At 38.2% G+C, this 576716-nt stretch overlaps 4 protein-coding genes, 1 long non-coding RNA gene and 1 pseudogene across 12 annotated transcripts; 5 read left to right on the forward strand and 1 right to left on the reverse strand.

Moving 5' to 3' along the window:
• Positions 1-46473: 46473 nt before the first annotated feature.
• Positions 46474-47570, forward strand: LOC109457687 (peptidyl-prolyl cis-trans isomerase D pseudogene; annotated as a pseudogene).
• Positions 47571-74596: 27026 nt separating this feature from the next.
• HIF1A (hypoxia inducible factor 1 subunit alpha) lies at positions 74597-115426 on the forward strand. The gene is made up of 15 exons (XM_019750771.3): positions 74597-74968; positions 92103-92293; positions 92763-92908; positions 92991-93075; positions 97320-97432; positions 98048-98250; positions 102878-102984; positions 104104-104251; positions 105926-106146; positions 106848-107134; positions 109496-109618; positions 109750-110177; positions 112159-112267; positions 113504-113630; positions 114110-115426. The coding sequence occupies exons 1-15, from the start codon at positions 74934-74936 to the stop codon at positions 114259-114261; spliced, it is 2475 nt and encodes an 824-aa protein (XP_019606330.1). The 5' UTR covers positions 74597-74933; the 3' UTR covers positions 114262-115426.
• A 13122-nt stretch (positions 115427-128548) lies between these two features.
• On the reverse strand, positions 128549-132177 carry LOC141570546 (uncharacterized). The gene is made up of 2 exons (XR_012494664.2): positions 132026-132177; positions 128549-131902 (listed from the first exon to the last, which is right to left on the reverse strand). It is a non-coding gene; the product is annotated as an uncharacterized LOC141570546 (long non-coding RNA).
• SNAPC1 (small nuclear RNA activating complex polypeptide 1) lies at positions 131367-159192 on the forward strand. Its single transcript, XM_019750786.3, has 10 exons — positions 131367-131590; positions 133750-133909; positions 134070-134210; positions 135547-135651; positions 139978-140136; positions 141637-141705; positions 142424-142486; positions 145689-145839; positions 155249-155347; positions 157766-159192. Exons 1-10 carry the CDS (start codon positions 131463-131465, stop codon positions 157816-157818), a joined length of 1128 nt encoding a protein of 375 aa, XP_019606345.1. The 5' UTR covers positions 131367-131462; the 3' UTR covers positions 157819-159192.
• Positions 159193-171444: 12252 nt separating this feature from the next.
• Positions 171445-399306, forward strand: SYT16 (synaptotagmin 16). 5 transcript variants are annotated; one of them, XM_074327395.2, is made up of 8 exons: positions 171445-171705; positions 174117-174221; positions 272359-272538; positions 359947-360159; positions 365725-365984; positions 371267-371707; positions 375034-375223; positions 388419-399306. In XM_074327395.2, exons 1-8 carry the CDS (start codon positions 171693-171695, stop codon positions 388730-388732), a joined length of 1716 nt encoding a protein of 571 aa, XP_074183496.1. In that variant the 5' UTR covers positions 171445-171692; the 3' UTR covers positions 388733-399306. The 5 variants fall into 5 exon arrangements, with proteins under 5 accessions (XP_074183496.1, XP_074183497.1, XP_074183498.1 ...); XM_074327396.2 differs by lacking the exon at positions 174117-174221 and having other exon boundaries at positions 171446-171705; XM_074327397.2 differs by lacking the exons at positions 171445-171705; positions 174117-174221 and adding an exon at positions 183491-183762.
• A 4326-nt stretch (positions 399307-403632) lies between these two features.
• LOC109448384 (uncharacterized) lies at positions 403633-431681 on the forward strand. 4 transcript variants are annotated; one of them, XR_012494660.2, is made up of 5 exons: positions 403633-404012; positions 405071-405187; positions 424026-424080; positions 424482-424580; positions 424814-431681. XR_012494660.2 is itself a non-coding variant. In XM_088797360.1 (3 exons), exons 1-2 carry the CDS (start codon positions 403743-403745, stop codon positions 405140-405142), a joined length of 342 nt encoding a protein of 113 aa, XP_088653486.1. In that variant the 5' UTR covers positions 403633-403742; the 3' UTR covers positions 405143-405187; positions 424814-431681. The 4 variants fall into 4 exon arrangements, 1 of the variants encoding a protein (XP_088653486.1); XR_012494661.2 differs by having other exon boundaries at positions 424490-424580; XR_002137511.3 differs by lacking the exons at positions 424026-424080; positions 424482-424580; positions 424814-431681 and adding exons at positions 414237-414352; positions 414463-420565 and having other exon boundaries at positions 403644-404012.
• The last annotated feature ends 145035 nt before the right edge of the window (positions 431682-576716 follow it).

Consider the following 576716-nt stretch of genomic DNA (forward strand, 5'->3'; position numbering starts at 1 on the left):
ACAATAATAAAACTGACAACAAACTAGTTATGCTGAAAATTTAAACAGCGCCAGTGATAAAATATTCTTCCCTATAAGTTCTAAACAATTGCAATTGTTGTGGCCCCAGGCGCAGGTGAACTCAGCCACCACAGGTGTTCCTTTTGAAAGTAAGTTTGTGACAGGCTGGAATTATCTAAGCTTTGGCACATTCTGTGTCTCCAACCCAAGTGATACTACCTGTTCTTGCATTTAAACAGATTAGAAATAAGCAATGATAGGACAGCAACTGTCTAGATGAAGAAGCAGATCGTGAGTTATCTCTGTTGTATTTGACCATGAGACGTTTTCATTTGTGTTTAAAATTTAAGACAATGAAAGACGTTGCAACCTCATGGCATACAGATTTATTGACTTATTTATTTATGTGCAAATTTCAGTTCATACATGAAATACTTTAGTGAATTTGACTATCTTTAAAATTAAGTTATTCTTTATGAAATTGTTTAAAAACTAAAGACCCTGGGAGTGAATACCTCCTCCAATTTTGTGCTTCACCCAACTCCTAGCTGTGCATCCTGCTATGAAAGTCCTAAAAGCAAATATGCTTACTCTCTCTGAGTTGCAGCAGCTAGAGCTCTGGCATTTAACTTAAGCTTGGCCTGCCAGACACAGCAGAATTCCACCCAGAAGCAAATGACTTAAAGATGCAAGGACATTCATAGACTGTGTAGATGCCTGACCGCTGTGCTATACACTTGAAGCTAAAGTAGAATAATATTAAATGTCAACTATAATTTCATATATATATATATATATATATATATATATATATATATATATATATGTAGTCACGGGATGTAAAGTACAGCATAAGGAATAGAGTCAATGGTATTGTTATAGCTATGTACGATGTCAGAGGGGTAGTAGATTGGGGGAGGGGTTATTACTTTGTGAGAGGTGTTAATATCTAATCATTATGTTGTTTTGTACACCTGAAACTAATAAATGAATTTAAAAGGAAAAAAAGGATACTTAAACTGCTTAGTATAGCAAATTGTTCGAAGTGCCTGAATTGATAAAATAGGTTTTTATAAAACCAAAAATAAAAAGAGATGCAAGGACAGTTTAGAATCCATTCTTGTGGGAGTGGTGATGGTGCCAGCAGTGGTATCTGTGGCCAGCATTAGCAGAGACGTCTAACCAGACTCTTCCTGTCCTGTGATTTTGACTATAAGTCTGGCCTTCTTATATACCTTGGTTTCTGTTTGTTTGTCAAGCCTGCTTCTCTGGTCTTGCAGCTGATTCTCTGAGCTGCCTGATATCCTTCTAGTGAATGCCTGCTCTGCATAAGTTAACAAGAGCCAGTGAGTTATTTGTAGTCAACAACCCTTACTGATATTCCTAGTACAGAGGAATAGATTGAGGATGAATTTTGAAGCTGATAATAATTGTATACAGCAGATAAAACAGGAGCCCTGAAAATTTAGAGCAGTGGCAAAGCATCTCTCCTAACTTGTCAAAGCATATCCCACACACAAACTGTCCCCAATCACTGTGGCCAGATCTTAGTAGATCTAGCAAAACAAAATCCAAAGGGTCTCTTTGATTATAGGGATTTTCATAGAGTTTACTCCCTTTAAAATAAATTAATGGGCAAAAAAAGCATTTTCAAAATATCTAGTAAGAGTTGTGGTTAAGGAAAAAAAATTAGAAATAATACAGAAACAGAAGGTAGCTTGTCAACAAAAAGCCTGAAAGCCAAGTTTAAAATGTCTCATCCAACCATTTATTTTTAATTGCTTACTCTGCTCTGAATGCTCTTGGATCAAAGGAATGGAAAGCTCATCAGTAAGCTGCAGATAAATATTAATTCCATCGTGTACCTCAGGAATGAGTAACAGTATAAGAATTCAATTCAAACTCGACTGATTTCCAAAATGGTCGTTACGGATTCCATTCTTATATTCATTGTAGCAACAGCACACACCAAGCTTTTGTGTTAGGTTCTATGACTTTGAGCAAGTTCTTTAAAACTCCAGACTGAGGTTTCCCTCCTTTTCTACTGGAATAGTGAAATTATCACGGGAAAATTAAGTAAGAAGTTTACATAGGGCACCTTCATATAGTGCTCACACATATACAGCACCTGGGCAATTTCTCCCTCCTTTGTTTTTTTAGTAAGCACCTGATAAGGACCAAGAGCCGTTTGAAGTATCAAAATGCTACTAATATTTGTACTGTATTTGCCGAGTCTCCCTTCTGCTACTTTGTTATGAGGTGGTTAGGTGGCCCTTCTAAATACCAAGGTGAATAGCCACAAGTACCAACTTCCTCAACCTATCTCCTATGTGCTCTTCCCTTCCACCCCAACACACACACACACACACACACACACACACACACACTCAACTGTAATTCAGGGACTCAGGTACAGCTTAGGGAAGTTAGCTTCACTGTCAGTCTCCTGCGTATGCAAATCTGCCTCAACCATTCTGATTTGTCATTCTGTGTCCTCATAGCATCATGTGTTTCCTTCACTGTGCTTACAACTAAATAATCATGTGTGTAATCACTATGCAGTCACTGTCTATCCTTCCCCCAGACTCCATGAGGTGGGTCTGTAACTCTCTCTCATTTCCATATGCATAATACCTGGTACTCTGAATACACTGCTGAATAAATGGAAAACAGATCTTGAAACCCTACATCCTTTATGGAACCTTCTGGGATTCAGACTCTTCATACCCCCACCGCTGTGCAACTCTCTCTACTCTAAACACTAACAATGTCATAACATTTGCCCCCTATCATTCCAAGACAGTAACTGTACACTGCATGTGGTTAATACACTTAATTCGGGCATCAACTTGAAGCCCATAAGAGATGGTTTGGATAAGTGGACAACTCAAGCAGGTTAATATTTTGGCACTCCATTTGTTTAAACATTGGTTTAAATATTGAAATTTTCTTATGAAGGAGGCAAAGGGCTTCCTGGGGATAGACTGACCACTGGAACAGAACTTCACCTCTCCTTGCATGTGCCTTGCAGTCCAGCTCTGGCCCCAAACGGGCATGTGCCAGCCAGCAAAAAATTCCTACAATTAACTAGAACCACCACTTTTAGAGGGCAGTTTAGAGACCATCAGCTTTTTCTCTGAGCATTCTCTTTGGACGTCTCATTGCCCCAACCCAATCAATTTACCAAATTATTCCTTCTAATCACACACAGTACTCCCCCTGAGAGGGCTCCTGGTAAACACAATTTTCTCCATCTTATTACTTTTTTAGAGCTATGTCAGAACCCATTTTAGACTGACACCTCATTACATGCCCATCTGGATCACACTTTAATTTGGCTCGTGGGTTCACTATACCAATTGTTGGGGATTCATAATTAAGAATGTGGATGTTAGTGAAATACGTTTCTGCCACATCCAGAAATCTCAATCCTGGAAAGACAAAAAAGTATAAAATAAGAAAAAAAAAGTCTGTATGCCTTAAGATGTTATTTGCCATGCCTTTGGGGTGGGGAGGGGGGCAGGAAAAGAGGGACAGTGAGAGATCATTGGATTATTAAGGGTTCCACTAGGGACAGCAAGTGGAATATGTTTATTGCAAGGCATTGGCTTAGGCGGCCATAGGAGCTGGCTGTCAGGAAGGGCAGGCCACCAGAAAGGGCAGGCTGGAAACTCAGGCAGGAGCTGTGGGTACACTCCAAGACAGAATTTCTTCTTCCTCACATAAACCTCAGCTCTTTTAAGGTCTTTCAACTGATTGCATCAGATACACCCAGATTATCAAGGACAATCTCCTTCACATAAAGTGAACCGATTGTAGATGCTAATCACATGTACAAAATACTTTCACAGCAACACCTAGATTAGTTTGTACAGCTGGGTTTAGCCTAGCCAAATCAACACAAGAAACTTATTTTTTCCTGTTATAAAAGCAGTAATAGAAAAATAGGCAGAACAACAACAACAACAACAAAAGCCTAGAATGCTACACATACAACCACTGTTAACACTTTGCTGTGTTTTAAAGAGTGAGTGCCTTCTACTTTTGTTTTTCTAGCAATTAATTTATTTATAATAGCAAAAAAAATGGAAATAAGCCAAATGCTTAACAATAAGGAAATGGTTATGGGACTTATCGTATATGCATATGAAGCAAAATTATGCAGTCTTTAAAAGTTATAAATTATAAAAACTGTATCAACCTGAAAAAGCGTTTCAAGTGAAAAAAAGTATAGTACAAAATTATGTCCCCATAGTTGATTACAACTATGTAAAAATTGTATAATATGGTATTATGGTCTAGAAGGAAACATAAAAAGCAATTTAGCAGGGAGGGAGGGATGAATACATAGAGCACAGAGGATTTTTAGGGAAGTATGATACTGGAATGGTAGATACGTGTCATTCTACCTTTGTCAAAGCCCATTGAATGTACAACACCACTAGTGAACTAGGCAGTGTACTGTACGTGACTATGTAACCATGTGATGTAAACTATGGACTTCGGGTGATAATGACGTATCAATCTAGGTGTATCAAATGTAGCAGATGTACCACAGGTGGGTACATGTTGATCGTGGGGATGTTGTGCACGTGGGGGGCAGGGAGTAAATGGGAGCTCTCTGCTTCCTGATCAGGTTTGTTCTGAACCTAAAACTGCTGTAAAAAATAATGTCTATTAAAAAAAATCCAGCAAATGTCAGTGCCCCACCCACATTAACCCTCAGCACTTATCATTTTATGGTCCCTGAACAAGCCCCTAAGACTGCTGCCAACACCCAGACTCTGCCTGAGGACATTCTCTGTCCTCCATAGCTCATTCTGCCTAAGTGAGGGACAAAATAAAATTCCCGGGGAATTAATATCCTGGGAGCAACCCTCAATCAATAACTGATGAAAGTGGCTGTGTATATACCTAGCATGTCAGGCAAAATGTCCTGGAGGGGCTGTTGCAGGTGTTTTGAACATTGGTTCCCCGAGCGTGCCATTAGATTCCACTCCAGTTGCCCACAGTGCTAACTTGCCCTGATTCACACTATACTACCTTTTTTCCTTCTCTGTCTCACTTTCCACTCCCCAACCAGCACTTTCCTCATCTCCTAAATAAACTACCTGCCTGTCATGTTTGGTTCTGGGGCATACATTCTCAACAGGGGAGGTATAGCCCCCACCAAGGGGTGAAACTTGGTTATTTGGGGGGCAAAAAATTCTTACTCTTTTTATGTATAAAGCACAGTACATTAACAAACTTACAGCATATCTGTGGTATTGAGAATCTATGGGGGGGATAATTAAGGAAAAAATGTCTAAAAAGTTTCCTTAGGCAGTTAATGTTCAAAAACAAAAGGGGCGGGGCTGAGAAACACGATGAACAGGGGAAACCCAAACCAATACAAATAAAAACAAAACATTTCAATTGTTAGAGTGACGGCTCAAATGTAAATTTTGACTTCTATTTTTTTAACCTCAGTTATGTGACCTGTAAAATAATAATAAAATAGTAATTTAAAAAACAGACACGGGCCTGGTCTATAAGGTTCTTCTGACCCAAAAATAAACACCTATTATCAACGTGATTGGGAAACCCTGCCAACCTCAATCTCATTGCTGCTACTTAAAGCCCTAGCTACCGACCCACTTCCCCACCTCCACTCCATATCCTTTCATTCCCTTTTCCTGGCAGGCTGGGCAGAAACTTTGGTTTAAGAACTAGAAGCAGAGTTTTTTCCTTTTTTTTTTTTTTTTTTTTTTTCCAGAAAGGAAAAAAAAAAGCTTAGCATACATAGAAACTCCATCTTCATGAGAATAAGCTAAATGGAAAGAGATGGTCAGGCATTCGGGGGAATGAAGTGTGAGAGAATGGAAGTTGTCAGAAGACCTTCCTAGCATGTGAGGAAGGAAGAGGACCTTGCCATGTGCAGGCTGGAGAGACAACATCCAGGATCCACCTGAATCCCGTGCAACTCACTTTCATCTCACCCACGTTTATGGCAAGGGCAAGAGATGAAAGCAGGGACTGGGGAAGCTGAGGTCAGGCTGTGTTTAGACTGGACTCCAGAGGGTAATGGCCAGCTATGGGAGTACTCAGTGTTATGCATAGAAATTACTCCAGCTGCAGAAAGCTGGAGAGTGTGAAGAGCAAGGGGGAGTTTCAGGAACCAATAAGATGGTTATAACCAGCCATGGGTTTTGGCAGCCAAAACAAAGAGATCAAGTCAGTTCTGCATCATTACTCACCAGCACAATGCCCTACATTCTTGAAAAGGGTCCAAGAAACATTTTATTTTATAGTATTTATAAAAATGCTAGTCAAAGTGCTCTATTGTCATATCTCATTTTAAAATAAGGCAAGAGATTGGTTAACATAATTGTTCCAGGTTTGCTCCCAGGTTAGAAGGAGGCCCAGGGCTCTAATTCAGGGCAGACTGGACTTCAGGAGCCCAACTGGGTCCAGGGAGAGCAGGGCTGCCTGGGGGATGAGGGAGCTGGAGACAGAACTGTAAGACCTAGGAGCTGTTTGCACAAAGGCAGATTTTCATATGTCTGGGTGGCTTAGGTACTAGCAAACTAGACAGATGCTCAAAGTTCCTTTCTTACGCCTGTGATTCAGTGAGCTTTATTATCTTATGTAAGTGCCCAAGATACTTTCTCCTTGTAAACCAGTCCTTGGTGAAGCTTGTAAAGCTTTTGTGGCACACAAGGTAAAATTCCACTCCTGCTCAAAGTGCACCATTTGTGAAGAGTGAGTCACAGTGATTTCCAGCTTGCCCAGCGAATGCTTTTGGATGTTAATGACCTAAACTTCTGCTTCCCACCCAAAGATGAGACTAAGGAGCTCAACTGAACATATAAGTTTTAATAATAAAAATACCTATCCTTCACACAAATTACATCATTTTATTCTCACAATCACCCTTTGAGGTGACTGTGAGGTTACTGGTGCCTCTTATAGATGGAAAAACTGGTGCTCCAGAAGGTCAAATAATTTGCTCCAAGTTCACATAGCTAGTAGATGGAATAGTTAGCTTAACTCCAGGGACTATACATTACACTTGCTTTCAAAGAGATAGAACAATAGTTTTATTAGAAATGTTACATCTGATCACTCATAAAGTTAGGTGGGTAAAGATAGCAAGAGATTTCCTTAGCAGGTACTTGAGATGGAAGAGTTCAGAAGATCAACACACAGCAGACGACCATTTAGTATATTTAACTGTGATCCTCCAAAGTACCCTTTAGCTTAGTGAAGGGCCCCCTAAGTACCTGGACTTCTTCTCACTGCCAGGTGCTTGTAAAAAGCAGGTAGAACTCTGTGACTGATGCGTACTGAAAAACACCCTCATAAACATCCTCAGGTTACCTTCAAGTTTGTGGTTTATAAAGAATTATAGTGTCATAAAAAGAACTTCCTCCTCCTGCCAAAGCCTTTTCAATGTACACATCTTTGGTTTCAAATCTCAAAAGTTTCACCCACTCCTGCACTTTAGGTACCTTAGTAACTTCAAACCCTTTTTCTCTACTTGTTCCCAAGATGGCTGCCATTAAGTCCTTCCCTTCCTATGGGCTCGTGCCAGCCCCCACCAAGAGGTAGAGTCTATTCCTTCACTCTTCTTGAATACATGTGGGCCTTAGTGACTCGTATGACCAATAAAAAGCAGTGGAAATGACATTCTTTGACTTTCAAGTCCAGGTCAAAAGAAACTTTGCTGTCTCCTGAGTCTCTCGAAATAATTGCTCTTGAATATGAGTTGCCATGTAATGAGTGTGATTGTCCTGAGACTACCATTCTTTGAGAAGCCCTACTTACACTGAGAGGTCCTAGAGGAGAACAAGAGATGCCAAGAAACACCCAGGCGCCATAGGTGTGAGCGAAACAGCCATCTTGGAAATGGACCCTACAGTCCCAATCACTGCCACTGTCACCAAACCACCCAGCTGAGCCCTTCTCCAATTCGTGACCCACAAAACCATGGGGCAAAATAAAATGGTTGATTTAAGTCACTCAAGCTTGAAATAGTTTTTTATGTAACAAAAAGTTAAACTGAAACCAACATTTAAAAATTCTCAAGTCTCTCTTAGTTTAAGAAACAACTGATAAAAAACAAAAAAAACCCACTACATCCTTCTGTAGCTACTATCCAGTCTTTTTCCTCTTGTTCATACCTAAGCTTCTTAAATGGTGCTCAACAGTTTAATCTACTTTCTCACCTCCCACTCACTCCTCCACCCACTTTAGCCAAGCTGCTATCCCCTTCGGAAATTGCAAACAATCCCAACTGCTTTGTTATTGCTGACACCCTTTTCTTGTTATCTTACTTGGCTTTCCTGCCATCTCTGCTATTTGTCTACTTCCCCTTGGAAACACCCCCATCCCCTGGGCTTCTTTTTTGCCACTAATCCTTCCTTCTCAGCCTCCTTTTTCATCTGTTGGCATCTTAAATGAATTGGATTCCCTAAGATTCTGCCTTCAACTCTCTTCTGATGTTTCACGTGCTCCCTGATGGTCGTATCTGCCTTTACAGATGACATTGTGTTTATTAAACCCACAAGAGGGAATCAAAAGGTCAGAGTTGAATTAAACTTTAATATTTAAAGAACAGGTATATCACAATAGCCTGGAGGTGGAAGCAACCCGTATGTCCATGGATGAAAGAATGGGTAAAAAAATGTGATATATGTATGCATACAATGGAGTATTATTCAACCTTAAAAAGGAAGGAAATCATGTCACATGTGACAACATGGATGAAACTGCAAGTGAAATAAGCCAGTCACAAAAAACAAATACTGTATGATTCCACTTACATGCGGTATCTAAAGAAGTCATATTCATAGAAGTAGAAAGTAGAATGGGGTCTACCAGAAGCTGGGAGAAGGGGAAAGGGGAGTTGTAATTTAATGAGTATAGAATTCCAGTTTTGCAAGATGAAAAAGTTCTTGTAATTTATTAAACAACAATATCAACATATTTAACACTATGGAACTGTATACTTAAAAGTGGTTACAATGGCAAATTTTATGTTATGTGTTTTTTTACCACAAAAAAAGATAACTCTGCAAGATAGTAACCAGTCATATATCAATATTTTAAATAGTATTTATGTATCAGTTGTCAATAAATATCCATTTCTTCAAAGCCAGGGATAAAATTCTGTCCCACTACAGGATAGCCCGAAACCTTGGGTAGAGCAGCACCTTCGGTAAGCCTAGCATTTCCTCATTTGAAGAGGAACATCCTTCTTTACATACTTCATGAAGTTCATAGAATTACAGAGCTGGAAAGACTGAAAGGTGATGTAGTTCTACTTGGTTGTGTCTCAGAAAGTCCATCGTTGTTGCCGAGTCCAAATGTTAGACCATGTGACTGAGGAAGGCTGGGTCCTACTGATTTCTTCCTGATTTGTCCACCAGCTCCTCCTTTTTTCTGTACTACATTATCTTTGCTGAAGGAATGGGTAGGGAAGGAAAGGAAAGAACAGAGGAAGAAAGACCCCTGAAAACAGTAAGAGCAAACTTGAAGGGTTGATGCTTCTAGAGAGAGGTTTCTCTCAAAAATAATCAGTTACCTTCTGAAAGTATGATAGAATGTTGTATAGCTGTGACATATTTACACCCAACTGACATTCCCTGGCACTAAGTGCATGGGATTATTGCTTTGTGTTCTTACTGTTAAGAGCAGGAAAACATGAAACAGGGAGTGTTCTGAAAAATTCTGTAAGTGTGTGTGTGTGTGTGTGTGTGTGTGTGTGTGTGTGTGTGTGTGCATTTAGAAGATAACCAGACACTCAAAAGGTCCAAAGCAGTTCTCACCAGAACATTTTGATGCCACTATCCTAGGACTTTGGTAACCAACAGAGTAAAACAAAATTTGATGAGTGAAGAAAGAGTTAAGAGCATTACACAAACATTTATTGGCTATTCTATCCAAAAGCTTTTTTATGAACAGTAGCAGAGCACTATAGGAAGCTATGGAATTTTACCCCAAAGGTTTCAAGACTGCTGATTTGGATTCACTGTCTTTTAAGCAGCATGGGATTAAATCAAATCAACAAAGACATGGTTTGCAATGATCACAGATTAATGATCTCAGAATGTGAGTAGCTACCCATAAGGCATGTTGCAAATAACTATTATAAAACGGTGAGGCAAAGGTCAAGAACACGACCCAGGGGAGCGTATGGTTAGCTCTGGTCACCTCTACCTATAAAAGCTACACAATTGCTGCTCATCTCTTTCCTAACCCTTTCTTGTCTTAAAGTAAACACATCGCTGGTTCAACATCATCGGTTTTCTCTGCTTGCGAACAAGCAGAGGCTAAGATTTGTTCAATGCACCATAGTCTTACTTGCTGAAAGGCAGAGGACAACGTACATAGATTTTCCTGCCAACGCTGGGCTCACACTTCCTTTCTCATTTTTCTCTCTAAGGTTAGGAATGAATCATTTGTACTTAGTTAAAGGGTTCTTTGCCAATACATCCGTGTAACTATCTCAAGTCAGAAACTGTTCCCAGACAGAAGGTTTGTGAATGCTAAGATATGTGAGCCTTTCTCCCACCCATGTAGCCAAGCTCCCTTTCTCTGGCTCACTTTTAGGAACCCTCTCATGGTTCCTTGCATGCATGTCAGATAAAAGTCTGGAAGTGATGAATGACATTATCACAATTTCTCAATTTTTCAAAGAAAAATATTCCTAAAAGACTTCATAGTCATTTGTCTCTTTTCATATGATTATGAATTGAAATACAATTTTGGACTCAATCTTTTTTAAAAATGATATATTAACAATACTCATATTAAACATCTTTTATGTTTCAGGTACTAAGTGCTTTATATGCATTTTCTAATTAATCCTCACATTAAAGAAAAGATTTTACAGATGAGGAAACCTAAGACTTCAAGGAGCTTGTTCAAATCCACAAAGCCAGGGCTCAAAGCTAGGTCTGTCTGATGCTAAAGTCTATACTTTTAGCTACACAGTTAGAATGGTTCTGTACAGGTTGTAAGTGAAATTATATACACATAATGAATCTGGAAATTTTACTTAAACTTCAGCCAGTGTCTAATCTGACTGACACTGACAGATATTGATACTGACATGTATCTAAAATTTTTAAACATCTCTGCCAGTGGAATCAGGTGACTATTTCCTTCAATCCTTTGCATTTAACTCTACTCATGTGTCATATAACACACTCTGATGGTAAATTTTATGCATTTACTTGGCTGGGCCATCGTGTCAGATCAAACATTATTCTGGATGTTCTGTGAGGGTGTTTTCAGATGAGATTAACATTTAAATCGGTGGGCTTTCAGTAAAGAAGATAGTCTTCCATAATATGGGTGGATCCCCTCCAATCGGTTGAAGGCCTGAATAAAACATAGAAACATAGGACTGGCCTCCCCCAAGTCTTTAGACTTGAATTTCAGACTTTGGACCTGCAGCCTCCTTAATCACATGAACCAATTTTTAAAAATTTCTCTCCCCCACCCTCTCTCTCTCACACACACATCCCATTGCTTCTGTTTCTTTGGAGAACCCTGGCTAATAGACCCCCTATACACTACAAGTTATAAAACATACCTGGAAAAAAAAAGCCATGGCCAATATGAGAAATAGTCTTACTATTGGAAAGCCTCAAAACCAATTGTTTGGAGCTTATTAAAAATACACTTTCTGAATTAGACTCTCCAGAAATAGAAACTAAGTATATATATTTTTATTAACCTCATACTGATTGTGACTTCAATTGCTGATTAAAATATAACTGCATTATAAGAAACTAGAAACAGAACGTATTCATCAGATTAGGCAAGGCTGTGCTGTGGTAACAAACAACCCAGAAATCTCAGTGTTCATGCTATGTGACCAACGCCAGTTGACAGAAGAGTCTTCTGCTCATGATAGTTGTCCTTCACTCAGTGTAGTAGTCAGAATTCTGGTGGCAAACAGATGATATAGTCAAATCATAAATTATGGAGAGATTAATAAAACGGCTATTTAAAAACATGAGGGCACAGTTGAGGGAAGTCAACAAAAGATGGTACAGTACCCCAGGTACAGCAATTACCAGGACCCAGAGAGAGCAGATGCCACCCAACAAGAGATGAAGCTCTTTGGTGAGGAATGCAACCAGCCATGGAGAACTGGAAAGGAGGGAGTGAGAGACTAAATGTCTCAATATAACCCTCCTTCGGCCCCCTGAACTCTGGCCAGTATATCTCAGTATTTGAACTGAATCAGAAGACAGAGGACAAAGGGATCTGTTGCTATAGTCCATCAAAGGCAGTGTCCTAGGGCACAGAGCATCAAGGATAGGGTGGACTCTGGACAAAATACCTAGTACACTCTGGAACTCAGGCTGGCACCACCTGGAACATTGCCAGTCAACATGGTAGAAGGAAAGACAACAAAGCAAAACATAAACTGACTTTTAAAGCTTCTACCCAGAAGTGATGTGGCCACTTAGGCTTACATTTCATTGAGCAAACCTAACTTCAAAGGATGGAAGGATATAATCTTTCTCCAGAGAGTAGAGTAAATATTGGTGACAGTAAACAATCCACCAAGTGAATGGCTGGGAGCCAGGGGAGGGAAGACTTATTTTTCACTACATATCTATCTTTTTCTTATCTTTTGAATTTGGCACATATAAATATGGTGCCTACATAAAACAATAAATAATAGTAACAATATTAAAATGAAATTATGGTGAAAAACAGATAACTGTAGTCAACATTACTCCTTCTTTAGGCTGCCCAGCATCTGAACCACTCACCTTATAAAGAAGAGTTAACCTCCCACTGTAGAAACTGAATATTCCAAATACTCACTTTTCCTCCCGCCTCTATTGCTGCCAAGACATTGGCACATGACCAGGGTTCTGCCAATAAGGTGCAGTTGCCCCAGACACTAAATTGGAAACTAGAGATATAAAGAGAGGCTGAACCAAATCCTTATTGGCAATGGGTGGTGGCAGAAATGTCAGCTACATCCAACTTCTAGAATCAGCAGGGAAAGCAGAAACATCCACATCCAGTTCTGATGATTCTGGGTGTGCCGTCAGTAACGTCTACCACCCAGGAGCAGCTGCAGGGTTTGTTCATAGAACTAGTTCCATGACATGATTTTCAGTATCATTTCTGATGTTTATTCTCTAAACCAAATTCTTACCCCTTCTGGAAAGTTTAGGAACCATCCAATTTCCTTTTATTAAATTCCATTTTCTGCTTAAATTAGCCAGAGTTTGGTATCTGTTGTTTGCAGCTAAGAACCCTGACTGATACATTGCCTAGCTTTATGGCCTGTTATTACAAGAAAGAATAATTACAAGACCTAGCTGGGGCAGTCTTTAACTTTCAATTAAAACAAAATCGAGGAATTGGATAAATACGTAAATAGCGGCTTCACCTTCTTTTAGCAATTCCACATGTATAAAGCTTTTCTGAGCTAGTTGCTTGTCATTGCCCAGAGCAAGAGGTGCAAGGTCAACATGGATTTTAAGCTATTTAAAGTGCCTGACAATTAAAGTGACCTTGACAACGATTTCTATCTTAGGATTTTCTTAGGGTTTTGTCTTAATTAAATAAGATATTCTGAAAGTGAGGCCACCAGGTAAAGTAGAGAAAAGCTGAATTGAAGTCAGGAAAAGCTGAACTGAAGTCTGGTTTGGGTCTGTATCTGACAGAGTTACTAGGTCTCTGTTTTCTCATATTAATCAGATGATTGCTGAGATTCCTTCATCTCTGATACACTATACTTCTAAATTGTTAAAACCCAGAGTGAACTCTGTTCCAAATTGGTCAAAGCAGTTTCAAATGGCACCAGCCAGCTAAAGCCTGACTGAATTACCCTCTATTTATCTTCTCTGTACTTAAGACTCCAGCTAAAATGCAGTGTAGAGATACTGCTGTACAACCAGGAAATGAGGTCATCTGTTGTCTTCTGTTTACTCTGACCAGTAAATTTATCTACAAGCCACAAACTTTCTCCTACTGCTTTACATTTTCTTAAGCTCAGAAGCTAAGACTCTAGTGACCAGAGCTGCATAAGAGACAATTCATCCACCAAGAAGATTGACTAATTATGCTTCTGTCTGCTTTAATCATAATTGCAAAACTTAGAAGCAGATGTCCTTCACTAGGTGAATGAATAAACTGTGGTACATCCAGACAATGGAATATTATTCAGCACTAAAAAGAAATGAGCAATCAAGCCATGAAAAGATATGGAGGAACCGTAAATGCATATTAGTAAGTGGAAGAAGCCAATCTGAAAAGGTTACATACTGTATGATTTCACTTATATGATATTATAGAGAAGGCAAAATTATAGGCAGTGAAAAGATCAGTAGTTGCCAGGGGTGGGGCTAGGGGAGGATGAATAGGAGGAGTACAGAAGATTTTTAGAGCAGAAATATCCTTGTATGATACGATAATAATGGACATATGTCAGCACACATTTGTGCAAACCCATAGAATGTACTACATCAAGAGTAAACTCAAATGTAAACTATGGACTTTGGGTGATGATGTGTTCAAGTGTAACAAATGTAACATTTGTGGGCAACGTTGATAATGGTGGAGGCTGTGCATGTGGGGACACAGGATGTATGGGAAATCTGCATCTTCTGCTCAATATTGCTGTGAGCCCAAAACTGTTCTTAAAAATAAAGTCTATTAAAAACAAACAAACGAGATAAAAAAGAGACTCATCAACCAAAAAGATTAGCTGATTATGTTTGTTCTCTAGCTGATTGATATGAAGGTTACCTACCATTCTACTTAGTGATGGGTAGACAGAGGAAAAGATGCATTTTGAGGCTGAACAGGCACGTACAAATGATTCCTAAGTACCAGAGAAAAAAATACAGTGCCTAACTTAAGTAGAAAATCTATGCTCTCATTCAGTTAATCTTATCTCTCCAACCTCTGCCTTATTTTTTTTAACAAAATATATAATTTCTCTGATAGAAATCTTGGAAGGAATTCAAAATTGAACCTCCTCCTAGCTAATTTAATTTCAGTGCTTTGTGGAAACTTTTAATCACATTTCCACCACCACCCCACCAATTGTACACAGCTGTGGAATAGTGAGGCTTTATTCAGAGTTCAAAACAATTTCTCTTTCTTGTTGCTGACTCAGATTTCTAAAAATTACAGTCTGTGGTTGAGCCTAACCATGAAGAGAAATTCAAATTTGGAGAAAACCACCTTCCTTGCCAAAGAGATGTTGTTGTTCAATGATGAATCGGGCAAAGGTTATCTTCCATGTTCCAACTTCTTTATTAATTTCTTTTCCCTGAATGCTTAGGTAATTCTTGCCATCTCTCCATTCATCAAAATATGTTTTCAGAAAAGGATTAGATAAACATATTTACATTCAGTTGAAAAGTAGTTTAGGACCTACCTCTATACACTCTTCAACCCATTGTCATCTGGCTCCCATGCCAATCCCTAGCTCAGCCTTCACAGAAATGTCTCTTACTGAAGTCACCAATAAGCTCCTAATTGCCTAATCCACTGGACACTCCTCAGTCTTATTCTTATTAAACTCCTATAGGAGAAAGAGACTGAAAGTTGCTATTTTCCCATCCTCCTTGCTAACAGAAATCCTTTCATTTATTTTTTTCAGTCCTCAAGGATGAGCCATGATTGATCTAAGCCAGTCATGGCAACCCCATTCACTTTGCCAGTGATTAATCTAAGAGTGGGAATGAGCCTTGGTCAATGAGACCTAAGGGGAAGTGTGATGGGTCTCCCGGGGAAGATTTTCCTCCTTGAAAGAGAATGAAGCACACAAAGAAAAAGCATTGTCTCCATTCCCTTAACTTTCTGCTTGGGATGATCTCTGTTGATTGGCGTGTCCAGCCTGTGATGGTCCCGGAAACCTTTTTGACACACTGACTGATGGCGGCAGAGCAGAAGGATAGAGCATGCTTGGGTCCTCCATAACATTGCTGGGTCACAAAACCCAACCAGAGACCACTTACCTCAGACTTTTTGATAAGTCATTTGTAACGACATATCACTTTTATTCTATTACTGGCAGCCAAATATATCCTAATTAATATACCCTCTCTCTGTAGCATTTGATATTGTAGATCACCTTTCTCTTAAAAAATCTTTTCTCCATGATCCCAGTCAGCTCTGGTTCTCATCCATGTACTCCTCTTTCTTCACCTGTCCCTCAAATACGTGTTTCCCATAAGATTAAACTTCCAACCTCTTCTCTGCTTACCCCATGCAGGAGAGCTCCTGCAGGACCACTGCTTTAATTACCACCGGTGCTCAGACTTCTGTCCCAGGCTCTATCTCAAGATATTTAAACCCAAAATAAATAATTTCCTTTGCAGACATGCAAAGCCTCTGCTAGCAGTTGATGCAACAGTTTCTACCTAGTCACCCAAGACAAAAACATGGGTGTCATTCTAATCTTTCTTCCTCAATTATTCATACTCTCTCCTATTTTCATCACAGTGTATTGGTTACAAAGTCATGCTCAGTTTAGCTCACCTCCTAAATATTTTTAGAATTCTTCCATTCTCTCTACGCTCACTGCCACCTCATTAGTTCATAATTTCTCATCTCTTGTTCAAACCATTGCAAGGCCCTCTTAACTAACTCATTCTCTAGTCTTGCCTCCATTCAATTCTCTGCATTGTCTCCAGGATGATTTTTCTGTAGGTCAAAGATTAATCTTTCATTGACTCCTTGGAGTCCTCTTCTAGTTTCATATCTTCTGGATATGAACTGATGAAGGGCTCGTTTTTTCTTGCAAAATCTAATTTCTACACTCACATCTACTTTATCCATCTGGTTCACCCTCATTTATTTTCAGTTCAGCTGTTGTTTCAGTTGTGAAGAGTCTTTCTCAATCCTCACCACTCTACTTCCCTTCTTACATCCTCTAAGAAAGAGTTAGATATTCCCCCATAGTATCTTGTGATACCTCTACATAGCACGTATCAACCAACTCTGGAGTCCTTGACTACTTTGTCCAATTTCCATTAGATTTTGAACACCTTGAGGACAAGCAGTGTCTTGTTCATGTTTGATACTCCAATGTTTAACAAACTACTAACAGACAGTAACAGTACATGTTTAATAAGGAAAAATTAACCAAATGAATGATGTTCTAACTGTCAGGCCATTTGCATTTTATATGAAAAAAGAAGAAACAACAAACCACTAAGCTATATAAAGGAATTTCTAACTATTTGATGTACCATCTCAGCGTCCAGTGGGGAGGCACTTTCCAGAGGCTGGTCAATCATAGTGCATGAACATCTAATAATCTGCAATTACATCCCTGTCTTGCCTGTTGGGTAAATTTTATTCTAGAAACTGTCAGAAAATTTTGCCTTTCAACAGGTATTATATTTCAAAGTCTAAAAATTAATTATAGCCTTTTGTGAACATACTATAGTGTTTTTGATGTGGTAATAATTCCTTTAAGAAACTTGTGTAAAATGCATAGTCCTTTTAAAAAGCGGAATTAAGAAATTTTATGGAATGCATCTGCAATATGTAGAGACAAGAGGGATGACTTTAATCAGACCATATACTCAAGATCTGGTTGTAAGTAACTACCCATGATTGTTAGACTGTGTGTACACATTGTGTTTAACATAATGTGAACAGATTCAGTCATTTTTAAAATGTGGTCACCATTGATTGTACTGGATCTTCTCCACTTACCTGATGTAGATCTATTCTTTACCCTCCTCTTCCCTACTCTGTTTCCCAAAGAGGCTGACCTCTGTGGACTGCATCAATTCAACCCCTGGGCTCTCTGATTTCTGGTTGGGTGTGGCCAATGAACATCACCAGCAAAAGATCAGAAGGAGGTTAAGAGAGACAGAAATTGCTTCCACCCTGCCAGGTCATGGCCTGACAATGGCTGCATTCCTCAACCAAATATCATAGCTCCTGTGGATGTACTTTTCTAGATTCCTGTAACCTTCCCCTTCTCTTGCCTCTTAGGCCTACAGTTCACATCCCCTGTCGGTTTCCCTCAACACTGCCTTAACACTCGTACATATTCCCTTCATTAAACTCTCCTCATCATCCAGTTTGAATGCCACCTGTTTCCTGCTAGGACCCTCGCCATACACATGAGCAGGATGTCTAAGGAGATGATCAGAAGGAGTAACCTATTTATACCATCACCCACAACTCACACCTTTGTATGCTCAAACTGTATCCACCTATGGGAACAAAAGGGTCTCAATAATAGTAATAGAACACTATTTTAGAGTGGTCATCTGCAGAATTTTGATTTGCTGTCTGTTGCTGTAGTTCCAACATAACGGTTCTCAATCACCTAGGAAGGAGGCACTCATTTGCTTCAGAACTAAGACACCTCCCACAATTGAGCTGGATAAAAGGGCCCCCCTGGAGCAGCTACCAATCTATAAGGCACATTAAAACATTATTAGGCTAATAAAATATCACAGGAAATGTAACAAGACAGAGAAAACAATATTACTCAGAAATCCTTTTAGGAAGAGTATGTACGGTATGCGATTGGTAAATCTATTTCCATGAGTTGTTTCAGGTGGACTGGAGGGAGGAATAAAAGAGGATGAGACACCCTCCCCCCTCCAAGAGCCATGCTGTGGTAACAACAGGTAGTTGGTCAATACATCAGCTTCTAAGGAGAGTGGGATGGGTTAACTTGAAGCATTACATCTGACTGAACATGTTTTCTCAGATCCGAGCTGGAGTGAAATTGTTTTGAGCAAAAGTAAAAAGACTGAAGCGGCCCTTGTTGACTCTCTTTTGCAGTCCTTTCCCCATGTAGCCAGCACTTTCTCCCCTAAGGAATTGATATCACAATATGTCAATTTGAAGAGATGTCAAATTATTAACCTGCCTGGGGTGCCCACATAGGTGCTTCCTGCCCTGATCCTGACAACTGAGTGGTAAGAAACTGTCACTTCTTCCTCTCCAACATTGACTTGACCTTTTTGACCCTAGTTTTTGACCCTAGTTAGTGTTCTTCCTCTTACAAAAATGTGTTGGCCTTTACTTACAAATGCACTATGTGGAGGTGGGGCAAATGCCTTCCACCCTCACTTGTAATACAAGTTCACAAAACAGGGCAGTCTTGGGGTCCCAGTTTTTAACAAAAGTTTTTGTATTATAGCTTTCACCATTACTCTTAACTTGAATTTTTATTGTTGCCCTCTCTCCCTAGGAGTTAACCAAGCATATAATGATGAGACAAGTAAAGAGTTAACAGGAGCAGTCTTGTGAGCTGGCAGGAATGCGCTTAAAAATTAGCTTAAAAACTAACCACTTGGCTCTGAATCCCCTGACTAGCACTGCGCCTGCAAGCTGAAAAGCACCTTATATCCATCATAGGTGGGAACAGAACAGTTCCCAATCGCAATAGCAACCTTCTGCAAGCTAACAAATGTTTTTGTTACCAGGAGAAAAACATTTCCCAGGAAAAGACAATTGTAACAGGAGTCCACCCCCAATCCCCCCCCCCCCCCCACACACACACACAAGCTAACAAGCACCCTACATCCTGCACGGAAAAATATAAAACCCCAACACTCCTTCTGATTATCGCAGCTGTCCCTATCGGACTCTACCCTGGCAAAACACCTTTTACCAGTTCTCTCTCTCTCTCTCTCTCTCTCTCTCTCTGCCTGACTTTAAATAAATCTTTTCTTGCTGTCCTACTTTGTAGAGTCTCATGAATTTTTTTACCTTCTGCAAACGACCAGGGGTTAATTCTACACCAGGACATATAAGAGGCTGAATAGAGGACAAACTTTATCACATTTATATCCATATCTCCATCCCCTGTCCTTGGACCATGACCCATTGTTCTTGAACCAACCATCTTGATTCTCTTACCTTAAGGCTAATTTCTTCCCAGGAAGCTGCTGGGCCTTTCTTGCAAATAGACTCTAACTGAATTGCCTCCAGAATGGTATAAGCAAAAATGTAAGGCATAGGGTGCAGTGCTCAATAAAATAATCAAGCTGGGAGATAAAGTATGAATATAGTTATCTCTCAGAGGAAGGTAACTTCACTGAGCCATGAATCTCTGTCTGTCATTTAGTAAATAAAGCTTCCTTGTTGGTCTTTTGATGTATGTATCCCACACTGGAACTAGAAGACTCTGCTTCTTTATCAAGGTTAGGGGTTGGACTTAGACAACATTGTTAATAGAGTATACTTGACAATGATAGCCTGTCACTGAAGATGCCGGTACACTCCTACTTTTCCCTATTGTCATAACTCATCAGATGCCTTTCTCTCATAATCCAATACAGAAATGATCAACCTGGGCTCTCTCTAAACAGTGGGCACCATTGGTGGCTTGAGGTGTTTTACCACTAAAATTGAATTATATCAACCTTACCTAATTCACATACACACACACACACACACACACACACACACACACACACACACACAAATCAATGTATAATCTTCTTTCTATTTGAAGTTTTATGTTCTTGTATTTTTCTTATACTTTTGCTCCACCTCATCAATGACAAAATGATGGCATGATGCTTAAAGAACATGGGCTCTGGAGTCAGATAGCCTGGGTATGAGTCTCACATTTACTTGCTGCGTCACTATGGGCCAGTTACTTAATTTCTCCATTCCATTTTCTCATCTGCAAAATGAGGGTAATACTAGTTCTTGTCTCATGGGGCTGTTGTAAATTGCTTATTAATTTCTATAGTAATATTCATGGAAAAACTTGTAGATAGCTCATTTTTATTTTACCAGTTTTTGACATGGACAGTTTATATTTACCTTCTATTAAACCTGGAAGAATAAGCATAAATTAGACAATTACTCTAAGCAACATCCTGTTTGACCTAACTTCAAGCTAAGAGCTATAAAATATTTATTAAGGGAGTATCAGTTGCCATGTTTGTCAAACATTTCTTATGCACTCCCCATATCCTCTTGACCTCAACCATCTCCCTGGTCCATGGACACTTGTTCTGCTTCAGCCACTTCTGTGGTACAAGCTTTATTGTTGTCTATGTAGCCAAATTTAATCATAACTAATGCAGAAGTTGACAAAATTTTTGGCTGCCTGTCTATCCATTTATATTGTATACCATAAAGTCACATACATTTTTAAGGTATAGTTATTAACATTTACTATTGATGAAATGAGTACACTTTGGAGCTATAGTCCTTACTTAAGCATGACTTGGAAGTCAGGAGGAAACGTGAGCATACTTATTCCAAGAATCAAAATTAGTTAATATTGCTACACATATTGCAGAACAGCTGCTGTCACATAAAATTAATTCCATCTTTTCAGTCAAGGCTCATTTCTCCCCAGGCAATATGCTATTTACTTCGTGTAAATATATTCATTTTTCCCTCAAGACATGGTAAAGGAAAGAATGTATTAATTTACCAAGGTGAACTCTGAAGTGTTGAACAAAATCTATACCCATAATTATTATTTTTAAGGCCAGTAGCCAGGAAGACCATATTGGTAAAGACATGAAAATAAGCTCATTAACAAAACAACTCATATTTATTCCTGATCATTGGCCAACTTGGCAAATGATAAAAGTTGTTTTTATGATCACCTTTAATAGTTGTTGTATCAGAGAAACATGTATGTATAATTTTTATAAACTTTCTATTTATAATTATACCCACTTACAATATCAATGAAGTTATATTTCAGCCTTATAAATAATGCCCATGTTGTCAAAAACAAAATAAAAACATTATGACTCTTGGATAATGAGAATTCTTTTTAAAGAGCAACCAAACAGAATTTATAAATGTAAATGTCTACTCAAATGTATTTCATATGTATACCTTTTTCCATTTCAATATGGTTAATATAAATCATCATATTTAAAAATACATGACCAACTCAAGAAATAAGAGTCACCAGGCACTTGAACTAAATGACTTGCTCAAGCTTGGCAATGAATCTAATCTGGAGTTTTTTTAGTAGCTTTGACAAAAATAGAAACATATTGAGCTATATTGTACTTTTGTCTAATTAAAGGAAGATTCAAGTTAAATATAAAAAAAATTTAACCTAAATTTAAGGATTAATTAATGTATGGTCCTTAGACAATGGGACACAATGTCTTCAACAACAATTTTATAAAATTATGAAAATGTTCTCGAAAACTTCCATGTAGTGATCCTCTATAACGCCTGATGATATAAAATTAAATTGTAACTCAGTGATGGCATTTTATTGGAAAACTTATGTGAAATTGTTTAAGAAATTTATTTTTTTGATGATTTAATTTGGTGGTTCCACCAAAATAGAAGTACATGTATGCTTGCAAGTATAATATATTGCCACAAAACTTCCACAGATATGAATAATTAATTCCTTCTGCATCCCTTTCGTCTCTTTCTCTTCCATTCAAGAGAGAACAACTGGATGCAAATTAAGGGGAAATATGGGTATAATCTTAATACTGTTTCATTTAGAAAAAAAGGTAAATCATTGGCAAAATTCAGCTCTAATTGTATTAATATTGAATTACTTGTAACATAAGCTCTTTTCCAAACTGTTCCTTCTCCTTTCTTCCATTCCCATGATCACACTTCACTTAAATAGTGAATTGTTTAAAAAGTCTGTGTTGAATTTTTCACTGATGAACATGTACTAAATAGAATTATTTACTGTCTATTAATGAGGTTCAAGATGTATTGACAATTTAATTTCTTAGTACATATAACCCTTATGTTTTCTCATAAAAGGAAACAGAAAGTATTACCTCCAAGAAACTCCATACCTTGACTGTGGTCTTGTCTTAATTTACTTGATCCTCTATTTACAGTGGAGTTAATAACAGATAACAACTTTGTAGAATTCTCTACTTGAATTTCATAGGAGTTCAGAGTAGTCTACACAAAGAGTAGTCTAGTAATAGCCCCCACTTCCCAAAAACTAGGACTGGAGAGAATGACTCAAAAAAAACTACAATTTACCTACATCAGAAACTAAAATATTATTCAACAATTTTTTAGTATCACAAACTGAAAATTCCTAAATCCATTGCTTTTCCTTGTTTTTGAATTATCCCAGTGGTGTCAAATATGAATCAGCCTGACTTCATGTTAGACTTGGAAGGCCTAGGAGTGAATAACATCCTTTTCTTAAGTAGAATAGTAAATAACAGAAATATGATTCCTACACAAGTATTTAAACTGTATATAAATATAATTTTGTATTTAAACATTAAATGCCTTCTGTATACAGCATGTTTCATTAAATAAGGTCACTAATAACGAGGTCCTGGAATGCCTTTCAAGTTATATAATTCTGAGAGTTTCCCAGAGGTCATGTAGGCATGTATACACACTGTGGCTGAGAAGCTACTCCAACTTAACACAGGGAGAGAACCTGGAAGAAGAACTAGGTAATGTCCTTTGGATTGTCCCTTTTGAATATCAGATATCGCAAGGGAAACCTTAGAAAATGTCAAAGAACATTTTCTGACACTGGAAACTATGGAGACACTATTTTTGACTACAGGGAGATTTACCCAGCCACTTGAGAAAGAAAGAATGAGGGAAGAAGAGTTGTCATTCAGAGCTGGCCAGAAAGTCATTCCTCTTCAATGTTGGTGCAAGCTATGAGGTATCTGGCAGTTAGGCTAATATTGTAAAAAAAAAAAAACCTTTCAATCTATCCATGACTACATGACAGGTACTTGGTGGACCCTGCAGAGTTCTGGGCCAACATGGAAAATATGATTTTGATACAAGAAAATATTAAAAATAGGTATTAATAATTGATTGCCTTGATTATGAAGCAAGTTCACTAAGTCTTCTGGACACTACCTAATTTTCCATAATATTTCTCCTTGATAGTTTAGGCAGGTAGAGTAGAAGAAAAATATAGCAAAAATGAACAAGCTCAATGAAGCCAGTACCTAGTATCTAGTTCATGATCACATCAAAGGAACTCAATGGTTACTGATGGAAGGAAAGAGCAAATGAAATAATAATCTATTTGATGGAGGTGCTTCCTATTTCAACCAACTGAGGAAGACTGTCTAACAATTGAGAGATTTCAGTTTTGGTATGCTTCAGCCATATTGCTCTTTCTTTCTGGAAATTATTAGACAGTAGGTTCATTTTCTTCTGTTTTGAAAAAATAAAACCAGTTCTCAGGAGAAATTTGTCTTCCTTTTTGATCTACCTGAAGGCATACGTCCTATTCATCTGCATAAAGATAACAAGTTAATTTGAATATACATTAGAAAAAAGAGATAAGGATAAGCCCTCTACTCTTATCTCCAATTCACCCCTAGGGTCTGGGTACAACGAAGGAAGGGTCAGGTGTCCTGTCATAGACTAATCAAAGTTCTATTCAAGTCTAATAAACTCAACCATTATGAAGCTGCTGTAGATTCTTTATCACCATTTTAAGGTTCAAACAAACATCCTGAGCTTCCAAAGACATTTAGAACAGCTTGAGGGAGAAAGAACCACCAGACTGCTGTGTAGAGAAAACTCCAGCTTCCCTCTCCATGTTGTCCCTAAGGGGTCATGACTGAGAACAACAATATTCTCTTCTACTGCCTTGGAAGACTGGACTCTAATTTGTGAGAAATACGGTACATAGACATGGGTCATTACTTAAGACTCTACAGAAATAGGTAGGTGCATAGCTTAACCAACTCAAATTCCCATCATTCGCAAACATTCATTTGTACTCTTCTCCCAAAAAGGATTTGAGTTTGCTTTTATGTCCTCATTGGTAACTACAGTATTGTTTGTTTGCTTATTAATTTGCTTTATGATCCAATAATTTCTAGTTAATTTCTAAGGGCAACTGCCAGGTCAAAGGTGAAAAATAAAGTCAGAATCTTTAGCATGCACAAGATGAAGTTATGAGATGGGGTGTGAAAAAAAAATCAAGAGAAAACAGGCAGATGTTCTATAGAGAAAATGGAACAGATGATAGAGTTAAGAAACTGAGATCAGGCAAGCCCTGAGATGAAGAAAAAGAATCTTTCTACAGGGCATGACTTTCTCACTGTAATTCATTTTTTTAAATTCCCCTGAATCCCTTTAATCAACGCTCTTTTCATTCAGAGTCTCAGTGAGTCTGTGTTCCTAAACCAAGAAGATCCCTGTTCATTACACCTTTTAGTGTAACCCCATTGTAGGTGAGTGTATCAGGAAGAGCCCCAACCAAACAGATGGCACACTCAACTTGAAGATTTACAAAGGTGTGGGCAGGATTAGTAGAGCCACAGGGGATGGTGCAGAAACCCAAGGTTACTAACTGCAGAGCACTTACCACACCTGTGCCCAAAAGAGCAGAGTGAGGGAACAGTTACTGGAACTCAGAGGAGAGACCTACACAGGGAGGGAGTCGGGAATATATCCTGACCTCACTTCCCTGCCTCCAGTGTCCGACAAGGCTCCCCAGTGACTGAGCCCAACCTGAAGCCAGAGTGCAAGAAAGCCTATCAATGTTACATAGACAGCTCACTGTCCCAGGGTGGGGGAGTCTGCTTCATTTGCATTCATACATTTCTGACTGCAACTTCCTAACAAAGCAGTGAAATCTCCTGCACTCACAGGGGAGAAAGTATTTTCTTTCTGAAAGGTGAGGTAACAGGCCCTGCCTAATCAAACCCAAATATACCCGACTTCCTACAGCGTCCACCTGGCTGAGGAAGGCAGGGGCAGCATCTCGGGTGAGTCAGCCTGGAGGGAGAAGCCTTACCAACAAAGGGAGCAGTGGGCAGTAATGAGAAGTGGCAGCCAAGTGTGAAAGTCTGCCACTGGCCAGCGGCAACTGCAAACAAGACCAAAAATAGCTCAGGCAGAACCCCAGCTTCAGGACAGACATAGAAACAGTGCTATTACCAAGAGGCTTCCTTTTAAGCTATTGAGAGAACTTATAGAGTGATATTGTTGGTTATTTTTATTCCCAGCTTCCATTCCCAAAGGAACCCTGAGCCATGATACCCTTCAGTGTTTCTGGAGAAAATGAGACTATTCTGGTAGGGCTGAGAAAGCAACACGAAGGGACAGAGGCAGATCACATCTTACAAGGACCAGGTTCCAGGACAAATCTACATGTGAAACATGAAGAGGAAATGTTGTCTCACTCTCAAAACTACTTTTAGTTATTTTGTGGCGAATAAAAGTATCTCTTTTTCAATTTATCACTGAGTCTTTGTGAAGTAAAGCAGTTTTCATATTGATTCTGTGAAACCCAGTGTGGCTGCCTAATAAATGAATGTCCTAAGGAATAAATGCATTTTCTTCACTATCTCTACCAATCTCTCAGAAATGCTCCTTTAAAATCATGAAAAATTCCATTAAATATTGATATGTGTGCTATTTTCATCACAAAAGAAATATTATAAGCCTCAAACATGGTTACCGATTCAAGAGCGTGAATTCTGAATCAATGTAATTCAATAGACTGGTACTGCGTTTCTTCTATGTGGTAGATACTCAGAATACTAAAATGCATTTTAAATGGCCTGGTCTTCAAGAAAATGGATGCCTAAACAAAAGATTATAGTATAGTATAATAAGTAAAATAAGATTTTATATTTTATAAAAAGTAAGGTCACTGCAAAAGACAGGGAATGAGACTTTTGTGGGCAAAAAGGCTTCCTAGAGTAAATGGCATATGAACTTGGCTTTACAGACGAATAGGAGTTAGGAGGTGGTGGCTAAGTGTGAATGGGCATTCCAAGCAAAGGGAACAGTGTGCGAGGGCAAAGAGGCCTGAACAAGCAAGTTGTGTTCTAGGAGCAAGTTGTGTCTTAGAAACTAGAAGCGAGTTGGCACTGCTGAAGCATAACACGCTCGGAGGGAGAAGTGTGGAGAGGAAGGCTGACGCCAGGTGACACCAGGCAGTCAACAGAGTGTGATGGGCAGGGGTGTGTTCCAAGTAATCTAACGGGCATGCAGCAGTTTGAAAGTAGTTTTTCTTCTGCTTTTGTTTTAATAATTAAATGAGAGTGTCTATCCCTATAAAAGTCTTATCTCATTCAGTTCCATTCTGATGTGAATTCTGGAGTGGGAGGGAAAGAGGCATTAACTCCATTGAGCATCACCCATGTACCCCCAGGGGAGTATGTCATTCAAGTGAACACTGCCTTTGGCAAAGAAAGAAGTGCTGCTACAGGCCGACAGAAAGACAACAAAGGGATTGAAGCTGGAGTGTGAGACGGTCCCATTTGCATTTAGCAAGGTCCGCCTGACAGCTTTGTGAAGAGTGGTTTGTGTTGGATGGTGGGAGGCATAACGTATTCGTTTCCTAAGGCTGCTATAACAAATACCACACACTGGTGGCTTAAAACAACAGAAATTCATTTTCTCAAAGTTCTGGAGGCGAAAAGTCCAAAATCAAGGCGTCAGCAGGGCCACAGGCCCTTGAGGCTCTCTGGGAGAATCTTTCCTTGCCTCTTCCAGCCGCAGGTGGCTGTCGTGCCTCTGTCTGCCCATCTCCTGCTCTTCTGTACATTTGTCTTTCCTCTTTTGTCTCTTGTAAGGGCACTTGTTATTGCATTTAGGATCCACCTGGGAAATCCAGGATGATCTTATCTCAAGATTAGTAACTTAATTACACCTGCAAGGACTCTTTTTCCAAATAAGATAACATTCATAGTTACCAAGGATTTAGACATAGCCATATCCTTTGGGGAGTCATCATTCAACCCACTGCACAGAAAATTCATATTTCTCAGCCTACGGTCAGCAGACCAGCTGCATTAGGACTTCCTGGAATGCTGCACTCTGTCATTTGTACACTGTTACCCTGGAGATACAGACCTAGCTGGGAGATGCCAGGGAGCATGAGGATGACCTTGTGATACGGGTGTGGGAACTAGAACTGGAGTGGTTAAGACTAAGTGGTGAGCTGAAGTGGAGGTGAGGAGGATGGAAGTGAACAGAATGACTCCCAGATGTCCTCATGGGGCCCCTGAAAGATGGAAATAGAGGGAAAGAAAATAGAATCCCAGAAGTCTCCAGGCTTAGACGGATTAGGGAGAGCATTTTGTCCAGTCCTTACGTGTAATTCAGAATCTCCCTTTTTTGCTATCCTTAACAAAGGATCATGCAGCTTCTAGTTAAACCATTTACTTTGCAGTGTCTGGTTTCACTGTTGTCTGTTTCCTTCACTAGCTTGTAAACTAAATGAGGGGAAAGGCCATGTTTGTTGGGTTCCCTGTTGTTTCCCCAGCACCTAAAGGAATGTCTGATATATCAAAAGTGCTCAATATATATTTTTGAATGAGTAGATGAATATTTGAATAAGCAACTCCAGTGACAGGAAGATGTGACTACTCACTAAGAATTAGAGTGATCAAGAGTTATTACAATGGTTACTCTTCCATTTGGGGCAGCTGTAACTGTAAATTCCTCTTTATACAGTCACTTACTTTGTTCCCTAGATTGAATCTAAGTCTTCTTCTACATGAAAATTTCTTTCAAATACTTTGAAGAGAACTATTGTGTCTCCTGAGCCTCTTCCTCCCACACTAAATATTTTCATTTTCTTTAACCACATGGCCTGTTTCAGGCCTGTTTAGAACTCCTCCATGGTTCTAGTTGCTCACTTTTCATTCAGTCAACAACTACTTCTGAGTGTCCACTGCATGCTCTGCTCCAGGGCTATGCATTCGGTAGGTAACACAACAGCCATGCACTCACCTTCCAGTTTGTCAGTGTTCTCTCTGAAATTACTAAAGATGGCAATCCCCGGAACTAAGAGCAGCAGACACCCCTTCCTTTGTACTGGGTATGAGCTTTTTACTATTATATCTAAATAAGAAGTTATTATTTTCTTTTACTTGTTTTTTTATAGTACTGGACATGGTGTTTCTTATTGTTTGTACAACCATGGGCCATGCATTAAGTTGATTTCTCTCTTTGGTACAAGAATGTCTTAGTCTGCTTGGGCTGCGGTAATAAAATACTATAGACTGGGTGACTTAAACAACAGAAATTTATTTCTCATAGTTTTGGAGGCTGTGAAGTTTGAGATCCGGGTGTCAGCATGCCAGCATGGTTGGGTTCTGGGGAGGGCCCACTTCTTGATCTACACACGGCCACCTTCTTCTACATCCTCACATGACAGAGGCAAAGATCACCTCTCTTGTGTCTAGTCTTATAATGGCATTAATCCCATTCATAAGGGCTCTTCCCTCCTGACCTAATTACCTCCCAAAGGCCCCACCTCCAAATATCATCACATTGGATATTAGAACTTCAACATATAAATTTGGGGGGACCCAAACATTCAATCCATAGCACTGAGCATAGATTAAATTTGAAATATACTCAACACAACCACCTACTGCCTTCCATCCCTTATACACAAAATACATAATTACACTCTATGCTACCATAGTGCAATGAACAGAAATGAACCTCAGCAATCCAGAGAGGCTGGATAGCTTTTCAAACATCTGTGAGAAACAGATGCTCTGTCAAGCCAGGGAGAGGAACCAGTTTCTTGGGGGTTCAGGTTACATCTTGTGTTCAGTGAAGCACGTAAGAATCATTTGCATAGTGGAGCCGTATTTGATTGTTTTCTCTCTTATTTTTTTATAGTTTTATGTGGGTTTTCCCTCCTATTTTTATAATAATTAAATAAACCTACAATAAAGCAAAACGAATTCAACCAAACTAATGGGAATTTTCTTTCATTGCAAAATGCTGTTTAACTGATTTGTTCACAGATGTTCTTAAGCTTCAGAAAAGGTATTCTTCTTTAAGGAAACACAGATGTGTGACTTAAAACTCTGTATTTGTGACATTTCAATATTAGTCTCCTCATTTTTTACTAATGAAATTGTAAGACAACAAAATCTACTTGTCCTACAGCAATTTGGCTACATTTCAAAAACTTTTTCATAAAATGAAATGATACATTCTGCAAATCCAATTGCAGGGGAATTAAATGGGCTTACTGAAGACTCATCACATTTACAATAGTGATAGAAAATGAAGAAATAAACTATAGGAAAATAATGCCAGGAAATGGACAGTAGAAAGAAGTTCTAAGGATTGTCTACCCGCCTCTGCTATACTCTTATAAGGCATTCAGTTTGTCAATTATAGCCAGTACGCAATGTTAGAAAGCAGGCAAGGATACCCAGAGAGATTTAGTGGAAGGTTACTGTACTGTAGGCATATTAGACGTACACAGGCAAAACTGGTCAAAACTTTTTGGTTGTTGTAATTTGCCCACATTTTCAACTTTAAATAAAAACATCTACACATTCATGTCACTTGGCTCTTTAACTGTTTCAGTTCCACAAATACCATTGGATTGTCCGTTCCCCAGGGCCAAGCCTAATGCCAGGTACATAGGAAGTACTGAATATTTGTAGAATGAATGAACGAAGTGAATTAATGTACAAAATTCCACACCTCCTGCTTTTCCTAATAGGATTGTATAGGTCATTAAATCCTTCTGAGTTGTAATACCAATATTCAAGGTACAAGCATTTGACTCACCCACTCGAGAGCTATCCTTCATATTATACTGGTAACAAAACACTGGATGATTAGATCATAATTCTTCCCTGCTGAAGACGCTAGCGTGTAATTAGCATTTAGCTAAAAGATTTACTCGTGCATCTTTATAAAGACGTGCATATTTACGTTTTTCTGTTGGTCTAGAATTTAATCTTATTTATAAATGGCTTCCAAACTAGATTGTGACCCTGATTAATTGGATAATTCAAGCATTTTTAACTGATGTCAATTATTGCATGTGGTTTGGAAACCTGGTAAACCTGGTGCTTCTCTTTGATAGCCCCAGTCACGTCTCGCACACACATCTCGTCCAAGCCAAACAGATTGCAGCAAAGGTACGTTTGTACATGCATGGGTGTACGTGTATGTATACATTTATACATATATGTATGTGTGTATGTGTATGTGAAGGCATTTGTTTGCTTATTTTAACAACACAATATTAATCTCTGCCTGTCAGTCCTAGAGAATTTTTGCACATTCACTGCTTACATAAGCAACTAAATGATCATAGGAAGTCACCCTGACTATATAGAAGAGACCCTATTGCACCTTGAAATAACAGCCTTAAAATTTTCTCAGTAACTGCCAGCATGCTGAGGGATTGCCAGAGTAGGATTACCTTAGATCAGTTCTTGCCATTGAGCAATGCATTTACAAATACAGGAGCAAAGAAATGATGTCACAAAGACAAAAACTCTGCACGTAAAAACCAGCTTAAAGCAGATAAGCATACTCTGGCTGGGATACAGAGCTCTCAAACCTCTTAAAATAATTAAACCTTGTTCTGAAACACACTATACCAGATGTGAACTGCCCAAACTTGTTTCTGAACAGATCCATTTTTTGTCCGTAGAGTTTAATTCACTAACTCATGTTCATACAATTTAACTCGTGGATCATTAAACTACTTCAGGTCGTAGCCCTTCATTGATCTGAGAGTCTATACCTTATCATGAAGTCTGTTGTTCTTTGTCTTCCATTTCAAAATGAGAGAAGACTGACTATTTCTGCCAATGATTATTGGATTACCCTATTTAACTAAAAACAGATCCCTCGCCTCCCATACATATACACAAAAATTACCCAAGGCTTTCCTAAATTGAATGGTTAGATCAATTGCTCTGAGGTCGACGAGAGCCACATATTGGCTAGGTAGCAGGAAAATGAAATTGGGGTTTTATCTCTAGTGAAGGAAGCATAGGAATAGGAGCCAGAAGATTTACATTCTAATCTTGGCTGAGCCTCCACAGCAGTATGGTTTGGTCAAAGAAGGTCACCACTCCAAGCGCTCATTAAACCCTCACAACACACTGAGGTAGGTTTAGGTAGGCACTATTAGTATCCCCTTTTACAGGGGAAAGGATTTAGATACTTTTCCAGGGACAAGTGGTAGATTAGGAGCAGAGTCAGTATTTTCCCTTAAACAGATTGATTATTCTCCTGCTGCTGTGATCATGTATGTTAAAGGACTTTAGAAAACATATAGAATGAGTATTCTCACATAGGAGGGAAGCTCAGTAACTATATTCATATGCTAAAAATTGGAATGTGGGTGGAAGAAATAGATAACTAATGGTGATGGCTGTTGACGATTACAGGGGTGATTTTCAGGGGTGGCAAATGTTAGCTAAGTACGGTAGCTAAGTTAAACATAGTCTTACCATATAATTCAGCAATTGTACTCCTAGGTATTTACCCAACTGATCTGAGGATTTATGTTCACACAAAAACTTGCATATGAATGTTTATGGCAGCTTTATTTACCTTCACCAAAAATTGGAAGCAACCAAAATGTCCTTCAACAAGTGAATGGATAAAGTTTGGTACATCCATGCAATGGAATATTATTCAGAGAAAAAAGAAATGAGCTATCAAGTCACAAAAAACATGGATGAATCTTAAAAGCATAGCCCTAAGTAAAAGGAGCCAGTCTAAAACACTGTATACTGTTTTGTTCCAATTATATGACATTTTGGAAAAGACAGAACTATAAAGACAGTAATAAGATCAGTAATTTCCAGGGGCTCAGGGAGAGGCACAGAAGAGTTAAATAGATTAAGCACAGGCAATTTCTTAGGGTGATGAAACTATTCTGTATGATACTGCAATTGTGGATACGTGACACTATGCACGTGTCAAAACCTACAGAACTTTACAGCACAAAGAGTGAACTTTAATGCATGCAGAGTTAATGTCGAGGGATCCTGGGATGGAATGCAGGAAGTAGCAGATAAAATCTAACTATTTAAAAATATATATGAAACAGCTTTGCTGAAAGAGGTAGGGGGGAAAGTGTTGCTTAAATAATTTTAGAAATGGGTAAGTCTATATGACTAAAGGCAAAAGAAAATGTACATCAAACTGTACTCTATTTGAATAGTTTTCCATGGAGTTTCAGGTTAACAATCCTGACACTGCTATACGTGTATACTGGAACTGAAAAACTAAGTAAATGGATGGTGGATGGGGGGAGTCAGATTTCTCACTGTTGGAGCGGGAGTACACAGATTAGCTTTTTTTTTTTTTTTTTTTTAAACAGAAGTGTGACCATTTCTTTATTAAATTATACAGAAAGGGGAGAGGGGCAGCTGTGGGGCTCAGCCCCAACCCTGGCCCCACCCTGGCCTGGAGCTGTCTGACAGAAGGGGATCTGAGGGAGACCCAGGAATCAGGTAGGTAAGGATGGGCAGAACAGGAGGCTGGGTAGCAGAGGTTAGGAAAGAGAGGCTATGGGGGGAGTAGGGGTGGGGAGGGAGGGAGGAAGAGAGCAAGGAAAGGGACAGGGGCTGGAATGGTCTATGTGGTAATGGATTAGATTTGGAGCTATCAGTATAAACTCAGGCTTAGCTTAACATAAATTCATATGATTACACATAAACATATTTATAAATATGTGTATATATAGGGGTTGGTATAGACAAATATATTTCCTTGTTCTGCTGGCTGAAAGAAACTAGAATGACACCCTACGAGTGCCCAGATCTTGGTTTCTAATACCATTCTCCAATAAAAGGAACCAAGGCTCCTTGGAGAAATGGCTGACTCTAGAACTAGGTCAGAAAATATACAAGATAGTCTGGAAGCATCTTATAGTGCCCAAATTTAAGAAAGTATCAACACACACACACATACACATACACACACACATACACACCCTGATAAGGGATGTCAAAGGAATAGAAGAATCAACTGAAAGAACTCCCAATGAACAAACTTGGGACAATTGGAAAAATAAAATAAATAACGTAGTATTGGACAATAAGCCCAAGTAAACACCTATGAGTCCCTATTGATATAAATAAATGATTGCATAAATTAATAAATGGGCGTGAAGAGACAAAGCTCCCTTGCAGAAGAATTCCAAATAATTTATGTAGATACTCAACTCTCAAGGAGGTATCTCCCCAATACTTTAGTGTGGGCTGTGCATAGTGACTTCATTAGAAAGAGTACAGTATGGAAAGGGTTAAACTTTACAGTGGAGAAACATGACAAACTGCTTCAGCCCAGTGATCAAGGTCAGCATCAACAGTAATAGATCATTTTGATAGAACAGACACTTGCTACAATGTGATGAAAATGGCACTTTGTCTTTGTGGTCTTCCTCCTTAAAAATCCCAAACCCTGTTTAGTCATGAGAAATACATCAGATGAATCCCAATTAAGGTGCATTCTACAAAATACTCAATGAGCACTCCTCAGAAACAAATTAAGACTGAGAAATTGTCACAGCGAACAGAAGCCTGAGGAGACAACTAAATGTAATCTGGTACCCTGGAAGAGATTCTATAATATGAAAAGAACGTTAGGGAAATACTAAGGAAATACGAGTAAAGTATAAACTTTAGTTAATAATAATATATTGATATTTGCTCATTAATTATAACAAATGCACCATACTAATATAGAATGTTAATATAGGAGAAACTGAGTATGGAGTATATGGGAATGCTCTATACTATTTTTGCAATTTTTACATAAATATAAAACTGCTATAAAATATGAATATATATATATATATATATATGATTCTTTTTTATTGGGGAAGGGGAACAGGACTTTATTGGGGAACAGCGTGTACTTCCAGGACTTTTATTTTTCCAAATCAAGTTGTTGTCCTTTCTGTCTTAGTTGTAGAGGGCGCAGCTCAGCTCCAGGTCCAGTTGCATTGCTAGTTGCAGGGGGCACAGCCCACCATCCCTTGTGGGAGTCGAACCAGCAACCTTGTGGTTGAGAGGACGTGCTCCAACCAACTGAGCCATCTGGGAGCTCAGTGGCAGCTCAGCTCAAGGTGCCGTGTACAATCTTAGTTGCAGGGAGCGCTGCCCACCATCCCTTGCGGGACTTGAGGAGTTGAACCGGCAGCCTTGTGGTTGAGAGCCCACTGGCTCATGTGGGAATCGAACTGGCAGCCTTCAGAGTTAGGAGCACAGAGCTCCAACCGCCTGAGCCACCAGGCCGGCCTGAGTGCATATTTTTTAAATAGGGCAGATTATGGTTTTACGTAAGAGATCACATACTGAAAGATACTGCTTCTCACCAACTCCACAATTACTGTTTCAATGGTTCACCTTTTTGATGTAATCAGACACAAGCAAGTAAAAAATTAATTTATTGCCTTGGATGTAATGATGATTTTAGTTACTTATACTCCTTTCTGATAGATATAGATATTGGGGGGAAAATTTTTTTATGCAGAAGTGTATTTACTGTATTGGTTAAATAAACAATAACCATTTCCAGATAGTTGCAAAGGGCAAGGAACTACATCTAGCTGTATAACCAGCCCTCCGCAGGATCATTACTATTAGAAGTTCAGTGCCTGGTTTGAGCATCCTTTTCTTAGAAATGGTTTATTAGATGAACCTAGGCTATGTATAGACTAGTCAGGGGCATCACTTCTTAAATTATACAAATGTCTAATCACTATGCTGTACACCTGAAATTAACGTAAAATAATACTGAATGTAAACCGTAATTGAAAAAATTTTAAAGGAGGGAAATGTGAAGGGCAATAAGTGGTTCAAATTTCCAGGTATAAAACAGTAAGTTCTGGGGATGTGTTGTACAGCATAGGGAATATAGTCAATACTATTGTGATAGCATGGTATGGGTTGCTGGACTTATCATGGTGATCACTTCTTTATATAAATGTTGAATAACTATAGTGTACACCTAAAACTAATATAATGTTGTATATTAGCTATATTTAATAAAAAACCTTTTTTTAAAAAAAAAAAGAAATATACCCAATAAAACATGCACACATGTTCACCCAAGAACATATACTAGAATGCTCCTAACAGCACTATTTGTAAAACTGGAAAATACCCAGTTGCAAAGCAACAGTAGAATAGATAAACAAATCTCGGTATATTCACACAATGGATTAATTTAAAGCAATAAAAATGATTAGCCTATAACTACAAATACAAAACAGCATAATCTGCGTGACTGCATTTATGCAAAGTACAAAAACCAGGCAAAATGAATCTCTGGTTTTAGAAATAGCTGTTGCACTTGGGTGTGTTGGGGACAGTAACTGGAAGAAAACGGGGATGAGGCTTCCTGGGCACTGGTGAATGATAAATGGGTGCAAGTTCTTCAGTGTGTTTGGCTCTGAAAATTATAGAGCTATACACTTAAGAAATACACACTTTATCATGTTATTATACTTTAATAAAAAGTTTTTTAATCCTCTCTTGATTCCCACTTCCCCATCCAGCGACCATCTTTCTCTCCTTCCGTTCAAAGCAAATGTTTTTGAAAGAATTGTCTTTGCTCACTGCCTCCAATGTCTGCATTCTCTCTTGAACCCACTCCAACAAGGCTTTTGCCCTAAACTCTGCTCATACTCCATCCTTCCAGCTGCACAGCCCCCAAACCTTCAAACGTTCCTAGACTCCTTTTTTCTTACACACTAGTACACCTAATCCATTAACCAGAACTGTTGGTTCCACCTTTGAAATATAGCCAGAATTTGCCCACTTCTTACCACCTCTGCTACTGCCTCAAACCACCATTCTCTCACCTCATTATCTCTCAATAGCCTCCTAAGTGCTTCTTCACTGCCCCACCCTCCCTCACCCCTGGCCTCTGCCTTTACTACCCTAGTTTATTTCCTACAAAGAGTGATCCTGATAAATAATAATTCAGATCATGTGCTTGCTTTGTCTGCTCAAAACCCTCCTAATGGTTTCTATCTCCGAATAAAAGGCAAATTTCAAACTATGATCTTTAAAACTCTGTATGATCTGACCTCACAGTAGCTCTCAAATATCATCATGCACGACTCCCCCGGTGGACTCTGGTTCAGACACACTGGGCTTTCTGTGGTTCTTTGGAGACTCCAGGTATTCCCGCCGACACTAGGCATTTGCACTCACTGTTCCCTCTTTCCAGAATGTTCTTCCCCGACATACATGATTTGCAATCTCATTCCCTTCAGGTCTTTACTCAAATGTCATCTTTTCTAAAGAGGACTTCTGTAGCCACCCTATCTAAAATTTCATACACACATCTTATGCATCTTCTCTGAATTACTTTTCCTCCTTGACATTTATCACTCTCGTGTGTGTTTGTTCATTTGTTGTTTGATTGTTTGTTTGGTTAGTTGGTTGGTTGTCTTTCTCCCCCACTAAATTGCAAGCTCTGTGAAGAAAGGAATTTCGATCCATTTTGCCCCTTTGTACTCCAAGCCCAAGGTACTGTTGTTCAGTTCAATGTCCATCTGCTTGGGACATTTCAATATTACCACCAACTAAATCACTCTTCTGGTATAACATCCCCTAAAAAAAGACTTTGTTTTTCTCCCACAGGAAAGATTTGTTTATTTTTATGATTCAACCAAATTTACTCCTAGTTTCTCCAGAACTATTTGTACCTCTCTCGGGATCCTGAGGCATTTACCCCTGGGTCATGAATATGGGAAGCTGAGCTCGAGTGCAGTTAACCTGATCCCACTGTCACGCGTGTCTGCTTGCTCATGGGATCTGCCTGCTTGCCCACTAGAAGGCTCCAGAGCTGGTTCCTCAGCGTGTCTTGTGACTGCAGCCTGACATGTCAAAGCCACGCGAATGCCATCTGTTCAGGTTACATAACAAGATCTGGAACGATTTTCAATGTAGGATTTGCTGCCCAAATAGAATCATTTGCAGAAAGGAGATTAAGTTTTCTTTGCCAGGAAAGGGGGAAATTACCAGAAAAGCTATCATTTCACCGAGTATAAATAAACTTTGCTCCAAAATACATAAATGAAGAAGACAAATTTGCTTCACTAATAGTCTCCTGCATTAAAAATAAACACAGGGCTATAGTTCAATTTTGTAAGTGCAAAATAAATTCTTAATTGGGAAAATGGAATTGCTAATTTAATAGATCTTAATTTTGTTTGAATCATTGGTCTGCCCTATAATGCTCCAGATAGAATTTGAGGTGGGGGCAAGGGCTGAGAGAGTGGTGGTTGCTAAAGATTTGACAAGCTTATTAGCATTATAGAGTCTCCTTTCATTATGGGAGAGAAAGACAAACTGAGCCACCACCAATGGGACAGAAGCCCTGACTTGTTTTTCTAACATCACCCCCTGTGACCCATGGTCACCTTATATGACCAAAGAAAACCATTTATGAAATGGCTTCCTGAAGTTAAGGATTTAAATTTCAGCTTTGTAGAGTAGATTTTCTCTCACTCAATTTATGCACCTAAACAAGGCTTCATTCCATGCCCTTCTTCTTACTGGCTCCCTAGTTTCATGAACTAAGGGTTTACATTAATCATCACTCATTTTTCCACATGGAACTAACACTATTGTTTTATCTGATTGCAAAAAACAGAGATTTTGTAATCTCTGATTGATTTTACTGGGAATTAAATCAGTCGATGAAAAAAAGTATAACAAAGGAAATGAAAACCACTATAACTTCCATTAGCTGGAGATTAAATGGTTAAGATGTTTTGTATATTCTTCTGTATTTTTTTGCATATGCACATTTCTTTTTTATAAAAGCTAATTCTATTGTACACACCAAAAATATTAGTTAGCTAACAAGATGACAATAAATTACATTTTTTAGTCTTGTATATTCAGAGAGGAATAGAGTCAGATAAGGAAGAAAGCAAAATAGACTCTAATGGAAATTAACCCAGATGAACTAAATAAACACTGGATGGATGGATGGATGGTTGGATGGATGGATGGATGGGTATTTTAGTGACTGTCATTAGGAAAGACTACTCTGAAAAAGCAGATTTGAGTAGAGGCCAGTGAGAGGCAGCTCTGTAAGGATCTGGGGAAAATCTACCCAGTGGAAGGGAATAATAAGTGTGAAGGTACTGAGGCAGGCATGAGCTCTTGGCAGAACAGTATGGAAGCCTCAGGAAGTGGCATAAAATGATTATGGGGGAGAGTGGCAGGAGATGATGGTGCAGAAGCAGGTTATCCCTTTTCCAGTTTTCTTTCAATCCTGATTGTCTCAAGAAAAAAAGTCTCCATTTGACGCAAGTGTATACTTAACACTCTTCTGACATTTGCTACTTTACCTTTTAACAAAAAGATGGCAGATTTGGGCATCACAGCCTTCTGAGGAGACAGTATTTAACTAAAATGTAACAATGTTGTTTGGTTTTTATTTTGTTTATTTTATTACTTCTATGAATGGTTTTCCATTCATAGAAGTAATAAAGTTTTCTTTTTAAATAAATATATTTAAATTTTAAATTAAACCAACTTAAAGAAAAAGATGACATAGCAAATGTATAACTGGTACATAATCAGAAGTGGCAAAAATCATAAAGGTGATTGGCAAATAACTAAAGTTGGGAAACATGGTTCAATCCCATTCCACCTGCACCTGAACTCCCTAAAGAACTATTCACATCCATCAAAGCCCTGTTTCTACTTCTGAGATGATTACTATGTAGTGAATCTAGGTATGAATTAATCTAGGTACACTAGTCAGTAATACTCCCACCCCAAGTAAAATTGCTGCTTTTTGAGAGCTTTAATTCAAAGATTCTCTTTGGAAGAACTGTCAGGTATCATGGCTAGTACAAAGGTTGGGTAAAAGGTTCTTTTCAGAACCAAATAGGTTAAGGAAGCAATTTCCCATTTATATTATCTAGAATTTTGTATTGTTTCCCCTCATTGTTTCTGGATTTATGGATAGTTTATTTTAAGATGTGATACTAAGTTATAAGAAGGTCTTTTTTTTTTTCTGATTGTATTTTTGTTTTTAATCAGTCTCGATGTGGCTTCTTCTTTATATCGTTAGTTATAGGACTTCTGTTCAGCTACTCTTCAGGTGGTTGTCCAGGTTGATTGTTCTATAATTTATTTGTAATTTTGATGTGATCGTGGGAGGAGGCGAGCACAGCATTTACCTACTCTGCCATCTTGACCAGAACTCCTCCCAAGAAGTTCTTTTTTAAAGGGAGTACTTTCACAAACAAAAAGATACATTTTGGGAAAAAGGGTTTGGAGGATGTGTCTATTAACTTTGCTGATGCAATTTGAATTCCTCAATATTGTATATTTGAATTTTTTTGTCTGAAATTCTTCCTAGTGAGATTTAAGCAAGAAGGTGGGTGGCGGTTGCTTGGTATTGTTGGCATCCTCTAGAAGGAGAAAATAAAGTGTCAACGTAGCTGTTCTAAACACGGGTGCAGGATGATTACTAGCAAGTTAAATGGTACACTACATACACCTAAGTGTAAATATGTGCCTATTTTTCAGTGGCTCCTAGAACAGTGAGTCTGAAAACGCTGTCCCTCCATTCAAGTGGGAGAAAGCCCCATTTGCCCTCAATTTTAAATCTTTAAAGAACTGTTGATATAATCTTAATAATCAGAGAAGAAATTAGCCACTCATTTAAATAACTGGTAGGATTTTTGAAATCCCTATGGCTAGACACATTAGATGAAGAACCACCCCCCAGCCCCGCAAAAAAAAAAAAAAAAAGAAAGAAAGCCCGGGACTAGAAATCAGAAGGCTCTAGATTCTAGTCTCAGCTCTGTCAATTACCCCAATGTCTATTAACCTCAGACAGCTTTCTTAGCTTCTCTGGGCTCAGTTTTTTTCAACCTTTAAATGAGAGGAATAGATTAAACAGATTCCCCTTAGGATAAAAATGCAATGCTTTTTCCAACAACAATAAATAGAAGAAAGTGAACAATATAGCCCTACATAAACAGGGTCTGGGTTAAAAGTGTAAAAGACTTTCTGAATAATCAAGCAAACAAATTATGGAAAATGACAAGCACAAAAGATATGCTTTTTAAAAAAGTCTAATCATTGGGACATGCTAAATTACATCAGGACATTGAAAAGCCATAAAAGGATTCAAGCAGACCAAAAGAAATCACATGAGATAAGAAGCCCTCACAGTTGTGATATAGCCTTAGGCCCACACAACGCCTTGGACCAGAAAAGGAACAAATTTGCCATATATTAAGTGACCTGCCTTTTCCATTTCTAAAACATGCATACCATCTGAGCCATTTTGACATGGCTCTAATGTCAGGTTACTCCTCAGCTGCAATCAATGCACAGCTGTTAGAAGGGAGCTGTGAAAGCTTCATTTCCGATGGGGAGGAGAGGGAACAACGGCCAGACTATGGAACCATTAGAAAGTATTTTCAGGGCCACACTTATATCATTTCATAATAATGTGCATGTCCTTTTCTGCTTGTATATTGTGTGGTCGATGAACAATTTCTAAATTAAACTACGGTGATTGCTCCCATTAAGTTTGTCGTGGCAAATTTTACTCTTTTCTACTCCTTTAGGCAGGACCTGTCATTGACCCAATACTCTGAACCAGATATATTCAACTGAGAGAGGAAAACACAAGCCACGAATAAAACAAAACTGTAAAGACCGCAGGGAGCCTTGGCCACATTTGTAGAAGACTAGCATAATGCCAGCTAGTCTGTCCAGATGTCTGGGAACGGATTAAATCGCTTTCAGAGGCTCATTTAAGGATCTACATGCCACTGAAAGCTTTAGTAATTGACACATTTAACGGACGAAAAGGCTGAGTTTACATATTTATTTTTAAATACTAATATGTCTTTGTACTTAGGTTACTACTTGCCAGTACATTTTAAATTAGATTCCTTTTAACTATTTTCAGCGCTGTTGTTTACTTAGAAGACAACTAGGTAATATAACAAACTGCCCTGGGTGGAGGTGAAATGTCGTAACTTACAGGAAGTAATTTCTCTTCCCAGTGGGTTATCAGGATATGGTGATGACTAGACTTGTTACTCAGATTATTTCTTAACAGCAACCTCAAAGGAAATTATGCTGAACTTGAAACCAGTTACCATTTGAAAGCCTGTGTGGGTTTCAACTCAACTTCTCAAAGACCACATTTCCTAGGGGTCAGAAATCAACATATACATATATAGAATTGCAGATATTATCTACCCCGGGGCTGGACTCTGAGGTCTAAACATGTCACAGGATAAGCTGAGAGGCTATTTATTTAAGAAAAATTAAGTAGGAGAGGGTAGAAAGAAGCAAAATCTCTCTGCTACAGAGGACATTGAATTTGCACTGAGGACATTCCAAAACATTCATCAAGCTTCCTGAAAAGAAAATAGGCAGAAATATAAATGTAGAGTCCAAGGGATACCTAAAGCCCAAGGGAGCAAATATTAGTGATTTTTGAGCTGAATACAAAAATTCCAAGAAACAGAAGGGAAAAAAAAATGTACCAAGTAGCATCCTTCCCACATCCAAATACACGAATACATATGAGTTATAATACCATGCAGGTTATGAACTTGCTACACAAAACCAACAAACATTTTGAACAGAATTGCTGGAGCAGTTGCAGATATCTTTGTTTGTTTGTTTGCTTGTTTGCGATGAGTCCATAACATCTCTGAAACACAAAGCTGAGCCATAAAAAGTACAATTGACCACATGTGTTAGTTTTCTTGAACCTTCTCACTATCAGAATTGGCCAATTTTAAGCCTTCCAAAGTGAGTAAAGAATGCATCATTCAGACAATAAAAATGTCCTTCCACCCTGTGCTGTAGCAATTAAACAACACGACATACTTTTTCAAAACATACAAAAATAAAACCAAAAAGTAAACAGGATTATGGAATTCCCTGACGCTGTGTTCAAGTATTTCAGCAGCAGCCTCTGTATTAGACTGGAACACTGCAACAGCTTAAATGTGCATTGTATTTAATTTTCCTTTTTTTCTACAGAAGAATACAGAAGTACATATTTTACAGTAATTAAGATGGCATTGCACACACTAAATAAACATGATGTCTGAACAGTATGCATAAAAGATTTCAGAATGACAAGGCAAGCAAATTACACATACAATACCTACACGTTCAGAAAGAACTGAATGCTCGGAAAGTACTAAATTACATGCAGATACTATGAAAAATTGATGAGGTCATAGTGTAGTTGGTAAAGGTGAGGCTTGGAGCTTTTTTTCACTTAAAATACTTTGGGCTCATTTGTGTGTGTAATGCATCAATCCTTCATGGAACAAAGAAAAGCCACAAATGTGAACAGAATAAAAGTCCTCTTCAAATGGAAGATACAAATCAGAATCTTTGTCTGAGGTTTGCTTCTGCCCCCATGTAGAGGTGACCTGGCACGCACTCAGCTAGACACAAGGTAACATAATACAGAAATGTTGTGACGAGGATCCACAGGTCTATACTGCCCTTGCTCTGCCCTACTCTGACTGTCACTCAGTAACAGGACTGATTTAAGTAAGCAGTTCAGCTAAATCAGTCAGGTTTGGTATCCCTCTTCTCCAAGGTCATATGATTGGACATGCTCATATACTCCTGGGGTGGGACGGCATAAGTGACTAATCTTGCTGAGTCATGCTAAACTCTTTGGGCATGTAGCATTAGTGCTTTAATTAAAGTGCCCTTAGGAGCATTTGGGAGCAATGACTCATCGTCTCCCTTCTTTGCTAGGTGTGTGTCAGGGACATCGAACAGAATTCCATATAGGATGTGATTAATATGAGTCAGTCTTGATTAGGTTGTTAAAAAAGGGAAATCTGCCCACTTAGATTTGACAAAGGAAAAGGTATTTTCCTAAATTTTCTGTACATGCAAAAGATCATACTGGGAGAAAACAAAGGGCAAGGCGATTTATGGATGTATTTCTCCATCCCAACCCCTAGGTGTAGGAAAGTAACAGAAATTACTGTCTTTGATAAGATTCTGCTGATGCCAGAGTATGACTTTCCAATCATCAAAAAGATGTCACACTTGTATAGACTTTTAGAATTTGCCAAACATTTTTACATAAATAATTTCATTAGTTAATCACAGCTTCCCATGAAGCATAGAATTGTTCTCTTTATATAAGTTGATTTAAAAAAAAAAAACTTTGAATACACTGTAATATGTGTACAAGTGATGTTCATTATACAAGTAATTTTCTTTGTCCTTTACAAGTGTATACAGTATAGGAAATCGTCCAGCCTCACAAATATACACCCTACCCTACCCCACTAATATACATCCTACCCACCCCCAAATTATACAGAAGAATGATTGCAAGAGAAAGTGGTTATTCAGAACTAACTTTAATTTCTCTAAAACAGGAAGCAGGCAAAACAGTAAGGGGAAAAGGGAAGCTAACTTCTTCCTCTTTCATTTTTTCTGGGGCTCTGATGCTGAGAAATGATGCAAAATATTTAACCCAATCACCATAAGAGAAAAGATAACTAAAACTATCAATGACAAGAGTTAAAGAAAGCTATGTTTTTAAAGACAACGTTCAGCTCATGGTATGCACACATGTGTGGGTGTGTGAATTAAATGAAGTAGAATGAGATTTCTTAATTATTATTTTTCCTTTGCTTCACAGTTTTTTAAAGGATACTCTGTATCTACCCTGATAACCAAAGTCCCCCCTCAGGTTTGGGGCAACTTGTCTCCCTTCGCATTCATTCAATCATATGCCACCAATTGTATAAATGCCACTGTTCTATTTAGCAATCAACACAAAACTTTTTTTTTTGAGCAGCCTTGATAATGGTTTGATTCCCTCTATTTGTTCTAGTCACATTCTTTTCTTTCCCTTTGTCTACCTGTCTCTTAAGCTGTTGTCTGACTCTCTCTCTCTCTCTCTCTCTCTCTCTCTCTCTCTCTCTCTCTCTCCCATACCTGTCATTTCACCCTCTCTTACTTTCCCCCAGCTCACACTATCCTCCCCTACCTCATTCCTGTAAACTGATGTCCTTTATCTATAAAGAATAATATCAATACATAAACACTTCCCTCCCTTGGGCCCTTTTATATCACGATTCATTCTTCCCACAGCCTGCCCCGAAATATTTTATTGCAAATGCTTAAAGATTCAGCTTAAAAATCAGTTGCTAATGGTTCATCATATGCCTGAAAGTGAAAAATTGAAGCTAATCCAAATGTTTCTCAGTGGGAGATTTTGGTTACATAAATTATGGTGAATTTAAAAAATGAAATACCATACAACCATAGAAATTGACATGGAAGATTGTTCATGACATATTTTTGCATGAAAAAAGTCAGTTACAGAGCAGTACATGTAATATGAAGACACTGTTAAATATAAACATGTCTTAGCCTATTTGGGCTGCTATAACAGAATTCCATAGACTGGGTAGCCTATAAACAACACTTATTTCTCACAGTTCTGAAGGCTAGGAAGTCCAAGATAAGGGTGACAGCTGATTTGGTGTTTGATAAAAGCCCACTTCCTGATTCATAGACGGCCATCTTCGCACTGTGTCCTCACATAGAGAGAGGGGCGAGGGATCAATCTGGGGTCTCTTTTATAAAGGCGCTTACCCCATTCAAGAAGGCACCATCCTCACAACCTAAATCACCTCCCAAAGTCCCCACCTCCTAATACCATCACACTCGGGATTAGGTTTTAACACAAATCTGGGAGAACACAAACATTCTGTCTATAGCAATTTACATGATAATGGTTTGAGAAGAATTTATTCCAAATTGTCAGAGAGGTTGACTCTAAGTAGTGACATTAGAAGTGATTTCATTTCATTTTTAAATTTTTTTTTAGTTTTGTGATAAATCCACATTGCTTCTTTTACAAAATTCAAATGTTTCTCAAATACAAATTTAATCACTGCTACACAAAGTAAGACATCAAAGACTCACCCACCTTCCCTAGCTTCTCACTGCTGCTTCCCTTTTTTTTTTTAATGTATACATTGGGTTCCCAGACCCCCTTCCAACATGGGGGATGGGGGTTCCCCCACACCAACAAACAATTCTCAGACACCAGCAAGGAGTCCGAGAATTCAATTCATTTCTGACACTATCTACCTGGGGGTACTATCAGAATCCATAGATTAAGGGTTTGGCCCTACAAGACTGCCCCCTTCCCCCCATCACCACCATGACACAGCAGATACCAGCCACAAGCCCAGGCTACCTATGCTTTTGATTAATTGGCCACAGATTGGCGGTACCACCAATTCCCTCCAACTCCAAATGCCAATCGCAAGTCCAGGTTATCACCTGCACTTCTGACTGACCGGCTATAAATCAGAGGTTCCCACAATCCCCCCTTGGGTTTAATTAATTTGTTAGAATGGCTCACAGAACTCAGAGAAACATGTTACTTACTACATTACTGGTTTATTGAAAAAGGACGTAACTCAGGAACAGCCAGTTGGAAGAAAGGTATAGGGCAAGGTATGGGGAAAGGGCATATGGCTTCCAGCCTCTCTCCAGGTCCACCACTCTCCCCGCACCTGCACATGCTCACCAGCCTGGAAGCTCTCCAAACGCCATCCCCTTGGGTTTTTATGGAGGCTTTATTACATAGCCACGATTGATTAAATCACTGGTCATTGACGATTGATTCAAGCTCCAGACCCTCTGCCCTTCCCAGAAATTGGGGGACAGGACTGAAAGTTCTTAAGCCTGGGCTCAGCCTGCTCCCAAACCGTGTCCGCAAGTCAAAATGTCACATCCATTCCCCCAAGCTAAGCCCTCCAACCCAGTAACCCCTGAGTCTTCTATAACACGGACATCAGAGGCCAGGGAGTTGGTCAAATTGTCTTAGAATTGTTTGCAGATATTGTACCCAAAACTGCAGAAAATTTTCATGAATTGTGTACAGGAGAAAAAGGCATGGGACCCACCACTGGGAAAACCTCTCTTTTTCAAAGGTGTCTTTTCCATCAAATTGTTAAGAAATGCATGATTCAGGGTGGAGACATCTCAAATCAGAATGGGACAGGTGGAGAAAGTATTTATGGTGAAAAATTTGAAGATGAAAATTTCTATCATAAGCATGACCAGGAAGGTTTATTGAGCATGACAAATGCAGGCTGCAATACAAATGGTTCTCAGTTTTTATCACAACAGTTCTGACTCCTCCTTTGAATGGGAAACATGGTACTTGGCCAAGTAATTAAAGGAATGAGTGTGGCAAGAATTTTGGAAAATGTAGACGTGAAAGGAGGAAAACAGGCCAAACTATGCATTATTGCAGAGTGCAGAGAATTGAAGGAAGGGGATGACGGGGAATATTCCAAAAGATGGTTCTGATGACAGTCACCCAGATTTCCTCGAGGATGCAGATATAAATTTAAAAGATGTAAATAAAATATTATTAATAACAGAAGACTTAAGAAACATTGGAAAGACTTTTTTCAAATCCCAGAACTGGGAGATATCCCTTAAAAATATATACAAAAGTTTGAAGATAGGTGGAAGGTTCAAAGAGTGTTATTGAGAAAGCAGATAGACTGAAGCTGCAACCTGTAGCTTTAAGCTGCATGCTGAATACTGGTGCTTGGAAACTGAGGATGTCAAATTGGCGGGACCAATCAACAGTTGTTTGGCAGCTCTTGAAATAGACCCATCAAATACCAAAGCATTGTACCGAAGAGCTCAAGGACAGTGAGGATTAAAGGAATACTATCAAGCATTGACTGATTTTAAGAAGGCTCAGGAGATAGCACCAGAAGATAAAGCTATCAAGGTAGAACTACTGAAAGTCAAACAAAAGGTAAAGGCACAGAAAGAACACTATATGCAAAAATGTTTGCTTAATAAGGAACTCAGTTTTGCTTAAATATGTTACATCAATTGTATAAAGGCAATAAGAAAATTAAAGGGATTTTGTCTGTTATATATAATCCCTAATGTGTATCCTTTGATACTTCAGTTTCCTTATGTTTACAGTTTAGGAATACTGATATGGGCTCATTCTTAATAAAAGTATTATAAAATACACACACACAGAAAGTTCCAAGCCTCTATTCCAAGGTGGGTTCCCTTGGCAACCAACCCCCACCCATCAGTGCTTTCCCAAAATCATTTTATTAACATAACAAAAGACACTGGTTTGTTTTGTTTTGTTTTGTTTTTCTACTCTCAACACTTAGGAAATTCCCAGAGTTCTGGGAACTGGGAGCCAGGAATCGTGGATGAAGACCAAATACATATGAAAAATATATTTTGATCAACTGAGTGACCAAATATGTATTTCTTACAAATCACATTATCACAATGTAGGTAGCAGGAGAAAATATTTCTCAACCACCCACCAGAAGACAGAGGACACACTGAGGCTGTCACTAGCCTCATTCCTTCCCTCCCAACCACAGATCCAACAGCACACAAGGTACGCATAGCTCCTGGAGCCCAGCGTGGACCCTCCCACTGGGGACAGGAGCAAAGATCCTTAGCTCTCAAGGACAGACCTGTCTCTCCTCTGGGCCAAAGTCAACATCTACACTTTGGAATGCCTTGTTTATAACACCCAATTGGTTTAGCTACAGTCAGGACTGGTAATGTGGACCCAGGCTGAGGTTACCTCTGCAGATCATTTCCAGGGAAATTGATTGTGCATCTAAGATTAGAGGATTTGGATGACTGTTTAACCCATTTAAACAAACCTACTATCTTCAGTTTATTTAGCAATAGCCCTTATATGCACAGTTGTATACACAACTGCAATGATTTCGTATTATTCTTCTCTGTTCAATAAATGACTTAACAACTAGGGCAACTTACTGCTGTTCATTTATTCATATCATGAAAAATCTGAGGTCAATAAAACTGCATATGTTAGCAAACATCCAGTGATTCATACTTCTTATTAATTCAGATTGGGCACTCTCCTCTCCAGGTTGACTTCAGTTTTATTGTAAAAATGTATCCACCAATTAATATAATCTAAAAATGATACATAGAGTTTATGCATTTATTTCTTCATTCAAAAAAACAAATATTATTGAGTAACTATTTTGTGCCAGGTATTGAGATGGCCCAGAGAACACGGATAGAGCTAAGATAGTCTTTCTGCATTTAAGGATCGCTCAGGCTGGTTGGTGCAAGACAGATAAGGAGAAAATTGCTTCCCAGGAAATTAAGTGCTATGATAGAAACTTATTATCTATGTGTTGATGACTCTTGGCCCATATCTCTCTTCCACATGCTCAGCTGCTTTTTGGGTATCTCCACTTGGATGTTCCTCAGAAAAACAGAACCCATTCTAAGTATTTAAAACAGAGAGTTTAATGCTACACAGGGGAGAGAAAAGCTGAGAGGCCAAACGAGAGACTCTGAGTCAGGCAACAGCAGGAAGCCACTACCTGCCTCCTCTAGACTGGAGGGACAAAGAAAGGTGATTGTGTCACCAGAACACAAGGTGTGGGCCTCCTGGAGGAGACTGGGACAAGCCTGTCAGGAAGGAGCTAAGGCCACAGAGCAGAAGCAGCTGCTGCTGGAGACACTGTCAGAGGTGGAACGGCAAGAGCAGCCATATGCTGGCTTTTCCCCTCTTCTTGTTCTCTAACCCCTTACCAGTGCTTCCTTCTTGCCCAAATCAAGCCAGAAGCCAGCTGACATGGAGCCTGGGAATCATAGCAGCAAGTCAGCTCCTGGTGACACACAACAAACAGGGACAGAGCAAGGAAAATAATCTGTGGGCAACAGACTCAGGACCAATACGTGTCTCACACTCACTTAATATGTTCAAAATTGAACTCTTCAGCTCACTCACAGCCCAACCTTATGCCCAGAAACCTCTTCATTCTCCTCTGTTTCCTACCTCAACAATTGCTACCAACAATTACCCAGGTCAAAAACTTGAATATCACCCTTGATTGCTTTCTCATCCTCATTCTGACAGTCACCAAGTTGGTTGACCTCTGTCACTTCCTTCATCAGGTCACCATCATCTCTGACATCAGTGACCACACCAGCCTCTTAACTGATCTCCTGCTGCTCGATTTGCCTCTTGCTGTCCTTTCAATTCATTTTGTCCAGATTAATCTTTATAATGTACAAATCTGATTATGTCAAACTCTTGCTTAAAATCTTTCTTCTAGTGAGTGTTTATGGCATTTTCTCAGAATAAAATCTAAACTCCTTTTCAGATGAGGCCCTTCTAATCTGGCCCCTTCTTCTCCAGTCTCTTTCATTCATACATTTATTCATTTAATAAATGTTGATGGAGTGCCTTCTCTCTGTCAAACACTAGGCCAAGCACTGGGGACACTCCCTACCCTGAAGGAGCCAGGCTCTCACTAACAGGCACCCTGAATCACATTCCCTCTCTCCTTCCTCTTCCACAGCCACACTCTCCTTTACCTATTCCCCTCCCCTAGCTTATTCCTGTTCTTCCTCCATATCTTAGATGATTCTTCCTCCAAGGAGCCATAACTCATTCTCCAAGTCTGGGCTTGTGTCCTGTCATGCGGGGTCTCAGCCACAAGAACACAGAATATGGTGAGGCCAAAAAGGAACACTGATGGAGCCATAGACAGGGGAGTCATACTACTATATTCTCTCTGGCGGCCAGGTTGGAGACATAGGAAGCAGGAGCTGCACGATCCGCAATCTGCCACCTGTGCTTGCTAACCCCACTTGCTAGCCACAATCCGCCATCCACTTCTTTGCCAACCAACCCACCAACTAACCCCCAAGCGTAGCTACAGCAGTTACATTAGTGGCTAATGGCTAACCGGTTACAGCTGATGGTCAACTAGTCACTGCTGATAGCCATCTACTACCCGAGCCAGCACCTTTCCACGTGAGGTCAAGAGCCTGGAAACTGTTCTCTGGGACTCCATCCCCACAGTCCCTTCTAAGTATCCCCAGAGTGTCTTATGTCTACTTCTTTCAAGAGCTAGCCTCACTTTATCAGAAGTCCCTTGACCGACCTAAATCTTCAAATACTGTGTAAATTCCTTGAAGCTCTATTTCATTCACTGCTGTGTTCCCATCACCTAACAGAGTTCAGCATATTTCAGGGCTTCAAATCTTTGTTAAATGATTCAATTAATTAGCTAATAAGCACAAGGTGCTATGGGAAGGTGCCCTATCAAGAGCATGTCACGCAGATCTGGGGATGGTTGAACAGTAGGATATGGAGACAGAGCCCCCGAGAGCGGTTTCCAGGCTCTCGGCCTCATGTGGAGGGGTCCTTGCTCGGGTGGTGGATGGCTGTCAGCTGTGGCCGGTTAGCCAATTGGCCACTGATATAACTGCCGCGGCTGTGCTGGTTGGGGAGTCGGTCGGTTGGCAGGCAGAAAAGCGGACAGCAGGTCGCACGTCGTGTGAATCCAGCCTCCAGTGAGTCTATAGTAGTATGACTTCCCTACCTATGGCTCCATGGGTGTTCCTTTTTGGCCTAGCCATACCTTGTGTTCTTGTGTGGGGAGCAGGAGCTGAGACACGCAGGCTGCCCTGCATGACAAGGAGGTTGAGAAAGTTTTATCCTGGGGAAGGTAGTGTCTAGACTCTATTATGAAGGACAACTTGGAAAAATTGTTAGAAGTTGGAAGGACAAAAATTAGGTGAAATAATTAGGGCGAGCAAGTCAGTGAGAAAAGTTAACATCGTATGAACACAGAGGCATATTCCAGGAATTTTAGGTAGCTTTATAAAGCCTGATTCATAAAGTTTAAGAGGAAAGATAGTGAAAAATTAGGCTAAGTAGGACTAATGAAGGGCCTTGCTAATGGGTTAAAGAGCTTAAACTGAAATTCCTGAAAGATGTTAAACAAGAAATTCATGTGGTCACCTTGCATTTACAATGACACTCTGGCAGCTGTGTGGTGAGTGAATTAAGATGAGTGAGCAAGGCTGACTGCAGGAAGAGCAGTTGAGACAAAAAAATGATTAGGGCCTGAATTTGGGTAAAGAGATATAAAGAAATGGAATTGACAGGACTTGGTGACTGACTGATAAGGTAAACGGAAAAATAAAGGGTGAATCTGGAAATATAAGCTTAATTTCACCACGTTGGGTTTGAGTTGCCTCTTGGCCATCAAGGTAGGAATGTTCATTTGGACTATATATGCCTGAACTCAGAAATGGTCTAAACTGAGTACATGGGATAGGAGTGTGTATTGGAGTGAGAAGATCAAGTGGGAAAGGGATGGGTATGGGGATGTTCATTGCACAATTCTTCCAACTTGCTTCTAACTTGAAATTTTTCATAATAAAATGTTGAGGAGAAAAAGTAAGAAGAGGATGAAGAAAATAAAGAAAAATAGAATAGCGTTCCAGTCAAGATGGCAGAGTAGGTAAATGCTATGCTCACTTTCTCTCATGACCACAACACAATTACAACTAATATACAAAACGACCGTCATTGAGAATCACCTGAAATCTTGCTGAACCCCTACAACTACAGACATACAGAAGAAGCTACTTGGAGACTGGTAGGAGGGGCAGTGGTGAGAAAGGGCTGGTCCCAAACCTGCGTGTGACCATTAAAAATCAGGAGGGATATCTTGGTTGCGGAGGTCCCGCCCAAAGGAGAAAGGGGTCTCAGCACCCCACCAAGCTCCCGAGCCCAGGGTTCCAGTGCCAGGGAGAGAAGTCCCCATAATTTCTGGCTGTGAAAACCAGTGGAGATTGTGGCTGAGTGAGACAAAGGGCAGCTGGAGTCCCAGGTGCTCTTCTTAAAGGGAGCATGCATGGACTTACTGATGGAATCAATGGCTCTGAGCTCCATCGCTGGGGCAGCAGCTAGAGAGGTGACAGGGATATACAGGGATAACTGAGTTGTCTGGCTACAGGATGAGGGGCAGCTTTCTTCAGGACGGAGGAGCTGGTGGAAGTCATTGTTTCTTTGTTAAGCCCTCCCCCTTTCCACAGGCGCAGGCGGCCACCATATCTGAGTCTCCATCAAGCTGGCTGACACCATTCATTCTCCATGCCCTGGTGATTCTGAGACCCTGCCCTGCCCAACTTTCGGGCACACCCAAACCACTTCCCATGGTTTTTTGTACAAACCACCTCCCTTGGCTCATGCTGCAGACTTTCCTAGGGTCTCTCAAAGGTTCCCAGAACCCAGACAAGCAGCATCTTGCTTGAGCATGTCCCGTACCTCTAGCTGAGCAGCCCTAAGCCCAGCACTAGTGGCAGCTGGTCTTGGTTTGCAGCTTTGCCTCTTGAGGCAATTCTAAGCATGGCATGGGCAGTGGCCACCTGCAGATTGCTTTGTAGCACATGCTGGATGGCCCCAGGTTGGGCACAGGATGTGGATGAACTTGACCTGCAGTGGGTCCCCTCCCAGGTGACCCTGGGGCTGGCATGCCCAGTGGCCAGCTTCAAAATGAGCTGGAGCATCACCCAGCTGCCTCCAAGAAAGACACACCCAACAGGCAGATTGGGCAGGCACCAGAGCCTTGCTGAATCAGATCCTGTAGGCCCAGCCCCTTTACCACAACTGCTCCACTGTAGTCATGGCCAGTCCTCACAACCAGTGAGCCCAAGGGTCAATCCTTCCCAATGAAGTGCAAACAGCAACCAAGACTCAACTACAATAGGGGGCACATACAACCCACACAAGTGTGCAGCTCAGGTGACCAGGAAGACTGTGCCACTGAGCCCCATAACACATCTATCACTCTACTAAGACTGGCAGACATAACAGCCCTACCCAATACATAGATACAAACAGGGAGGTAGCCAAGATAGGGAGACAAAGAACATGTCCCAAATAAGAGAACAGAACAAAGCTCCAGAAAAAGAACTAAACAAAATAGAGACAACCAATCTACCAGATACAGAGTTCCAAATACCGGTTATAAGGATGCTCAGTGATCTCAGGGAGAACGTCAACAAAAATATAGGAAACATAAAAATGGAGATAGAAAACAATAAAGAACGAGTCAGAAATAAAGAAAACAATATGGATGGACCTAGAGGGTATTGTGTGTGCTGAGTGTAATAAGTTAGATAGCAAAAGACAAATTTCATATGATTTCACTTATAAGTGGAATCTAAAGAGCAAATTAAACAATTGAAACAGAAACTCATAGACACAGAGAACATTTTGATGGTTGCCAGATGGGAGGGGGCTTGGGGGCAGGTGAAAAAGGGGAAGGAACTAAGAAGTATAAATTGGTTGTTACACAGTAGTCATTAGTCATGGGGATGTAAAGTAAAGCATAGGGAATATAATCAATATGGTAATAACTATGTATAGTGCTAGGTGGATACTAGTTGGAGGGAGTCACTTTGTAAATTATATAAATGTCTAATCACTATACTGTACACCTGAGATTAATGTAAAATAATATCGTATGCCCCAAAAAAAGAAATGCTAAAAATTTAACATTTTTAAAGAAAAGAAAAATAGAACAGAATAAAATAAATAAAGAAGATGCTACTCAAGAGGCAGATGGAAAACCAGCAATGGGTGGTATTTGAAAAATCAAAGGAAGTGTTTCAAGAAGGAGGAAGCAATTAACAGTGTCAAATTCTGCAGATCAGTAAAGTGAGATAAGAACACTAAATCATTTATTGAACTAAGCAATTTAAAACCTAGGTAAAGGCAGTTTCTGGAGTGACAAGAGAAGACAGTGGGAATAAGCAGTAAGTGGGAAGTGAAAAGTGAAGACAATGAGTGTTGACTAATCTTTTAAGAAAATTTGGCTGTGAGGGGCAAGCAGTATCAGGTGACAGCTAGAGGGGACTATTGAAAGAATCTCTTTTTGAGATGGGAGACATCTGAAAGAATCAGATTGGAGGTTGAAAATACAAGTGAGAGAGGAATTAAATGGTGTGTCCAGATCCCTTAAGAAAGGACAGGTGATGAAGAGCAGAGATTAGCTGCTGGCAGCAGGAGATACATCTCTTCCCCAGAGACAAAGAGATAAGGCTAGGAGTAGAGGCAGATGATTTTGTTAAGGCAGATGCAACAAACTCAGTGAATTCTTGTTCATCTACATCTAGTTTCTCTGTGAAATGTTGGCAAGGACAGTTGCTGATAGGGATGAAAAGGGGACAAGCCAAACAGCAAGGTGAGAGGATGCAACCATCTGCTGAATAGAGTTTCCATGTATACTGTGCGTGTTTACCAGTTTTCATGGAATTAGAGAACTGTAGGGTAGAATGTAATCAGTACTATACTAAATCATCCATAACATAATTTAATCTTTCTTTAAGGTTTTCATTGCCTGAGGATTAGTTTCACAAATATCAATCATAAGTATACTACACTTTGCATAAAGAAGTGCCAGTTGGTAGAAATAATCTCCCTATGCCTCACAATGCTCATCTAAGCACTAGACCACAATCAGATGGGTCTCAAGTCTAATGGCTAATATATATGAAGGGTTTGTAGCGTGGCCTGCAATGTGCTGGATACTTTGGTCTCAGGGCAGTGCTTTCAAAGATATTTTCTTAAGAGGTATTCAAAGAGTTTCTTAACATAGCTTCCACTTAGCATGACATAAAGCTGCCCTGTGCTAAGAATCCATTTCCGTGCATGTGACTTTCAGTATTTAGACCTCCTTCCTAAACAACATAGATTATAACTGAAGTCAGATCTAGTTTAGGTCAATCCTTCTCTAAATGAATATTTTTTATTGTGGCTAATTATCAGGTAGAAAGTTGAAAAGCTCATTTTGAAAGAATAAATTATACACCAAAGAGCCTTAAATTTAAAACTTAGCAGAAGGTGTTCAATGATAAGACACTGTCTTAAGACTATAACTCTAGAAGGAATCTCAGTTTTTCCTTGACTTAAACACAGAGCACTTTTCTCTCAGCCATCAGTAACCAAAGCCATTATTTTAAAAACAACATTCATGAAATAAATAGATGAAAGGAGAATAGTTCCTTTCTGCCCTTTTACCTCCACCACCTCACTGTTTTTCCCCCTAAAAATCAATCAACTTTCTACTTAGTAGTAAACACTTAGAGTCGTGCACCTCAGAACAACTTTTCAGTCAACAGTGGACAGCGTATAGGACAACGGTGAGCCCATAACATTATAATGGAGCTGAAAATTTTCTACCACCTACTATCTAGTGACATTGTAGCTGGGAAAGTCATAGTCTTGTAATGTAGTAGCCATTGGAAGGTCACAGCCATTGCAACGCATTACTCACAGCTATTAATATAGACTAAGGATATAAAGAAATAAATATTTTTGTACAGCTGTACACTCTGTTTTAAGCTAAGTGTTATTACAAAATAGTTTTAAAAACTAGAGTTTATTAGGTAAAAAGGGACAGTAAGCTAAGATTAATTTATTACTAAAGGGAGAAAATTTTTTTATAAATTTAGTGTAGCTTAAATGTACAGTGTTTATAAAGTCTGCAGCAGTGTACAGTAATGTCCCAGCCCTTCACATTCACCTGGCTCACTCAGAGCAACTTTCAGTCCTGCAAGCTCCATTCATGGTAGGCGTGTTATACAAGTGTATGATTTTTTACCTTTTATATTGTATTTTTATTGTACCTCTTCTATATTTAGATAGGTTTAGATCCACAAATACCATTGTGTTACAAATACCCACAGTATTCAGCATAGTAACATGCTATACAGGCTTATAGCCTAACAGCTGTAGGCTACACCATACAGCCTAGGTGTGTAGCAGGCTGTACCATCTAGGTCTGTGTAATGCACTGTGCTGTTCACACAGTGATGAAATTGCCAAACCAAGCATTTCTCAGAACGTATACCCGTTGTTAAACAATGCATGATTGTATACTTTTCCACAAAGCTCTGCTATTGTTCTACAAATATTTTTTGTGTTTGTTCAGGTAAATACCAAAAAATTTTTGTTTTCTTAAAGTATGCATGAATCAATAAACATTTGTTTTATTTGCAGTCAGCAACAATAATAATAATGTCATAAGTAAAGTTTGCAATTTTAGCCACCTGGTTGCGGCCGACAGCAACTGCTAGGTTTAGTTTTTTAGAAAATTTCGGGCTACTTTCTAAGATAGTGTCTCATTGGGTTTCCTGGAAACATACTCTGAAACCAAATGTTGCATGCAGAAGACTTATTGGGGAGACCTATTCAGGAAATAGACCTACAAAGAAGAGAAGAAAATAGAATTGGGCAGAGGAAGAAGCCAGGCCATATGCATTTACAACTGAGACTTTAGGTAATGCAACAGCAAGCTCTGGAACTAAGATGGCCTTTCAGAGTTGTCTTGAACTGAGGCAATTCAGCTGTGCCTTTGTACACCCACATCAGCCAGGCATTGGCTACAGGCCTCTCCATCGGGGAAGGTACAGCATGTGGCAAGGCCATTCTCTGTGGCTGAGGAAAATGCCCATGAGAGACACAGCTGCAAGCCATTAGTTGATATTCCCAGCAGTTGGTGTTGGATAAGCCAATGGGCTGAGGATCTGAGTCGAGCACCATAGAATCCACTAAAGCCCATACTCTGAAAGTGCTACCTACTTGTTTCTTACAGTGTTGCTTCTCCAGGAGTTTGGTTGGGAAACCTCATGTTTTCTGGATGACTTAGGCAGGTTAGTGTGATGAAGAACAGCTCCTGCTGCTGCAATTGATCTTAGAGCCATAACGGATGCTCATTGTCTCCTCCACCATCCACCCTCATTAAGCACCTCTGTTGATCTAGGCAGCTTGCCTAGTGGGGTAATCCAGACCCTCCACTCTGAGGAATCTGAGCCTCTGGTTACCATTGCCCTCCGCAGGTGGTGGCTGTTGATGGTGCCCACTTACTCTTAACAAGATGGCATGAGAAAACCAACAGAGGCTCCAGTGGGTCACTGCGGTGGCAACACATATTCTTCCTGTCCCTGCTTTGGAGCAGTTGCTCTGCCTCCTCCTGATGACTGGGGGCACTTACTATACCCAGAACAGTGATTCCTCTTTGTGCCTGCTAATCTCTTGGCACATGGAGCCCAAAGTGACAATGTGAAAAGCTGAAGCTTTTCTCTCATTATGTCCTCTGAAACAGGGCCTCCAGACCCACAATGCCCAAAGCAGAGATGAGAAGTACAGATTTCTCAAATGAGTCACTGTAAGTGGTGATATAAAGGGACTGTCCTATTCCATTCTTCAGTCCCCAAACTCTCGTATTTTACCTGTTAGGGATAAATAAATATCATGTAGTGTTTGTTGCTCAGGATTTATACAGCATCTTGGGTGATGCTGCTAACCGCACAGGGTATCATCCTCAAAATGGAGGCTCAGATGCATTTTTATGAGGCTGTTTCATCACTGTATCAGGATGATGGTTTCTAGTGGAATACAGTATAAGACCAATGGACCCCATGGCCATGTGCCACTGCTACATCCTTTTGCTTTAAAGTGGGTCCCTAGGTGGGGCTGAATGAACCCAGCTCATGAAGAGCAGCACTAGTCAAATGGCTACTTGGTGTCTCATAGTCATATATTGTGTCCCTACCATTGCCCAATAGCCCACTGAGTGGTTTATGAATGGCTTATATTTCCTTGCAGCAGAGGACACAGCCTTATGCCAGAACCCCAGATGTCTACATTATGATTTCCTTTTGGGACTTGCCATGAACTACAAATGGATGTCTTTTCCCACCACAAATACCTCTAGTACATGTATTGTGACTGAGGGCAATATTGCCCACAAGAGGGCAAAAATTGACTCTTGGGTAGAAGAAAACTCTTAGCTACTACAATGGTTTGTGGTTCTCCAAAGCTCAACTCTACCTGACAAAAACTGTATTCCTTAATATGTCATTTCTCTTATTGGATTTTCTTGGGCATGGGCAGCATTGACATTAATTTCATGGAAAATACACAAAAAGCATATTAGATGAGTGCTACAAGACTATGGTGAATCATGACTGTGATTGACGTATTTTCTCTCAATGGATTTCTCTATCTTGAAGTCTATGGCAAGAGTGGACTGTGTATACAGATTGGCTACCACTGACTACCTTGTGGATGTTGCCTGCTTGATCCTCAGTGCTTATGTGTGTGACATGGATGTTGAGAAATAAGGAAAAATTGTTTTTCTTTTATTATTTCATTCTACATCTACAAAAATCCTACAAAAGTGCTTCAACCCACCATTAATTATGTCAAGTACTAAAAAGAAAAGATGTCAACAATATCTTACTGAATATCGGCCTATGGTTTTACTGAAAGCCAGTCAACTCAAGACAGTCTATGTGTCATGTCCTGCGATAGTTCTTTTCCAGCTTTGAAACCATTTCAGCTTAATGAAACCATTAAGAATTTTGGATCACTTGAAAAGAAAACATGCCGATAAAGTAGGTAAATGTACAGAATATTTCAAAACTTTAAAACGGAGTTTTGTGTTGTATATAACACTGCTCCTTCCTTAGTTAAGAAGAACACACAAACAAATGACAATGGAATGATTAGGTCTTATAAAATAGCAAAAATCATTGTAAAACTTGGCCATGATCATACAGTTGCTGAGACTGTCATATGAACGTAGAGGCTTCAATTTGAATAGTGATGCAGTAAGATCCGGTATTTTAAGAAAACTGCCATTGCACAACGATTCAATTCAAAGAAGTATCTATGAGTTGTCAGTTAACATTGCAGAGCAGTTAACTGGTACACTAAAAGGAAGCAAAATTTCTATTCAGGTTGATGAAACATAGTTACTGACATTAAGGGCCTTCTAATGGCAACTATTGTTATGTTTATTATTATAATTGCAAGAGATGTTTGCAGATTCTTCAGGAATTGACTAGATTAGAGCATCTATTTTTGCTGCTGTAAAATTTTGGTTTGATGGAACACAAATACCACTGGCGAATTAGGATGCCCTGTGCCTCTGATAGAGCCAATTGCGTGGGTGGAAGACATAAAGATTTCTATAGCCCACCCAAAGGCAGTATGTCCTAAAGTTCTTGCAATAAACTGTATTGTGCATTGACATCACCTGGTTGCAAAAAATGTTAGTGCAGTTCTTTGTCTCACAATTATAATTAGAACCATGAATAAAACAAAGTCACATAGTAAATATGACTACCTTTTCATAAAATTTAACATTGATAAGGAACAGTATGTGAGGCTTTGTCTACAAACAGAAGTTAGATAGCTCATAAATGAAATGGTCTAACCAGATTTGTAAACCTTTTTGATATGATAATTCATTTTCCAGAAAGCAAAAGAGATAGATTTAGCAAAGGGAATCAGCAAACACAAGAAAAAAAGAGCTTACACACTATGGTTTGAATTTTTCAGACTTAATGAATTATCATTTCAACTTCAAGTGAAATTATGGTAAGTATGCAAATTTAGCAACCTTCACTGAAAAACTGAAAATATTTTAAATCAACTTAATGAGAAAATGATTTCATAGCATGCAGGAGTTAACTGAAATCAATGGATTACTCATCGGAATAAGCTTAAGAATTTTTCAGATAGTTTAAGAAGTCAAACTTCTAACCGGAAAACAAGCAAGAACAGCATGGCTTAAGAGACAAAATCCAGGGGAAAAATTTATTGTCTCATAATCCTGCATGACATGTTGTTAGTAGAAGTTCCCACATGTTTAGGTAGGAATTCCAATTCCCCAAATTATTTCTGAGCATCCCAGAGGAGTATCTCATATAATTAACTAATTAGTCCAGGTCATCACTTTCCTTACTGTGGCTGGCCTCTGCCATGCCCGGGCTCTGCTGTGGTTCAACACCAGCTGGAGATCTGCTTAAATGCCCTTGCTTGCCTCTGCCACGTTCATGTTCTATACCAGGTTCAGATCCTTGCCAACCACTCTAGCTACCAGTGCTTTCAACCCTTGCTGGGTGTAGTAATACAACAGCAGTGAGCTTCCAAGTGAGAAGGGAAACAGTTTTCTCCCCAGTATTGCACTGTTAGAGGGTTTCCCAGGAACATTTTTAAACTCTAATGTGTTTAAAAAAAAAGAAAAATGTAAAACTGCTCTCTTCAATCCCTTAGCTTATGTTGGTAAATCCAGTCCACACCAGGCATTCTCCCTGTAGGATAATTGCCTTTGAGATTCAGCTGTCATTTTATTGTAATTTGCTCCAGTTGAGTTCTTCATAATCCATAGGTGCTTATATATGCTGAAATCCAGTAATTGACGCTATCCTAATTATTTTCCCAAAAGGCTATCAGCATCTGTAGAAATTAAATCAAATGGAAAAGATGCAAACAGATGCAAGTAGAAAGGAAGTTGCCTATCTCTGCCTATAACTGTATTAGAATCTCAGTTTTGGCCAACCTAAAATGCATGCCCTATTACACTCTCAAAAACAAAAGAAAAAGATTTTGCTGGGCAACTTAAAAAAAAAAAAAAGATTTTGCTGGGCACCTTGTTTCATATATATATATGAAAAAAACTGAAACTAGCATTTTGGAAATTTAGATTCTAGTCGTATCTGTTACCAGTTTTCTGTGTGAGCTCATGCTACGAACCTATTTCTTAGGTTGTGCACTGTATTAAAAAGTTTACAAGGTGGCTTTGAATATCAAATGGGTGATAGATGTGCTAAATGTACTGTTCATATGTGAAGGATTCTTATTTTTATAATTAATTAAAATTTTGGTCTTTGACTATAATTGTCCATCTACTAAGTTATGACATTCATTCTGTTTCCCTGTCTTATTCCTTTTAAAAGCTGTGTGAGATAAATTATTTTAGAGGTTTGTCATACAATTTTAGAGCTGGAAGGGACTTTGGAGTTGATACAGGTCAAATCCCTCATTTTTAAGATGAGATAACCTCCCCTGAGGAAGGGGAGGTTATCTAGATTGTGGACGGTATAAAAGGTCATGAACCCAAAATTCTGATCCATGCATAGTATTCATTTCACCACATCATGGATGAGTGCTCTTGAGGATGTTATATCTTCCTTTTCAGCGATTATTCAACACGAACAGTTGTTCACCATGCTTATTCACTGGGCCTCCAAGTAAGCTGTATGATATTTATTCACACCATTCCTTATTTCCAGAGCTTTTACACACTAATGCCCACGGACCCAGTTTTTAGGAGACCAACAAAACTGTATTTATTGAGTTGTTTTTCTGTGCTCGGCATTCACTGTTCAAGGCACTGAAAATACAGCATTTAACAAGACAGACAAATTACTGCCATAATAGAATTTATATTCAACTTAAATATTAGGCATAAAAGCACTATATATGTTTTAAAAGAAAAGTAACCTGTTCTCTCAAGTTTATAGGACACACATCTATTGCTCTCCTTGGCTGTGCATTTCTTTAGGTGGAAGACTCCATTAGAACATTTCTTCTCCACATTGGACCAATATTCATGTTTCAGTCTTCCTAGAGGTAGTTTCCATGGCCTTAGGCTATTTAAGAATATATTTGTGGAAGCCCACATGCCATGTGAGAACCACCTCTGTCTCATATATCTGCCTTATATTCAATGACACACGTAGTTTGCTAATGCCCTTGGTTGAGGAAGGAGCAAATGCCAGCTCTTAACATCTGTGTCTTGCCATTTCATTTTCTCTCCACATTTTGGAGCAGAGCGAATTCATTCATCTATTCTATCCTGACCTGTTTATGCCAGCCGGCAATCAGCTGCTATACATATTCTTCTAGTTAAAGTAGTGAGAACAGGGTGTGTAAAGCTCTGAAAATGGAGCTGGGATCCAGGAGCCAATAGAGCCAAGATGAACAACCAAAGGTTAGGGTATAAACAACTTAGGTAGTTGAAATGTAGCCTGGTGGGGATGATACCAAAGAAAGGGTCAGAAATTAAAAGAGTGGCACAATGCCTTTTTATGGACAGTGTCATTTCTAATCAATTTTATTGAGTTATAATTTACATACAATGAAATGAACCCATTTTATGTGAGTTCAATGTGTTTTGAAAGATGGATGTATGTGTGTATCTATCATCATGCCAACATGACAGTGTTTTGGGATGGACTCCTTTTTTCCCACCACATCATTTCAGTTATTTCCTTCTGCAGATCCTAGGATAGCCAAGCTCTGGAATTTGTCTTTGTTCCAACAGGAAGTAACAGTGCAGTACAAGTAGCAACAAGACCTTGAGATAAACTCTTGTCCCTGAACCTAATTGCCACAGATCTTGCCAACAGGATCAGCAAAGTGCTTGGAAATGTCCATGCAGCAAGGATCATAGATGTTCTGCTGTCTAGCCACATGGGGAGTGTAGTGGGAACAGTCAGTTCATGGATCCAGACACTTACCTTTCCAAATACAAAAACTTTTCACAACTCACTGAATTGTCTTTCTTTTTTCCCTTACAATCCCAGAAGACTGGACAAGAAGTGGGGAGTGGAGGTGAGGGTCAAGACTAGAAGGTGTTGGTTGAAGTAATGATACACAACGTCTGTGATTCCCAAGATTCACCCCAAATCTTGGCACATAGTTCATGCTTAAAATCATGAGCCCTGATAATAAGATAATGCTGTGAAACTTTAGCTTGCTTGGTATTGCCATGTAATTTACATTCATACAGGAGAGAAGCTGTCTTTGAAGTCTGTGTATAAAATTAATCAACTTCTTGTGACTGCCTCTGGTTCTTCATAAGCAAGTTCTGACACTTAACCAAAGGAGCCTTTATAAGGTTTCCAATTTAAGAGCCAAACAGGCTAATGTTTCTGCATTACCCACAAAAAAATCAAAGTGAAAACATCATCCACCCAAAATTTGGAAAATATGAGCTCTTAGTGTCTTAGTACACATGGAAAGAAAAGCAAGCTAGGATAAATATTAAGCAGTGTAAGGTCCTTCTTTTCTTTCTGCTTTAATTTTTCTATCACCGTTTTTCATTTAAAAATAGTTATTTTTACATCGCTGGATAAAAAAGATACAACCTGTATTGGACATTAACATTTAGAGGAAAAAATACCTTTTAAATGCCAGGTTCACAGGAATTTTTAATGTCCCGGTAGTGTTTTTTTCCTGATAGAAACCACAGTTGTTTTGGAGAGAATTACTAGGTCACACAAACAGTTTATAAAAGTAAGCACTTCTGTCCTAAGATTTATTTTGAGATTCTCTCACCTACCCTCCATCATCTGACTGTCTACATTATTATATGGAAAAAAAAGTTTAGCTTGTATCATTGAAACAAAGTTGGATGGAGATGCACAGAAATTCTGAAAAAGGAAAGGCTTATCTTTTAGGAGGGTTTTGGCAGAACTTCAGCAGACTATAAAAAACTTGAAGATGTTTCTTCTCCACAGATATGTGAGCAAATCTGAATTTTAGCCCTAAATAAAAAATATTTATATATTAATAATATTAATTTCTATCACAACTATAAATGCTCAAAATCTAGCAAGTGAATTCTTTAAACTCCTAGTATAGAATTCTTAGATTCATAGTGTACTTTTTGCTCTTCACATAAAAATCAGGTGAAGCTAAGCTGGTTTGAATTGGATTTTGAAATGGCTAGTTACTGGGGGTGCCAAAAAAACGTATACACATAGACACTTTGGTCAACATTGCTCAAGCAATAGTTTGCCATAATCAGAAGTGTCTGGATGCTGATGGTAACCAGTTTGAGCACCTCTTGTAATTGCAGAAGTCAAATGTGACTTGTATTCATCTTTTGTTATCGGTATATATTATTACAATTTTAATAGTTTTTTCCTTTCCTAAAATGTGTATACATTTTTTTGGCACCCTCTGTCTTTACAACAAAGAGGTTTCATGTCCTTGCAGCTAAAAAATAAAGATGTATGTTATGCAAAATTAAAGTATTTGTTCTAGAGAGAGGAAGGACAAAGGAAAGAAAAATATTGTTTAACTGGTTAGCAGAATGAATATACCACATTTCCCTGAAAATAAGACCTAGCCGGACCATCACCTCTAATGCATCTTTAGGAGCAAAAATTAATATAAGACCCCGTCTTATTTTACTATAATATAAGACTGGGTCTAATATAATATAATATAATATAATATAATATAATATAATATAATATAATGCTGGGTCTTATATCATATCATATTATATCATATAATATAATATTGGGTCTTATATTAATTTTTGCTCCAAAAGACGTACTAGAGCTGATGGTCCAGCTAGGTCTTATTTTTGGGGAAACACAGTAGGTAGAAGGCAGTTTTCTCTATTTGTAATTCATTTATAGTTAATAGTTTTCACAAACAGATAAGAAAATTAACATGGTAGGTTTTTCCCAAAGCAAACTATAATGTAAAAGTTTGTCTTTTTAGATGTTAAATGTCTCTTTGCTAACCTGCCTAGAGTAACCTAATTTTACTTGTAGTCAAATTTAAAAGATCATTTTTCATATATATTAATGTTATATTAGTTTTATCTTAAAGTTTCTTTTCATTTTGAACTCTACTTCATTGTACATCTGCTTATTATAAGTATTGAAAATATTAGATATATCTGAATTGATAAGAGGTAATCTCCAAATAATATTGTTACATTAAATAAATTCAACAGGTAGACAAGTAAAGTGTATACTAGTCTATCATTTGTACAAAAAGGAAAGAATACAAAATAGATCTTTTGGTATACTAATTGAATATCCCTGGACAGACATACAAATAATTGGTAGCAGCAGGTCCCTCTACAGAGAAGGAACAGGCAAGGGAAGTCAGAGAACTTTTTGATTTGCTCATTTGCTGTATTTGAAATTTTTCCAGCCAAATGCACAACATACCCAGCAACACACACATATAGTTATATTACTCAACTTTTCCTCATTCTAACATTGACACTCTAGGAAGATGAACTATGCTTTTGTCCTCACCACACACATCTTCCATAGTTTTGAGCATTTCCTGACACACAGTTACCGCAGTTTGAGTCAACATAAAGGAGTGGCATGGTCTATAATCTTGGTTCCCCCGATTCTTAGTTTTATGACTTTGTATTTTTACCTTTTTGACCGTTCACTTACTGTTTCATAATATGATCACAATTCCTACCTCACTGGGCTGTCACAGTGCTTAAAAGAAAGAGCATATCTAAAAATGCTTAGCATAGTGCTTAGAATATGGCCAGTGCTCAAGAGATGGTGGATTTTATATGCTGGGTACCATCCTAGATTCTGGGGCTGCCAAGATAAAGTGTTCCTGTACATAAGGAGCTCACACTCTACAATGGCACACAAACCTACAGATTAAACAAAAAGTAAATGTCTGGCCCATAACAGAATGGACACTATACATGTTGAATTAATGATGATACAATGATATGATTTAAGTACCATGTTTCCCCGAAAATAAGACCGGGTCTTACATTAATTTTCACTCCAAAAGATGCATTAGGGCTTATGTTCAGGGGATGTCATCCTGAAAATTCATGCTAGTGCTTATTTTCCGGTTAGGTCTTATTTTCAGGGAAACACAGCATGTTAACCTATCGGTGTGGTCTGGGTTGGGGGACAGGAGGTGGGCAAGGCAGATTCTTAATAAACATCTTTCTTTCGTTTATTAATGTACAACTTACAGGTGAAAAAAGATGTTGAAATCCTGTGATTGGGACAGGAAGTAGTATTACCATTAATTTTCAAAGGTAAAACTATTTTCTTTTCTTTTATGTCTTTTCTTTCTAGAAATAGAAAATCTTAAGGATCTGTGGCTTTTCAGAATCTTCCAATTAACTTTGATGTTAGAAAAATATCCAAATATCACTTTTCTTTTTAGTAAAAAAGATGTTTCATCAAGGTTGATTCCTACATATTTAAACCTATGCTTTATTCAGGAAGATATGAAAACTTGACTTTGGAATGCTGTTCTGTTTTTTTCTCTTGTAATTAATAGATTTGATTTCTTAGAGTAGTTTTAAGCTTACAGAAAAATTAAACAGAAAATACAAAGAGTTCCCATTTTCTCCCTCTTCCCCTACCCACAAACTCACAGTTTCCCTAATTATTGACATCTTGTATTGGTTTGGTACATTTGTTGCAACTGATGAACCAATACTGGTACATTATTATTTAATAAAATCCATAGGTTACATTAGGGTTCATACTTTGTAAAGTTCTATGAGTTTTGCTTAATGCATGTCATGTACCCACCAGTAGAGTACGTAGCATACAGAATAATTTCACTGCTCTAAAAATCTCCTGTGCTCCACCTACACAAGCCTCCCCTCCCCCCAATCCCTGGCAACCTCCGATCTTTTTACCGTCTCCATGGTTTTGCCTTTTCCAGGATGTCATATAGTTAGAATCACAGAGTACGAAGCCTTTCAGATTGTTTTTTTTCCCACTTAGCAATATGCATTTAATGTCTTCTTTAAATATGCATTTAATGTTGTGTAGTAGCTTGATAGCTCATTTATTTTTAGCACTGAATAATATTCCATTGTCTGGATATACCATAGTCGTTTATCAATTTACTCATTGGTGAGTCTTAGTTGCTTCCAATTTTTGGCAATTATGAATAAAGTTTCTGTAACTATTCTGTAAATAAATGTGCAGATTTTAGTGTGAACATGTTTTCAACTCATCTGGGTAAGTACCTAAGAGCGTGACTGCTGGATTGCACAGTAAAACCGTGTTTAGCTTTGTAAGAATCTGATAAGCTGTCTTCAGACACAGCTGTATCAGTCTGCATTCCTACCAGCAATGAATAAGTGTTCCTATTGCTCTGTTTCCTTGTCAGCATGTGATGTAGTCAGTGTTTTGGATTTTAGCCATTTTAAGTGTACAACGGTATCTCATTGTTATTTAAATTTGCATTTCCCTAAAACATATTACATTGAGTATATTTTCATATGCTTGTTTGCCATCTGTATGTTTTCTTGGGTGAGTTGTGTGTTTAGATCTTTTGCCCACTTTTTAATTGGGTTGTCTATTTTCTTACCATAAAGTTTTAAGAGTTCTTGTATGTGGTTGGATACAAGTCCTCTATCAGATATGTGTTCTACAAACATTTTCTCCCAGTATATGGCTTATTATTTTCATTCTCCTGGCAGTGTCTTTTACAGAGTAGAAGTTTTTAACTCAATGCAGTCAAATTAGCTATTTTTTTCATTCATGGATCATGCTTTTGAAGCCACAGTCACCTATTAATAGATTTTTCTCCTATGTTATCATCAAGAAATTGCACAGTTTTGCAGTTTACATTTAGGTTTAGGATCCATTTTTGAGTTTTTGTGAAAGGTGTAACAACATCAGAGTCTACATTCATTTTTTAAATGTGGATGTTCAGTTATTTCAGCACCATTTGTTGAAATGACTGTTCTTTCTCCATTAAATTGCCTTTGCTCCTTTGTCAAAGATCATTTGGCTATTTTTGTGTGGGTTTATTTCTGAGCTCTCTATTCTGTTCCATTGTTGTATTAGTCTATTCTTTTGGCAATACCACACTGTCTTGATTACTGTAGCTCTATGGTAAATCTTGAAGTTAGGTAGTGTCAGTCCTCCTTTGTTCTTCTTTAACATTGTTAGCTATTCTGATCTTTTGCCTTTCCATACGAACTTTAAAATCAGTTTGCTGATATCACAAAGTAACTTGCTGGGGATTTGGATTGCGTTGAGTCTATAGATCAATTGGGGTAAAGACTGACATCTTAACAACATTAAGTTTTCCTATCCATGGACATAAAATATCTCTCCATTTATTTAGATCTTCGATTTCCTTTCTTAGAGTTTTATTGCTTATCTCTTATAGGTCTTGTACATATTAAGTTAGATGTATACCTATTTCTTTTTTGGGGGTGCTACTATAAACAATGTTGTATTCCACCCCCAGCTCTATTGAGATATAATTGACATATAACATTGTGTAAGCTTAAGGTGTACAAATGTAATGATTTGATATACATATATATTGCAAAATGCTTACCACAATAAGATTAGTTAACACATTCTTTATCTCACATAATTACCATTTTGTTATTGTTCTTGTTATGGTAAGAATATTAACGCTCTACTCTCATAGCAACTTTCAAGAATACAATACAGGATTGTTAACTATAGTCAGTGGTGTTGTGTTTTTAATTCAAATTCCAATTGCTCATTTCCGTATTTAGGAAAGCAATTGTCTTTTGTGTATTAATCTTATATCCTGTAATCTTGCTATAATTGTTTATTCATTCCAGTTTTCCTGATTGTTTTGTCTATTCTTTGTAATTCTATCTGTTGCCTTTGTACTTAATTTCTTGTCTTCCACTGTTTTCCTGCCTGCTTTGGTTTTAAAAAGAAGCATTCTGTATTCTATATGATTACATTTTCTCTCCTTTCTTAACATATCAATTATACCTTAAAAATGTTTAGTGGTTGAACTAGTGTTTGCAATATATATTTATGACCAATCCAAGACCACTTTCAAATACATTATACTGCTTCACCAGTAATGTAAATATCTTCGAAGAGCGCTTCCTCAATTTCTCCCTCCTGTCATCCCTTTTAACATTGCTGTCATTCAGTTCACTTATCCATAAATTATGACCATTGAATATACTTTTACTATTAGTTTTCTGAACAAACTGTTATGTGCTAGATCAACTAAGAAAAAGAAAATTTAAATTTGTTTTACCTTAATTTATTCTTCTACAACATTTTTATTATATAGATTTGAGTTTCTAACCTCTATTATAGCATTTCCTCTCTCTGAACATCTTTTAACATTTCTTGCAATGCAGGTCTACTGGCAACAAATTTCCTCAATTTCATTTCTCCCTCAATTTTAAGGCATAATTTTGCTAGGTACAGATTTTCAGGTTGGTGGTTTTTTGTTTTTGTTTTCCTTCCAACACTTTAAATATTTTACTCCAATCTCTTCTTGCTTGCATGGTCTCTGAAGAGAACTCCAATGTAATTCTTATCCTTCCTCCATAGGTAAGGTATTTTCACTACCACCACCTCCACTCCCCTGGCTTCCCTCAAGCTTTTATCTTTGTCTTTGACTTTCTGCAGTTTAAATATGATGTACCCAGTGTTATCAACCAAAGTCCACGTGCCCAGTGCTTCAAAAGGCCCAAACTCAAAATGTCAGAGTTTGGAGTAAAGAAAGATTTGATTGAGAAGGTGCCAACCAAGAAGATGGGAGAACTAATGGTGCCTCAAATCCATCTTGCTTGCTGGACTACATTAAAGGTTTTTAAGGGGCTAGGGAGAATTATGAGGAATTGCTGGTGGAGCAAGTTTTAACTGCAGGAACTTGGAAGTTGGCCATTTACGGTAAAGGGGCATCAACACCAGATCTTCCTGGACAATGGACCCTTGGCTTCTGAAAGGGTTCTGGTATTCAAGTTCCAGTTATGTCCTGGTCCTTTGGTTCCATGTGTGTGCGTGTGACAGGTGGCAGGGGTGGGGGTGGCAAGACTGGTTCTGGGTGTAGCTGGAGGTTGAATTTATTTCCTCTATACATGCACCGGCTGCATGATTTGTGGTCTTGGTCTGTTGTCTCTGAAAAGCAACTCAGTGTCTAGTTAAACAGAATAGGACAATTTTGAGCTGGTCCTGCTTTTACACTAGGAGTCATTTTTGGCATTTATCCTGCTTGGTATCTCTGAGCTTCCTGGATCTGTTGTTTGGTGTCTGTTATTAATTTTGGAAAACTCTCAGCCATTATTTCTTCAACTATTTCTTATGTTTCTTATGTTTCTCTCTCTCTCTCTCTCTCTCTCTCTCTCTCTCTCTCTCTCCCCCCCCCCCCGCCCCCTTTTTGGTTTTCCGACTACAGTTAGGCTACATCTTTTGTAATTGTTCCACAGTTCTTGGATATTCTGTTGCATCTTTTTTATTAATTTTTTCTTTGCATTTCAGTTTTGGAAGTTTGTATTGACACATCTTCAAGATCATTTATTCTTTCCTTAGCTGTGTCCTGTCTACTGATGAGCCCATCAAAGGCATTCTACATTTTTGTCACATTGTTTTTCATTTCTAGCATTTTCTTTTAATTCTTCCTTAGAGTTTTCATATGTCTGCTTACATTACCCATCTGTTCTTACATGTTGTTCACTTTTTGCATTAGAGTCGTTAGCATATCAATCATTGTTATTTTAAATTCCTGGTCTGGTAATTCCAAAATCTCTGCCATATTAAGTCTGGTTCTGAGGCTTGGTTTATCTTTTCAAATGGTTATATTTTGCTTCTTAGCATGTCTTGTAATTTTCTTTTCTTTCTTTTTTTTTTTTTTTTTTGTTCTTGTTGAAAGCCAGACATATTGTATTAGGGAAAAGGAACGTAAGTAAATAGGCCTTTACTATGAAGTTTTATGTTTATCTGGCTAAGAATTAATCTGTGTTATTATTTGCTGTAGCTGTGGTGTCTGAGGCTAAAATTTACTCTAGTGTCATGTTTTTGTTTCTCTTGTTGTCTTTGAATGTTCCTAGTGACTCTTTAAATGGGGTCTAAGACTTGCAGTTCTTTTTGCTATAGTCCTGTTATTACACAGGAACCCTACTGTTGTGGTGTTATGGTGAGGTGAGGGAGAAGGGAAAGCATTCTATAGTCCTATGATTAGGTTTTAGTCTTTTAGTGAGCCTGAGTATGTGCCTTCTCCCATGTTGAAGGCTAGAGAGGGCTGGAGTTGGGTGTTTCCCTTCCCCAAGGTTTGTTAGGCTCTGGTAAAATAGTTTTCCTTGAGGGCTGACTGTATGAAGAACAGAGAACTCTGGGACTATTTTAAAAAGGTTAGTTCCCCGCCACCCCCGACTCCAAAAAAAAGCAAGAAGTTTTTCACAGTGTGAATCTGTTAGGGCTCCTAAAGGTAAAACTCAGGAAAGTTGTGAGGCCCCTCTGAGGCTGAGCCCCCTTGGAGGTTTTCAGCTCTCAAGCTGGTCTACACAGAGCCTCCAACAATTCCTCAATTACAGTGTAAAGTGTTTCTACTGATATTGGCTCCAACTGTGATGCTGGCTTCAGGTGCTGACTTCTGCTCCTGGTAAACTGTGATCCTCTGATAAGCTGGTATTCTCTATAACCATTGGTTTCTCCAGTTTTCACAGCAGCAGTTCCCTGAAACCACAATTCTCTGATGAATCTAAGAAGAGTTGTTGCTTTTCAGTTTGTTCAGCTTTTTTTCTTATTGTGAAAATGGGAGCTTCCAATCTCTTTCATGTTGGACCAGAAACTGAAAATCCCTTGATATTCCTTTGTAAATTTATGCTTAAAATGTCTATCATAATTAAAATGTGCTAGTGTTAAATTTTCGGTCTATTCTTATTCTCAATAAACTCAGACAAATATATGTTTATTTTCTGTTGTCATCCTTGAAAGAAAAAAAGGAATTTTTAATGTTTATTAACTTCTAAGCACTTTCCATCCAAATGATACACTTTTTGTTATTGTTCTTGTAATAGAATAGGTTAGGGGTGGGGTGGGGGGTGGAAACTGAGGGTAATAAGCCAAGAATCACTTATTGACCACTAACTAAGTCTAATGACATAGTTTGATACATTCTAAATTATCTGAATCTGATATGTTTCACTCTTTAAAAGGCCCAATGCTCTATATTATTTAGTAGTAATCCAAATTTCAAGTTTAACTTGTCTCCTCATGAATCACTGCCCAACTTCCTACTAAATATGGGTCAAGGGTCAACCCATATTTAGTCATTTGAAAGTAATCTTTCAGTCTACCTAGAAAGTTCTGCAAAGTAATTTGGAATAAAATTTGTAATAAGTAACTACTTAGTTCTGCAAAGTAATTTGGAATAAAATTTGAACACTTACAAACATTAGAAAGTGATTGAATAAAGCCATTCATTAAGGTTTATTTTCCATTGTAACAGCCTAAGTGCATTTATTAATAGATGGTTTTAAAGAAGATGATGGGATAAAATTTTATCCCACAGAAAAGTTTGCCTTTTATTTAACATTTTGTAATTTAACAGGATTGATTAAATTAGAGAATACTATTTGGCTCCTCTGTAATTATGTGAAAACAAATTAGTTAAATATTACTGTTTTCCACGTTCATATAGGTATGTGTATATATGAAGGTGTGATAATTAAGTTCGCGAACGCATCCTAGAAAAAGTGCTACATACCTCATTGCTGAATATCACTATTGTTACCTTCGAAGTACTCCCCTTGGGAAGCTATGCACTGATGCCAGCACCTAGTCCACACTTCAAAGCAATTTTGGAACTCTTTTTCTGGAAGGGCCATCAGAGCTGTTGTCGTATTACCTTTGATGTCCTGAATGTCATCAAAATGTCTTCCTTTCAGTATTTCCTTTATCTTTGGGGAAAGAAAGAAGTCATTGGGGGCCAGATCAGGCAAGCAAGGAGCGTGTTCCAATAGTTGTTTGTTTACTGGCTAAAAACTCTCTCACAGGCAGTGCCATGTGAGCTGGTACATAGTCATGATGCAAGAGCCATGAATTATTGGTGAAAAGTTCATGTCATTTAACTTTTTCACGCAGCCTTTTCAGCACTTCCAAAATAGTAAACTTGGTTAACTGTTTGTCCAGTTGGTACAAATTCATAATGAATAATCACTCTGATATCAAAAAAGGTTAGCAATGTCATTGCAACAAGTTCGTGAACTTAATTGTCAGAACTCCTAGATCTTTTTAAAAAACAAGTAACATTAAGATCTTGAACCATTATCTTTGTGGGTCTACCGACCAGTTAAAGAAGTGCTATGTGAATTGATAGCTGTCTTATCGGAATTTAATGCTGCTATATAGACCATTGTTTTTACACAGCAATATAATTGAAATCCACTAAATGTCCACATTAATTAGCTTATAAACCAAAGCTAGATTGCAACAATATAACTAAAAAGGCAAAGGTGAGAAATAATCTAAAGTGGATATATATATGCAGTACTTCTTTACTGATTCAAAATACATTTTTTACATTTAAAGACTGACAGTCTTGAAATGTATGCTTCCAAAGCCAAAAAGTGATTAAATCTTATTCAGTAGCTTGCAAAGTTATGTTAGCAAACAGGTAATACTGGCGGCCACCATATCCAGTTAACTCGGGTTCAGAGGTCCCCTGCCCAGGTCTGGGTGGGGATCTAGAGAATACTTCCTTTTTCCAGTTCACACAGTGAACTCAATTCCGGGTGATAAGTCTCAAATTAAGGGTCGTCTTCCTTTTTTTCGAATCCACGTAAGATTTTTTTTTTTTGGGGGGGGGGCTCTTTTAAAAGCAAAAAAAGTAAAAGTCTACCTAAAGCCATTTTTCTTGCTCCCTGAAATTCAGCTTGATGCTCTTTTGTTAAAGCCACTTATACCTACTTGAATATGCTTAATATAATTTCAAACTTTAAGATTTGACTACTTCCTTTGAGAGGTTTACAGCAAGAGCGGTTTGTTTTTTATTTGCGTTTACTTAGTAATCAAACTCCATCACAGGGAAACAGTGGACAAGGCGAGTACCTTTGTGTTTTCTACGGCAAAGAGTGCGGTCGGTGACACGGTCTGTGGTTAGGTAACCTGACAAGAAAGACCCCATTGTAATACATCTGAGCAAAGGGACCGAAAGGTTTGCAGCCACGACGTGAAAAGTCTGCTTTTTTGAACTGGGACTCAGTAGAGCTGGCGGCAACCCTGCACAGCACAACCGCGGAGAAAGAGAGCGGGAGACCTGCAGCAACGAGCAGGAAATATGATGCAGGCTTGGGACCCACAAACCGAAATTTCTTCTCAGCAGCGCCTCCCAAAGCCAGCCCCTGCCTTCCCTACGAGAAGGCGCCAGGTCCCCGAACTCAGCGCTGGCCGCACCCCAGCGCCTTTCTTTTTTCCTCCGCAGCTGCACACAGACGAGCACGTGAGCGCGGCAGCGCGTCTCAGCTGTGCCTCAGCTGACCGTCTCCTGATTGGCTGAGACAGACGTGGGCCGGGGTGGGGACTGGCCGCCTGCGTCGCTCGCCATTGGCTTTCAGGGAACCCACCTCCCCCTCAGGTGAGGCGGGCTTGCGGGAGCGCGCCGCCGACACTTCTTCCCGCCCCCCCGCGCGCCCCCGCGCGCGCCTCCGCCCTTGCCCGCCCCCTGTCGCTGCCTCAGCTCCTCCGAGCACAGAGCCGACTCGTCTGAGGGGACGCGAGGATTGCCCTCGCCGCCGCTTCGGACAGTGATTCGGACCAGGCCCTGACTAGCAGCCCGAGGGGAGGCTCTTCTGAGCCGAGCCTGGAGTGCGGCGATTGCCGCCTGCTCCTCCTGCCTCTGGTCTCACGAGGGGTTTCCCGCCTCGCACCTCTGGACGTGCCTCTCCTTCTCTCCCCGCGTGTGGAGGGAGCCAGCGCTTAGGCCGGAGCGAGCCTGGGGGCCGCCGGCCGTGAAGGCATCGCGGGGACCGATTCGCCATGGAGGGCGCCGGCGGCGCGAACGACAAGAAAAAGTAAGCCCTTGTCCTCCGCGGGCCGCGTTCTCCGTGGCGCCCCTGCCCGCCCTCCGCTCCGAGCCCGCGGGCCGGCCTCGTCGTTCTGGGGGGGCCGTCTTTTTGTTTCTGCCTCTTCTCTCCTCCCCTCTTTTTCCTCCAACCTCGCGGGCCGGGCTCCCCCTCTGTCCGCGTCGCCATCTTGTCGTGGGGGGCGGGAGACGCATTGAAAGTGCTTTCAGGGGCCGGGGGCTGGGCCCTGCTCGCCCTCCCTTGCAGGCCGCCGGGGCCTCGCACCGCCTCCCTATCTGCGTCAAAAAGCCCGCTTGCCCTGTGCCCCCATTCGGGTGGACTTCCCCTAGCCAGAAAACCCCGGGAGAGAAATGAACCGTAGCTCGGTCGCCGCCGTTTGTACCCGAGCTTCCGCTCCTTCCCGCCCCCATCTCCTCTCCCGTTCCATTGAAAACTCGGCCCCGGGGCGGACCCTGCACGCGGGTCCTGGCTTCCCAATGGGCTCGGGGCCCCGGGTTCCCGACCGTGGCTCGCGTGGTCGAAAGCGATACTGCCCTGCGGTTGTCCAGCCGTGGCGGGTGTCTCTGCCTTTGTGCATTAGAGGTTTGTCGCGGTGGCCTGAAGATGCTAACTTTTTAGTTTGCACGTGCAGGTTTTGTTTTGTATTTTAATCGCCTTGAAAAACTTCCCTAGTCTGAGAGTGGAGTAACGGGAATTTAGAGAAAGAGCAACATTTTAAAGAGAGCATCAGAATTGGATACTTGTATTTATATCACCTGTCAAGGATCCCAGACATTACAAATGAACATATGCCTCATTCATTCTTGAAAGTATTTTAGTGAAAATGTAGCGCTTGGCTAAATTTAGGCAAACATTTTTAATGAGATTGGGAAAAAAGGTATGCGATCAGAGCAAATGAAATACATAACTAAAAAGTTGCAAAAATTTTTAGAACTGTCGCCTTTTCCTGAAATTGAAGTATATTAAAGGAAAATCTTCAAAGTACATCTGAAGTAAATAATCATTGTTAGAATTTAATGCAAGTTTTTAGAATACCTTGAAGTTTGAGTCTAAGTGGTATATTACAGTATTAATTGTTAGTTGAAACAGTGGGATTCAATGACCCTTCCCCCCCACACACACACTTTGGTCCACTGGTATTTTAACCTTTGAAAAAATCATTTTAAGGAATTGAAGATTTATAATAAAGAGTTGTGGTTAGTAGACTGGCTTTACTGTTAAGTCCTTCCACTCTTCTGGCAGAGATTAACTTCCCTAATCAGTGTCAGCAGAAGATAAATTTGTTTATGTTCTTGCTGTTTTGTAGATGCCTTTTTGGTCCTTATTCAATGGAATGATATATTCTCAGTTTGTGACACCAGAGAAAGCACTTACAAAATTCAAAAAGTGACTAAACAAGCCTATACTTAAATTCTAAGCGTTCCCAAGAATAAATTACAATTAATTTTGCAGAAGTGATTACAGTGCTTTTGATGAAAAGATTTGGTCTCTGTATTGTAAACCTAAGGCACATTACCTCTGTGTAGTGCCAGTTTTCTGTTATGATATGCTGAATCACACTTAATACTGTGCACTAAGTTATTCACCAATCACTTCCTTTTTATATACAATACTGTACTCATTTCTCCTTTCCAATTCATGAGTTGAGAATATCATAAGCAGTTTTAATACAAATTAATTAGCTACTATGCATCACCGACAATTCTAAACTAGTTTTTGGATTTTTTCCCTCAGTCCCATGTGTTATTTTCAAAATTTTCTCTTGAAAATTTAGCAAATTTGGATCAGATGGATTCATATTTCTTAATATGGAGGTTTTTAAACCTGAAAGTTATGTTAAACAATAAATGGTAGCTACTCAACAATTTTAGGTACTGTTTGTTAAAGGTGTCTGGTTTTTGCCCTTTTTAAACTAATTTAAAAACCTTTTGAAAAGATAACTGAAAGATGGAGGGGCAAGGATTTTATTACAATTTTTTCATTTTAAATGAGCCTCCAGAGTCCAGGTGGGGGAGACAAATTTGTCTTTCTTTAAAGAAGGTCTAGGAAACTCATAGCTGCAAGATTGGAAGAAATCAGAACAGAGGATGGGTATGGTTATAATAGATTTCACATAGAGCCTTTGATGTTGATTCCTTAGGGGTAGCGGCTGGCTTTATTTAGTAGCACATTGATACAGAATTTTAGATTTCAAAGGAATGTCAAGAGGTTCATCGTTCAGTTTCAGGTTTCAGGCCAGACTTTTAAAACCATATAGTTATTGGATCATTAAAGTAAAATCTCTGAGAATGAAGTCCTTAACTACCTTCTTTAATTTAGGTCATTTAAAGTCTAGAAGCTCTCTCATTTGTTAGTAACTTTTTTCTTGTTACAATTTTACTTTGATTTTCCACTTGTTGGAAGAAGAGCATGCCTGGTGGTTGAGCCAGACACCTCACCTCTAAGTTAGAATCCAGCCTTTTCACATTGTTAGCTTTGTGAACTTGGGCAAATTACCGAATGCTTCTGCGCCTATGTGTCCTGCTTTTGAAATGATGATAATAATAGCAGCCATATTAGTAGTTATTGTGAAGATTAAATAAGATTATGCCCAGTGCCTGATTTAGAAGTCTTGGTAACACTGTGTACTTGAAAATAGTTCTAGTTTAAACTTCCACACACTTAAAAACTTTTTGCATGTCCTTCCAAATACTTCTTTGTTTTAGTTCCTCTTCTCCCCACGTCATACATCTTTTCTGTACCTCCTAAAAATGTAAAAAGTAACATTGGATCAGAGTTTTAAAAGGGGTTCTTTCTGGTTAAAATAGTACATCCCTGGGTTATGTTGGCATCTAGCATCAATTCTTGAGCATCTTAATCTACTGTCTACTTCAGGCCTCCTTCTTCACAATTCCTTACTCCTTGGTTTCCTCCCCAAATAGGTTACTTTGAATTTACTCTGGACTTTAGAGACTAGAATCATAAACACATATACTAGTTATATAGTTCATTTCAGCAAGATACGTGCAAAGCACTGCAGCCTTAGGATTGGCATAATTTAAAACATTTTTTGTCTTGACGCCATAGTTTATACAATTTTATAAATACAGAGGGTGCCCCCCAAAAGTATACAGTTTAAGCAAGGAAAACTGTATTAAAATTGTAATACACAATGCATACCGATTAACAAAAGATAAATACAAGTCACGATTGACTTCTGCAATTATAAGAAATGCTCAAAGTGGTTACCATCAGCGTCCAGACACTTCTGATTATGGCGAACTACTGCTTGAGCAACATTGACCAAAGTGTCCACTTGTATACATTTTTTTGGCACCCCTGGTATTAATCTTTGCTAAACATGACCAGTTGATAAAGTATTCCCAGTAAAACCTATGAACCTACCTGGTGGAAGAACTGTCCTTAGCTTGTGAATTTCTCCAAAGTTAAGACCGTTGGTTTCCATTTCAAGGCAAGGCTTCAAACCTGTATTGTTAGTCTAATTTTGTGGCTCAATTTGTATGAAATCTATATTAGTGCACTCTTCCACATGTATATGTTTACTGAAGAATCATTTTTTAGACTGATAAAGTGTGGTAGTTCATTCCTGTGGTCCACTGTAAAGCATTTTGTGTAGTTTGGAGAATGTCCATCTTTCTACATGTTGACTTTCATTGTCTTTGCAGTGCTAATGGTGTTTAGGCTCAAGGTTAAGATTTTATGGTTATACTTTTTTGTTGTGTGTTAAGAATGGATGTAGGAAGCTGAGAGGATTAGTCTCTAGACTGATTTTTTTTCCCTGAAGAGCTTGTAATAATTTATTGTTCGGTGGTGAAATTAAAAGTTTATGCAAAGATGTTCAAGATTTGGGTTAGATTACTATGCTTGTTCATAGATGTGTCCTCTTAAAATTCAATTTTTAAAAATTTAGATACTTCTGAAAAAGAAGGTTAAAATCTTATCTAAGATTGTTAACATATGTCTGTTTCTTAACTAGGAGAAAATAATCTAAATTAAGTGTGTTGTGAGATTAGTTTTCTATTAAGAAGAAGATTTTAATTCATCAAAAGAACATTATCTTTTTTCTTTTTTTAATGTTGGGACTAATTATCCAGTTGATGGATTTTACATAGCTTTCTGCTACTTGTGTATGTGTTGTATGTTTTCTGCTTTGAGGGTTAGAAAAAGAATTTGAAACTAGGAGAAGCCAATCTTCTTGTTCCTCAATATTTTTGGTAAAGTATGATGAGAATTTTCAAATTAGCTATAGGTGTTGGAATTTAAAAAATAATTGTATCCCTTTCTGTCTCTTGAAGTGTGCAAAATTAACTATTTTGTATGTGTATTGAGTTTTATATTAAAATTTGTGTCTTCTGCAATAAAAATTAATAAACTCATATCTATTTGCCAGACATGACCCTTTTAGAAAAATAATACATAAAATCTAAATTTAATTGTGGTAAAAAAAACACCCATAAAATTTCCCACTTTAACCATTGTTTAGTGTATAGTTCAACAGTGTTAAGTATATTGACATTGATGTGTAACCAACCTTCAGAACTTTCTTATCTTGTAAAACTGAAACTATAACCATTGAACAACTACTCTCCATTTTCCCCTCCTCCTACTCCCTGGCACCCATCATTCTGCTTTTTGTTCCTGTGAATTTGACTACTAAATACCTCCTATAGGTAGAATCATACAGTTTTTGTGACTGGTTTTTTTCGCTTAGCACAATGTCCTCAGGGTTCACCTATATTGTGGCATGTGTGAGAATTTTCTTCCTTTTTAAGACTGAATAATAATTCAGTTATATACCACATTTTGTTTATCCATTCATCTTTCCATGGACACCTGTTGGCTAGTGTGAATAGCGCTGCTATGAACACTGGTTTGTAAATACCTCTTCAAGATCTTGATTTCAGTTATTTTAGCTATATTCCCCAGAAGTGGGATTGCTGGATTATATGGTAGATAACTCTATTTTTATTTATTTATTTTTTAAGGTTTTATTGGGGAAGGGGAACAGGACTTTATTGGGAAACAGTGTGTACTTCCAGGACTTTTTCCAAGTCAAATTGTTGTCCTTTCAATCTTAGTTGTGGAGGGTGCAGCTCAGCTCCAGGTCCGGTTGCAGTTGCTAGTTGCAGGGGGCGCAGCCCACCATCCCTTGCGGGACTCGAGGACTTGAACTGACAACCTTATGGTTGAGAGCCCACTGGCCCATGTGGGAATCGAACCAGCAGCCTTCGGAGTTAGGAGCATGTAGCTCTAACTGTCTGTGCCACCGGGCTGGCCCAATTTTTAAGTTTTTAAGGAATCGCCATACTGTTTTCCTTAGTGGCGACACCATTTTACTTGTTCCCCAACAGTGCTCAAGTGTTCCTATTTCTCTACTTCCTCCTCAACACTTTTTTTCCAGGGTTTTTTGATAGTAGTCATCCTAGTGGATGTGTTGAAGTGATTATGTTTTTAAGGGTTTGTTTGTGTGTAATTAACCAAGTTAAAGCTAACCATAGAGAACAATTGCTAGTGGAAGCTCTATCAGAAATGAAGTTAAGTACCTCTTAAATAAGGATTGTTTTCCTAGTGGCTTAGAAAGATTTGGTTTGCCAGTACATTTTCAGAAAAGTACTTATTGTTTAAAATGTTCTGTACTTATTGTCAATAAAATCCCATTTAATTAGTAACTTTGTTTTAAAAGATTTAAAACAATTGAAATGACCTATTTTTATAAGAAAACTGTCCCCAAGATGTTACCTTTTAGTTGTTCTGGTGATCTCAACGGTCGTTTAATGAGTGTCTTCATTTTAAAATTTCACTTTGTTGTAATTATTAAACATAAAAATTATTCGAAGTATGATTTTCAAAATGTATTGCTTTATAAACGGGACAAAAATCTAATGATGGAACTGCAGTTCTTCAATTGTTTTGAAAGTCACAATATGTTTAGACAACTTAAAAGTGTTTACTAGTTATTGTTGCAGTTTTTGCTTAGTAGTGACAACTCTCTCCCCTTTTCCTGCTAGCTTGTGAGGCTGTTTTTCAACTGAAAAATACTATGGTAAAATAAATGTAAGGTTTAAAGGCAGAAAGTTTAAGTCTTTAAGAATTGGGATTTACATTTGTTCTTATAGCTCTTTTCTTGTAAATTCTGATGTTAAGTAAATTTCTTTAAAGTGACCCTCCCCCATTTTTCAGTTATAAAATTGAAACATGTTTCAATGGGCAAGATCACAAATAGACTGAATTTGAAACTTGTATAAAAGAGAATACTGACACACAATGAGCTCTTAAGTATTTGAACAAACGAAGCAATGAAAGAATAATTGAATGAACAAAGAGAAAGCAGAGAAAGATTTTAAGATTTTAAAAGGTTTTTTGGAAGTCATTATTGTCCCCTTTTCTATGTCTCATTTTTCATAGGAATTTTTCTTACGCTTGGGAATCCCTTGGCTACTTTAGAACTTTCTTGAGTCTTGAATTTTAATTTTTTTGTCATTTAAAAAATATGTATAATGTTTATTAGAACCAGGCTAGTAAACATGTTTTGTTAGCAAATACAGCTGTGTAACATGTACTTGGCCTTGAAAGTAACTCAGTACCCTACTTTAAGGTAAGTTAAAAATTAGTGCCTGCCAATTTTATATATTGAGAACACTGAGTAGAAAAGTTGACTAAAGAGGCATATGTATATGGCTGCAGAAAATCAGGTAGGTAAATGTGTGGAAAGTATCTTTTCCCTTATTTAATTTTTAGCAAACATTTCTTAAGTCTACTCTAAACTTCCAAAAAGTTACCAGTTTGTACTCTAGCAGTATATGAGAAAGCCATTTTCTTGTACTTTATCATCAGTAAAGTTTGTTTTTCATTTGAAACGCTGGCAGTTTGCTAAGTGTATTAGGATTCTTTTTTATTTCAAGTGATGAAACACAACTCAAACTAGTTAAAGGGGGAAATGAGGCAGTTATTGGCTCACGCACCCTAGTTTTGGTTTAAGGGGCAATTAGATCCAGTCTCAAGTGATATCCTCAGAGTATAATCCCTGACTTTCTTTTGAATGTTGCTTGTTTTATATGCCTTTGCTCTATTTGCGTGTTGTCCCCATTCTGCCACTAACAGCCAATCTATATGGTATGAAAGATGGCCACTAACATTCCCATGCCTGCATCCATAGTTTGTGATTAAAAAAAATAAAAAGAAACTTCCTCTCTTCTAGCATCCATGCATCAGTTTCCTGGATGAATGCCAGTTTGCTCTGCTTGGACTATTCATTTTTAACTATGTCAGTGGGGTTGATTCGCTGATTAAATGAGTCAAATGTCTTATTGTAGAATATTTGATTAACTTGATGTAGATGACTAATTATCTCCTTATACAGTACTCTTGAACAGTGCTGGTACTGTAATGAATGGACTATAGGTTTTTGTTGCAAATCACCTGAATTCATAGTCTACAGTGTTTTCTACCAAGCATAGTCATTCTGCAATTGTTCTTGCTCTGCCTTTTGGGAAGCTTGGAGTCTCTTCTATTATGGGTTAGAGTTTTCATTTAATTTCCTTAAGAAAGAGGTAGTAATAACTAATAGCTAAGAGTTTAGGCTCTAGAGATTGGCTGCTTGCTTTGCCATTTACTGACTGTGATTGCACAAGTTGCCTACCTCTTTTTAGCTCTCACTTTCTTCTTCTGTAAATGATAAGAATAATTGCCTTATATGATTGTTGTGAAGATAAAAGTGATATTAACCCATGTGAAATACTCAGAACAATTCTTTTCACAAAGTAAGGACTTAATGAACTAGAAACTTATTATATTCACATTATTGTAATATTTATTACGTTGTGTTCAGAAGAGTTTCACTCCCTTGAAGTCTCAAGATATTGTTTAGAATCATTCGAGCCTTCTTTGGTACATTCTGACAAAGGCTGATGTCCAAACTGTCAGTGAACTTATAATAGAAATACAATAGTGAGTGCTGTTTTTCCTCTACATTGGTATCCCCCCCATGAATAGCTGGCCTTTGCATATTAAATAAAGAAATTTTTTTGTGCAGACATGTTCTAAAATAACCATTTCCATATTGATAATAGTAACAAGAAATATATTCTCAAGGGTATTTATGTGGCTGTTAAAGGTTGGCAAATTAAGAAATCCTACTTTTCCATGCTCTTTTGGTATCAGTAATTCAGTAAACGTATCTTAACCTGTTGGTAGAGGAGAATTGGAAATTGCCTACCTTTACAGATAACATAGCTAAAATGTGTAAGTGGGTAATATACAAACCAGTAGTCAAAGCCTTCACTGTGAATGCAGGAATGGGCATTTTCTTGGATAATGTGAACAAGTTGATTTATTTCAGTGGTCTAAAAATTTTTTTCAATCCTAAACCACTACTGTAGCACCTAACCACTCTGGCCTATAAGAGATTATTGTGCACTCATTTATTCAGCAGATATTTCTACATCCAATTTTTCAAGCAAAATTCAATTGTTGATGGCTTGGGTCACAGTTGAGTATTCAATTTTTGGTGTTAATCGATTCACCCATAACATTCCATTGTTTATTTTTTAGTATAGTGTGGTTTCAAGTTTGAGGTTCTTTCAAAGTTTTAACATTAGTATTTAAGTTTTGTTACTTTAATATAAACCATCACAGGAGCATCTTTAGTACAGGCTGGTACTCAGGGACAGTGATTCTCAGCCCGTTGATGTTTATGGTATTCAGAAAGAGATTAAAGGGTGATTTTTTTAAAAATTGTTTCGGAGACTTGAAAAAAATCCATCCCACGGTTATCACGTTTTTCATTTGATAATCTTTGAAGCCTAATCATGATCTTACGTGTTTGAGGCAAAGTTATTGGTTTTTATTAAGCACACACTTTATTATTGGCTTGTCCTTGAGTTTTACCTTTAGCTTCTTGTTTCCAGCGATTGTACCTTACGTAGTATTGCCCAACCCACTCAGTTCATTGTTCTGTTTGACAAACATAGTTGTCACAGCATGCACGTGTAGTTGCAACTAAAAATAAGCTTTTCGTATTCAAAATTTACTGGCTAACGTATTAAATCTCTGCTTTAAGACCTGCTAATGGTTCTCACACTTGTGTGGCTTAAGAATCACCTGGGTGTTTGGTTAACATAAGGATTACCAGAGATCCCCAGAAACTCCAGAGATTCTGACTTGGTCATTTTCAGATGGGACTCAGGAATCTGTAAATTTTACAAGCACCCATAGATGAAACACAAACCTTAAACAGCTGAGTGCTCATCATAATCGTCTGTGAAACTGTTTTTTTAAAGAAACATTATAACCTTGCAATTTGCATTTCCAGGGCTGGGATCTAGGCGTGTATATGGGGGTGGGGTGGGGGGGTGGGGAGGGAATTCCGTTGGTGACTGGTGTTTACCATATAGTTGTGGTGTCAACTATTGACTACTCTAGTCTAAATCCTTAGTGTGTTTTATATTTGCTGAGTTCTAAGTATGTGGTAATATAAATGTCTTAGAGGTTGGATGTATTTCCTGTATTTGTAAAGCATTTGGGCAGATTTTTAAAAAGACAAGTATTTAATAAATCGTTTTTGAGTGTTGATGAACAATCTTTTGCTTCTCTGGGCATTTTTGAAGGACACATAAAGAAGTATTTTCTTAGAGAGGTTCAAAGTGTTCTTTAGACCAGTGTCATTGAATGGGAAACTGTGGGGTTAAAGCCCAGTCAGTAATCTGTGTTTTAAGAATCCCTCCAGGTGATTGTATTTTTCTGGTTTTTATCTGTACATTTATAAATTATGTCTACATGTGTATATGCATACATACACACTTATGTATGTATATACATGCATTACATACACATAAATGGATTTATTCTCAAATTTGACTGTATAACCTACTCTTCACATAATACTGTAATGTAACATCTCCTATAAGCACAGATTAATTTTTGTAGACTTTGCTTTGTCTCCTGAAATTTTATGTTACTTGGTTTTATGGAAAGATTATTCATGTGCCAATGTTTCGTCAGTTAGGTATTGACCCTTGGTAACTACTACTGATTAAGGCAAGAAATGTAAAGATGTGTTTGTCCTAGAATGTAGCTCCATGAGGGTAGGAACTTGATTTGTTTGGTTTATTGCACAGTGCCTCATGCTGAGAACATAGGAGATGGTCATAGGAGATGATCAAGAAGTATTTGTTGAATAAATAAATGACATTCTCTAACATGAGTATACTAAAGTTTCATATTTAAACTTATCGATAATGATTAGAACTCAAGATATTTTTCTAGAGAAAATAATTACAAATAATAGATAGGTAGCTGTCCTGACAATGTAATTTATATTTAACATGAAGTGTCATATTTTTGCTGTTCTTTCCATTAAGTAGGTTTTTTTTTTTAAACTATCTGTTTGAAGTATTCTGGTTTTGCAGCAGCTATCAGATGGAAAATAGAACGACAAATCCTATTAATAATAAAATGCTTCTAACAATAAATAATAAAAATGCTTATCTAAGAGTAACCCCCCCTCGGGGGGGAGCTACTAGGATTAGAAATCAACTTAATGAAAACTTTCATGTCTTAATGATAAAAACAAAATGAGTCAGTTCTCATGTTTCCAGCTGAAGACATATTTATAAAGGTGGTAAAGGTGTTGGTTGTAAATTGGTTAACAACATTAACTATAGCTCGTATTTTTCCTGACCACATTAGTTTAGGACAAAACAGTAAAAGAGATTATATGATAGATTGCAGTGATAAGGGAAATACGTTTAAACCTTGAGCCTCTTTTCAGCAAATTGGTAATTTTACGTTCTCCACTCTATCCCTGTGCCTCTAAATCTTTCAATAACTTTTTTTTCACTTTCACTTACTTCTTTGTTACTTATATTTGAAAGTGCTTATCCAGATAATCACAGTAAATCCAAATAGTATGCCTTGTTTGTAGTACTGACATTGTTATGCTGTTTAATTATGATTGTAATCTATAGTATCACAAGAGCACTGATGTAGCACATTCAGGGATCCCAAAAAGAATGTTGAAAGGACAGTCAACCTTCAAAGGGCTGAAGTCAAGGTCAAATAGCAGATTTGGGCCAAATACTAACACCAAGTAGAATTTACATCCCTTCTAAGAACCCAGAGATTAATGAAACAGTTTCCTGCCTCCAAGAAGCTTTAAGTATCATAGAGAAGATAAAACATAGCAAAGTATTACCAGTCGTCAGATCTGGAGAAAAAGAGCAATTTGTTTGGGAAGACAAAACAGACACAAAGTTGAAGCTTGGAAGTGTCTCCCATAAATTTACCAGGTTACATATTCAGAAGGTTACACCAGGCAGCGAGAGTGGAGTGAGTGAGCCAGAAGGAATGAAATATTATCCTTTGATTAACTGCACTGTGGCTGAACATTGTGGGAAATGGTGAGGATGAAGAGATGAGCAGGGAACTAGGTGAGGGCGGGTTTCCTTTGAAAATAATTATACTTTGTCCTGTGTACATTTGATGGGGTTGTAAGCAGAACCTAATGATCAGATTCTTATTTTGAAAGGATCATTATGTTAGTAATTTGAGGGAGAAATTAAAAGAAGTGAGAGACTAGTTCAGTCTGTGGTTCCCATATCTCACTGTGTATCATATGCATCTTGGGAGTTTTGAAAAACCCAGATTTTGGGGCCGTGTTTCAGATCTACTGAATCAGAATTTACAAAGGAGGCGCCCAGAAGTTTGAAATGTTGAATGTCCACAGGTAATTATGGTGCAACTAGACTGATATTTGGGAATGTAGCTTTAGGTAACTATTTCAGTAGACTAAGTGGGAGGCTTTCTAAGCTCCATGAGAGCTGTTTTGCTTATCAGTATATTCTTAGTACCTAGCACAGTCCATGGTACTTGATTGATAGATGCTCAATATATATTTACCGAATGAATATTTCTTGAATGAAGAAGGTTATTCCGAGGTTTAGGAGGGCCACTTCCCATCTTGTGTTGTGGTTTTTTTCTAGAGTTGTTATGATCATTAAATGAGCTAATACATGACAGCACTTAGCACAGTACCTGGCACATGGTAAGTGCTCAATAAATGTTAGAAGGAAATAGTCTCTTCATTTTTTCTCTCATGGTACTTTGTGTAGTTAAGTTTCTTGGCTATGGCTTATGCCTAGCCAGATCTCCTTAAGTGAGTATGCAGCTTGCATTTACTTTGGGTGTCCAGATTTGAGCAAATAAAATGCCAACAATAGTGACTAAGATGTTCAAATAGTTTCTCATACAAATTAAACATAAAGTTTAGTGGGAGTACATGAGGGACATTGAATTACTGTCCCCTGATTCTCTCCCCTTTGTGGTTGCCAGTAGCTTTGCTTTGAAGAACTGGTGGACAGTGGGACAGAGAGCATTGCCATTGTAGGTGCTTTTCAATTAGGATTTTGGATTTACTGGCTGACTCCAGGAAAGAACCTGGCCACGAGTCTCTCCAAATAGCTTAGGGTCAAATCCTAAATTTAAAGCCAACCCCTATACCTCTGTGTCTTTGGAGATGTGAAGTAAACACATTTTGAACTTTATAATAATGGCCTGGACTTATGAATACTTACTTTGGTAATTAGAATGAGTTTCTGAGAGGCAGCATAGTCTTGTTAATAGCATGATTTATGGAGCCAGACTGCTTTAGTTTGAATATAGGCTCTACAATTTATTAACTGTGTAATCTTGGGTAAGCTGTTTAACCAGGTTCCTTATCTGTAATGTGGTTATGATAATAAAGATTGAAAAAGTTACTGGATGAGAAATGTTTAGAATACCACTGTGTATATGCTAAGTACCATGTATAGATATTTGGATTTAAAGCTGCAGGCCAAAATGCCAACTAAGGATCGTGAAAGTTTCCTTGGAATTTCTTCTGGCCTGAGACTTTAAGAAGTGCAGGGCAGTTTAAGCAGCGGGATACAATTTTTACCTGTCAGCTTGGCAAAAATGTAAAAGCTATAAAAGATCCATAATATATATTGCTGCAGAGTGCATGGGGAAATGGATACATTCATGGATTCGCCCAGACAAAAATGGGTACAGACCTTTTTGGAAAGGAAAATTTAAATGTCATATGGTTTATTTAGATCACAGAATTTTGCTTTACAATGTCTATCCTGTAGAAATACTGACACAAGAAGTGCAAACCAACAACTTGTACCTTCTTGGGCCAGAAAGAGTTAAAATCACCAATAGAGTTGAGAGATTATTATTAATTTTTTTTAAGATTTTTTTGTTGGGGAAGGGGGACAGGACTCCATTAGGGTACTTCCAGGGACCCTTTCCAAGTCAAGTTGTTTTCCTTTCAATCTTAGTTGTGGAGGGCGCAGCTCAGCTCCAGGTCCAGCTGCTGTTGTTAGTTGCAGGGGGGCGCAGCCCACCATCCCTTGCGGGAGTCGAACCAGCAACCTATGGTTGAGAGCCCGCATTCCAACTGAGCCATCTGGCCACCCGAGAGCTCTGCGGCAGCTCATTGACTTCATTCTAGTTGCAGAGGGCACAGCTCGCTGGCCCATGTGGGAATCGAACCCTCAGCCCCATTGCCCAGAGTTCACGCTCCAACCAACTGAGCCACCCGTCTTCCCCGAGAAATTTTTAAAATTTATGTTTTAACTTCATTAGAAATAAGTCTAATCACCTGTTAACATTTTGAATGATTCTGATCTAAAGTCAATTCTTAAAGTAATGTATACTTATAGTCAGGAACACTGACAGGCTTTTCTTGTGCAATTAGTAGACAACACAGATAGATGACTTAAAATTTCTGCACTCCTTTGTGTTCTTGTTAATCTAAAGAATAACAGGCATTCTCTGTAAAATGGCTATTGCTTATTCATGAACTTTGTCCACCAGACGCTTAATAAGAAAGTAGTTCAAAATTATGTTCCTAATTATATTTCTTATAAAAAATAATTTCAAGATATAATTATTAACTTCTTGTCCAGTACTGTATGTTAGGTGATAATAAAATAATAAGTGTGTGGAAACTATTTTCACAAAGATTGAGCTGTTTTGCTTGTTTACTCAAATGTTAGTTCTAGAACAGTCATGGAATTGGGTAAGCAAACTAGTCAAAAGATGGAATTTTTACTGTACTCTTAACTGATTTCCAGTGTGACTTGACTGGCAGTCTGTGAAATAGCACCTTATGCAGATAGATCAGTAGCAGAATTTTACTTGATCAGTACTTAATAAAAACAACATAAATGCAATTGATAATTTTGAGTAATATAGTGACCTTATTTTCATGCTGAAAAATCTGCCAGTTTCCTTCTGGTCTATTATGCAGTCTAAGTAGTAAGTAAACAAATAGCACAGGATTCATCTTTGTGGGACCTAGATCACATGGTCAAACAAATAATTCTTGGTCAGTACTGTAATTCAGTTAGGTATGACCTTATGAAAAGAGCCTTCCTGTGAGTAGACAAGAAGCTGGGTAACTCAGATGCTGAAACTCATAAGAACATTTGGAAGCTTTAGCTTTAAACTTAGAAATGTTTGAAGAGCTCCCATGTAATAGTCACATGTGAAGAACATCAGATAAATTTCTTTGAATTTTTATTATAGGTCTCCTAATTGCTTTATGCCTAGATTGATTAGGTAATAGAGGACATGCTGATTTTCATCACCTTCACCTAAATTAGGTCTGTCAACTCTTGAAGTATCATTGTTTTATTGAGGCTTGTTTTTCTTCCAAAATTATGGCTTGTGTTCAAATTCTTATTCTTACAGTCTTCACTAGCTTAAATATATTGTCCTTTAAGTATTTTATCTATCCAAGCTCATATTTCTAATGGATTTGTCTTATAAATTTAGTTGCCACATCTTACACAATCATTATCTTCAAAGTTCTGGACAATACAAGTATTTCTAAATGTTTGGAGATAATCCATTACTATGGTTAGTTTGATCAGATATCCTTTATCGTACAGATAATAAAAGGATTAAACTTCACCATGTGTTTTGTTTGGGTAGTCATTTTTTGGTAGCTTAGATTTGGTTGAGTAATTAAGAGAAAGAGGGATGGTAAGTCTGATGAAAGTTGCTGATAAAATTCTGACCATTTGGACTAATTGTGGCATTTGAATTAATGTTTAGGTTTATGAACATGAGATCATTGATGATAACTCTTTTTGATGGTTTTACTCGAACTGGATAGGAATCTGTTTCCCACTGCCATGGCTGCCTCTCACTTACCAACTCAAGAGGGGAAAGAAGTGAAGGAACAAGTATCCAAGATGCCAGGGTCAATGGGACCACAGTGGATTTCTCCCTCCACTCCCCAAGTATATGTATGAAGTAGATTTTGCAGAACTCTTATTATTGTACTATCTTTAAGTTCAAATTTAAAACCTACTTCAAATGATTGAGAGCAATGCTGCAGTTTTGATGCACATAAAAAAATGAAGTTGCAGACTGTTGACATTGTTGCATTTTCATGGTAGCCCTCAACTACTAATTTGTTTTTGTGTGTTTTTTTCCCAGTTGTACAGCATTGAGAAAATACTGATTTACATAGATAAGTAGTTACAAGTAGTAATAGTTTTTAATAGGTTACTTTAAATCTCAAGATACTCAAGTTAAATTGATCTAAATGCTTCAATTGAAATTTTTGTATCAAAGTTCCATTATTAACAACAGCAAATGTTGATATTCCTTATTAAAGTATAAAAGTCAGGTAAGCACACACACTTGAGTAAGTGCGAAGAACTACATTATCACTGTTGTCACAGTACAGCTGCCAGGTATTCACTTGTTATTACACAACGTAACAGGAGCATGCGCTGAGAATCCTGCCTGTTTCTTGAGAATGTTGCTTCTGTGATTGAACCTTGCAGCTTTGCGAGTCATTTGGAGGGAGGAAAGATTTGAGGTGGAGACAGCAATGTACTTCATTCATAGAATTAAGTGAAACAATGCTAGCAAAGTCCTTAGCATACTGCTAAGTGCTCAATAGATAAATGGTAACAGCTATTTCAACATGTAATAAATAATTGACTTAGCAGGATTAGGTTGAGGGTCATAGGAGAGCAGCTGGGTCATAGGAAGCAGCATTCTCCATTAAGACAAAACATTGTGGAAGAGCAAAGACTTTGGAATAAAAACACACCCGGGTTCAAATCCCATCTGCTACACAATGGCTGTTTTTAACCTACTGAATCTCCATTTCCTCATCTGTAAGACAGGGATGATATTTAACATATTTATAGGTTATTATGAGAGAACCAGGCACCTAGTACAGTGTAGTGTTTGGCACATAGGTAGTAGGTTTTAGTAAGTATTAAAGGAGAAGCGAAGGAAGGACAGAACCAGGTTCAGCCTTGTTTGCCTTCAGCTGGGTCAGGAGGAATACATGGTTCTATACAGTTAAGCAAAGGAAGACAGCTCTGCTTGGTATGACTTAGGAAAATCTTTCTGACTTTATTCTTAGAAGAGCTCCCTAAAATACGTCATTGTATTGACACCTTTATTAATCTTTGCTAACCCATTTGTTTAAATTCTTAGGTTTGTGCCACTTCTTTGTTATTCTTCCATACCCCACATTTATTTGGTACCTGTTGTGATAGTGATAGATAAGGGGCCCCTAAGAGAGTAAGCAACCTGAAAACAGTAGCTCATTATAGCTGCTAATATAAATTCCTATGGCTTACAGTCAATATAGTTCCTCCGGTAAGGTGGGGGGCAGGAAAGTACTAGTGTCAAAACAAAAGTTTGTAGCTGTTATTGTCCTACCTGCTTAAAAGTACCTGTTTCCAAGTTACTATGTACAACTTTCATTTTTCTAGACTTAATCATGATTTCTCTATGTTGAGATGACTTTTGAATGGCTATGAAAGTACAGCCTTAGATATACAGGCTACTTTTCAGATTTTGGCTAAAACAAAAACATCATCTCCAATTTGACATGTCAGGGAGAAAACACCTGCTTCAGACAGGTTTAAAGCTTCATCTTGTGTAACTGTCTTTAATAAAAATACATTCATATTGTAGTCAAATCTCTAGTTACATGGCATCTTCTAATCCTTCTGTGGTAAGCAAAATGTAAAATTAGTTTTATTCAAACAAAGTAAAACTAATTTACGAATTTTCTGTCCCGTCCCCCCCCTTTTTTGTTAAATAGGATAAGTTCTGAACGTCGAAAAGAAAAGTCTAGAGATGCAGCCAGATCTCGGCGAAGTAAAGAGTCTGAAGTTTTTTATGAGCTTGCTCATCAATTGCCACTTCCCCATCATGTGAGTTCGCATCTTGATAAAGCTTCTGTTATGAGGCTTACCATCAGCTATTTGCGTGTGAGGAAACTTCTGGATGCTGGTGAGTTGTTTTACCAGGGCAAAATAGGCCTAAAAATTAGAAACTAGAAGTACTTAGAAATTATATTTAGAGGATGGTCATATCTTAATTCTTCCTTAATAAGACAGTTTTGATTACCTGCTTTTAAAGCTTCAATCAGGAATATAGACACTGGCCTTTCCCCCCTCTTTTTCTCTTGCCTCACTTACCTACCTGTCTAGCTACCTACCTGTCTTTTAATAACATGGCCCTTCTTTCTCTTTTCAATGGTTTGCCTTGCTACATTACTTTAATTGTTAAAAGTAACTGGCAAATCTAATTTTAGTCTTCCTGTGTTAAAAGGGGAGTACTGGGGTAAAATTAAATATACAGAAAATTTTTTTTTTCGTATATATTAAATAAAGTGTATGGGAAAACTATAAAAAAATATTGTTGCCATTTAAATATAACTTTTTAACTAATTATTTTCCTGTTTGTGTGACCTTTTTAGGTGATTTGGATATTGAAGATGAAATGAAGGCACAGATGAATTGCTTTTATTTGAAGGCCCTGGATGGTTTTGTTATGGTTCTCACAGATGATGGTGACATGATTTACATTTCTGATAATGTAAACAAATACATGGGATTAACTCAGGTAAAATACCCAAATATTAAGTCTTTCTGTATGTTTTTATGATTTTATAATACAGATCTAATTTTTAAAAATCTATTTACAGTTTGAACTAACTGGACACAGTGTGTTTGACTTTACTCATCCATGTGACCATGAGGAAATGAGAGAAATGCTTACACACAGAAATGGTGAGAAGAAAAGTCTATTGTTTGATTTAATGTGATGTGGTTTTACCTAATTAGATTATGTTACTAATTTTTAAAAAATTTTCCTGTTTTACTTATCTAAGGCAAAACATCATTCCATGTTTAATAAAATGTTGGCCTTTGTTAAATCCGTGTTATTCTTTAGGAATTTCATTAAAATAGATTTAAAAAATTTTGTAAAGCTTCGTTAATTCCATACTTACATAGGTATAAGAATAGATAAAATAAAATGGAAAAATAAATAAAAATCAGGACCAAGGAAGTTACAAATTAAAATATAACTTTAAGGAAAGGGGAAATCATTAATACAAATGGCAGATAATAGGATTTTAGATAGTAGTTATTAAAGTTGAGGTGCCAGTTTGGGTTCAAGCTTTCTAAAGGCCCAAGAAAAAGGAAAGAAAGTTCACCAGGTTTTAAAGAGCAAAGTTATTGCTTATTTGTTGCCCTCTTCCGATGTTCCCAACAATTTGAGAGATAGTAATTAGATTACAAAGTACTACATTATGGATGCCCCATATTAGTAACAACAAAAAATACCTGCTAAGACTTTTAACTCTGAGAAATGAATTGATAAAAATAATCAAATGTTCCAAGATGTTGGGAAAATACCTCTTAAATTACAAAAACTTAAGTAAATAAAGTCCTTTCATATCTGTGCCCTCTTAAACAGAAAATGCTGATCATAATTTAACATTTATTTAATAACTGGAAATTAACCACAATGAAAATTTGTCACTGTGCTCTGAGTTCTTTGCAGCTCTCCAGTTTAAGTGTGTAAGTTTGTTGGCTTCTGTATTAAACAACCTCAAGTTTATAGTACTTTTGAATAGTCTTTTCATGGTTTCTTTTTCATCTCATCTCATTTATGATAATAGTTAACCTCTACTGAGAGATCACTGTGTGCCAGGACATGGATCTCTGCATTTCTGTGCCTTATCGCCTTTATTCCTCACAACCCTGTGAAGTTACTGTTATTATTTGTCTTGCTGAGGAAACTGAGGCACACAGTTGTTGAGTGGCTTGCCCAGGATTACTAGGTTAGTAAATGGCAGAGCCTGGGTAAAACTCAGGTGGACTGGCTCTAGAGTCCACACGGAACACTTTAGAATTCTTTTGATGTTCACCCACTCTCACTACATTTTACTGCCATTTTTCACCTTGTCAGTAGGAGCACTCTCCTGTTTTTTAATTTCATACTGTGAACTTCGAAAGCAAATGCATGCTTTTTAGAATTCTGTATAAAGGAGTAAATACATTCTGAGCAAGGACCTAAGTGGGTTGTCAGTGAGTTTAATATATGAGTTCTGGTGTTTAGATTTGGAGATTTGTATTGGCTGCTCAGTGCTTCCCTTAGGCTAGACTATAAATGGATGGATATTAGGATGTCTTGTTTTGATTTGGTAATGATGTTAATGCATTATTCTAAATCGGATATAGTCTACTTAATATAGTTTAAATGTATGTTTTTAACCCAGTGTTTGTTTTTTTTTTAAGAACATGAACATTTTTTGAAATCATTCCTAATGCAGTCAATTCATTTGTAATGTTTTGTTGGGAAACAAAAATGCAGATTTTTACTTTTAGAAAAGAGGGGCTGCTACAGCGCATCACATTTTAATGATACTTTAAGAGCCAGTGGTGTGTGCACACAATATAGTCCTATTATTCTTTCATTTAAATTCTAAAAAGGTGATTTAGATGTTGTTATTAGGTTGGTACAATAGTAATTGCGGTTTTTGCAACTATTTTTAACCTTTTAAACTGCAATTACTTTTGTACCAATCTAATAAATTATAAAATATGATTTATTTTTAGAAGGCTGAAAATTGATTTTTTTAAAAAAAATGTATTTTTTCCATTAGGAAAATGCTAATACTTTTCAATTACCTTGGTTTTAAAATTCTCTTCATGTCCCAATTCAAAGGCTTTGGGTTTCCAAAGATTAGTCCAGTTCAAGCTTAGATTATGAAGGACTGAAAATACCACAAAGATTTTACATGTTGGACCTCTACTGCTGCCGCCGCCGCCGCCGCCACCACCACCACCACCACCACCACCACCACCACCACCACCACCACCACTACTACCACACACACACACACACACACACACACACCCCTACCTGTATACCATCACCAAGACGAGTGTAGTTCTGTGGCATCTTTTTAAAATCCACTCTCAAACGCTTCTAAAGAGGGCAAATTCATCCTTATTTAAGTAAAGCCAAATGACTTGTATTAGTACCAAGACTGCCCCAACTTGCCTAGTTCCATTAGTAAAAGTGTGAACTATAACTGCTTCAAGAGTCCAGCATTTCTAGCTAATCTGGCCTCATTTAAAGTTGTTTCTTTTCTGCTTGACACTTTTTTTTCAATACACTAGCCTTAAAAAGCTTTAAATCTTTTCAAAAATTTTCTCATTTCCATTAGTTTTCAAGTTTTTATAGATTCTACCTCTTCATTTGTCTTCTGTCACCCTTCTTTTCACTTCTACTTTTCAGCCCCTCATTACCATCATGTATTCTAAATTTTACACATCCTGTGTATTGCTGCTCAATTAATACTCCTTAACTTCCTGATTGTACTTCCCACATCAGAATTTTTTAGATGTTCCATGTTGTATATTTAAGCCTGACCTCCTCTAGTTGTCGCATTACTCTCCTTCATGTATTTTATCTTGTGGCCACACTGCACTATCTAGTACTGTTCCCCAAACGTGCTATTTTCCCACCTCTGCTTTTTATTCTCTTCCTTCTGCCTGGAATACCCTTCTAATTAATTTCTACTTATTGAAATTCTAATGTCTCTTTTTCTAAGAACTTCTTGATTTCCCCTTCACTAGAAGTTATCCTCTAAGCTCTCTTCTATGCCTCTTTAAAGAAAGTGTTGTAAGTCTTGGGCACTTACTTTGCATTGTATTGTTGTTCTTGGCCTTACTACATCTACTAAATTTTTAACTTCTCAAGACAGGCAGTGTGTCTTATTTATCTTTGTATTGCTTGCAATATCTAGTCCAGTTCCTGAATAATGAATACTTTTGTATTTGTTTTACATCAGACCGATCAATGAAGATAAGAAATCTAGTTGCTATTTTTTTTTTAATTTTATTTATTTATTTATTTAATTTATTTATTATTAGTTTCAGGTGTACAAAACAACATGATTAGACATACTCCCCTCACAAAGTGATAACCCCACCAAGTCTACTACCCATCTGACATCATACATAGCTATGACAGTACTATTGACTATATTCCCTATGCTGTATATTTCATCCCATGTCTATATATATGTGTTTGTGTGTATACATATATATATTTAATTATAGCTGACATTTAATATTAGTTTCAGGTGTACAGTGCAGTGGTTAGGCATTTATATCATCTTTGAAGTGATCCCCCTGGTAAGTCCAGTACCCATCGATACCCTACATAGTCTTTACAACATTATTGATTACATGCCCCATACTGTATTTCATATCTCCATGACTATTTTGTGACTGCCAATTTGTACTTCCTAATCCCTTCACCTTTCTCACCCATCCCCTCAAACCCCCAAGTTGCCATTTTCTTAGCCACCTTAGGATAATCTTATTTTTTAGTTATATGTGGTTTGGAATGGGAATAAACAGACTTGAATTTATTTAATTCTAACTTTGCTTTGAAGAGTCATTTAATATGTTTTTCCCTAAATAAAGCAGAAATAATTTGCTCAGCTTATAGGAAGATCTAAGCAAAAATCAGATATATAAAAATGTTATTTGCTATTAAAAAGAAATGTGCTAATTTCAAAGTTCTATAAATAATGGAGTGCTTATTATAAATTGAGCTAACATATATAAAGGTTTGGCAGAGTTTGCTGAAGTTCGTTTGGATGTGCTTATACACTGATGGCACAGTTAGTTGTAGGATAAATTCATACCATATTTATATTTCTTTGCAATTTGACTAACTTTACTGGCTTGAATGTGAAATGATTAACTGTTACCCAAATACAGAGTCTCATTTAACCAACTCAGGTCATCCCTGCTGCTGTGAACCTGTTACTGACTGGAGTGTGTTAGATTGCTGGATGTGTTGGTGTGGGCAAAGCGAGTGTGAATCTCTTTGTGTGCTGAGATGGATAATTGAACAGCCCCTAGGTTCTGGGTACTATGCTACTCTTACTATAACAAAGTTGCATATTTAATTATGTTTTTCAAACTTAATTTCATGCTTTCCCTAGGCCTTGTGAAAAAGGGTAAAGAGCAAAATACACAGCGAAGCTTTTTTCTCAGAATGAAGTGTACCCTAACTAGCCGGGGGAGAACTATGAACATAAAGTCTGCAACATGGAAGGTAAGTAAAAATGATTTGTGAGTGGTGATGCGTTTGATTTATAGATAACTTCATACATCTTGACATTGGTAGTATTAAGATAGCACTAGATTTGTGAGGAAAAACTTAGAGTTGTTCCTTGGCATTTGCAGATTTAACATCCAAAACTGTAATTACTTGCCAGTTTGAGGCATGAACTTAAATCATGTGAATTGTGACACTGGTGTACCACGATAACTTAATCAGTTGGCTTTGCCAACCATCCAGTGTTTGAATCTTGATAGAGGTTACTTTTCTGTTCATTGTTGTATAATTTATTTGTTCAGTGTTAAAACAGATATCAAAGCAAGAATAACCATCAAACAGCTGTGATGACCAAATGAATGAAAAAGCCCAGATTTGTATGGAGATTTTTTAAAAGAGTAATTTATGGTGCCTGACGAGTAGGTCATGGGTGGTGGTGTAAGGAAAACATTTATTGAATTTCAGAAAGAAAGTTAATTTAAAGACTGTAAATTTGATCAAAGCTTACTATTTTACCATGTCAGACTCCAGTATTTACCTCTACATTTTCTTTTTTTCTGGCGTTGTATATTTAAAAAAAAAAAAAATCTAGTTTGTTTTCTTCATACACAGGTACTTCACTGCACAGGACATATTCATGTGTACGATACCAACAGTAACCAATCTCAGTGTGGGTATAAGAAACCACCGATGACGTGCTTGGTGCTGATTTGTGAACCCATTCCTCATCCATCAAATATTGAAATTCCATTAGACAGCAAGACTTTTCTCAGTCGTCACAGTCTGGATATGAAATTTTCTTATTGTGATGAAAGGTAAATGTGATATAAAATATAACTTGAAATTTTTAATTAGTCCACAATTCATTTTTTTACTGTTCACTGTAGTAAAGACTATGTATGTTTCCTTCCACTAAACTGAATACCATGATACATCCTAGAACTCCATAATACTAGATTATCTTTGTAGATTAGTTCAGCTACATTGAGCACACACTATGTACTATGAGTACTTACTCTATCAGGTGTTATTCCGAAATTAAGATGAGGTCTTTTTTCTTTAGTGACTCTAAAGAGAAAACAAATATATTTCAAAGACATATGCATACACCACATAACATGAGGGAGGATAGTTTACTTTTGCTTATGGAATAGAAAGAAAAGTCTTTGGTCATCTAACCCTGTGTATTTTCCCGGAGCAGTTTTATCCCTGCCTGTGGTTTCTATGGCCATTTCCCAAATTTATATTCCTATTTCTATTTCATTGTCAATTTGATACTTTTATCTGGATAGATACTCTTCTGTATTGTAAACTAAATACTTCTGTAACTGAAGTGCACCATTACTTGCCCAAAACAGTAACAACTTCAAAAACTGGTTTTCCTCCAGATAATGCCTATCTTGGTTAAATATACCACTGTAGACACATGACTGCAGAAAAAATGTCAAAGTCATCCTTAACTTTCCTTTTACCCTCATTATCTACACTTAATTGGTTTCTAAATTTCACAGATTTACTAGGTACTTGTAGCTCTTGCTCCAGTCCCTCCTTTCCATCCTTGCTCTCATTGAATTCCTCAGCTCACTATTACCTTTGGCTTAGCTTGGCCTGTTGCCATAGTCTCTTAAACTGTCTCTGCCCCCAGACTTGTGGGGGCAGAGACAGTTTTAGAAACCTGGATGAGATATAAAACGTGGATTTCCTAATGTGATCATCAGATCATGTCATTGTCCTATTGAAAATGCCTCAAATGCTTGCTTCACACAAAAAAGCTTTCGTTTATAAAAATACTAGAGCGCAGGAGATTTTTATTTATCAAAAGACAATACGTATTTTGAAAAGCTGAAAAAAAATAGACATACACAATAAAAATCTAAATTTCTTAGCATGGCAAGCAAAGATATTTATGATCTGGCCTCTGCCCACTTCTCCAGATTAATTAGGGAACCCCTTCTGATGTGTCTCCTAACACACTATAGCCAGAGAGCTCCACATGCCATTTTATTGTCTTAGTGCCTTTGCACATACTTATTTTCTTCAATTCTTAACTCATACTTACCTTCTAAGAGCCACCTATGCATCTGCTCCTTTGTGGAGTTTTCCTTGTTTCTTCAAGAAATGAAACTGTTCCTTGTACCTACGTCTGTTACAGCGTTTATTCTACTTTTGTAATTATTTACCTGCTTGTCCTATTGTTTTACTGTAAGGCTGTATAACGGTAGCTAAAGACATGGTTTCTGTAGCCAGACTTTAGATCCTGACTGCTGCCTATATTGAAATGACCTTGGACACATTAGTTCTTTTTGAGTATCAGTTTCTTCATCTTTAGTAACACCTGCTTTAGTTGGGTCATCTTGAAGATTGTATGAGAAAACCAGTTTTAAGCACTTGGCCCTTATGTAGATAAGAAACCCCCACCCCACTCAACAAGGCAATGTGACCAAGTGCTGGCTTTGGAATCACATAATCCTGGATTCAGTCCTGCCCTGCAGCTCTGGTACTTACAGCATGGCCTTAGTCTTAGAACTCAACTGTTCTAAATCTCATCCTCCTTATCTAAAATAAGGATCATACTTCAAAAGGCTGTTGTAAGGATTAAAAGAGTTTGTTGAGTGCCTAATATGCTTAATGAATGCTGGTTACCTCTGATGTCAGCTTTAAGAAAAATGAAGGTAAAATAGCTAAAAAATATTTTATGATGTTTACTGTTTACTGCCAGTATTCATGTGAGTGTATGATAGAACAGAAACGCCCATTCTTTTTAGAGGATTTTTTTGTTTATTTTTTTGACTTAGTAACAAAGTGTAGGGAAAGATGGGGGGGTGGGAGTAATGGAGCTAGAAAGAGAGGGAGTGACATTCCCCTTCTGGTTATATCAGAAAATTAGCAGAAAGATCATGACAGAGGAGTAAAGCGAGCCAACTTAGACATAGTCAAGTAAGGTTTTGACTTTGACCAGGAAATTGTTAGTTTTCTGGTTAGAGTTCTTTCCAGGAACTTCTTTACATCTATAACCCCTAAGAAGAAAGACATAGACAAAATTTTGCCGAATTTTAAGAAAATCTAAGGTATGAAACTTATAACATCCAGAATATCCCACAAGCAGCTGTTATTTACTATACCAATTTCCATTTATAATCATTCAGGACATTTATTTGAGTACCTACTATGTGCATGGCACTATAACTGGTACTAAAGTAGAAATGAAGATTAATAGTTCCTGCCCTCAAGACAGTTAAAATGAATGGATGGTGTACTGTATAGTTGCTTTAGACCACAGGTTTCCCAATCTGTTAAAAATACTTTTTGATTAAATTTTCTGGATCACTTTTCCTCTTTGGTACAGAATAAAAGCTGTGTAATTCTCTAAAATTAAATTAAGTTTGCCTTTCTTCCTCAAATATGAATAAAATTGACCTTCCTGGAAAATATTTGCTATTTATGTTGTGACTTTTTTTTTTTTTTTACTTTTATTTATTTTAAGTGTGTTTTTCCAGGACCCATCACCTCCAAGTCAAGTAGTTGTTTCAATCTAGTTGTGGTGGGTGCAGCTCACACTGGCCCATATGGGGATCGAAACGGCAACCCTGGTGTTACAAGCATCGTGCTCTAACCAACTGAGCTCACAGTCCGCCCCTATGTTATGACATTCTGCATCCCTTAGTGGTAGATGTAACTCAGATTGAGAAGCAAAGATTGACATCTCAACAAATCAGAGCTTTTCAACATGCTATACAAGGCCCTCGTTAATCTGATCTTCCTGCCTACTTTCCCAGCCTCGTATCTTTCCACTAGCCCCCACTAACCACATCAGAGTCTTTGTTGCCTGTACAGTGTCAAGCAGTTTGTCATCTCTGTCTATGCTTGTGGTAGACCTTCTTCCTGAAATGGCTTGCTCTCTCTTCAACTCTCTTCTATACTTCAACGCATAAATCTCTTATAGGAAGCTGTCCATTACCCCATCATTCCTTTCTCCTGGGTAGGGTTGTTTCCTACAATTCCTGCAACAGATTCTCATCACTGCACTTAACCACGTTATTCCATAAGTAGTGTAGTGTACCAGGAGATCAGCCACAATGATGAGTTTTGTCTTTCCATTGTCACACCTAGAACAGTGCCAGGTGTATAAAAGATCAAATAATGAAAAAAATAATTCCATGGGAATATTCTTTAAACATAACCTACATAAGACCAATTAAAATTATTTTTAAAGCGTAATTTAAAGAGAGGTCTGGCTTTTTACAACACGTTGTTTGCTTTGAAATGCTGCCACCTAGTGTAGATGTGTTTAGGGATATCCCTTTGTAAAGAATTCTAGATTTTGGCTTGGCTTGGTTTAATTTTTGGTTTTTTACAAATCTGCTTTCTGTTTATTTCTTTTGGAATAAACTATGACAGATCTTGCTTTAAAGTGTGACAACACAAACAGTATTATTTTTATACATTTGTTAGAAGAGGGATATCTTCCCTGTGTGCTTTCTGTAGTTAATTAGGGTTTGTTTGTTTTTTTTGGACACAGTATATTATATAACTTTTGCTTGAACCTCAGAAAGTCCTTTGGAATCCAAAGTCTGAGAAATTGAAAAGCTTAATTCATGTCTTACTCCCAGAAAAGAACATTTTTCTTTTAAGTAGTGCTAAGAAGACAGCTTTCTCTATCTCATGAAATGGGTTCAATTTCAGACTGTGGTTACAGAGAGGAGTAAGATTTAGTCTCTGTCTAAAGGAAATTCCAGGAAACCAGAAGGGGTAACTGGATTACTTTCTAGTCCATTTTCAATTTGATATCATTGTTTCATCTGAAATTAATTCCTATAATTTTATGTAATTAATTTCAAAAACAAAGTATAAGAGCACCTTCCAAAACCAACATAATAGGTATTCCTTTATTCCCATTTAATGTGGATACTCTGGTTAATGAAACTAAAATTTTGTAGTGGATATTGATTCCCAAAGTGAAGCTTTGTCTAAGGGAACTGGCATAGAAAGAAGCTGGTTTTGTGTACACACACACACACACACACAGAATCTGGTTTTATGTACAATAATGTGGATTTCATCTATATTTTAAAATAAATGCCAGTGACTAGCTTTATAACTTTTATCATTCAATTTAGCATTAATTATATCTATTAATACCCTGTCTTATTCCCAAAAGTATGTACAATAAACTGATAAAAATAGGTTACAAGTTTGGGTGAAGGGGATAAAAGAGTCAAATAACAGGATAAATCTAGAGGAAATGGATGGTGCTGCATTTAGTAATTGCAGAATTACTAAAGGTGAGATATAAATTTATTCTCAGCAAAGAAAAATGATCTTTAGTTTTAAAAATTCACTTGTCGAAGATTAATGCATGTAAGTTATTCTGGAGAAGCTAAATCTTCAATTATCAATTAGTTTCTTTTTCTTCTTCGTACTTACATTTTTTTTGTTTAACAGAATTACTGAATTGATGGGATATGAGCCAGAAGAACTTTTGGGCCGCTCTATTTATGAATATTATCATGCTTTGGACTCTGATCATCTGACCAAAACTCATCATGATAGTAAGTACAATGGAGGAACTCATAGATATTCTGTTTAACTCTTGCAGTCTCTTGCAGCAGTACAACTGTTTGGTCGTACATGTAACTTTTTGGTTAATATTAACCAGTCTTTCCCAAACTAAATAATAAAACTTTTCATAAGAGATTTTGATCATTAAATCTATGTTTTGTATTTCTTACAACCAATACCAGTTAAAGCAGAATCATTTAATATCTAAAAATTCCCTGGCATTTTGAATACAAAAACTCAAAAATATAGATTACTATAGTATCATTTTCAGAATTCATACCTAAGTATTCAGTGGTTGGCACATAGAAGGTACTCAGAAAGTAATTATTCAGTGAAGTGAATTGTTTAGCAAAGTGAAGGTGATCAACATGCACTAGTAATAATAAGTACCCTTGACATAAGATATGTTTCTCTGTTTTACTCAAATGTTATTTGAAGGTCCCCTGGTAAGTAAACCTTTGGAATTTTTCACTTGCCTGTTTAGTCTGTACCTAAACATGACCTCCCAATGTGATTGGGGGTGCTTGAATGTCACTGAGTTTAGTCTTGAACTACAGAATAGGCTCAAGTCCATAATCAGGGCCCCAATACTCATGATATCATCATGACTATTTAGTACTTTCTCCCAAATCAATAATTAAGATTGCCTAAATTGCCAGAAGACTTCAGAACGGTATCAGTTGAGATTCAAATACGCTAGCACAGCTATTTGAAGCATCTTTGGTTTTCTGGAAACTACAGCAGGAATTTAAGGAAATGATAGCAGTCTTCTTTCTTGAATGTTCTTTCTTGATTTTTCATTCTCTAGTCTTTCTGCTTCCAACATGTAAGTCATTAAAGGAATTTTACTCACTGCTGTCCCTCATTTCTGGCTTTCATTTTATTTAAAGTGAAGATTAGTGGCAGGAAAGGAGTTTATTTTGGGGGTTAGAAGAATGAAATGGGTACATTTTCAGCTATGCTGGGGCTTTTCCTCTTTGAATTTAAACAGTTACAACTGATTCCATTAAAGTAATTGTTTCTAAAACAATGATCAACATTCAGCATCCATTCATTTGATTGACAATTGAGTTATTTTCTCTGCATGACTCTTTCTATTTTACTCCTAGTGTTTACTAAAGGACAAGTCACCACAGGGCAGTACAGGATGCTTGCCAAAAGAGGTGGATACGTCTGGGTTGAAACTCAAGCGACTGTCATATATAACACTAAGAATTCTCAACCACAGTGCATTGTATGTGTAAATTACGTTGTGAGGTAAGCTTGGAAAAAATATTTTGGGGGACAACTAATAAGTCTTTTTAGACACTCTGTTCCTTTATAGAAGAGTATAAACATTAACTGAATTTTATTTTACTTTTACATTTCTACCTAAATACTCTAACTTGTATTTCCAGGCCAGCTGCTATTCTACAGTGATTCCACTAACTCCTGTCAGCAGCTATCCATTCCCATCCTTTTCACTCCATTTTTTAAAAAAACCTTGGGAAAAAACCTACCAAATTTGGATTAGTTTGTTCTAGTCATACACAGTCAGTATATATTATCTCAAGGCAGTGATGTTATTTTTGTAGGAAGAATACTGACCTTGGAATAGTTAGGTTTGTGTCATAGCTCTGTCATTTCTCCATAACATTAGGGAAGTCTCATTTTTCTGAATTTCATCCATACAGGAACGATGAGGATTAAATGAAATTCTATGTGAAATTACTATAAAAGGCTGTATAATGGGATGCATGGTTCTTGTATATTATTTAACTCTTAGTTGATGGGCTTGTGAATATTATGGATATCATAAACTAATCTTTCATTTGATCAATTTCAATAGGTGACTGCCCCCTTCTAGTCCATCTTCCACATTACCACCAGGCTGATTTTTCTTGCATGGATATCTGCTTATCCCATTTTCCTTAGAATTATATTAAAGATCCCTTTATCACCCCCAGGATAAACCCTTACCTACTTGCATAGCATCATTTCTTGTTATTATCTTCTATACTCCCGTGCTTTCATAGATGTACCCCTCTTTCTAAAATCTGTTTTTATTTTCGCCAATTCTGACACCGTCTTTTAATGTTTTAATATTAGTGCCATAGAGTTCTTTTGTGACTTTCCCATTACATAAGAATCAGTTACTTGCAGTGTTCTTTTTCCCCTTCAGTCTACCTAACAAATACTAACTACTTGAGCCCAAGTTTGTTCTCCATTTTAGCAATTATTACTTTGTATTTTCATTGTTTGCACATTTACTTTCACACTGGGTACATAAACTTGTTGAGGGCAAGGGTTAGATACTTTAGTTTTTGTATCTTCAGTTCATTTCACATAATAAACACTTAATTGTTGATTAAAGGAGCAATAAAATTAACATATAATCTAAACATGAATATGGAGCTATTTATCATCCCTCTTTAATTCTTTTCCCATAGGTGGCATCACCATATTTTCCTACGACCAAAGAAAATACGGCACAACTCTTGCAAAGACCTTGGTCATTTATCTATATATCTTTATATTCAGGACCATCCTTAGGTCACACGTCATATATTAGTGCCAAAGAGTTCTTCAGTGCTAGTATCAGTATGTGTGACAACAAAAATTGGGAAGATCTGTTTGTCATACTTAACCATTGATTCCTTTGTCACCACCACTCTTCCCAAAGGGATAGCTCAAGTTTCTTAATTGAAATTAGTCAAATATTTGAATTATCTTATACTGTGAATTTTAATAGGTCTTTATTGGTATTTTTAACCCTGAATGAATGTGACCAAGTATGTATGAGAAATTAGGTCAAAGCATCTTAAAATGTTCCTTTTCATGAACTAGTTTTGTTTTTTTTTTTAAGAGACAAGGTCATTTCGGGGTCCCTCCCCCACACTCCCATTGTGTCAGGTGCTCATTTAAGAATTACTCATCTCTTTCTTTTGACAGTGGTATTATTCAGCACGACTTGATTTTCTCCCTTCAACAAACGGAATGTGTCCTCAAACCAGTTGAATCTTCAGATATGAAAATGACTCAGCTCTTCACCAAAGTTGAATCAGAAGATACAAGTAGCCTCTTTGATAAACTTAAGAAGGAACCTGATGCTTTAACTTTGCTGGCCCCAGCTGCTGGAGACACAATCATATCTTTAGATTTTGGCAGCAATGGTGGGTCTTTAGTTATTTTGTTAATTGCCTAAACTGTGTCTGCTGATGCAAGCCTATTTTAACTGAACTTTAGGTTGACAGTTTTTGTTGGTAATCACTTGGATATTGGTCTTAATATATTTTGCTTATCATAGTCTTCTTGAAGGTATTTGCTTAAATATTTTTGCCCCTGTAATTTCTCAGCATTCCTGCTTTTGTAATATTGTTGGAAATTGTACTTCAGGTATTTCTTCTTCCCACTTTAATTTTTCTCAGCTACTCTGATATTTGTATATCCTACTGTCAGATTTTCTCCACTGTTTAGCAGAGTTGTATTGCAATAGGTATAGTTGATTAAACGATAAATAAGTAGTCATTACCATACATAATAATCAAACATTGAAAATAAAAACTGTAGTTTCAGTTTAAATTACAGTATAAGCTGAATTTAGGATAAATTTTAATGAATAAAAGGTATGAAAAGGTTGGAATTACAGGGTTTTTTCCTGCTGTATAGATTAAGAGTTGTCAGTAGTGTGTTGGAAAGATAACTCAGACTGATGGTTATACCGTAACATCTGTAAACTTTCTGATTAAGGAAAATTTGGTAACATTTTTATTGTTTGAGTGAACTAGATAAACTTTTGGTAAAAGGGGACATATTTCTGTAGACGTTAAAATGTAGATATTCTTTAAATTCACTAATTTTTTTTTCCCTGCAGACACAGAAACTGATGACCAACAACTTGAGGAAGTTCCGTTGTATAATGATGTAATGCTCCCCTCATCCAGTGAAAAATTGCAGAATATAAATTTGGCAATGTCTCCATTACCTGCCTCTGAAACTCCAAAGCCACTTCGAAGTAGTGCTGACCCTGCACTCAACCAGGAAGTTGCATTAAAATTAGAACCGCATCCAGAGTCACTGGAACTTTCTTTTACCATGCCGCAGATTCAAGACCAGCCCGCTAGTCCTTCTGATGGAAGCACTAGACAAAGTTCACCCGAGGTAGGTGTCATGATATAATAAGAAAAAAATAACTTTCAGATTTTAATGTTCAGAAATATAGTCGTAAATTCGATTCAAACTTTAATTTGAACCACCAGTCACAGTTTTGCTTGTATGAATTTTAGCACTTTAAAAATTACTAAAAAAGCTGTTAAGAGCTTAACTTGGGCCTCAGTGCATGTTTTAGTCAAAGATAGGAACATGGGAAGGAACTGTCTTAACATAAATCAAAAGGTAAAACTTAGTTGCTCTTCTATATATTTATATCAGTAAGACAAAGCCTTGAATTTAAACATCCACAGAGAACAAAATTGTGTATGCCTACGATAGCTCTAGTCCGTACATATTACCCTTTGAGTTGGAGAATTGCCCAGTGGCAAAAGACTTATAAGCAAGGCTTAAAGGACCCTAAGCTCTGCCCAATTTAGTCCAGTTTCCATCACTATTTTGAAATTCTGGATAAGTGTAACATGAAAGTACCAAGTCTTACACAGAATACTTAGTAACTTTTTTATGCAAGTTCTGTCTTCATATTAGTTTTGCTATCAAATCAATAAAAATCGTCTTTAAGGGCTACGCTGGGCCAAGACCAAAGATGTCGTAAGACCAAAGGCTCTATTTCTAAATCTAGAGAGTCTTGAATTTCAGAGCTTCTTAATGTTAAAACTATGCTCAGGAGTTGGGCAACTGAGAGATGAATATTATAACTTGATAAATGAGGCACACATAGGTCTTAATTAGGTAAAATTAAATAGGTAAATAATTTTACATTAAATATTTATTGATCCAAGCTGGCAAGATGAGAGGAGGAGATTTGACATCTTATAGCCTTCTAGAGAATAATGCACCATATGCTCTGGTTGCTCAGTTTGCCTAGCACAAAAATGTTTGATTCATTTTGTTTTTAATCTAACAAAAATAAATCTAACAAATGTTACAATAGTGGAAGCACAAGTTTATGCTTAGAACACATAGCTATAATTTTCTTAGAATTCTTGTTCCAAACTAATAAAAGAATAGTATAGTCATTAAGGTGAATACAACTAATAGAACTTAAGTCTCCACCCCAACCCCCAGAGCAGCTGTGAGATTGTTAGATGTTATCACCACAGGGAAGTGACCCTCGGTTCAAGGTAGGTTCCAGTGAGTATACCATCTAGTTGACCAATAGGGTACCGTGCGGAATTGAATTATTAGATGAGTTTTATTCTTTAGAATAAGCACATAATCCATCTTTAAATTTTATAAATGACGTTATATTACATATAGTCAGACATGTGTTTACAGTAGTCCCCCCTTACCCATGGGGGACACATTCCAAGACCTCCAGTGGATGCCTGAAGCCGCGGATAGTACTGAACCCTAATTAGCTTCACCTCTGCAAAAAATGTGGCAGCAGCTTCATCAGTAGATGCAGGCTCTCCAGTAATTTTTATATTTTTCAGTCCAAATCTATTCCTGAATCTGTGTTACCATCCCTTACTAATGGCTTGGTGTCACTTGTTTCAGGGGATCCTTACTGGAGTCTTCATACAGGGCTCAATGCCTTTTAGCACAACACGTTTCCATCAATCAGAACATGTTTTCTGTTCATGTCTTCCACCCACAAATTTAATGCCATTTTCTTCTTAACTAAGCACTTATCATGCACTGTGCCTGTAACTTTTGCAGTTTAAGATGTGACAGCAAAACTAGTACGGATTTTTTTCCTTCACAGTTTCATTGATAGAAGATTTATTTTTATTGTGGATCTGAGCAACTTCAGCATACGGGATTTTCCCCCCCTATTTAGTCAAGAACTTTCACATTTTCACTCAAAAGAAGCACTTTGCGCCTTTCTTTGGCATATCTAAATTGCCAGCATCACTACTCTTGCGCTTTGGAGCCATTATTAAGTAAAATAAGGGTTACCCGAACACAAGCATTATGACAACTGATCTGATAACTAAGTGAGGAATGGTTGGGTAGCATGAATATGCTGGACAAAGGGTGATTCATGTCCAGGGCGGGACATAGTGGGACGGTGTGATATTTCATCATACTCAGAACAATGTGAAATTTAAAACTTACGAGTTGTTTACTTCTGGAATTTCCTATTTAGTATTTTTGGACCTTGGTTGACTGTGGGTAACTGAAACCACAGAAAGTGAAGCTGCAGATAAGGGGGGGACTACAGCATTGGCAAAATTAGTTAAAATGCTAATTCAAAAATTTAACTTCTTGGTAGTTAGATAAAATTTGATAGAACAGATGGACTTTGTTGCATATCCTCTGAATTCTGGTTTGAGAATTCTAACAACGAGCAAAAAATATGCAGTCTTCTTTATTAGGGAAAGTTAACATATTTAATTCTTTGTACAGCCTACCAGTCCCAGTGAATATTGTTTTGATGTGGATAGTGACATGGTCAATGAATTCAAGTTGGAATTGGTAGAGAAACTTTTTGCTGAAGATACGGAAGCAAAGAATCCATTTTCCACTCAGGTATACAGACTTGTTTTTATTAAACTATTTTTATTAAACTATTAACTTTTAGTCTGAAGTGACTTTGAGTTTAACTTTTTTTTAAATAAGGTGTGGCCATTGTAAAAACTCACGTAGTTGTTGTTTTACAGGACACTGATTTAGACCTGGAGATGTTAGCTCCTTATATCCCTATGGATGATGACTTCCAGTTACGTTCCTTCGATCAATTATCACCATTGGAAAGCAGTTCTACAAGCCCTCAAAGTGAGAGCACAATTACAGTATTCCAGCCGACTCAAATGCCAGAACCAGCTATTACCACCACCACCACTGCCACTGCCACCACTGATGAATTAAAAACATTGACAAAAGATGGTATGGAAGACATTAAAATATTGATTGCATCTCCATCTCCTACCCACGTACCTAAAGAAACTGCTAGTACCACAACATCACCATATAGTGATACTCGAAGTCAGACAGCGTCACCAAAAAGAGCAGGACAAGGAGTTATAGAACAGACAGAAAAATCTCATCCAAGAAGCCCTAACGTGGTATCTATCACTTTGAGTCAAAGGTATTTATATGTAACATTAAAGTTATAGTTTTTTTTTTTTTTTTTTAGAGAATGTGTATGATGGTAAATTATTTCTAAACATAGCAAACTTTCTGATGTATACGCTTTAAGGTACAGAAAATTGATATACAAATTATGAACTTAAAACATGCACTCCTAAACCTGTTTCTAAATTTATGTATTCTAAAATAATCATATCACCTATCTGAAAGTAGGAGGTAGGCGGGTCTCCTTTAAAATCCAGCCAATACGTCCTATAAATATACAAAAATTGACCCAGTTTCCTGCAGTTGTTTAAACCAGACTAATTATCCTCACTGCTTCCGTCTTATGGAGCTCTTTTTAAGCTTACCTGGCAAAAAGCCCTTCCGACTTAAGGTTATTTCCAATTCCCCTTCCAAATTGAGCCTGAAGGTCTTCAGTCCTCGGTACTCAATATAGATATTTTAAGACTTTTTAAATTTTATGTATAGTGCTTGTGGCTCTTTTCTCCTGCCCTGCATCACTACTTTGAGCTAGAGCGCTGGGAGAGGCTTTTCCTAGGGCTGGGAAAAGATCCTAGGGCTTGAGATGAACAAAGAATCATTTTACATAACGTTATAAATGACTATGTCACCAGCTGACTGTAGCTGGAGTTCCTCTAGGGCAATGACAGTGTCTTGGACATTGTAGTGGTATTAGTACTTAACTCAGTATCTAATGTGGAGCTGCTCAATAAGATGGACAGATGAATGAATATGTTAATATAAATGGTGATGACCTCTAATTTATAGTTTACTATTTGCTACAGAGGACTATAGGATATTCAGTTTTCTGAACAATTGTGTACTTGTCAAAACCAAAGTCTACCATCTAGTCACTTTAGCAGTTTTTTTACATTAGTCCCAGTATAGTATGTACTACATACTTTAAGAGATGAACTTTATGACCTATATGGAGGCTTTTTCTTTACTATCTCTCTAGGTAATTATTTGTAAAATCAAAGTGCTGTACTACAGTGCTGTACCAGACAACTTACAGCTTTAGAGCAAAGATTAAAGATAACCATTAAAAATGCTGTCACTGAGATGATATTTATAGGATGCACTGAGTTACATTTCATACAGATAATATAGCTATATAAGGATTTTAAAACCTGTCTATATAGTGGAGGCTTTACAGAGTTTTTAAAAACAAAACTGCGCATAGGAGAGCAGTTAGAATGATACCCATATGGCATTCTCAACTATATGGACCAGAGCAAGGAGCCATTATCCTTATGTATGGATGGGGCAGTTGTTGAAAAAACAAAATAGCTGTAACAAAAATTGATGTATTTGACACATAAAAGTTCTTTACTATTTAATATTAATTTTAAACGCAGGTAGTTCAGGTTTGATAATGAGATCAATACTGAAGACCAAGTGGCTTAGTAGGAGGGGCATTGGGAGGGGCGTGGGTATAAGGAGATCTAGAATGTACTTCCATATCTGCAGCTAATTATAATAGCAGTGGGACTTTGAGATAGTTACCTAAGAGGCCTCAGGTTTCTCCTTTATAAAATGGGTATTGTATACCTATGTTACTATCTTGGGGATTGGCATGAGGCTGAAATAAACTAACGAACATGAAATGTTTACCAACTGAAAATGTTATACAAATATGAAATTATCTTGTATTACAGTAGTCCCAAGAATATCTGTATTATATTAGGTGGACTGAAAGGCCAATATTTAACAGGTTTTGACTTACAAAACTAGTAAGTTTAGTTCAGTTCTGTTTTATAAATAGGGAAATGCAAGTTTTAGGATACTTTGTTTTAAAACTTGATCTTTGGCTTTTAAGTTGATAAACTTTAGTAATAAGGAAAGTTCTCTTATATATAACATTACATTTTTAAATATTGGAAAATAGGCGTTATATATTTTGTTGAAAAAAAGCTAGTTTGATATTTTTTTAAAAATAGTAAGACAGTCATATTTTTATTTAAAATTTTTTTCAGAACTACTGTTCCTGAGGAAGAACTAAATCCAAAGATACTAGCTTTGCAGAATGCTCAGAGAAAGCGAAAAATAGAACATGATGGTTCACTTTTTCAAGCAGTTGGAATTGTAAGTGTGAAAATGTTTGCTTTTCTATTCTAGCCTACAGTCTATTTCTAAGTCTTACAAACATAAGTAATTCCTTGTTTCTCCCAAAAACTCAAGTTGTGTTTTCAGAAGTTATACATTGTTTTTCTTTCGCCTTATACAGTTTCTTATAAACAAACTTTTTTTTTTTTTGAGAATTCTTATAAGAATTTATTTGAGCCAAACTGACGATGTTTACCGGGGAAAGGGATCTCAAATGCTCTCAAAAACATAAATATTTAATGAATATGTTCTCGGTGTAAAAATTTCAAATCATGCAGATGTAGTCTGAGTAAAAAGTAACGTTCTCCCCTCATTCCACCCCAACATCACCACCAGTTTCATTCTCTTCCCCTTTTAAAATAATTGTTTTATTTTTCAATTATAGTTGACATACAATATTATATTAGTTTCAGGTATACAGCGTAGTGATTAGACATTCATGTAACTTACAAAGTGATCACCCTGATAAATCTAGTACCCATCTGACAGCATAGTTATTAAAATTACTGACTTTATTCCTTATATATGGGGATGTATACCCTACATCCCCATAACTATTTTCTAACTACCAATTTGTACTTCATCATCCTTTCCCTTTTTTACCCACCTCCCCAACCCCGCCCTCCAATCTGGCAACCATCAAAATGTTCTCTGTATCTATGAGTTTGTTTCTATTTGTTTATTCTGTTCTTTACATTCCACATATAATGAGATCATGGCATCTGTTTTTATCTGTGTGACTTACTCCACTCAGCACAGTACCCTCTAGGTCCTTCCATGATGTTGCAGGTGGCAAGATTTCATTCTCTTTTATGGCTGAGTACCCCATCTTTTTTTTTTTCATTTCCATTTTCATGAAATATCTTTTTCCATCCCTTTGCTTTCAGTCTGTGCGTCTTTCGATCTGAAATGAATTTCTTGTAGGTTCATTCTCTTCCTTTTAAGTTGCTCCCCACAACAGTTATGTTAAGTCAATGTTGGTATAATCCATACTGATATTTTCAGACCAGCAAGACTAACTGGAAAGCATTTACAGAGCCATAATGTGTGGCAAATGTCTTTATCATAGTATTAAGATAAAGAATTAAAAAAAAAAATTGGGGGCAGTATTTGATTTAAGAAACCTGCCTACATGTTATTAAACTTACACTGATATCAAAGTTTTTGATTAAACAAAACTGAACATAGTAAAACAAATAACTTTACTCTTTTTAGGGAACATTATTACAGCAGCCAGATGATCGTGCAACTACTACATCACTTTCTTGGAAACGCGTAAAAGGATGCAAATCTAGTGAACAGAATGGAATGGAGCAAAAGACAATTATTTTAATACCCTCTGGTTAGTTTATTCTTTTTGCCCTTGAATATCACAAAGAGAATTATATGACTTTTTATTTATGTGCTTTACTCCAAGTGAGAGTGCTTTTCATTCCTTAGAAGGATTAAAAAGATAGCATTTCATCTAATGGCTGTAACACAGGAAAGCTATTTTAAGATGGAACTTTAATTTTTTAGTAATTGTTTTTGATATGTCTATATGCTATTGATATTGAATAGAAGCTGATACCTGTAAATTTCTATGCAATTTTCTAAATTGATTTATCACACTTTTGTTATCTTGTATCCTGCAAACATTTCTGACATAGCACAAGTAACACTTGATTGCACCTAACTAGTTTACATAGCCATGTTTACCCCATAGACAAAATCATTCTGGAGCTTGTTTGCATTATTTTCCCAATACCTAGCACATAGTGGGTGTTTAACAATATTCATTTACTAGATGAATGAATACTTAGGTATCTCTTTGTTTTTCAGATTTAGCATGTAGACTGCTGGGGCAATCAATGGATGAGAGTGGATTACCACAGCTGACCAGTTATGATTGTGAAGTTAATGCGCCTATACAAGGCAGCAGAAACCTACTGCAGGGTGAAGAATTACTCAGAGCTTTGGATCAAGTTAACTGAGCTTTTTCATGATCTCATTCCTTTTTTTGGACACTGGTGGCTCATTACCTAAAGCAGTCTATTTATATTTTCTATATCTATCTAATTTTAGAAGCCTGGCTACAATACTGCACAAACTCCATTCAATTTTGATCCCCTTTTTACTTAATTTACATTCATGCTCTTTTTTAGTATGTTCCTTAATGCCAGATCACAGACAGCACATTTTCACAGTTCTTTGATATTTAAACCATTGCATTGCAGTAGCATCATTTTTAAAATGCACCTTTTTATTTATTTATTTTGGGCTAGGGGATTTGTCCCTTATCGAATTATTTTTAATAAGATGCCAATACAATTTTTTTAAGAAGGCAGTAACCTTTCATCATGATAAGTTTGAAAAATTTTTACTCAGTTTTTTCACATTTTACATAAACAATGATTTGCCGGCAGTACGTGGTAGCCACAATTGCACAATATATTTTCTTAACAAATACCAGCAGTTACTCATGCAATATATTCTGCATTTATAAAACTAGTTTTTAAGAAGAAATTTTTTTTGGCCTATGAAATTGTTAAACCTGGAACATGACATTGTTAATCATATAATAATGATTCTTAAATGCTTGTATGGTTTATTATTTAAATGGTAAAGCCATTTACACGATATAGAAAGATATGCATATATCTGGAAGGTATGTGGCATTTATTTGGATAAAATTCTCAATTCAGAGAAATGATCTTGATGTTTCTGTAGTCATTTTGCCAGCTCAAAAGAAAAGCAGTACCCTATCTGTAGTTGTGGAAGTTTATGCTAATATTGTGTAATTGATATTAAACCTAAATGTTCTGCCCACCCTGTTGGTGTAAAGATGTTTTGAGCAGATTGTGAACAACAACAACAAAAATCATGCTTTGTTAGCAAAATTGCCTAGTATGTTAATTTGCTCAAAATTTGATGTTTGGTTTTATGCACTTTGTCGCGATTAACACCCTTCTGTTTTCATATAGATTTCAATAATTGAGTAATTTTAGAAGTATTATTTTAGAAATATATAGTCACAGTAAACATCTTGTTTTTCTATGTGCATTGTACAAATTTTTCATTCCTTTTGCTTTTTGTGGTTGGATCTAACACTAACTGTATTGTTTTGTTACTTCAAATAAACATCTTCTGTGGACCAGGCCCCCTTGATCAGCTTTTATGTTAATATTTGCTTCACCACCTCCCAACTCCTAAAATTGTTTACGAACAATTTAAGAATTTTATGAAAATTACATTGGCATTGATTATTTCTCCATTTCTCTTACTGCTATCTTACTGCTATGCATTAATGTATAGGGACAGTAGTGTGTCCCTAAATGTCATGTTAACAAACCATAATATTCCACTGTAAAGAGTATGCTTTTAGAAAAGAAACTTGTTTATAAATTTAGGAACCTATTAAAACAATTTTAAGGGTTTTAATATGAATGGGATGAGTGAAGCAAATCCTGAACATTATAGTCACATAATGTTATAAGGGCTAGAAGGTCCTGTAAAGATTTCTAATCTATTCCCATTCACAGATGAAGGAATTTAGACCTCAAATAATAAACAGTTGGTCGTTTACCAGAGGTTTAAACTTAGGTCTTCTGACTCTAATATCAAACTGAGAACTAACCTTGCTTTGTTTTAGTTTTAATGATACCATATATTTAAAATGTTTTAAATAGCTTTATTTTCTCCTGTATATTTTTATAAAATTGCTGTATTTCTTTTCTAATTATAAAAGTAATACATTCTCATTTTTTAAAAAGACAGCACAAAAAGATATAAAAGAGAAACAGAAAATCACTGAATCCCTGTACCTAGAGGTAACCACAAATTGGTTTTATGGACAAATGATATAGGTAGTGCCAGAGTCTTACGTCCTGTAGCCTGAGGTTACAGGAACAAAATATCCTGAACAAAATAAACTGAGCCATGGATCTTGGGTACCGTGTTTCACCGAAAATAAGCCCTAGTCGGAAAATCAGCTCTAATGTGTCTTTTGGAGCAAAACTTAATATACGACCCAGTCTTACATAAGGTCTGGTCTTAATAGTAAAATAAGACCGAGTCGTATATTAATTTTTGCTCTAAAAGATGCATTAAAGCTGATTGTCCAGCTAGGTCTTATTTTCGGGGAAACAGGGTAGCTATTTTTATCTTAGTATGAAGAAAATGTGATTATAGTTATATGAAAATTTAAAAGTTTACAATACTAAGACTCAACCTATAAGATTTCGGGGGCACATGTATATTTCACTGTAAATACTACAATCTGAAATGCTGTGCATTTAATTACAGATTCTACTAGAGATGGTATTTTAGAATAAAGTAGTTGCCTAATATTCTGAAATACCAAATATCCTGCTTGTTCTGATAGCAAGTTAGCTTCAAACATTAGTAAATGGTCAGATTATGTAATGATTTGGAGTCTGAGGAAATGACCTGTGAGGAAGAGAAAGACACTTGAAAGGACAGTAGAGGTGGAAGAAAACAAGTATCCACCTCTGGGTCATTCAAAAAACAAACCCCTGGAGTGCTTGAAGCTATTATGAAAAAGCAGAACCAGCCCCTCCATCCCAGCACTGCGCTCTCTCACACCATCACAGACTTCTAAAATAATGCCTTACCTTATCCAAGAAGTATAACAACTGTACTTCTATAGTAGCTCTTCCCCCTTATTGTCCCTTTCTCCTTATGCATGCCTACTTCCCCTTCTCTGGTGGTGCTGTGAATGAATGACCATAGTATTATTTTCACACTTGAACAAAGGATGTCAAAGGAAGTTAGTTGGTGTATTTTTGTTCATTGGTTCTAAGCCTCACTATTAACCTTGGAACTAGAAATAGTTCCCCAGAGAACCTACTGCTGCTGGGTGCAGTGACACATAGGAGTTAAAATGAAGCTAACATCTCTTCAGTACTGTACGCTAGACTTGGTACTAAGCATTTTGCACGTTATCTCAATCTTCACAAAAGGCCTATGAATTCGTACTGGTCTCTCGTTTTGTAGATGAGAAATTAGTCTTGGAGAGGTGGCCGAAAGTTCAGAGCATTTGAACTGGCCATCAGTGATTCCATAGCCCCTGGTGTACTAACCACTTCAGTGCCAGCCAGTCCACAACGTGTCGTGTTTCCCCGAAAATAAGACCTAGCCCGACAATCAGCTCTAAGGCATAGGTCTTATATTAATTTTTGCTCCAAAAGACATCTTAGAGCTGATTGTCGGGCTAGGTCTTATTTTCGGGGAAACGGGGTACCCTTTTCTTCATTAACTGTTTAAGTAACAAACAGGAGAAAGCAAAGGGGGTGTAGGGAACTGAGGGTAGGTGTCTCCTGAAGGTAATGAAATCATACAAGACACTGAGGAGATGTCCTAAGACAGGAATGGCAAATCTGTTTTGAAGTGCTATTGAGCTGGGTTTTAGTTTGAACTAGACGTTCAGGTGTCTGGTTATGGAGACATTAACTCAGGTAAATGAGGTGGTGTATGAAAAGCACAGTGATAAACTATAAAAAGCTATACAAATGGATGGTGGTGTTCTCCCAGAGCTGTTTGACTTAATGGCACACTACATATGTTTAAGTTTGTATAACCTCACAATTATCATTGCAAATCTTGATTTCCCCCTACAACCTCTAAAACACAGAAAAGATGAACTTAAAGTTACTGGCTTTGCAGAAACTTAAACATTCTGTAAGTTCAAATTTCTAATGTAGCAACGTCAAAAACAAGTTGCAAAGAATACGGAATCTTTAACAATAGAGTTTAGTTAAATAAAAGCTGTGCAAACTTGTTGCTAGTTGGAAAGAACAAAAATGTAAAGAAAAAATATTATACTCGGGTGTTTTTTTAAGTCTGCCACTAACCACTTTGCTCATATTTCATCCCTTTAAATAGCACTGAACCTGCTGGCCCAGGTGATTTTACAGAGAAATAGTTCACTCTTAGAATTTGATACGAAATAGTCTGCCTATAAGATAAAAGCTACCCCTTACTGTAACTCCTCCTTTGAACGCCTTCTGGAGCTTTGTTGTGTTCACACCTTTCAGAGGTTTGGGCATAATTTTTCTTACCTGTAGTGGACGGTTTTACCCAAGACGCTGCTCAGACACCCGATCTCCTTGTATTATATTATTTCCTTTATTCCCTTGTCTTGGTTCCATTCCGGGACGGAGAGGAAAGGCAGCTGCCTGAGAGCAGCAGTGATCAGACCCTCAGCGGGGAAAAATGCCAAGGATGCGGAAGAGACCCGGCACCCCTTTAGTCCCTGGTGCCGCTGGTACTACATTGTGAGGCCGTGAATCTCCAGCCGCGCGGAGAAACTTCCCCAAACCCCACCCGCTGCGTTTCAGGCCCCTCCCGGGTACGTGCTCGGCCGCAGCGCCGCAGCCCCGCCCCGGCCCTCGGCTCCGCGCTCTCGCAGCCGCTCCAGGCTCCCGTGTACGTGTGAGAGCGCATGTTGGAGGCCGGTCTCTCCTGGCCTTTGGCGGGGCCGGGTTGGTGCTCGAGAGGTTAACGCTGCCATTTGTCTTAAGTGACTTGTCCAGTTCTGCCGCCTGGCCCTTTCCCAAACTAGTTTTTGGTTGGGAGGTGGGGTGGGGACCGGTGAGGGAATGAGATGATATGTTGCTGTCGAACTGTCTCCGGAATTCCCAGTCTAATGCTTTGGGGTGTGCAGCTGTGCTGTGTACAATAGATAAATATCTGAGGTCTTCTATCAGTTGGACCTTGGTTAACGGTATAAACGGTTTTTTAAAAATTAGTCATCTAATCTGATCAGAAATAGCAGAGTTGTTTGGTTATTTAAGTATACTCCCCTAAAGGCACTCAAAGATTTATTTTATTTTAAATAAAGCACTTTGAGATGTCCCAGATTAAGTAAATCGAAATTTTAGCTGCTCCAGGTGTTTTTGTTTTGTATTGTATTTCCTTGTGTTTTTTTAATTTGTTGTGTGCCTGCACCTTATTGAGGGCAAGTTTTGAGAGTCCTTTGGGAGAAGGTAATCTTGATGGACAGAAGGGAGGTGAGTTTATGGAATAATGGAAAAACTTGGGGCCCTAAATTTAATCTGCTGTAATTAGTATGTTAGGATTGCCCAATTTTGTAAAGTGCAAAGGCAGGTTTTATATAGAAAAAATAACCTCACCTCTGCATATCCACAGCCAACTCCATTTTACATTTTATTTTCAATTTTTTTCTTCATGAAAATTTATTGTTTATGGTTTTTCAAATAGAATTTCCTAGAACGTAATGGTCTATTTTTTAAAAACTGGTCAAGGTGTTTTAAATACTTTTTTATTGATAAAAACTGGTAGCCTCAGTCATCTTATGTTTAATCAAAGAGGTGCCATTTAAGGCAAGTGCTACAACTCTTTTGGTCTTATGGATGCTTAATAAATCATTACCAACTGATGATTCTCCACAGAGAAGAACAGGGTAGGGTGTGTGTGGGGGGGGCAGGGGGCGATGTTTATCACAAAGGGTAATGCATCTTAAAGCATTGAGAAACATACATAACCTGACAAGTAAACTGGACAGTTAAATTGAATCCGTCTTTTAGAGATCTTTGAAATAGTAAAACATTAAGAAATTCTATTTTATGTGGAGGTCCTTTCTAAATATTTCCAGGTAATATTTGGTCTTGGAAACGGATTTTTTTTTTAATGGTTCTACAAACAACTGCTATGACAAACACTTTAACAGGAGCACTGAACAAACTGTGGGGTAAGCCATTATAAACTGTTGCCTCACTCTGCAGTCTGGTAGAATATCTAAAGCAAAAACCTAACCAAAGTGAGCTACTAACACTGCAAATCAGAAAGGAGCCAGCACAGCTTTGCCTCTTCCTGGGCAAATTCAACTGCAAATATTTGCCACCTTGTGAACTTCCATGTCACTTCACCTTTAAATTGCTTACTTTACTGCTCCTTTTTTTTAACCTTCTATGATCATTTATCCATGCCTTTTCTCTCCTACTAAGCTCTTCAGAGCATGGCTCCATCTGATTTCACCTTTGATTGTTCCTAAAACCTTCCACACTGTTTTTGCAAGGACAACTCACACGATTGAAGATGGGAAAGGAAGTCATGTGACATGGGGACCACAGAAGACTTATGATCAGAGTTGGAGAATAGGGAAAATAGGCTGACCATGTTAAACAAAAACCTTCGCAGCCAGAAACTTGCGAAAGAATTGGTTTATTGAGCCATAAGCCAGCCAGAAAAAGGACCAGGTCCTGGGACATAACAGTCTACACCACCAGCAGCAGGGCTGGATGGAAAAGAAACACATGGCAACTGTCCTGGGACTGATGGGGCTCTTTTATACAATGACTTTGGGGAAGGAAGATGGAAGTTGTTTTGAAGGAATTTACATTGGGGGATTGGGGGGGGGGGGCAGGAAAGGTGGACAGTTCTAGGTTAGGTGCATAGTCCATAAGCCAGAAATACGTACTACTTCTTGATTGGTTGTGGACAACAGCCGAAAATTAATGTATAAAGTGGGATGTGGTAGTGTCTGGTGATCGACTATTTGTTGTCTTTTAAGATAGCTGCCTGGAAGTTGATTGAAGGTTTCAACAAACATTTAGGAATGTGAATAGTCTTTTGTTAGTTTTGGCCCCTAACTATTAACTAGGAGTCTGCCACTCTCCAGCCTGCTGTAATTTAATTTAGGACATCTCAGAATTTACCTCTTGTCAAGCATTTTCTAGCTCTTGCAGTGAAATCCATTCATTCAATGAACAATTACTGAGGGTTGAGTGAGTCCAAGATGTTTACTATGTTTTGAATGGTTGTATTCCCTCAAATTCATACGTTGAAACCTAACCTCCAAGATGATAGTATTAGGAGGTGGCGCCTTCGGGATGTGATTAAATCATGAGAATGGAGCCCTCGTGAATGGTATTCATACCGTTATAAAAGAGGCTCTAGAAAGCTCCATTGCCGCTTTGGCCATGTAAGGATACAGCAAGAAGTCAGCAATCTGCAACCTGGAAGAGGGCTCTCACTAGAACCTGACCCTGCTGACACTCTGGTCTCGGATTTCTAGCCTCCAGAACTGGGAGGAATAAATTCTTGTTTTTTATGAGCTACCCAGTTTATGATATTTTGTTACAGCAGCTTGAACAGACTAAGACAGTGTCATTCTAAGACTCTCGTGGGTGATATAAATACTCCAGAATATGGTGCCTGCCATTGAGAGTGTAGTTAATTCCCATTCTGTGAGGTACTCACACATTCATTGTGCAGACAACTGAAGTCTAAATAGAATTTTTATTGGCCACCTAAGGTGTTCTAAATCACCATTACCTTTCCTTTTCATGAAAGTCTCTATCTTGATAATCTATATCCAGACCAGACTACTCTCCATAGGCATCTCATATTTGGCTTCTCAAAAACTAGCTCCTCATGTGTCCTCCAAATGGCTCCTCCTCCTCACTGAATGGCACTACCCCGTCCAAAACCAGAGCCTTGGAGGTCGCTTGTCACTTACACCCTTATAGGCCACATCCAGTCTGACTCAGTCCTTTTCTTTCCCTAGTTTCAATATGGAAACTTTTGAACATTTACAAAAGTAAAGGGAACAGTGTAATGATGCCAAAGTGTCTGCAGTTTGGGTTCCCTGGGAAGTAGGCTCTGAGATGGAGATTGCAGGTCTTTTATTTATGCAGGGGGAACAGCACATGTGGAAGGGAAAGCAGAAATGGGTAGAGGAAGAAACTGAACTGAGATGCAGTCCCAACAACCTCCCTCAGCAGCCACGTGGGGACCTCTGCACTAGGATAGCCCTTCAGGGTTGTCCCAAGTTACAGGGAGGGCTGGGCCTTTACACACCTACACTGATCAGTCATTGGATGTGGGCTGCCCGTCAAAAAAGACACGACCTTAAGTGAGGAGCATCTTTTGCTGCAGACCCAGCAGCCAGGAGAGTCATTCCTGAGACATCTGGATGTCTCATCACAGCATCAACCACAATACCAGCTTCAACAATCACCCACTCATGGCTTTTTTCATCTATACCTTTACACATCCTTCCCCTCCCAAAATTATTGTGAAAAAATTTCAGACATCACATAATTTATTCTGTAAATAATTCAGTACTTCTAAATATTATATTTCACATAAGCACAGTACTATTATCACACCTAACTATTTAATAACAATGCTTTAGTATCATCAAAGCCAGTGACACACAGTTCTTTTGTTTTTGTTTCTAGATATTCTTGAATCACCCCCTTCTATACGTGTCCATTAGTACTGCCTCATGAGTTCTTGTCTGAATTTCCTCTCCTCTTAATCTGCCCCATCCCTGCCACACTGCACTGTTGCCAAACTGAGCTTTCTAAAATGAAACTGATTGTTATTTCTGTATTTAAAATTCCCTCAACAGGAATAGTACAGTGTCCTCTGAGGGGTTGTACAAAATGGAAGGAGTTTATAGGCAGAGAGAGGGTGGCACTAAAGTTAATAGTAGATTGTTTCAGGCAAGGAAACCTTTCCTTAGGGGCAGGCATGGGCTCTTATCAGCCTGATTACCTCACTAGTGTGGAGCAGCAAATTCCAGACTGATAGGTTTAAAATTCCACTCCTGGGAGAAGCTGAATCTGTAATTAGTTTAGGTATTAAATCTAGGTTTGGTATCATGGGCTTTTTGCACAAGTGACACCGTTTTGGGCCTGTGGTTTTTCTTTTTAACAATGTGAAACAGTAATTGTCCTTGGGAAATGGAGTGTCAAAGGACTTTTACTTCCTACATAATACATTTCTGTATCTTTGTAATATTTAATAGGGACTATGATTACTTTTGTTAATAAAAAAAATTAAATTAGTAGCTATTGATTGTCTTCAGATGAGAGTTCAAATGCTTTTATACATGGTGTGAAGTCCAAAATTGTGGGGATGGGGAGACACACACACACACTGACAGAAATCAGACCTCTGGACCGGAGAACAGACCATTTATTACTCACAGAGAATACTGACGCTGAGTCCCCATGACCCAGTTCCCCATGGGCTACACAGTGAGGGCCAGATATTCACCTGTATGTGCAGCAGAGTTTGTACCACAAGAGAGGAAACCCCAAATTATGAGACTGGAGCTTATATATAGTAGCTGGCATGTCTGTTTATCCTCCCCTACAGAACTTCGTTGATGATGCTAGAACATTGCTGTGGAACACAAACAAATCTCTGGGGGCGGGGGAGGTAGAAGGGAAGGTCTTCATCTTTCCTTTACCTACCTGTAAGCAAATGGCTCCAGGGGAGGTAAGTCTCTAAATCTCTTCAGAGTGTTCTATCTTTAAGACTTATATTCAGGCATCCTTTGCTCAGCAGGCTCAGAACGTGAAGGAACACTGAGAAATCCAGGGAGAAAATCTCCCAGCACAAAGCAGGCTGGGCCTTGGGATCTCCGGTGTATTTTTCCAAGTATTACAACTTCTTCCCCTTGCATCCTGTGCTCCAGTGATGTAACCACCTGACTTGCTCTCTTACCTCTTTGTGCCTTTGCACGTATTTTTTTCTGTGTCTGCAGCCCTCTTCCTATTTCATCTTCATCTTAAGTCTTTCCTCATTTTTCACAACTCCCTGCTTTAGAAAGCTTTTCCTCTCAGGAACTGGGTTAGGAGTTTCTCCTAGGTGTTCCGATATTACATTGCGCTTACTTCTTTCATAGTATCTGTCACAATAAAATTATAATTATCGACTTGAGGTGAGTTGTTCTGCATTCGATGGCAAGCAACTTGAGGACAGGAATTATGCCTTTAAGTGCATCCCCAGGAAAATGACAGTATGGGGAGCTCCATGGATCTATTCCCCAGCAAAACACTTCTAACTGGTGAAAATTTTTTTAAAAAAACAAACATTTAAAGTTCCTTGAAATTTTCTGTAGGGAATACAGTATAAGAGAGAAAATTCTATTCAAGAAAATCTAGTAAATCTTGGTAAGAACAGCAAGAGTCAGTGACACTTGAGCCATGCCCTGCTGCCACCTGCCACCCTGCTTAGGAGACAAAAGCTCCACTCTGGGTGCGTGTGGCCAAGAAGATGGGGCTCCCTCTTCCCCAGATTGTCACTGCAGACTCAGATGGTCCATTTGACTGTGCACATCCAAGCCAAACAAGACACAAACAGGAAATTGCAGCAAAGAAAGTGAAGGTTTATCTAAGGAATTGGTGCCAAGCCAGGAGACATAAGTGAGCTCGTGCTCTCAAACCCCTGGCTTCCCAATGGCCTCTAGTGGCTGGGTTATTATAAGGGAGAACTCTTTAATCATGGTGACTATGGGAGTTGGGGCTGGTGACTCTACTGATTGGTTAGGGCTAAGGCAGGGAGGAGCTGATCATGGCATCAGATCCTGCTGTCAGTTATGGCATCACTCTGTCCAGTTCCCAGGGGATGCGGTCCGTGGGGCCATTCCACTTGCATGAGTCTGGAGCTGAAACATAACTGAGGCCAAGGTGTTATCTTTATTTGATTAAAACCTATTCTAGTTCGAGGTTTGGTTATTGTATCTGTTCGTGGTTGATAGACCTGAAGCTTTATTCTTAAATGCATTTGACATTGACCGGAGCCTAATGTCCTAATGTCCTAAGGGCTTAATGAGTGGAAATACAGTATATGAACAGGTAGGAGGATCTGGGGAAAGAATGCAGGTGAGTCATAGTCCTGTCAGGCTAAACAAAGCTGGCTTGGATTAAAGCAGAATGCATGCTAAAGAGATGAAGTTCATGTGCAGATACAAGATCTAAATAAAGGGCTATGTTATCTCCCTGGGAGTGCCAGAAGGCCAGCATTTCTCATCCTTCTTAGCTTCATGTTGCAAAGGTTAAACTCCAGGTGAGTATGGCCTGGAGATTGCAGAGATTGGGAACTCCTTTCTTCCTTTCAGACTCTATTCATAGGATGGAGGCTCTATCATAGGAGCAGCAGGCCAAGAGTGATGGGACCCCAATTGCCCTCCCCCAGCTCACACATAACATGGGACCCCAGTTGCTGTCCCCCAGCTCACACATAATGTGGGAGTTCTATGCCAGGAGAAGACAGCCTGAGAAAAACAGAAGCTACTGCCCCCTTGCAGAGCCCTGCCGGTAAAGCAGAGGTATCACTGTGAAAAAAGTGGGCCACTGTCCTCATCTCCAGCTCTGGAGCAGTGGCTCAGAGATTTTTCCCAGAGGGACAGGAAGTCCATTAGAACAGAGAATTCTGAAGCTCTGTTCAAACTTTATTCAAATGTAAAGGTCCTCTTGAAAACAATGAATATTTTTGTGGTAAGTAATTAAAAGGAAGCTGGCAGGTCCATGACAGCAACAAGCTAAATTATAAAGCAGCCTGCTAGTTTGCCAGAGAGCCAGGGAGAGACAACTAAGAGAGCCCTCTTGGGATCAGAAAAACCTCAAGCATGGGCTCAAAGACTGTTCTCTGCAAAGGATCTTCAGTGTAATTAGATTAGATTGTGGGGCAATTCATGCCCCAGTACGTTGTCAAAGCAATGGAGCAATCAGCTAGCAATAGTGGACCCTAATAGCTGGGTGTGATACCAACAGAGGTAGATAGCTTAACAGAGAGATCAGGGAAAGAGACAACCCAAGAGAGCTCTGCTAAAGCCCATGTGACTTTGTCATCCCATGGTGACTGTGTGCATAGATAGGGCTGTGCTTTCTGAGAGCTATTTAACAGGCTGCACACTCTGGGGGAAATGGACTTCACTAAAATAGTCCAGCCAGGTCACTAAACAAATAAGGAACAAAGAAACAAGCTTCAGGGGAAAGGGGGAGCAATCAGTATTCAGAAGCGCTACAATAAATGATCTTGAAATAGTTTTTAACAAAAAACTATGAGTCGAGAAGAAACAGGAAAGTCTGATCCATGCACAGGAAAAGGCAGGCAACAGAAATTACATATCAGAAGGTCCAGATGGCAGATTTAACAGAAAAAGGCTTAAAGTAGCCATTGAAAATCTGTTCAAAGAACCAAAGGAAACCATGCTTAAAGATGTAAAGGACTGTATGATGACAACGGCTGATTAAATACAGAATGCAAATGGATAGAAATTATTACTAAAAAGCCAGATGGGAATTCTAGAATTGAAAAGTAAAATAACTGAAATGAAAACTCTAGATTTTCATTGAGCACCTACTGTGTACCAAGCACTTTTAGGTACTGGTGGTAGAGTAGCGAACAAACACACACCTGTGCTCCTATGTTTATATTTCACATGGTATCGGAGGTCTTAGTCAAGGAAATAAGAGGACCACAAAAAAGAAATGATTATAAAGGAAAAAGTAAACTACCATTATTCTCAGCTGCTCACATCATCTATGTATAAAACCTATAAGAATCTATAGGAAGAAACTTTAATAAGAATTTGACAAGGGGACTGGATATTAGATCAATATATAAAATTCAATTTCATTTATATATATTGAAATCAATATATATAAATGAAATTAATTTCATTTATATATATTGAGTAAGTACAATAGCCAAAGAATCCAACAAAAGACATGTAAAAAGTTCTTGGAGAAAATTACGAGTATAAAACTTTGTTGATGTTGCTAAAGATGACCTAAAAGTATGGATGGGAAGACTAATACAAAAAAGATGTTATTCCTTCACAAATTGTCTTCTAAATTTAATGCAATCATTATTACAGAAATTTGACAAGTTGTTGAATTTAAAATTTCTATGAAAAAGCAAAAGTCCAAGTATTGTCAAGGTACTTCTGAAGAAAAGTAAGATGAAAGAACTTTCCTTCCTAGAATAGACTTTTTTTTTTTTTTTAAAGCGGTAGTCTTTGGGATATGGTATTAGTGTAGCAAAATCTAAATTGACCCTGGGAAGTAGATAGATGTCTGTAACCCCAGATGAAGACTGAAGCTGGAGTGGGTACTGGAGGCCTCTTCCTGTGCCAGGCTTAACCATTTCAAGTTTGGATTGTGAGGAGGTTTAGGGGATTCCAGGAGAGGGGCCTGGGTGCCCCAAGTGGTGGGTTAAAGGTAGTAAGGAGGCTTAGAGCAGTAAGATGAGGTCTGACAATTAAGTTTGTGAACTTGTTGCAACAATGTTGCTAACCTTTTTTGATATCAGAGGGATTATTCATTATGAATTTGTACCAGCTGGACAAACAGTTAACCACGTTTACTATTTGGAGGTGCTGAAAAGGCTGCGTGAACAAGTTAGACGATCTGAACTTTTCGCCAACAATTCATGGCTCTTGCATCACGACAATGCACCAGCTCACATGGCACTGTCTGTGAGGGAGTTTGTAGCCAGTAAACAAAATAACTGCATTGGAACACCCTCCCTGCTCACCTGATCTGGCCCCCAATGACTTCTTTCTTTACCCGAAGATAAAGGAAGTATTGAAAGGAAGACATTTTGATGACATTCAGGACATTAAGTGTAATATGACGACAGCTCTGATGGCCATTTCAGAAAAAGAGTTCCAAAATTGCTTTGAAGGGTGAAATAGGCGCTGGTGTTGATGCATAGCTTCCCAAGGGGAGTACTTCGAAGGCGACCATAGGATATTCAGCAATGAGGTATATAGCACTTTTTCTAGAATGAGTTCGTGAATTTAATTGTCATACCTCATATATACTAACAGTAATGGAAGTATTTTGTTATTTTAACAACAGGTACAGAGCTATATGCTTGTGTACTGGTTTCAATTAGCCCTGCACACTTGGTATGTGACAAAGTGACTTTTTAGATCATTGGGAAAAGAAAGGATGGACTATTCAATCACAGATGCTGGAAAACCATACATATAGAAAATATATATGTATTATATATACATGTGTATACATATATATATATATATATATATATATATATATACACACACACACACACATATATATGGTTATACATATGCAAAAAAGTGCAATTGGATCCTTAACTATACCATCCTTAGAAATCATTTTTAGATGGATACAGTGGATTAAAAGTGAAAGACAACACTTTAAGACTATTGGAATAACATTGTGGCAGCAATGTTGGCAGTTCAACAAAGATTGTGCACCTTATCTATAGATTGGAGTTGTTGCTGGGAAGTCCCCAGTTAGGGACTACATTTCCTAGGTTGCTTTGCTTCTACATGGGGCCATGTGACTGAGTTCTGGCCAATGGGATGTGGACTGAAATGGTACAGCAGGGGTTTTCAAACTTTCTATGGTAATGTACTATTTCTTCCCAATTTATTGTGGACCAATACTTTCGTAAACTAAAATAAAAATAAATTACCAGAAAATTGAAACTTAAAAATTCACACCAAATACAAGTCCATTTTTTAATTATTACATTCAACAGACAGAAAATTACTTTGTCAAATTGTTATTCAAAGTTTACAAACACTCACAATTTCCGTATAACACCCAGTAGGTAATAAACAGTTTGCAGATCAGCAGAAGTCAGTGGACCACCCTTTGAGTGCACACCATTTCCAGGCATGGCCCATAAGAATCCCTCTTGCAGTCTTTCATGTTCTTTTTCCTTGTCAGTCTACAGGTTAGATATCTACAATCAGGATGGCTTTGAAAGCCAATGGCTGAAGAAGGCAAGGCTTCATCTGCCTGGAACTCCAAGTGACTTCTTGGAGTGGAACCCTTCCCACCCCATCTTGCCATTAATTGAACTTAATGTGAAAGGAAAAGAAAATTCATTTGTACTAAGACACTGAGTATTCAGGGTTTGTTAGTTATACCATTGGTATTAGCTTAACTAATAATGTAATACATAGGAACATATTTCTTGCCTTAAGATACAAAAGTCCTTATCAGAAATGATTTAAAAATTGACTACATTGAAAATAAGAATTTCTGTACATCAAAAACCACCTTAAAGATAGTAAATAAGAACAAGTCACAAATTGGGAAAAGATATTTGTAACATGTAAAACAAATATCAGTTTAGTATTCAGAGTATACAAAGTGATCTTACAAATCAATATGAAAAAGGCAAACAATCCAATTGAAAAATGGACAAAATATATAAACAGGCATTTCACAGCAGAGGGAATGTGAATAAGAAATTAGAATTTGAGAAGAGGCCCAATCATATTAATAATCAGAGAAACGCATATTTAGACCACAATACCAAGGTTCTGAGAGGAAGAGGCTGAATTGGGAACTCTTGTTCACTGACGGTGAAGTGTAAATCAGTTCAACCACTCTAGAAAAACAATTTGACATTATCTTTTAAAGTTTTACATTTACACCAATTATCATCCAACAATTCCACTTATAGGTAGGTATATGTATTCTAGACTGCTGTAGCATATATGTAGAATTGCCATATTTAGCAAACAAAAATAAAGGATGCCCAATTAAACTCTATTTAAGATAAACAGTGAATAATTATTAAATTGGATCTGAAATTCAAATTTAATTGGGTCTCATATACTTTATCTGGGATCCTACAAATAAGAGGAAGCATGTATGGGCCGGCCCGATGGCTCAGGTGGTTAGAGCTCCATGCTCCTAACTCCAAAGGCTGCCAGTTTGATTCCCACATGTCTCAACCACAAGGTCGCCAGTTCAATCCCTTGAGTCCCGCAAGGGATGGTGGGCTGCGCCCCCTGCAACTAGCAACGGCAACTGGACCTGGAGCTGAGCTGCGCCCTCCACAACTAAGACTGAAAGGACAACTTGAAGCTGAGCGGCACCCTCCACAACTAAGATTGAAAGGACAACAACTTGACTTGGAAAAAAAAGTCTTGGAAGTACACACTGTTCCCCAATAAAGTCCTGTTCCCCTTCCCTAATAATAATTAAAAAAATCTAAAAAAGAGGAGGCATGTACAAAAGTGTTCATAGCATTGTTTGTAATAGCAAAATCTGGTACCCACTTAAATTTGCATTGAGGAAATAATGGAAAAACTGTATATTTACACAATGGAATATTAGGCAGTAGTGAAAATGAATGAACTACATCTCTGAGTAAGAACATGAATGAATCTTAGAAACAAAATTTAAAAAGCAACTCAAAGAATATATATTGTAAATTGCAATACCATTTTTGGTAAAACTCAATACCAATCACAACTAAACAATACATTGTTTAGAGCTCCATACACATGTGATAAAGTGTATACAAGAGAATGGGGAACAAAATAAGTAAGGCAGTTGTTATTAAAGTAATGGTAGAGATAGGGAAATAGAAGAGGAATTCACAGATTAATGTGACAGTGTTGGTAATGGTGTGGTTCCTACACAGGCAGAACGTACACAGATGTTAGTTTTACTGCTATGCTTTTCTCAGACATGTTACAAAGTTATTCTGTGTACATATTACATAAACATTAAAAAAATAGATCAATGATCAGGAAAGTTAAGTGAGTTAAACTTGACTTCCTTTTATAGACAGAAAGCCCAATGCTTTTATATTAGGATACCTCTCTAAAAGAATAAAAATAGCGTGCCCTGCAATTAGAGAAAAGGTGAAAAGTACAAACTACTACACACTATCTTAGCGCCAGGGTAAGTAAACTAAGAGGTGGAGTGTACACAGAAAGCCAGTGCGGCCAATATAATCAGTATATATAAAGTATATACTTTCTGCTAAGCATTGTGCGAGACTGTAACGTAGCGGTGGTGGGTGGTAGTGGGATGTTGACAAAACAGCTTTTCAAGGGTGGTTGCAGAAGACTGCTAGTGCTACAGAGAGAGCATAAGAGAATGAGTCCAGTCCATCTGCTAGTAAACTCTCTTTTTCAGATCTTCTTTCCACTAGGGGGTGGATTGAGGCTGGGAACTATTCTTTCCTAGCTCTAAAAGTTGACTTCTGTCACTGTAAGGTCTCTAAAGGACACTGATAGTAAGGGTAAAGCCAATTTACATAAGCTAGCCTAATGTAAACCTAAAATCCTTCTTGGGGTCACAGGACACTTGAGATATAAACCTCTTCAGTGAAATTAAAAAGGCTGATTTTAGTCCTTTAGGATTTAGGTGAAGGGGAGTTGAGCTGGTTAAAAAAAAAAAAAAAAAAAAAAAAGTACGCGTTCACGCACGCGCAGTAAGCATCGCGACCACTATCTTGGGTCAGGCTGGAGGCGGAGCTAAAGCGGCCGGATGACACGCCGCGTAGCGCGTGTGCGTCACATTTTAGGAGGCGGGCGCGTCCGGGGCCCGTTTCCTCGGCGACCGCCGGGGTCTGCCGGTTCGTGGTGTGTCCCGGCTTTGCAGACATGGGGACCCCTCCAGGCCTGCAGGCCGACTGCGAGGCGCTGCTCAGCCGCTTCCAGGAGAAGGACAGCGTGCGCTTCGAGGACTTCACGGAGGTGTGGCGGAGCATGAAGTTCGGGACCATCTTCTGGTGGGTGTAGTCCTCTGCTCGCCTCCCGGCGTCTGTTCAGACGCGGCGTAGGAAGTTGCACGCCCACCGGCCCCCGGCTTCATGGCCCCTGGGAAGAGCGGAGAAAAGCCGCAGTCTGAACGCGCTACCTCCGTCTTTTCTGGGCCTTCTCCTGTGCTCACTTTCCGGGGCGATTTCATTGGTTTCGGTTGCGTCCTTTTTCCGAATATGTATTTCTGCCTGGCGGCTCTTCTGAACGCTCCTCTCTATGTCCACTGCCCCATCCTGACCTAAGTCACCGTCGTTTGCCCTCCTCCATTCTGTTCTAGAACCCTATGTTTCAAAACAAAAGAAACACCTAAGCGAAGACAAAACTCGGCACAATTAAATTCATTTTACGTACAACCAGAGTTATCTTTCTAAAGTGCATTTTGATCATGTCATTGCCCTGCTTACCGCGTTTCAGTGGTTTTCATTGCCTTTGGGATGTAGCTCAGATTCCCTGACATGGCTGGCAAGACCCTCCGTGACTGGCCTGTGCCCGTGTCTGCAGCTTCATCCGCCAGTCCCCTCCGTACCCTCACTGTCTTGCTCCAGCGTCTGTCTGTGGCCCTCTACCGGCGTTTCCTCAGCCTGGAGCTTTCCCCTAACTCCCTTTGCCTGACCATCTTATTCTGCACTCAGCTTTAGGCTCAGTGAAGCCTTCCTAGACTAAGCAGGTGTTCTGCTCGTTTTTTCTGCAGCATTGTGCTTATTTTATCTCTCGACTTACCACACTTTATTGTAAGTGTGTAGTTCAAAAGGCAGTGTCGTGGTTTAGAGCACAGATTATGGAGCCTAACAACTACCTGAATTTGAATCAGAGTGCACTAACTGACTTTTGGTGGAGTACTTGCTTGGCCTTCCTTATCTGTAACACAGGGACAATGAAAATACCGCATAATGCAGTTCTGAGGATTAAATGAGCTAATATGTGTTAAGTGCACTGTAAGTGCTCAGTAAATGTTCATTATTTTTAATTTTCCCTCTCCTGGACAGAGCTTTGTGAAGACAGTGGCTGGATGAATCTGGTAGCTATTAGCATAATACATGCAATATTGAAAGGCTAAATAATTGAATGAATGAGTTCTTGTGCTTAAAACTTTGTTTTGCTGAATAAAATGTAAAAGTTCTCTTTTTTTCTCTCTTAATGAAATATAATTACCCACGTAGTTTGTGCATCACAGGGGATGCAAGATGGAGAGCTGTTTGTTACATACAGTTAATGAAGGGAGAGAAACTAATATCTTAATGTATTTAATCCATAGAACAACTCTGAAAAGCAGATATGATAGATGTTTTATTGATGAGGAAATTGAGGCTTAAGGAGGTAAAGTAATTTCTCCTTGATCACTCAGCTGGTAGGTGGTAGAACAGATACTGAAACCTATTTGTCTGTTTCTAAAACCCATGGTTTTTCATTGTATCCCTTTTGAGAAAAGTGACAGTTCAGGAAGATTTTGCTGAGGTTTTAGCTAATGAGGAAAAAAGTAGAGACCACTTGAAGAGTGGTGGTTTTTCTTTAGAAATTGCGTTGGTTGCCTATACTATGGTAGGCATTTTGTATTCTTTTACTAAATTTACTATTTGAAGAGCCCAGGCTTTGGGAGCATAGTGGAGCCTGCTTTCCTAGCCTGCTCCTTCTTTACTTTGGTGAGCTTTGCCCTGCAGAAATGGAAGGAGTGGGTGGGTTACACTGTACTGTGCTGTCTAACTTTTTAATCTAGGTGTCCCAAGGACAAATGAGGTTTAGTGTGAATCCCTGAGAGTATTGCAATAGGAAAATATCCATTGTATATTAAAATGCATGTAACTTTTGTATTTTATTCTGTAACATAACCATAGTTATTTTAACATACTAAATGTTTTACATTTTAAGTGGGAATAATTTGTAATCTTTCCCCTTTTGCTCCCCAACTCAGCAAGTCAAGTTGATGCTTTATGAAGATGCATCATGTTTACCTAGTGTATGCCCATGCCTCAGTGGAAGAAACACAGCAGAAAATTAGATCTTTGTGCTTGAATCATAAGGGATCAGATGTGGAATGCTCATCCAGTTTTTAGCAACAGCTAGAATATACCTCTTCTAAATTTGTTCATTGCTTATTAAATTCATAATATATTTTCTCTTTGTTTTCTAGTGGTAGAATGAGAAATTTAGAAAAGAACACATTTACAAAAGAAGCTTTAGCTTTGGCTTGGCGATACTTTTTACCTCCATACACCTTCCAGATCAGAGTTGGTGCTTTGTATCTGCTATATGGATTATATAACACCCAACTGTGTCAACCAAAACAAAAGGTAATATTTGGTGAGTTGTTTTCCCCCAACAGAAATATGAAACAGGTACAATATTTTTACAATAAACTGATTTAAATAGAAATGCCAGTGTTTCAAAATTGTAATACATTTGTGAAAGAAGGTTTACATTTAGTAATGTTTTTACCCGTTTTGTTTGCAGATTAGAGTTGCCCTGAAGGATTGGGATGAAGTTTTAAAATTTCAACAAGATTTGATAAATGCACAACATTTTGATGCAGCGTATATTTTTAGAAAGCTACGACTAGACAAAGCATTTCACTTTACAGCAATGCCCAAATTGGTATGTTACTAAAATAGATTGTTTTTTCAAAATGAGAAATTATGCTTCATTGTCCAAAAAGTACCTTAGTCTCCATAAAGTGGAAAGGATATTATGTAGTTTCCAATGCTTATAGAAAGGCTTCTTAAAATAGGAGAATATGCTTTCTGATTACTTTTTGTTGCAAACAAAAATTCAGCCTTTGCTTCTAGATGCATTGCATTTCTGGCTGCCATCTGTTAAGCAGATTGTTAGAAGAGGAAGTGGAATTCAGCATCTACGTTGGCTCATTCCTTTATTCACATATCAGAGCTGGTGAAACAGGACCAAGGAATTTATTTTTTTAGCTTAAGTAATAAAAATTTATTAAGAATTCCTGGGATGGTGGTTATCGCCTCCCAATCTCAAGGGAGGAGACAGCATTGTAGGAAATCACTGAGAAATCACTCCTGGCCAAGACTGGGAAGAAGAAAGTCATTCCCTTGAAAATGGGTCATTCTTCATTCATCTGAGAAGGGTTGGGAGGGCAGATGCAGAGGGGACCATCACATGATACTAGGGGTGGAGTGGAGAGGTGCTCCTCAAACACCAGGGAGAAACAGATCGACTTCTCTGGGGGTTAAATTCTTGGTTACCCAGCCCATTTCTTAGCCTTGATGAGGCTGTCTCTTCCCTGGGTGTAACTTTCATCCTGTAGGTTCAGCACAAGGTAGTCAGCAGTGAGACAGAAATAATTCTGTGATGTGGCAATCATCTTCGAGGTGTTCTGGGCTGTCCGGGTCCTTGCTCAGTGCTTCTCCAAGCACCTTGGTCGCTTCGGCCTCTTGCAGGGCCTCACCCTTGGCCTGCACGATCTGCTGCCAATCTGCTGCTGCTTTTCCTGCTCTGCTTTTTCCACCAAGAAATGGGCCCGCTGGGCCTCCTGCTGGGCCACTTGTTTGGCTTCTCCAGCAGCTGTATGCTCTGGGCTAAAGCTCAGCTCTGACTACGCCAGAGGACCAAGGAATTTTAATGTCAGTTGGTGAAAAGTTGAAACTTCCACTAATAAAATAGGATATGTCTTTGATCTTTTGACAGTTGAGACACTAGATTAAAAGAGCATTAGGTTCTGGTTCTGGCTCTGCCATCAGCTGGCAAATTAAGGAACTTCTTGACTCTCACCTGACTGTAAGCATGTGGCATGGCACACCTTCAAAGTTATTTCAGAAGTATTAACAGTCTTTGAAAAATGGATTATTTAATATATATTTAGCGCTGTTTTTGTTTCGTTAATGTTTACTGATAGACAATTTTTACTGCTCTCCCACTGTTTTCTGTACTTACCAAGATACTTTAAAAGATATTCATTATCATACAGCTGTCATACAGAATGAAGAAAAAAATTCAGCGAGCTGAAGTTACGGAAGAATTTAAGGACCCAAATGATCGTGTAATGAAGCTTATCACTTCTGATGTATTAGAGGTAAATTTGCATTTATTCTCTTGAAACTCTTTAAAAATTGTTTTATTGTAAACTATATATTGAGGTTATACCGTCACCTACTAGATTCTGAAAATTTTTCTAATGATTTTAAACAATTGTAGAATGCCTATTTTCTCTAAAGTATCAGAAATAATAATACATTCTAAATATATAAAAATATATGGAATAAATCTTGAAACACAGAAAGAAACAGAAAGATGTAGAAGACTGGAGTTGGACTCAGGATAATTAGATGGAAATATTGAAGCCACCATTTGTATTTGACTTTAGATAGATTATAAAACAAGAATTTGAAGTGACTTTATTTTTATTTTGTTTATTTTTACAATATGTATTCATTTCCTGAGTTCCTTTTTACAATGCTTATTTAAAATCCCACCACTGTAAAACAGGCTATTCTGATAAAACAAAAATTTGAAGTCAAGAATTATGCCTAAGAGGTACAGTCTTAAAACAGCTTTACCATCTAATGCATTTTGGTGTTTTATATGACTTATACAGTATTGAGAAAAAATGTTTCACATGGATAAGGAGTGATACTCACTTAGAGAGTTTTACATGCATAGAGAAACATTTCCCTGAGGTTAAAATAAAACCCCACCACAGGACTACAGCCTTCTAATCAATGATACACTCTCATTTCAAAAGAATGGATATATATTACATGGAGAGAGAGAGACAGAGACAGAGACAGAGACAGAGACAGAGACAGAGACAGAGAGAGAGAGAGAGAGAGAGAGAGAGAGAGAGAGAGAGGCGAGAGCAGAGAGAGAGAGGGCGCTTGCATGAAGAAGTGAGTGTGAGCAGCATCTGGGGGGGGGTCTTGGTCATGTATTTTAATCTCTTTGAGCCTTAGTTTCTCACTTCTTAATATTAGGATTATAATCTTTATTTCATCCAGTTGTGAGAATTGAAACCAAATTATACCTGAATAGTTCTGATAGTGGCATATGGCCCATGGTAGACTCTTCTTTTTTTTTTTTGTCAACCCTGTACAGTCTTTTCTTATGTGTATCAGGAGTGAAAGAGGGATCAGATCAAATGCCTTTATTTTTGAGCAAGAATTATTAATCTTTAATTATTAATCTGGGGTCCATAGATAACCTTGAGATGGTCCATATGTCCCCTCCCCCCCCAAATTGTATGATAAATTGAGTGTCTTACATACGGATGCTTGGTTAGGGTGAGGTACCATAACTGTCCTAAGGTTTTCAAAGGTTTTCATGTTCCAAAAAGGTAAGAATTACTGCTTTAGAAGGACATTGTTTACTAAATGTCTAAAGACACAGCATAGTGTGGGAGCTATATGGGATGTTTTGCATAGATTATTTTACTCCTCACAACATTCTTACAAAATAGGTGTTTTAGACATTTTTAAAATTATTTGTTAATTTTATAAAAAGTAGGTGTTTTTATCCCTGATTTAAAGTTGAGGACACTGAAGCACGCATATTAAGTTAGGAAGTGATGGAGCCAAGTTTTGTATGGCTGCAGTGCCCAGTTGTTGGCTGCAGTGCCCAGTTGTTGGACAGCAGAAGGTCTGGTCTGAGCTGGGCCTGGGCTTAGAAATACGTACATATATCATTCAGTAAACACCTGAGTGAAGGGTAACAAGAACTAGGATCTTTGGTCCCTAGCAGCTTGGCGAAAAAGAGGTGGGAGAGATTATATGTAGAAAAATAAATGTGATAAATGAACTTTGTATAATAGAGAGAATTTGTATTTTGTCTTCTTGGTAGTGGGCAGTTATGTAACAGTTTTAGAGATTGGAGAGACTTAAAGTATATATTTAGGCTTAGGGAAGGAGCCAGTCAGCAGGAGAGGTTGTGTAAAAGAGAAGGAACAAGATTCCTGCTATGGAGGAGTCAGGTGGATCTGTTAGTGGTTCCCTGGTGCAGAGATTAGCTTTGAGCAGGAGAAAGCACACTTCTTCCTTTGAAATGTGAGGGAAGGAGGTGAAAATGGATTCATATAATTGTGAAGAAGAAGAGAAATAGAAAGAAAACGGACCTGGTAGCCTGAACTTGGAGAGGGCCATGGGAGTTCAAGGAACTGTGAATTGAGAAAGTCTAGAATAGCCATTGTGCAGAGTGAAAGATTTTGGGTATCAAAAAGGATTTACCAAGAAGTACTGATGTGAATCATAGAGAGAGAGAGGCAGAGGATGTTTTAGAACAGCAAGACATTGTTCTATCAATATTCTCCTAATGAAAAAAGATGATTTGAATCCAGTTGGTATAATTTTTGATTGTTGACTACAATGGTGTTAGAATGTTCATTTTTTTCCAATATGCTTTCAACATGCTTTTTTATTTTCAGTTCTTTTACTATTAGGTTGGTGCAAAAGTAATTGTGGTTTTTGCAGTTATTTTTAACCTTTTAAAGCACAATTACTTTCGCACCAACCTAATACAATATGTTGAATTAAAGGTTCCTCTGTTTTAAAAAAGCATGTGTATCAGCACACAGGTATGAAAGATTTTAGAGAACAGAACTGGGGTGATGCATAAAGGCCTGTTATTTTAGGGTGATAGGAGAAGAGGGTCAGAAGGGCCAGGCTATGAAATGTCTATTCCTGAAAGCTGCTCGGAATGAAATAGTTAGCATGATGTCATCCTGACTTTATCGCTGACCTTTGGCTTGCCACAGATCTGCTTTGAGAGCCTTTTTCCTCAATAGCTCTGTTGACTCTAGTCGTCTATTCGGCATAGCCTTTGACCCAGTCTCACTGATAATCCTAAATTTAATACTTTTCTACTTTCCATCTGCTGCTTGTAAATGTTATTAAGTCTAAATGTTATTAATTCTAACTCTGCTGCTTAAATATGACCTTAAGCTAATTGTTTCATTTGTGTCTGTTTTTTCATTTATACAATTATAATAATGGCCATTATGTGTTGAGTTTTCAACATTTGCCAGGAACTATGTTAGATGTTTTATGTATGTTAGCTCACTAATCATCATAGTAACCTTGCAGAGGAGGTGGTATTTTCCCAGTTTTAAAAACAAGGAAACTGAGGCTCAGAGAAGTTAAGTAATTTGCATAAAATAAGGTGCAGACACCAGATTTGAATATGCAAGTCTGTAGGGCTCCGAAGTCCAGACACTTTCCTTTATTCCTTAATCCTTTAGTTTCGTATAGTGTTTTACATTATATAGAACATTCACTGTGTAAGTTCACTTAGTACTATTACAGTGGCACTAGGTGGTACTACTTAATTTTGTGCAAATGTGGAACGGGATTCTCAGATTGAGGGATTTTCTCAAGCAAGTGATCTAGCAGGTGACAGAACTCATGCTCAAAACGAGGTCCAGCTGGTGGTCTTTCCCCTGCGTTGTATTGTACATAGTGAAATACTGGGAGCACAGCATGTTGGAAACTAAAAAGTGAGGGGCTCCCCATGTCGGGACACTGTTCCCCTTCGAAGGTCCTGCATATGGGAGCACTCATCACTACGGAGCATTTTCCGAGTCCTTGAACAGATGGGTGTGAATTCCATCAAAATCTACTCGAAATTAGTTGAGTAGCCTGACTGGGGATGACTGAGCTGTGGCAGTGGCCGTCTGTGAAGGAAGTGTGGGTCGTTCTCTGCTGGTCTTCGTGCCAATTCCTAGTACTGGTTTTATCCGATTTCTTAAGTGGGCCTGCAGTGTACTTTCTTTCTCCTTACCCCACACAGACCTGCCCATTTGGCTGGAGGCTTGTGGGGGAGAAAGGTCTAATTAATAAATTATGTCTCAAATAGTGTCATAACTCCCCCTCTGTTTCTTTTATTCCTGAATCTTAACACTGAAGTAATGATAAAGCTTATGGGGACAGGCACACAGGTTTTGAGATGTATTGAAAGTCAGCACATCTCTGTGGAGGATTGGATAAGAGTCCTTATACAGGACTTACCAGCTGAGCATAAATAACTGTATAATAAATAGCCTTGATGTGACAATGTGAAATAAAAATGATCTTAGTTATCAGTAGTGATATTTAATGATCTGTTATATTACAAATAGTTTTTGTTACATCCTAAAATGCAGTCCTGTGTTAACTAATTCGTCTTTCCCCATACAGTGTATATTATTAGTTAATATTTGTTGAGTTGAATTCCATGAATCCATTCCCCTGGAAAGCAGCCTCTTCATTAACAAAGTTGTACTATTTTGTTTGCATGACTATGTTATTTTCGGTATACAGTGGCACGTTATCCTTATCAACTCAGTCACTTTGGAATGCCATTTTATTTTGTGTTGGTTTTGCCTTTAAATTTCTCCTCTAAAGTTGAAATAAAAGACTCATCTTTTCACTTTTAGGAAATGCTGAATGTTCATGATCATTATCAGAACATGAAACATATAATTTCAGTTGATAAGTCCAATCCAGACAAAGCCCTCAGCTTGATAAAGGATGATTTTTTTGACAATATTAAGAACATAGTTTTGGAGCACCAGCAGTGGCACAAAGACAGGAAGGTATGTGGCTGCTTGTTTGAGACATTACCTTTGTATTTGCGTTATGCACGGATGGCTAGACATGGGTGACAACCTTGACACCTGGCTTAGTGCAGCAGAGCGGCGATTGAGGGGGATTCACTTTTCTCTGCCACTTATTAGCTGTGTGATGTTATTTAACCTTACAGACAGGTTTTATGTATAATTATGTATATAATTAAACAATTATAATTAATAACCATAATATTATACATAATTAAATAGTATACATGATATATGTACATATATAATTATAGAGGACTAAGTCATCTTGGTATACCCCTGATTTATTGCAATCTTTATGATTTAACATTTTCCAGAGGTTGCATACTGGCAGTCTTTGGGCCAAATCTTGCATATAGAAGTGTTTTGTTTGACACAGGATTGATTCTAACATTGTTTTAAAATTTTAAATTAATCACTAACTTTTAAATATGTGTAGACTTGTGAAATTCCAGACGTCTCACTTCTCTTAAAAATCAGGTTCGGTAGCACTGGTTCCACTTTGCTACGTGGCCCCAGATGGCTGGATGTGAGTGGTTGCTTCTGTCATTGTCACAGAGCACATGCTTCTCTGTTTGCCACATGTTCTTGGTTTATCCATTTATAGATCTCATCAACACAAATCTTAGTTTTCTGATCCAAATACTGAGATTAGAGCTACCCATATTCCACATTAACCTTTTCAGCTGGAGAAACTTTTTGACTCTGGAAACCTAAAGGCCAGCCTTGCTAAATTTACCTTTGAAATCACTACTCCGTCTTATTTTAGTGAATACTTCTAAACGAAAAAAAAGTAAAAGTAGGCAATTTCTGATTACTTACTATGTGTGAAATAATGTGTTAGTGTTTTCCCAAGTGCTAGATAGGTGTTACTATCTTATGTATCGTTTTTCAGAAAGATTTGTTGCCACTTTTTGACTTTCCATTATATAAGGAAACTGGCTCCAACTTAATTTTAGAAAAAGATATACAAAGAGAGTGATGAGATGACATTCTTGGGAAGAAGGAAATACTTTGCTTTCTTTACCTGTGTTTATTTTAATGAGATAGCACATTTTAGAATGCATGAATACTTTAAGTGTCACAAATGGGTTACACAAATGATCAAGGCATTTAATGTAAAAATCTGTTATAGTAGTCTATTTTAATAATGCTCTTCAATGAGCATTGAAGAAGGACTGCTCTGAAAACCTGAAGGAAATGAGAATAAACTAGTTTTCTTAACTACCACATAAAATGCATGTTACTCTTCATTAAGAGGATTTAGGCATTTTATTGATGAATTTAAGAATTATTCTGAAACCTGACCCATGACCTTAATGTCATGTGGTGAACCATGATGAAGTAACATGAAATGATCTTCCAGTTTTTCAGTAATTAAAAGTAAATGATTTTCATTGTTCTGAAATTGATTTGTAATTACTTCTTAGATAATTTGAATTGTTAATGTGTATACATAAATTTTTTTGCTCTTTTTAGAATCCATCCTTAAAATCAAAAGTTAAAGATGGAGAAGACAAGAGAGAAGGAAAGTCACAAGAATCAGAGGTCAGAAAAATTCACTATATGTTTGTTTACTGGGCAGGAATTTGATTAGCTTCTTTTTATTTTATGTGTGGCTGTGATTCTGTATACTAAGCATTATGCTCCTTGGTCAGTATTATAATAAATATCTTAGAAAATTCTGAAATGTGGGTTCTGTGAAGAGCTAGTCTGTTCTTTACTGGAAACCTTGTGAAAGACCACATCAGGTATAGATTGGGAGTGAGGATGTTGATGGTTTTTAGCAGGGGAAGGGAAGGATGATGGTGGAATGTGCCCTGAGTCCTTATAGGGGCAGAGCAAGGCTTTTGTAATATGCCTTTTCTCACTCCCTGTCAGCCTTTCAACCAGCGTGGAGCTCAAGCTACTCATTACTGCTTTCTGCCTCCAGAGTTTTCATCCATATCAGTGGATGAGATAAGGAGACATATTTGGGCATAGGCAGATGAGCAGGGAATGGCCTGTTCACCAAGGCTTTCGTTCTTATTTTCTCCTTAAATCCTGAATGAAAACAATTAGTAGCTATGGGGATGGTATCATGGCACCTGCTATGGGAATGTGGTGTGTGTTTATGTGTCTTTACTGGACCCTCAGTATGTGTCCAATAAATGTTAATTTCTGTTACCCTACCTTCTGTCTGAAATCTTATTTCTGTGGGTATTCATAATTTCACTTAACATGTGTGTTTTAACGTTTTCCCCTTCCTGTTTATTTTTACTTCCAGAGATGTGAAAGGGCAGAATCATTAGCAAAAATAAAATCAAAGGCCTTTTCAGTTGTTGTTCAGGTAAGTTATTTCCTTTTTTTTTTTTTTAAGCTTACAAAGTTGTCTTTATTGGTTTCTTATTGCCTCACAGAGTGTCAGGGTCAACCCCTCCTGGTAATAGAACATTTGAGGAGATAAATACTTATTTTGTCCCCCACTCATCAGTAAGGGGAGGTTTAATAAAAATAGTAATATAATAATAATAAAAATAATAATGACTGTGCTCAGTAACAAATTGTTCCCTATGATCTCCTAATACATAGTCGGTTGAAGCTTTGAGAAAAAGGACCCCCCTCTTATTTCTGGGAAGGGCCAGAGTGTGCTTGTGGACCCTCCAATGGTCCCGTTGGGTGCCCATCTGCACCAAGTAGCCCTTATAAATACCCTCCCCGTCACATACCTGTTTAGGAAGTACCGTTTCTTTTGGACGGGTTAGATGACCATGTCATTTGGCTCATGGAGCCCCTCCCTGTTTCCAAACTCAACGACCTCTTCCCCAGAGGGAAAGGACCTGTGGGTATATATTCCCCTAGTTTCCTCTCCCCTCCAGCCCTCAAGTTATTTTTTTAGTAAGGTAATTTAGAAATTGACTTAATGCTTTTTAAATTACATTTTTACTTTTTATCAAAGTAGTACATGTACATAGTTTTTAAAAAGTCTAATAATACTATGTAACTTGTATAATCCAACAGTCTCTTGCTCTACCACTTCCTACCCCTGTGTTCCTAATCTTAGGAGGCAATCATCTTTATCTTCTCTTTTAGTTATTTTTTCTGGCAATTTACCTGGAATTTGATGCCATTGTTCTTTTTTTTTTTTTAATGCTATTGTTCTTTATTGTCTTCCAGCTTTTGTATTCCTGATCATAGAAGGTTTTAGGATTTTTCTCCTTGTCCTTGGAGTTCTGAAATTTCATGATAATTTAACTTGCTGTAGGTCTTTTTTCTGTCATTGTTCTTGGCTGTCATGGTGGGCATATTTAGCCTTCAGTACTGAAGTGTTTTTTGTATTGTTTCTTTGTAGTGTTCTTTGCTGCATTTTTGCTCTTTTTCTTTTCTTGAACTTTTATTTTCTTATTTTCTTTCTTTTTCAATCTCTTTATTTTCAGGGAGATTTCTTAAACTTTATCTTTTGAACCATTACATTGAATTTTTAAATTTCTGTTGATGTGTTTTCATTACTAAGATTTTTTTTCTTCTTCTCTAAATCAGTTTTCTTACTTAAAAAAATGTATTCTGTATCTTTTTTCCCCCTGAATGCATTATCTTACCTCTTTGAGGATGTTAATTATAGTTTTACGAAGTTTCCTTCTTTTCCCCCAGAATTTCTACTTTTATTTATTTTAATCTCTTCTTTAATTTTGGTGGCTTTTTTCAAATGTTTGAAGAACCTCAGATCATATTTAAGAGTGGTTATGTGGAGATTCAGCCATTAAACATCTATATTTCTTTCTCTTGGATCTAGTCATTTTTACCAGACGGCAATCTTCCATTCCCTGTGGGGGAGGAAAGTGGTAAATAAGCCCAGCTGCTAATGTTTGGGAGCCTATGGAGAGAATCAGCCGAGAAGCTTACCATTCCTAATGCAGGTTTCACTTAACTTCCCTATTTTCAGTAAGAGGCTGTTTTCCCTTCCTCAGCTACATCAGTTTCCTCAAGCGTACAGCTTTTCGGGTTTAGCCTCTCTAGGGAGCAAATATTTTTTCTTCAGGAGGAGGTCAGTTTAGTTTTGAGGCTGGGAAACGGGACACTATTCACTATGTAGATTTTCAACATATCTGCCCATTTTTCTTTTTAGTCCTGTTTCTGATGACTCCAGTTCCCGATCCACTTGGATCAGCTTGCTTTATAGCAGTTTCCTCAATATAGGTGATACGGTTTCAGCTTTCTTCTTTCTTTTGTCAGGTGTCACTCACTTTCCCACCCCCAATTTTTTTTTTTTTATAGCTGCTTTGTTTCTTATTATGTGTGTTTTGTGAGTTTGTTCATTTTTGTTCCTTTACTCTCATTTTAGTGGGTTTTCAGGAGGAAGCACTGATAAATTTATAAGATAAATCCCATATGTTATCCTGGTTGTTTTTTTCATGAATCTAAGAATGTCTTTCTTCTGTGGGAAATTACTGTTATTTTCTGGGTGTAGAAATAAAAGGGAATAAATAAAAAAATTAAAAGTGACTGTAGATTAGTTAAGTATTATATTTGCTATACCATAGTAAATTGAGTACAAAATATTGTTGAATTAAAGCACCAAGAACAATAAATTAATTATTCCAAATGCTTATATACCAGAACTATTTCCATAGTATATAGTGGTAATTGATGTTTAATGTATATCTTAAGACATAATGAAATAATTTTTAAAAATTATTAAGCAATTAAATTATAATCCCCATAAATTGTTATAAGTGTGTGTCATTGCGTAATTGTGGTTTTTCTCCTTTATTGAGATACAATTAACATAAGAGTGCATGGTAGCTTTTAAACAATTGTTAATATCTACCTACACCGCATATATGACATTAACTCCTGTGTTAGGTCTCTGCTTAAGCAAATAAGGGAATTCATTGACTGATGTAACTAAAAAGTCCGTAGACTGTCCCTCCATTTCTCACCTTTTATGTTGCTTTCACTGTGTCCAAGTGTGGTTCATGACAGCTCCGCCTTGCATGTTTCCAGCTTTAGGTTCAGTGGAAACAGAGAATTTTCCTTCCTAACAGTTAAACAGAATTCTAAAGTTGAGTTATATCAGCTATGAAACAGATCATATGCTCACCCTGAACAAGTCACAGTGGCCACTGGGATGTGAAACTCATTTTGACTAGATGGGGGCCACATGGCCCGACCTGGAGCCAGGCATAAGGCAGTTCCACTCCAAATACATGGTGGTAACCAAGGAAAATAAAATACTAGAAGAAAAGGAGAGAAGTTTATTAGGCAGTGAAAAACAGTACTTGTCCTTTATACCTCCATTTCCCAATCATGCAACTACAACTACATTTTAACCCATTTGGAGTAGATGGTGAAGACAGCTGCAGGGAACTTTTCCTGTTGTAAAGATAAAAGACTATATACATGCAACAGGTATTAAGTAAGCCAGTATAATGGTAAAGTACTTTAGGACAAATATTTTTGTAAATTTGTCCTTATTTTTGTGTGTTTTGTCTTTATATCAGTTGGATTCATTTTGTGATTCATTGTGGTTAATTGGGTTTCTAACTCTTAAGGCCTCCAAGTCAAGAAGGCATCGTCAAGTCAGAGTTGACTCTTCTGACTCCGATTCTGCTTCTGGTCAAGGACAAATCACAGCAACTAGGAAGAAAGGAAACAAAGAAATATTGAAATCAGCAGGAAAGAAGATGTCTTCCAGAAAAAGAGGTAACTTTTTAAAGTCTTTTTGAAACTCACCTAGGGTGAATGGGTCTTATTTACAATATCCCCTCACTTTCTTTTTCTTATTAAAAAGGATTAGATACTTGTTTGATTGAGAACATTGTGAAATTAAAAATAGATTAATCATCTGACATATTTAGAATCTTAACTACTGAAAGGGACCCGTAGGAGTCATCAAATTCATCATTTCATAGATGATGAAATTTAGGCTCATGTAGATTAAATACCTTTTCCAAAAGTGCTATAGCTAGATAGTTATATAATCAGTCTAGAATTTTCCAAGGCACACTTTATTATTAATTTTTGTGAATTAACAAACTTATTTGTAGAATAAGGTATAAGTCATGAAAAGAAATAACATTTTATAAACCATGTTTCTACCTAGTTGCTGCACTGATTAAGCTGTACCTGTTTTTCTTTTGAAATAGTGTATCTATAAAATTACCTTTGATATTTGGTTCTTAAGAAGTAATTATATATATTAATAATTTAATTTTTTAAATTTACACAAATAATATGTATTAACCATAAAGTTGGAGTCTGATTAGCAGGCTCAGAGGGAAAAAAGAACGTTAGAAACATTAGTAAATATTTAATGCCTAATATAAAACACACTCCTAGCTACTGCAGCAGTATATGAAGATATATTACAGCCTTTTAACATGTGTTTTTCCCTATATTGAGGCAGTTGAGGGAGAATTGAAGTTAAATAGTTTTAATATAGTCGCGATATGATTAAGTTCTATTGCTTGAAGTGCAGTGAGAATTCAGAGGAGGAGGCACCACATTTGTTAAGGATAACCAAAAAAACTTCCAAAGGAAAATTTTTTTAGTTCTTTTTATAAAGCTAGCAGATATTGTGAAGAAAAGTCTTAGACCAATTTCACTTACGAGTATTACTGAAAAAATCCTAAATTATACGTGTTAAAAGAATCCCATATACAAAACACCTTGACTGAGTGCATTCATTCTAGGATGCAGGGATGGAATCTATCAATATAATTTGCCATATTAAGTGGGTTAAAGGGCAGAATGTGAACTCATTGTACTATGGTAGTTACCCAAGAAGACATTTGATAAAATCCAACATACATTCTTGATTTTTTAAAAAAATCCTCTAGATTAGGGGGTCAGCAAACTTTCTGTAAAGAGCCAGATAGTAAATATTTTAGTCTTTGTGGGCTTTCTGTCACAGGTACTCAGCTCTGCCTTTGTATGGTGAAAGTAGCCATAGATAATACATAAACAAATGAGTGTGTTCCAGTAAATTGTATATACAAAAACAGGTGGTGGGCCACATTTGTCCTCTGGCTATAGTTTGTCAACCCCTGCTCCAGATAAAACAAGTAGATGGTTATTTCTGTAACTTAATTTTAAGGAGTGTGTGTGTATAGTATGTATGTCTGTTATTAGACCAAAGGCCACCTCATGTTTGATGGTAATACACTGAAGTATTACAATTTTATTTAACATTGCTTTTGAAGGGCCAATCAATGTAATTAGTCAGGAGAGTGAAGTGAGGTATAATTTCAGAAAGAAATGCTACAAAATTATCATGATTTGCAAATGACTAATTTTATGCCTTAAAAATATTCTAAAGAGAATTTGCTGAAAAAAATTAGGAACAAAAAATTTGTAAGGTAAAATATACCACTGCAGACCTTACATAATAAATTAAAAGGATAGTAAGGAAAAATTATGAATAATTTTATGCTAATAAGTTAGATAGCTCAGATAAAAATGGATATATTTCTTAAGATAAATTTCCAAAACCGACACAAGAAGAAATAGAAAAATCTAAGTACTTCTGTGTTTAGTAAAGAAATTAAATTCCCAGATGGCTTCACTGGGAATTCTAGCAAATGTTTAAAAAGGAATAATATCAATCCTTTTCTGAGGGAACACTTCCCAGCTTATGGACCTTACAGGAAAAGAAAACTAAAGACCAATATCCCTCCCTCATGAACATAAATATAAAAGTCCTTTGAAAATATTAGCAAATTGAGTCCAACAATATATTAAAAGGACAATTGTAATAGGACAAACTAGGGTTTATCCCAAGAATATAAGGCATCATTCACCATATTAGCAGAATAAAGGAGAAAAACTATAATCTCAATATATGTAGACAAAATATTTGACAAAATTCAGCATCTATTTATGATTTTAAAAAATGAGCAAATTAGGCTTAGAAGAGAACTTCCTCATCCTGATAAAGGACTTCTATTAAAAACTACAGCTAACATCATACTTAATGGTGAAATAATACTTTCCCCCTAAAATTGGGAACAATGCCTGCTCTGATTGCTCTTATTATTATACATCATATTAGGGGTCCTAGCTATTGAAGTAAGACAAAAAAAGGAAATAAGAGACATTGAGATTGGAAAGGAAGAAATAATACTATTTGCTTGGAAATGAAATTATTTTTTACACAGAAAATCTCAAAAAAATGTACGTAATAGCTACCAGAACTAATAGGTGGGTTTAGCAAGGTTATAAGGTTCAGGGTTAGTATTTATACTAACAATGAATAATAGAAATTGAAATTTTAGAAAAAGTACAGTAATACCAGAAACACAAATTACTTTGCTATATAGGTAACAAAATACATGCAGGCCTGAAAACTACAAAAAAAAAAGATAAAAGAAATCAAAACAAATTTAAATAAATGGAGAGATATATGGTGTTCATGGATTAAAAGACCCAATATTGTTAAAATGTCAACTAATCTTAAATTGTTCTCTAGATTAAATGCAATCCCAATAAAAATATCCCAACAGGGTTATTTGGTATAAATTAACAAGCTGATTCTTAAGTATATATGGAAATTCAAAGAAACTAAAGTACCCAGAACAGTTTTGAAAAATAACTATAAAGCTTCAGGAATCAAGACAGTGTGCTATCTGCAAAACAATAGACATGCAAATCAATGGAAAAGAATAGCGAATTTAGAAATAGAGCCACACGTGTATGGCTATTTATTTTCTACAAAGGCGCAAAGGCAATTCAATGGAGAAAGGATAGTCTTTAGTAAATTATGCTGATACCTTTTTATATCCATATGCAAAAAAATAGATCCTCGACTCATACCTCCCGTCATATACAAAAATTAATTCAAAATCGATCATGGATCCAAAAATAAAATCTAAAACTTGTGAAAGAAAACAGAAAATGTGATCTTGGTTTGGGCAAAGATTTTTTTATATGTAACATAAAAAAACACAAGTCATAAAAGAAAAAATATTGGTAAATTGGACTTGCTCAAAATTAAAATTCATTGGAAGACACTGTTAAGAAAATGAAAAAATAAGCCACACACTGGAAAAAATATTTGCACAATGCAAACCTGATAGAGGTCTCACATTCAAAATATATAAAGAATTCTCAAATCTTAGTAAATAAACAACCCAATTAAAAAGTGGGTAGGTAAAATATTTGAACAGACACTTCAAGGAAAATATGTGGATGACAAATAAAGACATGAAAAACTCAACATCTTTAGTTATCAGAGAAATGCAAGTTAAAACCACAATGTTCTATTCCCTGTCAGAATGGCTGCAAAACCCAAAACATACAATGACAAAAGGTGAGGATGCAGAACAATTGGAACCTTCATATATTTCCAGTGGGAATCCACAATGGTACAGTCACTTTGGAAAACTGGCAGTTTCTAGTAATGTTAAACATATACTTACTGTAGGACCCAGCAGTCCTACTCCTTGGTATTTACCTGAGAGAAATGAAAACATATATTCACACAAAAATTTGTATGCAAAAGATTATCGTGGTTTTATTCATAATTGAAAAATTGCCAGTAGCCGAAATAATCTTCAGCTGCTCATTGGATAAGTAAACTGGTATAACCGTACAGTGGAATATTACTCAGCAATAAAGGAACTACTTGAAACACTGTAATGACATGGATGAATCTCATGTAGTGCGGAGTGAAAGAAGCCAGATACAAAAGACACATACTTTATGATTCCATTTGTGAGACATTCTTGAAAAGGCAAATCTGTAGGGACAGAAACTGGATCATTGGTTGTTGGGAAGTGGGGGTGGAGGAAGGTGTTGACTGCAAAAGAGCACAAGGGGAGTTTCTGGCGTGCTAGAACTTGACTGTATTTTGCTTGCAGTGGTGATTGCCAACTAGGCATTTGTCTAAATTCCTAGATCTGCACATTAAAAATGTTGAATTTTATTATATATTATTAATAGTTCAACAGAGGCCATGAGGAAAAGATTGATTAGTTTGATTATAATAAAAAAAATAACATGGTAGATTAAAATGTTTTTTTCTAAGGTATCAAAGATACTTAGGTTTAGAAATCGGCACAAACATTTTTTTATTAATTAACCTCACTTTGTACAAGTGCAGCAGAGAGGTAAGCTGGTCAAGGTGCTTTAATGTTAAACACCTGAAAAACAGGTTTATTTATTTATTTTTTTTATGTGGTTGAGGAACAAAGGAAGAGCAAATGTAAGACAGTAAAGAAATTAAATGAAAGATCCTTTCCATCTTAAATGTTTGACAGGTATAATTTATGAAATAGCACTTTGTTCACTAGTTGTGTTTTATTACTTAATGTAGTTACCTAAAACATTTTCGTAAACTCTGAAATTAACTTTTAAGGACAGGTTCTTGAGCACATCTGAGATTTGTTACTGAATTGACCCAGGCATGTTAGGGAGGATTTAACCCATGAGAAAGAAAACATACTAAAAGATGATCTGAATTCAGATCTTCAACCGTAACTATTCCAGCCAACCAGCTCTGGTGCTCAAGGTATTGCAAGTACTGTGAAGCAGAAGTAATTTGTTCTATTCCTCAGTAAAGATCCAGGTGCTTACTTAATGGTTTCTCTTTAATTAAAAGTTTGTTTCTTTAAGGCGAAAAGGTATTTTTGATTTCATAGTTTTTTCAAAAAAGCAAAAGATGTTGCAAAACTATTTGTAGCACATATGATAATGTTAAAATAACTAATTTTAGGTGAGCTCTTATAAATTAGTAAGAAAAAAGCCATCATCTAGTAGAAAAATGGGCTCAGGACACGAACTGGCAATTTACAAAGTACAGGCCATATGCATATAAAGATACTTAATTTCATTGATAATTAAAGAGATGTAAATTAAAACATGATTCTTATATAGTTTATTAGATTGGCAAAGATTAAAGATAACTGAATATCCATTGATGGTGAAAGTGTGAGGAGATAAAATCTGACTTGAAGTGGTGTAAATTGGCACAGCCTTTTATATATTTATTCATTTATTAGTTTCAGGTGCACAAAACAAAGTAATACTTAGACATTTATCATTTATATCCCTCACACAGTGTCAACCCCCCTCCCCCGTCCACTATCCCTCTGACATCGCACACAGACATTACATTTCCACTGTCTTCATTCCTAATGCTGTACTCCGCTTCTTGTAACTATATACATATGTGTGTGTGTGTATATTATATATATATAAACTTGTAGTTGACATTCATTATTGTTCAGCTTGAGCTTCAGGTGTACAGTGCAGTGGCACAGCCTTTTTAGAGAGCAATTTGGAATCATCTGTCACTTTTAAACATACTGCCTTTTATTTTTGTTTATTTATTTAAGATTTTATTGAGGAAAGGGAACAGGACTTTATTGGGGAATACTGTGTACTACCTTTTAACTTAGCAATTCAGTTGTTAGGAGTTTATCCTTTGCAAGTGACAAAACATACAGGACCTTCATTACAGGGTTATTTGAAATGGCAAAGACTGTAAACAACTGGAAACATAAAATTATTGTCATTCCATAGAAAGAAATATTTTGCAGTTATTAATGCTGGAAAAAATTATATGTATATTGACCTGAAAATATATCCAAAATATATTGATACATTGCTTAGTGAAAATATTTTTTTAAAGAAGAATATGATTCCATTTCTGTTTAGGTTGGTGCAAAAGTAATTGTGGTTTAAACGTTTAAAAATAATTGCAAAAACTGCAATTACTTTTGCACCAACCTAATAATAAAAATATGTGTAGGCACTAACAGTGTGTGTCATTGAAGAAATCTAGAAGCATATTAAGTACTAACAGTAGTTAATTCTAAGGGATGGGATCATGAGAAATTTCTAAGTCTATAAATTTCTGTAATGTTTGAATTTTGTGATAAGCACTCTACTTGTATTAGTCTGTGGAATTATTGTTACATTATTTTTTTTATCTTTGGATTTTTTCCTAAGTAGGAATAAATGTAACAATAATTCCATAGACTAATACATGTAGAGTGATTGGCAAAATAGTTGGAAGTATAGAGTGAGGGGTCCATTTTTCCTGGAGTGTTAAGGGTGTGTTGAAAAGTTACTGTTAATGTAAAAAAATATGTTGACCACGCCTTAAATGTGGAACCCCAAATTTTTTACTTTATTTGATAGGAAGAGGCATCATCTGAAACTTCTGAGCAAGAAACTGGTAGGAAACAGGAACACTAAAGTAAAAGGCTGTACAGAGGTGTAATGAGTATCTGGCCAGGTGGTTCATAGGAATTAGACAAGCAGACTAACAGATATGAGGGCCAATGTGTAGCTATAGGTCACCAAATATAAATGCTGATGGAGAGGGATGAGACAAGGATGCCTAATGCCTAAGCAATGGAGGGAATGTTGAGACATTTAATAGAAGTAGGGATCGCAGGATGAAGATTCCGTTTGGCGGGAGGAGTTTGCCCCAGTCTGCCTTTCCAGGCTCAATTCCTCTAATAGCTATGTAGCTATAAAGAGGTGCACAGCATATTGATTGGATTTACCTAAGTTTGTTTTATTTAAGCTTTGGCTATACCTGCTCATCATTTTGAGAATATAGCATGCATGTTTCTGGACGGGCATCAGTAATAGTAATGATATGATGGTGAAGACGACAGCAGTTATTAATTATGTAACATTTATTATCTGCCAAACTTTTTTCACATGTAACATCACCTAGCTAATAAATAGAGTTAAGACTTGACTGGCGGTCTGTCTGAATCCAAGCCTGAATCTTGAACAGCTATAATTACTGTATCTCAGGTAATTGCAAATGGGGACCTGCTGCAGCTCAAATTAGACGTGCCCTCAAGAAAGTTGTATTTTAGCTGCATGTTTAGTAATCATTTGTTTGGAGATTGAGCAATAGTCTATTACAATAGTTGCATCCCACACCATTAGCTTTGAGCATAGTAAACTATCTACCTGACATCTCCTGGGGAATTAGTTTTGTGGATAACTGAGATTAATGATTTAAGTGTCAAAATTTTACTTTTTAAAAGTTTAATTATTCTGGTTGATATCTTTCTAAAACATATTTTATTCTTTATATGTTTTTTGTTTTCTATAATGTGCATTTATCATTTTTAATAATTAGAAAAATACTGAAATGTTTCTTATGCTCTCCTATTTTCTAGAACAGTGTATTATTCTGAACATAATTTTCTCGTTATGACTCAGAGTTATCATGAGCATATTTTACTGTTTTTTATAAAATAATGATCCTATCAGGAAATACCTTCAATGTGTGGGGCAGATACTTAGGTCTTCACGCTGCAGTTCTTATGTCAGCTCTTATGTCTTATTTTTATAAAAGTTTTTCTGTCATATTTGTTGTGGTGGTTGTCTTCTTTCTGTTCTCAATGTGCAGGTTTTTAGCAATTTTTTGTTTGTTTGCCCTTTTGCTGCTTCTTAATTGTAATGATTTAAGAAACTGGTTGACCATTTTAGTTTTCTATAAAATAAATTTAAGTAGGTTCTGGATAAAGGCCTGAGGAACATATCTGTGGCTGAAATTCATGAGCTCTATTTAATATGTGGACTTTGTGATAAATATCCTAAAGTTTTTGTGCTCACTTCTTGGTTTCTGGCTGCATGACAGAGGGGTGAAGCATTGTATTTGTTTTTAAGAGCTTTTGGAGATTGTTGCTTTTCATTTTTTAAGCCTATTCATTTAATGTAGAAATACTAGATCTCTAAAGTGTAGTTAATCATCACGTGACTAGATGGTTTGTTTCTGAGCTGTCAGTTTTGAACTCAGAAATTCTTCCCTTGACATTGTTGGATAGATTCTGGTAGGTTGTAAATGTGGATTTTAAAAAATCATTAATAATTGATATGGATGGACATGGCTAAAAGATTGTGAGGAACAATATTAGTAATTTTGGGTAGATCATATTGATTATAATTTTGTGATCAATTGAAAAATTTTATAGGTTCAAAGTCTAAAAAAATGTGATTAGATATGGAAAAAGATTTTCCTAAAAGATTGTTATCTTAAAAATCATGTAAAAATTATTGTAATTAACATGTAGGACTTGGAAATAAAGGTAAAATTCTATTGTAATGACTTAATGGGAAATTGGTATTATTTTATGAAGTTTGAGTTGTGTTTAAAATCGAAAGTTATTGCTATAGTTTACTCAACTCCATTTTTGAGCAATTTCTTCATTCTGTAAAATGTGCACCCCTTTCAGATCTAGGATACATGTGTTCAGAGCAGAAAGCTTAAACTCGTTTTCATTTAATTTCTTGCCTTCTGTGCTGACAAGTACTTGTTAACATATGTGTTCTGTGAAACATTGTGTTATAAAATAGTTGAATCCATATTTAATCATTTAATAAATATTTATTGAGGCCCTACTATATGCCAGACACTTTTCTTAAGTGCTGGAGTACCTCATCTTAAACCGGAAACCTATCATTGTGAATCTTACATTCTAGTGGGAAGAGGCCAAGACTGTAAAGAAATAAATTATATCAGGTGGTAGAAGTGTTGTGGAGATGACTAAGCAGCATACACAATAAAGAGTGACTGTGTTGGGGGCGTTGCTGTTGGGACATGGAAGTTATGTGCTAAATGAGACCTGATATGACAATGGTGTGTGATAAATTTATTAGGATATTTTAGAATATTTTTTCAGGCAGTAGAAGGTTGATGTAGAAAACCTCCAATGATTTGGAAAATGAAAAGTCAATGGCAACTTATGATTAGGGAGATATATTAAATAGAGCATGTGTGGTGATTAAGTGTGTCTTCACTCGAAAACAAGGCTATAACTTTAAAATTATGTTTGTGATTAATTAATAAAGTTGAAGTAACACACATGATTACTCCCTGATGTCAGCAGATACAACCTGTGCTATGTGTGATAAAGAGTCAATGAGATACCTGTTTGGCTAATTTTGTTTCCTCCCCTTTTCTCCATTTTCTTTACTTTAATGGAAGACATATACTTTAAAATGCATATTTCTACTTACCATTACAATTTTAGCTTCTAAAATCTAATTTTTATGCTGTAATAATGGCATTATTTGTGTAAAAATTTTTCTTAAATATTAACATGCTTTGTTTTCATATAAAATTATTTTCATCCATTTCTAGATGACACACAGAATATACATAAGGAAGATAAATGTTTAAGTCTGAGTATGCCTGTAATTACAGAAGAGGACGAGGAGAACGAAAGTTACAGTGAAACAGGTACAGATGAAAATTTTGTCAAACTACTGAAGGAAAGCTATGCTCTTAGAACATCAAGGTTTAGAACCCTTGAAGAACGTGGTGGTTGGCTGTGAGATCTTGTGATGTTTTTATCTTTGGCACTTTGGAGAATCTTAGTATTAATCAAACCATTAATCAAGACACTTAAAAGTAGTAATTGGTAATCCATCAATGATAATGAATATAATGTGTATTAAAATAATGCCTAATGACTTTTTTTCCCCATTTGGTGGTATATTCATTCGCCAAGCATTTATTGAGTGCCTATTGTGTTTCAAGTACTAACTAGGTACAGAAATATAAAGATATATACTGCAAGAATTTAAGAACCATTTTAATCACAGTGGTTATAGATCTGAGCATAGTGACTGGTCCATAATGGACTTAAGTAAATATTGAATGAGTCATATCAGTCTGTCCCAAAGAACTTTATAGTTTATTGTGGGAGAAAAACAAGCCAGTGCGTTATGGTAAAGAGGAACAAGTGCTATAGAAGCATATAGAAGACAAAGAATAGACAATTAAAAGAGAGTATTTCTTCAGAAATCTGAGTGCTTCTGTGGTTTGCTTATGTCAGCATAAAACAATCTTTTATAATCTGTTGGTGAGTTTCAGACCATAGTTTCTCTCTAGTCTTGCTTGTTGGCTTTTACTGTTTGCAAACTATTAATCACATACATAAACCTTTATGGCTAGCTGGCAAGCTTGTGTTTCTTAAAAATTTGGTTTTCATTAAATCTACATATCCACATAGTTTAACAATTCAAATACTTTTGTAATACTCATTATAAGAAACCAGTCTTCTGACTCTGTCTCCCATTTCTTACTCTCTAGATACGACCACTTTTAACTCTTTATTGTGGTATTTACCTCTGGGTCTCTCAATAACATGTCATGTCATAACACGAAATATTGTCATTTCTTCATATTTCAATTCTATTGATTATCTATTGACTTCCCACTGAGTAAGTCGAGGATTTAGTTCTCTTATATTCTTCACCTCCCATCCCAAGCACATGTATGCCTCCCAGCCCCCGCTCTCCAAATATAATTATTATTTTAGTTGTATTGGTATTCAGCATTTATACAACGTTATCGGCAGCAGGGCCATGTAATATACTATGAGTCTTCGTTAATCTGTACATTTGTTTTCCCTAGAGTTAGTAACTTTTTTTGCCTTATTAATTTATTTCTTTTGTGTACTTATCATGGATTTATCCCCAGACTCTTCCTCAGTCATGTAAATCTCCTCTTAGGCATTTTATCAGTTTCACCTTTTTATTTTTTATTTTTATTTTTATTTTATTATTTTATTTTTTTCCTTTTCTCTTTTTATTTAACTGCGCCGAGAATGTCAGACACAGGAAGTTCTGCTTCCTTGACAGCTGCAGTTTCACCTTTTTAAAGAAGTCTCTTCCAGACCGTGACCGCTTCACTCTGGACAGTTCTCATGGCTGGTTGCACTCTGTCCTGGCTGCTGCTCTCTTCTAGGAATCTCTTTTCTTTCTCTTAACTTTTCCTTTGTCTTTTCTCATTCCTTGTCCTGTCACTCTGCTTTTGTTTCTCATTGGTGGGGAATGTTTCTTTTCTTTACACCTTTCATAATCTCCATGTTTTTGTATTTTCTATTATTTTATTTGTTTTTAATGACCAGTAACTGTTAGGTTCACAACTATTTCTCAAAGGACACTTATTTGCGTGTTGGTTATGGCATCTGGTATGGTAGCCAAAAAGATGTATGGTACTAGTGTTTTGGGTTAATTTTCAGGTTAACTTGAAATGAAATTGAAATCTTAGGCACTTTATCTCTCTTAGCACTGTTCTAGGTACCTTTCAGATCTGGCACATGGGGTCCATGCTTATTATAGGGAGAGCATACCCAAGAAACAGCTTCAAAGTAGCTTACTACTGTGTTTCCCCGAAAATAAGACCTAGCCAGACCATCAGCTCTAATGTGTCTTTTGGAGCAAAAATTAATATAAGACCCGGTCTTATTTTACTATAATAATGAAATTATTTTACTATAATAGTAAAATAAGACCGGGTCTTATATAATATATAATATAATGTATAATATAATAATACGGGGCCTTATATTAATTTTTGCTCCAAAAGACGCATTAGAGCTGATGGTCCTGCTAGGTCTTATTTTCGGGGAAACACAGTATTAAGTAGGATTTAGGATGACTAGGGTGTACATTAGTAAGTTTTCAACAGCACTATCATTTTGAAGAAGAAAATCACATATGTCAGGTTTAAGATTTCTTATAATTGGAGCTTTGCTGTGATGCCATTCTTATTTAATACCAATTAAACATCTATATAGTTTAAATGTATGTTAGCAGTTAAGTATTACTTTTTTAAGTCCTGACAGACTTCTTATTTTTATGTCTTTAGAGTTCACTGCACCCAAGAGGAAAAGAAAACACCGAACAAAGAGCTTGGTATAGAGTTCTGAATTTTGAGCTTTCTGACAGAAGAAAAGATTTTATGTTTTGTGTATTGAACAGGAAGGTTGCCAGGATTAAAAATAATTCTTCTGGGAAACTGTAGGTTATTTTTTTTTGAAATGGCAATACTTTAACATACTTCTAGAATAAAAGTACAAAAAATTAGAGTAAGAATTTGCTCTGAAATTAATTTTAACATTTTCTTTTGTGAAAGCTGCATAGAGATAAAATTTAGATTTAGAATGTTACAGAAATAATTCTGCCTTGTTGCACCCAAGAGAAATAAATACCTACCACCCCCCTCACACACAAAAGAAATAATCCTGTTTTTTGCAGATTATTAATATTTCCTACAACTTCCTGTGATATTATACTATGTTAGTACAGTTGTGGTAATACTAACTATTGTATTTAAAATATTTTTTCTTGAAATACTAATGTTTATTACATGTAAATGGCTATTTTGTATCTGGTAATGGTTTTGTTTATGAGGTATATTAACTATTTTATATTGTATGGCTAAGTGCACTAAGGTTTTTGCCTTATTTGCTTTATTTTTTAGTATATGAAACATACATCGGTAGTAACTTATATGATTAATAACTTAGGAAGCTCAGTTTCTACTTCTGCAATCAATTAAATATTCTTTGGTGCTTATTGTAAAGCTCCCTTTGGCATGTATGTATACATTCTGTTTGTATATGTATAGATATATGTATGCATCTGTCTGTATCTGTATCTCTATCTATATATCTTATAGTATGATTAGTAAAATATATTAAGTACAACATTACTGATTATTTCTAGTAAAACCTTTAAGAGTAGTAATAGAAATTCCAGAATGTGTCTATGGTACAGAATCGTTGGTACGCAGAAAAAAATTTTATAGCTTCCTGAATGTGCCTCTGTTAATTTCTCATTTGAGACATTTAAATGGAGGTTGTCTGTGCCATGTTGTTTGAATTGCTGCCATCTCCATATCATATGGTTGACTCAGCCTATCTTACAGTATACTCCGTGCTGTTTTCCAGCATTGTTAATTCAGGAATCCTGCAGATGTCTTGTGAGTGACATTGTGTGATATCTATAATCTTTTGAAATCAAAATACTGACGCTAGCCCAACTAAAACTTTCATTACAGTCTATGTCATCACACTAACTACTAAACAAAATTGTTTCCCATGACTGACTTCAGATGTTTCTGGTAATAGATGGGGCAGTTTTCGTAATGTGGACATTGGGCAGAGCTTCTGGGATTTAAATATTCTAGGGTTGAGCCACTCGGAGGTATGGGTCCATTATTGGCCACTTGTATATCAAGTTATTTGCTAGAACTTGTCTGATCGTTAAAATTTAGAAACACTTTACAGATTACACAGTGAGTTGCCCTCTATTTTTTTGGTAACAGTACTTATGATATACAGTGGTACCTCGGTTTTCGAACGTAATCCATTCCAGAAGACCGTTCGAGTTCTGAAATGTTCGAAAACAGCCGACAGCTAGGCCTCAGGATCTTGCACTCAGCAGAAGCTGCGTGATGTGTTCGACTTGCGAGGCATGTTCGAGAACCGAAGCATTTACTTACGGGTTTACGGCGTCTGTAAACCGAAATGTTCGTCAACAGAGACGTTCGAAAACCAAGGTACTACTGTACAAGGTATCATTTCATTGTACAATGAAGAAACTGTACCTCAGGATGGTAAATGCCTTGCTCACATTCACAACATTAGTAAATGGTGCATCTGAGGATACAAATGCAGGGCTCTGGCCCATAATTTCAGTGTCATTTTATATAAGCTGACAGAAATGGAAATCCAGACAGATACTCTTGACTGCAACCAATAAAGCCCTATTTCAAAATGGCTTAAACAAGAAGGAAAGTATTCTATAACCAGTTGAATCTCAGTGTGGGGTGGCTCTGGGTTGTATATATCTGGGTTACATCATTTCAATGATGCTTCATACATTCAGGTTTGGGTCCGTAGGGAAAGCTTTTTATTAGTGCAGGGAACGGTTTACAAGCCAAATTCCTAGATGCTAGCCAAGGACCAACCTTGCAAGCAAGCGTTTCTAAGGTAGCAGTCTCAGACCTACTATGTTACATATTTTCTGCACAGGTGGGTTCATTTCATTTTTCACTATTTCAAACAATGTGTTGACCTTTGTGTGTATACCTTGGCTCACTTATGTTAGTATTTCTGTTGTATAAATCTACACGTGAATTTGCTTATCAAAGAGTATGTGTTTAAAATTTTGATAATTATTGCCAAATTGAACTCCAGAAAGACTGCCAGTTTACATTCCTAACAACAGTATTTGCGAGGGACTCTCCCCACCTCCATTACACTGGTTATCAATCTTTATAATCATTGTCAATTGAATACAGCCTGGATCTTAAGAACAGAAAATGTAGAAAGATAAAAGTAGCAAAACTGTACTAAGCAATGTGAGTTGTTACTGTTTACATCTGACAGAGTGCAGTGCGTTAGCCGATAGCAAGTTTTTCATGAATATATTCTACAGATAGGGGGTGAATCACTTGATGGAAATGAAATTTACTGAACAGAGTTCAAATGGAAAATATTTGTGTTTAACAGTGGGTTTTCAGAATTAAAATGTGGTGTCCAAACACTCGTTACTTACTAAATTAAGCTATTTATATGTTCCACTTAATTACAATAAAATGTACCAAGTCCTAAATACATCATTTTAATATTAAATATTTACTAAATTAATGGTTTGTAAGGGAAGAGGCATTGTGGTCATGTTTATAAGCCTGAGCTGTATTTTAAATGATACCTCTACTTTCAGAAATCATATATGAAAGTATTATTCAAAGTCAAGAATTGGAATTATAGTGGTTTTAATGCTATATGACAGGTTTACTTGGAGGATCTAAAAAACCATGAATAAAAGAAGTGGGACCATAAGGAAAATGAGGTTGTATGGATGACTATTAGGAGAATATTTTTCACTTTGAAATTAAAATGTTGTAATTTATTTCTTCAGAAGGAAAGTACCCTGGAAATGTGCAGTTCTGTGTGAGAAATCTTAGTGTGCTTAGTGTGTTGTCTTTGTTTCCTTTTCTGGTACTGTTAAGAGTTTATGTTGTTGTAAGCACACCTAAGATCCAATCTGGGTTTATAACCCCTTTCTCTTAATGCTTCAAAGGTTTTCTAATTGTGAGTAGACATATTCAACGTGAGGAAACACTCCCAATCTCTTTAACTTCCAATTAAAGTGTGTGTTCCCTGAAACAAACACAGTTGTACCATCTGCAAGGTGTTTTCTACTGCCAAAGGAGGAATAATGGTCCAACTTTTAGGCAAAGATTGTCTTCTACGGGGATTTCCACAACAGTGTTATAGGGAAATTCATTAAAAATGCATGTATATAAATGTTTTGAATACTTGTAATTTTCTCACCTAGAAACTAAGAAGTTAAAAATTTGTATCCAGTTTTGCCACTGATTCATTGTGCATCCTTAAAGAATTCATTTCTTTTCAAATCTTAGCTGTAAATTCAAAATAATACAGAAGATTTTACTGAGTTGTCAGAACTATTAAGAACTGCATAATGCTTTGAAAATGCAAAGATACGAACACTAAACTTCAAAATAATTGCCACTGAAAAGTGTAAGCTTTTAATATACACTTGGAACCCAAGGAAACTGGAGTGATTATTAGTGCTTAATGTGATTTTTGAGGTGATTTTCTTATGTCATAATAATGAAAAGGTTATGTGTTTACACAGAAACTCAGATTGACAGGAGACAAAGCTCTTACTGCTCAATCGACCTAAGGAGCACCTGGTTTCTTTTTTTCAACTTGAATTAGTTAAAATATATATCCTCTTCCTAATAGCCTATTTTGGTTATGACAAAAAGATTCACACATATATGGAGAAAGAAACTATCTTTAATTGAGGTATCTTTAAAAATGAGCTTTATGACCTGAATAGTACTTTTGTTTTGACATAAAGAGCCTAGGAAAATATGCAGAGTTATTAATGCCTTCCCATTTTACCCTTGATTCTTGAATTAAATTAGAGTTTGAAGAAGGCTTGCTTTTTAAATGGCATTGAGAAGACTCTGTGGGTGCTTAACTATTCACATATTCATTTATCTTTTGAACAGCTATGTAGTAATTTTCATAGCAAATTTTTAAAATTCCCTGTATTAAAGTAAATGTCAGTGCCTTAGGCTGTATAACCCCTTTTTATGTGATTTTTTTTATGCCTTAACTGTTTAGTTTAATGTGCTGTATATTGCAGGTCTGGATTTTTTCTTTTTAAGGTAAGTTTGGACAGATTCCTTGAGATTGCAAGGAACAAAAGCATGTTATCTTAGATGCTGGAGGCTTATTTTAAGAATACAAAGGTGACTGTCTCATCAGAGGCATAGCTTCTTGGAAAAAAAAAATAGATCTTTGTCATGTAATGAGTACAGCAGATCAGGTGGCTCGGTTGTGTCCTCATCTTGAAATGGATGTCCCCTGCTATATGGTCACAATATACATACTCTTATTCATGTGTTTTCCAGCATCTCTGCACATTTCTCCCTCTGCTACTCCTACTCTCCCTGAAAGAGGTTGGATTGATTCTACTAGTTATATAATGCAAAAGAGAGTCCCCTGATTGGGCACAGATTCTTGGGTCATTCTAGCTTCCCAAAGGATGGCTGCCCTTAACTAAGGCACAGATCCGTGGAACAATCAACTGTGGCCCATGTAGCAGGATCACAAGCTGCAGGGCACAGCAAATGATGTGGAAGAACCCAACACTCGCAGCTTAGAAGTTGTGAGCAGGGCAGGCCTTCGGGATCTCATGGATTTTTCAGTCCAATCATGATTGGATTAAAATGATAGTGTCAATATTGCAACCTCGAAGTAATCACGTAGTGGCAAAAATGTTCACTTGACAAACAGCAGCATTACACAGAGGTTAAGAGAAATTGCTCAGGGGCCAGACTGCCAGGTTTGCTCTGGGGTTACCATGTAATAAGTTAGTGGTGTATATCCTTCACTCGATATAATTCCATTTAAACCCCCTTCTATCCTTTGTGATATATACGAGGTGTGATCAAAAAATATGGTGAATGTTGAAAAAAATTTATTACAGTAAAAGGCACATTGCCATTAATTCCCCTCAAAATACTCCCCCTTGCTTCAAACACACCCCATCATTCTTGCCACTTTCTAAAGCAGTTCTGGAAGTCCTCTTTCGTGAGTATCTTTAGTTGGGCTTTCATGGCTGCCTGAATGACCTGAACCATTTTGACTTTGGGGAAGAGTCAGAAGTCGCACAGTGCCAGATTTGGTGAGTAAGGTGGATGAGGACGCATCATGATGTTTTTATTTGACAGAAACTGCCATACCAGAAGCGAAGTGTGACACGGAGCGTTGCCATGATGAGACCATTCACCCATTTTTCAGGCTGTTTTCTACGCATATCATTTCTTAAATGCTCTAATAAGCCTTTATAATATTCAAAGTTAACCATAGTGTTCCTGGGGACAAACTCAGCTCTCACAATTCCATCAAGGTCAAAAAACATAATTACATATTGAAGATCCCTGCCTTTCTGTTGGATGGCACTCAGCAGCGGCATTCACCATATATTTTTTATCACATCTCTTATTTTACTTCTACATATTATTAATCTCAGTAAACAATTTTATTCTTGCTTTAGATCAAGGAAAAATACAAAAATTACCCACATATGAACCTTTCTAGAGTTCTTGACTTCATGCAAATCTATGTTTGCATTTTGGAATAATTTTCCTTTAGAATGAAGAACTTCTTTTAATTTCTTGTAGCTTAGCTCTGTGGGAAACAAATTCTGTCAGCTTTTGTTTGTCTGAAAATGTCTTTATTTCACCTTCATGTTGAAAGATACGTTTGCTGGATTTAAAATTCTAGGTTGACATCTTTTTCTCTCTCAGCACTTTAAAATTGTTTCATTGTCTTCAGCCTTCATTGTTTCTGATGAGAAGTTAGTTTTCATTCTTGCTGTTCTTCCCTTATATATGATGTGCCCTTTTTCACTGGCTGCTTTTTAGATTTTTTCCTTTATTTTTGGTTTTTAGCAGTTTGATATGTGCCTATTGTGGTTTATTCTCTAAGCCTATTTTACGTGTTTTTCTGCACTGGTCTCTTATTTTTTTAAAGATTTTATTGGAGAAGGGGAATAGGACTTTATTGGATGGGGAACAGTGTGTACTTTTTCCAAGTCAAGTTGTTGTTCTTTCAATCGTAGTTGTGGAGGGCGCAGTTCAGCTCCAGGTCCAGTTGTTGTTGTTGGTTGTGGGGGGGGGGGGTGCAGCCCACCATTCCTTGTGGGAGTCGAACCGGCAACCTTGTGGTTGAGAGGACGCACTCCAACCAACTGAGCCATTCGGGAGCTTAGCGGCAGCTCAGCTCAAGGTGCCATGTTCAATCTTAGTTGCAGGGGGCGGAGCCCACCATCCCTTGTGGGAGTCGAGGAATCAAACTGGCAACCTTGTGGTTGAGACCCCACTGGCCCATGTAGGAATCGAACTGGCAGCCTTCAGAGTTAGGAGCGTGGAGCTCTAACTGCGTGAGCCACTGGGCCGGCCCCCTTCTCTTTCTAAGACTCCAATTACATATGTTTTCACTATGTGACACTATCCCACAGGTCACTGTGACTTTTTTTCCCCCTAATACTTTTTGTGCTTCAGGTTGGATAATTCCTTTTGAGTTCAATCTCACAAATCTTTTCTTCTCATCTTTCAAACCTGCTGTTAACCTCATCCAATAACTTAAAATTTAGATGTAGGAGTTTTCAATTTTAGGATGCCCCTTGGTTCTTTTTCATGGTTTTCATATCTCTGCTGAAATTCTCCATTTCTTTACCCATTATATCCATCTTTTACTACAGATTGTTTAATATACTTATCTAGTTATTTTGAAGTCTGCTAGTCCCGACATTGAGCTCATCAGAGTATGAGTTTCTATTGGCTGACATCAGGCAGCAGTCTAGCCGACTGTCCCCTCATACCTTTCCCTAAGGAAAGGAGTTTGTGAGACTGTGCCTTCTTGGGACTTTGCTTCATCTTTATGTTTACACCTCATATCTCTCTGTCCGGTCCTCAAAAGATGGGTTGCCAGCCAAGGACGGGTAAGATTTCTCACGTGAGGAACAATCTAAGACAGGTGGAACCGTGTGGGGACTCCCAGTGAGCTACTATGGAAAATATGGGAAGGAGCATTGCCTCCCCTTCCCTCTGCTTAAAGGAAGCCACTGCTGGCACTGGCTTTCCCTCTCACCTGATTGTGAGAGAAGTTAGGAGAGCGATAATATCAGCTCCTCCTGTTTAGCTCAACAACAAAGTTTTATCGTGAGAGACTTATCCCCAGGAGGGAACACACCTTAAATAAGTCATCATAGGACTTTCTGCTCTGGCTGTTTGCAGGCAGGGATGAGTGGATTAAATCACCTTTGTGATATGATGGATGAGTTTCACAGACAGTAGATAAGTTTTACTCCCTTGTATAATCAATAAAAGCCACCAGTTGGCCTGATTTTGCGCTCCAGTCTTTCATGACTGTGAGACCCTTGGCCTTCTGAGATTCAACTGCATTAAGTCTCTGTTTCTTTCTTGAAACTTAACCTAAAGCCGCCCCTTCTCGTTCCCTCACTGCACGAGTTGCGCTGGACGTGACAGGCTGATTTTTTTTCTTATTGACTATGGGTCACATTTTCCCATTTCGTTCCTTGTCTAGTAATTTTTATTGTATGATGATACATATTAGAGGTGCTGGATTCCGTTATCTTCCTCTGAAGAGTGTTGCATGCTCTAGGAGGTGGTTAGATTACTGACAGAACATCTTGAACTTGCGGATGTTTGATTTGTAGGCCTTGTTACCGTGTTTCGCTGAAAATAAGACCTAGCAGGACCATCAGCTCTAATGCATCTTTTGGAGCAAAAATTAATATAAGACCCCGTCTTCTTTTATATTACATTATATAAGACCTGGTCTTATAGCAGTAAAAGAAAACCGGGTCTTATATTAATTTTTGCTCCAAAAAATGCGTTAGAGCTGATGGTCTGGCTAGGTCTTATTTTTGGGGAAACACAGTAGCTGGATCTATTTTGGTTTTTGTCCTTAGTTTTACAGAAAATACCTTAGTCATGGTATGACGCCCTTATTTCTAAGGGTGTGGCCCTTTAGTTTTAATGGAAAACCTAAAGTTACTGCCACATTACTCTGTCCTGGCAGGGCTTGAACTACGAACTCAGGAGACCCCTGGGTGGGCAGATGCTGAAATATCTGCTCAGCACTTTCAGCCTACAGTTTATTTGCCCTGGAGTTAAGTGGAGTTCTTGTCCTGCTTACAGCCTAAGATCTAAGGGGATTTTACACCCACATTTTGGGGTTATCCTCTGTAATTGCTGCTTTCAGGGATTTCCCATCTTGATTTCCAACCACCCTGATAGCCCAAACTCCATTGTTTGACTCCTCGTGTCAGTAAGACTCAGGCGTCTTGCCTGAGTTCTGCCTGCCCTGTTGCATGGACAGGGGCATGCACTTAGGGTGAAGTTGTGTGAACATGGATCTCTCCCGTCAAGGTGTGCATCCCCTGCAGTTTTTATTGCAGAAAGGAATGAGACCATAGCTTTCTGTGTATCCAGAAGTTACTGAGCCTTCTTCACTGGATTTGTACCCTGAGTGTCTCCTAGGTCGCCCAGACTCCACTTAGTATTCTTTGGGAGTTTATTAATTCATTTAAGTCACCCAAGTGCTATGTGATCATAATTTAGTATCATACTAACCTAATGATTTGAAAGAAGTTGGAAAAGCTTGATTTGTTTTTTATCATAATCCATGTCATATTTGAATGTTCTGAAGTATTTGAGTTGGGAAGCTTAGGACAGATACAAAGACCGAATAAAAATTAAAGGCAAGTTTTACACAAAATAATAAAAATTTTTTTATCAGGATACATGCACAAATCATAGTTAAAATAAGTTTTCTATTTTTACCTACTCTAACAGAGACAAAGCAATAGCTCTTTCAACCAAAAATAGTCTCCATGGTGACACAGACCCACTCAGTGTGTGGCTTCAGTCCCTCACCCTTCTCTGTCCTCATTTCTTGTTTATAGGCAGAGTGTTGATAAAGTCAACAGGATGTGGTCCTAGGCCAACGGTCAGAGCCTATACAGTTGGTAATTTCCAAGCAGTGTGTATAAGAGCTATTTGTCTTGTGGAAATGACCTCAAGCAATTTCGATGATGATATTTGAATCACAATCATGGCAAATAAGTTAGAAGAGTCCTGCAATAATTATAAATTACCTTGTTAAAACATTTTATTTTATTTAAAAAAATGTTTTTGTTTTTTTAAATTAATTTTTCAATTACAGTTGACATACAATATTAGTTTCAGATGTACAACATAGTGATTAGACATTTAATAACTTATGAAATGATCATCCTGATAAGTCTAGTACCCTGATAAGTTATTACAGTATTATTGACTGTATCCCTATGCTGTACTTTACATCCCCATGACTATTTTTATAACTGGCAATTTGTACTTCTTAATCCTTTTCACCCAACTCCCAACCCCCCTCCCATCTGGCGACTGTCAATTTGTACCTTAACTAAAGTATTTTATAAGCAGTTGCTCAGTCCTATTCTTTCTCTGTCCTGACCCCTTTATGTATATACAGCCCCCAAAGCTAACATTCTCCTAGACCATTTGAGCTTGTCTTGTTTGCCATCTTCAGCGTCTCCAGGCCGTGGGCCCCTCCACATTCTCTCAATCCCTCCGCAATCCTGCTGTGGCTTCAGTTACCCTTTTAACCCCCCTGAGCCTGTGGCTGGCTGTTTCGACGACACAGTGACTTAGAATTCCTCCTCATTTTAGCCTTCCCTTAAGTCTCATCTCCTTCCATTAACTGTTTGACCCAGTGATGATGGAGAAAGCTTCCATATGGCCACCTTGCCACCTGTGCTCCTGAGGTCTAATTCCAGGTGGGCCCTCACTGCTGGAAGTCCTCCTGTATTTATCCTTGGATTCCCCTCACCTTCCTAATAGAGGCAGCTTAAATCCTTTCCCACTGTCTTACTCAAGTCCTCAACCCGATCTCTGCTCCCTGCCTTCTTGGCAACTAAGTGTCGTCCTACATTACAGAGAACTTGGGGACCACATAGCATGCTTGAATTCTCTCAACTTCCTTCTTCCAACCACAAAATCCTTTGCGTCATCACTCTCTTTTTCTCAAGTTTCTGAGACTGCAAATAGGTCTTTCTCTCCAAAGTGAAACTCTGCCTATGCTGTCAATGCCAGCCAGTCTTCCATCCAACACCCATTCCTGCCTCTCTCTATTTTGGATGCTTCCCCTCCAAGAGCGCTTTCTTCTCTCCCTTGTAACCACTAGAATCCTAACTTGATACTGACTTATGTATTTTTCATTCCTGTTATGTAATTTCATTTACCATGTGGGCCTCCCTGGCATTTCCCTGTCTCTAACTAGATCCTGGCATCTACAGCCTTAGTTTGTGTAGAGAACCAAAGGAGCCCAAATCTCAGCTTTCGAATTTTAAAAGCTAAGGTCCCCATATAAGATACAAAGATTTGCAAGCATATGCAGAATCTATTAAGAGTTAGTTTTCCAGCCCTTACAAAATAGACTCCATAGAGAGAGGAAGTGTTGTAAAGGAGAGCAGTGAGGTGAGATTCTACTAGGGGATATGAGAAGACAAGGGAAGACATCGATGGTGTGCCCAGCAGCCCTTCCCTACCCCCTACCCCCTTCTTCCTTGCTGGAAGAACCCACTTCATGTCATAGAAGCTGAAAATAGCAGACACTTGCTTTCCCAGGTTTCCTTGCAACTAGAATTGTGGAGGAGGCTTTTGAGGGCTTTTACAAAGATCGTCTTCCCTAATATAAAGAGAGAGATGAAAAAGAATACCCCCCTCCCCTGACTTTTGGAATGTTGTCCTGTGAGGCTATGAGGTTTTGTGCTGCAGCTAGCATATTGTGACTATGGTGTGTGTGCGTGCCTGGGGCGGGGGGGGGGGGGACTGCTGCTGACAAATTGAGGATGGCAGAATAGGAAGATGGAAAGAGTCTGCATCTTCACGGACATTATTGAGATGCAAAACCAGCCATGGTACCACTCACCTTTGTATTCTTTGTTATATGTGGTAATAAGATGTTCTTAACTGTTTAGGCCACTGCTATGCAGGTACATGTAGTTGAAAACAACCCATATCCACTCCTTCCACTCCTTTTCTTAGAGATAATTTCCACTGCCAAGGATGAGGGGGATGATAAAATTTCTATATAAGTTGGGGAAATTGAGAACTAACAGGACCTTTGTCTCACATCATATTAAACACCCCGTTTGTTGTCAGAGTTCCACTTCACTACCATGTAAGGGAATTATAAGAAAGGAATAGTTGTTTGGCTTGTTAGAAAAGGCCTGAGACGCCACAGATTTCCCTAGAATGGCATGGACTGTATTTCCCCTTGATAGCAATAGGACAGTCAAGGAGAAAAAAATCAGACTTGGAGAGGCTTTGGGTGTCAGTGAGAGAGCAGAGCTGTGGATGCTGCCCTCACCATCCACCACTGGTGTGGAAGCCATCCACCACTGAGGAGGTGTGAAGTGCTCTGAAGTCCAGACCGGAGAGGTCCATCACAGTGGGAGACAGATACCTTGTCACGTCACTGATGTTAGTCAACCCTTTCCTCCAAAATGGGATGCAACCCCAAGAAAAGTGGGGAGAAAACATCTGAATTGCCTGGGATAAAACCTGAATGGATGGAGGTTACCCCGAATTGACTGAAATCAAACTTCCTAACAACAAGTAGAATGGGGACTTGGGCCAGAAAGTTAATTTAGTTATAGAAAAGTGAATTTTTTTCCTTTCATATGCTTGAATATGGGATAGAAATGTCTTTCCTGCTGAACAAGCCTCTATCTTAAAAAACGAACAAACCCCCCAGTCTTAACCTCAATCCTGCTCTCCCCTGATGCTCTCCAGTCCCCTTTCATTCCCTTCCTTGCAAAACTTTTTGAGAGGATTATCTATACCTGGCACCTCCAGCTCTTTGAAATCTACTTACTCCTTCATATCTGACGTCAGCTCCAGGTTAATAAACTTGCTATCTAACGGATCAGTCACTCAGAATACATTTATTGGAGTTTGACTTAACCAGTTTTCCTCTTTCTGACTTAGAAAAATAGGTTTGATTAATGAATAAAGAGCCTCACAAATGTTCTACGGACCCTTCACATGAATCCAATCTCAACTCACCATCTTCCCCCTCAAACTAGCTTCACCTCCTGATTTCTCACCTACAAGTAGGTTCAAAGGTGCAGGCTCATCCTTAGTTCTTTTTTTCTCTTTTCCTAGTCTACCCCACTTCAAATCTTTTTGCTTTGGGGCCTACTGCACAGGGTTGGTGTGAAAGACAAACAGGGCAGATCTCTGTGGTTGGTAACTAAGAGGTGCTTCAGAATCACCTGTACTAAACTCACAAAGATTAAAAACAACAACCAACTGATGAGCTCCGGTACCACTCCAGATGTACTGACTCTGGATGTGGAGCCCACACAGAATACCCACATCTCCCTCATCTGTGCTCTGTGGCCTCATCAGAAAGGATGCCTGTGTTGTTCTCTGGGTGATTCCTATGTCTGCTTGGCCAAATAGGAGCTACTTCTGACCGTGCCTCCCTCCAGGTCTTCTCAGTGTCCAGCCCCGGGGCTGGGATAGCCCCGTCGTTTGGGTTGAATGTGCTTTCCCTGTGCATCAAACAGATTCTATCTGTAAGAAGTAAACAGACTGCCATATGCTTTAGGGCACATGTTTGAGCCATTTGATTTTTTACATAAAGAATCTGGGATCTCATGTACCATTCCCCTGACATACCAAGAGTCCATCAGAAATTGGTTTCTGGACTTCAAGAAGATAGATGTATTCAACTTTCACAGACAGCTTCGACTCAGAGCATCCCTGAAACAGGAACTGCCTGTGACGCACAAAATCGTCTGGCTCACTCATTCAGGCTGATCCACTGACTCCAGCGTCCAGCTGCAATGGTTTGCCAGTGGTCATCTGTCAATTTAGTTGCTCATCCGGTCTGCATCCAATCAGTTGGTCTTCCATTCATTTATTCATGCAGGCCTCCAGTCATATTCTCATCCACCCAGCAGATATTTACTGAGAGCCTACTATGCACTGTTTTCCCACTGGAGACAAAACAGGTGGTAACATGAGGGGCACAGGAACCTTGGAACCTACCGGGAAGGTATGTTGGGCGGATTTCCCAGGAGTCCCTGTGCACTAGAGGGTTAATGTCCCGCACCTGGCTGGGCGTTGCCTCCTACTCTCAACTCTTTTCCATGTTTTGCTCTGTTCCATCTGGGGTTGAGCATTGAGTCTTGTGCCCCAAGCCACAGGTAGGAAGCTCAAGGCAGGGATGAGGTGGAAACTGAAAAAGGTGACAGGAAAACAAGAATGTAGCAGGGAATATAGGGGAAAGGTAGTCTGGAGAGGTGCCTTGGCGTGGCCAAGAGCTTGTTTCCAAGTTGCTGCATTCATTGTCTTGGGGGAGGGGAAGAGAGGAGAATGGATAGCGGTGAGGATGCTGTGAGGCGGGGAGCGGTGGGTCAGCCGCCGGGCGCGGTAGTTTAGCGGGCTCTGCAGCGGACTGGGCTCTTAGGGCCCCCGCTGGGCGGCGGGGCGGGAGGCAGCGGCGGGGGCGCGCGGCGGGAGGGGCTGTGCGCAGCGCGGCCCCCGAGCGCGCGGGGCCTGGAGAGGAGCGCGCCGCAGGCTGGGCTCCGCGCAGGGTCCCCCAGCCGCGGGTGGCCGCCCCTCAGCCTCTGGTCAGACCATGGCGACTGACAGTAAGTGCTCTGGGGCGGTGGAGGCCCCGGGTGGGAGGCCGCGGGGCCCAAGGGTGGGAAGTTCTCCTCTTTCCGACGCCTGTGTTTATGCCGGGCTCGCGGGACCAGCGGCCAGGGCCCCCCTTCACCCCCGGGAGGGCCCTTGCCCCTCTGCCCATCGCCCTTTGCTACTAGGCAGGACTTGAGAGGCGCAGGTGGTCCTGGCAGCCAGCTCGGGAGGGATGTGGCAGAAGGGCGTCTGCTCCGCTGGGCGCGGAGATGGAGGGGACGCTGCGTTGCCATGGGGCAGCGGGGCCTGTCATCGCAGCCCTTCGGGGGCAGTGCCCTCAGGCCCAGAGGCAGCCTTTCGGGCACCTTGTGAGTTCAAGGTTCGCCTTGAGTTCTGGGTTGGATTTGCGCACTTGCCATTTCGGGATAAGGGTGGCTGCTCTGTGGCCCCACTCGAGCCATACTCCCAACGGGCAGCTGAGGGCTGGCCAGAGACCACATCTAGTCAATATGGACAGTGAATGCCATTAGCGCCTGGTTGGCAGGTTAAAACGACTGAATGAAAGTGTTGGAAGGCTTTGGGTTGGCCTGCTTTTGGCATCTTGGCACCACTGCTCTATTGGCTCAGTGCTTTTGGAAATGGAGTCACGTCTATGAGAGCCGGTTAAGTTAGATGCATGGGAAGCTAGATACGTACTAGTGGAGCCTCAAAGGGAAATCAGAGTAAAAGCACCAGTCACACCTGCTGCATACGGAGCATGTGGAAGGTGCTGGGTTCAAAGTCTCCAGCACACACATGGCATGTGTTAGAGACTCACTGAATGAATGAATGGTGTACTGGTTAGAGACACCTTTTGGTAGGCATTTTTGAGATGAGAAAAGGGACAAAGATAGGGGTCAACATTTTTGCAATAATTTATTATTATTTTTCTTTTAAACCAACTATTTTCCCAGCCAGGAACACAGCTTTGCTATGGTGCAGAGAACATGGCTTTTTGTAGCCAAATAGACCTGTATTTTAAACCTTTGAAAGTCACTGGAAGTAGAAGCAAGTGTCCTCTGGTTCTTTATCTTTCAAGTCAGGACAAAGCTGTACGTCTCTTGCACAGAGATGGGCACATGAGTGGCCTTCAGTAAAGGATGGTGGCCACCCCCCTGCTGCTTTGCCATCATTTTATGGGTGGATATACCAACATATTTCCCCCTTCTTAAATTAAATTAATGCAGATCAGGTGTTTCTAATAAAATCAGTGACTGGGCCAAGGCTCCCTTTTTCTCTGCTGATTCATAAAAAAGTACAGTCTGCCTTATTATTATTTTTTTTGTCTAGGAAAAGAAATGACAGATTTAAGCACAAAATAAAACTCAACAAAGAGGAAGATAGTTAGATTCGCCTATTCTTGTATTTAAGAAAAACAAAGGCAAAGGGACTCGGAGTATCCATGGGCATAATACAGTGGGACAGTGTTCTAGCATTCATTTTCCTATATTTTGGGTAAAGATGATACCTTTGGTTTCTTAGAAAAAAAATTGTCCATGCTCTGTCCCAATTTATTTAGATAATTCTTTCTTCTACTTCCTTACATTGGTATATTCAACTCTACTGGAGAATCAAACTTTATCTCATTGGTTTTGTTTGTTTTTGGAAAAAATTATGATAATATTCAACCAGCTTAGCTCTGGAGCTGATTTTTAGGCTCAATCTTAATTATGTTCATTCTCAGCTGGGATGGAGCTGGAACTCTGAAAGGTTTCCAGAGTGTAGGGTATAATTAGTTCATATTTGTTCTCATTCAGAAGTAACATGAGAGACTTACCTATATGTCCCTACTATGGAAACGAAGAGAAGGGAAGTATTGTCAGCCAGTGTCTTGAAAAATTCTCCACAAATCTTGACCAGGTCTGTACCTGAAAGTCCCTCAGTCCTCTTATAGTGAGCGCACAGGTGACCCTGGAACTGTAGAGCCCATGGCTCTTCCACAACATAGAGTTTTTTGATTAGCTCTGGTTCTCAGCCCAGCTGCATTTGAATTACTCCAAGAGCTTTAAAAATGTGCTGGCATTAGTATTTTGTGTATTTCAGTAAGTCTTAGACATTCATGTGCATCACAGTCACCTGGAGTATTTATTACAGATGGCCAGGCCACACCCCCTCCCCCCCCCACCAATCTCTGATTCCGTAAGTCTGGGCTTTAGCCCCAGAATCGACATTTCTAACAAGTTCCCTGTCCTCCTCCTTACCTCTTTGTAGGTGAGGGAATGACAGGTGAGAGGCAGGCAGGATCACAGAGTGACGATCACTTCTTCGTGGTCCTGTCCTGTCACTGTGCAACGAGTACTTGGCCTCATTAATATATATCAAAGCTGGGCACGGTGTTGCCCTGGGCTATAGCTGACTGCTTTCTCCATTTTTCTCCTCCAAGAAATTTCCCATGAGAGAAAAATTGGTTCTAAAGCCAGGCAAAATCTGACTCCTCGACTCCAGTCGTTTCTGGAAGGAATCCAGAAGGACCTTCTTTATGAATGTGGTATGTAAATGTATATAAGATACACAGATATTTTTAAAATATTTGCCTGGGAACTTATAACATTCACCAAAAAGAATGTAACAAATAGAAAGAAAATGTCCATATGTCCGAGCAACCTGTTGTCTAAGGGCAGTTTCCAGAGGGAACGGATAATCCGCGTGAGCATGTCAACTTAGCTTTCAGTGAGTTCTCGGGAAACGGGACTTTGAGATCCACAAATTAAATTCCCCTTGAGCTATTCATATTTTTATTTGGATAACTCAGGCATATAAGATCTTTAAAAGATTGAAAAAATTGTAATAGAAAAAATTGTAATAGAAAAACTAGTAGGGAAAAAAACCCTGTTATCATGAGCAGCTGGTTTATTATATAAAGCGGTGGTACTTAGGTATTTGAACTATGTTTCCTCAGCAACAAGTATTCCAGATCATTTTGTGTTTCTAGATCATAGTGAAGTATTTTTCTTGTTTTTTTCCATTTATGTCATTTATTGCATTATTAATACTTCTCCATATAAGTCTTTACTGTTGAACTCACTGTAGTCTGTTTATAAGAATAACTTCTCAGGAACAACAAGGCATTTTTGGGCAGTGTTGGAAATACGTAACTATAGTAGGCCCCAGAAATCTCAGGCATTCTTGGGTAGATGGATCTGGGGGGCTGTTTTGTGAACATTTAGCTTCATAAGGGAAACATCTGGTCCCCAGCGGGTTGATCCTAGTGTCATTTTGCCCGGTCCATCCACAAGCTGATTGTTGCTACCCCACAGGCAACCTCCACCGGTGGCCTTTCCTTCTCTTCTATTTTCTGGTCAGCAACCTGTAGCTTCCTTTCTCCCCATCCTACCGACCCCATCAGCAATTTCCACTCTGCTTAGTCTTGGGGAATAGAAGGAAGAGAGAGGAGGGGAGGGAAACATCAAATTTAGGAAAAGGTAAGCAGATAAATGTTACAAACCTCTGCCGAACAATTAGTTGAGAGGTTCAGGGCTTAGGATGTTTAGGATTGAAAAGAAAATTGCTTGACTTTCAGTGAAAATGAACCGAGTAAAACTACTTCCAATCATAATTATTAAAAAGTGTACAAATGATGCCAACTAAAAATAAAGACAAAATTAGAAAATTATTACTTTGTGACCATCACAATAATAATTAATTCAAACAGGAATCATCCATGGATGCTAAACTATTGTGTGAAAACGTGAAGAAGACCAGAGTATTTACATCCTTGGAGAATTTCCTCACAGATTACTTACTCATTGCAAGGGGTAGGGAAACGGTCATTTTGCAGGTGAGAAACCTGGGATATATTACCTTAACCAAACAATCCACGTCATCATCACTAGTAACGGGGCCAGCTGATAGCCTGTTCTTCCTGATATGAAGCACTGAGGAGGACACAAAGCCACGTGTTGTGCCAAAAATGTATACATAACTTGGTTCTAACTAGGAGGAAATATTGGACAAATCCAAACAGAGACATTGCACAAAAGTCAGTGTCATAAACGATGACAGAGGCATTGTTCCAGATTGAAGGAGACCAAAGAGACAATGAAATGCAATGAATCAGATCCAAAATCAGGGGAAAATGCTACAAAGAACAATATTGTGATAATGGGTGAAATTTGAATATGAATTATGTATTGGATACTAGCCTTGTATCAATGTTAAATTCCCTAAATATGACTTTTTATTGCAGTTTGGAGGGGAATATCTTTCTTCTTAGGGGAAACTGAAGTATTTAGGGGTAAGGGACATGATGTCTGCAACTATTAGTTTGGTGCAAAAGTAATTGCAGTTTAAATGGTTAAAAAAAAAAAAAATTGCGAAAACTGCAATTACTTTTGCACCAACCGAATGACTCTCAACTGGTTTAGGGAAAAAATGTATACATGTGCACATTTATATGAATATGTGTGTTATACAAGAAAGAGAGGGAAAGCAAATGTGGCAAATTTGAACAGTGGTGAATCTGGGAGTTCTTTATATTATTCTTGCAACTTTTGTGTAAATTTGAAAAAAAATGGCAGCACTTGGATGCAAATCTGTAATTCTAGGCATTGTGGTCTAAGATTATTGAGTTTACTCTTTGAAAGAAATAATGTTGAAAGACTCCTAATTTTACACTCCTAATTCTGGTTTGAGGTGATAATGTCAACAAAATTGTTTATATAGAAAATTTAATATATATTTAAATTTATTAAACAAAAGAAGAGAGAATAGTATAACAAATGCCCATGGACTCCGGTAGCCCAGCTTTGACAGTTAGCACTGCTTTGCCAATCTTACTGGCTCTGTCTCTCTCCTACCTTTTTCGGGGGAGGTATTCAGAAAGTAAATACAAGACATCATGCTATTGTAACTGTTGATGCTTCAATGTGCCTCTGTGCACCCTCATTTCCTCCCATAACACCCCCCGCCATGCTGCTATTGCACTTAAGAAAAGTAACAATTCTGCAATTAGAGATGACAGTATTTAGGTATTGTTAGTGTTATAGAACAGTAACCAGAGTTCTGAGAAACACACTGATTTGACATACATGGGTTGTACACTTGTTTTCAGTTTGAAAAGCTGAGTAAGCCTGGGTAATTACAGACGGTGTAGAAGAAAGCATCTGACAAGCTCCTTGTTCTTGTTTTGCTTACCAAACTCCTCCTCTTGTTTTTAAACAAAGGATTAACTTCTTGAAGAAAACCTAAATATAGGTATGGAGAGAGTAATCTGGACTGATTTACTTATTAGATGTTATCCGAATGAAACAGTCTGAAAGTCAGTAAGAGTGACAAATAAGAATTCATCCTATTTCATTCTATTTGAGTAGAATTCCACATATTTTAATTTCAGCCATGGTGTCTTTGATTGGGTAAGCCCAGAGAAGCCTTTTCTTGATCGAGCTGACTTTCTGCTTTGTAAGAGAAATGGGCCAGATCTCTTGGGAGGAATAAACTTCCTCCTGTGAATGGTAGAATTGGAGGACATTTGTTCTTTTAGACCCCTAGGCTATTATTTAGTAGTTAACTACTCTTATTTAGCATTATGGGTTGATAAAATGATGCCCATTGTGCCATTTAATAATGATTATCTGTATGGTAAAATAATGGTAAAACTCATTGACAGCTCTTTCTAATCAATTAAGGAAGTATCTGAAGCACATATTGCAAATAAAATTCGTATGCACAGCTATCATCCTTCCATTAAGGGATTATGCACATCTGATTTAGGCCGTTTAAATTTATGCATAGATACCATCCCTTTACAATAGATTTTCTCATTGCCAGAGTATAATATTCTTGAGAAGTTCTAATTTTAGGAATGCAGTAAGTCACATTTTATAGTTTGATTTACAATGGAGTAAAGGTTGGAGACATAAAATAATTTTATGCACCTTATGTAAAAATTCCCCTGACTCATACACATAGACTAGAATATTTACATACTGCTCTAAGCATAATCTACTACCAATCACAATTAGGTTTTCAATTGACTTAACTCAATCAAAATTTCAAAAGATTGATGAACTCAGTGCCAGAGGTTCAAAGGTGCCGGATTTCTGAACTTTGGCCCTGCCACTCACTGAGTTGCAGGAATTAAATGAGGTGGTGCACATAGTAGGCATTATATATTTGTCTCCTCGCCCCTACAAGATCCATCCCATAATGTGTGCCTGATGTTACAAGAACAATCTGACTTTCATAAATGGGGTTGCCAGTCATTGATTCCATTTTTTAAAAAGATTTTATTGGGGAAGGGGAACAGGACTTTACTGGGGAGCAGTGTGTACTTCCAGGCCTTTTTTCCAAGTCAAGTTGTTGTCCTTTCAGTCTTAGTTGTGGAGGGCGCAGCTCAGCTCCAGGTCCAGTTGCCATTTTCTAGTTGCAGGGAGCACAGCCCACCATCCCTTGCGGGAGTTGAACTGGCAACCTTGTGGTTGAGAGGACAAACTCCAACCAACTGAGTGTGGCAGCTCAGCTCAAGGTGCTGTGTTCAATCTTAGTTGCAGGGGGCGCTGCCCACTATCCCTTGCGGGAGTCGAGGAATTGAACTGGCAACCTTGTGGTTGAGAGCCCACTGGCCCATGTGGGAATCGAACCGGCAGCCTTTGGAGTTAGGAGCATGGAGCTCTAACCGCCTGAGCCACCGGGCCAGCCCCATTGATTCCATTTTTACTTGTGAAGAATAGAAAATTAAGACCAAGGATCTGTTTAGCAACATAAGACTGTAAGAAAGAGAATCTAGGAGAAATGGCCAAAAGGTACAGAACTCAGATTTTAAATAGAAGTGTTAATCATGATGTTTTCTTCCCCAGTGCTTATTGTTTTGCACAAGTGTGCCTGCAGCATTTACAATGAAGATGTTGGCTTGCGGGGCATATGCACACATACAGCCTTCATATCCTAGGGAGATTTCAGTGGTGGGTTCTTGGAGGGGCTCTTTGGTTGATAGTCTGGGATCCTCTGCCGACTTGCTCTTGGTGATCTCTCGGGACTGCCTCTCTCCTGGGCATGACTGGTGTGGCTGTGGCACTGGTGGATGTGGCTTCGGGGTGCCTCCACAGAGGCTCAGCCCCTCCGGGCTCTGAAGTCTTGTGAAAGCCGGTCTGATGATGTCAGTAAGCTTGAGGAAATTGCTGGTTATCCATTATTGAGCTTTAAAAAGTCTTAATTTTCTAGTCATGTCCACATGTAATGACCTCACCTGCCTGGTGTCCCATAGTCCTGACCTTGGCCATCCCGGTTCTGAGAGTCGCCTTTCTCCGTCTCCTACTCCTGCCCTGGGAGGCCTGTCCACTGCCCGTCTTGACAGTCTCTGTTTCTCTTGTTCTCCAGCTCATGCTGTAACTCTCCATATCTGCCAGTCTGCTTTTTCCTTCCGTTTTACCATTCCTTTGAATTTTGGCGGAGATGCACTGGCCCTGTCAATCTCAGGATTGTAGAGTCACCAGCAGCTAGGCTGCGTGTATCCAGCCTCCCCTGCTTCTCCATAGGGAGGAGGGAGAAAACAACGCTTCAGTCCTCAGCCCCACCATCCTGTCCTCAGGTATTTTAGAGGTCCATTATAGTGTCTTTCCTAACTGGCCTATTAGCATGAAATCAATCGTTAGATTTAGTGGTGGTAATTAACAATCATAATTATACATTATTTTTCTTTGTGCTCCCCTTGTATTTATTACCTATTAGTGCAGAACAAATTACCACAAACTTAGTGGCTTTTAACAACAAACGTTTGTTGTCTCACATCTCTGTAAGTCAGGAGTCTGGGCAGGACTTCTGGGAGTCAGGAATCTGCAAGGCTGCATGAAGGTATGAGCCAGGGCTAGTTCTCATCTGAAAGCCTGAGGCTTGACTGGGGAAGGATCTACTTCCACACTCACACGGTGTTGGCAGGATTCAGACCGTTGCAGACTGACGGACTGAGGATCTTCATTTCTTGCTGGCTGTTGGCCACCCTCAGGTCCTTAACATATGAACCTCCCTAATATGGCCACTTCCATCATCAAAGCTAGCAAGGAACTGAGTCTCCTAGCAAGGTAGGTAGTGCAATCTTATGTGATAAAATCATGGAAATAACATCTCATCACCTTTGCCATAGTCTGTTGATTAGAAGCAAGTATAGATTCTGGCTAAACTCAAAGGGAAGGGATTAAATAGGAGCCTGTGTATTAGGAGGTGGAGGCAATTGGAGATAGTCTTAGAGCCCATCCACCATACTCCTCATGAAACTTTTAGCATCTACTTCTTCAACTAAATTTTTGTTTGGAGTATCACATGCCTCTAAAACTTTAGATAACATTGGGATAATAAAGCCTGAAATAATAATTGCCTCACTGAGAAAGGAAATATGCTAATGTTAACCAAGTTTGCATTGCTAGGACAAGACTTACAGCGACACTCACTGGAGCTCAGCAGTCTGCTTAATGACCCCTTCCAGTTTGAGAACCAGTGGGTTACAAGCAGCACATCCTTGTGTAACTCAGAGGTCAGCTTGAGTTCTTTGCTCCCACATCCTCCTTCACACAAATCACAGAAATCGAATTCCTGGAGCTCGATTTATCATAGTCGCTTCCAACTCTTTGTTCCTGCTTTTAAGTGTCTCTTGATCTCTGCACTTTTACTGTGATAGCTGCTCTTGTGTCTACATTGTACTGACCCAGATGAGAAACTGAATCCATTTTATTTCCCATTTTACACGAACACATACAATCCATTCATTTGAAAGACATTTGAATATGTAGACCAATTGGTGGTTTGGGATGATTGAAGAAGTATGTATTTTAGTAACACAAACAGCTTCAAATTGAATGCTAGATGTGCCAATTCTAAAATCCATTAGCCATTCCTTCACTATCCTCTCCTTACAGTCCTCTCTTCCTCCCACTGATCATCTTTTTTTCTGTAGAATGATTTAGCAATTCCATTTGTTTCCTTGTTTTCTGTAATAATCAGGTTTTTTCCCCCTTCATCGGTGTTTTACTTAACAACACATTTCTTTTTTAATTGGAGAATAAAAATACAAATTTACATAAAAATTAAAGACTGTTAATAGTAAAGCATTTATCTTACTCACATAAGGGTATCTGTTAAATAGCATCAGTTTTTTTTATTAAAATTTTTTCAATTATAGTTGACATACAATATTATATAGTTTTAGGTATACAACATAGTGAATAATCAGGGTTTTTATTGCAGACAATAGAACCCACTCAACTACTTAAAAAAAGGGATTTAACTATAGAGTATATAGCAGCTTACAGAATTATGTGAGGATGCCAGGGAAATAAGCTTGGTAGCCAATCAGTCATAGGTAATATATATCTCCATTTATTTATGTCTGTCCTTATTTCTCTCATTAGGGTTTCCTACATTTCTTTGAATAAATTTTCTTGTAGTCTCAAATTAATATCAAATTAGTTTATTTTCTCTCATGAATTCATGGCAGTTTTCAGATTGCTGTCCGTGGATGTTCCAGTCTCCCCTACAAAAGTTGCACTACCTACATTGATAGGAGAAAGGGAAGTGGTGTGAAGACAGTGTAATTGAAAGTCGACGTTCCCGTTACTGAGGCAGTTATGCCTGCCTTTGATGAAATATTTGACATTGAGTTTGTCTTTCCTGTTTTCCTCTTTGGACAAGGCTCTATCAGGCCCTTGAAACTGAGGAGGTTTCAAGTTAGACCTCAGTAAGTTCAGTGGTAACTTTGTGCTAGCCAGCAGGGTCAGGCCTCATCACAGGTATTGATTCTCCACAGGTAGCTGATCCTCGAGCTGTGGGGCCAATATCTGAGAGCTACGTAGGCCTCACCAAGACTCTTGCAGGGCCTGCCTCTAGGAAATGGAAAAGTGAATAATATGAGAATAAATCCCTCGGGAGAAAACTCCTCTAGAAACAGGCTTTCTAACTCTACTATGTTAACAGCCTCGTGGATTCTGTAACAAACCCTAGGTCCCAGAACTTTAGTTGAGGATGTGCTTCTGGTGTACAGCGTCACTCTGCCACCTTGTGGCCATGCTTGAGAACTGTACTTCCCCCCCCGCCAAAAAAAAAAAAACCGGTAGCTTGCTTCCTAGACCCTAGTATCCTGAAAAGTTGTAATTAGTCATCCTGGGTTGTTTCTGCCTTTGGGTTTGCCATCCAATATGATTTGAAGGAATATGTCACAGCACATACTACAAGCAGACTTTCTTTCTAATAGTTTTAAACGGATATTTGTGCAAGAAATTTCATTGTCTATAATAGCATCTTGATATATTAGATAAAGTGTGTTCAAAGTAAGAATGGGCCAATATTATGTTTCAAAGCTGTTGCAAGGATGCTCTGAGGGATCCTGTAATATTCCTGAGGACTGGAATGAGCGTTGTGTAGTAGGTATTAATTTTAGATCACAATATTGTTTTAGGTCACATTCTCTTATTTCTGTAAATTACATGGACTTAGTTGTCTGGCTGGAGGGAAAATTCCATCTCAATCATTATTGAGGTAACTTCACCCCCTCCATGGGGTTGTATAAGAATCCCAGGCTAATGCAGTGCCACAAATTTGGGGTGGGGCTAGTATGCTCCATCATGATGGTCGCACAGTCTGATATGCTGCAGCTGAAGACTAACAGTCTAGGCCGAGTCAGATGACCCCCGCCCCCCAGTGGTTCACAGCTCCGATAACTCTGGGACACAGTATATACTGTCCATCCATTGTAGGCTTCCTGGAGTACCCCAACCCCACCCCCCCACATCCCCAAATCCGGGCACAGTGGGAACGGGGCTTGGGTTTATGACAGAGTGCAGTCCTTCAAACTCATTCCTTTCCCGGTCTTGAAGAATATCCGTGTCCTTTCCCTTATGGCAGAGGCCTTCTTTCACAAACTACTGTCTGGATGGGAACTTTTGTAGGATCTTGCAACTTCCATTTATGACCCTGCAATACACAAAACCATTAACAATCTCATGTGACTCTGGTCAAGGAGTCCAGAACTCCAAACTAACAGTTGTCTGTTTACCTTCTTGGCAGAGAGAAGGAAAAATGCTGATAACAGCAACAGCAGTAGGAAGAAAGGACGAATTAACACCTCAGTAAATCGTCTTGTTCCACTGCGTTTGGCCCTGGCAACAGGCCTAAGGCCCAGGCAGTGCAAAGTTATCTCTTGACTTGGGTCAGCCCTAGCAGTTAAATGGATGTTTGTTTATTGAATTTGTACCATAGGGTAAGTACTCGTATTGTACCAGGTTTTTGCAATATGAAGACCTCACAGTCAGTTACATAATGTAAGTGGGGTACTAAGTGCTAGGAGAGGGGTACCACCAGAGTTGTGTGGGAGTGCGGAGGGAGGTGATAATGACTCCACTTGATGAGGCAGGAAGAGTTAGATGACACTTGAGTTGGGCCTGGAATCCAAGAAAGCATCTGCACGTGGGGATGGGTGAGGCACAGTACACCCCATGCAGTGGAAACTGCAGAAGCACAGGTCTGTAGTACCCGAAGTGACAAGTGACTGGAAATGCTTTGTGGCTCATTGTGATGCATGTGTAGGAATTATGTGTGGGGGTGAGTGAGTGCAGGTGAGCTGGGTTGGGGCCTAATCCCAGAGGACCTCATTTACTATACTAAGAAAATTTTAATTTATCTTTTAGGCCAGCAAGTCACAGTCCATTTGCTGTTGCATTGGATTCCCAGGGGCTTACTTAGGGAAATGTGCCAGTCTCTCAGGGCTAACTATATTTCTACCTATTTCTCTCCTGTTCAAGTAGCTGTAATTAAAGTGGAAAGGAGCATGGTGGAACATACCATGTTTCCCCGAAAATAAGACCTAACCAGAAAAAAAGCCCTAGCATGATTTTTCAGGATGACATCTCCTGAACATAAGCCCTAATGTGTCTTTTGGAGCAAAAATTAATATAAGACCTAGTCTTATTTTTCGGGGAAACACGGTAGATGGGAGAGTGGAGGAGAGAAGAGAAACAGGGAGAGAGATGAGTTAGCAGTTGGCAGACCAGGCAAAGCAAGAAGTATTCAGGGACTGAACTCTGGTAACGCACGAGGAACATATGGAGGTAAGAAACATTTTGGAGGAAGAATCCAGGGCTTATAGATCTTAGTTTAGATACGGGGGTGAAGATTATATGGTTTTCATTAGACAGCTGGTTGGGTGAAAATCTCATTGAAACAGAAAGCAAGAGAAGCATATTTGGAGGTCAAGATAATGAATTGTTTTGGGGCACATTTAAGATGCACGTGGGACTTCTGGATAGGGAAGCGAGGCAGGCTGTTGGAAATATGAGTCTGGAGCTTGGGAGAGAATTGGTGGTTTCAGATTTGGGAGACATCAGTGAAAGGACTGAGAAGCTACGCAAGTGAGCAAGTAAGATCACTCCTGAGAGTGAGTAGAGGAAGAAAGGGAGAAAAACGGCAAAGCTTTACAGGTGCAAATGTTTATGAAGAGGTGGCTAACTAGAGCGTCACAAATGAGACCAAGAAAGAAGAACCAGAGGTAGGAGGGAGGCCCTGAGGGAGTGTGGTCCTAGCCGCCAAAGGCAGCAGTTTTAATGTCTTAAAGTCTAGAGCTCAAACAGCAGTGAGAAGGTGGCTGGTGACCTGGGAGTTCGTTTCAGCTGACGGGTATAAAGAGAGCTGGAGCTGCAGGATCAGAGTCCTGAAGGTGTAAAGGGAGATGAAGGGGTAGAGCTAGTGAATACAGGCTGTTCTGTCAAGAGATTTATAGAAGGTGAGGCGATGAGAGGGCAGCTCAGCATTCCAATAAAAGATTTAAGGGGGGAGATTTGAGTGGATTTGTAGGCTTGAGAGGAAAAGCCAGTAGACAGGGAGAGACTGAAGATGTGTAAAATGAGAGATAATTAATGGAACAGTCACCCAAGTGAGAGGAAGGCAGTGGGATTAGGTTAGCCCTGTGGATCTCTGTCCTTTGGAACCTGTTTTGGGGACTAGGGACCAAATTGGCTTGAGAATCTACTGAAATGGGGTAAAAATCCCCTGGCATCTCCCTGGGCTGAATAACAGCCACTGTGGGATGTAAGTAACCACAGGTCTCATAGGCTTATCTAGAGATAGCAATTTGGCCTCCCAGAACTATCTAGGATCTTTTTGGAGGGCACCATATGTAATTCAAGTTAAAAAGAAAAACTCACAGAGTATCTACTCTTAGCAATCATTGTGTTGGGACACACTTGTAGCTATGTCCCTGGCTTTTGTTCCATGTCACAGAGAGTGCTTGGCAGCTCCCCAACTAACCTGGTATGGTTATAGGAAAAAAGAATGACTTTATCCCGTGTCAGTACTTTCATATTCAACAGCATGTAATTGGAAGCAATGGGGAATTCCCAGATTAGCAATTTTGATTTAAAAGTCTTTTGGAATACCTGAGTCTGGTTAATTTGAAATTCTTTAATTTTAACTGATTATCTTAATTTTTTTTTCTAATTTTATTATGTCTATCCAGTAACTAAATTGTAAACACTTTGAAGAAAGAAATTCTCTTATGTTTATCCTTTTGGTATTCTCTAAATCAGATGCATTTGACAAAAATCTATTGCTTTGGTTTGAATGAGAAATGCCTCTAGTCCTTCTGTTTGTCCTTGTATGTGTTGGTGATAATTAATAAATCTGAATGTCCTGACTACTCTTGAGGACAACACTATGTCTTCTTTTTGACTCTGTGACAGGGTTAAGGGGCTGAACTAGCTGTTATGAAAATGACAATTACTCTGAAGGATTATGTGAAAATGCAAGACATCTTTTTTATTTTAAAGAAAGTTAATTAGGATTTTTTTTTTTTTGAGTCAAGTTGACACTATAAACACAGAGTTTTGTTGCTTGTTGAATTACTGATGATTTAAAATGTGGAGTTTGACTTTGTGTTGTTCTTTACTTGCCCCAACCAAAAACAGTTTTAAAGGCAGAAGATATGAAACCATTCTCAACCCTTGAGTTACTGGGCCCTTTATAGGCTGGGTATCTTTTCTCTGCTGCTATATTGAGGGTCAGGGTTTTAATGCACAATGGGAAGCCGACATTTTGCAAATGGGGAAACTCAAGCCCTGAGAACAAATGAGTTCTTTAGGAATTTACCTAAATTTTGTAAACACTGTTGATTATCCTTTTTGTTTTTTCCACTTGCCTAGCCATGACACGCAGGAAATACCACCCTGCTCCCACCTCATTTGTATATAGAAAGGAGTTCAGGATCTTACTTTTGTTTGTTTCATAGTAGTGATAATTCCAGCACTTGGTTCTTAAGGTAAAGACTCTTTTTCTTGGATTTTTCTCTCATCACACTTACTTTTATGGGAAACAGTGGAGGCAAGGTTATATGAACTATGAATGCTGCATTGAATATTCTTTTTCTGAAAGGACCCAGATAGGTTTATTGACCGTTAGCTTGGTGTCCAGAAAGCTTTTCTCTGTTTATAATTCAGTAACTACAAGTCAAAAACAAAGTCCTTCAAGTCAAGAGGCCAGCCAGCACAGGTACACGCCGCCAGACAATTCAGAGCTATCTGAATCAAGGCTAATTTCCTAAGGAGACTTGAAGGATCAAGCTTATCTTATGCCTATTGGGTCAATTAATTAAACTGTAATTTTGTATGGAACTACAGATGTATGTGTGTATATAGTAGTATGACTATTAAGCTTTTAAAAACTATTATGCAAAATAGTTTACCATACAAAGAGTGGTAATTATGTTGTTATTTATTTATCAATTATAATATTCAGGCAAAGTTTTTCTACTTCTTAGTGTTTTTTGGAGCAGAAGCCAACAAATCTCATGCAAGGGGATCCAATGCTTTTGCAATAAACCTGAGTGGTTTGCTAAGTCTAAAACTGAGACAGCTGGGGAAAAAAAAGCCTCTCACAACTAATATATTAAATTAATACATGCATTTTATATCTTTCCACTTATATGTTATCCCTCAAGTCCTTAAAGGCATATAGAAAGGTAGAGCCAATTATCAACAAGAAAAGTTATAATTTAAGTGTTGGAGAGGCTGTGGAGAAAAAGGAGCCCTCATTTGTAAATTGGTACAGCCACTATGGAAAACAGTATGGAGGTTCCCCCGCAAAAATTAAGAATAGAATTGCCATATGACCCAGCAATCCCTCTTCTGGGTATCTACCCCCAAAATCTGAAAATGTTTATCTGTAAAGATATATGTTCCCCTATGTTCATTGCAGCTTTATTCATGGTGGCCAAGATGTGGAAACAACAAGTGTCCTTCAATAGATGATTGGATAAAGAGGGTGTACCTATACAGAGGGTGCCACAAAAATGTATATACATTAGAAGAAAGGAAAACTATATTAAAATTGTAATACTCAATATATACCAATAACAAAAGATGAATACAAGTCACATTTGACTTCTGCAGTTACAAGAGATGCTCAAAGTGGTTACCATCAGTGTCCAGACACTTATGATTATGGCGAACTACTGCTTGAGCAACATTGACGAAAGTGTCCACTTGTATATGATTTTTTGGCACCCTGGGTATACAATGGAATATTACTCAGCCATAAGAAAAGATAAAATACTGCCATTTGCAACAACATGGATAGATCTTGAGAACATCATGCTAAGCAAAATAAGAGAATAAGCTGAGAACCATATGATTTCAGTCATGTGTGGGATATAAAATTGAAAACACCAAATGAACAAGACAAACAAATAAAAAAACCCCAGATAGACACAGACAAGAGTTTAGTGTTTACCAGAGAGGAAGGGAAGAGGGGGGAGGAAGGAAAGGGTAAAGGGGGTCAAATAGATGGTGACAGAAGATTTGACTTTGGGTGGTGAGCACACAATGCAATATAAAGATGGTATAGAATTGTACACTTGAAACCTATAGAATTAATGTCACTCAATAAATTTAATTTAAAAAACAGAAAAGAAAAGAAAAGAAAAGAAAAGAAAAGAAAAGATAGAGCCAGAAATATGCCTGGTGTAGTTGAGGAATGGCAGGGAAGCCAGTGTACCTGGAGCAGAGTGAGCGAAGGGCGAGTTGAAGGAGGTGAGTTTAGGTGACGGAGGGCAGGGTGGTGTAGCCCTCAGAGCGAGTGTGGAGACTTTGAAGCTGTGAAGTAGTTCGATAACAGAAGTAATGTGAGCTAACATACATTTTAACAATATTGCTCTGGCTGCTTGTTTGAAAATTGACTACAGGTGAATGATGGGTGACACCAGTTAGGTAGAATGTAGGCCAAAGACGATGCTAACTTGCTTTAAGAGGGAGCAGTGGAAGTGGTGACAACTAGTCAGATTTTAGCCTCTCCCTCCCCCTCCCCCTCCCCCTCCCCTCCCCTCCCCCTCCCCCTCCCCCTCCCCTCCCCCTCCCCCTCTCCCTCTCCCACACACACACTCATCTCCAATATAACATATCTACTGTTTTGAGGCTAGAACTGGCAGGATTTGCTGATAGTCTAAACATGCAGTATGAGACAAAGAGAGACATCAAAGAGCATTCTAAGGACTTTGCACTGAGCAACTGGAAGGAAGGAGTTGCCATGAATTTAGAGAGAAGATTGTAGAAGGAGTAGATGAGGGCAGGTGAGGATGGCAGGGAGATCAATAGTCTAGTTTTGGAAGCACCAAGTCTGAGATGTCCATTACACATTTTGGTAGAGACAGAGATATGTAATCGGCACTTGGATGTCTGAGTTTGGAGTACAGGGGGAAGTCTCAACATAGCAGTTTGAGAGTCATCAGCCTTTGGGTATATTAAAAGCCATGATACTGGCTCACATCCCCAAAGGAGGAAGCGTAGGTCTGGAAAAATGGCTAAGGACCCAGAAGTGAAGGTGGAGGACTGGCAGAGACTGAGAAGGAGCAATCGGTGAGGTAGGACAAACAGGAGAGTTAATATCGTAGGAGCCAAGTAAAAATTTGTTTCAAGAAAGAGAGAATAGTCAGCCATGTCAAATGTGGTCGGTAAGTTAGATAAGGATTGCGTTAGTGTGAGCTCCTTTAAAAGCAGAGCCTCCTGCGGACAAGGTCTCCAGTACAAGTGTTATTTGGGAAGTGATCCAAGGAACAGGAATGAGAGAGTGGGGGAAGTGGGACCATGGAGGAAGAAAGCCAGTATAGGGTGTGTTTTGGGGTGGCTGCTCTAGATTATGGAGTCAGCTCCACTGAGACATCTGAGAAGGGCACAGAGTGCTCCCAGAATTGTCTGTTCAAGTGATGGGAAGCTGGGACGTTTCCCCCATTGGTTGAGGGTTTTCTCAGGACGTTATCTCCCCTCCACTTCTGTGCTTTGAAGGCTCCTATGGGAGAAAGCCTTGAGGCAGAAAAGCAGAGAGAGGTGAGGTGGGTGCTTGTAAAGATGCTGTTAGTGAGCATGGAACTTTCTAGCACAGCTGTGGTTGACATCAGAGGTGGGCCGGGAGCCTGATGCAGACCAGCATAAGTGTCTGCTTCGAAGACTGACAGTTTGTTACTGGGAAAATGCCATTGAAACCTCAGCTCTTGTCTTCTTGAAGGAAAGCCTTCAATCAAGAGACAGAAATTTGTGCAGCAAGAACAGCAGAAGTTTATTTGTAAAAGAAAGTACACTCAGACATGGAGGGGGCTGACCCAAGAGAGGGAAACAGCCTCGCCTTACATTGTGTGAAGGCTTTTATTTTATGGGTAGAATTGCCTCCTCCTTTCCATCTCTTATCTCTTTCTTCCCCTGACGTGCTGAGTCCTCTGGCACTTAGCAATGTGTTTCTTTGATTTAGGGGCATGTGTAAACCAAGGGGATGTGGTTTTGATTTTGGGAAATGTATTTTCACATCCCTTTGGGGTATGTGTAAACCTGGAGTCCTGTTGGGCTAGTAGGGTATTGGTGACAAACAGGATGGGTTCCCCCTTCTCTGACTTTTAACAACTATCTCTTTGATTTAAAAGTAAGTGTAAACCTGGAGTCCTGCTGGGCAGCTGTCAGGGCTCTTGACCCAGGTAGAAGCTGCAGCAAGGGGCTTTCTAATCTGGGCAAACTTTCTCCTGCTCGTTTCTATCTACCTACCCTATCAAGTTGACTGTTTGATTTTGCAAAGTGGATGCCTTTGACCTTGAGAAAGCAGTTTAAGGGAGTGGTGGGGCAAACCTGAATAGAGTAGGTTAAGGAAAGGAGAAGAGGGACTGGAGAAAGTGTAATAGCTAGCACGAAAGGATTGTGGAATAAAGAATCTGGAGGGGAAGGAGCATCAAGAGAGATTTATTATTTTTAAGATGGGAGAAATAAGAGCATTTAGACTGATGGGAATGAAAAAAATCTTTGATGCAAGAAAAGAATTGATGAAACAACGTCCTTGAGTGGGTGAATCCAGTGCATTAATGGAGGATTTGGCCTTAGATGGGAACATGGACATTCATCTGTAGTGAAGGGAGAGAAAGTATATGGAAGGTTGGACCCTTTTGATCATCTTTCATTCCTTCCCTACAAAAGACGAAACAAGGTTATCAATCCAGTGAAAAGGGGTAGAAAATGTGGCTGTTGGAGGGGAGAGGAGAAGGTGTGAAAGAGTCATCTGGGATCGCAGTGCATGGGAGTGACCAGTTTGTGAGTTCTCGCTTACTGATGTGCCGGATGAATACAGAAAGTGAGAGTGAACATTTAGAAAGTTTTAGAGCAGTTGACATCGCTGTAACATTTTTGTTGTATTTTACAGAAGTATTGGTCTATAATGGAATGGAAATAAAAACATCTGGTCTTTCACAACAGATATTTTGAGAGGCACTGGGCTAGGAGAGTGGGAGAGAAAAGACTAGGGAAATACAGGAAAGACGGACAAAATAGGACGATTGCCTCACAGCACTGGGAATCCCCCTGAGGCTTGTGCTGGGGATACAATGTCAGGCCATTCAGCTCACTGAGTGGTTTTCTCTGGTGGTTTTCTCCAGCTGCCCCAATACAGTCAGACTCTGTAGAGTCAGCAGAGTTGGATTTTACCAGAGTGTGGTTTTGCCAAGTGGGTTTGAAGTAGTGGGAGTATACAGTGAGAGGGATAGTGACTGTCCGTGGCATTGTAAGCTGGGGAAAGAAGAAAGAAAATCTTGAGGAGGGTGAGAGATACTGAAAAGGTGGTGGGCTTGAGGGAATGTAGATCCTGGAAGACTCAAGTGATGGAGGATAATTTCTCTGTGTCCCCAAATGATGTGGAGAATTTCCTGTGAGTGAGTGAGTGCCGGGATTGTGTCTCATGAAACTGAAGAATGGAAGCACGGACCCAGGAGAGGCGAGGAGTTGTAAAAGAGGATAGTTTATTAAAAGTAAGGGTTACAGCTCCCGAGCGGGAGGAGGTTGCCGAATGAGATGTTCCCTGACTGAGGCAAAATCTCTTACTTTTATACCTTCCCTTGCCTGTTTGGGGAAGGGGAGCTGACACCTTTTAATGGAATTAGTCTACCAGGTTTATTCTATTTGCCCACCCTAAAGGGATTAGCAAAATAACCCATTCCTATCTATCAGATCTGCTGCATTTGTCTGGCCAAAAGGAATTTATGAAATAATTTATTAACTTCAAGTCACATTCTTATATCTTTGTCCTGGAGTGAAGGAGCCATTCCAGAACCTGGAGTTTCAGGATATGGCTGCCTTTTGTTTATTCCACCAGGGGCCTCCCTGTCTACCTAACAACATGCTAATCTGTCTCACAAGAGTGGTTAGAGTTCTAAGAGGAGTAAACTAGAAATACAGGAAGTGGTGATCAGAGAGCGGGATTCTTGATAATGAGATTCCTTACAACACTGCTCACAATAGCAAACACTGGGAAAGAACCCAAATAAATGAATTTGCATGTATACAATGGACAATTTTGAAGCCCCCAGTAGTCTTGTTTTTCTATTTTTGTAGTCACCCTTTATCAGGTTGTGGAAGTGGCCTTCTGTTCCTAGCTTACTGAGAATTTTGATCAAGAATGGATGTTGAAGCTTGTCGATTGCTTTTTCTGCATCTATTGAGAAGACCATATGGTTTTTCTTCTGTAATTTGTTAATATGTTGAATTACATTGATTGATTTTGAATATGGACCCATTCTTTCACTCCTTGAATAAAACCACTTGGTCTTACCTATGTATTATCATTTTTTTAAATGTATTGTTGAGTTTCTTTAGATAATTTTTAAAGAATTTTTGTGTCTGTGTTCTTATGAAAAATATTGGGCTAAGTTTTCTTAATATTTTTGCCCAGTTTCAGTACGAAGATAATTCTAGCATCATAAAATGAATATTCCTTATATTCTGTTTTCTTGAAGTGTTTGTGCAAAGTTAGCTGGTTTTATTTTTCTTTAAATGTTTGGTAGAATTTTCTAGTGAAGCCACCTAGTCCTGGAGGGTTTCTTTTGTTTTTTTAAACTTTAAATTCAATTTCTTTAATAGATATGAGGCCATTTGGGACTGACCTCCCTTCCTCCTTCCCTTTCTTCCTCCCACTCTCTCTACTTCCTTCTCTTCCTCCCTCCCTCCCTCTTTTCTTTCTTTTCTTACAAAAAGCTGTAGATATTTTTCCTTTTGTGATTTTTCCTTTCCTTTCCTCTTAGCAAGATTGTAAGTATACAGCCCAGTATTGTTAATCATAGGCCCTGTGTTGCACAGTAGATTTTCAGAGCCTATTGATTTTACATAACTGAAACTTTGTACCATTTGACTGACCCTTCCCTATTTTTCCCTCTCCCACCCCCTGACAACCACCATTCTACTTTCTGTTTGTCTGTGTTTAACTATTTTTGATTCCACATATAAGTGAGATATGCAGTATTTGTTTTTCTTTGTCTGGCTTATCTCACTTAGCACAGTGTTCTCTAGGTCCACCCTTGTAGTTGCAAATGGCAGGATTTATTTCTCTTTCAAGACTGAATAATATTCTACTGTATGTTTACACCACATTTTCTTCATTCATTCTTCAATGGACTTTTAGGTTGTTTCCCCATCTTGGCTATTGCGAATAATGCTGAAATGAACATGGGAGCACAGCTATCTCTTTGAGATGCAGACTTCAGTTCTTTTGGGTATATACCTAAAAGTGGGATTGCTAGATCAGATGGTAATTCTATTGAAAAATTTTTGAGGAACCTCCTTATTGTTTTCCATGGTGGCTGTACCAATGTACATTCCCACCAATAATGTACAAGATTTCCTTTTTCTTCACATCCTCACTGGCACTTCTTGTCTTGTTTTTTTTTTTTTTTTAAATAATAGCCATCTTAACAGGTATGGGGGTATATTTCATTGGGGTTTTGATTTGCATTTCCCTGGTAATTAGTGATGTTGAGCACCTTTTCATACACCTTTTGGCCATTTGTGTCTTTTTGGGAGAAACGTTTACTAAGATACTTTGCCCATTTTAAATCAGTTTTTTTGTTTTTGTTTTTTACTGTTGAGTTGTATGGGTTTCTTACATATTTTGGATATTAATCCCTTATCAGATACATGGTTTACAATATTTTCTCCCTTTGCTCAGGTTGCTTTTTCATTTTGTTAGTTGTTTCCTTTGCTGTGCAGAAGTGTTTTCATTTGATGTAATCCTACCTATCTATTTTTGCTTTTGTTCACTGTGGTTTTGGTGTCATATCCAAGAAATCATTGCCCAGTCCAATGTCTAGAAGAATTTTTCCCTATGTTTTCTTCTGAAAGTATTGCTTCATGTTTTGAATTTAAGTCTTCAATCATTTTGAGTTGATTTTTTGCATATGGTGTGAAATAAGGATCCAATTTCATTCTTTTGCACGTGGAGAGCCAGTTTTGTCAACACTATTTATTGAAAAGATTATATATTCCCCCATTGTGTATTCTTGGCACCCTTGTTTAAGATCAGTTGACAGTATGCGCGTAGATTCATTCTGTTCCACTGGTCTCTGTGTCTCTTTTTATGCCAGTACCATACTGTTTCAATTACTTTATAATATATTTTAAAGTCAGGTAATTTAATATCTCCAGCTTTGCTGTTCTTGCTCAAAAATTTTTGACTATTCAAGGTTTTTTGTGATTCCAGCTGAATTTTATAATTTTTTTTTTCTATTTCTGTAAGAAATGCCTTTGGGATTTTGATAGGGATTGCATTGAATGTATAGATAGCTTTATGAAATATGGACATTTTAGCAATATTATTAATTCTTCCAATCCATGAACATGGACTGTCGTTCAGTTTATTTGTCTTTTAAAATTTTGTGGTTTCTTTTGCTTTGTTGAACTTCTAATTTGTTTATATATTGTTTTCTTGATTTCATTTAGCCTATCTGTGTTCTCTTGTAGTTCATTGAGCGTCTTTAGGATGATTATTTTAAATTCTTTATCAAGCAGTATATGGATCTGCATTTCTTTAGAGTCAGTTACTGGAGGCTTATTGGTGGTGATATGTTTGCCTGACTCCTTATCATCCTGCAGCCTTGCATTGGTGCCTGTGAATTTGAAGGAGCAGTCATTTCTTTCAGTCTTTACAGATGGGTTTCAGCAGATAAAAACTTGCTCCTGCTGGGTCCCCACTCCGATGGGACTACCTCCGGGACCACAGTGTAGTGAGGCCAAAGCTAGGTTACAAAGCTACTTCCTGGTCCATAGTTGGACATAGGTGAGCATAGCTTTTGCTGGGTCCTCGGATAGACTGGACTGCTCCCTAGACTATGGTTTTCTGAATCTACCTTTGATTCTGTGGTTGGTGTGCCTGTTACCAACGCATGATGGGCATGGTTCTTACTGGGTGCCTAGCTGCCCAGGACTGCCTCTGGGACCATGGTTGAGTGGGGCTAGAGCTGGTTCACAGGGCTATTTCTGGGTCCTCAGTTGGGTCTGAGCTTGGGCAGGTCTGTTGTTGGGTTGTGGGTAGGAGGGGCTGGTGGTAGGACCACAGATGAGCTGGGCTGGGGTTGAGTTCTCAGGGAGATGGGGCTGCCTCTGGGTCCGTAGCCAGGTTCACAGTTGGCAGGCCTACCTTCTCAAAGTGGGTTTCCTAGTTCTTTCGTTTTACTGTGGTGTCTCAGCCTCTTACCTGGATCCTAAAGCACTCACAAAGGCACTTTTGTCCATGGGTGGTTGCCAAATCTGTGTTTCTGTGTGGGCAGGGTGGGGCGGGGTGGTGGATGAGGACTGGGGACCTCCTATTCTGCTATATTGCTGACATCACTATTTGTTTCTTTTCTCATTTTTTTTTTTTTTTTTTTTTTGCATTCAATCCTACTATAGTAGAAGGCAGGGAAGTCTTCCCTAAATAGAAAATAGAAATAGCAAGTAGTTTTCTAATATATACTGGGTATTATCTAAAGATAACATCTCTTAAAATGTGTATACATTTTTTTGGCACACTCTGTATATACATATATACCGGTACATTTATTTCTTTTCAATTACAGTTGACATTCAGCATTATGTTAATAGGTGTACAGCAAGTGGTTAGATATTTACATAACTTACAAAATGATCCCCTGATAAATCTAGTACCCATCTGGCACCATACATAGTTATTACAATATTATTGACTATATGCCCTATGCTGTACTGGTGACTATTTTGTAACTGCCAATTTGTACTTCTTAATCCCTTCCTTTTTTACCCAGCCCCCTAACTCCTACTCCCATCTGGCAACCATTAGTATGTTCTCTGTATGTATGAGTTTGTTTCTGTTTTGATTGTTCATTTATTTTGTTTTATAGATTTGACATATAAGTGAAATCATATAGTATTTGTCTTTGTCTTATTTCACTTGGCATAATACCCTCTAGGTCCATCCATGTTGTCACAAATGGTAAGATTTCATTCTTTTTTATGGCTGAGTAATATTTCATTGCATATATGTACCACATCTTTATTGAATCATCTATCGATGGACACTTAAGTTGCTTCCATATCTTAGTTACTGTATGTGAAATGTCCTTTTTAGTCTCTTGTTATAGCCTTTGTCTTAAAGTCTATTTTTGCTGATATAAGTATTGCTACCCCAGCTTTTTAATATTTTTTTATTTCCATTTGCATGAAATATCTTTTTCTATCCCTTTACTCTGTCTGTGTCTTTTGATCGGAAGTGGGTCTCTGGGAGGCAGCATGTTTATGCATCTTGTTTTCTTTTCCACGCTGTGTTTTTTGATTGGAGTATTGAATCCATTTACATTTAAAGTAATTATTGATAGGTATGTAGCTATTGCCATTTTATTATTCATATTTTTGATATTTTATTTTTTCTTGTTCTTAAAGAAGTCCCTTTAACATTTCTTGTAATATTGGTTAGGTGCTGATGAATTTCTTTAGCTTTTTTTGATCTGTTACGTGTCTCTCCAGGATTTTTTCCATTTCATTAAAGCTTGCAGGATTATTGGCATAATGTTAATAATCTGTTGTTAATCCTTTAATATTTATATTTCTGGAGATGTTCCTTTTCTCTTTTCTGAAAATGGTAATCTGTGTCTTTTCTCTTTTTTATTTTGATCAGCCTGACTAGAGTTTGTCCAATTTTATTATTTTTTTCTCAAAGAACTAACTTTTGGCTTCAATGATTTTCTCTATTATTATTATTATTATTATGTTTTTTAAAAATTTCATTGATTTTGCTTTTACCTTTATTTCCTTTCATCTGCTTAATTTAGTTATACTTTGCTCTTATTTGCCCAATTTCTTAAGATGGAAGCATTGATTTTGAATCTTTGTATTTTTATAATCACTGCTGTAGCTGCATCCCACAAATTTTGGTATATTTTGCCTTTATTTTCATTCAAAATATTTTCTAATTTCTTTTGAAAATTAGTTAATTCATGGGATATTTAGAAGTGTGTTCTTCAGTTTTCAAATATTTGCGAGACTATCTAAAATCCTTTTGTTATTGATTTATTATTTAACTCTGTGTAATTACATAACATACATTGTATGAGGTCTTTAAAAATATTTTTCATTTTATTTTTTAAAGATTTTTATTAAAATATAGCTAACATTCAATATTATATTAGTTTCAGGTATACACCATAGTTATTTAACATTTATATACCTAAGGAAGTGATCACCATGATAAGTCTTGCAACCATCTGACACTGTGATAGTAATACTATCACAATATTACTGACTGTATTCCCTATGTTGTACATTACACTCCCATGACTTACTTGTTTTATACCTGGAAATTTGGACCTCTTATTCCCCTTCCCCTTGAATCTTTTAAAATTTATCGAGACTTCTTTTATGACCCAGATTATGGTCTTGGTAAATGTTGATAAATATGTGTGTTTGTTTATTGGGTGAAGTGTTCTATAAATGTTAGTTAGATTAATTTATTTGGTAGTGTTTTATATACTTATTGAATTTCTGTCTATTTTTTCTGTCAATTATTGATATAGAGTATTGAAATCTTTAATTGTAATTATAAATTTGTCCATTTATCCTTCGAATTCCATTAGCTTTTGCTTCATTCATTTTGAAGCTTTTTTACTATCTGAATAAACATTTTGGATTGTTATGTACTCCCTTTATCATTATGAAATGATTCTTTTTTCTGGTAATATTCCTTATTCTGAAATCTACATCGATCTTAATATAGCCGCTCAGCTTTCTTTTACTTAGTGTTAGTGTGGTTTATCTTTTTCTATTTTTTTTTAACTTGTAACCTTTCTATATTTTTAAAAAGTGAGTTTCTTGTAAATAGCATACATAGTAGAATCTTGCTTTTTTTTTTTCTCTTCCCAATCTTACAATTTGATTTTTAGTTGGTGAGTTTAGACCATTCCTGTTTAAGGTAATTGTTATTGTTGATTTAAATCTATCTTACTATGTATTTTCTATTTGTCTTATCTGTTCTTTGTTTTTTTTCCTTTGTTTCCTACCTTTTGGATTAAATGAGTATTTATTATGTTTCTATGTTAGGTTTTTGGCTTATTAGCTATATGTTTTTGTTTGTTTAGTGGTAGTTCCAGAATTTACAGTAGAATTTTTAAATTTATCATGGTCTATCTTCAAATAATATTATAGTCCTTCCCATATAGTGTAAGAACCTTAGAACTGTATACTTCTATTTCCTCTTTCTTGGCCTTTGTGAATTTTTTTGTCATGTATTTTACCACTAGATATGTTATATACACAACAATACATTGTTATTATCTGCGCTTTAAAATAATCTTTTAAATCAATTTAAAAATAGGAAAAAATATATTTATCCACATTTTAACCATTTCTGATACTCCTCATTCCTTTGTGTAGATACAAATTTCCATCTGGTATTATTTTTGTTCCCTTGAAGGACATCCTATAACTAATGCATGGAATTCTTGTCATATATTCTTTTAGGTTTTGTATGTCTGAAAAAGTCTTATTTCACTTTCACTTTTGAGAGTTTTTGCAAGTTATAGAATTACAGTTTGTCAGCTTTTTAAATTCATTGTTTTTTATTTATGTATTTATTTTTATTTTTATTTTTTTATTAGTTTCAGGTACACAAGACAAAGTAATACTTAGACATTTATCATTTATATCCCTCACACCGTGTGAACCCCCTCCCCCCATCCACTATCCCTCTGACATCGCACACAGCCATTACATTTCCATAATTCATTGTTTTAAAGCAGTTCTTCCAATATCTTTTGGCTTGCCTTGTTTCTGATAAGAAGTCTATTGCTATTTTTATCTTTTGGGTTTGTTGAGCTTTGTAGATGTTGGACTTATAATTACCTTCAAGTTTGGAAAACACCTTGGTCATTTTTTCTTTAAATATATTTTGTATACTGCCCTCTCGCACTTCAGTTACATATGTTAGGTTACATGATGATGTCCAAAGCCACTGAATCTCTTGTTAAAAGTATTTTTTCTTTATTTTTTGAATAGTTTTATTGCTATTTTTAACTCACTAATCTTTTCTTCTACAACGTGTAATCTTCTGTTAATCTTATCCAGTATATTTTTCACCTCAGGCATTATGTTATTCATCTCCATAAATTTGATTTAAGTCTCTTTCTGTCTTCCAATTCTGTGTGCATAATGCTCATATGGAATATGCCAGGTCCTCGAATAACATTGTTTCATTCAATATCATTTCAGTATAATGTTGATGATATGCTGTAGGAACTTTTGTTTATAGCAATTAGTCTGTGGTAAAATTGGTTTCATTATACATCTTTTTACCATGGTTACAAGAACCTATTAATGATGTTAGGTAAGGAATTATTGTACATTTATAATAGTTCTTTTAACCTTCTTGTCTAATATCTCTGTCATTACTGGGTGTGTTTCTATTTATTGATTTCCCTCCTGCTTATGTTGTTTTACTTCTCTGGTAATTTTTGATTGGATGCCAGACATTGTGAATTTTATATTTTTGGGTAGTGGTTTGTTTTATTTCTTTAAATGTTTTTGGCTTTGTTCTGGAATACAGTTAAGTTAGTTTAAATTAGTCTAATCTTGTTGAGGCTTGCTTTTAAACTTTCTTAGGATATGTACAGATCAATCTCTAATTTAGTGCTAATTTGGCCCCGCTATTGAGGTAATATACTTCCAAGAATTCTGCTTCATTCTTTGTGTTAACATTTTTTACACACTGGCTAGTGGGAACACATATTATACACACCCTTTTCTGAGCTCTAGGGATTTTTTTTTTTGACTGTACCTTTCTTGTGGTTCTTTCTTTGGCTTTGATAGTTTCTTCACACACATGTGCTAATCAGTACTCAGACAAAGAGTCAAGGAAAACTTCTGTAGCTATCCAGAGCTTTCTTTGAAGCTCTCTTCTGCAGTATTTTACCCCCCAAATTCTAGTCACCTTGGCTTCCCCTATCTCCACACTTTCTATTCAACTCAGCAAGACTGAGTTCTCACTCTGTTTGGATTCAGCCTGTTTTCCTATGTCTTTAAACCCATTATTTTACATACTTTTTTCAGTGTTTTGGTTTAAGGCAGAGGATTAAATTTGACCCCTATTACTACGTTACAGTAAAAACTGAGTTTCTTTACTAATTTTTCCCACATAAAATTACAATAATGCCACCTTATAGACCATAAATATAAGAAAAATAATACAGTGCCATTATATAAACAATGTTACTACCTTCTCATGCTTTTTTCAAGTTTTTTTTTTTCTCTTATGAAAATTTTAGGCAGTTTTGTTAGTGGAATAAGACTTTGGAGTTGCTTGATCCTACAATTAAGTATTCATTTTCAATTTTTAAATCTTTTCTCTATCTTGGGCAAGTTACTTACCCTCTTTAAGCCTCATTTCCTTATGTGTAAAATGAATGATTGAACTTCCTTTGGAATATTGTGGCATGAACTGGAAATAAAATATAAAAAGTGTTGAATAAATAGTAGTTGTCATTAATAGTTATAATCATATATATGGCTCCATATCCTGATTTAAATCCAGTTATAAGCGTTTGATGCATTGTTTTATAGTGTTCATTGATGCATAATGAATTACCAAATACATAATCATAAACTATTCCTGACTTACAGACAGAAACTATGTCTGGGTTATTTACAATTTTCCCTATGAACACAATACATCTTCATACCTGTAGCTGTCTTATTTAAATTAAAAACTTTTTAATACAGCCAATTTGAAGATCAGTCTTGGTTTAAAACTTGTACCGGAGAACTCCCTGCAAAGTTCCCCTGAAATTAACTGGATCTCTGCAGCCCCAAGTCCTTACTGTCTGTGCCTTCCCTGCCTCTTCCTATTTCTTCTCAAGAGCAAAACATTTCTTGCTCACTCTTTTCCATGGTAGCTGAGAAGAGGGGCTGAGTAGTGAGGGTTGGGCTGCTGAGACCAATGGCACATCCCACTCTGAACTCTCGCTACTCTTTGTCCTGAGGGTTGCGAAATAATGACTTTGGTTAAATTGCCCTCATCCCAGTTTAGAGCCCACTTGTTTTCTTCTTCAGGGAGAGGAGTTAGCCCTCGTCTACTTAGATGTGTAATTCAGTCTCTAAAAACTGAGTTTAGTTGTGCACAATTTGCTTACATCTTGGTAAAAATACTTAATCATTTCTGTTATGCAGTTAAGTTTATAGAATCCGATTTTGCATAGAATATAGGAGAGAATCATACTAAGACATTATATTTATAGATAAGGAGTGATATAGCAAATGAATTACCCTTATCTGTTTGGTTTTCTCATGAAAGGCAATTATTTGTTAAGGAGAGCTCAATGTTTTCCTGAAAATGGGCTAAAATATTGACTGTAGATAGATATTTTCCTGGGAAAAGAGAACATGTGAATTATAAAAGCCTGTGATATTTGAGTATGTGATCTCAGATGTGCTCTAAAGTTTGCTGTTCAAACTAGAGTCCTTGATTGAAAGAATGTAACTCTGAAATTATACCCCAAACAGAGAGAAAGACTCATAGGCTTATCCCATTATCTGAAAGGAAACTGCCACGATCACAGCCAATCACAAATGAATTTGGGGTCCAGAGGATGGACAGGCATTTCTTGTTGGTTCATCTCTAGCTCCTTTTTTGTCAGTGCTGGGTTTTCGTGGCTTCTCCTTAGCAAGACGCCTCCTTGCTTCTCATCCTTCTTCCTACCAGGGCACTGGCTGCTGCTTCTCTCCTCTCCTTGTACTTTCTGTTTGTCGCATTGGCCATGGATCTTGACATTTTGTCGACTATGCACCAGAAAAAAAAAAAATCTCTTTTGCAAATGACACTTATCCATAACATAACTTTGATGCAGTTTTTAATGCTAAAAATCTTTCCTCACCTGAATAGGGACAGTACAAAGAGGGCAATGGGAGCAGAGAATGCCCTCATAGCATACAAAGGATTAATATTCACAATAGAAGTGCTAAAGTGTGTCTAATTTATGAACTGTTTTCTATTTTTTTTAACCATTAATCCCAGCTATCCATCATAATATAAAAGCATAGAATTTCATGTTAGTATAACTAAAAGTAAGATGATGTTTGTACCTACCCTGTGGCCTTCTAGGAAGTTATAGACTGATTATAGTTGTTTCTAGAGGTATAAAAAAAGGGCTGTTGGTGCTCTCTTAATTTTCTTATATATTGTGAAATTTTGGACATGTTTAGGGAGGAGTTATCAGTGTTGTAGATAAAGCAGACTATGTTCTGCCTTCAGAAATTCCATTGATCAATGCTCGGAAAAATATGATGGCCAATTCTGGAGATAAAAATTGCTGAAGTGCTATCTGAGCTCTAAAGAGGATGTGGATATGAACTCTAATTGCACAGCATGCTGCAAGACAATTTGGTTGATATTGAAAAGAAACAGTCCTTACCCTTTTGAAGACATTACTGAAAAATTCCATCAAGGGCACAAGAGGAAAATGAGTTAAGAAAACACATACAAAATATATTTTTTGCATTAGGATGAGGTACAGAGAACATTTCCTTTTTGTGTACCCACATCTTTGGGTCCAAGGGTTGCTACGAGTCAAACATAAGCCTTTATATTTTTAATTTATATTTGCAACAATATTTAAGTCCACCCAAGTGAGAAAGAATCATGAGAACCATACAATAGTAGAGTTCTCTAATTTCATTTACTCTGTAGGCTCCAAACTGAAAGCCTAAGTGGCCTTTGCATTAAATAGTCTGGTTTTATAGCATTTAACATTTTCAGAACCAATGAAGCAAGGTGTTTGATACATTCTAACACTTTGCACATAAGACATTTTCTGTTTGCTGTGAGTTGTGTGCCAAATGATGGAATGTATTGCCACTTTAGAGTCTAGTTATTCTCAGTATAAAATTAAAAGGCGATGTAGAGTAGATGAGCTCCAGAAAATGGAGAGAGAACACACTGAGTTTTTTTCTGACCTAGGACAATTTTATTTTGGTGACTTAAGAGTAGTGCCTGAGTACTTGACAGCCTTGCTATGCAAAGTGCAGCTGTGGGCTAGCAGCCTGGGCACCACCTGGGAGCTTGGGCGAGCTGTAGAATCTCAGACCTACTGATGCAGAGTCTGTATTTTAACACAATTCCCACGAGATTCATAAGAACATTAAACTTTGAGAGGCACTGCTCGAAACTGATGAGGTCTGCTTATATAGCGCTGTGGTTTTAGCACGGAGATATTTAATCCTTCTTGATTCCCCAGAGAATACTCTTAGAAGCAAGTGGCCATGTCAGTCTGCGTCTTCCTCCCATGATTTTTATCTTCCTACTTTTAGGTCCATTCCTAGTTGACAGTCAGGAATCAGGGAGTAGATAAATGTCTGTGGATTGTGTGTGTATGTAAAAGAAAGACTAGAGACTCAGGAATGGGGAAAATTTGAAAGACAACAAAAACTCCGAGCATATTATTGGTCTTCACATGGTTAAAACATTGAAAAAATGCTTTTTGATTTAAGGTTTTTAGTTGTAGCAATTAACCAGTGTTGATTGATTTAAGCAGCACATGAGTTATTTGCAAGGATTTTACTTGGTTCACAGGATCTCAGGGTGGGATGGAGAGCCCAGCTATGGCTAGGAAGCCAGGGACAGGCCTGAGTCAGCCTGCAGAGCTTGGTCTGCTGTACACTCCTGGAACTGCATAGCATCAGAGGCTGCAGCTTGCACCCTCGATGTCATTGCTACGGAAAACTGCTTGCCCACACCAGCCCTGCTCTGCCAGAACTCTGTATTCTCTGTAGTATCTCTGTTCCCAGAGGGAGCTCAGGGTGATCTCTGTAACTCTGGGTGGGCTCATCTGATTGGTCTTGCCTAGATCATGTGCCTTTGTCCCAAATGCAAGGGAAACTGGGAAAGAAAGTCTTTGGCATCTTTGCTTTCATTGTGGGAGGTGAGTTGAGCCCTGCCTCATTAGGTTGGGAAATTCCCCAAACGTAAGAAAAGGGTTGAGATGCAGGTGGACAAAAAGAATGAGAAATGTTTGATAGAGTTTCCTGTGTGTGAGTGTGTACACACATGTGTTTTCCATTTACTAGAGACATTTATTATTTATATGTTTATTTATTTTTAAGGAGGGTGCAGCTCACAGTGGTCCATGCTAGGATTGAATCGGCAACCTTGGTGCTACCAGCACCACACTCTAACCAACTGAGCTGACTGGCTACCCCTACTAGAGACATTTATATCAATAGGACACTTTCTGATTTTATGATGAAGGTTGATAATGGGGAAAATAGGATTCCTTTTGTAGAGTTTTACTTTTCTTGTTTAAAAGTGTTAACATATATCTAAATCATGAGAATGAATCATTCTTTTAGTTCCCATTTAGCCAGGAGTAAACTTGATACTTTCTGTGAGATTGAAAAAAAAGCTTCCTAGCACTTACTCGGAAATACAGAATTCATTGCATTCTCTTTCTAAACGAGAGTCATATTTAGTGAAACCCTGATCATGTAATCAAGATAACGAGAGATTTTTATTTTGCCCGAGTGACTCAGTTGTGGAGTACACACTTTGACTTGTGTTCTGATGGGAGGGTGAGAAATTATCAGTGCCTCGGTATACATGAGAGAGCAGAAAACAAAATCAGCCAGCACTGTGTCGTATTTGTACTGAGATAACACCAAGGAACAGCTGTGACTCTTTCAAATGATTCCATTTGTTTGATAATTGCTGGGTAAAAATAGTGCCACTATTGGCTATTTCAGGATGACAGATGGCCTTCTAGATTATGTTCCTTTCCTTGTATCCAAAAAGAACAGGACCAAGTCGTTCGGAAAGTTGTTGTCTCCGTGTGAGAGAGCATCAGATAAGGAGTAGGGCACCACTTCATGCCTCTGTCCTGCAGGTAGGCACTGTGTTTCCCCGAAAATAAGACCTAACCAGAAAATAAGCCCTAGTATGATTTTTCAGGATGACATCCCCTAAACATAAGCCCTAATGCGTCTTTTGGAGCAAAAATTAATATAAGACTTGGTCTTATTTTTGGGGAAACACGGTGGGAAACAGGGGTTGAGCTGTAAGGGAAACAGGGAGTTGAATTATTCCAGCCTGAGCAATGAAGGGAAATGAAGGCAGCTGTCTGTTGCTTAGGAACAGAAATATCTTATGCCTCTGCTACAGCTGGAGGAACCAGGTCATTACTTTTAGAGTTCACCTATCGGTTATTCAGACAAAGCTGAAGTGAGCCCTCTTTGTGGTGTGTGTGTGTGTGTGTGTGTGTGTGGGGGGGTTCTCATTAGAAACCCTTTCCCCCAGCTTTCTTCCACTCAGCAAACTTCTCGATGCTTTTAATGCGCTGTCTCAAAATGTGCCAATCAAAAGTCTGTATTAACTGTGTGTATTGGGCGGGGTTAATAGATTTTCTTTGGGAGCTGGCCTTTGGGTATTTTTCTCTACCAGGAAGCTAGTGAAGCCCCATATGAGTGCCTTGTACTCAGTCTTTCAACTGAATTGCATGTGATGTTTGATGTCTTGTTGGCATTTTCGCCTGCACCTCCAGGAGGGAAGGTACACAAACACACACACACACACACACACACACACCCATTTAGATCTGAAGTCAAGGAGGGAGGCAGAAACACTGATCTTCTGTGAAGTCTGAGGGCCCCACTTCCTGGTACTAAGAAGGTAGGACTAAGATTTGCAATCTTACCTGTGTATATGAGTTTCTCTTGGCGCTTTGCAAAATACACATTTCTAGACTGATGTCCCAAATTCTGATTCATTAGGTCTTTGATATAGCCTGGACCCCTGTGGGTTTAAAAGTCGCCCAGGCAATTAGAGCTTAAAAGTCATTCCCATTTTCTCCCCATTCAAGCCCCTGCTAAAGAGTGTTGGGCATCAAGAACCAGGCTGGGGACAGAAAGATCCAAGTATGAAGGTCTTGGGCTTCCTCATTCCTGGCCGGAGTTGAGTGCTTGCCCTGTGTCCCTCGTAGGCAGCTCTGTGTACACATGGTCACATGGTCCCTGCAAGGGTGGCTTCATTGGTCTTCACAGTGTGAATGGGAACACTTACTGTCTCAGGAACACTCAGAAGAATTGAGGCTTGGAGTTGGGTAGAAACATAGTGGAAATAAATATCTAGGAGGTGGCTAGGCTATGTGAGACTGATTAGACGAGCCCTAATCCCTGGGTGTTTCTGACCAGGAAGAATGACAAGAACAGAATATTCTGGGCATATAGGTGAACATCATAAATATATCAGGCCAGAGCAAAACCCTGGGGATGTGTGAGCATCTCTAATTTCACTCATTCTTCTCAAGAGATCTAAGGAAAATCAAATAGCTTACGTAAGAGCTTTATAGTTGCAGCAAATAATTTTAGAAGGGAATGAGATGTAGTTCCTGTTTACTTTTTTTTTTGCCTTCGTAAAAAAGTCAGTGATTATTATTACATTGAAAATGGAGGTGATTATATAATCTTTAAAATGTTCTCAGTGTAACGATAAAAGAAATGTTGACCATTTCTCCTAGAAAGCGACAAGACAAAGGCAGTATTTCTTGGCTCTTTTTTTGCTCAGTTATATAAAGTCCATTTGTGGGAACATCTAAGTTGATCCAGAAATCTCATTTTAAAGAAAGCTGAGATGTAGCCCTTCTACCACATGCGTGAAAGGAAACTCCACAGGGTGGCTCTAATTTGCATGATTCCCAAATGCAGATATGTGACTAAAGCATAATGGGTCTGATTTTCAGGTGTACCTGACCATGAAAATCAATCTCAATAACTACATGGCCACACTTGAAACAAACTCACATCTCTCACACTGGCTTCCCAAATCCTAAAGACTTTGATTTGAGAAAGAAGAAACAGAAGACATTTCAACCAGATTCACAGTGAAATTTGAGTTTTGAAGTAATTTGAATTTCGGATTCTTTTTTAAGCCCCCACTCACTCCCTTCATCTCAGCCCAGAATCCAAAATGAAGCTCTCCCCCTTCTGGCGATGTGGACTAGGAAGAGTCTAAGAGAACATTACACAGATTTCAATCAACCTTTAGTGGGAGATGTAGCGATGTGAAATGGGAGGGGCTCGGAGGGGCAGTCAGGGAGTTGTTAGAGGATTTCTCTAGAAGCTATGTCTCTGTAGCAAGCACACTTACTTTATAATGTGTACTTAGGATGATGAGAGTGTTGGCTCAAAACCCCCAGAACATCCCTTGGTGCTACCAATATAAGCTACGAACAGTCGTGATACACAAAGTTGGGAACTCTCCCCATCGTGTCTTGCTATTTATCAATTTGGTTTCTTTGTGAGTCCATTTCTCCCAATACATAGACTCAATATGCCTGTAAGGAAGAGGTTAGCCATATCCCACCTCAGGATATCACCACAGCAGATACTACAGTGTTTGCCCGTAGCAAACACTTGGTAACTTTATTATTAATAATTTTCCTAGTTGGCTCTCATAATGAATTAAAACAAAAAAAGAGAAGTGGGCCTTTTCTTGCCTATCTTTTAATTGACACATATAGTATACACATAGGGAAGAACACACACAAATTTACCTCTTGATGCATTTTAACAAAATGAACACACTTATTTAGTACCTAGATTAGGAAACAGAACATTGTACCTCAGATGCCCCCTCCCTGTGTTCCCTTCCAGCACTACCTCCCCCAAAAGTAACCCTTGTTGTGCTTCTAATATTTTTTTCTGGTCTTATTGACTCGGCTCAGGCAGAGTCCCCTTTCTCCAGTGGATCACTTTCTCCCTTTCTGTTGGAATATTCCCAGTAACATACAAACATGCTTTAAAATCACCATCTTAAACAATTCTTCCTTGACCAATATCCCTTTCTAGTCAATGCTCCATTTTGCTGCTCCCTTTCTCAGTGAAGCTTTTTGAACAAAAGTCCCACAGTCACTGTTTCTACTTTCTCACTTTACAGTTTTCTTTCATCTTAGATCTGACTTCTGTTTTTGGCATTCTACTGATACAGCTCTTGTCAAGATTGCAGTGACCTCCATGTTACCAAATCCAATAGAGAGCGCTGTCAGTCCCCTTTCCCATCTCTCAGCATCACTTGATATCATTGGCTCTTGCCCATTTGAAATACGTCCTTTCCATGGCTTCCATTTATTATTCATTTAGGTGACTGCTTGTTGAATGCCCTTTTTCTCACCTAGACTCCAACTTCCACAAGGGCAGGGAATGTCTAACTTTTTCACTGCTTTAGCCCCAGCATCCAGTCTAGTGAGTGCTAGACAGTAGATTGACAAATATTTGTTGCCTGGGCCTTAGGGATTACAATACATATCCAATCACTTCTGTCTCATATCTACTTTAATGTCTTGCAGGTACCTCAAATTCAACATGTCCAGAGTGTGTTTATCATCTTAGTCCACAAACTCCTTCCTTCACTAGTGTTCCCTCTTTCAGTAGACACCATCCGTTAAGCCAGAATTCTGAACTCCTTCTTTCGCATCCCTACATCCAGTGTATCACTAATGCCAGACCATGCTACTGCCTAAACACCTTTTCTGAGTGCATTCACTTCCCTCTAGTTTCATTTTCGTCCTTCTGTTATGTCACCACGTCAGTTACTGCAGTAGCTTCTGAACTGTGTTCTAAACTCTGGTATTGCTTCCCTCTAATTAGTTCTCTACATAGTAGCCAAAGTGGTCCTTTTAAAAATACAAGTCTAATTAAATCACCCTCATATAGTAGACATTGCATCATATACTATCCCCCAACATATAAAACTAGAGTTAACGTAGGGTAAGCAAGACAGGGCAGGACTGCACTATCAAATACAAATGACTTGATAAGTAAATTGTGTTTAATTTAAATATCACTGTTTTTCCAAATCTTCAGAGCATCTTTTGGATTTCCATACAACTATTGACCCATCAGGTGCTTTTTTGTTTCTGCATCTACCTTTTCTTTCAACTGAAGTCTACATGCTTTTTCAGTAACAGAGGGAAGATTTGCACTAATCATTAGAAGGAAATGTATAAGCAGAACTAGTTATCTGGGGTTGGTGCACTACCTGGCAATTCATTCATTGACAACTTATGAAAACATTAAAAAGAGAACTCCTCAATCTCCCTACATTAATATTAAGGATTGTTAGTGGCCCAAAGTCAATTTATTATTGTTTTCCTTCCTTTGTTAGACATAGATTTCCAACTAGTAAAGGAAGTGGCATTTTGTAATTACGAAAGGGCCTTTAAGTGCTTTAGTCAATGATATTTAGATTCCCTATGACAAAAGCCAAAACCTAAGTTTAAAGTGATAATTCAATAGCTGCTCTTCTCCATCAGTTGGTGCCTAAGTAGTTGCTTGCAGAACAGCTTGACCAATTGAAGGACAAAGTTGAAAAGTCCTTTGTTGTTGATGACGTTCATGGTTTTAAAATTTAAGAGCAACAAGGCATGACTATTTTCCTGTTTTCAGAATTAGCAAGAGTAGACGGACAAGATTAATAGGTGGGTTCATTATGCCTAAGAAGTTGACTGGGTTTGTTGTTTTCTTTTTAGAAAATAATTGCTTTTCTGGAGTGCAAAAAGCTTTTGCGCATTCAGTGTCAAGATCTGTTATGCTGATTAGGGGATGAAGTCACTCTTCCCACTGTTTGTAGGACAGAAAGTCAATAAATGTGATCGGAGGCTTTGTGCAACATTGAAAAGTCTCCAGCAGATTTCTCACTTGGGACCCACTAAAAACCAGAGGACTCCAGGAAATAAAGTCAAATTGTCCTCTTTTGACTTAGAGCCATAAACATAATGGAATGATTTCTCCCATGAAAGATTTGAGCAAAATAATCTCTACTGATTTCTTTGGTTGGGTCATACCCTGCTTTCTTTTCTTAGGTGCTGTTGTTTCAGAAAGTAGTATTGGAAATGCATTATCTGTTTAATATTGTGTAACAAGATACCTTATTTTAAATGGGTACAGAGAGGTAGTGGAATGCTTAATTAAGATCATGGGCTCTTGAACCAGAGATCTGGATTCAAATGTTGACTCAGCTGGTTGTGTGACTTTGGGTGAGTAACTTACCTACTCTTTGCCTCTGTTTCTTTATCTACAAAGTGGGGGAAGATAACAGTGCCTCTCACAGAGTGTTTCGGTGATAATTAAATGTATTTGTGTAAAATGCATGGCAGATAGTGATGACTACTACCCTGTTTCCCCGAAAATAAGAGCTAGCTGGACAATCAGCTCTAATGCGTCTTTTGGAGCAAAAATTAATATAAGACCTGGCATATTATATTATATTATATTATATTATATTATATTATATTATATTATATTATATTATATTATATTAAAGACCTGGTCTTATATTATAGTAAAATAAGACCGGGTCTTATATTAATTTTTGCTCCAAAAGACGCATTAGAGCTGATTGTCTGGCTAGGTCTTATTTTCGGGGAAACGCGGTACTAGAATTACTATTATTATTGAGGTTACGGGAGAATGGCCCAAAGTTATCTTTTGGTCTTTCAGGGGACACTCTAGGTAAATTCGTTCTGGCATTAATATCTGTGGATAGATGAATCCTTGCACATGGAGCCAGGTTAATGTTTAATAACTGGTCTCCTGAGGCTTGACAAAGCAAGCAGATATTTGGAAATAAAATGGAATCCATGTTTCATGGTGTCTTAATAGAAAGGTAGGTCTAATTTCCACCTATTTTTTCCCCCTAAAAAGTTACAATGATGGGGCAAAAGCTGATAGCTCTCGCTATAACATCCCATCTTGTAAACTTCTCTCACATTTGAGTTTTTGCTGGTGTTGGTACAAGGCATTAGGATCCCATTCACCCTAGGAGGCCCAGGCCGAGGTTCTGGTAGCCACTTCAGAGAAAAAGGGGTTTGCAGCCACCAGGGACATAAGACTCATTGGGGAATAAGGGTAACCTTTTTGCAAGCGGAGAAAGAGCAAGAAGAGGCAGGATATTGCTCTACCTTGGGTTAGGAGGAGCATGGACAAGCCTTCCCTCTCTTCCCGCCTTTCGTTTCAGATGCTACATGACTGGGTGGATCCCTTTGGTGGAAATGTAGAGGGTAGGAGGGTTGGGGGCTTTGTAGCCGTGGGTGATTTGGCTTGGGGGTTGGAGGGAGGACTGCTGCCCTGGGTAAAAGGAGGGGCCCAGCAGGTCCCAGAGCTGTAGATGCGGAGCAGGGAATGAGAGAGAAGGTGCTTTGTGTTTCCTTCCAAGTTGCCCATCTCATTTCACACGTTATAAGAGGGACAAGGATCCAGGTTCACTGAGGTCAGCCCCAAAAGTAGAGGGGCTGCATTTGTCCCATGGGCCTCTGAGTGTGGAATTCCGGATGAAGGAAGGAGTTGGATGGTTTTAAATTTATCGGGAGTGTTTTCTTAATAACAACTCCCCAAAAACAACTACAACAAAAGCTTAACCTTCTATAGAAAATACAATTTTTGTTTCTTTTTAGAAAAAAAAAAAAAAAAAAGCACAACTGAGCTCTTTGTCTGCAGTGTTCTTTTATCTGGATCCAGGTTTTTATAAAGCCCTGAAATTCATCGATACATGAAAAACTGAGGCCACTGTTGACAGGAATTGTGTATGTTAGTAAATTATGCATAAGAGTAGCAGAAAAAAAACAAGCCTCTGGGAGTATATCGAACAGTTTCCTGGCTGTGTTCTGTGAGTGAATGGTAGAGGGCTGGCGGTGAGTGGGTAGGGCGGTGACCGGTGAAAGAGTAAAATTAGCTTGGCTGGGTTGACTTTTCTCTTTGAACAGGACCTTGTGCCCAAATGTCATATATATCATCTTGCTTGAATGGAAACAAAATATGCTCGGAAAATAAGTCCCTGGTGTGCAGGGACTCCCTGTTGGCGATAGTTTCGGGTGCTGTCACTAAGAGAGGAGGTGATCTTTGCCCCCAACTTGTGAAACTGCTCCCCGGGCTTTGGCTAAGGGACATTCCTTCTTTCACCTTTTAAAATTCTACTAATTGCTTTTCTTCTGACCCTAGAGAAAGCTGGAATGTTTTATTTCCTGATGAGCATTTGAGAACTAGATCCTTTGATTTACCTTCTACCTCCTCCTTCTAAGATATGTACCCCCATGCACACACACATAATGTGTGTGTGTGTGTGTGTGTGTGTCTTGCATTTGCTCTTTGTGGTAAGCACATTTTTTCACCCTTTGTGTGTGTGTGTGTGCGTGTGCGCGTGCGCTTACAGATTTGAGCATTGGCTTGCATTTCAAACCAATTGTCTCTGTTGCTTTTGCTCTTGAGAATGGGATGTTAGGGGATTCAGAATAATGAGTCTCAGCTCACTGTTGACTCATGTCGGGTGATTTGCGCAGCAGCAGCTAAAGCTGACAACCTGTGAGATCAAGTTCATGTGCCTCAGTAGCTGCCGCTGCAGTGCTGAGAGTAGATGTGGGACTTGAAGGAACTGTTATCTGGTACCCTTACAGAACTCTAAACCATTATGTGAAAGACAAAATCATGGAATGTTGCATCAGGAAAAGACGCTAAAGACAGTTCAACTTCTTAGAATAGGGAACAAGATGAAAGAGAGAGAGAGAAAGAATCAAGCCAGAAATCATAATAGAATGTAATCCCAGGCTAGGAGAGAACTGAAGAAGTCAGTTGGGAAAGAATAAAAGGATAAGTTGATAGAGATGCTTTGCATATTGAAAATTCTTATTTTGGTAGAAATCATTTTTTTTTTTTAATGTCTTACATAACTATGTGTCCGTATTTTGACACTTATTAAATTGCATCATCTATTTTTAAGGTTGTTTTGGGAAATATGAAAAAATCCCTCTAGCATGTGGCAGGACCCCAACTAAAATGGGTAAATGCAAAAGAGAATTTGACTCAGATAACAGAGAATTCTAGAGGTAAGGCCGACTAGGTGAGGCTGGACCCAGGGAATCAAAGATCGTATTTCCTTCACTCCCTCTGTCCCTTCCTTTTTTTCTCTCTTCCTGACTCTCTTTCTGCATCTCTGTCCCTTTTTCCTTAGCCCTCCATCCCCCAACCATTAATTCTCTCTTCTTTCTCTCTTTTTCTCTTCTTCTTCTCCTTTCCCTTGGCTACTTCTCTCTCTGATTCTGCCCCTGTCCCCACTGCCCCTTCCCCAGCCCATGCTCACCGTGCCTCCCTGTTCTCTCTGTCAGTGTCCCTGCCAATTTCTCTCTCTGGTCTCACTGTCTCTCTCCTTCCGCTTCCCACTCTTTACCTCCCAATCTCTCTCCTTCTGTCCCCTCTCCCTCTGCTCCTACTTTTCATCCCTCTGTCCTTCACACCTCCAAACCCCTTCATCTCTTTGCTCCCTTGGCCACCTTTTGCCTCCCTGCCTCCATTTTTCTCTCTTGCTCTGCCTTCCACTCCTTCTCTCCGTCTCTATTCCTCTTTCTCTCCTCTCTCCGCCCCTTTCATAGTTCTGTTGTCCCACATGCTAACTTTATTCTAGGGCAGGCACTCTTCTATGGTGACCTCCCTGCAGCTCCAGACTTACATTATCGAGCTTAGACTTCCCAATGGAAAAAGAGTTGTTTCTTTTTCATATTAGTTTCAGCAAAATGTCCCAGGATTGCCTCTCATCTGGCTGATGTGGGGCTGGAATATGCTGACAGAACTTAGAGCTGAGAACAGGTGGTAGTATCCCTTTCTGAACCATGTGGACAGAAGTTCAGGAAAATCAAGGGGCCAGAGGAGGAGAATTGGGGATTGGATTCAGAAGAAAGGAAAACGACAAGGTGCCATTACTATTCCCATTGGTTTGTCCATTGACTAGTCGTCTACTGACTATATTTTCTACAAGATATTCATAATAATCCAAATTAAAAAAGATGTAACTCCCTCCCCCCCACATCTCAGGAGGATACAAAATAAAGGTGTGTTTCTGTCTCCACAGTCCAATGCAGGTGGAGCAGCTCCCTATAAGGCTTCCCTCAATGTGACCACACAGGGATTGAGGCTTTTCTATCACATTGTGCTGCTGTGCTGGAGTCCTGCACTTCCAGGCGCATGAGTGAGAGGGCAAGAGTGTAAAACACTCAGGCTTTTATGGCCACACACAGATGGTGTACAGGATTTCTGCCCACACCACATTGGTCGGAACCCAATCCCTTGTTCCCACTCTCACTGCAAGGGATGCTGGGAACTCAGTTTTCCTTTGTGCTCAGAAAGAAAATGAAGGGGGTTTGAGGAATGCACAGCACTGTTAGGGCCATAGTCAGCTTGTTTGAATATGTGATCGGTCAGTAGCCAGAACTGAACCAATATAAACTTATGTAATGCTGGGTATTTATGAGATACTAGGTTGGTGCCAAAGTAATTGCGGTTTAAAAGGTTAAAAATAATGGCAAAAACTGCCATTATTTTTGCACCGACCTAATATAAATATGCTTTTTGCACCGACCTAATATAAAAATGCCTTCCACTTTTTCTTTGGATCTATACCTTGTCCTAAAATTCTGTTTTTTCACAAAGCCTTCTGATAGGGCACCGTATTTAAGAGCTTGGGCTTTGGAACCAAATGGCGTGAGTTAACCCTCAGCTTCCCCATTTTCTTGTGGCAATTGTGAAGAAATTAGCCTTTCTAAGTCTTTGTTTCCTCTTCTCATGCATTGCACAAGAAAATATCATTAACAATAACCCAAATTTAAAAAGCACTCACCTGAAACCAAAACACATAATGTTATATGTCAATTATATCTAAATAAAAAAACATTCAAATCACTTTGGTAGTTGTGATTTTTCTTTTCTTTTTCTAGCTATAATTTTACTTAGCAACTCAATGAAGCACAGCAAGTCAGTGGTGCATCTGGGCGTGGGCTGCACTGTACACTCTAGCTCCCCACCCACTAGAATCTGATAATTTCAGAGCTAAAGAGAGTTAGTTCAGGGGTCACTCATTCCAACCTCCTCATGTTACAGAAGGGGAAACTGAGGCCCAGAGAGGCTGTCTGACTATGCACACAGTCAGCAGGTTGGTGCCAGAGCTGGAGGCAGATTCCACATCTCCTGATTGCGCGTCTGTCAGCAGGAGGCTCCTCTCTCCAGCATGGCCTTTCCCTTTTCCCAGTCTTGTTACTTCAACAGATTAAGACGGGCAGCCTGAAAAGCCTCCTCAGTTTTATGTCGTGGCTCAAAGGACAGCCTGCTCATTTCATTAGGGTGTGCCACCCCTGCCCCACACGCAATTACGTGTAGAGACTTATCTGTGTTCTAACCACAGAGACTGCCCTATCTACAGAAACTGTACTTTAAAACTTGTCGGTTTTACAGAGATGCTGCTGCAGCTCAGTGAGGGGTGATAAAGACATAGGTAATTGCTGTAGAATAATGCTGCTGCCAAGAAGATGACTGAACTCCCACACAGAAGGTGAACAGATGGTATATTTATTGAAATTCATAGGCTGTGTGATGGAATAATTTAACTGATGGCTGGGCACCCTCATTTCAGAGTGAGGGAGGCTCATAGAAGAATGAGTGTGCCACTAGGTGGCATGATCATCTAGGGCCCAGTGTGTGTCCCCTCTCAGAAAGGGAGACCTGGGTTCTGTGTTTACTGAAGATTCCCTTCAGTTCACTTCCTAGTCGGGGCTGCAAACCTTCCCTGTGGCTGAGTAGGAAACCATCATTTAAAAAAAACTTTAAAATCACTTAAATTAAAAGTAAATATATACCACTAAGGAGAAAAAGCAATCACATGAAAGGGTATTAAATCCCTAAAGAGATGGGGCCACGCCTTCGAGGGGGAGGGTGGTGTCTGGATCAGGAGTAGCTGTGGGCTCCAATAATCTTTCAATCATTGGCCAGTCTGGGCCTAATGATGTCTCCTCCTCGCTGCTTTCCTCCCTCCTCAGCCTTGCCCACTGCTTGTAGTGCAGAATCTGAAAACGTTGACTCTAGAAGCTTTAGTTTGGAAATTGATAGGACTAATAGCATTCATTTTTCAGGAAGAATAAAGGAATCCACTGTGAACTAATGTGAGGGGATGGAGGAAATGATAAGATAGAGAAGGTAGGGTGATTACAAGTTAGCCTGTGGCGCTTCTCTATCCTTATCTCTGTTGTCTTAGTAATTAATTTTTCTAAAGTTTCCTTTTTTTTTTTAAACTTTGGTTTCTGAATCCAGGGCACTAAAAAGCATTACCAGTGTTTTTGGGATGCCCACCTCCTTCTGATTTTATGTGGGATCCACTTCCTGTTTATGTTTGATTTCATAAATGAACTCATTCATCCACTCAACAAATATTCATTGAGTCTGTCTTTGTCCAAACTTTTACCTTTTTCTTGTGTCTCAGTTTTCTCATCTGTAAAATGGGGATAAATACCTGTCTCGCAGGATTGTTGTAAGGATTAAATGAGCACTGTTATGTAAAATACTTAAAACAAAGCCTGGCAAACAAAAATCACGTGATAAATGTTAGCTGTTATTTAGTACTTCTGTTAACTACCACCATCACTACCTAGTACTGTATTATTACTGCTACTATACTACTGTATTTTTACTACAATTACTATGAGTACTACTACTGCATAATTACTACAACTATATTATCACTACTATATTACCACTATTGTTACTCCTATTGTATTACTTCTACTCTTAACTTGAATTTTGAGTCCCTATTTCTCCTAACTGCAGAAAATATTAGGTTGGTGCAAAAGTAACTGCGGTTGAAAAGGTTAAAAATAATTGCAAAAACCGCAATTACTTTTGCACCAACCTAATATATAATCTTGTCGATTTAAGGTACATTTATTCTCTTCTGGATTTTCAGGTAAATAGTTAAATTGAAAAATTCTTCTTTCCACCACTTTATTTTTCCTCAGAGGATGAGCTAACCACCTGGGATTTACTTCCGACCCTGCAGTGGGGGCAGGGCCATGTGGTCCATAATTATCATCTATCTGCACTGGGTACCTCGTCTTCAGTTTATTTTTTGGCCTCTGTCCTTACACATCTCTGAGGTCTGGGCTGGCCTCTTAGCCATTTTTGAGCCTGGTGGAGGTGGGGGATGGGATGGGCAGACACCACTGAGACATTTTCACATGATCTCTGGCTCCTTGCTGGCCCCCTGTTTTGTGGGGGCTGAGCTTAGGCTTCTCGGGGAGCTCAGGCACCTGTGGGGCTCAAGCTGGACCAGAAGTCTTTCTTCAAGGCCTACAGGCTCCCTGGGCTATGCTCCTTTGTCCTGGGGTCTCCAAACTTAAGGGAATTTTTATAATTCTTTGCTTTACCTATGCTTTGCCATTCCCCTACCCCAGTACTCTCCAAATTTTATTTTTTTCTTTCCTAATTCCTCAAATCAAAATTCATTATTTATGGAGGAAATTCAAGTGTGGAGCAGGCAAACACTTGTTGGTCTCTTTTTTTTTTTTTGGTGAGAAGGCTATTGGGAAGAGGGTGAATAAGGTCTTGAACTATGCCTCTGAAATTATATCCTGGAGGTGACTAGTGAGGGCTCAAGTACATTGTCAGCCATGAGCAATGTGCACTTAACAGTCGTTTGGGAACAAAGTTCTTGAATGTGGACAACTTACCAATTCAAACTGAAAATAGGTGGTGTTGGTAAGGCTAGAATGAACCAATGAAAATTCTGGATTATACACTAGACAGAGAAATACAATCTCTTTGAATACAGGCTATTCAACATAGGCCAATTAAATACTGCCAATAGGGACCCTGTCATACTTTTAATGAATAAATAGAATGAGTTTCCACTTTGTAGACTTTGTACTTGAAAATAGTTTGTTTTATGCAGTTTATGATCATCTTATAATTTTGCATTATTACTATAAACTCTAGGGATTTCCTCTTTTATCGTATTTTCAAAAAGAGATGGATTAATGAATTTTCCTTTCATGTTTTACTTGGGACCAAAATTAGTGGATTGTTAGAATTGATATTCATCTCATTAGACTGTGATGATCAAAGTCAGAGTTCAACTAACTATGGCCTGTGGGCCAAGTCTGGTCCACTGCCTGCTTTGTATAACTTAAGAGCAAACAGTAGTTTTTAGTCTCAAATGGTTGAAAATAAGCAAAAGAATAATAATTCATGACATGTGAACATTATGTGAAATTCAGATTTCGGTGTCTATACATAAAGTTTTATTGAAACACAGCCATACTCATTCATTTACATATTGTCTGTGGCTGCTTTCGCACTACACTGGCAGAGTCCAGTAGTTGCAACAGAGACTATATGGCTTGCAAAACTGGAAGTATTTAGTATTCAACCCTTTACAGAAAAAGTTTGCTGACCCTTGGTTGGGATTTGGATGCAACATGAAGAAGAATGTAAGGGGGAGCATTCTGTTTAGAATTCTCTTTATATTGTCTACAGGTGAGAGCAAAGCAGCCCCTCTGGGGAGGCGTTGATCTGGGCAGTGGGCAGGAGTTGTGCTTTCATCAAGCTGTGCATGGTGTTGTGTCAGTTCCATCTCTCATTGTGGCTCTTAAAGCCTGCTGTTATTTTATGCCACCTGCATAACCCGATTTGCATCTTAAATGAATACCCAGCTACCACTTGGACTTTTTTGCAAATAAGGAGAATGCTTTTATGAAGCCATCTGTAGATGAAAAGTAAACAGCAGCTAACAACAGTCCTGGAATATGTGATTGAGGGAGTTCGTGCACAGCAAGAGTCACATGGCTGATTTGCTTCCCAAGTCGGGAACCTACTAGAGAGATTTGAGTATCGACAAGATAGGGGAGGCAGGTGGGAACCATCTGGATGATAAAGGGAAGACAAAAGCAACTTGAAGCCCAAAGGCACACTTGGATCAGGGATTGGGCCAGAGCTTGTCCTCGCATCCTGAATGCCCAGTGCCCTGGAGCTCTCTGGGCTCCTCCTAGAGCCTGGCAGGCTGCCTAAACAGCAGTGAACCCCCACCTCCTGTGGGGCTGCACTTGTTGTGTAGGGGAACTTTCCTGTAGATACTCAAATGACAGAGGTTTCAAAGTGGATCTGGACTCAGGTCCCTCTTTAAGGATGCTTTTGTCTTAATGATGTCAGATTGCATTAATCTTCTTTCTTCTTTTTTCCTTTCCTTAACAACTCCTAGTCACCCTGTACCCCCAGAGGAGTTGTCAGAAGCAAACTACAGAAACATGTAGCAATTCTGAGCTTCTAAATGCAAAATAGAAAAGTGAAACAAGGATTGAGGAAGTAAATGTGATGAGTCAGAATAATTCTCATTGAGTTCCTCCCTGACATTCCCCCTCTCTCATCCCCTCTCAGTTCTCCTCCTTGAGTAGTTAAAGACCTCTTACCGGGGAGGAGAGGGGAGGGGCAGAGAGGAGAGGAGAGGAGAGAAAGGGAGAAAGGGAAGACCTCTGTTCTTCCTCCCCTATCTTCTCTCTCTCTCCCCCATCCCCTCTACTCTCTTTGCTCTTTCACCCCACCTCTCTCCTTCTTCTCCTTCCCTTCCTTCCTCCTTCTCCCTTTCTCCTCCTCCCCCCTCCTCCCATTTGTGCCCTGTTCTTCTTGATTCCCTTTTCAGGCCAAGTCCTGGGGTTGTGAGAACACAATTATTGCCCCCTCTCCCTTTGATTAGGGATATGACAGTAGAGAGAATCCATGCCTGGCATCCTGGGTAGATTCAGGGAGAAGGCTGATCTCCTGGAGGGATTCTGTTGCCATCACGTATTGTTGTATACTAGAACCAGCTTCTAGGCTACAGAATGCCTTGGAGATCTCTGCGGATACTCAGCGATATGCCAGGGCATCCAAAGTTCCTATGACTCCCTCTCATAGGGACAGACACCAAATAAGAGTGTACGCCTGAGACCTGAAAGAGTCAGACAGCACAGAAGGGTGTGTGTTGGGAAGATGTGACAGGGACAGTCTCTGCCCATGGTGGGCCAACATCTCAGGGGATCACTAGCTCCAGGGAGCCATTCAAGAAAGCACTGCCCATTTCCTGTGTGAAAGATTATTTGGGATGCGTGATCTCCTCAGGAGGAGGCCGTATGCCCCTATTCCCACCACCACCACCAAAGGGCCTTATCTGGAACTTAGGGACACCTTCAGAGAGGAGTGGGACAAAGGGGAACATTTTCTTTTCCCCCCGCCTTCTACCTCCACCTCCCCCCCCCCCACCCTGCCCGCCACTCTGGTTCAAGCTGTTGTTTCTCAGTCTAGTTGTGTAGGACACAGCTCTCTGGCCCAGGCTGGTATTATGAGCTTTGTGCCCCCCCCCCCCCCCCCAGCTGAGGCAGTCGGTCACCAGTCGTTACTCATGGCAGCTCACGGTTGCTCACGGTAGCCCATGGCAGCACAGCAGCTACCGGGCCAGCCCGAACATTTTCTATTTTACTGACTTTTCTTTTTTTTCAATAGAGGCTCAAAATCAGAAATTAAGTTATAGGAAATAAGTTGTTTCTTGCACACTAGAATTTGTGATTTATAAAATTTGTACCAGATATTCTTAAATACTATGTGCCAGCTGTTGTACTAGATGATTTTAAAGCATTTTCTCATTTAACTCTTTTCATGACTTTGTGAGGCAGTTGTTTTAATCCCATTCTGCAGCGGAAACTAAAGCTTTCAAAGGTGCATTATTTAGCCTAAGGTAACATAGTCAGAAGGGGAGGAGCTACGATTTGGGGCCCAACAATATGACTGGAGTTCCCCCAGCTCCATGTGCCCTAATACTTGAGAGTCAGGTAGGACCCTATGATAGGTCCTTGATATCTACTTTGCATAACTGTTAGTGAAGCAAACCTTCCTTTTCCTTTTTTTAAAATTATAGTTTATTGGGGTGACAATTGTTAGTAAAGTTACATAGATTTCAGGTGCACAATTCTGTAATACAGAATTGCAAACCTTTCCTTTTTGATGAAGAAACTTTTCTAGGCCTTTCATAATGTGCTCTGCAGGTGCTCTGCTAGCATGGGATACAAAAAGAATAACATTCACTTCCCTTCAGGGATGTAACAATCTGCCTACTTTTAGTTCTCACATGGAGAATACTCAGTATGGACGGGTTGAGTGGATAAATTTGAAAGGTACAAAAGCATCAGTGAGGGAAATGTCTAACTTCAAATGTGGCATCAAGAATATTGCAATCATGCTCATAGAAGAAGAACTTGAAAGAATCAGAACACTGATTCTGGTGGAAATATAGATTTGAGTTTAGAATGATCTCTGCCTTAGGCAGTGTGGAAAGCCTGTTGGTTAGAAACCTGACCCTAGCTGAACAAAGCCCTAGGGAACAACTGGGTTCAGAGCAGAGAGACAGGCTGATCTGATCTGAGCAGGTTCCTTTATTTTTAACATCAGGTACTGATGAGGGAAACCAGAGTCAGTGAATCTCCCAGGGTAGAACTGTATTCCGAAGAGAGAACTCATTTCGGGAAATAGCACCCCTTTTGCGGCGTCCACAAAACTAAAAAAAGGATTAATAAAATGATTGATGTAGGAAATCTAGGTTATATTATAACTTCTATTATCCTATATCACACACGCTGTTGAATACGGGATATACCATGAGGCTTCAGTTGTCTCTAAGGGAAAGAAGAAGGAGCTGGTTAGTGATTTTGGTTGCCAGGCAATAAGCATTGTCCTCCAATTTTCTGCCATTTTCTTGTTGGTACCTCTGTTCTGAAAGCAAATGGTCAGGAAGGCCCATTTGTTGAAGTTGTATTAGGGTGTTAGGGATCTTTGGTGGTTAGCAACAGATACTGCCTCTGGATGCTTTAAATCAAGAGGGTATTTACTGGCACGATAGAGAAGAGCTCACAGGTTAGAAACAGTGGCTCAGAAAGGGCGGGAACCACATAGCACTGAAGGTCTTGAGCCTGGAATCTCTTCCTGGCTCGCTGTGGCCACCACAGTGGGAGTCAGTTACCTCTAGCTTTAGTCCGTCTATTCATCACTCTCCTCCCAATTCGAGTCCGGAGACGGAGGCTCTGTTTGGCCTGGGTTGGACTAGGTACCCACCTCTTGGCCAGGGGAAGGCAAAACCTCTTGATTTAAGTTCCAAAGACTAATCCAATGGAGAAGAGGAATTTCCTCAAGGAAATAAGTGGAGGGTTGTTGCCCCAAGAAGGTGGCGTGGATGCCAGGTACCCACGCCAGCCAGCACCTTGGTGGGAAGGGCTCAGCTTCTTGAAGCTCTGTTGATAGCGACATAGGTTCCTTGGTGTGATCTTGATAGTCTTTTGTCATCTTGCACTGCTCTCTGCGGACATGCCTGTGATAACAGGTCCTTGTGTCCTGCCACCCTCAGTGTAACCTGATCTAACTTTCCCTCTCTGGCCTGTGTGTGTTTGCTCCTTCTACTCTGATGCCAGCTTCTCTTTACCAGGTACTAATCTCGTCCTCTTGTGTGCTCTCATACAACTTTTTGTTTTTTTGGAATGTTCTTCAGATCCTCGTTTTTCTGGACCAAGACTCCCCTGTGTACATATCACTGCTGCTCTGATGAATACAGATAAAGCACTTAGTATGTCCCAGGCTTTTTAAAAGCATTGCCTATATGTTAACTCGTTTAAGCCTCCCAACCATCCTTTGCTGCTAGTATCTCCATTTTACAGGTGAGGACACTGGCAGAGGAAGTTAAGTCACTTGTCCAAAGTCAAACAACTGCTAAGTGGCTGGAACAGAATTGAAACTCTGCCTTCTGGCTGCAGAGTTTGTGCGCATAACTAGCTTTGAATATCTTTCATGTCTCCTGTACCCTCAACACCCATCAGATATTAGTTCTACCTCTTAATAATTCTGCTTTTCCCCCCCTGCTCCAAATACCCTATTACTTGAGAGTCAGTTAGAACCTTTTGATAGGCCTTCGGAATCTACTTTGCATACAGCTGTTAGTGAAACAAACCTTTCCTTTGACCAGGAAACTTTTCTGGGCCTTTTCCCACTGTCATGGTAAGCCCCCATCTTCCAAGAGTAACCTTATTAGCATAAATCAGGTATGGTTGAAAGGGGCTTATTATGAATAACAAAAGATGCTCCGCTTATCTCCGTCACTAAGGAAATTCCAAAAGTTTTAGAAGTTCTGTTCCTGGACTGGGATGACCAAATATATATGTCTTCTTATATCAGGATATCACATGCTATAATTGAGTTCTTCATGATCTGTTTGGAGACCACTTAACATGCTACTCATTCTTCAAGTGTATTAAGCACCCTGTTGCTAAAGGTATCTTACCAAAAATTCAACATGATCATATTGTTCATCTGCTCATACTGTGTTGCCCTGAAAATAAGACCTATCTGGACAATCAGCTCTAATGCGTCTTTTGGAGCAAAAATTTATATAAGACCCGGTCTATAGGACCAGGTATAATATAATATAACCTAATATAACGTAACATAACACCTGGTATAATATAATATAATATAATATAATATAATATAATATAATATAATATAATATAACATAATATAATATAATATATAATATAATATCGGGTCTTATATTAATTTTTGCTCCAAAAGATGCATTAGAGCTGATGGTCTGGCTAGGTCTTACTTTCTGGGAAACGGTAGATAATTTTAGAAACACTTTGCTCGTTTTGCTCCAGCCAGGACTTTGAGGTAGTTCTTTAGATCAATTCACAAACTTTAGCAAGTAAAGCTGACTTCCTGCTAGCTGCCACCCAGGGGGTAGGAGCCTGGCATAAAAGTAATCCCTGCTGGAGTGTTGCAGACATCAGAAATTGTTTTTTTCTGTAGATCGGCATTCTCCTGAAGACTTTGTGGGTTTCCTCATGTCCTCCAAGGGTATCACCAATGAGGGAAGTTTGCCAGTAATTCCTGAGACAGGTTGACGCTCCTTCTTGTCTAGTTCTGGAAACTCCTAATGACAGGAGACTGAACCCCAGTTTAGCTCTTGTATACTGCCCAAACTGGATATTTAGCTCAAACCCCATCCACTACCGGGCATTAACGGATAATTGCCTACTCCCGCTGGAACCGCCCATCTCTGCCTTTTCTCAGGGTCTCCCACTTCTGTGGGGTTTTCTACTATGGATGCCCTCAGTTATGCCACATTTGGGACTTGATTTAGGACTGCCAACTCTGAGGAGGTTACAGTTTGCCTTTGTTTTCTTCACTTCCTTGCTTTCCCCCTGGGGTCCTTCCCTTAGGTGTGTGGTCAGCTTCCTCACACTGCAGCATGTCTCAGAGGGCAGATGCCAGTTTCCTTCTAGGGCTTCACTGAGAGCAGCTCAGTATAATGTGAAATGCAAATCTGAGATTCCTTCCACCTTGAAGCCAACGCGGAGTCAGTTTTTGAGTTTCCATGATGTTTGTGTTTCTTAATAATCATATTTAGGTCAAACTTTTATGAAGGCCTTGAATACTGGCTTTATCTAGTTTCAATCTTGTGTCTTGGAAATGTAGTGGAAATCATTTTTATCTCTGGATTATGAACATAAGCAGCTGCCTTCAAGAGGTGCATGGTTGGAGTATGTCTCTGTGACTAAAACATACCCTTTCCCATTTGCTGTGTAGTCATTTGAGTGACTGGCTGGACACCAGGAGCCCATAGTTGTAATGATTTTATATAAGGAGGAATTACCAGGGAAAGAGCGAATCTGTGTGCCCGTTGAGTGCTGGCGCACAAAAGCGTGGACCAAGTCAAGGCTTTGGGAATGCTCATTGACAGTGCATTCTTCTTCCTGGGCCTCTAAAGGCGATTGACGAGGCCTTGGCCCACTTTTGTCACATGTATGATATTTGCGAATTGTTCCCTTTATCTTTCCTATTTCTCATTACTAAAATTAGCAGCTCCTAATCATAATTTACTTGAATATGCGGGACCACTGGGAGGTTAGAAATATAGCAATTATTGAAACAGGGAGATCGTTAACAGTCACTTACAGGAGATTAATGAATAATCATGAACACCTTTTCTTGGGTAGCGTAGGACTTGTGATGCCATCTATTTGCTTCTAGTATAGTTGGAGTCAAAGTGGAGTGTATTTACTTATTACCTACTTCAAAACCTCTCCGTTACATTTCCTCCTTGTTCCTTCAACAACCTAATATATAGGACCTACCAGCACTGATTTATGCCCCAGGGCCATAAAGATGAGTGAAACCCAGTACTGTTCTCAGGTGCCTAAAATTCCATCCGAGTCATCCCTTTAGCTTACAGTCTTGGTTTCTTCTAACAAATCTCTTTGGGAAGCTTTAAGTGGTTATCAAATATTAACACCTTTGTGTGAATGAGTTTTGTGAGTATGGATGTCCAAAGATTATTAGTCTCACTTTACAGTGTAAAGTTGTTGCTGGGAAATGACTCTGTAGGCAGGAACTACCTTTCCCAGCCCTTCTTGTATCTATCTGGGGCGATATGGCGGAATGCTGGCCAGCCGAATGTGGGTGTAAGTGATGTAAGCTGCTTCTAGACATAGCCTGTGACAACCTTCCATGTTACCTACTTGCCTCGCTGGGTGATTGTCCACACCCAGGGTCTCTTTGGAAGCCAAGAGCTGATGAGAGCAGGGTTCTCATCAGTCTAGTCACCTCCACTCCCGCTTTTTGCTGCAATTGGGCTTCTGTTGTGTTAAGCTACTGAGAAATCAGCCTTATCTATTACCACATCTAGTGCTACCCTAACTAATAAAGTGGTAAAACACTTGCTTAAAAATATGTTGATGGATAATTTGAGACAGCCAAGTTCCTCAGGGAAGAGGTGGAGGGGGTTGTGGCCAGGGATAAAGGATAAATACTCGAGCAGTGTGCCACAAACAGTAGGCCATAAAATAAATTTTCTTACCTAATTATTTGTGTTAGAACTGTGTACTACGGTAATATATTGGTTCAAAGGGTTTTTCACTGAGTTTACACTTAAGGTTCTCCTTCTGCTCTTCAGCTTTCTTAATATAATCTTTCCCTTTGTCTTATTTTCATAGCCTGCAGTGAGTATTTGTAAATCTCCTCCTATAGTCCTAAGCAGCAGAGCACAAGTGTTTTCGTTTCCCCTCACCCCTGGCTCCCATGTCAAAATTTCAATCTTATATAAATAAGTTGTTGCACTAAATAGCTCAGGATATACTTTTCGTCTATCCATCCATCCATCCATCCATCCATCCATCCATCCATCCATCCATCCATCACTTGTACGTGCCACCTATTTTGTGCCAGGAGCTCTGCAAGGCTCTGAGGACACAGTGATAAATGAGATAAACAGCACTTTTTGTCTCATGGAGCTCACATTCTGAAAATTAGAAATTGTTTTAGAAGTGAATTAGTATTTTAAATGCCTTTTATCTATACCCTGTGCTAAAAGTTGCAGTGGATAGCAGTACATAGCATTTCTGCTCAAAGGTTGAGGCAAAGATGGGCCTGGCCACCCTTTTGTCTTTATAACAAACAGAACTGTGCTAAGGATGAGGGTAGCTGGACAGAGTTGTTCATTTCTCTCAGATAGTTGCATGGTTCATTAAAACTGAAATCCAAGTCCATTTTAGAAATGGCTTTTAAATAGCTGATCATTTTATTCTTGGTTATAGCAGCTTTGACTATTTTCAGTAGAACACTTGTTTGTGCTTCCTGGACAAGACCTATACATTAACTAGAGGTGATGTTCTTATGAATGATTGTTACCAATGGAAATTTACTTCATTTATAAAGGAAATCTGCATTAGTCATCTTTGGACATGTGTCGTGCGGGAGACCCTGCTCACTGCGCCATTTGTCATGCAGGGAGGCCTGTGGGGTCTCTGCTCCCGCTCCCAACATAAGAACGCAGGACATGGTGAGGCCAAAAAGGAACACCCATGGAGCCATAGATGGGGGAGTCATACCACTATATTCTTGCTTGTGGCTGGGTTGGAGAAACAGGAAACAGGAGCCATACAATTCTCAACCCTCATTGCTCCGCTTGCAGGCTCAACCACCATCTTCTTGGTAGCCCCCATTTTTCTCTCCTCTTCTCTGCTAGCATAGCCACAGCAGTTATATTAGTGGCCAATGGCTCACTGGTTACAGCTGACAGCCAACTAGCCACAGCTGATGGCCATGCAATCACAATTGATGGCCATTTACAACCTGAGCCAGCACCTGTCTATGTGAGGCCGAGAGCCTGGAAACTGCTTTCTGGGGCTCAGTCCCCACAACATGTAACAAATTACCCCCCAAATTGGCAGCTTAACACAATGAACATTTATTATTTTGCAGTTTCTGATATCAGGAACGCAGGAGTGACTTATCTGTGTGGTTCTGGCTCAGGGTCTCTCTTGAGGCTGCAGTTAGGATGTCAGTAGGGACTGCAGTCATCTGAAGGCTTGAGTGGGGCTGGAGGATCCACTTCCACGCAGGTACATTCACACAGCTGTTAGCTGGAGGCCACTGTTCTCACCTCTCCATAGGGCTGCTCGTGACATGGCTTTCCCCACAGTGTGCAATCCACAATATCCTTTATGACCCAACCTCAGAATGATATACTGTTACTTTTCCCATGTTCTATTGGTCATGCAGATAACCCTGATAAAATGTGGGGAGGGACTATGGAAAAGTACGAATACCAGGAGGTGGAGATCACTGGGAGCCATCTTGAAGGCTGGGTGGCTACCATAATATCCTTCTTTGTAACTTTTTTTCACTCTTATAAATATGACTTTAATAAAGTGAACATATGACAATGTTCCTACAAAGAGATTCAGGCCATCTTAGGGCTTTTAGGATCACATAAAAAGGACATAGAGTATGAAAGTCTCCTTTTGTGTTTAGGTGGAGGTGTGTTCATAGCCATACAGTTTTGATTTTGTAACCTCTATTTTTTTTTTTTTTTCCAAATATGTTGTGACTTTAAGACCTTGGGTCTTAAACATGGGTCCCATTGTGTCACAGTCCTCACTTGAGTAAGACTGTGGGATATACCTGTAGGACAAGACTTTGGTCTTTAAAGGCTGCTTTCTGCCTGTCTTTCTTCCCAATTTCTCCACCAGCATGCTGACTGCAGAGTTGATGTGGGTGTACCAGGTTTAGCTGCTTAGTGAAATTGTAAAGTGTTCCTTTAATTTGATACTTTATAGTGACAACAAGATCAAGCTGAGGAGAACCTAGCATGTGTCATAGACTAAATTAGTGATTTATGAACTTGCTAGGTCATAAGAATTACGTGCTACTTGTTAGACATACAGACTTTCAGCCTGGCATAGACCTACTTGTATTAAATCTGAATTTCCTGAGAGGCCTATGTTTTTTTTTTTTTTTTTAAAAAGCACTTCAGGTAATTTTTAGGTCCCATAAGATTAAAGAACATTGAGTTAAATCACAATGGGGACAGTCAAGTCAGCATCTAACTTATTGGGGTTCAAATATAAGTGTTTGGCAATTTGAAATATGGGGAAAGAAAACAATTTTAATAAGCAGGCAATTGTCTTTCTGATTTCTCCTGATGAACATTTGCTCCAAAGTGAGCAGAGATGGGTGCTGCTGTCTTAGTGTCTGGGCTCCATAGTGCCTTCTGGGCTCTGAGCATCCCTCCTTGATGGCAAGTCTAGTTGTAGGGACAGAGTCCCAGAGAGCAGTTTCCAGGCTCTCGGCCTCAGGTAGAAAGGTACTGGCTCAGGTAGTGGATGGCCATCAGCTCCAACTAGTTGGTCATCAGCTGTAACCAGTTAGTCATTAGCCACTAATATAACTGCCATGGCTAGCAAGCGTGGATCGCGGCCAGCAGGTGCGGTTAGCAAGCGGATTGTGGAGTGCGGATCGTGTTGATCCTACTTCCTGTGTCTCGCCCGGCCGCCAGCGAGACTGGGGTGCAGGAAAACCCCTTGGGGTACTGGTGGATGTTTACTTTTGTGTCTCGACCAGCCGCCAGCAAGAGTATAGTGGTATGAACCCCTATCCATGGCTCTGTTGTTGTTTCTTTGGCCTCACCATGTCCTGCGTTCGTGTGCGGGGAGCTGGAGCTGAGTCCCTGCATTACAGTAGTGCTTAGGAATTTAATTTAAATTTTTTTAAATATATGTGTTCCTGAAAGTCAAGTCAGTGTGTCATGCAGGGTCTCTAGACCCACTCCCTGCACAAGAACGCAGGATATGGGAGGCCAAAAAGTAATAGCAACGGAGCCATAGATAGGGGAGTCATACTGCTATAGTCTCACTGGAGGCTGGGTTGGAGATACAGGAAGCAGGAGCCACATGATCTGCAACCTGCCGTCCTCTTCTCTGTCAACTAACCAACCTCCTAACGTGGCCACGGCAGTTATATTAGTGGCTAAGGGCTAACCTGTAACAACTGGTGGCCACCCAGCCACAGAGGATGGCCATCTACCTGAGCCAGCACATTTCCACCTGAGGCTGAAATGTGCTCTCTGGGACTCTGTCCCAACACAGTGTCTGCATCTGGTGCTCAACCAGGAAGCAGCAGTCCATTTCAAGCTCTGAGATCAAAATGATCCATACTGTATATTTTACAAGAAATTTTCAAGGTAATTTATATGCAATTTTACGTCATATGCTAACTTTAAAACCTCACAAGAGATATAACTGTGTTGTATACATGGTATATATAATACTACTTGTTTAGTTTCTTGTGGTCACCATAATGCAAGAGACTTGGTAGCTTAGAACAACAGAAATGTGTTCTCTCACAGTTGTGGAGACCAGAAGTCCAAAATTAAAGTGCTGGCAGGCCTGTGCTCCCTCTGAAGACTCTGGGGGAGAATATTTCCTGTCTCTCTGGCATTGATGACTCCAGGTAGTCCTTCGCTTGTGGCTGTATAACTCAATCTCTGTCTTTACATGGCCTTCCCCTTTTCTCCTTGTAGCTCTCCTTTGTGTGTCTTAGAAGGACATTTGTCACTAGATTTAGAGCTCACCTGGAAAATTTAAGACCATCTTATTTCAAGATCCTTTATCTCATTATACCTGCAAAGAACTTTTTTTTTCAAGTAAGATCATATTCACAGGTCCTGAGGGTTAGGATAAGGACATAGCTTTTTGGGAGCCACCATTCAACTCACTACACTAGTGTAAAACTGAAAGCAAACTCTATATAATATAACTTGTAATGTTTGGAGTTAACTATCAATTTTTCTTCACTGAATATTTGTGGAGCTTTTAATCAGGAATGGCTAACGCAGCATTTAGCTAGATCCTTGGTCTTGTCCGTACCTATATCTTTTTTCTTTATCTTCTAAGGTCCCTCTGCATCATTCTCTGATGTGCCTTGTCCTTTTCCACACTCCATGCTGAACGATGTACCACACTGCTTTTATTGATTTTTGACACAGTGACCATTATACAATTAGAGTCTTCAATGCCTGTTTGCATTCACTTAATGCTCAGTATTGAAGAATAGGAAATTTCTGCCCCAAATATAACAACTATGTTTCTATTATGATAGCTATTTCTATCCCTACTTGTTATCATGCATTCATATAAATACGGGCACTCCAACTTTATATTATTTTTTCAAATATGACGTCATATTATCTTAATACTTTAAATATAGTAAAATGTCCACTGTCTTTAAGTGTGTTCCAAAACTTGAAACTAGCTTTGATAAGATGAGGTAACAAACCCCCATGCAGAGCACTGAATGTCTTTCCACCATTTTCAGAAGCTGTTTTTCTGTATTTGTTTTCTGTATTTCATTTTTATACATCACTCTGAGCTGCTGCTTGTCCTTTGGCAACAACATGCTGTTTCACTGGGATTTTGTTATAGAAGAGTTTTTTGCCTGTTTCCTAACTGTGCAGTCAGCACTCTTAATTTACTCACCTGAACCTTTCTGAGTAAAATTTATAAGGTATATTACCTGAAAACGATGTCTTCTATCCTGATGGACACATATTTCATAGGAATTCCAACTGGGTAACTAGATACCTCTGAAATGGGTGCAGAGGTTGAATTTTGAAGGACTGGTCACAGACTAGAACCTAATTAAGTTTGAAGATCTGCTGTCAGAAGTAGGCATTTGCCAGAATGGTTCAAAGCCATTACCTTTAATACAAATTCAACCCCAGTCAAGGTACCTTTAGGTATTTTGGGTCTAGAAGTTAAGGCTTGGCCAATTTAGAGGGACAGTCACTTTTTTTCAGTTCTGGATTGTTTAAACCATCGTTGGAAAAACAGGTTCTCTCCCAAGTCCATCCCCACTCAAAGGATTGTTGTTTCTAGTTGAAAAATCTACAAAAAAAGATGCAAGTGAATTTGCATCATTGAAATAAAAGAGCTACAGCAGATGAGTAAGAGGCTCAGAGGAGCTGTGTCCTATGTGTTTAAGAAAAAGCTGAAAGTAGAGTAGGTTAAAAAATTGAAAGCATTAAAATCAATATTTAAGAGGTTCATTTAACCATAACAAAAACACCTTAGCAACAGACCTTTTTTTTTTTTTTTTTTTTTTTGTAGTACTTTGCAAAGGAAGTGGGGCTCTCTGAGCTATGATTGGCCTCTCAGTGCAGTGAACCCATGAAAAAGAACTCCATGTTCCATTGAACTGGAAGCCAATTACGTTGCCAGGGAAACCAGCCCCTCTGTGCTTCTCAGGTGAAAGATGTTTGATCTATAAAACAACAGAAACAGGGGTTTACATGAGGAATATTATCTACATTGCCCAAAAAGTACAGTTGGGGAAAACAAGTATGTCATCGTTGCAGTTTACTAAATGATTATAGAGGCAGAAAATTCCTGGGAAGGCCATTTGGTACGCACCTTACCGAGGATGCTGGTAAAGATTCAACTGCAAATTCACTAATGTCATGCATATTTTTAGTATCATGATGGGAGTGATGTCATCAAGCTTTAATGCCAATTTATAACTAATTTTGATCAACCAGTTAATATTTTGTATTACTTCTCTTGGTTCATATCCCATCCTGGGAGACTAAGGATTTATCAAAACTCACTTTTAATTTGAAAAGGTTTGTCTAAGCACCAAGAAACAGAATTAAGCATGAAAAAGAGGGGTGTGTAGGGGCTTCTTTAGAATTAGAGGATTGGATAGGATTACTAAATTTGTTTTCATTTTGCTTTTGACATTTGAATACTATTGTTGCACTGACAGCCTCACACCCAAGTGTGACATTGTGTGCACTTATGACCAATGAGTCACTTCTTGGGTACGATTTCAAAAACAGTCAGTTTGTATTACCCTGTGCTTGGGAGCTCTTTGAATTATTGAGTTAAGACAAGGTTTATGGCCTTTATATTTGCTGTCTAGCAAAGAGTGTTGAATAATGAACTACATTTTTAATCAAAGATTTCTTTTTACTTGAATCCTTTGTTTCCCAAGAGGCCTAACCTGATTTATTATGCTGAGTTCTCTAGGAGGAGGCTGTATAACCTTGGTTTTCTTCTGAGAAATGATGAACATTGCTTGGGGGAGCAGCAAGGAAAAAAACAAAATTGACTCTTGGAAGTACTTGAGGTTTGAACTGTCCAGCCAATTATCCATCTATTCATCTCTCCATCAGACATTTTATTTCCCTAAATACAAAGCACTAAAGGAGCTACAAAGACTTTGTCCACATCACTGCAATCTCTCGGTCGGGACAGATAGAAACAGGATGAAGTAAAGCTAAATAGAACTCCTCAAACAGTGCCTGGGATGTGGTAGACACTCAAGAAATATTTGTCAAAATGAATGAATAGAGATATAAAGTGCAGTAGAAACATGAAGTAGGGGGTGATGGATTCTCCTGGGGAACATGGAGTCTTGGTGCTCCCTCATTTCATCCAGGTGTTGGCTCAAATGTTAAAATCCTCTCCCACTTCCTGTCCCCACCCCGCAGACAACTCAAATCTATATTTCCTTACCTCACTATATTCTTCTTCTTGATACTTGTCACTTTCTGAAAATATACATATTTATTTCTTTACTAGTTTGTCTGTTTCTACCCCTGGACTGTGAGCTCATGAGTATAAGGATTTTGTCTGGCTTGCTGCTGCTGCTGCTATATCCCCGGGGCCTTTGTGCCCAGAACATAGCACGTGATCACCAAATGTTTGTTGAAAGGATGAGGGAATGAATGAATGATGGGCTCTGGAAATACAACTCGCCACCACGGAAGCACGAAGACTTACTTTACACGTTAGTCTGCAAAGTCCTAGTCTGTAGCCTTGAGGAAATGGGTGGGCTGGCCAAAACTTTTTTCAAAATTATTTTCTTTTTACACCTCTTAAGACTGTCCTTAAGGAAAAAACAAAATAATGTCATGTGATCCGTTTAGAGCTAGGTGGCATGGGTTGCAGAAGTGTACGGTTAGATGATATGTAATTATTGCCATTTTTATGTTTTGAAATTAAATAATTTCCTGTTGGTGGAAATTAAAGAAAATATACCCTGCTATTGTGATTATGGACACTGGACTTTATTTGCACTGGGTTTAGCTTCAACTGAAAATGACAGAGAAGAAAAGATCATCCTTCTTTGGGTGGCTTTTTTCTTCTTTTTTTCCCCCTGAAGAAAGCTTGGAGACAACAAAGCCGAAAGGAGCACCTTATATCTCTGCATGCTGAAAAAAATACATCAGGCAAAATAGATCTTCATGAGATGAAATCAAAGTTGGTTTTGCCAAACATAATAGCTTTGTCTACAAACTTTTTTATTGCAGTGCTAAGGATAGAAAGCCATACACAATTGGAGAAGGTCCAGAATTACTGGCAAATCTAATATTTTGAAGCATGTTTTAGAAAAATCAGTGAGGTCACATCTCTTTAGGACACAAGTGGATGGCATTACTGGGATTTCTCAGGATAGCCTCTCCTGCTTTTCTTATTTGAGGAGCCCATTTTGGAAACTTTGAAAGCTACTGATATCTTTGAAAGGAGATGGGGAGTTATAATTTATTCAGTTTGGGAGCTCATTAATCTGTAATATGTATATTTTTATATCACTTCAAGATTGGAGAAGCCTCATGACTTCTGAAGCTGAGGTGCAACCGAAGTTTCTTTGCCAGGGACAACTCCAGCTGGAAGGAAAAGCTTGGCCTTTGAACCCAGACAAAGCACAGATGAAATATCTATTTTTTGCCATTTTGGCGAAGCAAAAGCTCCATATGTTATGTTGTTGCTGAATCATGATGTCTATACAAAGGACTCTCATTCAGTCACATGCATACTATTTTAGTACACTCTTAGGATTCCCCAATTTTATCTTCAGTCTTGACTTGAAATCCAGTCTCGTTTATCCAAGTGACATGTTCACTTGGGTGTCCAGTAGGCATCAGTGATTGAACGTATCCAAGACAGACTCTTGATTCTTCCTCACCACCTGCTCCTCCTAAAGCATTCCTCAGTTATGTAAAGTGGCACCATCTGTGCTCAAAACCTTGACATGATCCGTGATTCATTCATTTTCTTCACAACCTCTATACAGTGTATCAGCCATGCCTGTTGGCTTGCTGCTACCTTCAAAAATATATCCACCTCCTCTGCTGTCACTCAGGTAGAAACCACCATTACCTCACTCTTGAACTTCTGAGAGAGGCTCCTAGCTAATCTCCCGTCTTCCACTCTTACCCCTTCTAGCCTATTCTCCACACAGCAGCAAAAAGAGCCTTTCAGGCTGTAAATCAGGCCTTGTTACACTCTGGCTCAAAACCCCTCCCGTGGCTTCCATTATATTTAGAATCAGATTCAAATTCTCACCATGGCCTGAAGGGTCATACATGATCTAGTTCAACCTTATTTCCTCCCTCTCTTCTCCTTGCGATGCTCCCGGTCACTCAGTCTAGAAGAAAACCCTGCCATTCTCTGTGCCTTCTAATTTTCTTCATGTTTGTGGTTTTGGGGAGACATTAAAGAATACCCCTCTTTTCCTGTCACCTAGGACACCAAGGACATTCAGATGGTGAACAAAATATTGGCCTTTTTCACACTAAAACTGATGGATGAACTTGGCTTTAGATATTTGGCCAAGAGGGATACAGTGGCAAAGAGAACAAAGACCCTGTTCTCACGGAACTTACATTTAAGATGAGAAATTCTTTTAAAAACTCTTTTATCTATCTGTCTGTCCACCGTCTTATATGCGTTTATATGTACATAGGTACGTTTCATATAATACATAGTACATAGCCATCCAATAGGACCACAAGATGAAATTCCCTACTACAGAAATTCTTTGAATTTCTAGACATCAAAATTTTGAAGCACCTGATTGAATGATAGGCACAAATTTAAACTAATTTATTGTGATAAAAATAAAAAACCCATTTGGAACCATTTGGCAGGGAGGAGTTAATTCTTTATTGCTTTTCTTTCTGAATATATGCGTATATACATGTACACACGTATATTTATATATGTGAACTAGGTATATATTGTTATTTTCCAACTCACCATGATGGGTGTTTGTGTTTGATCAGGTTGCCACTATCATGGAAGTAGATATCTATACAAATTCCATTGCTGGAAAAATTGCTCCTGCATGTTGGAGTCTAGTGTGACAATGCCTTTTCAGTTGCTGTTTCTATGGGTAGAAATCTGTAGACCTCTGGAAATACTGCAGAATTTGTTTGAAGGTGGCTTCTACTTGGAAGACCTTTATATTAAGCATGGATTATTATTTCTCTCCCTGCTGACAACAGTGCATCACTGATACAGTCTTTGCCAAAGATGATCTCATGGGTTTGAGGAGAAGGGAAGTGGTACAACATGAATTCAACCCAAAGCTTGGAGCTTTCTTGTATTCCTTGATACAAGCTGGCCTGTCTGTCAAGGTGAAAGATGGGTGCTTTGATTTTTGGCTGCTGTGTCTTTATGAGTCATTTTTTTTCACGACTAGTTGCTATCAAAATGAAAAGTTGCTTAAATATTTAAGATGACTTGCATTGTATTTCAAAACCATTTCATAATTTCAACTTCTTATTCAAGTCAAACAACTTCAACCTTTTTGTTGAAATTTACATTTGAGAAGATTTTTTTTCAGGGGCAAAATGTGGATTTATTTCAATCAGTGTTCAGGAAATACCCATTAATTTTTGCATGAAAAAATGAATGAGAAACGTAACTCTTTGTAAAGCTGCTTGTATATTCTACCTATTGAAAGAAATACAATTTCAGTCTTCAAGTGCATTGTGTGCCAAATATGTGTGCTTGTATGTGCTTTTGTTCATTTTCTGCCATCAGGAGCTTATGTTAGATTCTCAGACGGTTTTGTGACCCCACAAAGTTAAGGTCACTGTCCTAGAGAGTTCCATCCTTGCATGGACATCTATTGTATTGCTTACACAGTATCCATTTCCCTCCTAGTAACTGTACCTGATGTCTTTGGCCATACTTAGTACATAGTATGGGAGACCTGTAGCCAGCTCTAATTAAGTCAACGAGCCTGTCCATTCTCTGGGCCACAGGCACAAGAACATGGCCCTAGTGGTACAATCAGAGCCAGTTCCAAGGTTGTTTTTTTGAGATACTGAAGAAGGAAGCCGTCTTCTACTGGACTTAGAACTATAATGATAGAAGCCTGAAAGTGCTGCTGCTACCTTATAGGGAACCCCTTGTAACCTGAAAGTAAAGCCAGCACAACTGACAGCAGAGCCCAGAGGTCCAGAAGGATAGTCCCCTGATAGTGTCTGAGCAGTTTTGTGTTTTTTTTTTTGCTTGAAGCCGCTTGCATTGGCACTTTTTTGTCACTTTCAAATAGAAGTCAGGATTATGATGTAGCAAGGCTTTCCTAATTATAAATAAACACAGAACTATAAACTATAAGCAATAATAAAGTAGGGAGCTTTTTAGTCTGTGGAACTGAAGCTTTGGCTCTGACGAATTTTGGTACTGCTGTATATTGCTGGTCACTATTAATGTTTTTGACAAAGGTCAAGTTTGTTGTTCTGTCTTAAACACACTTTGTCTCCTATTATCCAATGCCATACTGGAAAGACAGGTCTGGGAGATCTGAGTGGTCAATCAGATGAAGAAGATACGGCAGCCACTCAGAGCTGGGAGTGGGAGCCATGAGATGCAGCCAGGCTGACCTAATGGCACCCGGTGTTGATGTCTGAGAACACCTGATGAAAAGAGGAGGAGGAGGAGGGGACACAGAAGATGGGTAGGGAGTGGAAAGGAAAAACAAAACCAAATGTCCAGTGGTAAGGGGACTAAGTCAATAAATTACAATATACTTTCATGTTGAAATATCTAGTATCCATTACGAATCATATTTTAAATATAATTTCTGGAAAGATTCATGATATATTGCCTGGCAAGAAAAGCATGACATTTTAGAAAAGTATGGTTCCTTTTTTTTTTTTTAACAAAATGCATGAATACATATAAATATTAATAAAACATTCTCAAAGATACCTCTGAAAATGCAAAAAACGATAATCTCAAGGGGGTGGAATTAGAATGTTTTACCTGTTCTTTCTTTTGCTTGTTTGTGTTCTAATTTTTCTAAAATGAATATGAATTACTTGCATAAAAAACAGAAGCAGAAGGTAGCTCCTGAGAGAGCAAATCACTAGTGTTGCAAAATCGTGTCAGAGAAATGTAGAGGAAAGAATCATTTTTCTAACTTTTGGAAATAATACAAAACTAAACTCGACAAATGGGGAGGATTCATAGCAGAAAAGACAGTCTTAAAAGTTCAGCATGACAATGGGCGACCACTATTTTTATCTTCCTTTGGCACCAATTTCCAATTCAATTTATTAAGTAGGTTTTACATCAGCGTGTTCCATGAAGAGACCTCCCTGTCCATCTGATAGAGATGTGTTGATAATCACAAGGACAGGTAAGCAGTAGATGCTCAGGGAAGCACCTCTCCCTTTCCTAGCCTGTCCCCATTTTCCTAGGACAGACCTTCATCTTCTCTCCTCTGCACTAGTGCAACAGCCTCCTAGCTGTTTTTTTCTGATTCCAATATTTTTATCTCTTAAGGATGTATTAGTTTCTTATTGCTGCTGTAACAAATGACCACAAACTTAGTGGCTTAAAAGTACACAAATTATTATTCAGTTTTGTGGTTCAGAAGTCTGAAATGCATCTCACTGGGATAAAATCAGGGTGTCAGCAGGACTGAGTTTCTTTCTGAAGGCTCTAGGGGCAAATTTTCTTGCTTTTTCCAGGTCCTAGAGGCCTCTCACGTTCCTTGGCTTCTGGCCCTTGTCCTCCAGCTTCAAAGCCAGCACCTATGGGTCGAGTTCTCCTTCTGCTATCACTTGTCTGGTTCTCCTGATTCCCTCTTCCACTTTTACAGACACTTGTGATTACATTGGACCCATCTGGATAGTCTAGGATAATGTTGCTATTTTAAAGTCATCTGATTAGCAACCTTAATTCCACCTCGATGCCCCTTTGCCAGGTAACCTAAAACATTCACAGGATCCAGGCATTAGGACATAGGCATCTTTGGGGGCCATTATTCTGCCTCCCATAGACAGTCATCTTCAGAGCTACCAGAATAAGCGGTCTTGTATGCCCACCTGGCCAGACCTCTGTCCTGGTTGAAACCTCTTTGAGCCTCTTAATCCTCCAAAGTTCTTGACTTGACATACAAGGTTTTTCACCCTCTGGCTTTTATCTCAGTCTTTCACTTCCCTCCGGCCTCTCAATTTATGTTCAGATAGTACTGAACCGGTAGTAATTCGCCATTCTCCTCCCCGCACATACATGCATTGCTGTTTCATACCCTGTGCCTTTGCTGATGCTGGCCCCTTTGTCTTTTATTCATCTGATCACCAGGCGCCTGACTTTTGTCCTACCTCCCAATTTTTCTTTGCTGGCTCTCCTTCCTTTCTTGATTTCTAAATGTTTGATGTGTTCAGAACTTGGCTCTCACCTTCTTCTCTGTCCTTTTAGATGATCTCATCCATTCTCGTGACTTCGACCACCTGAAGATTTTCAAATTTATGTCTCTAGTTCTAAACCTGTCTCTAGACTTACATATACAAGTGCCTACTAGAAACCTTTCCTTGGGTGTCCCATATGCATTGTAGCCATTTGAAATTCAAGATAGATATTCTCTTGATCCCCTTACCCCCAAACTGCTGAATTCATTTACTTATTTGTTGAATGAATGTTCATTATTCTATTCAGCAATATACTAGGTAACTTTTATTGATTGTTTACTGCATGTGCCAGACTCTCTTCTAAGTTTAGCCATCGGGACATCCTCATGAAACAGATTCTATTCCTATTTTCATTTTACAGATGAAGAAATTGAGGCCCAGAAAGGTTAAGTGGTTGCCTAAATTACAGGGCAGTAAGTGGTAGAGCTAGGATTTGAACCTTTTCAGTTTGACTGCAGCCCTCAGGCTCTCAGCTACAAGGCTAAACAGCTTCACAGCCTCAGGCTTGTTTTTTGTGAACTCTTCTCAAACCTCTAGGTTGGCTTAGGAGCAGCTCTTCTGTGTTCCCTCAGCCCTCTGTGCTCATTTCCAGCTTAGTAGCTAACATGTGATGGTTAAATCTGTGTTTATCTCTGGTCTCCCTCTGGAGAATGTACACTGACTTACTCATCTTTGTTCCCTCAGCATTTAGCTCAGAGCCTGGCACAGTAAGCATTGAAGATCTCGTTTGTTGAACCAAGTAAAAGCTCCTTGTTGCTACATTATCATCACATAACTATGATCCTTCAGCAGTGGGTTGTCCTAGAACCTTCGCCTTCTGTTCACTTTGCCCTTTGAATCAGGTCTAACATCATCGCTTTTTATTGGAAAGGTCACTAGCCGCTTCCTCATTGTGACAGCACCTGAAATTCTCCTCTGAGAAGCCATCTGTAACTAATCAAAAGTGAGGGGACCATTTTCTCAGTCCCATTCTCTCTAACAGGAAACTTTTGTGTTTCTGTTGTATTCATAACCTTTGCTCGGTAGGCAGTGTCAATATTTAATTTCGTCTCTGCCCTATTTATATGTTCACTCTCGGTTCTCTCCTCAGCTGTCTGTATTTCATATGGAGTAGTGTCACCTCAGGTTGTGAGCTGCTTCCCTGAGCCCTGCTAGCCTTGTTGATTAGAGTAAGGGGCTCAGAGCCATTGAAGAACTATTTGGCCTCTTCCCTTTCAACATTGTGTAACCCAAACCAGCTATGCTGTAAGTTGTTATTAGTTACGTGGTAGACCCAGCAAGAGAGACATACCAGTCTGTCACGTGTGGGGCAACAACCTCAAAGCAAATGTCCTATTGGAAGTGAGATGAAAAAGTAATAGTACAGTGCTTAAGAGAAAATACTTCGGAATAGACAGACCTAGTTTCAAGTCTTAGCTTTAAGAAAATACTAGCTGTTTTACCCAAAGAAAGTACTTCTATGAGTTGTTTCCCCCTTGGCTTTAAAGTGGGCCAAGGGGTCTTATGTTGAAAATGAGACTATCTGTCACATACTTATAGTCAATGCAGGGGTTCAAAAGAGAGATCACACGTAGGACCCAACTAGCTCCATGAGTAAAGAGGTAAAGAGATGCTTTATAAATTCTTATCAGTGGTGATGAAATCAGTGTTAGTTTGCGGTGGAGGGATTATTTGTATGCCATTCTTTCTCCTCATTCTGGCATGCTGGAAGAGAATGGCCCTTGTGGATTTTTTAAGTTATATAGAAAGTTATTAGGTTAACAAAAGAATATTCCAATTAGTTGGGCCACAAATTATGAGAACCACCGGTGTGGTATCAAACGCATTTATAAGAAGTATGTTAATACAATCAAACAGCTATCTCTTTACCATTTTCTCTTAAAAAAAAGATGCCAGGTAGCTTGAACTACATTGATCTGGGTGATAAGTTACACTGATCTGTACTGCCCTGGTTTGTTGTACAGAGTCAACCATCCCAGGGACCCCAAAATCCCTCTTCCTCAAATTTCTTACTTCTTAACCTCACCATTAGGTGACAAACCCCTCCTGTGTTTTGGCCAATGAATGAGTGCAAACACTTTGAGCTATTTGTTGTATAGTTGTCTCCTACTAGGTGTCCTACTAAGATCTGGAAGAAAACTTTATTTGTAGCCTCTGAACATCTTAATGCAATTATTGGGACGCAGTAGGTTAAGTGCCTGAGTCAGACAAATGGCAATGAATTTTCAGCTTAAGTGTTTGACAACTTAATTATCTAGTATTTGCTATATTTTATAAGGTTCTTGAAAATCATGCTGTCACTTCTTTATAAAAATTCAAAATCAACATATTATCAATAGGAATTTGACCTTCCTTCAAAACCATATTGACAAAAATGATTATAAGGTTACATTTTTCATTAAGAGTCCAATTATTACATTTTGGGACTGCTCTCAGTCTTTTTGTTTGTTTGGAGCAATGAATAGTTTCCTTTAAACGTTAAATGTCAATCATGCAAAATTAATACTTACACAATACTGTATAAGACCACTGTCCAGTATGGAAGAAAAGGGGTATGAAGACATTGAAGTTATTTTGACATGTAAGTTGAGGTGGTGATTTTTGCCCATTAGATAAATTCCTTCAAATGACTTTTTTTTTTTTAAAGATTTTATTGGGGAAGGAAAACAAGACTTTATTGGGGAACAGCATGTACTTCCAGGACTTTTCTTTTTTCCCCACCATGCCTTGCGGGACTCGAAGAATTTAACTGGCAAACGTGTGGTTGAGAGCCCACTAGCCCATGTGGGAATCGAACCGGCAGCCTTTGGAGTTAGGAGCATGGAGCTCTAACTGCCTGAGCCACCGGGCTGGCCCCCCTTCAAGTGACTTTTGATGATCCTAGTTATACCCAGAACTGTGCTAAGGGCCATGTAAAGATAAAAACATATATATATATATATATATATATATATATATATATATATATATATATATATATGCTGAAGAAAGGGGACAGAGGGTGGGGGTAATTCGGGTGAAGCTCATTTATTAAGATGATTAAACCAAAGCACCACAAGAGCCCTTCTAATTTGTGGGTCTTTGAGAATATTTGAGGGCATTTGAGACCTGTAAGCCAAGAGAATGCATGGGTGTCACCATATATGGAATATGTAACTAAGGTATGTGAGGATTAGAGTTGTCATTTGGATGAAGTTGTAAAGCAAGACCTGGAAATTTCCATGCATTTTAACCTAAGAGTAAAGGTGTTAGCAGCAGCAGCAGCAGCAGCAGCAGCAGCAGCAGCAGCAGCAGCAGCAGCAGCAGCAGCAGCAATTTAGTATGTAAACAACTAGTATGGTATGCATTCAGCACTAGGGTGTATTTCCTTTTCAGTATTAAATCAAGTACCTAAATTAAATCTTGGTTTGGGTATTTATTTAATCCTCAGAATTCTCTATAAAACACTTCTATGACAGTCTACTTAGTACTATATCTATCTTTTGCACCAAGATGTGCTGTTTATTTCTCATACTGCTATGTCCTGTTTCATGTATGGGATTCTCTTGCTGATGAGGGGCCTAGCAGAAATAGTCTTCAGTTTCTTATTATGTGAAAGGGGATGATAATATCTAACTAATGAAAGTATTTTGTGCACTAAACAAGCTTGTTGTGTCCTAAATTTAGCTACAAGTGACAGAAAACCCCAAATTACAGTGCCTTCCTCAAGTTGGATGTTTATTTCTCTCTCACCTAAGTCAAGTCCACAGGTAGGTTAGTTTGGGGCCATTGTATTGGCATGTTGACTATCAGGGACCCAGGCTGCTTCTGTCTTGTTGCTTCACCATCCTTACCACACCTCCTAATGTTTGCACTTAACATTTTCTTGGCCAGACTTTAGCCGTATGGCCTCATTGAGTTGTCGGGAGGGCTAAGAAATGCCATCTTTATTCTGGGGCAGCCATTTGCCTAGCTAATAATTGGTGGGTCTGTTCCTAAGGAAGAAGGAGAGAAGAGATATTGGGGGCAGCTAGCAGTGTCTGGCATGGTAGCCAAGGGTAGTGTCTGGCATAAGATGTTCTTCAACTGCATGTTCCCTTCTCCTCCTTCCCCCTTTCCCCTCTTCTCAGCTATTTCCACCCGCAGTGAGTCTTCATGTTTAGACTAGAAAGTGTTAAGCCTAAAAAGAGAGCTTTTTGGCAGGAAGGAATGAATTCCTGTGACCGGTTTCAGTTAATTTGTGATTGCGGAAGAAAATCTTGGCGTAGATTACTATCGAATCCTGTGTTGTGCAAAGAGTGTTCACTGTGGACACAACTGATGTATTAACATTTGCATTTAAGTAGCTGATTATATGCTCAGCATTTAATATCATGGAAAACAAACACTTTCCAAAATTACCTCAGAAACTCGTTAGCACTGCGTAGGTCCATTGCAATTAATAGATGAAAAAGAAGGGATTCTTCTCCAGGACTTGTGGGGATGTATAATTGCAGTTTTGCTGTGCACATATATTACGTGTTCTGCTCTTAGGAAAATTTCAAGGTTAGGCTTCACAGTGGCTATCTTTTGTGCTTTTGCTTTATTGTCTTCTAATGTTTTATGATGTAATGATTATGTTCCTGTCACTCTTCGCTTGAAGTGAATGAATCAGAATTTCTCATCTTGAAGGTGAAGTCCCAGAGGAATTTTCTGAAAGCTCTGTGGGGCTTACATATATTTCATGTTTTATCCTCACAGAAAAGGAGGAGTTTTATCCTCCATGCTTGTGAAAATTAAAGGAAAACTTAGAAATTCTAGGACTGGGGTCATGGTTCAGATTGTGTAAAATCACTGCGTGAACGTATGAGGGCAGGGGCTTTTTCTCCCTCAGTCCTGCCTATACCTCTAGAATATGCTTGGTACATCGTAGGCTACATATAAAAATACAAGGTGTGATCAAACAACATGGTGAATGTTTAAATTAAAAAAAATTATTACAGTAGAAGGCACATTGCCATTAATCCCCCTCAAAATATTCCCCTTCACTTTGAACACTTATCCCATCACTCTTGTCACTTTCTGAAGCAGTTCTGGAAGTCCTCTTTTGTGAGTGTCGTTAGTTGCGCTATCCTGGCTTCCTTGATGTCCTGAATTGATTCAAAACGTTTACCTTTCATGGTCATTTTGACTTTAGGGAAGAGCCAGAAGTCGCACAGTGCCAGATCCAGTGTATAAGGTGGATGAGGACACACGGTAATGTTTTTATTTGACAGAAATTGCCATATACCAGAAGCAATGTGTGACATGGAGACTTTCCGTTATGATCACAAAATACAGTGAATGCTACTGCTGAGTGCCATTCAACGAGAAGGCAGGGATCGTCAATACAGGGATTGGTGTGTCGAACCTTAGTAACAGTGTATGACAAGTTTCAACTTGTTCGGTGTAGTCAGTTAGGTGTGAGCTACGGTTGAGAGAAGGTGTATTTTACCTTGACGTGACAATGCATCATGTCACACATCGCTACTGGTTCAGCAATTTCTGTCGAAAAAAACTTTATACTGTGTCCTCATGCATCTTACTCATTGGATCTGGCATTGTGCGACTTCTGGCTCTTCCCCAAAGTCAAAATGATTCAGGACATCAAGGCAGCCATGAGAGTGCAATTAAAGACACAAAAGAGGACTTCCAGAACTGCTTCAGAAAGTAGCAAAAATGATGGGATAAGAGTGTTCGAAGCGAGGGAGAGTATTTTGAGGGGGATTAATGGCAATGTGTCTTTTACTATAATTTTTTAAAATTTAAACATTCGTCACATTTTTTGATCACACCTCGTATGTTGTCTAAGAGAACAAATTGAATAAATGAATTGCCAGAAATGGTGGGTGATGTGTAAAAAAGAGGTTTAACTGACTTAGCATTCAATAGGAGTGAAGTTGTGGCTTTCAAAAATTAATGAGACCTTAGATGCTGGAAGGAATTTGCTTGCTTTGGGGGTAAAAATAAGGTTGATTCTGCCCAAATTAACGCACAGAATCAAAGTAGAGTATGTGCTTTGCCTGGTTGAACCTGACAGGAAGCTCACTATAGAGTGCCATCCCTGTGAAGGACATAGACACACAGGCATTGGAGTACAACATAATCATGAAATCTCAGGTTGGGGTGGACTTCAGAGGCTATTTCTTCCAGTTCTCCTCCTGATTCTTGGATCTGCTCTGCAACTCCCCTAACATGTCAAAGTCCATTCTCTGTATGTACCCAGCAATGGGAAACTCAATTTAGTTTCAGGCATACCATTTCATTTCTCAGAACATTCTGCCTCTACATTTTGGGAAAAGATGAGAGGAAAACAAAGGAGTGTAAAAATAATGTCTAATCAAGGTCAATTGGAAGGAGAGCACCTTCCACTCTTTTGAAGAGCTGTAATGTGAAAGAGGAATTTTTTTTGTGTGTGTTGGCTTAACGGGAGAATTGGACTTAAGCATGGAACCTCTGAAGCAGAAGTTCTTAACTTGGAGTTTGAGGACCTCAAAGGGCTTTTTTGGATGTATTTTAAGGGAGCATCAATACATTCTATAAATGTATTCACAAAATTTTGTACTTTTTTTTTTTCCCCCTGGAATCGGGTTTGGAGCTTACACCAATTTCAAAGGGAGTTCTTAGACCCAAAGATATGAGCCGCGGTAGTGAGGTCTTCTATAACTTCGAGTTTCTTTTTTTTTTTTTTTAAGTATACATGAAATAACAGTTCTCTTTCATTCATACATGGGGAAAATGGACTAATTAGACATTCTGTAACAATTTCTGAGCTGTAATTATATGACTCCTCTTGTATGAAGCTGGAAATTTAAAATCTGTCCCAACTCAACAACAATGGTCCTTCATGCCACAGAACTTCTTATTTTTAGTTTTCATAGACTAACAGCTCGGCTCTTACTTCTGGCTTCACAGTTTAATGTATGACTTTCTGTGACCCTTCAGGTTTTAAGTTCCAGGAAATGTGGCTTCTTCTCAGCCTGAAGCTGTATAGAGCTATTTAGTGAAGAAAGGAGTGATTAATACTTGGGAAATGCCATATTTTTATTCCAGGTTATGATATTCATGGGAACTAGACACTTTTGTCTCCATCAGAATCCCAGCTGCTACCTTGTGCTTGCTTTTTATTGTAGGGGCTGTAAGCACAAATAAGAGAAACAAAGGACTTTTATAATTAACTAAAATATTTATGGCCAGAGTCTGAGTTTCATCAGGGCAGCAAATTACATCTGTTCCCTATAGGAAATAATTACCTACAGTTTGATAGCAAATGAATAATAACTTGGAGCAAATTTATCAGGAAGATAATTTTGCTCATAAAGAGAGAACGAATAATGCCAGTGAACAGGTGGTTTTGTATTTGCATAAAATTTTAAGTTATTAAGGCAGAGGGTTCAAATAGCTATCATAGTGAGTCAGCCTAGTTTCTCTACCTCCTCTTTAGCAAACATTCCTTTGGTGATTCTCACCCTCAAACAAGCAACTAGCTGTCCTTTTACCCCTTTTAGCTGGGAACCGAAGTTTTGTGCTGTTGGAGTGAATATTAACTCCAAGGAGGGTTAATATTCATTATGACCTAGAGTTAGAAAAAAAATTAATAACTGAGAGTTAGGAGAAGAATGGGAAGTGGAGGGGCATTTTCAGGAAATATTTAGGTAGTCTTGAAGTAATTATTATTATTTTTTTTGTTTTTCTTTTTTTAAATTAAGTTTATTGGGGTGACAATTGTTAGTAAAGTTACATAGATTTCAGGTGTACAATTCTGTATTACATTATCTATATCTCACATTGTGTGTTCACCACCCAGAGTCAGTTCTCTTTCCATCACCATATATTAGATTGAAGCAATTATTGAATCATCTTTCTCAAGGAAATACCACGCCTGGTATAACTTGCTTTGCAGTCATGAATTTCCACAGAGCCAGGTGAGTTGGTTTTTCTGAAAAATTCTTTGGCTAACTTTGGTGTTCTAAGGGGAGGAGGCAATTTTCTTTGAAAATAGTTAAAGAGACATGATAGTGTAAATTTGATATTTAACCTATTAACATTTTGTTGGACTTTTGATTAATTTGAGACTCTTAGCTGGGAGTTTAAAACCCCTTATGTATCTGTGTCAGATGGGCTCACCGGACCATGGAAATGGAGAGAGGTTGAGAGCTGGAACTGGGCAGAGGCTGCAGGTTAGGTCTGTGTGCCTGGAAAGGAGGCAACAGGTGCTGACCAGAGCTGCAATCAGACTGCTTTGCTTGTTCCTCCCTTCGCTGGAGACAGGAATGGCTATTAGGGGCCCCAAGGGAAGTAGGTGATAGAAAGTTGTTTGCTGTGCAGCAGTTGACAAGGAAGACAAAATATAACTAAAGTTTCGTTCCCCTATGCTTATGTCAGTTTTTAAACTAGTTTTGACCTTGACATAGAGCTTTGAGGTGAGTGAGCCTACGTATAGCCTCCCTTCTGTATGTCTGAATACCTAGCCAGGTGGGGTTGTATGTGAGGATTAGTGGTCTGTAGTCATCAGAAATCCCATGGCAACATGGTCTGGCATTTGTGGGCACCTGCCTGTTTTACATCTAGGTGAGAAGGCCCGTCTTCTGGGGACTGGCAGGAGCAGATGGTGGCAATTACATTTTGTTCTCATTTGCAAAGCTTGTTTCTCTTTTCTAAGATTGGCTCATGTTTGTAGATACTGGCTACTCCTCTGTTCAAAGGCACACTGGAGGCGTCTGGTTACTTTTTAATAACCTGGGTTTAGAACTGAGCACTGCTTCCTTCAGGGGCTAGAGCATAGCAGACAGCTTGTTATCAAGAGCACTATAATGAGGATAAGTACGTAAATAAGGATAAAAGCACATCCCAAAGCACTGTCTCTTGCAGGAAGCAAGGTGATTTAATAGACACACAAACCTGACACGTCCTGTGTGCATAGTCATTAGTGACAACCCGTGAGTGTGGGGGGAAAAGTACTTTGTACCGTGGAGCAATAATGTTGTTAAATGTCTATGAAAAATCCCTGTACTACAAATTTTTGCTGCTTTGCTTCTTCAGCATTGACTTAATTCTGCTTTTCTACCCATTCTGAGGCCCAAAGGAAAGTGATTCAGAGAATATGAGTAAAGAAACTTCTGATTATTATTTATATACCCTGTTTCCCCGAAAACAAGACCTAGCTGGACCATCAGCTCTAATGCATCTTTTGGAGCAAAAATTAATATAAGACCCAGTATTATGTTATATTATATTGTATTACATTATGTTATATTATACCCAATATTATATCATAGTAAAATAAGACTGGGTCTTACATTAATTTTTGCTCCAAAAGATGCATTAGAGCTGATGGTCTGGCTAGGTCTTATTTTTGGGGAAACATGGTAGTTAGTTCTGCCGGCTGTGCTCAGTGTATCTCTCAGGTTTGGCAGACTAGAAAAACACTGTTGGAATCACTGGAGATGTGAGTGGTGGGTATGAAATGAGGAAAGAAAATTCTGGGCATCTATAATTTCATACAGAGAGATAGATGGGAGTAGATAACATGTGTTTGTTGTATGTGGGGGTGATTGGTTCCTGGGTAGGTGAAGAGGAGAGAGTCAGAAAGGGTTAGGTGAGGAATGCCATCCTGGGAGTTGAGCCCAGCATCCTGGGGCTGGTACTGTCATTGGTAAAGTGACCTCGGACAAGTCATTAATTCTCTCTGTTCCTCAGTGGCCTCATATTCAAGAGGAGGTGGTGTTCACTAAATTATCTCTTAGGACCCTTCTGGATCCAACTATTACCTACATCCCTTTTTATGGACTAAATGTTTCAGGGGAGAATACTTGCTTCAGTAGAAATTGGACAAAACTAAAACTGATACAACCAATACTTTTCAAAACAAATTTTTTTTTTCTTTTGCCTTTGGTGCCTGAATTTATAGTGAAGGTGCATCTGAAATATCTTAGGTTTATGTGACTACTGCATTGCTACAGCATTCGTGTCCCTGAAGGACGGGTGTTGTGGGAGATTTGCATGGGACTTTGGGAGATCAAATGGCGTTTTCTGCTCTTTCTCCATGAGCGCTTCTAAAAAGACAGTGCTGTAGCAGAGGTGTTCCCCAAACTGAGCGATTTAAAACTTCTGTTGGCTTAAATATGTTTTTAAAGGTTGCTCAATTGCTTTTTTTGGTCCAACTGAAAAAGAAGGTAATAAAACTGCTGGAAATATACGGTAGCCTTTCTATAACACAGGTCACCAGATTGAATTATATAGAAGGCAGTTATGGGGTACAGTTAACTTAGAGAAGTACTTTAGAACTTCTTTTCCCTATGGCTGTAATTGAGCAAGGAAGGGCTCATCTTGGTTAATCCACCTTGAGAAGAATCCTTCTTACCTTATGTGGCGCTCATCTCTTACATAGGGCTTCTCAACCTGTGGGTACTGAGTATAAAATGAGGATGGCCATAAAGAAAGGCTTTTCTTTCCTTTCTGTGTGATTCATACTAGATCAGACATCTCAGCTGGCTGTCTCCTTGCTTCGTCTAGGAGATTTATGCCACTGTCTCCCACTTCGTTTTACCCAGTCCAGACCTCCCTCCAGACCACCTGCTCACAGAGCCAAATTCTACCAGGCATGTCTACCCCCATGTCCCATGAGCCCCTCAAGTTCTACATGCAAACCATATTTTGTCTTTCTCCCCCCGCTGGTCCCTTGCATGTGTTTCCTATCTCTATGAGTGGTAGTGGCTCTCACCTGGCAGCTAGGCTCCAGCTCCCTCCCCATTTCTAACTGACCACCAAATCCTAGAGGGTTCAACCTTATATCTGATGGAACTGTCTTCTCCATCCCATCCCCACTACTATTGCCATCCTTCAGGCTCTCACTTGGGTTGTTGTAATGGTTTTCTAACTGGTTCTAGTAGTCAGAATAATGGCCCCCTAAAGATGTTCACATCCTAGTCACCAGAACCTGTGAATATGTTAGGTTCTATGATGAAAGGAAATGAAGGTTGCTAATCAACTGAACTTAAAATAGGGAGCGTATCCTGGATAATCCAGGTAGGGTCTGTACAAGTGGAAGAGGGAGGCAGAAGTGGAGAGGCATGTAATGGGAGAGGACCTGACGGCCCTTGCTGGCTTTGAAGATGAGGGAAAGGGCCGTTAAGCAGAGGAATCTGAGCTGATTCTAGAATCAGGAAAAGGCAAGAAATGACTTCTCCCCGAGAATCTTCAGAAAGGAAGGCAGCCCTGCTGACACTTTGATTTTAGTCCAATGAAACCTATTGGACTATCTACAGAACTGTAAGATAATAAATGTGTGTTGTTTTAAGTTACTGTGTTTGTGGTAATTTGTTGCAGCAGCAAAAGAAGAGTAACACACTGGTCTTGCTACCTCTGTTGTGCCAGCATCACAATCCACTTGCGCCTCATATTACTCCTTTGTCTCTACAACCCCTATATCGTCATTGTTTACTCAGCATCTCAACACTTTATACACAGAAGGCAATGAATAAATGAAACAGCCTGTTTTTCAGCACCTTGGTCCAATCTATGATTTTTTATATGAGGAGATAAATTAAAAATCAGTTGGTTACCTTATGTTTTATATATCCCTTTCTGGGAACAGGATGAAATAAAAATATATTCTGTCCTTTGTTTCTTTTCTTCTTTTTTTTTTCAGAGTCTGTTGTTTTTTAAATTATATAATAGCACTTTATTGTAGCCAATTTGATTTAAAAAAGACAACAACCCATAATGAAGACACTCAGAGAGGACTACTTTTATTATTTTGGTGTGTGGCTTCCTAGTTATTTATATATCTACATTTATATATTTTTAAAAAAGATATTTTACTTATTTTAAAACTTTAACTTAGTATAGTGTGAACAGTTTTGTAGCCCTTTGGATGGTTGCACAGAATTCCTTTGTGGAGCTGTACTAAAATGTAATTTCTTTCTCATATTATTGAACTTTAATATTATGTCCAATTTTTCTCAATTATGATTAGCATTCCAATTAATACCTTTGCAGAATCTTTGTGCACGTCTGTGGTTATTTCCATAGAATAAGTCCTTTAAGTGTAATAGCTGGGTCAGAGACTCTTGAATTTTTATGGTGTTTGATGCTCTCTAGGAAAATTGTACCAATTTGCACCCTCATTAGCAGTGTCCTTTCATCAAGTTGCCCTTCATGCCCGGCCATCTTTTGGCTATATGGGAAGACTAAAGAGCAGGGCATCAAAGGTGACCAGAGGATAGTGTTACACTGGAAGTGGGCACTGCTTTATTCGAACACAGACCAGGCCCTGTGGTCTGCAAGCAGCACACTCAGCGTCTTTGTATCAGAGACATCCTCCTATCGCACCTCCAGAGGATTGGTACCATTGCTGCTCAGAATGGTCTGTGCATCGGCCCACCCCTTCCCGCCACATCTAATGCCAGAAACCAAGGAATCAGAATCATGGCCTTTACCTGCTTTGATATACTTCTGGTCTCTGGCAGGAGCCTGTAAAGGAAACAGTATGGAGCCACACAGAGAGACCCTTGTATCTCCCTGAACTCTTCTGCCCCAGTCACTCCAGACTTTATTTACTCATGGAGTTCAGCTACTCGTGCATGATTCATGTATGTAAATACTGCATGTTATACAGTGTAGAAGCCTCCTTACATGGTGGGATGTGAGTCCCATCAATGTCTGTGGAGGGGACCAGCCTGACATTGCTGTTCACTCAACCTTAACAGCAAACACCTCCTGCTAGACTTCTAGGTCCAGGGCGGTTTTGACCTGGTTGGTAGTTGGCCTGGACTGTGGCTGTTTTTGGAAACAAGTGTCTGGCATGTACAGAAGCATTAATAAAATGTCAAGTTTATTAGTTACACCCTCCTTTTTGGTGGAGTAGTTTTTACCTTGTGAGTTTGGGAAAGCTAAGCTAGTTGTCATGGCAACATAAAAGCTTTCAGGCACTTGTTTGTTTGTTATATTCCTTTGTTAGTCTATGGAGTGGTCTGTAGAGCCTCTTGAAAGAAGATGTGCTGCTTAGTGTTTGACAGTTAAATCACCATGCTGCCTGTCAGAGAGGAGAGCTGGGAGAAGGTGAAGGGACAGCTGCAAAGCTCCTTTCTCGTTGCCTGCTTTCACAAAGATTCTGCCCTTGGAAACAAGGCACCTAAATCTGAAGCAAGAGGTATACTCACTGTCTCTAAAATTACAAGAGGGAAATCATTGAAAGTTGGAACCACTGAACCTGTGCTTTTCAGCCTGTTTTCCCACCCCTCCATCCCCATCCCTAGATGTGGGAACATCTAGGGCAATTACTTTCTTTTGAAAAGTCCAAGGGTGCAAGAGCTGTTCTAGTCTTGGACTCTGAAGCAAGAGGTGCTGAGAAAAACAAAACAAAGCTGACTTTTTCAGGATGGAAGGTCTGACCATTACCTTCCGGGCCTGTGTTCTGAGGAGAGAGTGCACTCAGTGTGGTCCTTCCCCAAATAAAGCAGCTGGTCTGTGCAGGGGCCCACTCACTTCCTCAGTCTCTGGGGCCTCGTGCCTCTTCCTTACGGTGGGCTCTGTGTGGACAGTGAGGTTTAGGTTATCAGACACTTCCAGGATTGCCTAGATGGCCATTTGAACATTAAAAAACTATTCAAGGAAAAAATAAATTTGTATAGTAGGAAAATAGGGAGAAAATTTTAACCATCTGTTGCATTTCCTTACCCCCAAAATTAACATTTTGGTACAAATTTTATATGTGTGAATGCATATATGTGCACACACATATATGGTATGTTCATATATGTGAATGTACATGTATATACATATATACACATGTAAGCATGCATTCATATATGCATTGCTATCGTTTTTGTAGAATTTTGCTGCATATGCTTTTCCTGCATAAATTTGTCATTCAACTGTGCATCATGAGATATTCCCATGCCTATAACTTTAATGAATGTATAATCTTTTTTCTTTTTATCATATAGATATATTATGATTTGATTAAACCCTCCCTTCAGTGTTTGACACTTAGGTTGTTTCTGAGTTTCTATTTCTTTAAACAATTCTGGGCTTACATTCTCATGCACCTGTATGTAAATGGCTTAAAAAATACCCAACAAATCCCCAAGTGCCCATTAAATGTTAGTCATTTAAATTTTCTTTTTTTGTTTAAACTGGTGAATCAGCCCGAGAAAAACGCTCTGGTGACTGAAAATACAGAGTGCTTTATGAGCATTTAACTCCTAAAGCTGCCATGTTAGCTCCAGAATTGAAGCATGATGTAAAGGAAACTTCAGGAAGAGATGAGATGGTTGGCAACTACCCTGGCAGATAAAATGTGCTCAGGGTGCCAGCCACCACCAAGGAGATCACCAGATTCCTTTACTGCACTGAGACTTTACTGAGATGACAGCATGTGGTGTAGCATAGTGGACAGATTTTGACCTCGGACCAGGCAAGCTCAGCGTTCCAGGTTCTGCCACTCCGTGCTGGAACCTCGTGCAGGTCCTCAGGTTCCTCACCTGTAAAACGATAGAATTGTTCTAGGTGATCCTCTGAGGTTCCTTTCACATCTAAAACTCCGTGGTGTGAAGCCGATCCTGCTATGTTCAATTCATTTGTAGTCAGCTGTGGAGAAAACAACATGGACTTTTAATACACTTCCCAGAGTTTAAAACTTTGTGGCCTGTGAAGATTATCGAAATTTTACTGTTATGAACTCCATACTATATTTAGTGAAAGAAAATTTTTGCTTGCCCACTGTCCATTCCTTGTTTCCTCCTGATTTTGCCTGGGGGAGCCACCACTCCCCATCGCAGGCAGTTGGGTGATATCAAGCTGTCCGGACCTTCCAGCTAACGGGTCTGCATGTCCTTTCAGGGGAGATACAGGGTCCTGCAGTAACAGAAGTTGATGTGTGTTCATAGTGGCTCTCATCGATTCCTCCCATCCAGATGCTCAAACTGCCTACCTTCTGGCTGTTTTATAGCCTCATCCGTTCTCTGTTCTTCCTAATCTGTGGACTGTGCGTATCTTCTCGTCACATTCTGGTTTCACTTTTTAGCCAGAGTCGGATTCCATTGTCTGATACAGAAAACCCTGACCCTTCATTTCTGGTGCCTAGTCCTGGTTCTCCAGTTGACCAGGGCTTGTGACAGACCACCAGGCAAGTCACTCCATTTCTCTAAGCCTGTGTGTCATGATCTAGGTCAATGAGGGTAATAAAACCAATCTAGCAAGGTTTTCGGGGGCGGGCATGGAACTGAATACAGGACATTGCAAGCACAGGACTGGCGTGTGTTAAGAGCATGATGGATGCTAGTTTCTCTTTAACATGCAGTTCCAATCACTGCGTAAATTACATAAAAGTCTAAATATTATGCTATACACATGAAACCAATATAAAATTATATTAAATATCAACTGTAACTGGAAAAATAAAAATAAATTTGAAAAATGTAAAAAACAAACAAACAAACAAAAAACAACTATGCACTTCCACTGGGAAAGTGCTTGGCCTGTGCATTTAGGACCTTCATTTCAATGTGTCATATATGGACCCTAAATCATCAGACTTAGAAGGATGTTTCTGATAATTGTGCTTAGTTTGTTCTTGATTGCTTTTTGCATATGCTCAGCACATAGTAGGTGTTTTCTAAATACTATATGGTTTTTTTTTGAATGACTTTTAAAAAGCATTAAACAAGGACATAGGAAAAATTTTTAGACAGGTTCTTAGTATTACACTTTTCAGAATCATCAGAGTTTTAATAAACTAAGTAAAGGGCACAAATATTCTAGCCCTTTGGCCAGGGCATGGAAATATTTTAGCTGACAGAGCTTTTATGTAACTATATTCCTTTAATGGAATTTGAGTTCTATAGGAACATTTTAATTATCGGAATCTTCTTTAGAAAAAGCCTCTGAGATTTGAGATAAGTTTACATATTATTATATGAATCGCAATTTGCTTTAAGAGCTTATCTAAATCCCATCTGTTTGATTGGAAAAGGGAACTTGGAATGAATCTATCTAATTTTTACTTTTCTTCCTTGGAGAGAATTGTGATTGAAAGTCAGAGTTGGGTTATGTGCTGCCTTTTTTGATATTTTCTAGGGGAAGCTTTAGGGTTTCCATAGTAATGCATGAGGAATCATCATTTTCTGCCATGTTTTTCCAACAAAGAGAAGAACGTTGGTAACTATGGGTTAGTGTAAATGAAAAAGTTGATAGTAGGTCATTCTAAATTTGTTCTGGCTGTTGCAGGATGGTTAGAACCAAGCATTATGCTCTGAACTGAAGGTGACCGCCTCCCAGTCCACAAGGCAGTTATGTGTTTACTGGTCAGCCGGTGGCGATGTCAGAGAACTACTAGGTGTGAGACAGGTAGGGGTCCTAACATATTGCTCCTGAGATTCGCTAGAGTTTGCAGTTGATGAAATACTGATGTTGCTGCACCTCCAACATCTTCTTCCTTTCCCCTTTCTTCCTCCCTCTTACTTTTTCTCTTCTTCCACACTTTTCCCTTGACCTTCCCCTCTGCTCCATGCCCCATGCCTTCCCCTTCTCTGTTCTGTGTCTGCTCTTACAGCTGTGGTCTCAGCTGTTCAGAAAGCAGAGGAAAGGGGCACAAGATGATGGTTGAGCCCCTACCTGGAGAGTGGGGTCACGTGCCCGGTCACCGTCCCTGGCATCGTTTCATCACCCTCAGGCTGCTGGGCCTGGCATGTTCCCTTCCTTGTAACAATTCAGCCTGTTTCCAGTTTTTCTAAAAATAGCAGCATTTTACCACATGTCACAAGGTGAACCTGCACATCTTTGTTTTGTTAAATCTGAACAAATTGTTTTCACTGGTGAATTTTGAAGCACTAAAAAAGCTTCCTCAACAGCTGTCCGGTGTAAGTGTGGACTTATTTACAGACAACAAAGCCAGCAGAAATGATTGTTCCAGGAGCAATGTTATTACCCACCTTGTTGGGGGTCAGGCGGGGACTTGCCAGTGGCAGTGGTGTCTCTGTGATTCCATTTGCAAAAGCTTCAAAGTCGACATTTGTTTTAAACTAATTTTGCTTTGATGTAGTATTCCATTGTGATTTTTCAAATTTGTTATTCACAATCACTGGATCAAGCACAGGGTTAATAGGAACAATATCTAGCAGTTTGAACTTCTTTTCTCTGCTTAGTTAACAGGTGATTTAGTGAGTTCCTAAAAGTCAAGTTTGGGGGGACACAATTCAATCCTTTGCCTCAGTAGGAGACTGTCTTACAATCATGAAGGGAAGTCTTTTGAAAGTAGCAGACATAGGAACTGTAAGACTTACTTAGCTTTTAGATTTTATTTAACAGTTGTCAACTCCTACCATGTTTCCCCGAAAATAAGACCTGGTCTTATATTAAGTTGTGCTCCAAAAGACACATTAGGGTTTATGTTCGGGGAAACATGATACCTATACTCTGCCTCTCTCTCCTCTTTAGTTAAAATTACCTGAGGATTTGCTGACATAGTCTCTGATGAAGTTGGGACCAGTCAAGGTGATTGCTTTGGCACACAGCTGCTTTCCATGGGCAGGAAGCCCTCCCTCTCCTTTCCATGTAGACCTAGGGAATGTTAGGACACTTTCCAGTAAGAGAAGATTGCTGTTATTGTTTAAGTGGTAGAAATAGAAGTCTGTATTAGGTACCAGACTTCTCAGATATGATGTTGCTTTTGGGTTTATAGGGTCCGAGAACTGGAGGAAAGAGGAAGAATGGGAACTTTTCTGTGCTGCGACAGTGGGAAACCCCAGAGAATCACACATTTATGGCCAGGCTTAAAGTTCGTCCATTCATCCATGAAATCATCCAACATCTATTGAAGGGAATATGCACTTGCACAGTTAACAGAGGGCTAAGCATGACACACAAGTGTCCTGCCTTCAAGGAGTTTGTGGTCCATTGAGTAACACCCACTTTAACTTTCATCTGATGTCTCTCCTAAGCTGCCTATTCTCCCCCAATGCGCACGTGCGCGCACACACGCACACGCACACACACGCACACACACACACACACACAGTATTTCAGGGAGGAAACTTGAATGGAAGAGAGCACACACATCTAGATCATTAGTTTAGTTTAAATGCTCAATTATCTAAGGATAAAGAAACTTTTAAGAAATGAGATACTCAAACAGAATAGGGACTGCTACAGGCAGTCTCTTTTCACATGGTTTCCTCTTTATCCCCTTCCCTGGTGTTTAGTGAATGATACTGTAACAAAAGACTATGACAGACGCTATGTGAGATTGAGGGTGGGGCGGAGTACAGGAATATTAGATATTTACCTTCAAGGTCTTCACAGTGCTGGAAAGTGTTAGCTATAAAAAGCTGCTCAGCTTGTCAGGTATTAAATGTTTACCAGGTAAGTGGTGTGGAAATGCTATGTAGTTACCTTTAGATTTGGCTGGAAAGGAGTCTTATAAGGGGGGACTTGGAGTAGCATCTGACTAGGAAGGCATTCTTGGGGTGGGGGTTGGATGACAGGACCTGATGCCGGGAAGTGGACAAGTACCACTCTGTCCAGGGGCAGTGAGGATGCTAATTTTGTTGAACTAGAAGTGTTCCTTGGGGGCACAGTGGGATAAGCTTGGGTAGGTTGCTTGGGGGTGGGCCCCATTAACCCCAGTTGAGGGAAAGTGATACGGTAAAAACAGTACTTGATGAAGATGAATTCGGTGTAGTGCTAAGAAGGGTGAATTTAGGAGACTGGGAGAGCATGGGAACAGAGACTCTAAAAGGACTTTGTGATAGTTCATCATGGGTTTATAAAGGACATGAGCTGAGGGGCCATGGTACTTGGAAATGTGGCTGCAGAAACCTACAAGGACTTGAATCATTTTCTCCTCTGTCCCCACAAGATGTATAATCCCTGTGAAGCACTGATGGTCAGTCTGTGTTAGGGTCAGGAAAGACACATGTTTATTCAGTGAGACAGCTAATAATTCTCTCATGTACGTTTGTAGTTCAAGGGAAGGCACCTGTGTGCTAGGGCTGCTATAACAAATACCACAAACTGGGTGGCTTACACAATAGAAATGTACTTTCTTACAGTTTCGGAGGCAGGAAGTTACAGAGGAAGGTGCTGGCAGGGTTGATGTCATTCTGAGGCCTCTCTGCTTGACTTGTAGGTGGCCGTCTTCTCCCTTTGTCTTCACATGGTCTCGCCTTTTGTCTACACGTCTATGTCCCAATTTCCTCCTCTCACAGAGACCCCAGTTGTAGGGGATTTAGGCCCACCCGAAAGACATCATTTTAACTTAATTACCTCTTTAAAGACCCTATCTCCAACATTTTGAGGTACTGGGAGTTAGAACTTCAACATCTGAGTTTTTTGGGGGACACAATTCAGTCCATAGCAGCATGCAAGGAGGAAGAAGATGAGGAGCAGCAGGAGGACAGAGGCCAGGCATCTCCCCTGACCCCTTATCCAGGCCCTCGCTCTCTGTCGCTTGTGGTAAAATGGCCGCTTGAGGTAAAATGGCCATCCCCAAACAGAAAGTTCCCTGAGCCAGCCAGCTTTCTGTCTATTCTTTTCTAGGAGAATTTAGGCTGATGTCATGTGGGGCTTTTCAACTCCCAATTTTAGGATTAGCAAGCAGACTGTCTCCTTTTCTTTTTCCCTTGTAACTTTTCTGGCAACGCTAGTTTCTTACCATATTTATTGCAGTCATCTGTTTATGTGCATGGTAATTTTTATGATTGGGGAAATCTCTGAAGATGAGTGGAATATATAGAATAAACAGATGAATTAAGTTACAAGCTACATGGTTTTCATTATTGTCCTCCTTACAAGGTTAGCACTTACTTTTAACTTATTTAACTTTGACCTCTGAGGTGACTCCTCTTTATTTCTAGTGTTCTCTATTGCCATCGGCTGGCTCAGGCCAAGGCCTCAGCTCCTCACGTTCTCACTTCTAAACTTTTATTCCACACTGGACTTCAGGCTAAAACTGCTTTCCTCGCAGTCATCTGAACCCCTGCTGACAGTCTATTGCATTTTAGCCTCAAAAAATGCATGATGAGGCATAACAGAGTGATTAAAACTGGGCACTCAAGCCAGACTGTCAGGGTCAAATCATGGCTCTGACACTTATTTCTCTCCAGCTTTGGGTAAATTATTCTCTAAATCTCAGTTTTTTTCCTCATCTGTTAAGTGATGATAATAGTTCCAACCTATTGTAAGGTTTAAATGAGTGTAAAGGGCCTGGCACACAGTAAATGCCATGCAAGTGTAAAGTATAATTATTACTATGCTTGCCTTTGTTCTCAGTAGCTTCCCTGGAGAGTCAGATCTTGATTGACGCCTCTGTTTCCTCCCTATCAGCTTTCCCTTCTATAACCCATGTAGGGGTGGTCAGGCTTCCCTGGAACACACCTCAGACCAGCTGTCCATCTATCCCACCAATAACCGAAAGCAGTTGACAAGGTCTATATGTTATGCTTGCTTTGTTCCAGCAGTTCTGCTGGAACAGTCCCATATAGACTGTGCTGGAACCTTTGCCTCCCCCTTGGGCCAATACCTGGAGAACAGTTCTCTACACAGCCACCATGGGCCCTTGAAGCCTCCGCAGAAAGGAGGCGCTACCCAGGTCTTGGCAGAGACATTTGTCACTTTCCTTGCAGAAGTACCAACTTTTTGGAGTTGGGAGCCTGTTATGATCTAAGGGAAAGTTTGGAACAGTCTGTCACAATAGGGACGGGTCGCGCCTCTTCTTGTTGGGATCTACAAGACAAACAGATCCCTGTTGGTGTTGAAGGTAAGGTTGTCTGCCTCTCTGAGTTTAAACAGGCTTCTGGTGGATCATGGTCATATTATGCAAACACCAGCTCTTCTCTCTGTGCTTGTGGCCTGCCTTGGACTGGCCACTGCTGGGGACCTTACAAGTCCTAACTGGCCCCTAATGACCGCCTAGGAAGGCATTACATTGTCACAGGACCCCCCCCCCCCCCCCCCCCCCCCACACACACCAAGCTCTGAGATTCACAGCTCCACCGTCAAGGCATCGACTCACACGGAAATCAGTAGTAATTCAGGTCTACATCAATGTCCCCACCCTTCAGGTTATTCTTTGCTTTAGGAAGGGGTGACAATTTTTTTTTTAATCTTTGAAATCTTCGTTAGCCCTCCACTTTTTCCTTGCAATCTGGGGTTCTTCTTTCAGTCCTTAGTGACCTTGTGAGAAGTTCTTGATCCTTCTCCCTTTCTGCAGCATGCTCCCGTCCTCCGTGAGATGGAGCCTCCTGTTTGGCACCTCTTGTTGAATCCTCTCTTGCTCCAGGCTGTGGCTTCCCCCTTTTCTAGTCAAGCAGAATCTCCCGTTTTTTTTTCCTTAGCTTTGTGGCTTATTTTAGCGCCCCCTCCCCAATCTCCATCCCTCTCATAGATGGATGGACCTCATTACCAAGGCTGCAAATGTTCCCCTTTCCCCACAGCACGTTCTCATGCTCTTGCCTCAGTGAAGAGAGGGGCAGGATGTTAATTTCCGTTTTTGGTGGACAATTGGATGGATTTATCTTAAAGATGCTATCCAAAGACAAGTCAACAGCATTTCAGAAAATATCTGGAGCCAAATGAAATTCATCCAAGGGCAGAAGAGTTCTTTGCTTTTGTCAGGCAAGGCTTTTTTGCCCACATATACCAAAATATTGCTCATCGGTTATACTAATTTGTTTAGCAATATTAAAGATGTTAAAAAAATTGGAAGAATATACCACCTTTCTCAATTTGACAAGGTAAATTATGTAAATTATAAGTTTCAGATATTGGTCTCTATTTTTTTGTAGGTTGTTAACATTTTAGAACTATTAATAGTAAGGTAAGGCATTGCTTACAGATGTAGATAATGGGATGTTTTTAAATCAAGTTGTTGAAGCGCTTCTTGCTAAGTCACTCAACCTCCTTTAAAAATTTTCTTATTTTACAATTGACAGTGTATCCCCTTATTCAAGTCTTGTGTGGAATACATTTTTCCATATATGAAGCCTTTCTTGAACATTTTTACTAAACTTCTTGGAATTAGGACTCAACTCTAGTCATGAATGGGTGCTCAGTAAACAGTTGAATTATTGGAAGAGTAATCTCAGGTTGGTATTCCACGCAGGAGAACAGGTTCTATTTTATCTTAACTCTGTTCAGTGGAGATATCATTGGGGTTATCAAAATAGTATTCCACTAGGTTTAAATAATGAAAGTTTAGCTGGGAGGTGTTAGATACGCTAAGAGATACATTTTTTTCCCGGTTTTTCTACTCACAGTGGGATTCTGAAACAGAATCTCTGCAGGAGTTTAGATGGTTGTGATCATATCAAAGATATCTACAGAATGTCTTTGGTTTTGAATTGATACTTTAGTGAGTGCTTTCCTAAACTTGGGATGGAGTTTGAAAGGAAAAAAATATGAGAGAATGTATTGAGATGTTTTAATTCATTCTGAAAACTTTTAGTTTGATTTGATTCTGTTCTAGGATATTGTGGCCCTAAAGATTTATTTTCTTAGATAGTACTTGCAAAATGCTTGTGATATCTCCTCCTTAGGTCTCTACCAAATATAAACTGGTTTGGAAACAGAACATTCTCAACTAACATTTTCTGTTAAGAGGTCCTGCATATTACTGTTTAGACATCCTATAGAGCTGGTGGAAATGGCAATTTTAAACTGAAAAAATTAGATAGGTATTGAAGGATGTTTTTTCAAAGGTTTTATTTCTCATTTATTTTCAAGGCCAAAAGCTGATTAGGGCTAGGTTATACTCTGTGGGGCAGAAGAGGGCAACCAGGAAAATTGTGGCGTCACAACCATATGTTTTGAGGAATAGTGGAAGAAACTACAGTTCTTTAGGTTAGAGAAAAAAAAAATTTGGAGGCATAAGTGCTGTCTTTACCTATAGGCAGGGTTGATACTGGCTTTCTCTGTGAAGAACAATATCTACCCAGAAGATATGGACAAAGAAGAAACGGGTTACTTGGCAGAGTAGTGATCTTCCTAACTACTAGAAGGGTTCAAGTAGATGCTGATGGCTGTCAATCAGAGTTGGTATATACTGGATTCCTTCATTTAGTGAGAAGTTAGAGGGGAGAAGGGCACTGCTCCAAAGATGCTTTGATTCTGTGAGAGGATGTCAGGGAGAAGCAGCGGAGAATGGAGAAATGAACACTGTCTGAACACACAGGGAGCCTGGCTCTGGTCTTGGCTCTGCCACCATATTGTTGGGAATTTTGGTCAGATCTCTTGGCCTTTTATATTAATTTTTGCTCCAAAAGACACATTAGAGCTGATGGTCTTATTTTCAGGGAAACATGGTATAAAGACTCTGAGAGGTGAGCAGAGAAGTGGAACTTTGAGAGAATGGTTGAAGTGATAGGAAGAGATTCCTACATCAAAAGATTCTCATGATAACTGAGACATGTAGAAAGAAAAGTTGAAGAAGAAGGATGAGTGATGTGGGTTCTAGCTCTGTCCAGAGGTTTGGGTATTCAGATTTCAATGGCCTTTCCGGGATCTGAGCAAGAGAGTCCTTAGAAGAAGAAAGCTGAGTCATCTACCCTGTCGATGGGTGGTTATAGACCTCAAGAAGATCCACCTACGCTTGCTTTTATTCATTGCTTACTAGGTAATCCTTTGACCCATAATTTCATCTTACGTGGAGCCACCCTCCAGATACAAGGTTGATTGTAATTCTATAGATACAAGTTTTGTTCTAGTTCCCAGGACAGGAATCATCATTATATACACGAGTTGGTGTCGTTCTTTATCACATATATTATTGCTGGAACAGCATGTACTTGTCACGTAGTCAAGACATATGCTCAGGACCTCACATCACTCTAGTTTATGGAGTTAGGTAGGAGAGTGCTGGACCTGAACCTCCTAACTCAGTGTCAAATACTCTCTTTGTATCTGCTCTGCCCCCCTGCCTTTCAGCCTCTGGCTGGTTTATTTAGCGTGAGCTTGTCCTCAAGAGGCTGAGCATCTCTGGGTAAACTTTAAATATCATCTTGTAATACTGGATTATCCATCTAGGTAAACTTTTAAAACCCTGGACTAGTATTTGGACTGTGGAGGCCTCACCAGGACACACCAGTAAGTGAGGCTTAGCTTTCTACCTCCCTCTTCCATGTTTTACAGCATTAGAATGATCCTGGTTAACCCATGGAAGAAATTCAGCCCCCTGTACCCTGAAAGGGCGGGTGTGCCCAGAAGAGGCACAGGTGTCTTAATAGGCTCAATATTCTGGTAAAAGTGATTGGCACATAGCATGCTATGAAATCAGAGCTTTGTTTCACAAGACTTTGCGACATGGTGCGTGCAAAGCATGAGGAATAAAAGCACCAGCTTCTGTGCCTCAAAATCCCACTTTTATAGTTCTTGTTTGCTTTGCTATTTAAGAGACTTTCACAACTCCCTCTTGACCTAAATGTGTGAAATGTTGCATGTTGTTTTGGCTCTTCTAATAGCTTTTGTTTGGCACATTCTGAATTTTTAAGGTCAAATGTAATTAGCTCCAGATATCTAAGTCTCCACTGGGAATAATTGCAAGGAGCAGTACATCTCAAAATCTACTTAAAAGTCTCTAACCTCTTTCAAAAAATGCTTAAATCCCTAACTTGGCCTCGATTCTGGAAGGGTAAATGGGGGAGAAGTTTGAGAGAGTAACTGGGCAGAGTCAGGTACCCGTGCTCAAGGCTGGGAATTAAGGAACCCTTTTAGATGGACCTGTCATAGTCATGTTTTAAGATCAGGGCTAGACCTCTGGCTTTCAGGGCTGCAGTGGTTTGGCCCGTGAAATCTTCCCTTGATGTGTGATAATCACCAAGTGGAAAGTCTAGTGCAGATGGCCTCCCATGCTTCAGTGCACAGCCCCTCTGGGTGTGGAGGCTGTGCAGCAGTGATGTGGGCACATAAGTGGGTGGAAACTTTCTAATGTGTCACAATAATAATAATGCAGAATCCTAGTGCTGTTCAGCTTCCCCTAGAACTTCAGCCCCCGCAGCAGCCTACTTGGTTCACAGTCCTATGTGAATGCTAGACAATTAGCAGCTGATAATGAAAAATGCCATGGGAACCAGTGGGAAAATAATAGCTTACTCCAAGAATATAATGAAATGAAATTAGCACAGACAGTAAAACAGACAATTTATGGTGGTTTTTTTTTTTTTTTTTGTAATTGAAAAGAACCAGTAAATACTTCTAGTAGAGAAATTTGAGAATTGATTAGAATTTCATCTGTTTTGGAAGGGGCTTTTATTCATAAGTTAACTACAGAGAAGCTTCTTAGCTTCCACTAAGGAGCTAGAATAGGTAAAAGATTCTTATTTTATTTGAATACAATAATAATTTTGTTTGGTTTTTGTTTTCCTAAATAGTTGTCGTGTGGTCTGAACTTTAGAAAGGGATGCTAATACTGGATAATCCATTTTACTGTTAGGGGCTATACATTATGCTCCTAGCTGAAATGTCAGTTGATTTTGAGTATTCCCAACAAATTCTTAGTAACAGGATGAACTTTTATCTTTGTGGATGGATGACTTTCTCTAAATACAAGAAAATATTTATATTGTCTGAGAAAATGGGAATGTAAATTGCCCTTGAATCTTCTTCCTATTTCTAGATGTCCCATATTCTCCTTAGTTTTTGAGCACAAAGCTTTACATGCTACTTTTGGGGGTCAAAAGTTAAAATTTGAAGAGTCTTTATATTAATCTTTACAAATGTTTAATTGTTTCAGAATGCAATAAAATTTTTTTTTTGAGGGTATCAGATTGGTGAAAAACAACTCTTAAAATTTTAGTCTCACTGTGTGGGTAGTCTCCTGTGAATTGAAAAATAAAGAAGTTATCAACAAATCAAAATTATATTTCACTCCAAATGCTCTCCAAATGCATTTGTTTTGGAGAGTTGAAAAAAGTTGGATACATTTCTTTAAAGATATTTTTTCTGTCTGAAGTAGACTTGTCTCTAAATTTCTCTCATTTATAAAAATATTCTCATTTTACTTGAAAGACAACCGTTCCATCAAAAATCACGTAAGTGTACATTCTCTAATGTTTTAACATGACATGCTTTTATTGGGCATATGTTCCTAATTTTACCACATAATTATATTAAGTTCAATAATGTTCCAGTTGTTGTTAGGCCATCTTTAGGCCAGGAGTCTAAATGGTTCTTATCTTAAAAGCCATCTTGTCTTGCTTTGTACCTTGTACCTGCTGGCTTGTATTTGCCTTAGGCCTGGAGAAGCCACCTGGAATGTAGAAACCATCTTATCCTAAAAACCATCTTGTCTTGCTTTATACTTTTTACCTGCTGGCTTGTGTTTGTCTCCTAAGGGCTTATGCTCAGTGGGCCTGGGCGGTCCAGATGGTGACCTGGGGGCTAGGATGTGGAACTAGAGGGCTTGGTCATGCCCCGAAACCTTTTGTTGCTAGAGACCATGCAACGAGAACCCCCTGAAGCATTGAAGGGGGAACAGTCTCGTTTACCCCCTCCTATAAAACTCCATACCCCTTTTGCTCGGGGAGGTTATGATCTTTTCTAGCCTGACCTCCCACAGCTCAAACACGGCCAAATAAATTTGAATAGACCAATTCTGGTCTCCCACGACGCCAGCCGTGCCTAACAGTTGTGAGTATAATGAATGATATTCATGCTACAAACTCAGACAAGTGAGGAAAGTCTCAAATATTCTCTCTGTGGTCCTATTGGTACATTTCGGCTATTTTCATCATTAATTTCTGTTTCTGAGCTATCTGCGTATTAAGGGAAAGGAGAACAAGGTTGTTAATAATTGTTGCTTTCTAGAAGTGTGTGTGTGTATGTGTGTGTGTGTTAATGCTAAGGGAGAATTTATATTTTAAATGTGTAAAGCAGACAGGTTAGTTATTTCTCAGAAGAATATGGACACATTTCAATACACATATATTACTATATTAAAGATAGCACCCCATGTATATTAAAGATAGCACCCCCAAATGCTGTTTTCTCAAGTGTGTTGAGAAATGATTGGTTGCTAGTGACTCCATATGTTGCTATGTTTTATTTTGGAACATGCTGAAATTGCACTTAGGTTTCATTAAGCCAATTTTTCCCTATTTTTTGAAAGGTCTGTTTTTTTCTTCCAAAGAATTCGTTTAAATATGTAGTTACTATATCCTTGTTAGCTATTACTAGGAAGAAAATATAAATGGAACTACCCATTTGCATATATATATGTAAAATATTTCATAGTCCAAATTAAAAAAAAAATGTTTGACTACCTATGAAGGTTGTTGAGGTTATAATGCTTAACTAAACCTAAATTTAGGACACTGGCAAAATAATATGCAGCTAAGTGTCAAAGGCTTTGTTCCTTAATTTTTTTAGTTCCAGAAGCATCACTGTAGAAAAAAAGGAAGATTACAGCACTTAGTTTAATTTGTTCTGTACTAATTTTTTAAGTGACTTATTTAATTTTGTCGGTTGTAAAATCACAGGTAATGGTTAAAGTGAGTCTAATTGTTTGTACAGATATTTCGAATTTGTACACTGAAGTAGCTTTATATGGAATTGGCACATTGGTGTTCAACTCTTAAAACTTTCTCATTTCTTACTGTCCTTTTTGTTAGTTGCAGAGAAAGTCTGAACATAAACTGTATAGGTCAAGGGCTGTAACTCTTCATGCACCAAAATTGCTTCTGAAAACATCTCCTTGTTTTGCAAAAGTTGGTCATATCTAACGATATAGCTTTTATTATCATCTCCTGGCCCTGGGACAAAAGGAGTCTGGGCTTGGGTCAGCCTGAGTGGTAGACACCTGTGCTGTATTCAGGTTACCTCTACTCTGATCTTGTCCTTCTTGGGAGGCTCCTTGGATCCTCAGGTGGATGGATTTCTGTAGGAGGATATAGACATGCCCAGGCAATCCTGAATTCTTTTCTAAATTTATTTTTATTGAGATATAATTGACATATAGCATTGTACAAGTTTAAGGTGTACAATGTGTTGATTTGATACATTTATATATTGCCACTCTATCGTTATGATTACCACTCTATCGTTAGCTAACATATATGTATTATGTCACATAATTATAATTTCTTTTTTTGTTTTGTGGTGAGAACAATTCAGATCTAGTTTCTCAGCATCTTTGAAATTTGTAGTATAAATCACTATGCTGTGCATTAGGTCAATCCTGGAATTCTAAGATAAACAAGTTCAGGTTCAAGTCAGGGACTTCTGCCGCATGGCCGTGCTTGAGAACTTCATAGAAACAATTTGAAAGTCATGCTGCTTTTTAAAGGGATGAATAAAATTGAAATTTTATCACTGAAAACAGGGCTTTTGGGTTGATGGATACTGGCAAGGGTGTATAAGTGAATAGAGTTTTAGATTTACCTCAGGCTTTCCTCACGTTTTAAGTGAGATTCCTCATGGTCCTCAGAGTGGTGCTTAAGAAAGTTTATTCCTGAGAAATCATAACTTTACTTTTTATGATTCTATTGTCATTGCTCCTTTAATTCTGATTCTCCCCCTTACCATTTTGTTAAATAAAAATTTCAGTTTCCTTTCATCTTATTTCTAGTTCTTGTTCTAAGTCAGATGGCTGCAATGGATCAGCCTTTTAAAAAAAATCTCTTCATAGAGAATTTTTAAGTTCTCTTCAACCATAGAATGAAATTTGCAAACATGTAGTAACTGTGTGACATGCAGAGGCTTCTCTATTTATGTCATTATATGCTCTGTCTTCTTCTTGAGCCATTGCTTGAAAATCAACAGATGGGGCTATCCAGTGGAACGTGAGAGATATATTTAACTTTGAGGAAGTTTTCAATATGAACTAGTGACTGAACTTCACAGCCATCTGATTTCCAATTAGTAATTACTGGAATAATCAGATGAGTTACTCTGCAGATGGCACTTAACTTTCTTGACATATGTGCCCTTGTCATCTATTACGGATGATACATGTGATACTTATTCTTTACTATAGCATTTGTATATGCGGGATGCAAAATGACTTTGAATTTCCCTGCCAAAGTCTCTCATTTTGTTTAGACTCAAATGCAGCATCAAGCCCTTTTTAGCTCATTCTGATAGAGCTGTGAGCAGTCTGTGTTCAGTATTATACATTGATGGTAGAGCTCTGCTGACTACAATTCTCATAACCAATTATATTTAAGCTTTATTTTTAATTCTAAATATTGAATAACAAAATTACAGAATATTTAAATATGAAGAAAATCACTTTCAAACCAAATCTAAGAAAACTATTATATTTTTTCTTATATTTCCTCCCAATTTTATTAAAATGTAATTGGAATTTAAACTTATTTTTGAGGTAAAATTCACATTCCATAAAATTCACACCCTCTTGAAGTGTACAAGTTACTGGTTTTACTATATTCATGAACTTGTACGACCATCATCAATATCCAATTCCAGAATAATCTCATTACTTCAGGAAGAAATCTGATACCCATTTGCTGTCACTCCTCATTCTTCCCTCCCCCCAGGTCCTGGGAACAACAAAATATACTTCCTCTCTCTATGAATTTACCTATTCTAGACATTTCATATCAATGGAATCTTACAGTATGTGGCCTTCTGTGTCTGATTCCTTTCACTAAGAATAATGTTTTCAAGGTTCATCCATGTTGCAGCATGTATCAGTACTTAATTTTTTTTTATTGTGGAGTAAGATTCCATTGTATGGATATGCTACATGTTGTTTATTCATTTATCAGTTGATGGACATTTGAGATATTTCCACTTTTTGGCTATTATGAATACTGGTGCTATGAATGTTCATGCACATGATTTTGTGTGAACATATATTTTCAATTCTTTTGGCTATATACCCAGAAGTGGAATTGCTGGGTTATGTTTGGAATTTTAAATCACTTTTACAGAGGACAGTTTGTGTACGACCCTGATTAAACAATTCTTACAAATCTGGGATCACTACCAACTTGTTAGCCATTTCTGTGATACTCTTCTCATGTAGAAAGTACAGAAGCTACCCTACAGTTTAACAAAGCACTTGGCTAGCAACCCCTTCTGCACCTCTTCAGACCTCCCATTAAGTACCCATGAACACATAGAAAAAATTGAAATTGAAATGGATAGATTCTGGGAGGAACATGAACTCTGTTGAAATAACCACGTTTGCCAAACTAAGCTTTCTCTTCATTTCAGATAGATTTGTACTTATTTCTAGTGTTCTCTGCCATCCAACTTGAAAAGTTCAAATGATTGAAAGGAAGTGCACAAAGTCTTAACAGTGGTTGTTTTCTTGTTTTTCTATATATTTTAGATTTTATGCAATGAACTTCATGTAACTTTATAATGGAAAAATAAACTTTATTCAAAAATAAAAAAATTTAGCTTCATTAATGAATGGAATTATTAGGTGCAAATGTTTCTGCTTATGAATGAAAGATGAACCCTCTTTTTCTTAATAAGGTATCTTATGTAAATCATATCCTGTGTCATTAGTGTTACTGACCCACTTGAGGTATATCTTTTCTTTCCAGAAGTTTTCATCAGTAGGTACATTTTTCAATGCGTTGTAACACAGAAAGTTCAACATTTATTTAGGCATCAAATATTTATTGAGTGCCTAGCTATGCTAGCTGCTGAGAATACAGTGAATAACTGAAGCAGAGTTCCTATTCTTAAGAAGTTTAAAATTTAGCATTTGAAAACTGTTGAAAAAGCTGTCAAGGGCTGTGTGGGTGGGGACATACAGTGGAAGCATCCAGCCTCCTGAAGAGAACAAGAAAGGCTTTCAGAGGAAGTGTAGTATCAGAGTCAGCCAGAAGAGAGGTAAGCATCTGTCTCATGGAGTTGAAATAGCCTATTTAAAGGTGAATATGTTTGGGGAACCAGAAATAGATGAATACACTGACAACAGAGTTTGATGTTGGGGAATGATGAATGACAAATGCTGGAATCAGTAGCTAGGTCATGAATGGCCTTGTAAACCAAGTTAAGGAATTTAAATTTTGTCCTGTAGATAATGAAAAGCCATTGGAGGAGGGTATATTAGTTTCCTAGTGTTTCCATGACAAATTGCCACGAACATGATGCCTGGAAAAGCAGAAATTTATTCTCATGGTTTTGGAGGCCAGAAGTCCAAAATCAAGGTGTCAGCAGGGCTTGTTCCTCTGGAATCTCTGAGGGAGAATCTGTTTAACGACTCTCTCCCAACTTCTGGTGGCTGCTGGCAACCTGTGGCGTTCTTCATCTACAGGCTTCGTAACTCCAATCTTTGCCCCTGTCTTCACATGACTTTCTTCTGTGCCCTCTCCTTTTCAGTCCTCATAGGGACACTTAGCATTGAATTTAGGGCCCACCTTAATCCAGGATGATCTCATCTTAAATCCTACCCTAATTACACCTGCAAAGACCTGTATTTCAAATAAAGTCACATTCTAAGGTTCAGGGTGGACGTATCTTTTGGGGGCCACAATTCAGTCCACTACAGAGGGTTTTAGGAGAGCAGTTGAATAAATCAGACTTATATATTGGAAGGATCGCTGACTACTGGGTGGAATAGGGATTTGAGGGGTAAGGCTGGCCAGGTGGAGATCAGTGGGAACCTGGGTAAGGATGCTAGTGACTTTGAAGGTAACAAAGTGGAAATGAGTGTAGGAAAGGGAAAAAGAGAGAGGGCTATGGTTGAGTACAAGGTGGTGAGGAGGGGCTTTTAAAGGAAGGGAGATACTTGGTACATTTTTAATGCAGATGAACAAGATGGCGTACCTACAAGGCGGAGTAGTTGGAAATACAGAAGTGAGGGGCAAATAGAGATAATTGTTTTGGTAAAAGAGAGGGAGATGGGGTCCAGAGCACGGACTGCACACAAAGCAGCATATGCACCCCATATTTGACTGTTCCCAGACAGTTGAACAGCTCTGTAGAGATGGTGATGGTGATGCTGAAGAAGATGGCTACTCCTGTTTGAGAACTGTCTATGTGCCAGATGCCACACGGATTATTTTCTGTGTTACCTCATTTAATCTTGGATGTAGCTATATTTATTATCTCCTTTTATTACTTGGAACCTGAAACATAGAGAGGATAAATAACTTGCCCAAGGCTGCACAGATAATAAGTGGTAGAGTATGGTTTTCTTCCAGGCAGTATGACTGCTGAAGCCATCCCAGTAATCACCGCTATCTGTGCTGCCTCTGAAGGAAGAGGGAAGAATCAATATGTGCAGATTTTTTTTTTTTCATGGTATACGTTGGCTTTGAGAGGAGGCACTATTATCTTTTTGCAGACTACAGAGCTATCAGCTTGCCTGCTATTTTTTGTTTTGTTTGTTCTCTTTATTGGCTTGCCACTAGATAGATTCAGTGAGGCCGTTTTTATTCATTTTCTTGATCTTTTCGTGGGGTTGGGACTGGTTTGATTCATCCTTTGTCTGTTTCTCTGGATGGTAATGTGGAGTGTTATTATCCCTTCATATTATTAATGCACATATTAAACCTGTCCAAGGACTAAAGCTGCTCTTAGGAGATTCATTTTCATAAGCTTTCACATATACTTAACTCAACTCCCTTGAATAACACGTATTGACACCTGCTCTGTAATTGATTCCTTTATACAAGTTGATTTCTGGATTTCTTTACTGAATGTTTTCTTGGCTCAAATGTCATTTCCTTAGAGAAATCTTCCCTTAACCCCAAATGAGCTCGATTTCCCTGTTATATGGACCTCAGAACTGAGCTCAATGACTGGATAGCACTTAACTGGATAGCACTTAACCAGGGTCATTTAAAACTTAGGATTTTTGGATGAGGAGAAGGAGGAAGATGGAATTTCATCTTCCAAAATTCTAAAATATTAGCAGTCAAAATATAATTTCAATTTCTTATCTGGATGGCATGGATTAGGAATTTTTTTTGTCACTATTGATAATCATCATCGTCATATTGCATAGTTGGATTTGCAAAAAATGTATCCAGGAAATGACTTTCCCGCCAGTCGTTACTATTGATAGATGTACATGTCTGCAATTTGTTTCAAGTGATTATTTTTTAAGCTTCAGGCAGCTGTATTATTAAGAGACTTCTTTTTTTTTTTGAGTTTTTTTATGAGTTTCCGGTGCACAAAACAATGTAATAGTTAGACATTTATCATTTATATCCGTCACACTGTGTCAACCCTCCTCCCCCCATTCACAATCCCTCTGACATCACACACAGCCATTACATTTCCACTGTCTCTATTCCTAATGCTGTACTACACTTCTTGTAACTGTATACATATCTCTATATATATACATATATGTTATATATATATAATATATATATACATATAGATATGTATAAACTTGTAGTTGACATTCATTATTGTTCAGCTGCAGCTTCAGGTGTACAGGGCAGTGATCAGGCATCTACATCATCCCTGAGGTGGTCTCCCTAACAAGACAAGTATCCATCGGACACCCTACAAAATCTTTACATTATTGATTACATTCCTCAAATTAACTTTCGTGATCCTGTGGCCATCTTGTGGTTACTGACTGTGCTTTCTAATCCCCTCACCTTCCCCCTTATCCCCACACCTCGCCCATCTAGCAACCCTCAGTTTTTCCTCTATGTCTCTGAAACTGTTTCTGATTAGTTCATTCATTTATTCTTTTCTTTAGATTCCACATATAAGTGAAATCATATGGTATTTGTCTTTCTCTGTCTGACTTATTTCAATTAACATAATGTTCTCTAGGTCCGTCCATGTTGTTGCAAATGGTAAGATTTCTTTCTGCTTTATGGCTGCATAATACTCAATTGTATAAATGTACCACAGTTTTTTAATCCAGAGATTTGCTTTTATAACACTGGTCAACCATTTATAGCTCAACGCATTTGGATAGCTCCCTTATAGTTTGCATGCTCGAAGTTGAATGTTAGGGTGAGGACAGGAGCAAGAAGAGTTGTATTCCAGGTAGAAGGAACCACATGGGCAAAGGTATGGAAGTCTGTTGTCTGAGGAACCAGACTCGAAGAATGTACCTGGAATAGTCCTTTTCCTTTTCCCTGTACATTGTCCTGGGGGTGCCAGCAAGTCAGGACTTACAGAGTATTTGCCATTCTCATTAGTAAACATTAAGGTTCTGAATAAATTTGATCATGTATTAGAACTAAAAGTTGGGTCACTGTAATTGTGATGATATGTTTTCCTTTGTGTTCTCTTGCCAGTTCCTCCTGAAGCCATTGGCTTCTTGTCTGCAGTTGGAGTCTTTATGGTTCTTCTGGCTGTCCTCTTCCTTTTCATCAACAAGAAACTGTGTTTTGAAAACCTAGGAGGCCTTCCATGCCTGGAGCAACGAGGGAAAAGAAAGCACTCTAAAGACAAGACTGGGATCCCCAAAGGGCTGGGTAAGCATTCCGCTTCACTTCTCCAGAGCTTGGCAACGCGCTGTGGTTTGGGTCAGGAGAAGAGTGGGACTGTTTCCACGGTGGGCCCATTAAGAAATCACACATGAGCTGTTTGGCTGCCGCTGCGGTGGACATGATGAATGGACATCACTAAAGAATATATTAGCTTTATGAAAGAATACATTAGCTCTCTTTCGAGTTTGAACAGCAGATTGGTTGATGACCAATTCCCACCTTAGCTTTTTAGATGTCTGTGTTGAGTTTCCCTCTGACTAATGCTTGAAGAAAAAAAAATTTTTTTTGACTGACATGAGCCTTGATGTGTTTTAGCTTCATTATGTTGGAACAGAGTTGACATTTTACTTCAGTGAGCTATTTCTGAGATTTTCAGAGCTCAGGACCACTCCCCACCTCATATGGCAACAGTCACTTTTCCAAAAGCTTTTTACTCTTTAAATTAATTGAATCTACTACATTGTTTACTAACTGCCCTCACTTTGAAAGGGGGAAATAACATACTTAAAGAAATAACTGACTTCCTACTTTTAAAGGATGTGTTCTATGTTCAGTTGCTGCAGTGTAGAACTTTGTGATATAGGATGTTATCACAGAGTGATGGGTGTCATCAACAGAAGCTGGACATTTAAAGATAGTCCTCTTATCTTACAGGTAACAATTTTGCTCTTTTTTTTTTTTTTTGTTAGTCTGATTCTGACCCTTCTCTCCCATGATGCATTGGGAATGGGGCATGATGTAACTGGTGGAGGAACAGTCTTACATTATTTTTTTCAGCAAGGGAAAAGCCTTGAGGAAAACACCTTCTAGTCACCTTGCCTCCTGGGTATATTCTAAGTGGACCAAGGAGAATATTTGGTTTACTGATATGGCAGCCTTTGTAGCCATGGGTAGTTCAGCTTTTCGCTTTGTTATAAAAAAAGGCATAATTCAGGCATAAGTGCATATTAATTATCTATTGCGTCATAACAAATTACCCCAAAGTTAAGAGTTTAAGACAGCAAATGGTCCTTATCGCAGTCTTTGAAGTTCAGGGATTTGGGATTGGCTTACTTGGGTGGTTCTAGGTCAAGGTTTTTCATGAGGCTGCAGGTAGAATTTCTCCTGCAGTCATCTCAATGCTTGATTGGGACTGATGGACTCATTTCCAGGATGGCAGAAGGCTTCAGTCCTTACCCACATGGAACCCTCCACAGGGCTACTTGAATGTAGTCATGGCATGGCAGCTGGTTCCCCCAGAGTGAGTGACCCAAGAGAGGAGAGCAAGGAGGAAGCCACAGTTCCCCTTATGCTTTTATGAGCTAGTCTGGGAAGTCATACATTGTCACTTCTACCACATTCTATTCATTCACTAAATACAGCTTGCACTCAAGGGAAGGGGAATTAGGCTCCACGTTGGAAGGGAAGAGTATCAGAGTGTGTGGGAGTATTTTAAAATAGCCATAGGAGATGATAATAGAAGGGTGTACACTGCAGATCTGGAAATCGATTTGGCATTGCTGCTGTTGCAGTGGCCTTATTTTTTGAACTCCACTTGGGACATCTGACTCATCTTCTGAAAAATAGACTGGAATATTTTAAATAGAGTTTGTCACATGAAATCTGGGACTTACACATGGTTTGGCCACTACTGTTCTGGCAGGGACACAAGTGAGTAGGATGAATAGACTTCTGCTTGGTCATGGGGTGGTATGGAGGTAGATTCATAGTGATTCTGTCACTAGTTGTGTGACCTTGGACAGTTATGGAAACTTTCTAAATTTCAGTTTTCTTATCTGCATATTGGGATTATCAATACATCCCCTACAGAGTTGGTATAAATTAAACGAGTCAGTTTTGTATAGATACTAATATAGTGCTTGTGGTGAAAGTTCTAATAGAACTTTATCTATAGCTGTGCAGCACTAATAAAATATTAGTCACAGTAATGGCTTCTAGAAATGACACCACATGTGAACACATTGTATTCATTACTTAAATTGGGAGGTTAAAGTTGGTGATGTTTTCTCCTTTGCAAATTATAATGGCTACAAAGAATGAAGGTTAGAGCTTTTTAATATATTTCCTTTTTTCTTGTTTGACATGTTACAGTGTTTTAGAGACAATTATGAATTATGCTTGTAAATAAGTTGAGGCCTGAAGATAACAATAAAGCATGAACCAGAAGCTGTTAGCTCAAGAAACACTGAAAAACCCATGTCTCACAACTCAAGTAGGGACACAAAGGGGGCTTTAAAACAGTTTAATCAGGAGAATCTCCAAATTAGAATGTCTCTGAAGCAAACACCTTCATTTTGACATTTCTCCTTTTACAAGTTTATCATTGATCAAAAGTCTTTGAAAAACATACTTCTATCTCTTGATTTTATTTAACTTTTGATAGTTGCCTTAATTATCATCCTCAGAGCACTGATTTCTCAGTGATGTTTTTAACATATTTTGACAAATGTAAAGAAGTAAGGAAGGCAGCCTGGTGTGGTGGAAAGAAGCACGGTGTAGACAGCCAGAGCTTAGTTTTGCCATTAATTGGCCACGATATTTTGGAAAGCTCACTTCATCTCTGTAGGCCTTAAGTCCTGATTTGCAAATTGATGAGTCTATACTAGGTTTCTCCCAATTCCTATTGTGTGATTCTGTTTGATTCTTAGTGTTACCATAGCAATTTCTTCTCTAGGTCTTAGTCCATAAATGGAAGGAGGCCTAATAAAAGTCATGAAAAAAATCAACTGGATCATCCTACTCTTAGATTGAACCATATGAAATTGTCACTTCTAGAGATCAAAATAATGGCTGAATATCAGAAACCTAATCATTATAATTGAATCTATGTGAAGTTCTGAGGAATAAAATGATTCTTTTTGTTTGTGTGGTCATATCATGCTGGAATGTAAGTTTATTTTCTGAACCTACTATGCAAAATAATTTACCTGACAAAAATACTTTGCCTTCTGTTAGGATTCATATTTTTCAAAGTTGAGAGAATTTACACATATCTGGATTTAGGTAAGGGGAGAAAGTAATGGAAACTGTTTCTTTCCAATAACACAGGTAATAATAATAGAGAATGATAATTGGTAGCAATCATATATTTAGCATTTACTATTGCCATATACCTGCTAAGTATGTTCCATGCATTATTTGATTTCTTTATACAAGTTATGTGTGTTGTTTATTGACAATGATCATTTTGGGGGAAGTGTTTGTACCCTCGGAATAAAGAACTCATTGTTCAACTTTGAGATAAAAAAATCATTTAATAATAAAAGTTCCATAGTGAGATATTTTTTAAAGAAGCCTAGCTTTGAGAAAGAGATTTCCACCCCCACTCTGCCGCCCCCCAAAAAGCTTTCTCTATGTATCACAAGCAAAATTCAAAAGTTGGAGCTTCCTTTTAAGAGGCACAATGTAGAAAGGATAAAGGATGTGATATAAGGGCAATTCCTCCCAGGCAGAGAGGTGAAGAAGAAAGCTCTTCTGCTGCTGAAAAGGGCAGCCAATGGCTAGAAAGAAGTCAGAGGAAGAGATTTCGAGGGCTTGGGACATTGCCTGAACCGTGAGAAGGGTGGCAGGTATGGGGTGGGGTTGAAGTGGTTGTGGTTTGAAGCTCAGAATCCTTGAGGAAGAAGCAGAAAGCAGAGTGTCATGTGCTTCCCATCTGGAACAATGGCAGGGGACTGCCTCACTCGTGTCCCATGTAGGCCTGGGTGACTGTAGTGGATAGATCATACTGGTGGGGATAGAAGAAGAGATAACTTTAGAAGACACTCCCATACTTTCTCAGTTGAGCAGTTCGTGTCAAATGGGTTTTAGAAGTTTCTGCATGACCCGGTGGGGAGGAGAAGACAGCAGGGAGTAAGTGTCAGTGTATCTGCCAGAGAGTTGTTGCACTCTGGGGTGGGGTGGGCCTGTATTGGAGGCTCGGGGGTAAACTACCTGCAGCCCCTGGAATCAGGGCTGGCTCCATGGTTGCTCAAGCTGTCCTCACACAGGTCCCCATGCTTTGGTCCCTGTGCTCGGTTTAATGCTCTGCTGTTGCCACCTTGAACTTCTGAATGATTTCTGAACTCAGGGCCCTCCATTTGCATTTTGCCCGCAGGTCTTGCCAGTTCTATACTGTGTTGCCTGGAATGATCACCAGGAGGCACTGCAGGTATGGCTACTTCCTAGGGATGCTGTAGCGGCAGAGAGGCCGAGTGCTCGGGAGCGCAGGGGAGCCAGCAGGGAGGAACAGTCCATCACAGTAAATAAGCTTACACCTATTTCCTGCGCCCCCTGAAGGACAGGAGGGGAAATCCCCAAGCTGAATATTTATCCAAAATAAAACTGACCAACTTACTTGGAGGGGGCAAGTTGAAATGTAGTTTCTCAATATTGAGCATGGCAAGAGCGGGCGATAGAGAAAGACAAGAGCCCTGTGAGGCAGCGCGGAGGCAGCTTTTGTGTTTAGGCAAAGCTGGTACTCAGCTACTGCTCAGCACTAAGGCTGTGCCAGGTGTAGCTCAGCAGTAAGGTGGTTACCATTTGACAATTTCTCCCGACCCGTTGGTGAAAAGGCCCAGCTGATTGGTCCGTCCGCAAGACCACCCCCACCTCCTCACTTGCAACTAAATGGTTCGCTTCTGGTCCAGCAGGGGCCTCCAACCGGCCCCAGTTCCTTCTGCTTGGGTCATGATGGCTGCTGTCGTCAAATATTTTTTATTTCATTTCTGCCTTTAGGTCAGAATATGTTCAAGTACAACTTTGCCATTACGCAATTCAATAAGTACGTACTATTAGAATCTCTATTTTATAATTGAGGAAATTTAGGCTTAGAGAAATGAATTTCTTTCCAAGCTATTAAGTGGCAAAACTGGGACTTATGGTCTAATGCCAGAGGTCAAGATCTTAATTGCACCATTTTTTCTACCCACCTAATCTTCTCAACTCAATCCACTGTTTCATGCTTTTGAACTTCTGGGACGAGAGAAAAATAGGGGAAAGGAGGGTTTGGTGGATAGCTTGGTTTCCTGGAGCTACCATGTAAATTACCACAAACTTGATATCTTAAAACAACATAAATTTATTTTTCACACAATTCTGGAGACCAGAAATCTAAAATCAAGGTGTCAGCAGGTCCACAGTCTCTCTTAGCTTGTGGTGGCTTCTGACCATTCTTGGCATTCTTTGACTTGTGGCTGTATCACTCCAACCTTTGCCCCTGTCTCTGTGTATCTGTCCTTCTGTGTGTGTCTGTCCTCTCTGTGCCACTTGTCACTGCATGTAGATCTCACCCTGATAATCTAGGAAGATCTTCTCATCTCAAGGTCCTTAACTTAAGTACATCTGCAAAGACCCTTTCAATGTTCACAGGTTCCAGGAATTGGGATGGGGCCATATCTCTTAGGGGCCACCATTCAGCACCCTACATTGGGATAGGAGGAGGAAGCATTACTTAGAAATGGTTTTCAAGCATTACAAATTAGGAGAGTTGATGAAGAATGGGATGCAAGATTCTCTTTCTCCATTTTCCCTGAACAGTGGTATTCCACACTCCCACTCTGGGGTTAAAATGATTCTTATAAAGAGTTATAACAAAAGCCTGTCAGATATATACGAACAGACTGTAATCAGCCACCAGGGTGCTTTCCAACTGTAAGCCCAGTTGAAGTGCATTGGATCTCAATCCTGGGAAGCTTTTAAAAAATATCAGCGCCCAAATCCCATTGCAAACGAATCCTGTCAGAACAGGGAGTGACAGTGGCAGGACAGACTATGTAGCTTTAAAAAGAATGCTGAGTGCTTTACAGGTGTGTCCAGGGTAGAGTACCATTGATGGAAGGGGTAGGTTCCTGGCTAACTTCCTCTTTCAGGTCAGGAAGGGCAGAGTGTTGACACTGGCCCAATCCACCTTTGCTTTTGCCCACAAACTATCCATCTGATGGTTCCCTGCATATTTTCCTCCCATGCTAGTTCAGCTCTCTTCTACCTTGCTCAGTAAACCAGCTTTCTCCTTCATAATGCTTTCCCTCCCCACCACCCCGTATGTACCCTGACACTACCAGCAGTTTCATTCTGCACAGAGATTTAAAAAATAAGATTATTTAGGAAAGTGTCTACTGTATAAAATTATTCAAAGTTGTCAAATTACAACCAAGTCTAATTTATATTCAAGATTCTGAGCATTCTACCAATTTTTAGTGTATTTGATCAAAACAGAAGAGCTTGGCCATCCCATCTATATAACTCCCAGTGTTTTCTGAATGGTTTAGACTACATTCCATTTTCCTTTTATGCCCAAGTAAAAAAGAGCAATGACAAATTTTGCAAAATGGTATGAATCAGAATCGGAAACAGATGTAAAAATAACAATGTAAAGTGTACTGTCCAGCACATATGGGTGGATTTACTTTTAGTCATTTTTTATTTTGGCTCCTTGAGATGAAGAAAGGCATTTGGCCATGTGCGCATCTTACAGTTGTAAATAACCAGCATTAGTGTCTTCATACTTCACATTTAGTAGGGTTAATGAATTAAATATATATATGGGGGGGGGGAGAGAGAGAGAGAGAGAGAGAGAGAGAGAGAGAGAGAGAATATATTGGTTCCGTTTCCCTGGAAAATCCTTACTAATATAGGTCACAATGGCCACTACAAACTTTTCAGTTAGCCTACCATAAAATACATACATATATATATATATATATATATATATATATATATATATATATGGAGACAAAGAGGGAGGAGGGAGGGAGGGAGGGAGGGAGGGAGGAAGAGAGAGAGAGAGAGAGAGAGAGAGGTGTTATTTTAATGAATTAGCTTATGTGATTATGGCGGCTGGTAAGTCCAAAAACTGCGGGGTGGGCTGATAGGCTAGAGACCTAGGGAAAAGCTGATGTTGCAGTTGAAGTCTGAAGGTCATCTGTTGGTAGAAGTTCTTGCTCAGGGGGTCAGTCTTTGTTCTGTTAAGATCTTAGATTGGATGAGGCCCACCCACATTATGGAGGGCAGTCTGCTTTATACACAGTACACTGTTTTAAATGTTAATCTCACCCACAAAAAACACCCTCACAAAAATATCCAGAGTAATGTTTGATTAAATATTTGGGCACTGTGACTCAGCCAAGTTGACACATAAAATTAGCCACCACAGGAGCTTACTTAACATCTCTGTTTGTGTTCTTGTTTTCTTCAGTGTATTATGGTTGGGAGGTTGGGAAGAAATCTTCATTTAAAAAGCAAACCAACTTTTTATTATGGAAATTTTGAAACACGCAGGAAAGTAGATGGTATAATGAACCCCATTTGCCTCTCACTCAGCTTCAAACGATTATTAAGAAAAACAATTCATTTCTAAAGTATACCCTATTGTCTCCATTTCTTTGTTTTCCTTGCTTAAGAGGGAATAGATCTGTCCCTTTAAAATCTCCATCCTTAATTTTTTTTTATTTTTTATGTTTTTGCAATTTAGACGATGGATTATAGTCCCCAGCTCAAGAATTTGACCCAGCAAATGAACGTTATACAACTAGCTGATTACTGGAGATGGGGACGTTAGATTAAAGGTTGTGAGGATACCGAAAGTCATTCAGCAGATCTGGGCACATTTACAGTTGGACTATAAGCAGCTCTGCTTTCTGAGCTATTTACATAAGAGTGCTTAATGAGTTGCCTTACAAACACACTCTCCTTGTGGCATTTGAGCGTCCTCTGTGATACTAGGATATTAGTAAAAACAAATTTGAAGCTCTCTGTAAGTATGAATTGCTGTGGAAATGTTTAACACCTAAGTTTGAGAAATCCCTAAACAACATCACTACTAAAAAGCTTCAGAGAATTTTTTTCATGATTTTTCACTTTATTAATGACTATATGACATATGAGTGTGTGTGTGTGTGTGTGTGTGTGTGTGTGTGTGTGTGTGTGTATCATCCTGAGTCTTAATTTTGGGCAGAAACTCTGAACCTTTTTGTATTTGAAATAGCCATAGCGTGGAATTTTATGACTGAGCATTCTACGTAGATCTCAGTAAACCTTGGTAGATCTTGGTAGACCACATAGAAGCACCCAGTAAATGTTTATTGCTTGGTAGACTGAAATTCTTACTTTATTTCTGCAGCATGGGTCCCCTGGGTGATCTGAGGAAGCCTTAAATACACATCTTTTTGCTGGGATAGTGCAGCTATCTCAGCAACTTGATAGGTAGTTTTGAGGGATTTTGATGCAGTGAAGGTGAACATGTCATCTTCATTTGTAGATGCAGAAATGGCTTGTAAATTTAAAGCTTATGCGTTTGTTTGCATGTGCTAAAAGATGGAATCATTAACAAGAGTTCTCTCTATAATACCTTAGAGATACATCATGTCTGGAGGAATCCATGGGTGGCAAAAGTTACATTTATTGGAGAATGTTGATTTTTGTGCTTCTCTTGTCAGCAAGACAGTAATGCTTCTTGTGTTTTAAAGAGATGCAGGCCTTAAGAAAAATTCAGTTGATGGGTGGGTAGCAGGGAAGAGGGATTATCAATTGAGTAGAAGAGTTGGTAGCACGGATCACTGTTTCTGCATTGAAATAGGTGTCTATAAGTTTATATACTTAACTAGCTCTTTGAATAATCTGTTTTAAACTAGTTATTGGTATAATAGGTTTAAAATCTCATCATTTTTCTTAGCCTGACAGATTAAAGTGAAAGAAAGGGCATGTCTATGGTTTTACGTTTCCATGAAAACATCTCAATTCTTCTAAAACCCACCCTTAGGAGCAAATGCCTTATTCACAAAAGCTCTCACGATAATTTGAAGCCTGTATTATTTCAGACTTTCTGACTGAGGTTTAATGACAAGGTGACAGGTATTATTTGAAGGTGTGAATTTAGGAATTCCAAAAACATTTTGAATAATTTTCTTAGTTTCTATACTTTGATTCCTCAAAAACAGTTCTTAATACTTAAGAACAATTAATGTCAGTTTTATAGAATAAAATTGCTATCCGCTTAAAAACTGCTGTTCTTTCTTGTTTTTCCCCAGTGAGCATTGATGACAGAGTGGTAATTTACATTCTACAGAATGTAATTGTCATTCTACAGAAGTGTGGGCCACTTGACATGAGAGAGGGTGATGGAGAAAACCTTCGTTTTAGGGCATTAATTCTTTGAATGTTCCTTTTTAAATTACCTTAAAGCAAAATTCAAATCATGGCATTATAAGGCACATTATGGAAAGTTTGGTGAACTCTCAATGTTTTACCTTTACTCCTTAGCAGAAAGATCTTTTTTTTTTTTTTTTTTTTTAAAGTTGGTCTTGCATACTCCCAAATCCATCACTCTTCTGCCCCTAAACAAGTAATGTTTATTAAACTTGTACTTGGTACCTCATCATTCTATGTGGGAAAGATGTAGAGTCCTTTTAGATTTTTATTTTTCCCATGGATTGGCTTTATAGTCCAAGATCTAACGAGAATTAGTTTCAAGAACATTTCAGGGCAAGTGTTCCATTTAGAATTTCCCCAAATAATCTGAAACTAACCAAAGTGTGTATTTTGTGTTTAGAAATGGGATGCCAACATGTAATGTCATTTTCCATATCACTTGGAGGATTTTCCTTTCCATTATCTGATTTATTGCAGATAATAAATCTGAGAATACTCATACTAGTATTCTTTTTGGAATGCAATGTTAGTATTTTGCTACTAGAAAGCAGAATCCATTCATTATGGGTAAATGGTAGTAAATCCTAGTTGAACTGAACTGTGCTAACAGAAGACCGTAGAGGTATTTGCTGTTCCTCAGCAAGCAAGCTTCCATAGTGAAAAATTGGAAGGATTGAAAGAGAAAGAGATGAAAAAAGTAAAAGGCATTGTTTGCTTAGAATAGAAATATAAACTGCATTTTTGTTTAACCAAATAGGTATAATCACTGTAACTGAATATAATGCTATAAAATGGATCGTACATGTATGTGGAATTAGTTAGGAACGTTTGGCTCCATTATCATGCTGAGAAAACAGTGCTTCCCAGTTCTTACATGAAATCCTCTGCCAGTGGAAAGGAAATGTAAAAGGAGTGCTTTCCAATGTTCTTTGACTGGGGCCACTTTGGCTGGGTAGACCTGAGAGACGTCAGATGCCTCCCACCTAACCACAGAGATCCCATTTAGGCTGCTGCTTTTGATGGGATCCCAGGGGGATCTGATTATTAATGTTTGCCAGACACAGAAGTATTGACATTTGTATGTTATTAGCATTATTATTCTAAGAGCCCAGTCATTAAGGACCCCAGGAGACCTTATTTTGATAACCACTAATGAAGGAGATAAAATGTGTAGCAATAGTCATTTTAGTAATAAACAATGTTAATACCTGCTTAGTTTGAAGCTTGTGTAAACAAATGAAAGGAAAACATAAGGAAAAATATTGAACACTTGTTAGCACTAATTTAGATTGAGAGTTCCAACTTAATAATATTGATATGTTCATTCATTCACAGAAAGGGGCTAGTATAAATAAGAATTTGAGGCCATGTCCTGGGATGAAGCAAAAACATGTGCAATAGATTAATAATTTGTGCTAGAATGGTTTTCTGGCTATAGGTGAAAATTTCATTAGGTGAAAGATTTATATTTCCCTCATCACAAACATAGTGGGAACCAGATTAAAACTTGTGTTGATTGTTGGATGCAGAGTATCTTTCAAAGATAGTCTAACCTCTCCGATCCACGCTGTTTATTGCAGTAACTGAGTATAAGGGATCCTTTTGAGACTTTCAAAAAGATAGGAACATCATCTCCAGGAAAAAAACTTATTCATCTAACATGTTGCATACAGTTTAAAATTTATGAAAACCATACCTGGATCTTACAGGAAGTTAGCCTCCAGTGTTATTTTCCAGTCTCTCAGAACTATTTTTTAAAAATTGTATGATCTCATTTATATGAAATGCCCAAAAAGACAAATTATAAAAACAGCAAGTAGATTGATTAATGGTTGCCTGGGGTGGGAATGGGGATTAATTGTATATGGTCATGAGAGATCTTATTGAGGTGATAAAAATGTTCTAACCCTGGGTTATAATGATGGTTGCACAGCTCAATGAACTGACTAAAAATTGTTGAACTATACACTTAAAATGGGAGGGTTTTATGACCTGTAAATCATATCTTAATAAAACTTTGTTGTCCGAAGTGTGTCAGTGAACCAGCAGTATCAGCATTATTTGGCAGCTGATTAGAAAATAAAAACCTAGGCCCTACTCCTAACCTCTTAATGAAAAACATAAGAATAATTGTAAGGTAAATAGTCCCCTGAAATATTTTTATGTTGATGATTGTTATCTTGTTTAGCCAGCCATATATTTTTGTTTTATTTTAATAGTAAATATAGAAGTCAGCTTTAGCCTAGCTCCAGTCAAGGCTCTTATAAATGTCAAAGTTATGATATCTGAATTAATATAATTTAGTGATATTCTCATTCTAATGGAGAATACTGGATATTTTTTCTTGATATGTAAAGGATTGCATATTATTATAAGAATAGAGACTTTCATAGATTTGAATTTGGAAAAAGGTATTCAGGTCCTCACGGAAAATTTAGTTTTTAAAATATTAAATCATTAAAAATGGTAAACGCAAAAGACTGTGGAAGCATGCAAAATGCATTGAAAATGTTAAACGAAAGAAGCAGGATATAGTATTATGTGTGTATATTCAGATATTCAAAACTATTGATTACCTATTCTACGGTGGTCATTTAACTAGATGCTGACAACAGGGCAAAGACAAAAATTAACCTGCGACCTCATCTCATGGAGCTGCTAGTTTAGTAGAAAAGACAGATGTTAAAAGAAATAGTTATGTAAGTCATCAATGAGCTACAATTATTGTTAGTGTTAATAATAAGAGGTGTTATGAGAGAATATTTCAGGGAAGGAGGACATATAATGGAGCCTGGATTATGGCGGGCTGGTTGTTAGGCAAAGCATCCATCAAGTGAAGTTTAACTTGAGCTCTGAAAGGAAATGAGTGGGCATTGGGAAACAGGAGCGGGAAGTGTGGAGGGAGGAGCCTGGGGAAGTAAGATGCTGAAAGGAGGCCAGATGCTAACCAACCGAGAGCAAATAGAGAGTGGCTAAAGATAAGAAGGGGTCAAACCATGTATGGCCTTCTGAGTCTTGTAGAGGGTTTTGGACTTTATCTTAGAAGCAATGGGAAAGAATTTTAAGTCATTGTAAACACTGAATGATTGGTCAAATATATATCTTAAAAAGACCCACAAAGGCTGTTGTATAGAAACATGAGGTAGGAGTAAAACGCAAAGAAATCACTTAAAATCCTGTTGAAGTGGTTCAGATGGGAAATGATGGTGACTTGGATTTAGGTATTATCTGTACAGCTAAAAAAAAAGCAGACATATTCAAGAGTTATTTAGATAGAAGATTGGATAGGCCTTGGTGATGAATTCTAGGTAAAGCACAAGGAGTTATTAAAGATAACTCTTGGGTTCCTATGTAATAGATTACAATTCTGTACAAATTACAAGGAAAAGTGATAGAAGAAATGTGAAAAAATCAGGGTTGTGTCAAGGTGGAGAGATTAAAAATGATCCCACCCCCTTTTTTACCAAATTTTTATAAGGCTGATATTACTTCTATAATTAATAAAAAACTTTAACAAACACTGAATAATGCTGATATTTAAAGAATTGCTTAATCTATTTTCAGAGGACTGCGATTACATTTTTTTCATAATTTTTCCTTATTTTTTGAGCCTACAATCTTTTCAATTGATAATGTTTCTATCTCTTCTCGGGGCAAAAATCAACAATCTGGTAAATCTCTTAGTGTGAGAGTAATTCCTGTTAATTGTGCCGCATTTTGCCTTCCTCAATTTCAGTACATTACCTTCTGATTACATGTCTTCATAATGTGGACGTTACTTGAGATTTCAGAATCTCTTTTATTTGGGGCAAGTTGATACGTGTCAATGGCCCTGGAACACAGGTGCACACGTGTGGGAAGTCTGTCGTGATCACTTTACCTAGGATGATGCAAAATGAAATTTTCTCCCTCATTTTGGTGGATTCTGTAAAAAGCTAAATATCAATAAAATATAACTTATTCCTAAATCCTCAAGAAAAATTTTATTATATGTGAGCTTGAAAATGGGTTTCTGTGCAAAAGCAATGACGGTCTCTTAAGAAACTTGTATCATTAAAGCCACTTTAACTAGTCCCTCTGGAAATGCTGAAGACCTTGTGTGTTTTTGTAACCACTGAGTATTTGTGGAGCATATTTAAGTCTCTCTCTGCCTTGGATATAATAGACACTCCAAAATACTCAACGGGCTTACAAAACTTGGAGAATATTTAAAAGGTGCAGGTTAATTTTTGTCTTTGCCCTGTTGTCAGGTGCGATTAAAAGGTGCGATTGTTACAATAGGGGAAAACTCGGAGCAATTTAAAGCTTGTTGAGCCAACCTAGTCTTTTTGAGATCATCATGCTCAAATAGAAAGCTGTCCGTTGGATAGAGTTTGAAAAATATATTATAAAATAACCATTGCTTGATTTGAGCAGTAGTTTAGAATTTTTTTTTACTTTATTACACGTATTTTGGAAAAGTAACTGCAATATTTTTTATTTTGAAGAGTTTCATTAGTGAAATAGGTAGCCAAGGTGGAGTGGAAACAGAATGAGAATAGATTTTGGAGTCAGAAACACCTGGCTTTGAACCCCGCATTGGTCCCTTATTAGAAACATACCGTCACTTTTTTGATTTCTAGTGTCTTCACTGTTTTATTGGCATTTCGTGAAGATTTGGAATAGTGGTTAAAGCAAGAATTTGGAATTCAATAAAGGAGAATTGGAATACTAGCTTTCTCCTTATTATTGGTATGAACCTAAGGGCAAGTCATTTACTTTCTGAGTCTCAGTTTTTTCAACTGTAAAATATCTTTCACAGAGTTTTTATTCATACAAGTTGTTGAAAAGAATTGCATACTATAAAGTGTTTGGCAAATGTTAGCTACAATGATAGTCTCATTTTTCTGCAGTCTTAGCACACTAGGGAAAAGATTATAAGACTTGAATATATTTTTGCCTTTTGAAACGTTGCAAATTTTGGTTTAGTAGTAATAACTGATATTGAGTGCCTGTTTTGGACTGGGCTCTGTTCTGCATATTTTAGAAACATTGTGTAGTGTACGAGTAGTTTCCATAGTGACTTGCAAGACAGGAGCTACTGCTCACTGGTGAAGACATTTTGGTGCCCCAGGTAACATGATTTGCCCTATGCTATGGCATACCTGACGGATATTCCAGCACAGAGCCTTGTTTTGTGTCATTCCAAAGCATTGCTATTTCTTTTCTTCATACTGTCTTGTTTTTCTCAATGTCCACTGATAAAAGTGTATTTTGATTATATAGTTTCACTTTTCACTTTACATTACCTGTCCCACTGAAGCCTAATGGTAAAGGATCTAGTGAATTGCCCATGTCCCAGCAGTGGCAATATAGCTGTATTGTGTCCATGTTATTGACATAAAGAGTCCTCAGTAGTCCATTTTTATATTTGTTAAGATTCCAGCATTTAGAACAGATTTTGGACAAATGCTACAAAAGCTATGTCATCTCAATGGCACATATTGCTATCCACATAACAAATTTGCTCTTAAAGGAAAACACCTGTAGACTCTTGAATCATGTTAAAGATGGATTGCAGCCCGTTTTGTAGTTCTTATTTTGACTCCATGCATTATGCATCTTTTTAAGCCTTCCTATTCATAATAGGTAATGCAGAATGCCTTTCTCTGAAAGGCATGATAATTGTCATAAAAATTGTAGACTTAATTCGCCTCATGACCACTCTGGGAAGTCAATAATAAGTAACCCACATCCAATAAATGACTCAAGGAAGTTAACTGATGGCTGCAAGAAGACACTTTATTTTATTTATTTTTTCATTTTAAAAATGTTTTTTAAATTTATTGGGGTGATATTGGTTAGTAAAGTTATATAGGTTTCCAGTGTACATTTATGTAGTACATACATAAATAAACCTGAGAGTCTTCACTTTTACTATGACTGCCCTACAGATCTTGGTAGAGAATAAAAAGAAAATTTTCCCAAGGTAACTTCTCCTTCAAAAAATGCTAAACATGAACACACTTTAGTAGGTGAACTTACATAAGATTTTGATTTGGGGACTGGTTACCTGTGGACCATATTATTGAGAACATTATATTTTCTCCCAGAATTTGTCTGAATCTCTCCTGGAGCTGATAATCCTTTAAAAAATCACAGAGGCATACAGGCTTTTATTTTAGTTTTCACCAGAATAACAGATTTTTAAGGCATAGCTCCTAGAAGCTGGTATTTCTTCTTAGGTCATAGCTCTCCCCCTCCCTCCAAGCATCTGTCATCAGATGGAAAATGAGGGCAGAAAGATTTAACTAACAGCCTTTGAAGGACCATGCGCATTATCTTTCTGGGTATGGAACACTTCTGTTTACAATTACCCTTGGTGAGAATGATCAAAATATGTGATAAAGCATATGGCTCAGGAATTTGATTGTTCCCCCTCCCCCCACAGAAACACAATTCTCTACTGTTTACTCTTTAGTCATTTCCTATGTTTCAAATAACCTTAATTAAATCAAATACTTTTATAACTAAAATATAATTCTAATTAAAACACTATTTAAAGAAATGTAGCCCCTAGGAATATATCAATGGCTTTTCTTCCATCTGTATTTGTCAGTTGTCAATAATTCTTTATTAAATTGCTAGTTTATTTCGTACTTGGAAAGGTGGTAGACCTTCCCTAGATATTTGTGTGGTAGGAGCTTGTATATAAAAAACATACACATAAACACAGACATACACACACACACATTTTTGTTTTAACTTCTCATAATAAGAAATATCATGAACTATGTTAATTCAAATACTAAGCCTTCTCAGTTATCACAGACCTTATATGTTTTTTTTCCTTTAAATCTATGTACCTAGACTGTATTATCTTGTCTATTTTTTCTCATGTTATTTTATTATTATTATTATTATTATTATTATTATTATTACTATTATACCAGAAGCCACTTTGTCTTCTCAGTGGTAAGAAAGCCCCCAAAGAACCAGGTTGCCAGGTATATATCTGGTATCACCCTTGGCGTGCTCTACCAATCAAGTTAAAATTTGCTCAAGCAGCAAAGTTATCTCCATGGTTACTCTGCCAGCACATAGCCCTTTGGCTTTAGGCTGCTTTAGTCAAAAATGAAAGGGCTCCAGTGTTGCTAACTAGATCGTTTTTTCAGGTTCTAGCTGTAGATGCTCTTCTTTTTTAAGTATTTTGGAATATAACAACTAGGTATTGTTTCATATATAGACTGAGATTTGGCCTCTTTCCAGTCACTCTGAGATCATCTGACAGTGGTTATTGACAAAAGTACAGAACCAATTCCTGAAAAGGCGACTTACTGCCGAATATATCCAGCTTCAATATTTCATTGCTTTTCTGGCCCATCCTGGTAAATTCTTGGGTTTTAGAGCAGAAAGGAACTATGAGAGGTCATCTAGTTAACTTCACTTTACAGATGAAGAAAAATGAAAGAATCAGGGCAATTTAGCTTTAAAATGTTTCATTAATAACATTCATTCATTCATTCAACAAACATTTATCGAGTCCCTACCGTATGAGTCCTAGAGTTATTAAGTATAAGCACAGTCTAAGCACTTACAGTCTCATAGTACACTGAGATAGGAAGATTGACAAATAGTTACCACACCAAGTGAAACCTTATATCAAAGGCACAGTCAGAGCACTGGAAGCCACACCTTTGATTGTAGATGAAGACATAGTAGTTTCATTGTACAGAATGAAGAAGTATTTTCCAGGCAGACGAGGGAGAGAAAGCATCCCTGGCAAAGAAAACAGAAGTCAGGCAAGAGCAGTTACCTTGGAAAATGCTTGGTGTGTTAGTGTGGCTTTATAGCAATGAGTGGTGAGGAATGGCTGCGTCCTGACTGTGGCGCAGTATTATTGGGGACAGCTCAGGCACAGCTGGACATTCAGTCAGGATGAAAAGCAGGGCTCTGTGAGTCATGAAAATGTAGAAATACTTTCAAGCTGGTTAATAAATAGCCATTGATCTGAGGTTCCTCCCATTGTCTTGTTGCACTCCCCAAACCTCCTCACACTCATTGATTCAGGAATTAGAGTCCTCTCCCAGCAGGAGGGCTTTAGGACCTTACTACCTCTCTGTCAGCTGATGAGACTAAAGGGGGAGGAGGAGAAACCAGAAGACAATGTGTGGTTGCATATATGTGTCTGGCGGGAAGACAAGGAAGAGCCTGAAAGACAGACACATGAATTATTCAGTGTAAGGAGAAAGTGCAAAGAGTTCAGTTTCCCTTTAACTGGAATTTGGGCTCCATGGGGGCAGAGGCCGCAGGGTTACCTTATATACCTGGCATTGTACCAGCACTTAATAGTTACTTAATCAATATTTGTTTATTGAATGAGTCAATGCATGCATGAATGGTATCACGAAAGCTACAGAGAAATTTTTAGGAGAATATAGGCAATCATATCAAATGCAGTAACCTGAGGTCAAGAGGGCTGAAACTTATGGGATTGCTGATAGATTTGGTCAGAAGGAAGCTATTGCTATGAAAGAGATGGGCTAGAAAGTACAAGCAGTGATTTTAGGCTCTGCTGTCATTTATAATATTTATCTTGAGCTATTGATGAACAGTGTAAAGGCAATGAGATATATACATATATACATATAATACACATATATGTATATGTATATATTCATATATATGTGTATGCATGTGTATATGTAAAAATGCACATATTTAGCTCTTGATCCTTCATTGTGCCGTGTTGCTCTGTTGATCTCCTCTAGCTGCCTCCGTCAGGTTGTGCATCTGGTGGGAAGAAGAGCCTCTCAGGAGTCTCACAGGTCGTGGCGTGGAAGGCTGTCTTGGGGAGGTTGGAATATAGACAAAGACAACGAGATGCTAGAGACATGTCTCCAGTTAGCTGCATAATCCACTTGCCATCATCAGTTTTCCAGTGATTGTTTGCTCCCCAAGAATAGATACAATTTCTAGAAATTGCATAAAAATATAAACTCCTACTTTAAGATTTGTTAAAAGCTTTTTAATTCCAGGCACACATTTCCTTTGAAAGGATAAATCTGTGTGTCATGAAGCAGAGATGCTTATTAGCCTGCTCTCTGGGATCTGCAGGTTTGTAGACGAAGCATCCAACCTTTCTTGTATTTTGAAATGTCATATCCAACTGCCTTTTAATGAAGATTCATTTACTCTTTTCACACTGTTAGGTCTGGTCTTTGGGGATGACTTCTCTCAGTTCACATAAATAGATCCTATTACTGGTAATGGGAGTTTTTACACATGCCTGTGGAGGTGAATAGGCATTGTAGCAATTTATGTTTAAACTTTCACAGTCATTTTTACTTAGCTTCCTTAAGATTTCAATGATGATCTCTTTTTGTCCCTAATTGCTGTTTGACACTGATTTTAGGCATTTGGTGATGGGTCTGAGGTTGTAACTTTAACAGGTGTAAGTATTTCTTTCCTCTGTTTCAGCTGAGAAGTTTTGAGAGTGAAATATTCACAGCCATTAAGAGACCTTCAATTTAATTTCTCATCATGCTTGTTCTGTAGTTCACATTAAGTCCAGAGTACCAAAAGACCTGAACAACTGGACTTTTAGACATCAGATAGCTGGCCATGGTGTTGGCCATGGCGTCTCAGGATGCTCAGAACTTCTTCCAGCCTCTGTCTTCCTGGATTTCTCGGGCATATGAAGCTCTCCAGCAAGCGGGAGGTGCATTATCTGCATCGTTGGTTAACGTAAGCAAACAAGACTCGAAATTGAGTGACAAGCTAGACCAGGACTTAGATAATATTCAGATTCAGGAAACTTACTTTGAAGATGAAGAACAAAGCAATGATTGGAGTCAAGAGGACACAAATTCCTTGTTTCTTGAAGTGGATCACTTCTCCTGTTGTAATAGTGATTTGCAGGACTCGGCCCAAAGTTCAAGCCCTAGACTTAGCCAACATGCAAAGGACTCATGTTCCATAATGTCCCAGTGGCCCAATCAGACCCTTGATGACCAGAAACCACCGCATGTGCTTTCTTCTATTGCTGAGGAAGAACATCACCTTGAAAAGCAAAGGAGTGGCCTTCAACATGGCTTTGAGAGCCAACTGTCTGGTATTTTAGAAAATGTTAATGGAAAAAAGCAAGGTAAGCTAGCCAGTAATCATTTTCTCTGGGTTCTTCCAAAGGACATTTCTAATTCTTTTATTTTGATTTGTTTTAGCTGTCATATGAATTTTATTTGTCTCTCTCTTATATCTTTACATACGCTGGCTTCTTAGAGATGTAATCTGTAGGGATATTTTCAATATATCACACTTTGGAAAATCCATGTTTGTGGGCTCTATATTCCAAAACAGTAGTTCTGAGCAAGTGAAATGGTGAAAATGAATCTGTGGGTTCTGTTTGAGAAGCCCCTTGTGCACATGTCATGCTTTAAAAAAAATATCTTTTAAATTGTTCTCTTTTTTTTTCACTAGGTTAGGAATCTCTAGATGTTACTATATTATTCAGTGTGAAACCCTGTGCAAAAAGCCATCCTTGTTGCAAAATTTTCAGTTGCTAACACTTCAAGAACACTTCTCACAGTGTTTCACTGAGACATGATGTGAGATGACAGTAGATAGAAATCTTTGAAATAAGAATAGCTTGGTTTTCTTTAGCCTTGAATGGAAAGGACACATTTAAGACAAACTGCCTATAAAGCTCTATCCTGTCATAACTGAACATATAATGGGCCTTCAATAAATATATGATGAATATGGTGAAACTATAATTAACTTTGTAAAAGCAGCTGTTATATATGCTGGCACAAATTTTTTCATACTTCTAATGCTTTAAGCCTAAGTCAGGACATTCCATGTGGCTGAGGGACAGAGAGCTACATGATACGCAGAGAAAGGAATTAGGTGTGTATATGTGATTTGTGGTTGTAATACATACATAGTTCATGGAGACTATTGGATCTTTTATGTAATATAAAGGTAAAGTAATTAATTCTCTTCTTGTAGGGAGCAGGCATTTCTGGAATACTTCATAATCTCTTCATCTATATTCATGATTCCTCTTAGCTTTATCTTTTTAAGGAAATGTTTTATGCAGATATATGAAGTCTTGGAAAATGAGGAAACAATTCGTATTCTTTCTATAATGTTTCCTTGATACTTTTGCCCAAATTAAAGTAACATTAAATGCTAGAATAAATTGGAGAAAACAAGGTAGGCTGATATTCTTTCTGAATCTAATAAACTAAATAAGAACAATTTCAAATGTTTTAAAATCATCAGTAAATTCTAGAAATATCTGAGCAACCAATAGGATTTCTTAGATTTGATTTGAAATTTCTATTCCTATTTTAGAAAATTCTTGCTGAAGTTGAACTATGTTTAAAATTGTTAATAAATTTGGCTCAATAGATGCATCACACTTGCTTTTGTTCACTTTTGTAATTGTAATAATCTAACAGCAGTAAAACAGTTGCATTCATTTATTCATTCAAGAGATGTTTATTCACTACATTGTAGCCTCCAAAAGGTAGGGGCCATGTCATAGATTCATTTCTGTATCTTTAACATCAAACACAATATTAGGTATAGTTTTTCTTTTATGAATTGTGCTTTTGGTGTCATATCTAAGAAATCTTTGTGTAATCCAGGGCCCCAGAGTTATTTTCCCTATGGTTTATTCCAGAAATTTTAAAGTTATGGGTTTTACATTTAGAGCTATGATTCATTTTGAGGTAATTTTTTATATAATGCAAGATATAGATTGAGCTTTCTCTCCCACCCCCATATTGATGTTCAATCGTTCCTACACCATTTGTTGAAATGACTATACTTTCTTCATTAGATGCTTTGACATCATTGTCAGAAACCTATTGCCTATATACATATGGATCTGTTTCTGGACTCTATATTTTCCCATTAATGTATATTTGTATTCTTTCTCCAATAGTGGTCACTGTCTCGATCACTATAGCTTTATAATTAAGTCTTGAAATCAGGTAATGTGAGCCCTCCAACTTTATTGTATTTTAAAAAATGTTTTGGCTGTTCTATCTAGTTTGTTTGCTTTTTCAAATAATTTTTAGAATAAGCTTATTGATTTAAAAAAAATTGTTGTGAATTTGATTGGAGTTGTGTTGAATTCATTGATCAGTTTGGAGAGAATGACATACTAATAATATTGTGTTTTTCAATCCATGAACATGGTATATCACTTCGTTTATTTAGTTCTTAAATTTTTTCATCAGTTTTGTAGTTTCTAGCATATAGGTCACCTATGTATTTTGTTAGATTTATACCTAAGTATTTGTTTTTTTAGATACTATTGTAAATAATACTTTCATAACTTTTAATTTCCAATTGCTACTTGCTAGTACTGTGTTTCCCTGAAAATAAGACTTAGCCAGACCATCGGCTCTAATGCATCTTTTGGAGCAAAAATTCTATTCTATTTTATTCTATTCTATTCTATTCTATTCTATTCTATTCCATTATATTATCTTATATTATTATATTATATAAGACCGGATCTTATATAATGTAATATAATAATATAATAATATAATATAATATAATATAATATAATATAATATAATACTGGGTCTTATATTAATTTTTGCTCCAAAAGACGCATTACAACTGATGGTCTGGCTAGGTCTTATTTTCAGGGAAACACAGTATATAGAAATAATACTGATTTTTGTATAATAACCTTGTATTATCACCAATTAGTCCTAATAGATTTTTTGGTAGCTATTTTGGGATTTTCTATATAGACAATGATATAATCTGTGAGAGAAATGACAGTTTTATTTCTTCCTTTTTAATATCTATGTCTATTAATTCTTTTTCCTGACTGATTACACTATATTATCAGTTTGAATGAGTGATGAACGTGGGTATCTTTGCCTTGATCCTGAGCTTAGTGGAAAAGCTTTGACTTTCACTATTACTTAGTAGTTAGGTGTAGATTTCTGTAGATGCTCTTTATCATGTTGAAGAAAATTCCCTTCTATATCAATTTGCTGAGAGTTTTTGTCAAAAAGGATTTTGAATTCTGTCAAATGGTGTTTTGCATTGGTTAAGCAGATCATATGATTTTTTTCTTGTTTAGTCTGTTGAAATGAATTATACTGATACATTTTTGAGTGTTTAAGTAGTCTTACCTACCTGGGATAAAATCCACTTGGTTATGGTATATTATTATTTTAATATATTGCTGGATTTGATTTGCTAATATTTTGTTGAGGATTTAAAAACCTCTATTTTCATTAGGGATATTAGTCTGTAGTTTTCTTTTCATGCAGTACCTCTGTCTGGTTTTGGTATCTGGGTAATGCTCGCCTCATAAAATGAGTTGTGAGATGTTTCTCCTTTCCTATAGTCTGGACAAATTTGTGTTCAATTAGTATTATTTACTTATTAAATGTTTGCTGGAATTTTCCTGTGAAGTCAACTGAGCTTAGAATTTTATTTTATTTTATTTTTTGTTGTGGGAAGATTTCAAAATACAAATTTAATTTCTTTTGTATGTGTAGGAATATTCAAGTTATATGTCTTTTTTTTTATTATTAGTTTCAGGTATACAAAACAACATAGTGATTAGACATTTATATACCTCACAAAGTGATAACCCCAATATGTCTATTACCCATCTGACACTGTACATAGTTATTATAATATTATTGACTATATTCGCTGTGCTATACTTTATATCCTGTGACTATTTTTTAAAATTATAGTTGATAGTTAATGTTATTTTATATTAGTTTCAGGTGTACATTGTAGAGGTTAGACATTTGTATAATTTATGAAGTGATCCCCCAGTATGTCTTTTTCTTAAGTGATTTTTGTCAATTTTCATTTTTCAAGGATTTTTTTTCATTTTATTTATGTTGTTGAATTTGTGGACATAGTGTTTTCTGGTTATCATTTTAATGTTTGTAGGGTTTATAGTAATCTCCCTCTTTATTTCCTGCTATTGGTAATTTTTGTCTTCTCTTTTTGTAGGAGGTTTTGTCTGTCTGGGTAGAGGATTATCATGGTTTTCCCTAAAGGAGTTCTGTAAGGCTTGAAGATAGTTACATATAACAAGTCCTATAAAAAAGTTTGTTTAAAGTTACAACAATTATGTACATAGTGACTTTTGGGATGATTTTGCCAAAGGTGATCTGGAAAGTTTCCACAGAGCAGATGATGTAGGACTGCCTACTGTGAGCACAGTCAGAATTTAACAGGTGAGTGGAGAGAGAAAGGCGTTCCAATTGGAGGAAATGGTGTGAGCACAGACATGTTGGCAAGCCAGACATTTTCAGGGATGGATTGTGAGGTTAGAGCTTAGGCTGCAAGTGGGAAGGTCTTTGCTTTTTGTGTTAAGGATTTAGCTTTTATCCTCTAAGCAGTTGGGAATCTCAAAAAGATGTTAATCAACAGTGAATGTAACAGCTATATGCGATGTCGGAGGGGTACCGTGTTTCAACGAAAATAAGACTGGGTCTTATATTAATTTTTGCTCCAAAAGATGCATTAGGTCTTATGTTCAAGGAATGTCATCCTGAAAAATCATGTTAGGGCTTATTTTCCGGTTAGGTCTTATTTTCGGGGAAACAAAGTAGTACATTGGGGGGGGGGTTATCACTTTGTGAAGGGTATAAATGTCTAACTATTACATTGTTTTGTACACCTGAAACTAAAAGAGTGACATGAACAGAGGTCTGTTTTAGAAGGATCACTCTAGTATCCGTTTGGAGGCTAAATTGGAGGAAAGAATATATGTCAGGAAGCTATTATCGTCGCTTGTAAGAAGAAACAGTGTGTAAAACAATATGCGTATATAAGGAGAAAGCGTCGTCATTATTTTGGTGTTGCGCCACTCAAAAGGCATCTCCAAAAGAGAGTCTGCCAGGGCTCTGGCAGAGCAATGAGGCACTCACGTATTACTGCTGGGTGGAGGCAGAAGTCCAGCTTTCCCTCTTGGCCTGCTTTAACCCTTGCAGGGCTGCACTTAATTAATGCTGGCTTGGGAGTTCCATCTCCCCATGTGATCTCCACTAACACCAAGCGGAGGCTAGCCTCATTACTTTGGGTGATGATGAAAATCCTGAGTCTCCACTAGACCTCCTCTGACACCATGCACGGGGAAGGGGCGGGGTGCATCATTACTTCCAGGTGGGGGTCCAGGCTTCACATGTGGTGTCCTCTGATACTAGGGGGGCACAGGATGCTCATTACTGGTCATCGAGAAAGGAAAGTCCTAGATCCCTACATGGTCTTCTCTGGCACCCCACAGTGGAGGTATTGGGGTACCTCATTACAGCCTGGTGAGGATGGAAGTTTAGGCCTCCCACTTGGCCTTTGCTGGTGTAGGTGAGGGTGGGGAACACAATTTCTTTTCTGTGCTCTTTGGCTGGAGTAGACATTTATTGTCTAAAAATTTTCTGTTTTGCTAGGCTGTTCCTTCCTGGTCCTTTGCCTACAGAGAGCAAGCTTTCCTCAAGGTCCATCCCCCCTTTTCTGTGCCCATTGGCATATCTGGGTTGCCAGCTTCTCCAGGTTCAAGTCTGACATAGATGAGGCAAAAGAGCGTAGGGCACTCACCATCATGTTGTTCCTTGCATCCCATGGTCCCTAGCCAGTCTGCCTTCTTTTCTGCACAGTTCAGTCTTCTTATCTTTGTTTTATCTACAATGTCTAGGGTTTTTAGTTGTAAGTAGGGAGCAGAATATGGAAAAGAACATCTATCTTTCTGGCATGAAAGTCTTCAAATTAGTCTTTAATAGCATCATGATTTTAAATCTCATCACTTCTGTCCATTTCACAGTGAAAATAAGAACAATAGAAAATGATAAAGGATAGCATATATGCATACGCATAAGAAAATATGGGGCGAAACATTTCTCTGTAAAGACTTGTATGATGGCCCTTCTCAGTCAATGAAATATTTATTGAATGCCTACTATGTACAAAGTGCTGTGGGGAATGGACAAGTATACGCAAGGATAAGCCACGGGCCTCTCCTTCAGATTATTGAAAAGCTTATACCATTTATTTAATACGTTCCAGAAGGTGCAAAAATGGGTTTGATGTCCTGGCTCTTTGGTGGCAGTGGGAGTTGGGAATGCAGCAGAGACCTAGAATGAGACAGCCTCCTTGTTCCAATTCACTCATGACTTTATAGATGGAAGAGCTTTACTAAGTTGCCTCTAGGGAGCGTCCCTTTCTCTCTCCCTGATGTGATATAGCTCACTAATTTACTTCAAATGCCTATAGCAAATGAACAAAGCTCTCAGTCCTCTCTTTCCTTAAAATATTTAAATACCCCAGGGCCCTATGAAACTAGGATAAGGGACTGGACTCTCAGCTCTATGAATGTTAAAACACATTTTTTTTTTAAATTTTACCTGCTGGTTAAGTCTTAAATTATTTTCACATGCTAATTTCCCATTATACCAAGGGATCACGTGAAACGCAGTACATGGGCTGCTTTGCAGTCTATTAAAGAGATGTATTTGGAGATACAGTAGGAAAAGGAAGCATTTTAATCAGTGATTTACATGCACTTTTTAAAAAGACTTGTCAAGCCTGCTTTTCGCATTTAACCTTGAATTCTTTTCATAACGTTGTATCTTGATTTTATGTTTCTTAATGTGCCATATTTTTCTCCACAATAGATTTTAAGCTAAATTGGCCCAAAACAAGAGGGATGCTGAATGCTTTTTGTAACCATGGAAACATTTCTGGGCACTTACTGAGGACCTGGTTGCCAATAGTAATGTAACAGAGAAAATAGATACACTTCATTTAGCAGTTGCCTGTGATTAAGAGGCAGATATACTTATAGTGCCATCTCAAGATAGGCTTTTCGGTTTAAAGACCCAAATCCAAAACACCAAATTCTCAGTCAAGAAGCAATTATGACACCTTTGATATGTGATGGGACAGAGTTCTAATTGCATTTCAGAATCATCTTTGTTTTCAGTTTTTCACCTCATACTTTTTTTTTTTTTTAGGCTGTTTTTTTAACCACATGTGTTTGTTTCCAAGAAATATGCTTACTGTTTCCTGAAATAGCCTGCTAATGGAATTCATGTGTTCCAAGGATACTGACATATAGAACTTTAGAAACACTCTGGCTACATGGAATGTATTTAAAAAGTAGAACAGTAGGCTTTGAAATCAGGGTGAAATAATTTGACTTCTCAATCAGATTATGAGGTTAAGATGATATGGAAGGGAGAATCATACAGTGTTCGTAGTGCTGGTTAGTACCAGGCTTTTATGGATTGAAGGTATTTTGTTCTGTTGATGTTCTTAGGCTGGTTTATGGCAATTGAGATTAAATGGTATCAGACAGTATAATACAGTTGATTTATAAGTCATACAGGCTTTATTGCCTTTCTATCGGGCGTGTTACTGCACATAAAACATTGCATCCTGCCTTTCCTTTATTCTCAATACTGGCACTTTGCTTTTTCTTTGTACAGTTCTTTCTTGAAAGTAAACCTATTCCTGATTGAATTTAGCTTCATTTGTTAGTCCTTTATTCGATAGCATTTGCCATCATGTTCCTTGGTGGTCCAGATTGGTCCATTTTACTATTCTGCAAAAAGCTTCAAAATTTGCTTTCTAAAAGCTTCATGAAGTTAATTTTCTTGATATGTTGACCTGCATGTTTTAGAAAAGCTAGTTATTCATGAACATGCTAGGAGCTAACATTTAAGACAAGGAGATTATTGCCATTGTTATTTATTTTGCAATTTTGTGTCATTTTTAAAGGAGATATCAGACATGTAACAAAATCCTACATGGACAGAAGTTAGAACATACAACTTATATAAATGGCCAAAATATGGATTCAAATTTTACCTTGATTTCTGGGTATTATTATAATAGATGGTGGAACATTTTTAAGGACAAGTTTAAAATGAGAAAATAAAGTCCATTTTCTAATTTCCTAGTCTTATCATCATTAGGAATGACTTAGGAATTAGAGGTAAATTACACTGCAAATAAGCTTAAATTCTATTTTCACGACTCCCAAGGAACCAGAAAGTTTTCTTTAATAATGGAATTACTTGATAATACAAAATCTCAGGAATGTATCTTTCTTGCAATGATCTGGCCTAATGGGGAAGAAGCTGGAGCCAGGTATGAACTACAAACTTAGTAAGACCTTTTTTTCTTTATTTTGCTAATTTTGTTTCTTCTTGTTTGAAGGAGAGTCTTACCTGTGTGCTTGTGTGTTATCGTTTTAAATACCATTGAGATATTATCCTCTTCTCTTCTTCCTTTCTTTTAATCTCCCATCATTGGTCAATCCCCTTTCTCCCTCTCCTGGTACTCTTCTCCAATATCCACCCCAGAGGAGAGAGAGTCTTGTTTCTGAAAAGGAGCCTTGTAATGAAGAGAGTTTCTGAGATGTGATTATAAGTTCCCGTTCCTTTGAGATCTTGTTAATTCTGCTCAGGGGGTGATCTAGGCCATTGTTAATGGAGTTTTTAGTGCCCTTTACACTTCCTAGTTTTTAAATTTATGAAACATTTCAAAAACATAGAAAGATATAACATGATATGACAAATACCCACAAACCCACCATTTAACTTTGCCAAATCTTAACATTTTTCCTTATTTAATTCAGATTTATTTTAAAGTAGCCATCTTGAACAGATATAATTGGAGTTCCCTGCAAACCCTTATTTGTTTTCTTTCCCTTCTCTCCTTACTAAAAGTACAACAAATCTAAATTTGGGGGTTATGATTCCTATTGTGTTTTTATTCTTTTGCTGCGAGTATTTGTATATCTGTAAATTACACATAACATAATTTTGTATGTTTTAAAAGTTTACACAAATGATATAATATTGAACATATTATTCTGCAACTTCTTTTTGCTTCCCACTAAATGTTATGCTTTTAAATTATTCAGATACCTGTAGATTTGGTTTATAGTAACTGCTGTACAAGTATAATTGTCTACTGTATTAATTAACATGTAATTTATCTATTCTTATATTGATGTAACTTTCCTTCTTATGAACACTAATTTATTTCCAAATTTTCACTACTACAAACAATTCTGCAATGTAAGTGTATCTTTGAGCACATATACTGGGGTTTATTTAGATGGGGTGTATGAAAGACACAGTCTTATTTTGAGCCCCTTTCTTTCACTAGGCAATTTCTTCCTGGATTGGGGTCCTTTGAATAGATTCCCTTGCCCTCCCTCGCTTTTTCTTAAGATGGTTCAAACTAGTTCCTTTTCTCTATAACCAAGAGAGCCATCAGCAAGAGGGTACTTAAGGCATTAAAAGAATCTAAGAGTTGTTTATGTTTTCCATAGCAAGTTTAAATAATGAATGAGTGAGAACATGAGGGAGTGATACCAAATTTTAGGGGGGTTACAGTTTACTTTCAAACTTTAATGAAAGTTATGAACCTGCTTATTCAGAAAATACATACATGATATACCAAAAAAATTTTGTAATGAAATTTTACGGGTTCATTTGCTGCCCAAAGTTCATCTGTGGTACTCCAGATTAATCTACAAGGTTTGCAAGAGAGAACTGGTGATAATACAGCCAGGAGTCAACCATTGTACCATTTCATTTGAAATTGTTTTTCTCCTAAGTAAATAAAGTTGGGGAAATACATTGGGATCTGTGCTGGCTTTTGAACTCTTATCTCTCAGCTCAAATCCATTCTTTCATATCCTGCTTTCGATATGGGGCTGGAATGCCAATCACTACAGGTCTCCTTTGCCAGTGGGTATTCTCCTATATTGTGCTAAAGGAGCATTAGAGGGCTATTGGAAGATAGGAGGAAGGGAGAAAGGACTTACATTTTCCTGCCTTTACTCACTGTTCTTGTTATGGGTGCCCCAGCATAGCCCTTCATACTGCTATCAGAGTTTGGGGTCTAGACTCTAACTTCTTTCAGCATTCACCCCACTCAAAGGTGGCAGCACTGGCCAGGCAGTTTCCCTTCCTCAGATGTCTCAGACCGAACTCTGTGGAGCTCTTCTTCTGAGATCCTGAATCACCAGCAGCAGCCAGGCGATGGCTCCTTCTCAGATGTCTGAGCCTCATATCCATAGGGACTTTCTTCTGAGTTTCTAATAACCTTGACTGCTTCGCTTTGCTTCCCCCACTGGAAGGATGGAAGCTACTTCCTGCAGTTACAACCTCTGGGCTATTTCCATGTTCTTTCTATTCATTCAATACCCAATATCTGTAGAACTAACTCTCTATATTAAATTCCCACTGTTGAAATATCTAGTGTGGTTCTGTTTTCCTCACTGGACCTTGACCAGTATAGTAATTAAAGAGTTGTCTAGGCTGTTGTGTAGATTTTGAAGTAGTCCAGATTAATTGTGCAAGAGCTAAAATCTGAAGACTTTCTGAAGGTGATAGGTAACTGGTAAAATGGATATCTAAGTCTTACCCATGTTTGATATTCACCAGGTAAACAAATATGTCAGGTGATTCTTGCCATGTAGAAAAGTAAAGCAGAATCTTATATAGCGTGGTCCTACATTTTACATAGAAAAATAAATGGACATGCAGTGGGGTGGGATGAGGAGTGTATTTGGTGGATTGATTGTAAAATGTGGCTTTACCCAAGTTTATTGGCATCTAGTTATCAGTAATACTATCCAGTTATTACTTTGCAATTTCTGCTGTTTTTGAAATTTTCAAAAAGTTTTTGCTTACGGATGTCAGGTGTGGGATTATCACAAGAGACATTGTTGTTTATGGAAAGACTTCACAAACTTTTATAGCATTTCAAAAATCGGTTTCCATGGGGGAAAAGAAACAGTTACAAAGTTGAAACTTCAAGCATTATCTCGTTAAGGTGTAATATTAGAGCCTATTTCAAAACCAAAATAAGAACTAGAAGTTTTTCTGGGACTACCTGGTTTTTATTCTATTTTGATCCTGCAAAAAACAGCCATTGCTAAACTTATGTATAGAAAGATGGAAAATTGTTCTTCTTCATTGAGACCTATAATACCAAGCATTTATTTCATTTGAGTCTATGCTAGATCAGCTTGTACATGAACCATTGTGTCTTACTCTGGATATTTCCCTTTGCAAGGTTGAACTTCCTCTTAACCATAAAGTGACGTTGAGGCAATATCGCTGATGTCCCAGAAACCATGCTATTAGCACAACTGAAGAAAACTAAGATTATATTGGGGTTTCTCTATTTCTTCTAAACAAAGAAGAGAGGGTAAGCTCAAGTAATTGATACATCTGGGAGCAAATCTGGATTCATGAGGTGTTTTATCCAGGAGTTCAAATATTACCTTTGGGAACTGGTTTCTCTTTCTCCACCTCCAGTCTCTTTCCACTTCCATTTGGGCCGGCTCTATTCTATGGTTTCATATGTAGTGAGACAGTTGCCAGAAGCTCCTGGTTTTACATCTTCTTAGATTATAATCCAGTGGAGAAAGAAATAACACTTTCTGGCAACTAAAAAAAGTATCCTGGGGTTAGCACCTATTGGCTTAATTCCCTTGCATTGGTTTGAAATATGTGGCAAACCTAAGCAACCATGGAAATCAGGAAAATGTGATGCTCTGGTTGGCCAGGCCTAAGTCACATATCATTCTGGGAGTTGGTGGAGGGACAGCTTTATCAGAAATGTGGTCTGAACATGGAGGAAATGTGGTTTACTCGAAGAAAACTGGGATTCCAGAAGGTAGAAGAATAGATATTGGGTGGCAAAAAATACAAGCGGTCTACTGGAAGAATCAGTGCCTTTCATGGATAACTCCACTGCTTTTATTACATTGTACATTGATTACAAGCCTGTTTCAAGGATGAGCCTAGATTCTTTGTGTCACTACATATGCTGTGAACACCTCCTTCTCAGTGCTTGGGGAAGCACATCTGCTACAAATCAGGTAAAACAGTATCTCATTTGATAATTTCATTGATCATGGCCTCTCTCCTGGATGTTAGAAAATCTCCTAACTCATCTTTTTAGATTGGCTTAACTGTACAATTAACTGTATGGGATCTGTGTTAGTTATCTATTGCTACACAACAAATTACCACAAACTTAGAGGCTTAAAAGGACATGCGTTTATTATTTCAGTTTCTATGGGTTAGGAATCCAGGCATGGATGGTTAGCTGGGTCCTCCGTCCAGGATTTCACAAGGCTGCAATTAAAGTAACAGCAGGGCTGTATTCTCATCTGGAGGTTGGACTGGGGAAAAATCCACTTCCAAGCTTTCTCATTTATTGGCAGATTTGGTTTCTTTGCTGATGTAGGACTGAGGGCCCAGCTTCATGCTGGCTGTTGGTTGGAGGCCACCCTTCACTCTGGGAGTCTGTTTGTTGTTCCTAGAGGCCACCCACAGTTCTTTGCGACATGGGCTTCCCCAACATGGCTGCTTACTACATCAAGCTAGCAAGGAGAGCCTGCGGGCCCAAGGAATCTTATATTATGTAATGTAATCATACTTGTGTCATTCCATCCCCTTTTTCATACTCTACTGGTTAGAAGCATATCACAAAGTCCCATCCATGCTGAAAGGAAGGGGATCACAAAAGTATGAACGTTTTGGAGGTGGGGATGACCACCTTAGAGTCTGCCCACCACAGGATCCTGGATTGGCCATTTAAATAGAGAAATTACACCAAAGGTGGAAGCTGCTTACATGCCTTTATGTGAATTATTTGCTCTTACGGATTTTTTCAAAATAAGGAAATTATATTTTTGTAAAATCAACTGCTCCCTTCTCTATGCTGCTCTGCCAATGGTTCATCCAGGAATTTCTCATAAAAAGATTTTGGTTAGAATCTAAATCTATAGACCTGAATTGATTTCGAAATGGTAAAGAGTGCAAAGGGAATGCAAGCTTTGCAGGAAAACTTACCACTGGTACATGCTTTATCATGGGAAGTACCCAAGAGACCTTGCCAAGAGTATTTATTGATTTTGTAGATTCCTCTGGGTGAAGAACTTCTTGATTGCTAATATCAGTAATAACAAATAAACAGTGATAGGTATTCGATAAAGTATAACCTGAAGTATGTGCTAGATATTTTATACTTGTATACATTATATTGTTTAATAATCATAATTTTGTGAGGTGTGTCCATGCGTTGGTGGATGGATTATTATTGCTATTTTTAAAGAAAAGACAAGCATTTAGTAACTTAGACAAGTTCAGTAACTTGCTCAATGTCCCTAGCTGGTAAAGAAGCTGGGATTCCAAACCATGTATGTCTGATTCAAAACATCAAGGTGCTTTCCTCATGTAGCCATTGTCCCAGAGTTGGTTGAGGTGCTCCCACTTCCATCCCACAAGAAGTCCAGCTCAACAGCTGTTACTGGCAACAAATTACTGGGTGTTACAAATTCTGACAGTGGACTTAAATGTTCCTAAGTTGAGTTTAAGGAATTAATGGGAAAATGGGCTATATCTGCAGTCTTCATTTTCCTAAATCCTGTTTACTTCTTTACTAACTGCAGTTTGGCTTCTATTCTACCACTCCAATGTACATGCATTTGTTTGTATAATCAGCACCCCCTCCACCCTCCAGTTTACTTGCCTTATGTTGGCAGTGAACACTGTTGACTAGTCCTCCTTGGAAACTCATTCCTCACCTGGGTTCTGGACTCTGCTTGTTCCTAGCTTTCTCCTTGCCAATTCTACTCTCTCCTTTTCATTCACTTTCCTCTGCCTATTCCTTACGTATTGGTTCCCCTCTTACATGCTCTTCTATGACTTCCACTTTAAATCTGCATCTCTAATCTGGACCCCTCTTTTGAGCTCTGGGCTCATATATCCAATTGCCTTCACTTGGATGGTATCATGCATCTCAAATTCAACATGTTTAAAAACATAACTAATCATCTTCCTTTCTTATCTCTTTTCTGGAAAGTCAGTCATCAAAGTAAGATAGAAGCTTTTTTGGTTTTTGTTTTTTTCAGTTCCTTATCCCTCACAGCTCCCCAACCCGCCTGTATATATATTTTTTCAGTATGTACCAAATCCTATCAATTCTGTCTCTGCAATTTATCTTGTATCTGTTCAATTCCTTCCGATCTCCTCTAGTTTAATCGGATATATATCCTCTTCTGCCTGGTCTAGTTCAATAATGTTTTATCTGGTCTCTCTATTTTTATGTTCTTTCCAAATCTTATCCATTCTCTAGATTCCTCTCAGAATGTTCATTCTAAACTCTGCATCAGATTTCATATTTGCTCATACCAAACTCCTTCCAGGATGCCTTCTTCCCTTTGAAAGATGGACAGCCTTCAATGATTTGGGCCTGCTGTCTTCCAGCATCTGGAAACACCAAGCTCATTGCACACCACAATGTTTGGTTTCCTCTCCCTGCTCTGATGCCTGCCTAGTGAAAACTGCTCATCTTTCAGGAGTCATCTCAAATATCGTTTCCTCTAGGAAGCTCTCTTAGTCTATTCAGGCTGCTATAACAAAAACGCTATAGACCGAGTGGCTTAAATAACAGTTATTTCAGTTCTGGTTGCTGGAGAGTCCAAGTTTAAGGCACCAGCAGATTCCGTGTCTAGTGAGAGGTCACTTCCTGGTTAATAAACAGCTGTCTACTCGTTGTGTCCTCAGATGGAGGAGGCAGCAAAGGAGCAATCTGAGGTCTCTTTTATAAGGGCACTAATCCCATTCATGAGGACTCTATGCTTATGACCTAATCACCTCTCAAAGGCCCCACCTCCTCATACCATTACATTGCAAGTTAGGATTTCATCATGTGAATTTTGGGGGACACGAACAGTCAGTTGATAACAGAAGTCTTTCCTATCTTCTTTCCCCAGCTTCTGTCACATTCCCCGTATGTACCTCTCCTTCCCCACCCCCTGCCTTTTTCTGGCAGTTTTCTACTTCCCCTTCTGTGTTCCAATGGCATCTTGCATTTCTCAATGATATAGATTTTATATTGTATTTAATTTTTTTTTAAACGAGTGTACCCATCCAAGTCTGTAGGCTCTTTGATGGCAGAACATTGAGCACAACACCAGGAATAGTAATAAAAAGAAAATGAAAGAACAAAAACCTAATCTTAGCTGTCACCAGTATATCTCATTACCTTCAGGAAAATGATCAGCTTGCAAATATCCTACAAGTAACTATAGATTACATATTGTTTGGAGAATCTAGTCAATAACACTCTCCAAGTTTCTTAACACTTTTGACACTCTGTGTTGGAAAACAGGCCCAAAAAAAGACAGTATTTTGAGACTTGCCTTGACTTTCTCCACCCAGCATTAAAGAGGACTTAAAAGACAAGTGAAAATGAATTGTGAATGTCAGTGTGTTAGCCTTCACATGGAGCGGTTAGTTGTTTCTCTGAGATTCAGGGCAAGGCACATGAGTCCTGCCTCTGCAATTGAAGTAGGGAGCTCTGGTTGTACAGGAGGGGCTACTGTGGCATCACCATGTGGAGCAATGGTGAATGGGCCCATCTCAGTCAACTTGGCAATGGTAAAACCATTACAACGTAGAGCCACCTGATAAGTCCTGGCGACATCTCCTGAGCATGCACCAGGGACAAAAGATCAAGGGAGCAACAACTCTCCTTTGGCATTCTAGCAGTAGAGATGAAGTCATGTTTCAGTTCTCAGTGGCACAGACCCAAGTCATTTTCAAAGAGGTGTCTCCTTGTCAAGAGATTTTTAGCTAAGATGGGAGAGATGGTACCAATAAAATACTATCAGTCAGTATTAACACAGAAGAATAATTATTTTGCTGATTGTCAATTGAGTCTTTAAATTATTTCAGTTACATTTTTGGTTTAATACCTATGGTATTGATTATAATGGAATTCTTGTCAAACTGAAAATATTTGACCCCCAAATGTGTTTCTGAAACTGCTGTGATTTTTATCTACATTAACTTTGTCTTAATATTTCTGGTGTACATGTTTGAGTTTCCCTGTTAGACTCTATAAAGGCCTTAGAACAGGGACCATGTATTGATCTTCCCTGTATCCCATCACCACTGTGTTTAGCACTGTGACTTTCATTAGGACAATTAAGTTTGTGAACTTGTTGCAGTGATGTTGCTAACCTTTTTTGATATCACAGGGATTATTCATTATGAATTTGTACCGACTTGACAAATAGTTAACCAAGTTTACTATTTGGAAGTGCTGTTAAGGCTGAGTGAAAAAGTTAGACCACCTGCACTTTTCGCCAACAATTCATGGCTCTTGCATCACAACAATACACCAGCTCATACGGCACAGTCTGTGAGTTTTCAGCCAGTAAACAAATAGCTCTATTGGAACACCCTCTCTACTCACCTGATCTGGCCCCCAAAGATAAAGGAAATATTGAAAGGAAGACTTTTTTATGACATTCAGGACATCAAGGGCAATACGGCTACAGCTCTGATGGCCATTCCAGAAAAAGAGTTCCCAAATTGCTTTGAAGGGTGGACTAGGTGCTGGCGTCGGTGCATAGCTTCCCAAGGGGAGTACTGTGAAGGTGACCATTGTGATATTCAGCAATGAGGTACGTAGCACTTTTTCTAGGTTGAGTTCTCAAACTTAATTATCGGGGATCGTATGTTAGATTAACAATAAATGTTTCATTAATTAAGTTGGTGGGAAAGTTTATCTTAAAAGGTTCTGGTGTAGCTTTATTAGGCAAAATGGAAGACTCTGGGGGACATGTCGAAAGATACTTGTTTGCCTCTTTTGGCTTGGTCTGTATTCAGGAATTTTTGAAATGTGGGGATTTAAAAATAGAAAGCTCATGGAAAACTGATATTCATTAAATATATGTTTTATTAATAATTCTTTAAAGATCCAAATGTTACATTTTCGTTGTAAGAATATAAATGCTTCTTCTTACTTGACTGGTCAGTTTCTCCTAGTCTCCCTTGCTTGATCTTTAATATCTCCCTGACCTGTAAATGTCATTGCAATCCAGTGCTCAGCCATTGGACTTACTCTCTCCTACTCTCATCAAATCTCAAGTTTTTAAATAACATTCTTATGCTTATGAGTCTACAGTCTACTCTTGACTGTCCGTCTGTTGGGCATCTCAAATATGGTATGTCCAAATCTGAATTTCTGATCTCAAAAAAATCATGCACTTCCCACAGTCTTGCCTATCTCAAAATAGCAACTTCATCCTTCCAGTTTCTCAGGCCAAAAGTCTTGGCGTCATCATTTACACCTTTCCCTTTTTTTCCTATGTATAATCCATCAGCAAATTCTATTGGCTCTACCATAAAAATATGTCTAGAATCCGGCTGTTTCTTTTCAGTAACCCTGCTACCCTGGTGTTTTAAGCAACCATTATGTTACCCCTGTGTTATTGAACTTACCTCTTAATTGATTTCTCTGTATCTACCTTTCCTCTCTCATATGGTCTGTTGGCAACCCAGTGCTCAGTGTTCCTTTGAAAACTTCAGTTAGAGCGCGTCATTCCTTTGCTGTCGGTAGTTTCCAGCTCATTTAGAGTACAAGACAGAGCGCTTTCAGTGGCTACAAGGTCCATAGTAATCTACGCCTATGCGGCCGCTCTGACCTCATTCTACTCTTTTCTCCCTTGCCCATGCTGCTTCAGCAACTCTGGTTGCCTCAGATCTTCTTCTAGAACACCAGCTGTGCTCCTTTTTCAGGGCTTTTGCATGACATGTCTCCTCTGCCTTGAATGCCGGTCTTCCAGATGTCTCCAGCATTTGCTCCCTCTCTTCTCTCAGGTCTTTGCTCAAATGGCCCTTCTCAAAGCCCCTCTTGATCACAAGAATTTAAATGCTACCTCCCTCCACTCTCCAGTCATTCCATCTTCCTTCTATGCCATTGTTTTTTTCCTTCTCTACAGCACTTTTCACTATTTGAACTGTTTTACTTATTTATTTGTGTCTATCTCCAGGAGGGCAGGCATTCTTTCACAGGTGTATCCCCTGCATCTAGACGTGCTTACCTCATGGTGGGGAGAAAGAAATATTTGTCAACTAAATGGATAAATACTTTTTTTTCTTTAAATATTTGGTAAACCCTGTTTTCAAACAGTTTATTCTGACAGCATTCACAAATTGTGTGCCTGAATTTGCCATGAGATGCTTTTAGATTTGTAATAAGAGAAACTATATAAGCTATTGAAATGGAAGGACTGTAGCTTTTCTTCACTTTCACCACATATTAGAAAGAAGTACTCTAAAACTTTGATAGAGGAAATAATACTGTAGCAATACAAAATACTTTTTTTTCAAGGCTTAAATTTTAATAGCTGATCAAGCAGAATTGGAATGTGCTTATTTCTTAAAAGAAGCTGGGAACATGGAAGAAAATGCACAAAGGAAGATATTTTATATCTTCCTCCTCATGGAACAAATCAGTTCTGCTTTCTGAATTATCACAGTGAATCGTGTGTGTGAAGACTGTGGTCTTTGGAGCATCTGGGTTCAAATGCTAACACTGCTGATTTCTTGCTGTGTTAGTATTGGCAAATTACTTGATCTAAAGAGGCCTCACTTTTCTCATCTGTAACATGGGTTAGCAATATCTAGTTAAATGTGAGACACTGCAGCAAACCAGGCACAGAGTCAGATATGTAACCAATACATTTTCTTTTTCTCAAATATTCCTACCCCCCCCCCCCTTTTTTTTTGTAGGGGGTGGGGAGAGTAGGGAGAGGCTATGCTCTTTTGCAAATTGAAGATTGGCCTAGAATCAGAGGAGATGCTCCAGGCTCCCAGGTGTGTGTTTCTTCATGGGATGCATTTGCAAACACAGTGAGTCTTCTCTTACTAGCTGGCTATGTAATTAGGAAGTAGCTGGGGTAGAGTCTAAGTCAGGGGAAGGAGAATGCCCAGCTGAGGGGGCACCAGCCTTCTTTCCTGGGACCTCCGGTAAAGATGAGCTGCCCACTGTATCATTTAAAAGTGCTGATCCAGCACTGCATTCTAAATGGTGGCCTGATTATATCCCATCAAACACTACTGTTGCCGCGTTTCAAACTTGGACATAGGCAGCAGTGGGAATTGGTGAAAGTTTTCTTTTCTTTTCTTTTTTTTTTTAAATAAAGAAATCCTTTCACTTTTCTCCCCTTATTAGTTAGAGATCCACTTGGTTTGGCAAAGGTAGAAGATTTTATCTGGGTCATTTCATAAATCACATTTTAAGGTTGCTGAAGAAATTGGCCTGACAATCTTAGAATTCTTTGGAATTCTGAAAATTTCTTTATTTTGTGATTTCTTATTTTAGTGGGTTATAAAGAAGTTTAGAGATTTGAAGACCTTTTGAAATCCTCACTGATTTAATTTTCTTAAAAGAATTTTCCCCCTTCTCTAATAGACAAGTAAAAGTCAATTAACATAAGACTTCACTCATGTTTCTACAGGTTTATACATGTTTTTTCTTTTTGTTTTAATTGAAGTTTATTGGGGTGACAATTGTTAATAACGTTACACAGATTTCAGGTGTATAATTCTATAATACATCATCTATATAACACATTGTGTGTTTACCACCTAGTCAGTTCTCTTTCCATCACCATATATCTACCACCCCCCTTACCCTTCCCCCTTCCCCCTTGGTAACCACTAAACTATTATCTGTGTCTATGAGTTTTTGTTTCTTCATTTGTTTGTCTTGTTCTTATATTTTTTTCTTTATATTATTTCTTTTGTAGGACAGCAGCTACAACCCTAGCACCTCCCTCTCACTCTTTTTTAAAGAAAAAATAAAAACTTGATTCTTTTACTGATCTTTGGAGAGTTCCTAAATTTACCTATATATTCGCCCAGGAAACGTTGAATTAAATTGAATTTGGAGGGTTCAATTTCACTTTTCCTCATTTTCCAAGGGGTGAGAAGGGCAGGAGGTAACGGAGATTTCCCTTCAGCTCTCAGAAAGTTTTCATATTTTCATTTCCCCCTCCACAATTTGTTTTAACCAACCAGCATCCTGGCTCTGAGCAGAAACTGCGGACCCCGGCCTTGCCGGCCCTGGGCTCTGTCCACCCCGGACGCATCTTTGTTCAAGCACGCGCGGAGTCTCTGCCAAGCTTTGCTAAAATTCCTAGTGGGCACCAGAAACCAGTCAGGACCACGCTGGGTATCTCTAACAGGTTCAGCAGCGAGCATGGCCACCACACTGATCTGGGACCCGGGGTCCCCAGCGCTGGTGCGCGCAGCTTGCGCCCCTTGGTGGTGACCGCTTGTTTGGAAATTGACACGGACTCGACCAATGTGTGTCTTCGCTGGAAATTCGAGTCTTGAATTTTCAGATGCAGATGGCTTGAGAAAAAGAAAAGTTGTGAAGGTTCTCGCGAGAGGTGGCATTTTATTCTTTCTTGGAGTGTGAACTGTTTATGATTTTAAAAGGCGTGTCTACTGACAGTCCATGTTGGTGGCCTTCTTGTGGTTTTATTCATTGTTGGATTTCTTCTTAATCGGTTCCCCTCACCCCCACCCTGCCAAATAACTCATCTTGTATTACAACTATTAAGCTTTTGGCATGTACGGCAAATATTTTTTCAAATATGCAATTATACAGTGTCAGTTGGTCATTTTGGGGCGGAGGCGACTGTTCCATTGTTTTTATGTTCAGAATCATTCTAAAAGGCAAGAATAAAATCCCGAATCAATTTTCTATAAAGTCCCATTTTCTAAGGTATCACTCTGGAGGAGCAAGATGCCGTGGTGAAAATGAGCCAGAGAAATTTGGATTTGAATTCTGGTCCAACCATTTATTTCCCATATGACCTTTGGGCACATTATTTGGACTCTCTGTGTCTCAGTTTTCCCGTCTATGTTACCGCCTAAGTGTGAGTATTTAGTACGTGCTGTATGCAAAGCCTTTTTGGTAGTGTTTGGCCTGTAATATGTTCTTAGTGAGCATTAACCATATGAAGTTCTGTCATTTGAATATTCAGCTGCATTTTCTTTTAGCCTTTCTGCATTCAGGGATGGCAGGGGTTGGAGGGGGCTTGTTTTTACATTTAACTTTTCAATCCTTTAGGAGTTCATTTTGGTAAATGGTTATAAGGTGAAGTTCTAACTTGGGGATTTTTCCAATGGGCATTCTTTTTCAAAGTACCATTTGTTGAGTAATTTCTTTCTTCCCATTGATTTTTTTTTTTTTTTTTTTTTTTTTAAGCTGCAGACTTTCCTTTATAATTTATCATGTTCTTCTGTCTGTTAATCTATTTCAGGGATGCCATATCTAGTCCATTAGCTGTTGGTCAATTCTTGTTCTATTACATAGGTTGGTGGGTTTCTTTCTTTCTTTCTTTCTTTTTTTTTTTGTCTTTTTATTTTATTGCAGTGTAACATATCTAATGAAGTCCAGGAATCTTAAGTGTACTGTTTGAAGAATGTTTATATCTCCAATCTTATAATTTTACCACATCAAAATAGAGACCCCACGCCGTTCCCTCATGCCTACTCCCTAAGGTAATCACAGCTCTAACTTCTATCACTGTAGATAGATTAAGGAAATTTCTTTCCATTGCTAGTTTGGGGATAAAATAGATAAGCTTCATTATATACTTTTAATGCACTTATTGAAGTAACCACATGATTTTTTTCTCTCCTTTATTCTGTTACTGAGTGGATTATATTTGTTGATTTTCAAATGTTAAATTAACTTTGCATTCTTGTAATAAATCCTACTTGGTTATGGTGTGTTAATCTTCTTATATATCAAGGGATTTAAATTTCAGATATCTTGTTTATGGTTTCTCCAGCTTAGTGTGTGAAAAAGATTGCCCTATCATTTTCCTTTCTTGTAATGTCCTTTTCCGATTTTAGTATCAAGGTTATGCTTGCCTCATCACGTGATTTGGGCAATGTTTGCCTCTTTTTCTATTCCCTTACTATGTAAGTTTGGAATATTTCTTCTTTTACAGCTGAGCAGATTTCACCAGTGAAACCATCTGGAACTGGAGTTTTCTTTGTGGAAGGAAATTAAATAATTATTAAGTTTCTTTAATAGATAATGGATCTTCTAGGTTTTCTTCTTCTGTCAGATCTTTTCTAATGTGTAACTTTTCCTAATGTATACATTTAAGTTATGTTTCCTTAAAAAAAAACTGCTTTAGTTACCTCTCACAGGTGTAATATGTTGTATTTTTATTGTAATTAAGCTCGACATATTTTCTAATTTGTTCCAAGTGTTTTTCTGGTTATCTTTTTATTGATTTCTGGCTTAGTTGCCCTGTAGTCAAAGAATATACTCTTGTGATTTCAGTCCTTTGAAATTTGAAATCTGTGATGTTTTTTCTTTCTGGCATAGCACATAGTCCATTTTGGTAGACATACCATATTAATTTGAAAAGAAATACATATCATGAAAGTCTATATGTTATAGATATATTCTGTATATTAGGGTAATTTGGTAAATCATGTTCAATTTTCATAAGCTGATTTATTTTAAGTTTGTTATATTTGTTTTAGAGAGGGGAGTATTAAAATTTTGATATATGATTACAGATTTTTCTATTTTTCTTTATATGACTTGATGTTATATTATTTAGGTTTTATCTCTTTCTATTAAATTGACCACTTTATTATTATGAAATATTATTCCTTATTTTGAATAATAGTTCTTGCCTTAAAGTTTACTCTGATATTAATATAACTTTACCATATTACTTTCGGTTACTATTTGCATGCTAGATATTTTTTGTTTCCAATTTATAAAATTTGAAGTGGGTCTCTTATAAATAAATATAATTGGGTTTTCTTTACTTGCATCTAGTATGACAATATTTATGTTTTATTATGTTGGTGGAAAAGTAATTGCGGTTTAAAAGGTTAATAATTGCAAAAACCACAATTACTTTTGCACCAACCTAATAAGTAGTCAGTCCATTTATATTTATTGTAGTTACTGATATACATGGGCTTAAGGAATTTTCCTGTTTGTTTTCTATACCTATTGTGTCTGTTTTTTATTCCATTATTTCCTTTCTTGCCTTTTGGAATTATCAAATACTGCATTAGTCTATTTTTAAATTAACTTTTTAGTTATATATCTTTTTGTTCTTTAGGTGGCTACCCTAGATATTGTAATATTCATCAATGACTTTTTAAAAGTCTACTCTAAATTAGTACTTTGATCACTTCCTAAACAATACAAAAACTTTGTTACATTTTAATTTTATATACCCACCTGTGTACTTTTGTGTTTCTGGTGTCATATCTTTTACTTCTACAAATATTTTAAATCCCCAGGGAATTTTAATTAATTTTTGTTTTTTTTTATTAAGGTATAATTTAAACATTTTACCACTTCATGTGTAGTACAGGGACTTTCTAACAGTATATGCCTAAGTCCTCCCTCCTATCTTTTGTGAGCATGCATTTTACTTTAACATACACTCTAAATACCCAATATGTTGCTATTATTTTTGCTTTAGACAATTATCTCTTAGAAAATTTAGAAATAAGAAAATGGATTTTTAAACTTACCTTCATTTATGTCATTTCTAGTACTCTTCATTTCTTTATGTAGGTTTCCATCTGTATTATAGTTCTTCACTCTGAAGAACTTGTTGTACAGGTATGCTGTAAATGAATTCTCTGTTTTTGTTTGAAAATGTCTGTATTTCTATTTCATTTTTGAGAGATATTTTCACTGGTCAATAGTCTTTTTTTACTTTCAGCACCTTAAAGATACCATTTCAATTGTCGAGGGTTACATAGTTTTTGACAAAGAATCTGCCATAATTCTTATTTCTGTTACCCTGTATGTAATATGTCCTTTGACTGCTTTCAAGATTTGTTTTTAACCTTGTTTCTCAGTAGTGTGAATACAGGGTGTGTGTGTTTCATCTATCTGGATTTGTGTTCATTATACTTCTTGGTTGGGTAGTTTGCTGTTTATTTGTTTTGGACAGTTCTTGGCTATTTAGTTTTGTAAGAAACTGCCAAACTTTCTTCCAGAGTGGCTGTACCATTTGCATTCCCATTAGCAATGCATGAGACTTCCTGTGGCTCCATATCCTCACCAATGATCTGAATTTTCACCATTCTATTCTAATAGGTGTGTAGCAGTTTTTAATTTGCGTTCCCTGATGATGTATGATGTTGAGCATTTTTTCATGTGTTTATATGTTATCTATGTATTCTTTGGTGAGCTATCTGGCCACATCTTTTGCCCATTTTTTAATCAGGTTGTTCATTTTCTTACTGTTGAGTCTTAAGAGTTCTTTGTATATTTTGGATAATAATCCATTAGCAGATATGTCTTTTGTAAACATCTTCTCCAACTCTATGGCTCATCTTTTTATTCTCTTGATAGTGTCTTTTGCAGAACAGATGTGTTTACTTTTAATGAAATCCAACTTATCATTTATTTCTTTTGTGGATTATGCCTTTGGGGAAATACTTACACCTAAGCAGTTCATTTTTTGAGTACTAATATGAATTGTATTGTGTTTTTAATTTTAAATTTCAGTTGTTCATTGCTGATATGTAGCAAAGCAAGTGACTTTCATATATTAACATTGTATTCTGCAGCCTTGCTACAGTCACTTTTTAAGATATAACAATAAAAATATTTCTGTAATTATATTTTCCATTGCATCAAATTATATCTGAAGCATTATATTAATTGGTGTTATCAAGCTGTCCTTAAATTCTTGAGATAAACCTTATTTGGTTATGTGTGATGATTCTCCAAATTTACTGTACTTTGCTATCTTCACAAAACAAATTTGGTGGATTTTCCCTTTTATGTGCCTTGGAATAGATTATTACATGTCATGTAATATCTGTACCTTGAAATTTTGAAGTAATCTTTGTCCCTGTTCTTTTATGTGATTAGCAAACTGTCCCTTTCCTTAAGTCTCACCTGGAGGGTCTTCCCTGACTCAAGCTTTTCCTATATCAAAGTTTATTTCAAACTGTGTTGTGATTACCCAGCCTTTTCTCTTTTTTTTCCACTAGTTTCTGATCTCTGTGGCAACAGGCATCTTATCTGTACTATCGTTACTACTATGTCGGCAGAACCAGTACATAGCCTGGCATGTAATAGGTGCTTAGATGATACTTGCTGAATAAATAAATAACATTTTTTTCCTTCTAGTAATATACTAGGTTTTCCTTAAGGGCCCAAGGATATGATCCATTATAAGCACTTTATTGACACTTGAAAATAATGTGTCTTCTCTGCTTTTAAGGGTTGACATTTGACGTTCATGTAGCTATCAATCATGTTAGTATTTTCAAGTACATTTTTGTCTATTTGATCTTCCAGGGACTAAAAAAGTATTTCTTCATGTATACATTAAACTATTCTACACGTTTAAATGCTGTGTGTTCTCCAAAAGTGTTGCTCCTGATGGTGATGTTTTCATGGCGGATTTTCTCTTTTATCGTTTATAAAACTAATTCTCTATCTTTTTAATGCTCTTTGCTTTAAACTCATCTTTTCCTGAAATTGACCTGTAAGTTATTTCACTAAAAACTCCAGGAAAAATGGGGAAAAATTCCCTGAGTACATGTTGACCCTTTTTTTTTTCATGTTTCCTCCCCTGGTATCTCTGACTATCTGTAAGATATAGTATATGGCTTTACATCCCAATTCAGCCTTCGCCATGTTGCATCTGTGATAGCAATGTTTCCCAGAATGAATGTAGAGCAAATGGTATTCATGTGGGACTGGGACACGGAAATGCTTCTAGCCACTTGAAAAGTAGAGCCCAAGAAGGGGGATTGTGGTCTGAACTGGAGAGAGACCTCGGTTTTTTTGTTGGTGGCTCTAGATCTTGGATTCTCTATGGAAGGGATGGGTAAAAGAGCTTTTACATCCAGCGGCTATTCTGATTGATTGGTACTGATGTCTCATGGGCTATTAAAAATATTTAAAATTATCTTCTCTCACTATGTTGTTCTGCTCTTTAGATTGAAGCCTGAGTTTGCCATTCATTGTATTTCTTTTTAAATAATTTTTATTAAGTTTATTGCAGTGACACTGGTTAGTACAATTGTATAGGTTTCAAGTGTACAATTCCATAATACATCGTCTTTATATTGCACTGTGTGTTTACCACCCAGAGTAAGCCATTCATTGTATTTCAATCCATATTTACATGCACTGCAGTGATACTCTTAGAGGTGCCATTTCACTGATCACTGTGTTTTGGTTCTTGCAGTGTAATGATCTTGCATGCTTGATATGTTGGGAGTTTTACTCTCCTTGACCTTCCCATTGAATCAGTCTTAGTTACCTCATTGAAACACAACTCAGAAGTTTTAAGGCAGCCATGTTTAACTGGAGTTTCTGTACCTTCGGTTTCTTCCCCAAATTGCTTGAAGAGAGCCTTTTTTATTTCAGAGCGAATTTTGTACTTTGTGCAGTCAGTGCATTATTGAAAAGTTGCTCATTTTTATTGCAGACTTCTTTACGGCTGGGAGTTGTGTCAAATGTGAAACATGATTCCTTAGGAAGGAGGAATCTCAGAGTTTTATATACCACAAAGAGTTGTTATCCTTATCTCCTTAGTACTGAAGGGTTTGACACTCCATCTGAGCATGTCTTTATGCAGGTGCCACCGTTATGCCTCTCCTAGCCAGCTGGGCTTTGGAAGGAAGAATTTGCTCAGTTTAATTGTTCTGAATGCACTGAGTCGTCATTTATGTTTGGCCTCTGCCTTCAATTGGTTGTGTTGCAAATGTTTCATCAGGGCCTCAAATACAGTGGGTTGTGCACTTATGAGGTTGTTGAACCAAGTACTGGTAGTGGTGTTGATGATAGCGATTGTAATTGATGTCCTTTCCTGAACGCTTACTGTATACCAAGCAGTTCTGAGTGCTTTATATACATTACATAATTTAATCCTCCCAACAATTCTAAAGGACTATGATTGACTCCTTTTTGCAAAAGAGGAAACCGAGGCACAGAGTATTTAAAGCCAGGGTGACATAGCTAGTAGGTGGCAGAGCAGGACTCGAAAACTGGTAGTCTGCCTCTTAACCACAATGTTATGAGCCTCTGTAAAGAATATTCCATAGCATTCTTCTGTTTGTTTAAACTTTTAGGTAAGTTGGAGAATATTTTACATGAACTTCTATGTCAAAATAGAATTAAGAATTACTTGAAAGTACGGATTAAGGAAAACAGGTTTTATGATTGAATAGGAAAAGTTATCAAAGCGTTGATGTCTGAAAGGCTAAATAAAATCTTATGCTATTATTATAACCAGTGTTGAAATACATATTCTTTCTTTAAAAAGTATACTATACTAATATTTTGGATTGGGCTTAAAAGACGATTTAACAAGGGAACTTGAAAATTAATTTACAAATGTGAACTTTAAGTACTATGTATATAGACAGTACGTTGAAATCTAATCAAGAAAAAGGAGTAGCAGAAACTTAGTGGGATTTATGAGGTATAATAAAAAACAAGTATAGAACATTTCAATGTCTAATTCTGGGAGCTCCTTCTTTAAAGTGAATGCAGCTATATCTGTTTCTCAGTGAAAAATTGTCAGGGGCCAGAGTTCCAAGCAGCGCGTGATGCTTTTGTACAATTACCTTTCATCAGAGTGGTTCCCACAGGGCCAGCCTGCACATCACAATTAGGAATGAAGTGGCCCTTTTGGAGCAAAGTCTTGGGTGAATGCGAGGTGAAAAGGAGATACGAAGAGCATCCATCACATTCTCCCAGTACTGGTGGCAGCCACACCTCACCCTGGGAACAGATGTCAGGTTTTTCCGCTGCACCTGTGTGAACAAATAGCCATGCCCACTGGTGGTTTTATCTTGATTGTGAAGATTCTCAATGAGTGTCTGGAGATCACGTGGAGCTCTAAAAATGATATATTACACTTGCTTTTGGGAATTCTACTCCAAGAATAGCACAGTTCTTTGAAACCCTCATTTAAATGAGCTTCATGATTTGTGGAAGGTGAGAATGCTCACACCTGCTTTGCAAATTGATAAACTATGCCCTACATTCATAACAGGTGGTTTGCTTGAAGTCAGGTAGTGAGTCAGCAGTGGGGCTACCAATAGAATCCAGTTGTTCTATTCCCACTGACTCTCTGGGGGAAATCTCCCACCTCCCTTTAATGTTAGGGTAGTTGGAAAAAAGTTGTGTACTAGGGAGGCTTTTCTGGTTTTATCAGCTTGAGGGCATTGCATTGCTGTGTGTGTATGTGTGTATACACATTGGTGTGTTTGTGTGTGTGTTCTGTGTTTGCCTATGTTTTCTGAAACATTTTTGCCAAGTGGTTTCTTCTTCCCACTTCCCAGATGGTAGTTCTGATTTATTTATTTTTTTTAAGTTGCTCACAAATCAGGAGGCTCTATTCGCCAGTTGACAGATTTTAACAGCAGCTGGTAGGTGACCACCTTCCACCACCCATTCCTCCCACCCTCTTCCTCGGCTGGGCATCAGCAGAAAAAACTATGGGATGTTTAGCTCTGTTAGGAAGGTTTAGATAGTAGGAAAGGTTGACTATTATTAAAAGGTTCAATCAAAACCAAATTGAAATGTCTCTGCTCAGATTAAAGCCATTTTTGCCACGCTTTCTCTGTCTCCTCTTCTTTGATCTGTTCCTTTTCAATAGAATGGGTACCTTTATCCATCTTATATTGTGCTGCTAGGGGAAAGAAGTTTTGAAAGTGTTAAAACAGAGCTTGCTCATAGAATATTGAAACGTCAACCAAAATTGATGAATTCCTTGTGTAGAAGTCATTTTGAAATGTCTTCAAATGACGAGTTGTACTGAGACAAGTGTGGCCTTGATTTACCTTTAATCTGTTGGAAAATGAAAGATCCATAGAGGCCATCCCCACACCAGTCCTAATCCTAGCTTTGTGCCATAAATTTTGTTGATTACTCTCAGTTTCTGTCTCACACAGTTTTAGTTAAACTACCTCTTTCACTTCCTTGCTGAGGGGCAGAATATAGCTTTGATCAGTCTGCAGCATAATTATGGAGGTTTCACTTGCTATTTGTTAATCAGATTCAAAGGTGGTTTTAACCTTTCTCTCAGTTAGTGAATAGAGTGCATCATCATTGATTGAAGCCAAGCACAGGTGAAATAAAATGGATTTTCAGACAGTGGCCTTTTGTATTTATGAAATGAAAACTGCAAAGAAAGAAAATCAAGGCTATGATTTATCTGTTGCACTTAGTTATTAGTAAGCATCAGAGATGACATGTCATTTGATTTCAAGTTGAAGAACATGCACTTTAGAACCAAGCTGTCTGTGACTAAAGCCCAGGTGACTTGGGGCAAGTTTACTTACTCCCTCTGTGCCTCAGTTTCCTTATCTACAATGTGGGGAGAAATAATAGTATCTGTCTCATAGCTTTGTTATGAGGATTATGTAAGGTATTGAAAAGCATATAAGTGACGTAGAATAGATTTTTGAACTCTTAAAATTGACTTAGTTTAATATTTTGAAAGTTTGCTTTAAAGTCCCTTTAAAAATATATATAAAGTGTTAAAAGATAAGTGGTCACAATGCACAAATAAATATGGGCCTGTCTATATTAAACACAACCGTGTTTTCAAACTGACTCCTGTTTGGTTGAGTTCAGAGAAAGAGACTTGCCAATCTGGGTTTCGAGTGAGCTAAACTGCATTCATTTGCAGGTCTATTCACATTTAGCACAAACACTATAGTTAGAAAAACACTGTGGAGCTATTCAGAAATGGAGATGATGTTCACAGTATATTTTAAAGGTGGAAAAAAATAGTTCAACTTCATTTGAAAGGCAAATGGTTACTAATCTACATGAATAGGTAGTTGAACTTTTGTGCATCTTTCACTTCCACTAATCAAGAAAACAAGAAAGGCAAATGTGAGCCTGGAAGTGACATAAGTCATCGTGTTTTAAGGCTAAAAATAATTTAGAAACCAGAAGAGTCTTCTCATGTTACAGTCCAGGAAACTAAGAACTGGAGGGTATGGTGAACTTGCTCTAAATCACATGACTAGGTGGTGACAGAGGACATGCAGCATGACTCATGAAATGCCTCAATATCAAACTCACTGTCCTGGGTAAATTGGAAAATCTTGATAAAGTGGTGACTTTAGTAAGTGATCCTTGACACCAAGGAGCCAGGCCTTGGACTGAAGGTAAGTGTGAGTGGTGTCTCTGTGTGTCAGACTTTGGTCCCGAGAAGAAGGATTTAGATTTATCTGCTACTGAAAGACAGTTGGGACATGAGAAAAGGCCTATACAGGAAAGATGGACTTCATCTGACCCTTTAAAGCAAGAGGCTGCAAACATTAAAATCTAAACAAGGCAGCAGCACAATTTTCAAACTATAAAAATGGAAGGGAATTTAATGGAGTGAAAAATCGCAGGTAAATTACCTTGACAATGGCTAGAGAGGTTAAGAGGTAATTCAATGGCTTAGAGGAATAAAACAGGAATGATGAGATAGATGGCCCAGTAGGTTGAAGGGTAAGCATGGGAAGTGGAATCAAAGTCAAGTTACAAAAGAAAAATGGTAGAAGCCTAAAGATAAAGAGGATAAATGTTGGCATTATTGCTAGTAATTGAACATCTTAATAAAATTTAAAGTTTTATCGAATTGTAGGATGCTATTAAGATAATTTTTGTCATTTTATTCACTATGGAAAAACCGTTTAATCTTTCTGGATTTTAATTCGTTTCTCTGTAGCATAAGAATTAAAATGGCATACCATCCTAAAGGTCTGTTATTCTGTGACATTTAGAAGACTTACTTAAAAGTTCCTCCAAATAGTGACAATTTCAAATCTATTATTTTCTAATATTCATTAGCTTAGGATGCTTTTGTTTACCCAATACACAACACATTCTTATTTGAGTTTCTAAACACATTATTTATTTGAGTGTATAAAAATGAATCCACATATGGTAATGAAACTGAATAATAATGATCTTTTAGCTTTAAATAACTGGTTAGTTTTACAAGCCAAACTCTTATTCAGTATTGAAAATCTTATCAAAATTAATATTGATAGAATGGAGAGCTTCCAAGCAGAAAAAACATTAAGGTAAATTTAACAAAAATGTATTTTTTAAAAGATTTTTATTAAAAATATAGCTAACATACAATATTACAATAGTTTCAGGTGTGCACCAGTTATTCAACATTTATAGACCTAAAGAAGTGATCACCATGGTAAGTCCAGCAACCATCTGACACTGTACCACGTTATCACAATATTATTGACTATATTCCCTATGCTGTACATTACATCCCCATGACTTATTTGTTTTATACCTGGAAATTTGGACCTCTTATTCCCCTTCCCCCGCCGTTTAAATTTATCCATTACATTTGGCATTTAATATTATATTAATTTCAGATGTACAACATAGTGGTTAGACATTTGTATAATTTAAGAAGTGATCACCCTGTGTAGTCTAGTACTAACCTGGCACTATACATAATTATTACTGTATTATTGACTGTATTACTGTATTATATTCCCCATGTTTTACTTTACATCCCCATGCCCATTTTGTAACCACCAATTTGTGCTTAATCCCTTCTTCACCTTTTCCACCCTGCCCACCAACTCCTCCCATCTACCACCCCAACAAATCTAGTACCCATCTAATACCATAAGTAGTTATTACAATATTATTGACTATATTTCTTAATGCTATACCCTACAGCCCCATAACTATTTTGTAACAAGTTTGTACTTTTCAATTCTTTCCCCCTTTTCATCCATTCCCAACCCCCTTCCCTAGTAACCATCAACATGTTCTCTGTATCTATGAGTTTTGTTTGTTTCGTTTGCTTATTTTGTTCTTTAGATTCTACATACAAGCAAAATCACATGGCATCTGTCTTTCTCTGTCTGACATACTCCACTCAGCACTCCAGGTCCATCCGTGCTGGCACAGATGGCAAGAACGTATCCCTTCTATGGCTGAGCAATATTCCATTGTATATATGTACCACCTCCTCTTTATTCACTCATTCATTGATGGACATCCAGGCTGCTTCCATATCTTGGCCATTGTAAACAATACTGCAATAAACATGGATGCAGACATCCCCTTGCAGTACCGTAGAATTTTGGATTTCTTTGGATAAATACCCTGAAGTGGGATTACTGAGTCCTTCATTGTCTCTTGTTATAGCCTTTGTTTTAAAGTCTGTTTTGTCTAATATAAGTATTGCTATCCCAGTTTTTGTTTGTTTCCATTTTCATGAAATATCTTTTTCCATCCCTTTGCTTTCTGTCTCTGTGTGTGTCTTTTGATTTGAAGTCAATCTCTTGTAGGCTGTATATGTAAGGGTCTTGTTTTCTTATCCATTCAACCACCCTATTTTTTGATTGGAGCATTTAATCCATTTACACTTAAAGTAATTGCTAATGGATATGTAGTTATTGTCATTTTATTATTCGTATTTTTGATTTTTTTTCTTTTTCATCTTAAAAAAGTCCCTCTAAGATTCCTTGTAATTCTGTTTTGGTTTTGATGAACTACTTTAGCTTTTTCTAATCTGGGAAGCTCTTTATCTGTCCTTTAATTCTAAATGATAGCTTTGCTGGGTAGAATAATCTTGGTTGTAGGTCCTTGCTTTTAATCACTTTGAATATTTCCTGTCCATCCCTTCTGTCCTGCAAAGTGTCTGTTGAGAAATCAGCTGATAGTTTTATGGGAGCTCCCTTGTAGGTAAGTAACTGCTTTTCTCTTGCTGTTCTCCCTTTGTCTTTAACCTTTAGCATTTTAATTATGATGCATCTTGGTATGGGCCTCTTTGGGTTCATCTTGTTTGGGACTCTGTGCTTCCTGGGCTTGTATATCTATTTCCTAGCCAGGTTAGGAAAGGTTTTTGTCATCATTTCTTCAAATAGGTTTTCAATTCCTTGCTTTCTTTCCTTCTGTTACCCCTTCTGCTACATGCAAAAGTTGGTATATTTGGTGTTGTCCCAGAGGCCCCTGAAACTATCCTCACTTTTTTGGATTCTTTTTTCCTTTTTGCTGTTTCATTTGGGTGTTTTCTGCTACCTTATCTTCCAAATCGCTGTTTTGGTTCTCTGCTTCATCTAATCTGTTGATTCCCCCTAATATATTCTTCATTTCAGTTATTGCATTCTTTGGTTGGTTCCTTTTAATGTTTTCTATCTCCATTTTTATGTTTCCTATCTCTTCATTGAAGTTCTCCCTGAGATCACTGAGCATCCTTGTAACCAGTGTTTTGAACTTTGTGTCTGGTAGATTGCTTGTCTGTATTTTATTTAGTTCTTTTTGTGGAGCTCTCTTCTGTCATTTTATTTGGGGTATGTTTCTTTGTCTCTTCATTTTGGCTGCCTCCCTGTGTTTGTTTCTATGTTTTCAGTAGGGCTGCTATGTCTTCCAGTCTTGTAGAGTGGTGTCATGTAGCACGTGTGCTGTGGGGCTCAGTGGCACAGTCTTTCTGGTCACCTGAGCGGGGTGCTCCAGGTATATCCTTTTTTGTGGGTTATGTGTGCCCTCCTGTTGTAGTACCTTGGTTGCTGTTGGCACATCAATGGGAGGGCTAGATCCTTGGGTGGATTGTTTGTGAGGATTTGCTGTGACTACAGTGGAAGAGCTGTTGTGCAGGGGCTGACCCCCCCCAGATCAGGATTCACTTTAGTAGCACTCTGGTGCCTGCCCAGGTTGCCCTTTGGGTGTGTCATCCTTGGAGATGGCCGGGTGATACTGCAGCTAGGTCCAGAACTGTCCAGTAGGCATGCCAGCCCTGGGACCTCCTGGGCAGGGCCCCACTGCATGCCAAGTTCAGCCACAGACTGTGCCCTGTCCAGTGCTACCTGGCATGAGCCACAAAGCAATCTGAAGATGGCCACTGCCCCTGCTGGGCTTAGAGGTTCCCTGAGAGGCCAAACCATGAACTGAGGCTGGCTGCCACTAGTGCTGGACTTAGGGCTGCTCAGCCAGAGGTCAAGGACAAACTGCTTGTTTTGGTTTTGTGAACCTTTGAGAAATTTTAGGAACGTTCACAACGTGAGTCAAAACAGGCCATTTATATGGAAAGGCCACTGGAAGTAACTTGGGTGGTCCTGAAATTTGGTTGGGGTGGGGTCTCAGGGAATCAGAGCAAACAAACTGTGTTAGCCAGGTTGATGGAGACTCAGATATGGTGGCTTCCTGCATCTGCATGGAGGGAGGAGGGAGGGCTCAACAAATAAATAATGACTTCCACCAGCTCCATCAGTTCCTCCTTTCAAGAGAAAGCTGCCCCCCCCCAGCCCTCGTCTTGAAGCCAGACAACTCATTTCCTCCCTGTATGTCTCCAGAGCCTGTCAAGCTGCTGTCCCAGTGCTGGTGCTCCCAGTGAGTCCATCTGCAAGTAAGTCTGTGCACAGGCTCTTTAAGAGGAGTGCCTAAGATGCAGCCAGCCTAGTCTCACTCAGCCACAGTCTTCTGGTTTTCACAGCCAGAAGTTATGGGGACTTCTCTCCCTGGCACTGAAACCCTGGGCTAGGCAGCCACTGTGGAGCTGGGACCTCTTGTTCCTCCCTGGGGGACCTCCACAGCCAAGATATCCCTCCCAATTTTTAACGGTCACACGTGGGTGTGGGACCAGCCTGTTCTGCGTCTCCTCTCCTCCTACCATTCTCAAAGTGGCTTTTCAGCTATGACAGATGCATTGTCTTTGAAGCAACCTCAAATGCTTGGGTATGTGTGTCTGTTTTCCTAGTGCATTAGGTGGGTAATTTTTGAGAATGGAGGGTCAGATCTTCAAGGCACAGATTGCCCCTAAAGCACAGTTGGGATCAGGTTTTTATATGTAGCTTATTTGACATGTTGCTAGACACTCAGTTTTAGTATATTTTCCAGAACTCAGCATGAAGCATTTCCAAGGGCAAGTCACCCAATTGTTTAGCATTTTATTTTTGAAATTATGAATTGTTTCTATTTGTGGTGTATATTGCTTTGATTTTCACCTTGTCCTAATTACTTGTTCAGGTGATTATGTTCATCTCTTTATCATACTTTAATAGCTCTTAACAATGTTGAATCCATTTAATTAAGAGAAAAAAAAACAACAAACCATGAAAATAAAGGAAGGATAGAATACTGGGAGAAAATAATGAGGGAAGGTATTTGTAATTCCATGAATGAGACAGGTAGATATTCATTTACAGATTTAGCAAAAGAAATTAAAATAGATTAATAGAAGCTAAATTTGATAAACGATGTTTCAGTGTTGTGTGCCCTGCCCCTTGTTTACCAATGGGTTGTGTTCCAAGTGTTGCTTGATAAGCTATTTGGAACCTGAAAAGCATTTTCGTTTAAGAGTTGGGGCTGAAGTCCAGGCCACAAAAGCCTATTTAATCTGTTTGTCTCTGAAATACAAGATGAGGAATTGTATAAATGCTAACAAAATATGTAACTGATTCATTTAACACATCTGCATTAAGCACCCACTCTTTGCCTGATTATGGTGATAGGTGCTTTTCCATGTTTAAATAAGTACCGCTTTTATTCAATAAATATTTATTGAGCAGCTGCTGTAGGCCTGACATTATTCTGGCTTGGCTCTTAGCATGCAGAGAAAGGGACTGCTCCTACTTTTAAGGAGCTGTCAGTCTAGAGGGGGGCATGCACAAATAAAGAGAGCTTTAAATTACTTTGAGAAATGCTGCCATAGGGGTAAAACAGATGACAAGGGAGCCAGAATAAGGGAATGAAACCCAAGCTCAGGCTTGTGATTTGGGGTAGGGGGAATAGACCCTGAAGAAGGTGAAGCCAAAAGCATTTTGAAGAATGAGGGTGAAACTGGGAATGGGAGTCTGGGGGAAACAGAGGTCATTTTGGGCGTAGAGACACAAGGATGTGAATAAAGGAAAGAGGTAACAGTGCATAGGTTGGAATAGATGGGAGCAAGAAAGGCAGGGTGGGGGTTGTAGAGAGAGCCTGGCTAGAGGCAGGTGTTGAATGCGTTCATGTAGAGCTCAGCAGAGAGGGATTGAAGAGCTGCTCTGCTGACCATCATTGTGGACGAGGTACTTGAAACTGAGGGTGGTTTGAGATTTGCAGGGAGAGTTTGAGCACCTAGGAAAGTGCTCAGAGTAGAACCCTAAGGAACACTGGTATCAAGAGATGAGCAGGGAGGATGGGGGGAGAAGATGAGGCTGTGCTGCCGTGGAGGACCAACGAAGGTACAGCATCAGTGGTGTCACATCCTGTGAAGGCACAGTCAAGCAGGACTGAATAGCAAGCATCTTTTGTGTGCAGGCTCAAGGAACAAGTCATTGCATTTCTTAGGCACCGTTGCCTCTGAGCTACAGAGACAGGTCTCAGATGCTTTGGGGACACTTTTCCCCACATTAAGTGACTTTCAGGGGCATGAGCATTTTGCCTCTTCAGCTTAATTATGACAGGGCCCTGTTCACAGGTCCTTTTAGTTTTCTAGTGTTTTCCTTGTATTTATATAATTTCTTCACCTACTCTGTGCTATCTCCAGACCCTGGAGCTGTACGTTATCCTGAAAATGTACTTTAATATACCCAAACAAGAATTTTTAGAGTTTTTGAGATAGCTGCATCTTAAAAATGTATTAATTTTATCAATAAATCTTGTATGGAAAAGGGTTGCATGGCTTTATTAAATACTAATATATGGCTTGGAATGTCTTTCCTAGAAATCAGACACGTGTAAAATTAGCTTTTATCTTAAATTGATATTTTCAACATTTTCCTAATACAAGTGTACTAATCCTTATCTGGAATTCCAAACTCCAAAACATCAAAAACTGGATTTTTTTTCTCAATGTCGGGGAGGACTTGAACTGAAATGAGGCTATTTAGAGCCTTTACTTATCTCTCTTAGAGTGAATATTCACATGTTTTAATTATTAATGAGTTTTATTACAAGGTGTTGCCCCAGACTCCACTGGGGTGTTAAATAATATATGGTATATGCACCACATTGCCTTTTTAAAATCCAAGAGAACCTGAATTCTGAAGCATATCTAACCCCAAGGGCTGCAACAATGGACTTGGAAATCTCTTAAGTTACTGACCCATCTAGGCTACTTCCACTATCTTAAATGAGCCCACTTTTCCTGCCTGCTTCATGGCCCTCCAAAGCCTTTTGCTATGATAAAGGATAGATTTGGTGGGATTATAAATGCCAGATTAAGGCTGGGTCTATTTTTGTTCACATGTACACCTGCCATCAGGCCCTGGGATTGGCATGTCATAAGGTCAATACTGTTTATTAAGCAGATGGACTTTTAAGTAAGTGAATTTCCTTCCATTCTCTTTCCTTTTCCCCATCCTGCTTCCAAGCTTGGCTATAGCTCCTCTCTCCAGTCTCTAACCAGGATGTGGGCCCAGCCTTTACAGGGCCAGGTATGGCCAGTAGCTTCATCTTGCAGGCAGCTCTGAGGGGTGGATTTTGCCATTTGGAATTAGGTTTACAGACTTTGAGGCCACAGCCAAACTTATCAGGAAAGAATGCCATGACCAGTTAGTGTCATGGCTTTGGGTATAGGAGGGAAAGGTTGTGGTGGCCTGTGTTCCTATATTTTGCTTATCCTAGCTACTATGGGTAAGCATTCTATGGGTCCCACTTTGATTCTTGTTTGCTCATTGTCATTTTGGTTTTGAGGCCCAGCCTGTTGTCTTTCATAGTCCCCTGTCACTTAGGGAATGGAACACCTGTTGTTTGTACATCACTTTGTGTTTACTAAGTAAAATAGTGTGATAGCAGGAATATGGATTTGGGAGTCACAGAGTCTACACATGATTTGACTCTTTTGCCTCAGTAAGATCATCTCAGTAAGCATCTGATAGCTACGTCTGAGGACATGATAGATTTTACATGGAATATTACATGTAATGAGTACATAATTATGCTTAGTAAATGTTCCTTAGAGTCCTTCTTTGCCTACAAATTATTGCTTTTGCTCCTCAGAACAACCTTCAAAGGCAAAGCAGGGATCATTATTTCCATTTGTATATAAAGAAATGGAAGACCAGAGAAGTTAAGTAACAAATGGTGAATCACACAAATGGCTGAACCAGAGCTAAAACTTGGGTCTGTTCATTCTAAATCCTTTGCTCTTCACTTCTGCTCTTCTTCAGCGAAGGCATATATTTCTGGACATAAAGGGTAACTTGGATAGAGTTCAGTTCAATTCTGCCAGGGCTTTCAGTCTGCTGACAGTGTCACGGACAGTGTGCTCCATCTTGGGGCTGTGAGGGTCTAGGGCAGACTCTCCTTTTGGGGACTCATTGTATTTCAGGGACAGGACTTGGGTGGCTTGATCATTATGAATGAAATACTGAGGAATCAGAAAACAGTCATGATATTTGGTACCACAGCATTCTTACAGAATCATACATTTATTTTAAACTGACAGGACCCTAAAAGATTCGGTAATTCATATTAGGCGTGCTGTATCTGTGTTTGATTTTAGAGGAACAGCATCAGCTGTGTGAGAGGAATCAAGGTCTTATAATCTGGGAAATAAGATGTAAGTGAACAAAATGTTGACAAAAATTTAAGTAGATAGTCAAGAGTGAAGACATATCATAAGACAGTACATACTTATTTGCTTAATGAATTATGCAGACAGTATTTATTGTAGGAATTCAGAGGAGAGGGATATACAGGATATACAGTTCCTTGGCCAAGATTTCATAATTACTGTGTGTGTTGACAGAGGCAGATCTAGAATAGAGATCCCTTTGTTCTCACCTATAATACTATTCACGTTTTACTACTGTATTAGTTAGAACCCTTCAGGGTGCAAGTGACAGAAACTCAATTCAAAAAGGGCTTAAGTGCACGTGTGTACACATGCTCACACACATTCAGGAGTTTATTGGCTCACATAAGTGGAAAGCCCAGTGGGCTGTGGTGGATACAGGAACAGTCGGCTCTAGTTCACAGTGGGCATTATTATCAGAGACCCACAATTCTTGGTTCTGCTTTTTTCTGGGTTAGCATCTTTCTCAGGCAGGCTATCCTCCAGATGATGGCAGACACAGACTTATATCCTTCAAGTTTATCAATCCCACCCAACAGCAGGGGTGAGGGTATTCTTTTTCAATATTTCCAGCAAAGTCCTGAGGCTGGCTGTCACTGGCCAGATTTGAGTTGTATGCCTACCTTGAAATGAAAGAATATGTGGGCAGCCTCACCCCCAACCTTGTGGATTGAGATTTGGAGAGGAGGGGTTTCCTAAAAAATAATCAGAATGTCATTACCTAAAGAGAAAGAAAAGAAAGATTCAAGGTCAAAATTAACATCTGGATACTACAACACATACATAAAACTTGGGACATTTTAAAAAGAACTTTAAATAGTAAGAACCTAAGTCTTTCTATATTTTTACTCACATAGTGATTTCAGGTGCTCTTTATTTCTTTGTATAGCTTCAGGTTTATATCTGGTATCGTTTTTCTTCTGTTTGAAAGACTTTTAACATTTTTTTGCTGGTGATAAATTCTTTCTGGAAAATCTTTATTTCACCTTTGTCTTTGAAAGATATTTTCTCTGGGTATAGGATTCTGTTCATTTTTTTCCCTTCAGCACTTTAAAAATATTTCTTGACTGTGAGGTTTCCCGATGAGAAACCTGCTGTCATCCTTACCTACATTTCTTTGTTTATAAAGTCTTTCTTCCCTCTGACTACTTTTTTAAAAAAAATTAATAGACTTTTGTAGAGCAGTTTTAGGTTTACAGAAAAATTGGGCAGAATTCACTGAGAGGTTTCATATCCTCTCTTCCTGCCCTGTTTCTCCTATTATTATAATATCTTGTATTGGTCTGGCCATTTGTTTCAATTGATGAAGCAATTGTATTACTAACTGTAGTCCATAGTGTACATTAGAGTTCACTGTGTTGTTGTTCCTGATTATCTCTAACTGGTTTTCAGCAATTTGATTACAATGTGCTGTGGTGTAGTTTTCACCATATTTCGTGGACTTAGGATATGTTGAGCTTCTTGATTGATGTGTTTATCATTTTCATCAAATATGGCAAGGTTTGGTCACGATTTCTTCATATATTATTTTGTGGCTCCCCTCCCTCCTTCAGGGTCTTCAATTACATGTATTTTATGCTGCCCAAAGAGCTCACTGGTGCTCTGTCCATGTATTCACAGTGATTATATTTCTCTATGTTTCATTTTGGATATGTTTCTATTGCATGTTTTCAAGATCACTAATCTTCTGCATTGCGCAATCTGCAATTAATCCCAATCAATGTATTTTTTCATTGTAGTATGGTTTTCATCTCTATGAGTTTCTTTTCACTCCTTCATATCTCTATTTATTATGTTCAATTTTTCTTCTAGCTTCTTGAAAATATGGAAGACAGTGATATGTACTGTTTCAGTGTCCTTGCCTATAAATTCTATTATCTGTGTAATTTCTTACTCCATTTCAATTGATTGACTTTCCCCCTCATTATTGGTGATATTTTTCTGCTTCTCTGCATGCCTGGAAATTTTTGATTGGCTGTCATACACTGTGAATTTTACCTGCTTGCTTGTTGGATATATAATTATTCTTGAGCTTTGTTCTGAGATGTCATTAAGTTAACGTGGAAACAATTTGATCCTTTCAGGTATTGGTTTTAAGCTTTGTTAGATAGCACTAATTCTAGTAATCATCTGTCACTGTGCAAACTTAAAATATTATTGACTATACCAACTATACTTAAAGAGTTTAAAGTGTGATACGTAGTAGATTTTCTTTTTCAGATTAAGAAAGTTTCCTTCTATTCCTAGTTTGCTAAGAGTTTTTATCATGAATGGATGTGGAAATTTATTTGATAAATTTGCAGATCTATGGAGATGATTATGTTTTTCATCTTTAATCTATTAATGTGGTAAATTACATTAAAGAGTCTTTCCCGATACTTAAACTTCTTGGCTTATCTGCTATAGATTCTTATTCTTGATATATTTGTTTTTAATACATTCTATGTTTTGTTTGCTGCTGTCTGTTTAGTTTAGGATATTTGCAACTAGGATCATAAGAGATTGATATATTGTATAAATTACCTTACTTGACTTTATGCTATCCTTATAAAATGATACAAGAAGTTTTTCCTTCCAGATCAGCTTGTATAAAAGAGCAGCTACCTGTTCTTTCAAAGTTGGAAAGAATCATATAAAAATCATATGTCTCTTTTTGGACTTTTGTACATTTTATTATTTTAGTGACTATGGGCCTATATGTTTTCTGTTTTTAAAAAATGTTTAAACTTGTTTTCTTTTTGTGTGATTTTAAAATATCCATTATATTTGTAAATATATTGTTTGTCTCAATTAATATTGTCAATGGTTTATCTTTAAAAGACAGTTTTATGTTCTCTAGTTCTTAATGTTTTCTTTATATTGATATTTTAAATAATATCTGCTTATATATTTTTTATTTCTTCCTTGTATTTTGCTTTGGTTAAAGCTGTTGATTGACAACATCTTGAATTGACCACTTATCATACTAATATTTTAATCCTTTTCTTGATTTCTAATATTAATACATATCTCAATCCATGGATTCCTTTAAAAACAACTTTAAATGTATCCCTCAAGTTTATGATATATAATGTGTTCATTATTTTTTGTTATAAATATTTTATCATTCCAATTAGGGTTTCTTCTTTGACCCATCAATTATTTAAAAATGTGGTTTCTGGTTTCCAAAAGCATTTTTATATTTTTAAAAATGTCTTTTGTTTTATTACTGCCTTGAAATTAGAATGTGGTCTAATTGTATTTTTGAAGCTTCTTCTGTGGCCTAATACATGGCTAATTTTTGTAAATCTTCCCTAATGCTTGAAATTACTGTGTATTCTTAGATTATTTTCCATCCCACTCATGCTAGTTTAATCCCTCTTGTGTATTCTGTGTATTTGTGGGGTGAGCTCATCTTCAGAAGGGGTCTATTTGTATTTAGTGAGGGGTGTAATCTCATGTACGTTGGGTTATGGAAGTGTTCCTATAGAGCAATTTTGCTTTCTCTGCTTTTCTTGGGTCTCCTGGATTTCATAGGTGGTTAACCATTTCTCTTATTATTCCTTGCCTTCAGGTATCTGTACTGTGCTGATATATCTCTGTGAAGGGTTAAGGCTTGATGTTTTTATTTCTCATAGGATCCCCCCACCCCATTTATAGCCCCAACAGATAGCAAACTTTCTTGCCACTTCTCTAGATATAAACTGTTAGATGAAATTTTGCTAGTCCCCTTTTCAAAGAAAGGGCAGCAGTTATTAAAGAGTAAGAGACTTGTGCTAGGGTCCTGAATCCAGCCAGCCTTGTATGAACCCACGGCTATTAATATGCTAGATATCAGCTTATGGGACCTGCAAAAGAGTTGGTTATCCCTTTGGACTAACACCAGGTATCTTTCTAATTTCATCATCATTTTTATGAGTTTGTAGCAGGAGGGGTTCTATCTGACCACAGGCTTCCATATCAATGAACCAAAAGCTGGTCTAATTTTTAAAGATGAATAAACTGAGGTTTAATGATCACCCAAGATTATGTCATAAAAATGGCAGCATGAGGTGAGCCTCTTGAACTCTCCCCTGGAATTTACAACAAATAGAATAACTGTACTTCCACAAAGGACTCCCTGCACAGTAGACAGGCAAGACTAAGAGGCATGCAACTGAAATCATCTAAAGGTGGGCAAATTGCATGAATAGGGGAGGAGGGAAAGGGGAAGTGCAGAGACGCAGGCAGGCGCAGGAGTAGACCTGAGCTCCGAGCTCCCTGCATTCCGGAACTACCACAGCTGTGGGAGAGGGAAGAATTCGGACTGCTAGGCCTCCACTTAAGGCCCACAGTCCCACCTGAGGGATCTGCATATAACACAGCTGAACCCAATGCTCACAACAGAGATCTTGGCGCAAAGACTGAGGGAAGAAGGGTGAAAGCAGCGGTTTAAGCCCTCACTGCCAAGCAGGGGATGGAAGGATTAGACACTGAGCCTAGCCGACCCCTCCTACCCTCCCAGCACTAGAAGCAGAAAGGTAGCAGTGTCGGGTCAAAAGAACAGAATATTTTCATTTCTGAGAACGGCAGCCCACAGCCACAGACTTGCAGCCCAACTAGTTCTGGCGAAGGGGAGGGAGCCTTGGGTGCAGGACTGGCTGTGCTGGTGGTCGCCGCCATTGCTCTGGGCCATCTCTCACAACCCACCCCGGCCCTGTGCCCACCTCTCTGGGCAGATCCCACAGAAATAAACAGAGCTGTTGAAGTGTACAAGCTCTGAAACTGGTGCAGGAAGAGCTTTGGAACTTCATAAGCTCTCCACATCCCCCAATTGAGGTGGCGCCCTGTGACCCAGGTGACCTGTTCACAGAGGAGAAGTCCGCCTTCCAGGGAGTCCCCCCATTGTGTGAGAAGCTAGATCAGTTCAGAGAAAACACAGCAAGAGAGAGAATAAAAGGCTGCAGTCAGAGAGAAAATAAAACATTCTACCAACACCTACTGTAAAACAAAAATAACTTCTTCCTATCAACCTGTTGCAGAACCCACGATCGTAGATGCCTAGGGAGAGAAATAATAATACATTAATTGCCATGAATAACCAAGATTACAAGAGAGCTCAGAAAGAAAATAAAAAGTCTCCAGAAAATGAACTTAAAGACATGGAAATGTGTCACTTAAATGACACAGAATTCAAGATTGCAGTTCTTGAAAAACTCAGTGAGATGCAAGAAAACATAGACAGTTTAATTAACTCAGAAACACAATCAAAGAACAAAATGAACATTTTACCAAAGAGATTGAAACTAAAAAAAAATCCAAATAGAATTTCTGGAGATTAAGAACTCATAAAAGAAATGAAGAATGAAATAGCCAGCTTAGGTAACAGAGTTGACCAGATGGAGGAAAGAATCAGTGACATTGAAGATAGAAATCTGGAAATGGCAGATGGAAGAAGAGAGAGACTTGACAGTTAAAAGAAATGAGAGAATTCTATAAGAACTTTCTGACTCCATTAGAAAGAGCAATATAAGAATAATGGGCATACCAGAAGGAGAAGAAAGAAAGAAGGGAACAGAGAGTATATTCAAACAAATAGTCCACAAGAACTTCCCAAACGTGTAGAAAGAACTGATCCTCGAATCCGAGAAGCAAATAGAACACCTAATTACCTCAATGCCAACAGGTGTTCTCCAAGGCATATTGTACTGAAGCTGTCAAAAATTAACGACAAAAAAAGAATCCTCAAGGCAGCCAGAGTAAAGAAGACGGTAACCTACAAAAGAAAACCTATTAGATTATCATCAGATTTTTTTTTAAATTTATTGGGGTGACAATTGTTAGTAAAATTACATAGATTTCAGGTGTACAATTCTGTATTACATCATCTATAAATCCCATTGTGTGTTCACCACCCAGAGTCAGTTGTCCTTCCATCACCATATATTTGATCCCCCTTACCCTCTTCTCCCACCCCCCACCCCCTTACCCTCTGGTAACCACTAAACTATTGTCTTTGTCTATGAGTTTCTGTTTCTCATTTGTTTGTCTTGTTCTTTTGCTGTTTTCGGTTTATATACCACATATCAGTGAAATCACATGGTTCTCTGCTTTTTCTGTGTGACTTATTTCGCTCAGCATTACACTCTCAAGATCCATCCATGTTGTCACAAATGTTCCTATATCATCTTTTCTTACCACCGAATAGTATTCCATTGTGTATATATACCACAACTTCTTTATCCATTCATCTATTGAAGGACATTTTGGTTGTTTCCATGTCTTGGCCACCGTAAATAAAGCTGCAATGAACATAGGAGCACACGTGTCTTTATGTATACATGTTTTCAGATTTTTTGGGTAGATACCCAGGAGAGGGATTGCTAGGTCATATGGCAATTCTATTCGTAATTTTTTGAGGAACCTCCACACTGCCTTCCATAGCGGCTGCACCAGTCTGCATTCCCACCAACAGTGTATGAGGGTTCCTTTTTCTCCACAGCCTCTCCAACACTTGTTACTATTTGTCTTGTTGATGATAGCCATTCTGACTGGGGTGAGGTGATATCTCATTGTGGTTTTGATTTGCATTTCTCTGATGATTAGTGATGTTGAGCATTTTTCATATGTCTATTTGCCGTTTGTATGTCCTCTTTGGAGAAATGTCTCTTCAGGTCCTCTGCCCATTTTTCAATTGGGTTGTTTGTTTTTTTGTTGTTGAGTTTCATGAGTTCCTTGTATATTTAGATATTAGCCACTTATCAGAGGTACTGTTTGCAAAAATCTTCTCCCATTCAGTTGGTTGCCTCTTTATTTTGTCGATGGTTTCTTTTGCTGTGCAGAAGCTTTTAAGTTTCATATAGTCCCATTCATTTATTTTAGCTTTTACTTCCATTGCCTTTGGAGTCACATTCATAAAATGCTCTTTGAACCCCAGGTCCATAAGTTTAGTACCTATGTTTTCTTCTATGCAGTTTAGTGTGTCAGGTCTTATGCTTAAGTCTTTGATCCACTTTGAATTAATTTTGGTACATTGTGACAGATAGCAGTCCAGTTTCATTCTTTTGCACGTGGCTATCCAATTCTCCCAGCACCATTTATTGAAGAGGTTGTCTTTCCTCCATTGTATGTTTTTAGCTTTTTTGTCAAAAATTATCTGTCCATATTTATGTGGTTTTATTTCTGGTTCTTAATTCTATTCCATTGGTCTATGTGTCTGTTTTTCTGCCAAAACCATGCTGTTTTGATTATTATAGCCTTGTAGTACAAGCTAAAAGTCAGGAAGTGTGATACCTCCAGTATTGTTCTTTTTTCTTAAGATTGCTTTGGCTATTCGGGGTCTTTTGTGGTTCCAAACAAATATGATGATTTTTTGTTCTATTTCTTTAAAAAATGCCATTGGTATTTTGATGGGGATTGCATTGAATCTGTATATTGCTTTGGGTAATATGTCCATTTTAACTATGTTGATTCTTCCAATCCATGAGCACGGAATGTCTTTCCATTTCTTTGTGTCTTCTTCAATTTCTTTCAAAAATGTCTTATAGTTTTCAGCATATAGGTCCTTCACATCCTTGGTTATGTTTATTCCTAGGTATTTTATTGTTTTGCTGCAATTGCAAAAGGAATTGTTTTTATATTTATTTTTCTGAGATTTCATTGTTAGTATATAGGAATGCAATGGACTTCTGTACGTTGATTTTGTAGCCAGCAACTTTACTGTATTCGTTGATTGTTTCTAGTAGCTTTTTGGTGGGGTCTTTAGTGTTTTCTATATATAGCATCATGTCATCTGCAAAGAGTGATAATTTAACTTCTTCATTCCCTATTTGGATGCCTTTTATTTCTTTCTCTTGCCTGATTGCTCTGGCAAGGACTTCCAACACTATGTTGAAAAGCAGAGGTGATAGGGGACAGCCCTGTCGTGTTCCTGAACCTTCTATACCTATTTTATTAAGTATTTTAATCATAAATGGATGTTGTATCTTGTCAAAAGCTTTTTCTGCATCAATTGATATAATCATATGATTTTTGTCCTCTATTTTGTTTATGTGATGTATCACATTGATTGATTTCCATATGTTGAACCCCACTTGGTCATGATGAATAATCTTTTTAATGCATTGTTGCAGGCAATTTGCTAGAATTTGTTTAGGACTTTTGCATCTGTATTCATCAGAGATATTGGTCTGTAGTTTTCTTTTTCTGTGTTGTCCTTACCAGGTTTTGGTATCAGGGTAATGTTGGCCTCATAAAATGAGTTAGGGAGTACTGTCTCTTCTTCAATTTTTTGGAAGAGTTTGAGCAGGATTGGTATTAGATCCTCTTTGAAGGTTTGGTAGAATTCACTAGTGAAGCCATCTGGTCCCCGACTTTTGCTTTTGGGAAGGTTTTGGATGACTGATTCAATTTCGCTACTGGTGATCAGTCTGTTTAGGTTTTCCAGTTCTTCATGGTTCAGGCTTGGAAGGCAATATGTTTCTAAGAACTTGTCCATTTCTTCTAGGTTATTGAATTTGGTGGCATATAGTCTTTCATAGTATTCTTGGATGAGCCTTTGTATTTCTGTGGTGTCCATGATAACTTCCCCTCTTTCATTTCTGATTTTGTTAATTAGTGTCTTCTCTCTTTTTATTTTAGTGAGTCTAGCCAAGGGTTTGTCAATTTTGTTAATCTTTTCAAAGAACCAGCTCTTTGTCACATTAATTATTTCTATTGTCTTTTTGTTCTTTATTTCATTTAGTTCTGCTCTGAGTTTTTAATTTCCTTTCTTTTGCTGACCTTGGGTTTCACTTGTTCTTCTTTTTCTAGTTCTTTAAGGTGTAACATGAGGTTATTTATTTGGGATTGTTCTTGTTTCTTGAGATAAGCCTGTAATGATATAAATTTCCCTCTTAAAACTGCTTTCGCTGCATCCCAAAAATTTTGGTAGGATGTATTTTCATTGTCATTTGTTTCTATGTATCTTTTGATCTCTCCTCTAATTTCTTCTTTGACCCAGTCGTTCTTTAAAAGTATGTTGTTTAATCTCCATGTATTTGTGTTTTTTCCTGCTTTCTTTTTGCAGTTGATATCCAATTTCAAAGCCTTGTGATCAGAGAATATGCTTGGTATGATTTCAATCTTCTTAAATTTGCTGAGGCTGATTTTATATCCCAATATATGGTCTATTCTTGAGAATGTTCCATGTACACTAGAAAAGAATGTATAGTCTGATGTTTTAGGATGAAGTGCTCTATATATGTCAATTATGTCCATTTCATCTAATGTGTCATTTAGGGCATCTATTTCTTTATTTGTTTTCTGTTTGGATGATCTGTCCATAGCTGTCAATGATGTATTTAAGTCCCTTAGTATAATTGTGTTTTGGTCAATTTCTCCCTTTAGTTCTGTTAGTAGTTGCTTGGTATATTTCGGTGCTCCCTGATTGGTGGCATAAATATTGGTGACTGTTATGTCTCCTTGTTGTATAGTCCCCTTTACCATTATGAAATGTCCATCTTTGTCTCTTGTTATTTTTTCACCCTGAAGTCTGTTTTAGCTGATATCATTAAGGCTACACCTGATTTTCTCTGGGTACCATTTGCTTGGAGTGTCAATTTCCACCCTTTCACTTTGAGTCTATGCTTGTCCTTGTAGCTGAGATGTGTCTCTTGGAGACAGCATATGGTTGGGTTTAGTTTTTTGATCCAATCTGCTATTCTGTGCCTTTTTATTGGTGAGTTCAGTGCATTTACATTTAGGGTGATTATTGATATGTGAGGATTTCCTGTCATTCTATCTTTAGTTTCCTGGTAAGGCTGTGTCTCCATTGTTTTTTTGCATTTTTGTTGTTGTCTATTATTTCTGTGTGGTGGTATTCTATGATGTTTCCCTCAGTTTCTTCTTTTATTACAGTATATATTTCAGTTCTGGATTTTTTTTGAGTGGTTAACCTTAAGTTTATATAAAAGAAAGTTTGATATTTAGAGTATTCCATTTTCTTCAGCACGCTTACTTTCTCCATTCCCATATTCTGGTTCAGGCCTTTACTCTCCTCCTTTTTATATTTCGGTTGCCACAAATTGTCCCTGTTGATGGTCCTGTCTGCTGTGCAGGGAGTCCTTTGTGGAATTATTGTTGTTTGATTAGTTGTAAATTCCAGGGTAGCTTTACAGAGGCTCACCTCATGCCGCCATTTTGATCGAGAAAATCATCATCAGATTTTTCAGCAGAAACTCTACAAGCCAGGAGGGAATAGAATCAAATATTCAAACTATTGAAAGAGAGAAATTATAAGCCAAGAATAATATATCCAGCAAAGATATCCTTTGATATAAAGGAGGAATAAAGACCTTTCCAGGCATACAGAAGCTGAGGCAATTTTCTAACACATGACCTGCACAACAAGAACTACTGAAAGAGGCTATTCAACCTGAAACAAAAAACCAAAAGAATACAAAACCAAGAAAACAGACAGAAGCAGGAAATGTCAAACCGTACACCAAACAGGACACTATACACTTAACATACAGGGTAAAGAAGGGAAAAAAAAAACACTTAAGAAAAGAGAAAAAAGACAATTTGCTAATGCAGTGCAGAAATCAACGTACAGCATAAATATGGATAATTTGTGACAACAAAAACATAAAAGGGGAGAGATTAGAGGTCTGAACTGGCACAAGGGAATGGAGAAAGTAAGCATACTGAACAAAATGCACTACTCTAAATATGAAACTTTCTTTTCTATAAACTTAGTGGTAACCACTGAAAAAAAAAAATAAGAGAGAAAAACCCAGACCTGAAATATATGACATAAAAAAAGAAGAAATAGAGGGAAAAATTATAGAATACCACCATCCTGAAATAATGGACAGCAACAAAAAGGCAAAGAAACAACGGAGACACCATCCTACCAGAAAACCAGATATACAATAGTACAAAATTCTCATATATCAATAATCACCCTAAATATAAATGGACTGAACTCACCAATAAAAAGGCACAGAGTAGTAGATTGGGTAAAAGAAAACAACCCAACAATATGCTGTCTCCAAGAGACACATCTCAGTTACAAGGACAAGCATAGACTCAAAGTGAAAGGATGGAAATTGACTCTCCAAGCAAATGGTATCCAGAGAAAAGCAGGAGTAGTTATTCTGATATCAGATGAAACAGAATTCAGGATAAAAAAGGTAAGAAGAGACAAAGATGGACATTTCATAATGATAAAGGGGACTATACAACAAGACAACAAAACAGTCATCAATATTTATGCCCCCACTCAGGGAGCACCAAAATATACCAAGAAACTACTAACAGAACTAAAGGGAGAAATTGACCAAAACACAATTATAGTAGGGAACATAAATACATCATTGGCAGCTGTGGATAGATTATCTAACAGAAAATAAAGAAATAGCAGCCCTAAATGACACATTAGATGAAATGGACATAACTGACATTTATAGAGCACTTCATCCTAGAACATCAAACTATACGTTCTTTTCTAGTGTACACGGAACATTCTCAAGGATAGACTATATATTAGGACATAAAACTAGCCTCAGCAAATTTAAGAAGATTGAAATCATACCAAGCATATTCTCTGATCACAAGGCTTTGAAATAGAATATCAACTGCAAAAAGAAAGCAGGAAAAAACACAAATATGCGGAGATTAAACAACATACTTTTAAAGAACGACTGGGTCAAAGAAGAAATAGGAGATATCAAAAGATACATAGAAACAAATGACAATGAAAATACATCCTACCAAAATTTTTGGGATGCAGCGAAAGCAGTTTTAAGAGGTAAATTTATATCATTACAGGCCCATCTCATGAAACAAGAAAAATCCCAGATAGATAACCTCACATTACACTTTAAAGAACTAGAAAAAGAAGAACAAATGAAACCCAAAGTCAGCAGAAGGAAGGCAGTAATAAAAACCAGAGCAGAACTAAATGAAATAGAGAACAAAAAGGCAATAGAAAAAAGTAATATAACACAGAGCTTGTTCTTTGAAAAGATTAATAAAATTGACAAACCCTTGGCTAGACTTGCTAAGATAAAAAGAGAAAAGACACAAATTAACAAAATCAGAAATGAAAGAGGGGAAGTTAGCATAGATGTCACAAAAATACAAAGAATCGACCAAGAATACTATGAAGGATTATATGCCACCAAATTCAATAACCTAGAAGAGATGGACATGTTCTTAGAAACATATAGCCTTCCTAGGCTGAATCACAAAGAACTGGAAAATCTAAACAGACCGATCACCAGTAGCGAAATTGAATCAGTCATCCAAAACCTTCCCAAAAGCAAAAGTCGGGGACCAGATGGCTTCACTAGTGAATTCTACCAAACCTTCAAAGAGGATCTAATACCAATCCTGCCCAAACTCTTCCAAAAAATTGAAGAAGACACAGTACTCCCTAACTCATTTTATGAGGCCAACATTACCCTGATACCAAAACCTGGTAAGGACAACACAGGAAAAGAAAACTACAGACCAATATCTCTGATGAATACAGATGCAAAAATCCTAAACAAAATTCTAGCAAATTGCATTAAAAAGATTATACATCACGACCAAGTGGGGTTCATCCCTGGGGCACAAGGATGGTTCAACATACGCAAATCAATCAATGTGATACATCACATAAACAAAATAAAGGACAAAAATCATATGATTATGTCAATTGATGCAGAAAAAGCATTTGACAAGATACAACATCCATTTATGATTAAAACACTTAATGAAATAGGTATACAAGGAAAAGACCTCAACATAACAAAGGTCATATATGACAAACCCTCAGCTAATATCATAATTAATGGTGAAAAACTGAAGCCCTTTGCTCTATGTTCAGGAACACGACAGGGCTGTCCTCTATCACCTCTGCTTTTCAACATAGTATTGGAAGTCCTAGCCAGACTACTCAAGCAGGAGAAAGAAATAAAAGGCATCCAAATTGGAAATGAAGTTAAATTGCCTCTCTTTGCAGATGACATAATGCTATATATAGAAAACACTAAAGACACCACCAAAAAGCTATTAGAAACAATAAACAAATATAGTAAAGCTGCTGGCTACAACATCAATGTACAAAAGTCCATTGCATTCCTATGTATTAATAATGAAATCTCAGAAAAAGAAATAAAACAATTCTTTTTGCAATTGCAACAAAAAGAATCAAATACCTAGGAATAAACTTAACCAAGGATGTGAAAGACTTATATACTGAAAACTATAAGACATTTAAAAAAGAAATTGAAGAAGACACAAAGAAATGGAAAGACATTCCGTGCTCATGGATTGGAAGAATCAACATAGTTAAAATGGCCATATCACCCAAAGCAATGTACAGATTCAATGCAATCCCCATCAAAATCCCAATGGCATTTTTTAAAGAAATAGAACAAAAAATCATCATATTTGTATGGAACCACAAAAGACCCTGAATAGCCAAAGCAATCCTAAGAAAAAGGAACAGTGCTGGAGGTATCACACTCCCTGACTTCAGCTTGTACTACAGGGCAACAATAATCGAAATAGCATGGTATTGGCAGAAAAACAGACACACAGACCAATGGAATAGAATTGAGAACCCAGAAATAACCTCACATAAATATGGACAAATACTTTTCGACAAAGAAGCCAAAAACATACAATGGAGAAAAGACAGCCTCTTCAATAAATGGTGCTGGCAGAATTGGATAGCCACGTGCAAAAGAATGAAACTAAACTACTCTATGTCACCATGTACCAAAGTTAACTCAAAAAGGATCAAAGACCTAAACATAAGACCTGAAACAATAAACTGCATAGAAGGAAACAGGTACCAAACTTATGGACCTTGGGTTCAAAGAGGATTTTATGAATTTTACTCCAAAGGCAAGGGAAGTAAAAGCTAAAATAAATGAATGGGACTATATCAAACTAAAAATCTTCTGTGGAGCAAAAGATACCATCAACAAAATGAGGCAACCAACTGAATGGGAGAAGATTTTTGTAAACAACACCTCCAATAAGGGGTTAATATCCAAAATATATAAGGAACTCATAGAACTCAACAACAACAAAACAAACAATCCAATTAAAAAAGGGCAAAGGACCTGAATAGACATTTTTCCAAAGACATACAAATGACCAATAGACATATGAAAAAAATGTTAAACATCACTAATCACCAGAGAAATGCAAATAAAATCTACAATGAGATATCACCTCACACCAGTTAGAATAGCTATCATCAACAAGACAAATAATAACAAGTGTTGGAGAGGCTGTGGAGAAAAAGAAACCCTCATACACTGTTGGTAGAAATGCAGATTAGTGCAGCCGCTATGGAAGGCAGTGTTGAGGTTCCTCAAAAAATTAAGAATAGAATTACCATATGACCAACAATCCCTCTCCTGGGTATCTACCCCAAAAAATCTGAAAATATTTATCTGTAAAGATATATGTGCTCTGATATTTATTGCAGCTTTATTTATGGTGGTCAAGACATGGAAACAACCAAAATGTCCTTTGATAGATGATTGCATAAAGAAGCTATGGTGTGTATACAGAATGGAATACTATTCTGCCATAAGAAAAGATGAAATAGTACCATTTGTGACAACATGGATGGGTCTTGAGATTATTATGCTGAGGGAAATAAGTCAGAAAAAGAACCATATGATTTCACTGATATGTGGTATATAAAACTGAAAACAACAAAGGAACAAGAAAAACAAATGAAGAAACAAAAACTCATAGACACAGACAATAATTTAGTGATTACCAGAGGGTAAGGAGGGAGGTGGTTGGTAGATGAGGGTAAAGGGGATCCAATATATGGTGATGGAAAGAGAACTGACTCTGAGTGGTGAACACACAATGTGATATAGATGGTGTATTACAGAATTGTACACCTGAAATCTATGTAACTGTACTAACAGTTGTCACCCCAGTAAACTTTAATTAAAAAAATGATCACCCAATGTCACCCAATTGGTCAGTGTCAGAGCTGGAATTAAACCTGCATATGACCTACTTCTTGTTCGTATACTTCCTGCTTTGCATTTAGATTTTATATGGTATTTGTGATAGTTAATTTTACATGTTGACTGGGTCACAAGGTGCTATGAGACTTATTCCAGGTGTGTCTGGGAGGCTCTTTGTGGATGAGATTTGAATCAGATCCAAGTAAAGCAGATTGCCCTCCCTAATGTGGGTGGGTCTGACTCAATCAATTGAAGACCCAAACAGGACAAAAAAGCTGAGTAACAGGGAACTTTGCCTGCATGACTGTTTGAGCTAGAATATGCCCTCAAACTGGGAATCACACCACTGGCTCTCGTGGTACTCAGGCCTTCAGTCAGGCTGGAGCCACACACAGGCTCTCCCAGGTCTCCAGCTTGCCATCTGCAGGTCTTGGGACTTCTCAGCCTCCACAATTATGTGAGCCAATTTCGTTTTTTTCTCCGATTGGTTCTCTTTCTCTGGAGAACTCTGATTAATACACCAGTGCAATAATTTTAAATTTATTTTTTCATTCTTTATTGAAGCATTTGTGTTTTTCCCCCCCTAATAGTGTATTAGACACTAAGAGGACATACTAGAGAAGAATGAATTAAAATTGCTAATTCCTTAAAGATGTTAGAAGAGTCACAGCTACATAAACCCATTTAGGAAATGTAAGTAAGAAAAATAATAGATGGTGAACTATGCATGACAGTTAAGAATATGGATGGAACAAGGGACATTATTGTACCCAGGGCAACATTTCTAATTCAGTGGTGCCAGGCTTGGTCAGGTGGTTCAATGCTTGAAAATTGAGGTGCTTTGTGGGGCATCCCATGAAATTTTAATGTGTTTATTTTCACCATGAATCAGGGATCATTTTACCAGTGGAAAATACGACTAGATTATGTAAGCCATGTAACAGTCACAGCTGTGAGTATGCATGTTCATGACAAAACAAGCTGAGGAAAGAAGCATGATAAGCAATTTCTTTGCTAATATTCATTTGTTTTATTACCTGCTTGTGCTGGTCAGCGTATGTGTGATAACAGGCACCCAAGGCATAGAAACTTTATGGGAAAAATGGGACCTTTAGAAAATTTTCCATTAATTTTTCTGCAAATGGAGACAATCATTATCTGATGTTCAGGGACCTCATTGGGGAGTGCTCTTCTAATGTATGTATGCCACTGCCGAATGTCTGATGTGCAAACTATGCGACCTTTTTGGGAATATGGCTTTTATTTTTCTTCTGGAAAAGCTGTTGCTTAGCTAAGTGAGTATTTCAGTCTGTTTCTTTTCAGTTGTCATGATATTTTGGATATATTTACTGTAGATTTGGTGCTGAGGAGATTTGAAAATGCCTTGTAGAAATCATGTCTGGAGTTTGGTTGGGCTCTATTGCAAGATAAAACAAAACTTGGAAATGGCCTTGAGGGTGATTTGCAACATGGGTTGGGAAGATGAGGGAAAGAACTTAACAGCTAGACATTCAGAAACTCACAATACCTGCAAATCACAAGATCTCTTCATTATCTTCCTTAGCCTTGGTTACACATCCCAGGCCCTGCATTTTAGTATCCATGGCAATGGGGTTTTTATTTTTTTTTGTCTTCCTCCTAATCAGAACATTTGTAAATTAAAATCTTGATTCACATGTGCTTGCAAGGGTTCTTGGGAGTGATGGAGAACTATTGGGGGTTGAGAAAAAGAAAGCAAGAACAACCATGCTGACTTTATGTTTTCTCTGCATGTGCAGAAATTTAATTATCAGGTCGCCTCAGTTCTCAGCAGAGTAAATTACAGTCTTGGCCATTAATTTGTATGTAAATGCCATCATTGTAGGAAAACAACACAACACTTGGGTCCTATCAAGAAATTCCCTTGTAGGAGGCATTCAAATTACAGAGCAGAGCTCAAAAATGTCGGGGAGGTTGACAGTTTAGCACTTGCTCTTGTCCAGACGAGCCCTGTTTCAATGATGAAACAGCTTAGAGTAATTGTCAAAGCCAAGTGTCCAGAAAATATTTGAACTTGAGAGACTCCAAATAGTGAGAAATGAGGACCCAGTGAGCAGAGGTGCAGGTCTGTTCAGAATATCTCCACAGTCAGAGCTCATCACCTTAACCCTCAATATTTTCGTGATGCCTCTTCTCATATTTTGGACGAGTTTGTCCTGAGGGGGAAGAGAAATAAGCTACAAAGAGGCTAAAGTAGCCCTAGATATAAGGTTGACCCCATAGGTGGTAAATAACTAGTAATACAAATTCCTGTCTAGAGATGCAAAGAAAATCTGGGACTGACCTAGGCAAACTCTTTTGCTCCTGGGGATAAATGTGGCGGGCTGAGTATGGCAGCAGGGGAGTCCAGGTCGTGGCAGCATTGTCTGTCTTCAGGGTTAGGTTTGATGTGAGTGGCTGTTGGCTGTTGGGAAAAAGGTCCAATAACGAGAGACAAAGAGATGTCAGACAAGAGCTAAATTTGGGATGCATTTCAAGGCTGATCTAGGAACTCAGAATATAAGTCAGAAAGCCAGAAGAACTTCCCAGGTAGACACAGTGTGGATTAGAGAGGTATTCCATTTGGTGGGCACTCTGGCCCTCACATGTCTTTCCTAGGGTTAGAGCAGGAGCACAAGTGCTAGACTGCATTGGCTTGGAGCCTCCTCCATCGCAAAGAGATGATTCAAGGCTGGGAATATCTCAATCAATAAGGGAGGTCCTCCTCAGGCCTTGCAAAAAGGAGAGGTAAGGATGCCATGGAATATAGGTTTACTTCAATCACTTTACAATTGAAGTACAATAAACTTCATGTATATAAAGTGTACAATCGGGCGAGTTTTACTTATTATACGTAGGAACTCATCACCACTATCAAGAAAACAAACATTTATGTCACTCCAAAAATTTCCTCGTACCCCTTGATAATCCATCCCTCTTTCTCACCCCACCGCAGATGACCACTGACCTGTTTTCTATCACACTATATGATTTAAAATTTTCTAGAATATTATGTAAATGGAATCATATAATGTGTATGCTTTATTTTTATCCTGTGTACTTTTTTTTTTACTTTTTCCCCCCACTCAGCTAACGAGGTTCATCCATGTTGTTGCAGGTATAAATAGTTCATTCCTCTTGATTGTGACTCATATTCCATATATCACAATTTATTTATCCATTCACCTGTTGCTGCACTTTTGGGTTGCTTCCAGATTTTGGCTATTACAGATATGAGCTTCTGTGACCATTTGTGTAAGTCTGAGTGGACATGTGCTTTTTTTTTTCCCCCTTGGGAAAATATTAGCAGTGGAGTGGCTGAGTTATAGGGTCAAATGTATGTTTGAATTTTTAAGAAACTACCAAAGTAGTTTTACCATTTTACATTCCCACCAGGAGTATACAAGAGCTCTAGCTGCCTTTTGTTTCCTTGCCCTTGATGTGATCACTTATAAAAGTTTTATTGGTTTTAATTTGTATTAGCCTGGTGATCACTGATGTTGAACATCTTTTCATGGGCTTATAGGCCATTTGTACATATTAGTCTGTAAAGTGTTGGGTTGAAAAATTTTATTGTGGTGTTTGTATTGAGTTGTAAAAAGTCTTTATATTCTGGATACAAGTCCTTTATCTGACATGTATGTAAATATTTTCCCTTAGTCAGTGGCTTACCTTTTCATTCCTGAATGATATCTTTCAAAGAGCAAAAGTTTTAAATTTTGATGAAGTCTATTTTATCAGTCTTTTTCTTTTATGGTTCATGTTTTTGTATATCTCAAGTTTGCAAAGATTTCTCCTATGTTTTTCCCCCAGGAGTTTTATAGTTTAGAGTTTTACAGTTAGATCTATGATTAATTTACACACACAGTGTGAGATAAAGATTGATGTTCTATATTAAGACTCATTTGCTCAAGCATCATTTTTTGGAAAGACTTTAATTTCTCCATTGAATTGCCTTGGTACCTTTATAAAAATTTTGACCATAACTGTGTGGGACTCTGTACTCTAATTCTATTCTACTGATTTCTATTATGTTGATTTACTAGCCTATTTTTTTTTTTTTTTTGCCGATAACACATTGTCTTGATTAGTGTAGCTACATAATGAATCTTAAAATCATGTGCGTTAGTACTCCTGCTTTGTTCTTTTTAAAAAATTATTTTGAATATTCTAAGTCCTTTGTTTCCTTATACATTTTAGAGTCTTTGTAAAATTCTACAGAATATCTTCTTGGATTTTGATTTGGATTGCATTAAATCAATGTACTAATTTGGGGAGATTAATATCATAATATTGTCTTTATTTTCTCTCAGTAATTTATTGCTTTTAGTGTGGTAGTTTTGAATAACTCTTATTGAATTTATTCCTTAGTAATAATGTATTTTAATGCTATTATAAACAGAATTTTTAAAAATTTCATTTTCATTTGTTGTCAAACTATAAAAATAGAATTAATTTTTATATAATGACTTTTCTAAATTCACTAAGGGGTCTCATCATTGATGTTACATGTAGAGTTTTAGTAGATTCCCCATTTTCAGATTAATGCATATCCCTGGTAAGCTGACAATATTTTTATCATAAATTGATGTTGAATATTGTAAACAACTTTTTCTGTAACTATTGATACGACTATTTTGTTTTTCTCTTTTATTGTGTTAATGTGACGAATTACACAATTGATTTTATGATTTTAGTATTTTAAACTAACTTTGCATTTCTAGGATAAACCTTATGTGGTCATAATGTATGATCCATTTAATACATTACTGAATTCCCTTTCTTAATAATTTGCCAAGGATTTTTTGTAACTATGATCATTCAATTGGTCGTAGTTATATTGGTATATAATTTTCTATACTTGTGATGTCTTTGTCAGGTGTTTGTATAGGATTATGCTGGATTGAGAAATGTTCTCTCTGCCACTACTTTGTGTAACAGTTGTGTAGATATTGGTATTATTTAACATTTACGAACTCTGTGCCCCCAAATTGCAGAATACTCTATCTTTTCAAGTCCGTATCATCACAGTGAACCATTTGTTCGGTCATAATACAAATTTGTACTTATTTTTTTGTTAGCTCTTCTATCGTCTACTGAGAAGGGAGGAGGGTGTTAAAATCTTTAACTTTATTTTGAATTTGTTTATTTGTCCTGTAACTTCTATTAGTTTTTCTATCATGTATGTTAATAGGTGCATACACACTTACGATTTCTGTGTCTTGATAAATTGACTATCTTTTCATTATAAAATGTCCTTCTTTATCTCTGGTAAAACTCTTGAAGTCTACTTTGACATTAATATAATGCACCAACTTCCTTATGCTTACAGCTTGAATAATATATCTTTTTTAATGCTTTTACTTTCAACCTGTCTGTGTATTTACATTTTAAGTGTATCTCTTATAGTCATCATATAGTTGAGTCTGGCTTTTTTATTCAGTTTGACAATCTCTACTTTTAAACAAGATATTTATTTCATTTGCATTTAATGTATGAACATTGTTGAGTTTAGGTATGTCATTTTGATGTTTGTTTTCTATTTATTGCACCAGATTTTTGTCTTCTGTTGCTTCTATTGTTTTTAGCATTCAATTTGAATTTCCTTGTTAAATTTTTAAGTACACCTGTTTGTATTTGCTTGTTTCAGTGGTTGATCTAGGAATTACATACACAACCTTAGTTTATCTCAGTCTACTTTGAGTTAATATTGTACCACATTTCAATATTTACTCTTTGCATTATACCACTTTACAATGATTTGTATTTCGCAACACTATAAATCATTACCTCTCTTCTCTTTTGTGTTTACCTCTCATATATTGCTTTTCCACATTTTGTCAAACCCAGAGCAATAGTACATACTTTTTTCAGTTATCTTTTAGAAAAAGTAAATGAAGGAAACATCAAAATATTTTTATATTTACCTACATATTGTTATTGTTCACCCACATTGTTATTATTGCTCTTTATTCCTTCCCTTAGATCTGAGATTTAGTTTGTTACCGGTTCTCTTTCACATGACAAAGTTCCTCTACTATTTCTTTCTTTTTTTTTTTTTTTTAAAGATTTTATTGGGGAAGGGGAACAGGACTTTATTGGGGACAGTGTGTACTTCCAGGCCTTTCTTCCAAGTCAAGTTGTTGTCCTTTCAATCTTAGTTGTGGAGGGTGCTGTTCAGCTTCAAATTGTTGTCCTTTCAGTCTTAGTTGTGGAGGGCACAGCTCAGCTCCAGGTCCAGTTGCTGTTTTCTAGTTGCAGGGGGCATAGCCCACCATCCCTTGTGGGAGTCGAACCGGCAACCTTGTGGTTGAGAGGACGTATTCCAACCAACTGAGCCATTTGGGAGGCAGCTCAGCTCATGGTGCTCTGTTCAATCTTGGTTGCAGGGGGCGCTGCCCACCATCCCTTGTGGGAGTCGAGGAATTGAACTGGCAATCTTGTGGTTGAGAGCCCGCACTCCAACCAACTGAGCCATCGGGGAGACAGCTCAGCTCAAGGTGCCATGTTCAATCTTAGTTGCAGGGGGTGGAGCCCACCATCCATGGTGGAACTCAAGGAGTTGAACCGGCAACCTTGTGGTTGAGAGTCCACTGGCCCATGTGGGAATCGAACCAGCAGCCTTCAGAGTTAGGAGCACGGAGCTCTAACCGCCTGAGCCACCAGGCTGGCCCGTCTCTACTATTTCTTGAAGTGCAGGTCTGATGATTTTTTATTCATTTATGTGAAAACATGTTTATTTTACATTCCTTTTTGAAGGATATTTTCTCTGGATATAGAATTCAGTGTTGACAACTTTTTCTTTCAGCACTTAAATATGTCATTTCATTGTGTTGTGGCTTCCATTTTTTTCTGAGAGAAGTCAGCTTTCCTTTGTATCATTGTTCTCTTTTGTGTAATGTATTATTTTTTTCTTTCCTACTTTTAGACATTTTGCTTCATCTTTGATTTTCAGCTGGTTGAACTTTTGAACCATGTTGTTAAATTTTATGAAGCCGTATGTTGTTTTTTTCATCAAATTTGACAGATTCTCAGACATTATTTTAAAAATAGTTTCTTCCACTTTTTTTTGTTTTGTTTTCTCTTTCTTGGACTCCAGTTACACATGTTTTAGACAACTTGATATGCTATCATTGTTCACTGAGGCTTTGTGTATTTTTTCCCCCAAATTTACATTCTTTGGATTATTATTATTTTTTGAGATCTATCAAAGTTCATTGCCATCTCTAATCTGCTATAAAGCCAATCAAGTAAATATTTTGTTATTTCTGAGATTTTATTTTCAATTCCAGTTACTTATTTAGTTCTATTATATTGTTTCCATTTCTCTGCTGAGATTACCCTTGCATACGCATATACAAGGTCTGACAATTAAGTTTGTGAACTTGTTGCAACAATGTTGCTAACCTTTTTTGATATCAGAGGGATTATTCATTATTAATTTGTACCAACTGGACAAACAGTTAACTGAGTTTACTATTTGAAAGTGTGCTGAAAAGGCTGCATGAGAAAGTTAGATGACCTGAACTTTTCACCAACAATTCATGGCTCTTGCATCATGACAATGCACCAGCTCACACAGCATTTTCTATGAGGGAATTTATAGCCACTAAACAAATAACTGTACTGTAACATCCTCCCTACTCACCTGACCTGGCCCCCAATGACTTCTTCCTTTAACCAAAGATAAAGGAGATATTGAAAGGAAGACATTTTGATGACATTCATGACATCAAGGGTAATACTATGACAGCTCTGACGGCCATTCCAGAAAAAGAGTTCCAAAATTGCTTTGAAGGGTAGACTAGGCATTGGCGTTGGTGCTTAACTTCCTAATGGAAGTACTTTGAAGGTGACCATCGTGATATCCAGCAATGAAATATGTAGCACTTTTCCTAGGATGAGTTTGCAAACTTAACTGTCAGACCTCATATAAGTATTCACTATGATAACTTTACTTTGAATCTTTGAACATATTTATAATTGATACTTTAAAGATTTTGTCTTCTACATCCAACATCTGAGTTATCTTGGGGCTAGTTTCAATTGACTGCTTATTTTCTCGATGATTCACATTTTCCTTGCATGTCTAGTAATTTTTGATCATTCACTGGCCATTATGGATGAAATGTTTTAGAGGAATTCTTTCATCTTCCTGTAAAGAATCTTACGTTTTTTAAGTCCAGAAATAAATAACTAATTGATTCCTTTGAGCTTGTGAAGTATACTTTTATATTTTGTTTCATTGGGCTTGTTTCAGTTTTAGTCTTACTTCTAAGGTTGAACCTTCTAGAGTTTTAATGGAAAACCTGTGGTGTCTATCATGCCCCTCAAACTTGGCCAGATTCAAACTCCTAACTCAGTCTCCCTTGAGGTAGGCTACAGCCAAAATGCTCAAGTTTTTAGCCCTCTATCTTCTACTTTTTCTGGGTTCCTTGGATTCTCCCCCATGCATTCATAGTTCAGAGTTTAGTCAAGTGTTTGAGCTAAGTTCCTATGTGGGTTTTGGGGTTCCCTCTCTGCGGTTCCTTCCTTTCTGCAGTTTCTCTCTCTATTTCCAGCTGCTCTGGCTGCCCTGAATTCTGTTCTCTGACACTTCAAGTCAATAAGTCTTCTGACTTTTGCTTGAGTCGTAGATGCCCTGTGACTCACTGACTTTGTAGTACTTTTAGCAAGAAAGCAATATAACCCTGTGTCTCACCCAGTGAATTTTCCTTCTTTCAAAAATTTGGTTTCCTGCAGTTTTTTTGCCTGCTCTTGTTCATTTTCTGTGTCTTCAAATAGTTGGTATAAAATTCTTTTTGTATGAATTTATAATTGTTATTAGTAGGTTAATTTGAATCACTTTGCTGTTATCAGAACGGTACCTTACTTTTCCTTCTCTTAGTGACCTGTTACTAATTTTAATAAAAAATTTTCTATTTGACTCATTCATATTTAACTGTTACAAGTGCCATCTCTTTGTTCATATATGAAATGGAGTTGTCAAAACATCTCATACAAGGCGTAGGGTGACAAAATAGGTGTGCACAGGAGAACCAGATGCTAGTTCTTCCTCTGCCACTAACTAGCTATTTGAATATAAATAAGTCCCTTAAGAAGTCTCAGCCTTAGGTTTTATTCTGTAGAATGAGGCAATTGGGTTATATCAAAGTTTTCAAGCTTTAAAAAAGTGTCAGGACTCCTACTTTTAACTTTCTTAACAGAATCTTATAAAAATATAAACCATATTAAAGCAAAATAGTCCTGATTGTAGAGGGTGTATAGCCCAACCTCCCCAGTGCAACCACCCTTATCTCCACTTCTACAGTAGCATTTCAGCTCTTTTTTGGAATCTTAGACCTCTATAGAGCATAGTCTGAAAAAAAATAACGTGCTGGATGATTTATAAAAATATTTTCCTATCCTGCCTTAATCCAAGAATGGTTGGATTGTGCTTCTAGAAATGTGGCCATTTTCTTAGGATCTGAAATGGGCAGTTGTTACCTTTGACCTCCCTTCTGCTTTTTTACTGTAACCAATGTCTTATTCTTATTTCTATCCTTATCCAGCCACATGGGCAGACATTTGCTGTGCATATTTGAGAAATCTGGCATATAAAGAATTTCCTGCAATTGTAGATAAAAGTAGCACCCTGGTACTGCACCACTGAGCACAACCCATCCCCACCTGTCTCCACTTCCCTTCTACAAGATGTGAGCACTACTTCCCTCCACCTAATTGCTCCTATGTGGGTGGGAAGGAATTAATAAGCTTGAAGCTGCACTGATCATTTAGAAATTCTTTCTCCATCTATAAAATAGCAGCAGATAGGCTTAAGAAATAATTTCCTTGCATCACCACTTGGTGGTTTTATTGCCTTAAAAGAAACAACAAAATGAGCAGGTGTTGGGCACTGCCCACATCCAGATAGCGTTGCTGACTCTTATACAGTGCTCTAGACTTGCGAAAAAAGATGGTGAGGTAAGGAAGGTAATACAACCGATGTTATCAACTTAATCTTCTCCCGTTACAATCCTTGTTTCTTCTACCCTTCCCCCACAACCCTGATGCTGAGTTTTCAAATGACATCCTGCAAGAATAGGCACAGTCTTTCCTTTGCATGTAAATGTAAGCCTTCATAAAAGAGTTTCTACATGGAGTACTGCCATGATGGGGCATAATAATAATAATAATAGTTAACATGGTATATGCCAGGCATGTGCTAAGTGCTTTTATGTAGTTTATCTCATTTAGTCCTCTCAACAAATTTAAGAAGTAAGGAATATTAAAATAAGGACGCTGATAGTCAGAAAAAGTAAGGAACTTGGTTAGGTCTCAAACTAGCAATCGGAAAATCCTAGATTCAAACTCAGGCTTGACTCCAGATTCCTTAAGCATTCTAGCTTTGACTGGTGTTACACCCGACAGACACTTTCTGTGGTTTGGGGGCCCCATCTTCCTGTCTCTTAAATGTGGAAGATGAAGATAGCATTTCCTCTGCCTCTCCTTATTTAAACTAGAAAAAAAGCATTAAAAATTAGAGGGAGGCACAATCTGACTTCATTGAAGTAGGGACTAGATATGGATGCACCTATAGATAGGTCTCTCTGTCAAAGTCGTGAACTTCCTGTCAGTGCAAGAAGCCCACAGTAGCACCTCTATAGTGTGTAAACAAAGGGATGAAGCTGGGTGACCCTGCATCACAAAGATTGCAGAAGACTCTCACTTCTCTTTGGTGGTAGATATTTAGGTGGTATCTAAGATATCTGCATTCTGTGATTGAGTGAAATGAACAATCTCAACTTCAAGATGTATCCATATCCATGGTAATTGTACAACGTTTTTTTCTGTTATTTTAGCAAGCCTAATGAGATGAAGGGATGAGGATTTTAATACAAATTCCCTTTGTGCTGTTTCCCAGATATTTAGCTTGAAAGGAGTTTGAACTTCGTATTTGATAACGGTGTTTCAGAAAGTATTATCTTATCTCTGAAATAAGTGCCACAACTTAGATGTGAACTTGTGATTTTCAAATATTGCAGTTTAATGAAATGCAGATCAGCTATTTCTTTGTTGACATAGACTCATTACAAGGTGAGTGGCTGGGATCTTTCAAAACGATGAGTCAAGATTTGAATTAGAAAAAATAACCCATTGGCGAGAGCATTTGAAAAATAATGTGGCAAAACCATTGACTTGGAACCCTGGAAACTTGCATTTGGTCCTGGCATTGTATAACCGTGGGCAAAACACTGTCTCTTTGGGCTTTGGTTTCCCTTTATGAAAATGAGGGAATAGATAGATGCTTATGATGAGAATTCTTTCCAGCAACCTGTGTGGTGTTTGTCTTCTTAGTGATAAAACAGACCAGGATTTAAGAAGTTTTTTTTTCCTTGAGAAAGCAGAGGGCAGAGGGAGCCTAATGTGGTCATTAATGGCATTGACTTTGGAGCAAGACAGCCTGGGTTTGAATATTGGTTCCCCTATTTATTAACTGTTATGACTGTGGCAAATTGTTAATCTCACTGTGTTTCAGGTTCCCCCTTGGTACAATGGGGATAATAAAGTACCTATTTCCTTGGGCTATTATGAGGAGTAAAAAAGTTAATATACCTCAAGTTCCAGAACAGTGCTTGGCACATGATCAATACTGTATGTAGATTGCTTATATTGTTGTGTAGTGCCGCTGTTGACCTCTGTTGCTGCTTAGTGCTTTCCAGGAGGGATGAGAGCTTTTGTTTTTTGGTGGAGAATTCCCTGAGATCTGGGGGGGGGGGGGGGGGCGTGATGCTCAGAATAGCATGGTGGTTGTATTTATAATCCCATCAGGAGCAATAGCCAGTTACACTACGGCCTGCCTGGGCGCCATCACTGCCACATGGACTGACTGTTCGTCCCACTGCTCTTCCCATAAAGGCTTGAGCAAGCTCCTGGCAGATATCAGGGCAGGAGCAGCAGAGTGCCCTGTCACCTTACTCTGAAAAATAAGCTAGATATGGCTCTAGCATCCTGATGCAATGATGCCTGATGATGTGAACAGCGACTAAGCACCTAGCTTACATGTTTAAGTTCCAGCTTGTTTACTTTGCTAACTTTCTTACCTAGGGCAAGTTATTTAATGCCCCTGTGCCTGTTTCCATCTTTACAATGGGAATAACCATCTCTGCTTCATGGTGTTGCTGTGATGATTAAATGGGATAATACATGCAAAGTCCCAAGAAAAGTGCCTGGCATATAATATATATTTAGTGAATGGGAAATGTTATTACTATTATGATTATTATATCAAGTGAGGAGAATCAGCTCTATGGGTGATCAGTAACTCAGTGAAAAAAAAATCAAGGGCCATATATGGGTAACTTAATGAATTCTAATTACTGATTTTATACATGGGGAAATATCCATGCGCTAACTCAGTTAATTTGAAATTGATGACTTATGACTACTTAAATTAAAAAGAAAAAATGGCCTAGTAATACAAATGGAATGGAACCTCAGAGTTGGAAAGCTCTGGACAGGTGTCTAATGCAACCACTCTTCCGGTGCGTATATCCCCCTGACAGCCCCCCAGGTGCTTAGCTGCTCCTATACTCTGAAGGTGGAATAAGTTTAATTTTGTTCCAGTAGAGCTCTGGATCTCTTCCGGATCAGTCCAGCTCCAGCATGCTATGCCCGGCATGCTGAGACATGAGCAGACTGCCCATAGGGATGGTTTTCTGTTGGGACAGTATTGCAGTGTTATTAATGGGAAATCTAGTCTCTCCTGACACTTAACTTTTCAGGTCCTCCCACGGTGCTGGTCACAGCCAGTAGAATTTAGTGAGTTGACATTGATATGCTCTTGTGTTCTTGGATTAACTGTTCCATAAAAGAGAGAAGCAGATTGCATTTTAATGCCTGTGGGCAGAGAGTTTAGAGTCAGAGAATTTAGATCTAGGAAAGACCTGGGAAATGACCCAGGTGTTAGAAATGATTCACAAATGATGAAACAGGGCCAGAGAGGTTAAGGAACTTGACCTCAGGGACTCAGCTAGTCAGTGTAAGTGTATAGAATAACAGTGATTTCCACCACCTCTCTCTGGCTCTCCAGCCTGGTTAGAAAAGTGGCCTCTAGAGACAGGCTGCCTTGATTCAAGCCGTGATGCTACTACCCCTTATTGACAGTGTGATCTTCAGCCAGCTGTAGGCTTTTCTCTGCCTCAGTTTTGTTACTTGGAATAATCAGGCTTTTTGTGTGGATTAAATAAGATAATATGTGTAAGGCATTTAGGACAGTTCCTGGAACATAAAAAAGTATTCAAAAAATGTTTGTTATCATTACTAACAAAGAGGCTCTCTTCCAAAGAGCCTCAAAAATATCAACTCTTCAATAAGCCAGAGAATAAATGTTTTTGACCAGGGCTGGTGTTTAAAGTATTTTTCTCTCACTTAAAATTTCTTCTTACCTTTCAATTTAGAAGTGATCTTCAGGACCCATCTGTGAATTAACCATATTCTTCCCCAGAATCATTGTGACTTTTGATGGAAGGAGGAAGACTTTAAAAAATCACCCCCCGTTACTTATTGTTTCCAGTTCACATTCAGCAAATATTTACAGAGTAGTTTGCCACGTGCCTGGCACAGAGATAGGGCCTGGAGGGAAGCAAAGGTAGGTGGTCTGTTGTCGTCCTTCGTGGTGTGTACAGGTTAGGTGGAGTGGTTGGCATTTCAATAGGTGATTCTGTCACGCACAGAAGTGAGCACCGGCAGGGCAGGACAGAGCTGTTTCACAGCACGTGGCAGGAGCCCTGAATCTGATTGGAAGAGTCAAGGAAGGGCTTTGTGGAAGAGCTAGATTCCTGACTATTCTAGATGGGGACTGAAGAGTATTCTAGGCACAGGGAACCACGTGTGGGTATGTGTGGGGTGCCCTCAGGCTGGGAGAAAATATTGGGTATTCACCATTTTACTCAACATTGAACAAGTGCTTTTAAGTACTTACTGAGCCACAGATACTGCTTTACATAACTGGCACACTTGGGTTAACAAAACAGGTGATGTTTTTATTTTCATGAAACTTATGGGAGAAAAGAGAGGAATAAAGATGATAATTGCTACGAAGAGAACTGCTTAAGGTAGGATGATCAGGGAAGTGTTTAGGATGAAGTGACAGTGGAGCTGGCACCTGAATGGTGAGGAGCCAGCCAGGTAAACACATGAGGAGGGAAGGTTTTAAGTCAAAGGAATGATAAAAGCAAACGACTTGAAGGCAGGACCAATCTGGGCGTGCTGGAGAAGCTGAAAGAGGACCAGTGTGCTGAGTGGGGTGTGGGGAGATGTTGGGAAGGTGGTCTGAATAATTCAGATGGTATTCACGTTGGGTTCTTGATATTAAGAAATGCATCAAAACATTGCTAGTATAAACTGGGTAATACACACACACGCACGCACGCACACACACACTATAGATGTCTCTTCAAAACCAGGAAGTTTTTGGAGAATCTCAGTTGCAAGTATCTTTTCTGAAGTGGGGCTTGGCTCTGGGAGTTTTAGTAATTCCCATGAGGCAAAGAGCATATTTTCCATCATCATTGACTAGAGCTACACATAAGGCATATGCATGGATAACTGTCCTCTTCCCGGTTATGAGCATGTTTCAGCAACATAACAAATCAGCAGGGCTGCCTGGGTCAACAAGAGGGTTTGTCGTGTTGACTAAGGTTGTCCCAGTGGTTTCTCCTGGGTTTAGTCATATATTTCTAGTTATTCTCAGGAGCCTTCTCTGCCTGTTTTCTTCACTTGGACTCAAATTTGTGTTTCAAACATGCTTTAAATTTTTTCTCTCCAGTTTGGGACTGCTTGATCCAGAATAATTGTCCGTGTTCTTCTGTTTCTCCCATGCTCTCTCTGTGTTTTTGCGGGCCCTGCCTAAAACTCATGGCTTTCATTTGCTCCCAGTTAACAGCTTTGGAGACGATGAAGAGCCATGCACATCTTCTGACTCTGACGAGGAGGTGATCAAACAATTTGAAATTTCTGTGTCCCGGTCCCAGAGTTTCCGCTCAAGAGCATCTGAGAAAGGGAAGCAGACAGGATCGGAACAGAAACCAAAATTCCACCACTTGCTCTCCACCCGCGAAGAGGACAGCACAGAAGTGTCTGCTTGTGAAGGTATTCTTTGCATCAAACCCTTCCTTTATCTGGGCCAGGGATAGCTAACGGGAAGAATTTTTTTTTTTTGGGAAGAATGTTTTTGAGTCACGGAACCACTGCACTTGCATCTGAGAGTCCAGAGAGGATGAAAAAAAATGGGACAGGGCAAAGGTCTGTTTCAAACCTCTCAGGGGAGCCATCCTGCAGGGAACTGAGGGAAGAAATGGATCAGAAGTGCCAAAGCTTTGACCCCTGATTTGTGGGACCCCTTCCTTCCTTGTAGTTACTACTTTATACGTTTTGAAAACTAAATACTAGGATGGTATTTATCAGGCTTTATAAAATCTTGTTCCCTTCTGATAAATACAAAAATTTCACGTACTTTTCTATTGACATTGAGATGCTGTGCCGTTTCTCCCATTTGGAAGCATAGAGTCTATTTTCCATATATTTATATAACCTCAGAAGATTTTTGAAGCCTTTGTCTTAATAGTTCATATTATTAAGACAATAGGTATGTTTCATTTTCCAAGTAAATATATGTATTATAATAGTATTGAATAACGTTTTTCAAACAACGCATGCCCTATACACTCTCCCTCATTCCCCGTAGTTTTTGGACACCTCCCCACCCCCCATCCTACATGAGAATTACTTGGCCAGAGCCAGGACTTATTCCATCCTCTAGCATCTTCATACCAAGTTTACCTTCCACAACGTGGAAAGGAGGATACTTAAGGAAGGATAGACACAGCTTGTGATAGCCGGTGGGCCTTGTTGAGAGTCCCCTTCCCTTCCCACCACTTACACAAAATGACCTGGGAAAAGAACAGTACAGTATTTCTTAGTGCTTTCCCTTCGTGCTTTCCCAAGTGAATGTCAGGCATCTCTCTGACTCCTTATGCCCAGAACCCTGAATAGGACGTTGGAACAGGAAAGGGTCTGTAAAGTGAATTTGATAAAAAGCTAGCGAAAATGTCACACTGTCCACCTTACTGATCTGTTCTGAATGACCTGGGTTCTCTAATTTATTCTTTCTTTCCTTTGGGGCATGTGGTCAGTCAAACCAGTTGGGGTCATAGCTTAGCTCTTCCATGATCTTCAACATATAACAGTAGAAAGGGAAAAAGGGAAGTGCAAAATTGATAGGAGATAACAGAGAAGAAATTTCTGACTTGACATGTGAATGAGGCAGGCAGAAAAAGAACAAAGAAAAAAAGGAGATTTACCCAAGAACCCTATTTATCAGCAGGAATATCATAATTTTCTATCTACCATGTAATTTTTATTTATTGAAATAGGCAAACATATTTTATTGCTATTCCTTGTAGCCCAAGGTAAGCCAAGCAATAAATGCCTTATGTAACCAAAGCATAATACTGAGCCTCTGTCATTTCCTCACACCATTTCTTGCTTTTTTCTCTCTTTCCACTGAGAGGGCAAATGTTAGCTAATGAAAGTTAATAGCAGTTGATTCCCTAGGAGTAGCTTGTTTAATTCTAAACCTAATGGCCACATTTCCCAGAAGCCTAAATGTCTGACTTCTGATTTATACAATGAGCTACTGTTGAGAGTTCTGACAACCACTCTAGTCCTTACCCTTCCTGAAATTAGCAACAACTTTTGCCATAGCTGGTGATTCTGAATTTTTTGACAGATGGTGATAGAAAAGGTGGATTTTTTTCCCCCAGGAAGAGAGGAAAAAGTCCATTACACTGAATGAATTACCTGTAGATTTTGAAGAAAATCAGCAGGATTTTCAAAGAAATGAATAGCTGCATGCTAAATTTTAGGTTATCAAATGCCATGGAAATGTTAATGTAATTTTTATTACATGATTGTTTTCTGAGCATTTCTGTTTGTCTTTAGTTCAGTGACTTTGTTTCAGCAATAAAGAATAATGAAGCGATTAAGTGTGCACCGCAGAGAGGGGTTTTTTGCTGTTGTTTTTTTTGCCTGTTCTCTATCAATGTAGCTAGTTTTTACCCTACCTTAAACATGATTTTCTAAGATCAAATTTGATTGTAGGCAATTCTTACTTTAAAAATGTGTTCGTAATATTGGACCAGTGAAATTAAAGGTCCAAATGTGAACCATAAATGAGTTGCTGGTAGGTTGTCTCATGTTAAATCTTAAATGAGAGCCTTTATTCTTATTGAGTGGTGAGGTTATTAGAACCAAGGCAATGCAGTCTTCATTTTCCAGCCAGTGTTTGTGTTAAGTGATCTGGATCGGAGGCTGTGCATCTGGTCTTTAAGCAGGAACGGTGGGCTGCAGAGTAATAGTTCACTTACTGGAGTTTCAGTCCTCTGTTTTTGTGCGAGGCCTTCTTTTTGCTTGGGAATATTTAGTTCTTAGGATATTACATAAAAGCTGGACATTACCTTCCTGGTGTCATTAAAAAAAGCTTAATTATCCTCAGAATCTCTGGTCAATTTTGTCAGAATGGTGTATCAGTCAGGATTTTATATATATCAAGGTGATATGTGTGTATATATATATATATATATATATATTATGTATGTATATATGCACATATATATTTATATATATGTATATATGTAAATAATGAGATCTATTGCAAAGAATTGGCTTATGCACTTCTGGGGGGTGGCTGAGCAACAAAATCACACAGCTCTGAAATGCATAGGCCAGCCTGTTGGGAAGGGTAGGCTGGACCTCTCAGGTATGAGCCGAAGCTGCAGTCCACAGGTGAAATTTCTTCTCCAGGGACCCCTCAGTTCTCCTTTTAAGGCGTTTCAATGGGCTGATAACATATGCATAGGATAATCGCCTTTACTTACAGTCAACTTCTTAAGGCCCTTACTAATATCTACAAACTACTTTCATAGCAACACCTAAATTAGTGTGTGATTGAATAATTGGGGCCTGTAAGCTAGCCACCTTGACACATAAAACTGACCATCATAGGGGCAGCCGGATGGTTCAGTTGGTTAGAGCGTGAGCTCTGAACAACAGGGTTACCGATTCGATTTCCACATGGGATGGTGGGCTGTGCCCCCTGCAACTAAGATTGAAAACAGCATCTAGACTTGGAGCTGAGCTGCACCCTCCGCAACTAGATTGAAGGACAATGACCTGGGGCTGATGGGCCCCAGAAAAACACACTGTTCCCCAATAAAAATTAATTAATTAATTTTAAAAAGCTGACCATCCCAGATGGTAAGCAAAAGTATTTGTATATGGATAGTGGTGGGATAGATGAGTTTGGGAATGTAAAAGAAGTAATTGGTTATACTCCATCAAAGTGGGATATGAACTAAACAAAGTCAAGAATTTCTCCGCTGAAATAAATATGGTTGATGTGGCATAATTATGCCCTATAATTTCTAAGAAGCCAAGATAGGAGGCATTTCTCTGACAACAGGCAATTACTTTTCTGTATGTGTTTAAGGTGACATGATCTGCTTTAATTTAAAGCATGCAAGACTACTTTATGTAACGGTGAATCACCTCTCCCTTTCCTCCTCCTTGCAACTTGACTTGTACTCCAGACTTACTTTTCTAATTCATCCTTGAATGTCTGTCAGGGAAAATGGTTTGTTACATTAATATAGTTCTTATGTTTTTCAGTTATGAATAGTTTTTCAAGGCTTAATGTGTCTTTTCAAAATTCCCTTATTACTGATCTAGGTATTATCACTGTAGGAGCTGAAGTCATGAGACAATTTTATGGGGGTAATTTCTCGGCAAAGTTAGATTTTGTGCTGAAATCCTGCTGGGTGCTACACACGTTGATGGATGACCTACTGTTTAATAGGACATTTTAGTGTTCATGTATGTAAGGAATAGATGTACTAATTAGAGCCTTAGAGGAAAATTCTGCTTTATGTAGAGTTTTACATGTGGAATATCCCGTTCTATCATTTTCTGTGGCTTATTTTTTTAAAGCGTGTTTGCTAAATAACTGGAAGTGTGATGTAAAAATATTATGGTGTTCCTCGAAAGTATTTCCAAGGGGTTTGAACTGAATTATTAAGAATAACAAGGCAGATAGGGGAGCTTTTCAATGGCTTGCCGTGGTTTTGCAAAATCCCACGTTAGGAGTCTGAAGTTGTGCACTGAGGATCAAGTCTGCCAGAAGATATTTTTATACGGTCTATCTGAAAAGGTAATAATGTATTTTTAAGTTTACATGTTTGCTATACGTAGGTCATATACTGTCTGGTAAACCACTGTCACTGCCACTCCATACACACCTGGCTGCTTTAAGTATTTGTTTCCTGCCTAGCCTTTGAAGTTCTTTGAGGGTTTAGTGAAATCCCCTGGTAGATAAAGACTGTGCAGTAGATGTATGTGCTTTCAAGGAGCTTACGTTCTAACTGATGCTTTAAGACTAACAGTGGAAACAATTGCTGCCACGCAGTATATAAATAAGAGCTGTATTTGTGATATATACTTTGTCATCCACTCACATATCTATATCTCTAATTTTCTCTCATCCTGTGATGGGGGCTACTGGGGAGAATCTGGAGGCCAAAGAGAAGACTGTTTTGGCTGCTTTTTCAGTGTAGGAGGCAAGTCAGGGTAAAAGCAGTAGCTTAGGAAGACCCTGTGAGTTTTCCCTCACTATCTGAGGGTAAACTAGACACTGAAGGAGAGGCAGGGGATGAACAGAGTGAGGAAGTACTGAGAAAGCAAGAGAGAGCAAAAGTGGGAGTGGGAGGAGAGAAGAAGAGGAGGAGGAAGAGAAAAACACTGAGTTTGAAGGAGTCAAGGAAGATTCAGGAATTGTTGGGGCTTTCTATGGACAGGAAGGAAAGGACAAGAGGGGGGGCTTGAGGATCTCTGTGAACAGAAATACACAAGTAGCATTTTCATGAGCCAGTGGGACCTCAGGTGAGAGCAAGTCGGAAGGTAGTAGAAAACAAGGTTTGCTGGGTTGGATGAGGCTAGTTTGGGCCAGAAAAGTAAACAAGGCTAATATTTACGGAAGGCTTCTTAGTTACCAGGCAGATATTATTTGACGTATTTTTCTGATGGCTTGTATCAGCATTTTTATAGATAAGGAAACAAAGACTCAGACAATTCAGATTGTTCAAGTTCTTAACCCAGCGCTGGGATTTAAACCCACCTCGTTTGAATCCAAGTCCAGTGTTCTTTCCATGGATCAAATGGTTTCTTGAGATAACCACTGAAGCATTTTGAGCAGAGGGTAATATGGTGAACGAGGAAGAGAAAATGAGGAATGGTAGTCAGGAGACCATATGATCTCCATAGTAGATTGCTGTTCTTGCTTTCTAGGCCCATCCCCGAAACCTTTGGTCATTAGCTCCAACAAAATGCTAATGTATTTATTTTATCCTCCTAACAGAAATAGACATCTTTTATACACATATTATTAGAAGGTACTTAACCTTCTATACCACATAATGAACTAATTGTCTTTTTGATTGTATGGGCCAAGTTTATCCTATGAATGGAATTATGTTTCTGCAGGTGTTATTTGGTGAGTTTTGTTTTTGAGGCCTTTACTGGTATAGTTGCTAATGCTCAGTTTCTCTAGGTCCAAAGGTATAAAATAATAACACATTTGAAATAGTTTTCTTATTGCAACTTCAGATGTGAATGGAGCCAGCCACCTACATTATTCTGGGAATCTGTCTTATGGTGATGATGACCCCATTTCTGCCCACTCGCGGTCCCATTGTGAGGTGGGAGATACCAGGCACCATAGCACATCTCCCCAAGAGACCCCAAGTGTGGTCCACAGCCTCAGTCGCCAGTCCACAGAGGGCAGCTTGGAGATGGAAACTGTTTTTAATAACCGTGGACTTGAAGACTCCTATGCCACAGACAGCTCCTCTATGTGGAGTCCAGAGGCAAGTGATTTGTTTTCCATTTTTTCTTGCTTGGTCATTGTGTGCTCTCTGTCTAGTTCTTGCTCTCCTCCTCCTCTCCCACCCCTCAAGAAAAAGATTTCTCCAAAAAGGAAGCATTGCCTTGAAAAGTAGAGACCTAAAGAAACTTTATTTGACATAATGTTTTGTTTAGATGACCAAGGCCCAACCCCAAGGTGTACCAATCAAATAATCATAATTTCTATAAAAATGGAAAAATAAAAGAAGAATGGTAGCAGAATGGGCCCAACAACAATCAGTCTTGTTTTTTTATATAAAGGAGTTTTTAGTTCTTTAGAGAGAGACTGGTTTATTTCCTTCATGGTTTCAATTATGGGGAGTCTCTTTTTATTTACTCCAAATCTTGAGTAATGATTATTTGAATATGAGAATTATTTGAAAATTAAACTAACTACAGTTACCCTCCAAATGAAATTACACAATAAATTACACATTATATTATGATGAGGATCTTGCAATAGGAGTATATTTGTTAGCTTGGAATTGAATGGAAGGCAGTAGTCTGTAATGACCCTCTAGCCACGGACTTTGCTTTTTGAAATAAATCTGTGATACAAGATGTGTCTACATTTATTTTTCAATTAAAACTTATTCCAGAATATTCCTACCCAACCAGAGGTGTGACTGGAGGTGATGATGATAGAAATTATTATTTATTAAGCAATTACCATGTGCCAGGCACTGTGATAAGGATTTTTACAAGCATTGTTTTATCTTACAGGCACTTACGGTTATTCTTTATTAGCTAGATCCCTCCTTTTATGATTCTGTGACAGTAGGAGATATTAAATAGTGGTGTCTAATACTTACTTTGAAATTAATTTTAATGAAATAAGTCATATAAGTATATAAAACTTGAATATAATTTGATAGAGAAAGGAGGAGGGTGAATGGATTTTGGTAGCATCCGTCTGCCAGAAAATAAACAGGATGAATCTCTTATTAGGATGTGGAGTGTCCTACACACCAAATGCTCACCAAGGAGAATAAAAATAAATCACAGAAAACCATGTTCCAAAGCCTTAGTGCTAATGCACTGGCATGTGTAGAGGTTGTGTAAGGAGGTGTCCACATGTGCACGTACACCCGTGTGCTGGTGTTCCCGTTAAGGACCAACATGGTAATTCAGATACATGTTTTGTGGCTTGTTAAAAGCAGCTCTTCATACAGAGACACCCAAAGCTATTAACCTTATGGTCTGTAAAAAATAAATTCTGTTTCCCTGTCGGTTTACCACTGAGAGTCGTACAAATCCTACACAGTAACATTGAACGTTTACAAATACTCTTTTTTGGCTCTCTCACCACCAAAACAAAATAGAACTGTTTACCTGTCTAGTGATACTCTGTTCCCTGGTCACTGTGCCAGCAGACTGGGACTTGCTTTCTCCAGGTAACTACCCATTTGCCTGCCTCATCGAGTTTCAATAAAAGACTTGGTGTTGAGGGCACTAAATGTTCTCAGACTCCAAAAATACCAGACATCTCTCCATGCTCCATTCAGTTTCCTGTCTATTTTGAGACAAAAACCGTAATTGGGTGTTCTTACAGTAGAACCTGAAATGCAGCTCGGAGGCAGTTCCTGTAACTGCTGCTTGGCAGGCGTAGCTCACCTTTTAAGAATTGATTTATTTGCCTCTTAGCTGTATTAAGAACCCTGTCTACTCCGTGTATCTGGCATTGGGAACATATTGTGGGTCTGTTTACTGAGGGCCACACCGATGACATCAACACTACCTTACTAAAACAGAAAGGCTTTCAATTTGATAGAAAAATCTTTAAACCTACAATGGGCTTTGGCAACGTGGCACAAGTATTCCCATCTTAAAGAAAAACCTGGGATATTAGAGTTAAAGGAATCATTTATTTTACCTCAGAAGGAAACCGGTCATGCAGTATGACTACCTGTTAGGCTGATGGATTTCCAAGTGCTGTTCTTCTCTGTTGGAAAAGGCCATCAGTTTTTTCCTGCAGACCCAAGGCTGGCAGGGAAGACAATGGGGGGGTGGCTGGTGAAGTTGAGCACACAGGGAGCCAGGTGTCCCACTTTTCATCTCTGCTTCCCACTGATTAACTGGTTGGCCTTGAGAAGTTAATTAAAATCTGCCAAATGGGGATAAAAATGAAGAGATTTTTACCTTGCAGGAAGGTCAGATGGATGAGTGGTATTAACAGTACCCACATGGGGGGCACCTTTAGTTGCCTGGTGATAGGTAAAGTGTGTTGAAATAATTAATTGCTACGAAAATATCAGCCTTCACAAATCTTCATTTCAGGCCACAAATCCCAGTTTTCATGGACTGCTACTTGGATTGTTCCCATTTAGATCCTGGCTGTGGCCTGGAGCTGTGTCTTACTCAGTTATTTCAGAGCACTGCTCCTCCTCTTTCTCCCTGCCCCCTCCCGCCCCACTCCCCTCCCCTCCCCCAAGACTTCACCACAAGCCTACTAGTGCAGTGAGCATTTATCTGAATAGATAGCCTGATAGATAAGTAGAGAGATACTCATTAACTAGGATATTTTTACCTTGGCATTGACATTGATGACAAAACTGAGAGCTATTAACTAATATTAAGAACAGGGACCTAAAAGGATGTGAAATTCAAAGTAATGTTTCCAGTTCCCATCTCTCATCTTGTTCCCTTTTTATTAATATCTAATACACTTATAAAAGCTACGGTGAAAGGTTTGTGGGAAAAGAAGGGACACAGCATGGCTCAACAAGAAGTTTGGAATTTTGAGCATTAATACTGGTAAACCTTGGATAATCCTGGGCATACGATGTTGGGGGCAGGGAGTGAGTTACTTAGCCTTTCTAGGTCTTAATGTCCTCCTCCATAAAATGAAGATATTAAAATACCTACCTCATTAGGTTAATGTAAATATTTTAAAATATAATGTTTCTTAGCTGGGTTTCCCAAAAAGTAGAGCCTATGTTGTTAGGACATGCCATCCTATGGAAGAGCGAGGGACAAAGGAGTGAGGCAGGGAAGAAGAAAGAGTCAGTATGAAAAGGTGTAATCGAGCTGGCCACCAGTGAGTGTGACTTACGGCTTGTGTTGTGGGACCATACTCTAAGAAGCTGTATAAATTAGTCTTAGGACGTCTTTCCAAAGGGAGAAAAGTTGACTGCACGGATATTAACCCCCCGACACTCTCTGAACTTTATGTATATGAGTGCCAAGCAGGATTCTGTAGCTTTCCAAGCCTTGACACCGACAGAGAGCCTGTGATGGGAGCTGAGAGTTACATTTTATGGCAGGAGGTGAGACTGGGGGTTGTGCCAGACTGAAGCCACTTAGAGCCCAGACAGGCTGTGCCTGTTGGGAAAGACGGAACAAAAGGTGAGGCCAAGGTCTGAAACGCATGCAAGTGGGCTTGGGCTTTCAGAGTCTCTAAAGGGTTTAGAATGTTACTTGACATAAGGGAGGGCTTAGTGGATGCTAGCTATTATTACAGATGGTCCAGCAGGCGATGCAGATGATCAAGAGTAGCCGAAAAGAAAGAGGAGTTTTAACAGAAGACTGTGACTTGATTTTTGAGTTGGCCTAACTCCTTGGAGACTTGCTTCTAATATTATATCTACACTAGTCAGTTGTATTCAAAAGTCTCTATAGCAACCAATTTTATCACCTGAAACTAAGTACCTCTGAATAGAAACACATGAATGCATGCTCAGAGGAAAAGCTAAAAGAAGCTTCCCTTTTTTGCAAGAAGCCTAAATTTTCTTAATAGACTAATGTGCATATTAAAAGAGAGGGTATTTATTAGATGTCTCCTATGTATCAAGTCCTTTGATTTTCACAACAATCCTATAAAGTAGAAATCTTCCCTATTTTACTGTTGAGAAAAACAGAAAGTGGAAAGGATTAAATAACTTGCCCAACATAATCAAGGTAGTAAGTGGTAGATCTGGGATTCCTAAGGCTGTCCCATTCTAGACAAACGTGCACTTTTACCTAAGCTCTGTGGGAAAGTTATGTTGCTACATGTACATTTTTTTGCAGTGTTTTATCATATATATTTTTAAAAGACAGAGGTCTTTAAATTAGCAAAGTTTGGCGTTCCATTACATAAATAAGAACTGATTCTGATTTACAATGAGAATCAGACCAAAGTTTATTTATGGGTAAGTGTCATGCCTTCAGAGGAAAAATCAAATTAGGTTGACATTATTTATAGTTTGTTGGAGGGTGGTTCATTACAGTAAATGCAGTTCAGCTCAGTTTTCTCAGTGAAGTCATCAGATCTGACTGGCTACAGGTGAATTGCTGTCTAAGGGTAATATTTCATAATGAGGAGAGCCTGTTGGAAAATGGGTAGCACCAGTCTAGCAATGGGACTAGGTATTTATGGAATCTGGTCTGAGCCAGGTATATTTCCACATCCACTAAAACTTCACAACACCACTCAGTCAAGTAAGCATCTTACTGCTCATGTTTCAGCTAATTACAGAGAGGATGGCCTTCATGGCCAGGGTACAAAAGCTAGTCAGTGATAGACTTATGGTTTCTGCTTGGCACTTGTATATATATTCAGCCCAGGTATTCTGCCTCCATGTCCAGTGTTGTTGTTTGCTAAATGGCTGCTGGGGATGCCCTCCTAAACCCTTGCTACTCAAAGTGTGATTTGAGGTCACCTGTGACATCCTTGCAATCGTCTGAGAAATGCAGAATCTCAGGCTCCACCCTCTGATTCCTACTGAATCGGAATCCCTATTTGATTCAAGTCCACATGGACATTGGAGAAGCTCTACTCTAAACCTTTCTCCCTTGTAGATTGAATATGTACTGAAGGAGCACCTGTCCATGACCCCCATTTTGTTAGGGTTCTTGTCTTTCGGAGGTCCTGGCCCATGGAGGACAAGCCCAGGTTCAACTGTTTCTCCTGGGGACTCAAGAAAAAGTTACCTCCTGGCAGTTCTGTACGTGACTAATTTTAGACATAGTATCTCAGTTGGTTTTAATTATAGTGGTCAGTTGTGCGTTTTGAGAGGCAGTATATATGAAAATTCTTTGCAAAATATAAAAGTTTGTTCATTCATTCCAAAGGTATTCATGAAGGCTCATGTATGTCAGGCACAGTGTTCTCAAAAAATTCACAATCTAATGGAGAGACAGACCTGTAGACACACCTTGCTAATGTTGAGGGATCCGTGCTAACAGTAAGAAAGTATGGGGCTCTGAAGGAGTATGGAGGGGCCTTCTCACTTCCATTCCTAATCTTTTCCTCTGTCTGCAACAGGAGCAGGATGGGACCAATTTTCAGGTGCCTTCTGGGGTCCCGGAGCCCATCTCAAAGTGTGGTGACATGGATGTCATCTTTGAATATAGAGCTGCCAGCCAGAAGCTCACAGTGACCGTTGTGAGAGCACAGGGCCTCCCGGATAAGGACCGAAGTGGCATCAACTCCTGGCAAGTTCACGTAGTGCTGCTGCCCAGTAAGAAACAGAGGGGCAGGACGAGCATACAGAGGGGTCCCAACCCTGTCTTCAAGGAGAAGGTCACCTTCGCCAAACTAGAGCCCAGAGAGATGGCTGCCAGTGCCATCCGCTTCCGCCTGTATGCTGCCCGGAAGATGACCCGTGAAAGAATGATGGGGGAGAAGCTGTTCTATCTCAGCCATCTGCGCCCAGAAGGGGAAATGAAAGTGACTCTAGTTCTGGAGCCAAGAAGTAATATCAGTGTGAGTATGTTAAATGGTGCCATGAATGACGCGGTGTGTTCAAGGATGTGGCATTATCAGCTCTTGATTTAGTACATTCAGCCTATGAATCCAAACATGTTAATTTAATTTTCCATTTGGTTCTCCTCATCCTTATAAGCCACGGTTCGCACTTCATGCTAGAATGCATTTTTCGTGCCATCTTTTCTATTAACCCAATGTCTATATTCCCTGTTCATTTTAGGAAATGACAGCACAATGTGATGGCGGGCATAAGAAAACTGGGAGAGGTGTCTAGGCCTTTTGGTTAGCTAATAAATGATCCTACTGCCCACCCCCCTACTCTGCCCCCAGTATGCATTAGATCAGGGGTGTCCAGACTGCGGCCCGCGGGCCAACTGCAGCCCGCAATCTATTGTTAATTGGCCCGCAGAAAATTCCAAAAATATATTTAGTTTACTTAAATAAACGAGGTGGGGCAATACGTACTTCACCTCGAGTGGTGGCCCGGCTGTTTGTGTATTTTACCGCATATGGCCCTTGGTAAAAAATGTTGGAAAAAGTTTGGACACCCCTGCATTAGATGAATCTAAACGATGGCACTCTCAAGGTGAGATTCTTAACAAGTGTGCCTAAGAAGGCTGCACCAGTAGCCCAGAACACCAGGCCCTTCTAAGACCTTCCATTTGTATGACCAAGCTCCTCCATGTGCCCAATCCTCTGCATCCCATGGGGTTTCAAGGAAAGACAGTGCAGCGTGCATGTCTACAAGATGGGCCACCCCACTGTTGCTGTGGGTTGTGTGTCACCTAGTGTGAGTATGACCTTTTAAAGACCATGTGAAAAAGATGAGGTACATATCTTGGGCTGTAGTTCCAATCAAGGAATCCATTAAAAAATGTTTACTGAGAGCCTCCTCTGTGTCAGTACTGCATCGGTAAAGGGGAGGCAGGAAAGAACAAAACAGGTAGTGCCTCTGTCCCTGGGGAGCTTCCAGTGTGGTGGAGGAGGGTGACAGTAGGTAAACCAAGGCAGGCAAGCAAAAAGAGTGACAGAGTCTGCTGTTTGTTATGAAGAATCAGAGAACATTTATTTGTAGTCGTGATAAAATACAGAACCCAAGAAGTCTCGTGGCATATGGAGGACTAGGCTTTTAGACAGAGAGAACGGTCCATGCAGGTGTCAGGAGGTGGGAAAGAGCTCATCATATCTGATGAAGAGGAAAGGAGACAGAAAGGCTGGAGTGTAGAGATGGGAGATCCAGCCACTTAAATTTTTAGTAGGTGTCTCAACGTTAATATCTCCAGACTTGAAATCCTGACTTTTGCCTCCCTAGCTCTCTTCCACCTGCAGTCTTTCCATCTTGGCAAAGGCAATTTCACCCTTTTGATTGCTCAGGTAAAAAATTCTTGTAAGTCCTTTTGACTTCTCCCCTTTACACCTGAAATCCTATTGGTTCTATCTTCAAAATAAAACTGGAATCTGACTCTCTGCTGGATTATTGAAATGGACTCCAATTGTTCCTCCTGCTTCTGCCTTTGTCCGCTCAGACTGTTCCCAACACAGGAAGGGGGGCAGAATGACGCACTTAAGACACAAGACAGATCATGTCTCATCTCTGCTCAAATCCCTCTTTTTGTCTTAAGCTCTGAGTAAAGTATATCTGAAACCATGGAAAACAGAAGCCACAGGAGGTCAGAAGGAGTCTTGTGCTGTAAAGCTGAGGGATAGGTTTGATCACTCTCCTGTCTCCCTGTGCCAGGCCCTGTGCTATGTGCTGAGAGCACAGAATTAAGTGGGGAAAATGAGTCAGTATGAAAGAACTTGGAGGGTGAAAAATTTTCCGTTCACCAGTTACTTCTGAAACATGATTGTATGCCAGACATTGGGCTGTGTAATAAGCCTGAGAGATTTACAAGAATGCAGATTTCGATGGGAAAGGCAAGCTATGCAGTGACAGGTGCCACCGTAGATGCTACTGTAGAAGCAAAGGGGAGGGGGTGATCCTCACCCCAAACTAAGCAAATATTCCATTGTTAGATTATCATCATCTAGTAGGGGCTGAAAGGTACCTATGAAAACCACCCAGCCGTATAATTTACAAATTATATTTCATGAAAGCCCAGGACTCCAGATTCCCATGGCTGGGTAAATAGGATAGTTTCCTACAGATGTAAAGAATATTTAATTCCTTTTAGTACATTTATTTATTTATTTATTTATTTATTTATTTATTTATTTATTTATTTTGAATTTGTTTTTTAAATTTATTGGGGTGACAATTGTTAGTAAAATTACATAGATTTCAGGTGTACAATTCTGTATTACATCATCTATAAGTCCCATTGTGTGTTCACCACCCAGAGTCAGACTTTTAGTACATTTATTTATTGGAGTTCCTGATAAGAAGTTTTAGGAAATGATTTTCCATGTTTGAGGAGAAAGGCTTGAGTAGAGTCCAATGGACTTGTTTCTAGTGGGACAGGTGGTGACTCTGGGAGGCTGGCTGGTTTGCCCCCTCCGGGCTGATTCCTACTTCCCCTTCCTGGGTGAGAATCAGCTTGGTGATCTACTTTGCTCTCCTCCTGATGTGTCTGATGCATGAATGTGGGTGCTTCGGAGACGCATGCACTTGAATAAACATAACAAAGTACGGGCTGTCCCCTGGGCTCACCTAGTGCCTGCAAGGTCTCTGAGATCCACGGCCCACATGTTGGCTTCCTTATCAAACAGTTGTAAAAGTGTTCATTTTCAGTCTTATTTACTTACTTAGGAGGAAGAATGTAGCACCTGACCATCTGACATATTTCTGACAACCTTAAGAAGCAGAACTAGGGCCAAATGTTCTATGTGGTGGTAGACGTCCAGTGGTCATTTCTTGCCTAGTGAAGACAAAATGCCCCCTGTATTGCTACATTCATCAAGAAGCTGCAGAGAACAGAAACAGAACTCATGCCTGGAGTGGATGGATGGGTTCCATAGAAACATGCGAGCACAATTACGCAGGAGGGAATTTGGGTTTATATTAAATGTATTATTAGCTCTCCATGTATCTTAGAGGATTTGATTTACACTAGTAATAACATCTTTGTTCATTTTGTCTTCAGAGAGGAAATATTGAATGGAGACAGCTCTTGAAACAAAGATGTCAGCTAATAATGTAGGGGCTGTCATCCATGACTGTACTCCCCAGGCCCATTATCATTCACACCGAGTGCACTGTTCCTTAGTAATTTTTGGCAGCAGTTGAGATTGGGCCACAGTTTCACCAAACATAATATCAGCTTTCTGTAAGAGAGAGTAGTGCAGCGTGGGCCAATGGATTCTTTGTTTTTCTTCCCCTCCAGAGTGGAGAGTCTCCGCTCAGCCCATCTGCCGTTTCTCACAGTGATAGTGCCTCATCCACGCAGTCGCTGTCTCATGGAGGGGCGCCAGAGCTGTTGGTGGGGCTGTCCTACAATGCCACAACGGGGCGATTATCTGTGGAAATGATCAAAGGCAGCCATTTCCGAAACCTGGCTGTTAACAGAGCGCCTGGTAAGTGCATGTCTAAATTCCCCCAGTTCTGCTCCTTCCAGGGGCTGGGTCTGCTTTCATCTTAATTCTTCAACTTTTACAATAAAAGTGATCTTGGTATGGCTTAAATGAATTTTACAAAGTGATAGCTCTTGGATTTTTTAATTGCCTTTCTATTTAATTAGATTGGAGGCTTCTTCAATATCTAGATACATCCTGACACGAAATACGCTGACCTCTATGTGTCTATTGTTTAAGGGAAAAGAATGACGTCCTTTCAGCAACATAATGTGTATGGGCAATTAAAATCTGCTAATACGTCCCTGGTCCTGAAACACCTTTAAAGAGGCAGAGCTCAGGCTTGCATTGGAGTGAGGCAGGTCTGGGATCAAATTCCAGCTCTATCTGCTTACCCACTAGCTTTGCTGATTCTCTGCAATTTATCTCTCTTTTCTGCTCAGCAGACTCATCTGGAACAAAGGAATATTAATAGTACCTCTTTATAGGGTTGTTTTGGGGTATAAATAAAATAATTTATGTAAGGCATTTAGCACAGTGTGTAATACATAATGAGCACACTAGAAATGTTAGTGGTTTTGATGTTGATGGAGGAAGAGGTGGAGGAGGAAGATATGGGTCAATACAGGCGTGACTCACAATTTCTGAGATCATCCCTGGAAAGAGGGGCACAAGAAGTAGTTCAATAGCAGCAGACCAGGGTTCAGAAAGTCAGAATATGAAAGTGGCTGCTGCCAATTGTCTCTCAAAACCCAAGAAGTTGGAGATTGAACATTAGAATGCTAAAAAAATGAGCTCACGTTTAATGATCTTGCTTGTCAGCAAAAACAGCTTAAAAGGGGGCAAGAAGATGGTTTTTGCTTCTGTTTTACCTTCTGGATTTCATGTAAGTACATCTAATCAGAGGAACTTAATTTACATCTAGAATGCTAGCTGCAAGAGAGTCTGGAAAATGTTGTTGTTGGATTTCTAGTCTTTGAAGTACAGGAAAGTAAACTAGAAGGGGGTGGAGTAGATGGCAAGTGAGCCTGTCCCTCATAGGCACCAAAGTCTTAACTGAAATAAGGATGAAATCAATAAGAACATGGTAAGCTGCAAGAGTCAATGGACTCAGGCCTCATGTGTCAACCATCAGGTGAAGAGCCAGCAGAGCTGGTAGAAAAAGTCAGCTCCTACAATCAAATCTGGGCTCTCACTTTTTTTAGCTTTTGACTGTGCTGCATCCCACAAAATCTCTGTTCTATGATATCGTGTTAGCCAATCTGTATTAAAGCCATTAGAGCAAGTTAGTAAGGAAAGCCCAGCACTCTGGATAACAGAATAAACAGGTGCATAAGCCATATTCTGTATTAATGCTCAGAGTCAGGTGAGAGCTATTTAAAATGCATAGTAAGTGCTGATTATTAATTGCATAGCTACAGTCTATTTGCTAGATACAGCCTTTGTTTTTTAAAATAGTTCTGGATTTATGAAAGAACTGGATTTACTGCTTTTCCTTCATCAGAGCTTTTGCTCGTCTCTTTCCCTAACCTCCTGAGATTTGGTGAGATCTGAGCAATTTGGAGGGAATAACACGGTGGAGCTGCAGAGAATGAATGATCGGGAGGCAGATCACACAGTCATGGCTCATTCCAGTGAATGCTGGGAAGCTTTAATTTGTGTGTTGGGTGTTACCAGGCAATATAGGGGAGAAGGACAGCATGGGGCTAAGAAAGTATCAGTTGGAGACCGGCAAACTTGGTGTCAATTCAGGCTCTGTCACTTACTAGAGCTGTGAGTTACTAACCTTTTCTGAATCTCAGTTTCCTCATCTATAAAATGGGATCATGATAATATTTACTTTCCGAGTAAGGTTCCTACATATAAAGCTGTGATGTTGAGGATGGTCCTATTGTATTTTTATACATTTCTATACAATAGAAAAAAATGCCAAAGGGCAAATTCTTGTAACAAATGTTTAAACAGAATAGGAAAAAGGCACAAGTCCTAATTTAGAAACTGGTTTTATTCCAGAAGTTTAAGTCAGTTGGGCATTTACAACATGATTTTTTTATAGACATAGTGTTGCAATTTAACTTAAAATGCAACTGACATGCTGTATCTTTGCAACCAAAGTAATAGACAATAATGTTGCTGTGATGATGTTAATTAAAACAGAAACCCAATAGTGAAGGCACAAGTTTTTTGTTTATGTGGAATACTGGTACTCGAGGAAAACACCAGCTTAATTAGAGATTTTGAGATAGTAGAAGGTTCTTTTGTGGAGATTCTAAAAGGGACCTCTTTGTACTTTCAAGGGCTTTAAATGTTGATGGCATTTGTATTTCATTATGTCTCACTTCATTGCACCACTAGCACTACTTTGACAGTCATCAGGTAAGCTTAGGATGCATTTTCAGTTCCTGTATGGAAGAGAACAAGAGAGAGAAAGGATGAGGGAACAAGAGTTTCATGAGGTAACTGAGCAGAGTTGGAAGCAAGAGGGGGAGAAGGACAGAGGATGCAAGTGTGGAGATGAATGGGACTGAGAGTAAGGGGTGGTGGCAGGATCCTGCCAAGTGCACTGGTCTCCAAGGTGGAGGTGGAGGGTGGGCAGGAGGTAGGACCAAAGGCCTTGGTCAGAGTCCACCACGAAGGAGGTGCCTGCCAGGGGAGAGACACATGTAGGAACATATACTGGGGTTGCCAAAAAATGTATACAAGGTGACACTTTGGTCAACGTTGCTCAAGCAGTAGTTTGCTGTAATCAGAAGTGTCTGGGCACTGATGGTAACCACTTTGAGCACCTCTTGTAATTGCAGAAGTCACATGTGACTTGTATTCACCTTTTGTTATAGGTATATATCGAGTATTACAATTTTAATGCAGTTTTCCTTTTTTAAATATGTATACTTTTTTTGGGCACGCTCTGTATAGTCAAAGGTCACAAATCCTGTACTTGGGACTCTTGGCACAGGTGCAGTGTCTCCTCTGAAAAGAGGGGACATCAATCCTGCCTTAGAGGGTGTCTATGCTAATGTGAAGAATGGAAAGACACTAATCCCGTTCAGGAGGGCTCCACCCTCATGACGTAATTACTTTCCAAAGGCCCCATATACGATCACACCTCCAAACAGCATCACACTGGGGATTAGGGCTGCACCACATGAATTTGGGGAGGATATATACATTCAGCCCATAGCACAAATGGAGCAACATGTAACAAATGAAGAATCTTGGTGATGGATGTCCAGTGTACAATTATTTCAAATTTCCAGTGCATTTGAAAATTTTAGTTATAAAATACTGGGCAGAAAAAACTGGTCTGACATAGTTCAGCTGGGTCAGGAGGATAAAAATAAAACACGAGTCTTAGCCATGGACAGGGGCTTCTGTGACTGGCATTATGGTGTTTTTTATTATGGTGATATCTCAAGGTCCGGCCTCATTCCCCTGAATCAGCCTTGAACAGGATGAACAGGGTACCAAGCCCCTGAACCTGAGGACGTCGTCTGTAGTATCCTCCATAAACCACATCCATACCAAGAAAAAGCATGTGGCTGGGCATTTTTCATTTATAAGTTGAATCTTTTCTCAATTCATCTGATAGCTAGCTAGCTAGCTAGATTTCTCTCTCTCTCTCTCTCTCTCTCTCTCTCTCTCTCTCTCTCTCTCTCTCTCCCCCCCCCATCATCTATCTGTCTGTCTGTCTGTCTATCTATCTATCTTTTTAGTGAAAATGTCCATGTTATAATTTGTTGTGTTTTTTTTTTCAAATCATAGGTGGGCTAGGGAAGATAAAATAAGTTATTTGAAAATTACTGAAACTAGCCTGTAGAACCTATTCAGAAACAATATATTAATGAGGTAGCAACATGAACTAATCTTAACCCAAGTCACATAACAATGTGCCAAGTATCATTCCAGGCACTTTCAAGGTACCGTCTCATTTAGACCAGGTAGTCAGTGTTCAGAAATATTGTTGTCATGGTTGCTGTTAACATGGGTACAGGCTAGTCTACAAATCTGACAGCAGGGGATGTTCTCCACATCTGTACATGGCGGATGGTCCAGGGAAAAAGCAGCTTATTGTGTCTGGTAGACATCTGAAATCCTCACATGCATTTACAAATGTTTTTGCAAAAGTTACCATTGAGAATTAAGGAACATTTGATTATCTTTTGAGTTTGGCGTCATGAGAAAGCAATTCACTAATACTTTAGCCGCTCTGTTCTGTTCTTTTCCTGGGCCTGCCACCCAATTACTGCATGGCCTTGACATTTGATTTAACCTCACTGAATTTCATTTCCTTCCCTATTAAATGAGGTTAACAAGCTAATGTTCCTGATACAAGTGCTACGTTAAAAAAAAAATGTTAGCTATTCTGTTGGCAAGTTGTCTTTCTCCTTCTCCATCTTCGCTATGTCACCTTCTACAGCGTGTTACTGCATTGTGTGTATATGTGTATATACACACACGTAATGGTCCTTGTCAAAAACTATCATTAAGCTGTCCCTGCCAGTTAAAAACAAGTTGTCCAGCCTCTCAGTATGTGCATGATTAGCCACATGCAATAATTACATCCCAAATGACAATACTTATGGCAGCAGCATATTAACCTTGTTAGGCACTCACAATAGCAGAGAGTAGAGGGAAGAAAAATAAAAAAGCAAATCAAGCTGCCTCATATTTAGTGTGAAGAGCAAGTGGAATGCAAGCAGGGGGTACACTCTGCAAATGAAGGGCAGGGAAAAAGGGACTAAACGTAGACAGGAGCATACCACTTTCTTTTAAAATCCTGGTCCAGTTTTCAGTTAAATATAATGAGTATTTACTAATAGCCACTATGGGCTCAGAATTATGACCAGTTCATATGAAGAATTGCATGCCGCATTAACTTATTGAGTATACATGTGCTATCCCTTAATCAAGTCATTTAATTTTCACAGCCATATCAAAGTCAGAAAATCTGAAAAGCAACAGGAGAGAAAATAAAGTTACCATGGCATATGAATTATATCTTAATAAAGCTGTTTTTTAAAAAGAAAAAAGATAACAATAAAAAAGATAAAAATGTATATTTAAAAAAATCAGTTACCTGCAGAAGAATAACAGTGAAACAGAGGACAGACCTCTCAACAGGAATGATAGAAACCAGAGGACAAGAGGAGAATATCATCAAGTCCCGAGAGGATTAATACTCTCAACTCAGTGTTCCGTTCAAGTGCGGGAAAAATAAAGATATTTTCCACAGAGTTTGAAAGAACTACTAACTGGCATATTTCAGGAAGACAGGAATTGAACTTGGAAGAAGTGAAGTGCAAGAAGAAATATTGAACAAAAAATGGTGAACATGTAGGTGAATATAAGCATGTAGATTGCATACGTGAAAAACAGCAACAGTAGGAAAAATGACTAATACTGGGAGTACAACAATAAAGTGGAAATAAAATTCTACACAGAAATAACATGAAGGATGGGAAGAGGAGATGGAAGTCAAAGAATTCTGAGGTCCTTATGTTGCTTAAGAGGAAGGCAAAGATACTGATTAATTTTAGACATTAAATCAAATGTACAATTTAAAATTTTAATCCACCTTTCAAACCAATAGAGAGAATAAATTAGAATAAAGAAAATTTAATCCAGTAGAAAGCAGGAAGATATATTTAGAAACATAGACAATGCAGATTAGATAGAAAGTACAAACCAGACAATAAAAATAAAATATATCAGTGATCATAAAAATGTAAAGACTAATACTGTCATGTAAAAAGCAGATATAACATTAGGTTAATATTTCCCTTCCTTTCTCTTAGCCTCTCCCTGTCTCTATTCCCTACATCTTACATACACTGTAGTTTATGTTGGGCCCATCAGCCTCCTAATGTATAGGAAAAAGAAAAAACAACAACAACTAATTACCAACAAATTGGGCTTAACTCAGGAATGCAAGAATGATTTGACATCAGGGAAATCTGCTCATGTAGTTCACCATATTAACTGATATAAGAGAAAACATTGTCATTTTCTCAGTAGGTACAAAAGAAGCTTTTGATAAAAATGCAGTATCCATTATTTATAAAAATTACTCTTTGCAGATGAGTAATAGAAGGCATATTAGTGCAGGCTAGGCTATGATACAATAACAAGTAGACCCTATAGTCTCAGTGGTTTAACACAACAGAATTTATTTTTCCCCTGCATCACTGTCCAAAGTGAATCAGGTGGCTCTCTTCTAAGCTGTGACTAAGGCATACAGGCTCTTAAATAAGGGGATAATATATTCACACATGACCTTCATTGTTGCCATGAAAGTGGAAGAGGCAGCATGGGAGATTTCTTGCTTGGTAGGAGTGGTTAGATACAGCCATGATTGAAGGTAATATTAATCGCTTCTCGTGTTTCATTATTCAGAACTCAGTCACATTGCCCAGTCAACTCATGTCTGGTGGGCACCCTACATCCTTAATTTGATATTTGACCTGAATCACTATCACATTATTCACCTGAGAAGGTTTACTGGGTCTTTGTTACTCAAAATCTTTTAAACTCTGTCTCTGTCTGTTTGGAGGTCTGGAAGCAATAAGTTTTTCCAACCACAAAAATGTCTGAATTTCTGTTTTCTCTCTTTTTCTTTTCCTTTTTCATTGGACACTGGTTAGTCCTTTCCCAAGCTTACCTTTTACCTCCCCACACCTCCCAAATGAAGGCTAGTCATACTGAATACTTACTTCGAACATTCTGTCTTTCAAACTGTTTCCCTAAAGCAACAAACTTATTAGGCATATGCTCTTCCTTCCAAGTTATAGCAGATGGCGGTTTTACCATCATATAGTATGGATTATAGATCTCTGCTGTTCTAGGCTCTGATATTAGTTTCTCCATCACCTGGCCCCCAACTTCTAGGCCAGTGATCATTCTTACTTTTATTATTATTATTATTATTATTATTATTATTATTATTATTGTAACATTCCAGTTCAGGTTACCAATTACTAGATCAGTCAGATGTTGTCAGAAAAAGAGAAAAGATGCTAGGTGTTTTGAGTCTGAAGTTGTCTATTATAGGATTTAAGCATAGGAAGTCTGGGGAGGAAAGGTCAGGAAGGCTCTCTTCACAAAAATCCAGAAGTCCAGGCATCACAAGAAAGATCCCAATATGGTCTGGGCTCTGTGCACGTGACAGGAGTGATTCTCATAAGAATGTCTGTACACAAGTGGCAAAACCCTTACTTTGCAATCTGCTAATGCCTACACACATGCCTGCAACTGAGTCTAGATGGTTATGGTGCCCTTTTCTTCTACTTTCCAGTCTCATAAAAGTAGCTTTCATTAGTGGAATCTAACTGCAATCTTACTGGCAAGAGATTTAGGGAAATGTAGTTTTAGGGATTTATACTCCTTTGGTACAGGAAAGAGCTTAGAAAGGTGGAAATGGCATTGAATATCACCAACTAATGTATAGTAAAGAAGGGAACTTGCTTAACTGTGATAGTGGGCATTTAAAGGAAATATATACTATCATTCTCAATTCTGAAATCCCTTCAAAGTCAAGAACAAAATGAGATTCCCACTAGCATCACTCTTATTCAACATTAGACTGGCGCTTCAAGGCGTTTCAGTAGAATAAGAAATAAAAATTTAAAGCTTGAAAGGAAGAAGCAAAACTCATTATTTGTAGAAAAATATGGTTGTCTACATTAAAAATACAAGAAAATCTGTACATTTAAACTACTAAGATGTTTCTTATACAAAATCAATTGTTTTCTAATGCATCAGGAACAATTAGAAAGTAGAGTTTTAAAACATTACTATTTATAACAGCAACAAAATATCTAAGATACTAAAGGATAACAATAAAAGGTGAATATGAACATTATGGGGAAAAATTATAAAACTTTTTAAAACACACAAAAGAACACTAAATAGATATACCATGTTCATTGGTGAGAATATTCCATATTGTGAAAACAACAGTTTTCCTCAAATTAATCTATGTATCCATTACAATCCCAATAGAAATCCTGACAGTGTTTTCTGGTATGTTTTGCTCTTTTTAACACGTTGCGTATGGCGGGGTTTAAATCCCTCGTAAAGATTCTCATGATCCGTACGCAACGTGTTAAAAAATAGAACTTGATAAGCTGATTGATAAATTTATGTGAAAGAGCCAGTTAAACCAAGTAAGAACTTGGAATAACTTAAGTAGTTTATTAAAAAATGATAGAGGGATTCTGCGTAATGAAATCAAGACATAAAATGATGATGATAAATATTATTTGGCTTAAAGAAGGACACACAAGCCTGGACACTTGATATCTGACAGACTTTGTATTACAAATTAGAGGGGCTATAATGGACTATTTAGTGCATAATGCTTTCCATATGGAAAAATAATTAGACCCCTACCTCACACTACACACAAACATCAATTTCAGGTGCATTAAAAATCAAATGTGGTAAGTCAGAAAAACAAATAGTATATGATCTCACTTACATCTAAAATTTAAAAAAAGATAAAGAGAACAGATTGCTGTTTGCCATGGGCGGAGGGTGGAGGGTAGGGTGAAATAGGTGAAGATGGTCAAAAGGTACAAACTTCCAGTTAGTTATCAGATAAATAAGTCCTGGGGATGTAATGTACAGCATGGTGATTATGGTTAACAATACTGTATTGGATGTTTGAAAGGTTCCAAGAGGGTACATTTTAAAAGTTCTCATCACAAGAGAAATAATTTGTAATATTTGTGGTGATGAATGACAGCTAAACTTATTGTGATAATCATTTTGTAACACATACGTGTATATCAAATTAATGTGGTGTACACTAAAATCTAATACAATGTTATATGTCAGTTATATCTCATAAAGAAGATCAAATGTGAAAAACAAGGTCTCAAGACTTGTAGAAGAAAATATGGGAGACTCTTGAGTTTGGGTAGAATTTCTTAATTTTTAAAAATCATCAACTGAAAAGGAAAACATTGATAAATCTAACTCCACAAAATTTAAAACATTTATACTACAAAAGTCACTTTAAACAAAACAAAAGGATAAGCCACAAGCAGGGAAAATATATTAGCAGGATATATAACAAAGATTCTGTATCTAAAATAAAGAGCTAGTAATCTACTCCCCTGTATGTAATAGAGAAATTCTCAAATATTGGTACAATGTAAAATATAGAAAAGTGTTCACTGCAATATTTTTAATTCTTATAAATAAATGTGCATCAATTAAAATAATGGATAAGTGAATTGTGGTTTACTAAACACTGAAACACTAAGTGATGAATGGGTGGGGAGCATATATGGCGTGAATATACTGGGCAAAGGGGTGATTCCCCTCCCTGACAGGACAGAGCAGCAGGGTGCGAGATTTCATCAGGCTACTTAGAATGCCATGCAGTTAAAAACTTATGAATTGTTTATTTCTGAAAATTTCCATTTAATATTTTTGGACCATGGTTGATCATGGGTAACTGAAACTGGGGAAAACATAACCACAGATAAGGGAGGAGGGCTACTGTACTGTTGCCATTTTTTTTGGTATGTGGGGTATTTTCCTTTATGGAGCGATAAGTGACTGGTGAAGCAGTTGGCAGGCTGAGTCAGAAAAGCAGCAACCACAACTATCAAGGGATTATGAGCCATTCAGCCTTTTGATGAAGGCTTTGCGTTACTAGAGACACTGAGAGACTTTCTGAATCGTCATGAGAAGATAAATATTGCTCGGTGTTATTTTGTAAAAAGTTGTGTCAATTCCAAAGAATTAAAACAGCTCTTTTAATTCCAAAGAATTAAAACAGTTAAGTTGCATATTTACTGAACCGTTTCTCTATCTGTTTGAACTGGTGCTCATCAGAATAAGACACTGAACCCCAAAAGACCCCAGCCATGCTCTCCACTATTTTGCACAGTAGAATTTCCTGAGCCTCTGCACTGAACATTGAAAAGCAAGCACATTGTTACTACTGATAATGTTTCCCTTTTGAGCTAGAACAATCAGCATTTCCTTCTTTTGGTCAGCTATCCTCAGACTGGATTGTTTATCAAATTATTATGGTCCCTTTTTGTCACTTACAATTCACCGTCGGTGATGGAGGTTTAGTAGTAAGTGGCCTTTCTCATAATTAGAAAACATTCTTGTGACGGGATAAAGCTTGAAATTGCTCTTTTTTTTTTTTTAAATGAACAGCTCTTTGTTTGCAAGATTAACTCAATTCCCATTGCCATAACTGGCAACAGAATTGTCAGAGCAGTTTGGTGACTAGATTGAACTTTTCCTACAGGAATCATGTAGCTGTACAGCTGCGGAAATGCAAATTCACTCCCCCGTTGTCGGTTTTCTGACAGCTTTCTCTGGAGAGCAGTTTGAAGAGTGGAGAGCCCTGTTTCTGAGACAGAGAAGTGTTTTCCCACCTGAAGTGCAATTTCACACCTTGTGTTTCTCAGCAGATAAGTGCATAAAATAACACATCAAATCAGAATAGAAAAAGATCAACATAGAAAGAAAACTGCAGGTTGTAATTTGTTTCCTATCTTACAATGCTCTTGGAGAGAACAGTAAATTACAGACATCTGAGTTTACACTTTTAAAAAGTTTGACTGGTTGTTAGGTGGGAAAGTGAGCAGTAAACACTAATCAGCTTTCAGCCTGATTGAACAGAATGTACAGAATGACACAATTTGGGAAACACCTTAAAATTTAGATTTTTCAAAAAAGAATAGAACACATATAAATTAGTGGTAAAAATTGTAGTTAAGAAAAACGTCAAGAAATTGATAAATTAAATGATTTTAATAAAAATATAATTGTCTTAGGAGGTAATATTTTTTTGTAATGACTCATTTAGGAATTTTAGCAAAACTAGTAGACTATGTCATTAATTTGGATATTTTCTTTCCTTTCTATAAATGACTAAACATATAATGCTAGTCACTATTTTACAGCATTCTAGTACAGGGGTTATAAAACAAGGGTTTTAGTTTCATTTTGCCTGTTTGAAAACTTGACACCAGAAGGAAAAAGAAAGTTGAGCCTCCTGGCTAGTCATGAACATTCATTACAAAATTTTAAATATTTTTTTTAATGTCTACCACATGTTAGACCTTGGGCCAGGCACTGGGACACAATGGTAAACAAGTCAACCTCTCTTTCTACCACGGGGGAGCTGACAGTCTTGCAGACAAGTAAACAGGCAATGATAATATTGGGTGATAAGTGCTGAGATGGGCTAACACTTGATTTTGGTGAAGCTCACAGGAGGGTTATCTGAACCAGGGCTGGTGGGGAGGGGAAAGTGATCAGCAAAGATTCCTGGATAAAGTGATGTCCAAACCAAACTAATAAGGACAAGTCATTGAAGGTGAATGTCACTTGGGATATCAGGGCGTGTACCGCTTGTGCAGAAATGAAAGGGTTGGAGGGATGGAGGTAGTTCAGTAGCTGGATTGCCATGTTTAAAGGCATCAGTGGTGTGTCATGAGACTAGATGGTAACAGGGCCTGAGTATGTCGTCTATACCAAGAAATTTGGTTTTATCCTGAGACTAGTGGGAAATACTGAAGGTTTAGTTTTTGCTTATTAGTGAGAGTGACACGAGTAGATATGCATTTTACAAAGATCCTTCTGACTATGTATGGGATTGGGCAATCCAGTGTCTGGAGTTCAGTGAGAAAATGTGCAGTAATGAAGGTGAGAGATGCTGCTGACCCGAGCTGATGGTGCACACTGAGAGTTCAGTGGCGTTGGGGACGGAAAGAAGTGGGTGGATTTGGGAGCTGTTGAGGAGGTAGCGTCAATAAAAGTTGGTGATTGAAGCCAGTCTTATGAAAAATGTAGTCCTGATTTCTGATTTGTATCATTGATGCCGCCATTCACTGTCGCGTCTCCGCGACGAGGGTTGTGGGGAGCGAGGAGGGCAACGCAGGTTTAAGAAAGACAGTAGTCATGAATAGAGTGCAAGGGACCCCAGGCCAAGGGACCCCAGCCTCAAGAACTGAGCCCCGAATCGGGCCTACGGGTAGCTTTTATTAGTTAGGTGGAGAAGTAAAGGAGATAAATCTTGTCAATCTCAAGATCTGTGAATCCCATATATCATAATAGGAAACTGATTCAAGCCAGTCACCCTTGCCTGCAGGCAGCAGAACCCTAAGTCTCAGGATGTATGTACTTCCCCAAGGGATAAAACCTTTATGCTTATGAATAGATGGAGAGCACATCATTGAGTCACTTCCCCTGCAGGATGTGGGAAGGATTGCAGCCACAGAGGCAGAGGCTCTCCTTAGCCCCGGGAAGGTGGGGAGCTGTGCCCACCTCTATGAACCCCGTGGATTCTCCTGTTGGTCCCCATGTGACTCCGCCTGGTTTAAGTAGTCCCCCCCCGCCCCCCCCATGGGGAATCTTACTTGTCATTGGCTGGCCAGACATCTTTCTGGGGCCAAACAGGGAGACATAAGGTGCAAGCACAAAGGTGAAGCAAAGTCCCTGAAAGGATCAGTCTCACAGACTCTCCTTTCTTTAGGGGCAGGTACGAGGAGACAGACAGGTAGGCTGCTGCATGGCAACAATTCACAGAGATGGGGAACACTAGAGCAGCATGTTTTTAAGAGTTGAGTGTGAGATGTGTGTGGGATGTCCATAAGAAGAAATGTACTATTCAGCTGGATCTAGAGCTTGAGAGAGAAGGCTAGGCCAGAGACACAGATTTAGTAGTTATCATTGAAGCCAGATTTGGCAGTTGTCACTGAGTAGATGAGATGGTCCAAAGGATATGTAGAGCATAAGAAGAGAAGAGACTCTTTAACTCAGACATGGAACAGTATTTTCACTATGAAAAGAAAAATACACATAGAGCGAAATGTGTATATTTATCTCATTACATAAACACAAAATGAAGAAGCATGGCATATCCACAAACACTATCACACATATGCCTATGCACGTATCCACTCCTGTCCAGGTAGAGCTTCTAATGACCCTCAGCAAGGGGCCTGATAGTCAGCTGCATGAGACATTATGCATTCAAGGTAATAACCCGTTTCCTTAATAATTCATGTAAGTTGTGTTAGTCCTACAGCAAGTACCAGCCTTACGGATGTCAGTCAGTATGTTAAAAAGGAAAAACAATTTCAGCCCAATGTTTTTTATAAATATTACAGCAAAACAGAAAGCACTGATGTTTTCTCATTTCCACTGTTTTTTTTTTTTTTCTTAGATACATACGGAAAGCTCTTTCTCCTCAATTCTGTGGGTCAAGAGATGTCACGCTGCAAGACGTCCATTCGACGTGGTCAGCCCAATCCTGTCTATAAGGAGACCTTTGTCTTCCAGGTGGCCCTCTTTCAGCTCTCTGATGTCACACTGATGATTTCCGTTTATAACAGGCGTACTATGAAGCGTAAAGAGATGATTGGTTGGATTGCTCTGGGCCAAAACAGTAGTGGGGAGGAGGAACAAGACCACTGGGAGGAAATGAAAGAATCCAAGGGCCAGCAGGTCTGCAGATGGCACACCTTGCTTGAATCCTAGGTTTGCCAACAAGCATTTATACGCTGCATCCTCCTAGGTGGCCCTAGTTGTTGACTACTAACACCAACTTAGCGTATGCTGGCAGGCTTTTTAAAGACAGACTTTCAAATAGGGATTGGATTCCACTAACCCCGAAGACATTTTATGTGTCTGTGGGGGTGGGGGAATCTTTGGGTTTCTCAAAGGTTTGATTTGGATTTAAGTATTACAATTTTTAAAAATCCTATGTGTACATTGAACTATCTGGAAAATTACCGTGGTAAGCAGCGACGACGAGTTGATTTGCGTTAATAGGTTATTGAGTTTTGGTTCAGGCTGTGGAGTAAAGCTTCTGCTCTCTCTGTTTGCTTGAAGAGTAACCTGAGATTGCAAGGAAGCTGTTAAATGTTACTATTTGTAACCACTTATGTGTATGAATCAGAATTTTCTTAATATGGTGCAAAAAACTCCAAAATACAGAAATGAATCAGACGCTGAGGCTCAAAGAAAAATGTAATTGTCCCCTGTAACCCCCTATTTCACATTTTTCTCTTTATCAACCCCCCCATTTATTTACCTATCAAATAAATGTTAAAACTTGCACTTATAAAACAAATTTGTATTCATTAAATACCTCTTTTTATCTCGCTTATATATTGTGGTTTCCTATGAGGTTTGGTTAGATAAATCATTTTGAAGCTACAAAACTACTGTTGAAAGACAACTTGTCTCCTTTTGAATATGTAAGATTTCAAACTTGTAACTTTCAAGGTTTCTATGCTCTTTTTCTCACCTAATAAATTCTTACAGAATGAGAAGAAAACCAAAAAACCTACTTAAGTCATGGATTTATTGATTTTTCTGACTCTAGTGTTTTTCCTTTAGATTACTTTTTCTATATGCAATTATATATTGAGGCATATATTTTGAATGTACGCCTGCATGTAAACCATGTTTTTTTTTTTAATGCAATTTTTTCCATCATTAGAGTATAGTAAATTGTAAACTATGGGTCTTTCATAATGTTGATTTGATTGCCTCTTAGAAATGAACATGTTATAATAACTGTGAATGAAGGAATATTTTCAGCTTGTATGGAATGACACTAAATTTTTCTTGAAACATTTGATGTGCCTATAATTGTCATTTTTCATGGCCTTTGCAGTAACATATATTAGTCCATACTTGCATTCAGGGCACGTGCCATTCAGAACAGTATTGTGTGGTTATGAGCATGAAATTTTACTTCTGACTGACTTTTACATACGTGTGCAGTGCATGTTTATTTATTTTTTTCTGAGCCCTTAATTTGAATTACTTTAAATTGGAAATAATAAAAAAGGGAAAGGAATGTGTGTACATGTAATCCTGTGCAATTGCTCAGTCACTTATTTTTAGCTTTTATGTTTCATTGTTGACTTTTTGCTGTCTGTGGGAAGAGTGATAGCTAGTGATGGATGTATACAGTTAAAAACACATAACTCCTCCTCAGCTCTACACTTTGACAGATTGTAGATGTAGGCTGTAACACTTGAAGAACATATTTATTCCTTACAGCCTGTAATTGTTATCCTGGCAAGACCAGACTAGGGTTATCTGTAGTAGGATAACCCTACTATGATTTCAAGTTCCCACTTTTGACAGAAGTGATTTCATATGGAATAATCAGAATTAGCAAAAAAGATTAATAGCTTAATTTCTTTTTAGGTCATGGGCGTTGCCTATGTAATGCTGTTCAGTTATTGAGAATGAGTAATAAAACGTGCTCCTTTGGGTTTTTAGCCTATCTTTCTTTGGAAGACCTCAAAGTGCTTTTCCAACATTGTATCCATTAACTGCTGAGTGGTCTTTGCAGTGTGGCTGTGTCATCGAGTAGAACTGAGTGCAATTGATTAAGTTGTGGCACAAAGAATTGGCTTCTCACATCCCTTCCTTTCTGTGTGCTTGTGTTCAAAGACAAGTAGAGCTGCCTTGTTATGTTTTCTTTGATGCAGTCACATAAAAGCAGCATTCACTTTAGAATTTACATTTGAAAAAAATCTGCGTATATTGTACAGACAGTCCTGGGTTTCTTCCCCACCCCTCATTTCCCTGCTTTATGTTTTGCTGTGTCCCTTATCTCATGGTACCATGTAATCACCTACACTTCATTTTCTGCTGCCTTGACCCACCCATTTTTAAGGTTTTTTGCTGGTGTCATGAAGATATCTTTGTGTGTTTGATCTGCTTTCCAATAGTCTGCTTATGATTCAGTTACAAGAATGTGTAGCATTTTAAGAGAAGGGATGCCTACAAAGCATTTTTTTATGTTTATGATTTTACTACGTTGGTGCTACTCACCGTGTAAGATGTACGCATATCTTGAATATACAGTAACATTCACCCTAAAACTGACTGTATAAATATAAAATGCTAATGACAAGATACATTAAAATATGAGGCTGAATATTTTTTACATTGATTTGAAATTCTGGTTTAGGAAGATCTTTTGATTTTGTGCACTTAAACTCCCTTATTTTCTTGGCAAAGTCTAGACACAATGCATTTAACATGTTTTTCACTCGAGCATCTACATTTGCTTTTCAAAAGAGTTATGAAAGATAATTAGTTGGTTCTGCAGTAAGAGAAACTGCTTTTACATATTTTATCTAGCTCATAATTAATATCTCACAGGGATTTTTGAAATTGAGGAAGCATCAGTATTTGTTGCATGAGAGGTTCTCTCCACGATTTTTCCTGAAGAAGTGCTTTTTACATAATATTTTGAGAGTAAATGATGCACTAGGTTTATGGAAATGAGCTTTATAATGTGCCTCCTTTCAGGGCATGCGTTTATACTGAATCGAGAAGTGCTGGTTTTACCCATCACGGTGGCTCTTGGGCTCCCTGCTACTCTGTGACTATTGTTGAGTTTTTGAATGGGCCATTCAGCGGCCGCTGACCACCTGCTCTTACTCTGTTTCCTTCACTGGCTCCCAGTGTGATGCGCAGTTGTTTCGGTCCCTGTTTTTGCTGATGTTGCATAACTGTGAAGGGAGGTCTTGCCTTCCTAACAGAAAAAGTACTTTTAAATGCCTTTAAATGTCTTATACTCAGCATTCCACCTGCACAAAATTTGAGGAAGATTCCTCACCATGATTTCAAAGGGAAAAGAGAGTATGGTGCTGTATCATCATTTACTACAGGCACTGTTAACTCTGTTCCTCCTTCAAAGACAATAACTGATTGACCTCAAACACTGATATTCTCTGGAGTGCTAGGTGCTACCCGTGGGCTCACACAATATTTTACCGGTTGTTGACACCTCTTGGTCAGTAACTGTGCTTTATGTCAGGCTGTACTAGAGGGTCTTGTCTGAGAATCAAACTCTTTTCTTTTCAAGTAAAGTGTTATTTAAGTTGAAATTACCATCAAGTTAAGGGAAAGTCATCCGATTGCCAATGAATTGATTACGTTAATGGTTCAGTGTGGTCATTGAATTGTGAGTTTCCCCAAACCCTGGCTATCCTTTTGCAGCAGATGACTTAGTACATGAAGATCAGATAAGCGAGTAGGAAAGGATTATTTGTAGGTGACACAAAATCACATGGAGGCATATTCTGTAATGATAAAGAAACAGGACTAGAAAGCACACGTGGTATTGTCTCCTCTTACCTTTGAGGAAACCGGCTAAAGAACATTCCATTTTATTTAATCCACAACAAAAGCAAATGATAGATAATCTTGAAATGGCAAAGTATTTTTGTTGTCTTAAAAAAATCATTCATTTTTTCCAAAGAAAAAAGTGAAGCAAACTATAAAAAACAAATCATACAGCATGTGTATGGAAGAATTAAAGAATAAATAAGCATGCATCCTCCAGCATATATTCAAGAAGAGAAAACTAATAATCCAAAAGACAATTCAGGCTAACTAGTTATCGTTTTTTCACAACTTGTGGAATTCTTGCAAACACTTAAAGATGGGGGAAATGAAGCTGGTCCAACACAGCTGAGAGAAGTTGGCACAGGCTGTAGTGTTAGCCTGGGTTCAGATGGAACTCTGCTAACTGTGTGGCCTTAAGAAAATGACTTATTCAGCCTGTATCTCTGTTTCCTCAACTGGAAAATGGAAATAACACCTACCTCATAAGGCATTTTAAAAGTCTTTAATGAAATAACAGCATAGAGCCTGCCATACTATGAGCATTCAGTATTTCCCCCTCACAATCATGCTTTAAAACAGAGAAAAAAAGGTATTTAAGATTTGTTTTGTTTTTAGTGAAAATAATTGTAACATTAGAGGGAAAAACTGCATATAGCTGATAGATTAGGGAAATCTATCCTGATAGATTAGAGATAAGCCAAAATCAGTTTCCAGATACCTTAAAAAGGATAGGTTCATGGAGCTAAATGTGAATGAATTAAAAATGAACTGAAAATGTGTTCGTTGGATTTCCTTGGGTCTAGCACCATGTTCTTTAGGCTAGCACGGGACGACTTCACATCTTTTTGGTGGGCTGTAACTACACATGGAAGCGTTAAACATCATCATAAAACCAGCAGTGTTTACCAACATACAATTCTTTAATTAGTCTAATCACATGCCATAAAAAGTAGAGTCTCTTGTTACAGTTTATTGGGAAAAGGTAAAATATATTGACTGAGCTTATTGGAGAAAGTGGGTAGGAAGCCTGGGACTTACAGTGGCCCTTGGTTACATTGGGAAATCGCCAACGGCAGTCACAGAATCATCATCTTTGAAAGTCTTTTAAAATAGGAACATCTGCATGAGCTGTGCATTCTGTCTAAAGGAGAATGGGAGTGCACCCAGGAAGATAGCCTTTATAAAGCTCCTTCTAAAGCCTAATATTTTATGTGTAGTCTCCAAGCAGAATCAACAATAACAACACTCTAGGCCTGTCCACTTCCCCTTTGGACCTTTTTCTACGTTGATTTTTCTCTGTATCACACCAGGTTTTCTCTGGGGAGTTGCTTCCGGGTTTTGGTTAGGTGACTGCAGATGCCTGCAGGCTCCAGGTGAGTCCCCGCCGCTAGGGGGCATTGACTCTGTTACCCTTGGGACACAAAGCAGATCCAAGACACACAGACAAGAGTCAGTTATATTTGTGGCCACTGTGGAACTTGTGAAACAGCTGGTGACTTTACAGAACACAGAGGCTGTCATGGAGGTCTGTGGACCTCTGAGAATGAAACCACCCCTAAATGTGGTCCCGGCTCTCTGTTGCCCCCTGACGCTGCCGTACGGTGTCTCCATGGCGCTTTTTACTTCATATCAATGTTACCAGTTCCACGTGGAGGACGTGAGAAGGCTGCCTTCCGATTAGTATCACCACATTTATGCATTCTTTTTGTTTACTTCATTTCCCCTTGAAGTATCTGCTTGCTGATTTTTCTTTCATGTAGAGCATACTCATTCAAAAGACATTAAGTATGTTATATCCCGGAGCCTGGGCATGGGGCTGGAGAATAGCAGATGAGTGAAACAGTTTGAGTTCAACAATCGTTTTCGTTTCTAAATATTCCCTTTTTACAAACTAGATCCTGATAGGAACTTCAGGCAAACAATAAGCTCTTTTCTTATTCTTTAATTTTTGGCTCAATGTGCTTCTTCTCCCCTCACCTCCATGGAAAGGGAAAGGATTTAGAAAATGTGGAAGTTATTACTGTGCCTCTGGTTATGAAGCATGCTGTTTTGGTCAGTCTCTGCTTCCCTGCAAAATAAGTGGATATGTTTTGCATCTGAAGGTAGCAATGTAGCATTCCATTCTGGTAATGAAATGAATTATACCATGCAATATAAGTTGTTTAGTATTTGTTTACTTTTATAGTGGAATATTGGGTGCCCTTTGCAAGGCAGTAAGTTAGGCCCTAGAATGCTAGGTTTGTACAAACAAATGTGACACAGTTCTTGTAAGCTCTGTGTTTTAAAAGTTGAAAGGCATTTTACTTTTTGAAAGAGTGACTGGAGCCCGTAGCTGCCAGATAAAGGGGTGACAGGGTGAACAAAGAGCCTGCTTACTTCTCTGTGTCTTTTTATTAAAGCTTGTCTCGGATATTACATACTAAGCACATTTGGGGCATCCCAATGACATGGGTAAAGCTAACGTTGAGAGTGTCCCGATCTTGGCAGATGGACCAATAATGGTTTTCTAGTCTCAAATAATTTTAGACCTGTGAGAATCTAACTGTTAATGCTTTCAATTTTATAACAAGAGACAAATATAGGAGTTTTTCCAATGGATTTATTACTTGTAATTCTTAACATCATAAAAACTTATCTCAAATAGCTACTAAACATGTCTCAATCATGTAAGTTAAGTCAGAATCCTTAATGTCCTAAAAATTCTTACTGAAGACAGTTTTATATTGTTGCCTACTTCATGGCCCATAATAAAAAAGTTCACATCTCTTATTTGATGAAAACTTTGATGTTTGGGAAAAGATATCAGAAGGCTCCCAATAAAAACTCTGATTGGTGAGAAGCATGTACACTAAAAGAATGATTTTTTTGTATGTTATTCTCTATAATGTATTCCCATTTTAGGGCCACATGTCTCTCTTAAGAGTTTCTTTGTCAAGTTCCTTATAGTTGGCACCTTGAACAAAGCTTACTAATTTTGCCACATTTCCCTATGACCCATAATAATCTTTATTAATTCACAGCTACACCAAATTATAATGCAGTCTTTTATTATGCCACCATACTAATGCAGCTACAAATTAAATTTTATTGTGAAATGCAAAGCCTTTTCCAGAACTTTAAATTTTAATTTTATTGCAGATTTTAAGTTTGTGAATAAGAAGTTAGTATTTGCATACTTTATTGTGACTGAGAAATTTATGTAATAATGTTTATTGGAATAGGATTTGACCTAAGATTTTCAGGAAAAAGCATGATGATCTTTGTGATCTATTTTTTCATTAGTGAACTTAATTAATTTTGAGCAATTTCAGGTTCACAGCAAAATTGAGTGGAAAGTATAGACAGTTTCTGTACACCCCCTGCTCCCACTCTTGTACACCCTCCTCCACTGACAACATCCCATACCAGGATGGGTGCATTTGTTCCTGTCTATGAACCTACATGGACACATCATTTCAACCAAAGTCCATATTTTACACTACGTTTCAATCTTGATGATTCACTACCCTAAAAATCTTCTGTGCTCTGCCTATTCATCCCTCCCCCCTAACCCTTGGCAACCACTGATCTTTTTACTGTTTCCATAGTTTTGCCTTTTCCAGAATGTCATATAGTTGGAATCATATAGTATGTAGTTTTTTTCAGATTGGCTTCTTTTACTTAGTGATATGCATTTAAGTTTCCTACATGTCTTTTCATGGCTTGACAGCTCATTTCTTTTAAACACCGAATAATAATAATATCCTATTGTCTGGATGTATCAGTTTGTTTATTATCTGTTTTATTTGTAGTTCTGTGAGAATCTAACTGTTAATGTAGTTCTAATTGCTATGGTACATTTTGTTAATGTGCATGTTCTCAAGAAAAATAGATGAATTCATTTATTTGATTCCTCAAATAAAATATAGCAACTTCCAATCTGGAATCAATTTCACCTAAATGATTGTTTTACACTTGAGGAGAAGACTCATGAAAAACATCGCAATTTCATCATTTTTGTTAACTTATCCAAGCCTTTTCCCCCTCCATTGGAATCTAAACAGAGAAAGCTCTGAAGACTATGAGTATGTGATATCCAAATTTAGTGACTCTGTAGTGTTTTCTGTTGTTGAGCAATGATTTAAATATACATTGATAAAAAGTGCTAATTATATTATTACTGATTCATGATAGAAAACCACCTTCTGTTAGTAGTTTATATGATTTTACCACTGCTGCCAAGAGAAAGGAAGCTTTGTGATTGTGCCGTGTCATAGTTCTACTAACTAAAAGTGATATATAAGCACCTGGATTATAATACAGCAGCTCTGAATTCTGCATGACAGGATGACTCATGGTAATGGATAGGCTGAATGAGCAAGTGGATCGATGTTGCAGTGATAACACTGATGATCACACTGGATGAATGGGGAAGCCTGACTGACAATCAGTATCTGGTGAACATTTGACATTATTTTTTGTGTCCTGACTGCCCTTGACTTTGTAGTTGAAGCAATTTGTAGAAGCTGGTGTTATTACAGAGATGATAGTGTTGTTGTAGAAAAAAATATTGGATTAGATTAAAAGTAATGAGGCCTGTGTCCCAGTATCAAATCCTTCCCTAATGAGCTCTCAAGTGAATGTCAAGTCACAAGTTCTCCAAGCCTTCATTTTGACATCTGTCAGATGGAAATAGTAATACTTATTTTACTTATTTTCACCAGGTTGTTGTAAGAGTAAGATTCATTCATTCTTTCATTAATATAACAAACATTCTGAGTACCCACTGTGTAGCATGACAAGGTAATAGATAGAAAAACACTTTGAAGAATTAAAAGTTTTTGAAGACTGTGAGACATTAGTTTTATTTTAAGGTTAAATCAATTCTTTATGTTGATGTATCAAAGTCATTGACACTTTTAGATCTCTGCCAATCATCAAGCTATATTCACAGAATGTTAGTAATTTGCCTAAAAGTTACAATTGGAATAGTCTTTAGCCATTCTGCCTCTGAGAAGATAAAGTATTAGGTTCTAATTCTTTTGTTCAGACACCCTGACCGCAGAACAAATTGAAAATCCATCTTTTCAGGAGGCTTGCCAATCTTTGAGTTGAATACAGAACTTTCTTCTTTAGAACAATTTAACTTTGAGTACAGGGAAAGTATTAAACAGAATACCATTTTTTTCCCATAAAATGGGATTTGGATACAATATTTGGAAAGATGCTTCCTCCACCAAAAATATGTCCTTCAATCTACCTTATTATTTTTCTTTTGAAAAATCAGGCTTCTCCATCTCTTCCCTCCCAAGTGACTTTCCTCACCCACATAACCATTTTCCCCCAAATACCATTTATTATCTTTCAGAAAAAAACTAAAGATTAAAAAAAAAAAACTTATTTTGAGGGTACATCCAAGATTTCATAGCAATATTTTGTGTTCACAGTACAAGATAAATCTGACTCTCGATTTTTTTGGTCTTCGTGTAGCATCCGAAACAGTTGTTCACATTCACACACTTATGTTTCACCATATGCATACTGTGTGCAACTGTGTTGTTTTAAAATATTTTACTGGTTTTCCGTTATATCTCAACTTTTGATGGGTGTCCTTGAAGAACTTGCATTAAAAATGTAAATGAGAATGTTTCACTCATTTTGAACACACGCATATGTAACTATTTTGGGAGACTTGATCCTACACGGGGCACATACTTCTCAGCAAGGAGTGTCCTCTACTCACATCTGAATGCTGGAGGTGTATTAATATTGTAAACCTGTACCTCTTCTATTCTATGTTTACTTTAATGAATTATTTATATGTACTAGACTGTTCTGAGTTTTTGGTGGTTGTGAATGGTGGTCAATAATTTTGTGGATTTCACTTAGTTTAGTATGAAATCTAATCACACAGTTTAGTATGAAATCCGCTCTTCCTTTAGATTCCTAAGTCAATAGAAAGCATTCCTGGGCAAATTCATTGTTCAAGGCTAGAATGAGTTGTAAGGTAGGCGCTGCCCTAAACTTCTCCCATTGCTTCATGGGTATTTTCAGGCCGTGGCTGTCGTCAAATTTCCTCTTCCAAAGTTTTCCAGCAGAGAATTCCTGGGTGATCCAGAGATTCAAGGAAGAATAAAGTATTTCCTCTTCCAAAGTTTTCCAGCAGAGAATTCCTGTGTGATCCAGAGATTCAAGGAAGAATAAAGTATTTTCTCTTCCAAAGGGTTGAACTCTAATTTTAGAAACTTCTGAAAATCTTCAGAACATTCCACGTGGGTGTCCTTGTGTTTCTCACAGTATGACTTATTGACTTATGGTGTCTGCTGCTTAAGAAGCGTGAATGTATCTCTAGCTGTTACCAGAACAAACAGCTATAGAATGTAATGATCCACCCCATTTCTAAAATTACTTATGTCTGTGAATAATTAGTGTAAAGGCTTGGAAAAACTTTTAATTGTTAAACGTAAAAACTAGAGTACCTCTCAACATTTTGTAATGTTCAAGATTTCATAGCAATGGTTTTAGTGTATTACTGTTGCACTAGGTCTTGTGTTTTAACTGGGCAAGTCAGTGAAATATTTAATGATGATACTTATGTTTTAGGATCACCTTTTGAAAATATATTAGAAAAAATAAAATTGTTTACCTGTGATAAAGAGTAAGTTCGTGATTAGAAGAATTATATTGTTTTTCTTATACAAATAATGCTTAAGGCAGATGTTCAGTCTCACTGTGATGTTGGAAACATATTTTATGCAGCCTAAAAACTATTTCTGTATTAGATATTTAAATGCATGAGGATAAATTCTAATTGCTTTTTGTTTAAAACAGAAACATAGAAGAAGCATTAGCCTCAGTTTGTACAAAATGTCTGCTGCAACTGAACTCATGATAGTTCAAAACTGAGAATCATTTCCAATTTTGTAAAACTGCTGCTACTGGTTTTATCAATAAAGTTTAAGCAGATGGCTTATATGTATACGTGTGAAAATTTTTTATGTTAAAAAAAGATACGGTTTTGCCGCATCAACATGCAAATTTTATGGGCCTGAATGATATTGCTTATTTTAGTATATACAAAAACCATTAACTCCAAAACCATACCAACTGCAGACATATATATTAGAACTACAAGCAGTACATTTATGATCCATGTAATTTATTTTGGTATCAGGGTGCTATAGGCTTTATGTGGAACACGTATACAAACCAATGTATATCAATTCAGATGCTAGTTTAAAGTGTTGAATTTAAATTAAGAATATTAGGTAAGTGAGGAGGTACATTAATGTAAAGATCACCTGAAGTAACTAAATTGCATCTGAAGTTTTCTGAGAAGGCAAAACGTAGGTATTCTTTTACAATGTGTAGGTAATGGCTCATCAGAGAGGTTATTGTCCAGAGTCCTCTCCTCTCTAAATATACACCCTGTTTTAGTAACTTTACGAGGCTCAGATGCAACAATCTAGAAGTAGAAGGAGCAGGGCAATTATGATCAGACACCCCCCAGAGTAGTAAAAGCATGGCTGATGACCCCAAAACAAAAAAGGAAATAGAAAATAAAACTCTATAGATGTTTCAGAAAAAATCTGTTTTGTTTTTAACCATTTTTGCACGCGGTATTAGTTAATTAATGCTACCTATTATAATAAGCAACCCTAAATGTCAGTAAGTTAGCATAAGAATGGTTTATTTCTCACTAATCTAAGATGTTTGTCCATGCAACTTCTTTCTTAGCAGCATCTCGGGGATTGAGGGCCATCTCAGAGTCCTTAAGGAATCTGAAGGAATATTTTGCCCTGAAAATAGAGGAGGAAGAAAAGGTAGGACAATCAAATGTTTGTTTAAGGGTCCAGAGCAGTCAATCTCCACTGCTGTCTAAACTCCACTGGCCAGAACTAGTCACATGCTCCATCTATATTTAAGAAGGCTGGGAATTGTATTTTGTGTGTACAGGAAAATGAATCAGTTTGGTGAGACTATGCTAGCCAGTATCTACCACAAATATATTTTTCTTTTTCTAAAAAATTATTTCAAATGCTGTGGTAGTGGTGATTATTTAAGGAAAACTTGCTAACTGCAGGCATATTGTTGCTTAAGTTCTTCCTAACCCATGGTGGCTCTAGAACATTCTCGTAAAAGGCTGATTAAGGATTCCACTAGTTCACACTAGTCTTCTTAGAGTGTTTCAGCTCTGGTGGAGGGAGGTGCTGTTGACTTCATTTGACTTCACATTTCTGGACTGATAACCTGAGCAAGGTTGAACATTTTTCTACATGTGTATGGTGCGCTAGTAAATACATATGTGACATATTAAAAACACCAAAGCAAATAACATAAAATTATGAGCAAAAGCAGAATATTGCAGAGGAGACAGATTTTTCAATATATTAATCTTATAGTAAATCATCTACAGAACCTAAAACTTGACAAATGATTGTTACCTTCTGACATTCCTTCAACAAAGACTTACCCATCCTTAAAATGTTCAAATAATTGACACAGGCATCTATGACTCTGGTTCTTGAAATCTTTAGTAGTAATTAAAAAAAAAACTTAACTATCCCAAATAACATTTTATTGATGAATCAAATCACATTTTATGTCTTGTAAACTTCAGTCTCTCTTTATAGTTTCCCTAGGATTTCTCCAAGGAAATTCAGAGACCATGGCTCAAGAGGAAGATTGGCTGACAATTAGGAGTGCTGATGAATTTTAATGTGTATTCTACTACACAATAAACCATCTCATTCTTTTCAGCAAACAGATAAGGAGTAGGAGAGGATTAGCATTACATCTGTGGTTACCTTGAGAATGGATGAGATTCAGCGGTGAGAAGATTAGAATTTAGATGAAGTCTAAGGTGGCTTGTATGGCATTTAATATTTAATTTTGAAATCCAAAATTGTTTAGTGAAAGATTTGTTATAATTACTTGCCAGGAGAATTGAAGAATTTATAAAATTAAATCTGCAGACATAAAATAGTCCAGTAAAGTTTAAACTCTTATACCTGTGTTCTATTTTCAACTTTGCCATCAAGCAACTTTAATCTTGAGATTACCTTGACATTTCCTTCATGTCTTCCAACATCTGTTATTTTTCTTGAGGTGGTCCTAGATCAAGAGGAGATTTGACAATTATTTGGTGAGTTATAGCAACAGAAAAGAATGTGTCCTGGTCTATACGGATAAAGTAGACTAGAAGTGCTCCCCATATTGGTCAAGTTCACTAGCTTCTCCCCCCATTTTTTTTTCTCCATAGAGATGTAACATGTGATGATGGAGGCTGCTTTTCACCTGAGGTAGAGGAGTGTTTTAAGGAAAGATGAAACAGTTCAGCTCAGAGGACTCACATCTTCTTTGGAAGACACAGAAGAGAATTAGGAAGATATATAAAGAACTTTCAGTTTATTTCCCAATGTCATTAAAATCCGGATAGCGACCTTTATAAGATGCTTTGAGAAGGAAAATACATTGTTGTATCAACACAGGCTGCCCTCGTAGCTTGTATAAGTTCACTAACTGATAGCTACACAACTAAGTGTAAACAGGGATGTGGGCCAGGCAGGGTGGCTCTGTCCATTCACAAGTGCTTTTGATTACCTCTGATGTACCAGGCACTGTGAGCTGGGTGCTGGGGACAGAGTGTTCCATGAGGTGGAGCGAGCTTAAAACCTGGTGTGGTGAACGTTATGAAATGGGATCAGTAGATGATTGGGGAATGTAATTAGAAGGCCAATCTGTAATAGTCAGTGGGAGGCTGTAAGGGAAAAAGTCACTATGAGGAAGTGGTATTTAAGCTGAGACTTGGAGGCTGAGTAGGAGTGAGCCAGGTGAAAAGGAGGAGCGTTATGGAAGAAGAAACAGCGTACACAAAATACCCGAGACAAATGAGCACCTCCCCCATTCAAGGAAACTGAATAAAGTCCAGAGTGACTGGACCTTGAAGAGCAAAGGGGCGAGCCTTAAGACTAACACATTGTTAACTCTTAAGTTTTGTCACAAGTGTTAAGTTCCTACTCGGTGCCTGAAGGAGCAGGAACACTGAGATTTATGGGGCCACTTTGGGTAGCCCCTTCAGCCTTGCAGAATGTCTACCATTGCAGGAGTCAAGGTGACACTGCACAGAAGGTGGGTCCTGGCTCCAAAGACAGCAACTTCTCATTGTAATTGTTTCCCAGCGGTGCTCTCTTCCTTCCAGGCCCTTGCCTGAGCCTATAAGGAACCAGGGAAGTGGTGCATCTCCTTCTTCGATGAGACTCCCCCTCTGAGGGTAGCTTTGGACAAAATTTCTCTGCTAGGTCTGTCATTTTCCTGTCCTTAATTTGGCTCACTGGCTACCCAAATTTGCCCATTTTGATGTTCTCATTATACTCCCTGCATAGGAATAACAAGTCAATTGAACAACAACAACAACAACAAAAACCAATGATAAAAAAATAAAAATAAAGCTTGAATAAGATATCAGAGATGATATATCTTTTCGGTGAATTTATACTAAAATGTAAATGACTGAAACATACACACCTTCTCCAGTTTCCTTTGTGACAAATTTCTTTTGTGTATTGTTATTTTAAAGAAGTTTGCATATTCGCCTAAGGCTTTAATTAGTCACTGGGTCAAAATGAAGACTTTCTAACTGTATAAAGGAAATATTTTAGACCCCCACGGGACATTTTTTCTGAAATCTTTGGCATCGTGCTGGTAGTCAGCCATAGACACTGTTAAAAGGAATTAGACTCTGGTTTGATTTTCGTGGATTACTTAGTATTTCCCTCTTCAAAATCTATCAACTGCTCAAACCTGCAGGCACAAACAAGAACTTTCTGGGGAGGAGAGTCCCAGAAGGCAGAAGATTTATGCTCTTCATTCCACACGCCTCACCCCAGGTCACACCCACAACCTTCCTTCTATCTCTCCCCCTTGCCAGGGTCCTGCCCCAGGCAGTTTCCCAGTGTAAGTCTGGGTGTCTAAGAAGCACTGACGAAGTCCAGCTGCTTCCTCAGCCGCTGAGAGTGTTGCTCCACTCTGCGCCTCAAACCCCCCCACCCCCAGTAACACCCAGTTAGGGCCTCCTGCTAGTGACCGTGCTACTGGAGGCTTAGCCCCCGTCACCTGCCCTGGCCCACGGGAATCGGCCGAAAGAAACCTGGTGCGGAGAGCTGAGGTGCTAATCCACTCCCAGGGGCCCTTGCCGGCTTTCCTGGACCCAGCTTAGGTGAGCACAGGACTCTCCCTGTTTGGGACTCTGTTGTCCTTCCTCATCCCTACTTTCAAACCTTGCTCCTAACAGCCCCTGCCAGTGTTACCTGACCTACAGTAAAGTTGCTCCCGAGCTGTTGGAGGGGCATCATCGCCTCCTAGCAACGCTCCTAGCAACCGGGTAACATCTGCTCCCTCTGGTCCAATGCGAGACGAGAACAGCTGCGCGCCCGCCTCACGTTCCGAACCCGGAGCTAGAGGCACTTCAGAGACTGGAGGGAAGGACCTGCAGGAGCCAGGGCTGCCCGCGAGCTGCAGTTGCCGCTGCTGCCACTGTCGCGCCACCGCCGCTGTCGCTGTCAGCACCAGTCTGGAGAGTGACAGCACTGAAAAAGCAGGAGGGAGAACCGAACCCCGTGCCTTTACGAAACAAGTGCATGCGCCCATCTCCTGGCGAGTGGACCCAGCTCGCAAGGTAGGTTTGGACTCCTCCAGCCAGGTGCCTTCCTCTGAGACTTAGAAATGACTCCTTTCATTGAAGGTGAGAGTAGGGACTGTTACAGGATCCCACCCCGCCTCCAGCCATTGAAAAGCGGCCAGCGGGTGGGCCCCTCAAAATCTTGGAATTGTTTCTTAAGGATTTCCCTGCCCGTCACTGTTAGGTTTGTCCTCGGAACTTTTCAGTCCATGTTTTTCCTTTGACTTCGCTGTCTGTGTGCGCCAGGAGAGCTGGAAGCAGCAAGCACCCATAGAAAGCCTATGATTAAGGCTAAAATGACATAGTGCAGTCTGGACTAATTGAATCAACACTTATGGAGAGCAACAATGTTTTTAGGTCCTGCTCTGGAAAGGGTCCATTTGGCTGGGAACAGTCATTCACTGTTACTCAACCTCCTGAAAAGTAACCATAGTAACTCACCTCTCTTTTGATGGGAACCTCCTCATTGGCTGCTTATCTTCCTTTGGAAAGCTCATCTCTCTAAATATAGAAGATGATGAGATCTGTAAGCATACATCTATGTAGAAAAGGTGCAGTTAAACATGGCCCTTTAAAGAAAAGTACCGTTTGGCTGTTTCAAATCTTGTGAGAAATAGTGTGTATTCCATCCAGAGTTAATCTGTTTTGAGTTAACTGCTAAATTGTTACTTAGAGAGAATATTTCCTCTAATTATACAAAACCTGGCATTTAAAAACAAATTAAGTATCTCAGACTCTGATTTTTAAAAACATCAACCTACTGATCTCCCCCCAAATAATCTCCCAGTAAATAATGGGTGAGATCAGTTATTCAGTTATTTCCAAATTTCTTAGGATAGTTAAGATTCCTCATGTTGGAAATTAAATCTGGAGATTAAATTAATTGTGTATTTGAGGCTTATTATTGAGCTCTCTGGTCCAGATCAACCCCCACCTCAAACATTTTAGTGTCCTCCTACTATGTGCTTTCTCCTGACTTGTTAACCGGTTCAGGTCAGTGCAGTCCTGACTCTTCCCATGTTATTTGTGTCTGTCTCCTTTTTCCAAAATCTCAGGTAACCATTCATGAGCCTGAGGCTGTGAGAAATGCTCACTGTGCAAAGGGGAGCTCTCGCCAGATTTTCTGAAGCTGTCCTAGAAATACAGTTTTCAGATTGATTCAGCATTACCAGGTAATCACTAGCTTAAAAGAAATTACTGTTTAAATATGTATCCAGAGAAATAAATGCTAATGTAATATTACCATAACTTATAAGATCAATATAAAGGGTTGTTTATATAGATGGTTGCTGGGCAGAAGTCAATAGAGGTTTTCTGCAGGAAGCCCATTTGTGGGCTGGCAGATTTTCCTCTCTTAGACCCATGTGAATAGGATGGGCCAAATTAGATAGCCTGGCTCGGGGAACAGATCGAGCAGAAGCCGTGTGAGCACGCTGATGCATGTCTGAATGAAGGGAAGGAAGAGAACTCTCCAAGTTGCAAAAAAAGAGTGTGGTGATATTTTAAATTTAATTTGCATTAAGGTCATGATGATAGAAACTCGTGAGAGTTAAGCATTTAAACTCAATTTTCAAGACTGAATAGAGTCTTTTAATGATTATTCAGCCCTCCAGCATTGTGTAACTTTCACATGTACTGAGCTAGCCATGTGCAGTTCCTGTAACTAACCAGCCTAGCAAATTACAATCAAATTCATGAAAATATAACATGCTGTATTTCTTCCCTTACCTTACTTACTTCCCTTTATAAAAATAAATAATTGGACAATTGTTTTCAGAAACCCATTTGAAAATTTATTCTGGTCTGGTTGTTGTACACTGTTTTTTCATTTATTTAAATATAGTTGGTATATAATATTACATTAGTTATATTAGTATAATGTTTATGAATATCATGAAACTTTAAAAGTACTGGTCCCCATAGCCATTGAAATATCTGTAGTTTAGTAATTTTAAGCATTAAAGATGACCATTTGAAACATCAAAAATGTTGGTTTCAATTAGCCGTTAGCATTGCCCATCCCTTTTTCTTCCTCCATCATAATTACTATATTTTATGGTAAGAGACAAATCCAAGGAGACCAATGAAATTTACGGTCATCTGCCATGAGATGTATATAGAGTTGTAGACATTCTATCAATCTTGGGAAAGTTGGAATAAAGCAGCCACAAGTATTGGTTCATATATATGCATTAGTAATTTACACACATCTTATTTCTTATGTAATATGCATAGAAGTTTATGATCATTCAGTGCCATTTAATTCTGTGACTGAGTCTGCCCTTTCATGGAGATCACTGTCACAATCAAAAAAGGTCAAGTGAAAGAGGTTCTTAAATTTTTGTTTTGATTCTATCTTGAATGTATAATGTGCAGAATATATGTTGTGTACTTTTGATGACCAGATCTGTTTAAAATCATTCACCATAAAATGTTATCATCATATTTAGCTTTAAATAAGTAAAATAAATCCAATGGTATCATTATAATATAAGCATTAAATCCTAGAGACATTAGTGGATCTTAAATTAGAATGTGAAAAAATAAAATCCACCAATTTGTAGTTAAGGACCTCGTCATTTTTGTCAATGGGAATGTCAGCTGTACTTGAATTTAACATGGGTTAGAAGGGGGGTGGTATACTTAGGTCTATAACACTTAGATAATGCTGAGATCAGGCAGCTTAAACTGAAACCAACTCCTAATTTCAGATTTTCTTTATATACTCTAGTTGGAAGTTTATAGGTGTTTATGAACATTCTGTGTTCAATTTTATGTCATGTTACTTTCATGGGATTTAGGAGATGCTTTGAAACGTGGAGAAATATCAAGATGCTGAGGCATCTTGCCTCCACATCTGGGCTCTTCACTGAGGACTCATGCCAGCTGGCTTTAGCTGTCAAAACACTGACTTCCCAACAATAGCTCTAATGCCAAGGCATGACCAGTTCAGATTGCTGTATTTAACAAAGCAATATGCTTTAGGAACCCAGAAAAAGCTAAAATAAAATAATGATTTCAGAAGCAGAGGAGTAAATTGACCATAAGCCTTAAGCACTAAAACTGAGAAAGAAGTATACCTTCAGGTTTGGGAGAAGCTGATTTTGGTCAAGTTCCTACATCCCCATGCCTTATTTTTCATATCTTGTCTGTCTAAATAGTGTCAATTCATTACTTTAATGTTTCTCTTTTTTAGTCTAACACAATTATTTTTTCTGATTAAATTTATACAAACAGGCTAATAACAGAGCCATCTAGCTTACTGCAATAATTCTCAGTGGGAGTGGTAGGAGAATATTAATGAAAAGCACTAAGGGTTGGCTTGTGTGACGTTCAGTATTGTAATATAGCTTTATTTTTAGAACATTAAAAAACTTTTCATATTATAAATTGTAGAATGTAAAGTGCAACAAAGAGTCTCTGTAAGTAGAGCTACAAGTGTCTTCTAAATATCAATGATGCTTAGAAAGGGAGAAGGGACAGATTGGAAACGGAACATGTTCTCTACAGTGATGTGTTAGAATAGGGATTATTATAAAAATGCATATCAAAGGGGAGCAGGGGGTAGAAATGTGAAGAAAAACTGGGGATATTGCAAAGATAATCAGGATTCAAGAGCCCAGAATCTCAACTCTGTCCCCAAAGCAACTTGTTTTACCGCTTTATGGCTCAGTTTCTCTACATGTAATGTGAAGGATAGACCACCTATTAATGGGTGGAGTGCTTGAGCTTGAACAAAATGCAATTTAATAGTAGCACCTATGTATAGCTCCTTAGAAGACAGGTACTCTGTGAATAAAGAACATTTTACCACCAGAGTAATTCCAAATGGTGACACAAATCAGGTACCATGTGAGTGAGGGCAGAGAATCACCCAACCCCAGAGCAAATTCTCATGTATTCTTGTGAGTAAAGTTGTTAATGGTTAGCTACAGCATATATAGATAGATAGATAGATAGATAGATAGATAGATAGATAATATTATGTTATATATAATATATAAAATTTATATACATACAGAGGGTGCCAAAAAAATGTATACACATTTTAAGAAAGGAAAAAACTGTATTAAAATTATGCTGATAGTAACCGCTTTGAGCACCTCTTGTAATTGCAGAAGTCAAACATAATTTCTATTCATCTTTATTATCAGTATGTATTGAGTATTACCATTTTAATACAGTTTTTTCCTTTCTTAAAATGTGTATATGCTTTTTTGGCATCCTCTGTGTATATGGACACACTGTGTAAGTACACAGTGTAAAGTTCGCGAACTTCTTTGTCTGATGTCGTGTGTGTGTGTGTGTGTGTGTGTGTGTGTGTGTGTGTGTGTGTGTGTTTATGTGCGTATTTTTTATTTATTTTTTACAAGCCTTCTTGGTGATGTACCCAAACCTGATGGTGGTATCAAAGTGGAAGACGATGTGGGTGACATAGATCAGGTACTTTTCAAAATACCACTGCTATCCCCCTATGTTAGGGATTCCAACCTTCCTCTTTGAGCAACAGACCTGGGTATCTAGGAAGTTACAGCATCTCCTTAGACATTGTTTGTAAGATATTTCTTGGAACCTATATCTAGCCATGTGATTGCTTTGCTAATTTTCTTTCTGATTCATTCCCACTTTCTAAAGTGAAAGGTGGAGTGAAAGGGAGCATCATCTTCGAACCAAGGAATGCACTTCTGAGGGAGGGTGAATCACAAAGTTTACCCACGAAACCTACTGCACTTGTTTTCTATCACTAGTGGAACCAGATCGTGGCAAAAGTTAGGCTTTGGTGTAACATCTAAAGTAACTTCATGATGACATGCCTGGTCATATCCCATTTACTGGTGTTCTCTTTGGTTCAAAGGCCATCACCAGTGGAACAAGCCAGGCTTGTGGAACTGGTGGCATGTTGTTTCATATTCCATGCCTGTGCTTGAGACTATCCCAAGGGACATGCACTCTGGTCCCAGACAATGCTGCTGGGGTCTTGAGAAACCTTCTAAATAATTGACTATCAGTATCCCAGAAAGTTCCTAAGAAAGTCTTCCAGCAGCTGCAACTTGGTGGTAATCTTAAACTGCCAGTAGAGTCAATCTTGTACTTGGGGTAGAGGATAAATTTGAAGAAACAAATTGCACCATTGATTTGAAGCTAAAAACTGCTGCTGAGTTCTGCCCCATGGAGCATATTTCCCAGAAAGGTGCCAGGCAAAGGCTTATGAGGGAGAGGATTGATGGACTGTTGCTAACTATCAACAAAACTGAAGGTCTATAGAGGGCAAAGCATTACAACCTTGAATGTTGTACCAGTCTACCTTTTGAAGGTACTCAGGAATGTTTCAGGCAAACTTTGCTTAACACTGAAGGGAGGACAGATGTCCTAGAGGTAACAGTGCTGCTGAGTAGGGCATGTGTATGATTTCAAAAATGAAATAACTGCAATAATAATACCTACCATTTATTGAGAAGAAAATATGTGTATATTTGACAGGCACTGAGCATGTGCTTTTAAAATGTCGTCTGATTTAATTGGCATACAACTCAATGAGTTTGCTGTTTCATTGATGAGGAAACTCAGGCTCTTAGAGATTAAATACTTTGCCAAAAGTCAGTATGTAAATAAATTGTAGAGCTGGGAATTGAACTCGTGCTGTGGGACAGAACTAGAGTGTCATGCTGACGTCCGTATTTTAAGCCATGCAACAAGATTGCAGAACCTGGCTAACAGTGACAGATGGGATAGTTTTCTGAACAAAAGTGGTCATGGCCCTTCCAAAAGGATGTCTGGTAGCTTTGCCACCAGCAAAGCATTATTTAGATAGGTAGGGACACAGACTTTTTAAAGCTGATGCCAGGCTAACACCATACAAAGGGAAATCAGTGAGAGAGACTGGAAGCCGGGACCGTGATTTGTCGATAACCCGAGTCAGTTGTTGATCTGAGACTAAAACTCACCTTGTTTTCCGCATTGATCGGACTCTTCTTTTGTCTGTGGCTATGGACGCACACATCAAATAGGGTGGTCTCAACTCTGGTTTTGCAGTGTATTGATTAACGTTGTGGGGAAGAAAATGAAAACCTTACCAAAATTAAGATGCATTACACTCATCACTTCATCATCTCTCTGGCTTTTCACCGTCTTGGATAAAGAATGGATTACTGGGGCAGGAGTTTTCTTTTATTGTTGTCTGTTGTCTCAAAGTGTTTGTGAATTAATATGCTGATGATCTTTCCTTAATGTACTGCCCCTGGGCCGCGTACCAAATGAAATCGCTTGTACAATAATAGGGTTTGTCTGGAGGCAGAAGCAGAACAATAAGGAAGAGCATTTGAGCAATGTTTGTAATTCCATTTTAAACATTTATTTAAAGAAATGCCTATCAATTGTATTGCCAGAAGTCTAGTGACAGGGATGGTCATTCTGTCCTATGACTCTGAATTTGTTGTTGGTTGAAGTTTTACACTTTGAAATACACTGAGGCTAGCACAGATATTTCAGGTGCCCAGAGGTTATAGAATGAAAAACAATTTGAATATTCAAGCCAGCATTAGCCATTTCACCTTTCAGAGATAAATTTAGGCTCAGCCTAATTCAGTTTTATAATTTATACGCTGTTCTCAGAGTTCAGGACACTGAATATGAAGACAAAGTCATTTTACTTTTGCTTGTCTGTTTCATCAGCTCTATTTGAATAACAGGCTGGGTTGAGTTTGCCTTTTAAAATAGATTTATATATATTTATACATGTTTACTGGATCATAACAGACAAACTTCTTTGAATATTTGGAGTAACTGTAACTCTCCAAATGACTGTCTGGATGTTTCAGAAACAACTTACGTTTCCTTCACCTGAAATGTATGAACAGTGGCAATAAGTCCATAAATATTTACTTGGAGCCTTCATAGTAGCTGTACTATATTTTTAAATGTGAATGTTTGAAATATTCCTTTGCAGTCTTTTAATTCTCTAATTGTAATCTAGTATCTCTAGGAGGCACAGTGGTGGGAAAATCTTAGAGTCAGAGCTAGGAGGCCAGTCTGAGAGTTGCTTCTGTGGGATAGATCTGTCCTAGTGGCACTAATGAGAGCTAAAATTTATTGAGTGCTTACTATATGCTAGGCACAGTGCCAGTCATTTTCTGTGAATTATTTCAGTGGTCCTATGAGCCAGTATTATTTCTATGCCCACTTTAAAAATGAAATTTATAAAGAGTTCATGTAATTTTTCTCAAGGTCACACAACTAAGAAGCAGCAGAGCTGGAATTCAGACTCCAAAACCCACACTCTCAGCACACACCGGACAGTAAATCATTGAACCCCTCTAAGCCACAGTTTCCTCATCTTTGGAGGCTGAACTAGGTGATCAATAAATAGTTTCCAGGTCTGAATTTTTGAGTTCGGTTCAGCCAAGAAAACAGATGTCGGAACTTATGTTTGCTGTATATTTTAGCTTCAAAGTGGCTAAAAGCATCCTCCAAAATTTGATGCCGAAAACATTGCAAATAGCTAAACTGCCTGCAAGGAGGTAATTGTCAAACTGATACCAGCTGTGAAAGCTTTTCAGCATTTCAACAACCCATGGGGGTGTTTTTTAAGAGCAATAAACTAAGTGGCTAAGTGTGTTGCCCGTGGAGCTGAGACACAAATCCAGTCCCCTGAGAATCTGCTCTGTATATTCAGGGTCTGATACATTCATAATCTTAGGCTGACTTCTTGAATACAGACAGACAGAATCTTTATGAACCTTGGAAACATTTAGTATAATTTTTGGCCTTGATCTCTTAAATAAAACATATCTTCCCCAGAGCATCACTTGCTTTATTTGACATTTTGTTCTCTGAGCTGCCACCTGCCTTCCCTTGTATCACTCATTCAAAGATTCAAAGGTTTTTTAATTGGTCATAAATGCTGTCAACATTGCATTACTTTGGAAAACAAAATGAGCAAACATCTAAAGAAGACACACACACACACACACACACACACACACACACACAGAGGCATATACATATACATGAAAATAATGTTTTGCTTATGGTAAAGTCACTTCTCATTTCCAAGTTTTTCTTTACCCTTTACTATACTGTAGTAATTCGTTGGACCTCATTAAAAAAAATCAGTGACTTATCCAGCTGTAATGCTAATAATACCCATTGATACTTCTTAATGTGAGCCCAGGAATTTATGTTGAAAAGTGGCAATCATTCTTGGCTATTTAGTTAAAATGCAGTCTGGCTTTGTTTGTGATGCAAAAGCATGTAAGCCAATATAGCCAACATTGCAACAGCAACAACAACAAAAATCAATCAAGAATGCCAATTTCTTGGCATTCTGATGGTAAGGCAATCAGCTGATTGGCTAACTGTTCTGTTTTTCAACTTGCTGTTGTAGTGCTACTACCAAGCTTGCCTAATACTTTAACACGAGGCCCTAAAAATGTGATCCCCAGACCTGCAGCATCAGCATCACTTGGGAATTGGTTACAAATATAAATTCTCTGCTCCTACCCCAGGCCTACTGAATCAGAAACTCTAGGGATGGAACCCAGCAGGTTGGTTTTAATGGTTCTGAGGCTCACTAACATTTGAGAACCCCTGTGGCATCAACTAGTTAAACAGTTTAAAGGGAAGTCAGTCACAATAATTAATTGTCGTCATGGAATAACCCAAAGCTTCACCTAATGAGGGGAGTAAATCTATTTAAAATATACTTAAGAAATACAGTTTACTGAAAAACAGCCCCTGAGAAAACTGGATTTAGTGATGCTTCCTCTGTTTCCAATACAATCATTTCGTTCCCCTTTTATTCTAACCTTTTGAAATCTTTGAAAACCCCATAGAAACTGAGTTTTGTTTCTTGAATCCAAACATTGTACATATACACATAGTAAGAATTATTATCTTTGCTTGAACGGTGAGTGATCCTTACATATCCGTCTCTTCTTAGGTCAGACACATGAATGGTTTACAGTGTTTTTTTTTTGTCCTTACAAAGCATGTTTAAATCCACAGTGGTACAGTGAAAATTTGGAATGCTTTAAGGGTGATTTTTGTAGCTTTTCCTACTGGTTTAGGAAAACCATCCAGCTACAAAAAGCTGCAGGAAGCATTCATTATACAGATGCCACTGAGTTGGAGGGAAAACTAGAAAAAGCAGGTTCGTGAAGAGCACATTTTTAATATATATGATTTTAAGATGTTAGAGGAAAACCATCAGGTTTCTTAAGCCTAAATTTATTTAACCAACACATTAATAAACTACTCATTTTGTGAATCAAATGCTTTTAACACCTGGAAATGTTTGAGTGTGTGGATTAAACGTAAAATAGATGATGTTTAAACATGGCCTTTTTTCTGGTCTGGCCCTCTGAGGTTGAATGAGTCCTGAACAGGACTCAATTTGTATTCTAAATTCAATGTTTTCACTAGGAAGCTCCTTGTCTTTGGCTTTTAAGGTTGAATTTGCCTCTTTTCTGTGATATGATCACCATCTAGCGTGCACACTAGGAACTCCCTTTAAACCAAAGCATTTCTTTTCTGAAAATCTGCTTTCACAACACTGTCCTTCCTTAAACAAGTCAGAATCCTCAATAGCAACAGTATTTTAAAAGAGAGAACAAAGATGTTCATTTTCATCTATGAGGTCAAGTTCAAGTTTGCTAGTCAGGATATTATTTAAACCCTTTCACTTACTGGTAGTTAACCCCCCATTAAGCCATGCGTTACGAGAATGGTTATACCATGACCATATCATAGGGTTTGTCTATAAAAACACACAGTTATTTCCTTAAAGTGGAATTGGGTCACCAACCATTTTGCACCAGCTTGATTAACCCAGCAACATTAAGTTCCCTCTGTAAATTAGGCAGCTTAAAAGAATGATGAAAAATAACATGTCTTTTCCTTACATCTTGTGATTCAACATGAAATTTGGGTATGTTTTGACATTAAATGGCATGAAATTGAGTAGAGAATTGGTATTTTATTTCTTAGGGGATGCAAAAGGAAATAAATATAATTCTGTAACATCTATTTTGGATCTGAATGGCATTTGCCTGCAAACAAGCTTTTCAGTCCGGGACAATTGTCACTGACTACTTCACCAGGGTGCTTAGTAAATGAAGAGAGAATATTAATTTCTGGAGTCACAAGTTTCTTTTTACAAGCAGAACTTATAAAATACTCTTTGCTATACAATCTGACTTTTCTCCAATATTTTATTTTGTTTAGCTTATCCGACAAAAGTATTAACATATACATTAACAACGTCGAAAGTAGCCTACTTTAAGAGAAAATATGCAGAAGAAGAAGATTTACATCAAGATTACCATGGGTATTTTCCAAAAGTAAGGGTTTATTGTTATTATTCTTTCGTTTTTATAAGTCTTGTCAATAGCAAATGGTTCTGGTTTTCATTTTTCCAAAAATTAGATTTAATGATGTGTTTGCTTTCCAGCACCTGATATTACCTGAGGACAGGACTTGCATTCTCAAACTGTCCCTGGAGAAACTCAGGTTTCTTGAAGACCCAGAAACCTACTTGAGAAGGTCTGTGTTAATTAACAATTTGCTGAGGAAGATCCATCTAGAGACGGAGAGAGAGAGCTATGAATACTTTAAAGAAGCTCCGTGTTATAAGACTACTTATTCTGATACAAGAAAACGGCTGAAGTTTATGGTACAGGAATGCTGTTCTCAGTCTCTCTATTACAAAGAGCTGCATTCGTATCATATTGTGCCTTATGCTTCGGAGAATGCCATTTATGGAATGGGCTACACTAGCAGCCACATGGAGCAAAATTCTCAGTTGCTTATTTATAAAATGAATTAAAGTAACTGTTAAGTCCATTGATACTTTGTTTCTAAATGCCTGAACTGTTTATAGTGAAGATGTTAACATAAGGCACTATTTACCAGTGCACTTGAGATCAAAGATGAGATGCATGCTGAACTGATTGGAGAGAATCCTGGTTATTACTCAGCAGTCCTTTGCATTATCAAGTCAAATTGGAAATGTGTCCACATATTATAAAGTGGCGAGTAAGTGCTTTAGAAGCAAAGAAAAAAAATTTTTTTTTAAGATAAGGTATGTGGAAGAGACCTACATCAATATCTTACACAGATTTAAACATTTCAAGCTCCCTATTTCCAAATTCTGCCACTTATAGTGGAAAGTAACAAAAAGTAACAGATTAAACCCATAAAATCTTGTCCCTGAGGATTGAGGGTGGAACAAATTTACGGTAATTTTCTGTAAATGATGAGGAGAGGAATAGGTTCTTTCTGAAAAGCTTTGGCTTGTCAAGCATTGTGCCAAATCATTGTTTGACACCATTCTCCTTTGACCATTGGTGGAAATTCAAGATGGGGCAAACATACTGCAACTTAGCTGTTGAATGTAACAACCAGACTACTCCCAACCTGATCCATCTTAGTTTTTTTTTTTTTTTTTTTCTCGCTTGATAGATTTTTCTCTTTAAAAGTGAAATTTAATGACATAGCCTGTGGATGGGCTTATCTCTAAGTTCTAAGATGGTTAAAATTTGTGGTGGGTCTTTAGTTAAGAGTTTAAATTTTATTTATGATGTCATTTTTTATAGGCTGTGAAGCTCAGGAAAAGGGTAGGCAGGTAAAATTTGTTTTTTAATAGGGTTGATAATTTTTAAAAATCTTATCTGCAAAAATTGGCAAGAACGGCAGAAACTCTACGTGATGTTATTTCTTCATCTTAGAGTGCATTTAAAGCTGCCTGGATGAAACTTTGCACTGAATTTTGTGTAATAGTCGACCATTCACTATTTGACAAAATGTTTCTGAATGACTTTGGTGGTGACCTTTAGATAAGTCCCTATATTTTGCAACTTGAAAGATAATTATTTAATAAGTTGGACAGATTCCTGAAATTGTTTGAAGTGGTTCATAATGTTCTTTGAGGTTTGAGTGAGATGTTTGATTTCAATGTCTGGAGTTATGTCCCATGGAACATATCTTTTAAAGAATTGTCACTAACTGATAAAACAGATTGGGAAAACTAGGTGCCAAAGGTATATTCAAGAAAATACCAAAGACCCAAAGATGAGTATTATTAGAGAGACTATGATAATCAACATAGGAATCTAAAACAAGGATTTCACAGGACATAGGAGAACATTGTTAAAAGATTTTGGAATGATTTTATTACTCATGTGCTTTCAGAGCACTTTATACATGAGAATGATGATCAAGAACACTGCTTTAAACAAAGACATTACAAGCCTTTAGTGATCATATGTTTTGGCAAATTTAAATATGGTGATTTGTCAACACTGTATCTTTCCTAGTTGGAAGCTATCTTGTAACCAAGAAGGCCTTTTTCTCTTCAAGTGAATTTTGTTTTTAGTTTTGATTCACTACTCGCTCCCTCTAAGGAATCACAGGGGTGATTAACATGGATGCTTTGGATATAAAGCATATTGGTATTCTAATTAGCATGCATTGTTGAACACCACATAGATAATAATTGATAATCAGGTTTATATTTAATTGCTCAATCAAAATTAGGAAAAAATGCTTTAGAACAAACTAAAAAATTACAATTGAGGCTAATTTTTAAAGGCAGTTTAGTATGAATGGTGAGATAGATAGCTTTGAAATACAAATCTAAATATTTAAAAATTAAGGGCAAAAATTTGGCACCAAAGTTGAAAACTTTATTTTACTATTTTACTGCTTATAAAATATCTTATTTCTCAGAACGCTTCTTTTAAAATTTCTTAAACGCTGGTGTTATTAATTGAATAAATTCTAAACATGTTAGGATAATTATACTATTATGTAACTAAAAATTAGAATTAGCTCTCTAATAGTTTAAAATTTTTTTACTGAAAAGAACATTTGGCTTGATTTAGGACAGCATCTATAAGGAAAACACACAAGCATTAATAGAAGTGAGTTAAAAAATGTCACGTATTAAAATTGTTTGAGGAGAGAAATGCAAATACTTTGGAATAGAAAAGAGAGGGAGTGGAAAATATAACCAAGAAAGTGTGAAATTGTAATATTTGTTGTATATCGGAAATCTTAAACAAAGCAAGAACTCTTAGGCAATGAACCAGTAAGAGACGTAAAGTCTGTTTTGTTTGGTGACTTTTTGTTAACCCAACTCTCTGATCTATACATTCATATGTAGAGAAGAAACTGTCTTAGAAACCAGCACTATTTGTGAATATGCTTTAAAAAAATGTGTTGATTTCAAAACACATTATTTAAAAAATATCTTTCAGAACATCTAATTTCTCTTTCAATAAACAATTCATAGATAAAGAGTCGACAAATGTTATCTTGACTTTTAGAAAAACAATAATTTGTATTTAAACTGTGTAACTTGTCTGAGTTAACCCGTAAATTTTCTGTCATTTTATCACGGCAAACTGATGTATAGGGAGACCTTATATAGGCCTGCACTGCTGACCCCCCCATACATGCTCTATTATGAGAGAGGCAAAATATGGGAGACCAGTTACCACTTTTTTGACCTGGACATCCTTTCTGTGGTGACAAGAGCCACCCTTAGAGTAAGAAAGATCGGATGGGAAATCTGAGTGCCTTTAGTAATGTTGATCACCTTGTGGGTGCCAAAACAGCCTGAAGGCCTAGTAAGGAAGAAGAAAATTTTAAAAAGAGAGTAGAGGAAAAATGAAGAGATGAGGAAGAAAAAAAAGAGGGCAGAGAAATAAGAAACAGGGTTAGTAAATGAACAAGACAGTTGTTTCGTGTGTGTGTGTGTGTGTGTGTGTGTGTCGGGGGGGAGTTGCTTGCTTGCTATACTCAATTTTGCTTTCTTATACCTGCTGTACTTCTAGAACCTGATGTCCTCAATGTATTGATCATTTCTTTCATTTATCAATGATGTATTAGATTAGATTCTATTCAGTATATGTATTATTGGATATTTGGTGTTATTATGAAATATCCCTAAAATTGAGCTCCTGAGTAGATGAAAAAAGGAAAATTAGAAATTAATTACGTTGAGGGGGAGAGTAATTGGCAAGCCCGTGTATACATGGATGAGCTCAAACACATGATAAGATTTCAAGGTACATCCCTAGATTGAATAAATTCAGTACTAGAGGACTAGTGCAATTTCCCATGATTAGTTGAGCAACTACTATGAACCAGGCACTGTGCCTGAGCTGGGGATACAGAGTGAGTAATGCACAGTCTCTTTGCTTAAGCAGTTCACTGATGAGGGAGGGACTCAGAGATGTTTGGCTTTGGTTTAAAAGGTAAGAACTCTTTATTGGGAGTTGCACCTGCATTTCTCTTTTCCAAACTATGGGATGGTTGTCAAACATATGTCTCCAAGATGCACAGGTGGCTAAGAAGATGCACAGGGAGAAGGGAGGGTCTACTGACCCAGATCTCAGAGCAGAAGGAGTGTACATTCTGCTTTGCAGCGTATTTTATACTTGGAAGGATAATAGAAAACCACTGTTGAAGAGGAGAAGCGTGGCTGACCTTAGCTCATCCCTGGGAAACAAGAGGTCATAGGGGAGCTGAAGAGACAAATGCAAATACAGACCAATTCCTCCTGCCCTGACCTCCGTAGCTTTCATGTTCTGTTACAGGGGAAATCAGGTTAATATTAACGTCATGGAGAATTTTGACAGAGAATCAGGACTGGGAAATCATAGCCTGAGAACTGTATATAGTATGTTCAAGGTTAGAAGGGCAGCGGTTTTTAATTTGCCTTGTGCTGGTGATTGCTTTAAAGAACCTTGGGATATCTTAACAGCAGCTACTGGAGCCAACCTTCTTCTCTACCACTGGCTTCCTCTCTGAATCAATCACAGACAAACATCCAGTCTTTGCAGTCCACTGGACGTGGAGGTTGTGGTTCTAATTCTTCATACCTTCCCTTTCCCCCCAGCTTTGATACTGATTTACTCAAATATCTGTGGAAGAAAGCAACAATTTGCAGTACTGATTGAACTTCTTTGGGAAAGGGTTTCCAGAGTGTATCAAACTACAATTTGTCAGTTTCTCGATACAACGCTTTTTAAAACTGTTGTGCTTGGTCATTAAATAATTGCCTATCAAGGTCATCTTCATGTTTCTAGAATTCAATGTGTTATCCATTGTATATGTTTTGCTAAAGAAAATACTTTAGCTTGGAAACAATAGAAGATTGTGTATAATTAATTCAAGCAATTTATGAATATTTATGTAATATATGGCATTTTAACTTACATTTTCCCATTCTCAAACTTCATTACCATGCATCAGCATGTGACACGTTTCAGGTTCTTTGTTTCTTTATAAGTGGATCGTGTCTAAAAGTTGTTGTTTCATTCATGGTTGAACATTTTGGATAAAATTTCCCCATTAAAGTAGTTCTATCTGTTCCCAAGGATTATTTATAGTTGGGTGGGTAAAAAAACATTCCTCTACATTAGCGCTTCTCAAATCTTCTTGTGCATGTAAGTCACTGGAGATTTTGTTGAAATACAGATTCTTTTTAGTAGGTCTGGGATGGGGCCCGAGAGTCTGCATTTCTCAAGTCTTCTTGGTAATGTAGAGGTTGCCAGTCGACTGGCCGTATTTAGAGTAGTCAGGCTCTACATCAGTTTGAGAATCAGTTTGAAATTTTTTTCTTTGAAGAAATGCAGGGTGAAAAGTAAATATTGTAAACTGGTTTTCCAAATTGGCCACAAATATTATAATATTTTGTATAGCAAAGTACATAGAAAATGATTTCTCTTATAAATTTTGTCTGCATCAAATGCAAAAAAGGAACATGGATGTTGTGTACCATTATCATCAGTTAGGAAATGACACATGGTAAATTTCTCTTCTTGATTTTTGTTCCTTGATTATACCCAGACAAGGCAGAACCACTTTGTAACATTAGGGCAAACACAAAATTTTGTTCATAATTAACAAGAAGTTGGCAATTTCTTTCTTGGCCAAATCTGAGAAAATCTCATAAAAACATTCTATATTAAATTCAGACGTAGGGGTGGATGCATGGACTGAAGAATTTGGTAAACCTGAGCTGAACAACGGCACCTGGATCTTTAACTTCTTGTTCTGAACTTTTTCTTGAGCTTTATTCTTTGAGAGACCCACCCCTTGCTGTGGACATCCTGTTTCCCTTGAGTTGTCACCATCCGAGTAAAGGGTGGAGGATCGGTGTAAATGAGAACATTGCAGAAATTGTCTTGTTTGAGCATGCCAAGTGATTTTTGTCAGGCTCTCCTTTGGTCATAAATTGTTGGTATAGCTATTGTGAAGTATAGTATCATAAATTTGTCATAAACCATTAACAAAGGGAGAAAAGCAGCAATTTAGTTCTGTGCAAACACACTCGGATATCAAGTAGATGGTGTTCTACAACATTTATTTGGGAAAATGTGTATCTGTTACATAATCTAAAATATGTCTTTCTAACATGTAAAAATATTTGGTTCCTGATTTAGAGTTTTTATCAGATTGTTTTTTAAACTGAGAGGAAGAAGAAAGGTAACTGTATTTTAAAACATATTTGACACGTTACTAATAAAATCTTATTTCTGGTGAAATATGGGTGCTTTTATTAAGTAGGGGAGGGAGGATCATGAACGTTCTGCAGTGGCTTTATGTCCCTCGATTCCAGAGGTCTCAGTTAAAGGCATTTCTCTCAGCAGATTATTTTCAACACAAAGTTTGTTTCACAAAGTTTTCAACACAAAGTACCTGGAAGATAGTCCCAATCTTCTGGAAAATTTTCTTCACTAAAATTGACCCCGAAATGGTTTTTAGGTAGCAGAATCATGAAAACACATGACAGAACTCACTCTGTGTAGGCGTTATTCAATATCCCAAGTATAAATCTCAGAGTCAAAGATAATTTGTCTACCCATAGAACAGCAGTAGATGTGCCCCTTGGTTCTCCATGGATTTGTTATGTGAAGAGAAAGGTGGAACATTCCTGGAAGATAATTCCTTCTCTATGTAGTAGGAGTTGGTGTTTTTTTTCCTCTTTTTTTTTTGTCGTTGTTGTTGGTATTTTATTTTTAAAATCAATTTTGCAAACCAGTGATTGTGAAATCCCCTACAATCCATTGACTTATATGAGACATCACTGCCCAAGTGTAAGGTATTTCCAAGCAAACAACATTTTTCTCTGTATATCCAGACAAAGGCTTGATTAAGTGTAGTTATTTGAGCAATCCAGGAGCAACTAACCCCTGTACATTACAGAAACTTTCACGTATGTGTTAGCAGAAACTTAAAATTACATGGATGAACACATCTAAGATAAAAAAAAGAGCCATTTGGTCTCTTCCCAGTAGTCAAAAAAACAACCTTGTATATTATGTAAGTGCCTTGGACAGTATTGTATGTGGTGGTAATAAAATGTGTTGTCCAGGTAATTCTTAGTTATTTTTTTCTTTTCTTCTTTTTTTCTTTTTTACAAATAAATGCATTTCTTCCATTTGTACTCTATTCTTGAGTTCAAGAGTAGGTGGTTATGCTATTCTTTCCTATTTGAAGGTTTATGGAACACACACACACACACACACACACACACACACACACACACACACACACCAGAGAAGCCACAGGTTGCAGGTGGATGGGCTATTTATTTATTTAGAAGTAGAAGAAAGGATGAGTGCCTCAGGGCACTTCTTGTAGTGAGCCTAAAATCTACATAAGAATTTCAAGTCATATTGAGAAGCATAAATAATTAGAATTGTTGAGTTGATGGTAATAAAGATAGCCAAGTTTTAAGCTCTGAACAAAGACCCTGCACAAAAAAGGAGGGTCTTTTCCTGTTCTCGATCCTGTTCCTTGTATGCTACTTCCCCACCTCACTCTACCCCACCCCTGGCCCACGTCCTCTATTTGTGACCTGATTGCTATCACTGAAGTTAGTTAATAATCATGGCAAGCTCGACTAGCACACATCTTTATAAAAACTTGATTAAATCACCATAGTGATTCCTTCATGTTGTGACAGTTATCTTAAAAATTCTTTGATGTGAGTCCACTGAATTAAATACATTCCACAATGTGAGAGCCACTCCCAAACAGCCACTTATCTGTAATATATTTTTTACTGTTGCCCCATGAATTTTTAAGTTAGAAATGTTTGTTAACAGTGCTAGGTAAAATGGAAGTTTTATCTGTATGTCTCATATTCCCTTTTCATCGGTTTGTGATACAAAATAGGTCATAATTATTTAATTATCAAATTAAAACTACTTCCTCCTCACTTGACCTCATTGGCAGGAAGTCCAGTCTTCCTTCTGGGAAAGCCTTTCCAAGGTGCTCCAGGGCCATTTCCATGGCTCACTAGCCAGCTGCAGCCTGTCAGGAGAGAGGGGGACCCCTTAAGGGTCTCATCTTGCCACCAGAGGCTGTAGTGGCTCAAGTGTCAATGTGTTGTCACCGTGGAAACCAGGGCCATTCAGGACTAAGCCTTACTACTTGTGGTCACTGTGAACAGGGAAACTGTCTCCTTACAATGGAACCTTAGCCTGATTGTCATATTTCCATACAATACACATAGGCTAAACGTCTCATGTCAAACTCTACAGTGAAATTTTTGCCATTGATATTAAATAATTAAGAGACCTAAACAAACCAGTAATTGTTGTCTCTGTTTTGCTTTCAAAATGAACCACCTAGAAAAACTTTTCACTCTGCAGTAGTTGATAGGCCATTAGTAACTGGAAAAAAACTTAAAACACTAAGTAGTTCACTGTCTCTGGTTTTCATTATGTCCACTTTCTTGGAATCCTACATAATTGAATAGAATTGCATTGGTACAGTTGGCATCAATGGAGAGAGCTGTCTGCCTGGGGATAAGAAGCAGTCATGTGGTGGGGAAGTAGAATCATGGAAGCAACCTGGACATCATGTACAAATACACAAGGGACTTAAATATCTATTATATATTTGGAAGGAAAGGGCTCTGGCAATGTCTTCCAAAATGTAGACAGTATTCTTATTTTTTTCCTTCTCTGAATTTGCTCTAAGGGAGCTAGTGTCTTTCAGACAGATGGCTGAAATGATTGCTACTCTCACTGCACAGTTTAGTTTCATTGAATTGGTTGCATCTGAAGAAGTTTTTATATCTCTTTACATACTACTGGCCCACTGCTTTACAAACTTGCGTACTATTACTCTGGAACAAAGACCCAATACATAATGGCCCTGGATAGAGTTTGACATCACCCAGGAAATCTTGGGTGATGTCCTTAGTCAAAATCAAGATTATGGTATTGAAAAAAATGCTCCCAGATATGGAGAGGAGATATATATTTTTTATCTGAATTATAATATGATAACACTTCAGTAATGGTGCCAGTCCCATCTCTCACATCCAGTAGTTTCCAAAACAACTCTGCTTGTAAAACACATCCCCAAAAGAAAGTGGTAGGCTAGGTGTTGACTGTTAATCTTGGCTTCTACTTCAAGTTTACAGTAAAAATTTATCATATTAAATATTTTGCCTTTCTGCGCATTTCTTGTTTCCTGAATAATGAAAGGCTATTTAAAACAATTGGTTTCCCACACTTTTGTTTACCACCACCAAAGGCTCCCAGAGATTTGCTTCTCTTAGCTAGACAGTGAGATTCTTCACCTTTGACCCTAGTATCTAGAATATACCCAGCAATTGTAGATGCTCCATTCATTTTTGATCAACATCATCTCTTTCCAACATCAGAGTCTTCCAACTGACTAGATTCTCTTTTTCATTTGAGATCTCCCCCCTTTTAAACATTGTCTGCCTTGTATTGAATTATTTAACTATCTCTCTCTCTTCTCCCCTAGACTGCCTATATGATCCCAGAACAGAGAACACAAATTTATCTTTCTTGAGGTGCTTAATTTACCTTCATTCAGCAAGTGTTATGTTGAATGAGTAAAAATTAAAATAGTTACAATTTCTTTAGCATTTTCTATATTCCAGGCACTGAACTAAATGCTTTGTAAATATTTAATCTCACCAACCATATGAGTTACATTTTATTATTTCCCAATTTATAGATGAGGCAACTGAGGCCCAGGGAATTTAAGAAACTTCTCCAGTGCCATCTAGCTGGTAAGTGGCAGAGCCAAAATTGGACTGTCTGTGGTCAGAGATTTCAACGTGAGAGACAATGGTTCTTAAGAAAATTGTTTTTGGAGTCAGGCCCAATTCCAAGCCTTGGTTCTACTACCTACAGTTGCAGGACTTTGGGGAAGTTCTGCTCTAAGCTTCTTTAAACTTTGGTTTTCTTTTACCTAAATTAGGAGAAATAATTTTACTTAACTCTGAGGTTTATTATGTGACTCACACGAGGTAATGTATGCATAACATTTATTATCATGTCCAATTTAAAGTCTACGCTCAAAAATTCTCAGCCATGTAAAACAAATAACAATGCAAAATAAAAATGCTAATTCATTAACCCAATTAAATAAATTTTTGTTACTAATTCAGAAATAATGACAAACCTTTAGTTTTCCAGGTATCCTGGGTTCCCTACTTCTTCCAAAATGGTCCAGCATAAAATAGTTCCCAACGAATAATTCTGATGCTACTCATGAGTGTTCTCAAAGGTAAGTTATGTCTTCTCCATGAAAGATGCTTTGTTCTGTGACAAATGTGTATGTATTAATTATCTGTTTGTATGTGTGTGCGGTGGGGGGGCTTCAGAATAAGAGGAGGCCTTCTTTCCTGCCGAGGACATGCTGAAGAAACCCATGCACACCATAAATGAATTGACAGCAACTGGTGCTGGGGGACAAAAAATAAAGCATAACTATCACATTCCTCATTGTGTATTTTCCAGGCCATGTTCCTGGGAGGTGAGTGATGCCCGTAACCACACAGCCACAACTACATCCTCCTGAAGCACAAAGCTGCCGCCTAACAAAGGACTCCAACCAGAGTGAGGATCTGACTCAATACTTGTGGCCAGAAGCCTGAGTAAGGGCACTTCCCCAGCTTGGCAGTGTTTTCAAACACACTCAGGAGCCAGATGGCTATTGGTCTGATTCATAGGAATGTGGTATGGTCACCACTGCTGTGTCCAATTTTTAATTCCCACTCTGGTTGTTCATCTTGAGGGGAGATAAACACAGCTAGGCAGTTTGGCAGTCAATCAGTACTTCAAAGCTGTGTATTCAAAAGTACATTATTGAGAGGTTACAGTTTGGACTAGTTGTAGAAGAGTTTCTTTTATAGCCTTTAGAATCATGTAGCATGTGATAGTCAGATAGAATGTTGGAGGCCATCTTGTGTGGCTTTCTCATTTTATAGGGAGAACAGAACTCAAGAAGTGATTCAGGATTGAAATTGGATTTGAACACAGAAATTTTAACTCTTTACCAGGTCTGAACATTTTTCACAATCATAATATTCCACTATGCAGTTATCTCAGGAGCCTTGTAACATCATTATTAACAAATGCTAGATAATTTAAGGATTATGTTTCAATATTAATAATGCTTTATTAATAATGCTGTTACTCTTTGTTGTAACCAATGATTTCTGTCGATTTCCTTCTCTATATTGTGAGGTCCCCAAGAGAAAGACTGTCTTTTGTTTTTCTCTTTATCCTCAGGAACTAAATAAATGTTTCTTGACTGAGTAAATGAATAGACATGAACCTGTCTGTGAAATTCCATTTACAGAGCACGTCACACATAGTGAAACTCAGGTAGGCCCATGCTTAATTACTAGGATGATAGTAGGTGCTTGGAACAACACACACAATTCCTATTTACTAGATGTTTACAATCAAAGAGGATCAATATTGCAAATGGAAAGCTAACATATAAATGCAACTATCAAGTAGAAGACCTACTAAATAAGTGTGGATGATAAAATAGAGCGTACTGACAAATGCTTGTGCCGCTAGAGAAGGTGCTTTGAGGACAAAGTAAACAGATCTAATTCCTAATCTCTGTAAGCATGAAGAGCAGGTGGTGAGAATGTGGTCAAACTTAGAGCAAATCTTCAAACAGGTGAACAAAAGAATCCTCATGCCAAAATGAAATGAGTAAAGGAGGTGGGGGTAGTATACACTAATTTTTGAGTACATTGTAAAAGATCATATTAATAGATGGAAGGATTAGGATTAAGACTGCCCTTTTATCCAGAGCCAGGAAAAGTTTCAAAGAAAAGATGTGGTTTTAGGTACAATCCATTAAAATGGAAGTAGCAAAACGATGTGTGGCTCAATCTTACGCTGAAAGTCAGTTGTAAGTAAATACACAATTCGGGATTCTTAATTCCAAACCCAGGGCTCAGTTCACTGCCCTTAAAGGTGGACTCTACTATTGTACATTTGACTACGGAGGCTATAATTTAATATATTTAAAAAACCAATGTGTTGGTAAATATTCTTTTTGCCTCATGTGACAGAAAGGGGAAAAAAGGCAAAAGGGAAAAACATCAGCCAGGGCTAATTCTGCGTATTTAAAGGGACACTGTTGGATTCAGAAAACTCCTGTCTTTCCAATGCTTGGCTGGTTCTAGCAACTGAAGATTATTGTTTCTACTTGTGCTTTTTCAGAAATTTTGCTTTGAAAGTCAGTGTTGGACAATTCCTTCATTGTTCTTGGCTGTATTTATCCTTCTTCTGAAGCACTAGATGCCTCAGCTTCACTGTGTGCAGCAAGAATTTTTGGAAATGAAAAATACATCTGGTAACATTTCAGAAATATTATTATATTATACTAATTTGTGACAGACTTTGGTTTCTGCTGACATATGCAAGCCCAAATGGAACAGGAAGGTTCTACTAGCAATAATTAGTATTATACATAAAATATGACTAATTTTGATTACTTCAACATATTAGTAGTATTTAAAATACTAAATATCTCTTCATCCTCATCCACCTGATACCAGCTGAGTTTGAATTTATCTGTATTTTCCTTTTGGACATATCAAGTAATTGTCAATGTTAAGATTTTTTAGGTAGTGGGTAATCTAAACAATTCCTTAACAGATTTATACAAGCCTATATGAATAATAAAACTGAATTTTGAGGAAACAATGTCAGGTAGAAACTTCTGGGTTGAAGTGTACATGTCAAGAATTCCTTGACTAAGTTCCTACTTTCCACTACAATGTCCATTCTAAAGTCATGCTCACACTCCCTCTCCCTAGTCTTCCCCCACCTCCCATTACACACACAAAGACAAAGAACTGACAATACCTTTAAAACTAAGCTGCGGCATATCTCTTTCCAGCTTCTGGGGATATTTCCTATTTTCTAAGACAAATGGAGCGAAATGATTGCTGTCATCTATTTTGCCACCTGAAACTTAACCAAACCATCATCAATCCCTTTCTCAATGTCTGCCTTCTGATTGAGGTTCTTGTTCTCCTATCTGAGTACTATTCCTCTCCCCTCCTATTTCTGCCTTCCTCATTAGTACCTGTTTTACACATTAATTTGAAAGTTGAAACCTCTAGAAAACAACAGGACAAGAAATGAGCATTTGGGTAGGGCAGTGGCAAAGGTTTGCTTTGTATTATTGGAGACGTAGTCCTAATATATAAAAAGACCATGGTGGGGGCAAAATCAAGAATAGCCCTACTACTTCAATAGCTCACAATATCAGAGGCTCAAATAGCAGAAACAGGGATTTCACTGAAGAGCTATCATAAACAAGTATCTCTAAGCCCTGGGTATTGAGCTAGATGCTATGTATATGTCTTCCAGTTATAATGAGTGGTACTAAAGCTAAGCCACAATTCCTGTGAATTGGTAAACATTGGGTCTCAATGGGTCTTTCCTTATTCCATGAGGAGTAAACTGAAAAATAAGAACAGACCTCTATTTAATATCTGCTATTTTTGGTAACTATGAAATTGTAGTGGTGGTGGAGTCTGACATTTTCAAATTAGTTTTATAAATTTTAATAAAATTAAATAAAAAATATTAAATATTGAAATGTTTTAAAATATTAACATTTATAAAGATCTTACAAAGGGCTTCCCCCTACCCCATGTAAAAATTGGTCACTTGACTGGTAACTTAATTTATTTTTCAGCCTGTAAATGCAGGCTTCCCTCCCTTGGCAGTGTTTGTATTCGGGAAGACCATTCTCAGTGACTTATTTTCAGTTGGAATGTTGCTCAACATGTAAAATGATTTCAGATTAAAAGAAATGTTGCATACATCTTACAACTCAGAGGAATATAAATTTCTTTACATGATTAATCCCTAGAGTTAGAAAAAAGTTTATAAAAAATTAACGTCCATTGTAACATATGTAAAGATGCAGCATCTATAAAATAGGAACAGAAAGCTAAAAAAGTACAAATTACATGGACCAGATAATCAGCTGAACTCAAAAATCAGTAGTTAAAGGTGAAGATGGAGCTGAGTGGGGTGAGAAAAGATTACATAGCAATTAGAACTACAAAGCAGATTGAAATCAATATTAGACATAGAGCAGAATGTCAATATAAAATCAATAATGGGAATAGTAATATGAAGGCAAATTTAATGATTTCTCCCATAATGCAGAGTCAAAAGTTAGAGTTTTAAATATTATTAAAAAGAGTGTTTATAGAGGACATACGATGGAGAGAGAAACTTTAAAATGTAGATATTTATTGAAGAATAAATAGTTGGAACAGAAGTGCTATTAAAAGATATCACTAAAAAATACTTCTAAGCATACATATTAAAAGGGCTCATTATGTTTGAGGAAAAGCTGACAAAATTCCAAATCACAGAAATATGTTTCATTATAATGATAAGTAAAAATAAATATAAGCATTCAGATAAAAGTATAGAGACATATAAATGACTACACAGCAGCAAAATATAATGCCAGAAATTAGTAGAACAATATATACAGAGTATTGAGAGAAGAACTTTGTAAATCAGGAATTTTAAATGTGAGTTAGATGGATGGTCAAGTAATAAAGAGGTATAATCATAGTCTCAGGTACATCAAGTCTTAGAAATGTCACTCTATTATCTTTTGTATCAGATAATGATTGTTTAGGGTAATAAAAATCACCCTAAAATTTAGGACCTTGAAGCAATTTATTATTGCTTCTAACTGTACAGGTCAACTGGGCAGTTCTGTAGAGCTGGACTTGTCTCAGCTGATCTTCGTTAGTCTTGCTCATATGTCTGCAGTCAGCTAATGGGTTGTCTGACGGCGAGGACGGCTTACCACGGGTCTGACGATTGCTGGCTAGTAGATGAGACAACCGTGGTGAGGGAATCACACATATTTCATCATTCAGCAGGCTACTGCTGGCTTATTCGCTGATGGTTTCAGGTTTCCAAGAGTGAAAGCACACAAGACCTTTTGAGGACTAGGCTCAAACTGACCCAATTTTACTTCCACCATATTGATTTGGTTGGAGCCAGTCCTACGGTCACAGGAGTTAGGAAATAGACTAGCTCTTAATGGGGGGACCTGCAAAAGCATGTTACAGAAGACATAGATACAGGGAAGAAGGGAGAAAATGAGGACATTTTTTAATCAACTCAACATATTCTTAGAAAAAAAAAATACTTGAAGAGATGCTGACTCAAACTTAAGGAAACAGGAATGGGGGAAGTGGTATAAAAAACTGGCAGTGAGCACTGAAATCAGTTAAACACAACTTAAATATAAATGAATTCCAGAAATATGGTTACAAAATTGAATAAAACACAAAAATCATTCTTAAAAGAGAAAGTATATACTGTTCAAGACTCAAGTTCTGTATTATCTTTTAAAAATTGTTTTTGGAAACATAACTTACATAAATCATGGTGGATAGTTAGAGAAGAGAAATAAGACTCATTTAAAACAAAGGAGCCTAAAAGCTAACAGGAGACTAATATGATAGACCCTTATCTTGTCCCTTAGTTCCATAGGCTGCAACCATCTCAGAGACCTTTCCAAAACATGTATGTCTTCATGTGCCTCAGAAAACTCTCCTTCCTCTAACTTTTCACCTTTATACAGTGAAAAATGGCAGCAGCCACAAAAACAGGGCACCAGATGTAAAACAAGGGCATCAGATGCTATAAAAGCTCACCTCTGGGAGATACTGGTGCTCTGGGGTGCAGCAGAGGGAAAGCACGAAGATGGTGCCCACCAGCTCGAAAGAGGCAGAGGGAGAGTGTAGAAGAGCAGGTGCCCACCAGGAAAGAAGAAAAAACAAGAAAGAAAGAAAAAAAGAAAGAAAAAAGCCTAGAGTTTTTTTTTGTTTGTTTTGTTTTTAAAAAGAATAGTGTGGACTGGCTGGAGCAAAGCAGAGGGTGGGGTAGAGATGGTGGGAAAGACAGAAGAAAAGGAAAAGAAAGAAAGATGGCAACTCCCAAGTGGAGAAAGGCAGAAGAGAGTGCAGAGATGGCACCGACAGTCTCTGTCCCCAGAGAGTACCCCAGCAGGCCCCCAAATGTGTGTCAAATCAAATGCCTGTCCCTCCGGCCAATGCTCTAAGATAAGCAGGTGAGTCTTTCCCACACAAGGTCCAGGTGGCCCTGTGCGGGGCTGCTTCCACGCTCGGCCCTGGGGCTGCTGAGTCCCAGAGCATGAACTCTTGAAGAGCCCTTTCTCAGATTGTACATCAGGAGTCTTGATCGCCTGTCTGTTTATTTGTTACCTTTTAAATTCTGGAACAGTTTTCTTCTCTGAACAACAAATTGCTGTTTTTTGTTTGTTTGTTTTTTAAATTTAGTGTACGGACTAGATATTTGGGCTTTATGCCAAGTGAATTATTTTCCCATATCCTGGAAGAAAGAAAACATATTTTTAAATAAGGTTATTGTGACTTTTGCTTGAATATGTAAGTCAAGGAGTTTCTTGGCAACACATATTTGTAAGGCCACTTAAAAGCAGGACAGAAATGAGGACATGAACTATAAACTATACTTTAAGCAATAAACAGTGCATGTGATCACATTGTTAATAGAAATTGGATCAATTATCAACAATTGCTCAGCTCACTGGTAAGCAGCCCAGCCCAGGTCCTGTAGAGCTGTCTGGTTAGCTGATCAGTGTTGGCCTATTAGGGCTCCTGACATAAACAAAACAAAACCAATGTGGCAGCTGACCACATTGACTATCTAGATAATTGAGGAGAGAATTGAGCTGACTATTTTGATCACACTGGAAAAGCTAAGATTTAGTCTCATTGGGAAATACATTTAATCAATTTCTCATTTATTCTTACAAATTAAAAGATGAATCAACAAAGAAATTGATATGAACATAGTTTATGTTCCCAGGGTTAAGATTATGGCATACACGCAAGTTTGTATCCAGCTCTTTTCACTGTCAATATAGTAAAATGTATTCTTCTGTCCTTAACTTTTGATAAATAACCTTCAGTATAAAATATTTATTCAATTAGAAGTACAATCATATTACCTTGTGTTGGAAATTTAAATTATTTATCTTTTTGATATTATAAATGGTGATGTTATCAATTACATGCATTAAACCTTTCAATGTTCTTATCTAGATTTCTATGCGTGGAATTACTATGTAAAATTAAGTTAATATTTATGATGCGATATGTACTCTCAAATTATTTTTCAAAATGGCTATGTTGTAGCCTCTGAAAGTGCTTATATCACTACACCTCAGTAGCACTATTTCTCTATTTTTCTATGAAATGAAGGCATGATAAGTTACCACTATTAAAGCATGAAGCATCGGTAGAATATGCACACATGTGCATAAGTGGTGAGAGTGTGTTTGTCTATTTATTTTGGGAAAGGAGCTGGGCAGTGGGAGTCTGGTATGTACAAGTTTTCGGTGTGACTTGTTTTTTATTTCTTTGTATCTTTTTCTGTTTGTTTTCCTTCTTTACCACACAGACTTCTTATACTTCCTTTCTCATTAAGAATGACAGGGTTGTTCAGCGGCTTCAAACCATTTTTCTTTTTCCATTTGAAAGTGAGGAATACACACAATGATCACTGCCTAGTAGAAATATTGATGAAACATTTGCAGGCAGTGTGTAACATATGACAAACGATGGCCCAGTTTCCCTGCTCTGTTGGCCATCAGGCCTGTGTGTGCTGTTTCCTCTTCTGGGATCATTCTTCCCTTCCCCCAATTAGTCTGGTGAACTAGAAACTTTGGGAAAACTTTTCTTGAGTCTGTAAGTTTACAGGGCATGCTGAGCCTCGCCTATTCATTTAGACATTTTTACTGAATCCAAATAGGGGAAATAATGGCTTAACTAATAAACAGATGCTGGAATTCAGGGGAAAGTGATGGGGGCTCCGACACCCTCTCAGAGCCAGTTTTTCTGTCTGTATCTGTGCCAGGCTTCCTCTGTGCTGTCCTGGCTCTCCAACATCCCCCCCCTTGTGGTGGCAAGTTCCACCTTATATTCTCTCTCAGTCTAGTGGGAAAAGGGAGATTTCTTCTCTGACAGCTCAACCCAAAATTTGGGAATTGTGTTTTATTAGTTTTGATTTGCTTTCCTGAGATAAAAAACTCAATTCAAAACCTATCCCTAAATAGAAAGGAGCAAAATCAGCTGACTGACTTGGCTTTAGGTCACATGTCCTAACCTAGGCCTGTGAGGTGTTATAGATGCCAGACAAAAATCAGGGGCTGTTACCAAAGGGGCATCTGGCAACCACCTATAACTTGTATGGCTCTGCATTTGCAACATCATTTCCCCCATGATCCCCCCTATAATCCCAGGGACAACGTCTGCCTTGTTCTTCAATGCCAAGCCACAAACCTTGTCCATAGCAAGCCCTCAATGTCTGTTGAATGAATGAAGAGGACCAGTTGATTAACATCTCTCAATTTAATCTCCTGCTATTTTTGGTAATTATAAAATTGTGACCGTGGTAGAGTCTATGACATTTTCAAATCCTCGTTCTGAATTATTGTAGAGAGCTTTTTACATTTCCATGTAAAAGGTGGTAACTCACCTGGTAACTTGATCTATATGTAGACTGTAAATGCAGGCGTCCCTCCCTTGGCAGTGTCTGTACTCGGGAAGCCCATCCTCAGTGACTTTTCTCTTCTTCTGGGCTCCAAGCATGAACAGCATTGAATCACAGTTAATCAGTACTTGACTGCCTCCTTCAGCATTCTAGGTGCTGGAATGCTGCGTAGAGCTGTGAGTCAGTCTCCCAACATACAACATTCACAGACGAAGCAAATATTAAAATTCCATAGAGCCTAGTTTGCAAATATTGGGAAGTTAATCCCACAGCTAATAAAAAGAAGACTAGCAACCTTTCTAGTACAAAAAGAAATATGCAGTGTCACTGAGTATGGTATCAGAAATTATAATGACACTATCAAAAAGGGCAAAAGGCACCAATGATAGAAAAAAAGGGGGTCAAGAATTGAGACAAAGTGTGTATATCTTCCTCCAGGATTTGAAGCCTGATATAATTCAACCAAGTCCTTTATCTATGTAGGGCATTTTATTAATCTCTTTGATGTTTTTCCTGCTGGCACTGAAGATGGTACCGTAGTGCTGAGAGGGACCTGTGCACCTTTTCATGAGCTAGGCCCCCAGTTAAAAAGGCTGCCCCTGCTACATATAAGAATCATGTCTCAGGGGTTGCCCAGCACTAAAGCTTTACCCATACACTGGTTGGCCAATATACATGGCATGTAACTATAGAGGAGAATGAATGTCACCATCCTAGATATTCGACTGGGATAAAACGATAGACAAATTTTCAGAAAACTGTGGGGAGAATAGATTTTCCTTGGATTTAGAAGGGGAGTAGAGGTCTATGCAATGCAGAAAAGAGCAGGCAGGGGCTTACTGCTTGGTTGTAATGTGTGGGTGTCAGGGCTGCAGCCATTGGGTGCTGAATCTGAAGGGGTCACCCAGGCGAGGATAGTGCTTATCTCTACTTTAACCACAGTGGGCCTCCCTGCATCTTGCCACTACCTAGCCCCGCAACTATTTTGGCACAGCTGTGTGTGTGTGTGTGTCTGTGTGTGTGTGTGTGTGTGTGTGTGTGTTCCCCTGATGACTGAGATTGAATTCTCCTTCTTGTAGTATTATTTTGGGTATAGATGAAAGTTCAGACTTGTAGTGAAGATGTTTGTGCTCTTCAATGCTTTGTCAGATTTGTGCTTTTGTTTCCATCAGAAAAACATAAAACGCTCATTGATAACATTGATGTTGATGGTAGAAAAAACTGAAAAAATATAGCTAATGAAAAAGAATAAAATAAAAATCACTTCTAGTCCACCACTCAAGAGATAATCATTATCTATCTGCATTTTGATACAGATCCATTCTCTCTCTCTCCTCCCTCTCTGTCTCTGTCTCTCTGTCTCTCTCTCTTTCCCTCCCTCCCTCCTTCCCTCCAAAGAATAGGGTGATACTGGACATTTGCAAATACATATACTATATGTTTTTTGAAAATGTTTTTAAGTTATTCGATATTCTTTCATACTATTAATTTTGGTGATTGTAAAATATTCCACAATTTATTTAACAAAATCTCTATTGTTGGACGTTGTTATTCTTTCGGCTCTTTTGCTGTTATAAACATCCCTCTGAGAAGAAATGTGTAAGTCTTAGTGTGCATCCATTCATTAATATTTAAGATCATTTCAGAAACTTTAGAATTTACAGGACTATAGCGCATTTAATGATATCTGGTGGTTTGTTGACCTCAGTTTAAGAATAAATTCCTTTGAATAAAATCCTGGAAAGGGGCGTCACCAGGTCAAAGTAAGGCTTTTCACGTGGCTCCCTTCGGGGTGTGACCTGCGATTCCAGGATTCTGTGGTTCCTCTCCTCTGGGTGAGGTGCTGTAGCATAATTTCTACTCTAGATGGCGACGTTTCATCACTTCTGCTCTGCCAAGTGCAAAGGATAGTTTCTGCAATTGTACGTGGATCTACTAAAACAGAAGAGAGACAACAGTGGGGAAGCGGTCATATAACTTTTGTCTATAAAGCATTATCTATCCAAGGCCAAGATCCCACAAGTTCTATCTTGGCATGACCTCTTTGAGACACCTCTGAAGAAAGGGGTGGATATTGACAAGGGTGCAGTGAGGTTGTAAATCCTGCAGCTTGAAACGATGAAAATATATTCTCATCCACTAAGTTGTTGTGGCAACCCTTATTCTCACACATTTACTATTTCTCAGGGCAACTTGGCAGTGGGCTACCTCACTTTTCCTCCTTATTCCAAAAGACGACTCTCCAGTGGGTGGTCTCTCTCTTGTTTCTCCTTGATCTGTGGGTCTGAGAGTCTTCACTTCTCTGAGCACAGGATGGTGGTGTGCCACACAGGTCCCTCACCTGCCTCTCTCTCTGTGGCGTAAACAGAGCAGAACTTGAATTCTAATCTGAAAGTTTCTGGAAGGATGGCCACCCTCCAGCAGAGCCCGAGGCTTCTTTGCCATCATTGAAAAAATGCCTTGGGTAGGAGAGATGGGTAAGAATCTTGTCAACCTTTGGGGACAATCACTCTGAGAAAATTGTACTATTGCTTGTTCACATGGTAATCACCTGTGCATCTTTCAAGACTCCACTCAACTCAAATATCTCAACCTCTGGACAGCTTTTCTTGGTCCCTCTAGGTCCAGAGATAGTAGCTTCCTCCTTTGTGCTCCCAAGCATATCGATTCATTCTTTGTTCAACAATATTTATTGAGTACTAACTGTGTTTGGGGTTCACAACGAACAAAGCACACATGGTTTCTGCTTCTCAGAGCTCAGTAGTTAATGAAATGTCACTTAATTATTAATATCTTGAAAAGTATCATAAAGGACAAATACAGTTCTTACAAGAATTGCAAGTAAATTCTTACAGAATTTAAAGCAATCCAGTTTGGGAAGCCAAGGAAGACTAGGGGTTAGTTTGGTGAAGCATCAGGGTGAGGGAGCCAGGCAGGGAGGAAAGCAGTGCCCAGGGCCTCAGGAGGGAGGGACTTAATCACACGAGGAACGGAGAGTGAGTCCCGCATTGCTGGTGCCCAATGGAGAGAGACATGAAATGAGACTGGAGAGGATCTCCCACAACCTATTGGCCTTACTATGGACTTTAAATTTGTCTAAGAGCATTTGGAAAGCTCTGTGAAGGTTTAAAATAGGAAAATAATGGGATCAAATTTGATTTAGAGAAGATCACTGGCAGGTATGTTGAGAATGGCTCAGTGTACGGATGCTGGGAGATTAGTTGGGAAGATATACAATCTTCTAAACAAAAGGTTTTGGTAGTAGTGGGGATGAAAGGGATGGAATTGAGAGATATATAAGAGAGGGAAGAGCCAGGAGTTAGTAACTGATTATGTGGGGAGTGAGGGAGAGCGAGTAATCAAGGATGGCATCCAAATGCCTGGCTTCAGTGAGTAGTTGAGTCTAAGACATGCGTAACTGGAAGAGAAACAGATGTGGGTACCAGGTTGTAAGGTCAGCTTTAGACAAGTAACGTCTGTAATGTCTGGTACGTATCCAAGTAGTATTGTCAAATATAGAGATGTGGGGTCTTGAAAAGTCTTGAGTAGGACAGTGATCCTCTAAGTACAATCTCTAGACTAGCAGCAACACCTGGGAACTTATTAGAATGATAATTATTGGGCTCCATTCCAGACCTAGTGAATCAGAAATTCTGGGAGTGAGGCCCAGAAATCCGTGTTTTAACAAACTCCTTACATGATTCTGATTCATGCTAAAGTTTGAGAACTATTAGAATATGTCTCCAACATTTAGAAGTTTTGTAGAGGAGGATGAGTAAGCAAAAGTTCTCAAGAAATGATGAGAGTTGTAGCAGGAAAACTGGGAAGTATGCAGTCACAGGAGCTGAACAAGAGAGAGGTGAACTGGATGGAATGCTTCTCAGAAGTCAATAAAGCAAGGACTGAAATGAATCTGTTGGCTTAACAACATGAATGTTATTGGTGATTGTAATTAGAGCAGTTATGAGTGAACAGTGGTACAAGTAGCCCATTGAGTGTGGGTTAAAGAATGAGAGAAAGATGGAAAAGTGGGGGTGGCATATTCCCCTTTGATAAGCTTGTTTTTTATTTTAATTGTATGTATATTTAGCATACATATAGAAATGTGTATAAATCAGAAGTATATGGCTCAACTCGGATAAGTTGGTGACCAAACTCAATTGTTTGTTAATCATTTTTAATAGTAGAAACATTTTTATTGAGATATAATTTGCATGCATATAACATTATATTCATTTTAGGTGCACAGCATACCGATTCAATATTTATATACATTGAAAATGATTACCACATAAATACAGTTAACATCTATCATCATTCCAAACTGAATTGTTTTTGATCACAAAAATGAAGAACAATGGGTAACGATATTCTTTCCCTGGAGCACAGCCATACTCTGCACCCAGCTATACTACCCCAAGCCTGCGCTCCATAGATGGGGTTCACCTGAACCCTTTGCCTGAAAGGTATCTTCTGCTTCAGGCAGCCTGCGAAACTCAGGAAGCCTGTGAAACTCGGTAGCCCGTGATAGTCCAGCTCCAGGGATGGATCCTAACTCATTTAAATTATTTTTGGTAATATCTTTCTCCAACGGAGATGGGGTAGAGATGAAAGGGATGGAATTGAGAAATATGTAAGAGGAAGAAGAGCCAGGAGTTAGTAACTGGTTATGTAGGGAATGAGGGAGTGGGCATAATCAAGGGTGGCATCCAAGTGCCTGGCTCCAGCAAGTAGCTGAGTTTATGACGTGGATAACTGAAAGAGAAATAGAGGTGGGTACCAGGTTATGAGGTCAGCTTTAGGTAAGTAGCACCTGTAATATTTGGGAATATCCAAATAGTGTCAAATATATAGATCTGGGGTCCAGAAGACAATTGGGTAATTCAGTACGCAGGCCTTGGCCAATCAGAACAATCTTTACTGGTGAACGGATGGTCAAGCAAACTAAGGTGATCCAATCAGATTGAAGGAAAGGCTTTTATTCCATGGTTCAGGTGAAAGAGGTTCACTCTCTTCCATTGCATGGAACAGAAAGTATGTTGCCATTGTTGCTGCTTGTGGTCTTCTCTTAACAGTGAAGGAAGCCCACCTGAAGACTAAATCTACACACAAGGGTGGGGAAAACAAGAGAATTACAGAAAAATGGTGCCCGAAACCCGACTGTACTTTACAGAGTCCTCATGACCTCTGACTTTCCTGCGGTATGAGGTAAGTGTGATGATTATGTTGGTCACTTTGGTTCAGATTTTCTGTTCCTTAGAGCTGAAAGCATCCTGACAGGTAGATAGACATCATTGCTTTATCAAGTACTAGATGAGGAAACTAAGGTTCATGGAAGTGAAATCACTTATTTCAAATCACGCATAGACATTTGAACTCCTTCTTGCTTGATTTCTGAGCTCCTGTGTAATGTGGCTCTAACTGATCTGTATTTATCAGGGACATAGCAGAAAACAGATTGCATAGTCAACTGGCTTAATTAAGCAGTGTTTAATAAGGGGGCCCTGTACAAAGATGTGGGCAGGATTAAGAGAACTCCACACCCCACCCCCAAAAGGTAAATGAAGTTCTTAGGGCTAGTTATAGACAAGAATTATTTATACTCCAATAGCCAAAGGGGTAATGTAGAAGTGAGGAGGTGGGGGACAATTAGGGGAAGCTGGAGAGAGCTGTAATTCTGGGTTTAGGACAGGGTCACCTTCTGGAGCTCAGATTTTTTTGGTAGAGAATTGAAGCCATGGCCAAACCTGTGGCAAGGCTGTCAAGGAGCGTGGGTAATAAATATTTTTATTGTTTTCTTCTCCCACCCTTTAATCTCCTGTTGGTCTCCCTTGAGAAGCTAGTGTGCAAAGGGGTTTGGATGACACAGTTCATAGAGCAGGGAACAGAGCAGGAGGAGCAAATGGAAGATATCCTATGCCAGGAACCTCTGACTTCCCTCCATTTTTTCAAACTCACTTAGTGTTGCAGATTGGTTAACCGGGGAGTGGACTCTGAGAACATTAGTTTGCAGGATACTCAGTATGAAGTGTTTTTGCAATCAACACCCGCGAGGGAAGGAAAGAAATAGAATTGGGTAGAGAGAGCTGAGATGCAGTGCAGTCATAAAGAGGCCCTTAGCCAAATTTACATGGGGAGCTCTGGACCTGGGTGGCCCTTAAGAATTCTCCTGAGTTTGGGGTAAGGGGTCTGGGCATGTTGTAGCCCTGTGTAGATCAGTCATTGGATGCAGACTGTTTGAGTAGACAGATGTTACTGTAACTCAAACCCTTTGTCCTTAAAATGTTTGGATTTCCCTTTCTCAAGTGTATGGTTTCCTGAATAAATTGCCTAGGTCTCTCGGGAAAAGACTGGGAAGAATCATTCCTTGTATACTTGCCACAGTGTTGTTGAGTTTTTCCTCCTGGAGACCTGGTTTCTCCCTCAATCGATGGATTCTGATTCTGAAACCTGGCTCAGGTTCTAGAAGGTGATAAAGGAATCATGACTTTGTGTTGAGGTGACTGCCTTCAAACTCCTGATTGACCATATTGGATCTGTCTAAATTTTACAAATTGGAAAGTAGCTTTGTTGACTGCCCATCTAGTTCACCCCTCTTTTCTATTATCCATCTTCATAACTCCTTGCTGGTCAGGGCTTCTTTTGCTGTCACTTTGGCCTTGCCATTCACTACAATACTTTCATCCACCTGGCTTCTCTTGGTTAAGTGCGGACACATGGCCTTGATGGATTTGGAGATTTAGCCTTCCCATTGCTATCAGATGTGAGCCCATTTCTGTATTTCCTATCATCTGCCCTGGCCTACATAGGGGAACCACCACCAAACTTCTTAGCGATGTTATTACCTCACTTAGCAGTCATTCCCTGTTGCTTTGGTAAATAGTATCTCCTCTAGCTCTCCTGTGGAACAAAGTGATCTGGTGGATTTTCTGGCTTTACATAACACGTGCATGTGGACAAAACCACTTCCCTATATTTTAATCCCTTCCTGTTGTCTGGAACAGTAATTCTGGTATTTCTATCTCACTTAGTATAGGCTATCACCTTTCTCATGCTTGTAGAGGCCATCCTAGCTGTGTGTTTGCACCATTTTCAAGGGTCCTGTCAGCGTATTAAATGACATATCATAAGAGACTACTCCTGTATCAATAAGCTCTTTTATTCAAATTTGTTTCACCCACCTTGGTCCAGCACACTCAGAATCCAGTCCTATTTATCCATTTCTTGCTGTCATTGCACCATGCAGTCACTTTGGGGTATTGTCCCTTTCCTTCCAGCCTGTCTCCAACTGAGTTATACTGTGATTTAACCATAGTTATTGATTAAATGGCCAGGAGGGAGAGTTGGGGCAGGATCTGAGTGGGCACATGTTCATTTGCATGGATGAGATCTCTGCACAGTTTTCAAGCAAAAGAAGAGGGCTAACCTTTCCCTGGGAGGATTGGGCCACTTCTGCAGGCTTAGAGAGTTTACAGCAGTGTGTGGATTCAAGGTTTTTGAGTCCATCAAGTTAGATGTCTCCTTTCCATGTGTCAGCATCCCATTCTTTTCAAATCAGGGACCTGACTGTAGAACAGCTTATCTGCCTTGGTTGGGAGTTTAGTCTATGAAACTTGAATGTTTTAGGTGGGTCCACAGCTTTCTCTGCCCTCCTGTTGGGGAGATAAGAACCACTTGATTCACTACCAAGGATGTACTCTGCTTTTTATACTTAGCTTTTAATTGCCAATTTATCCATAACAGCTTTTGTTATCTGTATCCAGAACATCAACAGATGGCAGCAGCCACCTCTTTCCACTGTTTTTATAGTTGCCATTCCCCCCACTTTCCCTCCAAATCCTGGTAATATACTCCTTTCACCAATTCGTGTTCACTACCATAAAAGTTCCAACAATTGCAGTTACAGGGTGCCAGGGCTCTCTGTGCTGCTGCTGGCATCAGAGATGTGTCCTCATTGCCAGCAGGTGGCCGCGTGCTCCAGTTTGGCATTTGTTTTCTCACTCCCGATACAAAGTGTTGCCAGTTGGGTTACCTGGGAAGCCAACTGTAAAATGGAGGAAGACAGACAGGAGGCTTCATAGAGAATGTTCTTGGGATCAATTCTTAAGGAAGAAAGGAAAGAAGAAGGGAAGGTTGAGCCCCAACATAGAATAAATAAAGGCCTCAGTTGGCCCCCCAGGGAAGGCGCTCTGAAGCTGCCATGTCCCTCGTCCTAAGTTGTAGGTTAATCAGTCATTGCCTCTGAGCTGATTTTAGGTGAAGCAATTTCTTCAGCCAGTTCAACTCTCCAAAGAGGGTTGATGGTTTCACTCGTAGCAGCAGAGGAAATAAATCCTTCATTATCTTGTTTCCAGCTTTATTGAGGTATAAGTAACTTATATTGTGTAAGTTTAAAGCATCCAATGTGTTGATTTGATACACTTATATATTATAAAATGATTACCACCATAGCGTTAGCTAACACCTCCACCACATTGCATAATTACCATGTCTTTTTGGTGGTGAGGACGCTTAAGATCTATTCTCTTAGCAACTTTCAAGTATATAATACAGTATCATTAACTATAATACCATGCTGTACATTAGATCCCCAGAACTTATTCCTGTTATAACTGGAAGTTTGTACCCTCTGACCACTCTTCCATTCTTGATGGAGGATCTGGGTGGTCTGACAGAGCAGGATCCACAGTCCAATTTGTCTAACTCTCAAGGCAAACAAGCTTAAAGTGGATGAGAAACAATGACCTTGGAATGTGAGCATTATGAAGGCAGTGATTTTTTTTTCTTGCATTGTTCTCTTCCTAGCACCTAGAACACTGCCTGGTCTACAGTATAGGCTCCAAAAGTATTTGTTGAACAAATGCTTGTCATTCTTAGATTCATAAATTCTGACAAAGTATGCAGTGTGCCTTCCCACCCGTTTAGTCAGCTACTTCTCCAAAACTCAATGCATTTCCATTGCCATGGTCTGGTCATTAGTTTCAATTTGTTGTATATTGATAACAACGAATTATTTTCCAACTGATGTTAAAATGAAAAAAACAATCTGATTCCCACCCCCCTATTTTTTTAGACTTATTCAGATGACTGAGTCAGTGTTATTCCTGACTCATATTTTTTTTCTTGAAAATTACTGGGCAACTTAAAATTCATTTGTATTCATGTGGCTAAGTTTTGTTTTGTTTCTTTGACTTGATGCACCCACAATGGAAAACTTAACTTTTGTTTTGGACTTAAAATATCTGATCTCTTCAGAAATATTTTGGATAAGACAGCCAAATAATACTAATTTAATATAAAGAGAGGACAAATATACAAACTAACATAGAATATCTTTCCCTCCTAGATATTGTCAAACTAATAAGGAAATGTAGTTAAAAGTAAAAATCCCTTAGGAAGTTACATTTTAAAAAATTGTATGTTCACAAATATCTGTCATTTTACAAAAATCACACCCATTTATCCCCTATTTTTCTTCTATTCTATGAATAGCTACCGCAGATAGAAATGCATATGTAAATATGAATTATACAAAGTATATAACTTATAGTCTGAATTTATTAGGACAATTTACATACATTTGTAGATTTGTTATTTTAAAATATCACCACATAATTTTATATCACTCGTTGTCATTCACACTCTTGTCCTGTAGAGTTACATGTCTTAATGGATACCAAAATTCATAAATGTCATAGTATGATTATAGAGTAAACTCCCAAATAATAATTTTAATAATAGAAGAAACAGTAATAGCATGCGATTGTTATCAAGTGCTCCTTTCGTGTCACACATCATGCTAAATATCTCACAGTGTCATTGAGCTCCATAATGCTCACAGGTATCCTGACTCCAAAGCCCACAACCCTAACCTCTGCCCCATGTTCCCTTCCAAGGGCCACTGGTCCTCACTGCATCAGCTTGCTGAATTCACTGAGTCACCGCCAATCATGGTCATGAATGAAAAGAGCCTTCTAAGCCCAATGCTTTCACTCGTTCACACTAGGTGAATCCATTGGGATCATTCTATGACATTGATTGTTGTCCATCAAGAGTCAGCCAAAGAAGACATAGAAAAACTTGAAGGGTGGTCACAGAATTTGTAGTTCCCTGAAGAGTTCTGCTCTCTTAATGCTTTTGGATAGCTGTACTTGACCTGCCTTGCCCTCTCCATTGTTGACCTGACAAAGTCTGTTCACCCTCAAGTTTCAGTTCACACAGTTCTTCCTTTTTGTGTGACACCTTCTTCATTTCCCAGACTCACAGAGGCCCTTGCCTACATTCTTAGTCCTCTCTCTCTCTCCATATATGTATGTATACATGTATATATATATGTATACATATATATATATGTATATATATATACACATGTATCCATACATATAAAATGTATAAAATATATAATATACAATATATACAATATATTATATGTGTGTGTGTGTGTGTATATATATATATATATAATATATATATATATATATATATATATAGAGAGAGAGAGAGAGAGAGAGAGAGAGAGAGAGAGAGAGAGCCAAACAAATGTATACACATTTTAAGAAAGGAAAACTATTAAAATTGTGATAATATATACCAATAACAAAAGAATACAAGTCACGTCTGACTTCTGCAATTACAAGAGGTGCTCAAAGTGGTTACCATCAGCGTCCAAACACTTCTGATTATGGCGAATTGCTGCTTAAGCAACGTTGATCAAAGTTTCCACTTGTATACATTTTTTTGGTACCTCCAGTATATATATATATGTGTGTGTGTGTGTGTGTGTGTGTGTGTGTGTGTGTGTGTGTATCTTCTTGATCTGAATGATTTTCTTTCTAAAATGGCATTATCTGTAGAGCTATCAGATTATGCGATACTTGAGTGTTCTGAATCTTTTAATCCTCCCAGCACTTTGTGTAGTATCTTGCAAAATCATTGGTTGAATGACTAAATGCAAGAATAGATAAAAGCTCAGAGAATGCTAGGAGTGAAGGGACATTTAGACAGAAACTGCCATCTCGGAATAAAAATGTAGACCATGTAGCTTAGTTATTAGTGCACACAAACTGGCTATGCCATTCATAAACTTCTGTCCCCATCCCAGCAAGGACTGCTTGCAGTTTTTTGATACTTGCTTCTCTTGATTAGAACAGGAATTTCTTCTCTGTAGTAGTTCACATGAACAAGGTACCAAACAGCTATTTTGACTCTGTTATCAACGAACTCTCCAGTTGGTTGACTGAATTAATGTCACTGTGAACTTAAACATGCCACCTCACTATAGAATTCTTTATTTATTGCCAACTATTAAAGAAGCAGAAAATTTCTGGCTTGCCTGCTAGTGCCCCTTTAATATCTTTAGTATATTCTTCTACTTTTAGGTTCTGTTGGGCCTTTAATAGCCATGTGCATGTGCTCTTCCCTCTACTATTAAACACGTGCCCAAGAGGAGGACCAACTTATGTTGACCTTTCAGGCCTTTGAATTGTGTGGCTCTCAAAGGAAAATCAGTACAGAACCTTTCTCTAATCCTTCATGTGATTAAATTACCCCTACTTTGTACATTTTTTTTCTGTCAGAGGCAATACTTGGGCAATGGAAAAGAACAGGACATTGAAAAGAATTTTTTGAAAGTGGACTCATGTAGAACAGGAAAACTCAAGAGACCTAACAGGGTCACATCCTCTTCACAGTGAATATGGTGTCACAGTTAGAATCCTGTAAGGAAATGATGATTTGGGGGCTGTACTAATTAATGAGATAGAAAAGTTAATAAAACTTTTCTTTTTGTTCCACTGAAATAGTTTTTTTCTCAGCACCTTTCCTCTGTGTCCTCTGACAGAAATAACATTAGATCTGAGATTCTACGTCTCCCTTTGTTTTAACCTCTAACAACCACATTGTGCCATGTGATATCTCAGCTCTGACGTGTAGGTGCTAAGGGCAGTTTCTGAGTGATTCATTTAAAATGTGCAGGACAATTACTCAGGTGATTAATGAGACTTCATTTAGGACAGGAAAGAAACACTACCTTGGAATTTCCTTAGTTCTGTCCTAGGTCAAGCATATTCACCAACCAAGTTTCACTGAGCAATTCATTAATGGACACTTTTGACCTCACACTATCAAATTGGAAATTCTTGTTCAATCAAAATTGAAGGGCTTTTCCTGCATTATTTTAAATGAACATGAAGTCGGATGACCTGTCTTCACAATGCCACATCAGCTCCACTGGATGATAACAATGAGAACCCAGTCTGGCCATCCCCTCCATTTCCTGTAACTTCCTCATTAAAAACATTGTTACAGCCATGAGAGATATATTGCAATAAAAAATTTAATATAAAAAATACATAAGAACTTTGGGTGAAAGCGATAAAGTGGTAGGTGACTGGCTATTATGTGGGTAACGTCAATAGAATTGGGAATGAAAAACTTGTTCTTCTCTGTAATCCTGCTTCAAGTGAGCTGAGAAGGAACTTATTCCTTTATATGTATAGAAAGCAGTGTCTGGAAAAATTGTCAAGACATTCATATTGAGTCTGAAACTATGGAGTTGATGTTTCTTAGGCACCACTTTTTACTTTTTCATGTCATTCTGATGACCAATTTGTATGATGATTGGTAGGTCAGCATTCCACTGTTTCTTACTGGGTCATTACGATTTATCAGTCTGATAGCCTACTAATTGCATTTGGTCCATAAAAAATAGCCAACAAAAGGCAAGGGTCACATAACCAAATAGGAATGGCCTTGTTTTAGGGATTTTTTTTTTAATCTAAAGGAATTATTTTAAACTTGTGATTTTATGAAGACCATGTAAGTGATAAATTGAGATCGAAGGAGATCTGGGAAAGATCGACATTCGTTTTCCTTAACAGTTTAAATACACCCAGAAAACACATTCTAAATAACACACAGCTACACCTGCAATATGATCCTTCCTCATTAAGATCTGGAAAACCTTTGCCCAGAGGAAATGTCTCATTCCTGGTTTTCTGTACATCTTCTTCCTTTCATGTCATGACCCTTCTCTTCTGTTCCTGCCCAGTTCTCTCCTGCTTTGCCTTCTGGTCTGAGCTAGCTCACATTCTACAGGTCATGTGCTGGGATCAGGGCAGCTTACTGATTCGGGGCACTCCGTTTCCCTGTATGCAACTGTTCAAGGCTTCAACTTTACATTCAGTCTTACCCAATTGCCTTTCTCTGTCTGTATTGGGATGGTAAAGCTGGGAATTTCCAGGCATCTCCTCTCTGATTCTATAAAATGTGGGTTGTAACTATTGCTTATAAAATATATTGCTGCAGAGGTGGACAGGCTTTATAAGCCTCTGTTGTTTTTGGAGGAGGAGGGAATGATTTTCCGCCAGAGAACATCTAAAATGATCTCTACCACTGCTGAAAGCCTGACTCTGGAGTTTATGTCTGTTTCGCTCTATCCGTCTCTCTAACCAACATCAGCAGTTAAAATGACCCATTTGCTACTTCATGGGGTTTTGCTTTTTAATCAGTTCATGTGTCCTCTGTGATTCGCAGACTCTCAAGACAGAGACCCAAGAGGCAAGTGGTAGACAATAGTATGGAGATTATTCTAGACTACATACTGCACTATACCAACAGCTATTGCAGGTTCCAGTATCCAGTTGACCATTGGTTAATATGAATTCATTGAACCATCAATAGACATTGTAGTTCATTCCTTGATTATTTGATTATAGACATAATGGGCACAATGGAAACACAAAAATACACAGGTGTGTATGTGTACAATTTATTGAGGGTACCAGATGCTGCTCTAACTGCTTGACATATTTTAATTCCTCTAATTCTCTGATTATTTCCATTGGAAAATTAACAGAATATTTATCAATACAGCTCCCTTATACTTTCAAAATGTCCTCCACTCTGAGATAAGTGATATTATTATAAGATAGGAAACAGGCACAGAGAGGTAATTTGACCAAAGTTATGTAATTACTAAAAGATGAAGCCAGGATTGGAGCCCAGGTAGTCAAGGTAAAGTTCATGCCTTAAAGGCTACACTGATCACATATATAGGACGTTTTGGAAAGACTGATTTAGCTCCAACATCAGCAGTGGAGGTAAACAAAAACAACAACAACACAACCCCAAACCAGAAAAACCTATTTGATACCTCATGGTATTTTGCTGTTTAACCAGTTCATAAACATTATGCTCATTCTGTGCTGCTCCTTCTGGTTCTTCTCTCTCCTCCTACAAATCCTTTAATATAAACAAACCTGGAAAGGATTTAATATTATAATTTAGAAATAACTTTATATGATCAATTTCCTCCTCTTAACCTGAGACCACTGGGCATGTAGATATTGTGGAAATAGGATAAAGGGTAGAGGTCACAAAGAGAGTAGAAGCAAGAGATAGTAATAAAGATAACCTCTACTTTATAATTTTTTCTAAAATCAGCTTCTGTGTACCACCTTCATAGTTTTCTAATCAAAATGAACAGAGAAATGACTGGAATATGTATTCCTTGGAAAACTCGTAATCATTTTAACATATGAAGGGCTAAGCTCATTGTCTTTCTCTTTTTTTCTGAAGATACATAGATGTATTAGACAATATCTCTGTCCTCTAGTGAAATAGATTTAAATTCATCAAAGGCAGGAGTCTCATCTTAATTATTTTTAATACCCCTCCGGGGTGCAGCAGATTTACAGTAAATACTTGTTGAATACATGTGGGAAATGATAGCACCATAGTTCCTCTCTAGTATGAGTAAGTGGAGGGGTCTGGGTTCCTGGAGGCATCCTGAAGCCCCCTAATGCCCTGAGCCCAGCTGCGGTCCTCTTGTTAGCGGGGACTCACATTCACCAGCAGGTGGCAGCAAACTTTTGCTTTTGTTCCTCTCCTAGGCATATGAAAGTATCTCAGCCAAACCCAATTGTCTTGCCTTTTCCATTTGATGCCCTTTGGATCCAGTTTGTTGAGAAATTCACCTCCATAAACATTATCTGCAACTAGCACCTCCATCAGAAGAAATTAGAATTTTGTAGAGTAAATAAATCTGAATTAAAATGACCCAACCTGCTTTGCCAGTTGTTGCCCTTGTAATTTCTGTGTGCCAGTGACAGCCACCACCTGGGGAGATGCCACAGGGTGGAAACTCTGGACAGGTCCCCAGTGGGGAAGTGCTGCTTTTGCAGATGGGCATTTGCCCCATGGTCTTGCAGAGGAGGCAGCTGGGAGATATAAGGTGACCATTCATCGAGGTGGCCCAGGATAGTTTGTTTTATGTCAGATTTCCCAACATATTTATTGATTGTGCCCCCTTACACTATCAAAGTGTTCTGATTTGGATGGTAAACTTTATGGTCGTGAGTGGCCTAATGTTTCCCGCTAGGTCATCAGCTGAGGATGAGAACAGAGTCAGACTCCAGGACTTGAGAGATGAGTGAGGAGAGGTGGGGTAGGAAGGTGAGATTCCTGAGAAGAGGAGGGGTAGGAAGGTGAGATTCCTGAGAAGAGGAGAAGTTTGGGGCTTGGGGAAACTGCTTTTCTTCCTGTCTTCCAAAGTTGGACAGGTTTGTGGCAAAACTGTGAAAGACATGGTACATTTGCTCTGTTCTCCAACTTGCTCTCCAGCTTCCTGTTTTCATCTCCTGAAGACATCCTAGCTATCTACACTTCAAATCTAAAGGAATGTGCTTTCCAATGGGGGAGATCTAGCCATCAAGTGACCTTAAGGCAAGGGCACTGCTGACAATAGGTAGGCCACACACACAACTTTTCTATGGTAAATTGACAACGGATAATGGAGATGGGCTACTGTGTGTGTGTGTGTGTGTGTGTGTGTGTGTGTGGTGGATCACATGGGATCTATTTTTTGACAGGAACCTGAACTAGCTGTAAGACTCTAAATAAGTCAGTCACCCATGGAGGGTGATCTGGTTCAAAGAGGTGGGATAGCACTGGGATTAAGAATGTTTACTTCGAGGGACAGCCGGATGGTTTTTTTGGTTAGAGTGTGAGCTCTGAACAACAGGGTTGCCAGTTCAATTCCCACATAGTCCAGTAAGCTGAGACCTCCATAACTAGATCGATGACAACGAGCTGCCACTGAGCTTTGGGAGGGGTGGCCGAATGGCTCAGTTGGTTACAGTGCCAAGCTGTCAACAACAATGTTGCTGGTTCAATTCCTGCAACTAAAGGGGGCTGTGCCCCCTGCAACTAAAGATTGAAAATGGCGACTGGACTTGGAGCTAAGCTGCACCCTCCACAACTAGATTGAAGGACAATGACTTGGAGCTGATGGGCCCTGGAAAAACACATTGTTCCCCAATCTTCCCCAATAAAAAAAAATTTTAAAAAAAGCTGGTGTGACATTAATAAAGCAGTTTATTCTAGTTTCCTTAAAGAGAGAGAGAAAGAGAGCGAGAGCGAGAGCGAGAGAGAGAGAGAGAGAGAGAGAGAGAAGAGAGTGTTTATTTTGAAGATGGAGAAAGGTATTCTGAATTCAGACTCTGCCACTTATTAGTTGTGTGAGTATGGATAAGTAACTCCTTAGTGTTCCAATTTCTAAAATGGGGTTAGTAATGCCTACATTCTTATCACAGTACTTTATACATGGTAAACATTGAATAAATTAGTTACTGTTAAAGATGATTTTACAGAAAAATGAAAATGTGATTAATTTTATTTTTGTATGTGTGTATGACATTAAAAGTGTCTTTATATGTATTTATAATTTAATTTTTAATGAAGGCATATAACTGTTAATTGCTTCCATAATAGTTAAATAAAAAAGAAAGCTATTTTTTTTCCAGTTTTATTGAGATACAGTTGACACAGCACTGAATAAGTACAAGGTATACAGCATAATGATTTGACTTCCATATATTGTGAAACGATCACCACAATAGATTTAGATAACAGCCATCATGTCTTACAGAAACAAAAAAAAAAGAAAAAAGTTTTTCTCCTTGTGATGAGAACACTTAGGATTTACTCTCTTAACAACTTTCATAGACACCTTATAGCAGTGTTAACTATAGCCATCATTTTGTACGTTAAACTCCTAGTACTTATAACCGGAAGTTTGCACCTTTGGACCACCTTTGTCCAGTTCCCCTTTTCCCCACCCCCTGCCTCTGGTAACCATAAATTTGATCCCTTTTTCTATGAGTTTGTTTTTTTTCTTTCCCTCTCCTACTTTTTTTTTTTTTTAAGATTCCACATATAAGTGAGATCATACAATGTTTGTCTTTCTCTGCCTGACTTATTTCACATAGCATAATGCCCTCAAGGCCTATCTGTATTGTCACAAATGGCAGGATTTCCTTTCTCATGGCTGAATAATATTGCATTGTGGCATATGAATATATTTATACACACACACACACACACACACACAAATTCTTTATCCATTCATTTATAAGTGAGCACTTAGGTTGTTTCCATAGCTTGGCTATTATAAATAATGCTGCAGTGAACATGGGAGTACAAGTATTACTTCAACATAGTGTTTTTGTTTCCTTCGAATATGTTCCCAGAAGTGGAATTGCTGGGTGATATGGTAGCTCTATTTTAACCTTTGAGGATCCTCCATATGCTTTCCATGATGGCTCCATAAATTCACAATCCCACCAATATTGTACAAGTGTTCCCTTTTTCTCCACATTTGCACCAGCGTTTATCTCTAGGCTTTTTAATAATAGCCATCCTAATGGGTGAGAGGTGATAATTTCATTGTGCTTTTGATTTGCATTTCCCTGGTGATTAGTAGTAATGTTGAGCATCTTTTTATGTACCTGTTGGCCATTTGTATATATTCTTTGGGAAAATGTCTATTCAAGTCCTTTACCCATTTTTAAATTGGATTATTTGTTTTTCTGCTCTTGAATTGTATAAGCTTTTTAAAAATATATGCTTTTGATATTAAGCCCTTATCAGACAGATAGTTTGCAAATATTTTTTTCCTATTCTGTAGTTTCTTTTAATTTTGTTCATCATTTCTGTTGCTGTGCAGAACCTTTTTAGTTTGACATAGTCCCATTTTTTAATTTTGTTGGTTGTACTTTAGGTGTCATATCCAAGAAATCACTGCCAAAACCCATGTCAAGGAGTTTTCTTCCTTTATATTTCTTGGAGTTTTATGGTTTCCAGTTTTAAAATTAAGTCTTTAATCCATTTTGAGTTCATTTTTCTTAGTGGTATAAAATTGGGGTCTCATTTCATTCTTTTACATGTGAATACACAATTTTCCCAGCACCATTTATTGAAGAGACTGTCTTTTCTGCAGTGAGTATTTTTGTTCCCTTGTCAAATATTAGCTGATTGTATATGCATGGCTTTAATTTCTGGGCTCTTAATTCTGTTCCATTAGTCTATGTGTCTGTTTTTATGCCATACCACACTGTTTTGAGTACTCTAACTTTATAACATAGCTTGAAATCAATAAGTGTGATTCCTCCTGCTTTGTTCTGCTGAGAAAGAGAAAGTTTAAAGCAGAACTTGGGCATTGGTCCCTCCTCTGCCATTAACGAGTTATATCACCTTTTACAAGTCTCTGAGCATCTTCTTCAGGCTTTAGTCCTTTATCTACAGAGGAGAAGTATAGGGTCTCATGATTGCTTTTGTACCTTTTGGTGCTAACAGCCTATGTGTCCTATGAGATGCCTCCACACAGTGCAGTGTGGTACTCTGCTCGTGTATTAGCTGGGGTTGAATCTATTAGAGCCTGGAGTTGGAGAGGCTGCCCACTTTGTTTCCTTGTGTTTCAAAATTGTCTCTCTGACTTCAGGTGTATGTTCTATGAGTATAAAGAAGGACACTTGCACAAGTATGGGGTATTTAGCCATGCCATCAGGACTACTAGAGGGGGATAGGGAAAGTGGGGGACGAAAATATGAACAAAAGAGGTCTCGTGATGCTGAAGTGTCGGCCAGTCAATTACCCAGGAATGAAAAGGAGAGTGCCATTTTCTAGGGATCACTTTCCATGGCGGTCACCTCCTGCTAATCACTGTGTACTTCTTGGTAATTTGCTAAACTAAGTAATGTGAGAATTTGATTACATCTTGGGATTCTGTACTGGCATTTGCTAGTTAGAAGCACCAAACACATCAGAGATAAGATTTCTGACCATTTAGGATATTTCTGTTTTAAAATTACAAAAGGGAGAGGAGTTCCAGCTCTTGGTGTGATTTGCATGTTATTAGAATGCAGAGATGGTGAATCAGGGCCTGGACCTGGGCTCCCAGAAGTTCAAAGTGGGTGAGCTTTTAACCAACACTAGAATCTAGTCTTCGAACAGCTACTTCCTATAGACAGGAAGTTATTTTCTCAAAGTGTATCGATACTTGTGCTGTGATGTTGACCAGCCACCCCTCTAGGGCTCTGCAAAAAGATCTAAACTTGGGTATTGAATGAGCCAAAGGCCTTCTGCCAGATTCTATTTCCTACAAGAAGATCCATCTTCCTCTGCATATGGTTTTTTCCCTTTTTAACAAGGAAGATATGATTTGCCAAAAACCAGTAAATTGAGACAAAAATGTGAGACTTTCTGTCTTCCAGATTAATGAACAAATGTTGACATGTGTGCAGATTCTTCTGATACTGACGGCTTATATAAGAAGACGACAGAGCAGCCTCCATATGTGGGGCAATGAGATCTTTACTAGGGCCAGAATGAGATCTTTAGAGACCCAAATTTCTGAAAAGATTATAGTACCCACCCATGTCATGTAACTGAAAATAATAATAGAAAAAAATTCTAAATCGAGATTTCTAATTCTAAGAAAGTTAAGCAAGATAAACAGTTATGATTTCCTATAAGACTATTTTGATAATTTTTTTGAAATGTCAAAACTGAAATTCTTTAAGTAATTCGTTTCCTCATCCTTCCCTCCCACCTTTTGTTCCCGCTTTGCTTTGATGGTGAACTGCATGGCAATCTTCCTAACCTGACTATTTGGTAACAAAGCTCTTCCTTCCTGGAGAGTGGCATTTCTCCAAAGTCAGAGTTGGCTCACCTGTATCAGCTCACGTGAGGAGCTTAATAAATTAAGATTCCAGGGGCCAATGGGCCCCTTAGACCTAACTCATTAAAATATCTGGGGCTGGAATATGTTTCTTAATGAGCTGCCCAGGTGAGAATTGTACAAACAAAAATAAAGCTTAAGAAGCACACTTAAATATTCTAATGCAAAAATTCTTTGGCTCCCATAATCATTGGCGAGCTTCTTAGAAAATACCGAGCATCTTTTACAGGTCCTGCTGGTTGAAGTAGCCTGGGAGAGGCCTCTGCAAGGTCTACATGGAAAAAGCTACATTGTGATTCTATTGAGAATGATGCGCTAGACCAGTGCAGTTCAACAGAAATCCAGTAATACCAGCCACATCCGTATTTCATTTTTTTCCCCTAATAGTCACATTAAAAAAGTAAAGTGAAATTCATTTAAAAAAAATTTCTATTTAACTCAATATATCCCAAGTAATTTCAACATGTAAGCAATATAAAAATTATTGAGGTACTTTACGTTCTTTTTCTCCACATTAGATCTTTGAAATCTAGTGGGTAGTTTGCACTTGCGTCTCAGTTTGGACTAGCTGCACTTCAAATGCTCAATAGCTACATACGGCAAGTGGCTACTGCGTTGCAAATTGAAGCTCTAGACAACCTCTCCCTTAATCTTTGAAACTGGGATGTTTCAAGCAAGCTATTTCACCTGTGATCTCAGAGTCACTTTTGATTCCTAAATAGCCATCTTACAAAATTCTTCCTTCACAAATTTTTCATCACCATGCCCCTCCTTCCCTTCCCCAATTTTCCTATCTCACTTCAGGCTTTTCCCAGTCCACGACTCCATCCTAGGCTATTAAGAAATTTCTCCCTATCTCTATTTTCTCTTCTCTCCAAACTAACTTGCCTGATAAATATTCTATTGTTCTTATAATTTTCATCATCACGTAACAATTCCAGGATATAACCACAGAGTTGAAAGTTGGAAGGAAGTTTGTTTAGCATTCATTAATATTAACTATAATGTATTATACTTTTATAAAGTAGATCCCCCATATTGCATGTACTTTGGACAACCAATCACCCTGTGAGGTAGGTACTGTTATGCTTGTTTTTACAGCTGATAAAATGAGGCTCATAATGATAACCGTAAGATAACAAAGGCAATAAGAGGCAGAACTAGTCTCAAATCCAAGTTTTTGACCCCACATTCCAAGATGCTCTGCATTATTCTCTCTTGGATCATCTGATGGGCCTTTCATAACATGGGGCAGAAAACCTCCAATTGCTCACCCCTAACAGATGGAGTGTTAGCTAACCCCCCTTAATAATGGAAAGATGCTACATTAGAAGCAGTCCAGTCTACTGTTGATAGCTGATTTTTAAAGAGCGTTATGTCATTCAAGTTCAAACTTTGCATCCTGATTCTTAATTTTTCCACAATCTGGCACTAACCTGCATTTTCAAGTGTGTCTTTCACTTCTTCTCCAGCCACCTGGCAGATTTTACACTCTGATCAACATTCTGTCACTTCCCTGGCCATCCCACCCCCTTTGGCCTCTTGCTTCCTCTTCTTAGCATGGAAGACTACCCATCATCCGAAGACTAGCTGTCAGCCCCATCTACCTGCAGGGAAGCCCTCCCTCCTCTGAACCTGTACCACGCTGGCTACTCCCTGTCAGTGGTTACATATGATTTGCTCTTGGATTTATTTTACCTTTTTCATGCTCATAGTTGAGGATCTTATTCTTCCAAGTGTTGATGATAAAAATCCCCTTTGTATCCACCTAGAGAGACCTTGGATAAAATCTTGACAAGCAAGCAATATTCCTTTACTGTGAGGGATTCTTATTTAGTGTATCTAATTAATTTGTCCCCTAAAGGAAGCCACCCAAAACTGGGCTTGCATCATTGCTCTTTGCAGATGAGCAGGTGGTTTCCATGAACCTGAATGGAGTGGTGACAGTGAAAGTGACCAAGGAAACTAGGGCCTTGGATTTTGGTGTTGAATATTTCCACAGGTCACTAAGTCATTGTGCACCATGGGGAATGTGTTACATAAGGGAGCCTGCTGGATGGCTGTCACGGGCGACCAAACTAGGTTTGATGACATCAGTGAATAATAAGTGAGCTCCAGGAATAGCTCCCTCTGTCTCAGGGAATGTTGAGCACAGAAATTAGGAACAGGGATTGCCCTAGCTCCTCAGGGAAAGAGCAGAAACAATAAGGTTTGTTTTACCTGAGCAGGCAATTGGTTCACTCCACACAGAATGCCTCCGAAAATAGTCAAGTGTTTTTTCTTCAGAGTAAAGTGGAAATCCCTAAACTAGGAGTTTCAAAGAAAAAGAAAACATTGAGAAGCCTCTTTTATTAGTCTTCTATTCTCTCTTCTCCTTCATGTAACTAAACCATATTAAAGTAATACACTTTTACTCTACACTGATTATAAGGAGGCATTACCACACCTATGGAAAAAGAATGTTCTGTACTCCACATGAGACTTATGCAATAATTGGACATGGAGACAGAGCCATTCAACACCATTGGCGGAGACAGCATGAGGAGGAAAGGGAAGGGTCAGTGGAGTTTGGGAGTTGAGAGGGGATCAGGAATTTGCAGATGTGGAAACTGAATCTTAGAAAGAAGTGTTCAAGGAAGCCTCATTTATCTCCAGGTAACTTATTTGAATTTTAAAGGAGGACCTTGAAGATAGAATGAGAGAAGGTGATAGGAGTAGTGAATGTGCTTACTCTGTTTGGAGATTAAAGAAGAAAAAGGAGGAACACTTACAGCTCAAATGCCCTTTACTGGCTTGGCTGCCTTATCGAGCAAGGACAAAGGGGGACTTTGCACTCCTCTTAGGGCCTTCATGTGAGTCACAAATGCTGGAGCATATTCTTCCAGGTGAAGAAGCTACCTCTGCCTTCTCTGAAAGTCTGCTTTCAGCTAAAATTATTACATTTCCCTATTTCATTGGGCACAAAAAAAAAAAAAAAAAAAAAAAAGCAATTCACTGCAACAATGAAAATGCACCCACCAGCATTCTGCAATTGCTTTTTCTCATGGATGTTCCTAATCTCTTCTGCTATTTCAAACCCTTATTTCTATCCATTGCCGAATTCTTAAGGGAAGAACTCCTGAATGATGGCGTCTATGTAGGTGAAGGGGATGAAAAAATCTTGAATGGTGAAATGAAGAAAAGGTATTTTTGGTGTTTTAGCATCTAAAAATTTCCTGCCTCCCAAATTCACAAACTTCAAAGTTTCTCAGGTTCCTAGAGAGCAGCAATTTTGCCTCTAAATTGGATCCTTGGATAAACTCCATGACTAGAAATTAGTCCTCTTTATTACCTATTCTGAAAATCCTCAACCGGAGGTCATCTGTACTGTCAAACCCTTTCAGATGCTCCTCTGAAAGCAAACAACTGTCTCTCTGAACTCCATAAAATTTTATGGAGAATCACAGTCATGAGCAAGGCCATTTAGATTTTAGTAGCAATGCCTACCTTCTGTCCCCTCGGTTCACTCTGGTCACTCTTGGTAGGTAGGTTCTTGCCTGATTTCTTTTTCGGTCCCTCATAATGCCTGGTACAATCTCTTTGCATGCAGGAGAAGCCACAGTGAAGTTGAAAGAGCTGTGGACAAGCGTTCAGAATATGAGTTCTAATCCTGACAATGACACCACAAAGCATTCTCACCTGGGGTAAGTTATACCGTGTGTCCATCTGGGCTTTGGATCTATGCATATTTCCCGACTAATAGGATGAGCTACTACTGGCCATTTCTGCAGAGAAATTCTGTAATGCTGTGTAACTACTTTCACACCTATTCAAATATGATTTTAGATGCTGGTAACCTGGAAATAGTGGACAAGAACGTAACTGTATTAAAATAAATAGGTGGTTAAATGTAAGGTTTAAGAGTGCAGGCTTGGGAATCAGACTGCCTGGGTTCAGCTCCTGTATTACCACTGACTCGGTGTGTACCTTCTCTATTTCATAGTCATTCACTTTTCTTCATCCAGAAAATGGGAATAATAATACTCTGTCTCACAGAGTTGTTGCAAGAATTGAGCAAATTTACGTGGGTAAATTGTTTTGAATGGTGTCCGGCACATGGTGTGTCCAATGAATGTTAACTATTAAAATTGTGATGATAATTTCTCCCAGAGTCTGAGTCCTTAGTCTGAGCAAAACAAAGATTTAACAGAAGTCACTCCTTCAAGATGTGGTATGACATTCAGTTTCCCAGGTGAACATGCGAGTCACCTGTCTTGGTGGTACATCCATTGTGTGCTCATCATGTTTTCCAGTCAGTTTGTGTATCTTTGTCTTTAATAGCACTGTAGATGCTTCAAACTTCCAAACCTTATATCAGCACCTGAGAAGCATGCCATCCTTTGGTGGGCACTGGATCATTTACAAGGCTACAAACAGAAATCCCTGTGTACTGAATATTCTGTTTGCCTCCCCCACCCCGATTTCCCTTCACCCTTCTCCATCTTGAGTTTTGCCCCAGGAGACTGACCTCTGTGGATCTCCTGGCTCCTATGTCTCTTCTTTTCTGGTTAGGTTCAGCCAAAGGGAGGCAAATTAAAAGGCAGCAGCGTGAGAGAAAGGTTACAGTGTTTATCCCCCCTCATAACCCTCACTGCCCATTCCTTCTCCCCTTCTTGTAGGCTGGACTGCAGTCTGGCAGGGGCGGCATTCCTCTACTACACGCCATAGCTCCTCTCAAGTGGCTCTGCTCCTACAGCTGCTAGCTGTGTTCCAGTGACCCCCTTCAGATTCAAAGGATGTCTCACCTTTGCTAGTTCTATGTACTGTCCCCTGCTTGTTTCCTTAACTCTTGCCACATTTTGGTATAGTCCCTTTATTGACTACTCTTCAACACCCCCTGTTGAGCTCACTGTTTCCTAGGTGGTACACACTGATAAAGTTGATACTTCCCCACCGACTTACTGGTGAGAAGTAACTGGAACATTTTAAGCTGATCCTATGAACCTGAGGTTGAGATTGCAGCTCTTTCAAAGGCTCGCTCCACACAATATGGAGAGCACTGCTTCAAGAGCAGAACACGAATTTACTGGATGGTTAAATATTATTCTCCCCAGGGTAAAAACCAAAAAGTAAAACAGGAACTAAATGGATTAGGTTGAGCACAAGTTTTACTATGACTCTTAGAACACTCTGTGTTATAAAGGAAACTCTAATTCTGTTGCATTAGAGCAGGGGTGTCCAAACATTTTTAAACGTTTTTTACCAAGGGCCATATGCGGTAAAATACACAAACAGCCGGGCCACTCACTCGAAGTGAAGTACGTATTGCCTCACCTCGTTTATTTAAATAAACTAAACACATTTTTGGAATTTGCTGCGGGCCAATTAACAATGGATTGCGGGCCGCAGTTGGCACGCGGGCCGCAGTTTGGACACCCCTGCATTAGATGTTTGTAATGTATGCAAGCATTCAGCATCCTTGGATGAAAGGGTCAGGAATAGAATGCCTGGACTGAGCTAGTGGTGAGATGCTCATGGTAAGATCATTGAGCTCATGGCCAGGGGAAGGCTGGGGAGAGAGGCATGGCAATGGTTTACCACTGGGAGGAAGCATCCTGAGTTCTTTAGACCTGGCTGCTTTCCTTAGGTTCTTTGGAGAAACCTCCTCTTGGTGATTAAGAAAGTTTGAAAGGGCTCTAATTAAATAACATTTAGCAGAAGGCTATGTATAACATAGGTACCCATAGAAAAGAGGGCAATGGTTTGATAGAGCTTCATTCTGGATGGTGTGCGAGAGAGAAAGAAACAAATTTGTCAGTCAGATGCTTTTATGGGAACCACTTTCCTTGATGGATTAGTTTATGTGAAAAGTTCCAGTGAAGAATAGCACAGAAACCTCTGCTTGTGTTTGATGATTTTACTGTTAGAATTTTATTAACTGGTTTAAAGGTGAATTGGTTCAAGCAGGATGTATTTATTACATGTGATTTATTCAACTTCTGCAGTTTTCCAACTTGGGGTCTGCATTTCAAACCCTAAGATTAAATCTTTCTTCCTCTCTTCTCTCTGTAGATCTCTCTGGACTCCACCCCTAGAATTAGCAATATTGTTCCCATGGCAACTAATGTGTATTGGAGAGGGAAAGAAAGGAAAGGGACTAAATTAAAATATGACAGACTTGCACCAAAAACACTGAAATTAATTATGAGTTTGAACATAGGGTCAAAAAGTGAGTGGGTGCAGAGAGGGGGCTTAAGCATATAAGGTCTTTGGTTTAAGATCTGTGTCTTCCACTGCTCTGTTACTTTTGGTTTACTCAGCTGTCTCAAACTCATGCTAGTCTTCTCTCTCTCTCGCTTTCCTTTTCATTTCAATCCAGAATATGATCAGGGCCAGGACTGTGCATAGTCCACGAAAGAGCTTGCCTCTACAGGGTGCATTGTGAGGTCACCCCAAAGTCATATGGACCCTTAGTTACCTTCCAAACGGCACTCTAGACTTCTGTTTATAGTCCATATCTGGTTTCTTTATTTTGTCTTATTCAGTTAATAGCAAAAGTAGGGTTTATTCTGTTCAGAGCAAGGTTTGTGTATTTCCTATGGTGAACTTTGCCAGCGTCTTTCTTCCTTAGTCTTATCCCAAACACAGGTGAACACCAGACACTAAGAACTGACCACTACTAATCAGGGCATTCAGACCTCCTGAAGGAAAATATACCCTACATTCCAAAGAGCCTGTGATACAATTAAGTCTTAACGCAGGTCTGAGAATGAGCCAACAAAGTAGGGAGAGCTGACTCAATGATTTTGCACTTAACTGTGTGTCAACCTGCTGTTTCCTACTATGTCAGCATCTATTAATCTGAGATTTAACAGCTCCCCTTTTCTTCCAAGGTGCATTACATCTGCCAGCTTGGCCTGCACATCTTCCTCAGTCTTTCTAGCAGAGAACTCCCAAACCTTTAGTAATCAGGGCAAGTAAAATTTCCAAAACAGTTTGGAGACATAGGGTTGCTAGCTTTTTAGTTTTGAAAATAAGGACACAGAAAGGAAAATCCATTTACTAATACCATACTTTATAAACTCCACCCCCACCCCCCTTTTTTAATACCAAAGAAGTTGGAGGGACTAAGGTTAGAATAAAGAATAATCCTTCCAAGGAGGCCACCTTACCCAACACAGGCACTTGTACACAAACACACACACACACACGCTCACACATCTGATTTTTTCATTTTGCTATGGGCCTGGGAAGTTGGTCACAAATCAGCAGTAGACCAAATTATTCTGTTTGGAATATTCTACCTTATCATGCCTTCTTTTCCGTGGTCTTGCTTAAAATAGTTCACTTTGTTTCAATCAGTTTTGATAATACCTCATTTGGGAGACAATCCAAAATAAGAACTCAGTCTTACTTATTACCATAACCCCTAATTCTTAACACAGTAACTTCCTGGCACATTGTAGGACCTCAAAAAATTCTTGTGGAAAACGTGAATGAATGAAGGGCTAAATCTCTCTGTTTTCTTCTCCCTAACTGACTGTTTGGCCAGTTTGTAACTCAGTGCTTTGATTTATCAGTGGTTATGTTCTGGGCCATTTCAATATGGACAATTAAAGCAAATTAAGAAGGAATGAATTTTTCCTTGCGTTGATGATGGTGCTATATCTTGTGTTATGGGGGTCTTACTCTCTTTGGGCTGCTATAACAGGTTACCACAGACTGGGTAGCTTATAAATAACATAATTTTATTTCTCACAGTTCTGGAGGCTGGATGTCTGAGATCAGGGTGTCAGCATGGTTGGGTGAGGGTTCTCTCTGGGGTTACAAACTTTCATTGTATCTTCAGAAGGTGGAAGGGACTAGGGTCTCTTTGGAGCCATTTTTATAAGGAACTTCTCCCACTTATGGGGGCTCTACACTCATGACCTTGTCACATACCCAAGGCCCCCCCACCTTCTAACACCATCACATTGGGTATTAAGATTCCGACATGTGAATTTTGGGGAGGACACATGCATTCAGATCCTAGAGATGGGAATACATTCTTCTGGCAGATTCAAGCCTTGCTGTAGTTAATAAACACACTTCACCACCACCTCTGCTTGGCACACACCCCGCCTTGAGCTCCAAATTTGGCAGCTAATCTGGGTTTTGTTTATTTATATTCTGTCCCAGATGACTCAAGTTTCAAAGTGAATAATCCATTAGAGTAATAGATATGAGCAAATTGCTTGATATGGATAAAATTGCTAAGCTTTCTTCTAGTCCACTGTGTTTTCATAGAGAAGAGAATTATAAATCACAGTTTAATGTCTCTCTTATTTGAATGTTTAATTAATCAACCTTTACAAATGATTTAGTGTTTAACTTTTCAGATTTTGTTTTTCTAGAGTTAATGATATAAAATTGTGCTAAAATGTTTTAGTCCATTTTTCATCCTATTCACTTATTTGTTTGTTTGTTTTAACTTCAAGATTGCTTAACATATATAGTGAATGGTGATACCTTAGGGAAGAAGTGAAAACCATAAAGTTTTGAACCTGGAAGAAACCAGAGGCCACTGAGTTCAGTGACTCACATCTGAATGTGGGCAAAATCCTCCCTTGATAATTACAAGAGGTCAGTCTTCTTAGGTCATTACTGATTTGGAACGAGATGCCATTGTAAAGATAAGGGAACAGGTACAGTTTTCTCATTAGGTAGCTCCCTCTTTGCCAACTTTATAGAGGTAGTTCCTGTGGTGAGGAGTGGGGTGAAGGTAAGACCAAATACTACGGGAGAGCAGCTTATTCCTCTGTGCTCCAGCTTCTCTCAAGAGGATTCATTTTCTATCCATTGCTGACCTCTCTCCCTGTCCTCCTCACATACATCTATCAGAACAATAAGTTGAGAAAAGGACTATGTAGGTTTAGGTCGCCATCCCTCCCTCCCGTTCTCTAACAGGGATCTGCCTGCCTGTAGAGAGCAAGCAATCTGATGTGCTCCCCCATGCGATAGACTTACTGGGGTGCCTCCAACATACAGGCCTGCAATTTCACTATTGCCTATGTCTGAGTATGCAGAGTTTCTAATTTGGGGGTTCAGTGGCAGAAAGCTTAATGTTGCCACACCTAAGCCATGTTCTCTAATAGTTTTATTAAAAATAAAGCTGGCATTTTGATTTTCATCTTTTCAGCTTCTCAGTCACTCTAGATTTTAAACTCAGGCAAAGAAAAGGAATACTATTGCCTGCATCTCCCCAAACCCTAATATAAACCTGCTGTCTTATGGAGGAGCAGTAATCCTTAGTATGTTGGCTGTAGAAAGACACCCCAGACATACTGCCCCAAATGCCAGCATCAGAAGATCAATCAGAGACAGCTGTGGCCATTTTCCCCGTTCCTCTCCTTCTGGGCAGTCCAACAAGCCATCAACATGCTGGGAAGAGATTTCTACTTTGAAAGGTATCAGCTCCCCTAATGTTCTCCTACCAGAGAATGCCCTAGCGAGCAGTCAGGTGGTTTGGAGTGGGTGCTGGAGAACATACTTCTACCTGTCTTGGGTTTGCTGCTGTCTCTAGCTGAGGGCTCCTGCGGAGGTTCATTGTTTCCATTGTAACTCTTGCCTACTGGACCTTTTAGAGAAGATTTTACATGTACACACACACACACTTATACCTACACATTTTCACTTACACACTTATACTCACCCATTTATACACAGTTTGTCTGCAGAGATACTGCACTCTTAGCCTAGTTGATTGCTATTTAATTATCGATAGCACACACTCTCCCATTCCTTTCTCCTTAGAAATTCAATCAGAAAACCAGAACGTAGACTTATTTCAAAATAAACAATTCCAGCAATCAAATGAATCAGAATTGAAAAAAAGGTAGAGTATCATGTCTGCCAATTCCAAACTAAGGTTGTTTTAGAGCTATTTCTCAAGTTAAGAGGCACCCCCACTCATCTTTTAAAAATTCCCCAACTGTGAGGTAACATTTAGATATTTAAAGTAGCTTGGTCATTTTACATGATGAAAGAGGCAATATAGGTATACTGAAAAAAATGAAAACACATCGGCAAAAGCAAAGAAAGATAATCGGTAATCCCAGCACACAGAGATAATCACTGATATCTTGATGTATTTTTTAGAATTCTTTGCTATAGACATACGTACTCATTTTGAAGGGCTCGTTTCGTAAGACTGTTTTGTAACATGTTTTTCCTGTGACCTAATTTTAATGCTTATTCTGATAGACAGCCTCAAGCACATTTCTGTGTATCAAGATATAACTGGAAATAGGCAGCTACAGAATTAATGTTTCTTGAAAAGAGGCTCAGCCTCTGGTGTTTGACGAAGGCGGATCGCAGTGTGTGGTGACAGGGGAGCTAAGTCTCAGGAGGAGAATCACCCAAGCAAATACCAATTTGGACAAGATAGATAAAGGGATGTTGTCAGAGGGACTGCCCTCTCAAAGATAATTAAACCTTTCCAGAGGTTAATCTGGCCAACCTGCATAATACCTAGAGTTGGAAAACCTTTCTTTCATTGTCACTGAACAGCTGTCAAGCACAAGTGATAAGAAGGTGGAGAAAACGAGTGATAACTGGAGTTTGAGGATTGGTGGTGTAAGTTTCAGCGGCAATGTCGGCATTAAGCTGGAACTCCCTTGTCTGCAAAGAGGATCTTCCAGAGCACACACTAATCCATGTTTCCTGCAGTCCCCGTCCCAAGCATGGCTTTGGCCCCAGGCTGAAAGCACACTGTCCTGGCTGCTTCTGAACCCTGCCCGAGTTGTTTCCTTATGCTAGAAGTACTGGTCAGATACAAGCCAAGGCAGAGCCCCCTCTGCCTTGTTCATGAAAATCCCCTTTTCATGAACAGACCATGGCAGTTTCTTTCCCCTCAACTACTGATGGGGAGAATAAAAGGAAGGATATACAATTGTTTTGTGAAAATAATATCAATTATATTTGTCCTGATTCTTTAGAAGTACATATTCAAAGCAACTGGAGGCTTGACTGAAATGTATTCTTTATTTTCCAAAAGGTTACCTTATATTATATCTAGAAATAAATGGAATCGTTGCTTTTAATTGACATTTTAACTATAAATACAACCTACACACGGTAAAAGTTCAGTGTGGGAAGGTATAATATGAAAAGTAATTCTCCCTCCTCTCCCTCACTGATCACAAGCTACTCTCCACAGGTAAGCACTATTGTTTCTCTCTCTCTCTCTCTCTCTCTCTCTCTCTCTCTCTCTCTCTCTGTCTCTCTCTCTCTCTCTCTCTGTCTCTCTCTCTCTCTCTCTCAACAATCCTATTGTTATTTTTGCATCTTCTTCTTCTTTTTTTTTTTTACCTTAATAACACTTAAGATGGTTTCCTTTAACTCAATCAGTATTATTTTGGTAAATATTACTTCATATTATAAGGATACTGGGGGGGGGGGTTGCAAACCTTCCCTCCCCCCACTCTTACCACTACCTTCCCTCCCCCCATTCTTACCGCTACCTTTAAATATATTTTATTGCCTCTCCTTTCTGATGATAATTTGGGGAAATCCTATAGTTTTGAAACTTTTAGCTGTAAGAACAATTTCTTTTTGGCAGCTTGCACTTGTTTTCAACTATTTAAGTACCTGCCAATTCTAAATAAAAACTTGAGTGTCACATCTAATTCCTAGCTTCTTTCCTCCCTTCCAATCTTGAGCAATACTGACACCTGGGACCTGCAGAGAGGAGATGGCATGATCATAGTGTTCAGTTTTTCTCTACTTCCCATTTCAGTACTTCTGTGGGGGAGATCAGAGGAAAGGAGCATAAACATTTTTTCATATCTAATCTACCATTCAGGTTATCTCTTGACTACTGCTGGCTGAATGAAGTCTTCTGTGGCAGGGGTCCAAATGCTGGTTCTCTGTGACATGCATGCCCCCCCCCCCAAAAAAAAAAAAAAAACCAAAAAAAAACACCACAGAGTTCAAGACATTGTGAGGCACATTCTAGCTGAGATTGTCTGTGTCCTTCTCTCTTGCCTATCTCCACTACTGCCTCTGGAGGGACCTGCACAGCAATTCTCTTTTCCTGTATTTAACTTTCTTTTTGTCGGGTGGGGTGGGTGATGAGATGATGGTTTCTTTGGAATTTTATTAGTTCTGCAGAAATGTGTTTAGCAGCTCTTCTTTACAATGTGCCAACTGACTATTACCTTCAATATTGGGTCTCTAGAGAACTTGCTGGACAATAAGAAAAATCCCATTCAAAGATCAAGGTTGATAAGTAACTTTGAGTCAGACAAACCTGAGTTCTTATCTAAGTTCTACCATATACCAGCTTGGGCAAGCGACTTTATTTCTCTGAGCCTGTTTTCTCATTTGTAAGTGGGAATAATAATAGTTACCTTGTAGGTCTGTTGTGGGGATTACAACACAATGCCGGAACTTAATGAGAGTGCGACACAATGTGGTTAAGTGTGATTTTAATTATTATATAAAAGATGCATGTGTGATGAAGAACAATAGAGTGAATAACTTTGAGATGGGAGTAGTCAGTTATGAAAAAGTGTTCTCAAATTGATATATAAGAATATATAGTTGGAAAAAATTTTAAAAAGCAATGATGTCTGATCCCAGCTCAGCTCTGGGAGATTCTCCAAAGCATCCTCTGCCAGTGGTTGATAGTAAGAGGAAATTACAAAGTTTTTCTCCATGGGATCAGGGGTTAACAAATAACATAGCATGTGGTTTTCTTTTTAACTGTTATTATTACATAATGAAAACTTTAACAGTTGGAATGACCTTTCTTAAGCTGTGATAAAAATAGCTTCTCCACGCATTTGTGTAAGGGAAATAATGCGACTCCATGTGAGGAGAGATATAAGAAAATAGGAGGTTAGCAATAATTCTGACTATGGCTAGTCTTCTTTTCCAAGACTCACACAGTATTTTAGGACAGTGTTGGAAGTGCTTAGACTGAGATGACTTGACCAGCAGCCCTAATCCCAAACTTCCATTTTTCTTTCAAGAGATCTCACCTTTTGGAAAGGAAAGGAGCTGAGCAATTGAACAAACCCTAGGCAGTGTTATCTAACTCTTCAGCTTATCTTCTGGAAGATGAAAGTGCAGCTCCAGTGGCCACTGAAAGTCCTCATCTGTTATGTGCCTGAAAGATTAGTGAATACTCTGCGAGTGGCAATCATTAGAACAAAAGAAAGATGACTGAAAGAGATGATCTTCAATAAAGCTTTTCTTGATCTCACCTTACCTCACCCACCTCCTCCAGATGTACCTCTCCTGCAGTAATTCATACCTCCCCCAAAGCCCTTAATTATAGTCTGTCTAGAGTATTTATTTGTCCGTTGCTAAGCCCTTCAAGGCAGAGTATCTGTATTATTCATTTTCTTTTTTTGTAACCTGCATGTTCCAGGTCTCACCAACACAAGACTACAAAACAAGGTCACGAAGTTTTGTTTTCCTGCAGAGTAAAATGTTTGTGTTTTATTCCATTGTGTTTATGACAACAAAACTGAAGAACTTGGCAAATTAAATTACTCTAGCAGATTCCAATTAGAAAGTGAAGGAATGTCTTTAGTAATAAAACCGACAACATTATAGTTGAGTATATTCTTTAGAACTTGGAGCCATTCTTGCTCTTGTAGAAGTGACTCTTCATAGGCAAGATTATACTATAATACAAGGGCCAGGGAGCCACTTTTCTTCCCTAGTTGGAATTGGTGGGTAAGCTGGGCCGACGTGTCCAGAAAAATGGGTTCAAAGTCAGACGCCTCAGCATCCCTATCTTCATTCCTTAATGAATTCATTCAGCACATGGTTTTTGAGGATTTACAACGTGCACTCTCTTAACCCACTTCTATTGCATCCCTCAGTGGACATGGTGGACTCTTGCTTGGGAATCCATCACATTCACGAAGATCTTTGATTGCATGAAGGGATCTATGGATTCTATTTATCTTTCTCTTAACACTAGCTCTCCTCTCCTGGTAAGGCACCATTGAGTAAACGTGGTTGACTCTGTGCCAGTGCGTCATTGCCCTGTTGTTACATGCAGCATTTATCAGCGATTTGGTCCCATTAATATTTACTGAGAACATTGACAGAGCTGAGAAGGGTAAATCGAAGCTGAGCAAGACATGCCTCCTGCCCAAAGGGGTTGAGACGGATTGAGTGTCTGGCATCAGACTGAGTGTGCGTGTGTGTGTGTGTGTGTGTGTGTGTGTGATTTATTGTTTGTGTTCCTCACTCTATTAGACTATTAGCCCCTTGGAGACCAGTCTGAATCTTTTTAAAATTTTATTTTTTAAGTTAACATATAGTAAGTAAAACTTACTTTTTGAGAGTGTACAATTTTATGAATTTTAATACATGTATTGTTTTATGTAATTCTCACTACAGTCATGATACAGAAAAGTTCCATCACGTCCAAAGCTTTCTCATTCTGTCCCTTTATAGTCAAACCCTCCTACCACCCTTAGTTCCTGACAACCACTGATGTGTTCTTGCTATATAAATTTGGTCTTTTTCCAGAATGTTACATGCACAGATTCATATAGTATGCAACTTTTTGTAATTGGCTTCTTTCACTCAGCATAATATGTTTAAGATTCATTCATATTGTATGTGTCAATAGTTCATCCCCCACCCCCCCTTTTTTTTTTGCTGAGCGGAATTGCATTGTTTAACCATAAAGTGTCTTTGTTCTTTCAACCATTGAAAGGCATTTGTTTATTTTCATTTTTTGGTGGTTGTGAACAGAGTTGTTATAAACACTCATGTGCAGGTTTTAGTGTGAACATAAGTTTGGATTTCTCTCGGGTAAATACCTAGGAGTGAACTGCTGGGTCATATGTAGGTGTATGTTTAAATTTATAAGAAGCTACCAAACTGGTTTCCAGAGCATATGTAACATTTTACATTTCCTTAGGCAATATCTGAGGGCTCTGTATTCTTATCACCTGATATTATCAGTATTTTGCTTAGCCATTCTAATTAGTGTATAGTGGTATCTCATCATAGTTTTAATTTGATTTCCTAGAATAGCTAATGATGCTGAACATCTTTTTTATGGGTTTATTTACCCTCTGTATATTTTGTGAAGTTTTTTGCCCATTTTTAAATTGGGTTGTTAGTTTTCTTACCATTGAGCTTTGAGAGTTTGATTGTTTTTTTTAAAATATATATTAAGTTACAGATCCTTTGTTGGATATGTGATTTGCAAACACTTTCTACCAGTCTGTGTTTTTCTTTCTCTTTTTTTAACTGTCATGTTAAGAAGAAAAGTTTTTAATTTTGATAAATTCTACTTTTTTTTTTCTTTTCTGGACTGTGCATTTGGTGTCATGTCTATAATCCCTTTTCTTAACTCAGGTCACGAAGATATTCTCTGTATTTTCTTCTGAAAGTTTTACAGTTTTTAAAATTTATATCTATGATCCATTTGATTTAATTTTTATATAAGGGGTAATATTTAGGTCAAAGTTCATTTTATATTTTGCATATGGATTACCAACCGTGTTGAAACAGTTTGTTGAAAAGACTATCCTCTCTCCATTGAATTTTTTGGTATCTATTGAAAATCAACTGGCCATATTTCTGGGAGTTTATTTCTAGACTCTATTCTAGTCCATTGATGTATGTTTCTATCCTTTCACCAATATCATACTGTCTTGATTTCTGTAGCTTTATTGCATAATCTTAATAATGGGTAACGTGATTCCTCCAATTTTAGTCTTCTTTTTTCAAAATTGTTGTGGCTATTCTGGTTCTCTTTTCTTTCAATATAAATTTTAGAATCAACTTGGCTAATTTTACCAAAAATTCTGCTGGGAGTTTATTGGAATTATGTTAAATCTATAGATCAATATGGGAAGAGAAAATGGAGATCTTTCTCATGCTGAGTCTCCCCATCCATGGCAAAGTATATTTCTCAATTTATTTAGGTCTTTGAATTCTTTATTAGTGGTTTTTTTTGTTTTTAGCACACAGATCCTGTCCAAGTTTTGTTAGATGTATACCAAAGTATAAAGATCAGTTGACTACATTTATGAGGATCTATTTTTGGGGTCTCTATTCTGTTTCATCGATCTGTTTATTCCTTTGCCAACACCACACTGTCTCAATTACTGTATATTTATAATAAGTCTTGAAGTCAGGTACCATCAGTCTTCTCCTTCAACATTGTGTTGGCTATCTGGGTCTTTTACCTCTCCACATAAACTTCAGAATTAGTTTGTTGATATCCACAAAATACCTTTCTGGGATTTTGACTGGGCTGTTCACTTTTAAGAGTCCTCAAATAGCTACTTTATACATTTTGTAGAGGTTTATAGCACCATTCAGTGGAAGAGACAGAGTAAGGTAAACACACTCCATCATACCTAGAATCACATTTCCAGACTTATAGTTCAAGTTCAGTCATACAAAAAAGGATGGAAACAATATAAAAATAAATGTCCCTCCTCCTATGTGAAGAAATTAAAATATTATGAATATAGATGCCTATCAAACTTATTATAATATTTATGATGTTATGTTTATAAGTACATGTTTATGATGCAAGTCTTTACTATCAAAAGCGAGCCATCATGCAAAGTATTTTTCTATTCCTTTTTTGACACACCTTTTTTGATCTATGGAACATACCATTACAATTCACTCAGTGACCGTGTACAATGCAATAGTTTTTAGTATATCCACAGATGTGAGTAACTATCACCACAGTAAATTTTAGAATATTTTTACCACCCTAAAAGAAACCCTGTACCCTTTAGCTACTACTCTCTATCCCCCTATCTTCCCCACAGCCTTAAGAAACCACTAATCTAATGTTCTGTCTCGATGACTTGGCTTATTCTGGACTTTCACATGAATGGACTTATATAATATATGGTGTTTGTGACTAACTTCTTTCACTTAGGACAATATTTTCATGGTTTATGCACATTGTAGCACAGTACTTTATTTCTTTTTATGGCTGAATAATTTTCCACTGTGTGAATATGCCATGTTTTGTGTACCCATTCTTTAGTTGATGGACACTTGGGTTGTTTCTACCTTTTGGCTATTTTCATGAATAATGGTGCTATAAATATTTGTGTACAAGTTTTTGTGTAGATATATATTTTCATTTCCCTTGGGTATGTAACTAGGAGTGGAATTGCTGGATCATATGGTAACTTTATGTTTAACTGTTTGGAGAACTGCTAGACTGTTTCTTAAAGGAGCTGTACTGTTTTACATTCCCACCATCAGGGTATGAGGATTCTGGTTTCTCTATATCCTCACTAACACTTGTTATTATCTAAGTTTTTGATTCTAGCCATCCTGGTGGGAGTGAAGTAGTATCTCATTGTAGTTTTTATTTGCATTTCTCTGATGACTAACAGTGTCAAGTATCTTTTCATATGCTTATTGGCCATTTGTGTATATTCCTTGAAGAAATATCTATTCAGATTTATTCCCATTTTTAAATTGAATTATTTGTCTTTTTATTATTCTGTTGTAAGATTTCTTTACGTATTCTAGATACGTGTTCCTTATCAGATACATGATTTGCAAATATTTTCTCCCATTCTGTGGGTTGTGTTTTTGCTTTCTTCATGGTGTCCTTTGTAGCACACAGGTTTTTAATTTTGATGAAATCAAATTTATCTTTTTTTTTAAAATTTGTATTTTTGGTGTCACATCTAAGAATTCTTTGCTAAATCCAAGGTCACATAGATTTACCCCTATGTTTTCTTCAAATAATTTTATAATTTTAACTCTTACATTTAGATCTTTGATTCATTTTGAGTTAATTTTTGTGTATGATTTGAAGTAAAGGTCCAACTTCATCCTCTTGCCTATAGAAATCTAGATGTTCCAGCCAGCACCAATTGTTGAAGAGACTATTCTGTCTCCATTGAATGGCATTGGAAACCCTGTCAAAAATCTGTTGACCCTAGATGTATGCATTTATTCCTGGACTCACAATTCCATTTCATTGATCTATACGTCTTTTATTTCTGAGAGTTTACATGAGTATTGCCCTACATGTACTTCTGAAAAAATGTTCCTTTAATTAATTTACTCTGGCCTCTCTGTTTTGCTGCCCTAATGGATCCTTGGCTGCAGCATGCCCTAGTGAGATGTCTACTCCTTTAAGTATAGCTGTTGTTTATGACTGCCCCCCTAACCTGTCACTCTGGCCTTACAATTTACAAGGACTACCCTATTCAGACCCAATCTCAAGTTTTTACTGTACTGGTTTCCTTTCGTCCTTCTTCAAGCTAACGTCCATACTGGACATCCATTTTGAATTCTTGGGGAATATTCCATCTCCAAGCATAAGGTGTGGCCCTGTTAAATCAATCACTAAATAGTTTGACATTGTCTCATTCTATGGTACATAACTTCCTAAGTAATACCTTTCCTGTCTTTTGTAAACATTTTTCTTTGTTAAAACCTCCTTTCATAAAAGGAATCCTGGATTAATGATATAAAGGGGGCTGGAATAGTTATCTTTAAGCCAAAATGACATCATCAACTGGGCTCAGGCTGGAGAGGCAGATTCCCCCACAAGTTCTTCTATTATTGATACAATATTTGGATGGGCTGTCTCGATTTCCCTTGGCCCATCTTGGTCTGCACTTCATACACAGGCATTATTGGTAGTTATTCCACCACAAAAGGAGAGCTTTCTAGCAGTTGGTGATTTGGTGCTTAATTGCGGAACCAAAATCTTTAATAGTGGTCAGCTTTTTATTTCAGCTCCTTGCATGACATTCAGGCATTATACTGGGACTTTCCCTTTTTGTCATTACCTTGAGCTGAGCAGTGATTAACTGATCAGCTTCTGCTCTTGAGTCTCTTAGTTTGGGTGTTCAAATCTTCAATTTTCTGATGCAGAATTAATAAGTAATCAATATTCTTACCCAAATACTTTAAAAAAAAAAAAGGTGAGTAGTGAGTTGTTCAGCTAATGGCTTCATCCCCAGCTACATTTTAGGAGTGAGGAAGAAATGTAGCATGCTATTTTTAACTCTTGTTCATAGTACATTTTACATCATTTTTAACATTTGGATGATTTGACTCAGGATTGTGTATCCGTGGAAGGAAGCCTGGACTTTGGGTCCCAGCTAACTGAACATCACCAGAAGCAACTGTCTCTCAAAGTCTCTTTCTTTCTGTGAGAGTATTCTGGTAGAAAATCTGTATGTTGAGAAGCATTTCTCCCATAACACCTGGGTGACTTTGAATGATTGTGATCCTTGTTGGGATAAGTTTGTGCACAAAATGTAAAGCAATCTGTTACCATAAACATGCTTCCAGTTTTTGTTACCCAGTCCCAGGGACCAGAGTCTGATAAATACTAATTCTTAGGGCTCGCCACCTTAATTTCCAGGTCAGCTACCTGACTGACAAAGTTTTCCTGTGAAAAATCTGCCATTATTCATTTGAGCACCCTTCTCTCAGAAAACCTTGCCTAGGCCCTCAGGAGCAAACCCAGGGTTTACACTGATGTGCCATTTATAGCTCCCATTCATGTCATCTCCATCCTTGGAGAACTCACCACCTCTGGGAAGCTCAGTGCCTGCCCATTGTTATTCTCACCATACTTGACTCCCATGTTCAGAGTTCCAACATTGACAGACCACACTCTGTTTCTTCTGCCCCCATCTTTAAAAGTCTAAATCCTGGATTTCCTCCAAAGCTCAGTTCAAATCCCTAAATCTCACTTCTTCTGCGAAGCATCCCCTGATCCGGGCCAGAGCACTGTGTGAATGTAAGCAAAGGAGAATGCTCACTATCAGAAATATTCTTAACCCTGTACTTTGTTTTATCCTTAACTCAAATCTAGTTAATATCATTTCCCTTAAACAAATCCTTGGGGAAACCAGAACTAGTCTGAACTATAGTATTTTATCTGTATTTCTATTATCATTATCTTTTCTCCACTAGAAAATAAACTCCTCAAGGGTATTCAGAACAACTTGCTCTAGCAGCTCCAATGCCCAAATACTTAATGTTCATTGTCTTATGTGAATGTTAGAAATGAAGGTAGAGGTTAGGCAAAATATCTCAATTGGCTTAAAAATCATGATTCTGTGTATTTTATGAAGAACTAGATGTACGTAGTAAAGTATCATTTTTTGCTGTGTATAATGTGCACTTTTTGGCCCAAATTTGTGAGGGAAAAATAAGGATGCGCATTATATATGGGTAGTACTAATTCCCTATCTATCTAAATGTTTTTAATTATTTTATTTATGCTTATGAGTTAAACGTGTAATAATAAATAAATAAGTAAATAAATAAATTCTAAAATTCCTTTATAATACAAAAAACAAGTACCTAAATATAAACAAATAAAAATTTGAATTAAAAATTTAAAACGAAAGATTTTTTTTCCCCTGAAAGTTTGGGCCAAAAATGTGGGTGTGCATTACACATGGGAGCACATATACACAGCAAAATATGTAAGTTAAACTCAGTAAATATTCATTGAATGAATGAAAAAGTATAAGCAGAAATTATTCCATATGGCATGGATAAATATAGAAACAAGTCACATTTTCACATTTAAATCTGATAGCCATGTTTTTGGCCTGTCATCTTGTGAACTGTCTTCAGATTTTAGCTTTAGAGTTGTCTATAACTGGATGAAGCAGGATATGGTATACTGCAATTTTTGGATTATTAGAACATCTTTCTTTTGTTAACTATTAAGAACTCTCTGGAGATAAGAGTCAGTTTCTCAGTAAATGAAATATTATGTAATTCTCCTTGAGGCATTTCCTTTGTAGTGCATTTTTAATGAAATATTTGTACTAATTCGTATAAATAAATTAGGTAAATAAAAATATTAATCTTTGCATCATATTTACATAAGTGAACTGTAATGAAATTTACAGGGCTGAATGGAATACTGTCTTTCTGTGTAATTGGGTAATTTATTAAGAGGTTGCCATAATGACTTCAAATGATTCTTAAAAACTTTTAGGTAGTAAAATTCTGACGTTCTATATAACATTTTTGGACATTCTCTAATTTTAACAAAGGGGTTCAATATATATAATTTACACAAATAGATGTTGGGTAAATAAGGGAGGTTTTATAATTCTGAGCAAATTTGCCCTCTAATCTTACATTTATACTTGAAATTCAATATAAAAAATGTAGGATGGTTCAAAATTTGTGACTACCATCTTCCAGGGGGGGAAAAAGGGATAACTCTGTTTTCATTTGGTCAATAATTCTAACCTTCTGAAAAAGTCAATTGATTTAAAATCTAAATTTAGTCTTCCACTCAGTATGTAAGATTTATGAGTGAGTTCTACTGCCAGCAAAATGTGTGCTCTCTTCCCTGCTGAATTTACAACCTGAATCTACTTTTGCATACCATGAAAGCAAGGACAGAAAAACACAATTTTAGTAAGTCTCTAACATTGGGCAGTGTAGACAAGGAAATATGTAGTTTGAAGATAATGATAATTATCCTGAGCTGTGTGGGTGCTTTCTAATGCCTTTCTTTTTCAGGGTTTAGTGTTCCATAGGGAATCCAATAGAAAAAGTAGGTCTAAAGGGATGAAGGGGAATGGTTGGGAGGAGAAAAATAGTTTTAGAGTTGGCACCTTTTCTTGGTGAACACAGGGACAGAAAGGAAACTAACTTTTCATTTGGTAAATGCTTCTTACTGTCTCTCCAGCAAAGATAAACTGCTATCCATTGAGTTTTCCCACAAAAGGACTGACAAAGTGGATTGTATCCATGAAAAGAGCATAAATTTAGAGGCAGCCAAAATATACTTGACTTCTGACTTGGCCATTAACCACTAGTGTGACCTTTGGTTAGGTCTTGAGCCATTTGGAGCCTCAGTTTCCTCATATATAAAATGAGGGTGAACTCATCACCAGATATTGGCATTGCCGTTTACCTCACAGGCCTACCCTCCTCTACCCTTCTTACTCCTTGTGTCCAGTTAGCCACCATGAGCTTTTGATTCACCTTGCTGATGTCTTCACTCTCCTTCCAGTCACCTGGTGTTTGGATTTCTGTGATAGGATTCTCCTGCTCACGCTGCCTTTGGCACCTCAGATGCTGCCTCCTCAAGGAACATGTCTCTGATCTCCCCTGTTTATTACCTACCTTTGCTGTGTCTGCAACTTACATGAGTATCTTTTGTAATATACTCTGTTCTACTCATCAAGGTCTATGTCATAGTCACTTTTGCAACCTGGGTCTTAGTACCTGGAGTGCAGTAAATGTTTGTTGAATAAGTGAATGAATAAAGGATACCCATTTTCCATAGTTTCTGTGAAAATAATCTGTGGCAAAAGGCCAGAATTAAATAAATAGTTTTATTATAATATGATTACTATTATTTTGTTATTGGAAAAAGTTTGTAAATGTTCAGCATATTTTCATGTGGCTTGATGGTAATTATTAAAGGTAATCTGAATCTATTAATTCAGATATGAGTTCCATTGATTAGTTAATCAACTTTCTAAACTGGGATTCCCCAAATTAGGTTATTGATTTTGCATCATGGCGGATGACAAATTATTTGCAAGGGGTCATCCATTTTTTTGTTGTAGTAAACGCATGTGAAACTCTATCCTCTATAAGTGTTCTTTTTCTTTCTTTCTTTTTTTTTTTTTCTTATGCCTATGGAACAGAAAATTCTTAGTGGACAGAATGTACTTAAGGGGCTACTTTGGAAGTAGTCTTATTTGTATTTTCCTGGGACTCTCAAGCTGCATGCAAGTTTACGCAAAACATCTCCAACCCTTCACTAAAATTAAGGATAACTAAGTCAAGGAAGAAAGGGCTTGAAGTGTTTCTGTGGCAAACTCCTGCCATCATGGTGGTGGTGATGGTTATCTAACAACAATCTTAGATAACTGGAAACAACAGGATTTTGCAGAACATATACAAGGATAGAAGGGACCTTGAGTGAGGAGGGACAAGAGCTACAGGTATCTGTTAAAGTCAGCTCTTTGAGCAGCTGCAGGCAGAGGGAAGGAGAATTCATTTCGATTTGTGTAAAAATCTCTATCTAAGGAATAGTCCTTTTCAACTCAGATCAGAATGGGAAGGCAGAAGTGGAAGGGACACAGAAGAGGAAAGTAAAATCACGATGAGGCAAAAAAGAGGATACAGATGGGGTCTGGGTAGAGAAAAATGTCTGAGTTATAGCGGATTGAGGGTTTTATCAGTTCCCTGTTGAGGAAGAGCCCAAGCTAACTTCACAACCACTGTGTGTGTGTGTGTGTGTGTGTGTGTAAGAATAAGCAAATTCATGGCTTAGAAAAATGCATGTGGTACATTTCACAGGGTAGTATCAGTCATGTGCAGGCAATTTTTTTGTTATTATAAAGCCTAGAGTATGGGTACCCATTCCAGGATCACTGACTTCAATCCAGCAGGTCAGTTGACATGGTCAGCTGATATTCTGATGCTCAGGGAGGAAGGACTGAGAGAGCATTGTCCCTTACAGTCTGCTGCTGCGTAAGATATAATCCTTTCTTGAAGTGCTAGTCATAGGATCACCAACCAAAGGGTTGAACCCCTCCTGCCCCTTTGATTTGTACTTTGTACATGTAATCTGACAGCAGGGATATGATAGTGAGGTGAATGTAGAGGTTTAAATAATCTAAAATGTGGGCTTCTAATTTCAGTTGTTTCTCTTCCCTGAATAGTGCTAAGCATTTAACATTCCCATGTAGACATCCCCCTTATCCAAGTTAGAAAGAAGAAACCTGAACAGCTCAGAAAAAGTGTTTTGGCACTCTGATTTGATCAGAAACACCTTGTTAAAAGTTGCCAGCGGCTATTGGAAATCTTTGTAAAACTGACTTGCCTGCTTCTTGCTTGAAATGCATGCTGTGTGGAATGTCATGCTCCTCTGATGAGGGTGAATCTTGCAGATTTGCCCTCTGTCATCACTCTGACCACAAAGGCTCTTTGGTACTGAGACATAGATAAAGGGCAGAACAGGAGACGCGATAAAACCAGTGACTCCAGGATGTTCTGTGGAAGAGGTTCCTTTAAAAACTGATTTTCTCACTTAATCTTGTTTTCCTGCAATTTGTCTCTTCTGAAAAAAAGAGAACAACAAAGTAATGTCTTCCACACAAAGTCCTGGCTACCGGTTTGTCACTATCTTACCTGAATGAGTTCTGGCCTTCAGCAATATTGAGGAGGTCAAGGAATAATTTTAAGCAAACGGTCATTTTTAAAAGTATTATCAGAACCCATAATTTTAAATTAATGTACAATATTATAATTGTACACTTAGTTTGATTGCATTTTCAATGTCCTTAATAATGGTTTGGACATCTCTATGTATAAAGCTTATTCTTTTCCTAATTCTTAGCATAGTCTCAGAATTAGAATTACTGGATCAAAAGATTTAAATATTTTAATACTCCTGAGTCATTCTGGAAAGTGCTTTCCAGAAAGGTAAATTTTATTCTACCAGTCCAGCAGTGGATAAAATTTCCTAGTTCACCATACTTCCTCCAATATTAAACATTCTCACCTTTAAAGAAAAAATTGGCACATTCATTGAAGAGCCAAAATGTTTTAATTGGGATTACGGGTGTTTTATTCTTCTTTTGAGTTTGGTCTTTATTTTTAAAAATCTTTATATTGAAAATGTCTATTTTTCCAATCACAAAAAGGAAAAATATTTTAAAAAGAATCTCAACTCCAAACTAAAGAGCACACGAAAGAAGGTTAAAAGAAATGCAACTAAATAAAACTGGTAGGTGTGAGATGGCTTCATTAGTGAGAATGAGTGATATTTTGGTTACTTAAAAATAAAAAAAAGAAAGAATGAAAAGGACATAAGCTTACAATTATATTGTCAGAAGAATAAACAATATATATAGAAATCTTTTTTTCCTAATGATAATTTAGCATTGCAATGTAAATGCTCTTTCAGTATAATTCTCATGGAACCCATGGACTCATTTATCCCCTCATCTCTAGGACAGATTGTGCCTATATTATTCCAGATAGATGTGAAGTTCCTCTTTTAGACCATTTCCACCAGGAAAAGAATTAGTCTCCCAGGGCAACCCAGTCCTATACTTTATCAGTGACCTGAAGATTTTCCAGCAAGAATGGGTTGTTCGGTTGTCTGCCTAGCCAAATTAAATTTTTTGGATTTAATGGTGATGAGAGGCAGCTGTGTAATGATTATCCTTCATGCATTTGACTAAATGCTTAGCTCAGTCTTTTACCGTCTGAAGGTTGAGTCACTGAACCTTTTTCATAATCTTTCCTCTAAGGGTCTATATGTCCTCCCTCTGCACCTTCATACCCACCTTTGGATTCTCTAAATGCTTTCACTAAATCTGAAACAGCGAAAACTGGGTCTGTTACTTGTTCTTCATTGCTACTCCCAACACAACTTAATGATACAATAGTGTGGTTCTGATTCTGTCATACAGATGTACTGTATGGGTGTTAGAAAAAAAATAACAGTATCGATGATAACAATACCATGTAATTTTAACATCGATTCTACAAATATTTACTATCATTGTTCCCATTTTACTGGTGGAAAAATTGAGACTTAAAGTGGTTAATTGATGGCTGAAGTCACGTGGTAGGAAGAGAACCAGAACTGAAATACAGGTGGGTCTTACTTCAGAGCTCAAGTCTTTGACCAACTGAAGAATTTTTGCATGGTATTACATCACCGAGCGGGCTTGAATCAAGGTCTTCTTACATATATACGAAGAGTTCTTTCTATTTACCTCTGGTGGATGAATCTTGTCATTAGTGTTTGGTGATAGAAATTCCTAATGTTTTAAGTATTCACTTCAAATACTGGGAGAGGCAGGGTGCAGAGTGGTGAGGAACGTAGGTTCTAGAGCTAGATTGCCATTTATAACTTCATGACCCTGGGCAAGTTATTTAATCTTTCTGTGCCTCCGTATTCTCATTAATAAAACAAGGATGACACTAGTACATTCCTTGTAGGGTTGTACTGAGAATTAAGTGAGTTATACATGGGAAGTGTTTAGAAGAGCACCTGACACGCAGAGAGAACTAAAGTGCTCCTGTTCTTAGTAAGAGGAAATTTCCCCTGAAAGTTGTGTTCAGGATAATTTAGGAGAGAAGGCAATCATGTCTCCCCATCCCAACTCAATTTCTACCTCGAAGATCACTGGGTAAAGGTGATTTATATCTGAAATAGCTATAAAGTCACTTGAAGCTAAGTGGTATTCTAATCTTTTCCCAAGTAGTAGGGAAGTTTAAATGTTACAGATTGAAAGGTTTTCCTGCCTTGGAGTAGGGTGGAGAGGGCAGTGAAGCAAACAATTAAGTGCAGTAGATGCCATTGATAAACCTGAAACTCCTTTTGCTTTGGAAAAGCCACATGTTAATAAGGTGGAATTAGTAATATTTTTTTTTCTGTGACAATGTGACCCATTCTTACATACATGGTATCAAATTAACTTGAGTATCTATTCACTGTGGTCCACCAACTTAGTGCATAAAGAGTGGTAGCTTCCCACTAAGGATAAAGATTTTGTTAGTAAGTTTAACTAAAATCGTGGTGCTGCCATGCACATAGATGCTTTCTCTCTCTCTCTCTCTCCCCCCCCCCCCGCCTCCGCTCTCTCCCCCGTCCCTCCCTCCCCCCTCCCTTCCTCCATCTCCCTCTCTCTTCCTAGCCACAAGAGACCTAGAGAATGATGACAAATATCTTTCTTCCTCTAGAGCCAAGTGTTGATAAAATGAGGTTCTCTGGGCAGGTGTGACCCTTAGCAAAATAATGAGGTGAGATGTGTTCATCCTCAGTGCCTCTAGTCTTTCAGGATTAATTCCCCTCTCTCCATCACTCACCTTCTCTGAACCCACAGAGTTGCCTTCCTTTTTGTTCAAGGCCTCCTGCTATAGCTAATACGGCCTGCCCTTCCAGACACAGCCTTATGCTGTGCATTTCTTTTATTATTTTCTTCTCCATTTTCAGCATTTCCTCATTGTTTATCCTGTTTTCTTGGAATCCTCCATAGTACCTAGTTGATACCAGATTTAGCAAAAAAAAATTCAGGATGCCCAGTTAAATTTGAATTTCAGATAAACAATATATATATTGTATGTATCTAAATATATGTATCTAAATCTTGAATTTAGCTAGATGTTTATTGGAAATTGAAATAAAATGGATCCTTGTTATGAAGGAAAGAAAATTATGCAGTGAAAGAAAATTTAGTTGATTTGTGTCCTATTGTTACATGAAAAGCAGAAATACAAGTGATGAACTTGGATATTTAGCTAAGAAGACCTCTAAGCAAAGTGTTGAAGGTATAACCTGGTTTCTTCTGCTGCTTATAATAATATGTGAGGGGAAAGAGAAAGATTGAGGGAAGATCTCTTAAGCAAAAATGAACAAAGACTTGATGATTTGGCAAATTCTCAACCTATTCAGATTGCAAAGATACTGCATTTAAGAGATTTACTGGCAGGAAAAAGGAGCTCTGGAGAGAAAGCTAAGGGTGTGGCTCAACAATCTATTGCTAATTCCTTGGAAGGATCAAAAGGTCCAAGTATTCAATCACATGACCTTCCTTTGAAGAGATTATGCATGTGACTCATGGATCCCTTTAGCCATCTCAGGAGAAATCAAAAGCAGAGATGAGATTATCTGGACGGATCTGTGGAGAAGCCTTTTGTCTAATGGAGTGAGTCTTTCCATATGAGAAATTCACAATGTTCTTGAGGACATTATACTGTCAGAAATACTGCCAGCTTGGATTAAAAGGGACAGAGAGAAAAAGAAATAAAAGGAAATTGTCTGACTCAACAAATTATATATGCAGGAAATAGGGTTAAAAATTACTCAGATGAAAATACAAGTATGTTCTACCCTCATGAAAATGGAAGGATGACCCAGGTGGCAAAGCTGTTGGCAGAGAGGGCAGGAACCAGTGATTATTTTCTTTGTTCCATCCTCACCACTATTTTTGAATGACAATTACTATAACTGTTATCCTATGTCTGTCCCATTGTATTTTGGTATCACATAACTTGATTTTTATTTTCACAGATAGAGAAGAATTTTGCCTCAGATGGGTTATTATTGAGAGTTTTGACCCACACATTATTTAAAGAATGAGATTTAGGACTTTTGGGTTGATGGTGTTTAGATGAGACTTTGAAATTGCATTAATGCTGCAGTTGTTTGAGACTTTTTGAGATGTTGGGATTGGGTGAATGTATTTTACATAAGAGATGGATGTGAATCTTTGGGGGTCAGAGGGTGGACTGTAATAGACTCAATAGTGGCCTCCAAAATTGTCCAATCTCCATCCCAGTTTTATGTGAATAGTTGACCTTATATGGCAAACGGGACTTGAAGATATGAATAAATTTGAAATAAGGAGGTTACCTTGAATTATCTAAGTGGGCTGATTAATCACAAGGGTACTTATAAAGGAGAAGATGTCAGGATGGAAGCAGAGGTTAAAGAGTAAAGAAGAAGCTGTACATCTTGTTTCTAAGATGGAGGAAGAGGCCATGAGCCAAGGAATGTAAGTTAGCTCTAGTACTTAGCTGCAAAAGACAAAGAAACACATTCTTCCCTAGAGTTTCCAAAAGAAACAGCCCTACAGTTCTATTTTAGACTTCTAACCTCTAAAATCGTAAGGTAATGTATTTGTGGTGTTTTAAGTCACTAAGCTTGTGGTAATTTGTTACAGCAGCAATAGGAAAGTAATATGCCTAGTGTCCTGTATTTTACCTGGCAATCCTAGTTCTGGCAAGATCTAATTTCATTAGCTATCTACTATGGGTCAAAAATCTTATATACATTAGCACATTCAATTCTTCCAACAACCTTGTGACGTGGTAACCAATTTACAGATAAGAAAAATGAAGTTCAGACCTGGTAGTAGAATAATTTAATTTGAACACAAGTCTGAGGAACGGCTAAGTTTGTTCAATATTATTATTATTATTATTATTATTATTATTATCACCACCACCATAGAATTGTCTATGAAGAATCTATTTCTAGGGCATAGTAGGTTCCTGATCCAAGGAGACTCCTCTCCCTATATACAGACACCTCTGCTTATAGAATAAATATTTTATTGATTATCATCCAAAAGACATTCCAGTACAAACTAATGAGCTTCTGAATAAGTAAAATGTCCACCATAGTCTAAATGCATGTTCAAAAGACAGTACTTCATAGATCAAATACGTATTCTTCAGTGCCAAAACGTTCTGGCCTGCTCTGCAAGCAAGTAGCTAAGCATTATATAATTCAACAAATGAGCCAAAACAATTAGTTTCCTTAGACAATTAAATACGATAATAAGCCAAAAATGCTCCACAGTCATGTTGGTAGAGAAGCAAAATTACTGTCTTTATTAGTAGCTTGCTTGCAGATTTTTATTTGAACTAATGAACATCCTAATAGCTCAGGGGAACACAACCCAAATGCTGCAGGCTGAGCCCACTGCTAACGAAGGAGCTTGTGTTCAATCAGGGATGGCCAGCTGCACATATTGCTTCTCTTCATTTTCAACCTGAAGTAATTCCACCACCCAATCCCTGCCCTCCCAACCCCCTACAAAAATCCCATAAGCGCTGTGTTGGAAGAAAATCCCCCAGAGAGCTTCCAGCAGACTGAAGGTATTTTCCGTTTGTGTATCTATCTGCTAGTTGACCAGCAAAGAAGACCATCTGGCAGGGCAGCTGGAGGGGTGTCACATGCAAGCTGTTTGGGGTCCATGAACAGCGTAGGGACACCAAGGGAAAGGGCATGGCTAAACTGCATACTGTACATTTCACCAGAGAAAATTTTCTGTGAATTCCTTGTCATTTTTCAAAGGTGAGCAGCTTTCCTCCTCTTCCTGGTTCTTTTCACTGTGTCAGTTAATTAAGAGAAGCACTAAGCACAGAGTTTAGGAATGTAATGCTCAAAAGAATGCTAGTTATTATTACTTTTTGCTGTGTTATTATTAGAACAAGACTGTCCCATCGACATGTGGTCAGTGACGTCCCAGTGTTCAGTGGCATGGCTGACGTGTGAGCTGTTGGGAAGTCATAAAACTGGGTAGTTCATGGATCAACTCATCTATGCTTTTTAAGTGATTTAGACAACACATTTCTGTTTGGAATAACATATGCACTAGGAATAAAAAAAGGAAAAAGCTCTCTGTGTGACATTCCAATAAGGAAGGAAGGAGGAATTTGTATCTGGCAGGTGTGTTCACTGTAATGAACAGTTAACCTCCAGATCACAGATCACCACGACAGCCCCTGGTATGACAAGAATAAGTCATTTTTGCTTCCCTCTGGGAACTATGAGTGGGGTTGAAGAGGGTTAACTTTTCCATTCTAAACAAGTGATTAAAAGAACCACTGCAGTCTTGGCGATGTGGGGATAATTAGGAAGTTAATGTTTTCTTTCCTAATGGAAACGGTCTGGATAAATGGTAGTGATGGGATTTCCTTCAAACCACACCTTCCACAGATTCGGCACTTTTATGGGAGACCGTTTTATTTTTAAAACACAGTCAAATAGTGCTTTTTTTTTTAGGTTTTGAATTTGATACTGGGAACGTTTCAGGTATCTATCAAAAATATGTTAAAAACCCACAAAAAAACCCAACAAAATTGGGCAGAAACAACCTAGAGCCATGGCTCCTAGCTTTGGGGTGCATGAGAAATATAGGGGGGAGAATATGGTGATGAGGATGGTTGTGTATGTGTGGGAGAGTGTTAAAAATGAGGATTCCAAGGCTGCATGCCAGCAAATCTGATTTTATAAGTTCAGGTAGGACAGTAGGAATTGCACTTTAAGATGCAGCCTCAGAAGGAAATAACTGGCCCATGGGCCAAGAGGCTGAGCACTTGTAAAAATGCTTTGTTTCCATGGGTAGAGTTTGCTACTTGGAAATCCATCTGCATAAAGTCCTGGTACCTGAAGATAAATCACTTCTTTAATATGATGTTGAACAGGAGCCCTTTGGCCCCACTTGTATAGTGTAGTGTTTAAGAGACAACATAGCTCGGTGAGTGTCGCAGGCTACGGGTTCAATCCCCAGGTCCACCATTTACTATTAATAGCTGTATGACTTGGGCGCAGTGTCTCAGTTTTCTCATCTGCAAAGTAAGAATACTCATAGCATCTATGCCACAGTGTTGTTACGGATTAATAACTAATGATTGTATAAAAGAGACTATAACATGTAGAGAGAAATTGTGTGAGCTACTGTTTTTAAGACCTTTACATATATTAGCTAATTTAATATTTACAAAACCCCATCAGGTAGATACTGTTATTATTCTCACTGGACAAATGAGGTTTAGCAATTTGCTCAAAGCCACGTGGTTAGAGATTGGCAAGGTTGGTGCTCTAATGCCCAGCTTCGTCACCTCCCTTGATATCCTGCCTCTCCAGTAAAACCTTAGTTCCTCCTGATCCTCCTCCTCCTTCTCTTCCTCCTCCTCCTCTTCTCCTTCTCCTCCCCCTCACCCCTCTCCCCGTCCCCTTCTATCTCTTAGCTCCAGATGAGCCCAGCTTAGTTCCTGTTAAGTAAAATGCCATTGTGTTAACTGAGAAAAATGTATTCTGGATTCATACCCACTTCAACAGGTCAGGGAGATGATGCAGGATAGATAAAGCAGTGGTGTGGGTCCCAAACAGGGAGCTTTCAGTGGGGCTGTTGGCATTTTTAAGTGCTCCGAAGTGTCAGCTGTCAGGGAGAAGTCAGCTGTCAGAGAGAAGGGATAAGTTGACTGCAGCTCATTTTAACAATTTCTGTTCTCCTGGGCTTAGCTTCTCTAGAAGGTAAGGGGCTGGGTCCACCTTCCCCCAGCAGGTTAGCCACAAGCACAGTCCTTCTAGGAGATCTCCTTTGGGGGCCCTGGAGCCGAGTGGGGTAGTTACAGTTATTTGGCAGGTCCTCGCTCAGCACTTTCCAGACGCTGTCACATTCAATTATCTCAGCAACCCCACACTTATTTTTAGGACCAGCTTCCCTGCTGGACCCCTTTACCTGTGGTCCTCTGCACTTGTGAAGAGATTGTTGCACACTTGGTGATAGGTTGTCCCAAAGCTGCCCTCCATCTGCTTGTCTCTGACCAGGCTGTGGCCTCGGGACTCGTAGCTCTCTCCGTCACCAGGCCCTACTCCCCAGCAGCATTTGTGCCCTGCTGGGCAGGAGCAACTTCTCCTTAAATGCTTGCTTGAAGGAATGGAACTTAGCTAGCTGAGCTGTGCTTTTTTGCTTGCTTGCGTTTCTGTCACCAGATTGCTCTGGGAGCAGTGATGCTCTTAATTAAGCTGAGATCTGAGGTGCTTAAAATGCAAAATTCACAGGCAAGCTGGATGATGCCTGAGGCTGGAGAAGGATGCTCTTCACTTTGAGCACCTTTGCTGTGTCATATGGAAATCTTCATTCCGGTGGAGCTGGCTCACAGGACCAAAGAATGAGACTCATCCCAGGTGAGGGGAGCTTCTACAGGGCTAGATTCCTGCATTTTCCTCGTGCCATCTGGGAGCTTAGGGGCTGACTTCAGCAAATAGGAAAAGTCATGTGCCTCCTCCTCTTACCAGATGAGGTATCCTCAGGCTCATGAGAAGACCATCTATGAGGTTACAAAGAACTTCCCAAACCAGGATACTTCTGGTTTTTAGAAAGGATGGGAGATCCAGAGCTCGGATGCAGACTCAGAAATCAAGCAAATAGGAAGATTGTATCCATCCCTGGGGAAACTTAACCTTTAGCCCACTCTTACTGTTCAACACAGGTTCTTCCAACTTCCTTCAACTTTTCATTTCCCAACATGGGACAAAGGAACACGACCTTCTCAGAGGTCGTCCCACCACTCAGCTCCTTCCAACCAAGCCCACCCCAGCCCACCTCTCCACTGGGCAGGTGTCTGAAGTATGTGCAGTATGCACCACCTCTGCCCCCGCCGTCTTCTTCCCTTCTTGCGAATGCTGCATGTGTGCTTTCTCTTCCATGTTTAGACTCTCTGGAGCTACTTAGAGAAACTCATCCATGCCTGTGGGCATTACTAGACCTCTGGGCCTCTCTTTGTTGGTCTTCCTGAGACGATGAGCTCTCTGTTGTGAGACCACAGCAGAGACTCCTAGTTGAGTGAGGTCTGTAGGAGGGAAGGGTAGGAATTGCAGGGGGGTGGCGTGGAGGAGCACTAGTTGCCCTTCAGCTCTCTATTTTGCTCCTGCTGATGCCCAGTATTAAAATGGGCTTGGCATGGCCTCTGCTTATAAGATGTGTCTGTGCCTACTAAGATAAAGGTACACCTGCTGGGTGGAGCACTTAGTAAAACCAAAAGGTACCCACTTTGGGCAGGCCAGTTATAAAATGGTACCCCTTCTGGAGCTGATACAGTCCTGCTCAGGCAATCATGTGGTTTGCAGAGAGGAGTTCCCACTCATGCCCACTTGAACTGGGTGCCCTTGTGCAGGGCACAACCTGCACAATAGTTCAGGGCAGCTCTGGCTCTTAGCCTGAACGCAGAAAATAATGTTTTTTTTTCTTCTTTCTGTGCCCTGGATCCCAAGGCAGCTTCTCTTAATTTTCAGTTCAACTGAAAGCCTCTTGTACCTCTTGTGCACTGAAACTCAGACCCACACTCGGCCATTTTGAAAGTTGTCATTACTGGGTAGCTTTGGTCCACCAGTTAGATGATTAGAATGTGACAGGGATGCAGATCTTTTGCACTGATTGTCTCCAGAACCTGACTGTGTGAACTGGAGTAAACCATCAATGGCATCTCAGTGCCTTTTCATACTATTTATGACACAAACGTCTTTGCAATCTGGGTGTGCGGGGAGCAGCAATGCACCTGTCTTTGTGGGGCAGAGCAGAACACTGAGTCACTGACCAGTTCTGTGTAATTTCAGCCCATGTGCCCCTGATCAGCCTGATGCCAGATCGTGTGCTTTCTCTTGGCTGTTTGATTATTCTCCAGGCATCATGGGTACTGACCTGAGCCCTTGACCCCACTCACTCAAATCACCTTTTTTTTTTTTTGAAGTTGACACTGACTGATAAAGAAGCACTTCTCACTCACTAAAAACTACTCAGCTTCCTGAGTAGACACTGCTTGTTTTCAATGCCTGGGATATACCAGCAGCTATGCCCTGTCTTGGTGACACAGCTGACCTGAGAAAACTGTGAAACACATAATGGGCGTTTCAGGACTTCCTCACACTCAGTGGTTGTGTTTTTCTCTCTCCTAGGGCTCCTGTTCTTTCCCTGGGCACCAGTCTGGGTCCTTTTCTTACCCTTACCTATGGGCGAACTAATCTCTGCTGGGGAATTATTGGATAAACCAAGTGCTGGCTGGTAATGACTTAAGGTTTCCTTCCTCATGCAGCGCCGGCATTTTAAAACAGGACTTGCCCCAAATGATTGAGGTTGTAATCACTGACAGAGAAGTGATGTTCTTTCGGCACTTTTCAAAATCAAAGTTTATCCATTCTCTAGGCTTGGCTTCATTTTCACTGCTTAAAAGTAACCAATGAGGTGGAAATTTCAGGAGACCTAGAGGCCAGTCGGGTGGCACCTAATACACTTTTTTCTCTGTTCAAAGAGTGCACACCATTCACATAGTTCCACATATCTCTTAGGTCTCTGCCCCATCTGTTCAATATCTTCCTTTTCACATTTGAACAGATCTTGACCCTCCATATGCTTGGGGTCAGTTAGGGTGGGTAGGAGGGTCTGCCCACAAGTTGCTCCTGTTTGCTGTGCTCTGGGTCGTCCTCCCTTGAGGTGGTTCCAGCTGGCAGCATTGAGGGCAGTGTGTTGATCTTCTCATCTTCAGCAGCTTTAAATGTAGACGTTCTCTGTTCGTTAGTATCACATTAAACAGCAGGCAGCACAGTTTTGAACTGAGACTTCTCACAGAAACGTTGCAAGTAAAACATCTTCTTTTTTTGTTTTGTTTTTTATTGTTTTTTGGCAGTGATGTATGAGATTTGTCTTTCTGAAGTAAATGGGTGAACCAGATCTTGATGAGTTTTAGTTGGACTTGAGAACAATAGTTAATAGTAACTATTATTTCTATCGTTTTTATTCCCTAAGAGCAATACTTTACTAAACATTTTAGTTGTTCAGGGGAATTAAAGAGAATTTAACTGTCTTCTAAAATGAGTAGAGTCTCTGATTTGGACAAATGCCTCTGCCAAGCATTCTGTATTCAATAATATATACATCTCTTTTTATTTATTAAATTGAAAGTCTACAATTTGCTAAGTCATGTGCCACAGGCTGAGGTTAGAAAGACAGAGACTGCATTTTCTTTTCCCAAGGAGCTTGCTAGGTAGTGCAAAAGGCAGAATTCTAAAAGTCTTGGATTCAGTTTACTCATCTGTAAAAGGGAGTAATAGTGAAACTACACATAGGATTGATGTCAGATAATATTGCAAAGTCATTAGGACACTGCCTGGCACATAGTAAGTGTTATATAAGTCTTCCAACAAAATAAACTAGAGGACCTTAATGCGTGATAAAGATGTAGTATGAGAATATAAATAAAGCACTCTAGAGCCTAAGGTACAAAAGATTTCAATGGGGTGAGTGTAATGGTTGGGACTGGCTTCACTGAGGAGTAGAGACTTCATCTGGGTCTTGAATGATGAGTGAGAGTACAGGAAGTAGAGAAATAGGTAGGAGCATTTCCCGACATGGGAATAGCACAAGCTGTCTTGTAACTCAAAGGACCCTGTCTAGAACACTCTCCACAGAAGCCTCCCATGACCACCAGCTCACCCCACTGGGCCAGCTGTGGTCAGGCCCCCTCTTCTGCTGCACATGGTGTGAGCCTCTTCTATGGCATTGTTTCATCATTTTGCAACTATTTTTCTCTAATATTCATTCAACAACACTTATTGAATACCGACTTTGCGTCAGTCCTTATGCTGGGTGCTGTCTCTGCCCTTAGAAACTCCTAGAAAAATGAAGTGCTCTCTCTTTCTCTCTCTTTCTCTTTCACCATGGGTTTCTACAGCACAGTGACTGGTTCATTATAGCTCAAAAATACCATGGTAAAATTTTATGTGTATATAAGTAAAGTAATTCTTCTCATCCCCTAGTTTTGATTCTTAAGTAATTATCTTTAATTGCGAGAAAGGGACACAAAAGATATTTCTTGTGTTCACTCTTTGATCTCTGTTCATGTATTCAAAGAGTGGATTTTTATAAAGAGCTCAGAACACCTCAAAGGAGAAAAAAAATCATTGAATATTATTATCAGTTTAGGAGGACTTTCTTTAAGGATCTGTCAGTTTCATTAATTGAACAATTGCATGTTGTAGCTGTTCAGAATCTGTTTGTAGCGTTGGAAGGCTATACATATTTTACCTTCTGTCTGTTCCATCATTAAGTTCACAGTCTGTATCTTGAATGTAAGAGACTCTCTGAAGTGAGATTTAGAGATGGGGATGGGGGTGGGGTTGGGGGTGGGCATGATACAAGCAGGATCACAAAACTGCTTGAAAATTTTCAATACCATATATTCCACATTATGGAAAACAATCAGCCTGCCAACTGTTCTTAAAACAATTCAGAATTTCTCATTTTGTCCTGTTGTGGTGGATATAGGTTTTATTCATGACTATCTCAGTTATAGCAGAAAACTCAGATTTTTAATATGAGATCATAAGAACAGAGTGGTGGTCACATGTCACATGAGATGTGTATTTTCTAAAGATCTCTGACAGGGATAAAGAGGGTGATGTGGGGTGGTGTGTGGGAGGCAGGTGGAACACCGGTGGCAAGAAGATCAACAGGAGAAGATTTCCATAATTTGCCCAGGAAGTTGTAAGGGTGTGTATGCACTGAGGCAGCCATGGTGAGGATGAGGAGAAGGAAACACACATGAGAGATTTTGACTCTTTTCAGAGAATTGACAGGATTCAGTGACTGAGTATAGAGAAGAGAGAGAGAGAAAGGGGCCTACAGGGACTCGCAGGCTTCTGTCTTGGGTAATGAAGTATTTTTTTCATGGGGAGAAGATGAGAGGTAGAGAAACTGGTTTAGAAGAAAAGATGACTTCAATTTTGAATGTGTTGATTTTGAAATATCTGTGGGATGTGCATGGTGAGATGTTTGTAGGCACTTGAATAAACTGACTCAATTAAAAAGAGAAAAGAGCCGAAAACACAAAACTGGGAGGAGACACACATACTTCTACATCCTGTTGGTGCTTAACACTGGATGAAATTGCCTAGGGAACGAGAGGAGATGAGCGAGACTTAGGCAACTGATTTTGTATATAAATCTATATGACCATTGATCACTTTTAAGATTCTTATAAATACAGTGGCAAATAAGGCAAAAAAATTTGTCAGGCTGTTTTGAGTTTTGTTTCCAAATATGTGGTCTGCTGTGGCAAATGACATTTCAAAGTCGCTTTCCACACGATGACTCTATGAGGCCTGGATGAACAAAGATAGATATTTTTAAGTGAAGCTCCATTTTACAATTACAACTGTTGGACACCAGAGAAATCAGACTTTGAGCTGAGATGGCATTTCTCCCCCTCACCTCTGATTTAAGCTTTCATCAAATTTGGAAATCATATCTTTCTTTATCTGGGTCAAGGACTTGAGAAGGAAAGACTAAGTGAGCTCAGTGCAAAACAGCATGTTCAGATGTTTGCATTAATCGCCTTAAACTGCTCACGCAGAGAAAGTAGAAGGAAAGAAAAGACAAGAATAAAGATATTTCTTAACAGATGGTTATCTGTGAGTTTTTTTCCCCCCTCCCTGTTCATTTTAAACTTGGCTACTAAAATCATTTTGAAACTAAACTATGCCTCTTTTGTAAGTGAATAACTGGTCTTAACTTCTTTTGTTGTCATAGCTGTTTACACGCCCCCCCCCCATACCCCCCCAAAATCTAAGCTCTTTGTGGAAAGTGTTGAATATTCTCAGGATATCAGTTTCTTTGGTTGTTCAAAACCTTGTAAATGTGCCATAAATACAACAACCCTTTAAGAGTATATAAACCAAGTGATAGTAGAACTGTTTGATTAATAACCAATAATGCTATGTTTAATTTCATGGAAAAATCTTAGGAGTCTAACAGATAAATCAGCATAGGACATAAACATTTTTAGAAAAAATGCAAATTGGGATATAGGAAAGTTTCTTCCTTACCAATAAGCAAAGACCTAAAATTTAAACAACACTTAAGACACATTTAAAAAAATCATCCAATTACAAAAAACATTTTTTTTATAGATAAAAACTCAATGCTGGAAACTATGTAATGATATTTTTTCACCATTGTACTCTGGTTGCAATGGAAGTTGGCACAATGTTTTTATAAGTAACACTATAATATACTTACAGAGTCATAAAAATATTCACACTATTTGACTTAGCAATCCCACTCCTCTGAAATTTATTTTATGGAAATACAGTGGTACCTCGGTTTTGAATGTAATCCGTTCCAGAAGACTGCTCAGAGTTCTGAAACATTTGAAAACAGCCGACAGCTAGGCCTCAGGATCTTGCACTCAGCGGAAGCCACGTGACATGTTCGACTTCTGAGGCGTGTTCAAAAACCAAAGCATTTACTTCCAGGTTTATGGCATTCATAAACTGAAATGTTCGTCAACGTAGACGTTTGAAAACCGATGTACTACTCTATCTAAAAGAAAAATAAAACCCACATATTTGAAATTTTTACTGTAACATTATCTATAAAGAGGAGTTGGAAAGAATCAAAATATCCCCAATGACTCAAAATTTGCTTTGGCAAATTATGGAACTTGACGCAATATAATGTTAAACTTAGTAACCATTAAGACTGTAGAAACAGGGAAACTGGTCAATGGACACTTCAGGATGGGCACAAAACATAAAGAAGGAAACTCTATTTTGCGCTTTGGAAAGGAAAAATGTTTTGCTGTTCCTGTTTCTCTTTGGCCAGAAGTGAGTTCTTCACAGCTAGCAACTCTTAATTGTCATTATTTCTCCAATGCTCAGTAAATGTTTGCTAAATTGAACCCAATCAGTGCAAATCTAATATGTACAAATGAAACATCCTGGTGAGGTATTTAAATAAACTTTTAACTTAAAAATTTCTTAATGTCACTTTTCACACTATGCATGACACAACGATATAAAAAATAATGTCAATTTTTGAAAGGTAGATAATTTTGAAAAAAGTACATTCCATGATACATAGTCATAAAAATGTACTTTAGGGGAAATGCATTATTTAAAAAATATACTATACTGTATTTTGCAGTCCAGGTGAAAAATAATTTATTCTGGATTATGATATTGTGATATTATAGATATTAGTATTGTATTAATCCTGAAAAAATGTATAAAATCCCATAGTTAAAAAGAAATGTATTCATTATCAGGTAATAACAGGCAACAAAATAGGATATGTTAACTGGTAAATGAAGTTTCATATCATATGTGTGGTTCTATAAAACAAATACTGGTACTACATTACAAAAACATGGTTAATTTCTAAAAAATACAAGTCAACTTATATGAATACATTAATGAATTCCTCTTATTACATGTATTATGTAGAGTCAAAATGAATGCATCATTAAGACTGGTACAAAGTAAGCTGGCAGAGACAAAAAATTGAGAGAATTCTTATGCAGGAACCCTCAGTGCTATGGACATTTTGGGCTGGATAATACTTTGTTGCGGATTGGGGTGTGAGGGCTGTTCGGTATATTGTAAAATGTTCAGCAGCATCCCTGGCCCCTATACACTAGACGCCAGTTGCACCCTCCCTTGGTTGTGAAAAACCAAAATGTCTCCAGACATTGCCGTATGGGGGGCAAAATCACTCCCAGATAAATATGAAATATTTCAGTAAAAGCATACACACACACACACACACACACACACACACACACACACACAGAGGAATATTATTCTGCCATAAAAAGAATGAAATCTTATTATTTGTGACAACATGGATGGATCCCAATTTCTTTATTCAATTGTTTGCTGATGGGTGTTTTAATGTTTCCATATCTTGGCTACTTTAAACACTGCTGCAGTGAACATAGGGGTGCATATATCTTTTTGAATTAGTGTTTTGGATTTCTTTGGATAAATATCCAGGGGTGGAATTGCTGGGTCATAAGATAGTTCTAGTTTTAATTTTTCAAGGAACCTCCATACTGTTTTCCATAGTGGCTAGACCAATTTGCAATCCCACCAACAGTACACAAGGGTTCCCTTTTCTCCGCATCCTCACCAACACTTGTTATTTATTGATGATAGCCATTCTAACAGGTGTGAGGTGATATATCATTGTGGTTTCTATTTGCATTTCTCTGATGATTTGTGACATTGAGCATCTTTTCATGTCTATTGGCCATCTGTATATCCTCTTTGGAGAAATGTCTATTCAGGTCCTCTGCCCATTTTTTAATTGGATCGTTTGGGGTTTTGTTTTGGTGTTGAGTTGTTTGAGTCTGTTTTTTTTTAAAAAATAAATTTTGGATCTTAACCCCTTATCAGATATATCATTGGTGAATACCTTCTCCCATTCAGTAGGATGTCTTTTTATTTTGTTGATGGTTTCCTTTGCTGTGAAAAACTTTTTAGTTTAATGTAATCCCATTTGTTTATTTATTTATTTTTTTTGTTTCCCTTGCCTGAGGAGATATATCAGTAAAAATATTACTAAAGGTAATGACAGAGTTTATTGCCTACATTTTCTTCTAGGGGTTTTATGGTTTCAGGTCTTGCACTTAAGTCTTTAATCCATTTTGAGTTTATTCTTGTATATGGCGTAAGAAGGTGGTCCAGTTTCATTTTATTACGTGTATCTGTCCAGTTTTCCCAGAATGACTTATTAAATAACCTATCTTTACCCCAATGTATATTCTTGCTTCCTTTTTCATAGATTAAATGACCATATCAGCATGAATTTATTTCTGGTCTCTCTATTCTGTTCCATTGATCTATGTGTCTGTTTTTATGCTAATACCACACTGTTTTGATTACTACAGACATGCATAATTTGATGTCAAGTAGTGTGATACCTACGGTTTTGTTCTTCTTTCTCAAGATTGCCGTGGCTATTCAGGGTCTTTTATGGTTCCATATAAATCCAGATTACTTGGATTATTTGGTGAAAAATGCTATTGGTATTTTGATAAGGATTACATTGAATCTACAGATTGCTTTGGATAGTGTGGACATTTTAAATATATTAATTCTTTCTATCCATGAGCATGGCATACACTTTCATTTGTTTGTATCTTCTTTAATTTCTCTTTTTAATGTCTTATAATTTTCTAAGTACAGGTTTTTTTAATTCCTTGGTGTTAAATTTATTCCTAGGTATTTTTTTTTTGATGCAATTGTAAATGGGATTGTTTTCTTAATTTCTCTTTCTGATAGTTTGTTATTGGAGTATAAAAATGCAACCAATTTCTGAATATTAATTTTGTATCCTACTAGTTTATTAAATTCATTTATCAGTTCTCTATATATAATACTATATCATCTGCAAATATTGACAGTTTTACTTCTTCTTTTCCAATGTGGATACGTTTTATTTCTTTTTCTTCTCTAATTGCTGTGGCTAGGTCTTCAGTACTATGTCGAATAAAAGTAATGAAAGTGGACGTCCTTGTCTTTTTCCTGTACTTAAGGGGAATGCTTTCAGCTTCCCCCCTCTTCTTCTCTGTCTGTCTGTCTGTGTATGGGTGGAAAAATGCATCTTGTATTCTGGCAAATATTATAATTTTAAAAATGTAATTAAAATATGAATCTACATGCTTTCCACCTCCAGAGTGTGTGTGGAGATGCTCTTCTGCTTTTGGACACAGGAGCATCTTTCTTCAAGACCCTCAGTCTTCAGAAATCTAGCTTGTATGGGTCACAACACTGTAAGAGAACATAGACTTTAAAGTCAACGAGGCCTGTATTGAAACTCTCTTTCTGAAATAATTTAGCCAAATATCCTTAGAAATTTCCTAATTGTTGAAGCTCACTTATTTTAAAAACTAGGTTAATGATACCACATTATAGGGTCTGGCGAGAGGTAAAAGGGTCATTATTGGAGAAGACCTAGTACTGTACCCAGGCATAGAGTGGGCTATGTTGATAGTTTCCTTTAAATCTTCTTTCTTATAGGAAATATGCTTCATGGTATGAATCACCAATTCCTTCTAAAGCGGTCCACGCTCTGCTGTATTAGATTGCTTTGGCTGCCATAATAAAGTACCACATGCTTAAACAATAGAAGTTTATTTACTCAGAATTCTAAAGGCTACAAGTTCAAGATCAGGGTGTCATAAAGGTGGATTTTTTATGTTCCCCTTGAGGCCTCTCTCCTTAGCTTGTGTGTGGCTATCTTCTCCCTGTGTCTTCATATCGTCTTCCTTCTATCCATTGTGTATGTCCAAATTTCCCCTTCTTATAAGGACACCAGTCATGGGATTAGGGCATACTCTAATCATCTTATATTAACTTAATTACCTCTTTAAAGACCCTATCTACAAATGCCACAACATTCTGAGGTACTGGGGGTTTGGACTTCAACATATTAATCTTGGGGGAAGACAGTTCAGCCTGTGCCCTGCCCTCCTCTTTTTTGGATTTCAGAGAAGTATTCCAAGGATAAGCTCTGCTTCAATCCCAGCCAAACCCACACTGACAATACCTCATCATTCACTATTATCTGCATTGCTTCTTCCTATGTGTTCTAAATGTTTGGGCAGTAATTGAAAAAGCACACACATAGAAAAAATATGTAGAATTGAGCTGTGTTTAGTAAATATGCTAGTATTGAACTTGCTATTCATTCTTTTATTTGTTTACTTGCATATTGAGTGGGTTTGTCCACAAACATCTACTGAGCTATCACCGTTGTTCAATAGGAATTGCCCTGGGTGTTTTGAGATGAGAGTAACAATAACGTTTGCCTCTGGGAACTCAGAGTCAAGAAGGAGAGACAGAGGAAACAGGAGAGAGAGAAAGAGAAAAAGACTCATAAATAGTTCTGAAATAATGTAGTTGTGCAAGAGGGTGATAATGACAAGATATTACACCAAATTTAAGTAATGACCATGTTATTCTAATATTAGAAATGGAATTGGAACTTGTCCTGTGCAGATGAGGCTGAGAGATAAGGGTTAGGTTTTGGGAACTACAGTTTAGCCACCCCTTACCCAAATCTCAAAATAGACCTAACCTAGACTATTGACTTTCTTATTGTAAGAATAAAAATCTAAAGTTTAGATAATCTGGAAATTGGACTAGTTTTCATGCCTAGCAAATTAACTGGCCCCCTCTATTTTTATTGGGATAATTTATACTTACAAATTCATCTTAAAATGACAGATATCAGCACTTAGGCACAGCATCCTATAATCTTGAGTCCATCCATCAAATACTAAAGTGCTAAAATGTAAAAAAAAAAAAATACTAAACACAAATACTAAAAAAGTGCTGAAGATATCATGAAGTATGGAATAGTAAAAGTGCTGGGAGGCAGCAATGATAAAGTTATCATTGAATCTTACATCCCCTATCAAGCCAGATCATACAAATAATTTTGGCAACATGAGCTTTATGTGAGTGGGATGTTTAAGGGACATGGTCAAGAGTTGTCAGCTGGTAAGCATTATGAGTTGTTTTGGGGGAGCACTAGGAAAGAGCAGCCACTAAGAAAGACTCAAAAGAGAGTGAGCTAGGTTGAGCTCCTAGAGGATCAGAAAGGAGAGTGCTGGAGTAACCAGGAGCAAGGGTCCCTGTGGGTATTTGCAGGGGGAGGAGTGAGTATCTTCCATAGCTATTATTCTCGGTGGCTTCTAAGAAGATGGCAGACATGGGTAAGAATTAAAAAAAATAAAATAAAGATAGATTTTATTTTTTAGAACAATCTTAGGTTCACAGAAAAATTGAGAGGAAGGTTGAGATTCCCTATATACCCCTTGCCCTCCCACCTGTACACATAGCCTCCTTCATTTTCAAATCACTTACCAGAGTGGTACATTTGTCACAGTTGATGAACGTACACTGACACATCATTATCATCCATAATCCATAGTTTAGTGTTCCCTCCTGGTATTGTACATTTTATGGGTTTGGACAAATCTATAATGATATGTATCCACCATTACAGTGTCATATAGAGTAGTTTCATTGCCCTAAAAATCCACTGTGCTCTACCTATGCGTCCCTCTCTCCCACAAACACTTGGCAGCCACTGATCTTTTTACTGTCTCCATAGCTTTGTGTTTTCCAGAATGTCATATAGTTGGAATCATTCAGTATGTAGCCTTTTCGACTGACTTCTTTCACTTAGTAATAGGCAATTAAAATTTCTCCATGTATTTTCATGGCCTGATAGCTCATTTCTTTTTAGCACTGAATAATATTTCATTGTCGGAATGCACCACAATTTATCTCTCTATTCACCTACTGAAGGACATCTTGGTGATTTCCAAGTTTTTGGCAATTTTGAATAAAGCTGCTATAAACAACCCTGTGCAGGTTTTTGTGTGGACATAAATTTTCAACTCATCAACTCATTTGAGTAAATACCAAGGAGCAGGATTGCTGGATCATATGGTAAAAATATGTTTAGGCTGCCAAAGTGGCTGTAGCACCGCATTCCCACCAGCAGTATGTGAGAGCTCCTGTTGCTCCACATCCTCACCAGCATTTGGTGTTGTCAAGCTTCTGGATTTTGGAGATTCTAATAGATGTGCTGTGGTATCACATTGTTATTTTAATTTGCATTTCTTTGATGACATATGATGTGGAACATCTTTTCACATGCTTACTTGATATCAGGATTCAATTTCGAGTGAGTTTTTAAGAGCTGTTTTATCATGCCCTTGAAAAAAGACTGCAAATCATTTTCTCTGAGACCTGGAGAGCTCTGAGAAGCTGTGGATGTCCCTGGAAGCAGCAGTTATTTGTAATCACCCCAATTATTAGTAAGTAATTGTTATAAAGCCAGCTGTAGTTTGCTCCAGCTGAAAATGTCCTTCAGCTCCCCTTTTGAATTGATCTATTTCTGAGTGACAGCCAAAGATGCCTAGGTTTGCTCTTTTACCTTTCATGAGAAGTCCCAGGTAGGGAAATCAGTTTCTATTTTAGTGCAGAATCTGGAAACAGGCAGACTTATAAGAGGGTGGAGGAGGAGTTTGGGGTGAGTAGGTCTCAGGCTTTGGCTTGCTACAACAATTTGATTACCATGGGTGTTGAATTTTATTCCTATGGAAAGGTACAAACACTGCTATTGGTTTAATCATGAGACTCTGAAGCTGACTGGATGTTTGCAAAATATTTTAAGTGCCTTAGAAAAGTGGCATTATTTGTGTACAAAATAGTACTAAATGTGCTGTTTGCCAAATAGTTCAGAGAAAGGTTCAGCTGACTTTCTTTGCTGATTTAGAAGCTTTTTCTTCAAAGTGGAAGTAATGATTCTTTTGCTTAAATGTAGCTCTGGGCACGGTTACAAATTTTCAGCATGTTTTTGGCTCCTAATTCTTTACATCAGCTATTCAACAATTTGACAGTTTTGTTGTGGATATTTTTCCTAATGCAAAATGTTATTTGTTAAATGTTCTTCTTGCTAGTAGTAAAATATGATTACTTTTAATAACGTTTCTGCTACTGAAAGTAAAAGGAAACTAGCTTTCCTGATATCTAAGTAGATGCGGAAGGGGAGAAAGCTGACATTCTGTACGTTAATAAATATTAGTTGAACAAAAACAGAAAACAAAGATTAGGGGGATTATATCTCCTGACTCTGTCACCGTTACATACTCTGTAACATCTGGTAACATATTACCATTAATAGAGTTAATGTTCAGTTTATATTGTGCACCATAAGCTACAGGGCAGAGCATCCTCTCGCTCTTTCTTCTTCCCTCCACTCTGCCTCTCTCCTTTACCTCCACAGATCATGCTTGAGTACCTGTTATGTGCCAGAAAAATGTCTGGTGTGCTCTGCCTATTCATCCCTCTCTCTCTGGCATCGTTCAGACAATGCTTACTCTTTTTATAAACTGCACATGATCATCTATTTTTAAAATAGGGAAACTCAGATTTCATGGTTAACCACTTAATCAGGGTCAATAGCTGTTGAACACTTACTGTGTATCACTCTGATTTTCTAAAGAAATAAGAGATTTCAGATGCTGATCTTAAGGAGATTTATAATCTTAAATGGGAAGCCATAAAACTGTCATAATTATATCCATAAAGTATTCCAGTGTTGGGTAGATAATTGCAGCAGAAGCAACATGAAATAGAAGACTTACTGACTATCCCATTCTACTGATTCTTCAAAGGATGGAAAGATCTGATTTCTTATTTCAGGATTTAGGTGGTAGTTTTTGCTTATTTTAAGATAAAATAACTTGTTTTTAACACTTTTATTTGCTTCTGAACTCACATTTTTCTGTATACCTTCTTCATCAAATGTCTCTCCGTAAACTGTGAAATATATCAACTTATATAATTTATTAAATGTCTGTCCACATCCAAATGGAGAGTCCTGCATCTCACATGAAGCATGCTAAGTCAACAGTGTTCCTGTCCTCTAAATGTTCACATTTCCCTTATACTTGACCCCAATCATGTGACTTTTAAGGTGACTCCAAGAAATGTTTAAGATATGAAAATGTAACCCTTTCTACCTTATAATCCTATGATGTGTACATTAAAAATTATGTACAAAGAATCAATGGGAAGACAAGGCTATATTCCTTTTTTTGTGGAGGAGGACAAAAACGTCTTTGATTTCAAAGAGCTCTAGACTAATTTAAGAGAACCAGGAACTACACATTGTAGAGGTTTTTACTCAGAAATAAAAATAACTATGCAGCTTTGAGACTGAAGAAATGTCACAAGGCAGGATGATATGGTGGTCAAAAGAGTAGGGAGACTCTAAGAGCTCAGAGCTGAGCTGGGCACAGCACTAGGAACTGTCCATGGGACGAGGATTCCTCTGATTCTCAGAGAATAGCTATTGTAGCAATCAGTACAAAGGAGTGGGGACGTATTCCAGTTTTAAGCAATGCTACTACACTAGCCAAACTTGGAGAAACCAGTGAAGGTGAGGAGGGAGAAGGTGAAATGGCAAGTGAGGATCTTGAATACTGAAGCAGGGACAATTCTAGCAATGGTTATGAACAAGTAAGTGACAGGCCACAAAGTGCAGGAGTTTAATAATAGAAGGATTATTTTTGTTGTTGCTAAGAGCAAGCTTGAAATAATGGCTATCTTTTCATCTTGTGGTTCAAAATATGCAATATGGCATATTTTCCAGATAGTGGCTACTGTGGGCACCACATGGTTTTTGTTATTTGTGTTTTGGGGTTGTTCATATTTTATTATGCCTGTTGGCAAGATAGCATGATGGGGCTAGCGAGAAAGAGGCAACAATCCCTGTTTGTTCCAATACTTGTAAGTTACTCCATAGTCTGCAAAATGTTCATTGGCTCCAGGAAAATGCAGCTTTTATCAGCTTCGCCCAATTTAGGGACAAGTCCACCACTTATCATCCTATGACATGGAATCTAAGAAGAACCAACATAGATAGGAGGGGTCATGTGTCCAGAAATTGATCTACTTAAAGATGACTCATAAGTCTGTCAATTCATGAATTCATTTAATTTATTCATGAATCAACTCTTTATGCTATATTCCATATAAGTATGTCATGGCTAGGCTTTTTCCTACATATAAATGAAGGACTTGTGAATCAGTACTTCAAAAATAATTATTTAAAATGTAACTACGAAGTATAGACTCTATCCTTAGAAATGTTAATATGCACACCCTACTGAAGTAGAGGAGAGATTGAAAATTAGAGTGGCTTCTGAGAAATCATGAAGAAGGACTGCTGGAGACTGGTTGTTTCTCAGTGTTTCCAGGGATGGGTGTGCTGGCTGGCTGTCAGCATGCCATGGTCTTGTATTCACCAAGTCCCCAGAATGTAGCTCAGGTATGCAGGGGAGGCACACTGGAAGTTTGTTGAACTAAACTAATATGAGAGGTCTGTGAATTAGGCTAGCAAAATTGAAATGTCTTGGTCAATAGGCCCCTGACACATGTTAAGCACTGTGAGTAATGCGCAGTCTTAAATCAGGGTTCTAACTGAGGGCTACAATGTTGCCATAGTAACTGGATGTGGCGAGCCTTTGCTTCCCTTTAGCCTAAAAGCTAAATCAGGTAGTGCACGTGATTTCGGAAAGGATGAAGTTCGTGCATAACCAAGTAGACCACCAAATAAAAGACTGTTTAACCCCAATGCATTTGTAACGCATCCTGAATTATTTCTACCCTTTCACCCTATTCCCCACATCCCTTCCTGTATCTCAGAAGTACCAGCTGTGGTAACTGCAGCTGTGATGATAGTCTCTGCAGTTCTGGCAGTTGGATGGTGCATCACAGCTGCTGGGAAGTGGAAATTCCTCCACCATGGCCATGAATATGGCAGCTTTTGAAAGAGGAAATGCATCCAGAACTGGTCATTTCTCAGGAGCATGGGTGTCCTCACCTTTTTCGAGTTTGGAGGGCAGTTTGAGTCTAGAGTACATCACTTCTGAAAGGTCTTTTTGACTTGAATTTGAGGTAACACATGAGAATAGAAAGATATTTCTGAAGATTGGGCTGATGGAAATCATGCAGAGAGAATCACATGTTCTAGCACAAAGGTGATTTATTGAAAAATCTCTTTACTACCTAAGACTAAAATGCTCCATATGGGAGGAGTGTTTCCTCTATACAACCTGGCAGCGATTAGGGATGATGGACGTGACTTCTAAGCTTTATATCTCCGCAAGTTCCCTTCATCTACTTTCAGTGCAGAAATAATATGCCTGCCTTTCCAGGGCAGGAATGGGCTTTGTCTCCTTTACTATTTGTTTTGTCCTCCTCTCCTGTTTTCAGTATCTCAGGGCCTTTGCAATTAAAAGCACCATAGAAATATGATGGGCATCCCAGCCATTCACTTCTCCTAGAACAACTGTAAAACAATTAATGACACAGCAACTCATTTGGCTATGGAAACATGTTTAGACATGCTACTTAAGGTAGACTCACAGAGCAACTTCTTTTGGCCCACTGCCCCTTTTGGCCAAAATTTGGGGACTTTATGAAGTTGAGAATAACATTACAAATTTAACTTGCTGTTTTATAACATGACTTCTAAGGTCCAAGTTGTTTAAGCTGCCCCTCTGCTATAGCAATTCTCTAGAATCCAGCTAAGAGACGCCAGGAAGGAGAAACAATCCAAAGAGAGGCTCCTGATGTTTGTCCTTACCTTTTAAGATAGATAAACCCGTTTGTCTTTTATTTCATCCCCCTGACTTGGCAAAGATCCATAAGAAACAGTGAAGAGGAAAGCCTGTGTGCTCTGAGTTGAGATGCTTGAACAGAAAGCCATCTCCCACCCCCCACCCCCACCCCCAATCAAGTGATGTGAATTGATTTTAAGTCCTCAGAACTGGTGCATTAGTTTGTTGGGGCTGCCATAGTGAAATGCCAGAGACTTGGCTTAAGCAGAAGAAATTTATTTTCTCTCAGTTCTAGAGGCTGGAAGTCCTACATCAAGGTGTCAGAGGTTCGGTTTCTATTGCAGCCTCTCTGCTTGACTTGCAGAGGCTGCCTTCTTGCTGTGTCTTCACATGGACATCCCTCTATGTTTCCTATGTCCTCACATGGCTTTTTCTTTGTGCAAACAGCCTTCATTTCTCTTCCTCTTCACATAAGGACACCAATCATATTCATTAAGGCCCCGCTTCATCCTTATTACTTCATTTAACCTGCATTATTTCTTTAAAGGCACTATCTCCAAAGACAGTCACATTTTAAGGTATTAGGGGTTATGGCTTCCACATATGAATTTTGGGGGGAGGCGATTCCATAACAGGTAGCTATATTCAATTTGCCTTGCTCACAACTTACAGTGAACAATGAAGGAAACCATCAAAACCATGTTGTTTCCAGATATTGAGAGTTATTTACTATTGTTTCTCAAAATAAAAACACCCTTACTCATTTTTATTTCACCCTGAACCATAAACATCAGCTATAAATAACATGTCATTATTTTATAAAGAACCAGGAAATAGTTTTCTCTTACATACCGTTCCACTTAAATCCTCATAAGTGCTTCTTGCAAACTGACCTCCTTTCGCACATAAAACTTGCAGCCAAGAAATGGAGCAGCTAAAAGCCTTTAATGTGTCATTAGTCCCACAATGTCTAACATATGAAGTAGATTGTCAAACAAATAAGCCCAGGTCTAGAGGAAATCGGCCCAACCCTTACAACAAAACAAAACAAAACAAAACAAAAACCCCAAGATATTTAATTAAAATGGAAGTATACAGCGTTTCTCTAAGCTATTAAAATTATTGCTATTAGACATATTGGATATTGGTAACCTTAGGTGGAAATAATAAAAATGTCCGTTACTATTGAAGCTTCTCTAGGCTGATGAGTAACAAAATATATTTTTATGTCCAAAGTAAGTTTTTCAGTAAATTGTTATAAGTTTCTCCTAAATCTAGCAGAAGTGGCCTTACCTATCAATAATGGTTATGCATATATTTATGACTTCAATGTATTTATTTAATTGTTACCTATTAATTGATATTTTCCAAGCAGATGTGATTTTTTTCTCATGTGTTGTGTATTTGTTACCAAATATTCAAAAACTGTTTGTCATTCAAATAATATATCAAAGCACTGAGCCTGAACACCTGTTTTCTAGACTACAGCTGGTGATAGAAAGTGACAACTCGTTGTCTTTGCAGTCAGCAGAGTCCCTTCATCTTTTCTATTCAGATGAGTCACTGTTCATTGTAAAAACATAATGGAGAAGACACTAGATTTATTTCAGCAACGCTAGAGATATAGTCCTTTTGATTTCTAGATTGTAAAGTCCCTTACTTGAATATGAATAATAAGATAATTCAAGCAATATATTCTAATTTAATTTTGACTCAGTATTCAGAAGCTAATCATGAAATACATAACCTGATTTTTTAAAAAATCAATGAATTTGATCATATCTCGGAACCTCATTTCATTCTCTCTGGAGTTGTCATGGCAACAGAGAAACCAGGGTGCTATGGGGAGATGCGATTTCAGACTTCCATGGCAGTTATTCCTGTGTGTGGTCCACAGAGAGAGAAAATAGTGTGATGGCTGCTTTATTCCAAAAACAATGCATTTAATATGTGTTGGGCTAGTACAGCAGTCATGGAAAACTCAGATTCTATAAAATGTAGGCCTTGCCACTTTATAGTATCTTGAGTTCAGGTTTACCTTTTTCTATTTAAATTCCTTTCTTGTGTCTGGTAGATTCATTGATGTGTACAGTATCCAGTTAGGTGCATTTATTGGATCTTGAAACAAACAGGATGGATAACACAGAATTCAAAAAATTGAATTTACTAAATGGTTAAGTCAACATTTGGATTAATCACAAACTTTCCACATAAATAGGAAGTTAGCTTTGATAACGACTCCTGCCCCACCGAAGATCTGGGCAGCTCACTGTCTTGGTCCATATTGTTGGAACCACTGGAGCCTGCCTCATAGTGGTTCCCTCTCCAGTTCCATGATACGACAGCTTTCCCACTCTGTGTGCGGATCCTCGCAATACCTCTTTTCTTGCTCCTTTAGTTGATTCTTTCCCCTCCTTTCTTCCCTTTCTTCCCTTCTTCCTCCTTTCCCCTCTTTTCCTTCCTTTCAGATGCTTTATCTTGCACATTCATTGCATTGAATTTACCTTTCACTCTGCACTACCCCAAACTCCAGGCTGCTTCCACTCTGCCAAATAAACTCAATTGGCTTCCCTCTGTGCCCACTTCCCTCCCTAACCCTCCCTCCTCATCCTTCCCTCTAATCCAAACCCACCACCGGTTGGTGCATCCACTCCCCACTTGCATCTCAATGTCAGGTCTCTGCTCAGAGTAGATGGAGTTCTTGTGGAATTTGGTGATGAGCCTAAATATATGCAACAGAAAGCTGGAGTCAGAGAGCGAGAAGAAAAATTAAACTCCATAGGAGTTAGCAGAAATCATGAAGAAGATTTTAGTCATGACAAAGTGGAGAACTGGCAGCACTCTGAGCCAATCATATCTAGATTTCCAAGGGCAAGGTAACACTGATGAACACCTGCGTTATACACATTTAAGATAGAAAAGAACAAATATTTAAAAATATTTTAAGCTAAGGCATACCAGGGCAACAAGAGGTAGGCTTATGCATATATCTTTGCAATGTTTATATTATTTTAGAAATATACCATATTCAGAATTTTCCTTATTTAGCTCAAAACTCAAATAGTTACTTACATTGATTCCTTGGGAACATTTTCCCCCGATAAAGGCTAATTTGGAGTCCAAAGTGATTGCAAATTAGAAGCAAAGAAGAAAAAAAGAAATAGAAACATTTTCTTGGTAAGTGATAATGCTTAGTGTTCATCAGTGAACGTCCAGATCCTCTCTAGTATAAAGCAGTAAAAGAAGTCATACTTACAAATCACAAACACCCCAGGTATGTCTCTATCACCATACTAGGCATTGATTGGAAGGGTTTGTCTTTCTACTTAAATAAACTATCGTTCATTGTTAACTCCTAACTAACTATTGAAAGCTCTATGTATTTAATCAATGCTTACTATAGGCCTACAGTGGAGCACTTGCAAGGACATAATGTCACAGTAGGCTTGGACACTACCTATGTAACCCATACTGAATAATAAAGACATTTTCACCAAAAAAGACAATGTAAAAAGTTCAAGACGATTAAAAGGCTTGAATTAATGATAAACTCAACCCTATGCTGACATAATTAGGCCTGAGCTTCAGACACACTGAAAATGTCAGTTTATCTAAGTGGCACTTGTAAAGTTATAATAGCTTTTCACTAGTGAGAGAATTCAGGCAACTTCTGAAAGCTAAGTACTTCATTCTAGTCAACCCAGGTTTGTAGGAATGGAATAATGGACTGTGACCTGCGTTTTGTACTCAGTTCATATGAAATGGGTAAGGAGTCACTAGAAGGGTTAAGAGTGTTCGCTAACCTGCTCATCTATACAGAGCCAAGAACAGAATCAAGAGGGCACCTGTTTGATGAAGGTGTTATTGGAATACATATCCTCTTTCTAATTGTGGGCCTCACTATGTTGGCTGGAAGGGGCAAACTCGCCATCTTTCCTTTTCTTCCCTGCTCTCTACACAGCAAAGTCTGAAGTTATGTGAAGTACTGAACAGGTACAAGTTATAGCAAGCATTAAGTGTGGTACTCACGTCCTCACTTAAATATCTCATAAACATTTCACAATTAACATGTCCCAAACCACACTTACCTCCCAAACTTGTGTCACCCAACGTCTGTCTCATCTCAGTTGATGTCAAGACCATCTGTTCAGTCTCTCAGGCCAAACACACTGGAGTCATCCTTAATTCATGCCCTACATCTAGTCTGTCAGGAAATAATGAGTCCTATCTTCAAGACAGGTTGAGAATCAAAGCATCTCACTCCCATCATTTCTGCTGTGACTACCATGGTTAGAACTACTATCATTTCTTGCTTAAAACATAGCAAATTATCCCTCCTCTTATCTTTGCTCCCTAAAGTCTATTTTCAAGAGCACTTGTAGCAATGTTTTTATCCATTAACTTTTAATTTTAATGTAATTTCAGACTTATAGAAAAGCTGCAAGAGTAGTACCAAGATTTCCCTTAAATCCTTAAATCCAGACTCCCCAAACGTAAACATTTTATTCTATTTACTATATTTTATTAAATAGTGTCACATTCTCTTCCATAAAGGTTGCACCATTTTGCATTTTTACCAGCAATATGTGACAGAGTCTGTTTCCCCCTAGACTTGTAAACAGTGTGCTGTTTGTTTTTGAACTTTTACCAATTTGCTTGGTGAAAAATGATTATCTCAGAACTGTCTTAATTTGCATTTCTATTACCATGAGTAAGGTTGAATGTCTTTCCATATGTTTAAGGACATTTAATTTTTTTTTTTATTGTCCCTTTGTTTTCCACTTACTGAGAGTGGTGTGTTACTGTACTCTTTGGAAGGAAGTCACTGCGCAGATGTGCAGTGTACACACTTAAAGAGTCGGGAGTTATACACTTCTTCCTTTAGAGTATCTATATAAATTATTTGGAATTCTGAATAGGAAACTCTACTCCCCCATTTATTTACTTATGCAACAATCATTTATTTACATTGCTGTGGGCTCATGGATAATCCTTTTATACTTTGGTTTATAATTCAATATAACAATCTATTCCATTGCTCAAATCATCCAAGTTTAGCCATTGGACGTTTTCCAGTTGGATCCTATATCTCTTTAACATACTTTTACTTTATTTTTTGGAACTTTCTTACTTTTTTGGCACTATAATATGTTCCAAGTTCATCTTATATATTTACCTGTCATGGTTCTAGAACCAGCCATTTCTCCAAGGAGTTTTGATTCCTTTTATTGTACAATAAAATTAGAAATCAAGATGTAGGCACTAGGTGTGCTCATTGATACTGGGAGTCATTGCTTCTAGACCCTCTCAGCTTACAGAGCAAGGAAATATATGTGTGTATACTAACCTATAAATATACACATACTTATAAATATTTCTATGTTTAATCATCTGTATCTATATTAAGTGGAACATGAGTTCATACTGTTATCTCCAACCCTAATCAATTACCACATGGATAATTTTAATCTTCCTTCCTTTCTGATCCTGTAACTTCCTACTCTAACAATGAGAAATCTGGCTCGCATATCCGTTTTTTTAATTGTTCAGGTCCAATGTACATGAATAATGGCTTCATAATTATTAACCTGCACCACAGTGGAAAATAACTTCATTAACTGTCGTACTCACATACAGTTCTTTTCTACTTTAGTCTGACAGAACCTGCCTCTTTTCCAAGGTTACTTAGGTCAGAACTTTTACTTCCCCTTCAGTGAAGTTGTTTCATACATTTTTAAAAGAGTTAGATTGTTTTTGTCATGTCTGCATTCCACGCTGGGATTCCTGACCTTCTAAATTATTTTCTAGTACTTATATGTATTAAGATTCACTCTTTTCTGCTGTAATTTCTATGGGTTTTGACTAAAGGATGGTGTCATGAATCTACCATTACAGTATCATATAGAATAGTCTCACCATCCTAAAAAGTTCCATGTGTTTCACCTAGTCTATCCACTGCCTCCCCCCTCAACTACTGGGAACCATATCTTTTGTTTTGCCCTTTTTTATTATGTAATATAATTGTAAGCATATAGTACATAGCCTCCCACTTAGCTATATGCATTTAAGACTCATTCATGTATTTGTGTGATGTGGTAGCTCATTTTTTTTTTAATTGGTGGAAAATATTCCCTTGTACAGATATATAAAAATTCATCCATTTACCTGTTGAAGGGCATCTTGGTTGCTTTAGTTTTTAGCAATTATGAAAAAAACCCTCTGTAAACATTCTGTGCAGGTTTTTGTGTGGACATTCGTTTTTAATCATTTGGGTAAATATGTAAGAGTGTGATTGCTGGATCATGTGGTAATATGGTTTAGCTTTGTAAGAAACTGCCAAACTTTCTTCCAAAGTGAATATGTCACTTTGCATTATCTTATTAATTAGAATATCTAATAAAATGCTAAGTAAAAGTGGTGATCAATGTACATCTTTGTCTTTCGTTGTTGCTTTTTGTTTTAAAGGAAATATTCCTGACTCTGATATAGGTTTCTTTTGGTTATACCTTATAAGGTTAAGAACATTTCTTAATATCCCTAGTTTTCTGATAGTTTTTCTTTTCCCAAAGCAAGTATTGTATTGAATTTAATTGATACTTCTGTTGAAGTGGCCATATAAAATTTTCCTTTAACCTGATAATGTGATGATCACACTTATACATTTTTTTAATGTTAAACTATCCCTTGTAATAGATGCTTGTTATAGATTGAATGTTTGTGTCCCCACAAAGTTCTTATGCTGAAACCTTATTGCCCAATGTAATGGTACTAGACAGTAGGGGTTTCAGGAGGTAATTAGGATTAGATGAAGTCATGAGGGAGGAGCCCTCATCAATGGGATTAGTGCCTGTGGCACAAGAGTCCCAAGAGAGCTTGCTTCTGATGCTCTGTTCTTTTTGTCATGTGAAGATACGCTGAGAAGATGGCAGTCTGCAATGTGGAACAGTGCTCTCACCAGAAGCTGACTGTTCTGGTACCCTGGTCTCGGGCTTCTAGCCTCCAGAACTGTGAAAAATAGTAGCAAATTGAACCCGGCAATGTATAAAAAGAATTGTGCACCATGACCAAGTAGGATTTATCCCACATATGCAAGGCTGTTTCAAAATTTGAAAATCGAGTAATGTAATCTATCATATCAGCTAAAGAAGAAAAATCACATGATTATATCAATAGATGCTGAAAAAGCTTTTGACAAAATCTAGCATCTTTCCATGATAAGAACACTTAATAAACTACAGGAAACTTAGTGGGAAACTTTTTCTACTTGACAAAGAAGATCTACAAAAAACCTATAGCTGACACCATACTTAAAAGTAAGAAACTGGAAGTTTTTTCTCTAATATTAGGAAAAAGGCAAGGATCTTCCTTTTTACTATTCCTGTTCAACATCATACTGTAAGTCCTAGCTAATGCATTAAGACAAAGAAAAGGAATAGTGTATATTAATTAAGAAAGTAGAAATAAAACTGTCTTTGTTCACAGATGGCATGATCTTCTATTGACAAAGAATTGACAAAGCTTTTTGGAATTAATAAATGATTATAGCAAGGTTGTGGGATACAAGGTCACTATAAAAAAGTCAATTGCTTTACTATATGTCAACAGTGAATCATATAGCAAATTTTGAAATTAAAAACACAATACCGCTTACATTAGGTCCCTCAAAAATAAAATACTTAGGTACAAGTCTAACAAGATATATATTATATTTATATAGGAAAACCACAAAACTCTGATGAAAGAAATCAAAGAAGTAAATAGATAGAGAGACAGTCTATGTTCATGAATAGGGAGTCTTAATATTGGGAAGATGTCAGTTCTCCTCAACTTGATCTATAAATTCAATTCAATCCCAATCAAAATCCCAGCAACTTATTTTTTGGATATTAACAAAGTTATTCTAAAGTTCATGTGGATAAAACAAAGACTCAGAATGGCCAATACATATTGAAGGAAAGAAATAATTCAGAGGATTGATACTACTACCCAACATCAGGAGTTACTATACAGCTACAATAATCAAGAGAGTGTGATATTGGTAAAAAAAAATAGACAAATAGATCAATAGAACAAAATACAGAGTCCAGAAGTAGACAACCATAGATATAGCCAACTGATATTTGACAATGGAGGAAAGGCAATACTATGGAGCAAAGATAGCCTTTTCAACAAATTGTGCTAGAATACCTGAACATCTATAGGCAAAAAAAAAAAAAAAAAAAAAAAAAAAAAAAAAAAAGAAGAAGAAAATCAGACACAAACCTTACATGCTTCACAAAAACTAACTCAAAATAGATTACAGACTTAAATGTAAAACACAAAAGAATAAAACTCTTAGAAGATAACCTAGATGACTTTTGGTATGGTGGTGATTTTTTTTAACTATAACACCAAAAGCATGATCCACAAGAAAAAGAATTAATAAGCTGGACTGCACTAAAATTAAAAACTTCTGCTCTGCAAAAGACTCTGTCAAAAGAATTAAACATCAACCCATGGACTGGGGGAAATATTTACAATAGATAAATCTGATAAAAGACTCATTCAAAATATGCCAAGTTTTTCAAACTTGACTTAAGAAAACAAACAACCGAATTAAAAATGGGCCAAGACTTTAATAGACACATTACCAAAGATGATATAGAGATGGCAGATAAGCATATGAAAAGATGTTCCACATCATATGTCTTCAGCAAAATGCAAATTGAAACAATAATGAGGTATTACTACACATCTACTAGAATGACCAAAATCTGAAGCACTGACAACACTAAATTCTGGCAAGATGTGGAGCAACAGGGACTCTCATTCATTAATAGTGTGAATGCAAAATGGTACAGACACTTTGGAAGTCAGTTTGCCAGTTTCTTATAAAACTAATCATACACTTCCCGTATGATCCATAATCAAGTTTCTTAGTTTTTACCCAAAGGAGTTGAAAACTTCTGACCCTACATAAACCTGCACGTTTAGGATGTTTATATTAACTTTATTACCAATAAACTTCAATTCAAAGAAATTGCTAAAACTTGGAAGCAACCAAGATATCCTTTAGTAAGTGTAGGATAGATAAGCTGGTACATCCAGACAATGGAACATAATTTAGTGCTAAAAGGAAATGAGCTATCAAGTCTTGAAAAGATATGGAGGAGGCTTAAATGTATGTTACTAAGTGTAAGAGCCAATCAGAAAGGCTATGTACTATATGATTGCACCTATGTGACATATAGAGTGAGAGAGAGAGAGAGAGAGAGAGAGAGAGAGAGAGAGAGAGAGAGAGAGAGAGAGAAGTTTTCTTATAAGGCTACCAACCCTATGGGATTAGGACCCCAGCTTTGTGATCTCATTTAACCCTAAGTACTTTCTAAAAGTTCTATCTCTAATATAACCACACTGAAGTTAGTTCTTCAACATGCAAATTTTGTGGGGACACAATTCAGTCCAAAACAGCCTACAAAGCTCTACTTAATCTTGTCTCTCTTTATTTTTTTGTCCTCATCTTCTGCCACTTTCTCCTCCATTCACCACAATCCACTACTGGGCTTTTTTTCTGTTCCTTGAGCATCCCAGGGACATTCCTGCATCACAGTCTTCACATTTGTCTATGACTTGGCCTGAAATACTCTTTTCCCAGAACTTGCCGTCATTCAGTGGTCAGCCCAATTGGCATTCCTCGTACAGCATTTCCCTGACCACTCTAGTGAGTATTTTTCATTCTTTTTGGTTTCTAAGCATATTTGCTTATTCTTCCTATTTCTTGAGGAATTTCTTACATTTTTAGACTTGATGATGTTTGGATTCTATTTTCCCATGACTCTTGGTACCTAGGACGCCGAGACAGATCCCCAAACATTGGACTTTTAATTGAAAATTGGAGACACAAGGAAGATAATGCTATGAGGCAATCATTCTGCTAAAGATGGCAGCTGCTATGTGTAATCTACAAAGGTAGCAATAACAGGCATTCTAGCAGCATTATCCAGCGTAAGATAAAAGTTATGACAGCTGTGTCCAGTGGAGGTAGTGGGTCACTAGACTGATTGGGGACATTATTATTGGCTCGATAGCCCATAAGCCTGATATGGCCCATCCTGAGATTCTGAGAGCTATTTAATATCTATTAATAAGTTCCCTTTTAGCTCAAAATAGAGTCAATTTCTATAGTTTGCAATTGAGAAGCGTGATTGATATATCAACTTTCCAAAATAGCCCCCTTCCATTTACTCTATTAAATAATTAATATTTTTGGACACTTGCCAAATATTGGTCATGGTGCTAAGCATTTGGTACGAACTATTTCAATTAATTTCTTTAAGATAGGTACAGAAGTATTCTTAACCACTCACTATCATGTTTCCCTGAAAATAAGACGTAGCCAGACAATCAGCTCTAATGCATCTTTTGGAAAAAAAATTATCAGACCAGTCTTATGTTACTATAATATAAGACTGGATCTAATATAATACAATACAATACAATATAATATAATACAATATAATATAATACAATGCAATACAATACAATATAATATAATATAAGACCGGGTCTTATATTAAATTTGCTCCAAAAGATGCATTAGAGCTGTTTGTCCAGCTAGGTCTTATTTTCGGGGAAGCAGGGTATATGACCTCTCCACTTATACATGATTAACATTTATGGGCTCATAGGGATTTGCACTGAGTAGGCACCCAATAGACATCGATGATTATTAAAAAATTGGATAGGGACTTTGTCTTAGTGTGCTCAGACTACTATAACATTATCATAGACTGGGTGCTTAAATAATATTAATTTTCTCTGAAGACTGGAAGTCCGAGATCAGGGTGCCAGCATGGTTGGATTTTGATAAGAGTTCTTTTCCTGGCTTGCAGATGGCTGCCTTCTTACTGTATCCTCACATGGGGGGGGGGGGGAGAGAGAGAGAGAGAGAGAGAAGGAAAGAGAGAGAGAGACAGCACTCTTTGGTGTATCATCCTATAAGAGCACTAATCCTACCAGGGCCCCTCCCTCATGACTCAGGTACCTCCCAAAGGCTCCAACCTCAAATAGCATCATATTAAGGGGTAGTGTTTGAATGTGTGAATTTCGAGGGGATACAAACATCCAGTTCATAACAGACTTTGAATACATGGACATCTTTTGGCTTTTACCTGTGAGTGGAGCCAGTAGCAAGTTAACCAATGAGCTAGCTGAGACAGAAAATGGAACACAATGGACAAAGTCTTCTCTTTGGGGAGATAGTTTGGGAAAATGTGAGTACAATAATACTCTTACCTTGGTTAAAAGCTGTGAAAGATTGCATATTAGTGGAACTACAAAAAAAAAAAAAAGTAACCTGTCTTATTTCTGTTACTCAAATTAATGAAGTAAGCTTTGTTCTAAAAGGAATACCTGCGGAAATAATGCTATTATCTTTCATACCTCTCCTTGTGAGTGTCTCTTTTTAGTTTGCTCACCAGATACTCTTTTAAAAGGATTTGCAGATATATTAATCAGAGTTTTGAAACTTCCTTAGGGATAATAAGAGGAAATGGAGAACGAATTAAAACTCCATCCCTGTGTAATTCTTTCTATTCATCCTACTTGCCTCTCCTGTGGCTTTTGACCCTCTCTTCTACTTGAACACTTGATTAGATAATATCCTCTGACCTATGATCTGAATTCATTGTTTAGTCTGAATCCCATCCCTGGCTCCAGTCTAGGGAACTAAAGAAGAATAATGAATAGAAATTGGGATGTGTTAACACCCATGGTTCTGCATTAAAGAGGCAAGATTCTGGAGCTTTTTAACCATCACTGGCTCAGGAAGGGAGAACAGCAGTATCTCCTCACTGAGTGCCTTCTGGCAGCAGCTAAGCCAAGTCACAGTGTAGTTCTTCCAGCTGCCCCATGACAGTGGATCACAGTGTAAAAATGGCACAGGAATGGGGGCTTCAAAGACTTCAGTTGGAAAAAGTTCAAGCATTCACTGTTGTATATAACGGTGAGGAGAACAGAGCTTACAGCAGACCTCATTTCCAATCCTGACTAAGCTCCTTACTAATTGGGAACAATTCATTCACTGCCATAAAGCTCAGATTTTGTTTTTTCTTTTGTAGGCTCAGATTTTTGTCACTAAATGAGGGATAATTCCTTCCTTTAGGGATGTTGTGAAGATTAGTCGTGATAACACATGGTGGTACATACCACAAAGTAGGCACTCAAAACATATTCTTTCAGTGGGTTAATGGACATGTATAAAGTGCTTAGTATACTACCTTGTACTTATTTATGACCAATATATGGGAGCATTTGCAGGCCAGAGCTGGGGGAAAATCCCATCTCCTAGCCTTGTCTTCTTGTCCACATCCTCAAATGTAGAAAAAAATTTATTCATCTGCTTCATGAGATTCCAAGACGCCTTCTGAACCCCTAGTGTTATAAGAGGCAGCACCCTTGAGTATGCTCCCTCTTTATTCCATGTCACCAGATTGGGAAGTGTGCCACTCTCTCCATGTGCCTCCTCTGTGTGTCAGGGCAGGTTGGTTCTTGAAGCAGGTCTGGGATCCTTATTTTCAGTTTGTTCCTTCTATGCACCTGGAATATGATAGGATTTGGATTTTGGCTGGAGAGTGAGAAGGAGCCCTCTGGGGCCCTACACTAGGTCACCTGTTCCCATCTCGCTTTCCTTAGATCCTTAGGAACTAGTGTACCTGAAATATTGTGAGTTCCCTTTCTCTAGCCATCAGTTCAGTTATACTTACCTAAAAAATATTAGCTTGGACTGTATGAAACCGCTGATAATCAAACATTTTTGATCTATAGAAGCAGTGATTTCATAAAGTTTAATAAAAATAAACAAAAGCAAGTCACCTCAAGCAAACTCCTAAAGCATGATTCATATTTACTGAACAGATTTTCAGAAGACAGAGCTAGTTTTCACAGAAAAATATTTTCTAATAACCCCTTTGAAATCTTTCCAAGTTCCAGTCCCTGTGGCTGGTCTCACATCTCTCACCCCTTTACCTACACCTTTTCTTTCTTTCTTTGCCTCTCTTTACCATCACTTGTCTATCTCCCTCAATGCCGATCTTTCAACCCTTGTCTCCCTCTCATCCTGGTATTAGGCTGTCATTTCTTAAGTAGAACAATTTGTTTTCTTAAGCTTCTCATTTCCCCTCTCCATCTCTCACCCCACTCAGCACAATAAAAGTCCAGTGATTACTAAAACAAAGGATTATCACTCCCCACCAACGAGGAGGGTGATAGGATTACAAACACTTATAATTTAATATATTTCCCTGACATATAAGAAAGTTTTCAGATGGAATTATTAGTGACATTCTAGTTGCAAGAAACATAGTTAGCTGGAGGCGGAACAACAAACCTTTATTATTTTCAAAAATGTGAGAAGGATTTTGGCTTTTCAGCCTCCAACCAAGTCATCACTGCCTCTCTGTGGCAGTGTCAGATGCTTTGTGTCATGAAAGTTGATTAGCACAATGAGAGAAGATGGTAGTGAGGCTCCTGTAAAATGGCAAAGAAATTATTATTTCTTTTTCGTGTTTAATACGTGTGAGCAATTACAAATTTAAAAATTTTAGTACCAAAGAATGTATGTATACAATACACCCACCATATGTATGCATCTAGATACACAACCTCATTCTTATCAGCTGAATTGTGTCTCCCCCTTTACCCTCCAAATTTATGTTGAAGCCCTAACTGTCAATGTGACTGTATTTGGAGATGAGATGGTAATAAAGGTTAACTGAGGTCATAAGGCTGGGGCCTTAAGCTGATAGGACTGGTGTCCTTATAAGTAGAGGAAGAGACACCAGGAATGTGAGCACACAGAGGAAAGATGATCTGCAAGCCAAGAAAAGAGCTCTCGCTGGAAACCAACCCAGATGGCATTTTAATCTTGGACTTCTAGCCTCCAGAATTGTGAGAAATTGAATTCTGTTGTTTAAGCCATCTGGTCAGTGGCATGTTGTTATGGCAGCCCAACTAATACACTCACAAACCCCCAAGTATCAATGGTGCCCATGCATATTTTATATTTGCAATGTATAGCAACAGGGAAGACTGGGGAATCTATCAATGAAAGCTCTCAGCACCATGGGGGAGTCATTGCACTTGTCTCATTTTAGGAGTACATGATCAAAAACATAGTCTCTTAAGTAAGCTTTTACAGTACATACTCATAAACCTTGTGACTCATGAAGTATTACCTCTGTGTGTATGTGTGAGGAGGGGCTTGGAACATTTCAGCTGGAACTTTTAAGGTGAACTGTGTTGTAATCTGGAAGGTTGTTCTGGACTTTAAAATTATCCTTATATCTACTGTACCCTACCCACTTGTTTTACTTGGAGTACCTATGACTCTTCCTCCATTCTCTGTTTGATAGAATCCTTACCAGTAAGTGACTTTGGCTCTGGGTCTCCTATTAGCTCTTACAGCTTTCCCTCTTAGTACCTGGCACCTGTGTTTGGCTTTGTCCCTTTCTACTAGCCTGGCTCCCTAGCCGGGTCTGCATGTTTGCACGCTGTTCACCAGGCAAACCCCTGGATTCCACTCTGCTGTGCCATTCTAGCTAGTGTGTATGTATAGTCACGATGATGTTTGGAGGCAAAACTTGGGGTCCAGTGAATTCTTGGAACATCAGAATCCCAAAATAGTAAAAGGATTCCAGGGTCAGACATTTTTAAGAAGGACACCATCCATTTACTCTGTGGCCTCGTGTAAGAAAGTGGGGGTGTCTTCATTTATACTGAGGATGTTAAAAGAAACAAGTAGGACTTCCCAGGATGTCAGCTTCAAGTCCTGGAATTTGCCTACCATCTTTATAATGAGTCACTGTCCTTTTGCTCTTCCAAGGGATATTTTTATTGCAAGCACCAAATTAATTCAACCATCCTTTTCTAACCCTTTCTTTCCCTGCCCATTTTTTGATTTGGTGGGATTTAACATCAGGAGAACTGGAGACTTAGAAAGGCATCACCTCTTGATGACCTTTTGGGTGGGTTTTTTGGTCTGAGCACTGATTTACTCATTCAGCAAGAGGTAGATGTCTTTTGAAGGTAATATTTGAGCAAAAACTTTAAGGAAGGGAGGGAGTTGGCCACATGTGTATCTTGAGGAAGAGTCATTCTGAGCAGTGGAAACATAGCAGTGGAATTTAGTTCAAAGGCCCTGAGGCAAGAGTTTGTCTTGTGTACATAAGACCAGCAATAAGGTAACTTTAGCTGGGGTGAAGTGAGCAAGGTGGGGAGTAGGAGGAAGAGCGATCACAGAAGTGAGGGGGTGGCAGAAAGGACAGTGAGCCAGATCACATACGGTTGTGTGTATAGACCATGGCAAGCACGTTAGCTTTTTACATATGACACTCATATATTGAACAGATTGACCCTTGTTATCAAACAGCTTCTCTAAGTCTTTGCTCTCAATATGTGGTCCCTGGACCAGTGCCTTGGAATCCCTGGAGAGTTGTTTACAAATGCAGAATCTCAGGCCCCATCCTGGACCTACAAATCAGAACGTGAATTTTTACTAGATTCTATGATGATTGACATGTACACTAGCATTTGAAAAACTGTTGTATGAGTCTCTTTTGTCATTGCAGTAACATCAATCATATTTATATTAAAAATTTTGAAAAAGTGCCACTTTTGGAGGATATACTCCAGGAGACTATCATCTATTCCTACTATGGATACCCCAGAGTTTTAGGGTGCAATTTGTACATCCATGAGGGAGATTTGTGCTCCTTCTTCCCTGATGTACAATTGTGGCTGGAAGGTATATACCCAGTAGGGAAAATATTTCCTAGTCTTTTTTGTATCTGATTGTGATTCATTAATGAGTTATCACCAACGAAATGTGAGTGGAAGTGTGTTACTTTTGAGCTAGGGATTTTAAGATGAGAATAGGGCTTCTCTACTTTTTTTTGCTGTCTATCAGAAATATGCAGAGATCTCCGAGACCACAGCAAGATGGAGGAGACTTGAGATGGAAGGTCTCTGGTTCCCTGAATCATCATGTGGGAAAAAGCTGCCACTGACGCTGAGTGAGCGAGAAATAAATGTTTATTATGTTAAGTTACTGAAAACTCGTGGTGTGTTAGAGTGGCTAGTATTATCTTAACTCAAAGACTCTCTAACTTTAGGAGGGCTATCAGAATCAGCTGGAGGGCCTGATAAAACACTCACTGCTCAACTCCACCTTCAGGCCTTTGGATTCTGTAGGGCTGGGGTGAGCCTGGACATTTTCGCTTCTAACAAGCTTCCTCATAATGCTGATGTTGCTGGTTTGGGGACCACACTTGGAAAAACCAGTGCCCTAACTAAAAAAAATATCCATGGGAGAAAGGGAAAGCTCATAGCCTTGGAGGATATATCACCAACTCAAAAATGTAAAATTAAAATTAAGCCAATTTAGTCCTTCCAGGGACTATTTAGTGCCACTGTATTGGCTGATTTTACCTAATGTTGCCATATTCAGTACAAAAATGGATATAGAAAAAAGAATTAAAATTCACTAAACTTAACTTTGGAGGGGTGATTTAACTGACCCTGGCATCTCTGCTTTTCTAGTTATTCCAACTTTCCTTCTGCTCTTCCAGGCTCCTAAGAGCAGTTGGTTTATGACTCTCATAGAACTCTCAGCCTAGGTGGCCTTGTTTGCATCAGCGGGAATGCTGCTGAGCTTCGGGTGGGCGACAGTGAGAAGACAGAGTATTGCTCTCTACTCTCGGTCTCTCAGAGGAGGTGAGAAACACACACAGAGCTTCTCCTGGCCCCAACTTTAACAAACCACCCAACTTTTGCTGTCATTATTGCCATAGTGTAAAGGCTTTTTGCTGTCTCCATTGGAGTATTCTGGGCTAGGCTGAAATGAACTAACTTCTTCACTTAGAAAAACTTGCTTCAGTTTTGGAAGGAGTTGCTTTCCAAATTGGACTTAGTCCTTTTAAGGTGCCTCAGATAAATTAAGCCTTGGAATTCTTCAGAGACATTTGTGATTTTATAGCTCCTCTCATCCAACATGCTATTATTACATTATCATTCTGGATCCCTTCACTGACAAGTCTACTTCTTAAAATAGAAATCAGCTATATTCCTGGACACTAGCCTCAAAAAGCAGAATCTGAAATTGTAGTTTCCAAATGGTCACTCATTTCTAACTACTATTTCCCTACTTTCTAAGTTCTATTGATTTGTTTTAGAAGATACGACATATGTTTCTTCTCTAAATGTCTTTCCTGCTCAGTACCTACACATAACGAGCACCATTTTCATTTGCTTCTCTGTTGCTAATTGGTGTCTGCGTCCCCCTTTCTTACCTGGGTGTTGTGTGTCTCTAAATCTCACTTCCAACCATAGTGATGACAGGCAGGTTTGGAATGGGCTGACTTTGACATTGGCAATGCCCTTAGAAAGCCTAGGGTGTAACCTGACTGGGTCCCACCTTGGGGAATGCTAAAAAGAGTAAATCTCTTCCTTGTCTTTCCTTCCTTCCATCCACTTTCCCTCCCTCCCCCTTCATTTTCTTCCTTTCTTCCTCAAACATTTATTTACCATTTATTCTATGCTAGGACCTGGTGATTCATCAGTAAACAAGGTGGACAAAATTATGGACTTTATTCTAGTGAAAAAACAATGAAAAATTGAGCAAAGAAACAAAGTTCAAAAAGAACTAATTGTTCTGAAGAAGACAAAACAGTGTACAGAGAGACAAATGTACTGGAGTGGAGTGGTTTAGTTGAGAGTTGGTTAGAGAAGTCTTACTTGAAGAAGTGGCATCTGAGCTGGCTCCTGGATGCTAAGTGAGCCCTGTGGGGGTCTGAAGGAATTGTGCTCCAGATAGAAGGAAGGGGAAGTGTGAAAGTTATAAGCTGGGCACCATTTTGATGTACTTAGGAAACAATAAGGAGTCCAGTGTGGCTGGAGTCTAATCTATAAGCAAGTGTGGGGCATTGTCTGATGCAGCCAGATCCAGCAGAGGCCAGATCACATGGACCTTATACACCAGTCGTTTCCTTTAAATCATAATTTCAGTCAAAATCTTCTTAGCTGAAAGGACAGAATTATTTTTCACGAATTTTATTTATGCAACCTCCTTAATTAGCTTCCTAAATGGTGCTGATTTTATTAATGGGTGCTTTGAGAGAAAAAGCCTGCTTTAAATTCTGGTACCGGAATTCTGAATGCTTCTGATCCCTTCTCGTCTCCATTTTGGTGCCCCAGTGGGAGGTTAAACCCAGTGGCAGCAGGTTAAATGGCATTGCATTAGACAGCCACTCAAACTTATCTTTGTGGGGGTGATGGAGATTTCTGATTGAGAGAAGCTGACAGGGATATTCCAGGTATTAACAAAATGAGTAAGAATTTGTTGAGGAAAATTTCTAGTTGTCAAGTACAAAGCATTTTTTATTTTTGTGGTTCTAGCAAATGTCTTCATTGGAAAGAAATTATTTCATATCCAAATTGACTCTAGAGTTAATTTGAAAATAAAATGTGAGCTTTCTAATGAAATAAGAGTCTATTGAAAGAGCGTGGGATTTAGAATGAGAAAACTTTCTTGCATTATTTCTTAGCAAGTTGTTTAGCTCCATAAGGTGGGCACCTTCATTCCTGTGTAGCTTGGGGCTTAAAGGCCCATTCTGCAGGCAGAATGGGCGCGGCTCTTGGTTCTTCCGCTTTGCTGCTGTATCACCTGGGGAAAAAACAAAACAAAATATCTGGCCTTGTTTTCTTACCTATAAAATGGTAAAATGTTAAAAGTGTATATAATTTAAATAATGCCGATAGCACAATATGTAGCTCACGGTAAATGTTACTTATTATTGCCATTATTGGTGCTTATTTTGTGCCATGTACTATGGTAAGCATTTAATTTTAATTTTTACTTCTCTAATTAAAAGTTTACCAGAGTAATTCATTTACTTAGCTTAAAAAGTCAAAATACAGTAAGGCATACCACAACAACCAAAGTCCCTTGACCCATCTCACCTATTCCATTCCATTCTACTTTCAGCTTTTGAAGTTGTTTCCTCTTTTTAATTTCCATATATGTAAATATTGTACTATATTTTGAATTATACATTTTATACATTACCTATAGACTTTTGTTTTGGCATGTCTGCTTTTTCTTTTCTTTCCCCCAGCACTTCCTCTCCATCCAATATGGATATATCCCAACATAGTAATATCAATGTTATTACTACATACAGATCATCACCTGCTCTAATAGTGTACTCTGATTACTCTTCTTTCTTTTTTTTTTTTCAACTTTTATTTTCCTGAAGCTGTGAAGTATCTTTCTCTTTTGTGCATCTCTCTCTCTCTCTCCCTGTCTCATTTTGATGTACTTAGTTTTCTATGTATATGACTATCATTAAGTTTCCACAAATTCCCTAATAGAATTTCAAGAGCCCATGGCATTATGTTTTCTATAAGATGAAACAAACCAGTTCATCTATCAGGTTTTGTTTTTTCTTAGGGATATACTTCTGGGATTTTCTGTCCTCTTTAACTCTGGACTAATTGTTGTCTTGGCCTGTTGCGCATGTATTCTCTCAGGACTTCATTTATCTCGCTGTTTCTTGGATTCAGTGCCTTTATCTTTGGTTTGATTAAGCACTTCCTGTTGTAACTTCCTGAGAAAGCATAAATCCGATGCAGTTTTTGAGATGTTGATAATCTGACAATGTCATTATTTTACCCTCATATATGATTAATATCTTAGCAAGGTAGAGGATCCTCATTTGGAAACGATTATTTTCAGAACATTATTAAAAAACTTTATTACATTTTTCATAACACACACACATTCTTACATTCACACACCCATGTGCATACTTTTACCTCAATGTATCAATGTGATGAAATGACACAAGCTTTTTGCCATGTGATCTTTTTGTTTGATCTTCCTTTTTACTTAAATAGCTAGGTCTTTCACCTACCAATTTTGAAGTGTTTTTGTTTGTTTGTTTACTTGTTTTTCCATTATCTTCCAACTCCAGTGTTACTCTGGTGGAGCCCTACTGACATTTTTATTTGACTTCTTTTGTACATAGTTTGTGATTTATGCTCTGAATCTTTTAGAATCTTCTTTTTAAAAAAAATTTATTGGGGTGACAATTGTTAGTAAAATTACATAGATTTCAGGTGTACAATTTTGTATTACATCATCTATAAATCCCATTGTGTGTTCACCACCCAGAGTCAGTTCTCCTTCCATCACCCTTACCCTCACCTCCCACCCCAACCCCCCTTACCCTCTGGTAACCACTAAACTATTGTCTGTGTCTGTGAGTTTTTGTTTCTCATTTGTTTGTCTTGTTCTTTTGTTGTTTTTGGTTTATATACCACATATCAGTGAAATCATATGGTTCTCTGCTTTTACTGTCCGACTTATTTCACTTAGCATTATACTCTCAACATCCATCCATGTTGTCACAAATGTTCCTATATCATCTTTTCTTACCACCGAATAGTATTCCATTGTGTATATATACCACAACTTCTTTATCCATTCATCTATCGAAAGACATTTTGGTTGTTTCCATGTCTTAGCCACCGTAAACAAAGCTGCAATGAACATTGGAGCACACTTGAGTTTATGTATAAATGTTTTCAGGTTTTTTGGGTAGATACCCAGGAGAGGGATTTCTGGGTCATATGGTAATTCTAATCGTAATTTTTTGAGGAACCTCCACACTGCCTTCCATAACAGCTGCACCAGTCTGCATTCCCACCAACCAGTGTATGAGGGTTCCTTTTTCTCCACAGCCTCTCCAACACTTGTTACTATTTGTCTTGTTGATGATAGCCATTCTGACTGGGGTGAGGTGATATCTCATTGTGGGTTTTATTTGCATTTCTCTGATGACTAGTGATGTTGAACATTTTTTCATATGTCTATTTGCCATTTGTATGTCCTCTTTGGAGAAATGTCTCTTCAGGTCGTCTGCCCATTTTTCAATTGGGTTGCTTGTTTTTTTGTTGTTGAGTTTCATGAGTTCCTTGTATATTTTAGATATTAGCCCCTTATCGGAGGCACTCTTTTCAAAAATCTTCTCCCATTCAGTTGTTTGCCTCTTTATTTTGTCGATGGTTTCTTTTGCTGTGCAGAAGCTTTTAAGTTTCATATAGTCCCATTCGTTTATTTTAGCTTTTACTTCCCTTGCCTTTGGAGTCAAATTGTCATAAAATGCTCTTTGAATCCAAGGTACATAAGTTTAGTACATATGTTTTCTTCTATGCAGTTTATTGTGTCAGATCTTATGCTTAAGTCTTTGATCCATTTTGAATTAATTTTGGTACATGGTGACAGATAGCAGTCTTTTGCATGTGGCTATCCAATTCTCCCAGCACCATTTATTGAAGAGGCTGTCTTTTCTCCATTGTATGTTTTTTGCTTCTTTGTCAAAAATTATATGTCCATATTTATGTGGTTTTATTTATGCGTTCTCAATTCTATTCCATTGGTCTATGTGTCTGTTTATCTGCCAATACCATGCTGTTTTGATTATTGTAGCTCTGTAGAACAAGCTAAAGTCAGGGAGTATGATACCTCCAGTATTGTTCTTTTTTCTTAAGATTGCTTTGGCTATTTGGGGTCTTTTGTGGTTCCAAACAAATCTGATGATTTTTTGTTCTATTTCTTTAAAAAATGCTATTGGGATTTTGATGGGGATTGCATTAAATCTGTATGTTGCTTTGGGTGATATGGCCATTTTAACTATAGAATCTTCTTTTTCACCCCTAGTTTTCTGAAATTCAGTAACAATGGCTTGGTGTGGTTTTGTTTTCTATCAATTCATTGCCAAACACTTGGGCCCATTTATTCTGGAAAGTCATGTTCTTTAGATCTAGACAATTGTCCTGTTACATTTCCTTTGATAATTTCCTCCCATCTGTTTTTTGATATTTTTGTTTTGTTTTCTTCCTGGAACTCCTGGAACTATATAGATAGACATGAGGGGATTTAAAAATAATCTTTTTCTCTAACTTCCTATCTTTCCCATTTTGGGAGAAATCCTTAAATTTATCTTTCAGTGCTTTCATTGAACTTTAGTATTTTCTTATTCTCAGTTCAATAAGAAACATTGTTTTTTTATTTGGAATTAATAGCTTTTCTTCTCTCTGAGGTGAATATTTACAAAAAACATTTCTGTTTTCTTGATGTTTATGCATTATACAACCTCCATTTTCATTTTTGTTTTTCTGTGTCTTCACCTGTAACATTGGATATCAGAATATCTGTTGACATTGGTTCAACTTTTTTTTATTTAAGAGTAATGTGCTCTAAATTTAAAAAGATTTTAGCTGCCTAAAATTTATGAGGATGTGAAGAAACAGGAATTTTCTTAGACTAGTTTGGGAAAGATAAATTGGTACAAAATAACTAAGGGAAAGTATCTTGCATATCAAGTTGAAAATATCATACCTTATGACCCAATTCTTCCACCTTTATGTATAAATGCAAGAGAGATGTTTGTACATGTGTATGATACATGCAAGAATGTCCAAAGCATCAATGTTCATAATATGTAGAAAATGTAAACAAATGAGATGTCCATCAATAGTAGAATTGATAATTTGTTCTTACAATGGAACATAATACTGCATTGAAAAATCTGGACTATAGTTTTCAACAACATGGATACATTTCACAATACAATGTTGAAAAGAATATAATAGATATGTATTGACAGTAGAGTGGGATACATTATATTGTGGTACAGTCATCGAAGAATATTATACAGCAGTAAAAAAAATAAACTCCAGGATTTCCAGTCAAGATGGTGGAGTAGGTAAATGCTATGCTTGCATCCTCTTATGACCACATCAAAATTACAACTAAAGAACAACCATCTGTGAGAATTACCTGATGTCTAGCTGAACCGAAGACCTACAAATAAGAATATACAGAAGAAGCCACCTCAAGACTGGTAGGAGGAGCAGAGATGTGGGATGGGCAGATGCCACACCTGTGTGTGACCATTACAAATTGGGAGGGATATCTCAGCTATGGAGGTCCTCCCTGGAGGAGTGAGGGGTCCCAGCCCCACATCATGCTCCCCAAGCCAGTGTTTTAGTTCTGGGGAGAGAAGTCTCCATAACTTCTGGTTGTGAAAACAAGCAGAGATTGTGGCTGAGTGAGATGAGGGCAGCTGCAGTCCCAGGTACTCCTCTTAAAGGGCCCACACATGAATTTACTTGTTCATGGACTCACTCACCCTGAGCTCCAGCAATGGGTCAGCAGCTCGAAAGGTACCAGGGGCATATGGGGAGGAACTGAGTTGTCTGACCTCTGGCTGAGGGCTGGAGGGATAGCTTTCTCCCGGAGGGAAGAGCTGGCAGAAGCCATTGTTTCTTTGTTGAGCCCTTCCCCCTCCTGTATGCAGACACAGGTGGCCACCACATTTGAGTCTCCATCAACCTGGTTAACACCATTCATTCCTCCAACCTGGTGATTGTGAGATCCTGACCCATCCAACTTTTGGGCTCACTCAAGCTAGTTCCAGTGACTTTTCCATACAAATGGCCTGCCTTGGTTCATGCTACAGACTTTCCTAAAATCTTTCAAAGGTTCACAAAACCCAAAGAAGCAGTATCTGGCTTTGACATATCCCATACCTCTGACTGAGCAGGCCTAAGCCTGGCTCTAGCAATAGCCTGTCTTGATCCATGGCTTGGCCTCTTGAGCCACCCACAAACACAGTGTGGGTAGCTGCTATCTGTAAATTGCTTTGTGGCTTATTCCAGGTGGCCCCAGGTAGGGTATAGGCCATGGCTGAACTTGGCCTGTAGTGGGTCCCCTCCCAGGAGGCACCAGGGCTGGCATGCCCAGTGGCTAGTTTCAGACTGAGCCAGAGCATCTGGCTCACCTCCAATGACAGCAAACACACAAAGGGGAAACTGAGCAGGCACCAGAGCCGTGGTACAGTGAATCCTGCTCTGGAGGGTCAACCCCTACATCACACTTTTCCATGTAGTCATGGCCAGTCCTTACAACAAGTCAGCCTGAGTTTCAAACCCTTTCATTGACATGCAATCAGCAACCAAGGTTCAACTACAACAAGAAGGCACACACAATACACATGAGGGACACACCTGGAGAACCTGGCTCTAGTGACCAGGGAGATTGTGCCACTGGGTCCCACAGGATGCAACTGCATTAGGCCACTCTACTAACACCAGAAGACATAGCAGCACTAATATAAAGAAACAAACACAGGGAGGCAGCCAAATTGGGAGACAAAGAAACATGTCCCAAATGAAAGAATAGAACAAAGCTCTAGAAAAAGAACTAAACAAAAATGGAGACTAGGAATCTACCAGATGCAGAGTTTAAAACATTGGCTATAAGGATGCTCAATGATCTCAGTGAGAATTTCAACAAAGAGACAGGAAACATAAAAAATGGAGATAGAAAACATGAAAAAGAACCAGTCAGAATTAAAGAACACAATAACTGAAATGAAAAATACATTAGAGGGAATCCACAGTAGATCAGATAAAGCAGAGGATCAAAAGAGTGATTTAGAAGAACAGGTAGCAGAAAATGCCAAATCAGAGCAGCAAGAAGAAAAAAGAATCCAAAAAGTGAGGACAGTTTAAGGAGCCTCTGGAACAACATCAAATGTACCAACATTCACATTGTTGGGGTATCAGAAGGAGAAGAGCCCAAACAAGGAATTGAAAACCTATTTTAAGAAATAATGATGGAAAACTTCCCTAACCTGGCAAAGATAATGGATGTTTAAGCCCAAGAAGTACAGAGTCCCAAACAAGAAGAATCCAAAGAGGCCCACACCTAGACACATCATAATTAAAATGCCAAAAGTTAAAGACACAGAGAGAGTCAACAATAGCAAGAAAAAAGCAGTTAGTTACCTGTAATGGGGCTCCCATAAGACTGTTAGCTGATTTCTTAACAGGCATGAAATATTGAAAGTGATGAAAAGATAGGACCTACAACCAAGATTACTCTATCCAGAAAAGCTATGAAGATGAAGAACAGATAAAGAGCTTCCCATCCAAAAAAAGGCTAAAAGAGTTCATCACCACCAATCCAGTATTACAAGGAATCTTAGAGGGACTTCTTTAAGATGAAAAAAAAAAAAAAGATAAAAAATATGAATACTGTTTCCCTGAAAATAAGATCTAGCTGGACAATCAGCTCTAATGCATCTTTTGGAGCAAAAATTAATATTATATTATATTATATTATATTACTTATATTATAGTAAAATAAGACTGGTTCTTATATTAATTTTTGCTCCAAAAGGTGCATTAGAGCTGATTGTCCAGCTAGGTCTTCTTTTGGGGGAAACACAGTAATAAAATGGCAATACCTACATATCTACTTTAAATGTGTGAGTAAATGGATTAAATGCTCCAATCAAAAGACATAGGGTGTCTGAATGGATAAGAAAACAAGACCCAAACATATACTGCCTACAAGAGACTCACTTCATATCAAAAGACACACACAGACTGAAAGAGAAGGGATGGAAAAAGATATTTCATAAAAATGAAAATAACAACAACAAAAAGCTGGGGTAATATTCTTTATATCAGACAGAATAGACTTTAAAACAAAGGCTATAACAAGAGATGAAGAAGGACCTAGTAATCCCACTTCTGGGTATTTATCCAAAAGAAACCAAAAATGCTACATTGAGGTGACGTGTGCATCCATATGTTCATTGCAGCATTATTTACAAGAGCCAAGATATGAAGGCAACCTGGGTGTTACTGAATGGATGAATGGATAAGAAGAGGTGATACATATATACAATGGAATATTACTCAGCCATAAATAAAGAATGAAATCTTGTCATCTGCAACAACATGGATGGACTTAGAGGGTATTGTGCTGAGTTGTAGTAAGTCAGACAGAGAAAGACAAATACACATGATTTCACTTATAAGTGGAATCTAAAGAACAAAATAAACAAACTAACGAAACAGAAACAAACTCATAGATACAGAGAACATTTTGATTGCTGCCAAATGGTAGGGGGTTTAGGGGTGGGGGCAAAGGAGAAGGGATTAAGTACAAATTTGTTGTTACTCAGAAGTCATGGGGTTGTAGAGTATAGCATAAGTAATATAGTCAATAATATTGTAATAGCTATGTGTGGTGTAAGATGGGTACTAGATTTATCAAGGTGATAGATGGGAGGGGGATGGGGGCAGGATGAAAAAGGTAAAGCAATTAAAAAATACAAATTGGTAGTTACAAGGTAGTCATGGGATGTAAAGTAAAGCATAGGTAATATAGTCAATAATATGGTAATAACTATGTATAATCCAAGGTGGGTACTAGGCTAGTCAGGGGGATCACTTCTTAAATTATATAAATGTCTAACCACTATGCTGTACACCTAAAATCAATATAAAATAATATCAAAAGTCAACTGTAATTGAAAAATTTTAAGGGGGGGAAGGTGAAGGGGAATAAGAGGTTCAAATTTCCAGGTATAAAACAAACAATTTGGGGGATGTAATGTACAGCATGGGGAATATAGTCAATAACATTGTGATAGCATACAGTGTCAGATGGTTGGTGGACTTATAATGGTGATCACTTCTATAGGTATATAAATATAGTGTACACCTGAAACTAATATAATATTGTATGTTAGATGTATTTTAATAAAAATGTTTAAAAAAGTGAACACCAGATATTTCCAAATTCATAGGTCAATTTCTCAAACATAATTTTGGGGAAAAGAAGCCAGACAAAAAAGAATATATATGTTACATACATTTATTTAGGTAAAGTTCCAAAACAGGCAAAAGTACACTATAGTGTTAGAGTACTGAATTGTAGTTCCCTTTGAAAGGAAAAGGAAAGAGTTGTACTTGGAAAGGAGGTAAAGGGATTGGGTTTTAGTTTTCTGGAAGTATTTTATTTTTTGACTCGTCTGGTGGCTATGTAAGTGTTCACTATATAATATTTCACTGACTGTTTTATTTATGTTTTAGATACTCTTTGATATGTGTTATATTTTACAATAAAAATATTTTTTTAAAAAGAATGAGCAACCAAAAATGATACTTGAAAATCTATCCGCACAGTCAAAGGTGGACAACTGGTAGCCTTCACTGAAGATCTAATGGGCAGGGATCTAGAGTTTCCTGAGGGGATCCTAAATGTAAACATATCAATATTTATTACACCCCTCTACCCCCACAAGCAATTCTATTATTCCACAGAACAGTCTACCAATTACTTGCCTAAGGCAGCATTTGCCTGGCTGCCAGCATTCCTAAAGCGGAATGTAGAAAAGAGTTGGGGATCTCATTCAGTATGCCAATTTTAACGTAATCTGCCTATTTTCAGTCGGGTACTTTCCCCTACCCCAGTCTTCCCTGTGTTTGGGATGTCCATGGTTCAGTTTCTCCACCAAATAAATACTATTTATGGACAGACTAGAGAATGCCTGGTTATATAACTACTTCTAATACCTATTTTCAAACAAACATCTTGTTTTCACTCTGTGCTTCTCTTCCCTTGTTGGGAGAATGAGTTACCACTATTTCCCAAGCTTTTCTGGTGTGTTATGTTATGAAATCCCTCGTTTCTTGGTTGCATGCACCCTTACCACCGCCATGTGCACTTGGCTTTCAGATTTTTTAGATCTTCCATTCTTCTGTCCATAAGTTATCTTCCAAGATCTTCTGACTTTTGTTTCCAATTTCTTTTTCTTTTTTGTCTTTGTGGGTTGAATTTATAGTTGAATTGTATCTACCCAAATTTCGTATGTGGAAGTCCCAATCTAATACCTCAGAATATGACTTTATTTGGAGATAGTGTCTTAACAGAAGTATTCAAGTTAAAATGAGGTCATTAGGGTGGGCCCTAATCCAATATGACTAGTATTCTCATAAAAAAGAGAAATTTGGACACAGAGACCTGCATAGAGGAAATACAATGTGAAGGGACCTGGGGAGAAGACAGCCATCTACGAGTTAAGAAGAGAACAGATCCTTTGCTCAAAGTCCTCAGAAGGAATTATCCTGTTGATACCCTGACTTTGGAGTTATGTTCTCCAGAACTGTAAGACAATACATTTCTGCTGTTTGAGCTCCCCTTCCCCAGTCTATGGTACTTTGTTATGGCAACCCTAGCAAACTAACACAATGACTTAAATTATCACCCATCAGCATAGTAGCATTTTAGGAAGGAACAGAGGAAAACCTATATTTAACAGGAAGTCCTGTGAGGCATTTTACATGTATTTTACTTAATGTAGGTGCCACTCTATAAATGAAAAAGTTTCTATAAATGATAGAGAATCTGAATTCAGGTGCTCGATTCAAACCTCAGGCTCTCAATTACTGTATTAAACCTCTCTGAGCTTCTTTTTTTTCATCTTTAGAGAGGGGTAACATAGATCTTGTTGATACATTTTAAAAGGACAAAAGTGTCAGTGAAAGTGCTTTGTTGTCAGCTAAATCAATTATAATTATACTTGTTATTATTTAATATAGGTGAGAAGGAAGATGGGCTGATATTTGTTGAATTCTTTCTGTATGCTTTACTTACACGTCCAATTTTGATGCTGTTGAGGATTGTATAATCATTATCGTTTTAGAGAACTCAGGCTCAGAAAATTGAACAATTTGTCTTAGATTGTAATGTCAAAACATGGGGGAGATGGGGTTCGAATGAAAATTTGGATGCCACCTTCATCACACTCTTTCTGTTAATGTCCTGCAAGGAGAGAACCAAGTCACATGGACAGAAATGAATCAAATCTAGAGATACTCCAGAGACCAGGCTGCTCCATTGTCTTACAGTATAATACCTTCAGGACTCCTCTGTTGGTTTGTGATGATTTCACTGATCTGATGGGATTCAGACCTAGATATTTTGATACTCATTGTGGGCTCCATGGATTCATAGCTTCAGCATGACCTGCAAGCAAAGTTTCTGACAGCTCCCCAGACTTCCTGAATCAGAATCTGCATCTTAATAAGATTCTCAGGTGATTTGTATGCACAATAAAGCTTGAGAGACACTTAGAGTAACATTAGGAGGCGAGAGAGCTGAATTAATAGCAACTGAACCCTGTCCTGCAGGAGACTGACCTCTTTCCTTTTTGTTCATTGTCAGTTCTCAATGGTTTCCTGTTTTCAGATCTGTCTCTGATGTTTGCCATTCATTATCCTTCTCTCACCCAGTTCCCTCAGCGAAATCCTCCTATCTGTTCATGGCTTTTCTTGAAAAAGTCCTTTTATGAGTACCCTCTGGACTGCAGGCCTTCTTACTCACCCAGGCTCACTGTCTCTCTTTTTGCTTCATATTCTGTTTTCTCAGAAAGTTGCTAACTATCATGAATAATTTAGGATCGCCTTTATAGTTCACCACTTACCGTGTGTATAAAAGTTCCTATTTCCTCAAACTCAGCAGTGAACTCTTCCTCATTAATGAAACTCTTTCTAGGGTGGAAATAACCTAGGGTTCTCCACTCTGAGGAATTTTTAAAACAATTATTTACAAATGGGAGCAGAGCTTGATATCCCTTTTTAAGTTCTCTTTCTTTTCTTATAATTCACGATGTGGAATATGGTGACTGTACCCTCAGTGTTTCTTGAATTAATTACTGTTCCAAGAACTTGAGTATTTATCTAACTCCTTTACTGAACTATAAGATGGGAAAGGCCTTGACTTGTTTTTGACTTCCTGCTGAATGTTTTTTGTATTGCATACCTCGGAGTGAATGGCCTTCTGTCTTCACATACATCTATTCTCCCTGAGTGTCCTGAAATGTCTTATATACTAGAACTACATGCCTCATGCCATTAATGTCTTGTATGCTGTACAGAATTCCCACTGGTTTAGGGTAGGTAGTTTGCACAGAGTGGTGGAGGTAAATTGAATGTTTTATGAGCCCAGTTTTCTTTATATGTACCAGAGGTAGTTCAATTCTGACAAGAGAAATTGTATTTAGTGTAGGTTCTAATTTACCTCTGTTGCTTGGAAGATTACATGTATTCAAAATAAATCTTGACTCTTCTGATGTTTAAAAGTTTTTACATTACTTCCTCTGTCTCCAGAATAAAGACAACACTGACTGGGTTAGGAAGAAAATGAATGAATATACAAAGGGTCTTCAAGGATAGTTAGAAGACTCATCTTATTTAGTAAAGAAATTATTATTTAATGCCTTATTAGTGGTCTCTAGCCCACCTCCAAAAACAGTACTTTATTAATGAGATTTAAAACCATATGGTATTTAAATTTCCCCATTGCACAACCTTTCTCAGTTCAATTTCCGTGCCTTATCCACAAAGTTGTTTGAAAATGCTGTAAGAAAGGACACGGAACCCACAGAACAAAGCTGAAAATGTATAAGGCTCTGCAATCCTTTGGAAAAAGAATCAGATGTTTGTGAAACATATTAAAATTTTACTTTCATACTCTTCTCCAAAGCTTGTTTTAGGAAATTACATCTTAAAAATTCAGTCCAAATACAAAAGCAAAATCCTTTTTCTTTGAAATTGTGTAATAAAATATGGGACAGTTTCATCAAAGGCAAATACCAGAGGCAGGAACTGAGAGAAGAGGTTGATTTGGCAGAAATAGAGTCCATGAAATGAAGTCCTGGTCTTAGGGTCTAGGGTGGGGGATTTGATTTCCTAAAACCTGGTCTTTAAACAAAATTCTAAGTACCTAAATTATAAGGTTCCAGCACATCTATCATTGTATCCTTTCCTTTTTGATCTTTCTTAGGACCTCTTCTGCCTAGAACCTCTTCTTCCATTCTCCATCCTTTCTCTGTGTTTTGATTCCAGACCTTCTCCTTCTTCTTCATCACTTTCCCCATTTTTGGATGGCTTGGCCTCATCCAGAATCAAAATAAGAGAATACATTTTAACTTTTTGCAGAACACCCAGATTTCTCTCTGAGCTAAAATTTCACATTTCCAACTGGGATGTAGCTCCTCTGAGGAAAACTCTGACACTTTGCTTCTGGTGGAATTATGAAATTTGGTGAATTTGCCACAGGCAAAGCTTGCTGTTTCTGCAGAGCATAAGCATCTCTCTTTTTTTTATTTTTGCAGTCAACAACAAATGTTCATGATAATTTTCTAGTTTAAAAAAAAAAAATCACTGCATTAGTTTTTTCATTAATGTGTTGCAAATTTATCTTAAATAGTAAAGCTTTTGGAAGACCCTTTTTTAGATGCCCTTGTCCTTTCTCTCTGACATGTAAGGCAACAAGCAGAATGGACTCCCTCCTATATTTACTGAGCACATGCCCTGTGCAAGGCTATGGTCTCAGTGGCCATTATTTGTTAAGCTCCCTTATGCCACTTGCCTATTCTGTTTGCAAGAACGGTTCATGTATTTTCCTGAATTCTCTTCCTAGCTAGCTGGTAGTCTTAAAACATTTTTAAAAATCATTTTTAAGAATTGTGAAAAATGCATGACACTGACCTGACAAATTTAGAGCCAGGTAAAGTATGGTCAGAACTTTGGGGTGTTTGCTTTTTAACCCTGGTCTTTGAAGAGCCCTAGGACACCTTGGAACACCTAGCAGGAGGTAAAGCCATGGATTATGGCTGGGTCCTAAAAGGTACCACATGACTTACTAAAAAATATCCCTTCCCAAAAACACTAATCGCAAACTCCAAAACAGATTGGGTATAGGTTTTTCTTGAAGTTTTGGTTTAGCTTCAGATTTAAGCAGCATAGTTAACTTTTCCACCCCCACCAAATATTTCTCTGCTTAAGCTTTCCTTCATTTCAATTAGAAATAAGGTTTACAATGCAAATACCATGGGAAGAGGTACTATAATATGAACAATGATCGTTTATTGGGATCACTCTGTGCAAGGCTATTTTTCTAGTCACTCCTTTAGTCCTTATAACAACTCTCGGCAGTAGTATGATTATCCTTCATCTTCATTTCAGTTAAGTAAACTGAGGCCTAGAGGTTAACTAACTTACTTCAGATCACCCACGGAGGCACAGCAGAGCCTGGATTCAAATATAGGCCTTCTGGTACAATACTAGCGCTTCTAAATGACTTCATTTTCTTTATGGTACCTATGACTTATACTACAGATATTTCAAAATCCAATTCTGAAGTGATTTTGGATAGGGAGAAAGGCAAAAGAATGAGGCAACTACGTTACCAAAGGGAGTAGATAGGCATGCTCAAAACACATTGGTCCAGGAAAGAAAAGTTTTCTGGTCAGCGTTGTTCACTAGAATGATCCATAGCCTAAGACCAAGTCTTGTTTCTTACTTGTTAAAAACAATTGCCAGTTATCCAGGTAAATGGACAAATGGTATAGCAAAGTCAATAGGAATGATTAGGTAAATCCATTATAGGCCCTTTTCTAGGATCCTTCACTCATAGATCCTGTCTTGCAGAAGAATCAGAGATGACAGAAATGCATTTCTGTTAAGAGGTTGTCTATCATGACAGTGCAATCCCTGAACGGCATGACAAAGAAAACAAATGGGAAACATCAGAGCTGCCCCTGATTTGCAAACTCATTTATCACGCCAATTAATAGAAACTCTCATGACTCTATAAGTGAAAAAAATCCTGATAGTTGAATTATAACTCATTGGTGGGAAAATTCTCCAAGAATATCTGTGTGTTTTGTATTTATACATAGGGTGAGATCCAGAGGGAGTTCTGTTTGGTTTCCATGCCTGGGGTGAAATAGGTTCATCTCAAGTTTCATGTTGATTCTATGGCATTTACTTCCATGCAATTATTTCTGTATTTTCCACTTCACACCCACCATTTATAAGTTTCCTATCTCTGAGCAATAATGCTCTCATTAAAACTGCTATTTGACATCTCCTTTCTCTACTGATATTCTGGGAAGCTGTTTGAGCCGTTTGTACAGCTGTGCTCTGTATTTTCCAATCAAGAGTGGCTAGGGAATATGCTAATGAGCTTTCCACACAAATCCAGAGAACATGCCCAGGTAAGGATCATGTGGCTTGAATTTCTATTTTCACTTCTTTCTGACTTAAGTTCTCCAACCAGGCAAATATGTCAGTTTGGGTACCATCAATGTCAGCAATATACTTCCCTTGCATTTTGGATTTTATTTTCAAATATTTTGCCAGAGGCAATTAAGACAGAGCTTTGTTTTGGAAACACTGGTGAGTTCTGGCCAAATTCTGCAGGATGATATTGCCAGGCACAGAGTTCCCAACCAAACTTGTTTCTAATGAAAAATAGCAATTAGGTGTATGAAATTCTCCTGAGAGGAATGCCTGCCACATAACCATCAAGCAGAACATAGCAGAGCTCATCCACCAGCCTGGAGGGTTTCAGATCTCCCTGCACCTGTGTGCTGACTGAAGGGAGGAAAGAATAGAGAAACTGTAGCAAAGGATGAACGCTAGGGCAGATGAGCTAGCATGACTGAGAGACACTGTGGCAGGAGACAGGAAGTCACAAACCATCAAGGTTTTCGAGGACCAATTTCAGAACCAAATGTGAGAGGCACCAGGCAGACGAAAATAAAATATTTGGCATTAGTGGTGATGGAGGAGTAAGGGGAGAGGCTCCTCCACAGGAGGACATGAGGCAAGGTCGTCACATCAACTACAAGGCTTATCGTGATATAATGGCATCTTTTAAACTCTACCATAAAGCCAAAACTATTTAGTATGGGCAGCCCACAAGGCTCTTTAAAAACGTTTCACATGCCTATCTCTTTCTAGTCTTTTCACATACCCCCGTCTCATCTCGTCCACTGCCTGGCACGGACCCAGTCATACCGTGCTGCTTTCACTGCTAGGAACAGCTCTGTGTGCTTTGCTTGGGATGCCCTTCACATCTCCTGTTTTCTCTACTACTTCCTCTCAATGTACACATTTCACTTGTGCTTGGTAGCCTTTCAATACTAAACTTAATTTTCCTGTTCTCTAGAAAACTTTCCTCTTGTACACTGACTAATCCTTCGGGTTTCCATAGTTGCTGTGGTAGATACTGCTAGTTGGCCTCCCAGTTGTACTTCCCCACTTCTCCCTCATTTGTTAGAACCCGTCATGGCAAAAACTAAAATGCTTGTCTTCCCATACTACCTTGTTGATAGGTGACTGACCCATTTCTGGCAACTGAAATATAGAAGTTTCTAGACAGAGCTTCTGGGAAAAGTTTTATTTATTTATTTATTTATTTATTTATTTTTGAAGTGTAGTTGACATACAATATTATATTAGTTTCAGGTGTACAGCATAGTGGTTCTGCATTTATATACCTTACAGAGTGAGCACAATGGTAAATCTAGTGATTACCTGTCACCGTACACAGTTATTACGATATTATTGACTATAACACCAGTGATGTACATTACATTCCCATGCCGTTTTTATTTTATAACTGGAAGTTTGTACTTCTCACTCTCCTTCACCTTTTTCACCCATTCCCCAACCCTCCCTCCCACCCTGGCAACCATCAGTTCATTCTCCGTGTCTATGAGTCTATTTCGTTTGTTCGGTTATTTGGGTTTTTTAGATTCCACATATAAGTCAAATCATATGGCATTTGTCTTTGTCTGACATATTTCCCTTAGCAGAATACCCTCTAGGTCTACCCATGTTGCCTCAAATGGCAAGATTTCATTCTTTTATATTACTGAGTAATATTCCCTTGTATATGTGTGTGTATCTCTCTCTCTCTGTCTGTCTCTCTCTCACACACACACCACACACACACACACACACACACACAGATCTTTATTATTCATTCATCTATTGCTTCCTTATCTTGGTAATTGCAAATAATGCTGCAATGAACATAGGAGTGCGTATATCTTTTGAGTTAGTGTTTCTGTTTTCTTCCGATAAATGCCCAGAAGTGAAATTATTGGGTTGTATGGTAGTTCTCTTTAATTTTTAAAAGAACCTCCATAATGTTTTCCATAGTGGCTGCACCAGTTTACAATCCCCCAACAGAGCATGAGTGTTCCCATTTCTCCACATCCTCATCAATACTTGTTATTTGCTGACTTTTTGATAATAGCCATTCTAACAGGTGTGAGATGATATCACATTGTGGTTCTGATTTGCATTTCCCTGATGATTAGTGACATTGAGCATCTTTCCATATGTTTATTGGCCATCTGTATGTCTTCTTCGGAGAAATGTCTATTCAGGTCCTCTGCCCATGTTTTAATCATATTTTTATTTTTTTGAAAAGGAGCAGATAACTGGTGTGCTTCCCTTTGGTCTTTGTCTCTCGCTTATTTATTTTTTTCTGGATTGTGAATAAATTGTGTGGTGCTACTTATGTCATTTTGTGACCATGAGGATAAAACTCATGTCCAAGAGGATGATGAAGTAAAATGATAAAAAAGACCCTGTTTCCCTGATGCAATGATTAAGACATGGAAGCCTCTCTGGGTTGACTATCCCCAGATTTCTTATAAAGGGAGGCAAATATATTCCTTCCTCTTAAAGCAATTGCTAATTGGGGTTTAGGTTACTTGCTGCCAAATATGTTTCTGTCCAATAGTGTACATATCATTGTGTTTTTAATGGATACTTATTCTTTGGTTCCGTAACTATCTGTGAGCCATCTGAGATGAGGGACTGTTTGTTTGTTTGCTCAGCCCTGAGAATACTCTCTAGCACAGAAGGAGCTCAAAACATCTTTCTGAATCTGGGATTTGTAGCGTTACTACAAAAACCAATTTTCTCTTTGCTGATGATCATAACTGCAATTATCATTAATATTATATATACATCCATAAAACTCATAGCTTTCAATTATCTGAGAATAAGTCACTGCAATCAGATATAAGTTTGAAATCATGAGATTGATTTTTATGTGTGGTTTGTATTATCAGACTCACAGTTTCATATAAGAGCTGTCACTATTCAATCAAAGAGGGTAAATATTGGCAGAAATCACAATAAATGAAAGACAAGATTAGGCATTTATCTTAGAAAATTACCTTCTTTTTGGAATTCAGTGATTTTTGGATTTTGGGGGAAACAATAAACTTGACTATTAATTTTATATAGGGTGTTGATTACAGCCCCCTGCCCTCAAAAAAAAAAAAAAAAACAAACCAAAAGAGCAAAAAAAAAACCTAAATAAGTGATTGCCTTTTCTGTGTGTTGTTTGATACACTCTCACAAGATATAAAATCTTGAGCCACATTTTGGGTTTGATTTCTTTAATTAGGACCAGCAAACTTGAGGCATAATTTCTTTAAGACCATTATTTCTCTGTTTAGCTACAAACAAAACTGGCCTCTGATTCTTACTTGCAAGTCGTAATCACGCTGGCACCATTTTCTGTCACAACATGGTTCTGATGGGCATGCTTGTGAGTTAGTAAGAGGATCCATCTTCAGTGAGACCTCTGAGCAGGTCCTTTCTTCCTTTCAAGTTCACTCTCAGGTAGGGCCCGTGGAGCGATCACAGCCCCAGAGCTCAGAGGATGCTCATCTCCACAGCAAGCGCCCCACCAGAGGGAGGTCTGGTACGAGGCACAGTCCCACTCCTCAGGCATTCTCAGTATTAACCTTTCAACAGTCAACGATTGTCGATTGAGTAAGTGCATAAGCAAAGACTTGGATTTAACATAAGAAACTGGCATCTCAACAAAGATCAGAGCTCATTTGGGACACGAATAAGGAGAAACACACAGACTGAATCAATATGAAGACAATCACCCTGGCCATGGTCCCTGAGTGATGATGAGGTGCAATCTGATGTTTGAATCTATTCTAAAGCTTTTTAGGTCACTGTGTAAAAAATGCATATAATTAACCTTTCATTTCTCATTACAGAATGAGAGATTGTCATTCTCAACAAAGCTGCTAGTTGTATTTTAAAAAAGCATTCTCGGTTCTTTGTATAGAAAACTGGACTAAGTAGCTCCTAAGTGATAATTAACACTAAGATATAAGTGCGTAGAGTGGGTCAAATCAGGTGTGGAGGACATCGTGTATGAATACATCTCCGTAAAGCCCATTTTTTCTATATGTGCTACAAATTAATAAGAACATTATCGAGAATTTTTGTTTATTTTTCTTCTAACCATTACTCTTGGTGAGCAGACCAAAACACATGTTACAATGCATAGTAGTTCTGAAAATGTGTAGTACTCTTAAATAAAATTGTTGGACGATTACCTATTTGCAGAAGTACTTGAAACATAATTCATTACTTTATTCAGGAGAACTAGAATTTTTTCCTCCCAATGGGATGAAAAATATAAGGGACAGTGATGGATGGCAATCTTTTCTGGGGTGCTTTGCTTATTATCACTTTGCCTTGGCTACATATGATGGATCACATTTTAAGGGTTCTGATATTAATGAGTCAGAGCAAGAAAAACCGGAGTCACATGTATTTATGTGTATATATGGACGATCCCCCTTTCTTATATACAGTATTACTAAAGATCACTTATTGTAGATCTGATTACAGATTGATTGATTTTAATCTTTCTGCTGGGGAAATAACCACCATCCTTGAAGGTTGGAAGTATATCTGATGGTGACAAGCTTGGAGTTGAAAAACTACATGCTTATTTTGGAGTATATTAGACAATTACTTATTTTTACATAAAGAGTTACGCAAATAATGAAATGAGAGTTCCAGTGACTTTTAGAGGAACTAGTAGAGCATTCAGGCCCATCCCTGTCAGTGTGCCATTGATTTATTCTTTCAAGAGACATACATGGCAGACCTAGCAGTCCAATCACATGGCTGTACAATAGCTGCCTGTGCTTCTCTTTCCAGCTCCCACCCTTCTGGCGGAAGTCCTGAGGCCGCAGTGCTGTTGCCTTGGAGCTCTCTCAGGGCTTGGGCCCTCTATTCTCAAGTGCACTTCTTTCTTGCTTTATTTTTCTTTAGGCAGCCCCTTTTGAAACTCCCCCTTTTGCAAATTCCTGCTTTGTTTTTATTCCTGCACCTTCTGGGTGGCTTATGATGTCTTAATTAATGTTTTTATCTAGTCACTATTGTGACTGCTTTCCAGGGCAATGGCAGGAGGGGAACTTTATAAATAAAGTGATTATTCCTTCAAAATCAAACCAGGCAGTATTTAGCCTCCTTTGTGTGGGTCTGCTGCTCCTTTCGAGGCATCCCCCAGCTGAAATCTGCATCACCAGTGTTCTTTGCACATGTGAATAGGAGGGGTCGAATCTCACAACCTGTTTACTTGAGTTGGTTGACATTGTTGGGATGCTGGTGGGTGGCATCACAGCTGCCACAGTAGGGCAACAACCACACTGAACATAAGGCAAAACCTGTACCAAAGTGGGAGAAAAATGGTACAATTGAAAGAACTATTCAGCCACAGAAATAGCCCCAGAGCCTGAACTGTGTCATTGACATGCCACCTCATTTGGAGAGTGGGGATAGTATGGCCTCATGGTTTTCTTTAATTTCTGCCACAACACGTTTTCAAATGGTGTCAGATGAAAAGAATGCAGGCAGAGCACCGATTCAGTGTCTCTGTTCCGTGACAAACACACTTGATACCCTGTGTCTCTCCTGCTCAGAGATAAAGGTTCCAAGCCTAACAGGACTCTGGGGCAGCAAATATTGAATGTGGAAACTGCATTTTGAGAGATCACCATTTCCTTTATTTTAGAGGTGTGAAAATAATCTCGGCATCAGAATCATCACTTACAGGAGGGAGGAGAAGACTTATGTCACTGGATGTTTATTACATAATTGAGTTTGTTTTTTAATTACAAAGAAGTGTCATGTGGCAGGGAAGTAACTGTCACTGCAGTGCCCTCTTCTCCATTGAGTGCTGCCATCTTTGGCAAACACTACGTCTAGTACAAAAGCTCTGACTGAGTTATTAATCATGTTTGTCAGGCAAGCTACAATAATCTGCTGCCTGGATACAAAGCCAAGTATGGAGTTGCTGGCAGGAAGTGATGATAAAACACTTGATACCTCTCACTTACAGATTTTGCTCCTGCTAGGGATTAATTTTTTTCATCTCCATTTAATTAAAGGGGGTAAAAATGAAAGAAAATGATTTCAATGATGTCTCATATTCTCGGCTGTCATGTTCTTGGTTACAAAGAAATGGACAACATGAAGGCTGGCAGCAGTGCTGTTTGAATGTAGGGCACGTGGGCTGTGGGCTGTAGGAAGAAGAAAGACCCAGGGTTCCTACAAACAAGTATATGCTCTGGCCAAAAGCTCCAGCATTTTCTCTGTAATTTCTATTTCCTTTTCAAGGGGTGCTGAGGTTCCATCCAACTTTGCTAATTGAGTTGGCGGAGAAGAGTTACCACTTACTTACTGGCCATTAGAGCTGTCCCTCAATGTAGAATCAAAGTTCTTTCCTGCCCTTATCTTTGGGAAATGTCTGAAATCTGATTAGAGCGAGGTATGATAGCTTCCATGGACTCAAAGGTTGAGTACCGATCCTCTATTAAGTTACTTAAAGGACTGAATATTAGAGAGGTCTCTACCCTTAGCCAGAAAGGTCTTAACCCCTCTGAAATGACCTCACATGTTTCATAGAAGTAAAGGGGTTGCTTCTTTCATTTGAAGTGGCATTTCTCAAAGTATATTCTTTGGAAAACTGATTCTGTGAGTGTCAAGGGCTCAATGGTAAAGAGGTTTGGAAAATAATAAATGAAATGGGCTTTTAGAATCTTTAACATGCTATCAGGTATTTTGAGTCTCCAAAACAGAGATTCACGATGAGTATCTGATGAGACGGGGTGTATTTTATAGGTCACACTTCGCATTAAATTGTTTTACAGAGTAAATGTCCTAAAGCTTTAGAACATCTTTCCTCTTCATCCCTATGGTCCAAGAATTTTAATTCTTTCTGGAATTGAAACGTCTGCTCTTCTTACCTTCATCTATAGTTTAAATATCATACTTTCATCTATAATTAAATGTTTAATAATGTAATCTTTGACTCATATCATCTAGATGTGACATACCATTTTTCTGGCTGCCTAGCATCTGAATCCCCTTATTGGCCTTGGGGAATCTCCCACTGTGTGGATATGAGTGAGAGGCCAGGAAACCTCTCCTGTTCCATGGCAGAGAGCTATGGACACATGACCAAAGCTTAGCCAATTGGATGTTCCTGCTCCAGACAATTACAGGAGAAAAAGCTAGCATTTACTTTAATACTCTGCCTTGTTTAAGGAGAATAAGTCAATTTGGGCTCTCTTAGCAGGCATGTGTACGAAGAGTGTGTCATTGCCTGTTTACTGCTTATTCATTTTTGCCCTGAGTCTTGAACTTCAACTAGAAAGGGCCCATAACTAGCATGGAATCCTCCCATTCTTGATTTAGCAAAGAATCTACAAATTAGAAAAAAGACTATGTCCAATGTATAGATTAAAGTGCATGCCTGTGATTGGTTTGTGTTCTGGGCAAAGGCAGCAGAGTGGAGCTGCCGAGCCAGGAGACCTGGATTCCATGCCAATCTTTCTCATCATCTTAGTCAGGTTAAGAAAGAATGATTTGAAAATGAGTTCATTATTTCAGCAATGTTGGAATTTTTCTAGCCAAATAAAAGTTCATTGATATAGCTGAGTTTTAGGCAAACTAAAGCTCAATTTCTTGAAAATGAAATTAAATGTGTAAATTAAATTAAAAATTAAAGGTGGTACAGAGCTTCACTTCTAAAAGGAGAGGTAGACCAAGTGATTGTTTTGCAAATTGAATTCTGCTGAGCTCTGCTGGGACAATGTCTCAAGGGCTGCTTGGGGATGACCATGGGAGGTTAGGTTTTGGGCAAAATTTCAGGTCCATTGCACAACTTCAACCAATAAAACTTTTTTTGTTTTTATTGTATTGGATTTGGATACTAATACTCTTATTAAAGCTTTAATGTGAACAAAAGTTAGAAAACCAACAAATGGGATGATCCCTAAGGGCCATTCTGTGTGTAGCATTGTAAGCCTGTGTTAGCAAAGCATCCGTGATAGCACTTGTTAAACTAGTAATGCCTTCCATTCTTTCCATCATGCCTTCTGTCCTCCTTGTTCACACATGGAAAAGTAATATTTTCTGAAGCTTCAAGACACCTCTCCACGATTTTCCCATCTCTCCTGTAGAGCATAGGGTTTCAGGGTCTGCCCTTTTTAAATGCGCTTTCTACATTGAAAAGATATATTCCAAAGCCCCATTAATTATTTAGCAATGTTTATTAAGCACCCTCAAGTGGGTAGTGACAAATTGATGCTTTCCCAAACCTGGAACACAAGGAGCCACACCTCTGAGGAACCGACATCCAACTGCTAGGTATTCTCTCCTGATGGGCTTCAATTGCTAAATCCCTCCTCGTCTGCCTCCCTTCTCCACCCTCCTCTAGCCCAGCCCTCTCAGGCCCCACCACCACATAGGAACACTTGTAGAGAAAAGAGAGAAAAGGAGAGAAGCCAAAATAATACTAAGATGCCTAATTTAAAAAAAAAATTGTAAATTTGTGTTTTGACCTAAACCCATGTGTTTTCTTATTCTGTATGGTTTATTGGCTCTGCTTATTACAAATTCTCATTCTCTTGGTACAACCTTAGAAGTCGATTTTCAGAGATGAATTGTCTCACAATTTCTTTTTTTATTGAATGTCAGTGCACAAATACTCCAGACTTAGCTTCATTGTTACCTCCTCCCAATAGCCCACCTTGATTTCCCAGGATACGAACTTTACCTCCGTGTGTCATAGCATTGACACAAACCCCTCTGCTGGTATTTATCCTGCTTTACTAGTGTGTGGGGGTCTTTCTGTCTAGACTGTAAGTTGCCTGAGGACAGGGACTATGCCTCTGAGATTCACGACGCTTCCATAGCAATTAGCACAGGGGAGTCTAGTACCTGCACTGTATCATGTGCTTCTTAGATATTTGCTGAGTATTTGCTTCCCCTATTCCTAAGTCCTAGAAAATCACATTGGAAATGAAAAACAAGGTTTGGACTAGACCTGCCTAGTATTATATAACCTCTGAAGTTTGTTGGTTGTTGATTTTTTTATTGTATTCAAGGCCATCTGGACATGGGCAAGAGGCTTTATTGGCGATATTAGAAAAAGAGTTACATAATTAGCCCTGGGCACACTTCTCTGTTAGTGATTGCATCGTGGTGGTACACATCCTATCAATGCACCAGTCAACAAGATTCTCTGCCTTGTTCCCCCAAATGCACAGACTCACACAATTGTAGGGGCCATGATCTCTTGTCCAGTCCTCCATATCATAGAGGAGACAGAAGTTAAATGACTCGCCATTCAATCAACAAGGAACTTCAATCTAGATTTAGTGATTCTAGTGTATACTTTTCTTAACCCCCACCCCCTTACATGTAGATTATAGATGGGATTTCTTAAAGTACTTCACAAGTGATATTAAGTGGCTGCTCCCTGTGGGTGGCCTGGGTGGCTGAGAACCTTTAGTTAAGTCTTGCTGCAGAAGACTGAGTTTTGCCAGTATCTTAACATAAAGAAGACCATATACTAGTTCCACTTTAGCTTTGGACATTCATTTTTACAAATTTTGTTATGTGGGTAGCAGAAAAGGAGAACTCCTTCCCCTCCATTGGGATATGATAATGAGCAACCACCATACTTGTTTTTATATACAATTTTTTGTATTAGTTTCAGGCGTACAAAACAACATAATGGTTAGACATGTATACCCCTCCCAGAGTGATAACCCCCCCCCATCAAATCTAGTACCCTTCTGACATCATACATAGCTATTACAATACCATTGACTATATTCCCTATGCTGTACTTTATATCTTGTGACTATATATACAGGATTATATAATTAAAACTATATATAATTTTAATTATATAATATTATATATATATATTTAATTATAGTTGACATTCAACATTATATATTAGTTTCACATGTACAGCATAGTGGTTAGGCATTTATATAATCTATGAAGTGATCCCCCTGATAAATACAGTACCCATCTGACACCCTACATAGTCTTTACATTATTGATTATATCCCCCATACTGTATTTCACATCCCTGTGACTATTTTGTGACTGCCAATCTGTACTTCCTAATCCCTTCACCTTTCTCACCCATCTCCCCACACCCATTCCATCTAGCAACTACCTATTTGTTCTCTGTGTCTATATGAGTCTATTCCTGTTTTGTTTGCTCCTTTATTCTGTTTCTAAGATTCCACATATAAGTGAGATCATGTGGTATTTGTCTTTCTCAGTCTAACTTTTTCATTAGCATAATATCCTTTAGGGCCATCCATGTTTTTGTAAATGGTAAGATTTCATTCTTTTTATGGCAGAGTAATACTCCATTGTATAAATGTACCACAATTTCTTTATCCAATTATCTATTGATGGAAATTTTGGTTGTTTCCATGTCTTGGCTATTGTGAATAGCACTTCTGTAAACATAAGAGTGCATACATATTTTCAAATTAGTGTGTCGGGTTTCTTTGGATAAATAAATACCCAGGAGTGTAATTGCTGGGTCATAAGGCAGTTCTATTTTTAGCTTTTTTTTTTTAAGCTTTTCTTTTTCTTATTTTTTTTCTTATTTTTTATTGATTTATTTTTATTGGGGAAGGGGAACAGGACTTTACGAGGGAACAGTGTGTACTTCCAGGACTTTTTTCCAAGTCAATCTTAGTTGTGGAGCGTGCCATTCAGCTTCAAGTTGTTGTCCTTTCAGTTTTAGTTGTGGAAGGCGTAGCTCAGCTCCAGGTCCAGTTGCCGTTACTAGTTGCAACTCCTTGTGGGAGTTGAACCGGCAACCTGTGGTTGAGAGGATGCACTCCAATCAACTGAGCCATTCAGGAGCTCAAGGTGCCATGTTCAATCTTAGTTGCAGGGGGCGCTGCCCACCATCTCTTGCAGGAGTAGAGGAATTGAACTGATAACCTTGTGGTTGAGAGCCCACTGGCCCATGTGGGAATAGAACCAGCAGCCTTAGGAGTTAGGAGCATGGAGCTCTAACCACCTGAGCCACCGGGCCGGCCCCCTATTTTTAACTTTTTGAGGAACCTCCCTACTGTTTTCCATAGTGGCTAGACCAATTTGCAATCCCACCAACAGTGCACAAGGGTTCTCTTTGCTCCACATCCTTGCCAGCACTTGTTGTTTGTTGATTTATTAGTGATAGCCATTCTGACAGGTATGCAGTGGAACAGCCACCATACTTTAAGTTGAACAAAAAATGGAAATGTGTCCAGAAGGAAGTTTACATGACCTGGCCCATGACCTACACATGGTTCTTTTAATCCTGGGTCAGGGTTAAAATTACTGTCTTCATTTTTAAAAATCTGAAACACTTTTATATTTTTATTTAAAATCTTTTGTTTTTATTTCTCATGTTCTGCTACCCCTGTAATTTCAGGATATATATATATATATATATATATATATATATATATAACTTTTTTAAAAAGTTCAGGATGTATATGTGTGTGTATGTATATATATATATATAATCTACATTTTTAAAAAAGTACTTGTCTGTTAAGAAATTTAATATAGAACAAGAAATAAAAAGCATAATGTTAATTGCAGTACTGTTACTCTTCCACTACATCAAAATCCCTTAGTTAATCCTTTACAGTTTGATTTCCAAGGGGAAAAAAAAAGGAACTTTAAGATTCCAAGTTCATCAGTTCCTCACCATACCCAGAGGGTCTGTTCTGGGTCTAGGATCAATAGAGACAGCTACTTGGAGATTTGTGGCCTCTATGTGAATTGCACCTAGAGCCAAAAAATGCTATCACTAGTTTTTATTAAAATACTAGCTTTTTTTTTTTTTTTTTCAGTTACAATTTAGTCTATGGATGGTGTAATTTTCATCAATTCAGTGTAAGGGATTATCTTCTGCAGCAGTTCTGGTCTAATTTAAACACAACTCCATATAGTTTCTCTCACTTATCAAAAAATGCATCCTTGGGGCTGGCCGGTGGCTCAAGCAGTTGGAGCTCTGTGCTCCTAACTCTGAAGGCTGCCAGTTCGATTCCCACATGGGCCAGTGGGCTCTCAACCACAAGGTTGCCAGTTCAATTCCTCTACTCCCACAAGGTATGGTGGGCTGCGCCCCCTGCAACTAGCAGTGGCAACTGGACCTGGAACTAAGCTGCGCCCTCCACAACTAAGACTGAAAAGACAACACCTTGACTTGGAAAAAAGTCCTGGAAGTACACACTGTTCCCCAATAAAGTCCTGTTCCCCCTTCCCCAATTAAAAAAAAATATATTAAAAATAAACAAAATCTTAAAAAAAAAATGCATCCTTACCTCTCATAACCCTTGATATTGTTTAAACATAAACTCATTTTGTAATTAAAGATAGGATTGTAAATGCAGATATTCTGGGAGTGGTAAGACATTGACAAATGTAAGGATAGGTGGCGATCTCTTTCAAACAAGCAGTATGACGCTGCGGAGCAGAGCACCGGAGCCTCAAACCATTGAACGTGGTTCTGAATTCTAAGTCCACTTCTTACTGTATAACCTGTGTTTAACTGCCTCTTTCATCATAGTCATGATTCACTAGATTTGCTCAGGAAGTTCAGAACTATCTTTACTATATCTCCCCCTCCTGCTTTCGACCCTGGGATGGAACTGCTGTACCAGAGTGTGAAATGCCCCATTAGGAATGAGGGAAAACAAATCAATCCGGTGCTCATAAATCTGAGCTTGCTCTTTATTGTCCATACAGGACACAGTTCAAGTACAGCAGCTTGGTTGTCAACGCTGGAATATTACCCAGGGCTTGGTGAACCTGGTCATTCATTCCAGCATCAGTAGGATGGGGGTGGAAGTACTTCTCAAAACTGGGCAGGGGTGAGAGGTGGAGGGATAGAAGGCGAGTAGCAGGTGCTCATTACATCCATTGTCATGTTTAATCCTTATAGCAACTGTATCTTCATGTTAATTTGCAGCGGAGGGACTGAGGCTCACGAAAGGTAAACAATGTGTTAACACAACTAGTAAGAACAGGGATTCAAATGTGGATCAATTTGATTAGTCATTCACGAAGAAAATGACTGCTGGCTGAGGTTAGAAAGATTTTTAAACCAGATTTAGGAAATTAGCACGAACTCTGTCCCTCTCTGCTCCAATTCAAGTGCTCTTTTATAGTTCCTTCCCAGGTTTTCCCCTGTTCTTGTTCATTTTTACTTGTTTTTGTCTGTGTAACATGTTTAAGGGGTCAGGATGATAGCAGGATTGGCATGTTTCGAGATTTGCTTGACCCTACAACCCTTGGGAGCAGTCTTATTGCAGACTTTCTACCGTCTCATCCCAATACACCCATTTATTTTTATTTCCTACCCCTACAGGACCTTCCTACTTTTGCTTGCTGGTCTATTCACTTTCCCTAGCTCTTGCTTTGGCTATATTTTAGGGGAACAGACTACTAATTCCACCAGGACTGGGACTGTATCTATTCTGTCTACCCTTGTAGGCCTGTGATCTAGAAAACAGTGTGGCACAGAGCACAATACACACTGAATTAGAATTAGACTGATGATGGGATTTATAGATGATGTAATACAGAATTGTACACCTGAAATCTATGTAACTTTACTAACAATTTTTACCCCAAAAAACTTTAATTAAAAAAAAATTAGACTGATGGACTTCCCCATCTGAATGGCATTTTCCTATCTCCTCTCCCCGGACAAAATTTAGCCAACTTTAAGGCCCAGCTTTTCAACTTTCTTGATGAAGCGTTTCCATATTCCATACACATGTTTGCCCCTAATGAATTCATCTTTTTCTGAACTCAACTGTGGAAATTTCTCAATAATATTTTATGCATTGCTTTATAATTTTGGTTCGTTTACTATTCAGTTCTTGTATTTATATTAAACTTTTGGGGCTATGTGATTTATAACACCACCAAATCACACTTTCTTTGTGGACAGATACTATTTTACTGCTCAGGACACAATTTCTTGGCAAATGGAAACTCAGTAAAATATTTAGTGCTGATGTTTTTTACCCATTTGTAAAATTGCTGGCCAAATAGTCACATAGTAACTGTAATTAAAAAAAAACAACAATATGGGCTTAGTTTACTTTTTATAAGTGTTAGTTCTGTGTTTTGAAAAACTTCCATAAAAATCACCGAATGGTGGTGTTTCGCCATTACATATTTGTAGGTAAATATTTTGAGTTAAAATATTGTAGTTTCAGAATTGTATTTACTAGCATCTCTCTTACCCCATGAAGATTCAGCCTAGAATGGAACCGTAGTTGCAGTGAGGTAATTCTCCTTTTAGCAACAAAAGTAAGAAAACAACAAAGTGAATCATCTTTGTCATGTATTCCTCATAGATTACAGATTTCCATTTATACAAAAGAAATGCTAAATACAGATGCACCCATTGAGCTGCTGTATCAGAAAGGAGAGAGAAAATGCACTGAGATGGAACAAATGCAAGATGGGTGGGTGCCGGATCTGCGAAATGGAGAAACTTCTACAGACTGTCTTGCTCGCCATGGTCACAAGTTTCCCTGATTGAATTCTGTCTTCTTTATCAAACATTTCCCAGGCAGCATTCTATGGGCTATTTTGGGGAAATGTTTTCATAAAATATCTAAACCTTATGTTTGCTGACAGGTTACGGATACTGGGTTCTTAGTAAGAAAATTTTATCTCACACCAGAACTTTGCAATCCAACTGGCTTCCCACGAATCTTGAAAAACAGATGGAAGTGGGAAGCTGATTTTGGCTGAGATTTAATCCAGCCTTAAGAATAATTTTTAAAAAATTCTCCCACCAATATTCCACTAACTTCTGATGTTTTTGTGTGAGTGGACTGGGTTCTCTCAGAAAAAACTGAAAGGAAATGACAAAGGTGAGAGTCTGCTTTTAATGGATATTAAGTAAAACGTATACTAAGTAAAAATCAGTTCCACCAATTGAGTTCAATCACTTATTAGAAATGATAATGAGAGTACGTCAGGATACTGTAAAATACTACACAGATGATAGTAATATTATTGCTACAATTAGTGTGTTTCCTCAGAACATGAAGCCAAATGCATGTTGACCATCTTGCTCTGTAAACATGCTGCCCTTTGCTTGATTTAAGCCTAGGGCTAGTGGCTTCCTCTTTCCTGACTAAGAAATCTTTTGCTACCGAAAGAAGAGATACTGAGCTGTTTGATGGGCATGGATAAGTGGAAAGTCAAGCCCTGGAGTGTTTTGGCTCATCAGATAAGATCTCAGCAGTAAAATCTAAGAGTTTTTCCACTGTATGAAAGGCAGTTTAGTGAGAAGAGATAGAATGCAATTTGTGGCACTTTTAAAACTCAGGGCACCGGGGCCTGAGTTATAATTCTTTACTATCAACTGATACTGAGAAATTAGAGCAAAAACAATTTTATGGACATATTTTCCTCCTAAATGTTGAAACTTAACTGGAGTTTTTCCCCAGGTCCCATAACTGATCTGACCGTTCATTTGTATGTTCCTTTTGTCCCTTGCAAAAATGCCAATCACCTGACAATTTTATCTAGATCTCTGTCTGGCAAGTTTAAGGAAGTTGACAAATAAATCTTAGGAGGTGAATACCTCTATGTTATTCTTTCATAAATAAATACACATACTATCTTGGAGACTTGAGGAAGCCTTATAATAAAACTGTAGATTTTTCAGAGCTTGTAAGCAACCTGAGCGGATACTCAATACAGTCATTCAATTTTTTCAGCTCATTAATGCTTGAATTTATATAGCCAATTTTACCTCTTGTTTTCATTTACAGAGTTTAATTTGAGGTAGACTGAGAAGGCATAATTCTCATTTTATACAGGGAAAGTGTATTTAGGTTTCAAATGACACTAAAAAACAAAAACTAAAAAACAAGCAAACAAACGATGATACTGCAGATTAGTGTCAGAATCAACTTTAGAAACAATGTCTCCTGTCTTCCAGGCCAATTCTCTTCCTATGATGGGTTTCCCACGCTGTGCCCAGAACAGTGCATCTCTGGCCTTCAGCTCTGAGACCAGGTTTCCAACAATCCACCTAATTATCCTCAGGTTTTTGTCCAGAACTCTCCAACTTGTGCAAGTTTAATATCCCAAAGTAGAGAGAAAAATAATAAATTCCTAGCTAAAGTGTGGGCTTTTCAGTAAACCCTTTCTCAATCCCCGGAAAAGGACCAGCATATCTCTGTCCTATGATTTAGCCCTTACAAAAATCCATCTCCTTGAAAGCACCTCTGAAGACTTCCTTTTAGTAATTTGTATGAGTTTCTTTATTCATTCATCAAATATTTGTCAACGGAATAATATGTCAGTTCTGTGCTTTAATTTTTTTCAGACCATTCTATCTAGAATACTTGTGAATATATTACTCTAATAAATACAAGGTCTGAAAATTATGTTCACAAACTCATTCTAGAAAAAGTGCTACATACCTCATTGCTGAATATCACTATGGTGACCTTCGAAGTACTCCCCTTGGGAAGCTATGCACCAATGCCAGTGCCTAGTCCACCTTTCAAAGCAATTTTGGAGCTCTTTTTCTGGAATGGCCATCGGAGCTGTAGTCATATTACGCTTGATGTCCTGAATGGCATCAAAATGTCTTCCTTTCAATATTTCCTTTATCTTCAGGTAAAGAGAGAAGTCATTGGGGCCAGATCAGGTGAGTAGGGAGAGTGTTCCAATACAGTTATTTGTCTACTGGCTAAAAACTCCCTGACAGACAGTGCCATGTGAGCTGATGCATTGTTGTGATGCAAAAGCCATGAATTATTGGTGAAAAGTTCAGGTTGTCCAACTTTTTCATGCAGCCTTTTCAGCACTTCCAAATAGTAAACTTGGTTAACTGTTTGTCCAGTTGGTAAAAATTCATAATGAATAATCCCTCTGAGATCAAAAAAATTTAGCAACATCATTGCAACAAGTTTGCGAACTTAATTGTCCAACCTCATATGCTTAGACATTCAGTAAATATATTAGTAAATTTCCCAAAGGTATTAAATAAACACATTTAGAATTGAAATAAAGTCAATTACTTCAGAGATATCTTTTGAAGTTCTTGATGAAAGGAATCATATTTTAGGTTTGCTTTTTTTTTAAATCCCTCATTGTATTAGAAAAGTATTTTGCACATAGCAGGTACTCAATAGACATCTGTTTATTTGAAATACATTAACTCTTATTTAAAGAGATATTATGGATTTAACACAATTCTGCCCCTTTTTGAATGACACATCAGGGTTCAGTTCTGCCCTGAAATTATTATCCCAACAGTTCTCAAGAAGGAACAATTTTGCCTCTCAGAGTATGTTTGGCAATAGCTAGAGATACAGTATTTTGCTACCACACTAGGGGTGTGCTAGGGAGAATGGAGTTGCTACTGACATCTAGTGTTTAGAGGCCAGGGGTGCTGTAAATATCCTACAATGCACAGGCAGCTCCCAACAGCAATTTATTATCTGGCCCGAAATGTCAGTTGTGCCCAGAGTAATAAACCGTGGCTTAGGTGAATCTCTCACTAAAATCCTTATAAGTTTATATTTAACCTCATGTGATATTTCAAGGGTATTGTCAATGTTTGTTTTGCATTGGTAGTTTACATTACAAAGGAAATTCTGAGGTCAACATGGCCACCAAAGCCATATATCGTTATACAATCTCAGATTATCATTATCCTTTAATTATGCTTTCATGACTGCTACTGTGATACATGAAAGGGTGGTACACAGATTTGAGAAAACCTTATGGGAAAATCAACCAGTTAAGTATCATTGCTAGAATTTGAGCTGTTTAACTACTATGAAAACTTGAATGAGACAGGTCAATCTTACTGGGGAGTTGAGTATTAGTTCATGTTGCCACTTTTAGATCTCCTAAATCGTGTGGCTTGAGAATATATAAACATGAATAAATTGAAAGAATTAACATTGGAATTTAAATAGCTAATAGTAATGTTTATATAACTGGCATTCAGTTTTGTTTCCTGAGGTATATTTATAGAAGTTAAGTACCGACCACAGTACAGAAGTACAGAAATGTGCCTATTTGAATGAGGGAGTTAGAAGGATGAGAGAATGAGATACACAGGATTGGTGACTGGATAAGGTGACTATGGAGTTTATCATCCAAACCAGGGCACCTTTGAGAATGGGACACTATTTATTATTAAGCCAGGACAACAGGCATAAACAAGGTCCTTTGGGGGCAAACTGGGATACGTGGTTGCCTTATCCATGAAGACTGCTTCAGATTTGAGGAATAGAAGAGGGGATGATTCTGCACTTAATACATCAGCGCTGTAATACAGAGATGAATATTTTTTTAAATTCTTAGAGATGGAAAGACCTCCCCACCCCACCCACATGGGCAGATGCCGCAGCTTTGGAGCTAGAGTCATTGGCACTGATGAAAGTGCTTTGTCTGCATTAAGAAGTAGCTGTAAAGTAGCCTTACTAGTACATTGGAATGAATAGTGGCACTTTAGCAATAGACTTTACCACAGAGAGACGGAGCAAGACAAGGGGAACATGTCCTATATGCTAGTTGAGGGGACCACTTTAGAGCAACATGAGAGACTCCCTAGTGACATGGGGAACAACCACTGAGTGAGGAGTAAGGAAAGGGGAATGGAGGTATGGAACGGGGGTCAAAGTTCAATTATAGTTCTGTGGCCAGAGCTAGAGCAAAGATGTTTACTAGAGATACTCTTAATTTTTATCCTGCTTGGTGACTTATAGGGAAACCCTGGTCAAACTGGGCAGATGATAAGACCTGGAAAATGTGAATTCTGTGTTCCCCAGACGAGATGATCAGCCCAGGGTTTTTGGAAAACTTCTGTGCAGAGAACCAGAGGACATTTGAGGACAGCAGCAGTCTAAGGCAGGTGGCCATGGAGCTGTGTGACACAGAGAGATGGAGGCCATTTTGGGAGAATTGTGTGAGTGGATCTAACAGACTAGTGACTTAGGGTTTAGATGCCTGGGAGAGGGGCATTTTCAGGATGAAACATGAACGTGAACTCATATGCAATGGAGAATGTATGCCTAAGCTAGGTGTTAATTGTACAGAAGGGCCATCAAATGGTAGCTTCCAACATCAAATATTAACGGAATAATCTCAATATGAAATAGTTGATATGAGCTATGTAACTGATTCAGGAGTTCCTTGAAAACATCTGTTTTGTGACCCATGCCTATATTCATGTTGTTTTGAGGTCCTCCTCTCCACCTCCCCGTTCCCCTCGGGGTTGGTGACTTATCTTTCAATACCAGCCTAGGTATACTTTTTCATGGGAGACTCCTGATATCCAGGATGCATTGACCAAATCTTTATCTGAGCTTCTCCTTTACTTTATATAGAGGTTCTTCTCCATGCTGGCATGTTTGACTTTCGAGAAACTCACATTTTCACACATCAGTTACAAATTCCCCAACATGTACTGCCAACAGTTCAGTTTCTGAAATGGTGCTATTTTAGTCTAGACAGAGATGTTTGACCAAGATTTGACTATTTTGTTTCATTTGTACTTACCACTTTAGGGAAAATGAGAGGGAAAGGAAAAGACAAAAATGACAACAAGTATAAATTTTGTAAACTTTATTTAGCTGAGACCAGGTTGAGAGTTATTAAGTATTTGCTGATAGTGGCAGATCTCAAACCTCAGTGCAATGTTCATTGAATTCAAGTCTGATCAGTTGTGGACAAGAACATAATTTTAAAAAACATATGAAATTCTGGGTACATTTTGTGTAGGATTATGTTGTTGGTATATTTTACTAAAAACATTTATATGACCATTGCTTTAGACGTTACTAAGTTTAAATCATCCCTGTGGTGAAATCAGTTTGAAATAAATGCTAGGTCAAATCGAGTATGTAATTTTTTTTTTCCTTACATGCCTTTCAGAGTGTTGGATATGCTAATATTCATGGTGCTTCTCCAAGAGAGAATGGATAGTAAGCATTTCCCAAATGTATTGGACCATAAGATTCCTTTTTGTTTTCTTTTTCTTTCTTTTTTTTTGTGGAGCATATTTTAAAATTACAATTAAAAAATATATGGTGATGGAAGGAGAACTGACTCTGGGTGGTGAGCACACAATGTGATATATAGGTGATGTTTTATAGAATTGTACACTCGAAAGCTATGTAATTTTACTAATCATTGTCATCTCAATAAATTTAGAGAAATTAGAAAAAGATCACAATTTAATGAAATAATTTTGGTAGACATTTCACCAGAACCTGCTTTCCAAGTGTTTGTTAGAATTTCCTTTCTTCTTCCCTCTCTCCCTTTCTCCCTCCCTCCCTCCTTCCCTTCCTCTCTTCCCTTTTTCTTTCTTTCCTTTCCTCATTCACTCCCTCCTCCTCCTCCTCTTCCTTCTTCTCTCTTCTCTCTCTCTCTCTCTCTCTCTCTCTCTCTCTCTCTTTCTCTCTCTCTTCCTTTCCCTCCCTCTCTTTCTCTCTTTTCCTTTCTATTCTAAGATCTCAAATTTGCAAATACCCTTATAGCATATGGTTTTCCTTATAAAATATAGTACTTCTTCCTCATGCATAGTTTATAATTTTCCCTATTACAAAAAGTATAATGAGTCTATTATATATATTAGAAAGTTCCACTTATCAGGTAACAGAAAACCTTATTTTGGCTAAGAAACATCACTTTACTTGATTTTCCTTCATTTTCTTTTTATTTCTGTCATAGCATGATCATTTGGTATGTTTTTTAATTGTTTTTATGTTTATTTGGGGGAATAAGGAACATTTTTTTCACTTAGAAAAAAAGTCTTTATTATATGACATCCCAAGATTAGCCATTAGTTGGTGATAAGCAAATAAATAAAAGCCTCACTGAGATGTGCAGAGGTGCTTAGTAGGTTTACTCACTAAGTTTCTTGTTTCTGTACACTCAGGAGATGCAAATTCATTCCTTAACAAAAACAATGACATGTTACTATCTCGTGTTATTATCTCTCAAGTAGAGTTACTTCCAATTAGCTGAAAAAACTTTTCTTTCCATGAATGCCAAGGGTTTCCTATAACAAGTTTACACTGTTTTATCCATTGGTCTCTTGTGAGCTTAGTTGTTTTTTATCTGCCCTGAGACAAGATCCTATTCCCAGAGCACTGACCACATTGTTTCTGGACCTGAGAAGCTAAGAACCTGACTCTCTCTGTAATGACTTTCTGGAAGACCGAGCAGCAGCTAGTCCATCAGTCTTCTGGATAGCACTTCACCTGCCGCATGCCCCCTCCATCCATGACCTCACCATTGCCACTTACTGAGTATTCTACTCATGACAGTGCTATATGCTAGGCTCTTAACATTCATTTCTTCCTTTGATACCCAACCCTCAAGGCCAGAATGGAAATGTTGTCAGCTTTGGAGGCCATAGAGTCTCTACCACAACTATTCAACTCTATCATTGTAGCATGAAGGCAGTTATAGATAACACATAAACAAATGGGTATGGCTATGTTCCAATAAAACTTTATTTAAAAAAACAGGCCATGGACCAGATTTTGGGCTATGGGCTATAATTTGCTCACCCTGGTTCAGAACCACCCTATGAGGTAGCTATTGTCATCTCCATCTTACAGATGAAGAGACTGAAGGGAATGCAGGTTAAGATCCAGGATCACGATGTTGGTTTGTGAAGGAGTTAGGATTTAAAGCTAAGCCAGCGTACTGGAAAGGTCCAAGTTCTATATAGCCTGCAGCCTTATACTTACACAAGAGGGTAGGAGTTAGACATCTAGAAAGGAAGGGAGAAGGCTTATATTCAATAGAAGGGAGGAAGACTCAAAGTCCCAGAGTTCATGGTCCATTTGTTGACAATAAGCAGATGAGCTCAACAGTAGAAGGGGCAATTGCAGGCGTGAAACAGAAGGTGTATTTGGGAGAGAGTCACATGTATCAGGATTATATTTGTTTGTGAGTAACAGAAACCTGACTAAATAATATGCGTAAACATGGATGAGGAATCTGGAGATTGGTAATCTGGGACAGGTTTAGATACTTCACAGTGCCAACAGGGTCCAAAGCTTGTTCTATATTTCTGTTTGCCATCCTAGGCTTGTGTCTTTAGTCCACAACCATCATCTCATGGTTATAACAAGATATATCTACAGTATCAGGTCCACATTCTAGTTAATAAGACAAGGAGGGATAAAGGGCTAAACACACATTTCAGTGGTTTCTTCTCCTTTTTGAAGAGCTTTCATAGAAATCCCACTTAGGAATTCTGCTTAGATGTCCTTGGTCAGAAAGAGTTATGTGGCTACTTCAGCTACAATGAAAACTAGGAATCATGTGAGACTGTTTAAAACAAAGTCAAGGTTCTTTTAGTAATGTATAGTAGGTAAGTATCTAGCATTGCCTTCACAGTATAAATATGTAGGCCATGAAATATAAGATAGATACACACAAACATACTTCACTGAAGAGAGCTAAACCTGATGTTGGGTGAATAATGGGTTAGATGCAGATATATCAGAATGAGAAAAGTATAGCTCTGAGGCTATTTAATTATTAGTGAAAACTTAAGGTAGGTGGTGCCTCAGGAGCTAGAACATGAGTTTTTGAGAGTAGAGGTCATGCCTGCACCCTTTCTAGAAACTAGCATGGAGCCTGGCCAACAGCAGATCCTCAAGGATGAATGATTGAATAAGAACAAGGAAAGGGAAAGTCAAAGGTGTGCTGACATCTCAATGAATCAGGATAAATGGGAACGTAATGGAGACATGAAGACAAACAGAGAAGGTATAAAGTTGGAGTATTTAAAGATTTTGCTCAACTACAAACAAATACTGATATATTCATTTTAGACATGTTTAACTGTGCAACAGAGCCTATGTGTGGTCCTTTGCCACCTCTCTTGAAACTTCCATTCTCCTTCCTTTGGATGCCCCAGTCTCCTCTGACTTGCTTTGCCCGTGTCTAATACCTGAAAACCTTTGTTTGTAGAAGTTTTCACCTAAGCAAGGTACTAGGTAGTGCTGGCTTACCAGGAATACTCCAGGGCATTATCAGAGCTGAAAAGAACCAATTACCAATTTCACCCATCTTGTCCCTCATTGAATCCATTCCCTGGCTGTCACCTCCAAATCTGGAATAAATAATCAGTAAAGAAAGATCAGAACTTCAGGAAGGCCTTGGTTTCTATGCAGATGAATACACACTATGAGGTAGATAATGACAAGAGGGAAAAAAAACATCCATGACCTTTGGAATTCTTTAAACATTTATTTAACAAATGTTTATTGAGAGCCAGTTGTGTGCCAGATACTGTACTAGACATGGGAACTCCAACAGGGGAACATTAAAGACAGTGTCACAGCCCACACATCTGGAGATCTGAAAGCTCAGCTCAAGAACTGGGGTCTATCTTGCTACCAATGAGGCTTTTGTTTTTTTTCATTTTATTCAAATGCTTGCACTAACCACCAGAAGTCTTGTAAATGTTCCTGTGAAGGTTACAGAATGATCTATTCTCCCTTTCACAGGCCTTTCCTTTGAGGCCAAGTTTTATAATAATTTAATATTTATTTAGCACCACTGGCCTGGAGGTGTTATAGTAAATGGAAAATAATCATGGTTTTGTCTTACAGGCTTGAAATCTATTATTGTCTCTCTTTCTACCTGAAAGTTTCATGTCCAGAGGACAAGTATAACAAGTTCATTTTAAAATGAAAGTATTAATAAAGATATGTAGCTTTAAAATTACTTATTATTTCTCAGGACATTAATCTTCTGTATGTATTTATTGCTGTAGGCTAGTGAAACACTTGTGGAGGATTTCTCTAAGGTATAAATTTCAGGGAAAATTTGCACACAAATTGAGTAATCTTCATACATCTCACTTCTCTGTTGTTTTCTGAAATCTGATTACTCCACAAAAGTAAACTTCTCACCAATAAAGATCAAGTAGGCCAATGAGCTGATATTTGGGGTCTACTTTTGATGTTTTAAGATAGAAACTTCTTAAGTAGGAATGAGGACAAGTCTTGCAAAGGTAGCTTTATGACAGTTAGCACTCTTAAAACAACACCCTTACTGAACAGGTAATGGCTCTTGAAAGAAGGGTTGATTGGGTAGATTTTTGCAGGAGTTAAAGCAAGAAGTCTTCTTCCCCATGTCTTCCCTAAGACTGCATCTTGATCCTCTCATCCATCAGCCTGCTTCTCAGGGTTGACAGCTTCTTCAGCCTCTTTATCTGAGACATTTCATTTTGACACTTTTCAATTGTTGGAGGAATCAGTGTCTTCATCTGCAAGTTACACAATAATTGTTTTCCATTTCCTTGGATGGCAATTCATGTCTCTTTTTACTTCAGTTTCCTGTATCCCTGGCATTTCTACAGTGTTTTGTAGATTTTGAAAGCATATACCTTCATTGTTCCATTTATTCTTTCCAATGACCCTTTGATTAGATAGGACAGGTCCCACTGTCCTCAATTAACAAATAAGAAACCTGGGACTCAGAATTTATGACTTGCTGAAAGTTACATGTTAAGAAATAGATAGGGTTGGGATAGGAGCCTAGACCTTTTGTTATGCCTAGGAAATGCACATGATGATATGTTTCTTTTTTTTAACTATAAAAATTAACAATAGTTTGTGTTTTTTTAAAAAAGATTCATTTACTTCAACACTAACAACATCCCCTAATTCCCTATCTTATGGGGCAATAACTATTTATAGTTTGGTATATATTCTTCTCGATTTTTATATGAAGATACTTTTAAATGCTTAACACACATATTTTGAACATTTTAAATGGCACCATATTACAAATATTGTTTTGTTGCATACTTTTTACATTTAATAATAAATCTGATTTTCTATCAGACCAGAGAGCAATCATGCTTTTGACCATGACAGAATATTTCATACATGAATAAAACATAATTTATTTAATCAGACTCCTATTGATGATCATTAATATCTTCCCCAAATGTTGCTATTACAACCAAAGCTGGACTTAGCAGCCTTCCATTGTATTATATGCGGGAACAGGGGTAACTACAAATATTGGATGGTTTCCAAAAAACATAAGTATTTGAAATTTTAATAGATTGGCTCCCAAAAGGCTTTACCAATCTGAAGACTGAAAGTATAGAGTCCTTAATTTCTTCATACCCTGGCCAACACATATGATCAATTTCTGTTCTTATCTTTGTTACTGCTTTGTACTTACTGTGAGATATTTAGTTGTTGGTTTTTAAATTGAATATTTCATTTATTTCTTATCTTATTTTCTAATAAGTACAGTTAAACCTATACAATTTCCTCTGAATACCAAGCTATCCCTTCGATTTTAACCTATAGGATAACATATTGTCTTTAATTTTCTATAGTTCATAATTTCTATATTGATTTCACCTTTAAAGTCCCTTATATAAAAGTTTCAGTTTCTAATGGGATAGATTTTTACGTTCAATTTTGTTGTTAATTTCAAATACTCTTGTTCTGGAATGAGAAAATAGTGTTTGCAGTTTTTGGAGTTTATTGTTCTTTGTGGACTAACACATGGTTAATTTCAGTAAATGTTAAAAACATTTTTAAAAAGAATGTGTAATCTCTATTTTTTGGAAAAGATAATCAATTTTTTTAGTAGTATCAATTAAGGTTCATTTAAGTCTTCCATGGTTCTTATGGATTTGTCATTTCTCTTTGTGTTTCTAACAGATTTTGCTTTGCATATATATCGATGCTATGCTGTTAATATGTATAATATTTAATGATATATCTTCTTTATCAGTGTGGAAAAACCCTGTTTTCTCTGTTTTAAGATTTTTTTTTACACCAAATGAACTAAATCTGTTTTTGATATTGCTACTCAATTATTTTTATTACCCTTTGCCAGGCATATCTTTGCCCATCACCCTTTCTCACCCACAAAAGCATTTTTGTTTTATATTATTTTGCCTATATTTTGTAAATAGCATATAGACAATTTTTCAAAACCTAATTTAGGAATCGCTGTCTTTGAATAAGTCATTTAACGTAACTGCTTGCAATAACTGGTATAATTGATCTTATTCCTGACACCTATTTCTATTTTTAATGTTTTATTTTCCTAGTATTTTTTCTTCTTCTCTCTCTTCAACTATAATGATAAGCTTTCTCCATCTTTCTCCCCATCTAATGGTTATACATCCTATTTTCATTTTTTTCCCTAATGGTTACCATTTAACTTTAAACAAGTGTTATAAAAGACTATTTTAAGAATATAGATAATTAATGAAGTATTTTGATCTCTTCTGAAGAAGACAAAATTCTTAGCAATGTTGTACTTTCTCTGCCCCCACTCTATATATTCTGTTTCCTTGAAAACACTGGAATTTAAACTCTAGATTGTTCTTGTTATAGTATGATTCCAATTTCTTATAAATCATTTGTTAACAATTGTCTTAGATTTCACAACTCTATTTTAGGCAGTTGTTTAGAATTATCTATATCTTTTATTGTTTAAAAATTAATTATTATATTTAGTTTCTAATGTCTCTTTCTTAGATTAATTTTTCATCTGCCTGAAGCATAGCCTCAATAATTCTTTCAAAAAGATTTGTGATTTTGAATTCTTCTTTCCATAATGGTTTTATTATATTTTACAAATACACTGGAATGCCTATTTGTTATCTATTGCTTCATAGCAAATTAAACTTAGTGGCTTAAAACAACAAGCATTTCTTTTTCATAATTTCTGTGAGTCAGGAATCTATGTGCAATTTTGCTAGTTGCCTCTGGGTCAGTCACTCAAGAGGCTGTAATGAAGCTGATGGTATCTTGGGCTATGGTTATATCTGAAGGCATCACTAAGGAAAGGATACAATTACAAGATCAATGACATGGTTGTTGGCAGGATTTAGTTTCATGCAAGCTCTTGGCTGGAGGCCTCTTTCCTTTCCTTCTTAAATAAGCCTTTCTATAGGACATATCACAGCATGGAGCCTGGCTTCCCTCACAGTAATGGAGCATGAGAGAAGAAGAAAATGCCCTGAGGACAGAAGACAGTCTTTAACCTAATCTCAGAAATGACATCTCATCACGTTTTTTCTATTCTGTTTGCTTGTAGTGATTAGCAAAGTCCAGCTCATACTCCAGGAGAGAAAGGCCTGGATACCAGGAAGTGGGGGTTCCTGGAGGTCATCTTAGAAGCTGCCTGCTGTAAGAGCTTCAACACTATTTTCTCTCATTACTTTGAAGATATTGGCTCATTGTCTTCTAGCATTTTTTGTTTTGTTTTTTTTCAAACAAAATGACTTATGTTAATCTGATTTTTGTTCCTTTATAGGTAAGTTATTTTTCTCTAGATGAGTTTAGTTTCTTCTTCTTATATTTGGAACTGAAATTTCACTGGGGTGTTTCTAACTTTCATATTTTCTCATTATTCATGATCATCTGTTCACATTCCCTTTAAAACTGAAGATGTGAGTTTTTGTTTAGTTTAGAGACATTTTCTTGTTTTTTTTCTTTCCCTTGTTTTCCCTGTGGTTGACGTATGGAAATCTTAAGATAGATATTGGAACGTCCATATTTATCTTCTATTATCTGTTCTTACATAGTTTTCACCTTTGTGCCCATGGGATCATATTTTAAATAAATATTTCAATTTGATTTTCTAGTTAATTAATTTGATTATCAATTGTGTCCATCCTATTTGTTTTTCATTTTTTTATTAGTTTCAGGGGTACAAAACAATGTAATAATTAGACATTTACACCCCTGACAAAGTCCATTCTTTTTTGAATATCTATTTAATTTTCTTAATTTGAAATGTTTGAAATCAAAATTTTGTGACCAGAGGCACACAGGAACCTAACCACAAATTTCCCATAGAAGCTATGGTTCAGTAATCGCTAATTCAGAATGTACTGTAACTTTGTCGAATAACTAACTACAAATGAGGAGAACTGACTACACTTCAAAGGAACTTGGTTTTGGAAAGGAAGAACAAGAAATAATGGTTTTCAAGTGACAAGGAGGATGCCTACTCATGTCCTGAAGGCTCTCGTGGGAGTACCAGCAGCCATCATGTGCTCAGGAGACTTCCAGGTTTTCTTTAAGGCAAGGACGTGAAGGGTATGTTGAGAGAGGAACTCGAGGCTATAGGTGAGTTTGTTTATTTTAGGTCAGGAGCAGCAGAGAGCACAGTGAAAGATTTTGTAGATTATTCGGTCAGCCCTGTAGGGCATGTACACTGACACTGCAGTATGAGGATGAGAATTAGTGGATGACCTGGATAACTTAGTCTTTTGGAAGCAATGAAGCAATAGAAATTTGAGGCATGATGGGACATTAGCCTGAAAGGTGGATAGTTAGCACTTCATTCTGTGGCTTGTTGTACTGTAGTTGTTAGTTAATAGTGGATGCGGTGGATGTTCCTAAGGTTGTAGTTAGTCTAGGATTATGCCTGAAATTTTCACTTTTTTGAGGTTCTCTCTTTTGACAATTTGGGGTTATGGGATTTTCTTCCTAGCCCTGTGGATATACATTATCAATTTTTCTACACCTTTTTTTTTTTTTTAATACCTTCCTGCAATTCACAATATTATGGTCTGTTTGGTAGTGATATCACAATATTAGCTTCTCCAAACTCTTAAGATTTTATTTTTATTCTTAGACATTCCTTTTGCCATTTTACTAGTTCTTTGGGAAGGGGTTGAGTAGCAAATAAGCAAGCCATCTTGAACTTAAGCCTCTGATGATCTTTCTGCTATTTCTGTTCCAGGCTTTTTTCTTTCTTTCTTTTTATTACCACATTTAAAAAGTTGAAAAATCAGGAGAGGCAATATTATTAAATAACCTTAAACATTGAAAGAAGGAAAGTGGACTTAATTTTCTTCCTTTAATGCAGGAAAGTTCCTATAGCACCATGTTGATGTGGGGATATATCATTTAAATATTAATATAACTGTCTACACTTAAATCTAACAAATGTCTTTCCTTTAGCTATAAGGATAAATTCATATCAGCTTCACCTTTGATATTTATTCTGCTGCCTTCTGACTGTCAAGGTATTCAGAAGGCTTAAAAGCATTCTAATCGAATCCTTCAATGAGAGAAGCTTTATTAACGGATTTAGTGCATAGTGAAGAGAAATAAACTGTCTACCACTGTCCTTAATGAACTAGTGTCATTACTTAATTTCAGGAAGACTTCTACCACTTTTCTTTGCTGCTATGAAGCTACTCTCAACTTTTAAACAAGTGTCTCCCTGTGACAAGAAGCTTTGGGGGCAAAGTACTTTTGGACCAGGATATTTGACTCTCGAACAGGGAAGAGATAGGAGGGAGGTATGAGAATCAGAAGTATATAGAGCGAGCATAGGGCAACTTATTTAGCAAAGCTAAATTCCAAGACTCAAAATAATAGAAACAGAGTTATCTAAATTGCTCTCCCTGACATTTAACACACAAAAAAACATGTTTTGATAATGTTTTAAATTTCAATTAAAAAGTCTTTTTGTTTTTCTTTTTTTTTATATGCAAAAGAAAAAAATTGATGTTCATCTTGTAGAACCATTTATTCATATATCACAGGTGTGACAGTGCATTTCTGCATTTGCTACAGTGAGGGTATTTCATGTCACCACAAGTTTTGTCTTCCTTATTTATAAAAATAATGAATTTAGGAAAGTATCAAAAAGATAGTTGTTTACACTTACACTCCAGTTAGCAAGGTTAATTTTAAAAGAAAGAGTACTACAATAAAAAGCTTCTACGTCAATTAAACAATTAATTTTAAAGCTTCTACGTCAAAACCAAAGCCATTTTCATTTATAGTTACAACTGATAATTGACATAGCTGATAGTTGTACTTCCATACTTTCATAATCGTGTCCTCTCTTCTCTCTCTCTCTTTCTCTCTAAACCTTGAAGATCATTTTGCTTTCCACTTTTGCTATGCAGACTATGTGTATGATTTATTTGCTCTTATCTTCAGGGATGTGAAAGCTATACAAGTATAGACAGTATTTAATCTACTAGTTGTTACCTGCAGCATCCTTTTAATTAGATCTGTCTTGAAATTAACAAAGTAAAAAATGAAGTGATGCACCCCTGTGTGTACAATGTCTTAATTTACAGCAGACTGGCTAAGTTATCTGACCTATCTTAATATAATCTTGGGATTTAACAGGTTGGTGTTGTTATTTTTATATGATATATATTCTTGCAAGATTATTTGCAACATGAATTATGTAAATCTTAATTTTGAAATCTAAATTTATTTACCTTGTTCTTTTCAGATGAACTTGTGGTTCTATAATTTACATATACGAAGTGTTATTGAAAAATACAGTCAATGTTTAAATTTAAAAAAATGTATTACAGTAAAAGACACATTGCCATTAATCCCCCTCAAAATACCTCACCACCACCACCACTTCGAACACACTTATCCTATCATTCTTGCCACTTTCTGAAGCAGTTCTGGAAGTGCTCTTTTGTGAGTGTCTTTACTTTACCCTCCATCATGACAATGCTCTGTACTTCTGGTACTGCAATTTCTGTCAAATAAAGTCATTAGAGTGTGTCCTCATCCACCTTATTCACCAGATCTGGCACTGTGAGACTTCTGGGTCTTCCCCAAAATCAAAATGACCATGAAAGGTAAATGTTTTGAATCAATTCAGGAGATTGAGGCAGCCACGACAGCACAACTAAAGACACTCATGAAAGAGGACTTCCAGAACTGTTTCAGGAAGTGGCAAGAATGATGGGATAAGTGTGTTCGAAGTGAGACAGAGTATTTTGAGGGGGATTAATGGCAATATGTCTTTTACTGTAACAATTTTTAAAAAAAATTTAAACATTCACCGTATATTTTGATCACACCTCGTAGAATCATGCATCAACTTGAGGAATATGGTTTGAAGAATTTTGACAAATTTACTGTAATCTCTTGATTACAAAGCATAAAAGAGTCTTGAAAACAGATAGGTTAGGTCCTTCAACTTTGTTCTTTTTCAAAATTATTTGGCTATTCTAGGTTGTTGGTATTTTCATTAAAAATTATAGAATCAGGTTAATGATTTCTAAAAAAATATTTTGATTGATATTGACATGAAATTTATACATCAATTTATGAAGAATTGTCATTTTTATAATATGGACTAATAAACATGACATGACTATTTAGATAGGCTTTCTTTAATTATGGCAATGTTTTAATTTTAATAAAAGGGCTTTGCCTATCTTTTGCTAAATTTATTCCTCAATATTTCATATTTTTGATGCTAATATAAATTATATTGCTTTATTAAATTTGTATTTTATTTTCCAATTGTTCATTTCTAATATATAGAAATACAATTAATATTTATGTAGTGACTTTTTATCCTGTGATCTTGCCAAACTAACTTGGTAGTTCTTGTGGGTTTTTGTTTTGTTTTGTTCTTCTGTAGATTCTTTAGAATTTCTTTATATACAAAATCATGTTGACTGAAAGTGAAAATAGTTTTATTTATTTTCCTGCCAAGTAGTATGCTTTTTATTTCTTTTTCTTGCTTTATTGCACTGGGTAAAACCTGAAATAGAATATTAATTGGTAAGGATGAGAGCTTACATTTTTGTCTCTCTCTCATTTTGATTTTGGAGGAAAGTGTTCATTCTTTTGCCATTAAGTTTCATATTAATTGTAGATTCTTTTTTTACTTTATTTTGTGTGTGAAGAAAAGTTTGTTTGTTTTTGTAAAACATTAAATTTTTTTTTTCAATTACAGTTGATATATTATATTAGTTTCAGGTGTACACCATAGTGATTAGACATTTTTTATAACTTACAGAGAGATCACCCTGCTAAATCTAGTAGCCATCTGACACCATACATAGTTATTACAACATTATTGACTGTATTCCTTATGCTATACTTTACATCCCCATGACTATTTTGTAACTGCCCATTTGTACCTGTTAATCTCTAACCCCCTTCACCCATCCCCCAAACCCCCTCCCATTTGACAACCCTCAAAATATTCTCTGTAGTTTTTTTCTGTTTTGTTTGTTCATTTATTTTCTTAAAATTTCACATATAAGTGAAATCAATGGTATTTGCCTCTCTTTGTCTGACTTACTTCATTCAGCATAATACCCTCTAGGTCCGTTCATGTTGTTGCAGATGGCAAGATTTCATTCTTTTTATGGCTGAGTATTGTTCCATTGTATATATGTACCATTTCTTCTTTACCCATTCATCTATTGATGTACACTTAGGTTGCTTCCATATCTTGGTTATTGTAAAAAAAAAAAAAATGCTGCAATGAACATATAGATGCATATATCTTTATGAATTAGTATTTTGGGTTTCTTCAGATAAATACCCACTAGTTGGATTAGTCGGTTCTTCTTTGTCTCTTGTAATAGCCTTTGTTTTAAAGTCTATTTTGTCTGTTATAAGTCTTGCCATCTCAGCTTTTTTATTTGTTTCCATTTTCATGAAATATCTTTTTCTACCTCTTTACTTTCAGTCTGTGTGTGTCTTTTGATCTGAAATGAGTCTCTTGTAGGCAACATATGTAAGGGTCATGTTTTTTTATCCATTCAGTCATCCTTTGTCTTTTGGTTGGAGCATTTAGTCCATTTACATTTAAAGTAATTGTTGATAGATATATAGTTATTGCCACTTTATTATTCCCTTTTTTTATATTTTTATTCTTATTCTTCTTAAAGAAGTCCCTTTAACATTTTTTTTATAATATTGGGTTAGTGGTTTGGCTGTGACTACAGTGGAAGAGCTGTTGTGCAGAGGCTGACTGTGGAGCAGGATTTGCTTTGGCGGGGCTCTGCTAAATCTGTGCCTGCTGAACTGTTCATTGGGTGTGTCATTTGTGGAGGTGGTTGGGTGATGTTCTGGTGTGGTCGGGGCCATCATGTGTGTCAGTTATGGGGCCTTTTGGGAGGGGCTGTGTTGCAGTCCAGGTTCAGCCTCTGCCTGTGCCCTCACTTGGTATGAGTTACAAAGTGATCTGCAGATTGTTGCTACTCATGCTGGGTTTGGAGGTGTCTGGGAGAGGCTGAGCTGAGAACCAAGGCCAGGTGTTGCTAGTGCCATGTTTGGGGTTGCATACTAAGAGGTAAGGGGAATACTGAGACCAGGTCCTACTTTTTGGGGGTTTATGAACCTTTGAGAAATTTTCGGAAAATCCACAACATGAGTCAAGATGGGCCATTGTATGGAAAAGCCATGGAAGTGGCTTGGGTGGGCCTGAAAGTTGGGTGATGAAGTGTCTCAGGGAATCACCAGGGCAGGGCAAACTGTGTTATCCAGGTTGATGAAGACTCAGATGTATCTCCCACCTTCGTCTTCATGCTGGGTTGGGGGAGGGCTCAACAACAACAACAAAAAAACAATGGCTTCTGCCAGCACTTCTGTCTGGGAGAAACCTGCCCCTCCAGCCCTTGCCCTGAAGCTGAACATGTCCCATATATCCCTGGTGACTTTCAAGTTGCTGCTCCAGCTCTGGAGCTAAGAGTGAGTATGTCCACCAGCAAGTAAGCCTGTGTGTGGGCCCTTTAAGAAGAATACCTGGGACTCCAGCAGCCACCCTCCATTTCATTCAGTCACACATCTCCACTGGTTTTCACAGCCAGAAGTTGTGGAGAATTCTCTTCCCGACACTGAAAGCCTGGGCTGGGGAGCCTGGTATCGGGCTGGGACCCATTGATCCTTGGGGGGACCTCCACAGTTAAGATAGCCCTCTCTATTTTTAAACACACTTGTGGGTATGGAAACAGCCTTGTTCTGTGTCTCTGCCCCTCCTGCCAGTCTTGATGTGGCTTCTTCTGTATATCCTTAGTTATAGGATTTCTGTTCAGCTACACTTCATGTGATTCTCAATGATGGTTGTTCTGTACTTCAGTTGTAATTTTGAGGTAGTTGTGGGAGGGGGCAAGCACAGTGTTTACCTACCATCATCTTGACCAGAACGTTTTTAACTAGATTATTATAGTTGCTTGTAGTTTCCTTTGATTAGGTTGAGAAAGGTTTTTGTGTGTATGTGTGGCTTTTTATCATGAATAATTGTTGAACTATGTCAAATCCTTTCTCTGCATCTATTGAAAATTTTCTTTATTCTGTTTATGCAGTGAATTACGTTGGTTTGTGTTTCAAATTTAAAGTAATCTTACATTTATGAGATAGCTATCATCTATTAATGATCTTGTTGTATATCTTTACATTTAATTTTCTAATATTTTAACTAAAACATGCTATCTATGTTCTTAGGGAATATTGGTTTGCAATTTTATTGTCATTGTCTGGCTTTGGTATCAGAATAAAGCACTGGAGTATGACTCTATTTTCCAAATCATTTTGTGTAAGATTGGCTTTATTTATTCCTGAAGTATTTAATAGAATTTCTAATTGAGGACAACTAACCCTGATTTTTTTTTAAGGGTGGGTGTTTGTCATAGGGGTCTTAAGTGATAAATTTAATTTTTCTAATAGTTATTGGGCTATTCAAATTTCTACCTCTTCTTAACTGTTTTGATAATATTTGTTGATAAAGACTTTGTCCACTTCATCTAAGTTGTTGAATTTTTGACATAAAGTTGTTTACCATATTTACTATTGTTGTTGTTGTTATTATTATTATTTTAGTCTGTAGGGTCATGTTGATCCCCCACCCCCACCATTTCATTGGTGATTTTGGAAATTAGTATCTTCTTCCCCTGCCTTTTCTTTTTTGATAGATTATGCTAATGATTTATTATTTATATTTCTTTTCAAAGAAGCTGTATTTGTTCTCATTGATTTTCTATGTTCTGTTTGCTTTTCATTAATTTAGGCTGTTATTATTAATTCCCTATTATTTATTTCGGTTTTAATTTTTCATTTTTCTAGATTCTTATGGTGGAAGCTTACATGATTGACTTGAAACTTTTATTTTTTTACTTTTTTAATATATGTATTTAAAACTAAAATTTCCTCTATAATTCTGCCTGCCTCTTTTTTTCTGGAACCCCAATTATGCATATATTAGACCTACTGATATTGTCTCACTTATAATTGAGATTGTCATTTTGTTCTTATAGCTATTTTCTCTGTGCTTCAGTTTTCATAGATCTTTTTGCCTTACTTTCAAGTTAACTTATCTTTACTTCTGCAGTGCTAATCTGCTGTTAAACCCATCAGTAAAAATTTCATTTCAGATACCAGAATTTTTTAGCCCCATATTTTCATTTTTTATAGTGTTTGCTTTCTTCTTCATGTTCATGTTTTTATCTATATTATTGAACATATTTATAATAGTTACTTGAAATCTTTGCTAATTTTGTCATCTTATCATTTAGTTTTTGTTTAAATTGACTGAATTTTCTCCTGGTTATGGGTTATATTTTCCTGCTTCTTTGAATATCTGTTTGCTTGTTTTGTTAGATGCTAGATAATGTAAATGTAGATTTTATTAGGGAAGGGGAACAGGACTTTATTGGGGAACAGTGTGTACTTCTAGGACTTTTTTTCCAAGTCAAGTTGTTGTCCTTTCAATCTTAGTTGTGGAGGGTGCCATTCAGCTTCAAGTTGTCCTTTCAGTCTTAGTTGTGGAGGGCGCAGCTCAGCTCCAGGTCCAGTCGCTGTTGCTAGTTGCAGGGGTTGCAGCCCACCATTCCCTGCGGGAGTTGAACCGGCAACCTTGTGGTTGAGAGGACGCGCTCCAACCAACTGAGCCATCTGGGAGCTCAGCGGCAGCTCAGCTCAAGGTGTCATGTTCAATCTTAGTTGCAGGGGGCGCTGCCCACCATCCCTTGTGGGACTTGAGGAATTGAACTGGCAGCTTTGTGGTTGAGAGCCCACTGGCCCATGTGGGAATCGAACCAGCAGCCTTCGGAGTTAGGAGCATGGAGCTCTAACCGCCTGAGCCACTGGGCCAGCCCCCCTGTTTGCTTTTTAATCACTGGTGTTCTCAAATACCTTTGGGTAGAAAGCCAGGTTGATTATACAAGTCATCTTGTTACTTTCTTTCTTTTAGGGATCATAGTCCCGCACTGTCTGTTGTTCAATGTGTCTGAACTGTTCTTTCACATATTTTGTCAAGTATTTTGATTGCTTATGTTAAGAGAGCTAGCCCAGAATACATGCTGTCATAGTGTGTAGTAGAAATCTTTACTTTTGTAACTAATTTTATACCACATAGTTGGACTTAATTTTATATTTAATTAATTTTACTTTTTACATTAGTATTTTATAATATGACCTTATAATCATTAAGTTCTGTTTATTTTTCTCTCACTTGGCTGAGGTATATTTTCAAGTAGTATGTGAAATATTTTCTAAGATTATCTTTTTGTTGTTTTAACACAGAAAGATAACTGACACTATGCAAAGTGAGATAAATCAGATAGAGAAAGACAAGTACTATATGATCTCACTTATTTGTGGAATCTAAAAAAGCCTAACTGTTCTACTAGAGAGTAGAACAGTGGTTGCAAGAGGCTGAGAGATGAGGGAAATAGGGAAATGGTCAAAGAGTACAGACTTTCAGTTATAAGATAGGGATCTAGTGTACAGCATGGTTACTATAGTTAATTATACTATATTTTATACTTTCAAGTTTCTAAGGAGTAGATCTTAAGTGTTCTTACCACACACACACCAAAACAATAATTATGTAAGATGATGGCGATGTTAACTAACCCTATTGTAATCATTTTGCAATATTTATGTGTATAAAATAATCATATTGTACACCTTAAACATATACAATGTTATACATCAATTACATCTCAATAAAGATGGAAAAACATTTAATTCGATAAACAAATTTTGAAAGCAACTTATACAGGTTGTGCTGTATATAGAGTACATTTATCTGTATATATTATTGCAAGTTTTATTTTGTTGCTTGAGGCTTATGATTTTTAATGACAGAAATGTAGTGGGCGTCTTCTTGAAGTACTTATGTTGACAGATATTAAGAGAATTTTGCTGATCTATACCCTTACCAGAAAATCCAGAGGAGAATGTCCAATATTGACAAGAAGAAAAATCTGCTATAGTGGAATATAGGATGTTGTAATATTAAAATTAGTTAGAAGAAATAGAATGGGCAAACTTGTTAATTTTAAGGGTGACATCAATGTGAAAATTATCGAACTCCAGAGTATTTATGTTTATGTAAGTATAAGGTAGAAATGAGCCAATGATATAGTGGAGCTGATTCATCCCTGTGGATCTGGCAGACACTGAACTTAATGGGCTTTTCTTGTTAGGGCAGTGATATAATGAGAAAATCCACATAACAAACAAGAAATAGTAATTAGACACAGGTTAACATATATTGTAAATAATTCCCCCTTAGGAACTAACGAGTCATGTGATAAAGTATCTGAGAGATACTTTTAATAAAGTATTTGTCTAATGAAGGAAGGATGAGATCACAAGGAGGGCTGGTATTCCATTACTATGGTCTATGAATTGTTAAAATGCTTGTATGCTGGTGGAACACAACTCCTGCCTTGAGCTTCTGTCTCAAAACGCATCCCTGGACTTATTCATGATTCAGAAAATAAAGGGTACAGTCTTACACACTGTGTTTCCCTGAAAATAATACCTAACCAGAAAACAAGCCCTAGCATGATTTTTCAGGATGACATCCCCTGAACATAAGCAATCATGTGTATTTTGGAGCAAAAATTAATATGAGACCCAGTCTTATTTTCGCGGAAACGTGGTAGCGGCCTTTTAGCTCTCTGCTCCGTTAGAGCCTGCATCCATTTTGATTGATACCAGTGCCTTGTCCAAAATCATCCTTAAATGTTTGACCATAAATCCTGCACAAAGGGGTGTACTTGGATTGTTAATGAAGGGAATTAAGCTTGAGAATTTCTTGGGCTCTGCAGACAGCTGTTATCTCCAAATTACATGTTCATAGTATATAAATAAATTAGGCACTGCTGCATTTACATTTTATTTTCTCTTCTACCTGGTAGATATGGCTCTAAAGGTGAAAACCAAGTACTAGGAAATGATCGAGCTTATTTTCCAGGTTGGGGAGACTTTTGTAAATTGGATTGAGGCAGAGAACCAGATCACTCTTCCTGCCACTCGTCACTGAGGAGAGCTGAGCCCACCTAAAAGGAATGAAGTAAATAGAAGTGGGAATCCAAAGGATAGCTTCCCCCCACCCAATAGATAAATCAGCAGGAGAATGTCATGTGGTAACTACAGGAATAGCTGATGATTTCATTTTTCTCCCAACATTTTTATATCTAGATGACATATGTTGTTGCTCCTTAAATACTAACTCCTGTTGTAAAATTATTCTAATCATTGTGACATTGTTGTTTCCCAGTTTAAGAGATTAAGGAGGGCAGCCAGGAAGAGAGGAATGTAAGATGTTGAAAAAACTGCAGCTTTAATTATTTTTGGTAATGTTTCTTCTGAGATATAAATTGCAACATAAAAATATCAGAACAGATAAATCACTCTAGTACATTTAAAGTAAAGATTTTTCCCCAAACTACTAGTCTATGATAAAAATGAAATGAGCAGCATAATTTCTTCAACAGATACAGATGCTAAGTACTTACTTGACTGTGCGCGTATAGAGAAAATGATTATATTTCATATCTAATGCAAACTAGATCAAGTAAATACTGTAGGTCTGTGGTTGGGGAATCTGTTGGAAAGATTAACAAGATGGCAAATTACATTTTTTCCACTTGTACAAAATATAAATTGAGAATATGTAAATGAAGTTCTAGTTAGCTGTGTAAATCCTTAATTGTGTGCCGGCCTCATGTGTGTACTTGCCTGCCTCCACATACATACACTCATAGCCAGTTCTAGTAAAATTGACATTCAGATTGACGAGCATGGGACCAATTTTTATCATTTATATCAAAAAGTGACTTTTGAATTTAATGTCTAGGAGGAGGAGTAACATATGCATATATATGTATATACATTTGGGATCCAGTTGAAAAGAGTATCACCAAAAATGATGAATTTTCTAAGTTGCTCTCATTCTTACTAAGGACAGGGAAATCACTGCAGAGGAAATGAGACTCAAAGTCTGCCAAATGGTCTAATCAATATTTTTCTCTCACCCTCAGTGCACTTCCCCACGAGTATCAGTAGAAAGAAAAATAACCTCTCACAAATTTGGAGAAGTTATACTCAGCACTGGAGACCCAAGTTCTAATGTTGCTATAGCACTCTACTCGTGGCGTGACTTTGCTGAGCGATTTAACTTTTAGCCTTGTTTTGTCATCAGCCTAAGATGTCTGTTTGAAATGCCATGGAATTTTTGGAAGTGTCGTTTTGGTGTTCAACCTTATAAAATGCCTACTCATCATCAAACTTCACCATATCTAATTTATAACTGTGGTTATTTTTACTGACTGGTTTCTGATCAATCCGCTGTCATAGATTCAGAAGTGAGCCACAGTCTTCCTTTAGTTTATATGATCATATCACAAGCAAGAAAATTCAGCCCAGTTTTAACAACAACGACACCTCCTCCTTACGTATTAAGCCCTTTCTAGGTGCACTATGAAAAATGTCATTTAATTTTCACAACTTTATGAAGTGGGTATGATTACGGTAGTATCGACTTATTTTGCTTCAGAGACGTAAAACAACTTGCCCAAGGTCACTCTGCTGGTAAAAGAAAGACCTAGAATTAGGACATAATCAGTCCAGTCCCCATGCTTGCTTTTAAGCTTTTTGTTCTACTGCACTAGCTGAGCACAACTCTGCCTTTCTGCATCTCGCAGCACTGCCATGGGAGGAAAGCATTTAGGGGATTTTATGTGCATTTTGAGGACATTTCCCACTATTCTATCCAAATGGAAAACTTTCACCTTGACCTAAATATTTGAAGTGATACATGCCTGTATCTTTTCTCTTCCTCTCTCCTCCATCCTGTCCCTTAACCAACAAATATGCTTAAATCTCTCTGGTCTTAAAAGATGTCATTCAACCCTCTTCTCCTTCCCCAGTGCTAGTTCCCATGCTCTTTGTTTTTCCGCTTTTCTTCCCCACTGTAGTTCTCATAAGACAAGTCTCAGTGCTATGCATCCCATTTTGCATCACCCACTCACTCCTTCCTCGTTGGCAGTCAGGCTTCTGCTTCCTCTACTTTATGGGAGATGCTCTGCAGAGCGTGACTGATGATCTTCAAATTTAATGGCCCTTTCTCAATAATGATTCTTTCTGACCTTTTCTATAGCATAATTTAAATCCCCTCATTCTTCTTGAAATCCTCGTTTGAGATGCTGTACCATCATGGGTCTCATAACTAAATCAGGGATTGGCAAACTGTGACAAACAGGACAAATTTGGCCCTTTGCCAAATTGGTTAGGTAAACTTTCATTGGAACATAGCCATGTTTATGTAGTAACTATGGCTGATTTCACGCTGCAATGGCAGACAGTAGTTGCAACAGAGGCTGAATGACTAGCAAAGCCAAAAATATTTTCTGTCCGTCCCCTTACAGAATAAATTTGCTGACCCCTGCTCTAAATGATCATTTTAGTTTTCTGTACACCCTGTCCTGTGAATGCATACAGACCACAAAGGACCAGGATCTTTTCTTTTTTTTAAATTTCATTTCTGGATCTTTTCTTTTTTCTATACCATGTCCTGCAGAGATATTCTTTATTTCCCTAATTCTGCTCCCTACTTCCCTGTAGCCAATATCCAAATCTCCCTCTAGTTCTAGGTCGTCCCTGGAACTCCAGACTTGTACCACATAGTCATCTGCCTTAAGGACATTAGCGCATGGGTGTTCTACCAACATCTGACACTGAAATGTACACAACCTTCCTCATGCGGAAGACCCATCTCCTGGTGTCCTGTTAAGTTCACCAGTGTCTGTTAATGATGCCATTTGCAATTCATTTGTACTGCACTTTGTAGTTTACACAACACATTCACAGTTGCTGTCTCAATCCTCCCCATTATTCAGTCTTATTCCCTCTGCCCTTGTCTTTTCTCCTAGATTCTACATTCATTAAGTTCCTAAATTCTATGGATTTGACCTCTGCATTATTCTTATACTCACCCTTTCCTTTTCATTCCTATTGACTTAGTCAAACCCTTATAACGTCAACCAGATAGGACAGCCTCTGTCTTCCTCCACAGTGCTTTTCTCAACACCTCAGGATTAATCATTTTATTAAGAGCAGTTGCGATCAGGTCTTTGCCCCGGTCAGCAAGCTTCAGCTTCTTTTTATTGCTTATCAGATTGTGCCCCCACTCATCAGCCTGCGGTCCATCTGTGCCCACCTGACCCAGCTTCATCTCTGTTTTTCTAAGTGTGCTTTATGTTCCCTTCAATTGAACTATCCTATCTTCCAGAACACACCTCATGTGTGCTGACTTCTGCACCTTTGTCCAGGCTGTTCCCTCTATCTGGAGTGTCATTCTCTGATCTGTTCAGATCCAATTCAGTCCAATTTATTTAAGGCCCATTTTGAATACAAGCTGCACCATGAAAGTTTTGGTGACTTTCCTTAAACAAGTGAGATCTTTTCATAGTTTGAACCCCCTCAGCCCTGGGCTGATTATACTATATGACCCTTATACTTTCTTTTTCTAGTACGTATTTGTGTATTTATTTCCCTTTCTACTCTCAAGGCCCTGTACTTGGGGATCGGGTCTCAATTA

This window comes from Rhinolophus sinicus, chromosome 3 (genome assembly GCF_057876585.1).
Source record: "Rhinolophus sinicus isolate RSI-liver-muscle chromosome 3, RSI-T2T, whole genome shotgun sequence".
Classification (NCBI taxonomy): Eukaryota; Metazoa; Chordata; class Mammalia; order Chiroptera; family Rhinolophidae; genus Rhinolophus; species Rhinolophus sinicus.

Excerpts from the sequence above, each read along its gene's own strand:
- LOC109448384 (XM_088797360.1), top strand. The coding sequence starts at position 403,743 with ATGCGAGACGAGAACAGCTGCGCGCCCGCCTCACGTTCCGAACCCGGA. Across the intron at positions 404,013-405,070 it reads GAGTGGACCCAGCTCGCAAG|GTAACCATTCATGAGCCTGA; the intron begins GTAGGTTTGGAC and ends CCAAAATCTCAG.
- SNAPC1 (XM_019750786.3), top strand. The coding sequence starts at position 131,463 with ATGGGGACCCCTCCAGGCCTGCAGGCCGACTGCGAGGCGCTGCTCAGC. Across the intron at positions 133,910-134,069 it reads TGTGTCAACCAAAACAAAAG|ATTAGAGTTGCCCTGAAGGA; the intron begins GTAATATTTGGT and ends TTTTGTTTGCAG. Across the intron at positions 140,137-141,636 it reads AGTGGCACAAAGACAGGAAG|AATCCATCCTTAAAATCAAA; the intron begins GTATGTGGCTGC and ends TGCTCTTTTTAG.
- HIF1A (XM_019750771.3), top strand. The coding sequence starts at position 74,934 with ATGGAGGGCGCCGGCGGCGCGAACGACAAGAAAAA. Across the intron at positions 92,909-92,990 it reads AATACATGGGATTAACTCAG|TTTGAACTAACTGGACACAG; the intron begins GTAAAATACCCA and ends ATCTATTTACAG. Across the intron at positions 113,631-114,109 it reads AATTATTTTAATACCCTCTG|ATTTAGCATGTAGACTGCTG; the intron begins GTTAGTTTATTC and ends TTTGTTTTTCAG.
- SYT16 (XM_074327394.2), top strand. The coding sequence starts at position 291,283 with ATGGTGTTGGCCATGGCGTCTCAGGATGCTCAGAACTTCTTCCAGCCT. Across the intron at positions 365,985-371,266 it reads CCTCTATGTGGAGTCCAGAG|GAGCAGGATGGGACCAATTT; the intron begins GCAAGTGATTTG and ends TGTCTGCAACAG. Across the intron at positions 371,708-375,033 it reads AGCCAAGAAGTAATATCAGT|AGTGGAGAGTCTCCGCTCAG; the intron begins GTGAGTATGTTA and ends CTTCCCCTCCAG.